Below are 506584 nucleotides of genomic sequence, written 5' to 3'. Positions count from 1 at the left end.
AAAATAACAATGCAACTCGATAGAATGATATTTTAGTAACAGCTACTGAACAATAGAGGGCGGTAAGGTGCTGTTTTTGAGAGAAATTCCGTTTTTTGCATGCGTGGGGTGTATCATACCCCACCACACCAACGCAGGGTTAAAGGTTAACAGAAATCATAGTTCTGATTATATTACTGTTATTAAATGCACTATACTCAAAGTCAATTGTTTTTAAATAACAACTCAAATCTAATTTTACAGTTGTTATTGTTAGTTAGTAGTTAAGACATACACCGCTGTATATAAATATCTGACAATTCAACTTATTTTTTTATATTTTTACCAGTTTCCTATTTGTATGTCATTTTCGCTTTCCACTGTAGATTTTTCAACGAAATTTATTTTTCCCTTTCTTCTATGTCTAAGTTACTATCAGTAAAAACTTTAACATATTGTGTCACTATATTTAACAAAATTAAACATATTATACACATAATTTTATTCACCATTTTTATTGTGGTATTATATAAAAAAATAATTATTTGTTCCAGTTCCGCACTAATTTTGTTCTATTTTAAATATTGAATTTATTTGATAAAAACCCCATGAATACACCTGTCACTTCACATTTTGAAATGACAAAAAATAAATATGAATAAAATATAAAGGCCCCGAAAAGAAATTGACAAATGTCGATATACACTTTTCGGTAATTTAAAAGTTTGAATTTCGTCTAGAAAATGGAATTCGTAAATAAGAAAATATTCTTTTGGAAGCAAGGAAAGCGAGTGGGTGAGTTTTGCTTTCGAAAGAAAATTTACCTTATCAAACTGAATTGGTATATTGTAAGTACATTATTGATAAATAACTTCAAACCTTGTACATGAGTGTAGGCGTATACTCCTTTTGGAAGTTTAAAGAACACATTTTATTAGCCAAGTTAAAGGGAAAAGGTCTTTTATTAGAATTTAAATTTAATATCACAAGTAAAATTCTTGCGTTATCAATTCATTTAAAGTTAACAATATTATGTAGTTATTTTATTATGAAACCGGTCGATTGCTAATTTCAAATGGCAGTTTTCTTAGACTGTCATCCAGTCAGTCTCGTGTTTGGTTCTCCTAACTATTTGTTTCACTTTTATTTTAGATTTACCTTTAACGGATACACGTAAACTAATCACAAATTGGCATAAATACACTTGTAGGTAGTACAAACTCATCACCGCAATAAAAGCACGATTTTAAAATAGACTTGCAGAGATTTGCAAAATGTTCACTGACGTACCTGTACCCCGTGGCAGATAAAGACGTGACAATGATGTCATGAAATGTAGAGTTTTAAGAGTGTAGAAAATTAAGTTTCTTTCGTCTTCTATGCACAGGTGGCACACTCAAGTGATGAAATTTAAATCACTCAAAATAATATCCTCTCCTGTTGAAATGTAATTTTAGATAATATTTTTCATAGAGTCCACCCTGTTCATATATAAATATTACTAAAAACACATGGATTGTATACCTATCCGGTATGAGAATCATGGGTCAGTGTTTGAGAATTAAAAAGAAAGAGATTTATTTGTTAAATAAAATTAATGTTAAAACGAATACATCGTATTGATATCTAACATTTAACCAATGTAGATAAATTAAAAACTTATTTAATTACAAATTATGGATTTTTATCTCTTCATCTTCTTTTGTGTCAGATTCATTGTCCGGTCAGATTGGAACTATTCTCATTGGAATTAGATTGAAAAAGTTCTTTAATGTTATTATCAACTTTCCAAATATATATATTTGGAATATTTAACCGGACTATGCGTTGTGTGCAGAAGAAAATGAGGAAGCAAACGGACAATAGTTTCAGTTTATGTTGGACAATAGTTTAAGCAGATAATTGCAGTTTATGTTGAACAATATAGCTCAAATCTTAGCCTGGAGAACAAACTTCTGATTTATAAATGTATTTTAAAACCAATATGGCTATATGCAGCACAAATCTGGGGTCTTCTTCTTTTGGTGCCTATTTGTTTCGAATATTGGCGATCATTCTGGCTATAAAAATTTTTTTAACTGACGCTGTAAATAGATTAGCTGTTGTTGTGGAGAACCATTTTCTTAGGTTTTTTAACCATAATATTCTTCTTCTCCCAATTCCTCGCTTTCCGAAACTTTTCCTTGAAGGATTATTTTCAATAATTTGTGTTTAGTGACGTTTTTCATTAGGTGTCCGAGATATTCTAACTTTCTCCTTTTAATCGTATACATCACTTCTTTTTCTTTTTCCATTTTTCGTAGTACAGTATCGTTGGTTATCTTGTCCGTCCATGATATTCTTAGGATTCTTCTGTATAGCCACACCTGGGGTACAGCAAGTAAACTAACATACAAAAACTTTAACGATTCCAGTCGAAAATACTGCGCAAGATCTGAAATGCCCCTTGATATATAAACTTTGCATACAAGACCAGACTATCTTGTCATCAAATCCGCTGGCCATGGACATTTCACATAAAAGAAGAGTAAAACGACCAGACCCTTTGTAGCTCCAGTAAATCTGGAGAAACAGATTATAGTGTCATAGTGTGGTGAAATATCAAAATATCAAAATTTATTCTGGTGATTTCTAAAAATTTTCTAAATTTTTTTAAACTTGTAAGTAATACTTAAATTTTTGTCAGGGTTTTTTATCCGTATTAAACGTTGTGTTAAGTTTAAGTTTAAATTAATTGTTACATCATAAATTAAATTCATATCGCTACCTACATTTTAATACCACGTATGAGAATTTTTAGACAAAATGAGTTAGATACTGACTCTGAATCTATTGCGCAAGCTCTACCGAATGATTTTAATCCCAAGTACCAGAACACATTATTTAGCACATTACGTATAAATTTGTAATAGTACGGATCAGATTATTTCGCAAATATGTTCTAATACCACGTATTCGATCAATTCTAATACCACATTAATATGTGCTGCTAAATTTGCGTTCTAATAGCTCGTATCAGCCACGCATGTGGAGTACCGAAGAGACAAGCAAGGTAAAGTTACATGTGTACCTGATTGCAGCAGATCCAGTTGTGGTTCTAAAAAGTGTAAGGAATTACGAAATCGACATTGTGAAAAATTTACCGAACAGGATGGACGAGAAATTTTTAATTGTTTTTGGAACCAGTTAGACTGAAAAGAAAAATAAATTTTTGTTGCTTCATTAGTTGATCAAGATCATATAAAAGAGACATCTATTAAGCTCGACAGTTTGTCAAGTCGCTGTTGACCTTAATGAATGGATGGTGCACAACTGGATAAAACTACGTAGTCAGTTAGATAAAAACTTTATCGTGAGCAACTCTGAGAAATACAACAATGATGACAAAATAGAGGATAATAAACACGGTACAAGGAACAAAATTAAGTTGGAAGATAATTCACGCAAAGTAGAAGAGTAGTCATACCTTACAGCATTTTTGGAACGATTACCTAACTTTTTAAGTCACTACTGTAAACAAAAACGTTCAAATTATATCTAGAACCAGAATTGCCATCAAAAAAGTATTTATACGACACGTATGTGTCAATGAAAAAAGATCACCTCTAATCCAAACCACATTTTATGCCAGTCTTGAGAAACTAAATCATTGTTTTCTTCACGAACGGACAGATGTGACACTTGTTGTGGTTATGAGATAAAAACTGTTACAAAAGAAGTGTGGAAAGCACATGTTGAAAAAAAAACACAGCACAATTAGAAAAATATAGTGGTATCGAAATAGCAACAGATAAAATGTGTTGTATTGACCATTGTTGTTAAAGAAGTAAAATTGTCACCTTTAACAAAAGCTTGAGTGTTTTACTACAAAACCAACTTATACTGTCACAATTTTACTGTTTAATGTGGTATCCAAACATTCCACGAACTATTGGTGGAATGTTTGGATACCACAGTGATCTACAAGCCTCCACTTTTGTCTCTTTTTTGATAGAGTATTGAAAAGAATTGTCTGAATGAAAAACTACCGGTTGTGATATATAGCGACGGATGCACATATCAAAACCGCAGCATCACAATGACAAATTAATTGTTATATTTAGCTATTCACATGGATTTAGAAACAGAGCAAAAATTTCAAGTTAAAGGGCATACACAGACAGAATGTGATTATGTCCAAGCCTGTATTGAGCGGAAATTGAAAAATAAAGATATTTATGTGCCTGCTGATTATATGCTTACTTGTATGTATGTTGATTATATGTCAGACGGTCACACGTAGATTTTTTAAACTTTATACCGCCACCAAATTGCAATATTATGATTCCATTCGTCCAGGTAAAAAACCAAGTTACCCGGTCGTCACAGATATTCTGTGTCTAAAATATAGCATCAATGGTATCGAATACAAATTAAACTATAAGGATGTATACCAAATATTACCTGGAAGAATGCTTAAAGTGCCGATTAACGAGGAACCTCTAGCTCTACGTGAAAATCCGATTCCAATTTCATTGGCTAAATGGAAACATTTACAAGAATTAAAATGTGTCATTCTACCGCATTTTCAAAGTCACTATGACAATTTACCGCGTTTAAACAAGAAGTGTGGGATAAAAAAAGTCCGACGAAGAAAATAAACATTTAGAAGAGAATACAGAAAAAAAATCAACACCAAACCAAGTTAAAACAAAAAAAAATAAAACTCAGTTTATTTTAAATTTATTTGTTACTGTCAGGTTTTAGTCATCTAAATAAAAATATTTGTTACTTTTACTATTTTTACGTTTAATATTGTAAGGTTTCTATAACATAATATTCAGTATTAATATCAATGCATGTCACCCCTAAGACCAACGTTAAAACAACACAGAGTTTTTGGGTGATGTTGGCGTAACAAACCTAAAATACCACGTATCAAATAAAATTATAATTTTAATACCGCGTGTGACCTAAGACACACCAAAGCTTATCTTTAGGAATTTTATTATTACAAACAATAAAAAGCAGGTTTATTATAAATGAATATGCAATAAAACTATTTAAAATGTATGCCACAAAGGAAAAATCAGTTTTTTCGCTCTCTTGAAAACGTTACATTTACTCATACGTGGTATTGGAATGTAGGTAGCGATATGTCTTACCTAGGTGACAAGATAAGTGCCTAACTTTGACAATATCTTAAGTTGTCTTTAATACACCGCTATCAAAATTTTTTTATGTATTTACTTTTATAAGTTAAGACAAACAGTAAATAATTTCAAATATGCCAATTGACGAATTAAAATTGTGTCACCAAAATTGTTGTCGTGAGTTAGTAAATATAAAATTTATAACGTCGTTTTAATTACGTTTTATCGCCACTCTGAAAGAAAGAAACAAAAAAAGAACGGCAAACGGTTAACAGAAACAGCGGATAAATTTTTATATGTCGCTCGAGGAGTAAAATTTAATAACTTCGAGAGATAAAGCGCTACCATACATTATTAGTGAAATATGGTTATTATACGCCGAGCTTGCGAACTTGTTCAGACTTATTTTATGAGATATGATTGTTCTGTTACACTTTAAGAAAACATGAACAGACAAAATATTTTATTTCGAACGTAAAAGCTGCTCTACCATTAAAACTTTAATAGCTTACTGTGTTTTCCATTTATGATTTCTCCTTCTTGCAGAAGTAATTATTGTTTGACAAATAGGGCGGTATTATTTGCGGAAGTTATTATTAATAAGGTAAGAGCTTTCGAAATTTTCCGCAGATGCACTTTACGAAACGTTTGTGATCATTAAACAACTAAAGTTTAAAAATATATTTTAAGAATTGTTGTTTGACAAACCATTTGATCAAAGTATTTGTATTTTCGTCATTATTTGTCAAATAGAGCAACAAAGACCTTTCAAGTTTATTGCTTGTATTCTTAAGAATAATATTTTTCTGCTTGGTTTCTATTTATTGTTTTATTTATTTTAATTTGGTGTTTTCATTGCAATAAAAGATCCAAAATCACATAGACAAGGTGAAATAAATAGAAAAATTTAACTCTTAGGAAACTTAAAAGTGATATTCATCACTAGCATTTTTAGTAAAATAGTTCAAAGTAAAAATACTGCAATAATGGTTATCAATATATCTGTTTTTTTTTTCATAGCATATTGCGACCTTATTTTATCGGTTTTGTCTCTTTTCACAGCAATTTAATCTTGATATTGTATTTTCGTACATATTTCTTTTCTGCAATCAGGTTTATTTAACCCAGATATGCCTGACGTACAATATAAACTGTACACTACAAATATCTTTTAACTTGATTATGTATAAGGATCATATTTCTTGATAACCGCCTAAATACACACAACGCAAAAGTCTAGGGATATTTTTATAAATAGACGTATTTTGTTTATCTGTAATCAACTTAAAAAAAGTAATACAAAATTTGTAGTTTAAATTGTTGTTTAATATGTCAAAAACCATAAATTGCAAAAAAAAACAGAAAATTGGAGCAAAAAAATATATTAAAAATCACCCATGTTTCACATATCACCATAAAATGTCAAAAATACGAAAAAATATAAACTTAAAATAAAGTATGGCCACCACGTTGGTTTATCAAAGCTATACATCTACTGTTCATGCTCCGAATCACATTGTTAATGTCTGCTTGAGGTAGTTGTGTCCATTGTTCTCTCAGCTCTTTTAATGGAAACTTATTGTAGATATTGCCCATATGTGGAGTAATTCTTCGTTGAAGCATGTCCCATACATGCTCAATGGGATTCAAGTCCGGTGATTGTGCTGGCCACGGCAATATATCAATACCCTCGTTATCCAACCAGTTTGTTACAATATGCGCAACATATGGTCGAGCATTATCATGCATAAAGTAAAAATGTTCTCCAACAGCTGCAGCAAACGGGCGCACAACAGGTTCAAGAATATTGTCCAAATATTGCTGACTTGTGAAAAAGCCACGTGGGAAAACGAGGTCAGTTCTTCCGTCAATCATGATTCCGCCCCATACCATTAATGTACCACCTCTATATGCATACACTTTTTGAAGATGTCGTAATCGTTCTCCATCTCCGGGTCGTCTCCAAACTCTTGTCCGACGAGAATCTGGATGAAATCCATATCTAGACTCGTCACTAAACAAAACTGTGGCCCAGTCATTGTCAGTCCAATTCTGAAACTCGTGACACCAGGTTAACCTTGCAGCGCGATTGCCTCTAGATAGAGGTGGACATCCCAGTGGTCGCCGACTACGAAGATTGGCTTCATGGAGACGATTCCTCACAGTACTGCTGCTAATTGTTACATTATGTGCAAGTTGTAATTCATTAACCAGCTCGGGTGCTGTGATTGTTGGCTGCCTTCTGGCATTTAAAATTAAATATTGGTCTTGAGCGACGGTTGTAGAGCGACCACGTCCTGGATGTTGCTCGGCTGGACTCCCAGTGTCTCTAAACCGACGCCACAAACGACTAACGACGCTTTGGAAGACACCCAGCTGATCAGCAACTTGAGTTTGTCGCATACCAGCTTGAAGGAAGCCCACGGCTCTATTCATCTCGTCCAACGTTAAATGTTGTCGTTGCAGGGTAAAAAGGCAATATCTTTAACTCACCTATTAAGCAAGAATGGTATAAAGTGACTAAAATTAAAAATAAACAAAACATAAAAATGTCGATTTTTTTGTCCCTTATAAAAAACATTCTAAAACACGTATTGCTATCAGTTTTACAATTTTTTTTTTGATAAAATGTGAGTGTCTGTATTAACAATTATAGTACAAGCAAATTTATATGGTCATGAAATTTCTGTCATTGGTATTGTCAAATTATTAAAATATCCTTAGACTTTTGCGTTGTGTGTACTTTCAGTATGTAGTAATCAACCATAGAGTGTAGTTGTGAATTGCTGGCTTGGAAATATTTGGCGATAATATTGTGATAAAGTTTAGTTTTTATAACATGCCCGAATTTACAATACGATTTGCTAAGTAATTAAATATTTGTTATAATGTATAAAAAAAAATTCTTTTTATGTTTACTTGTAGAAAATACATTTATATATCAATTTAGATTTATAAATTGAATAAACTATTATTTTATAACTAGAGTTAGGCCATTTGATTTTAGTGTACACAATATTGTACGACAGTAAAATACCATACTATATATTTTTAGGGGCTTTTCATTGGAGGATGCGCTTAGTATGTTAGCAGATGATGAAAATTTAGTAGCAAATGTAGATAGTATTACTCTGATGTCTCCAATAAATGCATGTGATGTCCTAACAGACGAAAGCTCTGGTGATGAAGATTTAATGTTGATGGATAATTTACCTGCGTCGCAATTACAAGCTTCTGCTGAAATAAATGTGCAAAATAATAACGGTGACGCATTAGTAACCAATTCTCAAGATACAGAGCAGGGAGAAAAAAGAACAGTTAAAGGGTCTAAGAAAAAAAATCTACCACTGGGTAAAAGAAGACATTCAGATGGAAGATCAATGTATCATTGTAAACGAACTTCTAGAACAACATAATTCTAAGAGTCCCCTTGAATGGTTTTCCCTTTTTTTTTAAGAATTCATACACCTGATAACGTCAGAAACTAATCGATATGCTTCACAGAAGAATTGCCAACAAGAAGTTCAAGAATATAAAGTCAAAGCTTTTCAGGGAACTCTCATATTGAGTGGGTATGTAAACATTCCTCGCACGAGAATATTTTGGCAACGTGACAGAGATGCTAACAATCAACTTGTGACAGAAGCTCTTACGAGAGATAAATTTGAATTTATTATATCAAATTTTCATCTGACAGATACCTTAGAACAAGGAGATAAATTTGCAAAAGTAAGGCCTTTATAAATTTGAATAAGAACTTTATGAAGTACAAACCTTTAACGGCAACGCATTTTGTAGATGAAGCAATGGTTCCGTACTTTGGAAGGCATTCATGCAAACAATTTATACATGGTAAACCCATCAGGTACGGTTACAAATTATGGGTTGATACATCACGTCTTGGCTATATTTACTGGTTTGAACCATATCAAGGATCATCAACTAATATGAGTAAAATTTATACCGATTATGAAGTCGGAGCAAGCGTTGTATTGGAATATTCTGATGTGTTAAGGAAAAAATGGAAAAATGAAAAGTTCAAAAAATGGTATTTTTCATTGATCAATCAATGCATTGACATGGCTGTTCAGAATTCCTGGCAACTTTATCGTTTGCATGGAGGAAAACTGGACCAGTTATCATTTAGAAGACGCATTGCAACATCATTGTTACAACAAAATAAAAAACCTACTTCCTATTCTCGATGTCGTCCATCAGCCAATCAAAACATTGATATTCGCTATGATCGAACTAGACCATTTGGTAATTCCACAGGAAAAACCAACTCGTTGTGGTTTGTGGCACGATAGAGCAAAAATAAGGTGTTCAAATGCAACGTAGACTTACATGTTAAATGTTTTGTTTCATATCACACTAAAACTTAATAGTAGTTTATATGCCTGGTGTACCATATTTTGTACAGTATTTTTGTTTACTTATTTTTTGATAAATATTTTGTTTTTACGATAAATATGTTTTTGTTAATTGACATAAACACGTAAATTTGGAAAAGAATATTAAAAAATATTTTCATGTAGGTTTTAGGCATATCTGGGTTAAATCAGTTTTTGTTTATTGACCCGTGAGAAGTTGTTTACCAAATCTTTAAATACAATACCATTATCAAGTGTGTTGGGTGTTGTTTCTCTCCTGTAATGGAATTTACAATATTTTTTTAATCTATAATAAAAAAAATTGTATACAGTAAACTGATTGCTTTAGAAATTTCATATTTTTTACGGTCCCCTTTTTGACCAGTTATATATATTTTTTTTTTGTTTACCAGTTTCTATGAATTCCAACCAACATTGATTTATAAATGCTTGCTGGATATGATCCTGAAAAAATCACCAAAAATGAGATATTCTCTTAGTTGATGATTTGGAACTAGGACTCAAAAAACTTATAGAGCATCAACTCAATTGAAGGTTAGATTTTAAGTCTCTAAGTTACTTTTATTAACCACTTGCAACTAGTATGAAGAATAAAGGGTACTGCCCGTTAAAATGAGAAACAGTGAGACAACACAGAAGATGGCACAGTGAGACGCGTCTCACTGTTCCTTTACTGCCTCACTGTTCCGTTATAGTATAAGCCAGATCATTTGCAAAATAATTTCTCTTACAGAAATAAAATGCCAAGAAAAAATAAAGCAAATCGGAAAATAGGAAGATGTTATTTCTAAGTTATTTTCTATGTTTCTATAAGTTATTTTCTAAGACAAAAACTCCATTGGCCCCTCTAGAACAAACTAATGTCGTCTATCATGTACCCTGTGCAGAGTGCAACTCCTGCTACATTGGCCAGACCAGCCGCTCTCTTCAAGGTCGACTAACGTCCCACAAAAGCGACATTAGGATTTCTAAACCATATTGTGCCCTTGCATGCCATTTCAATCAAACACAGTATCGACTTCACGAATACTAAAATACTGTGCAAACAAAAAATTATCATAAGCGATCCATCCTTAAAATGTGTCAAATTCTAAAACATCCATCGTCCCTAAATAAGAGAACCGACATCGACAACTTGAGCCAGATATATCACTCTCTCATCATACAAAACAAATAAAAAAAACCCCGTACGAGACAGTAACTTCATTCCCATTCTTCTTTCCATTTTTTTTGTTTGGTTTTTTTAAATAAAAAAGAATAAATGAATCCTTTTTTAAAAAAGGTCTGTCCCTGTTCCGCCCGCTAATTCCCTCAAGAATCGTGCCTGCTTGCTACATTCCAGAGAAACACATGTACGACAATAAGCCACATGTGAAAATTATGACATCCTAGAGCTGATAGAAAAAATCGAAAAGATTAGTGTGGTTTGACCCTCGAAAGAGCTTAAACCAACATTCAAATGAAGCCATCGGTTAAAATCAAATGAACTAGTGTTCTTACAGTTTTTCTTGTATTTTTTTTTTGTTTCGTTTCTCTCGTTTAATTGTTAATCTTTAATGTTAAGTTATCGTAGAGTTTTTATAACATCTAAAAACCCTACAAATTGTTTTTGTAAGTATGAACCCTGTTGGATGTTTACTTATATTCTAAAATCTTTTTTATTTGTAGTGAACTGATGATGCTTTTAAAAATAAAAGCGAAACGTATTCAAATAAATCAATAAAGTAGGTGACGACTTTTATTTGCCAATTATTGACCGATAAAACCTCTGCTATTCAACCATTGAATATAATTTAAATTTAATCAACGGTCGTATTTTTTGCTATGTATATATATATATATATATATATATATATATATATATATATATATATATATATACCACAAGAAAGATTAACACACTTAAGCCATTCAGAGCAATGACTAACTGTATTAACCTAGCAGAGGACTATAATAAAAAAATAAAAATTAGTGTTCTTAAAAAAAACTGACATTTTCCTTGTTTTATCACATGTATATGAAGCAATCCCGGAAAGCTAAAACATCAAATTTACTTAAAAATGATTATTTATACCTTATCAATATGTTTTAGTATTAATTCTTTGTTTATGTTCAAACTTTTTTATACTAGCTTAAACCAACATATTTCTATCGAACGGAAAACCAATATCAGTCTGTAAAAATATTTTACTTCGATGCTGATAAATGTCCTTCAGTGTCCTAAGGGTTCGCCGCCAATATGTCCGTTCTAATGGATTAAGTTGTTTCCCTTTAGTCCGGTCACAAAAACGTATCTGAGTCAGAACAATTGTTTTTCCAGATACATTTTTATGAATGAAAGAGACTAAACATATCACGAAATTATTAATAAAAACATCTTATTTCAAACTAAAATTTTTGTGCATTGTCAACCTCTATTATTTTCTTAAATAACTTTATAGGAATGCTTAACTACATCAATAGTAAACAATTTGATCTAAAAGTAAAAAAATAAAAAGAGAGTTGAATTTGGGCCAATAAGAGAATATTCTTCTTCTTCGTGTGCCCTCTCTTCATCAGAGGCTGGCAACCATCCACTGCAATTCTTCTCTAACTTGTGCTAATCGCATGATTGTGCTGATGTCCCTAATGACAAACTATTGGCGTAAATTTTGCAGCCAAGAGAACTTCTTTCGTCCGATGTCTCGTCATTCTTCGATATTATCTTCAACGATCATCTGCAGGAAACCATACTTTTAGATTCTAAAGATATGCTCAAAATAAGCTAATTTTCTTAGCTTAACGGTTATCAATAGATCCTTATTTTTATTATTTATTTATGCTTGCCTAATCTGCGCAAAACTTTGTTTTGAATAACATGTTCTATCTACTATATTTGTAGAATTTATCGATATAAACACATTTCAAATGCAGGTAGCTTTTTATTAGCAATTCTGTCATGGTCTATGTTTTTACCCCGTACACTAACTGAAAACTAAAAATTTGTAACATTCTAACAATATGATTTTTTGTAGCAATATAGCCTTTGTTAGTAAGTATGTGCTTCACCTTGATAAAACTTGACCATAATTTCTCAATTCTGGATTTGATCTCTTTTGTCATGTCTCATTGATCGTTCTCAAGTGCATGTGTTTTTTAACATATTCTGTAGGTATTTGTATAAGTGTTTAGCTTTTACCTATAAGGATCATTCATATTTCAGATACAACATTCACTGTTTATAAAATTCTACAGATTTTCCCAGCTGCTTGTTACGGCGGCGTTATCTTTCACGTATCCAATATTATTAACGAAAGGCTTCCTTTTAAAGCATCATGAAATACTGTGTAACAGACAGTTTCTTAAAATAAGAAAAAGTTAAAAAGTATAAATTAAAATATACCTCCTTAGTGAACTCCTTTTGTTACTAGAGGGTCTACAGTTTCTCTAGCTATTTAGTCTTGCAAACCGATTCGAATATTGGTTATTTTAATATTCTATTAGCTTTAAACCTGTGGATTTAAAACGTTTTATAAGTTTTTGGTGCCTTTCTTTCCCAAAGGTCTAAAAAGTCGTTAAAATATACATTCACATCAGTCATGTCTTTTATTTTGTCCAACCCTCCTGCTGCAGATCTTCCTCTGGATCTTTTAACTGCTATGGTGCATTTGACTATCATTCGTGCCATGCCTTTTCTCCTTCTTGTTACATGATTAAAATATCTTAATATTTTTTTGGTTGATAGTTGTAGTGAGTCTAGTTTTTATGTTAAGTTCTTCTAGTATTAAAATTTTTACGCGATGTGCAATCCATGGTATCAACACTCTACGGTATACCCACATTTCAAATGCCATTATACGCTTCGAATCGGCTTTTTTGATGATTCGTGTTTCTGAAGCGTAACTGGCGATAGGAAATATTAATTCTCGAACAAGGCATAATTTTGTGTTAGTTGTGATTTCACTGTTCTTCCATATTTTTGTCAGTTTGACTTTTGCCGATCTGGCCATTGTGATGCGTCTATGGATCTCGTCTTCGCATTCTCCAATATATATATATATATATAAATATATATATATAAAAACATATTAACAAAAAAAAAAGAATAATAATAATAATAAACAATATTAATAAAAAAAAAGATACACAAAAAATATTGAAAATAAAAGAATAAATAAATAAAAAAAATAAAATAAAATAAAAAAAAATAATCAATAAATAAATAAACCACTGCTTGCGGATCTGGATAATACTGGAGAAACATAACCACTGGGCACTGGATGCATGGATTCGAGACTGGATACCTACTACTAGAAAATTGTATACAAAATTATATAAAATTTTAATAAAAAAAAATATATATACTCGTATATATGAGTTTTGTAAGTTCACCAATTGTATAATGTAGAATTTTGCCGTAGTTATATCGTTTTTAAAATATTAATAATGTAAATTTTAAATATTAATAGATTGTATATTAAGAATCAAAGTCAAACATGATTAGGCGAATGAAACCATAGGTTTCGCAGTCAATATCCCAAGCACACACACACAATGTTAGTGATAACGGAGCCTAAGTAATTAAATTTAAAACTGCCAACATTAGAAATGATGACAAACGAAAAAATAAATATTGAAGAGGAAGATGTAAAGAAAGCATTAGGGAAATTAAAAAATATAAATTCACCAAGAGAGGACAGAATACCGAACGAACTCCTAAAGTACGGAGGACCAGATCTGACCAAACAACTATTAAAACTAATCCAAAAAATTATAGAACAAAACAGAATTTCTCAAGAATGGAGATCAAGCATCCTAATACCTCTCTTCAAAAAGGGAGACAAATCGGACCCGGAAAATTACAGAGGAATTAATTTATTAACAACACTCAAATTAACAACCAAAGTGATAACAAATAAATTGAATGAAATTATAACACTAGCAGAAGAACAAAAGGGTTTTAGGTCAGGATTATCATGCACCGATGCTATATATCTATGTTTTGTGGACTTTAAGAAGGTATTTCTTCTTTTTCTTCTTTTAATGCCTCTCCATTTCAGATTTTAGCGCCCATCATGGTAATCTGTATTTTGCAAACTGCTGCTCTGAAAAGATTTGTGGTTGTTGTATTAAACCACGTACGTAGATTTAATGAAGTTAACTAAATATATCAATAATCCTCTTAATAAAGATTTTGTCTTAATCTTCAACCAGAATCCGGAAAAATCAAGGAGCATACTCCAGTCGTAGAACTGAGGCGTGTAGATGCAAAACCGAACATGTCACAGTTATAAGTAGTTTAGAGAAAAACGCAAAACACTGTAGAATAAAACTTGATGAGTATTTTGAACGATTTTTTTTACTATGAGGACGATTGCACATAAATCTTTATAACTGAAAAGAAGAATTAGCCTATCTTTACTGATTAATAATCTACACGGTTATTAAGGTTACTTGCGTCCGAGTTTGCAACAAAAATTTGGATGACAAAGCGATGGGAAAATTAATAATGAGATTTTTTTTACTTTGGCAGTTTATTCTATTAAAAATACAAAATGAACAAGATGTTTTTTCTTGTTAAAATAGAACAATTTTTATATTAAACATGGAATATTATTTTTCTTTTAAATATTCGCATGGTGGAGTGTTATCATCATTATCGTTATGTTCAGTAGTGTGTTGGTCTTGACCACTATCGAAAATGTTTTTGTAAAAATCATATTCAGGCATAGATCACCAATAATTACCAAAATGACAGCATAATAATGTCTCGATATCCTTCTTCTTTTTAAAATTCATTGGAACACCGATTTGCAGTTCTGTTGGAGTAATTTGGGATATTTTTTTACCTTTTTTTATAATAGGCAATACATTTGACGCAGAAGAATAAGAATTTATTTCTCCCATTGCAAGGATATTGTATTTGGATGTACAATTTAAAATATAAGGCCTTTTATTTGGGAAATCTTGAAATGTAATGAACTGGGTGCTTTAATGAATGCATCAGCTTCTTTTTTCCAATCCTGGACAATCCAGTCTTTTTTTAATAAAAACAATGTTGCCTGCTCCTCAAAAACTGCATAATATGTATCAGGAGTTATTATGGTGTCTATCTGTCTCAATTTTTTCTCACTGACACCAAATACTTGATCAGGAGTTATATAGAAATGATCTGTTACAGGAAATATGACCTGAAGTTCAGTTACGTTCTTGGGAGTTTCTGGAGCAATTTTGCACACATAGTTAATATTGTACAGTTTTTGTTTTGTCCAGGACATCCATTGGGTACTAGATGTACAGTATGAATGTCAGTCATAGTAGACTCATTCCTTTTCAGACAATTATATACTGCTGACGCAATTTCATTTGATCCTTTGTATCGTTCATGTTCCATCCAAGAGTAGGCATATACATTATTTTTGTTTAAGTTTTCCTTTCAAGAACCTTTAACAACGGTGAAATTATATAGATAAAGTTGACCACTATAGTAAGCCCTTTGGTCAGGTACTTTGGGCAGCACCTAATTATTTTCACAATCGTATGAAAAAATAATTAATCCGTCAGTCTTCTCTTTTAAATGAAAAAAGTTTTGGCTCGTCTTGAATGAAGTTCTTGTTTAATCTGCAATGATTTCTTTTTGTCAAGATCATTTTCGACTTTTATTCGTTCCTTTAGTTCAATACATGTTGAGCATACATCTGTTTTAGGACTTCCAAAGCCCACGTTAAAGAATTGGCTAAATACGTTGTGAAAATAGCTGAACTTGACTTGGGTAGCATCCTCAGCTTATTGTTTATACATTTTGTTTAACTTTGTAATATTTAGTTCTGCAGGAAGGTATTGTATTATATCTGATTTACCTCTGAAATAATAAGATTCATCAGCTTTTACTGTCTTAATAAACGTTTTTACTGCTTTCAATTTTTCCTTAGAAAGACCTGTTCTTCTGTCTCCACCTCTTTTTTCTTTTAAATTACCATCGACTTGGAAACGTGTTAAAACACCATTGACGCGGTGCTTGGTTATACCTAGCAATCCAAGAAAAGCATCTCAGCACACTTGGACTTCTTCTAAATTTCGTTTTCGAACAAAATAACAAACTGTTTTTTCATTCGGTTTTGTTGCTTCTCTAGGTCGCTGACGTTTTGGTTTATAAATTATACAAAAGTGAGAAATGAACTGATCTTGTGTGAGTTTATCTGCAGTTTTATAAAAATATTCATGGAACTTTTTGACATCCTGAATCGAGAGTGTTGAACATTTCCATTTTGCTGCTGAATGCTTACACTTTGGAAATGTTGGTAAACCTTTAGGAAAATACCTACAACAAAACAAAAATGGCTTGGGTACCCTTAAAAACGATAATTAAAACATGTCATTGTATTTTGCCAATCGCATTTAGGTAAAACTTTCCGAATACGTTTCGTGTACGTTTTTTAAGTTTTGACTCATTGATACATAATGCAATTTTTGAGGTTAGTTTTTGCATTCTCGAAAAATTAATTCACACACCACGCACTTCATCGTTATAATACTTACTTGTTAACTTCAGCTTTAGATCTTCTCCATTCTGCTTTCTGTTCTTTCTTCTTCCTTCCAAAACCCATGCTAACCTCACTTAAGAAGAATTTATTCATCTCTAAAATATTGTAACAAAGCACTGTAACCTATTATGATTAGAAACTAGTAATGATCACGCTGCCGGGAATAACAAAACAGACATGTACTGCGCTACGTCATGTAATTTCAGTCCATTGGTCGAACGTCGATGTCCGATTTTGCAACCAAGACGCTTGGGCTTTGTCCGCTTTTGAAACTAAAATCAATATTTGATTATAATATTTTACGGTAAAAGGCCTGTTTTGCAACGAATTTTCATTATGGGCTGATACACTAGATTATATTGAACAGAATCCTGGTGTTAGTTTTCTTTCGATCAAAATGTGACATGTCCGGTTTTGCATCTACACGCCTTAACTATTTAGCGATGATAATAGCCGTGGTGGCGAATAAACATCATGGAATTTTTATTTATTTCGACGAGGTTATATATGTTCATTTTCCAATATACTTTGCTAAGTTTCTACCGATTTTTTTCTTAAATATCAATAAAAATATTAAATCAACTTCTACAGTTATTTTAATATCGACATTCCTTTCAATGAATATCTTAGTAAAAATAAGATTTGAAATAAGTTGAAGCTGGGCAGTTATTCTTGATTTGACCAAATTTTAATTTTTGGACAAGGGTTGTTTTTCAAATAAACGCTTCAGTTGCTGTTAGTCTTCTAACGTCTAGTTAGTTATTTCTTAACATATCTCTAAGTATTTGTCACCACAAGTATTAAGTCAGGGAGGAGCCCATTAAAAAATTTTACTAACATTTCATATTCCAGATAAACACATCAAAAATTATCACTCACTTCGAAAACTCACGTCTTATTACATACTAAAAAATTACATTGTTAGGTATAGCATAAAATGTAGTTATTATTTTTAATTTAAATATAAATGCCTGTGCTTAACTTCACATTTTGTTTATATTGTGAATCACAATTCGGCCCACGTCCTTCACTGTGGAATCTCTTCGTCCGGTTGTAAGTGCTGCAATTTTTTTATTTATTTTATCGTCTGGACTATTTTCATTACTAAATTCCTCTCGGAGAAAGTGGGAGTTGCTTTATGATTATTGAGAATGCTATAAATTCTTTTATAGTAGATATTAATTTTTATTATTGAGAAAGGATAGCGTCTCTCCACTTTAGATATATGTTGTCAGGAACACTTTATTAAAACCGTTGGATTTGGCTATTCAAAAAAATTGGGTTAACAGAATATACCATCGACTTTTAAAGTAAAAGTATAAAATGACATTAAGTACAGATTCGACTACGTCAAATAAAGAAGAAAAAGGAACTAAAATTATTTGATGCTGATGTTAACCAAAGTGTTGATAGTAGAAATAAAACAAGAGTATTAGAAAATTTCAGGTAAATAAAATAAAAATTAATACAAAACAGAAAGAAAAAATACAAAAAAAAGAGTGTAGAAAGAAGAATTAGTATACAGAAGAATCTTCTACCGAGATGTGGAAAGGAACAATCATCGATAATATTGAACAGAAAAACACAGTACAAGCACAGAATAAATAATAATCAGAACGCCCACTCTCAGATGCCGCCTTTGAAGTTTGTTAGCACGCGATCGCCATATTTTAAACGGAAACTTAGACTCGAATTGAGAAATTTGTGACAAGCTACGACAGAACTGCAATTTAAATTTTTAGAAATTAATAATTTAGTACATTTGAAATAATTTAACCTATTCTTCAACTAAAAGTACGAATAAAATAGTGCATATTATGTCTATAGTTGCCGTAAATAAATTAAACTGGGTTAATTTTTCTATGCACACTAGATAAAATGTCACTGAACAGCACTGGTTCCGTTTGAAACATGGCAGATTTCTTCTGCGCGAACGAGATGCGCGTACTTATTTTTTCAAGCAGAGTGGGCATTCTGATTGTTTATTATTGTGTGGTACAAGCACAGAATAATAAAAGAATCAGAATGCCCACTCTGCTTGTTAAGATAAGTACGCGCATCTCGTTCGCGCAGACGAAATCGCGCAGACGGAAGATGCATTAAAAAGTTAAGTGGTAGCGTATGTTAGGGTGTTCACTGTTTGGGATTAGTGTTATAGTGTTATCAACAACATATTTTATTCAAAATTTGCTTGATAACTAACTAAAATAGCGGTAGCGAACAAAATTCCAGCAGAAATAATTCAGCATGGGAGATAACAATTTATAACCAGCTTTTGAGAATGTGAGAATAATGTTAAAAACATTAAGTACCATCCATAAAAAGGAAATGCATCATCATATGTATCAAAAATGCCCTATTTAACTGTATCTTTTATAATTTATTTAGTATAAAGTTATTTTCCTACCTATCTAACCGTGGTTGATGTCTCGTGTGTTGTAATAAAGTTGCTCAGATGAACCCCTGAACGTGAAAAGTGTCCTCCTTGTACAAACCTAAATAAATGAATACTAATATTTGTATATACAATAGACTTGCGATTATCCGAGTCCCGACTAACCCAGCCTTTGGATTTACCAAGATAGTAATTGAAAAGAATAAATTATGTAATAAATTAGCTTGGAAAGCGAGATCAAGTGAAAGCGTGTACGCTACGAGTCACTAGCGAGTGTTATTGTTCTAGCCACTACGGTTCTACCCACTCTATGCTTTCCACCCACTCCCCCGCCCGACAGCTTAAGTCATCACAGTCATCTGTTCGGTTCGTCCCACTGTAAGCTCTTACAAGTTCATCCATGTCTTCTCTTTATGTAGTTTCTACGTAAAGTGAAATATGAACTAAAAACGTAAACGAGTTGTGGTTTTTAAAGAAATAAAATTAAGTGCTATAAAACGCTTGTGTAAGGGTCAGTAAAGAAGCTTGCTGCTGTCCTAGGTGTTGGAGAAATTGTTGTGGAAATTGAAAAAAGTTGTGGAAGATTAGAGACGTAAATGAAAATATATTAAGATTAACACATCCAATACTCGCTCTTTTATTAATGAGTTAACAAAAGTGTGAGTGGTGGAAGTGATTTGTTGCGAAAAACTATGAAGAAAGGAGAATACGAACAAACTTCTGAAGCCTTATTTTTATGGTTATCTAATCTTCGAGGGTTAAGAAGTCCTAATAGTGGCTTCAAGCTTTAAGCTAAGGCTGTTGAGTTTCACAAACGTTTTAAGGATGGCGAGGAAAATTTTACTGCTCGTGATGGTTGGCTCGACAGATGGAAGAAGAGATATGAAATCCGACAACTAAACATTTCGGGTAAAAACTTTAGGTCAATTCCTCTGAAATTAAGCCGTTCAATTTAAAATTGAAAGATCTCATTTTAGAGCATGGCCTTACGTGAGACCAAATCTTAAATTGTAACGAAACGAGTCTCAATTTCAGAATGCTTCTTACAAAAACACTGGCAGCTCAAAGTAAAAAAGCTGCGCCTGGATACAAAAACAAGGAAAGAACGAGTAACTCTTTTGATGTGTAGCAACTCTACTGGATCCTTAAAATTAAAACCGCTATTCATTGCAAAATTGAAGAATCCAAGGACTTTAAAAAATATTCAAGTAAACTGCCTACCCATCATGTACACGAATCAACGATATGTGTGGATAGATTGTCAAATTTTTGAAGATTGTTTTTTTGACGAGTTCTTTTGCGTTGTTGAGGCCTACTTAAAAAAGAAAAACCTACCAAGAAAAGGTTTTTTTTTTGGATAACCCTCCATTGTATCCAGATGCAAGTACGTTGGCTAGCGGTGTCGTTAGAGCTGTTTTATTGCCACCAAACATAACATCTCTCATTCAACCTCTAAACCAAGGAGTTTTAGAGGCATGAAATGGAACTGTCGTTGGAGGGTTCTCCAAGTGTTGTTGACTTGGTTGTATGAAGGAATGACTGTGGCAGCAACGTTAAAGATGTATCTTACTGGATAGCTTCAGCATGGGATAATGTAAGAGTAACAACTTTGCTTGGCGTTGCTTTTCATGGCCAAATTTAAATTGAAGGGAAAAGTGATGGAAAAGATAACAATAACTTTATTGCTGAAATAGTAGACCTCGCTAATCAGTTACCAACGACACTGCCTATAAATTATGAAGACGTCAACAAGTGGATTATGCAATATCAGCAAATGGAACTGACTGATTTTGCAATCGCCGACATGGTTATCAACCCACACAGCATAACTGAGAATGATACAGCTGAGATAATGTAGAAAATATCTCACTCCAAAGGATTAAAGACGACTAGAGCTACCCCCGCCTACATTAAGCAACAGGAAGAGTTAACTCATACCGATGTCCTTCATCCTCAACATTGGCGCAACGTCGCAGCATCAAAACGACTCCAGAAGTTGATGTAGAAATCTATCAAAGACTTTTTTAAAACATGGGTCTCTGCGTTATCGGGGTACCGTTTTCTTACCGACCTAACCGTGGTTTATGTCTTTTGTATTATAATGAAGACGCTCTGATGAACCCGTGAGCGTAAAAAGTGTCCTCCTTGTACAATCCTAATTGAATGAGTACTAATATTTGTATGTATGTAATTACGTTTATTTGGGAAACAGTAGGAAATAATTCACTTAATTCTTTTTAGCAGTTCACTTGTCTATATGTAATATAACTTGGTTTTGTTAAAAAAAGTTAATATAAAACTAATGTAAGCAAGAAAACAATTATTAATATTAAAGTAATCGAAAATATCATTATCGATTTCAAAAGTGATTGAATTTTGAAATAGAAACCTAACCAATTTTTTTAATCTATAAATTTTTAAATTGGTCGGTTATAAAATCTTTGAATATTTAAATAATAACCCAATTCAAAACATTTAGATCAGAACTAAATCTTTTCTATTTTAAAATATTTTTTTGCTTTTCTAAATTTTACCTCGATTGATTAGATCATTAGCCAATCACAAATATTCGCATTTGCTCTAAAACAGTTATATACAACCTGTCGCTCTTGAACAAAAAGTGTTTTTCACGATGTCTAGATTGCTTTCGGCTTTTATTTTCTGTGTGAAGCTGTGAGAAACCATTTTTCTTTCGTAGGCCCATTCAAGCCTCCTTTAAATATCGGTTTCGACTGTTGCCATTTTGCAAAGTGGCGGAGCGTGGCAAAATAATTTTTCAAAGTGTCATTCCAACGACTTATCCCAAGTTTTCCACTTCTCCGAACTACCGAAGTTCTGGAAAAGCAGCGACAAGATACAAAGATAAATACGCTTCTAATTAACTAGGGTCACTTCTGTTTGCAGTCGAACTCAGGCACAGATGTGCGTCCGGTTAGGGAAAAGCGAAGGTGAAGAGGAAGGTTCAGTGTCGTCTGGGAAATTTTCTTCTTTAAACAAAGCAACAACAAAATAAACTATAAACATATATCATTGAAATTACTTTTTATTTACCTGTTTTCTAAACACTTTCTAAGAAAGTTAAATTGTTCAAACAATACCTGTTACTTACTGGATCGAGGTTCTCTCTCTATCATTATGAAAAATAAACAATTAAGATGAATTTGAATTTTGGTACCCAAAGTAAGGTATAAAGAGTTCAAGAAAATTTACAAAGGTCAATAGGTCAAATGCTTTTTTTTCCAAGAAATAATTCCTAAAAATGCTTAATTCCCCTTAAGTAAATATTAGTATTTTCAAGTCTGAATAGGATAACAATATTTTGTATTTAAGATTAATACAAATCAGGGTTTTAGGTCAGGGAAATAAGCAAAAAAAGTACCCTGTTTGTTACACTGCACCGGCCAGGCAATCAACAACTGTTTTGAGTTGTATGGACCTCTATAACAAAAATTTATATGTTTCTAGTCGATAATTACTAATGTTGAGGTAGTTCGTCGCATGTGTAAACAAAAAGAATTACTAAGAATAATCAAAGAGAGGAAAATGCAATACTTGGGTCATGTGTTGAGAGGCGAAAGATATGAATTACTTCAAGTTATACTGGAAGGAAAAGTACAGGGCAAAAGATCAGTAGGAAGACGCCAGAACTCGTGGCTGAAAGACCTAAGAATATGGTTCGACCGCTCATTCGCAGAGATCTTTCGCGCAGTAGTTTCCAAAACTACAATTGCCATTTGGATCGCCAACCTTCGAAAGGAGACGGCGCAATGAGAAGAAGAGTCGATAATTTTTGGACCTAATTAGTTCAAAAAGTAAAAAAATATTCAATTTTCTCTTTTTTCAGCAAAAAATGAAGCATTTAAAAAACATTTAAGAGTAATAAAGTTTTAACTCATGTAAAAACCTTCAAAATGGTGGTTTTTAAAAGGTTCTATTCTTTTTTGGTGCTTAGAAAGTTTCAAAATAAGAAATTTCGATTTTTTTAAATATTAATAACTTTTTAAAATAAAATTAGAATCTTAAATATTTGAAATTTTTTCAAATTAAATTTTTTAGTAACAATATAAGTCAAAAAATGATAAAGTTATAGTGATTCTACGGATATATTATAAAAGACGACGATTTATTCTATCAATATTATAAAAAAATTAATTTTTTGAAGAAAGAAATCGGTATCTATTGAACTTATGGCCAAATTATTGAGAAATGGTCTCAAAAAACATTAAATCGGCTTTTTTTTCTTCATTTCAAATTGTTTATTTACATTTTACATTATAAAGTAAGTATTTTATAAAAAACAAACAAACAAAAATGGCTACTTTCGTCTTAGAATAAATGACACGAGTGATGGATTCGACCGTTACTTGATGAAAATTCATTATATAACAATAAAACACTGAAAACTTTGTTTTCAAAACTTTCACAAAGTTAATTATAATATCTTATCACTACAGCTGTTTCGGCACAGTGCCTTTCTCAAGTAATCTATTTTTGGTATGTGTTTATACTTTATAGTCATTAACGAAATAGGTTGAGGAGGGGAGAACCGTTTGCCTCTAGTTAGTCATTCAGAATTAAGTCTGTGCTGCTTAATTTGTTAATTTTCATAGGGTATAATGAAGATAGCTTAAGGCCTTTATTTTAGATGTGAAATATTTGAAATTCGTCATTAACAGAATAATTATATTCTAGAAGGTAAAGTGCGTATATAGAATCTTTTTTCTATTATTGAAAGCTATTTTATGTACTGTTATACGTTTATTAATAGTTCTACCAGATTGGCCGATGTAAGTTTTCTGGCAGTCGCTACATTTAAGTTTGTATACACCACTGTGTAGGTGTTTTTTATTTTGGCTCTTTTAGTTTTTAATATATTTGCCTAAGTTGTTGTTTGTTCGAAAAGCTGGTGGTATTCCTTTTTTTTTATGTGTTTGGCTATTTTTGTTGATATTTTCCGTTTATATGTAATCGAACAGAAGGTACTGGGTTTTTTCTCTGGTGGTGGAAATACTAATTTCAGGGCTTTCTTGTGTAGTTTTTGATTTAAAATTTTACATATTGTTTATTCGTTGTGCCCATTGTTTACTGCTATTTGCTTAATGATATTGAATTCTATCTTAAAGTAATATTTTGACATTTTGACTGAATTTCTATTAATCTATGTAACATGCTATGATAGGCGGCCAGTTTATGATGTGTAGGATGGGGTGATGAATTGTGTATAGTGGTGTATGGGTAGGTTCATGAAATACGGAGAACTCATGTTTGTTTTTAAGTCTGATAATTTTTAAATCTAAAAATGTTGTCAACGTATCTCCACCAAATATAAAAACTGTTTAAATACTGGATGTTTTGAAATCTTTGTCTCTAGATGATCCATAAAAATATCTGATAGCAATGAGCTTAGAGGATTACCCATTATAAGTCCTGTACTATTATTTGTATATATTTGATTATTAAATTCAAAGCAGTCCTGGTTTATGCAAATTTCAAGAAGTTGTAAAATTTTAGATGTAATGATTGGATTGGTAATATTATCGTCTGAAAGGTTTTTTTCTAGAACAAAAGTTTCCGTAGGAGGAATACTAGGAAAAAGATGTTTTACGTCAAATGAAATTAATCTGGAGTTGTTAGGTACTTAAAACTGTTGTATTTTATTAACTAGTTCTGTTGTAGTTTTTACGGTAACTTTAGGTGAAAATTCAGTGTGTTCTATAAAAATCTCTAACAGTAAAAGGAGCTATTTAAAAAAAACTACAGGTCTTATTAAATGTTCAGGTTTGTGTAGTTTAATAAAAGAGTACAATTTAGGAGGCTGTGGGTTTATAATATTGAGGTATTTCTGTTCTATTGAAGTTACTATTGATCTTGAATATCCTACGATACTTTCCTGTCGGATCTTTGTTTGCCGTGTCAATATTTTGATTATTTAAAAATTCTATAGTTTTGTTATTATATTCTGCCGAAATAGCTGTAGTGATGAGATATTATAATAAATGTTGTGGAAGTTTTGAAAACAATGTTTTCAGTGCTTTATTGTGAAATAAATGACAAATTTTGTTTATAATTTGTTTAAAAATCGTTAAATACATCATTAAAATAAATAAATAATAAAAAATAAATATTAAAAATTATACCTAAATATTTATTTTTACAAAAAAAATTACTTTAAATATTATTAAAAACCATAGAAAATTTAAAAAATCGGTTGTTTAAACAAATTAGACGGTTTATTTAACGATTTATATATTAGAATAATACATATTCGTAATATACGTAAAAACTAGATACAAATTAAAAACGAAACGCCAAAATCCATCAACATGAACCAGAAATACAGTTAACAGATTTTGAGGACCACAGTTTGAAGTTTTGTGGACGATTCTTGAAAGACAATGTTTTTCTAATTTGGCACATTAAATCTTTATAGTACGATATTTTAAATGACGGCGTTAGATCTCTTAGTTATTATAAACAAAGCTGCAGTCAATTAAAAAAAATGGACAAGTTTCATCCAAAATTGTCCTTAAACATTTTTTTTTATATATTTAAAGAAAAATGAAAATTTTTTAAATATGAAAAAATAATATTCTGCAAAGAATACTTAAAAAATTATTGTAATTGTTTATAAGCAAAAAATCGATATGATTTTGCAATATTTTAAATCATTTTTCTTCATTTACTTTTAATAATGTTGATAGAATAATCCGTCTTTCATCATTTTCTAACTTACCTATATTGTTGCAAAATAATTTAATTTGAGACAAACATATAAAATAATTTTTAAACAATTTTTCCGATCGCTTTGAAATTTTAAAATTATTTTAAGTTAAGTTTTAGTTTAGTTTATTAATAAAGTTTATTTTTAAAAAAAAGCTATTACCATTTACAAAAAACCAAAATTTCTGACTTATTTTGCAACTTCCTTAGCAACAAATAAGGAGAAAAATATTTAGAAAATGTCATTTTGAAGTGTTTTACATGTTTTATTAGTTTATTACCATTAAATTTGTTTCAAATTCTTCTTTTCTTACTGTCAAAAAAATCGAAAATTTCTTAATAACTAATTAGGTCGAAAAAATCGACTGCAGAAAATATATAAGTTCTTGTTACAGAGCCCCATACTACTCAAAACAACTGTCGTTTGCCTGGCCAGATCAGTGTCATGAGAAAAATCTTATTTCTCTGGTCTAGTTTGTTTACATTAGAAACGCCCACTTACCTCATAGTACACACACACACACACACACGCGAAGCGTTCAACCCAACCCCTAGTGACATGTGTATACCACTGCTAGTCAGTGGGATCCACATGTCCGAAGATCAAACCGGTCTCGCTCCAGAAGAGCTAGTCATTCTGGATCGGTACCTATCTGACCCCCAGGTTTTTCCACCACCCCTTCACTACGTCTGACATACGCAGCGAAGGCTTATGAACTTTACGTCGGGCGATTTGGGTAATGAACAACACCCTCCGTATAGACTTGGTTGTGGTTAGGCCACCTCAATTTAGGGGTAGCTAAAAGCTTTTCTCCCTAGTTACTTTACTGATTTTAATTTTGTGATTAGCATTACTTTGGACTGAAGTCCCTAAAAAGTGTGTGTCCTGCACGAAGAAGCATCAACCTAAGTTGATGCCCCTTCGTACAGGAATAGTGTGTGGTCGGTTGCTCAGCTGCCGAATTGGCAAAATTTAATTTGTTCTCCTCGTCAGCTGGGCGCCCGACTGGTCTGGCCATCGAGCCCATGCTTGCCGCACATGACCTCAATGCTCAGAAGTTCGCGAAGATGGTCTCCCAATTAGACCTGCCTTAAGGGCCTAAACCAAAAGTTTGGCTACACGAAGAGAACTTATGGTTCTCTTTGCGTTATTTTCGCGTGGTGCGCATGTGTGTGACAGGATCAGTATCACTACATTCTTGTTGGGTTGAGGACCCGGGTGCTATTTATATTTATTGGTAACTGTTCGTCCGCGGAAACAGAAGGTGTTTTTAGGTGTTTATGACTAATACTAAAACTTAAAACTAAAACTAAAACTAAATATTTTTTTTTTGGTGGTAATTCCTGGTGCCTGGAACTTTAAAATGCCAGACCCCAGTTGTTACCTTTTTTTTTTTTTTCCCACTTCTGTCCCGCGTGCGTTTGACTAATCTGTGCCTATCTATGTCATTGTGTCCGTTATCCTACTGGGACATATCCTGCTATTTGTTGTTTAGGCCGCCTATGTGTCGTCCTGATGTTCTCGTCATAATCTGTTAGCTCTCTCAGCTTTCTGTTGGGGTGGTTTCTTATTTCATTGAATATTTCGTACGCTTTGTCGTTCATTGTATGAAGGATTCTTTTCTGTTGTGTGTCTCTGTAAAGGTATCTCAATGGTACATATTTCGGTATATTTAGCGCGTCTCTTATTAGCTGATTTTGTGCTACTTGTAGTTTCTTCCTGTTGGATTTGCAGGTGTGCCCCCAAGCTGCTGATGCATAAGTTAGCGTTGGTAGGATTATGCTATTGGCTACTCTTATTTTCGTGTAGAAGTTCAGTTTACTTTTCCTGCCTATTAGTGAGGCGAGTTGAGTCTTTGTTACTTTTGCTTTGTATACCGCTTGGTTCACATGTTCAGTGAATGTGAGCTTATGATCAAGGGTTACTCCTAGATATTTAGCTTGATTGCTCCATTCTATGTGTTCGTTGGCTAAGCTTATTTCCATGTTGGGTATACTTCTTCTTTTCCTAAACATGACGGCCTGTGTTTTTTCCGGGTTAAGTGCTATTTTCCACTTTATACACCACGAATATAGTCGATTTAGAGACCTTTGTAGGTCTCTTGTCGCAAAGTTAACATTTCTATTGCTTGTTGCAATTGCCGTATCGTCTGCGTAGAGGCTGAGCAGTGATCTGTGGTCACTAGGTGTGTCCGCTGTGTAGATGGTGTATAGGTATGGCGATAACACCGCTCCCTGCGGCACTCCTGCCTCCAGAGTTCCGAGCTCGGATAGGGTGGACCCTATACGGACTCTGAATCTCCGGTTTGTCAGGTATGACGCAAGGAGGCATGTCATTGCCTCGCTATATCCATTTTGGTTCATTTTATGTAGTAGTCCTTCGTGCCAGACTCTATCAAAGGCCTTACTGACGTCTAGGAAGGCTGCTGCAGTGTACATTTTATCGTTGTATCCTTTCGTGATGTATTCGGTTAGCCTGAGTACCTGTAGTTCGCAGGAGTGTCTAGATCTGAATCCGAACTGCGATTCTGGGATCATTCCTATTGCTTCTGATTCTATTTGTAGTCTTTTAAGTATGATTTTTTCGGCTATTTTGCTTAGTGCTGATAGGAGGCTTATTGGTCTATAGTTTTGTGGAAAGCTCCCATTTTTCCCCGGTTTTCCGATCATTATTACCTCTGCTTCTTTCCATCTGTCTGGAAAGTATCTTAGTCTTAGTATGCCATTGATTATGTTTGTGATGTACACTATTATTTTGTTGGGCACGTTTTTGATTGCCCTGTTTGTGATTTTATCTGGCCCTGATGCTTTTTTTGGGTTAAGTATTTTTATTATTTCTTTGACTTCTTCCGGGCTAGTATGTTCTAGGCCAATTATGCCTTTTCTTCTTCTTATGCGTCTAGCGCTTCTTTCAACTTCTTCTGTGAAGTCTAGGTCTTCCGCGGGATGAAAATTTTTCATGTTGTTCGATTCTAGTGTATCTCTCATTACTTCTACCTTTTCTGGTTCGGTATATACCATACCGTTTTCTCCGTGTAAGGGTGGTATGGGTTTCTTATCTTTCCTAAGTATTTTTGATACTTTCCAGAATGCAGATTTGTTAGGGTTTAATTCTTGGATGTATTTGTCCCAGTATTCACTTCTGTGCTCTATTAGCTGTCTTTTAACTTCTCTATCTAGTTCGTTAGCAATTCTTTTGTCTTCTTGGTTTCTTGTTCTTTGGGCTCTTCTTCTTTTTCTATTTTTTTCTCTAATGAGTTCTTTTAGCTCATTTGATATTTCCTGGAATCGGCCTTTCATTGTTGTTTTTGTTTCTGTCTTGGAGCTGGCATCGATGGCATTTAGTATTGTTTGTTCTAGTTTTACAATACTTTCTTCGAGTTCTTCTATATTATTGATTGTTGGGATTGCCCCGATGTTTTCGCTCACTACTCTTCTAAAGTTGGGCCAGTTTGTTTTCTTAGTTTGGTGGGGCTGTAGTGGATTTAATTCCACTGCGCCCAGGGTCATGACGATTACGTTGTGTGTGGAATCGCCTTCGCTTAATGATTTTATTTCATATTGTTGACCAATATTGTGTAGAATTGCTATGTCTATATGCGAGGGAAGTTCTCCATGGTAGCATGTTGGGTCTGTGGGACCCACTACTGTGGTGTTGTTCTTGTTCTCTAGATAGGCACAGAGTCGTCTGCCATTTGCGTTAGTACGTCTGTCAAACCAGTTGGGCGACCTGGCATTTAGGTCACCGATAATTATAGTGGGCTCGTCTGAGTTTAATATGAGGTCTAGATCTTCGCTTAGTACCGGCTCGTTCGGCCTTACGTACGCTGAAACTATTTTCAGCGTATCGTTGGCCGCTACGATTCGGACTATAGTCGCCTCCATGGTGACCAGGCCAAGAGGTGTAGGCACTAGATGGTGGTCTATTTGCCTTTTCACCATGATGGCCGTGCCACCTGAATTTGCTCTATGATCGTCTCTATAGATGACATAGCCTGGAATTTTTGTCTTGATTCTTTCGACTAGTTTAGTCTCTTGTAAGGCCATGACATCTATATCGAGTCTGCTGGTAAACTCGTCTAGAATATTGATTTTCGTACGAATCCCGCCCGAATTCCATGACCCGATCTGCAGTTCGTCCAACTGTTCTGGCATTACTCGTTTCTACACTTGCTCATCGCATCGAGGACGTGTGTTATTTTCTCGAACATGCCCGAGAAATGATCAGTAAGTTGTCTTAACTGATTATTCATTACAGCGATAAGTTTTTCGCTGTCGACGGAGGCACTTGCTTGTGTTGCGGGGGCGGTTTTTGTTGGTTCCGTTGCTTTTGTGGCTGCGGCATAACTTATGTTAGGCCGTGTGGATGGTGCACTTGGTGCTTCTCTGTACCTAGGCGGTGGTATTGCCCTTGTTTTCATTTTGGGTGCTTTGGTGCACCCCCTGTAGCTTGCTGTATGTGCTTCACCGCAGTTGGCACATTTTGCTGCAGTTTCCCTGTCTTTTTGACATTCAGTTGATTTGTGATTTTCTCCGCATTTGACGCAGCGTGAGGCACAATGGCAGGCACTTGACCCGTGGAAAAAGTTCTGGCAGTTGTAGCACTGCAGGACGTCTTTTCGCTGTCTTGTTTCATCTTCAATTGTAACTCGAAGGTAGCAGAGATTGTTCACTTTTCGCATGTTTTCTGTTTGTTCCTCAGGTACTGTCACTATGTATAGTGGCAGTACTTTTTTGTCTTGTCTTCTGGAGACAACAGACTCAATTTTTATTAAGTCGATGCCTTTATCTTCTATGGCTTCACTTATGTTTCTTAAGTTCATTTGTACTTGTAATCCTCTGATTACTAGCCTTTTGCTTCTTTGTACGTCTATTGGGTACGCTATGAAGTCTACTGTGGGTTTATGTTGTTCGAGAATTTTTACCATTGCAAGGTACCCTTCTCTGCTTTTGGTTTGTATGATCACTGAGCGTCCTGATTTTGCGAACTTGTTATCGGATGCAATGGCTTTCTCTGCGGCTTTGCGCAGGATGTTTTGGCTTTCGCCTACTGTTTTCAGTATAATTGCTGGTGGTTTCGGAGCTTTTTGTGCAGGTACCACTGGTTCTTGCGTTGTTGTTGGCGTATTTGCTGTTTCTTTTTGTGTTCGCTTTTGCTGGCGTGCTTTGATTTCTTCATCCATTTTTTGCTCTTGCCGTTTTTCGACAATCGCACGTTGTTTTTCAGCAACGCTCACAGTTTCTGCGGGCGTTTTTGCTTCGTTGTTATTTTTAGCAGTGGTATCTTTGTCTTTGCGTTTTTGTTTTTTTGGTACTTCCTGCCAGTTTTCTTCTTCCACGGGTAAAGTGGTAGGTTGGTCGACCTTTTTGTTCGTAGGCCTGAATTCATTTGCCTCGCGCATGCGTTTGGTGGAGGTGGGCGTGGCTTCGTCTTTTTTCTCGGTTAGACTCACTATTCGCGAGACTAATTCTTTATTTTCTTTGTCCTTTTCCTTAATGATTTCTCTGAGTTCTTTTAGTTGAAGCATAAGAGCTTCTATTTGTTTATTATGCGTTGTTTGCATCCTATCCATTTTATGAATAAGATGTTGCATTTGGGCTGCCATGTCGTCTTTCTGCTTTTTCGTATCTGTAACGGGGCTTTTCCCTGGGCTGGAGCATGGTCTTTTCGTCGGTGCCTTGTCCTCTCCGCGACGAGCATTGTAGACGTTTGTTGTCTCAAATTGTGGTTTCGCGGGTCTATAATAAGTGGTTGCCTGAGGGGCTGCATTTTCAATGATATGCGAATTGGATGACTGAGGGCCATCCATTTCGTTGCTAATTTCGTCGTCCGAAAAGGTGTAAATTTCCTCCAGTTCCAATTCCATTTCAGACTTGTCTGAGATGGATGGAGGTGAGTAGGCAGGAGCAGAGTCTGGAGCTGTACTTTCCAGTACACACTCTGACTCGGAGGGTGAGGTGGGGTAGGGGGATTCAACTGAGTGAGCTGGAAGCTCGGGGGATTCTATGGAATCCGACAACATTTCAGAGCTGTTTACTTGGTAGACCGCTGTTTTTTGTTTTTCCTCACGACACGTGTCGTGCGGATTCTGGGTGCCTTCCCAGGACCTTACACGGTTGTTCACTCCTGTTTCCAGGAGGGTTCCACTTGCAGTTCTCACACTGTAGGGCAGGGGCCGTTTCTGTCCGACTCTGATGCAAACAACAGAGCCTTACAGTGTCATCCCTGACGGCACCGTACAGTTATCCCGAATTTTCGGTGAAATGCTATTTTTTTTATAGCCCTCCGAGAGAGGCCTATAAAATCAGTCTCTCTGCGGTTTAAGCTAAGAAAAATCGCATCCACTCTTCGCCTTAATAAAAGTCAAGTGCCTGCGCCACTAACGGTGTCTTACCCACCGTGGAGCTGAAAAGCTCCGTTGACGTCAGGTCAGTTGCTCCTAGTAAAGCACGTCCGCACTGTTCAGCTACTAGAACTGAACTGATCTGATCCTTACCTCATAGTAGCAAAATCAGCAAACATTTAACTTCACACTAAAAGTACTTCAGACGATTCGATACTTTTGCCTAGCAAAGTTTTGTCGAAAAATTTTCTGGAAATTATTTTAACTGAATTCTCTATGTTGTGATATGTTCTGTAATATTAATTAATTTTAAAAATTGAATCAAATTTTGATTAGCTTTTTTTGTTACAGGTATGTATTCACAACTAGCTTCACTCTATTTAAGCTAAGTACTTCAGTAAGTGCAGGTAATGTAATCGAATTGTACTTAATCAATTTTCGATAAATACATAAGATATGTCAGCGTTTACTGTTCTCTTTTAGCGAGAATCCTTATATCTTAATTTAAATACTATATTTTTTAATTTTGGTTTTATGTTGTTGTGTTGGTCTTTTGTTTTCTTAGATTAAGAAAATCTGTTTAACCTAATATTAGAAGCAATAATCAGGAGGACAACCTTCGTAAACAAAAACAATATTACAGATCAACTTTAAGTAAGAGATGATCTAGTCATTAGAGCAAAGACAAGAAAGACACTTACAATTGAAAAATTAGATAAGAAAGCAAAGAAAATAGGGTTAGAGATAAACCAGATAAAATAATATACATTACGATAGGAAAGGACGACACAACAACTCAGAAATATCTCATAACATAGAACCACAAAAAAAACTGTATCCAAATTTAGCTACTCGGGAATAACAAAAGAAAAAAATCGGAGAGAACAGAGAAAATGATTCTAAAAGGCAAAAATACATATGGAATTAATAGAAACCTGTTGAAAAGCAAGACTTTAAGTAATAGAACAAAGATGAACCTATATAAAACCTTAATAAGACTTGTTTTTACATATGGGATGAAAACATCGACTATTAACAAGAAAGAGGAAGATAGCCTACTGAAATTTAAAAGAAAAATAATGAGAACGATACTTGGCCATAATGTAACCAGAGAGGTAGAACGAATGAAAACAAATGCTCAAGTTGAAGAAGAATGAAATTAAAGAAAGCAAGTACAGTCGTATACAACAAAGCTGTTCCCTTAAAATGGATAGAACATATATATACACAGACGCCCATACTCAAATATCCTGAGAAGCATAAATAACCAGACACCACTGTAGCACAGATGTAGCGGAAGGCACAGAGGAAAATGGCTGGATGGATATACGATTTTGGACGCCATGGCGTTAGCTATAATCCCTAGGGATTGTAAACCTTAATGAATAAATAGATCACTTACACGTCGTGTTGGTGAGGACGTAGTAGCAGGGATAAATGCAGGACTTCTTATGGCACATATGTATTACGTATTAATAATTTATTTCTCCCTTTTCCTCTATAAGAACAATGCAAGTATATGTTTTAAAATACTAAAATACCAGAGGACAAAGATCTATGATCAAAGATCAATTTGAGTAGATCGAGAAAGTAGAAGAGAAATAAATAAAAAGTCTTACTCACAATTAATTTATTGTACTACGAACGAGCGGTTTTGCATACTACAATTTATTATGCATCCTTATGTCTTCTGTACGGCAAATTAAATGCTGAAACTACAAATAACTAATAATAAGGTGCTGTTTGGTACAAAATTATAACAATTATGCTAATATTATAGGTGTACACTTTTAATGGTGTACTATTTTAAATTATAAGTGTTACTTAACGCCGATAAAAGGAATGTTCTTGTATGTACGTGAAACCATACCTAAGCTTCGTTTAGATTGGTTGGTGTGTTGGTAGTACTGCACTTTGAGTATTGCACTTAAAAAATGTAACACAGCTTTTGTATAATAAAGAGATCCCGCTGCATATTATAAAAATAAATAAAACGTATATTAAAACAATAAGATGGAAGTCAGAACAGATAAATAACTTATGGATCCTATAGATACAGGCAATATAATAAGACAGGCGGATTCACCAAGCCCTATACTATTCAATCTAATTATGGATAAAGTTATAAAGAGCGTCAATAAAGGAAGAAGATATAGAATAGAAAATAAAGAAATTAACATTTATTGTGACTCAGATGATGCAATATTAATAGCCTAAAATGAAGATACCCTCAAAGACTAGTTCATAGCTTAAATAGAAGAACAAAAGACTTTAAACTGATAATTTTAACTCAGAAAACTAGAACAATAGTAATCAGACAGAACCAATAAGGTGTAAACTGAAAGGCGATGGAGTTAGTACAAAACAAGTAATGGAAATAAAGTTTATATAAATTACATTGTCCAGCTATGATGGCGTTAAAAAAAAATTTAGGGATCAATCATAAAAAGCAAATATAGTAGCAGCATGCTTTAAAAACTCTATATGGCGTAACTGTGACATTAACTGTAGGATAAAATTAGGAATCATTAAGGGCTGTTTAATACTAATAATGACCTACGCATCAGAAATAAGACACGACATAGCTAAACCACAGAGAGTACTGGAAACAACAGAAATAACAATATTCAGAAGACTTACATAAAACACACTGAGAGGCCGTATAAGGAGTGACTAGATTAGAACAAAATGTAATGTACAGGGTATAAACGAGTAGACACTAAATAACAAAAAATATATGACAATCACATCAGGAGAATGGTGGACACTCTCTCTCTTCAATCCTGACTCCCTGGGGGCGGTACAGTGGTCATAGTGATGTCGTGTATTGTCCGTCTTCAAAAATCTCTGTCTCTGGTCATATCTGATGTTTCATAGGTTTTTTGCATATGCCTCTAATTTGATCGATCCATCTTGTTGGAGATTTTCCTCGTGATCTTCGGCCTTCTATTTTTCCTCGGATAATAAGTCTTTCCCTGTCTTCTGTATAATAAGTTCTGGATAATAAGTCTTTCCCTGTCTTCTGTACCTGCTTTTGTAACATGTCTAAAGTATTTTATTTGATGGAAATGGACTTTGCTGGATAGCCGTTTGCTGACTTTTAGCTTATTTAAAATAAAAATATTTGTCCTGTGGTCTATCCACGGAATTTGTAACATTCTTCTTCAACAGAACATTTTAGTGGCATCTATCTTTCTTCTTTCCGCTTGTCGGAGAATCCAAGATTTAAAACCCTTTATCAGTTCTTCGTTTAAGTTCTTCCTGTAGTGACCCTGTGTTTGTAAGCAATGGTGGACACAATAATCGTTAAAACAACTAGGGACAAATTATCAATTAGTAGCAGAAGTATCGGTTTATCGTGCAAGAGGTGCTGAAGTGACAATCTTCCGTGGAGTCAATAACTCGCCAGTGAAAAAGCAAAATTGCTTACATCAGAAAAGAAAAAGAAGAAATTAAGACAGGTATTGCAAAAAAATGTTGTCACTTAAAACTCTCCGTTAGTCGCTAGGAAAAACTGAGCCTCAAGAGTCGCTACGGTGTCTGAGACCGACAATTAAAAAAAAATAGTTATTGCTATAAAATTCAAACAAATATTTTATATTGTCTATAGGAATAACTGAAAAATATTGTTGAAAATATTTTATTAAAAAACAACAGATACAAACTGGAAAATACTATAGATAAAGTCACGTTGAGATGGCAGTGTACGGATATGGGATAACAGCGTTGCCAATTCTACTGCCATTGTAAGTTTTGCTACTTTTGTAAAATAAGCAGGGCCAAACTCACGGTAAACTAAGATATGTTTAGGTAAGCTAAAGTTGTTAATAGAAAATTCGTGAATGAAATAAATGGTAATAATTCCTAAAATGCTTTTATACATAATACCGCAGTTAATAGGGAAAAAAATATGAAAAATATTCTACAGGTTTTTTAATGTTCTAAACGGTAGATAAGGGATAACTGATGATAATTCCTTGAAGAATTACAGCCAATTTTGCTTTGTTTATTTTTTAAAGAAAGATGAAGTTTGGAAAAAATCATTTTTTTGCCTATTTTGTTCCTCGTGCATTTTAGGGAAAAATGTTTCAAATAAATGTTGCAGATCTTAAACAGTTTTTTAATTTTTTAGTTTGTAAATTAAAATACATAAACAAATGACTGAGATAATTGCAAAAAACTCCTAATTGAGGCCCCTAGAACACAAGGGTGTAAGTGCAGTTGCTTATCACTTAGCAACTGATATCTAACAACAGGCACGTACTTTGGCTTCAAACTTTCTACATTAACAACAATAACACCATCAAAAATTACATGTCATTGAAAACATGCTACCTAGGTTTTTAAATTTATATCGAACTTTGAACAAAGATTTTTCAAAACTTTGTTTTTGGCACTTACACCCCTTGTGTTCTAGGGGCCTCAATTGTGCACTAATTTATTAAATGTTCATAACTTTATTTTTTGCATAATGACGTCTAATATAACTACTTGAAATTATGTCGATTAATGAGTTATTTAAGTGTGCTACATTTCAACCAGATCAACTAAATATTTTATTACCTTTACTGAGAAAAGAATACCCCCGAAAAACAATTTTCAATCATCTTCATTTTCATAATCTAGTTCATCTTCAGAGTCATCGTTTAATGAAATTCTAATAGGTTCAATGTCATCTTGAATGTTGTCTACTGTCCAAAAATTATTCTCCAATTTTATAACATGGTTGACGTAATTTTTCCAATGTCCATTGTTCTGTACTTTATCATAACCTTCATAAATCAATGTTTTAACGTCGTTTTGTTTGAAACTTGAATTCTTAGAGGACACGTACCGTTTCACTTCACTCCACACCATTTCTATTGGGTTCAGTTCACAGTGATAAGGCGGAAGTCTTAAGATATGTACATCTACGCGGCATTGTTCGTCACTGTGATTCCTGTATTTTTCACCAATACAATCAATTTTGTATTTGTCATAAATATTTTTAAATACATTAGCAGTTTCCAGAAGTTCATTTTTTAAGTAATCTTTTTCAAAATAAATGTCCTTTTCATAGAGCCACTCCTTAATTTGACGTTTCACCCAATATTGTTTGGGAAAATTTAATTTCCTAGAGTGATAAGATGCATTGTCCAAGATAATTAATATTCGGTATTAACATCTCTTCAAACCATTTTTCAAATAGATCTCCGTCCATCTCTTCATGGTAATCTTCAGCACCTTTTTTGGCAAGAAAAGTGATGTCAGCACCTTCAACAAATCCGTCTTTGTTTCCTGCATGGACTAAAACAAATCTTGGTCCTTTTCCGGTCGGAGTTTTTAAACCTGTGGTAAGTCCATTTACGAAAGCCTGTCGGCTATTTTTTATTGTTGTATCTTGCCATACTTGCCCATTGGTTATTCCAGTATTAACCCATGATTCGTCCATATAAATGATATTGGCTCCTTCGTTCCTCAGTTTCTTTATTTCCCGGAGATAGTGACGCCTCCAAGCGACTATTTCTTGTTTTTCTATTAATATTGAATTTCTACCTTGTTTGCCATATATAAAACCCATGTCGTGCAATAGTCTTCTCAACGTACTCTTGCAAAAATTCGGAAGATGCTCCATTTGCTTAACTTTTTCTAGTACTACGTCAAGGGTTGGAGGAATATTGTCCATAAAAAAACCGTGCACTACTTGTCTTATTCTAAACCGAGTTGCTTCATCATATCTATTCTCACGACTATTCAAATAACCGGTTCTTTTTTTCTTATAGGAGTTACGAGTGGACCATTTTTACTTTCACTTCTATATCGGAATATCGTTCGCTCAGAGACTCCAGTCATAGCAGAAACTTCCCGCACTATTGTTGATACACTTTTATCATTATTACTGTTTGATAAATAGTTAAAAACATTTAACACTATTTTTTTGCATTCACTATTTAACAAATTACCGTTTTTGAATTTTATTACACTCGCGGCCATTTTGACACTGACACGACACAAACGTCTGATATCAACTGAAAATTCTTTTAATGACTCTCAAGTATTTACCTGAATTTATAATTGCTGGCATTAGACAATAATTTTGAATTTATAAATAGGTCTATTTTTTTAATTCTAAATTATTTTTTAATATCTGTAACTGTAAATGCAGGTAGAGAAAGTGTGTCATTAAAAGGACATTAAGATCAAAAACGGATTATACAAATAATTATTTCATTTTCACGAATTGTAAACAATTTTGAACAGAAGATATAATTCCGAAAAGACCAGATTTCCGAAATATAACTTTCTATTTTTAAAATACCAACAGAAAAATTATATAATTAAAAAAATGTAGTATTTTTCCGTTTCACATTCATAAATATTTCCGAAATTATAATTCTTTTATAGGAGCCGGCCCATAACGTACGATTGTAGGTACGATTAAAAACTGACAACAATGTAGTTATTTCTGGCATATAGAAAGTACAGGCCTATCTCTGGAACGCTGCCATCTGAATGTGAATTATAGTATAGTATAACAATATATTGTTATTATATCAGTGTGTCTAGCATCCCAATCACGAACGGGTATTTCTTATTGAGTCTATCTATTTGTTCGTTCTTTCCACAATCATTTCTAACATAGCGTGATTCACAAAATATTTCCAAATATTACTGGGAGTCTTCAAGTCACGTGTAGGTAATCTCGACATCGGCAAACATAGCTACGTAATTTTCTTGTCTTGTTCTAACATTTCGCGGTGGAACGGCCTTTTTCCATCTGTTAAATCCATCTTTTTCAATAAACTCTAAGGTATTACTTCCACTTTCTTTTTCCTCGTCTGTCATATCTTGTTCCGTTTCACTTCCGTCATCGCGTTCCTCAATTTGATCGATTTCGTTTTTACTTCCCTCATCGTCAAAATAATTTTCATCGTCGGTAGGAACCATTTCCCATAATTCTACCATGAGTTTTTGTTCAGCTTCAAAGGATATCTATTAATAAGAATTGACAAAACTGCCGATAAGATGCTAAATATTTTACTGATCTGCAAGTTATGCCAACAAGTAATAGCTACACCGTTAGTCGCTACGGAGTCTCGCACCGAAAATAACTATAAAACTCACACAACTGTACCCAGGCAGGTAAGAATGTACACTAACACGAGTTTGGTTGATAGGGAGAGGTACAGAAAGTGGCGATATAAAAATAACAGGTATTTGTAAATCCCGAATGAATAATTTTGTCGTCGGTGTGCGACTAACGGAGGGTTAAAAAAATGGTTTTATTCATTACAATTTCCCATGTCAGTTCTTGTTTCACACGTATAAAATACATTTTTTAACAATTTTTAAATTTAACAAATCTAAGAATGTTAATTTTTTTGTTGAATTCTAATTAATAATAAACTACTTTATAACTTTATAATTCTCTTTCCAAAACCACGTTTCACAAACCATTCGATAGAGTAACAGGCACTCACAGTAGATAAACGAAAATAGTGTTTAAACGTTAAGCGGATTTTGAGTTCATTTCTATTTTGTGAATTTACTAATTTGTACCAATTAGATTCCAAATAAAAGTTTTTCTTTATTTGCAATAAACACCAACTCCAATTACAAACCATTCAATAAAAAACTATAACCTTAATAAAACTCAAAGCTCAATGGACTTAAAAGCAAAACGTCACTGCGTTAGCGTCAATTGAAAAGAGTCCTGCTGGGGTTTCGTCGGGATCCAACCGCGTTATACCGCAGGAATATTGTCAATGTGAAATGCTCGTTATCTCAGGTGACGAGGGTACGCTCGAACGGGTGCGAACCTGGCGAGAGCTGTGACAACATTATTCGGAAGACTGTGTGGTTAGTTTGGTGATTTGCATTTTGACAGACTACCGTGTCCTTTTTGTAATGGAGTTAGGCGGATTATTCTTTTTGATGTTTTTGGGTAAAGAAGTTTTGGCGGTAATTACGGAAATGTTTGGAGAAGGGAAAATAACTTTATCCAATTCTTTGGCACGTTTAAGTTATTTATTTTGTTTTATAATATACACAGCCTATGAAAAAATTATCGAGAATTGATATACTGTAAGAGCTGATTACAAACCAATTAAAACCGATTTCAAATTAGAGAGATTAAAAATATTAGAAAAAAAATAGTCTGTGTAACGGAAAAAATCCCTATTAACACACTTGAGGCTAAAACTTTTGTCTTTCTTGTATTAATGAGATATTTAATTTTTAGGCCTATTAAGGTTAAAAAATGTCAAGTATGAAAGAAATTTTGCAAAAAATAAGGTATATTTTTCAAAAAAGGTTGCTGATTGTAAATAACAAATAATTAAAAGTACCAAAATTTTAAAACTTACAGATTTCTATTATAATTATTAAAAATTCTTAAATATCTCGTTTGTATAATATTTATAAAAACATTGTTTTGGATGTAGTGCTACATTACATTTATTGTAGCAAAAATTATATTTTTTGTGACAAGCAGCACAACGAGTTTGAGTGTGCTTATAGACAATAAGGTGGTCCATCCAATCGTATCTTGAATGACTATGCAAATTGGATGAAGTTTTGCTGGGTCCCCTTTTTATTGTCTTTGTAAAAGATTTAACTACTATAATTGTGCGACGATGCTGTAAATGATCCATTTTACCACCACTAATTCTATGCAGTTGGCAGGCATTTTTTTCTGCTAGATCCACTGTGTGGCTTGTTATGGGAAAATACCATTTCTTGTTACGGATGGCTACTCTGTAGTAGATGTTATTTTCATCTGCCCAATCGGCACCACTCATGTTTGCATTATACTGTTTTAATCTGTTTTACTCTTTTAATATTAGGTTAATCAACGTGCGTCTTCTTTTTTTCTTTTTGAGAATACCGTTGTACTTACTTTTTTGGATATATCTGATTGTAATTGAATAATATAGAAACAACATTATTGTCATTCCATTTGCAGACTACTATTTTACTTTCCTCTGCCGTACAGTAGTCATTCCTCTTTCATTTCCACTCTTTTCTTCATTTTCAGTGTATCTGAACCCTCAATATCACAATCTTTACCTAGGCGTTTACTCTTCTGTTCTTTTACATTTACTGAAGGAACTACTTGCTTTTTAGACTTTAACGTATTCTTTTTAGAGTGCGGCAAAGGCATGTAGTCTTCATCTTCATTGATATTCGATTTGGTATGGGTTTTGGATCATTTATGATTATCTCTCCCTCTACTCGTGGTTGATTTTCTGGCACGTTACTTATTTCCACAGCTTCTTCATCACCACTCTTCTCGTCAGTTTCTTCCCCACCTTTGGGTGGAAAAATAATAATGTTATCAGGAAGTTCATTATCTGACAGATTTTCTATCTCGTCCAATAATTCACTTAAAGTCAAAGGTTTTGTCCTGAACGTAATCCAACATTTTTTAAAAATATAATACATTTGCCAGACTATTTTAAAATTTGGATCACATGTAGTACAGAATACGTATAACGGGTTGCGTTTGGTTACAATGAAGTTAGATATCAACAATATTTGAATTGTCAATATTTTTATTTTATAATTTATTGTTTAAAAGGCAATACAGTTAATAAAATGTACCCACAAAGCAGCAATAATAAAGATGTTTTGTTCAGACTTTAGTACGGGCACTGTCAGTTTTTTATTTAGCTAAGATATCTCAATAGACAAATTCCAAGTCATTTAACAATTTGAAGGATTTTGAAAAAGTTTGAAAATACTGGAACCGTGATTCCTAATTATACCTGTACAAACAATACTGCTAAATCAAGAAATTTAGAAAATCAAAATAAAATCAATGTATTAACAGAAGTAGTTGAATATGAACAGCACATGCACAAAAAAACAAAAACAGCGGACTAAAACAGCGCTATAAAACGAATTATTGTTTCCTCCTTTGCAGTCATGGGAATTTATTTTTTCTCCCCCGAGAAAGTTTTAAATAAGTTACCTAGAGAAGATAAAAAAATAGAGAGCCAAATCGACAACCTTTTGGTACATTATCCAAATGAGAAAAGATATTCAACTGCATCATTTAGGCGAAATATTAAGCGAACCAGGAACTACATGACGAACTACATGACGAGCCAGGAAAAAGTTTTGTAGCTCAGCAACCTGATGAAACTGAAAGCGACAGTAAAGAAGAGCCATCAAGTGATAATGAAACAGAGAGTGAAACGCGTAACTTGGATGAGTCTAAGAATAATGATGGGGGTTAAATATTTTGCCTATAACAAGGATGACATCAAAAAAGAAGTGTTAATAAAGGTATTGGGAGGAAGAAGGAAAAAACCATACGATCGTTATGTTGCTAAAATTTAAAAAGCCAATAAAAACAACCTAGACGTTCTTTTTCTTCTTCCTCTTTATAAGCAATTCTGCTTGTTAGCTGGCGGATTAATACCTTTATGGAAGGTTGTCACTCCACCTTTTGCGCTGTCATCCGATACTTCTTCTGCCGATTGGTGACTTATCTCTTGCTATTTTGACGCTGCGTTCGGATATAAGAATACGGCTGAGGTCAGAAAGCCCTGCCTGTCGTAAGAAGCGACTAAGAGGTAGGAATAGAGAGGTGGAGAGCCGTCGCCTGAGGTGTCGGGTTTGTAGAAACGCACACGGTCGCTTAGGCGACACTGTCACCAGTCTACATTCCTAGTATCCGAGACGAGACTCTCGTAGGACCACTCTACTCTCATTCCAAAAGAACCTGGCGAGGTTGAACGAGCTGGGCCCGTACATACCTCTCCTGGCCTAGTGTCAGGCGTGGTGTGGGTGCCCCGGCACGTACCCGCCAGGGGATTCAAGAGTGGTAGAGGAGAGATCCTCGGCGGCGACCTGTCTACGTGCGAGGTGGAAATTCCTCTGCCTGCTTTGCCTATCCGCCCGTGGGTGGGATAACGGGTAGGTGAGGTAATCGCAACACAGGTACTACGGGGAAGGTAAAGCCCCATGAAACGTTTCTTGCATACGTGGCATGGCACCTTCACTTTGGTGTTGGACTCGTAGGGGCAGTGGATTCGTTAACGGTCGTATAGCCGACAGGCCAGGTAGACCAGGGTCCTGCCAAATTTTATTTGGAGGGCACAAAGCATTGCAATGCTATTTTGACGACACGTGTCTCCTCCATTCTGCTTATGTGGTTATTCCATTCTTTTTTTCTATTTTGTGTTCATTCATTTATACACCGTACGTTAAATTTTCTTCTAATGTCATCAGTTCCCTTTCTATCTATTAGCGTATTTCCTATAATTCTTCTAAGTACTCCCATATCTACCATTTTCAGTAGCCTTTGCGTTGTGGCTGTGTAAAATCTTGTTTCTGAGGCACATGTCATTATTGGTCTTACACTGGCTTTATAAATTCTTGCCTTCATCTTAGTGTTAATGTGTCTATTTCGCCATATAGTGTTATTAAAACATCCTGCCAGTCTATTTGATTTTTGTACTTAATCTCTCTTTTCTTTGTCCAGGTCTCCATAGCTAGACTGTGTAATTTTCATGTATTTTATTTCCATTACTTTTTCAATACTGATGCTATCAATTTCTATTTTACATCTGGTTAGTTCTTTGCTGACTACTATTGTTTTAGTTTTCTGAAATAAGATTGTCATATTTAATTATTTTGCTCTTATGTTAAACCTATGGACCAGTCTTTGCAGACTATCTTCATCTTGGGCTATCAATATTTCATCGTCTGCGTAACAGAGTATTTTTATTTCTTTGTTTGCCATTCTGTATCATCTTCCTTTTTAACGCTTTTGATGATTTCATCCATGATTGACGAGCATTGGCTCAATTAATTCCCTTGTCTTATTCCCCTTGTTCTGTAAGTTGTTCATCTTTTCTGACTTCCATTTTGTTGTTTTGGTAGACGTTTTCGATAGTTTTTATAATATTCAGGAAAAATTCTTTTTTATACAGAAGATGAATTACATTTTAACTCTTACTTTGTCAAACGCTTTCTTAAGCTCATTCTCACACAGAAATGTTGGTTTATTGTACTCTAGTGATTTCTCAGTAATTTGCTTTATAACGAATATTGCATATTGTACACGATCTTTCACTACGACTGTTGTTCATCTCTAAACTTATTCTCTGATTTATTATCACTTGTAAAATTTTAGATAACCATCTCGTTCGATGGTGTGTAGAGTAACTGGATGAGTAGAAAATAATAACTTACTCATCTCTTAGATATTTTGGGTTCTACTTTACTCTAAAAACAAGGCTTCCAGGAATTTGGAAGGGTGTACAGCCTTAAAGGAGTTCAAAAACCCGACTGGCTAGTAACTGCACTAGTGCGCTGACTCAAGGATCCCAAAGGGACCGAGCAAAGCTCGAATATGGCGCACACTACCAATCGGGTACACCCTGTACAATTAGCAATCACTATTCGCCGAATCAGAGTACTTGCTCTAAAAAGTGCTAGTATTTCTAATCTAACGAATATGGATTCCCAGCTCTACCAACGAGGAGGTTTGTACTAGGATGATTTTATGTGGTAAGGATGAAACACGACGTTTAACCAAACGCAAATAAAACTAAAGGTCGCTCAACAAGAGGTTTGGATGACTCAAGTCGCACACTCTTCAGCCAATTACGTTTTCCAAGGCCTCTTGGTTGAAGAATATCAGGAAGTGGACAGGAATGAGGAAAGCTGAGCAACTCTTTAGAATAGCTCAAGACAGAGACAGTTTCGCCATGTTAATCGCCAACGTCAAGTGGACTTGATAGGGCATGTTAAGAAGAAGAAGTAGTGGAGATGTAGAATATCACTTTAAACTTCCAGCTATATAGATATGTTCAAAGATGTTTACTTAGCAAAATTATGTTTTTTGGTGTTCTACATTGAAGCACTAGCCCAACGTTGTCATTCTTTGGTTTAAGCATATTAAAGTTTACTTTTCATGACCTGTTTCATACAATTTTTATAAAATATTAGGTGGTAATGAATATGGCTCTTTCGTTCATTTTTTTTAATATCATTGATAACTTTTATTTGTGAAACTTAATTTAGGGCGTATTAGCATATTTTTGTTTTTTGTGTGAATAAAATAAATCTGTAGAGAAGCAAATTGTGGTTTAAATTGCAATGATCAATTTCGCCCCAGTATACATTTTTCAGAATGCTTACATTTTTCGAAAAATATTTATAAGGTGGGGTGAACATGATCAGCCGGCATTCCATGTTTTGCTTTTTTCATTCCCTTGATCCAATGATCAATTTCGTCCCATTCAGGGTATGAAATTGTTCATCCAGTTGGAGAAATATTTAATATAGATCTTGTTTAATCATCTTAGTAAAAAATATGTAGTGTAAGTTTTACAATTTAATATCGTATTTTTGAATGAATAATTTTAGAGTGATCAATTTCACTCCATTTTACGGAATTGAAAAAGTAATAAATAGTAAAAAGTAAAAAAGTAAAACAGTATTTTTGGTATTTATATTTTTGTTTGGTTGAATTATACAATGACGTAGACCAAAACCGTCAGTTTTAAAAAATCTTTTCTAAGCTTCTACTGAAGCAATCATAACATAAAACCATGTAAAGTTTTGGAAAAGATACATATTTGTTACATACATGTTGATTTTTCACTTAGTTCAAGAATTTCTACAGCGAAAAAATACCATTTTTGTATAAAAACAGTATTTATCTAAAAATGTTTTATTTATTTCTGGACTTTTTACCACTACGGCATTTTAATTTGACACGTCTGAGTATTCGTAAAAACGAATTTATTGTATCTACCAATCTAAATATAGCTAGACGTTTTACTTTAATACATATTAATACATAGAGCATATTACAAATAACCAACTGAATGAATTGAAACCGGAAACTAACCCCCGTTTTATCTTAAATATATTGGCGGCATTATGTAGCAAATACGTCAAATAACTTTGAATCTAAAGACCCAAAGCAACGATCCAATAGAGTAATTTCGCCGATTGAACTACGAGTTCAATATTTGCTCGATGAATCGGGTTAAACACAAATATAACCCAATTTTGAGGCAGGCTAATCAGGGCCGACACCAAATTGAGCTCTATAATTAGCTGCCAACAAAATAATGGTCTGATCCACCGGCGACGTCGTCTTGAGAAACCGGAATGGCGGAAACGGGCGACATTAGTTAACGGGGGGCGACATTAGTTAAGGATCCTAAGTGGAAATGTCGTCTCTTAATTAGTACGAAATTTGTTTAACCCATCAATTAATTCAAGTAGGGAATCTCATTTAAAGTGGTCTAATCAATTTGCATGCCACTTTATATAAAGAAAGCCGCTAATAAGATTTCCTACTTTTCCTCATAAACAATACAAATAAATAATTTCTAAAAACGTTTACAACTACCAAAATATAAGTAATGCAAGTGTTTAACTAATAATCTTCACAAATTTATAAAAGAATATAAATTAACTCAAGGAAAATTACCACAATTATTATCTTTATCTAACAGCTTACGTTAGTAAACGCGAAAATTATGTATATTTTGTTTACAGAACTCAGTCGCAACAGTCTAGTAAATTAATTATTAAATTATTGTTATATTATATTATGTTATTAGCCTTTGATAGAGTACCACTACTATTACAATGCTTGGACTCAGTTGGTCTGGACACGTATGACATTCGATTGCTCAAAAATCTTTAGTAGAATCAGACCGCTAATATTAAGGTGGATCAAGAGGTTTCAGCTAGTTTCTATTAAGCGTAGTGTCAGACAGAGATGTGTTATGTCACTGATGTTTAATGCCTACACTGAACCAGTTTTTGAGATGGCGTTAAATAATCGTTGCGAAGGTGTTAAAATCGGTGGTGAAATTAATAATAACATCAGAAGCGTAGATGACACCGCCACAATGGCAGAGAGCCTAGAAAACCTTCAAACCCTGTTAAATGCGGCAAACAACAAATGCACTAAAAAGGGCATAACAATCAATGCAAGGAAAACAAAATGGATGGTGGTCGGAAAAGTTAATATCGAAGACTTAATACTAAAATTAAATAACAAAATCCTGGTAAGGCTGGAACACTTTAGATATCTGGGTAGTTGGATTCACTGAAGGATTGAAAGTGATGAGTAATTTTCGACCAGAAATGAAATTGTCCGAAAAAGCTTTAATAACTGGCGTTCTGTATTATGCAGTAGAAATCTGTAATTGACCACACGTCTAAGACTATTGAAGTGCTCCGTCTGGTCCGTTTATTCTATGGATGTGAAACCTTGACAACAAAAACAAAAAATCCTAAGAAATTAGAAAGGTTAGAGTTGTGGTGTTACCGTCGCATGCTCAGAATCTCGTGGACAGCACACATATCTAACGAACGTGTGCTAGAGACCATGCACGAAGAGTGAGAATTGATCAACAGCATCAAAATAAGAAAGGTTCAATACTTCGGCAATATAATGAGAGAACCTAAATATCACTTACTCTGGTTGATCATTCAGACCAAAAACGAAAGAAAACGCTGGGTCGGAAAAAAGCAACTGTCCTGACGGCGTAACATTAGACACTGGACGGGTCAAACGGTCGAGGAATTGTTTCATCCAGCTACCGACCGAGAAACATTTTATCAGCTTGTTAATACGATAATGGTCGACGCTTGAAAACAAGAACGGCACCCAAAGAAGAAGATATTGGTCAAATTTTAACTTAAAAACTCTAAACTTTATAACCATAATTAGAATCACAAATTTGAATTTGTATAGGAACCTTTGGGAAACGAAAATCAAACGTAATAGCTAAAAAAAATCGGTTGCCTGTAAAGTCGGTTTTACGGGCGAAGATTTTACGTGACAACGTCTTTTTCTCGGTAGAATATTTATTGATATGAATATTATTAAATTACACAATAGGAACAAGGAATTGAATAAAAATAAGAATTGCACAAATTTTAACTATAGAAATATATTTTGTTTACTAAAACATTGTACATGTAAACTTAAACTTAACTAATTTCTATTTGAGTGATTTTGTTGAGGATAGGACGATGATAGGAGAAATATGAAATGAAAGGAAGTGTTTTTGCTGTAATGTGTCTTGAACGCCAAGAACGCTCGAGAAAGACACAAGCACGCACCGATTCAACGCGCCTAATTCTCTAGTGCTGCGCGCGCAGCGGACCGATCATGTTTGAGTGGGAGAGAGACGCAAGGCATTCGCCGGTCCGGCGGGCCTCTCTCTCGTTCGGTGACTCATCGTAACAGACGTGAGCGGGCGTTACACTTTTTCATGAATGACTCCGAGCCACAACCTAATTTAAGACGTTGTCACGTCAAAAATAAGAGCATGTTATGGAGTGATGAACTCGAACAATAAAAATATATAAAACAACGAGCGTATCACAATTATTGGCGTGCCCACTAAGAAGTAGACGATAAAAACCAATATCGCAATCAACAAAGAAGTTTTAGAGGTATGGTGATAAGACAAAAAAAACCGTGGGAAGGAGAATGCCATTAAATGGATTCATGTCTAAGTTAAAGCAAGTCTTTTGGAGGTTAAAAAATTCATACGAAGTCTAAGGAGGGATAACATAATTAAAACAAACCTACAAACAATTAATTTCAATGTATTAAAAAGTAACTACGCAAATAAACTACAGGAGTTCCGTTCTGAATATTTCCAAGAAACTCCCTTTTTCTTCTTATAGTCCCGTGCACGTATAGTGCGTTGGTAAATTATCTTAAGGTCAGACGTCTATCTTTTGCTGCCAGTATTATTTACGCCCGTCCAGTTCTTCAAATTTCGTAGTTGTGACATTTGTTTGCGACCTACTTCTCTTTTGCCTTCAATCTTTCCTTGGATAACTAGTTGATGGATTGCGTATTTTTTCTCTCTCAAGATATGGCCAAGATATCCAATTTCTTAAGACTTCCTCGTTTTTCACCCCATCTGTCCATGGTATGCGGAACATTCTTCGCAAAATCCACATTTTGAAGGCCTTCAACTTAATGAAGGATATTTTTAACGCCCATGTCTCCATTCTGTAAAACAATATGGAACACACATAGTATTTCACCATCCTGCAGCAGATATTAAAGAAAAAAATGCGGTTACATGATTATACTTTACAACGATAGCGATTTAAATTTAATAAAAGCTAGTCTTGCTTGTTGGGTACGGTACTTTATTTTTTGTTGAGAATTCCATTGGTCATTCACTATCATCTCCAAGTATTTGAATGTTTTCACTTGCTTGATTGGAGCGTTATCTTCTTGTAGCTGTACACTTAAAAGTGCATTTTTTCTTATTGCCATGCATTTAGTTTTTTCAGCATTTATCTTTAAGCCATATATTTTTCCTACAGTATTTATTTTATTAAGCATCAAGTACATATTATTATGCAGTTAAAAAGAAAAATTAAATTTGAACTTTTAATTGCCCAGATACCAAATAAGCCAATAAAATTTTTATGGACCCATCACACATAGACAACGAGAGTAATGAAGCAGCAGATAAAAATACGCGAAGTGCAGCAACTAGTAAAGATAGTGAAATTAGTAAGTGAATACTCACCATCACCTATGAAGTGACTTAAAATCGTAGTTCAAGTCAAAAGTGTTGTGCTTATGGAAACGCGAATGGTACTAATCTCATTCTAAACTTCGATCTATCAAAAACGACATAATAGCTTGGTGTCCAAGAACTGACAATCGCCGCCTACAAACATTTATACCTCTTTACAAACAGTGACCCTCTCCGGTGCGAACTGTGTCAAGTAGCGATCTCATAGGACGTGGAATGGCGTTTTTCATCTGCGAAGAGAAAAAGGAAATACGTAATAGAACAAGACAAAATATAAAGAGAGAAACCAACCTAACAACGTGGATTACTGTTTTTTTTTTCTCAATATTTGTGGTTTACGATCTTTTGAATAGGACAAAACTGTGTATGTATGGCCAGCGATTGTCGGTAAATCAGCACAGTCTAAATAGCTCAGTCTGGTTAAAAAAAAGGTGGAAAAATATTTCGCAGATATCTGAAGCTTTTAAGACATAGGTGGGGGATACTAGATGATGAATAGATGAAAAGATACTCCTAGTTTTACCTTGCGTTTTTTTAAGCAATAATTTATGGTCACAATTTAATTTTTTGTCTATAAATTTTTTCCCTTATATTTTAAATAAACAGTATTTATGTCATTTTTTTATGTCAAGAATATCTTTATTTTCCCGTTTTTTTAATTAAAATTAATAAATAATTTACTGAGATATTTGCAAAAAAGCAGTTTTTTTGCACTAATTTATAAATTTTATTAATTTTTTTATTAACAAAATAAAATGGCATTAATACATTTAAACATTAAGGAATTACCATCTTTTAGATTTGTGCGAAATTTCCCCCCGATCAGTCAAATATTTTATAAGTTATTTAATTTATTTATCCCTGAGGCTAATTATTTAAACTATTGAGCTTGCCCTATGCATGATGCTAGACACATTCAGCAAATTTCATAGGTTTCTTTAAGACTTGGACTATCTCAGAAGTTAAATGCAGATTGAGTTTTCATCGAAAATATTTACAAAATAAACGTTTGAAAAAGAGGTATGTTTTTTACTTATAAACAATTGTAATAACTTCTATATTTTTCAAGCTACAGACTTGTGCGTACAACCATTGGATAGCTGGTAAAAAAGCTCACATTAAAAAATAAAAAACCTTCTATGACCAATAGGAACGAAGTTAGTGACTATTTTTAAAAAAATCATATCTCCATTGTTTATAAACATTAAGAAGTCAAATTTGCACAAATTTTGAATAAAAATCTAAACTTTATATTGAAACTTATAGCTATAAAATTTATCTAATTTTTCGAAAGGACGGTACTTTCGAAAGATCGACATAACAAAGTGGAGAGGATATCTGTTTCAGCTCCGTTTTTTTTTCGGCATCGGAACTTCAAATTGCAACACGTAGGAAAAATTTACATTATCTCGGCTTCCTTTGCAGCTGCAAGCCTCTTTTTTTTATTCTGGGGTAGCTCGTCGAAATATGAATAACTACATAGTTTTCACTGGCCGGAAAATACGGGAAAACTCGGAAAAATTGAGTCCATTTGAAATTCACCCTAAATACTTACTTTTTTTTAATTTGCTCGAATAGTCTGTCGCAGTATTAATAATGATGACATAATTTTCACCCCCCATAAATCTCGGAAAATCCCGGAAAATCAACATATGTTTTTTCATGTTATATCAATGATGTAATAATACTTATATATTTTATAAATTAAATTTCAGGTAATTGTTTACACATTATATTATTATATTCCTTATATTAATTATAATTGTTTGTATTTTTATAATTAACAATATTGATTTTTATTCTATTTTTCTTACAAATATGATAGACAATATTAATCTAATCTGCCTTACTGCTTTGATAAAATAAGTCGATTTTTTCATCACTTGCCTTATTAAATTTTGCAATGTTTATTGAACTTTACTTTTTTTATATTCTTTACATACATTGGTTTAAAAGTTAAAATTTGGTTCATTTATTCGACTTCACTGTCAGGTCTGAACCTTTTTGTTGCAGGTTGGTTGTCTTCACTTATTAAGTCAGTCTTTCCATACATTAACATATTAATGGGCGATCTTAATGCCAAGGTGGGTCAAGGTAAGGTAGGTAAGTAGAACAAGTATGAAAATATGGGCTTGGAAACAGAAATGACAGAGGAGATCGATTGATTCAATTTTGCCAAAGTGAAGACTTTGTAATAACAAATACCTTTTTCAAATTACCTCCTCGACGGTTATATACATGGACATCTCCACAACATACCAAAGAAAAAATAGTGAGAAACCAAATAGACTACATTATGATAGCAAGGAGGTATCATAATGCTGTTAAATGTACTAAGACGTACCCAGGAGCTGATATAGGCACAGATCATAACCCGGTAGTTACTGTGATAGAGGCGAGACCAAAAAAGATTAGAATACCACACAGAAAGTCACTAGATTTAAATAAGCTTAGAAACAAAAATATACGACAAGAAACAGGAGAAGAAATAAATGAAAACCTCCGTTCAGTGCAGCAACAAATTAACGATACAAACAACGTTAACCAAAAATTAAACTACCTACATAAATACAGCTATACAAACAGCAGGAAAGAAACATCTTACAAAAACAACAAAGAATAAGGGGTGGATGACACAAGATATACTAGACTTGATGGAACAAAGAAGAAAGATGAAGAATTACCCAGACAAATACAAAGAAATAAATAAACACATAAAAAAGAGAATAAATGAAGCCAAAGAGGAGTGGATTAAAGAACAATGTGAAGAAATGGAAACCTATGAGAAAAAGTACGATGCGTTCAATATGCACAAAAAAGTAAAAGAGATAACAGGAAGCATAAAAAAATGCCAAATAGGTAAACTTAAAGACAAAGATGGAAATCTTATTGTAGATCTAGAGAATAAAATAAAAAGATGGACAGAATACCTGAATGAATTATTTGAAGACAATAGAAATAACTTAACTCAGATAATCAATGCAACTGGGCCAGACATATTGAAAGAATAAGTAGAATATGCAATAAGAAACGCTAAAAATGAAAAAGCAAATGGACCTGATGAAATTCCTACAGAACTGTTGAAGCTTTTGAATGATAAATCCGTAACCATAATATTAAATTTTGCAGCGAGGAGCTAAAACAGTTTCCCCTCCACTTTCCTATGTCGATCCTTCGAAAGTAACTTCGTTTCGAAAGGTTTTAAGTTTCGAAAAATTGGATCAATTTTATAGCTATAAAATTCAATATAAAGTTTAGATTTTCATTCAAAATTTGTGCAAATTTTACTTCTTAATAAACAATGGAGATATAATTAACAAAAAAATTGTCGCTAACTTCGTTCCTATTGTTCATAGCAGGTTTATTTTTTATGTTAAATGTGAGTTTTTTTACCAGCTATCTAATGGTTGTACGTACAAGTCTGTAGCTTGAAAAATATAGAAGTTATTACAATTGTTTATAAGTAAAAAACATACCCCTTTTTCAAACGTTTATTTTGTAAATAATTTCGATGAAAACTCAATATTCATTTAACTTCTGAGATAGTATAAGTCTTAAAGAATCCTATGAAATTTGTTAAATGTGTTTAGCATCATTCATAGGGCAAGATCAATGGTTTAAATAATTAGTCCCAGGGATAAACAAATTGAATAACTTTTAAACTATTTGACCGATCGGGGGGAAATTTCGCACAAATTTAAAGGACGGTAATTCTAAAATGTTGAAATGTATTAATAACATTTTATTCTGTTAATAAAAAAATTAATTAAATTTATAAATTAGTGCAAAAAAACTGCTTTTTTGCAAATATCTCCGTAAATTATTTATCAATTTTAATTGAAAAAACGGGAAAATAAAGATATTCTTGATATAAAAAAACGGTATAAATATCGTTTATTTAAATTATAAGGGAAAAAACTTATAGATAAAAAATCAAATTCTGACCATAAATTATTGTTTAAAAAAAACGCAAGGTGAAAATAGGAGTATCTTTTTATTTATTCGTCATCTAGTAACCCCCACCTATCTCTTAAAAGCTTCAGATATCTGCGAAACATTTTGCCGTGAAATCGATGATTTTTGTATAACCAGACTGAGCTAAAAGACAATCGCAAGCTGATGCATTTCATATCCAACCTTTCGGACGCGGCTAGGGGAGGTACGGTCAGTTTCGTGGTAATTTTACTATGATATTGGCCTAACAAAGTTGTGTTGGAATTTTTATCATTGTATAAATTACCCTACTTGGTAAAATTTTTAGCGGCAATGCTGGTGGACAAAACTAACCTAAACCCTGGTCTAGACGGGACACGTTTTATTGCGGCAATTATCAAAAAGTAGATATTTGTTAATTGTAATGTTATATTTTGCAAGCCCCTTGTATATGCTATTCGTACACTCTATACTTATTGACTGTGTTTTATCGCTATAGTGTTTTTGCAACAAAACAAAAAGAAGCAAAAAATGTACTAATTCTATAAATATACTGATTTTCAATTGTTTAGAAATTTTATTCGGGTACTGTTTAATTGTTGATTATTGTTAATTTTGTTTATTATGGAGCATCAATCACGTAATTTAACCTGAGATGAATGTGCTCAAGCAGTGATACTGTCGGAAGAAGGTTGGAGTTACCGAAGAATTGGTTGTCGGTTTAATGTGTCCCCCACATCCGTCTCACGGGTGTTAGAAAGATTCCTCGAAACAGGTGATCATACTCGCAGACCAGGGAAAGGACCAAAACGGGTAACTACCCCTATTCAAGATCGATTCTTAAGAATTTCTGCTCTTCGGCAATATTTTGTCATCAAAGTCTACAAATTCAGCTTCGAGACGTGCATGCTATACAAATTAGCATTAAAACTGTTCGCCAGCGACTTAGGGAATACAACTTAACACCTAGATTTGCCGCCCGAGGTCTTCTATTAACTGCAGAGCATCGACGGGGGAGACTACATTTTGCCAGAGAACACTTTAATTGGTTAGAGGCTGAGTGGGAACGGGTGCTATTTACTGATGAATCCCGATTTTGTTTGTACAATAACGATAAACGTGTTCGCGTGTTGCGACGACCCAACGAACGATATGCTCAGTTTAACTTCCACACACCACATTTTTTGGTGGAGGATCCGTTATGGTGTGGGGTGGTATTTCTTTGACCGCACGTACGGACCTAGTGGTCATACAAAATGGAACTGTTACAGCTGAAAGGTACATATTGGAGATCCTGAATTGAAACTCTCTGAAATATCCTTGGTAGACGATTAAGAGCAACACCGATCCAACCACTTACAGGAAGTGGGAGAGAGGCTGATCCAGATTTGGAGAGAACTAGACCAAAAAGAAATACGGCAAATAATTTTAAGTATGGGCCAACGATGTGAGGTTGTTATACATAGTAGAGGTGGAAACACTCATTATTAAGACTTTTTTCATATTTTAGTTTATATTTCTTATCAATATTTTTTTAGAATTTTCCGTTTTATTTTTTTTCTCCTGTACTTCAACATTTTCTGATGATTAGACAAATTGTTATAATTACTAATGAAATGTAGAATAAATCTGGTGAAGTTTTATTTTTTATTCTTTGCCTGTTTACAAATACAATTGATTTATTGAAGTGGTGCGTTACTTGCATCCAGAAGTGTATATATAAAGATCAACTAAAGGATATAAAAACTAAAAAAGGATAAAAAAAATGAGAGAAATTTAAAGAAAAACAAAAATAAGCGTGTTAAAATCAATATATAGGCCTTATCAATTTTGGATGCGAAGTATGGCTATTATCAGGGAAACTAGAAAGCAAAATTCGAAATAAAATATTCTTAAAGAGTCACAGGCGTAACTAAGATCAACAAAATACGATACATCAAAATAAGCGAAGTTAAAATCGACACCAGAATTTGTTGAAAAATGACTCTTTCCTGTGGTCATTTACAAAGAACTAAAAATACAAGGGAAAGAAAATATGTCGCAATTAAAATTTAAAAAAAAAGGAGCGAAAAAAGAGAACACGACAAACATGGGAGAAAGCACTTGCGAGAATCTTAGAAAGGAGAGGAAAAATATGGGCGGAAGCAATATTTTTGACAAGAAATAAAAGAAATGGGAAACATATGTATATCATAGTTAATGTAACTTACAATGTAGGAGGTATTTTTAAAATTGTATTACTATAGGGATTGTATTATAAAAAAGTGAAAGAAGCGCTATTCTATTCTATTCTACAAGAGACAAACTGCACTGCTACTGCACTGCACTTCATCGTTTATAGCTCTACCTAAAAAGACAACAGCAAAAACCTGTTCTGATTCCAGAACCTCGGTTCTAGAACCATCAGTTTATTAAGCTATTTATTGTAAATTTTTCTTAAGTTTGACACGTTTGATTTTCGTAACACGGTTTTGGAACAAGAGAGGCATTATTTAGAATGAACGAACTTGCTTAAGATGTCGTAACATAATTGTAGACCTGCTGTTTTATTGGATTTCAAAAGGCACTAGGATCACATTAACCACTATATATTGATTAAAGTCCTAAAAGACATTGGCTTCAATAGCACATCTGTTTGTTGCTATAGACTCACATGCTCTTAATATTAGAAGATGGGTAAGACAGGGTTGATTCTTGCATCCTCTACTTTTTATCGATTACTCCAAATAATTTTTAACGGAGAAATTCTCAATAATTTGCGATATGTAAACGTCACAGCGCCCATAGGATCTAGTCAAGAAGATCTATAAATACTTCTTGACAGTGTCGTTGAGAGCTATAAAGAAGCAGATATGTTCCTGAACATACGGAAAATACTTGTAATAAGTCTTAACACAAAATAAAATTGTCTATAAATGTAAATAGTGTAAAACTTAAATTAATCAAATAGTTTACCTTGGATATCAGTTAACTTGTAACGCAGATAGTCACAGTGAAATTAGATCCAGAATTTAGCAAGCCAGAGCGTTACATGCCTGTTCCTACAGCGCAAGAATTTTTCCTACACTAGTTACTAATGGGGATCTTTGGTTGATTTGGGAAATATTTAATTTTGATTATATATTGAATATTTGACATTTTCATTACCTTTTATTAGAAACCTATTTTAAAAAATGTATGTATTAAAAGCTTGTTGAATCACCCGACTTGACATAATCATCATTCATTCGTATGGGGCTTTTGCAAAATACTCAATAATATATTGTTAAATTTCAGTAAACTACAGTACGCATAATTTTGGTTCATTGAAAATTGTGAAACTGTGCACTTTGAAACAATAAAACGATTCATTTGTCAACGCATTTAATTTGTGTAATACGAAGAATTCAATTTCCAGTTACAAATTATAACCACTTGTGCTTCATGACGTATGAAATACATTAATCTCTGTTGACACATTTATGTGCCATGTTTGCATTGAACGATAGGGCATGATATGTGCCCTTTAATCTCAAAATTTACGGATGAGTCTGTAATGAGTCAGTAAATATACTGAGTGGATAATTTCAGGAACGGCGTTTATTAATCTGTGTTAATAATATTATTGGTTTCGACTTGTTGGACGTGTTGGGATTTAACAACCAAGTGTCACTCTGCGTAATTCGTTTTAATAAAGTGATCGTTTGCCTTGTAATCAAACGTTTGTATATACCTACAGTACAATTAAAACAGCTTTTAATACCTTGTGTAATTATTTTTTATTTTATTTACATTTTGCTCCTAGAAAAAATGTCGTAAGTTTAGTAAAACTATTTATAGACTAGGCGGGATCTGTAGAAATTCAGACCATAATGGACATTTTCCATAGGAAGCTATTTTTTTGCTGGAATCCCTTCAGGATGTGCCCAATATCGATAATCACGATATGCGCCAGTTGCAAACCCTGTGCTAAATTTTTTATTTAACAAAATCTGAAAACAATTGAAAATTTCTCATTTTATTGCTCCTATTTTCGTTTATAATTCGGAAAATATTGATCCTAGAGAAAAAATTATAAGAAGTTAAAAGTTTCGTATTCTATTTTACATAATATTTCGTTAGCTAGAAATTAAAAATTTAATGTTTGTTGTCGAAAAAATACCAATAATTGGAAAAAAAAGTACAAAAAAATGAAGTTAATCCTTTAAATGTTTTCGACTTTCTAAACTTGACTTACAAGCTCCATATTTTGTCTAGAAAAACTTTTTAATATGTTTAAAACATGTGCTAAATTTTGTTAAGATCGGTTCTATAGGTTTTGCATACTAATTTTGCAATCCAGCCTACTAAAAAAAAATCTCAAATTTTCAAATTTATAGTAGGCCCTAAATAAGCCTCTCAGATAGTTGAAAATTTTTTTACATATAAAGGAAGGCTCAAACTTTCAAACGCCATTTGTAAAATTCAGATCGGTTCACTAGGGGAGCCTAGAAATTTTTTTAAAGTTTTAAACATTTTTTAGGCTTATAAACAAATTGAATAACTTTACGAGCTTTAAACATATTAATTTCAAAATTTATAAGGTTGTGATACAACCTCAGCATTTTTTTATCAAGGAAAAAGCAAAATTGTTAAATTGTTTTCAACAGATAATGATATATCGCAAGAAGCAACCATTTTTAATGAAAAAAGTGCCACTAAGGAAGAAATTAAACGCAGCGGATGTAAAATTATATCGGCATTGTATATGGGCCACTCAAAGTGCGATTTTACATTGAGTAAAATTCGCTACTTGTGCTTTAAAAAAGGTTGCAAAAATAAAAATTTTCAATTGTCCATGCTCCACCAACACAATCTGCAGCTGAGCAACACTCGCTTCGTGTATATTTCCAAGTACAGCAGTGGCTTGGAAATAACCTAAATACTACTTTTTTTTAAAGAAGCGTCTTTTAATGTTCTTTAAGTGTATAAATTTTGAAATTAATATGTTTAAAGCTCGTAAAGTTATTCAATTTGTTTATAAGCCTAATATTAATAAAAAATGTTTAAAAGTTTAAAAAATTTTCTAGGCTCTCCTAGTGAAGTGATTTGAATTTTACAGAAAGCGTTTGAAAGTTTGAGCCTTTCTTTATGTATAAAAAAATTTGCAACTATCTGAGGACCTTATTTAGGGCCTGCTATAAATTTGAAAATTTGCGATTTTTTTCCAATAAGCTGGGTTGCAAAATTATTATGCAAAACCTATCCGACCGATCTTAACAAAATTTAGCACACGTTTTAAAAATATTAAAAGGTTTTTTTAGGCGGAATATGGAGCTTGTAAGTCAAGTTTAGAAAGTCGAAAACATTTAAAGGATTACTTTATTTTTCTGTACTTTTTTTTTCAATTATTGCTATTTTTTCAACAATAAACATTAAATTTTCAATTTCTAGATAACAAAATATTGTGTAAAATTAAATAACGAAACTTTTAACTTCTTATAATTTTTTCTCTTGAATCAATATTTTCCGAATTATAAACGAAAATAGGAGCAATAAAATGAGAAATTTTCAATTGTTTTCAGATTTTGTTAAATAAAAAATTTAGCACAGGGTTTGCGACTGGCGCATATCGTGATTATCGATATTGGGCACATCGTGAAGGGATTCCAGCAAAAAAATAGCTTAATATGGAAAATGTCCAATCCAAAACAGATCCCGCCTAGACTATTATGATAAAAATAGCTGGTTGTGTAGTTGCGAACAAACTAATAAACTGTTTTGTTTTGTATGCATTTTGTTAGGTGGCGAGACTTATCGTGATACTCTAACTAAACACCATGAACAGGTGGATATGAACCGACCTATGTCAAATCAAATCATAAATTGTGTAGCAAAACCTTATTTGTGTAGCTTTTGAGTTAGCTGTTAGAGGTAACGACGAAATCAAAAATTCAGAAAACAGAGGCATATTTAAGGAGTTGGTCAATTTTAGCGCCGAATTGGATAACGACTTAAAGGTTCATATTCAAAGATCCAAATATTTTAAAGGTTTTCCAATAACAATCCAAAATCAAATTCCTTGAGTATATTTTGAATGTTTACTACGATAAAATTAAAAAAGAAATTGAAAATTCTCCTTACGTTGCAATGATTGCTGATGAAACTATAGACGTTGATGGTGAATTCTAATTAGTTATAGTTTTCTGATATTTGTTTAAAGGTTGACCATTTGAGAGATTTTCAAGATTTTATGCGCTGAATGAACATGATGCTAATGTCGACTTTACACTACATGATATATCATGTGATTTGTCATATGATTTGGTCATGGAGTGAAATTAACATGTTTATACTGTGTGATCTGTCATATGATTTTGTCATAAGCAGTGTCATGCGGCTCGTCATAGCTTGTCACAGGAAAATAGGACGGTACCTATTCCGCATGATAAAATCATATTATTTTTAGTAATAATACCGGTAACACCAACATATTTAAATATCGCGCCTTATTCTTATGTCAATTCAGCAACATTTCCTTACCGAGAGACAACATCCTTTATTTATTTATTTATTTTTTGTTTGATGGCTTGATATTAAGCCTATTGTCTAATCTGTGCTATTGTGTCGTATTTTTTTTATTATTTATTTAGTTTATTTTATTCTTAGTTTAGTGTTTTATATCCTCTTTTGTCATAATTTTAGTTTATGTTATAAATACTAAATTTGATATGCCCCGTCCACTATTTCTTCGTAAGAGCCACCTGCGAGCCCAAAGGCGTCTGATCTTTTTCTTCTTACTATTAGCTGTACGCAGTTGTTGCCGGCGTATTATTATTAAAAGTCGGGAAGCCAATTCAAGCAAAGATTTATTTTCCAACCTAATAGTTATTACCTATACTGTGTCTTATATCTCTATGACAATAAACAAAATAAAAAATCAATAAAACCTCATTGTCACTCATACCATAAGGCATAACTTCAGTGTAAACACGATTTTTTAAAACATCATAGAAACGAGGAACCATAACAAATGTCATATGATATTGTCATATGATAAAATCATGTAGTGTAAAGTCGACTTAAGTCTATCGCTGGATGCATTTTAAATGTTTTAAATTACTTATTAAAACATACTTCGAACCAATTAATTACTCAAAGTTATGATGGCGCATCTGTTATGAGTGGTGGAATAAATGGTGGGCAAAAATTTATTAAGGAGACATTTCCTCTTGCAAATTACGTTCATTGCTATGCACATCAAATGAATTTGATTATAAAAAGTGCATGTTGTATCAATAAGCAGGCTAGGATATTTTTTTCTAATTTATCTGGTTTGTGCTCATTATTTTCTACGTCTCCTCAAAGAACAAAAATTTTGGATGACGTGATAAATCGCAGGTTGCCAAAATCTTCCCAAACACGTTATAATTTTCAATCACGGGGAGTTCATACTGTTCATGAAAATAGAACAGACCTCATTGCAGTTATGGGCATTATACAAAGTACTTTACCTGATTTGTGATCCATTAATCAAGCAAATGGTTATAAATTAAAGCTCGAGGATAAACATTTTGTATTTTGGTTATTTATTTTTCATAAATTAATGCCCCACGTTAAAATTATATTTCATTAATTGCAAAAAGTATGCACTGATTCTGTTAAAGTGAAAAATAAAAATAAACGTGAAAAAAAGATTTAGAGAATTTTGAAACAGCAATTCAAGGTATAAGGGAGCAAATGGACGTCATTATTAATAACATTCAAGAAGAAATAAATACGTCACAGAGATAAACGGATAATTATAATAATGAACCAATAAAAAAAGGCGCGAATTGAAGAGGACAGGCCCAGCAGAAAACGGGAAGCCTTAGGGTGCGTTCATTACGGAAACCAAGGCATGGTATCCTCGACTAGAGCATAGCACTGACAGTGAACGCTCGCATTTAAAATAATGCATTTATTATACGTGGCGATAATAATATAATACCATCCTATGGTCCAATCGAGGTCGGCGCCTCGTTATGAACGCACACTTAGAGATATGCAATGCAGTTTTGTTACAAATAAAAACAAGTTCACCTTCTCCGGACATTAAGTTGCTTCTAATTTAATTATGTCAGAGAAGTTTTCTGCTTATCAGCATCATTTCTTAATGAAACAGGCAGACAATTCTTATTTTTAAACAAAACTGAATTACAAGTACTGTATCAGCGAGACGAATTAAGTACTACCTCTGGGGCTGTTCCGCTATCAGTTTTATTAAATGATGAATGTTTAAAATGTACATGTGAAGAAACTATCAAAGTTTTAAGTATATTAATTTCCATTCCTTTGTTAATATCTGAAGCAGAACGTTGTTTTTGCATGCTAAAACGAACTAAAACATTCCTTAGAAATACCATGAAGGAAGAACAACTTAGTGCTTTAGGTATGCTTTCAGAAATACATTTTTTAAATGGCATTGATAATTTTAATAATAAAGTGATTAAAAACTTTGCAACCAAAAAACAAAGAAGGATGGAATTTATATATCGGTAACTTTAAAAGTGATACTAAATCACTTTGTACGTGTGTGTAAATACTGAAATAGTCTTATTTTTATATTATTGTGTAAATAGACTTTAGGGACTAAATCGTAATAACAAACTTCAGCAGTAGTTGATACTGGTGGTAAGTTGAGTTTTTTTTATTTAATACTTTACGGAACTGTTTTAATAAATTTGGTCAATTTATTGGCACCCCAGAAATAGTAGATACATATATAAGATAAAAGTATCTGCGCCTATTTTTTTTTATTTCTATTTTATATCTTTTTTGACAACATCATGAAACCGTCACCAAAAATGTAGGCAGTTGCCCGAATTCTGGCACTACCTTCTTAAAGTGATACGACCCGCTACTGGGTAGAAGTACTTTAATTTTTCCACTATTTTCTTCTTCTTCCTTTGCCCTATCCGTTTCGGACGTTGGCTATTAACAAGGCTATTTTGACTTTGTTTACGGCACCTCTGAACAGTTCGGTCGATGTTAGTACGAACCATTGTCGCAGGTTATGCATCCATGAGTGTCGTCTTCTTCCCGGTCCCCTCCTACTGTCGATTCTTCCTTAGACTATTAACTGTAGCAGCCGGTACTTAGTATGCCTCATGACATGTCCGAAGTACTCAAGCTTCCGTTTCTTTACGGTGAAGATTATTTCTTTGCTTTTGCCTATTCTCTGCATTACTTCCACATTAGTGATGTGGTCTGTCCAGGATATCTGAAGAATACGGCGATATATCCACAGCTCAAATGATTCTAGTTTCTTCAGGGTGGCTTCCGTTGTGGTCCATCCCTCTGCCCCATAGAACAAGACCGGGAAGACATAACACTTGAGCAGTCTTAATTTTAGTTCCATTGAGATTTTGCTTGTGAACCACTTTTTCATATTGTTGAACGCGTTTCACGCTTTTTCAATTCGTGATCTTATTTCTGTTGACTGGTTTCATTTTGTATTGACTGTGGTTCCAAGGTATGTGTATGTCTCCACTTGTTCTATTTTTCGGTTGTTTAATGTCAATTGCATCGGAGGTTGTTGTGTTCTGCTGATGAGCATGCATTTAGTTTTGGTTGTATTGAGTTTTAAACCATATTCTTGACTTGCTGTGTATATGCTTTGCATGAGTCTTTGAAGCTCGTTGCAGTCATTTGCGATAATAACTGTGTCGTCAGCATATCTAATATTTGTGATTACCTCTCCGTTTACTTTGATACCCTCCGAAAGTTCTCCCAGTGCTTCTCTGAAGATTTGTTCAGAGTATATATTGAACAGGAGCGGCGAGAGGACGCATCCCTGTCGTACACCCTTTTAAATATCTATCTTTCCACTGTGTAAGTTGCCCATCTTTATCTCAGCACTTTGGTTCCAATAGAGACTGGTTATTATGCGCAGATCCTTGCCATCAATATGCATCTTCCTGAGCATTTCCATTAGTTTATCATGTTTATCCTCGTCAAACGCCTTGGCACCACTATTTTACTTTTCTTTTTTTGGTGTATTTTCTATTCTTTTCCTTTTCTTATTCGTTTTCTAGATGTGGTAGAAGTACCTTGATTTGAGACGGTTTCTATAGTAGCTGGCAGATTAAATGTAGTAGTGATGCAGTAGTGATAGAAAATTTTTACACCACTGGTGCTTCCCTCTGAACAGTCCACGGAATATCAGCTTGGGTATTCGTTGATGGTGTTGGTTGTAGTTCTAGTCCAGAACTGATGGAAATCAGATTTGCAGTAAGTTTCACCGGCTGTTGCTTATTACTAAGGCTCTCATCACAGTCTGAAACACAATGACAATATGCTTTTTATGCAATTAAAAAGAAAAATATCTTAAATAATATTATTTAAACAAATAAGATCTAAACTATGCTAAGATAAATTTCCTGTTTATTAAATAACTAAAATGTTTACTGCAATATGGAACCATATCCGAGATTTTTTTTAAATATCATTATTTTTTCGTTATGTTAAGTTATCAGTACTCACCGGGTGTAGATTTATTGTTTCTGTCTTAACTCTGAAGATATTCTGATCTAGAATCACTATAATCCACATTTTCGTCGGAATCTATAACAAAAACAGTTTTTAATAAAACCACATGAAGTTCAAAACACGTTCCCAGACGTGTCCTGATAGTTCAGAGTGATAATAGTCCACTTGGACTTAGACCACTTTTCAAATGAAATATTTTGATTTTGTGTGACGAACTTGATACAAGTGGTGCCATCTATGCTTTAGTAGATATAAATAGGAGTTGGGCCAATTTTATTCTGAAAGATACTTATAAAGCGAAGCTTTTCGTACACGTAGCGCAAATTCTAAGAAATATAAAGTTGGACCATTATTATTTTTGGGCGCCGGATCTTTTTTAAGATACAATAAAAATAAAAATAATCAAAAAATACTGTTTTTTGCACCGTAAAAGCGTTAAGGAGTAACGCTGTTATATTTCCCTACTATATTGCATTTCGTAACACTCTTCTGGTTTTAAAAATTTAATAATTAATGCCCAAAATCGTTTATTTTTGTTTTTATAGCTTTTACTAATATTCATACTTTTAATTTACCCATAAAGTCTCGTCTAAAATAAAATAGTAAAACTTTTGTTGAAAACTAAGATAAATTCATGTCAAATATCTAAATTCCGTCGAGACTTGTTGCCACATATGATGACTTAACAAGAAACAAAGTATTTCATAACTAGCGTCGCGTAGACAGCTGTTGCAAAAGCAACAAACATATAAACTGTTTTGTAGAAGCTAGTCTGAGTCGCTGAATAATAAATAGTCGCTTTTCGGAATTGCTGTACAAAATATGTGACACGAAAATTCACGGAAATTATATTAGTTTTATAAGAGGAAACATTAATTCTGAGAAACATCAAATGTTCAAGTTATGTTATTATTTTCTGGCAAATCTATTAAAGCATCGCACTATAATAAACGTGTCTCTCCAAATAAAGAGCTTAAAATTATAGACTTAAATAAAAAAACGTCAAGTTGCGTGAAAAGCTTGCCCAGAAAATATGTGCATTCATAAATGATTTCTTTGACCCAATCTTCTTTACAGAAGAGTTCTTTACAGAAGTATTCGTATTGTGTGCCACTGGCACCCTATCTAAATACCAAAACTAGCAGAATTAGATTACAACACCAACAATATGCTACTTAGTTTTGGCCAGCCTATTCAATAATGTGCCTCTTTACAAAACCTCAATGATATTTAGATCCAAACTAATAAGGACGATAAATGACTAAATTAAATAAAACAATTCCCAATAGTTCACTCAAAACCATCTATGTTCATAAAAAATGGAAAACTTCTCAAGCAAACTGGAGTTCTTTAAGTGAAACTCTCAAGGACTTAACGAATTAAAATACTTATGAAAACAACGTTAGTGAATCTGTAATGCAATTTATGGATTGCCTCATCTCTGCCGCTGACCAATGCATAGGTATAAATTCCTCAAAGAAAACTGTTCTTTGGTGAAATAACTCCTGTAAAACAGCTACCAAAGAATGCAAAAAGGCCCTGAATAAGTACCGTAAAACCCGCAGAAAAATTAATGCAAAATTAAAACAAATTCTAAAAGAGAGCAAAAGAGCATCGTGGCAAACTTTATGAGTTCCATTTCTACAGATTAACCTCGAACCTAAAAATCGGATAGATAAAGGGTGTAAATATAACATTCCATACACAAACAACAATACACCTTTTGTTTTAGATCAGTCTAATCCAATCAATTAGCCTTTTAATGAAAAAGAACCAAATCTAACCATCTCTTCTACAAAAAATTCAACGGCAGGTTCTGATAACAATTTTTCTTAAAAATCTTAACCAAGCAACGCTATCCAAACTCCTTAAACTTTACAATATGATATCGTGTACTAAAGTGTATCGTGTAGCCAGAAGGTTACACGAACTTTTTACTATATCGTGTACTGAATTATGATTTTCCTGGTTCTGGTGACAATTAATTATTACACCTATTAAAAAAACTGATTGCTTATCAAACTCTACGAACTCTTTCAGACCAATCTCATTAACATGTACGCTTTATAAATTATTAGCGAAGATAATAAACAAAGGTCTGCTTTGGCACCTGGAGCAGCATAATCTTCTAAACAATGCTTAGTCAGGCTTAAGAGCTAATAGAAGCAGGATAGAAAATCTGGTTCATCTTCAATCAGAAATTTTTTAAGCCATAACAAATAAGAGTGATGTTGTCGCTGTAGCCTTGGATATTTGGACAGAGCAAATTTGATACAGTATCTAAAGCTTCTATCATTAGAAAACAGTATCTTATCATTTATATAGCTAATTAATTAATAGTCATTACAGTGTTTGGGGTTCTTGGTTTTTGGTAGCGGAACAAAGGTTGATAGTAGCCATTCTGTAGGTATCTCACCAGATTTGTATATGTTGTTAAAGAGTATAGTTATTGCACTTAAATTGTCTTCATCTATAAGTTTAATCAGCTCGATAGGAACTTCATCTGGCCTAGGGGCTCTGCCAGATTTTGAGTTGTTTATAGCATGTTGGACTTCAGATTTTAATATTATTGGAGCTTCCTCGTTATCAATTTGTGTTGGTTCCGTTCTTGAGTCCATGAAAAGATCTTCAATATATGTAGTCCATACTTGTTTTATTTTAATTGGGTTATTAAAAGGTTTATTGTATTTGTCAATTAATCGGTTAGGTGTATTATTGTTTGTGATTTTCCAGATAATTCTTTCACTTTTTTATGTAAATTATAATGATCATGCTTTTTCTGCAATTCTTTCACTTCGATACATGTTTCCATCATCCACTTTTTCTTAGCCTCTTTTATTTTGTTCCTTATTAATTTGTTTTTGTAATAATGTTTTTCTCTGTACTTATTTGGGTTTGTGTTTCTATATTTTCTTCTTTGTTTCATGATTTCCAGTATGTCTTGAGTCATCCAAGGTTTTTAGCTTTCTGTTTTCTTTTGTAGAGTTTCTTTCTGTGTTTTTATAACAGGATCTTTGATTTTGGTCCACATAATGTTCAGATTCTAAGTGTTTTTTATTTCTGATGTTAATTTCTTCATTTCTTGATTGATACAAGTTGAAGCCTCAGCACGGATTTCATTTATCTTGAGTAACTGAGTATTTACCTTAGAACTTTTGGATTTTATTATCTTTTTTACCCTCACTTTCATTTTTGAGACAAGGAGGTTATGGTCTGACGGATCTCCCCTGTGTTAATTACGTGACAAACTGATTGATTATTGTTTTTTTATTTGTAGGAACAGATTACAATAAATAAAGCATGTAAAAAAAACTTTGACAGTTACTTGACAATTGCAATCTCACATGTATATCTTAAAATAAAAGCAAAGAAATTAGAGGTCGTTTAAATTTTCGCCATTTACTGTGTATTGGTGACAGAAAAGATTTTAATTACACACATGGAGAAGTTGTGATAGTGATTACCTTTTTATGCCAGTAAATAAAAATACTGTACACTTTTATTTTAAGTTCTATATTGACAAACCTTATCCAATTACTTTAGTGCAGAACAAACACTAAATTAAAGTGTCGAGCTCTACCAATAATGGCAATGGCTAGATCAAGCTATCCGGTTACATATTGTGCGGAATGTCAATAGCACTCGAGCCAAGTAGGCATTGGAAGATATATCGATGGGCGTTTGACGAGATAATGAAAGTTTGCCAGTAATCAAAGAGGGCTTGATTACGGCGAAGTTTGAAGGAAGGAAAGCAGAGAAATTGGGTGAGGAAGATTTATTATTAAATATGCCGTAATTTACGAGCAGAATTATCATGTTATGGGAGTAATAAAGACTTTAACGTCCCGAGGGGGCAATTGCGAATGGTTGGCTTCTGTGAATATTTAAGCAAAATTTATGGTATTCAATATGCATTATACCATGTGTTGAATCATTGGATGGTTTAAAAAGTATGTAAGATTTATTTTGAAAAAAATAATAATACATAGGTCCAATTAGTGAAGTATTGAAAGTTTATTTAAACATAAATATCAATGGTTAATGCTATTTTTTTGACAAAACTAAAAAACTATTAGTAAGCCATGCTCTTCAATTAAACGCAATTTTGTCAAGATTTCTCTAATCCTAATTTAGACTGTATGTATGGAGATTCCTTTTCTCAAAATTGCTGTTCTTTTTGGGCTTCCCAACCATTTTTATAAACTTTTTAACACAATCTTCTTCCTGTTATATTACATTGAGAGTAATTTAAAGGATTTTTTTTTGGTACATTAGGAAAACTTTGCCAAAAAATATTGGTTTTGCTTTAAATTTAAGTTTGTTTTGCCAGTTTTTATTACTAGAGATATAAAATCAATCATTGACTTTCAGTTGCAAATATGACGGCTAAGTTATTTCCCATTGTACATTACAATGAGATGGAAACTCTATCTGATTTGTTGAAGATATTTCCAATGAAGTCCAGTGGATACCTATCTAGTAAAAAAAATTGACTTAAAGTTAATAAAGAAAACACAAAATACATGAGCTCAAACGAAACAGGTCGAAGGGACAGAATTGGACAAAACATTAGAGCCAAAATCTATAATTTTGAAAAAAAAAATAATATATAATACTAAAAAAATAAAAAGCGAAATATATGCTGCAAACCAGTGTTTTTATGCACTAAATATAATAGTGGAATGCTCATCCATGAGCATCATGCACTCAAAATGGATAATAGTAAAATATATTTAATATCAGTATATGCTCCAGATATAAGTAAGACCGAAGAAGAAACTGAAGCCTTCTACGATAATATTAGGCTACTTAAACGCAAGAACAGGGAACGAAGTATTAGAAGGCATAAAACAGCATTTCAACGAACAGATAATAAATCGAAATGGAGAAGCACTAATTAATTTCTGCGCCCAGAACACCTTAAGAATAAATAACACATTCTTCTAACATGAACCACAATATAAATATACGTTTACAAACACCCGAGGACATAAGTCAACTATAGATTATTTAATAACGAGCAATCAAATACACCCTAAACAGGTATTAGATATCAGAACATTAACATTACCTAATGTAGGATCATACCACATTATGGTCTTAGGGAAAATCTTAGTGATAAAATATCACTAAAGAAAAAATGACATCCAAAATATATATAAAAAACGGGTGTTGCCGGTAGAAGTTGAACTTCTATACACGCGTTCGCCGTTACAAATTTATATGGGAGTCAATCTGCACAATCATTACATATTTAATGTTATAGGTAAGAGAGAGCAGAAAGAGAAACAGAATTAGGTATATAGGTATATGGTGTATCGTTTGCTGTATATAAACAATATTTGACCTGTAATAGGAGTATAGTAAATGAAGGATTGAATCAATATTTTGATGAAAATGTATATTTTTATTTTCATGTATGTATAAAAGGTGTTGAATGCAAACAAAAAGTTTTTACACATACTCTGTAGTAAAATTCATTGTTTATTTTGTTATTAATATAAAAATACAATACGCTGCAACATAATTCAATATAATAATACAATACAAATTAAAATGCAATATTCATAAGTATTTAAAAATAAGAATATACATAACTTACTTACGCATATGTTTAATTTACCATGATAATAATATTAATAAAAAATAATATTATTATTAAATATTAAATATATTTACAAAAGGAAGATTTTTATTCCCGAGAGAGAAAGAGAGAGAATATATCTTCTTTCTCTTCTATATCTTACATAATATGTAATGATAAGTATAACTTCAAAAAATGTTTGTGGAAGATAAAAATAAAAAACTAACAACTCGGATTATGTTTTCATATATAAATTTTATAATATAAATTTAGATATAAATTTTTAGAATATAAATTTTCATTTTATTATAAAATTTCGCATTTTTACGTATATTACATATATTTAATAAGATTAACATGGGGTTTTTAAATATTTCAAAAATAAAAAAGGAAATTCGTATTGAGATTCGAACTCACATATACCAGCACATGAACAAACACGCAAAAAATTTGCCAATTAGACATAACAGTAATGTATTTCAAAATTGACAGTTCTGGGTCATACATTCTGGAGAGAGAGAGAGAGAGAAAGAGAAAATATATCTTCTGTCTCTCTCTTGCCTATATCTTACATATGTAATGTTTTTGCAGATTCACTCCCATACAAATTTGCAACGTCGAACGCGCATATGGAAGCATAACTTCAAAAATAAATATCGAGACCTTAGAAGACGAAACAACTCGGTGGCTATATCAAAGACGATTATAAGAAAAATTTAAAGAAAATAGTATATTAAAAGAAAATTAAGTAGTTGAAAGATGGGAAACAATAAAAAAGAACATAATAGCTGCTGCTAAAGAAAGCATGGAACACGGAAGGTTTAACGTAAATGGTGGAAGGAATATCAAACCATGGTTCACCAACGACATTAAAACTGTAGCCTATGAAAAACGAAAATCCACTATCAAAGTAATAAGACACCCACAAATTACCAGCACTATGTAACCACACGGAATAATATCAACTCGCAAATAAAAAATCTAAAGAGGGGAATGCTGGTGTAAATTTATAAAAGAAATGGAAAGTGATTTATACGGTGCACAATGAAAAGAAGGAAAAAAGCTATTAATGAGTATAACAACATATGTATAATACAAACAGTATACAAGGAGAACGATGGCAGAAGTATATTGAACAGCTTTACAAGGACGAAGATAGAGACCTCGATGAAGAAGACGGAGAGACAAAAGACGAGGTTGTAACAATAATGGAAAAATAGTTGATAAAGAATATATGACAAAATTTTCTGGAGGGTCTTGTGTAGAACACCCTAAAATCGTAACTCTGATTTTGATTAGAAACCTCAATTCTATCTTAATGAAACACATCTGTCTGTTAATCTTTTTGGGTCAAAAAAGGGGATTTTCTAGTTATCGGAAACTTTGTGCACGAGATATCGCCTTTTATCACCTCTTATCGTGCTAAAAATTGTGACCTGGCTACAAATTTAAACAAGTTACAACTTTCACGTTTAGTTAAGGGTTTAGTAATAAATACTTTTACAAAGTTTGTAGGACATATAATTTTTTTTATTAGTAAATACCACATCAGATATAAAAGATTATTAGTGGTGGTTTAGTTGTTCAAAATTGTGGTTTGTACTATACAATTTCAGTGAAAAATACACAGTACAAGATATAAGGTATGTTATGCAGTCGTCCTTATTTTATTTTTACCAATTAACATGCCCTTCAAGTCCCAAAAAAGGAGATGTTAGGCGGTACAGTAGATTAGCTCAAAACTTTATACTATATTTACTATATTTTTAACAAAATAATAAATTATTTTAAGATAAGTGATATATATTTATATGAAATTATTTTAAAACGAGAAGTGTATTAATAATTTAAACAGATGATTCAGTATTGTTATTAATCAGATGATATTTATGACTTTTAACTTTTGACAATTGTTGCAATTCGAATCTATTATTATAAATATTCTTTAAATTATTTACTTCTCATTCAATGTCTGTATTTTGTTAGTCTTCAGGCAGTTTTTAATTTAAACCTACTTCGAATAAAGACATGATGACTAGAAATAAACTAATAGAGAGTAAATTGATGTAAACATTCTCTCTTCTGATGCTACTCAACATGTAGCTGCGTCGTTTTCAATAATTTTGTCTTTGTGTCGTATTGTGTCAATGTACCTTTTAATGTTTATGACATTCCATATATACTGTTGGATAGCCTAATTTGACGAAATGCTCCTGAAGATGCTCTAGGAGCGAAACTACTTGGGCAAGATTTAATAAAAACTGTGCTCGAGATCTGCCTTTTATTTGATTATAATATAAGTATCCTACTAGGAGAGATCATATATGGTAAGCAGAAAAAGCTAGGAATTGAAATCTTTTACACACTTTAAAAATACATCTCTTTTTCATCTATTGATATAGGTTTTTGTTACAGAGGTCCATACTACTTAAAACAACTGTCGTTTGCCTGGCCGGTTCAGTGTCCTAAAACAGGGTACTTTTTTTTGCTTATTTCCCTGGCCTAGTTCTCTTATCTCCCAATTCGGAAGAGTGGAGAGTCTCGAGCAAAATAGATTTCGTGAGGTTCTTCCGTTAGTAGACGTTCATGTATTGTTGTGATTTGTCTTAACTTTATTTAATATATCATTACTGTTTTAGGTAATTTGCTTAATTGATATGTAATTCTTAATTAATTCTTTAGTTTATTGTTTTAATTCAATTCAATGTACATTTTCTGAAGTTCTTTGCCAAAATTGTGGCAGCGTATTATATTGGAATAACCATATAGTAGTTTTTATCCAAACAATCAGTTATTGGTTATGTCAATATGTGATCATATCCAGAAAATGTTTCCTTCTTTATTTATATTCTGCATCTTTTTTTTAGTGTCAAACAATGTATTAAAATACTTTATAAAAGGTATATAATTAAAAAACCCAATCGGGCTATGTTATAAAGATAGAACGTTTTCGGAATCCATATTCCATCATCAGTGTCCTAAAAAGTATATAACCACTTAAGTTAAAAAGAACGTGAAATTTAAATTTTGACCAAGATTAATACAAAATGTGGTTAATACTTACTAGGTATACATTTTTAAAGCCACTAAATATCTGGATAAAAACCCGTTAAAAGTTGTAGGTTAAAATTAGGTTTACATTGTTACATGTTACATGTTTGCATGTTAAAGTTACCAGTGGATTTGATAACTTGGCAACGTACGACTCTATATGAAGTTGCTGGTCTTGAGAAAAGTGTCTACGAGGTGTACAAAGTGTCTTAGGACCAGCAACTTCATGTAGAGTCATACGTTGCCATGTTATCAAATCCACTGGTAACTTCAACATCTTAATAAGATCGAATAATGTAAACCTAATTTTAACCCACAACTTTTAACGGGTTTTTACCCAGATATTTATTGGTTTTAAACATGTATACCTAGTAAGTATTAACCACATTTTGTATTAATCTTGGTCAAAATTTTTATACAATTTTTAGGACACTGATGATGGAATATGGATTCCGAAAACGTTTTGTCTTTATGACATAGCCCAATGGGGTTTTTTAATTATATACCTTTTGTAAAGGATTTTTTGTGATACATCGTATACAGCCAGCTACAGGAATTTAGTTTCCTTGAGGATTTTTTTAATATGGTTTAATATGGGATATATTTTTTGTATGCTTTAAAGAGACGGTGAAACATATTAATGTTGTCATATCTTGATTAACAGTTTGTTGTATAGTTTTGAAATTTACCACAATTATCATTAAACGTATTTCTCAGTCGTCACGGTAAGGACGTGGACGTAGGATTTGTTGTCTTTAATTTCTTTGAAAGACATGAGTACTTTTTTATTGTTTTAGTAAACCCAGTGCATCATTAACCCTGAACTCTATCATGATCCAATGAAAATCAGCCCAATGTCTTTCTTTCAAAAATATATAGAGTATTTGTCTATGCCTCCGATCCATATATGAGAACGAGTACTATCAATGTTCTATACAGTCTTATACGAGTTTTTTGTGACAGAACTTTGTTTGCTAAGTTAGCTAAGAATTAACCGATGCCACTAGATATATGAACTCTTTGACTGCTTAAAAGATATAGTAATCAGATCTGCGTCAGCATTTCGTGTTTGTTCGTGTGTGTGTGTTAGTTGGCATAAATAGGTTTTTATGTTGATTTCTATGTAATACCCAGTCGTTCTGCTGCTGCTGCTACTAGCTACAAGTTAGGATTTCCGTGGTTCTTGTTACAATGTTCACGTCGTCAGCATATGCTAAAATACTGATCTATTAAATATAGCTTCACTGCTGTCTATATTAGCGCCTCGAACTAATTTTTCTAAGACTATGTTAAAAAGCTTTTGCGTTAGCGCGTCTCCCTGTCTCAACCCCCTATGTATTTTAAATGAGGTTGACGTGTCGTTCTGAATGTTTACTGCTGAAAATATCTTGGCCTTTTTTGTAATACCTAACTTATTTATAGCCTTGGACAGACTTGATTGCTAACAGGTCCATACACTGCTTAAAACTCGACAAAAAGATGGTACATATTTATATCAAACTTTTGCGCTTTTTGGAGAAAAATTTGACGTAATCTGAAGATCTGATTAATAACTGAGTTTTATAAATTTGACATTTGTCAATGCAAGCTTCTTTCAAATTTTTGTGAATTGATCCGCAAGGTTACTAGCAGTTTCCCGTTATAGGTAGTTTAGTTTTTCTGGTATAGAGTGATTTGTATTTAGACACGGAGTCACTAAAATCATTCTCCAAATAACCTTTTGATTGACTTGATAAATACTGTATAGATTCAACGCGTATTATTTACAGATATAGTAAAACTCGATAAGCCCACTTCCCTTTAATATAATAATGGACGAAATAATACAAGCAGTGCGTAAAGGTCATGGTTACAGAATGAGGAACAAAGAAATCCAAATATTATGTTATGCAGACGATGCCGCATTAATGGCCAGGACGGAAGACGGACTCCAAAGATTAATATAGGTTATTCCACGGATATACAACTGTTTGGGATTATTGCGACAACGAATATTTTACTGTGCAAGTAGAAGTATGAAAGTAAATTGGTCTAAAAATTATTATTCCAATAAAAAGGGTCTACTGTTAGTATGACATCTGAACTAAAATTATTTCAGTTAATAGATGTTCAGATAGAAGCAAAATTTATTGTGAAATTTAATCCGAAAATAACAAAAATTTTTACGCAATTGCTCATTTTTACGCAAATGTGTTCATCAGACATTTGGGTTGGATTTCGGTGAAACGTATACACCAAAGAGGCGTGCCGGGTTTTTTTGATATTACACTATTTTATTACTTTATTAGGTACTACAACTGTAATAAAAATAAATGTACTATTTTTAATATAAATGAAAAGAAATTGGCAGAACGATGGTTCAGAAACCAGAAAAAGAATCTATAAAATACTTCACTTTGTTAGTTTTAAATATTTGTTTGCTTTGAGTGGATGTACTCTTAAAAGTTCAGAAAGTAACGGGTATAACATACCGGCTATTGATAGTTAAAGTACCGAGTCGTTACAGATATTAAAAAGTAACGAAAATTTACATAGTTTCATAAATATATCGCTGACTGATTTTAGTTTTAAAAACCGTCCGTATAGAGATTTCCGGTGAAGAGAGTTGTCCGTTAAGAGAGAGTTTAGTTTAGTGTATTTGTTTATTGAAGCCAAAAATGCCGAGACGTGTTTTAGATGTAGACAACTTTATATTTAATGTACTTTCTTATTTTACTGCTGAGAAAACAAACGGGGGCTCTTTGCGACCTGTTCAGTCCGTACATAAACGTGTGTGTGATGCACTCTGTATTAGTGAAACAAAACTAAAGTCAGTTTTGCAAAATGCAAAAAAAAGTGGACAAAGTGAACAAAATGTCGCACAATATAAATATCGCCGACAACCAAAGACTATAGATCTTCCCGAAGGTTGCAAATTTGAAATCCGTGAGACAATATATAAAATGCGCGAAAAGAAAGAACATGTTTCTTTAGATTCAGTGCTACAAAATTTAAAAGACAGAAATATATTTGAAATTTCCAGAACAAGTCTCTGGAGAGTTTTAAGACAGATTGGCTTTAAGTTCAAAAAGGAAGACAATATAAAGGCTTTGTGTGAAAGAGCTAGTGTCGTTCACAAAAGAATAAAATTTTTCAGAAATTATAACAAATTTAAAAAAGAAAGTTCTTCCTTCGTTTATTTAGACGAAACATGGATTTTCGCTAAAGGCGGTATCAAACGAATTTGGCAGGACGAGAGCATAAAATCCATAAAACACATCGATAACGAGGGAAAGAGATATTTTATATATAGTGCATGCAGGTGAAAAACATGGTTTTCTTGAGGGAGCAGATCTTGTGTTTTCATCAAAATCAAAATCAGCCGATTATCATGACAATATGAAAACGGAGATGTTTGTGAAATGGTTGAAAGAAAAACTGTTGCCAAGTTTACATGAACCATCCGTTATAGTACTGGATAATGCTGCGTACCATTCGGAAATTTTAAATAAGCAACCAACAAACACCTGGACCCTAGATAAAATAAAAAAAAATATTACATTTCCTTAATACTGTTTTAAGCCTCAATTACTAACGTTAGCTAAAAGTCATGCACAACCAAACATATATATATATATATATATATATATATATATATATATATATATATATATATATATATATATATATATATATATATATAGTAGACGAAATTATACATAGCTTTGGACATCGTGTGTTAAGACTACCGCCCTTTCATTGGCAATTCAATCTAATTGAATATATTTGGGGGATATGCAAAACATATTATGATAACCATAATGGATACAAGGGTTACAGTGACGAGGCAGTCTTGGAAACATGGCAAAAAGCATTGGATATTGCCACTCCTGAAATTTGGGGAAAAAGTGTAAAAAAATGTGAAGACTTAGTTGAAGAATGGTGGATCCGTGAATATCGCATCGAAACAGTTAATCCTGTTATAATTTACCATCCGAATGAGGATAGCGACGACAGTGATTATGGCTCTGATGGTTGATGATAGTTTCAGGAGATTGGGAGAATAAGTTAATTTTTTTGGTTTTTTTAATACTAATTGAATATTCGACTAAATAAAGTACACTATTTAATCACTTAAGTATTGTTGTTTAAACCATTTAATTCAAAAACTAACTTGTTTTCAATACTAAAGTCAATGATAGTAATTATATAATTTAAAATCTGAATTACTACTGTTCTATAAACTATCAACTCTATATTTATATCATGACTTCATATTTAAATCTAAAGTTTATATCTGCCATAACAGTATTTTCAAAATGGGGAGAATTTACTATTGTACAATTCAGCACATTGGACCATTTAAGTCGATACCTTAAACCGAATTTAAAACAGTCGTATATTCAGCTAAGAAATACAATATGACAATAACAGTAGAAGAAACCAAATGTATGACAACATCTTAATACCCACTACGATGTAAAATCGAAATTAATAGAAAAATAATAAAGCAGGAAGCAAGGTTTAGATATCTGGGAATAGATATAACTAGTTACGGAGATGTTGAAGAAGAAGTACGACAACAAATCTTAAAAGCAAGTAAAGCGGCGGAATCTCTTAATGACACAATCTGGAAGAACAGACACCCAAGACGAGACAGAAAAACAAGAATTTATAAAGCAGCAATTAGACCTATAGTAATATACACGGCAGAAACAAGACTTGACACATCTAAAACGATACGACTACTAGAAACAACAGAGATGAAAATACTTCGACGAATATCAGGAAAAAGTCCGTTGGATAGGGAGAGAAGCGAAAACATAAAAAGAGCATGCAATACAGAAGACATTAACGGCTGGGTGACAAAACGGAAACAGGAGTGAAACGAACACATTGGTAGAATGGCAGAGAATAGGATAGTACGAATAGCACGAGATGTCACCAAATGGACAAAGAAGTATTGGCAGACCAAAAAAAAGATGATGCGATAATTTAAATAATTTAGAAGTCACAAAAAGGACAGACACAAGATGACTTGAGCTCAGGATGGAATTACAACCTTTTTTGTTTATTATTAGATCGGTGAGTTTTAAATAACTGATACTCTGGTGGTACTAATATATTGTTGATTTGGTTTATTAAAAACATTATTCTATTATAATAACTAGTATAGTACAATATTGATTTTAGTGACTGTCTTTTGAAACACACAGCCGACCCATTTTACGGTTTTCTAGGTTATATTTTAGTGTTGACCAAAAGCTATGTTCATTAAAACATCCATTTCTATTCACAAAACGAAAATAAATCTGCAAAACTACCAAAAAACTAAATTTAGGTTAAAAAGTCTTCGTTAACTTTCTTATAACAAGGAGCGAATGCAATAATAAAGGAAAACGGAGTTTCTATAAGAACGGCGGCTGAAATTGGGTGGAATAATGTTCTTTTCTTGGTTTACTTTATTTCAATTATTATTTCTTACAAAAGGAGTGAATATTAATGGAGAGGTTCAACAGAAAGTTGTTCTATGAATTTATTATTTCAGTTCTGTGTATTTGAGAGGTTTTTATTTCGACTATTTTTAAAGCGAAGCTTCTAAATGAGAAGTACAAAATTAAAAGAATATCTATCAATGAATAATAATATTAAATCATCTGTTTTATTGTTCTATAGTAATTCTCGTTTTAAAATAATTTTATATAAATAAAATTAAGTAATATTTTTATTTAGTTTATATTATAATAATAAACTTATTATAATTTAGTTTACATTATAATAATAATTAAATTTGCTAAATATCAAATAATATTTATTTATAATTTTAAAAAGAAACAAGTACCACTGCTACAAATTGCGAAAAACTCGAAAAACAACAGGAAATTTTCCCTGCTGATTATGAACGACGAATGGCGTTCTGTGAGGACATGATAAAACGCACTAATCGTAACGAAGATTTCATAAAAAAAATCTTGTTTACAGATGAGTCTTCTTTTTCATTAACTGGATATCACAGTCCATCTGTTACCGTAGGGTACTCTACAGAAAATAGGCACATAAATGTTCCTTACAAAACACAATACCGTCAAAAAGTCAACGTCTGGGCTGGTACGTCTGAGCATGAAATTTAGACGAATTACGCCAAAAAATCATTTAGGCTTTTTAAAAATCAAAGGCATAACACCCGAAATGTTGTCGAACACCCGAAGGTAATTATATAATAGATTGGGCTACTGCTTGGCTGAACGTGGTGGACTTTTTGTAAATTTAAAATAGTTTTAATTAAAATTTAATTAAAATTATAAAACTGTTGTAATGTATGCCGTTAAGAATTTATTATGTTATTGTATATGAATTGAGATTAAAGAAACTGTTGATTTAATCTAAGATATGAATCTGCTTTTAAATCTTGTAATCATATCGTTGAAATATTTCCCCAGACCATCTTAAAAATTAAATTTCTTTCGGCAACAATGTACGAGACTGTCCATAGTGCTTACGGATCTATCACAGACATGTGGTTACATGTTATTCACTCGAACATACAAGTCTATATAATTTTTTTTTCTCAGTTCGTTGCCTTGTCTTAATGCCCTATAGTCAGATAATTTTTTTTCCCATATCTGCTTTTTCTTGTTTTAGTTGTAAACTGTACTTTGGTATTATATCAGAACAAAACTGTTCCATATTTCTATTCCTTTTTGTGAATAGTTATATTTATTCATATCGGGTCGCTAAACACGAAAATAGGAAAGCCGGTTTATTTTACGAGTATCATATATATATATATATATATATATATATATATATATATATATATATATATATATATATATATATATATATATATATAATATATATATATATATTATATATATATAATATATATATATATATATATATATATTATATATATATATATATTATATATATATATATATATATAATATATATATATATATATATATATATATATATATATATAGGTATATATATATAGGCGTGTATTAACCTTTGGTTGTGAGTTTTTTTTTCTCGTATGTTGACTTGTTTCTCCTGGTAGAGGGACTTGTTTAGATTTAGCATTTAACTTACTCTTGTTGGTTTGTTGGATTTCCGGTCACGTATGGAAATTCATATCAGCTTTCCTGTTGGCTTTCTAAGAAGAAGAAGCAGAAGGCCATATCGACAGCTCGGTAGGAAGGGAGAAAAGCGCCTGTTAAAAGATTGAAATTTAAGTTTAGCTATTATAGTCGACGGTAAGCTCTTGTAAATCATTTTTACTTTTCTTGTTTTGATCAAGATCTACCATCGCTAATTAATAGTAGGTATTGTATTGGATACTACTGCACAATATTGTATTAATTTCTAAATAGAAAACATTGGAAACTCAAAAGATCTAACTAATTTTTAACTTCATTGACTGGACTAAAACGTTAAACTGCTTCCTGAAAGATATAGTAGTGTAGTTTTATGTCTGTTTAATACGGTTAATTTGGTCATAAAATATTGCCATTTAAATGTTAATTATTTACATAAAATTTACAACACATAAATAATTTTAATTTTAATTGGAAGCAACTGCGGAAACCAAACTCTGTACGCTTTTATTATATATGTATACGTACCAAGAAATAAACATGACTATTCTTTTACTTCTATCTAGAGAACCCATGTATTCGCCACATGCTGTGGGCAATATGTTACCAAACCGAGCTCCAGAATTATCTTCAGTCAAATTCAGAGTGAGGGAGACATATCCCTAATTTCCAGTTTAATCTGCGAGATTGCGCCAGAGAATTGGATTACATGGTTTAACCGCGGGGGTGGTAAAATTTGTATATTGCGTTGTAGCGTGTAAACACCTTGTTTGTTTATACAGGATGTTCCGAGTTCATATGTGAAGTTTAGTAATATTTGATGTTTACGAGTTGCTACAAATAATTAAAAATAAAACTATTTAACCGCTAATAACCCTTAGTGGTTGATGCGGGTATATTTGTTTAAATAAAAAAAAAAAAAAAAAAAAAAAAAAAACTATTTATATTACTTAGATTCATGCATATATGTACTCAAGGAAATAGGTTTTCTGAGAACTTTAAGGCAACTGAAAAGTTTTTTGTTTAATATATATGTTGAAGTTCGAGTGGTAAAGACTAGTGGTGAAATACCGGATGATTACAAGATGTTGAAAAAGTATTGTTATAAAAACAACAAATTGTAGTTTAGTTTATTTAGTTTTATTTTTAGTTTTCACAAATAATATTGGTTGAATATTATGTGACAGACTGTACTTCTTACCTACAAAATATTTGTCTCATAAATGCCTTATAATGACGTTGAGTTATAACCACTGACGACACTTTTTAGGTAAAAATTGGTTCCAGCAAAAAGAATCAAAGATGGGATTTGTGTTCTCAAGTTGCTTGCCGAATGTGCGGCTGTGGGCGGTACTCGGTACCTACGCTTTCTCTTTGTCTCAAAAATGCAGTGAAAGGTGCATTAGCTTTCACTATATTTGCTAGCCCCAAAAACACCGGTATAATAGTAAACAATGGGGTAAAGCAAACTTTTTAATTAGTAATAGTTGTTTGTAAATATTCTCTAATTATTAAATGTTTAGTATCGATCGATTGCGCCTGATTTTTCTTTAAGTACAAAGCGATAAAACCAAGCACATAAGGAATCATTGCCGTGAGTCTGCTTACGTACATTAAAGGAATAACTTAACTTTAACAATCCGTGGTCCTAAAATATTTGGTACTGTAATCGCTGGGGAAAGGAATTTAATAAGCTTTCCTCCAACAACTGGTAAAGAACAGACAAAGTTTCACCAAGTATAATGTTATGAAGGTTGGGAAAACTCAAAACCTATTTGCCCCTTAAGTAAACATGAACAGAATGTTTTATTTAATGTTCGTTTGGAAGAACTCTTTAAATTGATTGACGGAGCACATAAACATTTTAAACATGGAGGTAGAACCAGAATGTTGAAAGATTTAAAACAGAAGTACAAGAACGTAGAAATCATAACGATCTCTTTGGATCTGTGTGAAACTTACCAGAAAAAATCTAAAGTTCTCAAAAAAGGTTTGGTAACGAAACTTATACCGTCAAAAGAAATGAATAGTAGATGTCAAATAAATTTCAAAGATATGCAAGCCCAAGCAGATAAGGAATTTAAATTCATTTTTGCCTACCAAGATCACTTAACAAATATTGTACAATTACGGCCATTGAAAACTAGACGTACAGAAGAAGTTGCATTAGTTTTTATTTACATATTTTGTGCATTTGGAGCTCCTAGCATTCTTTAAAACGACAATTGACGAAAATTCTTCTACAGAATTATAGAAGAAATGTACTCCATGTGGATGGATTTGAAGATAGTACACGGTAAGCCACGACACAGTAAGTCACAAGAATCTGTTCAACGTGCGAATTAAGACATCAAAAAAATGCTAAGTTACTAGGTTACCTATTGGATGCGCGCGCACATACAAAATGACACATTTTTAAAAGACTAATTTTTTAATTAATAATTGGGAACAATTACCAAACATAAAATCTACAAAAAGACATAAAATATACAAAAAAACTTCAATTTTAATATGAATGAATTAGCACAGTAAATTAAAAATTATTTAATTTAGAAAAATATGTTTAAAGATAAACGCATATAGTTTTTGAGATCAACAAACATTTTTTTTTCGTCATAAAAATTTATAAAATCTGTTAAATTAAAATTACTTAAAAGCAAATCTTCCTGTAGTACTGATGGACTATCCATAAAAATTTTCTTAAATCTTCCAAAAAATGTATTGGAAGTCCTGGTCTTACTAATTAAAGATTCCTTTGAAAAAGGTATATTTCCAGAGTGCCTAAAGACAGCCACCAATATACCTCTTCATGAGGGTAGTAAAAAATCTAATGTCTGCAACTATATACCTATTGCCTTACTACCGGTCCTATCCAAAATTATTGAGAGACTATAAAAGCTCGACTTATGTTCTTTCTCGTTGAAAACAACATTTTATCACAAAGTCAGTTCGGCTTTTTATCTAATAAATGTATCAGCGCTTCTGTGTTTTCTGTACTACATGAGGTCTATCAAGCACTAAACAATAATCTTTATACTGCCACTGTTTTTTGTGACTATGCCAAAGCTTGTGGTTTTGTAAATTACGACATTTTGATAAAAAACTAAATTTCTACGGAATTCGAGGTATTTCTTTAAATCGGTTCCAATCTTACTTGAGGAATAGGAAACAACTAGTTAGAGTAAATGATACTGACTCTAGTCGCAAAAGCATTGTATATGGAGTACCACAAAATTCAGTACTGGGTCCTCTACTTTTCCTTATCTTTATAAATGACTTTATAAATCACTAATCACTAACTTAAAAATCAATGGATACATTTTTCTTTTTGGTGATGATACCAGTATTACCTGGAGGAACTCTAATATTTCTAATATCTTTTCATGCAATTATAACTTCGGATCTACTTAAAATAAAAACCTCGTTCGACTCTAATTTACTCTCCTTTAACGTGGATAAGACAGTAACATTATCCTATAAAGGAGCTCTTCAACCCTTGCGTCTTAATAACAGTCAGGTGAGTGACGTTCATTCTGTAAAATTTCTAAAAGACCTTAAATGGTCTTTTCATATCGATTTGTTAAGTAAGAAACTAGCCTCAGCCTGCTATGCAATAAGATCTGTTTCGAAGGAAATCAATTTAGCATCATCCAAAATAACATTTTTCTTTGTTCGAGTCTCATCTTCGATATGGTTCGGGTGAAATGTGCGATAAATGACCATCGTAAATCAAAAGAGCAAGCCTTTTAATGTAACTTTTCGAAAAACATATTTCAACCATAGAAAAAATATCTGTTTAGTCATGCAACTATTTTCGGATACGTAATAAGATGTCTGTGGATAATCATCTGTACCGAACATATTGTGCCATAACCGTTTGCCCTCGTGAAGTATCATATATGAATCCGTTGGCATTAGCACATGCTAAAACTGTTGTTTAGCGGGTGGATAGAGTTCGAAACGATGACGTCCTTAAGAGAGCCGTCGTGGAAAGAGAACTCTTTGAATTAATTAAAAAACGCAAGAATGGTTACCTCTCCATATTGAGAGGAGCAAAATATGAAATACCACAGGTAATCCTACAAGGGAAGATCGAAGGTAGGAGAGGAGCCGGCCGCAAACAATTATCCTAGTTAAGGAATATTAAAGAATGGACAGGAATACACAATACAGGCGAGCTGTGTCACGCCGCCAAGAACAGAATTCTAGTAATGAGATAGTCGCCTAGGCACTTTGGTGTATGGCATGTTAAGAAGAAGAAAACTGTTGTTGTTTTCCATCCTGAGCCTGCAGTGTTCCTTTGTGCTATTTCTCTGATTCCAGTTACAACCTTAGTATGGCTGGTGTCATAATTTAAAGCCGTTTTATCTGCACTACATATCCTAGCATCCTCCTACATAGACCATATTAATACTGTGAGGCTAATAATGGAACAATCGGTTAAATGGAACACACCCCTATACATGGTTTTTGTTGATTTTGAACGTGACTGTGATAGCTTGTCTCACGCTGCTGTATGGAAAATTTTAGAGCTAAGAAACATCCCGCAAAAAATAATTTCTATTATAAAGTCACTATATACTGATGCGAAATGCAGCGTGACACACAATGGGATCAACAGTGACGAATTCGACGTACTTACTGGAGTTAGACAGGGATGCGTGCTTTCTCCGTTTCTTTTTAACATAGATATAGACTATGTTCTCTCCAAACTAGACTCCGACACAAGAGGGATACAATGGACGTTAACCACACGCCTAAGCGATCTAGAATACGCGGACGATATCTGCCTATTAGGTCAAAGGTTGCAAGATCTGGCTTACCAATTGGAAACACTTTCCACTGAAGCCAATAAAATGATGAAAATCAATATTAGTAAAACCAAGTCCATGAGAATAAATGCAAGGAACAACACGTTATTTACTAACGACAATATGCAGATTGAAAATGTGGAAAACTTTACGTATCTTGGAAGTGTCATATCAGAAAACTGAGGTACAGAAGACGATATTCGTATGAGGATACGAAAAGCCTAACAAGCTTTTAGCACGCTCAACCCTGCTTGGAGATCTGGCGAGTATACTACAAGAACAAAGATCCGAATATTCCGATCAAATGTCATGTCTGTTCTACTCTACGGATGTGAAACCTGGAAAGTGACAAACACCCTCACAGACAAACTGCAGGTCTTTGTTAACAAATGTCTATGGATAATTGTTCGTATATTCTGGCCTAACACCATCAGAAACGAAGATCTGCTACACCTGACCGAACAAAAGAGGATACAAAATGAAATTAAGTCCAAAAAGTGAGGTTGGATCTGTCGCACACTCCTAAAAAATAGTTCCAGTATCGCAAAGACTGCCCTAGAGTGGAATCCCCAAGGGAAAAGAAAACAGGTCGCCCATTACAAACTTGGAGAAGATCCATCATGGACGAGATAAGAGGCCAAGGAAAGTCTTGGAATATGGTAAAGGCCTTAGCGCAAAATAGAACCCGATGGCGCGTTTTCACTGAAGCTCTATGCTTCACTTAGGAGTTCAAGAACCTTATATATACATATCCTAGCATAGTATTGCAGTTTTACATTATTTATAATCGTAAACAACAAATGGGTCACTTTGTTATCTTACTTCTTCTGCGCGTGCCATATCAGAATTATCCTATGTTGGCGATCACCATTGCGATCCGATCCAAGGCTTCTCGATCTTTGGCAATATGGAATAATTATCCTGCATTTGATATTTGAGTCCATGTTATCTTACACGTGATGCTTTAATTATTTCCAGTTTCTTAATAGAAAGTCAATAAAAAGTCGATTTAAAAAGTTCACAAATCAACCTTCATCAGGCTTTTGTTTAAATGGTGTTTGTAGATTATTTTACTGAATATTATACCTATACAGTATTAAAACTCCCCAAACTCCCACTTACTTATAGTTTTTATCCGAAAAGCCAAAAGGTCTTCATCTTCTTTAGAAAGGGTAGTTATACCATATCCAGTCACACCTGTTTAAATATAATTTCATTTTTTTAGATAAAATATAGTAGGTACTTATTTTTATTATTACCTTGTGCATGTCCTGACGCTGGTGTACCTTTCCACCCATTCACTTTTAATCCAAGTATCGATTTTGCTACGCCAGGTTCTTATTGCCAGTTCATGATTTCACATTATCTCTTATTGCCAGTTCTAATGCTTCTTGTGAATACCTACTTCCGACATCACGATTCATAATATTTTTAATATATTTTCTTGATATTTTTGCACCCAAAGAATAAGCTGTAAACAAACTAACCTAGAAACTCTTGGAACACAGTTGCCCCGGTATCACCGTCCACAGTTGCACCGATCACGTGTCATGTGATACCGAGCGCTAGATGGCGTATCAAGAATACTTTCAGAAGCATGTATTGAAAATTGGCACTGCTTCTGTAGTGAACCAATTTTTTAAAATTTAACTCAACGACGACGCACTTTACCTAAATTAAAATATGACATAAAAACTTTATAATATCTTGTTAATTAAAAAAAAACATTAATAGGTGCCACAGTTATCCCAAAACACAGTTACCTCATTTCACCCTAATTAGTATCTCCAGTTTCATCCGCTAACAACGTTGATGATCAAGTGATGAGATGAATACTCATCGCCAATAAAAGCTACCATGGATTAATTACGCAATTAAAATCAAACTGTCAAAATTGTGTTTGTGATTTGTTGTGAAAAACATTTATGATCCCGTTAATTGGTTTTACATTATTATACCACGACGTAGAATCCATCAAGTTATACAAGAAATGGTTATATATTATTAAATAGTTTCTGATTGACATATAATAAATTTCATATGTAATATGTGACGTAAAATTAAACTTGCATTACGATGCAAAATAGTAAAAACTGCAAAAACGGTGAAAACTAACAAGCTCACACATTTTTGTTTGCGTGGGTTCATAAGCCTTTGTGGTTTTTTATACCATACCTATTAAAAGAGCGATCCTGATGTTATGACAAAAAAAAGCGTAATAAAAAGCAAGCGACAGGAATACATTGTTGTATTTGTATCGGTTACATAAAAGGGGAGATCGATAGAGCGGCACTAATAGATTTTACAAAGCTTTTCACAAATCTATGTAGTAAATAATTCGCTTTGGAAAACTCGATCGCCAGAACGCTTGAGAGGCATTTTTATTTCAGCTATTATGTTTTGTGGTACAGCAATAAAACCCCTTTAATTTGTTCGTGTAGCTATTTCAAAACTGTTGATAAAGACATAAGTCCGGGATAAGCTTTAATGGAGCCTTGACTAATTTGTTGTTATATGGGGTTAGTAAGCGCCTTTGGTTGGTTTTAAATTTAAAAATAAACAAAATACTAAGTACCAATGTTTTGTAAAATTTATTAATAATGTTTACCGTGTGGTTTACCGGTGGAGGAACCGTTACCAAAAAATTTAACGTAACTTAACATCTCAGATGTGATCGATCTAATATTTGTTTTCGTAAGTAAGCTAAGTCAGTGGATTTAGTTTTGTATACAATACTTTTCATATATCCCCATAAGAAAAAGTCTAATGGCGTCAAATCAGAGGATCGTGGTGGCCATTCCATCGATCCTCGCCTCCCTATCCACCGATTTGGAAATATTTGGTTGAGGTACTGCTGGACATGGATTTGGTAGTGAGGTGGTGCTCCATCTTGTTGAAACCATATCATATTCGCTTGAACTTGTGGGTTTCCTGGATTGGGATACGAGTTGGCCAACGTTGGCGCTACATTATTTTGGAGTAATGCTAAATAATTGTCGCCATTCAAATTTTTCCGATTAGCATGACCGTAAAGAGTAAAGGTGCACTCATTAGAAAACAAAACATGTTCTAATTGGATCACATTGTTGTCTAACATTGCCATCATTTGTTCACAAAAAAACGTTCTCCTCTCAAAATCATTTTCCATGATTTCCTGGGTGTGTATAATTTTATAGGGATGCATTTTGTTTTCTTGTAATATTCGAATAACCGATAAATAGCTAATATCGAGTACTGGGGCTGCTTTTCGAATAGATGTATGTGGGTGTTCCTCAAACTCAAGCATAACAGCTAATTTGGTATCCTTACTTATTGAATTGACAATTTCTTTTTTTACCTTCCTAACAAGGCCCAGCTCGTGGAATTGCTTCTCTATTTTACTAATTATCCCTTGAGATATGTGCGTCAAATCAGGAAATGCTTTGTGAAATAAACGAGCTACTTCTATTTGCGTCCGTGTCTTATATCCATAGCTAATTTTTAATGATATTGTAAGATTTGCTTAGAACTGCCGTCAATTTGGTCAATTTAAGACAACAATTAATGAAAATAAACCACCAGTGGACAACGATATAAACGAAATTATCTCATTAGCACTCAGTGGCAACTTTGGTTGTCAGTGACTTTAAACACGCATCAAATCTCATATGTATTATGTGTGGCCTATTTTTAGATGGTGTATAATTTAAAGCATCTCCAGATGTATTTCTAATCTGCAACTTGGCTTGTAAACTTGTTAGATGCTCGCTAGTATTTATTTCAATATCAGAGTTTTGCAGCAACCAAACTTAGTCCTAAAGAATGTAATTATTTTTTTATATATTATTTAATATATTTTATTTTATTTTATATATTTGTTAATTATAATATTTTATGTTCATATTCAGTTCATATTAAACAAAAAGGTTATTATACCTATATACTGATCTAAGAAAATTAACTATTCATTGAATTAGAACATAAGTATGGTACCCAGAATTCACATGGCAACTTTAGGTGCTACTGAGCAGTAGAATTATTTATTTTTTTCTTTTAGGTCTGAAGATAATACCTTTAGCGTAGATGAGATTATGAAAGCTTTTAAATAAAATTCAAGTCAAGTTTTTTCAGAAGAATCCGTTCTGTACGAATAGTTCCTTCTATCGAATCTGCTGAAGCTGATACTGACGAAGATTCAGATTTATCAGATAACGAACCTGAAGGAAATCCGAATCATCTACCAAGTAGAATCCTCAGATCGCACGCGATTATTGAGTTGGATTAGAAAATTGCTGAAAATTATTTAAACAGTACAGTAAATATCTGTTTTAATAAGTAACATACTGATGTGCCACAGGCAGGTAGTTCAAAACCTATTGAAAATAAAATGCGAAAAGTAATTGCATCTTCTAACACTTTTTGGTCTCAAGATTAAGAAAACAACTGGAATTTGCCTGCCATTACTAGACCCTCATATTGAAATGAAAGATAACTGCACAAACTAATATTTATGCTGGGCAAAAAGAAATGCATAGCTTAAATGTAACGTATCATGAAATTTCTGTCTTATTGGGAATAATCTTATTGTCTGGTTACCACCAACTGTGGAGTAAGCGGATGCATTGGCAAAATGAACCTGACTGCAGGGTAGCTATAGTTCACTCGAAAATATATTATGGTACCTCCATCTAAATGATAACTCAAAAATAAACACTAACAGGTTTTGCAAGGTCCGCCCTCTGTTTGATTATTTAAGCAGAGGGTGGACTCATTCCCGCCCTCTGTTATAATAATAATAATTTATTCAAGCAAGTACCTACCAGTTATAAATTCAGTTGCTATAGATGAAGCATAGTCCTGTATTATGGACTTCATCCTGCAAAACAATTTATACGGGTCAAACCTATTCGTTTTCGGTTTAAATTGTGAGTTTTAGCAAACCCAAATAGATTTGTATCTCATGCTAAATCATACTGCAGTGCACATCCAAATCTTCCTGATACTGGACTCGGACAAGTAGGAAATGTAGTACTAGGACTTGCTAAATATGCCAACATTCCTAGCGAAACTAAATTATGTTTTGACAATTTATTCACTTCTGTGTCCTTACTTACAGAACTGACTTGGGAGGAACTGGAAGGTTGCGAGAAAATAGAACTGCAAAATGAATAAATTTGTCTCCAAAACAAACTTTCAAGAAATATGTGAGGGAGAGAGACGAGACATCCCATATCTAAGGGAAAGCTAACATCTATTAGATGGAATGACAATGCTGTTGTAACAGTATTGTGAAATTGCTACACAGAAGTTTCGTGTAAAAATGTTCAGCGGTTTAGTAAATGTGAACAAAATAAGGTGAAGATTAAAATGCCTGATGCCATTTCCACTATAATTCTAATATGGAAGGTGTTGACCTAAATAATCATCTCAATATAGATGCAAAATTCGCAATAAAAATGGTGGTGGCCGCTCTATGCTTGATCTGTGGATGAATGTTGTGTTCAAGGTTGACTTCTATATAAGCTTTTAGGTCACGAATCACCTTACTTCCCATTTAGAAGACAAGTAGTATTACAGCTTCTTACAAAGTATGACTGTTCTCCAACTAAACCCGGGTCGCACATCGTTTTCAATATCCGCTGTTTTAGAAGATCTTAAAACGGACAAAAAAAATCACACTATCGTGAAAGGAGACACAAAGTACTGCCGATGCAAAATGTGTCAAAGAAGAACAACATACTTGTGTAACAACAAATGTAATAATTACTATTTAAATGGGAATAAGCCACAATTAAAGGTTAAAGTACGTTTATTGACGTTTCAATTTCCACTTTGGAAATCGTTCTCAAAATACAAACATTGTATTTTGAATGTTTGTATTTTGAGAACGATTTCCGAAGTGGAAATTGAAACGTCAATAAACGTACTTTAACCTTTATTTGTGGCTTATTTCCATTTAAATAGTAATAGCTTCAGAACAATAACAAATGTAATGTGCCACAAGATGTAACTTGCTTTGAAACTTTCCATAAATAATTTCCATACTATGTATCCCTAGTTTTGTTATAGCAAGATTAGTTTTTGATACATTTTTATTACATAGAAAATTTTTATTATTACCAAACCGTAAGAGCTTCGTGGTAACCAAAGTTGCCACTCATTTTGACAAACTTTTGACAGACTTTGATTTTTTTTACATTTTTTAGTAAATATATAACAATATTTGCAGCAACAGTTCAACCCAATGCAGCGATAGTTCGTGGAGAATTAAAATGAACCACGAGCTGGATGAACTAATGCAGAGCGCAGATATTGTCAGATTTATAAAATCACAAAGACTAAACTGGCTTGGTCACCTAGAAAGAATGCCAGATAATCGAGCTGTAAAAGTAGTCCAGAGATGGAAGCCCCAAGGAAACAGAACAAGAGGAAGGCCCCGTAAAAGATGGATAGACGACGTAGAGAGGGATCTTAAAACCATGAACATCAGGCAGTGGCGAAGGAAAGTATCTGACAGGGCAGAATGGAAGAACATTGTTAAGCAGGCCAAGACTCACAAAGGGTTGTAGCGCCATTAGAAGAAGAAGATATAACAATATTTGAAATGAAATCCATAAAAAATTTACAATTTACGCTTCCTTAGTTCTGAGCACTAATGGGTTATTGTTATGGGATATTTTACGGCGCCTCCAAATGCCTCCATTAGATATTGTGATAGAGATCCTATTTTGTCGACGATAACAATGCATTGCACTCTAAAAAACACCAATGCCAGCCATTTTCATATCATTTGGTGCAACACTGGCAATTATGTGATTTTCTCGAAGGGAACAATTCTGTGAATGGTTTTTAATTACGACCCAATAAAATAAAACTTCGTAAAAAAAGTTATATGGTCTAATGAAGAAAAGTTTAGCGGACATTGATTATTTAATCGACATAATTCCCATTTTTTGATGTAATGTAAATCGACAAGTTATTTTTAAGATAGTAGGAGTTTAAATGTTTTTTGTGCAATAAAAGACCATAAAATTTTAGTATTATAATTAAAAATTAAAATTTAATGTGAAACTTGAAATGGTGCAAAATATTGCTACTTTTTAGAAGCAACAATACGATCCGTTATACAGATTGAACGAATTTAAAACGGAACATACGAAATCAATGTATTTCGGCTCAACTCCGCTCTAGGTGGTTGGCCAACAAAAGGTTGTCAAATAATTATATTATAAAAATCCAATACCTCAGCGGGCTGCTGGATTCGGAACTCATTCAAGAACAAGTCAAAACTCCACCCAAATAGGTTGCCTAGAATCGCTGAAAAAACTAGACTAAACAAGCAGTTATTATGCTGTCAAACCACTTCATACTTAATCGCTTCCTTATAGTCCAAGAGATAGAGCCGAAATTTTGAACTGATCAGTAATATGACATTTCTCTATTGGAATATATTCATTGTAACTGGGTTAAGACTTTGCCTTACAGGCGGATGCCCCTCGTGGTACAGGGGGTGGCTATACAGGGATGAAGTTGTCATTTTTTTCGGAAAAATTAACGATCAATAATATGGCTGAAAATTTGCCCAGAGTAAGATCTTGGTATAACTAGACGAAATCCCAAAGGGCGGACGCGAGATTGGATACATAAGGTGTGGCGGACAGGGGTGAAATTGCAATTTTTTGGGGAAAAATTAACGACAAGTAATATGTCCGCCATTTTCATGGCTCATTATTTAGCCACTAAAAACTTTAAATCCAAAAGGGAGGATAGCTGGGTTGGTACAGAGAGCCACAAAACGGGGTCAAATGTACCACTTGCCTGCGCATTTTAGGTCTCGGTAACAATTTTTAAACTGATTTTATTATGATATTTTTATACCGATTGATTTGAAAATTTGTATGCTCACTTCTGTTACTATTCTGAGAAGCGTCAAGTAGAGTTTTCCTCAAAATTTTCCAAAAAAATTTCCGTAAATGAAAATTTTCGTAATTTTTTGAGGTAAAATCTAATTTGTAGAATCCTTTCGATTTTCTGTAAGTTATACCATGATTTGTTTTCCAAAAATATTCAAACGATTTTTCCGATAAGAAAAAAAAATTTAGAAAAACTTTTCTAAAACATTTGATAAAACTCTACGTCATCGTCTGAATCTTTTATAGAATATTTTGTAGTTTTAAAATGATATTATGATAATGTTTTTTTTTTCAAACTAAAGTCATATTTACTTTACAAATCACATTTTTTTCTTAAATATAAATATTTTACGAATTAATTTTTAATTGAATAAATGTTTGATATTTGATATTAAATTAAAGTAATTTTATAATGTTAACTATTAAATATTTTTGGTATAACAAATAGTAATTTTACTTATTATTACTAAACTTTACTTACTATAAAATATATTATTTCTATTTATCAATAGGTAAAATTCAATTTGTAGAATTCCTTTAACATTTTACAAATAATTATTAATAAAAATCAATTTAATAGTGGAATTATCAATTTTTTAAGTTTTGAAATTTACTTTGTAGATATTTTCAATATTTTTTTTAACTTTCTAATTGATTGAATTTTTTTTCATTAGTTAATTATAATTTTACAAATTCTGTTTGGACATTAATTTTGCATCATTATTATTTTAAAATATTAAAATAATGATGCGCGTTCATTTAGATCAGTAATTCTAGACGCATGCGCTAAATGTAATAAGTATCAAGATGCTTTTATTCAACTTGGTGAAACTGACTTCGATTTTTTTTTTTTTTTTTTATTTAAACAAATATACCCGCATCAACCACTAAGGGTTATTAGCGGGGGGACATACACAAACAGTAAGATACATATTGTTGCATAAAAAAAAAATATTTTTCACAATCTGGTATATAGTTTAGTCATTTTAAGATAACTTAATAAAGACTGTAAATTTGACGTTAGTATACTTTTTAAATTATCACTAAGGGCACACGCGATTCTTTCGTTCTGGTACACTGGACACTCAACAATTATATGTTTCACTGACAACTGAGTATTGCACTTGGTACACAACGGAGCAGCCTCCTGGTTGAAGATATGCTTGTGTGTAAGGAAAGTATGTCCTATTCGGAGCCGGTTAATGATGACTTGGTCTTTTCTATTATTTGGTAAGATGAGTTTGGTTCCTACTTGACTTAGACATTCTTTGAGTTTATTAGCAGTGTGATCCCAAGTAGTTTGCCACGCTCTGTATACGTGGGCTTTGATATTTACTTTGTGATCAGTCCAAGGCATTTGATTTATGATAGCAATACTTTGGTCGGTGGTTGCGTTGCTTGCCAGAGAGTCCACTTCCTCATTACCACTTATTCCCATATGGGAAGGTACCCAGATAAAGGAAATATCTTTTTGTTGAGTCTGTAGATAAGATAACTCTTCTTTGATCCTGAGAAGTATGGCGTGAGTTGTATATAGCTGTTTTATTCCAAGTAATGCGCTCATTGAATCGGTGATGATAACAAATTTGCTTTCATTGATAGAACAACATTTTTTCACGGCCTGATGAATTGCCGTAAGTTCTCCGGTATATATACAACAATTTGTTGGGATTCGTATGGTAGATTTGACGTTTTCGTAGATGTAGGCTGCAGCATGTCCTTCATGACATTTGGAAGCATCAGTGAAGATTTGATGGGTTGTTGGGTATTTGGATATTACATTTTTATAAGCTTGCTGTATAAGGAAAGGATGTGTGGAATGTTTCGGGAGTTCTTTTAAAGACATGTCTATTTTTGGATGTTTAATCATCCAAGGAGGAACATTTACATGAATAGGCATAGTAAGACTGAACTGTTCTAAATTAAGACCAATACGTTTTATTCGTTCGGGAAATGGTAGTTTTTTTATTGCAATGTTTCTGTAAAGATCGGACGTTATATTTGTTCTGCAAAGTATTGTTGAGTAGGTTACGATGCTGTTGTTTGCTGAAATTCTGGCAACGTAATTTAGTGATAGGAGTTGCCTTCGTTGGCTTAAGGACAGTTCATTAGCCAAAACTTGTAAGCTACTTACTGGACTAGTTCTTGTGGCACCTAAAACTAATCTCAAGCACATATTTTGAATGTAGTCAAGTTTTTTTAAAGATGTTTTGTTAGCAGTATCGTAGCATAAACAGCCGTAGTCTAGTTTACTTCGTATTAGTGATCTATATAGAGTAAGTAAGGTTGTTGTATCTGCCCCCCAAGAGGTATTTGACAGCATCTTTAGTAGATTAATTCTGGATTGGCAAGAACGTTGCAGATTGGTGATGTGGGTTTCCCAGTTTAATTTACGTTCAAAAGAAAGTCCTAAGAAATTTATTTCTTCTGCTTGTTTCAAAACAACTTCATTTAGTGTTAATTGAACATTAGGATAATTTTTTCTTTTGCTAAAAATTAAATAACGTGTCTTTTCACTAGAGAATATAAAACCCGTGTTTTGCGACCAGCTTTCAATTGTGTGTAAGGTAGTTTGCAGTATATGTGTTCCCAGAGTTACATTGTTTGTTCTTAGATAAATGACTAAGTCATCTGCATATAGGCTAGTAAATACAGGTAGTTTTATTTGATGTATAATACTATTTATTGCAACTAGAAAAAGAGTAGGACTTAGAGTAGATCCTTGTGGAGTGCCGTTTTGAAGTACTCGTCTGGAGGATGTAAATCCATTGGTTCTGACTCGAAAAGTTCGTGTTTCTAGAAAATTCTTAATAAAGGACAACATGTGCCCTTGAACATCCCATTCTTGAAGTGTTTTTAGTATAAGATGTCTCCATGTTGTGTCAAACGCTTTTCTTATGTCAAAAAACACGGCAATAAGTTTTTGGTTGTGCAGAAAGGATTCATGTATACTTGATTCAAGTGTTATTAGATTGTCTGTTGTGGATCTACCCGTACGAAATCCACTTTGTCTGATACTTATTAGGTTATTGTTTTCGAGGTACCATTTAAGACGATAATTAAGGATTTTTTCTAAAAGTTTGCAGGTACAACACGTAAGTGATATTGGACGATAGGAATTTGGATCGTCTTTTGGTTTATTATATTTAAGGATTGGAATTATAGTTGCTTGCGACCATAGATCAGGAAAGTCATGATGAATAAAAATATTATTAAAAATATCAACTAATATTAGCTTTGCATTCAGAGGAAGATTTCGTAAGAAAAGAGGGTGGATATCATCCGGTCCTGGACTCGAATTTTTAGCACTTAAACAAAATTCTAATTCTTGAAGACTTACTGGTTTGTTTATTGGATTGCCACTCTCTGTGATTTGTATATTTGAAGACTCCGTTAGTTTTTTGTGCTCTAGAAAGGATAGGCTGTAATTAGAATCACTAGAATTACGTTCGTATATATCTGCTAGTATTTCTGGAATATCTTCTTTGTTTGAATGCATTTGGTTATTATATGATAGAGTATCTATACCTCGAAAGTATTTTGTACCTTTTATTCTACGGACTTTGTTCCATATGTTGCCTAAGGGAGTGGAAGGATTTATTGAAGAAACGTACTTTTTCCAACTTTCTCGTTTTGCTTTTTTGATTAATTGTCTGCTTTGAGCTCTGAGATTTTTAAACCTTAAAAGGTTTTCGATAGTTTTATGTTTCTTGTAAACGTTAAAAGCGTGTTTAGACAAAGTGAGTGCTTGTGCAATTTCGTTATTCCACCAAGGAACTGGCTGCCTTTGACTCGATTTTGTTTTTCCCACTGCGATTGTTGCTGCAGAAATAATAATGTTATTAAATATTTCCAGGTTTTGGTTTGCGTTATTGGTTAAATTATATTTGTTTGTTTGTTCTTCTATCAGTGTTCGATATAAATTCCAGTCAGCTGACTTTATTTTCCATGTCTGGTGAATTGGAAAAGTTGATTTATCATTAGTGTTTATGGTTATCGTGATAGGGAAGTGATCACTATCATATAAATACCCCAATGTGTCCCAATATAATAAAGGAGCTAGCGACGGACTGCATAAAGAGAGATCTATGGCAGAAAATGTACCATTGTATGAATTGAACCTAGTAGATTTGCCAGTGTTTAGTAAGACTAAATTTAAATTATCAATGAGATTATTTAGGAGATTGCCACATTTGTCGGTTTTGTTACTTCCCCAAGTACTGTTGTGACAGTTAAAATCGCCTAATATTATTTTTGGGTGTGGAATTTGGTTTAAAACATTGCTTAGTTCAGTTATGTCTAAATCAGTAGGATGAGGTAAGTATACATTGCAAATATTGATTTTCATTTTGTGGGTGACTGACACTGCAACTATTTCGAGATTTGTTTGTAGTTGTATTTCAGTTGACTCTATGTCATCCCTTACAAAAATTGCTGTTCCGCCGCTTGAGTGATCTGCAACTCGGTTTCTTAGAAAAGGAACATAATTTTTTAATGTCACACTTTGGTGCTTGAAATGGGTCTCTTCTAGGCATATGACTAAAGGAAGATATTCGTGTATAAGAAGCTTAATGGATTCTATATGTGTAAAATAACCGTTGGGGTTCCACTGTAATATGAATGTGCTGGCCATTAACTCTTTATGTGTTAACTATTTATTGTTGAGAACTTGATTCTTGGTCAGTTTCGTCAGTAGAAGAAGGACTGTTGAAAAGCAGTTTCTTCTTCAATCTGGTGATATTGTTTTTTAAAGTTTTATTTTGTATTTGGGAATATATAAAGTTTAAAATTTCTTTTATTTCTTGGCTTTCATTTGAATAATTTTTAACAATGACTTCAGGATGTTTTGAGTGAAGGGAATTTGCCAGAAAATCACATATTTCATGAAAAGTAAGTGTAAAGGAAGGGTTTCTATTTTCAATTTTTTCTTTAATTTGATTTAGAATAATTGATATATCTTCTTGGGTTTTAGGCTTTTTCTTAGGTTTTTGAGTATCGGGAGGAGGTAGGTCATTTTCAAGAATTTCAGGAGAGGATATTTGTCTTTTAGTTGCAGGAGTAATTTTAGTGCTTTTTCTATCGCTTTCAATTACTAAGGAATTATCTTGGAATATTTTTGGTTGATTCAAGATTTGTAATTCATTGTTTGTTTGTGAGGAAGTGGTTTGGTCTTTTGTAGCTGATGCGTGATTTTGTATGGTATTGGGTTCTGGTTCCATTAATGTTTCGGTATCTTCTTGGTATTAGTTTCGTGGTTGATCTTGTAGCTGATTATATTTTTCATTGGTGGAGTTATGTATATTCACGTGGTGGTCAGTTTTTATTTGATTAATTGAGTTGCTTGATGATGATAAAGAAGGACAGTCAGAGTCTTGATGTCCGACAATCTTGCATCTGGAGCAGTTTAAACCATCTATGGAAATGTATAGTCGATATGATGTATTGTCGAATGAGATTAGAAATGAGTCAGGAATTGATGCATTTTCTAAAGGACTTATGAACATTTGCCTCCTAAAGCTGAGTACGTGGCTGTATTCTGAGTCTTGCATGCCTACTCGTAGAAACGTCATGTTGGAGGCGGATTTTATACCCATAGTTTTTAAGTGCTCTTCAATTAAGCTATTAGGTATAGTAGGACATACATTAGATATGATGAGTCTCTGGGCGGGGGTTATAAGTCTTCTTACTTCAATCTGGTTACCATCAATATTTATATATTTGTGGGAGCTAAGAAATTGATCAACTACATATTTAGAGAAGAGGTAGATGCAGATGCGGTTGTTTGATATTTTGGATGCCCAAACAACATTTTTGGGCTGTACTATTGATCCAACAGCTTTTATATATTCGAAAACTTTTATTCCTTGTATGGTTGAAAGTATAATACCTTGGTCTTTTGAAGGATATTTGAAACTATTTAATGCATTGGAGTAAGATATATGTGACGTAGTGGGTATATTTCGTGAGGTAGTAGCTGATTCCGGTTCATCCATCTTCCCGCTGAGAATTTACGTACATTGGCACAGAGGATCTAAAGCCGGACTTGGCCACTTAATAAAATTAAACAGCAGCCTAGCCTAATTACTTGTTAGTAGCAAGAACCAGCAAAAAGTTGTTGTCAATAATCGATAAGTTGAATTGAAATCGATAAAATATTTTGCTTTTTAAACTTCTGATTTTAAGGTTATTAATAATGCAGTTTTGTACTCACAGAATTCTACGATTTTCAGTACACTGTCACATTTAACTTTGAACAGGATTTTGATTTTAATATTATTCACTAATTACACGTTCAGAACTAAAGAAATAATAGTTTAAATATTTAAATTTTTAAGAGAAACTTTGAAATGCGTCTAAACACTTTGACAGTTTTTTGACAATTGACTTCGATTGTAATGAAGTTTTTGAAACCTTAGAAACTTTCATATGTCACTTATATGGAACAGGACTGACGAGAACAATTCCAAAAAGAAAAGTAAACGATGTCAGAGTTTCACTATTTAACTGGCAGTATAAGTTGCATGATGTGAACGAGCCTTAAAAAAAACTAAAAAATTTCGATGCTTCAAGCTTACCACCATGTCAAGATGAATTACACCAACATCTACTGCGAGCTCATTATATTTCAAATATTTGGACAAATGCTCATAAAAAAGTACCAACAGAATTGATTGTTGAAGAACATGGTTGGGAGTTTGAAGATGAAACAAATAAATTCAAATGATTTAGTGGACCTCAGATGCCAGAATCAGTTCGAGAAGTAGTGATTGAAAATGAAGCAGATAATGAATGTGATATTATTGAAAGTGAAAGTGACGAAGATGATGAATGTGATGCCATCAATGAGAGTGAGAAAAATGACGAAATTTTTAAAGTTTTTCTAAATTTTTTTTTCTTATCGGAAAAATCGTTTGAAAATTTTTGGAAAAAAATCATGGTATAACTGACAGAAAATCGAAAGGATTCTACAAATTAGATTTTACCTCAAAAAATTACGAAAATTTTCATTTACGGAAATTTTTTTGGAAAATTTTGAGGAAAACTCTACTTGACGCCTTTCAGAATAGTAACAGAAGTGAGCATACAAATTTTCAAATCAATCGGTATAAAAATATCATAATAAAATCAGTTTAAAAATTGTTACCGAGACCTAAAATGCGCAGGCAAGTGGTACATTTGACCCCGTTTTATGGCTCTCTGTACCAACCCAGCTGTCCGCCCTTTTATATTTAGAGTTTTTAGGGGCTAAATAATGAGCCATGAAAATGGCGGACATATTACTTATCGTTAATTTTTCCCCAAAAAATTGCAACCTCACCCCTGTCCGCCACCCCTTATGTATCCACTCTCCCGTCCGCCCTTTGGGATTTCGTCTAGTTATACCAAGATCTTACTCTGGGCAAATGTTCAGCCATATTATCGATCGTTAATTTTTCCGAAAAAAATGACAACTTCATCTCTGTATAGCCACCCCCTGTACCACGAGGGGCGTCCGCCTGTAAGGCAAAGTCTTAATCCAGCTACAATGAATATATTCCAATAGAGAAATGTCATATTACTGATCAGTTCAAAATTTCGGCTCTATCTCTCCGACTATTAGGCAAGCTCCTCAGAGAGGCAAGGAGACAGATAGTTGAACGATATTTTATACAATGTCTATCACCGGGTATGGATTTATTTTTGTCCAAGTTTTATATTGGTCCACTATTTCAAATGCAGTTCAAACAGACATATATTAAATTGTATGTTCCGTTTTAAATTGGTTCAATCTGTATATTCAGCGATCCGTTATATATTGGTATCAGCAATATGGAGCATCTCCTCGTAACTTTGAGTCTGGTATACATAAACCCTTCAGTAAATGCGCTCTATTTTTTGTCGTGACTACAGTTGACACGCGTGGATTACAATGGTAATAGAATACAATCTATGTCTTAGACATACACACACATCAAAGGACATGACAGTCGCATACTAAAACTGTTCCTTAGACTGTCCCGAAGGTCTTAGGAGATAGGCAACTCTAAATAAAATACAGCCCAAACATCAGTATTATAAAATTCAATTCAATTCACTTTTAAGTTGTTACGACAAAGAAAGATATAATGCAGAGAGTCTTACTTTTGTCGGTGACTTCCGACAGACATTACCGGTTATTCTTCCCTTTTGATTAATGCAGGTTTAACACAATCGTTTTTATGACGAAATGTCGAAACAGTTCGATTTGCCATTAAGATTAGACTACAAGTGCAAAATAATCTATCGGCGCAAATATTTTCCAAACATTTGCTGATCACTAAAAAAATGCATTCCTGCTACTGGGAATAGAGAACGGTTCATTTATACCGTCGATGGTGACTTGGTTTAGGTGGAGGTTGATGTGGGGGTTAGCGTGTGGATTGGCCTGGGTGGAGTATGTAGGCCTTTCGTGGCCGGGTTTTGGGGTTTGGTTAATTTTTTTGGGGACTTTCGGCTTTTTGTTAATATTTTTTATGGTCGAAGCCATTTTTTAGAGTCATCGTAATGTTGGTCATCGAAAGGTTGTCCTGTCAATAAAAATAATGTAACTATATGAAAATATAAAACATTTAATTAAAATATAAAGTATATTAGGCATTAATAACTATCAGTAGTTTACAATAGATAGGTCATATTGAACAGATAGAAGAGTAAAGTACTAAAGAAAATAATACGACAGACGCCAGTAGGAAAAAGGTTAAAAAGAAAGACTTAAACTTTGATACATGGATCAAGCGAAACAATATTTAAAAGTCTAAAGATTACCAATGTGTAAAACAAATCAAGCAGCAGATCACAATGGCGGAAAATCATAAAAGAAACCAAAACCCACTGCGATGGTTATTGATAATGATTTATTTCCCGTTATTTATATTTGAAAATACTGCTGTTGGCATCTTTCGTGATATTTATATTTGAGAACTAATTTTTATTTGTAACAGGCAATAAAAAAATTCATTCGAAAAATTGAGCCAAGGACAGTTATTTTGAAATGCAATAAATATGTTTGATGTAGTTGTTTATATTTACCGATGCTCAAATTACTTATATTGCAATTCTCTCGTCTATTCAATATAATATTTTAAAACAATAGCGGAACTAAAAAGTTTAAATATAGAAAAATTCAAACACGGATTCAAACAGAACACCATAGAGCATACAAAATTACAAAGCGCGAAATTGTCAGCAGTGAACGATGAGTTTTAAATTGCTCGGGCAAAATTACATCGTATAAAAAGGTTGTAAAAAATGGAATATCTGCAAAATACAGTTGAGTTTTTGAGCTTAATTACAAAATATTAAATAGCGTTTGAAAAATTCGTATTTCTAAACAAAAACAGTAAAGGTTTAATAACAACAATGCAAACGTTATTAACTTTATTAGGATATAAATAAAATATTCAACGAAAAGGTATTTTGGAATATGGTTGAAATAATTTTTGTATCAGCGAGTAATAATTAAAATTTTATGATTTATAATGTACAGGACAAAACAAAATTAATCCACGAAATAATCAACTTTTATAAAACATTTAATTAATGGTTAATTTTATACACTTAGAATAGTATAGAAGTATGCTTTATTGACACTGAAAATTGTTCAATTTTATGGACAAAGCTTAGAAAAGTAAAAAAAATAATAATAATAACAATAACAATTAAAATTTACTAAAATTAAATAAATCTTCAATATCACAGAATAAAACATAATAAAATAAAATATACAATCCATTGCAAAATTTCACTAAATTGCAATATCCATAATAAAACCTTACGAACCAATTAGTTTACGACTAAGTTTAAGCTGCAGCATGTGATACCCAAATATATATAAAAATACTTTGCTAAATAATAAGGTATTTCAGATAGATAGGCTTTTGTAAATTTAAGGAAAGAAGTTGTAGATTTAAGTTGCAAAGAGAGATGGTTGTATAATTTTTTTGTCTAATATAATATAGATTCCTTTACTAACTCAGTGGATGGGATTGGTAAATACACATCAAAGCTTGAATTTCTGGAGGAGTAGTCATGACTAGGTCTTGCTGGAAAAACATGTAGGTGTTTACGAATTAAGCAAACAGTTTCTAGAATATATAGAGGTGGAAGAGTTAAAATCATGTAATTTTTGTAAGTAGCTTTTGCAATGTGTTATTCTACTGAGGCCAAAAAGATACCGTTTTTTTTTTGTAATTTAAAAATAACATCAGATTGGGCAGCTGTACTAGAACTCCAACAAAAAAGGCCATATCGAAGATGAGACTCAAACAAAGAAAAGTATGTTATTTTGGAAGATGCTAAATTCATTTCCTTTGAAACAGATCTTATTGCATAGCAGGCTGAGGCTAGTTTCTTACTTAACAAATCGATATGAAGAGACCATTTGAACCAATAGTTAGAAGAAGGAAATGAATCCAAAAAGTAGATTTTCGGCAGATCAATAAAAACTGTTAATTCGTTCTATTTAATTTTTTCTTGTTTTATAATGACGTCTACTATAAAGTACAGTTTATATGGGTGAATTTGAATTGGAGAAAAACCATCCAGTGATTTTCGTTATCTAGTAAAACGATAAAGAAAATCTTGGATTTAGTCCTTTCTTACAACTTATACTTTTTTGACATGAATAAAGACACAAAATTTCATGAAAAAGCTTATTTTATTTAAAGTAATTTATAAAAAAAAACAAACAAATACAAAACAAATCATTTCCATAAACTACCCTTCTTCCTTAATGATATTATCTGATACAGTAGTTTGCCATGTAAAGATGTTTCCGTAAAGTTCTTTTTTATATTCTGGAATATATGGAATTATTTTCCAAACGTCTTCCATATTTTTCTCATTTGTTGGCATTTTTGCCCTGTGTGCTCTGGTAGTAAGCAATTAAGGGATCACCCTATTTTTTTGAAGTAGAAACATGTGTTTCAGAAAACCATCTATTTATTCTGAAATTGTTACGTAGCCTTTATGGGAAGAAGAATACTCTAAATATCTATATTTGGATATTATAAATGTAGACGGTTTATCCACCGACTTACAAGTTTTTATGTAATAATCTTTCCAAGTATTTTTAGAGTTGAATATATCGTCTGAGGCGATTATTGTTACCGAAAATCCTCTTGTTTTGTCAGTAGAGATCATTAGATTGTATTTCTCTGGTACGTAAATCCTATCTTTTCTCCTAATAAGTTTTTTTTGCTGTTCCGAAATTTCGATTGCACTGTCAAAACGAATGTCCACGTAAAGGAAAGTACTGATAAACTTTATCGAACCGTCTAGTCGAAACCAACATGAGCATAAACAGTATCAGGGTATTGTTTCTATTCTGTCCTCCGCAAGCGTCTCTAAAAACGTGAAGTTCGTTTATAGCAGGATCCATATTCTGGATTGTCTTCCAAATTAGGCTACATACATCATTAGTTCCTCATTTAGCTTCTCCTTCATGGTACGTGTAAAAATCTCCACAATTTGTTTTCAAATCGTGGACACAAAACACGTAAAGTCATAGTTTCTTGAGATAGAACATTTCCTGCACTTGTATTTTTGGAAGCGGAAGGTTTTGCATGTAGTCGAAAACAATAGATCCGACATTTTCCGTTTCTTGACATAATCTCAACACTTCTTGCTGCTTCAGGTAAAACTTTTTAGCTCTCAGATATACCATCTTTTCTGCAACTGCTACAGGCTTGGCGTTTTTATTCATCATTTGACTTGTTATTTTAGCCTCAAGTTCTTCACAAGTTGAACAAACGTCAACCTGTGGTCTTCCAAATCTGTAGCTATGGTTATAATTATAGTATTTTCTAAAAAAATTGGATTTACCGATGTTAGCATGTTCGGGATACTTTTTGCAAAAGAGTTCATGCATTATCTTTACATTGAGGTTAGCAACCACACATTGAATTAATCTGGTGGTGTAATCTGATTCTTTTAACGGAAATGATCAAATGTGATGATCGATCGCAAGAACTACATTGTTTTCTAAACTGTTGACACGATTTAAATAAATACCACGGAGATCTATCGGCAATTTTCCTTCGGCAATAAGGGAGGTCAGTCGAAAAATTGCTTTATTTTTTATAGCATACAAGATTGAAGAAGCTTGCCCACATACCCTAAACCTTGCAGAGTGTATTTGGATAAAATAACGAAAAGTATTGTCACGCCTTTTGGTAGACACTAGTACTAGACATTTTTTTGTTAAAAATATCAACAAACAAGCATTATCAATAAACAAGCAAAACAAGAACGAGACTGTAGCACATTTCGTGTTGGAATATCTCTGTATCTTATACGGTGTTTATTCCCTACTTAGTGCGGACAGATGGGTCTTGCCTTAAAAGGTATATTTTTGTTAAAACTTCGTTTCCCCATATTTTGGCGTTTATTCCCTTCTTCTAACTGGTGGTTCATTTAAGGTTGTTGTCTATAAAAATGCCAAGAAATTTTACAGAATCAATTATACTGATCTGGCTGTTATTAAGAAGCAACGGCTAAAAAGCTCCTTTATATGATAATGCTACTGTCTTATCCACGTTAAAAGAGAGTAAATTAGAGTCGGACCAGGTTTTTATTTTAAGTAGATCAGAACTTATAATAGTTGGTCACTTATGTGACCATACTACTAAGTATTTCAAAATAATCAGATTTTTGAAATAAATAATAAAAATTTATTAATCCAACTGTTTAAGCAACATTGAACAATATTTTGCTTTTTGCTATATCACCACTTTTTCATTTAATTTTCTTAAAAAAATATTTTTTTGTCAGTTTTTATCAGTTGGCCACTATATGATAACGGTAGAACTATTACTACAACAAAAGTGAAGAGAAACGATTGTACGGCCGACAACACATGAATAATTGTTCCATATTCGCCATTTATGCCCAAAACAGAATTTTATCATGAATTTTTGGAAGTAATTTTGGAAATGTGGTCGGGTGTTAGAGAATTAAAAGTAAGATCTCTGCATTATAATTTTAATTTTAATTTTTAATTAAAATGCTAAAATTGTATGGTTTTTTATTGTCAAAAAACATTCAAACTTCTACTATCTTGGAAATAACATAATGTGGATTTTCATTAGACCAAAAATTGGAATTACGTCAATTAAATAATCAATGTCTGCTAAACTTCATTTAATATGTATAAATCATATATATATATATATATATACATATATATATATATATATATATATATATATATATATATATATGTATATATATATATACATATATATATATATATATATATATATATATGTATATATATATATATATATATATATATATATATATATATATATGTATATATATATATATATATATATATACATATATATATATATATATATATATATATATATATATAAAATATAAGGAGATAATATGCAAACAGTCTAAATCACAAAAAACTCAAAGTTGAGTTAGATGTGCCAATGCATTGTTCTGTTGTAGCGAAAGTGATTTATTCTATCTGATTGATGCAAAAAAAATATTTTCAATGATAACAGCGTATTAAAAACCTCATACAGATTGAACGAATTTAAAACGGAACATACGAAATCAATGTATTTCGGCTCAAATCCGCTCTAGGTGGTTGGCCAACAAAAGGTTGTCAAATAATTATATTATAAAAATCCAATACTTCAGCGGGCTGCTGGATTCTGAACTCATTCAAGAACAAGTCAAAACTCCACCCAAATAGGTTGCCTAGAATCACTGTAAAAACTAGACTAAACAAGCAGTTATTATGCTGTCAAACCACCTATCGCTTCCTTATAGTCCAAGAGATAGAGCCGAAATTTTGCACTGATCAGTAATATGACATTTCTCTATTGGAATATATTCATTGTAACTGGGTTAAGACTTTGCCTTACAGGCGGATGCCCCTCGTGGTACAGGGGGTGGGTATACAGGGATGAAGTTGTCATTTTTTTTGGAAAAATTAACGATCGATAATATGGCTGAAAATTTGCCCAGAGTAAGATCTTGGTATAACTAGACTAGAACAAATCTATATTATAAACAGCAGGCACACGTACGAATTAATGAACACACATCAGAAGAGTTCGAAGTTAAAAGAGGAGTGCGACAGGGGTGTGTATTGTCACCACTACTATTCAATGCATACTCTGAAGAAATTATGAAAAGAGCTCTTGAGGGAGAAACAGCAGGAATCAAGGTCAATGGAACACCAATTAACAACATTAGATATGCGGACGATACTATCATAATAACAGACAACCTCCGAGACCTCCAAAAGCTAATGAACAAGATAGTTGAGTATGGAGAGGAATATGGATTATCAATAAACACCAAGAAAACCAAATTTATGAGGATATCAAAAACCCAAAATAATGGTGAAAGCCTGACAATTAACGGTAGTGCTTTAGAACAAGTTGAAAACTACCACTATCTTGGTACAATAATTAATCACACAAACGATTACTCCAAAGAAATCAAAGTTCGAATAGAGAAAGCACGTACAAACTTCAATAAAATGAGAAAGGTACTTTGTGCAAGAGAACTAAAATTGGACTTGAGAGTTAGGCTGGCAAGGTGCTATATTTTCTCGACTCTGCTTTATGGGATAGAGGCATGGACACTTAACGCGTCGACTGCTAAAAAGCTGGAAGCATTTGAAATGTGGGTGTATAGAAGAATCCTGAAGATATCATGGACCGAGCATGTAACAAACAACGAAGTCATGAGAAGAATCAACAAAAGAATGGAAGTATTGGAAACCATAAAGACACGAAAGCTGCAATACCTGGGGCATGTTATGCGTAATGAGAGATACAACCTACTTCAATTGATTATACAAGGGAAAATCCAGGGCAAGAGAAGTGTAGGAAGAAGAAGAATCTCATGGTTGCGTAACTTGAGGGAATGGTACGGATGCACATCAATTGAACTATTCAGAGCAGCAGCATCTAAGATCAGAATAGCCATGATGATTGCCAACCTCCGTCGCGGAGATGGCACGTGAAGAAGATAACTAGACGAAATCCCAAACGGCGGACGCGAGAATGGATACATAAGGGGTGGCGGACAGGGGTGAAGTTGCAATTTTTTGGGGAAAAATTAATGATAAGTAATATGTCCGCCATTTTCATGGCTCAATATTTAGCCCCTAAAAACTCTAAAAGCCTAAATCCAAAAGAGCGGACAGCTGGGTTGGTACAGAGGGCCATAAAACGGGGTCAAATGTACCACTTGCCTGCGCATTTTAGGTCTCGGTAACAATTTTCAAACTGATTTTATTATGATGTTTTTATACCGATTGATTTGAAAATTTGTATGCTCACTTCTGTTACTATTCTGAAAAGCGCCAAGTAGAGTTTTCCTCAAAACTTTCCAAAAAAATTTCCGTAAATGAAAATTTTCGTAATTTTTTGAGGTAAAATCTAATTTGTAGAATCCTTTCGATTTTCTGTATATCTAAAAAAACTTTTCTAAAACATTTGATAAAACTCTACGTCATCGTCTGAATCTTTTATAGAATATTTTGTAGTTTTAAAATGATATTATGATAATGTTTTTTTTTCAAATTAAAGTCATATTTACTTTAAAAATCAAATTTTTTGATAAATATAAATATTTTACAAATTAATTTTTAATTGAATAAATGTTTGATACTAGAATGAAAAACAAAAAAAAATATTTTCAATATAATAATCAATTGAAATTATCTGATGATTGATAAAAATTAATTATGAAACCGGTTAAGTAATTTTATTAAATTAAAGTAATTTTATAATGTTATCTATTGAATATTTTCGGTATAACAAATAGTAATTTTACTTATTTTTTATTACAATAAAAAGGTTTTTAAATTTATATTGCATAAATAATGGTTGTTCAGATATAAGAAAAATTTGATTTATTATTACATTAATAATCAAATACAAAATATATTATTTCTATTTATCAATAGGTAAAATTCAATTTGTAGAATTTCTTTAACATTTTACAAATAATTATTAATAAAAATCAATTCAATAGTGGAATTATCAATTTTTTAAGTTTTGAAATTTACTTTGTAGATATTTTCAATATTTTTTTTTTAACTTTCAAATTGATTGAATTTTTTTTTTTCATTAGTTAATTATAATTTTACAAATTCTGATTGGACATTAATTTTGCATCATTATTATTTTAAAATATTAAAATAATAATGATGCGCATTCCATTTAGATCAGTAATTCTAGACGCATGCGCTAAATGTAATAAGTATCAAGATGCTTTTATCCAACTTGGTGAAACTGACTTCGATTGTAATGAAGTTTTTGAAATCTTAGAAACTTTCATATGTCACTTATATGGAACAGGATTGACGAGAACAATTCCAAAAAAAAAGTAAACGATGATAGATTTTCACTATTTAATCGGCAGTATAAGTTGCATGATGTGAACGAGCCTTTTAAAAAAAACTAAAAAATTTCGATGCTTCAAGCTTACCACCATGTCCAGATGAATTACACCAACATTTACTGGGAGCTCATTATATTTCAAATATTTGGACAAATGCTCATAAAAAAGTACCAACAGATTTGATTGTTGAAGAACATGGTTGGAAGCTTGAAGATGAAACATATAAATTCAAATGGTTTAGTGGACCTCAGATGCCAGAATCAGTTCGAGAAGTAGTGATTGTAAATGAAGCAGATAACGAATGTGATATTATTGAAAGTGAAAGTGACGAAGATGATGAATGTAATGATATCAATGAGAGTGAGAAAAATGACGAAATTTTTAAAGTTTTAAAAAGGAAAAGTGAACAAATTACCAGGTATGCAGCTTCTAAAATTTCTAGTTTTTTTACAGTGTAAGCACAACAATAAACGTTTCACGTGCGTAAAAATAATTCCTAAAGTCATTAAAGCTTTCAAAGAAGAGTTTTTAAAGTTTCAGACAAGAAAAGACAAGACGAGACAATATAATTGCCAGTTTGATTCATACTACACAAATGAAAAGACATAGGCTTAGGCCGGTAAATAAAAATAAAAAAAAACTTGGACTTAAGCGAAAGTACTTAATACAATACTTTTTCCAAATATCTCTGGTGCTAAAACTTCTGTATGTTTAAAATTGTCGCACTGTTATTGGTGTTGAAGAAACTAGAATAAAAAACATAGACAAAAAAGTGCATTTTGGGTCTGCTGTTAAAGACAAAAGAGGAGGTGACACTACAAAAATTAAGTACTATCTGAAGAAGTAAAGTGTTAAAGTGTACATAAAAAAGCTTAGAAGAACTAAATCACATTACAACAGAAAGAAGTACAAAAGATTCTATCTAAGTAGTGATTTAAGTATTAGTAAACTAAGTTTAATATATAATGATCAGTGTGAAGGGGAGATAAAAGTGAAATGCAACATGTTTAGGAGGATATATGTTTAGAAGGCACATCCGTACTTGCAGTAGGTGCTGCCTTCTTAAAGAACAAATTAAAAGTACACCAGTACGGTCTGCTGAACAGGCGCAGCTAATAGTAAAGTTGAAAAGCGGATTTATTCAAGAAGAGTAGAGGCGTTTTTGAGTACATGAGAATGGATGTTCCCCATTCTCTTAGCCTTAGTTTTGATCTTCAACAAATTCAGCCACTACCGAAAAGTCCAATTAAAGAAACTTATTACGCGTGACAAATTGGGTTTTATAACTTTTGTATTAAGTACTGATCTATAAATGTTTAGCGATCGTCGTGTTTCTCAAAATAAAAATGTCCTGAGAACACTGATTCATTTTTTGGTAATACACAAAATATCAATCCAAAAGATTTTATTGCATTTAAATGTACGCTTACATAGTTGTTTACCCACCGATCGTATTTTTGGAAGAGTAGGAAAGGAGTTGCAAAAAAACCAATAATTTTAATTAAATAGGAATACCATGACATCTACAGTAGTATAGGCAAGATAAAAGCACTAGGAGAAGATTGGCCACTACTTGATACTAAGAAGCTAAGTGAATACTATAAGGACATCCAATCAATTAGTGAACTGAAGAGAATGGAAATACGCTACCGGCCACAAGAAGAAATTGAACACCTCCGAAAAAAGGGAAAAGAAAAGTCTTACAAAAAGATTGTGTTAGTAAGAGGCTTAAAAAAACTACAAGTATAAACAAGAAGAGTCTTTTATATTTTTGAGAAAGAAAGGAAAAAAGAATCTAAGATAAGTGAGACTGAAAGAACTACCACTTCATCATTGTGTTGACCAAAGATGTTGACAAAATTAAAAAAAAATGTTTGAAGAAGACTGGCCTACTTCTGATTCACGCCTTGGTTGGTACAAGAGTTTGATTTTGGATGAACCCATTACAACAGCTGCTGGTGAGGAGCTGGAAGAAATGTGTGACTGCCTCAACGATGAACGCTGGGACTTGCAAATATAAAAAAACTGTTTGTTGCATTAACTAGCTATTGTGACAATGTTTGTCACTTAGGTAATACCCAATTATTATTTTATAAAAATAAAAGTTTATTCAGAAAACTATTATTCCTTTACTTTATTGCTTTATTACTTCATTTACATGTAAATCAGCTTATGTGCACAACATTTTACAAGCAAAATGACTTGAAATATATATATCGAGAAAAGGAGTACGACCGTTTCTGATAGCGAAACGTCTTCAATAAATAGATGAAGTAGCCATCAACTTTTTTTTTCTCCACCTTTTGACCCAAAAAACACACCACTCTTCTGAGTGATCCTTAATTTATATATATATATATATATATATATGTATATATATATATATACATACATATATATATATATATATATATATATATATATATATATATATATATATATATATATACATATATAAGCTAAGGTACACTCTAAGAGTGGTGGGTTTTTCGGTCAAAGTAGAGAAATAAAAGACAAAGAAGGTGGCTACTTCATCTATTTATTGAAGACGTTTCGCTTTCTGTTTAGAAAGTATCATCAGTTCATCTAAAAAGAACAATGTGAAAAAACCAGACATCCAAAGAGAAGTTAAAACATGTGTGTTAACTCAAAAAGACATGTAGCAGTCAACGATATTAAATTTGTAAAAAATCTTCCAATAATAGAACATTCAGAGATAAAGTTGTATAAACAATTAATTGAAACTAGGTACAGTTTACAAATTAACAAACTTAGCACAGCAAAAGAACATGTGATAATAATACATGTATATAAAAAATGTTTTATATGTCTTTTTGAGGTAACACACATGTTTTAACTTCTCTTTGGATGTCTGGTTTTTTCACATTGTTCTTTTTAGATGAACCGATGATGCTTTCTAAACAGAGACTAGGTCAAAAGTAATGTAAGTTGCATAAGTGTAAGCTATGTAATATAAGTAAGAAATATTTCTTTTATTCTATTTTATATTTAAATTTATTTTATATGTTAATATATAAGTGTGTATATGCAACGAGTGACTATGTCAAAAGTTACATAAGTTTAAGTTAATATAAGTAAGAAATATTTCTTTGTTTTTTATTTTATTTAAATTAATAAATTATTATATTATAATAATATTTTATTTAAATTAATTATAATTATATAATTTATATTGGATTGACGGTCGTACTCCTTTTCTCGATATATATATATATATATATATATATATATATATATATATATATATATATATAAATCGTCTCGTATCTCTGTTGCACAAGTCAATTTTCTACTCTGCTCATGATGCCTTGCAATACGGTAAACCGTCAATAGACGTTTGCTTGACAGAAGGCTTGCTATATTTAACGCAGTGTGCGCTAAAGTTGCAACTTGACGTAATATTCATACACTCCAAAAGTATTTTCATTATTTTGAACAATAATAATCACGTCTTTATGTTAGAACGCTACAACAGGTTAGCATAATTTGTTTTTAAATAACGTCATTAGTAAGTTTGTATTAAACATGTCACATACAATACATTTCCCTGCACTATAGATTCATCAAAATACGCTGTAATTTAATAAAATAAAACAATATTTTATTAAAAGTTCTCGACAAAAGTTTTCAATTACTGTGATTACTTTGGTCAAACTCGTAAATCCTAATTAATTGTTATATTGGTACACGTACAATAAAAAATGAAAGCAGTCAATCAATTGAATGGGTTATAATTGATTTACTTTATTTCCCGAACTGCGCTTAACCACGATAGCCAATCATCAGCGCATTTCGCTATTCCGGATCGTTTAATTGGTTTTTGATAATTAGTAGCTGAATAGAAAAAATTTTTGTTTGCAACTATTACATAAAATAGCATGTGTACTTCAAAATAGGTTAAAAAGAAACTAAAAATAAAACAAGTGAACGTTAATTGTACCGGAAATCAGTAACAGGTATGCAACCAAAAATTTAGCCTGCGGATTTAGCCCATTTCCCCTGATAGCTATGCGATCTTGCATTTCGCATTTTGAAATACACTGAATATTGTATTCGTGGTTTTGCTCCTAATATTGTACTATTTTAAAATTTCGTTTTAAGTGAAGTTTTAATTTACATATTTCAAATTGCATCCTGTATAAGGTTTTAATCTACCTATAAAACAAATTTAAAGAGAAAACATTTTATTGTCTCTTAGATTAGAATAAATAAAATCTAATCATTTATTTGAATTGGAAATTACTGATAAGTAAATGATAATATTGTTTGTTTACATTGACAATCGCAGAGAAATTAAAATAAATTAGGTCCCGGACGAAAGTTTATTTTACCAGGCAAAGATTATCAAAGCATATGACAAAGAATATAGTTTTGGAATGGCCTTTTGCTGTTTAAGATCTGGAATTTTAGCCACATGAGTGGCAATGGCATCGACAGTACCATAGATTCTCGCTTGAGATCTGAAGAGGATCAGATAGGGATCCGCTAGTCAGACGGTATCTGCTTGTCGCCGATATGGGCAATGTTTGGCGATCAAGTAATCCCTCGCAGTAGTTGTTTATAATAGCAGTAAATAAAATAGTAAGAATCAAAGTGTAAGAATGCTTGAACCTCCAAGATAAAAAAGTTAAAGTTAGCTCAGATCAGTTCATTTTATTTGTGGTGAGATAAAAAGGTTAATGTTAGAGTAGATTAGTTCATTTTTAATTGAGGTGAAAGCACAAATTCAGCAGTTCAGTTCACGTTATGTACTAATAGCTTCATTGTTTTCGCGCTAAAATAGTGTTGCCTGTTGATTGAAATTAACGTACATCATTCTCTTAAATGTTCTTTAAAGTACTTACAAGAAAATTAGGGTAAATAAAAAGACGTGTTTTAGACATATTTTTAAATAAGTGGTACTTTTAAGTACCATCCGTCAAGTACAAGGGTTTTAAAAGCTAAAAAAGAAAAGTTTTTAATATGGGGTACCTACAGTATGGCAACTGATACTTTTGCTCGAACCACCTATGCCAAAGCTCCCTGTTACACTAAAAAAGATATAAAATTCAGATAAAGATGAATTACACGAAAAGATAAATAATTTGATGAGAGGTCTGGACCTTTTCGAAGATTTTGCTGAGTGTTTTGGATCTTGACTCAATAATAAAAATGTATTACTACTTAATACATAAAAAGGGAAACAAAAAGTTCCCTATAATTATAGGGGAATATGAGTCTCAGTTTTTGTGGGTAGATTGTATGGAAAAATCATTAAATAATGAATGAAGGAACAGCTGCGAGTTTCAAAAGAATAGAGTGGTTTTCGTCTCGGGTGCTCATGTACTGACAATATATTTTCTATAAAACAGTTTAGAAAAAAGTCATTAAACGTTGAATCTCACTTTGTATTCAAGTACCTCCAAAATACTGTAACGATGTGTATCATGCATCGCCTCCATCCCGCCAGCGCTCCTTACACACGCACTCCTACCACAAATTTCCCATCTATTAAGGCGCGCTAAGGGAGAAGAAACGACACCGTATAAAACAGCGTACGCCATAAAAGAATTTCCAAAAACAAAAAACAAAAATCTTCACATCCCATCTGTCCATCCCGCTTCTCCGTATGCAGGCATGTATGGGCGAACTTCCAGGTAAATACGCTAACATCCTTGAAGCTACTTCACTAGATTACCTAACCTACATCTAACATAATCCTTCATCCTTACCCCAGACAGGTGGAGATTGGTATTTTGCGGTTTCCCAATCTCACTACTCAATAATACCTGTCCGTACCTGAGAAAATAGCCGCAACTAGTTTCTCACCTGAGCCGGCAAATGCTGGAACGGTTTATCGAACTCCAACGAGGCCTGGCTGTTAGCCGACCAATAACAAGAATTATAGTGCAATACACTAGTTCTGATTTCAGATGTCTGAAATCCAAGATTTTAGACATCTGACGTGCAAACTAGATTCATCTAATCTATTCCTCAAAGTTTGGTTACATACAATAATGTTGCGGGTTTTTTCTAAGGTTTCACATGGTTCTCGTGAAGATATTTGCACATTTCAACGAGCTAATCCTACCACATACCAATCCTGATGAGAAATGATGAGGAGTAGTTGTTCATTGCTGACCTCCATTTTCTTCAGCGACATTATTCATATCGACGCCACAATCGCGAAATCACGCTCTGAGACACATTAAAATAACGTAGCACTATTAGCTTGTGAAAAATCAGTCTCAATAATATTTATAGGACTTACCATTTGAACATGTGTTAAATGCCAACGCTTCATGGCAATTGTTATGTTTAATAATCTTGTTTTAATAAAATTTTAAAGCAAATACAGACTATCTTTAAAATTTGAAGTACTTTTTCTTTATAATTTGAAGCAATTACGAATTTAAGCCGTTGTCACTTTTACCTTAATAAAACAGTGCAAGTGACATATTAATTTTCGTGGCATGTATACCTTGATATGTAGAGAACAAGTTTTTAAATGGAATGGTATGCAGTAAAAGGAAAGTATTTAAATTTTTATTAAAAAAATGAAATAATATTGGTGTTCGTAATACATTTTTAATGTGTGTAGTTTGCTAAATCTCTCCCAAAAGACGGAGAATGCATGGTTGGCATTTAAGGACGTTACCGAACAATTTGTAGGCAGCAATAAGGATACTAACTACAAAAATATAGTTAAAAGAAAGGCTAAATTATTTTCAAGATTTGAATTCTATTATTTTCTCGTCCACCTATACAATTTTCTGAAATTTTGGGAGCTATGAGTTAGGAATAAGAAAAACATTTTATACTAATAACTCACAATTATATTTCTTTTGTTAATACATGTCCGTATTTTCAGCACACTTCTGACTTATTTCAAAGCTTATACTGTAAAGATTTAATTTGCTTACCACATTGGGTGTCACTTGTAACAATATCTAATTGTTTATAGGGGTTAAAAGTGGGGACTGAGCAATTACTGGGCTGGAGATAGGGTAAGCAAATAAACTGAAACGTTTGCGAACGGCCACTCTTGGTTTGTTTGGAGAGCTGGGGTTGTATTTCAGAGGGGGCTGTAAGAGAAAGAAAGAAATTAAAAAAATACTTACAGAGATTTCCTCGGCAACAAACAAAAGAATGTTCCTAAATTATTTAAATTGGATGCTGTTTAAAAGAATCAAAAAACAGTTTTTACAAAAACTGTTAACAAAATTTATCAACAAACCTTACAGTGGCGCTATTTGTAGCAATTTAAACATTTATTATAAATCAAAATATCCTAATTTTAATCAACATTACTTACATTGAGTACCCTACAAGTTATCTTTGAAGAAAACAAGATGCAATCTTCAAAGTTCGGCCGCTCAATTCCTGCTTAAAACCATGTAAACCTCTCAAAATGTTAGAAACGCTGTTTTACAAATTCCTCACATAGCATACGGCACAAATAAATCGGTGATGAACTTACTGAACAAAGATTGCCAAACGGCATTAACTACCCACCGAGAGCTTATAGCTTATCTATCTTCCGAGTCCAAACTCCCAACTGCCTTTTTTTTAGCTGTTACTACACTACACTTAAATTTCCGATAAACAAAACGAATAACGAAAAACAACAACGAATTTTAAAAATAACCCGGACTCAAACAATAAAACCAACTGCTTTAACGATCCATCGTAGAGAGATCTCATCTTTTAAAAACCAGTTTTCTGGCCGCATTAGCAAAAATATTTCTGTTCATTTGACGCCCAATATCCAGTGGGCAAGATTAGGAAAGATTAGACAAGCCAAATAGAAAGAATCGGAGAACAAATGCCAAGAAATCGAAATTCTACAAAGTAAATACGATGACTTCAACGTGCATAAAATGTTAAAAGAAATTACAGGCAACTGTAAAAACAGAAGAGTAAGTAAACTTGTTAATTACAACGGAGAGGTAATCAGAGAGGTGGACAAAGAGAGTATTGATAATACCTGGAAAACTTACATACGAAATTTATTTTTTGAAGAGAGGGAGAAACAGTCCCCAATACTAGTGGCAAAAAGAATAGCAGCCATAATATCACTAAAAGAAAGGAGAGCTCCATCACTAGACGGAGTACAGTTTGAATTTCTTAAACTTCTTGATGATAAATCTTTAAGAATATTATGTAAAATCTTTAATAATATGTATGACATAGGCAATATTCCAAAAAATTGGCTAGTTTCAGAATTTATTACCTTACCAAAGAAACAAGGAGCTGAAAAGTGCGGAAAATATGGACTAATAAGTCTAATTAGCCATACACTAAAACTTTTTCTTAAAATTATACATCGCAGAATATACAAGCTATGCGAAGAGAGAATACAAGACATACAGTTTGGATTCATGAAAGGCGTAGATACAAGACATCCACTGTTTAGTCTACAGGTATTATTCCAAAGATGCAGAGATATGACTTGTGATATCTACACCCGCTTTGTGGACTACCTAATAGCATTTGACACAGTTCAACACCGAAAAATAATGGATGTTCTAATAAAACCCCAAATAGATGATAAAGACAGGCATGTAATACAAAAATTACACTGGAACCAATCAGCCACAATAAGATCAAATCTTGGAGATAAACCGACAGAAGCGATCCAGGTTCTGCGAGGCATTAGACAAGGATGTATACTTTTACCTATAATATTCAACCTATATTCAGAGAAAGCTAAGCAACCTATATAAGCTAAGCACAAGACTAAAATCAGTAGAGACACTGAGACAAATGGATATAAACGGACTAGTCAATAAAATAAAAGTAACTGTAACAACATCGGTTAAGAAAATATGCTCAAACACGAAAACAGCCAAAACATCTAAACTTCAACCTAATACAATTAAATTACTAAAAGAAAGACGAAACAGAACAGATCGAACTTCGGACAGCTTCAAAAGTTTAAACAAAAACGTGAAGAAAGAAATTAGGAACGATCATAAAAACTATACTAACAATCTAATAAAAAATATAATACAAGATAACTGCAATATGAAAGTACTCAAAGCAAAAAACTCAAACGGCACAAGAGAAATCATAGAAATAAAAAATGAGAAAAACGTCACCGTCCGAGACAGAAAGGAAATAAGCGAGGCCATTGAAAAATTCTACACTAAATTATACTCGGCAAATACACAACAACAACAACGACGTACTGAACGAACAATAATTAACACCGGCTCAGAAGAAATACCGGACATAACCGACTATGAAATAAGAATGGCCCTAAATCAACTAAAAACGAATAAATGTCCGGGAGAGGATAAAATTACAGTCGAAATGTTGAAAATCGGTGGAACAAAAATAGAACAGGTATTAAATATTTTATTTAATAAAGTAATTTATGAAGGAAAGATTCCTCAAGAATGGTACAACTCCGAAGTCATTTTACTATTCAAGAAAGGAGACAAAGCAAACATCGAGAATTACCGACCAATATCCTTGCTCTCACATCTGTATAAATTACTAACTAAAATCATAACCAACCGCCTAACACATAAGCTCGATTTCTATCAACCTATCGAGCAGGCTGGATTCAGAAAACATTTTAGTACCATAGACCACTTGCACACCGTAAGAACACTGATAGAAAAATGCACCGAGTATAATGTTCCAATTCATATGGAGTTCGTCAATTTCCATAAAGCATTCGATTCCATCGAACTATGGGCAGTGCTTGAATCTCTAGAAAATGCACGTATAGATTCAAGATACACTAACATAATTAAAAACATATATCAAAATGCCACCATGCAGATAAAGCTGGACGAAAGCACAAAAACTAATCCCATAAGACTACAACGGGGAGTAAGACAAGGAGACACCATCTCTCCCAAACTATTTACCCTTGCTCTAGAAGACATTTTTAAGAAACTAGAATGGAACAATAAGGGTATCAACGTCGACGGATCATACTTAAACCACTTGCGATTTGCAGATGACATAGTTTTAATAGTCGATAATATCCAAGAACTAAATGATATGTTAGAACAATTAAATGCAGTTTCAGGAGCGGTAGGCTTAAAAATGAACTACAGCAAAACAAAAATACTGAGCCGAGACCAGACAAATATAACAAAACAAAATCATACCATAGAAAATGTTGAACATTATGTATATCTAGGTCATGTTATCAAACTAGGAAAACCAAATCAAGATGCTGAAATTAAAAGAAGAACACAACTGGCATGGGGCGCTTTCGGCAAATTAGCATATATCTTGAAAAACACCTCCATTCCTGTAAACTTGAAGAAAAAGGTGTATAACACATGCATACTACCAGTTTGTACTTACGGCTTGGAGACAGTAGCCCTTACCAAAAAATCTGCTAAAAAATTAGAAACAACGCAAAGAGCAATGGAACGAATCATGCTTGGAATATCACTAAGAGACAAGATTAGAAACACCGAGATAAGACGTAGAACGAAGATTAGAGATATTGTGGAAGAAATTGCAAAACTGAAATGGCGCTGGGCAGGTCACGTAGCCCGATATAATGACAACATGTGGACACGGAAAATTCTAGAATGGAGACCAAGGACGACAACAAGAAGCACGGGAAGACCTCAAAACAGATGGGTAGATGATATAAGAACAGTGGCGGGCAAACAGTGGATTAGATTGGCGCAAGATAGAGAAAGATGGAAGCAATTGGGAGAGACCTACATTCAGGAGTGGATGGAAAATGGTTGACAAAGAGATTCAGAGAAAATATTTACTGAAACCTTGGAAAATTGCGAACATGGAATCCTTTTAAATGGAGAACGCCCAAACAACATCCGCTATGCAGATGACATCGTTATTTTTGCAGACAGTTTAAACAATTTACAGCAACTAATAAACAAAGTTCATGAAGTAAGTGAAAGATTTGGACTACAAGTAAACATATCAAAAACTAAATTTATGCTCATCAGCAAAAATAAAATTAGAGACGTCCAACTGCTTATCAAGAATACACCAGTGGACCTAGTAAAACAGTTTACCTATCTTGGAACAATAGTAAACGGACAATGGGATGATTCACAAGAAGTAAAATGTAGAATGGAGAAGGCTAGGAGTGCATCCAATAACATGGCCAAACTCTTTAAAAGTCGCAACCTTAATCTGAAGATAAAAGTAAGGCTCCTACGATGTTATATCTTTTCGATATTATACTACAGTGTTGAATGCCGGACACTCACTGAAGCGATGAGAAACGGCAATCAATACAGATTACTAAAAATAATTATTTAAGGCAAAGGACCTCCCAAGGGAGAACTTGGGACTTGGGAGAAAAAGAATATCATGGTTAAAAAACCTGAGGCAATCGTTCTCCACAACAACTAATCTATTAAAGCATCAGTGAATAAAATAACTACAACCAGAACGATCGCCAATATTCGAAACGAATAGACACCAAAAGAAGAAGAATCCAATAGGCCGAATTAATATCAAAAGAAATATACAAGTTTTAACATATACGAGGTAAATCGAAATGCTACAGTACTAGGCAAGGTAATTTCGGGTTAAAACTGTTAATCTACCATAAACGCAACACTATTAACGCAACATATTTTTATTTACTATTTCCAATATTTCGATAGAATTATAATAATAAATAAAAGTTTTATATACAGAGATGTTGATATTATATTGATCTTTTTGGAAAAATTTTTTGTAAGATATAGTATAGTTAACAATCTTCTTATATATGTTGTTTGTTCCAGATTCCTTAGCGTAAAAAAATGGCTGCTTCGCAAAAAACACCAAATCGAACTAGCCCGAAAACGAGGATGGAAAGGCTATTGGGTATGTCTAAAAGGTACGACGTTGCTTTTCTACCCATGCGATTCGCGAGAAGGACGATCAGTGGAAGCTGCGCCCAAACATCTTATAATCGTGGATGGAGCTATCATGCAACCAATTCCAGAGCATCCAAAGCGAGACTACATCTTCTGCTTGAGTACGGCCTTCGGTGACGCTTATTTATTCCAGGCGCCATGTCAAGTGAGTTAAAAATTTTTCAATATTTAATTAAATACAATTCTAGATTATTGACATTTGCAACGTGAATTTGAAAGATGCTGTAGAAACATATTAATTACCTATAAAGGTTTTCTACCGTAGTAAATTTTTATAGAGAAAGTTATTTTTACAATATCAAGATGAACTTAATTAACGGATATACCGTCTACTTCCTTTGATATTTTTAAAGAACGTGCTAAGCATTGAGTAATCACTACTTCACTCTCAATGTTTCTTTGAAATGCAAGATTTATCAAAGGTAAAAGATAAAGCAGGGATATCAGAGACAGCGGTTTCAAATTATAATTTAGGGGTAACTTAATATATATCTACTATTATTTTCAACTCAAGGTTAAAAATATGTTTGGATTGTTTTTTTTTTGGTAAAAAAATCTCGGTAAATCGCATTTGAAGTCGATAAATATTTTTTCTTCTTCATTTGTGCGAATTTAATTTTTTTTATACTCGTACAATTTTTTTGCTCACTATCTACTGCATCTACCGCATTTGTATTTGCAAGCTGTCAAATATCAACGGTGCACTGTGATGGACAAAGGTTGCATACTCTGAGGTACTTCACATTCCGTATTTCCCCACAGTCACAGATTGCGTCGACATCTTTGTTTTATAGGGGCAAAGTTAAGTATACGGTTGAGTGTCCGTCAGGTTCCCAGTACATAACCATTCTGGGTGGCTCGTGGGTGGTTCGTGGCTCTGGGTGTAGGAAGAACAATTCGGGGGTGGCTCTCATAAACCTTTTTCTTGATTTAAAATTGGTATCATTCATCGAATTTCTGCCGGAATTTCTCTACATATTGAAAAGCGTATTTACGTTCTTCTGGTAACATGAAACCAGCAGCCCAGTACAATAGAAGTAGAAGGGTCTGCATGGTTGCAGACCCTTCAAATGGTTGAAGGTCAACATGCTTCGTTTAAAACAATGGTAACTTATTGGGCGTAGGTAACTAGATCTGCTCTTCACGGGACAGGCATATTCTCCTGCTAAAAAACACAAGGCCTCAGCTGTTAACTTTAAAACCTGTAAATGTGCACACCCCATTTGCTTCCTACAAAAAATTTGGAGAAGATTGTTTCTGGAAGCAACTTTTTATCTTGTCCTTTGACAGTGATCTTTATAAATTACTAAACTATTTAATATGACTCCAATATATTTGCGTCTGTCAGTATGTTCCAAACGTTGACCCTATCAGAATACATTTAGTTTTACATGCGCCAGATAGACGCTAAGATAAACTGCACATACTTGGATTTTATTGAGTACTATTTGTAATAGGGTGACCTCATGTTAAAGCTTCCTTTAATGTCGACTCTATCTGCGTGAAGGTTTTTCTTTTTACAGCGATACCAACATCGCCAGCGCAGTGTAAATAAAGTTTTCAGAGTTGCCATTAGCTGGTCGTTGCAAATAGGGGCAGGGCCAGGACGCTTTCCTATGGTAGGCCATTTTTCTGAGTTTGTCATCTGCTTTTCTTTTTACTAAGCGAAATGTAGAAACGTCTATTATATAGCAATGATCTAATGATCTCTACTAGATCATAGTCAAGTACAGTGTTATAGATGCTAATTCTTAGAACCCTGCTTAGTAAGATTTATTATATTGTGTGCCGCCATGAGGTCTACTAAGACTACTCCCTCTATCTGTAGCTGCTCAAATCCCTCCTTCATGTTCCCCGTTGGGTTCAGTACTTGGCCTGTTGCTTGGCCTGAATCCTGCTTGTTGTGGAATTAGTTTTTGATCTAACTGTATTTAGATGCGATTAAAAATAAAGCGTTCATATAGTTTAAATAGGTGACATGGCAGAGATATTGGACGGTAGTTACTCGGTAGTTAGGAGTCTTCCCAAGTTTCAGAAAGGCTACCACTTTTGATCCGCGCTACAATTTTGGAATCTGGTAGGTTGACCAACAATTGTTAACACTTTTTGCCTGAAATACTTTATCTTCTCTGTAAGGATTTCATCCCCAGGCGATTTTTCATGACGTCCATGCCCTTTTTGAGCTCTTTGGTGGTAAATGCGTTTCGCAACGACGCTTTTGTCTAGTCTTTGTTGACATCCTCTCGGTATATGCTTATAAGAGGTTTCTTTTAGAATCTCCATAAAGAAATTATAATTTTCGAAAGTCGGTGCTATAATTCCCACTATCGCTTCCAATTTGTCAGTATAGTTTTTTCAGTTGGCTTTTTGAAATCAAACCTTCGTTGAAAAGTTATTTTATAATACTTTATACAGTTATTTTCACTATGGTGAAACAGTGGGTCGACTAAATCTAAGGTACGCATTCTGCCCTGGTAGCCATGATCCAATCTTTGGGGTAAAAATCGGAATACGCATTGCTTGTTGCTGAATCTTTATTGATTACACCCTATTTATAATTTAAAGTTATTGAAATGATGAAAAGGTTGCTGGTGTGAGCACATGTTCATGAATATTATGGAGTACGATCTTATACTCACCATCCTTGTTAAGTTGTTGTAGATATTTATTAAAGAGAAAAGATTGGGCAAACGGTTTCGCTGTTTACAAGTTACACAGCATCATCAGACCCTTAAGAAACTAACGACTGAAATAGACGATATATGTAAGCCAATATATATACGACCAAAAAAAATGCATTTAAAGTAGTACTAAGAATATATTGCACATGTAGTATGAAAGTCTAAGAATAGTATAAAGTCTATAAAACTGTGGTCAGCTATACAGTGTATCAATTTTAAAACATACAATGGGCTATATCTCACGAACAAAAGCTGATATCGAAAAATGCTTAAAACCGTTTCTTGGATAGTAAGGAGGAACTAAAATGACATGAAGGAAAATTCACCCCCACGAACCTCTTAGACTCCACCAACCATAACCAAAAGAGTTTAAATTGCAAACCCCTAGTTGTGATACATCATTGAAAAGACTGTAAAAAATGCTGAATGGTATAAATAATAATTAAGTTTTTATTGTGGTGATCATTTATACGGGGTGAAGCAATAATTGTGAAACTAAATCAAAAATTTAATGAGGTTTTTGTTGAACTAAAAATTTGTGAAAAATGTCAATTAAATACATGTTCAAAGTGGGTACCTATCATTGTTTTGTAAACAAGAATACAGCCTATTTTCAAATGCTGCATGAACTTTGGCAAATGTTGTTCTAGTAATAGCGCGACATGCTTGCGTAATTCTTTCTCGCAATTCCCCAAGTGACGCAGGTTGAGTTTTATAAACAACTGACTTGAGGTAACCCCATAGAAAAAAGTCAGGTGGTGGTAAGTGTGGTGACCTCAATGGCCACTTAATAGGACCTTTTCTTTCAATTCATTTGTTTGCATAATTAGTATCTAACCAGTGAATAACAGGAGCTGCTTAGTGAGGAGACGCTCCATCTTGTTGGAAGTGCAGCAAATCTTCGTCTAGAGCTAGGTTGTCATGATCGTCCCTTTGGTTCTCTAATTTATGCACAATTAAAGGTTCAATGGGGTTTTCCAGCATATTGAGATAAATGTCAACTCTTAAATTGCCTGGTATGTACAAGGCCAAATTATAGCATCGCCTAATATTCCTGCCCAAACATTTAGTTTTTCAGCATATTGAGTGTGACCTTCTCTGAATCTATGCGAGTTCGCATCACTCCATCACCAACAGTTTTGTTTATTTATATTACCATTCAGCATAAAATGCATTCATCAGAGAAACAAATATTTTTTAACATTCTCGGTTCAATGCGAATTCTTTCAGTCATGAGTTCACAAAACTGGTTGGTCTGGATCATCATCGCCCATTTCTTGAGGAATTTGTGTTTTGTACGGGTAAGACTTATGTAATTTTAACACTTTTCTAACCGACTATCATTACAGATACTTAACGTATTGATGCAGTAGGCTCTATTACAAAATTTCCACGGACCTCAATTTGGGATACTTCTTTCCGTAATCTAGGGGCATCCCTTTTTTTATTTTGCACTGATCTCGTTTCTCTAAACTTTTCAACTAAATCGCAGGCGTACACGTGACTTACATTTTTGTTCGGATTCCTTTCGAAATGAAAACTTTACTTCACTATTTTTAGTGGCAGCCTTAATAAAGGAATCGTTACGTATCTGTCCCAGATAAGCTGATAGGTCTTCGATGCGGTGTAGTTTACTCATATTCACATCTTTTGTATTTCCGTACAATAATATTGTGCAGTACCTGCCAGCTTCTAAAATAGCATCGATATCAGCGGCTTTATTATAAAATATATCGATCTTCTCTCTTAAATCAGGTCTTTTGTCTAGAAGATCGATAATTTTTTTCTTCCCTTTATTAACAAAAGCAGAAATAAAGTCACATCCAGAGAAACAATGAGAGAATAGAATATATACTCCTAGGCATGGATAATTTAGTTCTAAGCTTTTTGAAAAATATATCACTGAGTTAACATTTTGTTTTTCGACTTCAAAACATAAATCTCTTCATCATCTTTAGCTCGGGCAGTTAAAATAACTAAAACATCAATGTCTTCTGCTACTATAACTTCTGGCAAACTTGAGCCCTTATCCTTAATTGTTGTCTCTACTATTAATTCGTCAGCTTCTCATTTTCCTTGCTTGCATTTAATGGATTGTTTTCTAGATCCTTCATTACTTAACAGCTTACTCAAAAATTTGTCTTGACTAACAGCTACTGGCATATCTTTTGTAAACTTAAATTCTTTACAAGTAATCTTTTGTGACCGACGATTCCTTTCTGCAGCTTTATTACTACCTTCATCGTCAGAATCAAAACTAACAGTTACATTACTACCGGAATTTCTTTTCAAATAGGAAATACATTTCTCAAAGATCTTATTATAATTACAAGTAATTGGCCACTTTACTCTGTAGAGTAGTATGCCTCCATTAATTATGTATTGACAATTTGCTTTGTTTAAGGCAATATCAAGCGTTTGAAATACAGATTATAATGTAGATTTGGTTGACCTTCTCATCCCAACATCATTAAATAAAGAAAGCGGGTAAGGTGCCAATTCAAATTTCAAGTAGGATTCTAATTCTTTATCGTTTTTCTTCATAACGCAAATTCGTTGGGATAATAGCAGGGGATCAACAGGAATCACTTTTTCACCAATTTTTAATTTACTGTTGACTTCTAATAATGATAGAACCTTATCTTTTTTGGACAGCTTCATATTATTAAAACCCATTCCATTAATCGTCTTCATCGTTGCAATGCCAATATCCAAAGCATTAAAACAGTTTATTTCATATGTTGCAACCAACCTCGTGACAATATTTTTTAACTGATCAATGTCTTCAAATGGGTTGTGGTTAATTAAAAATTGCTGTAAACATGTTACGTCCTTTTTATTCATTCAAAAACCATTTGACAGGCAATTTCAAAGACTATAAAGTCGTATTAAATTTAATCTTTTAAATCCTTTATTTTTTTAAAGTTAAAAGGTTAAAGGGCCCCGGTTACATGGTTCTCGCAGTAAAATTTAATTTTTAAACATTTTTATCTCAGTTATTTTTTATCCTACAAAAATATAAAGAAAAAAAGAAAAATCTTTGTTAAAAAAATTAAAAGAAAATGAAATTTATGAAAATTTGAAAAATTCTAATTTTTTTAAATAAATCAATTTTTTTTTAAAAATATGCATTCTAAACCAGTTAAAATTTTAAAGGTCATTACTTATACTAAAATAAGAAAGTCTTATCTAGGGATTACTATAAATTTTAATTTTTGTGGAAATGGCGTATGTTTTATTTTTCACTTTTTCCAAAAAATTCGAAAGTGTCCTCTTATTTTCATCATAATTTGCTTAATTTTGATGCTATCAACTTTTTGTAGAGCTTATTTTATAGGTTTTTCTGAGTACTTTGAAAATTGTTCAATAAGTATATTTTTTATAAAATGCATTTTTTCCCATTATTTAAGCTTGAATATTCAGATTTGATTCAGATTCAGATAGAAACTTATAATTTTTGAGTTATTTATGAAAAACCGCTTTAAAACATGCATTTTTTTCACGAAAAATAAAAATTTTTGATCTTCAGTAACTCAAAAAGTATTAATTTATTTTAATAACTTGAAAAGTTAAATTTTGTTTAGATTTGGTCGCTCTATCGATTCCTGGGGTTATTTTTAATAAAATAATTTCTATCCCTGAGAAGGGGTGGCATCCACCCCCACGGTAAAAGCGCAAGTTAACACCATGTCACTTTTGTTTCTTAAGGTGTCCTCTAACTACTCACCAATTTTCATGAAAATCGATGGAGGTTCAACGAAATCGGAGTGAAAACCTTATATACGGACTACTATTGTTGTGAATTTATTAATTGTTAAGTCTTTAATTTATAATGTCTTGTTCTTATCTTAATTCATTAAAAAGCACAATGACTGATATTTATTTATTTTCACTAAACATACATAATTTATTAAAAAGCGAACGTAACATTTTATCGCGAGCGCGTCGTCCGAATTAACTGTCCCTTCCAAATAAAGTTCCGTTATTATATACCAGTGCCGTTATCTCGAAAAATCCAAAACCTTCGATGGCGAAACGGTAAAGGCAAACTGGATTTCCCTCGCACTGGTTCTGGAAGGTCGCTCAGGTAAATCGAGGCCTCTCGTAATCTCTACAACATATTAGAATAAAAACATGTTTTAAAGGTTAAAAACTATGACTCATATTTTTACGTAACATTGCCCCCCTCTCAAAAGATGGTTCCTCCTGGAACCTTGTTGGGACTAGAACTGGAACGGTATGCTGGTATCGGCAACTGGACCCTCTTTTACAACTTCCAGTTGTATAAAAATGACAAGGGACGGTTTTCTCTCCGCACCAGTAACTATGCGGATTGCAACAGACTAACACCTGGACTTCGGTGTCTTTAAAGATCTCCTCCACCATATTTCGGATAACTCTCCAATCTAATTGGCGGCACTCCAACTTTGGCATGGCTAACTTTTGCACGTCGGACTCTAGTACGTGCCCTCTCAATTGAAGTAAGGCTTCCCATACATCTCGGTAGGTAGGTTGGTCACGGGCAGTGTCTTTTGTTACCAGGTAGAAAAGGTAACGTGATGCATCTTGGAGTTTCAAGGTTTTACCGGGAGCTGGCACTTGGCATTGAAGTTCTGCAACTCGACCAAACTTCCTTCGAAAGACGGATGCCAACCCTGGTGCGTCTTTGATACTGGCCGGGATGGTAAGGGCCAGTGAGTAGTCATCGGGGAGCGCGAGTAGATCTTGCTTTTCTTCAGTGGTAACACCATGTCTTGCTTTACCGGTACCTCCATAGGCACCCATGAATTCCTCAAACGTGAGGTCAGACACGTCTTGGACTTGGTTTACTTCCACTTCTTCATCTACGTCGTGGTCACCTTCGAAAGACGCCAGCCGGTTATGGTGTACTATCATCGGCTTTCCCCTCGGAATCTTGCTTATTCGGTAGATGACATCGTTGATCTTCTCCATGATGAGGTATGGACCTTCCCAAAACTGCTGCAATTTGGGAGAACAACCTTTTCGCTTCTTGGGATTATACAGCCATACTTTGTCGTTCTTCTTAAAGCAACCCTTTTCGGCTTGTGTATCGTACCGTTTCTTCATTCGGTCGCTAGCGATCTGAAGGTGGGAACGGACCAACTCATGTACATCGTCCATTCTTCTTCGTAATTCGATCACATAATCTTCACCTGCTACATCTTCTCCAGGTCGACACCCAAATTCTAGATCACAAGGTAGTCGCATTTCGCGTCCGAATAGGACTCTGGCTGGTGTCTGGCCCGTTGATTCGTTAACAGCAGATCTGTAGGCCATTGTGAAGAACGGAAGGTATTGGTCCCAGTCTCGCTGATGATCGGACACCATCTTTGTCAAATACTTGCCAACTGTCCTATTCATTCGTTCTACCATACCATCCGATTGCGGATGATACGCGGTAGTTCTTGTTTTCTTCATGCCTAGTCTATCACATATTCCTTGGAATAGATCACTTTCAAAGTTCCTGCCTTGGTCACTATGGATCTCCAAAGGCACTCCAAATCGGCTGATATATTCTTGGATCAACTTATCTGCAACGGTGGCGGCCTTCTGGTCTGGAAGTGCATAAATCTCGACCCACTTAGTGAAGTAATCCATTACTACCAACATGTACTTGCCCCCATTTTCACTTTCTGGAAATGGCCCTGCAATGTCCAAAGCTATTCTTTCAAACGGGCTTCCAACATTATATTGTCTCATAGGAGCTCTCCTTTTCCGGTGAGGCCCGTTACTCGTAGCACAAATAGTACATTTCTTACACCAGTCTTTTACGTCGTCGGAACTGTTCATCCAATAAAACCGTTCCCGAATTCGCTGAAGGGTTTTCCTTACACCAAAATGCCCTCCCGATGGACTGTCGTGTAACTGACGAAGTACTTCGGCTATTCTGCTCTTTGGGATCACCAACTGTCTTCTTTTCTCTGAACCGTCATCATTTTCCAGGACTCGTTTAAGCAAGCCATCTTCCATGATAAATGAGTCCCACTGGGCCCAATACGTCTTAACTACTGAGCATAGGTTTGATATTTCTTGCCAAGGTGGTCGACGGTTTTCCTCTTTCCATTTTCGAATTTTCTGTATAACTGGATCTCTTTCTTGTTCTTCTCTGATCTTAATAGGCGTCCAGTCGTCGTTGACCATCGTTGTTCTTAGCACTGCTGCTTCCTTGGATTCCGTTTTGTTGCAGTGGGAACACTCTGCTGGGCATGGCCTTCTGGAAAGAGAATCAGCGTTTCTATGGCTAACTCCGGCCCGGTGCTCAATCTTAAAATCGTATTCTTGGAGTCGTTCGATCCACCTGGCTATCTGACCCTCTGGATTCTTAAACTGCATCAACCACTTAAGGGCGGCATGGTCGGTTCGGATTAAAAACTTCCTTCCATAGAGGTATTGATAGAAGTGCTCTACTGATTTCACTACTGCCAGAAGTTCTCTTCTCGTGACGCAATAATTCCGCTCAGGTTTTGAAAGAACTTTACTAAAATATCCGAGGACTCGTTCCTGTCCTCCTTGAATCTGAGACAGCACTCCTCCAATTCTCACATTACTTGCATCCGTATCTAAGATGAACTCTCCTTCTGGCAGTGGATACCCTAAAATTGGTGCTGTTATTAAATGCTTTTTCAACGTTTCAAAGGCATTTTGGCAGTCTATATCCCAGCGGTATTCTCTTGCTTCCTCTGTAAGTCGCGTTAATGGCTTAGCGATATCTGCAAACTTCTTAATAAACCTCCGGTAGTAAGTACATAGTCCAAGAAAACTTCTCACTTGATGTTTGTCAGTTGGTTTTGGCCATTCCTTAATAGAATCGATTTTTCCCTTATCCACGGCCACTCCTTCTTTACTGACTATATGACCCAGATAATTGACTTTACCTTGAAATAGCTGGCACTTCTTGGGGTTTAGCATCAATTGGGCAGCTTTAAGTCGATTAAAAACGTTTTCTAAATTCCTCAAATGATCTTCGAATGTCTCCCCCAAGACGATTATGTCATCTAAATAAACCAGGCATGTTTTCCAAGATAACCCTCTCAACACATTTTCCATAAGCCTCTCAAATGTCGCAGGAGCATTACAAAGTCCAAATGGCATAACGTTGAATTGCCACAATCCAGATCCTGTGGTGAAGGCTGTCTTTTCTTTATCGACTGGGTCCATTTCTACCTGCCAGTATCCAGACTTCAAATCTAAAGTAGAAAACAATTTACTTCCAGCCAATGTGTCCAATGTGTCATCGATCCGAGGCAGAGGATAACTATCTTTCTTGGTAACGTTGTTCAGCAAACGGTAATCCACACAGAACCTCGTCGTTCCGTCTTTCTTTTTAACCAGGACCACCGGAGAGACCCATGGGCTCGTAGAAGGTTCTATCACCCCGTCTTTCTTCATTTCCTGAACAATCGTTTCAGCTTCCTCTCTCTTCGCCTGTGGTAATCGTCGAGCTGTTTGACGAATTGGCTTAGCATTACCAGTATCAATTTTATGCTTAACAACGGTAGTTCTTCCCGTCTTTCCTCCTTTCGGTACGAAAATATCACGATACTGCCGCAGAAATTCCCTTAATTTCCTTTTCTCCATCTGATTTAGAGACTGTCCTGCAACTGCAACCATTTGGTCGAATTTGTCGTTGGAATTATCAGATGTTGTCGCCTGACGGATTATGGATGTCACAGGTACACAAGTTCCTACTTTTGTCTCTTTCTTTATAGTCACTGGGTAGTCGTTGACATTGATAAGTCTCACAGGAATTTCTTTAGCCGAAGTCACCAATTCCTTTCCAATTATGATTCCACGGCCAACCTCATCGTCGTGGTTCCAAGGCTCCATCATAACAGGTCTCCCTTCGTCTACGATTCCCTGTAGTCGCGCTACTATGATCGTTTCGCTTCTCGCAGGCACGACTGTATCTTCTGTAATGGCTGCTTGCACAGTGTTGTCATTATGTGGATGGAGAAATACCTCCTCGTTGCCAACTTTGATTACCTTATTCTTAAAATCCAATTGGAATCCATGCATATTCATTACGTCCATTCCTAATATAACATCCTCTTCGATGTCAGCAACTATAACAGTATGGACAAACTTTTCTGCCCCAATTCCCAATTGTACCTGGATTTCTCCATGAATGTTGGCATTTTCACCTGTAGCGGTCCGAAGTCGTAACCTCGTTGGTAACAGTTTCTTTCGGCTGTTTATAACTGTCGGGCGTATAATGGTTCTGGTCGCTCCGGTATCCACCAACAACGTATGCTTTTTACCATTTATATCTCCATCTACATATACACTATCTTCACGACATTTCAAAGAAGCTATTAGTATGAGAGGGTCTTTGGAAAAGTTCTGGGTCGAAGCTGCCCCCCTAAGGCTGACCCGTTCTAGTTTTCCTGATGGTGAGTTTCTTGATTTGCGTCGTACCTAGGGTGCTTACAGGAGCTTCGCACGTGTCCTATTTCGCCACAATTCCAGCATCTGATGGTCTTCGTTTTCTTATATGTCATGCTTTTCATCATATTAACGAGCTGGTCAAGTTTATCTTCATCTCCTTCCTCTTTTACAGTCCTAACTTTACTGTACCCACCAGAGGCCTGCGTAGCTGACTCGTATTCGAGGGCGGCGGATAAGACATCAACCAGCGTCTTGTGACGAGCTAATCGTAGTGTTCTCTGCATTTCATGATCACGAAGACCATCAATAAACGTTTGAACGGCCAATTTTTCCATCATGTCTTCGGGAGCTGTTGGATAAGCATATCGTACTAATCTGGCAATATCTACCTCATATTCTTGAAGAGCCTCATCTTTCTTCTGTCTACGATTTTTAAGCTGCGACTGATATACATGCTCCAAATGTTCGTGGCCATATCGCATATTTAACCTCTTCTTCAGTTGTTCGAAATCATCGGTCTCCTCTACTGCTATGGTCTGAAGCACATCTAAGGCATCTCCTCGAAGAGCGATAGTCAGGTTTACCGCCTTTTCTTTTTCAGACCATCCATTTGCTCTTGCGGCTGATTCGAACTGTTTCATGTAGTTGTTCCATGATGATTTTCCGTCGAAAGTTGGGACTTTAACATGAATAGAACCTCCACTTCCTTCAAATTTCGGCCGTGTCTCCAACTTACATTTCGTCTCGTCTTCTTTTATCTCCACTGTAATTGGATTGTTTCCTCTCTCTGCTGTCCCGGTTTCCTCCATCTTCTTTTCCATCTCTTTCCATATCTTTTCTTCGAAGGCCAACATATCGGCAGCAACTTGGTTTTTTAACGAAGATATTCTATCGTCCAGGGCAGACATCTCAGAAGTGACTTTAGAGATTTCCGAAGAGATGTTAGCAGAGACTTTGCTTTCCAGAGAAGAAATCTCGTTAGAAACTTTGCTTTCTAAAGAAGCGATGTCGCCGGATACTTTGTTCTCCAATGATGCGATGTCGCCGGAAACTTTGTTCTCTAATTTAGAAATTGACGAGATGACAGCATCATGTTTGTCTTCAAATATATAAGTCTCTGGATCTAGTCCTTCTTCTAGCAAAGCGTTCTTTAGTCGTTGGACTAACTCAGCCTTTTTTCCGGTGGAAGATAATTCTCTGTCTTCAAGATGTCTTCTTAAATTAGTCACTGTCAGCTCATAAATCGTAGCCATTTTCACAATTTATTTTATATTCACTTGTATTATTATTATAAGTCTAATTTATGTTCGATCTCACTCTGACACCATTTGTTGTGAATTTATTAATTGTTAAGTCTTTAATTTATAATGTCTTGTTCTTATCTTAATTCATTAAAAAGCACAATGACTGATATTTATTTATTTTCACTAAACATACATAATTTATTAAAAAGCGAACGTAACATTTTATCGCGAGCGCGTCGTCCGAATTAACTGTCCCTTCCAAATAAAGTTCCGTTATTATATACCAGTGCCGTTATCTCGAAAAATCCAAAACCTTCGATGGCGAAACGGTAAAGGCAAACTGGATTTCCCTCGCACTGGTTCTGGAAGGTCGCTCAGGTAAATCGAGGCCTCTCGTAATCTCTACAACATATTAGAATAAAAACATGTTTTAAAGGTTAAAAACTATGACTCATATTTTTACGTAACACTATTATATATATTATTATTAAACAAATATATATGTACGTATCTATAGTAAAAAACATTGTTATTATATTAATGAAATGCGTCAGTAACATTGGAATTAACCGTCTATAGGATTAAAATTTTACTTTGTCAACTGCATCCTATTTAGAAATAATAATAAACGTTAATAATGAAAATTGAATTTTCAAAATGTATGATACTTAAATAGAAAAAATGCTTTACTAAATATTCTCTTGATCTTATACATTCTAATAGAAAAGCAAATTTGCTTACTTTTTTGTAGGCAATACTGTTAAAAGGTCATTACTATTCTATTCATCTCCAGTGAGTCGTGTTTATTTTGATCCACCTTTACGTCCGGTGCTCGAGTACATCAGAAAAATTTATAAGCCCTGAAAATTCTATCCCGCGGCGTCTTTTATCCTTGTAATCCTAGATGAGCTCATTGCTGGCAAAATTAATCCGTTAAGATGCTCCGACAGAATTGCAGGAACGGTTCTTAAATGACTGCAATATGCACTTACCCGATAGTAAAAAGTTCAACGATTTAAAATGTTCTTTGCTGATTAATTTTCTTCAAGTACAACGTGTTCTTACTTTGTTAAGATATTGCCCTTTAAACTCCATTATTTTGTATTAAAGTATATAAAGCACATAATATGTAGATATAGCTGTAAACTTTGCGTCGTATTTTCTTTTATGAATTCTGTTTAAAATATCCAAACGTAAAAATAGTAATATTAAAAAATTGTTTCATATTCGTCAATAAAAACTCTCTCTTTTCTCTTCAATCATGACCCCCTGGAGAGAGTATAGTGATCATCGTGATGTCGTGTATTGTCCGCCTCCAAAGATGTCTGTGTATCTGTCATTTCTTTTAACTTATGTCTCTTGCATATGCTTGTAATTGGATCGATCCATCTTGTTAGAGATCTTACTCGTGATCTTCGGTCAATAAATTCCTTGAATAATAAGTCTTTCCATGTTTTCATGTCCAAAGTATTTTAATTGTTTTAGATGGATTTTTCTAAATAGCCGTTTGTTGACTTTTACCCTATTTAGAATTGAATTACTGGTCCCGTGGTCAGTCCAAAAATTTTTTAACATTCTTCTCCAATAGAACATTTCAGTGACGGATATCTTTCTTCGACTGCCCCAATGAAAAACACAGTATCCAACAATTTCTTCATAATTGACTTTTTCACCTTTACGGGTATAACTTAATGTTGTTTATTATATTTTAGGTTTAAAATTCCCTTAAACCTTTGATTTTGAAAATTTTCGAAAATTAAAACAAAGTATCTCTCATATAGAAGTTTAAAATACAGTATATGCCAGATACTAAGTTTTTCATTTTATTTTTACAACACCTTCAATTAAAAATGCTCTTATAAACACAAATATGTTAGATACTAGGGTTTTCAGTTCAAGAAACCAAAGCATAACCTCCAAAAAAGTTGTTTGAGTATACGTGGGTTGCGACAAAAACTTGCTTAAACAGTGTTAAAAAGTGTTCAAATATGTAGTGCAGTTATCGAAGTCGGCGCATTCGTCTCATATTGTCACTGATAAACAGTAATACCGGTGTTAACAAGGTGAAAATGACCCAAGCTGTTCACGGTAAGTTTTTTTAAGGTTAGGGCATGATCAAGGTTAGGGCTGCAGAATAAACGATTGATATTAAATATATTCAGGAACATATAATTTGTGCGTTTCTTTTAGTGTTTCACAGAACTGCTATTTTGTTAAGTCATTTGTATTTTATGTGGGTGCATAGACATTTATTATGGACTTGTTCGGTATTATACACAAACATAAAGCCAGTGATAATGGGAATGTGCTAGTACGTGTGCTACAGGAAACCACCTGTGAAGTGTGTCGCTTGAAACGATTCAAAACCAACAGACTTCAGTAATAGATTTAGTTAGATAATATTAATATGTTGAATAGTACTAAAGTAAACTAATATAAATGGTACTTTCTCGCTGGAGAAAATTCTTGTACTTGACAATATTCGTCAAAAAATTTTACTTATTGTTCCTATGCTAAGAACAAATTGTAAGTTAAGAAGAGACAAAAAAAACAAAACTGGGTCAAGATTGTTGATAATACAAATATCAGCACCTAAGACATTACCTAACCTAACCTAATCTAAAACATGCATCATATGTGCAACTCAAACATTACCATTTCCCTTCTTGTAAATTTGTTTATCTATTTCTAGTTGATTATAACTTGACCAACCCCATTGTTTAGCGTCTCTGTCAATTGAAGTTTTTTTGGATTTATCTAGGTAATAAACAAAAATCACTAAATTAAAACTGGAAATTCGATCTGATTTATACTGTTCACTTTCCTTAATTGTTCCATTTAACCAGCTCCGTAAATCACAAAAGCGCGGAAAATAGAGGATTTAATTTTTGGGTATATTGCTGGCAAGATGATTAATTTTCTGGTTAATATTCCAAATGGTAACCGCTCTGTCAAACGGACTAATTATTTTGCTTAATTTATGCGAAATTCGAGAGTGTTGTTGTTGACAGGGTTATAGACCGATAAGATAAATTTGGATTGCAGATGTAATTTTATCTTAAGAAAATAGCTAACAAAAAAGAGTATCAATCAATAAAGTACAGTTCACAGTAAAAATTACGATAAATAAATTGCCCCTATCACAAAATTTTTATAAATATTGGATAAATCTCTTGATAAATCAACATATGCGTTGAATAAAGAGTAATTTTTGCAGCAAATACATAAAGTGGTACTTTTTTTCTAATTCCGTAAGTGAAATTAGACAGTTTATTTATATTTTGCAAACATATAATATTTTTTCTACAGCTCTATACAAATGCTAAAGTCAAAATCGATATTTGAATATTTTAGTTAACACTTTAAACGCCACAATTCATAATAAAAAAAAGTTATGTGGGCCAAAATATTAAACACATTTTTCCGTCAACCATCCATTTATGATTAATTTTAACACCCTCAAAATCATTGATTAACGACCCCTATTAATGAATGATTTTCTATTAATGAACGATTTTATTATAGGCAACACAACATACATTGCTTGTATAATAATTTAACCACATTTAACGCTCTGTGATTGGCAGTGACCTGTGGTGTAGGCAACCAAACATATAGGTACCTATTTATATTCCCACTAAAAAATTATTTAAAATGACAGCCGCTGTAAGTACTGTCTGTCATTGTATGTCATTATTTATCGTTAGGTAAATAAAAATTTAAACTAAGATATTTTTATTTCTGAAAAGTTCGGTCAACGGAAAAGTTTTGTAACGAACTCGTGAATTAAAATGGCGATTAACAATCTCGAACATTAACGCACTCGCTTCGCTCGCGCGTTAATATATCTCAATTGTTAATCGCCCTTATTAATACACTTGTTGGTTAAATAACTATTAAGTATTATACTTTAGTTTGAGTACAAAATCTTACATTTTTATTGCTTTTTATAATTATTTTAAGTGACTGTTTCGTGTTCATGTTTGAGGCACAGTTCTGCAAAAAGTTTTTCCCTGAACGTCGTTATGTCCATTTTATTGTTCAAAGTTGCATTAAAAAGGATAAGTGCGTTTACAACAGCTGTACTGATAAGGATTTCAATACATACTTTACGATACCATTTGATTGATCTGCGGACAGGATTACTGTAAGCTGATCTCTGATCCAAAACATCGATGTAAGACTTAACGGAATTATATTCCACTATTGTGTTTGGTTTCTTTTTGGTACATGTCCGTGTCTGTACCGTAATCATTTCTGGACAAGGTTTGGTTGTTAAAAACAAACTTCTTGTTTGTCAACCCATTTACCAACAATAACTTTTATGTTGCTTTCAAGAGTTTTCACGTCCTCTCTTGATAGTTATTTTTTCAAGGATCACTTTTGGATTATATTTTCTGTATCAAATGAATATTATTATCGTTGAGTAAATAGGCTAAACCAACGCTTGTATAGTATTTGTTCGTTCTTAATGTTCTACCACTTTTAAAAAGAGGTTGCATCAATTCCATTACAACTCGGCTGGAAACAGGCTGATCAATTGGTCTACTTTGCTTTCCAAAGTAGATTTTTGTGTTGAATGTATATCTTTCTTGTCCTTCCATACAAGTTAAATATTTTTATCCCGTATTTGTGTCGTTTACCCGGTATATACTGTAAAAATGATAACCTTCTACGAAATGGAACCATTGACTCGTCGATGCGAACGTACTTCCCTGGAGTATAAACGGTTTAAACATTTCTATTACATTTATCTACTAATGTACTTAACTTGAAAAGGCGGTTATTTTCGGGACATAGTTCAGAAGCCAAGATTGCCTCAAATGTATTTCCTGACAACTGTGCACTTTGATAAATGGAGCAGTTATGAACAAAATTTGTACTCCAATAGTCTCTTAGTCTTGGTTTTGGATTTAGGCCCATCCATATGAGTATGCCCAAGAGTGATATAACTTCTTCCTTATTTGTATCAGTCCAATTATTTAGAAAAGAATTTCGTGTTACTGATTCATTGATGATACCATAATAATTTGCTGTTTAGCATAAATATCGGTTTCAGTTACTAAAAGATCAAGTCTATCTTCTGTGAGTAGAAGTTTATAAAATGGAAGTGGACTATCATCTTAACGATATATAACATTCAAAGTTGGAGAACTATTTTGCTGAAACAAAAAAGCATTCAAATTACCAACATGGATGATACCTGGTACTAATAAATTTAATCAAATCGATCACATATTAATATCTAAGCGGTGGGCAACCTCCGTAACAGATGTTAGAACATATAGAGGCGCAAATTGCGATTCGGACCGTTTCTTGGTTATATCGAAAATAAAACAAAGAATATCAATGGTAAGAAAAGAGAAAGGCGCCAAACAAAGAAAATGGAATACATATATGTTTAAAAATCCTAAAAAGAAGAATGATTAGATCAGATTATAATAACAGAAGAGAGGCTAGAAAATTTTACAAGGAAATCAAGCAATGCACCCAAGGATACATAACAAGATCAACAGTTTGCAAGGACAAAAATGGGGCAATTATCAGCGAGAAAGAGGAAATAATGGAAAGGTGGAAGGAGCATTTTCAAGAGCTGTTAAACCCAGTAAAAAAACAAAACGAAGATGAAGAGATAATTCACCACACAGCAGAACAACTAGTTGAGCAACCAACATTGGAAGAAACGATAAACGTCATAAAACATCTAAAAAATAACAAAGCACCTGGCACAGATGGAATAACTGCAGAACTGATAAAGAATGGTGGACATGCGCTATGGAGGCGTATCCACAAACTAATCGACCGCATATGGACACTAGAAGTCATCCCAGAAGATTGGAAAGTGGAAATCATACTTCCTATGTACAAAGGGGGAGACAAACGACTCTGCAAAAATTATAGGGGCATAACAGTTTTAAATGTCATCTACAAGATATTATCAGGAATTATATATAGCCGCCTGGAATCGTTTTCGGAGGAGATTATTGGTGAATACCAATGTGGCTTCAGACCAAAGAGGTCAACTATAGACCAAATACATATGTTAAGAGGTATACATGAAAAATGTGTTGAATATAACATACCTATTTACAACTTGTATATCGATTTCAAACAGGCGTTTGATGGAGTAGATCGACAAAAGATGTTAAAGCAACTATCTATGTTAGGGATACCCAATAAGTTGGTTAAACTTATACGAATGACTCTGGAGGGTTCCAAAGCTATGGTGAGAATAGATGAAGATATGACGCAGGCCTTTGATATTGAAAATGGAGTTAGACAAGGGGATGCCTTATCAACAACACTTTTTAATCTAACTTTAGAAGCTGTTGTTAGAAAACTGGATGTAAACGGCTGTATTAATACAAGATCTATGCAAATATGCGCATATGCGGATGATGTTGCCATAATAAGCCGCAACAAAAGGGTATTGAGCGAAAAAGTCATAGAACTGAAACGAGAAGCTGCTACGTTTGGTCTATATATAAATGAAAGCAAAACAAAATATATGGAGTGCACAAAATCGAATGAACATGAGAATCTGAAGGTAGACAACCATACCTACAAATATGCCTCCACTTTTCCCTACCTAGGCTCAATAATAAATGACAACAACATCAGTCAAGAAATACAAGCACGGATTCTTAGCGGTAATAAGTATTTTTATGCATACAAAGACTTAATGAAAAGTAAGTTACTGAATCGTGAGTCTAAGCTGAGAATCTACAAAACAGTAATTAGACCAGTGGCCACATATGGATGTGAAACGTGGACCCTCTCAACCACTGATGAAAATCAACTGAGAATATTTGAGCGCAAAATACTAAGGAAGATATTTGGACCAACCCAATGCAGCGATAGTTCGTGGAGAATTAAAATGAACCACGAGCTGGATGAACTAATGCAGAGCGCAGATATTGTCAGATTTGTAAAATCACAAAGACTAAACTGGCTTGGTCACCTAGAAAGAATGCCAGATAATCGAGCTGTAAAAGTAGTCCAGAGATGGAAGCCCCAAGGAAACAGAACAAGAGGAAGGCCCCGTAAAAGATGGATAGACGACGTAGAGAGGGATCTTAAAACCATGAACATCAGGCAGTGGCGAAGGAAAGTATCCGACAGGGCAGAATGGAAGAACATTGTTAAGCAGGCCAAGACTCACAAAGGGTTGTAGCGCCATTAGAAGAAGAAGAAGTATAAATATCGGTTTCAGTTACTAAAAGATCAAGTCTATCTTCTGTGAGTAGAAGTTTATAAAATAAAAGTGGACTATCATCTTGACGATATATAACATTCAAAGTTGGAGAACTATTTTGCTGAAACAAAAAAGCATTCAAATTACCAACAGCATCATCCCATACAAGACGTGTCTCTAAATTTCTTGTCGATTGCGTAATTTGATTAATGACTTCTTCAGAATCCAAATCTGCCTTTCCACTGACCTAAATAACTCCAAAGTTTAATTTTAATCTTTTCTTAAACTTTAAAGTCAACATATCTCTGAACTTAGAATATGTCCTTTCACATTTTAATTACTTATTTCTTCAGATTCTAAATTTAAAGTCCCACAGCCTTAATTTCTAATTTGATTTACGTTAACCTAAAAATTGGTGTATTATACAGAAGAGTAATAAGAAAAATATGTATTATCTGATATACCCCATACTATTTTGATGTTGTACGATCCGAAAGTTTTCGTTTTTTATATATTTGTTCATCAGAATTATCTGAACTCTCCGAATACCAGGGATCATTGATAGAATCAGCATCGTCTTCAAACTCAAATTTACATAAATTTTCCGCTATTATTTCGAGTTCCCTTCTGAAAGCACTTAATTTTTTCTGTTAGACATAACTATTGAAAAAAGCGCACGATAGCTACTCGTCAGACTACAATAGGTAACTGCTGTCGATTCAAACAAGATTAAAATGTACTGAACTGAACTTAAAATGTAGTCGCCACGGCCCAGGTGTATTAAAACATCCATGTAAATGCACAATGCACAGTTAGCGCGCTTAGCTTATGAACACAGATCTTCCACCATTGGATATTAGTCTGTATGTGTATCAGAATAATATATATATATATATATATATATATATATATATATATATATATATATATATATATATATATATATATAAATGTGATATCAAGAATTTTAATTTTAAAACTTTACAAAAAATATATATGAAACATTATTTAAATTTTTGATTTATGATTTATATCACACCTTTCAATTTTGTTATCTCAGGTTTTTACTCGTGCTTCAATATCTATACTTTACAGCTGATGGGTTAGGTCCAAAGAATAACCTAATAAAACAACATAATATGATATGAAAATAATGTAATAAAATAAACTGATTCAAATACCTCCAAAAATTATTAGCATACAATGTTTATCAAACAAAATTTATTCTACGTACGTGAACGTTCAATAATGCATGGATAATATAATACAATTACAATCTAAAATCCAGCTTATTATTCTACATAAACAAATCAAGTAATATTCAGTGTCCTTCCTAATGCAATTTTGGTATATCGATTGTTCCAAGAAAAATTTGTATGAATTATCCAATTCTCTCCACAGCTCCGTGTCCCCTCTCAGAACAAATTTGATCTCTTTCGACTATCGACAACTTATTCACACGTTACTAATATGATATAATATTATTTGACCCAAAATTATCAAATTGCATATATTATGAATGTTTCTTCCGTTGAAACGCTTCCTCTACCTTGAGTTGTCCAATTCCTCGTTCTATGCAAAATTAACTATCAGTTCTCAGCAGCCTCCTATGTAACTGGCAATATTAAACAAGATATTGCAATTTAGTGTATTCAATGCTCTCCTTCGAATGCACGTACCTTTCCAATGATGCCAGCCTCTTTTCCTCTCGCCAAACTTAATCTCTCGTTTCGAAATAAACAGCGATACGTAGAATACAACTAGGAAAAGTTTACTTACAAATTTGTGTCAGATCAGCTACCGTCGGACACACTTATTTCACCAACTTACAACTTATTCTTTATCAGTTACTACCCCTGGAGACCACCTCGAAAACCAACCATTCACTTTAAGAAACTGGAACTAACTAACTCTCTCATCTCATCCAACCTCTCCTTATACACACCCCCTTCACCACTTTCCCAATTCTCGGCCAATCAGAAATTTGCATACCACTCCCCATATAAAATCAGAAATACCTACAAACTTTCCTAATTCCTATTATTTCTACAAGGACACTTAATTTGTACTGGGTATTTACAGATTCCGAAAAACCCTTTACTTATTAACTATTTTTATTGTCCTGTTCATGGCGCAAACCCGGATTACGGAACACTTTATGGCTTATGGGAAAAAACCATCGTTCACTTCTATTAATTGTACCCGCACTATCCACTTGTTATATTTATACAAAAGATTATTTATGACTAAGATTACCTTTGGTTAATTACAGGCAGCTCGGAGTATTTTTACTTTCCATAATCTCTGAAATATTGATTTCATCGTACATTTAATATTTTTACTCTTCAATTTTAAATACCACAACAATATATATATATATATATATATATATATATATATATATATACATATATATATATATATATACATATATATATATATATACATATATATATATATATATATATACATATATATATATATATATATATATATATATATATATATATATTCGGGTTCATTTGAAGTTTTTTTTGTGTATCTGATTTACTTAATACAAATGGGGTTTAAAGTGTTAAAGGATAACTGAATTTAATATGACCTAACTCGGGTTATTTGTTGATAATATCAAAGAAGAAATAAGACACCTAGTAGTACGCGCTTCCATCCATACATATAAGGTGTTAAAGCGAGAATTATAATGATACTATGGTTTGTTTTTTAACCAGGAGGAGTAAACTTAAAAGACAGATTCACACCCAAGAAAATTACTAGAAAAGTCACCAAATACATCTTCTTTTTTGGTTGATTATCTCAGCCTTGCGGTAACCCAGTAATCAGTGTCGGAAAACATCACACGTCGACTCTAACCTAACTTTGTTCTTCTTCTTTCTTTATTGGGTAACCTAACTTTGTTTACTTATGTTTGAATATCATTATTATTATAGTTTGAACTCATTATTAAATATGCTTCTAGACTTAAAAAAATATCATGGTTATCAACAAGAATATTGGAAGGGAAAAAATCCAACATATTTGATTGACGCTCTAACAGAAGTTAAAAAGTTTTTACCATCAATGAACACAAGTGACATACCAGCCTGCTACTCAAATGAATATGATATCTACACTTATAATGTACCAATTATAAAAACATTATTAAAAAAAATAGTTCCCATAACCTTTGGGAATATTACAATTTTGTAAATTCGTATTACTATAATTACATACAAATATTTACAGATGCTTCAAAAAACAAAAAAATCAAAACCTTGAGGAAGCCAAAACGGGCATAGGAATACACATACCTAGTATAAATTATTCCTTTTCTGAAAAAATTCCTTCACTTATTAATATCTGTACAGCAGAAATAATAGCTATTCAAAAGGGTCTAATGATTTGTGAGGAAAAAAGTTTTGATAAAGCTGTAATATTTACGGACTCAAAGAGCGCTATAGACAACATTAATAACAATATGATAACTGCAACAAAAGATTACAGAGTCTTGCAAGTTAAAAAGAAACTATACTATTTAAATAAATATGGGAAAGATATTAGATTATGTTGGATTCCTGGACATAATGATATCAAGGGAAATGAAATAGCTGACAAACTGGCAAAGATTGGGGCTGAATTAAATATTCCTGCTAAAATTCGATTAAGTAACTTGGATATCATGCCATTATTAAAAAATAAAATATGTTCTATGCATCAAAATAATTGGTTAAATTCTTTTCAATATAAAGGCAAGTGGTATAACTACATACAAAATTTTTTTCCTAATAAACCATGGTTTGACACAATCCCATACATAGATAGGCGGCATATTACTACCATTATTAGAATGAGGAGTGGTCATTGCCTGACAGGAGTACATTTATATAAAATCAACATTCGCGATAACCCATACTGTAAATGTGGGCAAATGGATACACTAGAACACATATTTTGGGAATGCCCAATAAACAAAATAAAAGATTATGATGTCTATCAGAAGCTGATCAAAATTAATATTAAAACCCCAATTAACATACCAATGCTTCTATGCGAGATTAACCCTAAAATTATCAAAATTCTTATCAGATTCCTACAGATCAACCATATAAAATTATAACCTTAAAAATAACCTATCCAATATTAACATTTAAACCAACGATAAGAAAATAGAAAACATAAATAAAATGTAGATTTGTAGAAAAAATGTCTATATGTCAATGATAATTGATAATAGGGCATGAGATATTCTCAGACTCACGACAGTGGCCCAAAAATTAACAAAACAAATGTACTGGCTGATTATTCAGAAGAATAAAAGCCAAAAATAAAGAAGAAGAACTTATGTTTAAATAATTTTTTCAATAATTTTTTGAGTTAATAAAATGTTAATAAACCATTCCACTTCGGAAATTGAAACGTCAATAAACGTAATTAAACCTTTAATTGTAGCTTATTCCCATTTAAATAGTAATTACTTTAAAATGCCACAAGAAAATAGCTTCAGAACAATATTAAGAAATTCTGTACTGTTTTATACAAGTTAGATAATTACGTCTCCATCTTATAATATCATCACGTTCAATCAGAATATTTTTTCGACTTCTCTGCAAGTACCTACAAAATAATAAAATGTACATTTGAATCAACTTCTTTATCTTGTAATTGATTGCCTAACTCAGATACAATATTAAAATTTTTGTATTGTACCTTTTATTTACTATATATTTGTGTCTACCCCACATTTACTTACTTAAAATTGATTTGCTTCAAGAATTTATATAATAATGAACCACACATATTCTGGACGGTTGTTAATTTCACTTAAAATTTTATTTAACGTGGGCATTTCATTTCATTTCAGGATGTTTTAACTCTTTCATCGAATGTTGCAAGGATAGAAGGACGACCGCCAATATTTTTATGATATCTTACTGTTCCAGTCTGCTTATATTTCTTATAATTGTTCTGTAAATAGTTGAATTCGCAACACGTAAAATTAGCACATTACTTTAGTAAGCCTTAATTTTAAAAATAACTATTCTGCAAAACTAACCTGTTGTCTGTTTTATTTTTGCTACCATGCCTGTTATTTTCATTTCAGGATTATCAATATTTATTTATGTGTACATGTTATATAATTCATTGTTTTTCATTTGATGATAAATGACCCAAATCTACTCGGCGTTTTTAGGTGGAGAAGGATAATTACCACTGGTACTTGCCATATTTTGGACTTTTTTTAATTGAAATGCAAACGAAAAATCTAAAAAATTTTGAATTTTAAAATTTCATAAATGTCATTAGTGTCAAAATGTCATAATTTAGTGGAGTAAACTTGCCTGCGGTTAGACCAATTATAAACAAGCATTACTGCGCGGTAAATTTGAATTACTCCTCATCATCATATAACGGGGGTCCTACGGCGATTGCCGCTTCCCGCATTTCAGCCTCCATCTTTTCCTATCTCTCCAATCTCCCTCTTCTAAGCCTCTAGATTGCATTGTTTTTGTAATTTCTCTTCTCCAGGAATTTGGTGGTCTTCCCCTTTTCCTTCTTTTCCTTCTCGGAACATACATTAAGGCTTTCTTTGGCCAACGCTCCTCCTCCATTCTCATCACGTGACCATACCATTGTAATTGCCTTCCTTGTATTCTATCTGAAAGAGTATCTCTAATTCCTGTACGGTTTCGTATTTCCTCATTCCTGATTCTTTCCATTCTCGATACTCGACATGACCTTCTAAGATAATCCATTTCCACAACGTCTACTTTATCTCGTTCATTCTTTGTCATCGTCCAACATTCGGCACCATATGTGGTAATTGGTTCTACAATTGCTTTGTATATGCGAAGTTTGGTATGCATCTTTATTTTATTAAACCACAGTAATGAATTCAGTATTCGGATGCATTTTTTCCCTTGGGTTATTCGGTTTTGTACATCTATCTTAACTCTGCCATCTGCTGATATGATGCTTCCTAGATATTTATACTGGTTGCAGCCTTTTATGACTGCGTTTTCAAGCCTCAGATCTGTGGTATTTCCTCCAATTTTTAAATATTCTGTTTTGCTTATGTTTACAGTAAGCCCCCATTTGGCATATTCCTCAAATAATTTTCGATTCATATAATTTATATCTTTCTCATCGGTTGCAACCACCACCTGATCATCTGCAAACAACAATGTATACAGAGTTTCTTGTCCCACTTCGATGCCCATAAATCTACATTTATTTCTCCAATTCCTCAATGCTTCTTGGACGTATATTTTCAAGAGTGTCGGTGACAAACAGCATCCTTGCTTTAGGCCTTTACTGACTTTAAATTCATTTGAGGTTCTGGTTCCAATTTTTACACAACTAACTGCATTTTCGTACAATTTATATATCGCTCGGATATACGTCGAATCCAATCCGGACCTTTTGAGGACCTCAAACATTTTCTTTAACGGGACACTATCATATGCTTTCTCAAGGTCTATAAATACCAAATGGGTCTCTCTACTTCTTTCGACACGCTTTTTAATTATTTGTCGTAGGATAAATATATTATCAAGGCAGGATCTCCCGGTACGAAAGCCGCTTTGTTCTTCAATATCTTGTATCTGTCTTTCAACTCTCTTCTTTAATATTCTGCCGTACAACCGGCCCACAGAGCTCGTCACACTAATACCTTTATAATTGGAACAGTCTCTTTTATTCCCTCTCTTATATATGGAGCTTATATAAGATTTATTCCAATCTTTAGGAATTTCCTGGTCTCCACACATACATTTATTGAAAAGGTCTACTATTAATTCTAAAAGTGCAGTCGGCCCATATTTAACCAGCTCTATAGGAATGTCTCCAGGCCCTGCGGCTTTTCCGTTTTTAACCTCTTTTAAGGGTTCCGTCAATTCAGATAATGTTATTATAGGGATTTCCTGTCTTTCGTCTCTGTTGTCTATTAATTCCCTTATCTTTTCCCATCTGTACTCTACTCTATCCTCTTTCAGCTGTTTCGTATAATATTCTTCCCATTCATTTAACTTTATGAGAGAAATGTTGTCTTCATTTTTCTCATTTTTTTTAAACTGTTTTAATGTTTTCCAAGCTTGCGCCACTTTTGTTCCACCCATAAATCTGTCCAGTTCATCACACACGTATATTTCTCTGTCTTGAGGATCTTTGGATTGAAGCCATATGTGATATGCTTGTTTTTTCTTGAGAACTTTCTCTTCTAGTTCCGTTGACAACCATTCAGGTTTTCCTTTTTTCCAATTTTCAACTTTTCCCAGTGCTTCATTTACCGCTTCATGAATATATTTTTTAATTACCTCATACAGACTTTCAGGGTCTAAGTGCTTTGTTTCTATATTTTTTATTTTCTGAGCTATTCTAATTTTATATAAGAACTTTGTCGAATCTTGTTTAAAGCTTTCCAGGTTATATTTTATGTTTTCTATGGTTGTTCCTATGTCTGTTACTTCATCATTTTTGTGACTTGATTGTTCTCTCTTAAATGTCACCATTACTTTTGCAATAATCATATGGTGGTCACTTCCACATTCTGGCCCTCTAAACACCTTTACGTCCTTCGTTTTTAGTTTAGAATCTTTACGATGAATGAAATAGTCAATTATTGATTTTAAATTCCTGGTAGGCTGCGACCATGTAAATTTATGTATATTCTTATGGGGGAAGAAACCATTTAATATTTTCAAAGAATGTGCCTCGCAAAAATCTATTAATCTTTGACCATTGTCGTTCAGAATGTCTTCTCCATGTCTCCCTATTATTTCACTGTTGGAGCTCTTTCCGGTTCTTGAATTAAGATCACCTAAGATCCAAATTTCTTTCTTCTTATTAATTGTGGCTAGAACAGTTGTTAACTTGTTAAAGTACTCTTCCTTGCTGTCAACCCTTGAGTCATCCGTCGGTGCATATGTTTCAATTACCACTATTTTCACTATGAATTACTCCTCCTGGTTAAAAAACAAACCATAGTTCTTAAAAATATTAATACTTTTAAATAAATAATATATTCAAACTTTTAAATCTTTATTGATGACTATAATATATACAATGTATATTAACGTTTTTTCGAAGCCAAAATCAACATAAGGTAAAAAAATATTATTATAATATCGGTATATAAGGTAAAAGCTGCATAAATATATTCTTCTGGAGAAAGCATCTCGCGACCTTTACCCAAAATTAATTGTGTGTCGAATAATAAAAATCCGGTAAACAAAATTACTACCATACAAGAATACGCCATATTAAGCTTAACGTTTCTTGTAAAAATATAAACAATACTTGAAATAAATCCAAAAATAATAACCACTAAAGCTATTGCAAATAACACAAATCCCCAGGTTGTTATATCAAAAATGTTCGACCACGCTAAAAATGTAACGACCATACAAATCAATACTGTCACTCCTGCCGCGTACAAGACAACCTCTTCAGAAACAGTGCAGGCAACTGCAGCAACCAGGTAAGAGAAGCTTACATTGTAAAGAAATAAGAGAATATAGTTAAACGGGACCTTTCTTCGCAAAGGACTGAAACACGATATAATAAGCGACATAACAATCACCAAAACAGAGGCCGCAATGAGAAGAGCTCTATTACTCAATATGAAATGTTTGAGAGGTAAAATATAGATAGCTGCTATAGTAAATCCTAGTGATATAAGTAATAGCACTGAAACAATAGAGTAAACTTTGAATATAAATTTGTTGCGAATAGATACGTCACTAAAAGGTCCATCTGTTTGATCTATGTTCTGCATTTCGACGTCACCCTGAAAAATTCTTTCTAATTCGCCAGCAGTTATATAAACTTGTTCTGTGTGTATTTTCTGACCTTTGTAGTATGAAAAAGGGGCAGGAGGAAAGTTTGGTCCGTATAGGTCACATTGACTTTTTGAACATAAATCGTCTATTGTACTTCTTAAGTTAAAATCATTCACCGCAATTTTTTCTTCGGCACCTGTAGTATTTAGCAAGTTTGTAGACTTAGTATCATCTTTCATAATATCTGTTACGGCTGCAGGCCCCAATATTTCGGAATCACGTATATCACCATCTGGGTTAATAGTTGGATTTACATCAAAAGTTTTCATTTCATTGTGTCTTTCTGCATATTCCAGGCATTTTTGCACAACTTTCTCGATGTAGTTCTCATTTAAACTTGTTTCAGATTCTATTTTATTCCTCTCATTGTTATAGTGACACTGATTTGTATTTTCGTCTTCAATTTCCTGATCAATATTAATAGTTATATTAGAGGAACTCATATTTATATTTGGTTTGTTATTTGGAAAAAAAATTTGACACATTAAGTGACATTTTGGTAGCCGATCCAATCTAATATTTTAAGCTAAAAGACAGTCGCTCTTAATCGCTGACGTGACAAAAATTTCACGCAAATGATATTCTTAATATTAAAATATAACATATAAGGGTAAAGGAACGAGCTCCTATTATGCCTAAAAAAACAAAAAAATATATCATTATAAAACTAATCGAAGATTTGGAGAGGATAAAAAAAACGATAACGGAGAACGTCTGATTGAATTATGCGAACTAAACAACCTAAAAATTACCAACGGATTCTTCAGACATAAAAATATTCATAAATCTATATAGACGCAAGAAACACGAAAGCTGGAATCGATAATAGACTACAAAATAATCAAACAAGATACCACAATAAAGATCAAAGATTTGCGAGTCAGAAGAGGAGCAGGATGTGGAACGGACCAAAAACTACTGACAGCAAAAATGGGCATTAATTGGAAACATAACAAGACCTCCTCTACAGAAGAACCGTTAAACACTATAAGAGAAAAACAATACAATATAGAACTACTCCAAGAACAATCGATAAGAAAACTATACCAACAACGTCTAGACCAAAAATTAATAGAATTTAGATACGGCAACATCAAAGAAATATACGAGCATATAAAGGCGAGTATAAAGCAAGCAGCATTCGAAGCCCTTGGAGAAAAAGAACATATATCAAATAAACAGCACTATTATGAAATAAATGAACCAACAAAAAGAATAATTGAAGAAAAAAAGCAACTATATAGCAAATGGCTGACTACAAATAACGATAAAGTTTATAAAGGATATAGAGAAAAAGATAGAGAAGTGAAAAAACAAATAACACAACAAAAGAATGAAGAATGGGAAAGAACCTGCTTAAATATTGAAACATACATAAAAGAACTTCGGAGTCATGAAAAGTACTAAGAGGATTGAAACAAAACTCAAAAGAAAAAATTAAATTGGAAAATATACAGGACAAAGAATGGAAGGACTATTACAAGGAACTGTTAACAGAACAAAGACCACAATTCATTGGAAAAGAAAACAGGCGAAGACGAAGCAGATCTTCACAACAAGAAATAGAAATAACAGATAGGGAAATGAAAACGGCCATAAAAGCAATCAAAAATAAGAAAGCACCGGGACCTCAAGGCATCTCACCTTAGCTTATAAAATACGGATCAAAAAAATTACACCGGATTATACAATGGATATTTCAGAAAGCCATAAATGGAGAATTGTTCCCAAAGGAATGGAGGCAGGCATATATGACATCTATATTTAAGAAAGGAGATAGAAAACGATGCGAAAACTACAGAGGAATAAGCGTAATATCATAATACTAATAAACTAATACCAATTATAAGGTTACAATTAAGTACATTATACAAAAATTGTGAAACAATACATAAATAATGCAGTCTTAAAATAAGGCACTCCTATAAATAAAATAAAGAGCTATCAAGTTTATTTTTAAAGATTTTACCACCAGTTTGCTGATATGTTGTCTTAAACCAAATTATTCCAGATAAATACTCTGTTTGGTAAGAAGTTCACACTGGCCCTTGCAGTAGTCTATTCCCTCTTTAGTTTGTAACGATGGCCTCTCAATCTTTGGTCTTGATTTGAAGTGAATATGATATTTGGGTTCCCAAAATTATATTTTAAAATACGTAAGGATATAATTAGGTCACCTCGAAGATATCGCTGCTCGAATGTCGTAAGATGAGCCATGGATAGTCTATCTTCGAAACTAGGTCTTACACGGGCAGTATATCAGTCTTGTGGCTTACGCTGAACATTTTCAAGTAGGATTTTATCGCGACTGAGATCTGGACTTAACACTGGTCCAGCAATCTTAAGAATAGGTCTCAATCTCAACATTTACGGATCAAAAACAGTTTCTAGTTTGCACGTTTACACACCGACATTATGTGAGCAGACTAATTTAAGTCACTTTTAATTATCACTCCGAGATCGTTGAGGAAAGGTTAACTGAGTTTAAGGGATGTCTATAATTAAAGTACGGTAGTGATGTGCCGATATGTAGAACAATGCATTTTTAATGTTTAGCAAAAGTAAACATTCTGAGGACCTGTCGAATATTGCGTCAAGATTGTGTTGAAGAACATGTTGGTAAATAACTGGTGTTAACATGGTGTTAAACTAACTTGAATGCGAGAAGTAATAAGCGATTGGTCAGAAAGACCTACAGAAGAGGACACGTTAAGTATAGAAATTTATTGATATTGATAGCATCAATTTTGGAAATAATGGTCCAGCTAATCTCTGGAAAATTGAAATCTCCAAAGATTTTGAAGGAATGATACCTAATTCCCCAAGTTTTTCAATAAGCATATTGTCCTGATTAAGTACTGTATCCGGAGGTCGGTATATGTAAACTATATTAAATATACCTATGTTTTTACTAAATATAGTAAAATTATTCATGTTTACAATAGCATCGGGGATAGAAAAATAAAGCCACGTTTCTATTAGGAGAATAATATGAGGTTTTAAAAGTTTAACAGCACTTACAATCATTAAATTTCGGCACAAGAAAGTTTAGATTCATATACATAAGAAGCCAATCCGTAAATTTGTTTTCCAGAGGTTGATTTTTGTTAAGAAGAATTTTTTGAGTCTGGTGTTTAAACCTCATTATCACATGCAAAGATAACGTTTATTTTGATTTAGTTTACCAACTCCATAAAATGTGACAGGAATTTCTCCACATCCGACAAATCACTTCTTTGCAGAAGAAAAAAATAGTATTCTTTTGTTCCAAATATTTAAACTACTCTACTTGTTCGTCTTCAATGCTATTGATCATCTAATTTTATTTTTTTTGTCCTTCTTGGAGTGAAAATAGGCAGTTACTCATAGTTGTTGTTTCTTATGGAGAAAGAGAGTGGACGTATGGATCACTTATAGAGCACTTGTGGATACTTAATGACGACTAAACAGGGCTAAGCCAGACTTATAAATAATGGCTAAGGTGGATTGAGAATTATGGCAGCCCTTTGGCCAAACTACGGATTGTCTTTGACTGGAACTGTGTACAGTACATTCAACCAACTTACACCTCTAAACGATTAACGGAATTCGCAGAAAACTTTTCGTTGTACTAAAAGGCACGGTAAACTGCGTTGGAGTTTTCCATAATCTTTTTAATTGCTTACTTTGTTAAGAATATTTTTGCCTGTATTATCAGTTACAGTTAATTTGTATAGAATGAGAAGCAAAAATTGAAATGGAATTTCAAATATTATTGTTTATTTGGTTAATAATGAATGTATAAATATAATGGTTAACCTGCTGCACATTTATTTTATAAACAACATTGCAATAGTGTACTTACTGATTATTTAAGTTTACAAATCATCATCATCGTTACTATATTCACTACCGCTATCATTATGTAAATCTATAATCACTGGATTAATTTCACTAATTTTATTTTTTTGGATCCACCACTCTTCTATTAAGTTTTGACATTTATTTATAGTTTTGGTCCATATTTCTGGAGTTGCAGTTTTAAGAGCTTCTTGCCGTATTTCCCTAACTGCATCGTCACTGTATCTAACAAGATTATCATAATACGTTTTACATATACTCCAGATGTGTTTAATGGGATTAAACTGGCAGTGATACGAAGGTAACCGTCGTACTTGATGTCCATAACTTGATACAATTTGGTCATCTATATAAACTGTTGGTTTTTCATTACATTTCGAAATTTCCAGTACCAGGTGGTTAAAAGGCGTATTCCGGAAAATTGATATTATTTTAAACTAACCAGTTTTTTATGCTCGGTACGTTCCACGACTGTTTTGGTTGTTTCTAGGTAACAGTTTTTCATTAAACTTTTTAACAAACATATCTGCATTCATGTTTTCATGGTATTCAGAAGATTTTTTTTTTATTTATTTACGCTGTAACCACCAGGGTTATTAGCGACCTAAAAATTATAATACAGGTAAAGTTAAAAAAAATTACAATAATTGATACAGTCCTGAGTCTTTAAACAACTTATTGTGTTTTTAATGTTCATGTTTTTTCCTAGGGCTTCCTTTATATTATTTGGGATTGTGTGCTTCTTTCTTGCTGCTTCATATGTTTTGCACTGAGTTGGTATATGCTTCACGGAGTGTTACTTGACCATTTTCACACATTGGCGGCACAGTTCGCATAAAGAGGTGTTTATGTGTAAAGTTACTGTGTCCTAGTCGCAAACGTGTTATTCTCACTTGGTCGCGTCTATTCGCTGTGGGTTGGAGCCACGGTTTCACTAATTGTTTGATTTCCTTGAGTTTATTTTGTGATGCACTCCACTTATTTTGCCACGCACTTAACACTTTATATTTTATTTCTGACTTAAAGTCATCTGAAGAAACCTCATTAATAAGAATGGAGTCCTGGCTGAAGGATGAGAAGCGGTCTAGTTCATCTGCTTCTTCATTTCCTTGTATACCTGAATGTGATGGAACAAACATGAAGTCAACAGTGATCTTATTATTATTTGGAATCTCTATTTCTAATTTGATATGTGAGGCAATTGGTATATAAACGTTTGATAGTGTGAAGTGAGCTTAGTGAATCGGTTATTATGAGAGACGGGGACTGTTTCTACTTTTTTATGTGGATAAGTAATTGTGTAATATTGCAAACAACTCCGCAGTATATGACGAAGTAATGGGATTGAATTTAAATTTTAAGGATGTATTGGGTGTAAGGATGGCTGCACCAACACCGTCTGAAGATTTGGATGCGTCAGTGTATATCTTATAGTGATTTTTATAAGTTTCCATTTCTGTTAAGAATGATTGTTTGATCAGGTCTGTTATAGTCTCACGTTTTTTATATATACTAAGGTTAGTATTAATCTTGGGAATCTTTCGTAAAATGGTGTCTCTAGTATTGTTGTAGAGAAAGAGTCTTGAAATCGATCTGTGAACGTATTGGTATAAGTAGGGTGTTCTTTATTACTAGCTATTTTAGAAGCATATATGAGAGAGAAAGATATTTGCATCGTAAACTTAGTGGTAGTTCCCCTATTAAGCATTGTAAACTTTCAACTGGTGTCGTTCGAAACGCACCTGTAGCTATTCGTAGAGCTGTGTTTTGAACAGTTTCTAATGTTTTGAATACTGATACTTTGCTTGATAAATAAACTATCGCTCCATAGTCGAGTTTGGATCTAACTAAAGATTTATATACATGTAATAGTGTACTTTGATCTACTCCCCAGTTTTGCTGGAAATAGTTTTCATAAAATTTAGTTCTGCTTGGCATAATTTTTTAAGTTCTTCTATATGTTTTTTTCAGGAGAGCTTTTGGTCGAAAACAATACCTAAAAATCTGATATTATGTATGAAACTGAGGGTTTGAGTATATAGCTTCAGATGTGGAGTTAGAGTGTTATGTTTTCGTGTGAATAAAATACGTTTAGTTTTTGTCTGTGAAAATTGTAATGCGATAGTCCTAGACCATGATTCTAACTGATTGATTGTTTGTTGTAAATGTTTTTGAATAGATGTAGAGTTTTTTCCTTTGGCAAATAAAACTCAGTCAGCAGCGTATAATCTTCCTTTAACAATCGATGAGCATTGTTGAAGTATGTCGTTTATGGCTATTAGAAAAAGGGTTGAGCTTATAACTGATCCTTGAGGTACTCCGTTCTCTTAAACTTTTTTATCTGAGATAACGTTGTCTGATCGAACTATGAAGCTGCAAGATTGAAGAAAATTGGAAATAAATTTTAACATATTGCCTCTGATATTCCAATTATTCAATTTTGATATGATATTGTATCGCCAGACAGTATCATAAGCTTTATTAATATCAAAAAAAAACTGCAAAACAATCTTGCTTATTTGCAAATGCTTCCTGTATTCCTGACTCTAAGTCTATTAGGTTATCTATAGTGGATATATTTTGCCTAAATCCGCTTTGTTGTGGAATAAGGAGTTTTCAGAAGATTTTGATTTTATAGAAAAAATCAAATCTGCGTTTTATATAGAGCCTCTTTCCCTCCTGCATGAAAAATTATGTGTCTTTTGTCTTCGCTATCTGTGTGTTTTATTGATTTTATGCTGTCGTCTTGCCAACTTCTTTTTCTACCCTTTGCAAATATCCATGTCTCATCTAAGTATACAATTGTCGCATTTTCAGATTTAAGTCTCTAATATTCTCTCAAAAATTAAATTTTTTGGTAAACCACACTACTCTTTTTGCATAAAAGTAATCTATTATTTTATTTTTTAAATTTAAATCCTAAATCTCTCAACACTTTCGAAAGGCTAGTCCTCTTAATTTCAGAAACTTGTATTTCTCTTATTTTGGTCAGCAAAGTATCTAAACTGACATAATGACTGTTTTCACGCATTCGATACAAAATATGGCGGATTTAAAATGTTTCTCCATCAGGTAAGTCGATGCTCCTAGAATGTTTACGAGTTGTTTTCTTGTTTTCGTGATACTCAGTCACAATAAGATCTTCTTAAAAATCTTTGACAGTGTTGATTACAGTTTATACTATACTTACTTTCACTTATTCCGAGTGTGTGACAAACAAGTTGCTTTATACATAATAATGACTTTAAAGGTCCACCATTGTCTCTTTCCATGGTAAAGTATTTATGCACATTTGCAATTAATTTATCAATATCCAACTTACGTCTAGGCATGATGGTCACTTGAAACTACACGTTTGAGTGTTTCTTAGTTCATTTTTAAAAAAGTAATTATTATTTATAAAAAACCGAGATTTCTAACTTATTCTGCAGCTTTCTAAGCAACAAATAAGGATAGAAACATTTAGAAAACGCCAAGGTTTTTTATGTGACATAAATTTTTTAATCTCAAATTTGTTTTATGATTCACTTTTTGCTGATAGACGAAAAAAGCAAAAATTTGCTTATTCTGCTTAATTTTTTGAACTATATGATCGTCAGCTAATTTCATAACACTGACAAAAGTTAGTTCTTTTCTAAACTGCCTAATCTATTGTATTTATAAAATCATTTGAATATTTATAACCTAAAACGAAAATACCCTTAAAAAGTATAAAGCTAGTACAACTCTCAATTTACATAGAATATTCCTTTAGTTTGAATATATATAGAATTTTAGAAAATAGAACGTATTTACATAAAATATACATCACACTGTCAGCTATCAATAAATCTGTCGGCACTTTCTAATCTACCCTTACTGCAACTTTCTGTTCAAAATCAGAATATACAATTCAGTAAATATAGCGGAATCTCTGCTGATTACGATGTCAGTAAATAGTAAAATCCACAATTGCAGAATCGCAAATACACGAGGGATAAGGGCCAGGGCCGGAGTGAATGATCAAACTAAAATTATTGTGGTTTATGTAAAAAATAAATCTGTTAATCGCTGTATTAATATTATCAACCCACAAAAAAAATTGTTTTAGTTTGGTCTTCCTGAAAAAACATAATAATCGTAAACTGTTAATCTATAAATAGTTTTTTTATTTATGAATTTTCTCCTAAATTGACAGTTTAATATATTTTGCACAAGATGACATAGGAATATACAGTAATTAGTGTGAGGAAGCTCTGTAGATCTGTAATAGTAAAAACTACAAAAAAAAAGTTATTGACAAAAATTGTAGGCAGCTTTAAACTCCACATTTTAAAATTATTTAGTTACAATCTTACAGAGTGTTCCATAAGATGATGACAGACCAAACTTATGTGTTTTTAAACGGAACACCCTGTATTTTATTTTAAATTTGAAATCTGCTTCACTTCCACATCATAACAATGTAAAGTTTTATTATGTTATACCGGGTATGTATGAGTTATCCAGAATCTATATTGAAATCAAAAGGCACGTGTGAGGCTGAACAAATCAACAAACACAGAGGAATTCGAAATTTTACGAGGGGTGCGACAGGGGTGTATTTTGTCTCCTATGCTGTTCAACCTCTATGTGGAGAATGTTTTTGCAGAGGCACTTGAAGGCACTGATTGTGGTATAAAGGTCAACGGGTACCCGATAAATAACATTTGTTACGCTGACGACACCGCAATAATCACAGATAACGAACATGATATGCAGTTGATACTAAATAAAATAAACACCACAGGAAAAACATATGGCCTGAAGATAAATGCTGGAAAAGCAAAATGCATGACAATAAGAAAGGGCGCATTTTTCAGAGTACAACTGCACGTAAATAATGCTCCAATCGAGCAAGTGAAAACATTCAAATACTTGGGAATGATGGTGAATGACCAATGGGATCCTCAACAAGAAATAAAATGCCGTACCGAACAAGCAAGACAAGCTTTTCTTAAATTTAAACCGCTACTTTGTAACCGCAATCTTTCCTTCAATCTCCGTTACAGAATGGTTAAGTGCTATGTATGGTCCATATTGTTATACGGCATGGAGACATGGACGTTGAAAATATCTTCCATTAACAAGTTGGAAGCCTTCAAAATGTGGACCTTGCGAAGAATGTTCCGCATACCATGGACAGATAGGGTGAGAAACGAGGAAGTCCTAAGAAGAGCAAATACTGAGAGAGAATTGCTCAGCTTGATCAAGGCACGAAAGATTGGATACCTGGGCCACATCCTGAGAGGGGAAAAATACGCAATCCCTCAACTAATTATCCAAGGAAAGATTGAGGGCAAGAGAGGAGTAGGTCGCAAACAAATGTCGTGGCTGCGAAATATAAAGAACTGGACAGGCGTAACTAACACTGGCGAACTTTTGCATGCCGCAAAAGACAGACGTCTGACCTTAAGATAATTCGCCAACGCACTATAGGTGCACGGCACCATAAGAAGATACCGGGTATTTAAAAAGTTATAACCAATATTACCTGAAAATCGTATCAAGTTTAACTACCGGTATAATTAAAAAGAAGTATAGGAACATTGATCTATTGCAACCATAGTTTTTAATAATTGTAAAAAATTATAAAACATATTCGTTTTCATAATATTTGTTAAATTAAATACAGGGTAAGTCAAAATGCAAGTACACTATTTTCTTGGTAATTTTAAATAGAACACCCTGTATTTTATATCACTATCGAAAAGTGCTAATATCGTACTTAAAATTTTATTAAGTACTCCCTATACCTAAAGTTATCAGTTTTCTAGATATTTTTATTTTTCCATCAAAGTATTAATTTGGTAGATATTTTAACGTTTACCAATAATAATTATTGTGAGTTGGCCATGATTGATTTGTCAGAAGCTGACAGTTTGACATTATTGATTATTAATTCAGTAACAAAATAACAACACATAAAAGAAAACAATTTATTTCAAATAAAATTTATAAAAAATAACCGACGGAAAATAAAAAAAAATATCAACACAGAAAAATAAAAAACAACAGTAATTTTAACTTATCTTACTTAAGTAAGGTGTTCAAAATGACCTTCCAAAACATATATGCATACTTGAAAGCGGTCATTGAAAGAGTTGCTTACATTACTAAGCATTTGTAAAGAAATATTTTGAAATGCAATTCGGATTCTATTTTTCATATCATCCCTTGTTGTTGGAGGTATTTTATATACTTCGTTCTTAACGTAACCCCAAAGAAATAGTCCATTTTATTGAATTCTGGTGACCTTGGGGGCCACCTTACCGGTCCATCCCTTCCGATCCATCTTTCATTAAACTGATCATTAGGTTCACCACGTACTAATTCGTTGTGGTGCGCAGGAGCACTGTCATGTAGAAACCACATTTGTTCACGTATATTGAGTGCAACTTCTTCTAATAATATCGGTAACTGATTTACGATAAAAACTAAAAAAATCTCACCATTTAAGTTGTCTTCAAAAAAATATGGTCCTACTACATGGTTACCGACGATACCTCCCCACACATTTAGAGACCATCTTGTTTGACTATGTGTTACTATGTGCTATGGATTACTTGTTGAATAGTAGGGAAAGTTATGCCTATTAACAGAACCGTTTCGTTGGAATTTAGCTTTATCACCAAATAATACATAATAAAAAAAATCTCTCTGCTCATTTATTTTTTCCAAGGCCCATTCACAAAATACTTTTCGTTTCTGAAAATCATCATTATTTAATTCTTGGTGCTTTTGAATATGATAAGGGTGCATCTTGTTTTTAGATACATAGAATGTTTTGAATAGAGTAGTAACTAAGTTCTTGTTCATTGGAAATACTCCCTATACTTGTGTCTGGGTTTTCTGTAACTGCCATCAACACACTCATTTCGTTTTCCTCTGTCACACTAGTTTTTGTTCATTCATGTTTTTCATAATTCACTGAACCAGTGCGGTTAAATCGATCTTTTAATTTTTCAAATGTATGTTGTCTAGGTTGCCGCTTATCTGAAAACCGTTCTTGATAAATTCTAGCTGATGATAATGAATTTTTATTGCATTCCTCCAATATCCAGATCATATCTACCATTTCATCAGTAGTAAAATTCATTATAGCTAATTTAAATTGAATTAATTACTGTATTACTAAATAATAATTGTTGCTAATTATCGTACACCGTAGTACCCCAATACTGAATTAATAAACAATAATGTCAAACTGTCAGTTTCTGACAAATCAATCATGGCCAACTCACAATAATTATTGGTAAACGTTAAAATATCTACTTTACTATAGTAAAATATTACTATAATAAAAACTGATAACTTTAGGTATGGGGAGTACTTTATAAAATTTGAAGTACGATATTAGTACTTTTCGATAGTGATATAAAATACAGGGTGTTCTATATAAAATTACCAAGTATCTCCGACGCGTTTCAAAATGACAATGGCACTCTTTCAGCCCAAAAGTTTTTTCGCCTCGACTGGGTGTCTCGTGCAAGTCTTATATATTTTTTCTTTTCTTTACTTACAGAATTTGGAGTCTCTTCGGACACAAGGACTTTGGAGTTCTCGACTTGGTCTCGGTTCGCCTTCCACTATTCTGCAATCACCAACTTAACCCAAAAAACAACACAACTTGTACATCTTTTAACACACCGTTTTCAAACTGGACCCTGCTCGAAATTTTCTCGTTCAATTTTAACATCGACTATCTTCTATTCTTCCTCTCTCATTTCCCATAGCCAGTCGTACACATTCATTTCTCCTATCTATTTTCCGAAAATCCCTACTTTAATTTTTTTAAAATCAAGCGTATTGTACCCACTTGGTTTTTTCCTAAATTTATGGAATGTAATCTGAATAACAGTTCCTTTGAGTTTACAGGGAAATCCGTATTGGTAAAAACAACATCTGGTTCGTACCATTACCTTTGAGGAAAATAATACAAAAGGGATTGTCGATAAAACATTAATTTTAAATTTATATCTGATACAAAACCAAATGTTTTGTTTATTAATCCTAAATTTCTAAGATATTGATATTGAATTTTAGGGTGATTAGAAGCATAGAAACCTTCCTGATATTGTACGCTTTTGGTATTAGTCTAGTATAATATCTGTGGTGTTAAGGAAAAAGGGGACGAGTCTGAAATAACAACTTTTCAGTAGAGCATAAAATCTATTATCCCATCGGGCCGTATGGCAAAAAGTGAATTTAAAAAAAAATAATACAAGCTTAAGTATATTCATTTAAACAATTATATTTATATAGGAATAGAGACTGTTTATATATGTAAAATATAATAATTTTTTTTAAATTTTGAAAAATATTTGACATATCCCCTTTTACCTTATCAAAAAATTGGTGGATATCGTTATATTAAACTTAACTAACTATTTTTATGTTTATTTTGAGCAAATAATTACAATATAGGCAATCTAGGTACAAACAAAATAAGTAATCCATAAATTTAATATTTGAAAACTTTCATTCTTGAAAAACTAAACATTTTGCACAAAATAATTTGAAAGTTAAAATCAAATATCAGAAGATTTGTATTCCAATTATTTATAATTTAAGTATCTTCGTACTCCTTTAAGTCATGATCCTCATTCTTTGCATTGGCATTGGAAGGCAAAGTTTTAAAAAAGTCATGGCTATCTGTTTCAATGAGATGAAGTATGCTAACGAGATGTCGTTTTTTTTGGCTGATAGCAAGTCTAGTTCTATAGCATTTTTCTGGTAGTAAAATATCATCAGACTTTTCCCTGCCAGAGAATGAAATTGATTGGAACGTTTCTCCCTCATCTAATTTTGTTTTATACTTCAGTAAACCTGAATCATGTTCCGCTAAAACGAAACCATTTGACATCGTGCCAATTAAATTTAGCACCAGCTATATTTACTTTTCGTAATTGGAGTGGACCTTTATACAAATCTGCAAAATCCAGAACTTGTGGATCTGACAAGATTATACCAATCGCTATGCAAGTGAATGGACATGTTTGTTCTCTTCTTTTTCCGTTTAATTTGGGCATGAATTGAATTGCATTCCATGTGTGTGTGTGTCCCGGAATTAGAAATTTTTTATTAATTTGTAAGTCACGTCGAATTTTGGTGATACAAACAAACATTGCAGCTACGTGGCTATTTTTGTTTTGGCCACCACATGTGTCTGAATAAAAAGTCACCTCTGTGACATGGGATGGCAACGACACTAAAAGATGATAAAGGCAGGAAGCTATTTGATTTGCTCCACGCCCTCCTTCTACTTCGTGCCACATATAGCATATAGCTTTTTTACTGTAGCAGTCATACACTGTTAGATTAAATGTCCACAGCACCCGCTTATAAAACACAATATTGGTCTTTAGATACGGAGTAGGAAGGCATTGCTGAAGATCAAAGCAATATACTCTTTTCGACCCAAGATACTTGATATACATTTTAATTGGTTTTTAATGATAACTTTAATACATTTATTGGATACTCCAAAAGTTTTAATAAAACAACCTTTGCACACTTCAACTAACTGGCCGTCGATTTTAAAGTGGTACTTATGATTCATACTACTTTTTTTTTTGATCTCCAGTTTTTATGCGAAATGGTTGAGATTTTTTTGGAACGTCTAAGATAAGGAAAGATAAATAAGCACTGCGTTTGTTATAATCTCCAATCGCCCATACTTCATCAAAAAGTGTTTGTTGATTTTCCAAAGAAATCCGATCTAAACATTTTTTAAGACAGCTACCTGTTAATGCAATTACTTTTCTCGCAGTTATAGTTTTACCTGTCTTTGTTGTATATTCTAAACCCTTATTTCGTTTGTGTTGTATAGTTTTTCGAAGGTTACATCCCCTTCGCTTCCTTTTCTTAATGTTTGTTTCCGAATGCTCAATATTTTCTGGCAGCAAATCCCGTGATTCATCAATAATAGTATGTGTCGCTTCTAATGCCCCTTCGGAAGCTGAGGATGTTGAGATCAATTTATTTGTCAAATATTCACACACTGTTTACACTTACTGAATAAGAACTCTAAATGCTACCGCGCATATGGAAATCACGCGACTTAACTTCTTTTACCATGTTATCGATTTCACTAGTCTTCAAACGAATAGTGAGATAAGTCAACTCATCTCGTTTTGTATTATCATAATTTAAAATGTTTTGACATATCTCATTTGGTTTCAATCTATTATTATAATGCTAAACTAGTTATTGACTCAACTCCTTTTTACCTTATTTAGATATTCAGGCACTGAATATATTTTAGCAAATAACTCATTTTTGAATTTTTTTGACTCATCCCCCTTTTTCTTAACACCACAGATATAATTATTAGATTTGCGGATGACTTTGGTATCTAGAAATGTACACTATTGTCCTTCTCCATTTCAACAGTAAATTGTATGTTTTTGTTGATTGAATTAAAAACTTTTAACTTTGTGTGTATATAATCTTGTGGGACCCAAAATATTTGTATAGGAAAGGAAGGACAGAGTAGGGACAACTTCTGCTATTAAATGATATAAAACGATCAGAGCTAAAGTCATACTGACATGTCTATCCACGGGCGTTCCAAAAATTTGACGGTAAAAGATATTATTAAAAAAAAATACGTGTATTAAAAAATAAATTTTATTATATTTAAGAAATTTTCTTTGGACAACCTTGTCTGATCTTCAATAAATTTCCACTTAAACCGTATTATCGAGTATACCAAATGTTCTGGAATAGTTAACAGCGAAACTACATCTAGAGAAATCAGTACATAGTTATCATGTAGAACTAAACTTCTCACATTAGTTACGAAGAAGAAAGTGTCTTTAATATTGAAACCTGCTCTATCTTAAAAATCATTTTGTAGTATATTAGATGACAATTTTATTATAATATAAGTTTGAAAATAATAGGCAACGACAACATGCCTCCACTGTTTTCTGTCTTGAGCAACCTCCATCCAATTCTCCATGGCCATAGTGCTTAGGTCTCCTGCTATATTATCTCGCCACCGGAGAGAGTCCACCGACGTCCACGTGGTCTCCTTCCAGTTGGGACTTCCTCCCACACCAGTTTTATTTTTCGTTCGTCAGAATGTCTTCTGAGGTGTCCTGCCCATTGGAGTCTTCTAGACTTTATTTCTTTTATGATGTTGGCCTCTGGGTAAAGTTCTTCGAGCTCTTTGTTAGTTCTTATCCTATATTGTCCTGATGCTTCATCCAGCACAGGGCCAAAGATCTTCCCTAGGATTTTTCTTTCCCAAACACATAGTCTCTCTTCGTTTGCCTTTGTTATCGTCCACGTTTCGCTTCCATACATCACAACGGATCGTATGGTTGTTTTATAGACCTGTATCTTCGTACGTCTTGTTAGTTGTTTGGATTTTATAAGGTTTTGGAGGGCAAAAAGACATCTGTTGCCGGCCTGGATCCTATTGTTCATTTCCTGTGACCCGTTGTTGTCTTCAGTTATTGTTGTTCCAAGATACTTGAATTCTCTAACGTGCTCAAAGTTAAAGTCATCGACGGTGATGGTCTGACCCATTTTGTCTCTGCTTTGGTTATTGTGGCTCATATACACGCAAAATATGCATTACAGATAACTAAACCTTTTGCCTCTTCCGTCGTAAGCTGATTTTCGGAGTCTAGCCTTCTAAGTTATTAAAAGATGTTTGAATTGACGAAGTTAGATCTCTCTAGAACCACCTTTGTCTAATTCTAAAATAACTAGTTCAGGATATAACCGAAAAAAAGGTTTTGCTTTTTTAAATGTAATATTTAGGTAGGATGAATGACTTTTGATGTTTGCAATGGAAATTTGCCAAGTGAAAATTAACTACTATAGTTATTAACTATTGTAATAAAAACTTTTTACTTTTAAAAGTTTCATTATATATATATATATATATATATATATATATATATATATATATATATTTCGATGTAACACTGTGTTTGTTATTTAAAAACACGTTTTGAAATAATTTGATTTAGCACAATCGATACTCCATTTTAAAGCAAACAGGGAAACCCATAACTGCAACACTTCGGAATGTAACACAATAAACCTCTCAAACTTACGTAATCATCGTTGATTTTCAGGTGGAACTGGAGAATTGGGTAAACAGCATTCACAGTGCTTGCGCTGCAGCTTTTGCGAGGCATCGAGGGAAAACGGGAACGCTGCATCTCCTACAGGAAGAAATATTTAGACTAGAAAAAGCCATAGAGACGGTAAGTGTTCTAGTTTAGTAATTTTTGGTTTGGAGTAAATGTAAATACATATGTAAAACAAGCAAATAGCCTGTTGGAGAATCGATATACTCCATAAAAACAGATACGATTTACTTAATAAATTGCGTAAGGAAAATATTTAATAATTGGGACTATATATGTAAGGATTTGGTAGTGGCTAATGTGAGTAATGCGGTGAATAATAAATATATATATATATATATATATATATATATATATATATATATATATATATATATATATATATATATATATAATAACGGATTTATTACGGCTGTCGCCGCTTCTCCGCCCCCAATTTCCATCTTTTTCTGTCATATGCAGTTGCCTCCTCTAAGTCTCTTGCCGCCATTGCTTCATCAATATCGTTGCGCCAACTTCTCCGTGGTCGTTCTCTCTTTCTTCTTTCAGGAGGGATCCATTCCAGTACTCTCCTAGGCCATCTGTACTCTGGCATTCTTTTAACATGTCCGAACCAGATTAATTGTTTTCTTTCTATGTCATCATTGATATTTCTCTCCATTTTCATTTCGTTTCTTATTTGTTCGTTTCTAACTCTCTCCAGTTTCGATCTACCGCAGCTTCGTCTCAGATAATCCATTTCTGTCGTCATGTTTGTTTTTATTAGCTTTGGTGACGTCCCATACTTCCGAACCGTAAAGTGTAATACTTTGAACTATACTACCGTAAATGTGTTTTTTGGTTTCTCGTCGAATTGTTTTTTGCCAGAGAAGAGAGTTTAAGGCACGGGTCGCTGCTCTGCCCTTGTTTATTCTTTCCCTGATTTCATCTGCGCTATTTCCCTTCTTGTTGAAAATGACCCCCAAATATTTGCAGGATTGCACGCCTTTGATTTTGTCGTCTTCCAAGACTAGGTCACATATTTCATCTGTTCCCACTGAGAGATATTCACATTTTGTCATATTCATGTTTAGACCTGCCACCTCATATTCTTCTTGCAGTTTTCTTACCATATAGCTAAGATCGTAGCTGTCTTCGGCAATTACTACCTGGTCATCCGCAAAGAAAAGTGTATATAGCTTGTTTTCTTCCACCGTTATTCCCATGTTTCTACATTTTTTTACCCATTTCACTAAGGATCTGTCCAAATAGATTTTAAATAAGGTGGGTGACAGACAGCAGCCTTGTCGTAGTCCTTTTGTTGTTTGAAAAGGATAGGTGATTTCTTGTCCCATTTTAATTCTCGCAAAGTTTTGTTCGTAATATTTTTGAGTGGCGTTAATAAGAATTGGGTTTATTTTCAAGTTACCCATTTCTATCCATAGTTGGGAGATCGGTACACTGTCAGTGAATAATAAATACATTACAAAAATATATAATAAAGTCTGAATATAGATAATATATTAATTGTAATATATTATATCTCATACATATTTTACGGCAAGTTACCGACTTTTTAATAAACACCAAGTCCACTTCCAGTCAGAGGTAAACAACACCATGTGGACTTGGTGTTGTTTACCTCTACTAAATGTGTGCCGTGTTATTTACCATCTGGACATAGGGTTACGTACCCTGGTACCTGGTGAAGTTGTCATGAATTAAAATAATTGTAACCATTTTATTTAGTTCGCAATAGTGTTAGATTGTTAAAAGTTATATTAAAAGTGTACAATACATCCGTTGTTTAATAATTGCAAAATGGATCCGAACTCTCGTGGGAAAAGAATACTACAATTACTGTCATGTAATATTCCTAATGAAACAACACCTACCGGTAAGTTATTGTATATCTAATTTAGTAGTAGTGAAAATGTTAAAAAAAATTTAACCAGGAGGTTTAATAAAAGCTGATCAAAGAGGTAGACACACGCCAATCAATAAAACTCCCACCGAAAACATCAACGTATCAACTCCTTCCCAAAGTACGAGAGTCATTATTCCAGAGAAAGGAGCAAGAGAAATTATCTGGGTAAAGTACTTACAATAGAAAAGATGTATCAACTGTACATTGATGAATGCAAGTAAAGACATTTGGATACAAAACTAAGAGCAAAAAAGTAGTTGTACGCAGATGTTTTTAAAAAAGACTTCAAGTTGAGGTTTAAACCACCTGAATTAGACACTTGCGATACGTGCAGTATATCCACCGCTCAATTGATCTTACTGCAGATGAACTAACCAGTGTACATGCTGATCATGATACTTACCTAATTGAATCTAAAACTCGGTATAACTTAAAACAAGTGAACTTTATAATGCCTAAAGAGTCACCAAAACACAAAGTACTATCTGGTGATTTGCAAAAATGTTTGCCTTTACCACTAACAAACAACTATATTAGTTTCTGCAAAAAAAACACTTTGAACATTAAATTTTCATTATATGATGTCAGTGATTCTCCTGTACCGGGTTTCTCATTATATTTTGGCCCCCCACTTATTTTAATTAATTTTAGGAATACAAAAAAAGTTTCAAATAAAAGTTGTATTATTTTATCTGTACCGACCAACAATGTAGCAACAGACCAAATTTTGTATACAGGGAGTGCCCAATAAAATGCATCTTCAATATTTCAAATGAGACACCCTGTATTTTTTTATAGTTTTGAGTAGCCCTGCATTTCCTGATTACCAATATATAGCATTGTGTAGCATTAGTTTTGTTCTATATTGGCATATGGTACTACAAAAGGGTAACCATAGGTGGCTATGCAATTGACATTTCAAAATGAAACAATTATTAATTTATTATAAACTGTCAGTCCTCATACCGAAATGGGTTATACTGATGATGAAAAAGTAGATATACACTTAATTTAAACAAAAAAATAATAAAAACAAGCAAGCGGCAAGAAGAGAATATAGGCTGATTTATTCAGATCGACAGACTCCTTCTGCAAATACATTTTTATATAATTATCGTCGTGTCATAAATGAAAAAATGTTTGAACGGAAGAAACGTACTATCGTAGGAAATGATGATGAGGATCTTAATACTTTGCTTTACTTTGAAGGTAAAAATTAAATACTTAAATAATAGATTAAATCCATAATAACATTTTTATTTAAGAAAATTCACAACTATAACTAAAAAAAGCACAACTATAAGCCGTACAAAATATTACCGGTACAAGAACTTACCGATATTCTTAGGAGAAAGCGTTTACAGTTCTGTCAAGACATGCTTACAAATTTTAACAATGATCCTAATTATTTTTATAACATTTTATGGACAGATGAATCAAATTTTTCAACTTCAGGCATTTTTAATAGAAGAAATAGGTATTCGTGGGAACAGAAAAATAATAGAAAAAAAATTAAGCAAATAAAAAAGTCAGGAAGAAAATCAATAAATGTGTGGTGCGGAATATTTCAAAACAAAATAGTTGGACCATTGTTTTATGATTATAAATTAACTGGGGAATCATATTTGGACACAGTCATTACAGAAGTGGATGAGTTATTAAATCAAAATTATACACAAAATCAATTAAATAGTATGATAATATCATACTATATTTATGCATATTATGCATATATCATGCATATTATGGCAACAAGAGGGGGCACCGCCACATAATGTCGTAGCCGTTTAAGAACATTTAAATAATCAATTTAATGTGTGGATCGGCAATAAGGGTACCATTACATGGCCACCAAATAGTCAGGACTTAACAACATGTGATAGCTTTTTATGGGGGTTTTTAAAAGAAAAAGTGTATTTTGATTCAAATACAAATATTAACACTATCACGGCATAAGTTCGCGCGGAAATTGAAAATTTAAATGGTCATAATAACACGATAATTTGAGACTAAGATATTACTTGTGCATTGATAACAATGGAGGGCACTTTAAGCGTCTATTGTAATCTTAAATGTAGTATTGTAAGTCATTAATTTTGTTGACTTTCTAAATATATTTTTTTCTTAGTACCATACGCCATTATAGAACAAAACTAATGCTACACTATGTTATATATTTGTAATCAGAACATGCAGGGCTACTCAAAACTATAAAAAATACAGGGTGTCCCATTTGAAATATTGAAGATGCATTTTATTGGCATTTTATTGTATACTCCCTTTATATAAAATTTGGTCTGTTGCTACACTGTTGGTCGGTACAGATAAAATAATACAACTTTTATTTAAAACTTTTTTTTTGTATTCCCGAAATTAAGGAAATAAGTGAGAGTCAAAATATAATGAGAAACCCTGTATGATGTATAATGTGGGACGAATCGAAAGGGGTCCGTGGTGCAAATGAAATTGCTTCGTGAGCTTTGAAATGGGCTGACAATACAATTCCAGGTAGTCAAGTAGAGGACATCACTCTTTGGACCAATTACTGCTATAGACAAAATAAAAACATAAATATTATAATGTGCTATTTTTGGATGCTGCATACGTACCCTCAAATAAAGACGATCACTCAAAAGTTTTTACTGAAAGTGCAAACACATATGGAAGCAGATAGTGTTCATTCTTTGTTCGAGAGAAAAAAAAAAGAAACTCTCCAATTTGGCCATTTTAACACCATTGGATTGTCAACAGCTAGTTAAGCAAACATCAGGTAAATACACAGTGCACAATATGGAACTTGCAAATTTTAAAAACGCTGTTCGATAAGAAACTGTCATCTAATCCTCCTATTTTAAGTAGAAAAAAGAATGTTAACAAAGAGCCTGTTCTACTGTTAATATGTGTTTTCCTACAAGTCCAACAAAAACACATTGGAAAGCTCCTTTATAAGACCGATTTCGATAATAAAAATATGTATGAGATGGACTTCATGAGGTATCGAAGACAGCAAGTAACGTTTTCAGCCCAATTAAATCAAGTCTTAGTAATCTATTGACTTTTGTTCCGTCGGTTTGTCATGCATTTAATCAAAATTTAACACATAGCGATATAGCCACAAACGATTGCCCCCAAGAAGATGAAGATGATATGGAGCCTCCTTAACAATTTTGAGACTTGTCGTCTATAATTTTACTTAATTATTATAACATTATAGTATTTAAAAAAATTTTAATAAAATCCTTTATAAAAAGGTATATAAAAACCATCGAGCAAAAAGACAAAAGAGGGACTCTAATCGTTATGAAAAGGCGACCAAAAAAGTGGCCTCTGATGGTGGACATATCCGGAAATGCGAATGCGCCAAATTTAAATTTTCCGACACTTTTATTAACAGTAGCTATAAAATAGTTTTCAGAATGTGTCTTAGACGAGAAAATTTTAATTAAATATTAACGATAACAGTCTAAAATGTGAAACAATTGTTAAAAAACTTCAATATAAATAAGATTTCATGTGACAGTTGGGACAAATAATAACATAACCCAACTAAATTTGATTTCTTAAACAAGGAAAGACTCTCTTTCCTTGTTTAATTTGGCCTCTCAAGATGGCACTTCCTGTCTAACAAAATTTTTGCCCCCACTACCTTTACATTCCCTCTTTTGTCTTTTTGCTCGATGATAAAAACCCAGTCGGGCTATGTTAAATAGACCATTTCATATTTTGTCCATTTCATATATTTGTCAACACACAAAATATAACTACATCACTCAGTCTGTTAATACTTAATCAGATATTTATATTTATGAACTTGTAACTAAAGAAGTTTTACATTTACCAGGTACCAAATGTTGCTTTTTGACATACAGGGCCTTATATAATTGAGTGAGTCAAATTTTACATGAACTTTATATTACAAAAGTTTTAATTCATTCGCTCATTAACATTCTCACATATTAAATATATTAATCCCTATACTTTTTCAAGAACCCAACTTTCCACCTGTGTCTAGTTTCCATTTTCCAGGTACCAGTAACCAACTGAAACATAAAGGGCCTTGTATTAGAATCTTTTTCACCACACCACTTGACACTTGTATAGTTGGTTGCTTAACTATAATCACATAATTTTCTCACCGCAATTTCATCTCACATACATAATTTAAAACAACAACATTGATGGTTGATACTGTTATAATTGTTTTATTTTTATTTTAACTTTCACAATTTTAAATAACGTTGGCTTCTGTCTTAAATAGACACATACAGTTACACTGACTGCTCTGTTACAACTTCCGTCATAACCTGTCAAGATTGTCATTTCAATCAGTTGCTTTCATAAAGTCCTGTAGACATACCGTCTCAGGACTTGCAACTTACTGTAGAGTCATATGTCGCCATGCTATCAATCCAACGGTAACTTTACCATCTTAATTTTATACAAGAAATAGTGTAAACTAAATTTCAATTAGTAATTTTTAAAGGGTTTTTACCCCCATATTTAGTGGCTACATCCATGTATTAACCTGTAAGTATTAACCACATTTTACATTAACCTTAGTCAAAATTTAAATTATTTCATGTTCTTTTTAATTAAGTGGTTAAATACTTTTTTAGGACACTGATGATGGAATATTTATTACGAAAACGTTTTGTCTATTTAACATAGCGCGATTGGGTTTTTATATACCTTTTTATAAAGAATTTTATTAAAATTTTTTTAATATATGGTATACAGCCAACTACAGGAACTTAGTTTCCTTGTGGATTATAATATTTGTTTCTAATAAAATAATAGTATAGGCTGTTTAATGTGTTTGTCTTGTTTATTTCGTAGAGATCTTAACATGCAATGTCACAATATTTAAAAAAAGTTGTTAAGAGATAAACAACACTATGTTCAATTACACATTTTTTTTTAAATTTTTATATAATGAACGCTAAACGTGATGCATCATCTATGATGTAGGGAACTACATATACATTTGGCGGAAATGAGAATGCTAAATGATGAGTAGATTGACCAAAACGGATAAAATTAGATATTTTTAGAAATTGTAACAAACAACTTTACTTTCAAAACGTATTTAAAATTTACAAATATAAATATCCTTCACAACATAGCTTCAAAAACCATAAACAATGTTAAATAATCTTTATGGTACCTCGATTCCAAGCTTTGCTAATAAAAAATTCTCTTTTTATCTTTCCTAAAGGTAATGTAAAATAAATCCGTAATTTTAAAAAAAAACCACATCCCACCGTTTACGCAATTCATTTTCATTTTCAACTTTGCGGTTTTATCCAATAAAATTCCATCTCAAATTCTCGGCAGGTTTTAGTAACATCATTTCAATTTACCGATACCACGGCTTTAATCCCCAACAAAATTTACAAACAACTAGGCGTTCCCAAAAACTTTGGAAAGAATCCAGAGTGAAAAACGTCTAGAAAATTCTCGGAAAGTCTCAGAAGCTCTTTAAAGTTTAAATTATGATTCCGAAAGTAGTATTGACAGGCTTAGCTTTGGAGAAGTTGTACTGTGATATGTAAATAGAAATTTATTTTTTCCAATTTTAACTTGATATGCTTTAAATAACTTTTAAAATCATTTATTTCAAAGGTTAAAACAAACAATAAAACAAAATGTAAAACCACAATGTTTTTTCATTTCCACAGAATATTGCCTAATTTGAATGTTTTGGTGTAACAACAACTTTATATTTTTTACAATCCGCGTCACAATAAAAATAATAAGTAAAATTGTTATCTATACAATGTCAGAGAGATGTAAGATCCAGTGACCAAAGCATCAGAACACAAATATTGTCTTGTTCACCGATGGGTAGCGCACATACACAGATACGCAAACACGAACACTAAAATCGGCACAGATCACAATGGCCGGGCGCTGTTGAAGGTGTAGCTTCCACTACTGTAGCACTGTCATGATCGGTTTGGTAGATCAAAAGGAACATATTGCTTCCATCTCTTTGCTTGTTGGTTGTTAAAAAGATTGTAGGCCAGGGTGTTAGGATGCACGAGCAATATGTTTTGATATTGTTCAGAAATTCTTGTACACTCTTCAGAGACTGTTAATACCTGCAGATTTCTATGTAAGGCATCATTATGGATATGACATACACATAACACCACTTTGGTTTTTCTTAGAGTTTTAGATCAAATCTTTGTATTTTCAAATCATTAGATTTGCTCGCTGATCCCCACAGCTACGAACCATAAGACCAAACGGGTTTTATTATTATTTTTTATATCAGCAGCGGGTTGTCGATCGATAGATGTGAGCTTTTTACCAGAATTTAGTAAAGTTTTTTGTATAAAATTCCTAGTTGTATTATTTTCGTTCATATATGTTTGGTCTGTGTTAATCGTTTGTCTAGATAAATGCCTAGATATTTTACATCATCAACTTGTGGATATAATAATATACCTCTACTTAGAGTAAATGTAATATGTGTAGATGTTGAGGAATTTACTTTAATTCTTCGTAGTTTAAACCATTGATTAGTTTTCTTTAGATGTAGTTGCTGTATCTCTGATGCTATTGCTGGATTACTATAAGATTTTTGGAAAGCAGTATCATCTGCAAATGTTGCAAGCTTACTCTATTGCTTGTTGGTAAATCAGTCGTATATATCATGTACAGGATCGGTCCGAGTACACTACCCTGAGGTTTACCAGAGAGGATGGGGTAGAGTTTTGTATAGGCTTTACTATACCGTACAGATATCTTCTTTCTGTAAGCCTTGATTTAAGCAGTTTGAAGTAAGTGTATGGCAGGTTTTTCTTTAACTTGTACAGTAGTCCTGTGTGCCACATCTTGTCAAAAGCTTGGGAGGCTTCCAAAAAGGCTGCATTACAGTATTACTTGTTTTTGAGATTAGTTTTTATTCTTGTGTATAATCTGTGAACTTGTTGTATTGTAGCGTGTTGGTTGCGAAATCCGAATTAATGGTCAGGTATAAGATCCTTTTTGTCCAATATTGGTTTAATTTTTTTTTTTCAAAATTAAAAGAAATTACTGGAAGCAGAGTAATTGGTTGGTACGAGTTGACATATTTTGGATCTTCACCAGGTTTTTGAATGAGTATAATCTGTGCCACTTTCCATTGCACATGAAGGTGGGGCAGTCTCAACATAGCATTGAAAATTATAGTGATTATTCTGTAGCAATCATGGGTTAGTTCTTGAAGGACCTTAGCCGTAGTGAGGTTGTATTCGGGCACCTTATTGGGTTGTATCTCATTCTTTTTATCTGTTTTACTTCTTTAATCTTAAATTGGGAAATCGGTAGTTACATTTGATATAGAGCGTCAAGAAAAGAACAAAGTGGTTTTTCGTGCTCTTAGGTCACTACTCTAGTAAATGAACTAAATAGTTTCGAAATATGTTTTGCGAATATCTCGGATTTCTTTGTATCTGTTCTTGTCCATTTACCTTTGGCATTTTTTAAAAGAAGTAAGGCGTGTTGTGGCTTTTTTACTTTTTTCGTCGCTTTCCATAAAGAATAGTTTGTATCTTTGAACGACGACTGCTCTCTTTCTTCCTTTAACATATTTTTAAGTCTTTTGGTAATTCTGTTTAGGTTTACTTTGTCCATAGACGCGTGTGTGTTTTGCCACCTTCTCCTAGTTTTTTTTTGTATGGTTAGAAAACAATTTATGCTTTTCTTCTATATTGTTTGTTTAGCAGAAGAACACTCCATCCTCCCTTTTGTATGGAAGTAGTAAGAGGTTGTAATGCGTTTCCAATTTGTATTTCTGTTTTAAGTGGTTAGTACATTGGTATTTGTTCTGTAAGTGTACATCGAAATATGTTCTAGTTTGTTTGGTTATTGTTTAGAACTGGAGGTTTACTTTTGAGTACTACTTTGGAGTCTAGGTCAATTACATAACAAAATTTACAAACAACTAGGCGTTTCCAAAAACTTTGGGAAGAATCCAGAGTGTCGTTCTGGGTCTACCCAGTGGTAGACCCAGAAACACGTGTTAGGGAGTGGTAAGAGACTCAAATTAAATCGAAACGCAACCATTTTCGTATATTCATCGTCCTTACTCAACGCAATGAGTACAAGAAAGATGGTAATTTATATGGGTAAATTGTTGATGCATAGTGGAATATAAATATTTTCAGCATTCGGCTTGATTAAGCGTGAGTATACAATTTACTTTAATTGCTATTGACACATTTAACGTTAACACATATTAAGTGGAATATCGACAACTGGAAAAATGTTCTTTTCACTGAGTCCAGAATACTATTATGGAAGTCAGATGGTCAAAACTACGTTTACAGAAGAGTTGGAGAACGATTCGCCAGCTGCCGTGTCGCCCAGACCGTTAGTTTAGGAGTTGATGGCATAATTCTTTGGGAAGGTATTAGTTGAGAGGTACGTACCGCACTTGTGGAAGTAATTTAATGGATGTCTGGTGGTTCTTACGTTTAAAACATCCTGCAAGATTATGTTTTGTCATATGTTGGTTACATTGGATATGAAAGATTCACGTTAATGCATAAAAATACTCGACCACATGATGAGGTCCAAATTCGAAGATTGGATTGGCCACTGTCTAGCCCTGATTTAAATCCAATAGAGCACATGTGGGATCACCTAAAACGCAGCATACGACAAAGAAATCCCGTTCCAAATACGATAGAGCAGCTTCGGCTTGCTGCACAGGATGAATGGAATGCAATTTTCCAAGGATATGTCCAAAATTTACTTGCAAGTATGCTGAAAAAGATGCAAGCAGTAAGAAGAGCTAGAGGGGGGAATACTCGTTACTGATCATGCACTTCTTTCAATTTAAACCAGTTGTTTAAGCAATTTAAATTATCATTTAAGTTTAGAGTAAAATAACCTTATTTACCTAATATTATACATTTATTTTCTTCACAATTTTCTTCGCATAAAAACTTAAAATTGTTCATTAAACATTGTTAAAATAAACTCTATTTTACAATCAACGACTTGCTTGACCAGAATTTATTTTGAAAAATTCCAAAATATTCGATATTTTTGTCCATGAGTGTATATATATGTATATATATATATATATATATATATATATATATATATATATATATAATCATCCACGTTAATAAGCCTACCAGGCGTATTAATCTTGGATCAAATACGGTGGGGATTGTAGATGTGATAGTCATTGGTTCTTTGGTCATGATTGAGTGCTTATTCCTTTGGTAGTTATCGCATCTCTTCACAGATTTCTTAACATCTCTCCTTAATCCGTTTTAGTTACAGTATTTCTTTACATTTTTATACACGTCCTCCTTTAGGTAACATGTGAAAATCGTTTATTACTACTCCTCTTAAATTATAATCTTCTATTATAAATATTTTTATACCTTTTTTAAACATTTTAGATTCCGTTCTTTTTCATTAAGAACTAGCTAATTCTTATATTTATTCATTATTCTTCATTTCTTTCTATTTTTTTACATTTTCACACTTTTGTACCAAGTCTCCCAACGATGTCCATAATGTCAATGCGGATATGCCTTTTCTAAAGGTTTTAAAGACATCTAGTAGCTTAAAAAATAAGTGAAAAGCTGACTTTCTCGTGATTTAAAAGTCAATTTCCATGTTGAGCTGTTATTTATATTAGCTTATAAAAATGCGTGAGCATGAGCAAGAAAATAACGATTATAATTATAAACTTGACGGAAATATTCTCGACAAACCGATATTATCGTGTATTTCTAAAATAAGGCTGATCAAATTCTAATTTAAAAAGAGTTGTCACAGTTTTATTATCTGACTAATAGTATACTCAAAGGAAAAGAAAAGTTCTTTAAAACCAGTTGGAAAAATGTGTGTCTTTGTTCACAAAAGCGAGTAATTTTCTAGCAAAAAATAAATCGTTTCATTTTATACAAAGACAATAAGAAGCATCGCAAAGAGACCCTAAATATGAATATGTGAATAATAGGTATATTAAAATTACAAATTGCAATTGCTCTCCTGCTAACATTTTCGTCATAATTTCCGCACAGAAGTAATAAAGCAAAGAAGATGCGAGATTTGGGGGCGCAACACCACTTTTTGTTTTTCTTTTGGCTCGGATGAGCGCATTTAATAAACAACGCATTGTATTTCACTCCCAAAGAAACAATTTGTTCCGAACTTGTTTACTTTGCTGCCATATAAAACGAACATGAGAAAATTTATTGAAGTTCATTCTCTTCTTTCATAAATTTGCTGTTGCTGGCTTGGGCTGTGTGCAACGAGCGGATCACTTCTTTTTTGGCAAAAAAGAGTTTCTCCTCCCGAAATAATTACACTACGGTTGCGGTGTATGAAATGGAAAGTATGCGGTTATTCATCTTGTTCCGTTCTTTCGGTTCTATTCTTACTGGAAAACACACAACTTAATGTTCTGTATGTTTTCCTTTTTAAGGTTATCACTATAAAAGTTTTTAATCTTCTGCGATTGCATTTTTTATTTATACGGTAATAAATTTAGAAAGAAACAAAAAAATATTACCTTTTTCTAATGGTCTTTACTCTTCTCTTTGCAGGATTATTTAAATAAAATAATATACATGTAAATAAATAATAATCTCTCTCTGGTAACAAAATATGACTGTCTATTAAATGAAGCCTTCCTTGAGCTTTCTTAGTTTATTATAAAAATCTTAATCTTAATATTCTCTGCATTTGCAGATCACTTGACTTTTCCACGGAACTATATTTTCGGAACTTGTTAAATTATTTTTAATTATTTTAACTCCGCCTGAGTTGTCTGATGAGTGGATTGAGTAACTCATTGGATGACACTGCTGGTCCCAAGCCCGGATAAAGAAGGAGGGTCGCTAAGGTGAGGTTAGCCACCTACCTGGGGTAAAGAATCCATACTGGCTCACAGAACTGAAGATACAGCTTCGGATACCGGACGGAACTATCAGATGACGACACGCTCTATGACAATGGAAAAACGAATTAGTAAGCGAAAAACTTAACACCCCATCACACAAATCGCGTGCTGGAACATAACGTCGTGGAAGGGAAGAGACCAGGAGATCATAATAGAAATGAAGAAACAGAATATTGACATCTGGGCAGTCTCCGAAACAAAGGAAAAATGCCAAGGAACATCAAAATATGGAGAGTTTACACTCATATACAGCGGAAAAGCTAAACAAGAAAGAGCACATTCAGGAGTCGGAATTTTGCTGCACGATAAATACACACAAAGCATCGAAGATATCGAATACATCAACGATAGGTTATTAAGAATATCTATAAAAATCCGTAACATCACAACACACCTGATAAGCACATATGCCCCAGATATATCTAAGCCCACAGCAGAAACTGAAAATTTCTATCAGCAACTACAAAACACCGTAAATAACATAAATGCTAAACACAAAATTATCGTATTCGGGGATCTTAATGTACCGTTCGGAAACGATGTCATACCAGGTATAAAACAAAAGTACAACAAAGAAATAATAAATGAACACGGCGAAGCACTATTAGACTTTTGCGCTAGATATGAAATGAAAATCAACAACATATACTATCCTTATAAAGACCAACATGAATACATCTTTAACAATAATCGAGGCTAGCGATTAATGATAGATTTTATAGTCACAAATCGAGTGATAACACCGTCACAAGTACTTGATGTCGGAGCCCTAACATCTGCTAACCTGGGGACTGATCACAACCTTGTCTTATGCAAGATGCTACTAAAACATCCGCAACGAAACAGAAAACCCCAAATGCTTATAGAAAAACACAATATAGAGTCGCTAGAAACAGAGAGTACAAAATTCCTTTATGAGAACAGGATTACCAGCAAACTAAAAAAGATCGAGTTATAACCAGAATGGGGAGTAGAAGATACTTTGCAAAAAATCAGGAAATGCATCAACCAAGCAGCAGAAGAAGCAATTGGAAAGCGGAAAATTAACACGAGGGCGATAATCCACAGCAAACCGTGGTTTTGTGAAGAGGTAAAAGAACTCTCTGAAGTAAAACGCAAATGCTACCTGAGATATAAAAGCGCACAATCGGAAGAAGCTCTCGCAGTATATGTCCAAGTAAAAAACGAAGTAAACTCAAGAATAAAATCAATCAAAAGAGAACATTGGGCTAAATTCACCAGCGACATGGACTACGACCTACATGGTGCCCAAAAGAAAGTATGGAAAATGCTTCGGAGCAGAAAAAAACCAGTTAACGAGTTCGTGCAGACCAAGGGAGTACCTATAGAGACATGGCAACAGCATTTTAAGGAACTATATGATGCTGAAGAAACGCTGAATGTAAACGAATACGAAGCAGATATAAATGCTACAATCAATGACGAAGAGGTAGAAGCAAAAATCAGAAAGCTAAAAGACAGAAAATCACCTGGAACAGATGGTCTCCCCAATGAACTCTTAAAATATGGAGGCCCTAAACTTGCAAATAAACTGTCACAACTATTTAACAAAATCTTAAACGACACAGAAACACCAGAGAAATAGCATAAGAGCATCACGATCCCCATATTTAAAAAAGGACAAAAAACTTGCCCACAAAATTACAGAGGAATAAACCTCTTTAATACAACGATAAAACTTTTCACAAGTATTCTGAAGGACAAATTGGAAAGGCAAATCACTAATGCTGAAGAACAACAAGGTTTTACAAGGGGGCGGTCTATAACAGATGCAGTTTTTATCATAAAACAAATAAAAGAAAAAGCTATAGAGTTCGGCATGCTAGCGTATATTTGCTTCATTGATCTGACGAAGGCGTTTGACAGGGTTTGCCTGGGATACATTCTAAATATATTAATAAAAAATAAAACGCCGACCAACATAACAAAGATAGTCCATAACCTAAATAACAACAATGTAACCAAAGTTAGAGCAGGAGACCAATTCACTGAAAATATTCTAATACCGGGAAGAATTAGACAAAGCGACAGTTTAAGCCCCTTCTTGTTTAATCTACTCATGGGCAAAATTATAAACAAAGTAACATCTCTCAATCTCGGATACAGAATGGGCAACAAAAGAATTGGTATGGTGTGTTACGCAGATGATGCAGCAATTATTGCCGAATCAGAAGATGATCTTTAAAGACAGCTCTTTCAGTTCTTTCAAATAAGCCGCCAACTTAATATGACCATTTCCACCTTCTATATGTTATACAAAACTAAATGTATGACAATAGCAAAAGATTCGCTCAGATGTAAGTTAGTGGTTGAGAACAACCCCATAGAACAGGTGATGCAATTCAGATATCTGGGCATAGATATATCAAGCAGACATGACCCAGTAAAGGACCTAAGGAGTCAGATCAACAGAGCATCCGCATTGTCGGGATGTCTGCGGGAGATAGTCTGGTCAAATCCGTATATGCGCACAGATAGAAAAATTAGAATCTACAAGACTTGCATATGACCGATCATGACATATGGCATAGAAGTGCGCGAATACACCAACAAAACGAAACAGATGCTAAGTGTTGCCGAAATGAAAACCCTAAGAACAGTAGTGGGCAAAACAAGAAGAGACAGGGTGAGAAATACAAACGTTAGAGTGCAAAATTCAAGATATTGTAAGATGGGGAAGGCAGCGTAAAAGGATGTGGTACAGTCATGTAAGACGAATGGATGAGAATAGACTCCCAAAAATTGCCCTATAAAACAACCCGCCCGGTTCAAGACCTCCCGGAAGACCACCTAAAAGATGGAGGGATAGTTGGCAGTCTACCTCCCAAGAAATTAACCAGAGGCAGCTTCAGAATTAAACAGATCGAAAGATCTCCAAAAAGTAAAAGAAGAAAGAAAATTATTTGTTAGATCACCTGCCCAATAAAATCAGAAAAATTCAATACGGTGACTTTATTATTAATTACGTTGCTGCTTGTGCTACCCAACTGTTCTTGGTTAATATATTCAAATCGTAAGGTCTCACAATACAAGGTAATTCTTCTACAAGACAACATGATTATATTATATCAGACTTCTCACGCCTTAATGTGTGCTTTTCCATTATTAATTCACGACTATCTGATCATGAAGCACTATTTAACAAGTTGACACTCAACACAAATCCTCCTCGAAAACATGACGTTTAGGTGGGATTTTTCCACTCGAAATTTTGGTAAATTCCAAAATTTATGCATGACTTCTGGGTAGCACCTTCCTTCTGTGGACATGGACTACAATTTCAGTGATTTTTAGGTAGCCTTGTCTGTATTTTGATTTTTCAGTCATTTCTTTTAATTATAATTAAACCAAAACATCATGAAACTTGGTCCATAATAAACGATCTTAAAAATAAAACAAACAGTTTTTCTTTTTAAACCATAACAATCTAAATTAATACTTTGTCCATGTAAATAAAAATATAACATCAACTATTTTTCCATTTCAGGACCCCATTTCCTACCTCCCCAGTTTACAAAAAATACCGACTTCAATCTTGACCAGTTTATCAACTGTTCAATCTAAACTGATCCAAATAATCAATAGTATCAAAAGCAAATCTTTCTGTAGTACTGATGGACTATTCATAAAAAATTTCTCAAATCTCCCAAAAAATCCTACTTGAAAACCCGACGTTTAGGTAGGATATTTTCCGCTCAGAACTTTCGTAAATTTCAAAAGGGTACCCCCCTTTAAAATAGAGAAAATGCACTCTTGAAATAGAAAGCAGCTAGTTGGAGCAAATGATACTGACTCTAGTCACAAAAGCATTGTATGTGGAGTACCACAGGGTTCAGTATTGGGTCCTCTACTTTTCTTTATATTTATAAATAACATCACTAACTCAAAAGTCGATGGGAAAAGTTTTCTTTTTTGCTAATGATACCAGTATCACCTGGAGGAACTCTTTATATTGCAGCTCTTCATGCAACTATAACCTCTTATCTAATTACAATAAAAACCTGGTCTAACTCTAATTTACTCTCTTTTAACGTGGATAAGACAGTAGCATTATCCTATAAAGGAGCTCTTCACCCCTTGCTTCCTAATAAAAGCCAGGTCAGTATCGTTAATTCTGTTAAATTTCTTGGTATGTTTATAGACAGCAACCTTAAATAGTCCCTTCATATCGATTTATTAAGTAAGTAAATAGCCTTACCCTGCTATGCAATAAAACTTGTTTCGAAAGAAATCAATTTAGTATCTTCCAAAATACATATTTTTCTTTGTTCGAGTCTCATCTTCGATATGGTCTTTCGTTTTGGGATTCTAGTACAGCTTCCTAATCTGATGTTATTTTTTTTTATCACAATTAATTACAAAAAAGATGAATACAGTATAATTTTGGCCTCAGAAGAACATCACATTGTAGAGGCTACTTAAAAAATCACGGGATTTTAACGCTTCTCTCTTTATATATTTTGGAAATTAGAAACACCTACATATTTTTCCAGCAAGGCATATTCTTGATTATTCTACCAGAAATTCAACAGTTGATGTTTATTTACCGATCATTTCAGTTTGACAATTTTACTTGCTGTTCGCAAATTAGTGAAGATTTACATTTGTAATGAGCTGCCAGTTACAACCAGATTGACTATAGATTTATTTATGTTATAAAGTTTAAAAATAATTTAAATTATAAACCAACATTTAACATTTTTAGCTTGTAATCAGAATTACTCCAGTCGTAGAGACGAAAATGCCGCTTAACCTCTAAAAATCAAACGAACAAGCTGAATTTTGCAGAAAATATTAATTTTGAGACCTCAAAAAAGATGCAAAAAAGTTTGTCACTTTTACCTCCGAGTTTTCCTCTAAAACCCTCTCGCATGGGGGTAAAAACTCGGTAAAAAAAATCGATTTGCCAAGAATCTGTACATCGTAGAAAAAAATGTTTTAAACAAAAAATGTAGCTGAGATAATTTTAAACTAAAATGTTTATAAGAATTTTTTTTGTGTAAAATGAATAGTTCTCTTAGAAACAACGCTTGAAGCGACCGTCGATTTTGCATGTTAGTTAAGCGCGCGAAATCATTGTTCAAATAAAATCAGCTGGACGATAAAAATTCGATGTCTTTTGATCCAAATGTCCTATTGACAAAAATTAAGATGCGTTTTAAATGTAAGGAGTTCAGCTTTTGTATGAAGTTTTTGTATTTTGCCACAAATAAAGTCAGATTTTATACAGGTGTTAAATAAATAAACGTGGAGCGATTTTTGTCATTTTTTATTATTCTCACGAGATCAATACAATATATCGTCGGTCATATTTGATCTTTTGAGAAAAAGCCGTTTTAAACATTGGGGACATTGTTAAAAATAGAAATTTCAATTTATGAAACTAACGACTATTGAAAAATTACTTTTATATAGCATTAAATAATGACGGCTGAAAATGTTCTACATTTTTAATGTTTTTCCAAAAAATAATGCATATTCGTTGTTTTGGCCTTTCAAAATTTAAGGCATATTGTGTTTCGTTAAAATAAATAAAACCATAATATTAATAAAATGAACTAGTTTTATTGAGAATATAAGTCAATATTATAAAAGTTTAGTTTTCGCTATCATCGGACTGAACAAAATAAAAAACAAACATCAAAGTTTTCTAATAAAAACAAAAATTCTTTCTCTATAGAAGAAAATTAAAATCAATTATGTAACAATAAAACACTGAAAACTTTGTTTTCAAAACTTCCACAAAATTTATTTTAAATTTTTATCACTACAGCTGTTTCGGCTGATTGCCTTTCTTAAGTGAGAAATAGAAGACAGAACAGAGACTGTAGAACAGAAGCTGTAGTGATAAGAATTTAAAATAAATTTTGTGGAAGTTTTGAAAACAAAGTTTTCAGTGTATTATTGTTACATAAAATGTTACATAAAAGTAACGGTCGAATCCATCAATTAAAATAAATCATAGTCGTATACACTTTTAAAAACTTAATAAAACAATAACGTTTAATCTTTGTCAGTATCGGATTCTTCACTAATATCGGGTTCCGGTAGATTGTCCCTCACCGTTTGATTTTTTTTTAAGGAGCCGTAAAAATCATGATAACCTCTTGGTATTGTCAAATCCTTGCACATTTTATCTAAGTCCTTCCATTTTGCCTCGCTGATGGGTAAGTCATTTTGATAGGCCTTTTGTAACTCTGCTTGTTTTGGGCGGCCTCGTGTTTTTTTGTAGTCCACTTCAATAAAATCATCGGTAAAGTTTACTTTGTAAAGAACTTTTATGACATTATTTTCTTTAATATATTGAAGATAGCAAAGCTTTCTCCAAGGAATTTCACTTAATTTGAATCAATTATTATTTAAAAACCCTTTAAAATCTAAAAAGGCATCAAACGTCAAAGACTTTACAACAAAGGGAGATGGTGTGATACGTGCATCTCTTATAAGTTGCGCAAAACTCTCGGGGGTATAAACGGGTACATATTTTGCTTTCTTCTCTATTTTTGAATGAATGGAATCACATTCCAATTCAGTGTGTCCCTTTTTAAAAAAACTTATGATCAATCACTTTTAATGATGGATGTTTCGCAAGAAGTTGGATACACATTGTTGCAAATATTGTGTTTTTTTTGCTGGCCTCCACAACCGTCAGACATCATACGTACAGCTTCGATTTGAGAATGGCTCATAACGAAATCGAATACACAAGATGAAATTTCATTAGACCCTCGTTTTCGCTTGGTTTCGTCCCAAAGGTAGCACATAACATCTTGTTTGCCTAAATTGTATATGGTTAAATTGAACACGACTAATTTTCTTAAATAAAATATTTGACCAGCGTAACCTTTGAGCGTTGTTAATACTGCTTCTAAGTCGAAGTTAAAAGCCAAAACTTTAAGATTCGCTTTTGCAATTAACTTGTCCTCATCGCGAGCTTGTCTAGCTTCATTTTTTCTTTTTAGATATTGATACGCTTCTTCAATATTTTTCTGTTCTTCAGACATATTTGTTGTAAGTCGAACATTTCCTACATTGGTCTTTTTTGGGCTTAAAGAAGCCTAAGTTATATTCGGAGAATATCTGGCGATATTTTTTAAATGATACGGTTTTGTCTTTGTTAGTGCTGCACAACTCCTTATACATCCTGTACATTATTGATATATTAAGAGATGAGTCAAGGTATTTCTTTGTACTCGATTTACGACAATAATGCGGTTCTACCGCTGGAAAGGATAGAATGTGGTTTCGTATAAATTGTTCGACATCCTGGGGTAACTTGTTTGATGGTTGGTGTTTCCCGCGCTTATCTTTTTCTAGAACTCCATTGGATGAGCGCTTGTTTATTGCACTTCGCATAAAGGCGTCTGTTACATTTAATGTGGTCATGAAAAATTCCCTACATACGATAAAATTAATACCATCAACTGTAGGACTATAAACGTAGGTGTAATTTTTTATTGAATTTTCGATGAACTGTTTATATCAACTCTGTCATTCGAAGACAGTTGCTCGAAAGACGAGAAGGTGTCCTTTAAGGATTCTGTATGGAATGTTAGATGCTGCTGAAATCAATTCTTTTGTGTTACATCAATTTCAAACATTGCCGAATTGTAACGTCCGTTTTCTCAAAAACTTAGCTGATTCTTTGGTGGAAGATTATATGAAGCAAACAGTAGAAAATAACCGACTGCCAAGAAAGTTAAGACAATCTCTGAGACAATACCTTGGATATCCTGACGAACTACTACCCCAAGAGCCACAAAAGAGTTCACGTCGTTGTGATTTTTGTCCAATACCTCGTGACCGTAAAGGACGCCATATTTGTATTCATTGTGGAAAAAATATATGTGCAGAACATCAATTTAGTATTTATGAAATATGTAAATCTTAATCTTGATTCAAATATTTTGTATTGGTCAAATTTGTTTATCATGTTATTTTTACTACTAAAAAATGGTTATTTTTATTTTGTTTTTTATTTGTTGATCATACTCTTATTTCGGTATTTACTGTAGAAACATTAAACTGTCATATAGTAAACTATTTAAAAATGAAATAGTACCAAATACATTTTTTTATTTGTCATATTTGAGTAAGGTTTTATTATTATACGTTGTGGTTCTAGGGTTAAGATTGTTTAAATTATTAATCATTTACTTTTAATGTTAATTTTTTTAATTCTGTATGAAAATGTTTGTCAAAGATAAAACAACGTATTAAGATTCATAAACTTTTGTAAAAATTAAGTTTGTTCCTTCTTCTATTTCAGTTATTTTTACGCCAAATAGTTTCTTTGTTTTTTTCAAAGTGAAGCCATAAATATCCATGATAAAAGTCATTAAATACATCACATATCTAATTTCTTTTGTTCCTTTACAAAGAAAACATTTTAGTCGAATATTGTGTCTTAATTCTTTTTGAAATAATGGCCAGGAATAAAACAATTACGACAAAAATAACTGCGTGAGGGAAGACACTTAAAACCATGCTCCATTTCACAAGAAAATCGTAATTTTCCCAGCGGACGTTCCTTTTGTGCAGTTCCTGCCGTTTTGGCTGTTTTGAGAAGGGTTTCTAGCCAACGAGAGAAAAGCTAAAATGCGGTTAGTTTTCAATGAAAAGGCTGGATAAGTATCATTACACGCTATAAAACGTTTACGGCAAAAGTTTAAGAGGATTAACCACAATTCTAATAATAATTTTCTGTGCCGTTTTTAGTTTTAGAATTATGGCAGAGCAATTTCAACTAATCGGCTTGGAGTAAAACAATTTAAAGTCTCGATGGCCCAAATAAAGATCAAATCACTTGACTGCTTATGAATGTAATCTCTCTTTTTATGCTCCTCTCAATCTAGTGCTTTACATCTATATCTTATATATTTATTGGGCTGCAAAGTTTTTAAAGCCCTAGGATTTATAAGTTACAATCCTAAAAATTGTAACACAAAAAGTTCTAAAAATAAAATATGTATATCTTATAATTTTCAAAATTTAACCGAGTCTTTAGAGATTAAAATGTCACTCAACCTCTAAAAATCATACAAACAAGCAGAATTTTGCTAAGAATGTCAATTTTAAATTCCGAAAAAGATACAAGAAAGTATGGCACTCCTATTCCCGGGCTTCCCTCTAAAACCCCCCTTCTAAGGGGGAAACGAAAAACATCGATTTATCACGAATATGTACGTTATAGAAAAAAAATGTTTAAAACAAGAAATTTAGCTATAATAATCATAAACAAAAATGTTTGTTAGCACTTTTTATGTAGAATAACCGTTCTCTCATAAACCATGCTTGAAGCGACCGGCGATTTTACATGTCTGGAATGTAGCAATACTTTTGTACAAATCCTACATCGGGTTAATACTGGATTATAGTTGTTTTTTTTTACGACCAAGCTTCAAAAAGTCAACTAGAAAAAATAGATCACGTAGTAAATAAGTACATTATGAACCCACCGCTAACGGACATAGACAAGGGAATACTTATAAACGGAGAACGATTGAACAACATAAGATACGCTAATGATACTGCCATTTTTGCAGACAGTCTTGAAGGTCTGCAGACACTTGTCTCCAGGGTGGCAGAAATAAGTAGCAGGTTTGGGCTTGATTTTAACATCAAAAAAACCAAATACATGGTTTAAAGCAAAAATAGGATACCACCTGGTCAATTACTAGTTAACCAACAACTTATAACACATATCACCAACTTTTTTTATCTGTGTACAAGCTTAAATGAACAGTGGGACCAATTGACGGAAATTAAGATAAGGATCGAAAAGGCAAGATCAGATTTCGTCAAAATGAAAAAAATCTTTAACAGCCACGATATAAAATTGGAAATAAATGTTTGTTTACTAAAATGCTACGTATTCTCCGTTATTTTGTATGGCGTGGAGTGATGGACCTTAACTGAAGCATCACTGAAGAGACTAGAAGCAATTGAGATGTGGTGCTATAGACGCATATTGAGGATTTCCTGGATAGACAGAGTTACCAACGAAGAAGTACTACATAGAATGGGTAAAGAGCGCGAACTAGTCGTAACCATAAAACGTCGCAAACTAGAATACCTGGGCCATATAATGCGCAATGAACAACGATATGACCTTACTTCGGACCATACTTCAAGGTAAAGTGCATAGGAAAAGAAGTCCAGGACGAAGAAGAATATCCTGGCTACATAACCTGCGAAAATGGTTTAACTTAACCACTATCGGACTTTTCAGAGCAGCAGTCAACAAAGTCAGAATAGTCACGTTAGTGTCCAACATCCCTAACGGATAGGCATCATAAGAAGAAGAAGTAAATAAGTATCTGCAACTATGCCTAGGTGTTTTAAAAAATACCCAAATTTATTGTTTATTTACAGAAGTAGTCTCTTCAAGTGTTGTTTCTGAGATTCATTGCTAACAACCATTTTTGTCCAAAAATTATCTCAGCTACATTTCTTGTTTGAAACATTTTTTTCTATGGCGTCCAAATTCTTGGAATATAGATGTTTTCGTTTTTTTTTCCTGCTACGAGTGAAGTTTTTACGGAGAAACCCAGGAGTAGGAGTGACAAACTTTTTTGCTCCTTTTTTTGGGGTCCTACAAATCACATCCACAGCAAAATCGAGCATGGTCGTACATTTTTACAATTTGTGTAAAACTTTTCCACCAAATCAACACAGCCGGTCAAAGGTACAAAATTGGTTTCCAATTGTAAAATGGTACTGGATATAAAACTATAATTTATTTTAATAAAAAATAAGTTGTTCCTGCAATTGTTTATCTTTAAGTAGTTCCTGTGAAAACTACCTGAGAAGAATCACTTATATTAAGAATTAATTATTTTTAAGTATCGTAATGTTTGGCATAAAAAACTGCTACATGAAGCCAAGTTTTCCTTTGCGTTAAAACAGGTTGAGGTAGCAATTGGAGATCTGGAAGTTTTTTCTTATACAATTTAATTCTCAAAGGAGCTTTGAGAAAAAGTTTCTTGGCGTTACTAATTAATTAATTTACTAATGGAAACTCGCACTTTATTTGCTCTGCTACTCTATTAATTCCGTGTGCCATACACGTTACATGAATTAAATTCTGGTAAAAAAAATTTAATTTTGTCCTGCTTTGAGCATGTACGGTGTAGCATCCGACAATAAAATACTTTTCACTAGGCACTGTGTTAGGTAAAAGAAGTTTGTAAGTGTATCTTGTATAAAACTGGTAATTGCTGGTAAAAAAAGGTATTCGTTTTGTCAAGCCGCTTCGATGATATTAAATAAGAAATTCCTGGATTATTTTCCTCACCACCCCAATTAATTGATGTGCTATTTATTAACCGCAAGAATCTGTAGTTGCATCAACCATAATGAAAACGTAGTTGTCACCCATAAATGTCTTTATCTTCAGGATAGTTTCCTTATATACAATATCGACATTCTTCTTTATATTAGACTCTTCAGGTATATTACATGTACAGTACTTTGGAAAAATTACCTTAAATTTATGTTGTTTAATTTTTGTATTGGTGTATTTGATGTCACCATTGCTCTGCATAAATCTTTATCAATCTGACGTTGGTCGTTATTTTTGGAAGAAAAAGGTAGCAAACTTCTTTTAACGACTACTACGATGTCCTCGATTGTAACTTATTCGTATGTTTTGCACTTTTTACATGTTGGTTCATAATCAATTTTTTGCTGGCGTGAATCTGGAAAAACAGAAAATGCAAATTATTTTCAGGAAACTAATACTTGCTATATAATTTCCAAATATTCGATTTTATAATGAAATTAGATTAATCCTAATTGACAGAGCCAATAAAAGAAACAGTCTCTTTTTAATGGAAAAACATGAAAAATTACAAGAGAAACTATATCTAATGAAAAGATGAGGGACTGAAACCTTTTCCTTTTTTCTCTTTTCTATCTAAAGGCCTATAATTTACAATAATTTAAAGATATGTTTATTTATGGCACTGCTCCCCTTTTTATTATTGATCTTACCTGCGCATATATGTAAAAATAAAAAAAAACTTACCAATTTAGTGCACACGGTGCAAAAGAAATATTCTCTTTCTAAAGTCCTTTTACCCCATGACGGCCGATATGCAATTAAGATATGATCAGTGGGCCTCAAACAGTGGGGCATTAATATTTAATTCCGATCGCTTGAAAAGTAAAAATATTTAATTTCCTCTATTTTATGTTCAGTAACAATATTGGATTTTACTGTATCAAATGCAAATAAAATAAATATAATATGTATGTACAGGGCGTGTTAAAAGAAGTGGGACGAAATATTTCAAATACTCGAGATTATTTGTCGACATCAAATGTTCATCAAGGTTTCTATAAGTCTGTATTTTGCGTAGAGTGAAAATTGTACGAATGGTCTTGCATGCAGTTAAATTGGAAAATACTTGCCAAGTGGCTGGTATGTCCAAATTTGAATAAAATACATCCAAGACTTTACTTTCTGCAGACACCGTATTAAATATAACCTTGAAAAAAATTGGCACTCAATCACTTCCGAGTTTTTAGCAAAACAAAAGGTTTAAACACGTGTAGTCCAGTAATTAATACCAAAGCTAGTGAGAGTGTGCATTTTAGTAATTAGACCGAAGCTACTTTATCGTTTAACTAAAACACACCACAAAGTCCGACTTGAATCCCCGAAACACTTTTTTGTTACTTCTTTTTGGCAAACGATTTGTCCTATTCACTCTCTGCACTTGGAACTAGAGAAGCAGTTTTCGCTCTCCAGGTACTTATACAGCAGTGTAGAGACGTTGATAAGGACGTGTATTTGTGCTTTGTGGATTTTAGAAAAGCATTTGACATGTTCATGTCAATCATGAACAATTGATGGATATTCTGCGAAAGACAGGTAGGTGACGACAAGGACATTCGAATTGTGGCAAACCTATACTGGGGTCAAACAGCAAGAGCAAAAATTGGCAACGAACTCACTGGAAGGGTGCAGATCAAAAGAGGTGTCCGTCAGGGGTGTATCTGATCGAGGAAATATTTAACAAATTTATGGAAAATGCCAATGAGGGCATAAAAATAAACGGCGAGTTAACGAACAATATAAGATACGCCGACGACACGGTGATCCTTGTCAGTACCATAGACGAATTACAACAGGTAATGGAAAGAGTTTATTCAGTTAGTGAGGAATACGGCCTGAGCCTCAACTACAAGAAGACAAATAGGATGCTGATAAGCAAAAAGCAACAACCTGCTCGACAATTACGGATAAGTAACGTACTAATTGACCATGTAGAATCTCATGTGTACCTTGGCACCAACGTAAATGCAAAATGGGAACTGGCTACAGAAATTAAGGCGAGAATAGAACGAGCTAGAGCAGCATTTAACAATATGAAAATGCTCCTCATAAGCAAGGATTTGTCTTTTCCCCTAAAACTATGTCTAGTTAAATGCTACATTTTTCTTTTTGCTAATGTATACACAATACAATTGGCTAAAATTAAAATGGCTGCGGTACAGAAAAGATGATAATAAACATATATTTTTTAAATACAACAAGGAAAATGAAAATTTTGGGTCTTTTGAAAAGAAACTAGGAAATTTTCCATGCCAAACTGAACAACGGCATATGAAAGAAAAGGGCCAATAAAAGAGAAAAAATATACGGATTTTGAAGAGCTGTGCAATGAAGGCATTATTCTTTGCCAGTATCATCTCTTCTATAAGTCGTTGCTCACCAACAATAAGGACAATCAATCAGATGTGCAAAGTGATTGACATAATTGAATTTATTGTTTGGAAATATTTTCAATGTTTAATTAAAAAAAAAATATTTTATGATTTTAAATAAAGTTATAAACGTCTCGATGGAAATTAATAACCTCAATATATTTATTAAAAAAAAAAGAAACTTTATTGACGTTTGGACTTTTAATTCAAAAATCGTTGTCTAAACATTTTATAAAGTTTCTTTTTTTAATAAATATGATGTGGTGATTCCGATCGAGACATTTAAATAATATTTAATTCCACAAGAAAATAGCTTCAGAACAATATAAATTTATAAAATGAATTATGATTATTATTTTTATTATTATTTTTAGTAAATCGGGTAACTCTCAGTTGTAAAACTAGATTATAATGCTACAGCAACAAAGAATTACAAGTAGGTATTAAAAAAAATACTATTTCATTTTAGAAAAGCTTAGTCTTAATCCTACTACAAAGTCATTTGTATTTAAATGGCGTGGTTAAGTTTTCGAACAAGGTAGAGCTTAATAAATTTTAATCGATTGTACTTTTAATTATTATATTTGCCACTCAGGATGTTCATCTCTCGAAATTTATCGATATTACTCAAATACAAATGACTTTGTAACATGAATAAGATTAAGCTTTTCTAAAATAAAATGGTACCTACATAAGTCTCTATAATAATAGACTTTTCAGTTAGGGACACATCTCCGCTACTTTATCTAATTGTTGATATTTTGAAAACACAATTTATCCATTGTTGCGTATGATTGTATTACCGTAAAGAATAAATTTCTAAGATTAATAATTCGGAACAAAAAAGTTCAGAATAAACTACAGGTCATTACAAAATGCAAATCATTTTTTTAAATACCTTAAATAAGCTCTCCTGAAAAGTAATTATTTTTGAGATACATTTTTGTGCCACTAAGCCGACGATTTAAGATTACTTACCATTTGAAGCACGTTGACATATTCTATAGGAACAACAGGTGTCATATTACAAGTATTACTTGAAACTATTACTAAATGTACAGGTAATATTTCTCAAAATTATCATACATAACATCATACTTACATAACAACTCTTTGTTTTCTTATTTTGAACTGGAAAAGCAATGGGGGGAGTCAGATACTTCCGATGTTACAGTAATTAAACTTGCATGTCCTCCTAGCTGGTGGGCCTCCTTTTGTCCTACAATTATACTTTGAATATATAGTAGATTTACCTCTTTCAAAAACTTTTCTGCTGTCGCAAGGATAATCGATGCTTACATATATGTTAAGAATAACACCTTGCACAAACTCCAGCACTACATTAGGCTTTGACTTTTTCAAAGGGCCACCACCTGTAGCTCATGCTGTTGTTTCTCTGTATTTTCTACGATAAAAAATTTGCTTAATTAAATAAAAGTATTTTACCGCTGTTTCAATTTGTGAAATTTCGTAGCTCTTCTAAAGTCCTTAATATATCTACCTCAGGCTTGTAATTTACTCCTAAGCCTTCTTTTTTCATTAAGGAAACACCGTATGTCCTATTATTATCTACAGTATTATTTACATTTACCAGTTGGATTAAAAACACCTTTCCTTTTGTTGAATACACTGCATATTTAGTACAATTTCCGCTCATCTAAAACTCCACATAATGGAAATTGATTCCCTCATTGAATGCATATTTTTTATAATATATTACATACCTTCAAATAATTCATTAAAAATTATTGCCTCCAACATGCCTCTTTTTCAATAAAGCTAAATTTGGCGCCAAAAATATTTCAATCAAGTTTAGTGACAATAATAATAATTTACAGAATTTTCTTCTTTTTATTCGTTATCATCAATCAGATTTACTTAAAATCTCTAATTTTCATCCTTGAGATCAATCTATCGTTTATAAAACACAAGAGAGATGGGCATAACCTTGACGTAAACTCAACTTGGTGGAGCACGTGCTCAAGCACGAGCTTGAGTACTGACTATAAATAAATACGGACATAATCTCAGTTCTGGATACCGTTTGACCCACATGACCCACATTGGGTTACACTTCACTTTTGACATATTTAACAAATACAACTAACTACCTCAAATTTACTGCTGGAACTAAGGGCTTCACAGATTTTAATACCTGAGTAACTTTTATGATTTATTATAGTGAGGGACAAGATCTATGCGACATTTTAAAAACCGACCTACTGGTAATCCGATATTGATACCTATTGTAACACAGACTCCCAGAGAGACATTTACAGAGTTGTACTAATCTGTATCCAACATTCAAATAAAATTATCGGAGAAAGTGTTGAATTTCGAATTATTAATTTGTGTACTTAAATGTTTTTACCAATTGATCGAAATACTGATTATTTTTAAAGTAAACTACCTCATAATATAGTATTTAGGAAAATTTACCTTCACCTTTTTTCAAAATTAAGACTGGCAAAATAAAATATTTTTTCAGTTACGAAAATAAAAGTTTTCTTTTGGTGGATTTACAAGTTTTTTTATTAACCGTGCTAAGTTCGTCAATGAATACTTAATATTAATATATTATACAGTGCTGTCCTAAACTAATGGATAAATGTAATTTCTACGTAATTATAAAGTAGGTGAAAACTACTGAACCAGGTCCATTTTTACACACAAAAATAATACATATACAGTATACAAATCATCAGTAAATATCATTTTTTTTTTCATTTCATTTTTCATTATCAATTATTTTTATTCACACTTTATTTGCATTAATACATAACTTAAAAGATTTAGATGTAGCAACTAACTTCATGCTGTGAATATGCGCGTACTTCATACTGTGAATTTTATAAAAATTCACTCTCATCAATTTTTCCCAATCGCGCGTAAAGAAGTGTCTTCTTCTTCTTCTTAAAGTGCCTATCCGTTCCGGACGTTGGCGATCATCACGGCTATCTTCACTTTGCTTATTGCAGCGCGGAACAGTTCAGTGGTAGTCGTGTTATACCACTTTCGCAAATTTTGAAGCCAGGAAATGCGTCTTCTTCCCGGTCCTCTCTTACCATTTACTTTCCCTTGGAGAATCAGCTGGAGAAGGCCGTAACGTTCTTGATTTCTCATTACATGACCTAGATATTCCAACTTTTTAGTTTTGACGGTCATGAGAATTTCACATTCTTTCCCCATTCTACGCAGGACCTCCACATTAGTAACTCTGTCAACCCAGGATATACGTAAGATGCGCCTATAACACCACAGTTCGAAAGCTTCGAGCCGATTCATAGATGCAACAGTCAGTGTCCATGCTTCCATTCCGTAGAGCAGAACTGTGAATATGTAGCAGTTCAATAGACGGCATTTTGTTTTTAATGATATGTCTCGACTGTTGAAAATAGTTCTCATTCTAACGAATGCTGCTTTTGCTTTTATTATTCGCTGTTTAATTTCTGTTGAGTGGTCCCATTGGCTATTTAAATTGGTGCCTAGATATGTATATTGCTCGACTCTTTCGATATTCTGTTGGTTGATTGTAAGTTGAGCGTTTAGTATTGGTTTTTTACTAATTGTCATAAATTTGGTTTTCTTTATGTTAAGAGCTAGTCCGTATCTGTTGCTGACTTCTGTTATGCGATTTGTTAATATCTGTAAGTCATTCAGATTATCGGCAAAAACTATAGTGTCATCTGTATATCTAATGTTATTCAACCATTCACCGTTTATTAGTGTGTGTGTATTTATCACTAATAAAGAAGTGTAACTTCAAAAATAGTTTTCATTTACTTACATGTCACATGCGATGTCGCAAAAAGTTACCCATTGGTTTTTTTACTATTATAAATTAAATCCACTTCCGAAGCTACTTCGGAAATTCACATTCATTTGGGATCTTTCAGTTAGAGTTAACAGTTATTCCAACTCATCGTCATTATCGTTCTCTTCATCACTCTCAGCCAAATTAATAATAATTTTCTTCAAGACTGGGACATTTTTCATGTAATCTTTTTTAATCTTCTTTACATGTTCTGTCTTTACATGTGCATTTTGCCATTTTTGAGCACTGATATTTTTGGGCATCACTGGGCAACACTTTGGGCATCTTTTGGAGATGTGTTGTTCCTCCGGACATGGTTTTTTAACTGAGCCCATAGCAATTCTATGGGATTCAACAAACAGTAATATGAAGGTAATCTTAAAACCATATGTGCATTGTTAGTGGCTAATTTATCGACAATATATTCTTTAGTTACGACTTTTGTATGAAGAACCTGGATTAGTTTATCTTTGGTGTAATGATCCTCAAAATATAGGTCTTCGGCTATTAAACATTTTCTTGAATTTCATCCTTCCTACTCTGTTTGGTTGGAATTTTTTTAATGCATCTGAAGTGATAAGATGCATTGTCCATAACAATCACGCTATTTTCTTTTAAATTTGAGAGTAATGTATTCTCAAACCACAATTCAAAAAGTGTCCCTTCGATGTCTTGGTGGTAGTCTCGGGAACTGTCTTTAATACGTTTGGAACTCAACAATAACGCATTGTTCGAATGTGGTACAACTATTTGGCATTTTTTTGTACCGTTTGTCCAGGCTTTATCTATCGTCTCGTGAGAATAAAACCAAGTCTCGTCCAGATAATAAATTTCTCGACACTCATTGCGGTATTGTGAAATTTTTTCGATATATTCATTCCTCCATTTTATTAGGCATGTACTTTCCATTATCGTTTGTCTCGTATTGACAGTTTTATATTTAAAACCATTTTTGGTCAAAAATCTTCCCAAAGTTTTTATGGAACAATCATCAACAATATGTTTTTCTTTTAATTTTGCCATGATATTGTTTAGGTTAGGCATAACTTTAGTTGCATTGTATATATTGTCTCACTAATAGGTTCCAAGAAGTAAAGTTGAATTTTTTTAGAGCTTCCCAAATCCTTTCTTGTTGTTCTACTTTTCGAACCTGTCTTTATTAAACGGTATACTGTTGTACAAGAAATTTTTGTTAAAACCGCCGTTTGCTTAACAGCTTCATATTTGTTCATTTTTTTAGAAAGTCCATCAAATACATCTAACACCATATTTTGCGCAGCTACACACAAATTCTTCCTTTGCTGAGTACTTGGATTACCGCACTTTCATCTTCATCTTCTAAATTATCCGTAGGTTTATTTTCGTCAGGTAAAAGCACATCACTTTCCCATGGCCGCCACATATTTTTCTTTGATAAGTGCTAAATATATCACTATAACACTTTTTTTCGACAAACTCTGGCTGAAAGAACCACAAAATATACTGCTTAAGAATGACTAATTCCGTTATTTAAATTTTGTTACAATGATCCCTCCCCATTTATTTATTCTACGAAAATGTGTTTATTAAATACTTAGACATTAGCGGAAATATAAAATTGTTTGTAAATCTGTATTTAGGTCAACCGCAGGAATTTCTTTTAATTATTTTTAAATGTTATAAACAAAGACATCATTTTTTATTTTTGACAACATTTCACAAAAATATTTAATGACGATGATGTGGAATAAGGTTTACTTCTTTTTGTGTATATCAATAATAATTAGTGTTCATTTACGAACCCATAAAACAAAATTACTTATTTTCGTAACTGAAAAATATTTTATTTTGCCAGTCCTAGGGCCGATTGTTCGAACGCTAATCAACACTTAATTGTAATCAAATATTTAATTAAAATCAAATACGTCACGTTTTGAGGTTATGTTGACTGATTTATTTTATTCAATTTTATTATTTTACGTTTTAATAAACCATAATTAAATTCTTTCCAATATTAATTTCATGTTTTTATTTACAAATCAATAATAATAATAAGCAATTTTTAATAATTTTGACAGCTACTGTGACGTATTTGATTGTAATTAAATATTTGATTACAATCAAGTTCTGATTAGCGTTCGAACAATCGGCCCCTAAGTTTAGAAAAAAGATGAACGCAAGAATTTTTTTAAGAGTATATTGCAAGATTGTTTACTGCTAAAACCCATTGTTCCGATCAATTTGTAAAAACATTTAAAGAAACTAATAATTCAAAATTCAACACTGCTCGGGTAATTTTATTTGAATGTTGGATAAAGGTTAGTACTCATACAACTCTTTAATGTCTCTCTAGGGGTCTGTGTTACGATAATAGAGAATTATCAGCAGGTTGGTCTTTAAAATTTCGCATAGATCTTGTCCCTCACTATAAAATATCAGTATAACATTAAACGTTTTCAAAGATAAGGGTAGAAATCCCTTAATGGCCTAGAGATATTGAATTGTACATATTTCGAAGAATTACTAAGAATGAAATTATAGATGAAGTCCATGCAATCTTAATTGAAAGATCGTAAAAGCGATTTTGAAAATGTTTGTTTTGTCGTCATTAAAAACTTACGAAAATATCGTAAATATTTTCAATTGAAAATGCATAGACTTTAAACGACTAACAGGGCGGGTACACGTAAACTCTTCACCAATTAGCATAAATACCCCCGTACATAGTACAAACTCATCACCGCCATAAAAGTAGGATTTTCAAAATAGACCCCAAGAGATTGGTAATCTGATCACTGGCATACCTGCACCCCGTATCAGGTGTAGACCATAAAATCATTGCAAACGGCTGGTTTTTGGCAATTTCGCAGAATAATCCAAATCCAGATGTCTCAAATGTTTTAACTGCAACTGCAATTTATTGGTTTTTATTTGAGAATTTCACAAAATTCTATTGATAGCTACCTAAAATCATGCGAAAAGAAAAATTTCTCTTCATTTGCACTTGTTCCTTCAACATGGATAGTGAACTGCTAATTGATTACGTTCTGAGCCAACGCGGACAAAAAATGATGATTATCAATAATTTCAAATTTCAATTGCGAAAGACTCTAAAAAAATCGAATTGCTTTTGTGGACTTGTTCAACGAAAAGGTGTAAGGCTAAATATCATAAAACTGGTGAGTAGAAATTTTATACCGTTTTTGTTTAGTTGTTTCGCACTGGTTTTCGCGCATCATCCTGATCAAACAGAAAAATATCAGCGTAATTAAGTGTAGAAAATTAAGTTTCCTTCGACTTCTATGTACTAATAGCACACTCAAGGTTTTAGCTTTCCCTATTTTTTTAGATATTTTATATTTACTAACTGTCCAAAATCGCCTATTATTTTCAAGATAGTCAAATAACGCCAAAACGGTAAGACTTAGACCGCATGTATGCTCAACAAATTATCTCGAGAATTCAATGAGAAATATAAAAATGCAATGAAAATCAAATAACGAAGTTGGGGACTACTTCCGATATAAACAAAAATAGCACATGTTGACAAATATTTTCATTTTAAAGTTCACTATCAAAATCCTATGCAACTAAATTTTTAGATCTCAAAAGGATTTAGATTGGCAGATACGCCTAATGAGCCACACTGTGAGACATATTAATATCTCAGTTAAATTTTAAAGCAACTTGCTTAAAATAATTTTTGAATTTATTAAATTATCACATAAACGAAAAGTGTAACAGGTAAGAGGCAATCTTTCGCATTAGAAACCAGGCAAAAATCCCGGTGATGAGTATACCTATCTGCGGTGATGAGTTTACCAATCTCCAAAGGATGCCGGTGATCGATCAGTTTACTATATCTCCGAGGCTCTAATAATTTTATGGGGGGCTATATAGTGATGAGTTCGTACACGTCCAACAGGGCAAGGCTCAAGTAAGTTTAATAAAATATGTAAATAAATGCCCGTAATGTAAAGTGTTAAAAAAATTAAAATTTTACGAACTCACAAAAAAAATACCAAAAATGCATTAAAATTCAAGTTGCATATTACCCGCCCTTTAACTATGAGTATTTAATAGAATATTTTTTACCAAATTTTCGAAAGCTTTTTAACAAATCTAATAATTAGTAATGTATTTTATAATGTTAAATAACGTTTTGAAGAATATTTGTGAATTTTTTGTATCTTTAGGGTACTAATTTCTAATCTCGTGATCATTCAATTATCCCATGTTCCTATTTTGCATATCTATTAATTTAGTTCAGTAATGCGATAATATCAATCTGTATATTTTGTCGTTTACTTCGGAAAACGGACAAATTATAAAAGCGTTTTAGTACCAGATCGCCATACTTTTGTAATATCAATTACACGGCATAATATATTCATTGATCTAAAGATGATAGGAGCAACGCTTCCTAAATGAGAATTATTAATTGAGTTCTGGTTAATATAATTTGTAAATCAAAATCAAAGGGTTTGTTTCCTATATTACGGTTACCGTAATTACCGTGCTCGTAACTGCGATGGAAGTAATTATTGCCACAAATTGGATTCGATATCAAATATACATATATTCGTACTAAATCGCTGCATAGATTGGTAAACAAACTGAAACGCTTTTAGAAATATTTCAACAATAAAGCCCAAAATTAATATTACCATGTATTTAAAACATTTTTTAAAACTATTAGTAAAATACGTAAATGCGTAAAAAGAAACTGAAGCTTCTTAAGAGAGATGAAGTAGGCGATAGCCGTCTTAATCAAGTCCTTCTTCTTCTTTACGTGCCAAGTTGGCAATCATCATGGCTATTCTGATCTTAGATGCTGCCGCTCTGAATAGTTCGATTGATGTACATCCGTACCATTCCCTCAAGTTACTCAACCATGAGATTCTTCTCCTTCCTACACTTCTCTTGCCCTGGATTTTCCCTTGTATAATTAATTTAAGTATGTTGTATCTTTCATTATGCATAACATGCCCCAGGTATTGCATCTTTCGTATCTTGATGGTTTCCAATTTCCATTCTTTTGTTGACTGTTCCCATGACTTCGTTGTTTGTTACATGCTCGGTCCATGATATCTGTAGGATTCTTTTATACACCCACAGTTCAAATGCTTCCAAATTTTTAGTAGTCGACACTTTAAGTGTCAATCCTTCAATCCCATAAAGCAGAGTCGAGAAAATATAACACCTTGCCAGCCTAACTCTCAAGTCTAATTTCAGTTCTTTTGCACAAAGTACCTTTCTCATTTTATTGAAGTTTGTTCGTGCTTTCTCTATTCGAATTTTGATTTCTTTGGAGTAATCGTTTGTGTGATTAATTATTGGGTCAAGATAATTGTATGCAACTCGATGTACCTAAAGTACCTAGTTTTATGACCATGAGTACCGACTTATATAATTAGTTTTATGGCTTTAATAAGTTATGTACATAATTAAATTTCCGGAACCTCAACTTTAATCTTTTAATCGTCTTTACCTGATTATTCATTGTTGGTGGGTGTATACTAGTTCGCTCCCGCGGTCAGATTTTAATACCCCACAGAAAAGGAGCATAGGTAAATTCGCTCTGGCCATATATTTCTTAGAAAAATATTTGAATAATGTCTTCTCAAACTTTGTATTTACCTATTAATACAACACTACCATCATTGTTTAAAAAAGAATGAGTTTTTTTTAAACAATGCTACTATAAAGTCGGTTCGCTATATTTACGCGGGTTTCGGATTAAAAATTTTATTGTAAGTACCCAGTTTTAATTACCTGCTCTTTGGGGAAATATCAACTGGTCAAATGAAATGAAAAATAATCCATAACTTTTTTTAATTAAATAATAATGGAAAATCTTTTATATAATTGACAGTATAATAAGGAGAATTACTTCATTAATGGAGCCTAATGTGGCTAATATAAACCTATTAATAATTTTATATTACACTTCACACAGAAAATATGGTCTATGTATATTTGTTCCATGTAGAGAATTTCTAATGAAAAATAAAAAGATTTAACTTGCCAACACAAATGAAAATCAGTCATTATCATCAAAAATGTCATAATCGTCATCATCATCACTGTCATCACCAATAATTGTTATTATGATTGGACTTATTTCGTTTATTTTATTTTCACGAGTCCACCAATCTTCTATTAGTTTCTCGCACTTGAATATACAGTTGCACTACACTTCTGGAGTTACAATTGAAAGTGCCTTTCGCCAAGTTTCCCGAACTGCGTCGTCGCTATAACCGTTAGGCCCAATATGGTTGTCATAATATTGTTTTGCTATTCCCCATATATATTCGATGGGATTAAACTGGCAATGATACGGTGGCAGACGTAAAACTTGATGACCGTAACTTTCAATAATCTGATTCACAACAAAGGTTTTTGGTTTTGCGTGGATATTTGCCAAGCGTAATAATTCTGATTTTAAAATATGTTGTATAAATGGTATATGTTCCTTTGTCAACCATTCTTTAATTTTATTCACAGTCCAAGAATTCGTTGGACTTTTGTTTAATACTTCAGAATGGTAAGGTGCATTGTCTAAAATAATTACGCTGGGATCACTTAAACCTGGGAGAAGTTTTTTATGTAACCATTTTACAAACATTTCTGTGTTCATATTATCGTGATAGTCACTTGATTTTGATTTAGATGAAAATATTAAATCAGCACCTTCTATAAAACCCGATTTTAAAGGACCGCCATTTTCTTTTTCATCCGTAAAATACTTATGTACACTACAAATTAGACTATCTACATCTAACACACGTCTAGGCATTTTTAAATATTTCCACCAAACATACAATGTCAACACTGGCAAAGAATCAATTCAACTGCAATATTGTAACAAATTTATACCTACCCTAATGTTATTTTAATGTATTTTAAAATATGACCATTAATGCAATTTTTACCTAATTTTCTGGGAAGTCGTTTACTGCAACTGGTTATCAATGAATCATTAGCATAATTTTGTTAATCCGAAACCCCCGTAAATATAGCGAACCGACTATATAACACTACTTCTTACTTAAAAAAAATATTAAAATTATAACGATAATATCACTAAAGTATTATGATGTTAGAGCTCATATTTCCTTGTTCAATATTTGATTAAGTTTTTCCGTATCAGAAGTTGCAATTGATATATTTCTTTGAAAAGATTGGTAGGTAATTAGTAATCTACCTGAAATTGTATGATAAGAAATAGGGGTGGTGCGAATCTTAACATTATTACTTTAGTCCCAGTTTGAATGTCGTGATACCTAGTTCATGATAGAGAAATCTGAAGTAAGTGAAGTTAAGTGAAAAGGGCAAGTCAATGTTAGTGTCAAGTCAAAAGTGTGTAGAAAGCATTTGTTAAAACTTAAAATATTTGTAACAGTGTAGTCGAATGTAGTCATGAAAGTTTATCAAAAACAGTGTTAAACCGGCAAAAATTAGGTAATAGTGTTAAGCGGAAGGCAATGGATGATTTGTGTGTAAAACTATTGAAGTTGATACACAGCGAAATTAAACAAACAGGCACTAAAAGTCTTACTGTGGAAGATGTACATTTGATTAGAAAAAATATTTATAATGGCAGAAAACAAGTTATTCCCAAAATTCCGAAGTGTGCGCAGGAAGTACATGACTCGTCAAACTCCGTGGAAGTGACAACCAAACAAAAAGAACAATCGGTAAAAAAATTTGTTGCTTTTTCTTGTGTATCTAACTAAACATTTTTAAGTAAATTAGAAACAATTTATGTTGATGGAACTTTTAAATACTGCACTAAATTTTTTATTCAACTATTTACAGTTCACGGACTCGAAAATGGACATTATATGTCGTTGGCATTCTTTTTGCTTTCAAATAAGTTAACAAACTCACATGTGACTGCCTTAAATTGTGTTAAGACGGAGTGTCAAAAATTGAACTTAAATTTTATTCCCAAGGTTGTGTATGCCGATTTCGAAAAAGCGATCCATGCAGCTGTAAGTGAAGTGTTTCCATCTGCGAAAATAAAAGGATGTAGGTTTTATCTCGGACAATCATGGTGGAGAGAAATTCAAAAATTTGATCTGGCTACTGAGTATTCAAACGACAATGAAGTCGGACAATACCTTAGATATATGTTTGGTCTACCTTTCCTAGATCCATTAGAAGTGGGTGAGTGTTTTGCTTTAGACTTTAGTGAAATATTACCAGCACAACACCAAGCCGTACAACAATTTGCTGACTACTTGGTGGACAACTATATTTCTGAAGAGGCAGACTTCCCTCCTGAGATGTGGGCGGAAAACATTTCATCAGTTGACCGTACAACCAATGCCTGTGAAAGTTTCCATTCTAAATTTAATTCGGTGTTTTACAATCCGCACCCTAATATATTTTAATTTTTAGAAGTTTTAAAAGATATTCAAATTGACACTTATATAAAAATACGAAGTTCTGTGAAACCAAAAAAAGTGTACCGAAAAGTACTTCTAGAACGTCAAAAATTTGTTGATCACAAAATAGCGGAATTAAAGCAAAATAAAATTAGTAGATTTGATTTTGTCAAATGTATTTCATTTAAATTTCTAGCGAAATAAATGCCTCGTTTTAATTTATATTTGTTTAATTTTGAAATGGTAGAGAATATCCCATATTATGTTAGTTTTTACACTTGTATTGCTTACTTATTATACATGTATTTTAGAATAGGCGCAAAAATTATTTCAGTAAATTTCAAAAACAATTCAAAATTTCTAATATACATATTTTCTTATTCAATCACTAACATTTTTCAAAATACATAACAGTAATGAGCGCGATAATAACCGGCAAAATAACGCAGAAGATGGAAAACATATTAAGTTGTGAGATAAATAGAAATGAAACTAGTGGAGATGCGAAATTTATAGAACCCATAAATTTACATTTCATTTTATTGTTTCCCACCTTTAGACGTAAGAGTTTGGAAACTACCGCTGTGACAGTGACAGTTTTAGTTGACATCCTCCTCTGATACGCCTAAAGGTGGGAAACAGTGAATAGAATTTAAATTTATAGGTTTCTATCGCTAAATTTCTCATCTCTACTATAGTGTATTTTTATATATGAGAGAGCAATAAAACAATAAATTATGTATGCAAATCCCTAAACTGTTGATACGGGTGACTCAATGAAAAACAGATATTTGTCAACAAGTTTACAGAAGTATATAGGAAAACAATTTTAAATTGACTATGACCACCAGGTATAAAGGTTGGAGCAGAATAGAATACAATAGTTGTGAGGGTTACTAATCCCTAAATAAGGTTGCCAGTGTCGGAGTGATGGAGGTTAACAGGTACTAATGAATTTGCAAGAAATGTAAGATGTTTATTTTATTGGTTATACATAACCAATAAAAGTTTAATAAGTACCTACCTATTTGCAAAATAAAGTTTAATTCTTTAGATAAAATAAAACGTTTTATTTTATCTGAAATGAGTGCATTCCACGAAGTAAGGGTTTCAACAATCAAACATTTAATTCTTTAATTCCAGGAATCTACGACAGTAATTGACTAGATAATTACCTTCTAAACTTATTCCACAGAAAATGTGATAGTGGGTTTTTCCATTTTGTAGGAAGGTCCAAGTGGCGTATTCAAAATTCTTAACAGTTCACTAAAAGTAGGTACTTCAGTTGCAAGGTGCAGTTTATTGTGTATACTAGTGTTATGGAAAATTTGGAAGTGCCGTGTAAACGCCGAAAAATTGGTCCTTTAACAGTTAATGAAAAAACATTAATATTTAATTGTTTTAAATCATTTACAGACAAAAGTTTATGTGAAAGTGATGATGAGACCGTTGAGTTAGTTAGCAGTACACTTGGTGTTGGGAAACCTACGATTTACAGAGTTATTAAAGAAGAGAAATGTGGTAGTTTTCAAATGCCACATAATGCTCCAGGGAAACCAAAATTTCAAATAGAATATCATTTTAAAGAAGGACTTCGACGGAAAGTGCATGAATTCTTCTTTAGACAAGAATTTCCAACATTGGATAAAGTTCTTGTCTCAGTTCGAGATGATAAGGATTACCCAGAAATGAGTCGAAGTACGTTATGGAAACTTTTAAAAGAAATAGGCTTCCGCTGGAAAAAGAATCCCAGAAAGTCTATTTTATTAGAAAGAAGCGATATTGTCATATGGAGAAGACATTTTCTAAGAACCATAAAGAAAATAAGAAACCAAAAAACAAAAATATTTTATCTTGATGAAACATGGATCAACGAGGGTCATACACCAAATAAATTTTGGCAGGATGAAACTGTTACAAGTCAAAGGCACGCTTTTGTAAATAACTTATCTACTGGTTTAAACCCACCATCAGGAAAGGGACGCAGGCTGATAATAGTACACATTGGCAGTTCAGACGGTTTTGTTGAAGGTGGTTTATTAACTTTTGAATCAACTCGTACCGGTGACTACCATGAAGACATGAACGCTGATGTCTTTCAAGAATGGTTCGAACAAATGATAGATCTTCCTCCTAAGAACTGTGTAATAGTAATGGATAATGCAAGTTATCACTCCAGACTTATAGAAGAACTGCCCACAACCAAGTGGTTAAAAAAAGACTTGCAGAATTGGCTGAGTTCAAAAAATATTACGTACCATCCCGGATCTATAAGAAAGGAACTGTATTCGTTGTGTGCCCTTCATAAAGAAAAATTTAAAAAATACGAAATTGATGAAATTGCCAAAAATCGTGGAATGACAGTACTTAGATCCCCACCATATCATTGTGAATTAAACCCGATTGAACTGGTATGGGCACAGATAAAGAGTGAAGTTTCAAGAAAAAATACCACTTTTAAAATTCATGATGTTAAACAGTTGTTTTTGGAGGCCGTAAATAATGTAAAACCTGAAAACTGGGAAAAGGCAGTAAATCACATTATTAAAGAAGAGGAAAAAATGTGGAAGCTGGACAATATTACTGATAAAATTATCGAGCCAGTTATTATAAATCTTGGTTCTGAAAGTTCATCTTCTGAATCTGATTTGGATTTGTAACAAGTAGCTGTAAGTTTTATATTAATATTTTTATTCATCTATTTAACATACCTTAGACGGTTTTAAAAACTCTTTTTCTCTTTTGTAATTTTTAAAAATTAAAAAAAATGTAAATTTTTTAAAACCCTTTTTAATGTAGGCCAGTCAGTTCTAATATAGTGTGTGATAAAAGAGGTCACTTTTGTTTACATACACATAACACTTTATAACACTGAAATAATTCATTTATTTTTTACAATTATTCAAAGTAATTTTTCAATTAATCTTGAGCACGCCCATGGAGTGGTCGGAGGTACCAGTTAAAATTATGCTAATTACTCTCTCGTTCATAAAAATAAACTATAGTTTCATCTCTTTTATCTTACAACTTCATGTGTTTTCCATCGTTTGCGTTATTTTGCCGGTTATTAGCGCGCTTATCACTGTATTTGTATAAATATGTAACTACCAATATTTGATATAATTTCTAATATAAAATACAATAGCCGCAGTACCTATTTTCCTGGTGTTAATTTTCCTAGAACTTAATAGATAAATACTTAATCCGCTTGACCACGGAAGCGAACTAGGTTATGGTTTTCGGAGCGAACTAGTATGTAATTAAGAGGGTTTTTTGACCTTGGGAGCGAACTAGTGTGCTCCGTTGTTGGCAGGTAAAATTACAATATTTTCTTGGAAAAACTGAAGGCAAATTTTGTACGTAGTCGTTGTGAAAAGGGTCCGTTGTTCGGAAGTGTCTTTCTATTGACCCGTATATGAAAGGTTCAGTGACCTAAAAACTGGCCGTTCAGCAAAGGTTTCCGTTTTGGAGTGGTGAGAGTTGTACAAAGTGGAACTTTCGATTTAATAAACCGTACTGAAAGTTTAGTTTTGGGAACGGCTGGCTGCAGAAAAAATAATTTTATGGTTGCGTTTTCCCATCAATGACGTTAAATGTGTTTTAATGTTTACACTTAAATGTATAAATTTCTATAATTAATATTGTTGTAAATGGCTGAATAGATCTAGCAATCCAAAGTCATTAAAAAAATTCGACTTGTAATTTAAAAATTGTTACTTTTTGTTGCTTAATTTCTTTTTAGTTGATATTATTAATATACCGTGCTTTTCGTCATTTTACAACATATTTTAATATTTTTAAAAAGAATGCTCTGTGAATTCCAAAAGCTTTATGATTTAGACAGTTCGTTTTTATCTAGTTCCTAAAACTTCCACAAAACGTCATTGTTGAAGGCATTATTGATTAAAGAGAAAACCTTTGACTATAAATCAAAATCTGGGACAAAGAGAAATGTATAATAAAAGCTTTGTAGAACTAGAAAACTAGTCCTGTCGTCAAAACTTGAATGAAAGGATATCTATGGTAAATTTGCCTCTAACGAAAAATGGATTATTCTCAACAACTTTCTAAAACTCTAAGAAAGTGAGAATTAATTTTCGTTAAAGTCTAATTGTTTTGAACAAACAATTTAAAATCTTAAATATTTTTTTTATATAATTTTTCTACAGTCGAAGATATTATATTGATATATTGATTGATATCAAATTATAAATGATCTATATAGTGTCTCTCAGCTGCTATACGATAAACTAAATAAAGTAACTATCTGGTTACCCATATTAAAAGAGGAAGTTAATAAAAGAAAAATAGCAATATTAGTAAGTCACGCATTGAGGATACATCATTAATATTTTTTTAAATTACATATAAAAACGGAATTTGGTTTTTACTGAGAGTAAACTAAATGTAAGACCAAATACTTACCATGTCGGGATAGTATTATGAGTTTCTTTTTACTAGTTTTTTCCTTATGATTTAATATGGAATCACTAACAGGAGAATTTTACTGTCACCATGGCATGTGGTTGTCTTTTTAAAGACGAATCAATCATATGCTATGATTTTTTCTGAAGGATATTCTCAAGCCAAACTTAATGTAAAATGAATAAGTTTTCATTTATCCAGTCAATGATGGTAAATAAAAGTGAACTCTAAGTGAAGTGAAAATGTTTACAACAGGGAACGGACCAGAATCAAGTGATTTTCAGTACCCTACAGTGCATTTTTCAACTGTAATGCAGAACGAGCCTAAAAATCTAATACATCCGTATTACCAAGTAAGTCAAATAAATACTCAAGCTTCACCATTGTGCTCAAATTAACTAACAGTAAACCAAATATTACCTTTTGATAATTATAAACAACAATATCAGGTACAGCCAATAGTTGCCCAGCAAACCAACTTTTCTCATTCTACATTAAACTCTCAAGCAAACCTAAACTTAAAAAACAATCCAGAAACACGAAATTAATATGATTCGATGTCAGATAAAGAACTTAAATACTCTCAAAATAATAAACAACCATGGCAAACAATAAGATAAAAAAAAAGGCTTAAAAGTCAAGATTCGAAAGAAGAAAAAGCTCCAATTAAACCGTCAACTATGTTTCAACCACCTCCACAGGAAAACTCCGTAAATGATATAAATAAAAATTCACCAATCTCAAAACCCCCTTCAATTTTTATATATGGCGTAATTGACTATAGCAAAATGACAGATAATTTTGCTCAAGCAGTAGAAAAGTAGAAACTTACTTTACTAAAGCCTTAACAAACAACACAATAAAAATTTTACCAAAGAAACCTGAATACTACGGAAAACTAATACATCACGTACGAGAGGAAAAAATCATCCTCCACAACCTAAAGAAGAGAGAGCATACAAGATGCAGAGCAGTTATTCGAGATCTAAAATATACCACAATGTACACGATGAAAAATATGATCATACAAAAACATACTGTGCAAAACCATTAACTGCGTAAAATGCGCAGGTATTTTGTCATCCTGCAATTTCTACTCGGACACAAACTGAAAATCTTGCGTTTTTCTAAAATAAGAACATCCGTCTGACTGTCCTCTTGTTCTTCTTGAACTCCAAGTATCTGGCTAATTGTTTTTAGAATTGTCACTTTTATGACAATGTTGTGTTTACGTGTTCTAGATGAGGGGATATCTTCTGACGTACACCACCTGTGTCGATTTTTACCATAAATATAGGTTTTGTCTCTATCACTTACTGCTAATTCATTACAATCTGCAGGCTCGTCAGAATCAGAAAATTCCGAACATGTATCGTGTTCAGATTCAATGTTATGATCTTCCGAAATATCATCTAACATCACTGTCACTATCACATTCCTCATTGTACCACTTTAAAAGACTTGTCTCATAATAGTCATCGCCGAAACGCACTCGTTTTGATTGCCCGGCCATAATTTCTAAAAATGCACGACACACAAAAAAGTCACACCAACAGTCCGGCGTCGTCTGAGGAACTACTCTCGACCTAATTGTTACGATAACTTTTTAGAAACTGAGAGAAACTTGTCGCAAATACACCCACTTGTCAAGCTCCAATAGTTTAAGGATTAGATAGAAGGACTTGCCTGTGGGTGGTGCCAATTTCCAATAAAATATAATTAAAAATATGGAATCGTCTGTTAGACGACGCCGGACCAGTTAAGGGTTAAAGCATACCTTACATACAATTCTCTTCTTATCAATGATCCACAATTTTCAATGGATTCCCCATATAACAGCTGCCGATATAACTTGTGACCATCGACCCTTTTTTTATTACTCGATATTGTGATTCAACAAGTACGACTATAAAAGTAAAACCGAGACAAAATTTTGCCTCGGTTAACCAAGGGGCTCGGATAACCTAGACTCGTTTAATCGCGAGTCTACTGTAATTAAATTTTATTTAAACACGAAAATACATACAAATTTAAAATACATAAATCTGCCTCGAAACGAATACAACGTTTCTGAATGCACATCTGTTAATACTGCAGATTATGGGTTTTTACTTAGAGGTGAGGATTGTCGATACTTAACAAGTAGATACATCTTCAGCACCTCTAGAAAGTGTGCATGCATTAATCACGCATTCCTTTTGTTGAAAATCTAGTGAATTTCTTTCTTGTGAATATAAAGATCCATATTATTCTGAAGAACGATTTCCGAGGTGGAAATTGAAACGTCAATAAACTAACTTTAACTTTCAATTGTGTTTTATTCCCATTAAAATAGTACTAAAGATCTATATTTGGATTTCCATAATGCAAACAAAACCAATTTCATAAAGATTTAATTTTTTTTTCTTTTAGTTTTTAATTTAAGCACTTAATTAGTAGCAACTGGCAATAACGTATATTTGTCCTTTTGAAATTAATTTAGGACACCACTGACGCTATGCGTTTAAAAACTGGCTCTGATACGCCCTCATGACCGCATTTTTAAGTTTCTACCGAGAGTTTCCTAATTATTCCTTCCTCAATTCTAAAATAATGGTGTTAAGAACAATCATTTCGCAAATAACAAAAGCTGGAATTCTGGTCTAAAAATAGGAATGTTCTTACTTTATCGCTTTGTTTGCGATGTCCTCATTAGTTTTCCACCTCCGTTCTTCTTAAATCTGAAATAGGGACTGTTACGCAATCGTTAAAGGTTTATGTTTCAAAGGGGTGTGCAATGGGATTTAATTTCTTATATTATAAAGTTTGGTCTTTGTGCGTAAGCAAATACTGGCTCTGGGGATTAAAAACAGTAAAATCAGATGTATTTGTGTTATATTTGAATATTAGGTATATTTAAGCATTTAAGGTAAACTTTGAGTTCTGATATTCTTTGAAACCTATTATAAATTATCCAATTTCCTTCTATTTTGATTTTCTAGTCATTATTTTTATTCTTCCTATAACGTTGGAGGGAAAACTAGACTTCTATCAATCAAGAGATCAAGCAGGTTTCACATAAAAAAGGGAATTATCAAATGATTTTATGATAGAGACCAAAGCAACTGCTCTAATAAAAACACATTTCAGGAAGAAAACCAGCTAAAAAAAATTTTAAGAAAAGTAACACTGATCAACGAAAATCAAATTGTTTTTATGTGATATGGATAGAAGATGGTGTTCATTATGTACAATACCATAAAAAATCCGAAAATAACCCTGAATTTTTGTCTATCGCCCACACTTTATTTGCTACGAAGAATTGTGCATTGTAGGGGAATATAGCAATTTTAGTATGTTCTTCGCAGTGCGCTTGCGTTAAAATATTGTGACAGATGTTATACGGTGATACTTATTCGCTGGAGCATCACAGATTAATGTCCAGCAGTAATCTGCCAGCAGACTAGGACTTCATTTGGTAACGATTATCCTTGTTTAAAACGTTTTGGTGGCCGTTCTTCATGTTCATCACTTAAGCACCTAAATTTTCTGAAAAGAAATTTAAATGAGCATCCAGGAGGTAAATGTTTAGGCATGATATATCCTATTTCTCTGTAGACAGTAAGTCATTCAGTAATAAGTTGTTTGTAATTCAGTAATGAAATTAGACGGTTTTTAAGGAGCTTTCTGGTTTATAAAATAGAGAATCAATATCTATTTTCTCTTTTAATTATATGTCACCAGATGGAACCTAAAAACTTTTAAGTTCTTAATTAGATCCAGGTGGATCTAATTAAGAACTGTTTTAAATGTTTTATACAGTTCAACACATGGGTACATATTTTTTTCGGGTAGGGACTTGTTCAACTAAGCAAAAGATATGTTGTGGAATGCAATTTTAGATTCCTCATGTCTCTAATAACATCTTTATAAACGTCTGTTTTGCCTTGCAATTCTTAGAAGGCACATATTAAAGCATAAATCTGAATTTGGTTTCGAAAAATTAGTTTACGGATTTATTATCCGATGTCGCTATTTGCGTCCATACGAAGCAATGTTAGAGATGCTTCCCAAGACAGGGAAGATTTTTTTTACGTTCAGAGCGTCTGTGAATAGCCGTTCAGACGCACACTATACGTGAAATCAAATCTTAACTGTCTTTTTCCTATTTTTTCGGGAAGAACTATTCACCTTCAAAAATCAAGGGCAAGTCACCGAAAGTACTATTCCGTTGCCTCTCCAAAACGAAATTTTTAAATAATATGACGTGTTCTGTAGAATTAGAAACCTCAAATTATTTTAGTTATGACAACTTTAGCATGGTTCTGATTAATATTCGTTCTATAAGATATAAAACAGGTGAAATATTTTTGTTTCTAGAGGATCAGGAAGCAAAGAATCTTCTTCCCATTGCGCCGTCTCCTTTCGAAGGTTGGCGATCCAAATGGCAATTGTAGTTTTGGAAACTGCTGCACGAAAGATCTCTGCGGATGAGCGGTATGACCATCTCCTCAGGTCTTTCAGCCACGAGTTCTGGCGTCTTCCTACTGATCTTGTGCCCTGTACTTTTCCTTCCAGTAATTCATATTTTTCGCCTCTCAACACATGACCCAAGTATTGCATTTTCCTCTCTTTGATTATTCATAGTAATTCTTTTTGTTTCCACGTGCGACGAAGTACCTCAACATTAGTAACTCTTTGTACCCATGGAATCCTCAACATTTTAGTTTTGGAAACGTTTAGATGTAAACCGAACATTTCGCTGTGGTGAACTACCGCATTTATTATATTTTGTAGTTCTTGTACGTTGCTTGCTATTAAGACGGTATCATCAGCATATCTGATGTTAGTATATCTGATGTTTGATATCGGCAAAGAATATAGACTCTATATTCTTTGGTTAGGTCAATACCTAGAACCAAGCTATGGGAAGCAATGGAAGACATCGAAGTTCCACGAAGATTTATAAACGCGGTAAAAGCACTCTACAAGAATAACGAAGTAGCTACCAAAACGGGCAATAGAATATGCAGTCCATTTAAGACGACAAAGGGACTACTACAGGGTTGCTCCACATCCCCCACCCTGTTCAAAATATTCCTGGAAAAAACCCTGAAACCATTCAAAAGAAAGTGCGAAGGAATGGGTATACCAGTAAGGAACGAATATCTATATACGCTAAGTTTTGCCGACGACCAAATAGTGATCGCACAAGACGAGGATGACCTCAGTTTTATGATGAGAAAACTGGAGCAGGAATATACAAAGAATTAGATGGAAATAAACCTAAAGAAAACTGAATACCTTACAACGGAGAATACAGAAATAAAACAGCTGGAAATAGACGAAGGTAAACAAAACAAAGGAACAGACAAGTATAAGTATTTAGGTTTCATAATATCAAACAAAGGAACAACGGAGGAAGATATAAAAAATAGACTAGGACAAACAAGAGACTGCATACGAAAATTGAACCCGGTAATATGGAATAAGAACATCAGCATGAAAACAAACAAAAAATATATAATACCATGACAAGAAGTATCCTCACTTATGGGTGTGAAAATTGGACAATAAATAAGAAAACCAAAAAAAAATAAGAGCAACAGAGATGGAATTCCTAAGGAGAAGCTGCAGAGTAACAAGAAGAGATAGAATAAATAACATGGAGATTAAGAGGAGAATGGGAATGAACTCCGACATAATAGACTACATCAAACAGAAGAGGTTAACCTGGTACGGACATGTCAGAAGAGCAGACCAAAATCGGTGGATAAATAGAATAACAGAGTGGAGCCCGATAGGAAGAAGAAAGAGAGGTAGACCCCGAAGATCTTTCAGAGATGAAGTGGACGAAGCAATGAGTAAAAGAAACCTACAGGAAGGGGACTGGCTAAACAGGAAAAATTGAAGAAAACGGTTGAGTGAAGGAATACAGTGAAAACTGTAGAAATCCTTGTATATATATATATATATATATATATATATATATATATATATATATATATATATATTCTTTGGTTGCGGTTACCGAGCACTAGCTGGAAGTCAACCAGCCTTTTTTTGTAGAAAATTATACCACAATTGCTAGGTATGATGGTCCAAGTGCAGCTCATGGTGGCACCCTAATTCTTTCAACCAACAATAATTTCTCTTCTATAACAAAATATAACTTTCTGTTGAATGAATCGTTTTTTGAGAGTTAATTGATTTATAACAAGAGTCGTAATCTTTACATTCTTTGGATGTATATATCACCTGATTCTTCCACGGAACTATTTTTTTAAAACCTGTTAAATTTGTTAGACGACCAGCCCAATAAAAGCAGAAAGATTTTATGCGATGATTATACATCTAATGACATAACTTCAGCTGCCATGTCACATTTTTAGTTGATTTAAGGGTGCTTATTAGAATATATCTCATGGCCTATTTTATTGTCCTATAAACTTACAGAACGTTCTTTATTAGCCATTAGACAGGTCGTTTCTGGAATGAGGACTTATCTGCCTAGTTTTTCCTGGGTAAACTACTGAGGTGCTACAGTCTTAGACCGCTACGGTAAACTAAAGTTAATATTAGAATGGAAATTAATTAAGAATATTGTGTAGTGTAGTGGTTTTCTCCGTATATAGTGCGCTAAATAATGAAATTTTAATACCACTCTCAAGTATTATATTAAAAGTTATATGCACTTTGCAATGGAATCCGTTAAAGTGCTTAGCCTCGAACATTTTATCTAATAAAGGAGATTTCTCCTTACCCCATATTTCAGTTAATAAAGAAAGAGCGTACTGATAGAACTTGTGTAAATTCATCAGGAGCAAGATTTAATTGTACAGTTTAAATACGTAGCTCCTATTTTTAAATACAATTTTTATCTTTTTTTTTTAATATAAATCTAAAAAAGTGGATGTGCAGATATAAAGAATTTTCTTTTTTACTGAAAAAGATAATGTAAGTATTAATAGAACCTTAAATAATTTTAAATGTTGTATTTCTAAGGAATTGATTGTAACAAAAATTACATTGACATTTGTTTGACGTTTCGAATTCCAATCCAGAAATATTTTTCAAAAAAATTGTTATGAATAAAGAAATTATGTTTTCTGTCACGGTTCGTAGACTTACTGCGGTTGCCTCTTCCGACTAACCAATGAACATTAAGCCCGAAATTACGTCACGAGACTACAGTAATTTGAATCGTAACATTGTTAATCGTCGTTTTTATGTCTTTGATGTGTGGAAAATAGTAAAGATAGTTATGAAATAAAGATGTCTAGTGGATTATAATACCTAATTATAAAAAAATGTTGATATGTAGGCAGTTTGGTACTTAAAATTAATCAGAACCGGTTGTTAACGTTTATCCAATGTTAAAGCAGGATTTACGTAAATCTAGGATTTCAATCTCCATTTTACACTGAAAATTTGTCGCGTATACTGAATTTCCATCAATACTGGATTAACTATTGAATGAATTACCGAATTACATAACTATTTTTTCCATTTTTTTAATATCTTTCCTTGATTGATCATTAATGTCTAATGGCATTCTAAAATTTCATCAACATTATTATTACGTTAATACACAATGAAATTTTAAAGTTTTAACCTACCTTATAAAAAGATACGAAGATAATAGGTACGATGTACAACTACAATAAATAACGTTTCTTCGATAATTCAAAATAAGTTTTTATAGAAAACAACACCAAAATTTCAAATACAAAAATATAAAATAAACTGAGATATTTAAGAAACGATAAATAATAAAGCAAATAATAAACTGAAAGATAATTACCACGAACAAACTGTGATAATAAATGGGTTTTGTATTCTTGTGTACTTTGGTCATTGATTATAAACCACACTTTATAATCAATGGGTGTGGTTTATAATCAATGCTCTGGTGACGTAACTCAAGCATCCCCACCCCAGTCGGAAGAGGCAACCGTAGTAAGTCTACGAACCGTGGTTTTCTGTAGGAATTTTATTGGCGCTTTGTAGTAACTAATTTGACAGTTGATTTACTCGGCCTCGATCTTTGAGACAATTAGACATGTTTTGACTTGTTATGTTGTTCTTCTCACCGAACAAAAAAAGCGAAAAAAAAAGATAAATGTTTCATATTTAAAAATCTATTGATCTGGGTGGGCCGTCGACAGTGGTCGCTGTACATAAATATAAACAGGCTGACATTGAAAATGACCCGTGTTTGTATAATTAAACCTATAAATACTAGTAACTTAATAGGAGATTCATTGTATCATTTTAATATTATATTTAAGAGTATTGCTACACAACGTTAGCGTGGGTCAGTTTTATGTTTCGCTTACTAGTCGTGATTATAAACAAAGTTAATTCTTAGACAAATAAAGTAATATAGTGAATTGAAATACATTTTGTAAAGAGTTCTTCACTAAGGGCCCAAAGGAAACCTCGCCCTAACACCAATCGATTTAATAACACATTTCTATTATCCCATTAATGCTGGTATATTCTTTATGCTGACTTCATCTTTCAGTATCGGTAATCAGATACTGCTACATTCTGTTAAAGGGTTTGTTATACATTTTTCTTTATTAGATAAGTCTGTTTCTTTCATGACTATTGATGCATATTTCCATTGTACTCTCTGCTCATTATCCCAGGCATATAAGGGATCTGTCAAAGACTCTGTTTATGATGTATGATTTATACTTACTTATCCTAACAAATAAGTCTTAAGGTTTGTTCCACATAAAAATTGTTACTTCCTTTGAGAGAAGGTGAAAGTCACAGATTTAGATTTTAGAAGGATTTGGTCCCAAATAATTCTGCAGGTAGTAAGCGGTTAATATTTATTTATTTATTCCACAACAAACACATTTTACAGAATAAAATGTAATTACAAGTAGGGATTTTAACATTAGATATACCTACATGCTAAGATAAAGTGATCGAAGCGGATAGAAATCTAGATTTAATTGCTTTGATGTTGGTGATGAAGATATCTATGTCGCTTTTTTTTTAGTATTATATTGCACTGCCTCATCATGTTGGTTATGAGCGAGCAGTCTGTCTCACAAATAAAAAAAACAGCCCTCTATGACTTAGGCCAACCTTAAGTTAATCTTAGGTACTAAGAACTTTGTATAGTTGATCAAGAATAAGTCTTTATATTTTTAGTTATTTACAATATAATATACAAGTAGCATTGCTTGCATTTTCCGTCTCTGTTCCAACCTTTTTTGTACCTTTTCAATTAAATCTATATTTACTTCTGCATGGGGTGCCCAAACTATAGAAGCATACTCAAGATGTGGTCTTACCAAGGAATTATATAGTTTAATCATGCTATCTATCATCTTAAAATGGTTGATGTTTGTAATTATAAATCCTAATATCCTAAAAGCCTTATTAGTAGCAATGTGATAGTGATAATTGAAGTGCAAGCTTTGCTGAAAATTCACGCCAAGATCTTTACACACGGATTTTCTGGGCAATTCTCTATTATTGATATAATAAACCATTATAATAAAGGTCCTGTTACATGTGAAGTTAATCACTAAACACTTTTTGACATTTAGATCCATTCTATTTATCTGAAACCAATTAGATACCGCATTCAAATCTAGTTGTAATAGTTGGCAATCACATTGATCTTCTACAACTCTAAACATCTTAAAATCATCTGCAAACATTAAACGAGTAGAGGCAACTAGAAAGATAATTTGAGGGGTATAGTTTCAAAGTGTACAATCTCCATACTTCAGAAAAAATGAGTTAGATGTCGCATTACGTTGAGTTTCTAGTCCTGAATCGAAACAATAGAAAATCTCTTTTCAAAATAGTCATTCTCCAATAAATTTTGAGGGCAGAAAATTAGACTTCAATTCAAAACGTACAATCTCAAATGACATTTAATTTTCAAACCGTACAATCTCTTATCCAATATTTAAAATCAAAGAGTACAATCTCCAATGGGTTTTTCTTGTTTATAGTGGCGAATATTTTAAAGCGTGCAATATCCTGTTCCGACTTGTCAACAAATTTCGCGCTAAAAACGTTCTGTTTTTACGTTATATGTTAGTGTAAAGGCTCGTACAGACCTACAAACGCATGCGGTGAGCAGCCACGAATACACATACGTGTGCAAATGTGGACGGCGCTTTCGTAACCTCTCGCCGCATGCGTTGCTTCTCCCGAATGACTTGAGCACACATGCTATGAGCCAGAGTGAAGTCGGATTTTTCGCACACATCAAAGAAACATACGTGTGCGTTTGCGCTCAGTTTAGACAGATAGCGTGGGGATTTGTTGCATTTACAAGACAAGTTCGGATTTATTGAGTTTTATTCATTTTATTGATTTATGTGTAAAATGGAGTGGTCAAATGAACAATGTTTAGAATTAATAGATTTGTATGAAGAAAACCCTATATTATGGGATCCACAAAATAAGTTTTATTATTCAAAAACAAAAAAAGAAGATGCATGGGAGTCGATTTCAAGAAATCTTGATATAGATTCAGCAGTTGTGAAGAAGAAAATAAGCAGAAATTGTCCAGTATTAGATTCTAACGCCAAATCTACTAGTAAATCGGACTTCATTTGTAGTAGTTCTTCTTTTAAACAAATGCGTCGTCCACCATCGCCTATTTTTCCTTTGTTTTTTCTTTTTTAATGAACTAATAACCACAAACGCGGCACTAACCATAAGCAGCTCCTGAAACATTATTTCACGAATGGATGGAGCGCCTTGAGCACGCATACATTTGCGGTGATTTCTAATTTCAACGAATGCTCTGAGCGCGAATGGTTTGAGTACGCACGCATATGGGTGGCTTCTCGCCGCATGCGTGTGCTAGTCTGTACGCGCCTTTAGTTGCATGTGATTTGTGAAGCAGCACAATTTGTTTATTAAAGTAGTATTATATTTTTTCGAATTCCTAAAGTAATAAATCGTGTAATGGAGGTAAATGTTACTCCTGTAGCTAGTAATAAAGCACGAAAAAGGCAAAGTATTACTACATCATGGAAAAGAAGTCAGCAAAAAAAATTGAGGTAAGTTGCGTAAGAGGATTTTGTATATCTTTGTATAAACATGGATTTTATTTTAGGTATAGTCCACATTCGCTCCCAATTTATACGAAATTGGACACAAAAGTCGTGCTTTTCAATGTACGTTACTACAAATGAACGAAATAATACGTTTCCGCTCTAAATTTTATGGGACGAAAGAAAAAATATTTCAAGATAATTTTCTGCTAAAATATTGCAAAACAGTTCCAATACAGCTTAAACGCCCAAAAAATTCGCAACATGTTGCAAAAACATTTCAAACATGATTTTATATTCTGACTAACGAAAACAGAATGTTGGCTGTGTGTAAGAAAGCTTTCATGGAAGTTTTGAGTATAACAAGGAGACGAATTGATAGAGTTACAAAAAATGTCTATAAAACTTCCCTTCCTGCAATGGAAAATCGAGATGACGATAGAAAGCTGGAAAGTACATGTTGAAAAAAAATGCTGTTATGGATTTTATTAACAAATTCCGCGTAATTGAATTTCATTAATCGCGGGGACAAAGCCATCGGTTATATCTGGATTCTTCTTTGAATATAAAGTCGATGTGGAAAATGTACTTAAAAGAAAATGAAAACTTTCTAGTAAAAGAAAGCTATTTCAGGAAAATTTTTAATACACAATATAACCTTGGTTTTGGTTCTCCTAGAACCGATACATGTTCGACATACTTACAATTGACTCAGAAAATAAAAGCGTGCCATGATAACGACATGAAAGCCAACTTAATCATCCAAAAAAGGGTACATACGTTGAGGTCCAAAGCATTTTATACCCTTTTAAAAGAACGGGATGAAGGTCTTTTGACTGTCAGAAAAATCAAGTTTTGCCTAAGATTCCGGATCAACGGGCGTATTATTTACGTCAATTTTATATGTACAATTTTACCGTTGTCAGAGGAACTTCCAAAAGTAATTTAAATCCATCTAATCCATCACTTATTTCTGTTGGACCGAAAACAAGTACCAGAAGGGTTCGAACGAGGTTGCCTCCTGCATTTATTACATTCTTGAATCTGCTAATTTTGGAGATATTCATACTATCAGGCTCATGTGTGATGGATGCGGAGGCCAAAACAAAAACACGACCCTCATATCTACGTGTTGTTATTGGTTTTCTAGACAAGATAAAATTAGAAATATTGAAGTAATATTCCCAGTGAGAGGACATTCTTTCATGCCTCCAGACCGGGTTTTTGGAAATATCGAAAAGGATATTAAAAAAAAGGAGATAATTTTAAAACCACATGAATATCTGAAGATGTTTTCAATGTATAATACTGTTCATTGGGTTGAAAAATTAGTCGAAATATATATGACTGGAAAAATAAAACAAGCAAGCACATCAAGGCTCATAAAATCAAAAATCAAAATCAAAATCAATAACAAAAAAAACTAAGAACATTGAAATATTGAAACCTGCCAAAATTCCGAAAAATAAATGTCGTTGTCAATAACAACAAAAAGGTTGATGTTAATAATTTATTATGTTGTCATTTTGGAGAGGACTGGAAAAGTGATCCCCATTTAAATTTTTACAAATTCATCATCATCGAAGACAATGCAGCACCAGAAAATGGAACTGTCGACGATGAAACGTCGTGTGAGAACGTCGAAGAAGATGATGGACTTTCCATTTAATTAACTATTTTTGAATAATTAAATTTATTATCTCAATAAAATAAATAAGTTTAATAAATGATGTTCGTAAGTTATTTTTAATGTGGATAAACTACATTAGTTATTTTCATAACGTACAATGTCCAAATATTTTTCTAGAATTACTTAGTTATTTTTGAATAGTTTAAAGAAAAAATTTGTACATTAACTCGTAGTTGTCATATAAATGTAATAGAAAAGAAAAATTAGTTTAATTATTCATATGAAATAGGTTATCCGTTTTTTTCGATTACTGAAAATTTAGGAAACATGGAGATTGTACACTTTTAAACTATACCCCTCATTTATAAAGCAAGCAAATAAGAGTGGTCCCAGGTTGCTACCCTGAGGAACTCCAGAAGTTACGAAATATTCCTCTGAGAAAAAATTACCAACTCTAACTTGCTGACTTCTATCTAGGTACGAATTCAAAAATGTTAATGCATTAATTGACAGGCCAAAGGTGCCCAGTTTTTCTAAAAATAAACCATGATTAACCCTATCAAATGCTTTTGCACAATCAGTGAAGATTACATCCATTTGCCTCTTAGTATTTATGGCATCTACATCAGATTGTGTGAAAATACATAAATTTTTAAGTGTTGATCTCTCCGGTAGAAATCCATATTGATATTGATTAAAAGATTTGATAAAATGTAATATGTTGTTATATAAAATAGATTCAAATATTTTGCCAAAGAATTTAAAATATTAATTGGTCTATAATTTTTTACATCATTAATATTACCAGATTTAAAAATAGGAATTGTAATGGTATCTTTTAATTTGTTAGGTGCTTAACCCTCCTTGTTTCTGAATAAGCTGCTTGTCAACATTTTTTTGTCCAGGATGAGTCTTCCGTCTAGTTTACTGGTTGATACCTTACAGTACGTGTATATGTTTCTTGGCTAGATTTTCATAACTGTCGAAAATAAGGCGTTTCGTGTTTTCTGACCCCATGTTGTGGGTTTACGTTATAATTTTTTCAGAGTAAGTTTAGATGTTTATTGTGACCTAATTAATACTATTATCAAAAAATAGATAATAAAAAGCTACAACCTTCAGGAAAAATGACAATGTCTGAAAGAAGGCGCCCCTCTTACGGAAAAAATACTTTGGGACGAGATATACAAAAACGAATCGAGTGAAGATATTAGTGGCTAGATAGATTAATATTAATATGACGTGCAACCAAAAACTTATTACTTGTTCTACTATTCCCTATACCGGAAAAAATCCAAATAGAATTCTTCAAGACCATTCGAGTCCAACGCAATACGTCATGAAGTTATATAATTAATTGAAAATAAACTCACCATATGGTTGGAACTTTTCGCAAAATAAAAGGGAAATACAGATACAATTTTTGGATGTAAAACGCCAAGAAATCTCTGCATCAACTTTTGCTTTTTCAAAACATTACGTTAGTTTCGCATGTATCAGAAAAGAAAATATGCGTGCTGATAATAAGTTCTATGCATTTTTAAGACAAATTTGGAAACAAAAAGCCAAAAATTACAATGTTCTACAATTCGAATAAAGGTGGGGGTCGATATACTGTAACGAAATATTTTACCGTCCATATAGGGTATTACTATGGGGGGTTAAAAATTGGGGACAGAAACTATTGGGGCAGAGATAGGGCACGCAAAATAAACGAAACTTATGCGAACGGCGCTTGGGGTTTATTTGGAGAGCTGGAGTCGTGGATAAGTAAATGAAACAATGGGATTGGATTGGGGCAATTACAAAAATGAAACAAAGGGTTACTTACATGAATCTCCTGGACAAATGAACAAAAAAAAACAACAAGAAGGGCCTCTAGCTATTTAAAATGGATGCTGCTTCGAGGAAACTTGCTGCTGGATGAAGGAAAAAGGCTTTTCCTTCCTAAAAATGAAACACAAAAGGGGTTTATAAACTTTTTTTAAAATCAATAAACAAAATGGTTAAGAGAAATAATTAAACATTTATTGTTGTCTCACCACAAATAGTTACAAATATAAATGGCACAAAAATACTATATTAATAATTACAAATATTTATACCAAAATAAACAAACAAGAAAAACTTACTATGTCCTATCCGTTAACAAACTCTTAGAAGTTGGAGATACTACAAAAACTACAATGTTTACTGGGCTATAATTTTTGGCAGAAATAAATTATTACAAATAAAGAAATATCCTTTTAAATGGGACTATTCATAGCGGTTATTACAATTTAAATTGTTATGAAAGCGATTATTAGGAAAAAAAGTGTCTATCTTTACTTTAAAAGTTTTAAACAAAAAAAAGTTACCTTGATTTCACTAAATCAAGGTAAGTTTACTAAATCACGTTTACTTTAAATTTCTTGTAACTGGTCTTTAGAATTTCTGGGAGAACTGGAGTTAGATTCACCACACGAACAAATTTATCATCAAACTACGACAGGTCAAAACAAAATTGAGATTGAAAGTTGGGGCACTGGCACACAAACTTTGGAAACTCGGCTGCTTAAGAAAAACTGAAACAATGTGGGGTAAATTTCAAATTTGTTGTAAACGCCCGTTCTACAAACATCTCATATGAGAGACGGCTTAAAAACAAAAAACAGTGATTACTCGTTTAGAGCTGACACATCACATTGAGTAAAAATCCACTTTTTCTTCACAAATTTGCCGGTTCCCTCCGACTAAATTAAACAAGTCTGCTCATTATCGCCTACATTTCAAACCTAAAACTTGAATTCCCTCGACCTCGATCTGAGTACCGGCTCCTACCGTTTTCCTTACCCCGTGTATCAAAAAATGGACTAGCGAGACCGGAAATTCTTGTTAAACCGCTTCAAACTATATCGCAAAACGACCATGAATCACTTCTAGTTTTTAAAATTGTAGAACTAAGCGTACAAATAAATAAAACCATATTTTAAGTCGCAGTTACAAACTGGAATTTGGAATTTTTTTCCTTTACATTCAATGTAAACAGAGAATTGGGAAAATATTTATACTCGGACCAGGGACGCACTAGAAAATTTTTATATCTCAAATATTAAATAGTTTAAGGAATTTTCTGCATGCTACAATACATATTTGACCAACTTTGTCACTTAAAACAATGCTGATACTCTAACTAGTTTTTTTTTAAATTATCCGATATTTAAGACATTTAATGACAAGTACCAGAGTTTAAAAAACAATATTTATCGGAGTGACGTTTTAAATGTGGATTTTAGTAATGATAAAGTAAATAATTTTGTTAACTTTTTATATATGCAAATCAAATGTAGTGTAGAGTAATACCTCTTTATTCACCTATAAATTATTCCTAAAGGCAGTCATGACAAAAATATATAAATTTCATAAATATATTTTTCTAAAAATAAGCAAATATTTATTAAAAGCTTATATTCAAATTGTTATGCACGTATGAAAAATAATTTACTATATTTTCATGTATGCGTTATTTTATTCAGTTCATCCGATATTGTTATAAATATCCTTTGAGTTCATTGAGTGCGTATTGTTTCAGGATTACAAATTAAAACATATGGCGGAGATGCAGCAGTCAGTTGTCAGCGACAGTGACGCTCGTCAACAGATAGCTAATCAAGTGGTTCAGTGGGAAGAGAACCTAGAGAGACTACACTGTGAACAATTTAGGCTCCGATGTTATATGGCTAGTTTACAAAGTGGAGAATTACCCAACCCCAAAGTAGGTATTCTTTTTAAATTATTGTGTCTTTATATATAGAGGTAAGCGATGCACCCCTAAAAAGATGCATAAAAGTACCAAATAATCCCCTAAAATAAACGACTGATTGAAAAAAAAAAGGAATCGATTCATCGTGCTATTTGAAACAAAAACCATAAATATTGTTTTATACAAACGACAGATTTGTTATTAACAATTTATTGCAAAATTCAAATTAGGTATTGCAAATACTTTTTAGGTATATTTGATAAAAATAAATACTTTGTACCTGTTGTTATTTTTTTGAAAAAAGCAACCTCTTCAAGGTATGATTGATTTAATGCCGAAAGAGGCTAAAGGTCAATTTCAAAAAATCATATCTTATCTTCTACTAATGCAATCATAATTTACAACATCACAAAATGTTTGCTGATATAGGCATATATTTAAATCTAATTATTTTTTGTGTATAGAAAGTTTTTCATTTAGCCGTAAATTTTCACATAAAAAAATACTGTTTTTGCTTTTGCTCGAATAGCACATACAAAGATATAATTTCTTCATAAATTCCGTTTCCTTATTCTTTATCATCAATTTAGCTACTCGATTTTTAGCTAAACATGGATTTTCTGCTGTATTTGTACAATTATTTCGTAAGAGATGATATTTATAAATTCTTACGCTCTATTACATGCAAATTCACCGCCAGATTATTAGAAAATATGCTCACCGACAGAGTATTTCAAGTAACTATGGGATCAGAAATAAACACTCCCATTAAACTCAAAAATAGCTCGGTATTACTGCTATTCGGTCGAATTACTGCTATTTACCCTTTAGGGGTTTGCCTATGCCGTTGACTGCACTTCAATACAACAAACAAAATTCCTAGAAGTAAGGAAAACAGAAAGAAGAAAGATGAAGCTGAATAGATTCTGACGAAAGATCTAGAAGTTGCTTTCAAAAATGGAAACTTCGACCCAACGACTCTAAAACCGAAATAAACGCTATTTTACGAAATAAACGTACTTTCACCTAAACAAAAAATTGCTATTTTAATTCAGCTAGCAAAGGATAGCCAATGAGATTTATAAAAAGATATGCATTTCATAATATCAAGATTACAGGAGAGAGTGCTGCAGCAGATAAAGCAATAGCAAAATATTTCCACAGAAGCAAGCAAAAATTATTAAAGATGGGGACTATTATGCCGATCAACATTACTTACATCACAAAGGATGAAAAAACTGCAAGTGGACATACTTTGTAGCAATACACCAAGAGATAGGATGTTGATACTGCTCTTAATAAATAAATCTCTTAGACCACCTGCTTTAGAAGGCAAAGATTTACTTTACAAGTAAAACACAAAAAAGCAATTGATGTTAAAAAATTAATAGAAAACTATTATGATTTAAACTGAAAGAGTATTCAAGAATTAAACTATTTTAAATACGTTTTAGAACGAGACAACTTGGGAAAAGATCCACCTGCAGACGAAGTTCATAAATTCTTTTTTATGTACCGTCTTATACCGAAGGTTGGCGACCATCAAACGATAGGTTTCTCTGTTTTGTGCCGCATGTATTATGTTCGCAGTTTCTGATATTTGAAACCATTCTCTCAAATTTCTCAGCCAGGATTTCTTCTTTCTGCCCAAACCTCTTCTACATTCAATCTTGCCTTCCACGATAAGCTGTAGCAGACTGTACTTATCATTGCGGAACACATGACCCAGGTATGACGCTTTTCTCCTTTTAACAGTTGTTAACAATTCCATCTCTTTACCCATTCGTCTTAATAAATCTGTGTTGGTCACTCTGTCTGTCCAAGGTATTCTCAGTATGCGTCGATACAGCCACATTTCTAGAGCCGCTAACTTCTTTATAGTTGCTGCTGTTAACGTCCACCCTTCAACTCCGTAAAGTAGCGTAGAGAGTACGTAGCATTTCGTGGCGCGCCATTGGAAGTTAACGCTTAGGTTGCTTAAGAGCTGTCTCATTTTGATGAATTTGGAACTTGCTATTTCAATTCGGATCTTAATCTCTACATCTGGGTCCCACTTATCATTTACTGTATATCCCAGATATTTAAATCGGTGTACTCTTTCAATACGTTCGGCTTCAATATTCAGGTCGATATGTTGAATGTTCTTTTTACTGATCACCATACATTTAGTTTTCTTTCTATTGATCTTCAGTCTAAATTGGTTGCCAGTTGTATTTACTCTATTTAGCATCATCTGTAAATCTTCGATGTTATCGGCCAGTAAAACAGTATCATCTGCATATCGAAAACACTAATCTTGATGCCCTCGTTGTACTCTTCCAGTGCCTCTAGAAATAGTTGTTCCGTGTACAGGTTAAAAAGCAGTGGCGAAAGAATACACCCCTGTCTAACCCCTCTCGAAATGGTTACGTTTTCACTCACCATATGTCCATTCTTCATGTGGGCTGTTTGATTCCAATATAGATTTTTTATAATCTGGATGTCCTTAGTGTCAAGTCCTGTAAGATGTAATAGTTCTATGAGTTTGTCATGTTTGATAGTATTTCATCAGTTCATAAATAATTAGTTTATTTTCAACAACAATACAAGTAAAATAAGCAGGTTCGCCTGTTTTCCTGTTAATCAACACGATGTGAATAAATATAAATAGTCACAAAAAGGAATAGGAATATGAACCAGTTTTTTTTTTAACTTTTGTATGAATTTCTTGCAGATATTGGAAGTAATTTATCATACAGCCTAATATACAGGGTGGCGCACCGAAAACGAAACAGATGCATTTACTGGCAGATGATTCCTTTTTAAAAAAAACGCTTGGACCCGTCGATTTTGTTATCGAGGGGGAAACAAAATTGGCATAAAATCACATTAACATTTGCAGACCCCTAAGCGGGGGTGGCACCATCCCTAAAATCTTAAATGGAAAGGGGGATCGAATGATCCATCATTTAAAAGGTCTTCCAACTCTTTACAATGATGTAAAATTCATGTACTTCAATTCAGTAGTTTTGGAGATTTATTGATTTAAAGTTTAAATACATAATCGTAAGAGGAGATCAATACATAGCAGCAAAGTTGTTAAAAAATAAAGAATGAACTGACCTGTCAGCCGAGTAAATGTTGAAAATGACCACCATTACTTTCCATGCAATAATAAAGATTTTGCTGAAAACGTTGCCGGACATTTTGCAATATTTGAGGTGTAATTTGATGGCACTCATTCACAATTCTTTATCGTAAATCTTCTAAGGATGTTGGCTGAGTAGCATAGATTTTGCTTTTTAAGTAACCCCACAAAAAGAAATCCAAAGGTGATAAATCTGGCGATCTTGGGGGCCATTCAACGGCACCTCTTCTACCAATCTATTGACCTGGAAAGGTCTGATCTAAATAATGCCGAACTCTTAATGCGTAATGTGGTGGGGCACCATCCTGTTGGAACATCAACATATTCTCAACGTATCGACCATCATTCTGATTTTCAATTATATCTGTTAGCGCAGGATCTATGGCATTTTGCAATAATTCCAAATACATTTCACCAGTCAAATTTCCAGGTAAGAAAAAAGGACCAACCAAATGATCGCCAAAAATGCCAGCCCAAACATTTAATTTTTGTGGCTGCTGTGTGTGTACCTCATGGTAAATTCTGGGATTAGAGTCCGACCAATATCGACAATTATGACGATTTACTTCGCCATTTAAAAAAAAGGAACATTCGTCGGAAAAGCAAATGTTAAATAAAAATTGTTCATCGTTTGTAATTCGTTCACTCATAACTTCACAAAATTCTAATCGCTTATCAAAATCGTCTTCATTAAGTTCTTGTACAAGGTGAATTTTATACTGATGAAAATTATGGGCCTTTAGAATCCGTTGGATAGTACGTCGACTAACACCACACGAAGTTTGCAATTTGCGGGTACTTAATGTAGAATCTACAATAACTTGCCCTAAAACCCCCACTTCTGTTGCTTCGTTCCTTATAGGATTTTCAATATTACGGTTTTTATTGGCGACTGATCCAGTTTCCCGAAATTTAGCTACAAGTTCTAGAACATATTTTCGGTGCACATTATTGTTCTCATGTCGCTCATTAAAAATTTGTGCTGTTCTATTAGCGCACTGATTATTTCCGAAAAATATTTCAATAATTTCAACCCTTTCTGCCGTGGAATATACCATGCTTAATTTATGTATAAAGCAATAAATGATATTTTAACAACAAAGATTGGTCAAATCAATCGCAAACTAATGTACTATTTCCTATTTAAAATAAGTACGTGGCATTCTCTACTTATCTTTCTTCAAGAAACAAATTTTTTTTTCACAAAGGACACTTCAATTGCTATTTTTATTATTAATAAACCATGGGCGTAGTAAATAAAAGCATTTACTTATCAAGGAAATGCTTTTACTCAAATTTCTTCTGAAAGAAGTACAAACTAATTTGATGTACCTATTAAAGTCTACTTTAAACTTTAAATCAATAAATCTCCAAAACCACTGAATTGAATACATGAATTTTACATCATTATAAAGGGAGTTGAAAGACCTTTCAAATAATGGATCATTCGACCCCCCTTTTTATTTAAGATTTCAGGGATGATGCCACCCCCGCTTAAGGGGCTGCAAATGTTAAAGTGATTTTATGCCAATTTTGTGTCCCCCTCGAAAACAAAATCGACGGGTCCGAGCGTTTTTTCAAAAAAGGAATCATCTGCCAGTAAATGCCTCTGTTTCGTTTTCGGTGCGCCACACTGTATTACTTTCAAAATTACTATCGGTAACAGCGCTATAGAAAATTACTTCATAGTTTTGACACTTACATAATTGTGTAAATCCTCGTTCTTACTGCCTTTGTAATAATGTTTCACTACGTTATTGCTAATTTTGCTGAAAGGTGTATGCACTTAAATGTAAAATACAAGCAATTAATTTAATTGCTGTATTTAACCAAATACTAAATTAAACATAATGAAATCCAATACATAAGACAACAAACTAATCACCTTGTGGTGGGAAAAATTTTGGGACAATCATTAAACTGTGTTATACCGCAATAACATAGTTTTGTTGATAGTTTTCGATTTCTTTCAAGTTTGAGAGAGATTAACTCTTTTAATATATAATTTAATTTAGTTTTAGATTTTGCGAAAATATTCATATGAAATGCATATTATTGCTTTTATCAATACAGTAAGGTCTTTTTTATGCGGATTATTTTATGCGATTTTAAAGTTGTGCAGTTTGTATTTCATCCAAAAATTTGTGTTATTAAATATTATAATTAAATATTAACTATCCACATTCAGATGTCAGTTAAGTGAGCGTTTGCAATTCGGCGATTTCCTTGTTACATGATGTTCCTATTACATAATTGCGAGTTTCGCATTGTTATTGTTTTAAAATAATTTTTCCCTTAGCAGTGCTTCGTTTTATAATAAGTTGTTTAAAATTTTGATGATTCCAAATTGCAGTATAATAAGCAGCACGGTTTTTGGATTAAAACGTTTCAAGACAGTGTTGTAAAGTTTTATTTTTCATTAGAAGAGGTTTTTGCCATCTGAATGTCATAAGTCTAATTTTTTTTATATCTTTTTTTAAGATTTTTTGGCAGAATGTTTAGTCGACTTCGAAAAAGCTTTCGACAAAACACAACACCGAAGAATGGCTAAAATACTGTAGAACACAGAATTAGATGACGAAGACGTGAGAATCTTTGCCAATCTATACCGATATCAAAAAGCCATAATACAAATAGACCAACAAAAATCGAAAGAAATACCTATAAATCGTAGAGTAAAACAAGGGTGTGTGCTTTCCCGTTTACTTTTTAATATGTATTCAGAAAAATTATTTAAAGAGGTATTAGAAGACGTAAATGAAGGCATATTATTTATTAACAAAGCACTTCTGAATAATTTTAGATACGCAGATGACACAATACTTCTTGCTGACAGCAGAGAAGGACTACAGATCTTGGTTGATCGCATTACCCAATAGTGCGAAAGGTATGGAATGGCACTGAATACAAATAAAACAAAAATCATGGTGGTAAGCAAGAACAAGATTGAGGAAGACAGTGTTTATGCTAAAGGAAAACTTTTAGGCAGTGTGCACAGATATCAGTAATATTATGCAATGGAAAACTCAACATCGAGTGTTTTCAACGTGTTCTCTGTCCTGTTGTATGGAGTTGAGGCCTGGAACAAAGGCCACAGAGAAAAAACTCATTAAATTTGAAATGTGGTGTTATCGAAGAATGTGGAAAATATCTTGGACACAACATATAACAAATGCGGAAACGCTACGAAGAATAAAAAAAGATATAGAAATACTCAACACTATAAAGAAAAGAAAAATGAGCTACTTTGACATAGAAGGGAAGGTGGAAGGCAAAAGAGAACCGGGGAGAAGATGCACGTCCTAGCTGAAGAATCTGAGACAATGATTTGGGAAAACGTCAATAGAACTTTTCAGAACGGCTGCAGATAGAGTCAAATGGGCCATGATGATCGCCAATATCCTTTGGGATTAGGCACGTTAAGAAGAAGAAGGAGAAAAACAAACAACAAAGACAGACGAAACAACTGTAAAAGCAATTAAGAAGAATGAAGTTACTATAAGAAAATCTATAATTTCTGGTACAAAATTAAGCACCAAATTTTTATCTTACTTAAGGGATGTATTATTAGAAAGAACAGAAAGAGCTATTGCAATTTGGATTGAGGAACTAATTCAAAGAAGATTTCCTGTAAGTGGTTGTTTAATCCAGAAAAAAACTCTTCAGTTTTATGAGTTAATGAAACAGTCAAAGCCACCAACTTCCACTTCTTAAGCTGGTAAAGAATTTTCAGCTAGCAAAGGATGGCTAACCGGTTTATAAAAAGAAATGCACTTCATAATATCAAGATTACAAGAGAGAGTGCTACAGCAGATGAAGCAGCAGCAAAAATATTTCCACGGGAGCTAGCGAAAATTATTGAAGATGGGGACTATTCTGCCGATCAAGTATTTAAGGCTGTTGAAACGGGACTGTATTGGAAAAAAATGCCTAACCCTAATTACATCGCAAAGGATGAAAAAACTGCAAGTGGCCATAAATCAAGTAAAGATCGAGTAACACTATTACTTTGTAGCAATGCATCAGGAGATCGGATGTTGAAACCGCTCTTAATAAATAAATAATCAAAGAACACGTGCTTTAAAAGGCAACGATTTAAAACAACTACTAGTGATTTGGATGGCTAACAAGAAAGCCTGGGTGACAAGAGCTATTTTACAAAATGGTTCAATAATTGCTTCGTGCCAGAAGTAGAAGCCTATATGAAAAAAAAAATTTCTCGATTTTAAAGTTTTATTAATTATGGACAATGCAGCAGGTCATCCACACTTAGAACATCCAACCGTTCAAATAGTAGATCAAGGCTTAATTGCAACCTTTAAAAATTATTACAGAAAGGCAACAAATCCATCTTGAGTAAACTAGAAAATTAGCCCTTAACAGTAAAAGACTTGTGGAAGCAATTTTCTATTTTTGATTGTTTAATATATATATATATATATATATATATATATATATATATATATATATATATATATATATATATATATATATATATATATATATATATATTGTTATGATGTGTTTTTTGTTTGAATGATGAGCAATGAGTATTTTTAATAATATAATATATAGGGTTTTTATCGCGGTTCTCAAAGAATTAGCTTGTAAGTACTTTTTTAAATTATCTTTATTATAACTATTATGAAACACACATATATATCTAACCTAGTCAATGTAAATTTAAAATAAACTATCTTTAAACTGATGTTCTTATAAAACTAATTAAATTCTATAGACAATCTAAAATTTAAACAAACTATCTTCAAAATTGAAATTGTTATGACACTAACTAAATTATATTAACAAAATTTTGTACCTTTCTTTCACTGAATGCCTAAATGAACTATTTTCCACTAAGTATATAGATTCTAATCACCACTGAATGTCTTCGTACTTCAGTTATCCTTGTTTTTTGTGAAATTACTTTTTTCAATGATCAGCTTCTACCAATTTAAGATATATTTTTCTTCACCAGCATCTATACACCACCAACCAAACCAGCAAACAGCATTTATATTTATTCTTCTTTTCAATATACCAATATCCAATTATTATAAGTTGATTTATACTAATCTCCAACCATAATATAATTTAATTTCTTCCAATATACCTTTTTTATCTTCAATAATTATTTGTGTATAATTATAAATGTGCATTAAATTATATGCATAATTTTTAATCTTCATTTAACTCACTATATTAAACTATTGGACTATTTGTACTTGATTCACTGACTCTAACTAACTTTCATAATAAACTGCTTGACTTCTGACTAAAAAACTTAAAAACTGCCATCTTGAATCCAAATCACGGGTATTTATATGTTTTTTGGATTTCTAGAACCATCTGGTAATAGATCATGTTCCAATTTGTTCTATCAAATACTTGTCTGAATTTTCTGGAACAAACCATTTCGCAAACATGGCCATCTCCGGAGATCCAGAGAATTCCATTCTTTTCTATTAATAATTTTGTTTACATTTAGGCTTTTCAGATCAGAATATATAATTAAATTAGTAACTTAACATTCTAATTTAATAAAATACACATTTCAAACAATATATTATTATAACCCACTTTATATTCATAAATATTCTTAAACGTCACTTCAGAGTATAAATATCTGTCAATCTCCGAGAGTATTTTTGGTTGCCTAAGCACATGGCTCACTTATATATATTTACAATATTAAAATACAACTTTTTACAATTATTATATGCTAATTTATTAAAAATGCCCTCACATAAATATATTTTTATTAAATTCTCTAGTATATAACTTATTTAAAACAACCAAATATCTAATATTATGTAGTATATAACTTATAAATTATTTTCTATAAACCCTAATCGTCACAATACCCCAAAAATAATATTTAAAATAAATAATTTACTTATTATTTTTTTAAATATTAATTTTCTCATACCTTATTAAATTTAATAAATTAATAATTCAATTTTTTTTTTTTTTTTTTATTTAAAATGTGTTAAATACATCCCTGTTCGCTGTCTATGTCAGAACAGAGAACAACGGAGCACAGTTCGGCTATTCTCTGGTCAAACTGTCATGTCAAATGGAGCAATGGATGCGATATCAGAGAATAAAATATAACCTTAATTAAAATATAATCGATATGGTGTTCTGTTTGTTTATAGACAAAATCTAGGAATTATTTCCATTCAAAATAACTTTCATCAATATAAATTGGTAAGTTTTTTTTTTTTTTTTTTTTTTTTATACTTTATTATATTAGAAAGACATTTTTATAGCAATTATAGTATCAATTTTGTGTCTAACCCCAAATTATGATTTTTAGGGTACAAATTAATTTCCATATATACAAAATTCAACAAGTATGATGTCAAATTGATTCAAAATAATGAAATCTACCATCTACCATTTAACAAATTAAGTCTATTGAATAAAATGGATATATCAGTAAGTTATTAGTGTTATTATATTTGTGTTAAAGGTATAGAAATCATTATTCAATCTCTTCATGATATTGAAAAATGTCGTTGATATGAAATATGCCTCTTAGTCTGTTCTCTGCATCTATTAACACATAACTATTTAGTCCATTCTGATTTTCAATTGTATATGGACCTTCAAACATTGGTTGTAATTTCTTACAACGGTTTTCTTTAACATTACTTTTTCTAAGTGAACGAATTAACACTTGGTCTCCTTTTTGAAATGTGATTGGTTTTTTTATATTTCGATTTTGTCTTCTGATATATTTTTCAGCTTTCCTCCTAATTCGGTTATTCACTTTCTGCATTACTTGTTCTAACATATCCTGATTATATTCACTAATCCACTTTCTGTTTCCTATATGGCCAAACATTAAATATTCTGGTACTTCCTCTGTATTCAAATTATGTGTATTATTTAAAAAATATTCTACTTGTGGTATATGTTGCTGCCAAGTTTCATGTTGGTTTTGGCACAGTATCCTTAAATATTTTATAACTTCTTTAATATATCTTTCTGCAGGATTTGCCTGAGGATGTCTGATACTTGTAAAATGAATGTTGATTCCCTTTTTCTCACAAAATGTCCGAAATTTTTGGTTGTTAAAATATGTAGCATTATCTATTATGCAATTTCTAAATGGTCCTATTTCTTCGAAAAATTGATTAATATATAATTTTAATGTTTTAACATTTGTTCTAGAGCAGGGATATAGTTTAATAAATTTTGTATATAAATCAACTATCACTAGTATATGCTTTTTTCCTGTTGGACTGAGAACTAAATTTGAAATAAAATCCATGGAAACTGTATTTAGTTTTTCATATACAACATTAGATTTATATGTGTTCTGGTTTTTGAAATTCTTTTCTTTGTTTAGTTGACATATTGGGCATTGGGTAGTAATTTCTTTTGCTATACTTATGTCATTCTTTGCAAAATAATTGTCCCTAAATAGCATCCATAGCTTTCTTGAACCAATATGCATATAATTGTTATGTAAATTTTTCAATATTTTCTTTGCTAAAGTTCTAGTTATTACATATACTTCTATGCCATTTATTATTTTATAATATACTCCATCTTTCCTAAGGATTTTTTGTTTTTCACTCAAATTGATCTGATCTCTTATGATTTCTTCTTTAGAATATAATCCAGTATTTTCTACTAATTGATTTAATCCAATTTTTATTGTTCGCTGCCCTTTTTGTGATGTATTTTCTAACCTTGATAAAGCATCTGCCACTATATTGGATTTTCCAGAAATGTATTTGATTTCAAAGGAGTATTCACTCAATATTAGACTCCACCGATGTATTCTACTGTTTCCATATTTATTATTTAATATAGATGTTAAAGCTTGGTGATCTGTTTCTATTGTAAATTCATTACCCAACAAATAAAATCTTAATTTTGTGACACAGTGTATAATACTTGCTAGTTCTAATTCTGAAACTGAGTAACCCTTTTCATGTGGCTTTGTGATTCTTGAAATGAATTGTATTGGGTATTCGACCCCATCATGTATTTGTAATAATACCCCTGATAATCTCTCTATTGATGCATCTGTTCTTAATATGAATGGCTGTGTGTAGTCAGGATAGTATATTTTCAAATTTGACAGAAAAATGTTTTTAATCTCTTGGAATGCTAGTTCTCTTCTCTGATCCCATCTCCATTTTACACCTTTTCTCAGTAGTTCAAGTAATGGAATTTCTTTTATACTTAGATCTGGTATCATCCTTTTATAATAATTAATTATTCCAATAAATCCTCTTAAAGTTCTTAAATTGTGTGGTGTTTTATATTCCTGAATGACTTGTGTCCGTTCTGGATCCATTTTGATTCCCTTAGTGTTAAGTTTATAACCTAGATATATGACTTCTTTTTGAAAAAATGTACATTTTTCTTGATTTATTTTTAGTCCAACTTTGTCTAATCTATTTATTATAGTTTTTAGGTGTTTCTCATGATCTTCAGCCGTTTTAGAAAAAATTAATATATCATCAATGTAGTGAATTACAAAATGTTCATATTGATCCAAAATATCATGAAGACATCTACATAGAGCACTGCAAGATGATTGAAGTCCAAATGGTACTACTTTGAATTGATATACTACTCCATCTATCTGAAATCCTGTATACTGTCTACTTTTTCTTTCTAGAGGTATTAACCAAAAGCTATGCTGTAAATCAATTTTAGTGAAAAATGACATTCCTGTAATTCTTCCTAATATTCCATCTATACTCATTGGTGCTTCAAATTGCTTTTCAGTAATCTTGTTAATATTCCTTGCATCCAAACATAACCTGATTTCACCTGATCTTTTTCGTACTACTACTATGGGGTTAATAAAACGTGTGTCTGCCTTCTCAATGATCCCATCTTCTAACATATTATTAATTGTTTTGTTTACTTCTTCTCTGTATTTATATGGTATTGTGTATGATTTTGTTTTAAAATCTTTTTCTTCTTTAACTTTTATACTATGGATATAATTTTGTGCAATTCTATTTTCTTTATTGACAAGTCCCTTGTGTTGCTGCAATATGGAAATGACTATTGATTTATATTCTTCAGGGCAATTTAAAACTTTCATCATATCTTCTTCTTTACAAATAACATTATTCTTCATTATGTACTCATTATTCCTTGCTTCCAATTTTACGCACTCCGCCTCGTAGGCATCCATCTGCTTAAAATTTCCATTCCTTAAATATTCACTACAATAATTATTCTTTACATTCTTTTGGGACATTTCCCTATCATCAAAATACATTTCTTCTTCATAAACATCATTATTTTCTTTTAATAATATCCTATCAACTCTTATTCCTTCTTCTACCTCATCTTTCTGCATAAATTTAATTATTTGCCCTTCCAAAGTTACCATTTTTTCTTCAAAATCTATCTTTACTTTCTTCTTTTCCAATTCATCATTTCCCATTAATATATCAACACATAAATCCTTGACAATAAATCCTTGCATATTAATTTCTTTATTAAGAATATTAATTTTAAAATTGGCTAGTTTATCAATTTCACCCAACTTCTTATTATTTGCACCAATAATTTTAATTTTTGGAATCTTTATTATATCTGATAGTTTTAATGTATTAAAAATAAAATTCTCCGAGACTAATGTACTTTCTGAACCAGTATCTATCATAATTTTAATCATTTTATTTTTGGCCAAAGCATTTATATAAATTAAATTAATAGATTCAATAATTTTCTCTTCATCTAAAGAAATAAATTCAGAAGGTTTTTCATAATAGCAATGGCCTAACTTGTAATTCAGAAAGTTTACTGCACAAAATTTTGATTATTAGAATTGTCAGATTGTATCTGACCACTTGGATCTGATGTCCTATGTCTTTCCCTACTATGACTTCTACTCACATTTTCCTGCCTTGTACTATTTTGTTCCCTGTCTTCGCAGCTTCTATTCCTTCGAACACAATTTACCTGTCTGTTATAGTTAGGTCGCTCTGTATTTCTTCTATTATTAAAATCTTGTCTATTATTATTAGTACTGTCATTAAAATGTTGTCTATTATAATTAGTATTATTATTAAAATTTTGTCTATTATAACTAGTATTATTATTAAAGTTCTGTCTATTTGGATTACTGTTATTATTATTAAAATTTTGCAAACTATCACCATACCTAGTATTATTGTTATATGATTGTCTGTATTGTTGATTATCATTTTTATTATATTGAAAGTTATTATTGTTTTTTCTGTTGTTATTATTATTACTTGTCATATTACCTCTTTGTATTCTTTGAATAAAATTAATAAAACTATCTATTGTTTGAATATTTTGTACAGTTACGGTTTGCACAACATCAGCATCAAAATGTCTAGATACATTTAAGACTGTTTCATCCTCTCTAAGTGGTGGTTCTAAATATTTTGCAACTGTTATCAGTTTTAATGCATAATCTACCATATTTGATTTTAAATTGTGATTATACTTTCCAAAATATAGAATTTCTCTAAACTTGGCTTGCTCTAGTTCACCCCAATAATAATTTAAAAATTTATTTTCAAATGTTTGAAAATTATCTAAATCATTCTCAATACTAGCAAACCAAGTTGCTGCATTGTCATTTAATGTCATTCTAATATAATCTTTAATATCATTAATATTATTCACCAATCTTAATTTATGTTTTAAACTATTTATGTATACTCTAGGATGCAAATTTTTTATATTACCAGAGAATTTAATCCCAGTCTCATTTGTTAAATTTAAGTAAGGTCTCCCTATGTCTCTCATTTGTGAAATATCATCTATTCTCTGTTCCACATTTCTTATTTGATTACTATTTATTTGGATATTTTGTTGTATATCGTCTAATTTTTCTTCTGTGTTTCTCCTGTCTTCGTTAATTTTTACTTCTAAGTTACATTTCTGTAACTCTATTTTCTGTTCTATATCTATCTTATTATCTTGAATAATCCTCTTTACTTCTGTCCTCTCATTTTCTATCCTTTTCTTGTAGTCATTCCGTATACTTTTTATTTCATTTGCTACTTTTTTCTCTGCAGCTTCAAGTTTTTTATCCATTTGTTTTACAATTTTATTATTATTATCTTCTATTTTCTTTTCTAATTTTCTATAATTCTCTTCCAATTTCTGTTCCATTTTTTTCATGTCTTCTTTGACTTCTTTTGAATTCTCTTCCAATTTTTTCGTATTCTCTTCCATTTTCTGTTCCATTTTTTTCATGTCTTCTTTGATTTCTTTTGAATTCTCTTCCATTGTCTTGTTCATCTGCATCATTAATGACATCAAAGCTGCCATATTGACATTTTCCTCTCTTTCTGGATTCAATTCTGCAGTATCTTGTGGAACTTGAACTAAACTCTCCTCTTGTATAGGTTGTGTTTCTACTTCCACATCTTCTTCATTCTTTTTGCTTCTTGTACCTTTCTTTCCTTGAGACATTTTGAGACTTTACTTGTTCAAATATAATTAAAAATAAAATCTATAATTTTTTCTTTCTACTGATAATTAATTTACTTATATGAGAGCACTTATCTTCCCAAACTAATTCTTTTAAATAGAGAGCCACCGCGTTGGGTGCCAAATTGTTATGATGTGTTTTTTGTTTGAATGATGAGCAATGAGTATTTTTAATAATATAATATATAGGGTTTTTATCGCGGTTCTCAAAGAATTAGCTTGTAAGTACTTTTTTAAATTATCTTTATTATAACTATTATGAAACACACATATATATCTAACCTAGTCAATGTAAATTTAAAATAAACTATCTTTAAACTGATGTTCTTATAAAACTAATTAAATTCTATAGACAATCTAAAATTTAAACAAACTATCTTCAAAATTGAAATTGTTATGACACTAACTAAATTATATTAACAAAATTTTGTACCTTTCTTTCACTGAATGCCTAAATGAACTATTTTCCACTAAGTATATAGATTCTAATCACCACTGAATGTCTTCGTACTTCAGTTATCCTTGTTTTTTGTGAAATTACTTTTTTCAATGATCAGCTTCTACCAATTTAAGATATATTTTTCTTCACCAGCATCTATACACCACCAACCAAACCAGCAAACAGCATTTATATTTATTCTTCTTTTCAATATACCAATATCCAATTATTATAAGTTGATTTATACTAATCTCCAACCATAATATAATTTAATTTCTTCCAATATACCTTTTTTATCTTCAATAATTATTTGTGTATAATTATAAATGTGCATTAAATTATATGCATAATTTTTAATCTTCATTTAACTCACTATATTAAACTATTGGACTATTTGTACTTGATTCACTGACTCTAACTAACTTTCATAATAAACTGCTTGACTTCTGACTAAAAAACTTAAAAACTGCCATCTTGAATCCAAATCACGGGTATTTATATGTTTTTTGGATTTCTAGAACCATCTGGTAATAGATCATGTTCCAATTTGTTCTATCAAATACTTGTCTGAATTTTCTGGAACAAACCATTTCGCAAACATGGCCATCTCCGGAGATCCAGAGAATTCCATTCTTTTCTATTAATAATTTTGTTTACATTTAGGCTTTTCAGATCAGAATATATAATTAAATTAGTAACTTAACATTCTAATTTAATAAAATACACATTTCAAACAATATATTATTATAACCCACTTTATATTCATAAATATTCTTAAACGTCACTTCAGAGTATAAATATCTGTCAATCTCCGAGAGTATTTTTGGTTGCCTAAGCACATGGCTCACTTATATATATTTACAATATTAAAATACAACTTTTTACAATTATTATATGCTAATTTATTAAAAATGCCCTCACATAAATATATTTTTATTAAATTCTCTAGTATATAACTTATTTAAAACAACCAAATATCTAATATTATGTAGTATATAACTTATAAATTATTTTCTATAAACCCTAATCGTCACAATATATATATATATATATATATATATATATATATATATATATATATATATATATATATATATATATATATATATATATATATATATATATATATATATAAATACGTTCAAATTATCGGGTAAAGTGGTCTATAATAAAAATCTTTCTTTTTTCTAAATTACTCAATATTTCGCCATTTATTTAAAAGCTTCCTCAGGAGTAAACTAAAAACAATTTGAACATTACAAAAAATGGCGTACAAATACATTTTAAAACACTCACAGAATTTAAAAGATTTCGCAAATAAAAATTGACATTGAAGTATTTGAAATATTGAATGTCAAGATTAAATTGTCTTAAGCACGTTCGTTACAGCTATACGATAAAAAATTAAAATTATTTCAAATGTAAAAATAAAAATAACAATAAAAGAAAAGTTAGAAGAATAATAATTATTTGATGAATTATTAAGGTTAGTTGTTATTAAGATGAATGTTGGCTATTTTTAATATTTATAAATTTTGTTCAATATGTTACAATATATGTTACTTAACTGTCCAGTGTCCGTTTTATAATTTAAAGTGTTTTTATTTTTGTTAATGTAATACATTTCAAGAAATAATCTACTTTTGTAGTTATCAGTCTGTGCCAAAATGTGAACTTTGTTATAGTCTAGCATATGACCAGTGTTTTCATAGTGCTCAACCACTGCGCAAGTATTTTTTCTCAAGCGGCAATCACTTTTATGTTGTGTGATGCGTTGTTTTAGCCATTGTGATGTTTGACCAATATAGCTATATATATATATATATATATATATATATATATATATATATATATATATATATATATATATATATATATATATTGATTTATAGTATCAGCAATCGGTCTGTAAGAGATAAAACTCTGTTTGTTCTGTCTCAATATTTCGTCACGATTTTGTGACTTCTTCAGGAGAAAACTGTAAATTTATTAGAATAATTAATTATTATATGTAAACAAAGTGAATATTTTAATACTTACAACTATAAGAGTAAACATTTAAATTTTTTTTAACATATCTAAATAAATGACATTTTTGTTTGATTTTTCTTTAGGAGTTATGGTAACCGCAATATTTTACAGAGTGAATTTCCATTGTACAATTTTTAGTGAATAAGTTAAAATAAACAATTATTATGACAGTATTATCCATATTATAAAGTGGAAAGATGGAATTAATTATTTAATTAAATAATTCCATCTTTCCATTTTATAATATGGATAATACCTATATTCGTACATTTTTTTTTCCATTTGTTGAGTTCTGCTTCGAGGTATATTTTGAATAATGTGTGGGATACAGCATTCTTGTCTTAGTCCTTTAGTCACTTTGAATCCCGGTGTTATCAGATTTCCTGTTTTAATTCTTGTTATTTGTTGGTAGTACAACGTTTTTACCGCTTCAATCAATTCTATATTTATATTTGTTTTCCCCAGTGCCTCACATAATTTATCAAGCGGGACACTATCATATGCTTTCATAAAGTCTACAAACGTCAGGTGGACTTCTTGGTCACGAGCAACTTTCTTTTCAATTATCTGGGTAATAGAGAAGACATGGTATATTGCAGATCGGCCTGCATGAAATCCAACCTGTTCTTCGGCTTCCATATCTTGGTATTCTTCTTCTATTCGATTTTTTGTTATTTTCCCATATATTCTGCTAATACTACTAGTAACTGCAATTAATTTATAGTTTTCAGGTTTCGATTTATCTCCCTTTTTATGGATGGTGCTCATATGCGATTCTTTTTATTCCTCAGGTATTTCATGTTTATTTATGCATTCCTGGAAAAGTTGTCGTAGCCGTTGAATTAGTATTTTGAGTCCATGTTTGATAAGTTCCGGAGCTACATTTCGTGGGCCAGTTGATTTGCCTTTCTTTACATGTCTGCATACGGTTTCGACTTCTCTCTCATTTATTCTGATTGGTGATCTTATCAGCCTGACGCCTAATAGACCATAGTTCTCTAGCTGTTTGAAGGGCTCTCTTGTCTCTGTTAGTAAATCTTTAAAGTATTCTTCCAAAGTTTGCGATGATATGGACCGGATAATATCTCTTTTTCTGTTGTTTCTTAAATTTTTTAACAGTTTCCAGCTTTTTGAAATTTGGCTTCCACCAATGTATGTATTTAGCAGGTTGCACTTTTTTCACAGGATTCATCATTTTTCTTTTGGCATATTTTTCTTCTGACCATCGCTTGCATTCTTTTGTATTCGATTCTGTCTTCCACATTTCTTGTGTTCAGATATTTTTGATACAATTTTCTTTTCTTTTCCGGCGAAATATCTTGATCCCACCAATATGGTTTTTGTTGTCCGATCTTTTCATATCGCCCTAGTGCTTCTAGGGCAGCGGCGTGTATACATTCTTTGATGGTTTTGTATAACTGATTAACATTCCTGATATTATCTTTCGTTTCAATTAGTTTTTGTTCCAGTCTACGTTTATATAGGTTTCTAACACTTTCTTGGTGTAAACTATTCAAATTGTATCGTACTTCTTGTACTTGCTTCTTTGTATGGTTATCTTGCAGCGTTTTCTGTTCTCTTTTATGTAGAATAATGTATTGTGTATTGTTTGATTCATGTTGCATCTACTTCTGCTCAAATAAAACCAAGAACTTTAAATGCTTGTTGGGAAAATATTTGGCCAGCATGTGTAACAAGCAATGCAACCATTTAAACATCGACACTATCAGATAAAATAATTAATTTTGCACATGAAATCGGCGGAGATGGTTTTAATATCTTCAGCCACGATGATATAAATGACTTACTTGTGGATGATGCATTAAGTGACTATGATATAATTCAAACTTTCGATCTAACTTTAGATGGTGTCGTGAGTCTAGAAGATGATAATGATAAGAAAGAAAAACCAAACCTGCTCACTGCCAAATTAATTCGGGAAGGTCTTTAACTTTGCAGTAAATTAGAAAATCATTTTCTTATTAATGACCCCAATTCTGAACGAGCCTTTAATTTACAACGTGAGCTGCAGAACTGCATTTCAGGATATCCTGAGCTACATAAAAAATTACTACCATCATCTTTGCAAAGATTAATTACTGATTAAATTGTCAAAAAAGGAAGAGCTACACAGAACGAGAATAAAGTTTGTGAAAATCCATCACCTTTACAGTAAATATATATTGCAGAGACAGTTTCTTCTGACGATGAAGATGATTTTGGGCCACTTCGCAAATTGTGCAAACCATTATCACATAGCGATAGTGATTAAAAATGTTAATGTAAAACTATATGTACCTATTAAAGATATAAACACAGAATGGGAGACGATCAAAAAATCAATAGAAGAAGGTGCAAATATGCAGATAGGTAAAAGTCAGGCTAAAACAAAAAATGGATGGTATAACCAAGAATGTAGAAAAATAACAGAAAAAAAGTGCAGGCCAAAAATAAATGGCTAAGAACAGATAAAGAGGAAGACAGAGAAGAATATGAAAAATTAAGAAGGAATGCTAAGAAAGTGATAAGGCAAAGTGATAAACAGAAGAAGAAATGCATAACGAGGAAGAAACGGTGCACGAAGAAGAAGCAGATGAAGTAGATGAAGTAGACATAGAAATTTCAAAAGAACCAACATTAGAGGAATTGGATGAAGTAATACAGAGAAGCAAAAATGGAAACGCCCCTGGTAAAGATGGAATTAATATGGAACTAATAAAATACGGGGGAAGGGAACTAAGAGGAAAAATACTGGCACTATTGAAAAATATATGAAAAGAAGAGAAAATGCCAGGGGACTGGGAGGTAGGGCAGATCATAACAGTACATAAAAAGGGAGACCAACAAATATGTGAAAATTATAGAGGAATAACGTTACTAAATACAGCATATAAAATATTGACATCAATAATAAAAAAGAGGTTATCAAAGATCACAAAGAAGACAGTAGGACAGTAGCAATGTGGATTCACAGAAGGAAGATCTACAATACATGCAATACGCACAATAATACTAATAATGGAAAAAGCAAACGAGTATAAGTTAAAATTGGAAATGTTATTCATAGACTTCAAATAGGCATTTGATTCAATTAAAAGGAACGGATTAATGATAGCACTTAAAAAATTAAAAATTCAACATAAACTCAGAAAATTAATAGAAATGACAATGAGAACTACAAAAATAAGCATAAAGACACAAAGAGGAGAGACAGAGGAATTCAGTATAAATAAAGGGATGAAACAAGGAGATGCCTTATCAACAACGCTATTTAATCTAGCATTAGAATATGTACTACGAAATATAAATAAAGGAAATCTCAGAACAAGAGGTGGTCAAATAATTGCATATGCAGACGATATTGCTATTATTGCAAAGAACAGAAAAATAATGAAAGAAATGCTAGAAGAAATAAGAGAGAAAGGGAAAGTAATGGGGCTAAGATTAAATCAAGAAAAGACAAAAATATTAAGATTAGGGAAAAAACCAATGAAAGAAAAAATCAAAATAGGAAGTTCTAAGTTTGGAGAAGTAGAATACTTCAAATACCTAGGAGTTACAATAAGTAAATCCGGAGAAAGGAAATCCGAAATAAAAGAACAAATATTAGCTGCGCATAAAGCTTATTTTGCAAACAAAAGATTACTTAAAAGCAAAACACTGACTAAAAAAAGTAAGAGGAGCATTTATAACACCATAATTAGGCCAATATTATTATATGCAGGAGAACCAATGACGATGTTTAAAAAAGATGAAGAAGACTTAAGAATAGCAGAGAGAAAGATTATGAGAACCATACTAGGACCAATCAGAACAGAGCAAAATGAATATGGAAGCAGAACAAATGCAGAAATTAAGGAAGAACTTAAGGAAGACATCGTAACCTTAGCAGAGTTAGATCGTTAGGTCACATTTGGCGAGCAGGCGATGAGACAGTGAAATACGCAATGATAGAATGGAATCCAGGAGGAAAAAAGAGAAGGGGAAGACCGAGATCAAAGTGACTGCAAGAAGTTGAAGAAGACCTCCAAAGGGCAGGAGTCAGAGAATGAAGAGAAAGAACTAGAGACAGGAAAAAATGGAGAGATATTGTCAAGAAGATAAGATTAACAAAAAAGACTGATCCACTTAAGAAATAGGATCTAGAAAGCATTTGCGGTTTAACCCCACACTGGGGTATATAGCCATTATATATATATATATATATATATATATATATATATATATATATATATATATATATATGCACCTATTACTTTCCCATGAAATAAAATTAATTAAATTTTGAATACAAGTTTTTTTAAGCTTAAAAATGTATGAATTTCCTTAAAATATTTGAAGCAATTTATCATGCAACCTATTTATTCTAATTTCTGTAAACTTTTTTGTTTTTGTCTTGGTTTTATGTAATTTTAGAAGGCTACGGAACGTATCCTTACTTTTTTAAGGCAATTCATGTCTTTTTTATGCGATTTTTTATATGCGCTTTTCTGATAAACGTATCCACCTCATAAAACGACACCTTACTGTACTTAGTTATTCACATTCTCTAAGAACAACATAAGTTGCACAAAATGAAACATTAACAATAGGACATTTTTGTTAATTCTAATATTGTTATTCAAATTAACGTTTCATTGTTGATTTTTTAAAGTAAAACTTTAAATTGGGCCATTATCTAAGAAAACTTTAATTTTTAAAAAAGAGAACTATAGGTAGCACAGTCGTTTCTTTTTAGCAAACTTTAGTTCTCGAAACTTCCAACTGGGACACATTCTGGAAAATTTATTATGAGAAACTTTCACTCTACTTTAGAGATCTTTTAGGATCATGTTCTTAAAAGGCGTGGTCGCCGTAATTTTAGACATGCTTTTGTGTTTAGAAGTACCCATAAAGGGCGGATTTGTTTATGAGAATGTGGGTTTTAGGTTGAAACTAGAAAATGTAATGTGTCTGGTTACTTTTATTAAAAAAATAGTCCAGGATTGCAAAATGTATTAATAATATATTATAGTTTATTACGCAGACTTTGTTTGAGGATGGAGTTATACTTGAGGCACATTTAGAGTTGCATCTCTGTCAGATGACAGATATAGGAAAGTTAAAATTTTAATTGCGGACGTATGTTTTTTTATTCGGTATCTAAATACCAGGTGAATAGAAAATATTCAATACGAAAATCCTGAAAACTACAACAATACTAAAAATTTCGTCAATTTTTTTGTATTTTTACTCATTAAGTACTGAATTTTAAAATTGTGGAATTTGTTGTAGTTTTTAACTTTTTCTATAATAGAGGTGTCCAAATATTGTACTTAACAAATATTTTAAATACTCGTCTGGTAATTACAATATTACACCATATACCATATATATGACACAATATATAAAAATTGCTTAGAAAGCTTCAATTTTGTTTGTGAAAGTTACTAATGCACTGAATACACAACCCTACAGTGCATTTGCCGCATTGTGTTCTCACACCGCTTGATTGTGCGTGACTGCCAGCACAACGTCTTCTTTTATTATTCGGAACGTAGTCAACATAGTGATCACTGTAATCGTATCTAATATCGACAGCAACCCTGCTTTCAGGTGAATATATGGATGGTCGTCCAGCAGCTTTAGGTAGGTTTTGAAACCTTTTCAAATACACTTGCGCTATGTCTCTTCAAAAATTTAATTTGGGTGCACCTGGGTGATGTTTTCTATATATTATCCATAAATTTTAAATATATGTATCTAATAGCCAAGTAAAGATGGGCTACCACCAATTCTTGCCTCTAATTCTAACTCTATAAACATTTGTATTCGCATCCATTTGATCGGTAATCCCTATATATGCATTGTATTTTCTAATACAACTAGGTCTAGGAATCCCTATTTTCACATACAGATATTGTACAAAATTGCAAAGAAATACGTAGCTAAGTAATTCTGGGTATGCCCTTAACAAAACAAGAGAAAGTAACTGGCTGTTAGAAAAGTGACAGTCGTTAAAGATTAATATATAAATGGTCATTTAATAAATTTCTGTCTAAACTGACAAAGTAGTTTTGAATATCAAAAATAATTTTGAAGTGAACAAGAAATAAATAGAAATATAATAGGTAATTTGATAACTCCAGGTATGGCCTTAACAAAACAAGAAAAAGTAGTTAGGTAATATAAAAATTTGGAAGTTCCAGGAACTTCCCAATTTGAAAAGTAGTAAAGTGGCTGTTAGAATAGTCACAATTTTTAAGGATTTATAATATATAAATGGTCATTTAATTTTATAATCAAGTTAATCTTCCAAAACCAAAATTTTATTAATAACATAACTAGTTCATTTTTGAATTAAAAAACCAGTTTAGCTTCCAATACACAACAAATTATTTTTTGACGAGATTTTTTGACGATTATAGATTTAAAGCTTTTAAAGCCATTAAATGAAAATTTACATATTTATTGGTAAATATTGCTACACCGCCGTGAGTTTTTTAAGTGAGTTCTAGAAAAGGATGATGCAGCTACCTAGCCATGAAAATTAATGGTTAACACATTGATTACAGGTTATGTTGCTGGAACAACCATGTAATTTTTCACTTTCACTGCACTGTGCTACAGTGCAGGCACTTTTTTACATAATTTAGTAGATGAATATTAGTGAAACGTGTCGGAAGTTTGAATGATCAACAAAAAGATCAATTATTTCGTTACGTTTGAGCTTATTTAGCTCCGCCGCTAAAATTACTACTTCTCCGTCGATCATCATCGTTGCTTTATATGATCATTTTAGCATTGTATACATCATTTAAATATAAAAATAAAATAAATTGTTTATTCATTCACTTTTTTCTCTCTAACGACCGTATTCTTACACGTCCAGTTACTTTTGCTGAATTTAAGTTTACATGGACTGCCGTAACGGGACAAACCATAAACATATTTGATTTCAATGCACTACATCCTGGTATTTCAACTGACGCCGCGTCATTATTGACGCAAAAGGACCCTAAGATTTCTTTAAATTATTTGTAACAGATGACAATATGGACTTAATTGTAATTGAAACGAACAGATATGCTGACAGATCATTTAAAACAAAAATATTTCTCAGCCTTCAAGATTAAAAAAGTGGAAACACCTAGGGAAGCAAGAATTTGAAATTTTTTGGGTATGATTATTTGGATGAGTTTGAACAAAACACATCGACTTTCAGATTATTGGTCCGAGGACCTCCTGTATGCCAATAATATCACAAAATATATGTGAATAAATCGTTTCGAACTAATGTGACGCACGTGGCATTTTTCTAACAATATTGAGTGCCCAAGAGGTAATTGACTTTTCAAAATTTAACCTCTAATCGATCGGTTGTGGACCGATTTCGAACTGCTAATATTCCAAAAAAAAATAATAAATGTATTGATGGGACCCTGATACTTTTTCGTGGTCGTTTGGCCTTTAGACAATATATCAAAAATAAGAAACATAAGATCGATATAAATTTAACAAATTATGTACAGAAAATGGCTACACCTTCAACCTAAAAGTTTACTGTACAAAAGACATAACAGAGCAAAGTACTTCAGCGTCACCTTTAGTTGTTATGTCATTAATGGATGGACCCTTGGATTTGGATAGAACACTATACACAGACAATTTTTGTCCACTTAGCTCACCAGCTTTTAGATAGATCAACACATTTAATAGGGCTTAGATCCAATAGATAATTAAGTTTCAAAAATGTTGTAAAAGCAAAGTTAAAAACAGATAAAGTTATTGCATGAGAAAGTAACACTGGAGTAGTTGTCCTGAAGTGGAAAGATAAAAGGTGTTAAATGGTACCGTACGCTAGCAGTTGAGCTTCTCACTGGCTCAGCTGTGACAAATGCGTTTATTTTGTATAAAGCTATAACTAAAAATTGCATACAAAGTACTGCCTTCAGAGAAGAGATAACTCGAAAATTATTTCAAGCAGATATCGCTCAAGACCGTCAAGAAGAAGTGTTAAAAACTTGTTTCCTGAATAAAGAAATGAAATCAGCAAGACGAAGGTGTACAGTTTGATATGAAATTATGAAAAGAGAACACGGAAGAGAATCCCGTTATAAAAACGAAGCAAACTCCGTATGTGTGATAATTGTGACTCCTTTTTTTGTGTCCAGTGCTTTTTTGTAAAACACAAATCTATGAAAATTTAATTTGTTAAGAACTATATATAGTTTATACCTTAGATTCATGTTAAAAAATCACTTTAATTATATTTTTGTAAAAATAAATAATGACATACTAGAAATTGGGCGTCTTATTTTCAATGGGTATTACGATAATAATATTTATATAAAACAGCAAGCTAATTTCAGTAATCTAACTACGGGGTCATGTTTAAATTATGTGAGTATCAATAACGTATAAACTGTGTAAGAAAATTCGTTTCACATGGCGTAGAATCTCAACAGTCTGTGGAATCATATTTAACTTACAAAGCGCCTGGCCCAAATAGGGTGTGAGTTAAATACAACTTACGTGGCGTTTAACGTGTTAACAATAATGGAAGCAATATTCGGTTATTTATAGTATTTTTACACGATAGCAGCACCTAAGAGAGCTGTTAACTCGGTATTCGATATTTTCAAACTATTCCATAATACCGTCCTCCTCTCTTTGAGAAGAAAAACCCAGGCGTCATTTTCTATATCTAAATATCGCTGTTCCGGTGAAGCAATGACGCAATTACAAAAGTGTAACTTTTCAGGAGAGCCAAAAATATAAAATTGTTTTACTTAATACCTCATGCAATCAAGCATAATGAAGTTACTGGATTAGTATTGCCACCTTTTACTTAGCCACCGTGATATACTGTAACTCTATTACACATTCGAAATGAATTCTTAATTTTTCATCCCTAAATTTGATCCCCAATTGCAATTACGTCATTGTTTCTACAAAATAACTGAGGCAACAATGACGTAATTGCAATTATAGATCAAATTTAGGGATGAAAAATTAAGAATTTAGTTTTAGAAAGAAAAATTTAGAATTAAGTTTACTCATTTTGTAAAATTTTCGGTTCTCTAGCTAGTTTTGAAAGGTGAACTCGAAATAAGCACAAAAAGTCATTGAAAATGTTTATTAAACAAATCGAAAATTGTAGTAAAAGCAAACAATTTTAATAAAAAGGAACTTAAAAATAAAATTAAAGTTGCAAAAAAAAGTATCAACAAAAAATTTAATCGTAAAAGGCTTGTCAGAATCCAGGCATTATATGTTTTGAAAGTAATTGTTTCAAATCTTTTAGTTTGTTATCACGTAAAGGAATTTTTGAAGAGTAAGCCCTACGCAGCTGGCATTTATGTGAAGTGAATACATGGCTATTAAAAATTTATTTTTTTGTTGGCCTCCACAGTTATCGGAATAAAAAATCACAACAACTCCTGGACTGGTTATTGACAATTCTTTTAAATAGTAATAAACGCAAGATCGGATTTCTATGGCCCCTCTATTCCCCATCACTTCATTCCAAAAGTAACAGTAACTTTATCAATTTTACAAGTGCTATCTGTTTCGGAGACTTGGTTTTTTTTTCGCCTTTACTTCTACTACTGTAAAGTTAAAACAGTTTAAGCAAAATTTGTAAAAAATGCAGAACTTTGTCCTATTGGTACAGGTAGCACTGCTTGTAAATCATAAGTAATCAGATGTATATTGTTATTAGTATTTTTTGTTTTCAGTTTATCGTTAGTTTTTTCTTTACGACTTAGATCCTTTTCCTCTAAGTGACTTTCAATGGTTGTTTGCATATTTTCTTTTTCTTCTGCTCCGGCATTTTTAAAAGATTCGCATTGGTCACAAAGATTCTTCGGGATAAAAAACCCTATATTAAACTCGCTGTTGAAAATACGGGAATAACAATCGTAGGTTGCTGACTCTTCTTCTTTTGCTTCTTTTTGTTCCTTTATATAGTTCCTGTGAAGTTCCGCAATAATTAAACCACCGTCTATGTATTGCCTCGAAGAATCACTTCGAAGATAGTAACTTTCAATTCGTGGAATTGAATTTATATGGCTACGAACAGAATCCAAAATGTTGTCACTTATTTTCTTGTGACTCTCGTAATTCCCACGTTTATCTTCTGGTATAATAGTAGTTTTTTCACTTCAAACTGCTTTAATTAGAGAGCGAATAGCTCTTTCAGTTATTTCAAAAGTATTAATGAGAAACGTTTTACATAACCGTTCTTGTTTTCCCTTGCCTGTAATGAAAAATGCACAATTTGTATTTCTGGGAGTGGTTTTTGATGTAAAAATACGTCGGTAGCTCAACCCAAGTGGCTAAGTACAAGAAGCCAAAATATCTCGCTGTCTTTGCAAGGACCCTAATGCCCAATACTCTTTAAACTCTCTCTCTAAGGTTTCTCTCTCTAAGGTGTCTCTCTAAGGTTTTCAGATACCCTATTTGGACATTTAAAAAGGCATTTGTCGGTACACACAGATCCCATTTTTTAAGCAGCTACAGGTTTTCCTGTTCTAGAAATATACCTCTGTACAAGATTCTCTAGTCTTTTCCTCTTTTGTTTTAACCAATTATCCACATTGCTATGTCTTTTTTCCCTTTTTGACTAAGAGAGCATTACCAAGTGTTGGTGTTTGGGGATCTTGGTGTATATTTTACTTACATAAAATGCACTTATGTCAATGTTGCCCCACAATAAGGAGAAATCCAGATAAAAAATGACACAGAATACAGTTACCTCAATGTTTCCTTGTATTTGTGAACAAACCTTAGAGCAACAATAACATAAAATACAATTGCGTCAATGTAGCACCGAGGTACAAGCCCACACTCAACTTATCGAAGCACAACAACTATACAATCTGTCATTGTTTCTCCGAGATCGGCAGATTTTTCAAATATGACGCATCTGCTCCCTGGTGGCTAAAAGCTGAACAACACGTCTGACAGTGATCTGACGAATGGGGTAACCAAGTTTGAACCCAATGACGACATAAACTCATTTTCGATCAATTTGAAGTTACGTCAATGTTCCACCGGGACAGCGATATAATCATCAAACAGATTTTAAAAAATTTATGTAAAACATAAGGGTAGACATCATAACACGTCTATTATTGTAAAGCAATCTTATACAAGTAGATTTCTTATTAGTAAATTTAAAAAACTAGATTTAAAATTATGTGACACAGATATAATCACTGAAGAATTAAAAGAGTGGTATCAAAATCTTCCTTCTGTAACTTTTGTACGGAAAGAAAGCTCCAGAGCCGACTCTGTATGAACAATAATCTCAACAAAAAGAGAGTTAATTTTGAATTTGATTACAATATGTAGTTTATGTTAACTTTTTATGTTGTTTTGGTGTATTATTTCTGTTTTCAATAAAATTTGAGTACTTTTTTTTTATTATTTACAAATTCGCATCAACCCGAAGGTTATTAGCGAGAATCGGATTTACAATCTTAAATATATTATATATTAACAAAATTAATAGCTTTTAAGTAGTTTAACATATTTGTGAACCAACAATTTGCACCAAGTGCTTTCTCTAAGTTTATTGAGATACCATAATTGATTCTTGCTGTGAAGAAAACTGGACAGTCTACAACATGTTTCACCGAGAGTTTAGCGTTATACTGCTCACATTTTGGTTCGGATTCTGTAGTAATTAAGAACTTGTGCGTGGCACTGGTATGACCTAATCTAAGACGAGTTATTGTCACTTGATCCCTTCTTTTAGTGGGGAAACATCTCCATGGTTTAATGTCCGGTTTAATATTCCGAAGATTGGACACTGAAAATTCCCACCGGTTTTGCCACTCACTTAGGATCCGCGATTTGATAATACTTGAAACATCACTAGCTATCACGTATTTCACAGTAATACAGTCAGCTAAATTGACGGCTTCACGCGCACACTTATCTGCTTCTTCATTACCTCTAATACCATTATGTGATGGGATCCAAATAAAGATTACCTCCTATTGTAATAGCCGTTGATATTCCACTGTATTAATTTGAACTCTATTTTATTAAATAAATTTATTTAATGATTGGTTTGTGAGCAGTCACTATCTGTATCGGATACTAGGTCGTGTGGGATTTGCATCTGTAAGTGTTTTAGAAGCGTTTTTCTTAATTTGATATTTCGTGTCTTTGTAGATCTGTCTTGAGTATAGGGATATATTTTGCTTAACATATCGATGAGAGCTGTAAAGTTGTTTGTATAATTTTCAACGGTAGTAAGTGGATCGGGTGAATTCTTTATGTTGTCGAATAGGTCTTTTATCTGAACATAGCTTAAAATAAATGGTGGTGACTGCTGGTTTATGAATGCTTCTAGAGATTTACCTTTTTTTTTGTTTTTTCTTAGGATTAAATGGTATTTCTGCTGGACTGGTAAACTTTGGTTTATTAGTGGTATCATTGGAAGGCGGAGAAGAACTTAAGGTATCGTCAATAGTTCTTTTTGATCTATTCTGTGGAGATTCAATTTTCATATGTAAGGTAGTTGTTTCGTTCGCAGTTTGTTTTATATTTAGTTGATTTTCTGTAGTTGGGGTGTCTGTTTGACTTAAAGTAGATGTCGGTGTGATGGTTGATATTTCTGGAGGGCTACATGTTGAGATTTCTTCTGCTGTGGTTGGAGAAGTACGATTTGGGTTTGGATTGATAGGATTTTTGCAGTTAGTTGCCGTATGCCCATTTTGTTTACAGTTGTAACACGTTAGGTTGCCGCTTGATAAAATTATTCTATATGAAGTATTATCGTAATTAATTAAAAACGATTTTGGAATTGTGAGATCTGTTGGGCTGATAAAGATTTGTCTCCTAAAGCTCATTATATGATTAAATTCGGGTAACGGTGCACGAATTTTTAAAAAGGACATTGTAGATAGAATAACAAGCCCCATGGATTCAAGTTCTTTAATTAATACATCATGAGGAATGGATGGGCAAACATTAGAGAGAATGATTCTTTCGGAGAGAGTTATATACCGTCGAGCTTGTATAATCTGGTTATTAACTTCAATGTTGCCGTTATTTTCATTCATGAATTTTCATACGATATTTTCAGATGATAAATATAAACATATTCTACTGTTTGATAATCTAGAGCAGAATAGTATATTTTTTGAATGGATGATTTCTCCCAGGGGAGAAGGTAATCTTGTATTTTCGCATCTTCAATGGAATTAAAAAAGATAGCTTGCCGTTTTGACAGAAATTTTTGTTGTGTTAGTGCGGTAGAGTAACTTCTTTGTGTAGAATTATCCATTTGAGAATTGCTTGGTAAATTTATTTCACTGATTTGCAACATATTCGTTGATGTTTAAACATTCCTAAAGACGGACCTGTCCGCCGCCAGAAAAAAACCGGCCGGAGAAACAGGTCAATGGTAATTAAATGTTTTTGTTTATCGTCAAGCAAATATGGATATAAAAATTTTCAATGATGTTAAATACGTACTAATTATATATTTTCGGTGAAATTTACAGTAAAACTGTACTTACAGACTAGCAAAAGTGAGTTCAGTTGATTACTAATAACTTCACAAAGCGTAGTTAAATTTTGAAAACTTGTTTTCACTTAATTTAAACTATTTTGGAGAGCCAAAAATAAACACACCGTTCCTATATACTATCAGCGACCATCTCCTGAGTACTTTTTTTATTACTAATTTTCTCATTATTATAGTGAAAACTCTGGATACATAAGGGGTAAAACTCATTAAGTGCGAAAAACTTTTTCGCTGATCAGAAAGTAATATGTATAGTAATATGTATGTATCTTTAAGTGACTATGAGCTATTTTAAATATTTAAAATGTTCTTGTTTGTTCTAAAATAAAATATTTTAGTTCCTAAATAACAAAATCAACTTTGGATTTTTCTCAAATGTGAGCTACTTTTTTAACCCAAAATGCTTCATTTTTTATCCTTTCAATTTCTGGTTGCGATATAATAGCATTATCCTTGTTCTACACAGTGCTCCTTACTTAACGGACCTAATTATCCATGTAGCTGTAAAATTTCAAGTGGAGGCTTTGAATTCATTAGTATGATTAATTTCAATAAACCTTTTAAAGATAATTTCCCATATTCTCTGCCAAAACAGAGAATTAAACCGGAAGCCCAAAAATAATTAATCCGTTTTCGCTCTTTTGCAGCCAGAACACCAACAACCCGCCCTTCACACCCTCGCGGATGATTTAGGTCAATGCGTGTTTGGGAAATTTTCATTGAATCATTGTCATAAATTATTTAATGAGAAATGCAGCTTAATTTTGGCGAGAGATATGTCGTTAATAAAACTAGTTTGAAATGGCGTTATAATGGCCAATTAACAATAGCGAAAAAGTAATAAAGAAAATTAAAAATAAATTTTTCTGGAAAATGTGATCGGTTTAAAACATAAAAATTTTTAAAACTACAAAAGAATAACAAAATTCAAATTCAAATTCAATTTTAATTATATTAAAAAAGTTCACATGCAAAATATGTTTGCTTGAAATAATTACTATTCAGATGAATAAAATTCATCATACAAAATTTCTTTTATTTATTTTATATTATTAATATAATATGTATTTATTGTATGCTATTATTTTGCTCATAAAAACTCAAATAATAATCAAAAACATTGAATAGTGATTTTATGTGTGTCCACGTATATTATTTATATATTATATATTCCTAGAAATATACCATGTATTTGATTATTAATTTATTGAAGCCAGTTATCAATAATCGTATGCATATATATATATATATATATATATATATATATATATATATATATATATATATATATATACATCTATAGTATAGAGCCCTTTCAGGAAAAATCTCGTAACCAGCAAAAGTGGAATTTTACAGGAGAAGGTTTTTTTTTAATAATATTCGTACCAATTAGTATTAAAAATAAAAATGACAAAAGTAATTATGTTGCCTGTTTTATTTTTGTAATAGTACTGGTACTTACGATGTTTGGTTTTTCAAGTTTTTCGCTTAAGTGTCGCTTACGCTTGTTGTTGACATGATTACGATGTTTCGTCTGTTCAAATTTAAATCATTCACGTTGCTTAAGATTTGTTTTAATTGTGTTTTATTTGGTGAAAATCAATGAAAAACATTACAATTATTAAAATTATACATTTATTAAAAAAAAAGTTATAATCAAAAATCAACGTTACTTGTACTCTAGCTAATCGTTTCCATAAAACAGTCTGTAATATTATCACTATGGGGTAATAAAAGGAAGTCATCTTTAAACTCTGCTGGGATACCACCCTTATCAGAGAGTTTTTTAAGATCTAGGTACTTAACTGACGAAATTTTGAGTCGATTATTGTAGAGCTGTTGTGGAGCGGTATTGATACTATTACGATTACGGCGTATTCCCAAAGCTTCCTGCAAATTTATAGTTTCCAGTTCACTATTATCAAAGAATCCATACTTTTAAATGAAGCTTTGTGGGTTATCTTTATTAAACCTAGAATACTAATGATTCTTTAACATACGTAAATGCTTACTATGGGTACAATGGGCCTGCGTAGCGCAAGCGGTAGGATGCTTGACTCGCAAGCCGGTGGTCCGGGGTTCGAATCCCACCGCCGGCAAGAACATCTAGACATTTTAAAAATGTCTATAGGCCCCAGGTCGACTCAGCCTGAATAAAAATGAGTACCTTGGGTAAAACCAGGGGTAATAATAGACGGTTGAAGCGTAGCACTGGCCATGTTACCTTCCTTGTATACCGTAGGCCCTAGATATAGCAGACTACCCTGCTATACTCCCAAAGCCGCGACAGCGGTATAAAACGGGAGACTATTATTATAAATGCTTACTATACGTAAATTTTACGTACTCACTGATTTAGGTCTGGTATTTTCTTTTTATTTCATATCTAATTAAAACAAAATGGTTTAATTTCAAGAGAAGTTTATTTAGAAACGATACAAATAAAAAAACATTGAAATATTAATAATCCAAACATAAACAATATAAAATAGATACTTTTGACACAGAACAGAATCTTGTAATAATATGTACACGATAAACCTGTGCATATAATAAACATTACAAATATAGAAACGATAACCTTCTATTGATGTACACATTCCATGCACATTTTTATTTGATGCTCTCCACAAAAGGCACTCCCACACTTAGCATAACATTTGGTAGTTGTAATTCGTTTCTTTGCTGTAGAACATAAACTACAGTAAGTCCGTTTTCCTTTCCCTTGAAGACCTCGGCGGTCTTCAGCAACGTGTGTTAAATTCAAAAGCATGGAAAGACTCTCTTTGAGACTTCTTGATAAAGTTGGTACTGTTTGGAGTCTTATTTGTTGCCACGGATTCGTTAATTGTTCATGAAGTTTCAGCATAAAATTTAATCTTGATAATGGCTCCTGTTTGTTTTAGTTGCATTTTGATGGTAGATTACAAAAGCGTTTACTTCTGTAATATTCATCATATTGTAAAATATGCATAGCGGCCACCTTCTAGTCTTCCTATTACAGCAAATGTTCTGAGACATTTGGTCAAACGTATCTACATACAACCCCTTTAGTTCAATTATATGTATGGATTATTTCGGGTTTTGTTGTTTCATAATTAATGTTTCCAGAAAAATGCATAGTTGAAAGCAGAAGAACTGTCTTATTGTGCTTAGGTTTATTAGATAATAAAGTCATGTTTTCATCGTACACAAACATACTTAAACCACACTTCCAAGTTTTGTTATCGAGCAATTCAGGAGGTATTTCTTCTTCATTGTTCCGTAGTGTTTCGACCATTGTCAAATTGTAAGAGGAAGATAATAACTTATTCGCAAGAGAGATGCTGGAAAACCAGTTGTCCATTGTCACATTACGTCTACTTCCATGTAAAGGTCTCGTCAGGCTTGTGATAAAATTTTCTGCTAAAGGAATGCCGTTGGTTACAGTAGATTTACCCAGATACGGTGTTGCATTTATTATATATTTCGTAGCCACATCGCAAACCAGTATTTTTATGTTGTATTTACTAGGTTTGTTTGGCTTATACATGCAAAATAGACACCTGCTACGAAATCCTAGGAGTTGTTCGTCGATTGTCACGTATGAACTATCTTTATAATTTTTGACACAGTTTGCAATAAACAAGTTCCAAATTTTAGATATTGGAGCAAAACTACTTTCTTTTTCACGTTCTTCTCTTGTTAAGAAGTTATCAAATCGTAAAGAATTGATCAAAAAGTTAAACCTTTTTTTACTCATCGTTGCTTTATATCTATAGCCAAAAGTGCTATCAAACAAAACGTCAGCTGAAAGGTGATTATTTTTTAAAGCCGCAGATAAAAATAACAAACCTAACAGTGCTTTCAATTCAGGCAATGTAGTTTCTAAAACAGTAGCTTTTTTTGTCTTGTACTTCTCTCGTAACTCTGCAATTTTTTTGTTTATACTTAGCAAAACTTCGTCCAGAATCTGATCTATAAAAAATAAATTAAAAACATCTATAGGTTCTATAGCATCTTTAGCTAAGTTGGTTGGACCTGGACAAATATAAACAATATTTCTGAATGCAACTTCACAACCTCCATTATTCCACCTCCACTTATAACAGTTTTTATCTACTAAAGACTGTTTATTCCATATTATAACAGACGATTTTTGTTTAATACGGTTATTAGTATGTTGATTCTGATGACGGCTGCTGCGTAATTTTAGTTCTTTTACGATAGCATGTAATTCTTGTTTCTTTGTGAGTTTCTGCTGCTGTATCTGCCCAGGTATTAGCTAGTTTTGTGAAGACATTTTCTTCGTCCTGTGTAGGATCATAGTCTCTATCTTCAGTACTATCGTCGCTGTCAAATGGATTTTCTAGCTACTCTAGATCATCTTCTGTTCACTTAAATCACTGAAGTCACTTTTATTTATAATTTCCTCAAATACAAATACAAAACTTTTTACGCGGATAGTAACCACACGTATCTTTTATGTACAGAGTGTTATAACTACTACGGTCAAAGCCTTACCCAAACTAAAATCAAAGCGAGTATTCATTTGTTTTATTGACCATGAAGTGAGGATAGCATAGCCCACGCGGCTAAGCATTGCCATGTTTAGTTTTCTTTCAGTAGCTGTCAGATTAAAATCGGTACGTAAAATTTACGTACGTTAGTACTCTAGGGTTAAACATGGCTAGTCGCAGTTCACTAGCCATGTTCACTTGGTATAAACAAAACACTAAACGGGAATATTTATTTAAAACGCAGTATCGAGCGGCTTAACGATCAAAGAATACCGAGGAAATAACCATCTGTGAAATAATAAACATACTCTAAAATGGTTTATAATCGACCTCGTTAAGCAATCAATATCAACGCAAAGAGGATTTATAGATTTTTTAAGGGGCAAAATAAGTAAAAAATTTAGGTTTTTTTATAAATGTTAAATTAAATTTGCCAGTCCACAAATCAATTGTCGGTTGCCTGGCCGGACGAGTGTCACAAACAGGGTACATTTTTCCGCTTATTTCCCTGGTGTATATCTGATAATCTTACTTACTGCTGTTATAAAAGAGTTTTTTAAATTTGTTTCTAATTGTTTTTAAATTTTAAAAAATGTTTCTTCGGTCAGTATTATTTTCTAAAATTTTTTTGTCGAGGTGGTCGAGTACTAAATGTATGTACGTGACCAAAATTGCGTGTCATACTTTTATCCTTCTAGTAAGTCTGTAAAGTTTTTGCAGTTTTTTAAGAAACCTATTGCTTTTAGTAAATCCCATTCTGCTTTTTTAATTCTGAATGGTATTAATTTTAAATTTACTGACACAGAAGAAAATAAAGTTCTTTTTATTTATCACGTTCACGGTTAGATTAAAAGGTATCATTATTTAGTGGTGTCGCCGTAATGTCGGTGACGATTTATTAGGAGAACGTACACCAAAACAATTTTTTGCATATCAGGCGTGCATTGCAATAAATCAAACAGAATTGTCGGAAACATTTTAAAATTTTCTGTTAATCTAAATGTCTCATCAATATGAGTTATTATTAAAACAGAAAACCTTTTGATTTGTATAAATATTTTTACGTTGCAAACGTAATGCAGATACTGGTATAACTTTAATTACCAAAACATTCAGACAATAAAAAAAGTGCAGTATTTGTGGGACATACAAGACGTCCTGCAGGATAAAGTGTCAGTCCCGTCCCGTACCGTAGCAAAAATCCCTGTACCGTCCCGCTTCCCGTCCCGTAGCAAAAATCTCTGTCCCGTAGCAAAATCTGTCCTGTCCGGCGTCACGTATCGCACCCCGTTCCGTTCTGCGGGACAAAATGCATATTTTAGCTAATAGCAATATAGGCATATAGCAATAAAGGATTTTTTCGAAACGTTCTCTCACACTCCTAAGCATTTGTACGTCTTCCAATAATTATAAATATATTTTGCCAGTCAAATTTTCAGGTAAAAAAAATGGTATCACCTGTCAATTACACAAAAAATCAGCCCATATATTTAATTTTTACAGTTGTATGTACCACGTGGAACATCATGGAGTTTCAATTATACCAATAACGGCAATTGTGACGATTAACAGTTCCTTTTATAAAAAAAAAGTGCATATAAAAACATAAAAAATAGTTGTATAGTGCCTAAGGTACCAAAATAACAGCTAACGGATAAAAAACCCGTAACCCTTAACCTTAAAACCCTTAACTTAAGTTAATATTCCTTATTTTGTTTCAGTCTCTACTGACACACGTGTCTCGAGCAACGAAAAATACTCTAAACAAACTGGGAGTCTTTACAGTCTCATCTTTCCATGCGTTCATCTGCGCTAGAAGTCCATCTCTACTGAATAACCTACTCGCCGGTAGAGGAGCTACGAAGAGGAGACCTCCGATGTTGAGCAGATCTAACAGCGGATCTAGCAGAAGATCTCTACAAGTAAGTATAAACTTTGCTATTTAAACGTATAAAAGAAAGTTTCATGCGAGAGATAAAATAGACTTGTAGTCACGCTTGTTTCTAATGTAGTATTGTCTCTCTCCTAAAATTTAGTTAAGATGTAAATATTATGAAAACAATGCATATTAATGTTTCCTGCGTTGTCACCCAAGTTAATTATAGTTTGATCACAATGCATCAAGTAAAGGTTCTTGTAACACAAAAGTATTCTCTATTGCCTCGATTTAAACAATAGTAAAAGTTAGTAATCAACAGCTAAGATCGTATGAACATGTTCAAAGAATGCCTGAAGATCAACTTCCTAAACAAATCCTAGCATGGCAACCTCAGGATAGAAGGAAAAGAGCATGACCTCGTCTCAGTTGAAGAAGGCATAAATAGAGAAATAGGAAACAGATAAATATATATATATATATATATATATATATATATATATATGTATATATATATATATATATATATATATATATATATATATATATATATATATATATATGTATATACGTCAGGCAACCCTTGCCTTTGTCAAAATTCTAAAATGTACAAGATTAGGAACAATAAGTTATTGTCAAATATATAAAAAGAATAATATAGAATACATTTCTAATATTTTTCTAGTATTTTGCAAACTAGCAATTTTCTCCCATGGCGAATATTTCTGTTTGATCTAAATACTGTTTTTGTTTTGTTTTCAATAATGTCTTTAAAGGTCTCTATTATTGAAAGCAGATTTACCTTTTCCTCTTCTAAATAATTTTGGGTTCTTTTACGTTTTCTGTCCATTTTAGTAATTAAACAAAGATAAACCAACAACAAAGATTACTTATAGGTTATGGATATGATTAGTGATAAATAAAGGCAATGCGCTTGCGCCAAGGGAAAGTTGGATAACACTGTTCTGTTAAACTTATTCCACGAATAACTAACTGTGGCGTACAAATAACAATACAAAAGAAAAAAAAATATAATCGACTAATAAATTTTATTCGGCCAATAACTAGCTACCGAGTTATTTGTTGTTGGTGAAACCGGCCCTCATGAGTCTATTTAAATTTCTTTTATTTTATTAAAAACTTTAAAGATTTGTGAACAAGCAATTTGACAAAAATTTGCTTACATAATTGTCCTTAATTTTTTAATTTAGCTTCCAGTCATTCACAGAGCTTGATCCACTTTTATCTACGATTTTAAACATAAGACCCTTGAGACTTTCTGCCTCCATTATGGTAATTCTCTGGAAAGTCGTAAATTACGACGCTATCAGTGGCTTAGTTACAATTTATTTTTTTGCCACAAAGTCGAAGCATATTCTCGGTTGCATGCAGAGACATTTTAGGATTTTTATTTATGATCGGTCCTGCGGAATATAAATTCCAAGACAGCTTCCTTGTGCATTCTTAAGTGTTCGGTATTAATTTATTTTCTGCTGTCGTCGCCTTTTTATTGGCTTAATGGAGAAAGCAACTAAAAAATAGCGGGATACTTTTCACAAAAATGTGACCCACAATATATCTTGACAAAGTTTTTTTATACGACAGAACGAATTTTTTTTAGCAAATTAATACTAAAACGCATTGCGTAGTCCAATATTGAAATTTTGTAAATTAAATTATACAGAGGATGACAAAAGGAATATAAAGCAGAATTTAGAAGTCTTAGATGGTTGTTTGGTGCATAAAAGTGCAAGGTTTTAAAAGATGAACATTATTTAACATAAATATCTCTCTCTCTCTCTCTCTCTCTCTCTCTCTCTCTCTCTCTCTCTCTCTCTAGTTCCATTTCTCCTTGTGGAGTATTCCACTATACGCACTAATACGTTTCTTGGCCAAAAGTATAAGATTACTGACTAGCCGGGTCAGCGCACTTTCTTTCTTGTTTGTTCTCTGGACAAACTGTGTAGTAAATATTTCCATTATCTTCTATTTCTTGCTGTGTTTTTGACTTCATCTCATCTTAGTCCAATTTTTTTGTATCAATCAATCAATCAATATTCTTTATTTCATCTGACTTTTAAGTATTGAAATGCATCAAATACAACCTATGATCATTAAAAACTATAAGTATATAAAAACAGTTAAAATAAAAACATATAAATTATAAACAAAAACAACAAATTGTTAAAAAGATGCCTGCAAGTATTCCTCTAACGAATAGAAACTGTTTACCAGAAGTAAGTCCTTCTGTCTTTCTGTTCTCTTAAATACATAAATATTTGACTCTTTAACATAATTAGGTAATTTATTATACAAACGAACGCATGTTGGGCAAGGACCCTTGAAAGGACCCTTGCCCACAATGGTAAGTGATGAACAGGGGTCACCAAATCATTTCTGTGACGAAAATTGTAGCCACTCATTAAGGAAACATCATTTCTGCAAATAAAATTGCATCTATATGACTTTACATAAACATCATAACTGAAAATATACAGCGAAATTACAGTTAAAATATTTAATTGTTTAAAAACTGGTCTACAGGAATCCAAGCGCCTTCTAAACGTCATGGTACGAATAATTTTTTTTTTTTTGAAGAACAAGCACATCATTAATTCGCGAGCAATTTCCCCAACAAACTAAGCAGTATTGCAAAATTGACTGTACATGAGCAAAATAGTAAAGTTTTAAGATATCTAAGGAGACAAAATTCCTAAGTTGCCATAGAACATAACAGTGCACAGATAATCTTCCCACTACATAATCAACGTGAGAGCTCCGAGACAAATTAGAATCCAGGTAAACACCTAACAACTTAGTGGAGTGGCTATTTACCACTGACCCATTCTCAAGTTTTATTAATGGACTTATCTGCATAGTAGAAGGTGAAAAGGTTACCATATTGGTCTTTGATCCATTTAAGATTAGGGCATTATTTAAACAGTAATGAGTCATACTTTTTACAAGACAGTTTGCTTTTTGTACTACATGAAAAAAATTATTGGAATTTAGCGCAACTGCGGCATCGTCAGCAAATTGAGTGACATAACAGCCTGATTGATGTTCCACGTTTTCTACTCGAACATTTATTGCATCAGAAAAATTATCTAATGGATTTCAAACCAAACATGTTGAGCTATCGTTTATCAGTTGATTTAAATCATTGACGAAAATTAAAAATAAAAGAGGGCCAATGATACTTCCCTGTGGAACTCCAGAGAGGACACTTTCTTCTGAAGAAAATATTATATTCCCATTCACATTGACCTTAATTTTTTTAAACTTTTTCGAAAAAAAGGTGTGGATCCACTTTAACGCAGTTCCTCTAACACAACTACGATAAAGTTTTTCCAGCAGTATTGGATGATTTACAGTTTCAAAAGCTCGTGCTAAGTCAAAAAACAAACAGATAACTTTATTACCCTTATCAAAGTTCGACAAAATATGATTGCACAGCACTAGTAGTGCATCTTGCACACTTATACCTTTACGGAAACCAAATTGAGACTTTTCTATCATGTTGTGCTTGCTAATATACGAGAGGAGACGTGTATGAAATGCCTTCTCATATATTTTTAAAAACACAGATAAAAGTGATAGGCCTCGATACTTATCAAATTTTGATTTGTCACCTTTTTTATGTATAGGCACAACTAAAGCAGTATTTAGAATTTGGGGAAAAATCCCTTCCTGAAATGAAAGGTTTACTAGAAATGTTAATTGTTTATATATGTTATGAGATACATGTGTTAACATAGAGTAGGGAATCTCATCCAGTCCAGCCGAGGATTTTTTTGAGATATCTTTAATTATACATTTTATTCTCTCGGTGTAGTTCTTTTCCAACTGTTTTCTGGTCTTCCTCTCTTTCTTTTCCCCTTAAGTTGGTATTCAAGTGCTTGTCTCACTATATTGTTTTGATCTTTCCCCATCGTCAATCCATTTCTTTTTTTTTTTTTTTTTCGTTAGGTGTAGTCGATATGTTGGTTTTCTTTGCTCTTTTACTTAGTTTTGTATTAGTTATTCTAATAATTAGTATATTTTCAGGATTTTTTTAAAGATTTTCTTAAAAAAGTTTTTGGTTGTAACTTCGACCTGTTTCCATGTTTCTTCTTTGTAAAGTAGGTTACTTTTGATACAAATATTAAAGATTTAAATTTTTGGTGTTTCCGATATTTCGCTTGTTTGCCAAAATTTATTTAACACGTTCAATGCTGATAAGAATGTTGAGAGTAGATCCACCTTCAATCGAATAAACAACCTCAGAATCTGGTTCAATACAACATCTGTGCAGCTCTTTTTCCACGCTGCTGCATATAAGATAAAGATTGCCATGATGATCGCCAACATTCGTAACGGATAGGCACATCAAGAAGAAGATATTTTTATTTGAACGAGCATGTAAATCGTTAATATTTTCTAAATTAGTTTTATCTACGACTTCTTCTTCGTAGGAACTTAGCTCATCATCATCGGGTTTATAGCCACTCCCACTTTCTGAAAATAGTTTGATATCGCTATTGATGAATTCAGCAATTCTTCTTACTGTTGTTCAGATAATTTACATAGATTTATAGGTTTTTTATAGTCCTTTCGAGCACTTTTAGGTCTAGATGGTCCTACAATTTCACCGTCCATATTGAATGCACTTCAAACTCTTTGAAAACCAGAACTGTAAATATCTTTTAAAAAATATCTAGCAATAGGCCGAAATAAAATACTCAACACTTCTTGAAGGTCTAAGCTATACTGAAGCAATTATGTCATACGGTGCACTTGACCCAAGAGTTGAGTCATCGGCCTGTAAATAGAAACCGTCATGACTCAACTTTTGGCAACTCAATCGGCAGTCAACGAGTTAAAACCATGAATTCATATTGAGTTTTTATTATTCTCCTCTGTATATCATTCTCACACCCCCCGTTTCTCTTCATGATTGATCCCAAATATGTGAACTTGTCTACCTCTTCTACTTCCTTGCCGTTTATCATTATTTTATTATTTGGGTCGTTATTGTTTTATAAGAGTTTGGTTTTTTCTGTGTTTATTCGGAGTCCTATCGTGTTAGAGTACTGTCTTAGCTTGTCATTTTTGCTCACATATGATTTTGGTGTTTAGTTAGCAGGCATCTTCTAACTGTTTAAATGAAGTTCTGCCTGTTCGATCATCAGTTACGTTTTTACATTAACAATTCTATTAAAATAAGGAATGAAGCTATTTTCTTGTGGCGTTTTAAATTAATTACTATTTAAATGGGAATAAGCCACAATTAAAGGTTAAAATACGTTTATTGACGTTTCAATTTCCACTTCGGAAATCGTTCTCAAAATACAAACATTAGTAAATTTTAACCTTTAGTATTTTAACCTTTAATTGTGGCTTATTCCCATTTAAATAGTAATTAAAATAAGGAATATTGTAAGGGATAGTACACAACCCTGTTTGACTCCACATTCTGCGGCTATTTCTTCTGTTACTTCACTTAAGTGTTCCAGTTTAGTTGTTTATCCTTTGTAGAAGGACCCTTACCTATAAAAATAAATGGGAATATTTTAGAACAGGTAAACCAATACAAATACCTTGGCTGTTGGATTAATTGCAAGCTGGACCCAGAACAAGAAATTAAAGCGAGAATTGCTCAAGCTAGGGATAGTTTCTTTAAGATGCGCGTTCTATTCTGCGATACACATATAAATATTAAATTGAGATTAAAACTTGTAAAATGTTTTATCTGGTCTGTTCTTCTCTACGGAGTCAAAACATGGACTTTAAAAATAAAGAGCCTGAATAGAATCGAGGCATTTGAAATGTGGGTGTACCGTAGAATTTTAAAAATTCCTTGGACAGCACGAAAAACAAATGAAGAAGTACTAGCGAGACTCAATTTAGAAAAAGAACTATTGAGAACAGTCAAAAGAAGAAAAACCAGTTATTTAGGGCATTTGTTGCGCAACGAGAAATACTACATCCCTCAGTTGATAATAAAAGGCAAAATAGAAGGAAAGCGAGGAATTGGAAGAAAAAAATTGTCCTGGTTACGTAATATCAGAAACTGGACAGGACTTGGATTTGAGGAACTCTTAAGAACAGCTGAAGATAGACAAACGTTTGCCACCATAACCGCTAACCTCCATTGATGGAGACGGCACTTGAAGAAGAAGAATCTTAATATTTTCCACATCTGTACCCAATTTACACGGTCGGGGGCCTTTATAAAGTCGATGAAACTCAGGTCTTTCAATGGTGGACTAAAACTCACATCATTTGGCACAGAAGCCTGCTTAGTAATGTGATTTCACGCCAATTATTGCATATACTAAGCTCTACTTCTTTGGGTAGAGCTTATCCCTCTTTTCTCTCCTTTATTCTTCGTCGGTCCATATCTTATTCAAAAGTTTATGTAACATTTTTATTGATTGCTCAGTATCTGCTTTTATTAGGTCAGTGGGTATATCATCATCATCATCATCAATGGCGCTACAACTCTTCGTGACTCTTTGCCGCATTTACTATTGCCTTCCATGTTTGTCGGTCCTGTGCCAGTAATTCCCATTGTCGCACTCTCATTTTCCCTAGATCTTCTTTGACTGCATCTTTCCACCTTTTTTTAGGCCGCCCTACAGACCTTCTTCCCTCTGGCCTTTCCCAGAACACATTGTTTATAAGGCGATTGTCGTTACTGCGTATCACATGCCCTGCCCATCTGAGTCTATTGGCCGAGTAGAGACTCTAGCTCGTTATTGTATCTGCCCCTCCATTCGTTTGTCACGCTGTCTCTGCAAGGGCCATATATCATTCGAAGAATTTTACGTTCCCACACCAGCAATTTATTTATTTCTCTTTTTGTTAGCGTCCATATTTCGCTTCCATACGCGACTGCTGGTCGTATTATGGTATTATATATCCGGATTTTTGTATCTCGTGAACGAAGTTTTGACTTCATTAGATGTTGCATTGCAAAGAAAGATCTGTTTCCTGCCATTATTCTCGTTTTAACTTCTCGCTCTAATTTGTTGTCATTTGTGATTGTTGCTCCTAGATATTTAAATTCTTTAACCACTTCGAAGTTGTGATCATTTATAGTAATGTTTTGCCTTATTCGCCGTCGTTCTTGTTTTGAGACGACCATGTATTTTGTTTTGTCTTCATTTATTTTTAGACCGATGTTTAATGCAGCTTCTTCAAAGCTCGAAAAAATATCCTTAATGTCTAATGTTGATTGTGCTACTGCGTCTACGTTATCGGCAAAGGCGAGTATGATTTTTGCTCCCCGAGCAGTTATGTCTGGTTTGTTTTTTGGATATATTTTTCGCATGACATATTCTAAGGCCAGGTTAAACAACAATGGGGACAACGGATCTCCCTGTCTCATTTAATATTTTTCCCCCTATTCTTACTTGTGCAAAAGAGTTACTTACACACATTTCTATTTTATATTTTATTTATGGTTTATTATATGAAATACCCAAAGTTATGTTTGGATGTAGGGGTCTAAAAATTTGTTTGAAAGAATACTTTTTGATATAGATCAGCATGGTATTTTTATTTTTGAAATATTGTTGGTGACATTTTTCTTTATCTTAACCGGCTAGACCGATTGCAGACCGAAAGAAAATTTTTTTTAACAAAAAACATATTACCAATATTCTCGTTTCTATAGTCTTAAGCTGCCAGCTAATTCCAGATTTCAAACAAAGGGCTTTATTGACAATGATTGTCATTCGTCAATAAAAAATTGTTTCAGAAACACTCGAAAAGTTTTTACTTGCTACATTACTCTTTGAACAAAAGCAAATCTTCGCCGCGACAGTTTCCTTTGAGACCAATATACAAGTTTTGCGGAATCACCTCTTCGAATTAAATTGTATAAATTTCGACAAGTTTATAGCCTTGGAACGATTACAGAGCATTTAAACGTTTTAAGACAATAATTACAAAAGGGTTAAAGAGAAGCCAAGTGGAATTAACTTAGATTGTTCGTGAATACTTTTGTTAAGCTTGACGACAATTTTGAGGGCCATTTTTGTTTTTTTACTAAGAACAATGGCTTAAAATTTGAGAATATCAAGAACATCTCAATAATAAAATGGTGTATTAAAATCTTATAAGATTTAATTTTATGATATTCTGAGAATTTAAGAAGTAACCAATATCGTGGAAAATGTTTGACATACAAATACTGAGAGTCCTTTTAATATTTATTTTTTATTAAAAATTTTAATATAAAAAAATTATTATTTGTTTTAACTTTGATCAAAGATTAATAAAAACGTCAACATTAAATAATTAAATGTCAATCTAAAAATTATTCTATGGTTCTTCTTATAACGTATTTTTTACATCCGCTTTACATGCAGCCATTGCTGCTGCTGCTGCAATTCCATAGCAGCAGCATTTAAGGCAAATGACTGTTAACATATAGCTACAGCTTGTCAAATTTAAGGTGATACTTGACAAATTTGTCCACTTGCGTAGAAAATTAAGTGAGAACGCATTCGGAGAAAAAGAGATACTAGAAATGGAACTTCTATGATATGTCTATATTGTATGTTATTTTGACGTTTCAATTTTTCCTTCGGAATTTTTTCTCAAAATACAAAATATTTTGTTTTTGTTACCTGGTAAAAAAATTCTTCTAATAATTATATTTTATTTGACTCATTAATATTGACCATTCAGTCATGTTGAAGCGACAGTTTTTGTCGAACACTTCTATAAATGTCTCGTTCTGTAATTTTATAAGAGGAATATTGGCAGAGATGAAATGCGTTACAGTTAACTGTATAAGAATAAAAAAACAGTAGTTTATCTTATACCTGGAACATACCGACGACACATTTATTACTTAATTTTTATACAAGAGTTGTCATAATTTTCTATATTATAGTCATGTACTTTTTTACAATAGAATAATACCAGCCCCGTTGGGATGGCTGTCAACATCCGATATTTAGGTACTAAACTGTACAACTTTATTAACTTTCCCGAATATTTTATTTTTGTAAGGAGATTTTGTAGAAATATATCGTATAAAACATATCTCAAATAGTGACTGAGTTGTAGTCTCATACCCAGTATCTGTCATGGGTATGAGAGGAATGAATATAAGTTTCATCCATGTAAATTATGGGCCGATTTTCTTCCCTATATTGTTTAATATTTCTGAGAAACTTCCTCCGGGGCACTTGTATATCGGTATTTTTCATTAGGATTTTCCTGTCATTCTTCGCTTTCTTCCATCGAAATCCCATATCTCTCATCACTTTTCTCAAAGTTTCACGCGACCCTGTATAAATATTGTCTTCAATAATTTTTTTTGTTATATGTCGCAATGTAGGAACTCGTTTATCCGTGACAATAATTTATTATTATACGCCGAAGTAAATCTTTGTCAAAATCGCCCCAAGGATTTTGGGGCAGATCTCATTCTTTTGTTAGGCGTCGAAAATGATGTAGAAGCACCTTCTTCTACATTTTTCATTTCACGAGAGATCCGTTTTATACTTACTCCCGTTGCTAAGGAAGCACGCTCTTGAACTTTTTTAAAATCTTTAACATGCGGATTTTCCATCGCTTCTCTCTGCATAAAAATAATTACATTTGTTATTACCTCCCTCGTTTGTCCAGACAAGACTTTGCCTTTTAATTTTGAATGAAAATCCATGTTTATAATTTAAAATACTTAACAATAATTATTTAAAAAGTCAAATCTATTGTAATACGATATTTCTTTAACACACAGTAACTTTAAACATATATATATATATAGTTCAGCTCAACAGGCCTCAAAGGCCCAAGGCTTCAACGGTTTTCTTCCAGTTCTTTCTATCTTGTGCTAAGTTTTTCCAATCTTGTACCCGCAGCGACTTCAGATCTTCTTTTGCCGACTCCAGCCATTTTCTTCGGGGGCGGCCTCTTTTTCTTTTTGTACCAGCCTCCGTGTTTATTAATTCATTGGGAACTCTTCCTTCCTTCATTCTTGCTATGTGTCCGAGCCATCTTAATCTTTGAATTTTAGCAAGTCTTGTTATTTTTGGTTGCCCATATATTTGCATTATTTCTTCATTCGTTCTTCTTCGCCAGATGTTCCCTTCTTTTACACCTCCGTATATCCTTCTAAGAATTTTTCGTTCCCATCTATCTAATTTTACTTCCATATCTTTATTTAGTGTCCAGGTCTCGCTAGCATAGAGTACTGTAGGTCGGATAACTGTTGTATATATTCGTTTTTTTGCTGTTCTGGATATTATATTCGACCTCAGTATCTTAGTCAGGCTCCCAGCACTCTTACTACCTTTGGCCATTCTTTTTATGATTTCTTGGTTCTCTTCGTTCCTATTTGTTAGTGTCACTCCCAAGTAATCGAATTGGCTAACAACTTCAAAGTTATATTCTTTACTTGGGCTTTGTATCTTAAAGAACTGTCCTTGATGATTTTCGTTTCCCCTCATCACCATATATTTTGTTTTTTCTTCGTTTATTTCTAAACCATATTCCCTGGCCATTCTCTCTATTCTAGTAAAGATTTCTCTTAATTCTGCAGGTCTCCTTGTTATTAAGGTAACATCATCTGCATATGCTACGCATTGATGCCTGTGATGATATATTGTGCCTCTAGTGTATATGTTACACTCTCGTAAAATCTTCTCTAAGATCAAATTGAAAAAATCTGTTGACAACGGGTCACCTTGTCGCAGACCTCTATTAGTGATAAAGCTATCCGAAACCCGTCCTTCTAACATGACTTTACTTTTAGTATCATTAAGTATGCATTTAGTCAGTCTTACTATTTTTGGTGGAAATTTAAAATATTCCAGTGCTTCGAATACTCTATTTCTTTTTATAGTATCATATGCCTGTCTAAAATCAATAAACAGCATGTGTAATGTTAGGTTGAATTCATATGAGCTAGCTAAAATTTGTTTCATTGTAAAAATTTGGTCTATTACCGATCTGTTTGCTCTGAAACCTGCTTGATATTCACCTAGACAATTTTCAACTTTTGTTTTAATTTTATTTCTAATTGATATGGCCAGAATCTTATACACTGTATCTTGTAGAGCTATTCCCCTGTAATTTTACATTCTGTAACGTCTCCTTTTTTATGCACTGGACATAAGATTGCTTCTTTCCACTGATTGGGTATTTTTTCTCTGATCCACACTTCGCGTATTAACTCAGCGATTTCTTTTTGCACCATTTCGCCACCTTCTTTTAGAAACTCAGCAATGATACCATTTTCACCAGGTGCTTTGTTGTTTTTTAAGTTTTTTATGATCTCTATAATTTCTTCCTTGGTAGGTACTTCTTCATTTACATCTGGGTCCCTTACTTCTTCATGTTGTAGTTGCGTTTGTTCTCTTTCATCTTGGTCGTCCGTACATAATATGTTCTCGAAATAATTGGCCCACCTTCTTAATTTTTCATCTGTTTCACCTAACAGATTCCCCTCTTCATCTTTATAATATCTTGATGTGGTTTTGTATTGGGTTCGGTCTCGTTTTATTTCTTGGTAGAAATTCCTGACTTGTTTATGTAAAAAATCTTCTTCAATACGAACTAGTTTCTGCTCTAAACTTGACCGCTTCTTCCTTCTACAAATCTTCTTTGCTCCCCGTCTTTTTGCGGCATAAGCTTTTTTATTTTTTTCATTATTTCTTATTATACTATTTATTCTAGCTTTATTTTGGTCATTAATGGCTTTCTTACAGTCCTCATCATACCAATCCGTTTGTTTACATTGTCTGTTTCCTGTTAATACTGAGTCGGCTGCTTCTTGAATTTTTTCTTCTAGTTGTACCCATCTGCTTTCTATATCATTTACTGTTGTCTGGCTTTTTAGTTTCTCTTCAATTTGCTGCCTGAATTTTTTCTTAACTTCTCCCTCCTGAAGTAGTGCACCGTTATATCTTTTTATTTTTTTACAGCTAGTGTTATTAATTGTGGGTATTATTTGCTCCATTTTAACTTTGACCAAAAAGTGGTCCGAATTTGCATCAGCACCTCTGTAACTTCGGCTATCTTTTATGGCTCTCATATGTTTGGCTTCTATTAGTAAATTATCTATTTGGTTTACTGTTTGTCCATCTGGTGATACCCAGGTACCTTTATGAATTTCTTTGTGATCAAAATAAGTGCTCATAATTCGCATATTATGTTCGAAAGCAAATTCTATTACTCTTTTTCCATTCAGATTACTGTCTCTATGATTACTTTTTCCCCCTGTTATTTGTTTGTATATATCCTCCCTGCCAATCTTGGCATTCAAATCTCCTACAATTATTTTTATGTCATATGATGGTATTTTGTAAAACATATGTTCTAATTGTTCATAAAAGCTATCTTTAACGTCTTCATCTGTATTTTCTGTTGGTGCATGCACATTTATAAGGGTTACTTTTCTATATTTTCCTCTTATTCTTATTTTACATAATCTGCTTGTGACTGCCTCAAAATCTATCACCAGATTGGCAAATGTTTTCTTTATAAAAAATCCCACCCCAAATACACGTTCATTGTCTCCACTGTTGAAAAACACGTAGTTTCCCACATCCATGGTAAAATTTCCTTTTTGTTTAGTTTCTTGTATAGCTGCAATATCTATCTCATATTTCTCTAACGTATCTGATAAGTTCTTTAGTGCTCCTACTTTAACTACTAACTTTAAACATAAGTAAAATAAAAAAAAACATTGTCGCAGACTATACAAGTATCGGCCATGTATCACGTTAAATTTGACAAGCAATACCACAGTGCTGCATCCGTGTACTATCAGCAATGGAGGGCATAGAAATTACTGCGGTGACGGCTCTGTGTGTTTTTTAAGTTTATAAAATTGTCTTACCGTTTTAAAAACAAATGAGGTAGAAAAAAACTTCGATGTCGAAAAAGACAATGGTGAATGACAGCGATTTATCGCAACACAACGGTGTAAATCTTTTATTTGGATAATAATCTGATAATGACTACAAACATTTTTTTACAGAGAAAATATGACAAGCTTTTTCAACGGCGAATTTTTTAACTTTTTCAGAATGTCACGCATAGATTTTGAATTTTTGCTTTAGAAAATTGAGCCCATGTTAAAAAAACAGACTAAGGTAAGAATTCTAATACCACCAAAAATACGCTTGGCAATAACATTACGATACTTAGCCACTGGGAACATTTACCAAAGTTTGCATTATTTATTTAAATTATCATCACCAGCAATTTCGCTGATTGTGCCGGAAGTTTGTAATGCAATTAATATCGTTTTAAAGGGCCAAATTAAGGTAAGCAATAAACACAAATAAGAGTTAGGAAATGTTTATTCTGTTTAACCATTATTGCAGTATTTATGAAGTATTGTCTTCCGCCATGGCGTCATGAAAGGCCGTCTGTGTTATTTCTGTGTATGGATCTAGTTTGGGTTGTGGGATATGAGAAAGATGAAAAGTTTGTGCGGTAGAAGGGTAGAGATTGTATAAAGTAGTCCCAGGAATTTTTTGCGATGAAGCTTTTAATACTTGAGTCCGGAAAGGAAATAATTGGGAACTGGTTGCATAGACTTATCTATGCATAGTCTTTGGTGTGAATAAACAGAAGGCTGAGTATGTTGTGAGTAGCTAGATACTTGAGAATCATAGGCAGGAGAAGGTTAAGGTGTATGGGCAGATGAAGGTCTGGAAACAGAATGACTTAAATAAGGAGTAGATGAGTAAGTTTCAGGAGAATTTTGTAATACAAAGATTTTTTCGAAGATTGTTATTATAAACGGTGAGTGGTCTGATGATTAATTGAAGTATAATTTAGATTTACATTTTTTGGTATCGATGCCTTTTGTGATGCAAAAATCAACGGCATCAGGTATTTTGTTTAAGTCAGATGGCCAATAAGTTGGTTCGCCAGTAAAGATTTGTTGTTGTTATTAAACATGATGAGCTTACTGATATACGTGGTTCTTTTTTTTACTTAATAGAAGGCAGCACGCGGTAAAAAGACTTATTCTGACACCTGTTCTAGGTGAATGACGAGGTTGTTCGTAAATAGAAATAAAAATATAATTTTGGTCCAAAATTTAATACACGCGGTTTTCCAGTTAAGGCGACGTTAACATGTGTAATAACTTCTTTCAGTTCCTCTCTGGTCGGCAGATCTTCGTTTTAATGAAACACATTGATAAAATAATAAACCATATATTTATTTTTCTTCAGTTCCAAAAATAAACAAAATCCCTTTTTGAAAAAATAAAAAAAGTTTTTTAAATTTCCGTGTATAAATTTACTCGATAAATATTTAAACTAATTTTTCATATAACACAATATTGTTTTCTCATTTGTATAAAACCGTATAATAAAATATTAACATCGACTCCACAAAAAAAAGCTTTTACCCGCAATATCGCTAATGACACTCCCGTTCACCCTAATGTGTTTTCAATGTCGTACACACAATGAGATTTAGTTGAAATAACAGAAATTTGCTGTTTTGATCTTTGTTGGGGCAAAACGTTGTGTGGATGTTTTGTCAACAGATTAACTGAAATATCATTAAGGTGAAATCTACCTATTGAATGAAGTCCTGAGTTGAAAAAGACGTTTATGTTACGACTTTATGATGTTTATTTGAAATGTTTAGTTAAAGTTATAAAGTTATATAAGCTTAAACGAAAATAAATCGATAAGAAAAAGATTTTTATATTCTAAAAAGAAACAATTTTTTTTATTTACAAAAAGCCGTTTTAACCTAATAAGGTTAGTAGCAGAGCGGTAACAGCTACTTACCCTTTGCTTAGTAAACTCCTCCTCCTCATTCATTGAGCCCTTGTCAGGGCGTGATGACACTATAAACATTATTGGCTTGCTGCCTCCATTGACTGCAATGCTATGACGTATGGACAGCTTCATGTAAATATTTTCCCACCAGAGTCTTCATTTGATTTGCCCATCATCGTGTTTGAGATCTTCCTTTTGGTTTTTGGCCTTCTACCTTTCCTTTTATTATCAATAGTTCCATGGTACCCGCTCTTCTAGCTATGTGGTCAAAGTAAATTAGATATGCTTGATTTACTTTTTTTAATAGCCTGTCTTTTATACAGTGTGGAAACCACTTACGAAATAAAATTGTTTGTGTCCTTATTTTAGAAAAAATCTAAAAAACGTTGAGATAACTTAACTTTTAAATTTAAATGTGCGCTTTTTAAATATAAATTTGAATGTACAGGGTGACCCACGCAAGTCTGGCATAGTCCATAATCTGTATTTTAAATGAAACACCCTGTATATTTGTATGTTTTTAAAAGCTCCTTAACAACCTGCTCTTAACAAACTATATCATGTAGGGTCTATTATGAATAATACAAGGTGAAATGTTGAAATTAAGTATAATTATCGTCAAGACAATTAACTCATAGAAAACCCGAGGTAATTGATTAGATTACATTAAAATAAATTCTCAAAATGTTCTCTACCTTATTGTTGGCAATAACACAGTCTCCTATAAAAATCGTCCCGAACTTTGTGGTGAAATATTCTGTATTTCTGTAGTTATCCTTTCTTTGAGGTTTTTAATGCTAGTTGGTTGTGTTGCATTATACTTTATTCTTGAGATAACCCCACAGAAAAAAATCCAAAGGCGTAAGATCTGGCGACCTAGCTGGCCACTCAATAGTACCCCTTCGTCCAATCCATTCATTAAAGAAGATTTTATTCAAGTAATTTCTCACCATTAAAGCATAATGGGGTGTTGCACCGTCCTGCTGGAACCAGACAGTTTCATGCGGTAGGGTCGGATCTATTGGATTGGGATATAAGTTCGCCAACTGAGGAACAACATCGTCTCTTAGCATGCTTAAATATTTTTCTGCTGTCAAATTACCATCTACAAATATAGGACCAATAATATGATCTCCTATAATACCTGCCCAAACATTCAACTTTTGAGTTTACTGAGTGTGTGTCTCACGTGTCCAATGAGGATTCTCCGCTGACCAATATCTACAGTTTTGTCAGTTTACCTCTCCGTTCAATCAGAAATCCATTCTACGATCTGGATCGTCTTCTGTTAGCTCCTGCACATAAGTCAATTTGTATGGATAAAGTTTTTCTTCATGGAGACACCTTAGGATATTTGTGTGACTCACATTATTTTGACGTGCAATTTGACGTGAACTTGACGTTGTATTCTCTGCGACACTTACCAAAATATCCACTTTCACCTCATTTTCAATGAAGTTCGGTTTTCTTTTTAATGGTTTGACATGTCCAATTTCTCTGAATTGTGTATGAATGTTAGATACAGTACCTTGTGCAATATTAGGCAACTGAGGATACCTCTGATTAAATAAGTTTGCTACTTCAACTTGACTTCTACAATTCTCCCCGTAACCGATCTTTATTAAAATCTCAATTCGGTGGGTATCAGTCAAATATTTCATTTTTATTTCTGCAAGAAATTAGCTTTTAATTGGGATTTTATTATTTTAATGTAAAATGTCAACACACGAACAACTGATTGATAACAATCCTCATTATTTACCGATTTAGTTTAATTTGCAGAATATCTAGACAGTTTCTACCTATTCATGACAAAAAATGTTAACACGGTTACTAAACAGAAATTTTTTCCAATATACTGACACTTAGAGTAGAAGTGTATTGTGTTTCAAAATTTCACCTTGTATTATTTATTATAGACCCTAAATGATATAGTTAGTTGAAATCAGGTTGTTAAGAATATTTTAAAAACAAAAATATACATGGTGTTTCATTAAAAATAAGGATTATGAAATATGCTAGGCTTGCGCGAATCACCCTGTATATGTAAATTTATGTTTAAAAAGCGTACATTTTAATTTAAAAGTTAACGTGTTCCAATTTTTTTTCCAAGGACACAAACACTGTATAAATATTTCTGGTATATTGTAAGACATGGCCCATCCTGTATTTTGTTATTGGCCACATTGTGTCAACGCTCTCGTTGTCGAATCACGTAAATCTAAATAAATGTTTTAAATTCCTAATTAAGAATTCTATTGTAGTGTTCTTATTTTGGTGTTTTTGATTTGCAGATTAATTCTCGAGACGAGAACGAGAAAACTGTAAAAGTTTCAATGCCAGATTCTAGCATGGCCACGATTTATGTTAGGGAGTCCATGTCGGTGGAAGAATTTTTAGCGAGTGCCTGTGCCAGGAAAAATCTCAGCTCCACTGAACATTTTATTCGAGTGCAGAAAAGGAAGGATATGGAAGACCACAACTACTTCGTGCCTCATCGCAGTGACCTAATTGAACCTTATGTAAGTAATTGTACGTTTTATGGACTCCTTTAATAAATTATCTTTTTTATTAAGTGTAAGACCCTATTTTTCTCTCGTCTCGTAAACATAGTATAAAAGGACTCTTCTGTTTACAATGTTTAGCAAATAATTTCAAAGTACTCCGATCGAAAATAAGACGTTGAGGAATATTATTACATTTTAAGAAACCGATTTTTGTTTTCCATGTATTTTGACAAAGTTTGTTTTAGATTTTCATATTGTGTTCAAGTAACGGTGTAACGATCGATGAATGCTTATTTTTCATGTGTAGAGCCTTTCTTTGTGTATTCAAAGAATTTTCTCGTGTTTTGTCAGCCGTTTTTTAAAAGATTTACTCCGCAAGTCCAATTTAAAGTTTAAACAATTACAGCAGATTGAGTTGTAAAACACGCTTTATGAACATTACTTAATATTTTCTTTCATTCAAAGATTTTTTTTTGTTTTCGGCCGTTTTGTGATATATTGATGGGTACGTAAACTCTTAATTTTTAAGAATAAAAACAATTACAATATTTTATATTGTTCAGTACCTATACAATGTAATAAAGGTCACAATTAAAAATCTTCGTATACATATATACGTAAAACGAATAGTTGACAAACACCACCTTCTGAGTCCTAGTTAACTAGCAGAGCGAATTCACCAAAATAAAGCAACTGCTAGTGTTCTTATTGATTTATACTACGAAATTTTAAAAGAATTTGCAGAAAACCTAGAAACTCATTAGCACAGACAACAATCTATATTAATATTTATCAAACCAGCATAATATTCATTAAACGTGATTCTACTTTTATCTACAAATAAAAATTATGTTCGAAACTTGGGAAAGCGAAGTATTAAGGAAGATACAGTGGTTTCAAATGCATTGGCAAGAATTTCTTAGAACAGTATTTACCAGTTTACCTGGGAAAAAATCATTGATTTCACGTAAAAATCTTATACAGATATTTGAAGGTTCTAAAACGTGTATGAGGAGTAGCTGATAAAAAATCCGTGTACAGGCGTACAGATATAGATAAAAACGGTTTAAAGTAAAATTATAGATTTAGAAAAGTTCTTTATAAATGTTCGTAACTTTGTTTTTTTGCATAATGACATGTAGTATAACTGTTTAAAATTATGGTAGTTAATGAGTTATTAAAGTGTCCTGAATTTCAAATAGATCGACCAAATAGTCTACAATGTTATTTGATTGGTTTTTCCCGGAGAGCGATTATTTAAACAACTGTCTTTGCCCAGACAGTCACTCTAAAACTATTCTGTAAATAGAAATCAATTCTATAAGGGTTTATTTTTAAGGAATGTTAAAAAAAATTGCTATTTTTTTTTAATTTGTTATTAAAACTAATTTGAAAAAGGATTGACTTTTTAGCTTCTAAACAATTATAATAACTTTGACATTGTTTATGTCACACGCTTGTAAGTAGACTCAATGAAAAGCTGATGAAAAAAGTACACTTTTTAAGCAAAAGCAAAACCTTCTATGACTAATAGGAAACAAGATAGCATTTTTTTATTCATATTTCCATTGTTTATTAACATTAAGAGCTAAGTATTGAACAAATTATAAATAAACATCCAAATTTTATGATTCATTTTATTCATGGTATATACAAAGCAGAAGTAAAAAGTTATAACCTGTTGAAATGATGGTACTCGTAAACCACAAAAATATTATTTATACTTAGTCACCTACCTTCATTAAATGCAATTATAATAAAATGAATTATTTTGTTGATTTGTGCAATATAATAAAATTTTAGCACAAGTGACCATTTACTAAGTATGAAAATACTTACAGAACGAGCAAATGAATACCACATTCCTCTATATATAGCGTTCATAGATTTCGAAAAGGCTTTCGACAGTGTCGAACATTGGGCAGTGAAAAGTTCTTTAATTAACAGCAGAATTGTGTGTGTGTGTAGTTTCATTTAATGACTAGAGACATAATCTATTAGCCTATAACAGCAGAATTGACCACAGATATACGGAACTAATAGCCAATATATATAAGGAAACCAAAACACCAATTAAAGTATATAAAGGAACAAAATCAATACAAATAAATAGAGGCGTGAGACAGGGTGACACAATATCACCGAAACTTTTCAAGCAGGCTCTGGAAGATATTTTTAAAAGATTAGAATGGGAAGAAAAAGGTATAAAAATTTGTGGACAACGCTTGAACCATCTAAGATACACTGATGACATCGTATTGATAACCGATAAAGAAGAAGAATTATTTGAAATGATGAAAGAACTGGACGTAGAAGCTGGAAAGATAGGCCTTAATATGAATTACAGCAAGACCAAAATCATAAAAAATACAGATGAAGACATCACAATGAGGATCGGACAAGATGAAATAGAGCAAGTTCAGGATTATATATATCTGGGTCAAACTATAAAACTTAACAAAGAAAACCAAAGAGCAGAGATAAAAAGACAAGTTAGACTGGCATGGGCGGCATTTGACAAACTAAGCTACATTCTTAAAAACAAAAGATATCAACAGCATCTTAAGACCAAAGTATACAATCAATGCGTACTACCTGTTCTCTCTTATAGTTCCCAAACGTGGACATTTACAAAAGCAAACATGGACAAAATCATAAAAACCCAAAGAGCAATGGAAAGACAAATGTTGCACATAAGATTAATGGATAAAAAGAGAAACGAGTGGATAAGAGAGAAAAGAAAAGTGAGGGATGTTAGACAAGAAGTTGCAAAATTGAAATGGAGATTTGACGGACACAATATAAGACAAAAAGAAGACCGATGGAACAAAATTCTTATAAGTTGGAGACCGTGGGAGTATAAACGAAGCAGAGGAAGGCCCCAAATGAGATAGGCAGATGATATCAAGAAGCACGTGGGCTCTAGGTCGGTGGATGACTGCAGACAGAGAAGAATGGAAAAGGATTGCGGAGGCCTATGTCCAAAGATGGACCGAAGAAGGCTAATTAGATAGATAGATAGATTTTGTTGAAAGAAAAAACTATAAAACTAAATAAAAGAATTAAATGTATTTTAATAATTTATAATTATTATTTATGTAAATAATATACACTCATCAATAAAATTACAAAAAAAATAAATAATAATAAAATTCAATAACTTATTTTAATTAAATTTATTTTTCAGGATTTTCCTAGAGAAAAAAAAGCACAGTTCTAATTATTTTGATGAGCTACTCCAGTTTAAAAAAAAAATTCTTCGTGGCATATATTGCAAATTTTGCCAACGTGCTTCAATTTGAAGTTCCAGTTTGAAATAAAAAACGGAGCTCGTACAGTTATCTCCTTCACTTTTCCTAGGTGGTATTTTACGAGTACCATTTTTTTACTCCTTTATTGTATATGCCATATATAAGTTGAATCATAAAATTTAGATCTTTATTTAGAATCCTTTTAATTTTCAGCTCTTGATAATTAAGATATCCCATTCGACCTGGAAACGGAAGCATCCGAAAACCAGGCCATCCTTTACACCACGGGCCCGATTCCCAACTTGAAAGAGTGGGAAAAGGGCCTACGAGCCACCACAGACCACAGCCACATATCCGTATAGCTGCAAAAACCCTCAGAATACATAGACACAAACAAAACCACACCAAGAACACTCGCAACCCCAGAGAAAACACAAAAGAACACACATACAGAGCAATACCACCCTACCCCTTCCACATCCAAAGCAGACACCCCACACTACAACCCACCTACCTTCAACCTCACCGAACACACTCCTACACCACCACAAGACACAATCACGACAGCACAAACACTACCAACACCACCACCTATACACACACCCGCACAATCACCCGTCACATCCCAGCAAACTACAATCCCTCAATCATATACCCCGAACACACAACAACCACCATCCACCTACAGCTACAGTATCGAGGAAATCCCCTCGGTTATCTGCCGGCAGAGACCTTTCTACCGACTTATCAAAGATCAAAACCTCATTCCCAATTTGGACTCAATAAAAGTCCTCCCGTCCCAAAGGCAGCCGCCCTGCGAACCACTAAGCTCCTTAACATCCACGACATCACGGCAAAACTCAGAAAAGCCACTCGAGATGACACCAGCTTACTCACTGCTCGTCAATTCAGCAATTCCCAAAATTCACCTCCCGCTCCTAAAAATTCTCAGATTTATCAATTCATAATAGCCGGCGTCGGAAAAAACCTATCTCTGAAAACTATCGAGGATAATCTATCCGAAATTCAATTTCCATACACAAAAGTGATTCGCATAATAGCCCGCTCTATCAACCAACCTATTTCCTTTATCAGAGTTTTCACAAACTCTGAACTTAAGTTCGCCGAAGCACTTTCGAGCGGTATTAAAATCGAGGGTGAACGGTTAAATTGTGAGATCCCAAAATGTGGCAACTCCGTCCCGATTCGGTCGAAATACTGCTCGAAATGTTGTAAAAGCGGACATTTCAATAACGAATACCCCGAAAAATCCTACACATCTCCATATTGCGGACAAAATCACAGGTCATCTGCATGCCTCAAGATATCCGAACCTAAATGCCCGAACTGTAGCGGCCCCCATCCCGCTTTCTCACCAAGATGCCCACACCGAAACATATTTCCTAACAACTACGATCAAACCCAACCACTATATACTCCTAAACAAATCCCTTCATACGACCTTTCCTCCGATATGAAATCCCTAATCCACTTCATATCCATGACCCTATTCAACGTCTTTCCTGAAAAGAGAAGCGCAGCCATCCGAGTAATTAACCAAATTTCCAATTCACTATATATGGATATGCCATCACCACCTCCCACTTCAATAATCGCATAAACCAAACATTTACCCAACTTCGTACCTAAATACACACGCATACCTATACACACAAACAGAAACACACACACACACACACACACACACATACACATATCATTTACACATTACACTTTACCAACACGCTCACACCAACACAATTGATAAACATAGAAATTTACCCAACATCCTACATACAAACCAAACACATACACCACACAAGTGAGCACCACACACACTCCTTAAGAGTCGAATAAATTTAACAAGGGCAGGGGGAGATTGGTTTTCTGTGGTTTCCCAATCTCATTGCACAATAGCTATCCTCCACGCGATTTTCCAAACAACCAATAAAGGCCAAACAATCTGAAAGGAGCCGTTTTTCCATGGAACTTGTACTTAGTGGCGGGCTTGGTCCACACGGCTCCCAGCTTCGGCAGCCCCACCAGCTTCTTCTTCTCGTCGGTCGCGGATACAATCCTTCTGACACTCCTGCCTTTAGCGGCGGCACCCAGTCTTAGTCCTCACACGAACCCACTAAGCTATAAGCACCAATTAATAAATATATTAAAAACCATCCTTGAAGAAGCACAAAGCACAAAGCACAACGTTAAAACGCGTCAGTCAGTCAGTCAGTCAGTCTTGATAGTTTAATTCAGTATAGCAATAAAAAGCTATAATTTTAAGAATAAAATGATATCTTGGTTCTTGATAATTGGTTCTATTTTTTGTTTGACAATATGTTTTTTCACCAGCTTCTCACAAAGGCTTGTGGAGTAAACAATATCAAAGTTATTATAAATGTTTATGAAAGTTAAAAATGAAGTTCTTTTTTAATCTGTTGTTTAATAATATGTTTTTTTAATATACCCGAAAATTGAAGCTACAGAGAACCGATTGCAAATTATAAAATACCTGTAGAGTCACTGTTTGGGTAAGTACAAATGTTTAAAATCTCGCTCTCCGGGAAAAAAAAATTGAATAACTTATAAACTATTTCTTCTATCTGGTTGATATTAAGCACACTTTAATAACTCATTAATTGCCATAATTTCAAGTAGATATATTAGATTTCGGTAGGCATGAATTGCAATTATTTCGGTCAATTGTGTATGTATTTTAATTTGTATACTCCCAGAATTACATAACTTTTTACGATCTACAACTTTATTTAAACCATTTTACTTTAAAATGTATAGGAAAGGTTTGCAGACAAAAAATATTTTTTCCAATTTTTAACCTTTAACAAAATAAAGCAAAACCAGCTTCATGGATTTCTGATTAGCTACCCTTCATATACCTTTCATATAACCGTACTTAACCTAACCCTTTATATAATTTTTAGAACCTTCAAATATCCGTATAATATTTTTACGTGAAGTGATTTTTTTACAGTTTTTCAGATTAAACTGGTCTACCAAAGTCAAGAAAAAAAAAAAGCTAAAAAAATCTTGTCCATGTGTTTAAGAGTTTCTAAAAGGTATATGAGGGGTCTTCTTCTTCAAGTGTCATCTCCGCGGCGGAGGTCGGCAATCATCATAGCTATTCGGACTTTTGAGACGGCTGCTCTGAAAAGTTCATTTGATGTACATCCGTACCACACTCTCAGGTTGCGCACCCATGATATTCTACGCCTCCCTACGCTTCTCTTTCCTTGGATCTTTCCCTGCATAATCAGTTAGAGCAAGGTGTATTTCTCTCCACGTGTAATATGTCCGAGATATTCTAATTTTCTTGTTTTTATTGTATTAATGTGAGGGGTAGGTGATGATAATTATGTGAAGACGTACTGCTAATTTTACTTTGTATTTTTATTAAACAATCATAAAAAGTTAACAAAATAGTTTGTGCGCCTAAAACGTTTCTTATACATTTCAGGGAAAAATAGTTAAGTTAAAACAAAGTTATAAGTCATAAAAAGTTCTTTATTACTGATAGTTCTAAAATTAAAATACATAAAGAATTTACCGAGATAATTTCAAAAAACATTAATTTTTAAAATAATTTATATATGTTAATAACTTTGTTTTTTGCATAATGACATGTAACATAACTATTTAAAATTGTGGCACTTAATGAGTTATTAAAGTGTGGTAAATTTGATACGGATCCACCAAACAGTTTGTTATTCAATTTGTTTATCCCGAAAGGCGATTATTTAAACAACTCTATTAGCCCCAAGAGGAGGAGCCCCAATTAGGAGTCGCGGAAGAAGACGCATCTTCTGGTTAAACAATTTGAGAGCTTGGTTTAACTGCACTTCTGCTGACCTCTTTAGAGCAGCGGTATCGAAAGTGCGAATTGCCATAATGGTTGCCACCCTTCTTAGAGAAGATGGCACATGAAGAAGAAAATTAGCCCCAACAGTCACTATAAAGGTATTTTGTAAATGTTATTGTTTTTCTGAGGCTTTGGTTTCAACATATATTAGGTATAGGTGAAAAAACCTCACCATTTTATTAAATTTATTATTAAAACCAGTTTTTAAAAAGGGTTGACTTTTAGCTGATAAACATTTATAATAACTTTGACATTTTTATTATGGCAAACGCTTGTATGTACGCTTAATAAAAAGCTGGTAAAAAAACACACTGCTCATAAAAAAAAAACCCTTCTATGACCAGTAGGAAACAGATATCATTTTTTTCTTAAAACTATGTTTCCATTTTTTATATTACATTAAGAGCTGAAACTTGAATAAATTGTAAAAACTAAATTTTACGATCCAACTTATAAATAGGATACTCAATGAAGAAGAGAAAAGTGATAACTCCTTAAAATGGTGGTGCTCGTAAAGTAAAGCCACGGAAAAGTAGAGGGGAGAACTCTGCAATATCTCTTGTTTTGGTTCTGGTTTTATTGAAAAGTGTGCTTTTTTACCAGCTTTTCATTAAGCCTAATTATAACCGAGTGGAATAAAAAAAAATACCCAACTTTTTGTAAATGTTTAAAAGTTAAAAGTTCCACGCTTTTTCAAACTGTTTTTTTAACAGACCTTATAAATTAAGCTGCATAGAATCGATTGCGATTTACAAAATACCGCTAGAGTGACCGGGACAAACAAATTGAATAACTTGCATATAACAAAGTTATTAACATTTTTAAATTAGTACAAAAATAAGGGTTTTTTAAAATTACCTCGGTCAATTGGGTATATATTTAATTTTGAAAATTCTTAACATAAAGAACTTTTTATGATTATCTGCAACATTTACACGGAAATTTTAACACTTTAGATTAAATAATGGTATTAATTAAAACGAACTCGCATTCATTTTTTTTATTTCGAGCTCTCGCAATTCACATATAATTCGTCCCAAACCCTTCTTTCAGTGCGTCATAGTTGATCGACCTCTTTCTAACACATTAAGCTAGAGGTGACAGAAAAAAACGTGAGTCTGTGATTATTATACATAGAACTTAGAAAATTATTTATCGTAAAGCTAATTCTACTTACGCATGTATAATTTGTTGGAGTTTAGAATACGCTAAATAGATATCCAATCAATGATGCGCATAAATATAATTTGACACGGATTGTCTCGATCGTGACAGTACTTTCACAATGTCAACTAATAAAATGATAATTGTCATTACAGGTTAGTATTATCAGACATTTTACAGTGAAAATTCAATTTTGTATTTATTGCCATAAAAATATTTTAAATATGCCGATATATATCGAGAAAGAACAAAGACTAATATTAAAATTATTAAATTATTTTCAATTAGAAAATGAGAGATTACGATCCTGCAACTGTCAAATTTAACTAAAATGTCATGCAATAATTCTCGGCATTCTTAAAATCCTATATGACGTCAAAATTTGTGACGCACCGAAAGAAGGGTTTGGGACAGACTGTAATCACAGAATTCAAATGCAAAATTCTACCTAAAAAACCATCTTGCCGAAAATTCAAAGTAGATATACCAGTAAATATAGTTTTTCATCCTCTTTTCAAATACAGAATCTGTTTAAAAATCTAATATACAGGGTGTTGGTTTCGGGTCGTAATATTGTTTAATCCGGACCTGGATTTATTATAATTATAAATACATTATTCGATTGGACACCTTAAAGTATATTTGCATGCCAAATATAAAGAAAATATACAGTAGCGTTAAAAAGTTATGAATTAAATAAGAAGTTAGCAAAATAGATAAAACACCCAGTAGCTTTGTTATTGATGAAGTAAGACCCATTAAGTATGATGTTTTTAAAATCCTCTAAGTGTTCCATTTTGTGAGTTAACGTATGTTACTCTCCCAAAGAAACACCCCGCATATACAGGGTGTTTCAAAAAAAGGTAGCCCTATCTCTAGGGTAGGTAAAAAACTGAAAAATAATTGGGGTTTGCTTAGCAAAAAATTTTTGTAACGCCATCCGTTTTCAAGATACAGGGCGTTTACGCATTTTTTATGATTTTGCCGAAACTACTGGCAACATTGTAATGAAATTTTATACGAATATGTTTTGGAAGCTGATACATCCCATGAATTTGTTTTTATATCTGATTCTCATAAAGGGCGCTAGTTACACGGATCGTACTAAGTATTAGTCAATATGACTTTTTTAAGAGTATAATTATTAATCAAAATTTCAAATAAACTTAAACATCATTCAATTTTACACGAAAAAGGTACTCTTGGTAAAACTCGATACTGTGTACCGTTTTCGGAATATTTTGATTTGAAAATTATGAAGTAATAATTGATACTGGTATAAAATAGTTAGTAATTAAACAAAACTCACAAGAAGAAAATTAAATTAATGACTAAGAACATAAAATAAAATTCAATTAAAGTAAGTGTTCAAAATGCCCTCCGTTTTCGCGAATACACAAGTCTATTCTTTTTGCTAAAGATTCCATTAACCTTCTAAACGGTAGGGGATCAGCTATGATGTCATTAAATTGACGTTGAATTCTTTCTTCCAATTCTTGGCGTGAATTTACCTCTGTAGCATAGACTTTTTCCTTAATATACGACCAAACTGCGTAGTCGAAAGGGTTAAAATCGCATGACCGAGGAGGCCAATGAATCGGAGCTTCTGCACCTCTACCAATCCATCGATTCGGAAAATGATTACTCAACCAATTACGACACCTTCTATCAAAGTGTGGTGGAGCTCCATCGTGCATAAAAAATAAAGATCTTCGCTTGTTTAGCGTTAAATCTTCTAATATCTCGAAAAAGGAATTGTTTAAAAAATCAAGATACATATCACCATTTAAATTTCCAGGTAGAATATGATAACCTATTAATTTGTTACCTAAAGTTGCTGCCCAAACATTAACTTTAAATGAGTGTTGGTAATGTGATACCCTTTTGACTCGTGGATTCTCATCACACCAGTAGTATGCATTATGGGAGTTAAACATACCTTGTCGCGTAAAGGTGGCCTCGTCCGTAAAAAGAATGCATTTTAAAACATTTGGATTGTGGGCTGTCCTTTGTTGCAATGTTCCACAAAAGTCCACACTAACCGGTAGATCATCTGGCAAGAGCTCTTGGACTTGTCTGTAATGATAAGGATGTAATTGCTATTCTTTCAGTATCCGCCAAGTACTTGAAGAAGAAGTATTTGTTTGTCTTGCTATGTTCCTTACGCTAACTGATCAAGTAAATTTAAAATATTATTTTCTTGATTAATTGTTCTTGTTGTTCTTGGTCTACCAGAATTTATTTTATTTGGTCTCACATTCCCAGTTTCTCGACAACGTCGTTCAATGGCTCTAAATGTTTTTTTACTTGGTAAGTTTCTTCTAGGAAACTTTTCTGCATAACGTATCACAGCTGCACTAGAACATCCTAAACATTAGCCTAAGGTTAATAACATGTCAGTGTATTCAACATTTGAGTACATTTTGATTTGATTTTACAAATAACAAGGTTTCAAAACTCTAATTATTGTTGATTTATCGTCATAACAATCAATAAATGTCAGATTTCCATGGCACACTTGGAGAAAATAGAGGTATACCTATTAGAACTTTATCATTACTACCAGCATCAATTATTACTTCATAATTTTCAAATCAAAATATTCCGAAAACGGTACACAGTATCGAGTTTTACCAAGAGTACCTTTTTCGTGTAAAATTGAATGATGTTTAAGTTTACTTAAAATTTTGATTAATAATTATACTCTTAAAAAAGTCATATTGACTAATACTTAGTAAGATCCGTGTAACTAGCGCCCTCTATGAGAATCAGATATAAAAACAAATTCATGGGATGTATCAGCTTCCAAAACATATTGGTATAAAATTTCATTACAATGTTACCAGTACTTTCGGCAAAATCGTAAAAAATGCGTAAATTTTTTTTTTCAATGCCCTGTATCTTGAAAACGGATGGCGTTACAAAAATTTTTTATTAAGCAAACCCCAATTATTTTTCAGTTTTTTACCTACCCTAGAGACGGGGTTACCTTTTTTTGAAACACCCTCTGTATATGTTTTCATTGAATCAATTAAACCAGCAGAATTCAATTATGTAAAAACAAATATATTACCTACATCTACATCTGACATGGAATTGAAAAATGATACAGTGCTGTAGATAGTTGAAAGTAAATCGATCTGGTCTCGGATGTCTCTCTCGGAGTTAATTTATTAAATTATATAACAACATAACTTTTTTCCGATGTCACGTAGGTAACCAGAGTTACAATTTTGCACTATTATCTACAAACTTTTCGATTCCCGAATCGTTTCTTTTCGTTTTATCTCGCTTGCCTCGTTCGAAAATGTGGAATTCGTTGCTCTCTAGATTGGATATTGGTGTAATTGGTTTGCGGTTTGAAAAGAAGTAGTTTTCTGAGTTGTTTGAAACGATGTTTTCTCGCGGCGGCTTTACGGAAATTGCAATTTAGAGTTTGTATGTTTGAAAGGGTTTTAAATTCGTGTTTTAAATGGCGTCACAAACGAATGTGGCCACGAAGCAAAAGTTTGAGGTCTAATAATAGTCGGATGTTTACATATCGATTATTTACTTCCAATCGAATTAAACGGGAAATTAAACCAAAAATTTTCCAGTTAATTTTGCGCAGCAATGAGATAACCGTGTGTTCCTTGTTAGTTATATACAGAGAAAAGTTCCACAGGACTTGGAGAGACAAGATTTAATTATTTCAGAACAAAGTGGTTTTAGATAGCAAAGGTCAACCAGAGATAATATCGTAGTTTTGGAAAGTGACATTTCTGCAATATTTGCACTAAGGAGTAAATGTCTAGCAGTTTTCTTTGACATATCAAGAGCTTCCGATACAGCCTGGCACGATTATATAATAAGAAAATTACATAATTGGAACATCCAAGGTCAATGCCTCTTTATTAAAAACTTTCTCTAAAATAGAACTTTCTCTGAGTAAGGACAAACAACACAACATCAAATATAATGTTTCCAGAAAATGGTATTTCTCAAGGGTCGGTTATGTCCTACCCTCTACATAGTGGCAATCAATGATATTCTCAAAAACCTAAAATTGCCTATAAAGGCACGAGTCTACGTGGATGATCATGTAGTTTTTTGCAAGGGTAAAAATATACAAAATATGTTTTGTCACACACCGACCTTTATACAAGACTTAGAACTCTGGTCACAAAAAACAGGTTTCTGGTTTTCTACTGGAAAAACTCGTTTGATCCTGTTTTCTAAGAAAAATATCACAAATACCCCTAACTTAAGAGTATGTAATGAGAATCTAAAACTTGTACCGTCTCTAAAGTTCTTGGGCATAACATTCGAAAAAACTCTAAGCTGAAAACTTTTTAAAACAAATTTGAACTTATCTTGTCATAGGCGATTAAATCTTCTAAAAACTCTGGCCAATAAAGAATGGGGTGCGGATCGCCAAGCACTTTTGATGTTATACGTGATATTATATATGATTAATCAGGTCAAAATTAGATTATAGATCTACTGTGTATTCTACGGCCACTAAGACACTGCAACACAACGTCAATCGAAAGTATTTATTGTGAAGTTGGTGAACCGTCCCTAGAAGACAGAAGACTTTACTGAAGTGTAACATGCGCTGCAAAAATCAGGTGTAACTCAAAATATCCCTACAATTTAAAATTGTTTTTTAGAAATGCTCCCAAATCTCTCCATAAATAAACTAAGAACGGCCAAACCCTTCTACGCAAGGATTAGAAGCTAATCAATTAAACTGCACGTTCCCAGAATACTTTTTCTCCCAATCATCCTCAATTCCTCCATGGCAAATAAAGAACCCTTAGTGCGTAAGCCACCTTATTTATCTCGACAAACATTCAACAAACCCACAGTTAATCAAATCTGCCTTAAATTATATACGTTATCCCGTTATCTCTTCTACAATGATTGCCGAATTGGAATAGTGTGACCTGAAGTTGTTTCAAGAAATAAATTTGTTTTATTTGCCTGTAGTTTTTTATTTAGAAATTCAGTTCAGAAATCCTGTTCATTTTTATTTAAAGTGTAAGTGCGAATTTGGGGGCTCTTATTAGATACAGCCGACGCCCGCCCCCTAGTGTCGACTTCTATTTGTTTTCCTGGTTATTGTTTGCATGTCTTGGTGAGTTCTGGGAGATCTATTCCTTAGAGACCAAACTCTACTAATATTATTTGGTTCTTCTTTCCTTTCCTGGAAGCAAAATAATTGCTTCTGCAATTATTTTGCAAATCTCCCATTTTTACGCAATTAAACCATCTTATATAATCAGCAAGATTTTGCAGTATGCTTAACATATGGAATAAAATAAGTTGCTGATTTTCTGCGGTAGTGACATCTTCATTTTCTCAAAACCTTTTTTTTAATTTTAAATGAGATCTCGAAATACTTATACCCATACTTCTGTACTGTTTTGAACATAAAAATGTTAAAATACTCTTAATTCTTTTCTTCTGATGAAGCTAAAAAACAATTAAAAAGAGATGTAAAGAAAAAAGGGGTTTTATTTACAAATATTCAACAGACCGCATACCTGGTAATTTACTACAAAATTATTAATATATATATATATATATATATATATATATATATATATATACATCCCAGCTTTATGGAATTTCTAGAACCACACTATATTTAATATAAAATTAGTATTTCTTGGGTTTAGGTTCAATAAGTAATATTAAATTTTTGGAACTAGATTTTATTGTCCATTAAAATCAACGTTTCAGTAGAAAACACTTGCACGAATATGACAAGAACAACATCACTGCGCTCACAAAACATGAAAATGAGAAGAAGCATAAAACTGTCTTCGAAAACATCAAAATTTTAAAAACCGAACAAAACAAAAAGAAAAGGGAGATATACGAATCAATAAAAGTAAAAAGAAATATAACAACGCAATCAATGACAAAATAAGATACTACTTCTTCTTCTTCTTTTTGTGCCACTCCTATCGGAGATTGGAAATCATCAAGGCTATCCTGACCTTGTTTACAGCTGACCTAAAGGGTTCATTAGTGGTACAGCCAAATCACTCTCTCAAATTAGGCAACCATGACATTCTTCTGCGGCCTGGATTCCGATTTCCTTCTATTTTCCTTGCATTATATTTTGAAGTAATGTGTATTTATGTCCTCTCATCAGGTGACCCAAATATTCGAGTTTTCTTTGTTTGGTCGTTGACAAAATTTCTGGGTCTGTTGCAGAAGAATTTACTCATTTTTGTGGCCCTGACAATTTCGATATTTTTTTTTATTTCATTTTTTTGGTCTCCAGTTTCGTTTATTGAAGTCCCCAAGTATTTGTAACTTGATACTTTTTCAATTTGAATGTCGTTTATACTAATATGTGCTGGTTGTGTCATGTTCTTACTGAAGACCATATACTTGGTTTTTTGATATTGATACTTATGCCATAATTGTTGCAGGCAATATTTATATTTGTAAGTAATCGTTGTAATTCTTCTACTGTTCTTGCAACTAGTACAGTGTCGTCTGCGTATCGAATATTATTTACAACCTCTCCATTGATTACGATTTCTTCGTTTGCTTGCTAAAGGATTTCCTGGCAGATGCTTTCACTATAAACATTAAATAGCCGCGGTGACAAAATGCATCCCTGTCATACTCCTCTATGTATTTCTATTGCTTGTGGTATCTCATTTTCTATTTTGATGTTAGCTTTTTGATTCCAATATAGATTGAGAATTATTCGCAGATCTTTATTATCTATGTCCTTTCTTTAAAGAATATCTCTTAGCGTATCATGGCGTACTCTGTCAAACGCTTTTTCAAAATCGATAAAACATGCATGTACTTCCTGATTAACGTCTAGGCATCTTTGTGTAAGAAGATTCAAACCGAAGAGAGCTTCTCGAGTACCTAGGCCCCTTCTAAACCCCATCTCTGTATCACTAATATCTGAGTCAAACTTTTGGTAAACTCGGTTGTGGATGACTTTTAGAAATATCTTTAGTAGATGGCTCATTAAAGATATTGTTCGATGTTCTGAACACTCTTGAAGTATAATACAAGATTTGTATGTTGTGTTAAATAAGTGCAATATTATACCTATTGAGTCATCATTCAAGAGCTTTAGCAATTCAGTAGGAACCTCATCAGGTCCATTTGCCTTTCCAGTTTTGGAATTTGTAAGTACCACTTCTACTTAACATTTTAGGATTTCAGGTCCCGTTTCACCATTTACCCGAACAATGTTATTTCTGTTGTCCTTAAACAATTATCTTATGTATTCACTCCATCTATTAATTTTCTCTGTTAAATCTATAATAATTTTTCCGTCTTTATTCTTAAGCAAACTTCTTTGATGTCTTCTTTGAGTTCCTGTAATTTCTTTTACTTTTTTATGTACATTGAATGTCTCATATTGTCTTTCATAGTTTTCCATTTCTACACATTGTACTTCAATCCGTAGTTCTTTGGCCTTCTTTATTCTTTGCTTTATGTTCTTATCAACTTCTCTGTATTTTTGTGCAAAATTCTTCATTTTACGTCTTTCATCCATTAGTTCTACTATGTCTGGTGCATATCCATACTTTGTGTTTCTTTGCAGATCTGGTTAGGTGTTTCTTTCCCATAGTTTTTATTTTAGTGTTTATATACTTACGTTTTTCGTCTATGTTGTCTAATCTGCGGATTTGACTTTCTGCTATTCTGAGGCTGGTTTTTATTTCTTCTTGCACTGTTTGTCGTAGGTGTTTACTTTTTAGCTGGCTTAAGTCTAACGCTGGGATGATGGTTTTTCTTATTTTCTTTAGTCTAGTTTCTATCACAGATACTACTGGATTATGATCCGAATCGATATCAGCTCCAGGATAAGTAGATTTCATGGCATTACGGTATCTTTTTGTCACCATTATGTAATCTATTTGGTTTCTGATTACTATACAGTCGACTTGGGGGCAATATAAAGAATGTATTAGTTATTATTAAATCTTTACTATGACAAAACTGAACTAAACGAAATGGTAGCAGAAATGAAACTTTCATTTCTGTTACCTAAGCCATATTCACCGACATTTTCTCCAACTTTACCCTGACCTACCTTGGCGTTCAGATCGCCCGTTACTATGTTAATGTGTTCTATTTTCTCTTCGTCTTTGTCTGCCGTAGGAACGTACACTTGTATGATGTTTATTATGTTCTTCTTATCTTTCAATTGTATTACCATCACACGCCCTGAGAATGGAGTAAAGTTTACTACAGCATCTTTCCTTTTTTTTGAGATAATGACTCCAACTCCGTATCGATGGGTTGTGGTGTCACTTCCGGCATAATAAAACATTCCATGATAATTTGTGGGACATTTGCCATTTCCTGGCCATTGTGTATTACTTATGCCTAATATGTCTATACCCAACCGATCCATTTCCAACACGGCATTATCTAATTTTCCCGAAGAGAATAAGCTCCTTACATTCCATGTAGCCATGGATGTCCATGATCAGTACTTCTCCTTTGTATATCTGCTATGATCATTGTTACTAGGAGTACTTTATGAGTCTTTAATGCAGTGGTTCCCCGTTGCCTTCTGCATCCTTATGCCGTTGACCATTCTGTAGGGTTTATCCGCCTTCTCAGACCGATTTCTCAGTCTTGGACAAAAGAGTGCCCTAAACACTTAATAACTCATCCGCCCGAAGCCGTTGGTTAGTAAGTGGGGGACTGCTTATAATGGCAATCACTCGGTGACATTTTTATCATATCTGGCTACCCTCACTTAGTTTAACCTGCAGACCAATGCAGTTGCCTGGGGTGTGGCACGAGGAGCCATAAGTGAGAGTTAGGTGTCTTATGAGGACCAGTTATCAAGAACCATCTCCCATCTATGACGCTCGATGTGGTCGTTCTAATAAAAGGTATTACCTCTATAACACAACCCAACAACCCAAAAAAGATACACAGAACCTAAATAAAATATATTTCAATCTGATTCCATATAAAACCATATAAAATAATTATATACTAATTACAGTATTTTTTCTATATTTTACAATAACTTTTTGTTCCTAATCTTGTACATTTTAGAATATTAACAAAGGCAAGGGTTTCCTGCCTAAATTGATTTCAATGAACAATAAAATTAGTTCCAAATTTTAATATTACTTATTGAACCTAAACTCAAGAAATACTAATTTTATATTATACATACTCCTATACAGTGATGAGTGTCTTACCACCCGGCAAAATAGCGGAAAGGATAGAAGATAGATTAAGTTGTGAGATAGTACGAGATAAGGCTAGTTATTAGACGTGTCTATTTGACTTCAGTCATAATTATACGGATGACCTCGAAAATATTTTATTTTAATAATTTCTGATGTTAGAATAAATGATTAAATATATTAAGATATATTATAGTAAAAAACATTAATTAGTAGCGATTTTAAATTATAAATCTTTAAGTTTATTTAATAATAAAAATAACTCAATAATAAATAAATATGTCCTCCCGAAAGCAATTATTGTACGTAAAATTGGTGTAATAGTTAGAGACTTTGTCTATTGACAAAAAGACTGGGGTTCAATTCACACCAAGGGTAAAATTTTTGTTTTACTCAATCAAAAATAATAGAAAATATGATACATATTAGGTAACAAGTTTTCGAAAAACTTATTATTTACAATTTATTCTTATTCCAATGTTATAAAATAATAATACAAAATATTTCAAATTCAATTCCAGTTTTACAGTCTTCAGTTGTGAATGGAAAATAATCCATTGAAGACTGTTTAATGTCAAATTCATCACAAATTCTCAGTGTTAGTATCAATTCCTCTGTACAGGTAATGATTTTCAAAAGAATTGACGACATTGGAATGGATGCGCACGAACAGCTACCTGCTTTATAGCTAACCAAATCATCAAGCCTTCAAGTTATCAAATAATAACACATCGAGAAGTGTTTTTTACTGTAAACAGAAACTTTTTATTGAAAAAACAATTCGTGAAAAGGATTTTAACGGTCGAGGAAAAAGAGCAAATTGTTGTCTGGCATGTGAATGGATTATCAGACAACATGATTAGACAACAATTTGTAAATATGTTTCCAAATAGGCCGGCTCCAGCACGATCAACAATTCAGTCTATTATACGTAATTTTTTTACTTATGGCTCCGTGTTCGCTCCAAGAGGAGTTCGCAGACGAAGGGAGGTAAATCCAGATTTGGAACTAAGTGACACTTTTTTGTGCAAGTATTGAGCAAAATCCTACCCAATCAACATCTCGTCTCGGAGAACAATATGGAATTCCAAGATTTAGAGTTGGTGAAATTTTGTAAAGACATCGATACCGTCCCTATAAACTTCATAAATTTAACGAACAATTCCCGAACAATTCAATATAGACGTTTAGAATTTTGTCAAACTGCAATGGAAATGTCACATCAAGATGAACATTTTTTAGAGAACGTTTTGTTCACCGATGAATGTACGTTTTCATTGCATGGCCGTCACAATTCAATCGATGCTAGGTATTGATCTCGAGGAAATCCTCGTCAGATTTATGTCGCTCGTACCCAGCGTCTTCGAAAAGTAAATGATTGGGGAGGCATAATAGGGAATCATGTCATTGGTCCATTTTTTATAGACGGTATGTTGACTGGGCGGAAATACTTGGAACTTCTGCAAAATAAAATTGTCCCAGCCCTTCTTAATTTACCAATACCTTTCGATTCCATATGGTTTCAACACGATGGTTGTCCTGCACATAATTCTCGCATCGTCAGTGAATATCTCAGTGCGACTTTTCCTAATCGATTGATCAGTGGCCACGAAGATATTTTTTGGCCTGCAAGATCACCCGATCTTGCACCTTGTGATTTTTTTATGTGGGGATATATCAAGTCTAAACTATATGAGAGATATAACGATGAGAACATCGTGTGATTGACATAAATGTTTAGTGATTCAAAGCAAAACGATCTTTGCATAAGTTCAAATTATTAAAAAAAAAAAAAAAACACATGTGGGTTTTGAACTCTAATCGTCTGTGATGTCTGTGTCGCAATGTCGAATTCTTACCACTAATCCACGAAGGATTTATAATTATTCCGTATATTATAATTTTTACTTTATGCGAAATTAAAAAATGGAAATACGTCACACATTCGACGTTACTCATAATAATTATGACCGAGGTGATTTAGCTCAAAGCTAACGTCTAAAGGTGTGAGACTATCGATAATGGTAATGGAATGTAATATAAATTATAGGTTTCTCCGATTATTTCTCACCTCTACGAGTTTCATCTCTTTTTATTTCACAAGGTAACTGTGTTTTCTATCTCTTACGTTAAAAAGCCGGGTGGTAAGACACTCATCACTGTATAGTAATTAAATAATAAATATGACGGTACATGCTTTAGTATATTCAAACACCGTATACTCATGAGAGATCAAATTTTATTAAATCCTATCAGCATTTGCGTATTACGTGAAGTAAATCAATTATTAATCCACCAATAATCGGTACTCATATAGAACATAATCGGAGATAATCAGTTTTAGGCTGCAATTTTGTGTTAAGGATCGATTACAGCGTATTGTATAAATTAGTCTTAACCTTTGACGAGATCCGCTCGGAAAGCGGTTTAATCGGAAAATCCGGATTTCCTTTTACATCCTTTTAGAAGTAACGTAGAATTGTTAATTGTTTTTTAATCCGTTTCGGGTCGGTGTAATTTAATTATTTGTAGGAAATAATTAAATTAGTTTTTTAGGGGATTGCTTAATTTTTAATTTTATTTTAGCTACTCATAAAAAAAATCAAACTGTAAAAAATAAAAAGTAATAAATACTTATAAAACGGTAAGAAAATAAAGTAGTCTTTTAAAATAGTAGGCACAGTGTTAATGTTAATGCTACAAACCTCAAAATGTCTTTGTGAGTTAATATCTAAGCAAAAAACGTCGATTGCATTTATTTTGGATATCCGAAACTATACTTAATGACGTCACTATATCGTCGTGAAAAAAAAAATATCTTTTTCGTGAAAATTAAATAGATAATAAAATTCTAAGAACAAAAATATGTATTACTATTGCCCTAAAGTTAGTTAGTTGGTAGTTTTTGATATACAGAGTGTTAAAACTCAAACAATTATTTTGACAGTTTAAAGAAACTATGTTTAATTTTTAACAGCAAAATCAAGAGTATTGATTATTTAAATAAAAAACAGTTTTAAAAAGATACTCAAATTACCCCTTTCTTCGTGGCAATAAACCAATCTTTGCTTGAATTAACTTTTTCAAAAGTTTCAGGTCGGATGGTACGAATTTTAGAACGAATTTTTTTCTTCAGATCGTCGATTGTACTGGATCGAGTGACATATACTTTTGATTTTTTTTATCCCCACAAAAATAAATCCAGCGGAGTGAGGTCTGGCGATCTAGCTGGCCATTGGGATAATTAGGATACACATTCTGTACATCTTTAATTGTACTTGGAAAGTCGGAGCGAATGACACCTTAGGAAATACATTAAGATTAGTAAGGAAGTTGATAATCCTAAAGATTTCTTGAGTTAGATGATTAAGATAACTGTTTTGTATATTTTTAATCTCAATCAAAGAATCGGAGATTCTCGAAGTTGAAGTCGAAGTTGGGGAGAAAGTTGTGTGGAAAAGGTATTGTAATTATTGCTTTCTGCACATGCGATGGCATCTATATAACAATAGAGGACATCAGAAAAGGTATTTCTGGCAAAATATTTTGTTTTGGAGTCTTTTTGCAAAAATAACATCGTTTTAGTTTTTGGTGGAATTACTACAATTATTGAATGGAATAAATTTGATTAAATGATGGTGTAGATAATTGGAACTCATTAGGTTGAGAGTATTGAAAAAAAGAATAAGATAGCTGGAATGGAAACAAGTAAATCATTTTCAACATATTATTATAGGTGAGGCAACAAGCTTGGGAGGAAAGACATTTTGCTATTCAATATCTCAAATGCCAACGCTTTCAAAATTTTTAATTCTACCTCATCAGATATACGATGTTTCCTGAGTAATATTAGCGGTATCTTGTTTTTTTTTCTTCAGTACTAACACTAGTGTTTGCTTAATATCAGTATATTCCGAAGTGTTTCCAATACCGTCGCTAGTTTTATCATCGAAACTATTAACTGTTTCTCTAACTTCGTAGAGTTTGCTTATAAATGTTTCTAAATCCATCTTTCCTGTACCTACTTTTCTCCAGTTTGACATTTAAAAAACGTCAAATAGGTAGTCAAATCTAAAATAGCTCCCGAAAAATTTAATTTTATAGTGGTTTAATAGCTTAGTGAATAAATAAATTTAATAACTGAGTTATTAAATTGTCAAATATTGATAGATCGCAGTTTGGCTTTCGGAAAGCACTTGGAACTAGAGAAGCAATTTTCGCTCTCCAGGTGCTTATACAGCGGTGTAGAGACGTTGATAAGGACGTGTATTTGTGCTTTGTGGATTTTAGAAAAGCATTTGACAATGTCAATCATGAACAATTGATAAATATTCTGCGAAAGACAGGTATTGACGACAAGGACATTTGAATTGTGGCAAACCTATACTGGGGTCAAACAGCAAGAGCAAAAATTGGCAACGAACTCACTGAAAGTGTGCAGATCAAAAGAGGTGTCCGTGAGGGGTGTATATTATCCCCACTCCTATTCAATATTTATTCCGAAGAAATATTTAACAAATGTATGGAAAATGCAAATGAGGGCATAGAAATAAACGGCGAGTTAACGAACAGTATAAGATATGCCGACGACACGGTGATCCTTGCCAGTACCATAGACGAATTACAGCAGGTAATAGAAAATGTTTATTCAGTTAGTGAGGAATACGGCCTGAGCCTCAACTTCAAGAAGACAAAGTGGATGCTGATAAGCAGGAAGCAACAGCCTGCTCGACAGTTACGGATAAGTAACATACTAATTGACCATGTAGAATCTTATGTGTACCTTGGCACCAACGTAAATGCAAAATGGGAACAGGCCACAGAAATTAAGGCGAGAATAGAACGAGCTAGAGCAGCATTTAGCAATATGAAAAAGCTCATCATAAGCAGGGATTTGTCTCTTCCCCTAAAACTACGTCTAGTTAAATGCTACATTTTTCCGATCTTACTGTATGGTGTGGAGGCCTGGACGCTGACGGAGACGCTCACGAGAAAACTAGAAGCATTTGAAATGTGGGTGTACCGACGCATTCTTCGTATATCCTGGACCGAACATGTCACCAACATAGAGGTAATCCAAAGAATCGGAAAGGAGAAAGAAATCGTGAATACAATTAAACAAAGAAAGCTTGAATATCTAGGCCACATATTAAGACACGATAAATACCGTCTACTGCAATTGATTGTCCAGGGAAAAATAGACAGTAAGCGAGGGCCAGGCAGGAGAAGACACTCGTGGCTCCAAAATCTGAGGAAGTGGTTCGGGCTCACATCGGTCGAAGTATTCAGAAGCGCCGCAAACAAGATCAGAATTGCCATGTTAATAGCCAACGTTCGCAACGGACAGGGCACTTGAAGAAGAAGAAGAGTTATTAAATTTATTTATTCGTAGAGTTTATTTAAAAATTGAAACTTATTCGCTCCGTGCGTGACCATGGTGAACCTTGAAACGATGCCAGCATGCGTAGCGGCGAAATATGACAAATTTGGACCTTTTGGATCCATAGATAAATAATATAATATATAGAATTTTTTTGTTTTGGATCTTTTTACGCATAAATTTTATCAAAAATGGGTGCAAATACACGTTGCGTATTTAATTGTGCTAATAATAGCAAAAATAGTGAGTGTAGCTTTTATAGGTTTCCAAAGATTGCATATAAATTAGAGATTAGGGAATTAGAGATAAAAGAAAAAGATGGATTCGTGCTATTAATATGAAAAAGTAAATACATGATTTCATTTTTATGCAATTGAAATAGAAAAAATTTAAATAATTTACCTTAAATGATATTTCATAAGGCTTCGAGCTAACTGCAGCCTGCCATATGACTTTAGCTTTTATATCATAATTTTTACTATTATTGTTTTTAATTACAGGCTCTTCCACATGCAAAAACTTGATTTGCCAGTACTAGATTTTCTCTTTCTTTTCCGTTTGGGATTGAAAAGATAAAGTTGATGAATTTTTAGAAACCCAGTTTTTAATACTAAATTTATTTTGTACATAAACTGAAAAAATATAATTAAGAAACTAATTATTAATACTGGTCAATTTCGTATCTATTTAACATATGTTTAACCTCAAATTGGGAGGTCCAAAACTGTCAGATAAAGGCGGTAGATGTCGCGTCAGTCACGCACGGAGCGAATAATGAAATACATATTTTCTATGTTTTTTGACACTTGCTCCACTTGTTTTACTATCTTTTAATTGTCTCTTGTACCTAGTAAAACCATCCCGAAGATTATTCTACCATCTTATAAAGTCTTTACCTAAAATATAAATTAAATAACAAATGTTGCGTCCATAAAAGTAACGTATAAATGTAATATTGCATTTTTTCAAATTCGGTTGAAATTGATTTTATACTTTATGGACACGCATATTTATTATTTTTGTACATGGCTAACTGAATTTGAAAAACTGGACAAATTGGAAGGGTAGCTCCTCCACGAGGGGTTGTAATGGGAGCTAATTTTTTATACCTAAAAGTGACATTTTAAAATCAAAAATCGACCTGTTTATTTAGCTAATAACGAACTTTATGTTATTTGTTAATTTTTAAGAAATATAAACATACGTGATTTTTTTAGATATCTGGCAAGTGCCTGTACATTTACTGAGCTACAATATACTTATCGAATTTTTACTGCAAGGAAGATAGTAAAACAGGTATGCAAAATCTGGATGGTTCTGCGGGTAGAGTGTATACCTACACCTATACCTATAAATTTGGGAGTCTACCGCTTCAGATTTTAAAACCATTGCAAATTTTCTATATATATTTTTAGGGATTCTACAGTATTCACTGCCTTCCCTCGCTCAACCGTTTCCATCTCTCTCTGTTGTTCCATTCTCCATCGTTTAGTCCTCTCTTACTCATGGCGTCATCTACTTCGTTCCTCCAGGATTTTCGGGGTCGTCCTCTTTTCCTCCTTCCTATGGGGCTCCATTTGGTTATTTTCTTTATCCATCTGCTGTCGCTAGTTCTTCTTACATGTCCATACCACTTTAGTCTTTTTCGTTCTATATATGTTAGTATGTCTGTTTCTATTGATGTTCTTTGCTTTATTTCTTCATTACTTCTCCTATCCATTCTTGTTACTCTGCAGCATCTTCGCAGGCATTCCATCTCTGTTGCTACTATCTTACTGCTGGTTTTCTTGTTTATGATCCAATTTTCGGCCCCATATGTCATAATACTTCGCACTAATGTTTTATAAATCTGCGTTTTTGTCTTCATATTTAGGTGTCTATCCCACCATACTGAGTTAAGTTGTCGGATTTCTGTTCTTGTTTGTCCTAATCTTTGTGTAATTTCTTTCTCTGTTGTTGCCTTTTTCGTGATTATAAACCCCAGGTATTTGAATTTATCCTTTCCTTTGATTGTTACGTTGTCATCAATCTGTAGATCTTCTATGTCTTCTTCACTTGTAGATAGGTACTCTGTTTTCGCGAGGTTAATATCTAGGCCAGCCTTGGTATATTCTTCTTGTAGTATCTTCATCATGTAGCTGAGGTCGTCTTGGTCTTGTGCAATCACTACTTGATCGTCTGCAAAACTTAATGTATATAGGTATTCGTTCCGTACCGGTACTCCCATGCCTTCGCATTTTCTTTTTCATATAGTCAAGGCTTTCTCTAAGTATATTTTGAATAGGGTTGGAGATGTGGAACAACCCTGCAGGAGCCCTTTTGTTGTGGTGAAGTCTCCTATGATTCTTGTTCCCATTTTAATGGACACTTTATTTTCTTTATACAGAGCTTTTGTAGCTTCTATGAGTTCTGTCTGTATTTCTAATTTGTACATTGCCTCCCATAGTTCTGACCTTGGTACAGAGTCATACGCCTTTCTCAGGTCCACAAATGCCAAGTGTATATCTCTATTTTTTGCTTTTTTCTTTTCCAACAGTTGTTCCAGTGTGTATATGTGGTCTATGCATGATCTTCCTGCCGTGAAGCCTGCCTGCTCCTCTCCGATTTTGCCTTTTATCGCTTGCTCTATCTTTTCTCGCAGTATCTTCCCATATAATCTTCCTATTGATGATATTACGCAAATTTTCTCCATTGTCCATTTCGCAGTGGTTTAAAGTACTTCAACTACAAAGATTAATATTCTGCAGTTGTAATCACAGTTGCCGACTCCATATACAGATTTGTATTTGTAGACGTTGGAAGTTATGGTAAATACTGTGAATCTTCAATATTTAAAAGGTCCAGTCTATGGCAATCCAAGTAGGATGTAAATAGCGGATGTCGGGCGGAGGAGGAGCACCTGCCCCTAATTTGCATACAGCTGTCCCTAATTTGCATACACCTGTCCCTAATTTGCACCTCTCCTAATTTGCATACACCCATCCATTTTACATATACCTTGTTGCCTTTCCTTCTCCACTAAATAAATATCAGGAAACCGGGTTTTTTGTAATTCTTCGCTGTAAAAAGCACCTTGAATTTCTTCTTTTCGTGAATCTTCCAACAAATAAGTTACTGGATTGGTTTGCTTAACTTTTCTTATTCTAAAAATCTCATTTGTCCAGTTGGGCAAATAACCCTTAGTAAACAAACTCCCATGTTTTGAAATTCGGACGTAATCACCAACTGTTAATCATCAATGGTTTTAAGGTAATTATAGGCAGTTATATTCCCGGCATTTTTTTCATTGACTTGGCTAGGTGCAAAACCTGTAGTTAAATGTTTAGTATTATTGTATTTTTTTACGATATCAGAAAGATTGGTTACCCATTTATAAGAACCTTGTAAACTAAACTGCTTCCACAACATTGATTTTATGGTTCGTATCACTCTTTGCGCGATACTTGCCTTTAGATTGGAAAATGTACTGTAGTGGTTAATATTATGTGATTTTAATCAAATACACAACCACTACCAGAAGAAAAGTGTCTACTGGGAACGGAAAGCCCCAAAGTTCCATACTTCTTCGTGGGATATAAACCATTTGAATTCCATCGACATTTACTGCAATCTTTTGGATTAACGCATTTAAATATTAAAAAAAGAATTAACTATCACTTTTGTCGAGCTCGAAGGTTCATTGAATGCGCTTTTGCATCCTCAACAAAAAATGGCGCATATTTCATAGACCTCTAAATGTAGAGCCCGATTTTGCTGTAGACATTATTAAAGTAAATAATTTTGTTCGTCACAGGGATGGTTTTGTGGTAGAGGATACTTTTACAGTAAAAGTTCTGGATGATTTACGGCAAGAAAATGTAATACGAGGGGGTCTTTTTGCAAATAATATTAGGAAGATATTTGGTACATATTTTGTATCTGATTTTGGTAGCGTGCCACGGCAAATATTAAAAATATAAGTAATTACAATTTGTAAAATTATTTCTAATAAAAATAATTAAATATAATAAGTTGTAATTATAGTCGAAGAAACACCGAAAGGTGCCTTTTGCTCATTAAGAAGCTATAGGTTAAAGAATAAATAAGAAAATGGTTGCTTTGAATACTTGTGCCTGCACCCCAAAAAAAAAATATTTTTCTATTTAAATAAATCTCTTCAGGTTTGTAACATAATGTTTTATTGGTAATCTACGTGTATACTTTAATTGCAAAGCACAGTAAGTACAACTTACCAAACTTATATTTCTCCTGGTCCTCCAGCTTTTCAAAGTCAGGGTTAACCTCCATTAAAATTTCACGCCATGCATTTCTTCGCATTTCTGTCTTTATATACATCGAGAGTTTTATCCCACAACACCGGTCTACTGTGTACCGAAGCAATTAAAAATTTGTCATTTATATTGTCTGCCATAATGTACGTACCACTGGATTCACTGATACTACAAGACTAACTGTCGTTACGTGTGCAAGCTTAGATTTCATGTCGCTGTTCACTGTTAACACGGCACGACACGACCGTCGTCCATTGCAGTGGCATTGGGCGGCAGCCGAACGGCAACAGCACGACAATTAGTCGTGGTCGTACTTTGTGAAAGTTGCCGTATATTGCTTTGTTGAAGTTATGAAATGTACGACAAACTGTCGTTACGACGTTTTGTCGTAACGACCAAAGTCGTCTTGTGCAAAAGGAGTCTTATATTCTTCGTATTTCTTTTCACATGACACGTCAGATAGGGGTGCGGGTACAAGTTAAATATATATAAAAATATATTTATATATATATATATATATATATATATATATATTCAGCGATTCTAGAGTATTCACTGCCTTCCCTCGCTCAACCGTTTCCATCTCTCTCTGTTGTCCCATTCTCCATCGTTTAGGCCTCTCTTACTCATGGCGTCGTCTACTTCGTTCCTCCAGGATTTTCGGGGTCGTCCTCCTTTTCTCCTTCCTATGGGGCTCCATTCGGTTATTCTCTTTATCTATCTGCTGTCGCTAGTTCTTCTTACATGTCCATATCACTTTAGTCTTTTTTGTTCTATATATGTTGGTATGTCTGTTTCTATTGATATTCTTTGCTTTATTTCGTCATTACTTCTCCTATCCATTCTTGTTACTCTCCAGCATCTTCGCAGTTATTTTATCTCTGTTGCTACTATCTTACTGCTGTTTTTCTTGTTTATGATCCAATTTTCAGCCGCATATGTCATAATACTTCGCACTAATGTTTTATAAATCTGTGTTTTTGTCTTCATATTTAGGTGTCTATCCCACCATACTGATTTAAGTTGTCGGATTGCTTTTCTTGTTTGTCCTAATATTTGTGTAATTTCTTACTCTGTTGTTGCCTTTTTCGTGATTATAAACCCTAAGTATTTGAATTTATCCTTTCCTTTGATTTTTACGTTGTCATCAATCTGTAGATCTTCTATGTCTTCTTCACTTGCAGATAGGTACTCTGTTTTCGCGAGGTTAATATCTAGGCCAGCCTTGGTATATTCTTCTTCTAGTTTCTTCATCGTGTAGCTGAGGTCGTCTTGGTCTTGTGCAATCACTACTTGATCGTCTGCAAAGCTTAACGTATCTAAATATTCGTTCCGTACCGGTACTGATCCCGATACAAGTTAAATATAATAATTCATATATCTGCATTTAACATTTCCAATAAAAGGTGCGAAATTGCAACAGCAGCAGCTTACGAATTTCTACTACCAGCTGAATAATCTTTGTTTTCTGGCGAAATTGATACGTTTATGACACGACAAAAACTGTAAAGCTTATTATTATAAACTCTCCTCTGTTTTCAGCCGAAAGAAAATATAGTGGACTGCCAAGACATTTTCGTTAGGCGGTGGACTCCAAAAACTGGAGTACAGCGCATACATTTTGAAACTCACTAAAATGTACAAAAATATTTAAATTTATTTTCTGAATTGTGCTAATCTCTTATTTAGTTATTTGGAATTATTTGAAAATTTTCTATCCTTGTTGAAGAGATTATTTTTAATCACAACTTCTTTTTAAATAGATAACTGGCTCCAGTCTCGTTAAAGAACCGATTTTTACTTCGATCAACGTTGCAAGAAGCTACTAAAATGTTGTGTAAATTAATTAATTTTAGATCTTCGAGGACTTCAGTCGTATATTTCGACAAAGTCCATTTTGCATGTCTCAGAATAAACCTGTATATATAATGGAGTAATTATCCAGCAGTTTTAAATTGACTATTAATTTAATTGGACAAACGCTTCAGAAGGATTATCGGGAGATAATTGAAGAAAGATAGCTCTTCACGAGAGAAAATTTCAGCCGGGCTGTCTTAATCGATAATTTGTTTTCTTAATAGAACTTTTACGATACAACGATTTAAAAAATGAAAAAAATTAGTACGGTATACAGAATCTTGGTAAAGATTTACCAAGAATCTGTATACCGTAGAAAAAAACGTTTTCAATAAAAAATGTAGCTGAGATAATTTTAAACAAAAATATTTATTAGCACTTTTAGTGTAAAATAAATCGTTCCCTCAGAAACAGCGCTTGAAGCAACCAGTGATTTTTAAGGCCAGGTACACGCGTGATCAATTTTAAGTAAAATTTGTATTAACTCAAGGGTAAAAATTCGATATCTTTTGGTAAGATTGTCCTATCGACAAAAATGAAAATGCATATTAAAAGTAAAAAGTGCAGCTTTCTTGCACAAAGGCTAAGTATGTAGACTAGGAGTAAACAATCCTTCGTTGAAACAATTTTTTAAGTCGAAATGGTAATAATAATACTTGATGAATTTAAGGGCACTTTATTTTACGTTGCGCTGCTACAAAAGATATTTATTTACAAACGTATTAACTAAAACTAAACTAGTTACTTTTCTGAGATATGAACGAAAGTTTACGTTCAGTGCATGTATTTTTACACAAATTTTGAGAGGTCGAGATGTACCTACTGTCAGGTACGGGAACAGAGAGCGGAGTCTGTGAATGCTAGTATATGTCTACTGTCAGGTACGTTGACCGAGAACGAAGTCTCTCCAATGACGAATGTCGCTTCAATTCAACATGTTATAGGGAAAAGAACCGCCAAATTTTCAACGATTTTTAACAATCTTTATATGTGCCAACTTCTTCTTCTTCATGTACCACGTCCTTTCAAAACGTTGGTTACCATCATAGCTATCATATTTTTATTCACTGCCACCCTATTCAACCATGAGGTTCTTCTTCGTCCTGGACTGCGTTTGCCTGCTATTTTTCCTTGCATGATATTTTGTAGCAATCTATATTTGGGACCTCTCATTACATGTCCGAAATACTCCAGCTTTCTCTGCTTGGTGCTTTTTATGATCTCAGTAGTCTTGCTGAGACGTTCTAGTATTGTGGAGTTTAGAATATTCTCCACCCAGGAAACTTTTAAATTCTATAGCACCACATTTCGAAAGCCTCAAGGCGATTTAGATCGATTTTTATTCACAGTCCAAGACTCGACACCATAAAGTAAGACCGAGAACACGTAGCAGCGAAGTAGGCGGATTTTCAATGCCAATTTTAGGTATCTGTTACATAACACCTTAGACATCCTTCTAAAAGCCGCTCTAGCCTGCTCTATCCTAGATCTAATTTTGCCGTGACTTTCTGCGTTACAATTTAATTGTTGTCCAAGGTAAACGATTTTATCAACTTGCTCTAGTTTGGTATTATTTACATATATAGACGGTTTTATGTGCTGTTGTTTACTTATTACGAGTATTTTGGTTTTCCGTATGTTCAAATTTAGACCTGCCTCCCTACAACTCTCAACGACACTATCAAGTAGTGTTTGCAGATCTTCTTGACTAAAAGCTCAGAGTACTGTATCGTCCGCATATCGCAAATTAATGATGACTTCCCCGTTCACAAGTATACCTTCTTGTTTTTCAGAAAGTGCTTTCCTGAAAATTTTTTCGGAGAAAACGTTGAAAAGCAGAGCCTGTGATTCCACACCATCTACTAAAACTGATGTTGTTTGATTCCAATATAATTTTGCAATTATTAGAACATCTCTGCCGTCCAAGCCAATGTCTCTTAGAGGTTCGATCAATATAGAGTGCTTAACACGATCAAATACCTTTTAAAAGTCAATAAAACAACAGTATATGTCTACAGATATATCTCGACATCTTTGAGCAAGTACGTTCATTCCAAACAGTGCCTCTCTCGTTCCAAACCAGTTACGGAAACCAAACTGTGTGTCATCCAGGTATTCCTCGCATTTATTGTAGATACGACCACGTATTACCTTCAGAAAAATTTTCAGTGGTTTGACAAACTGATGGTTCTATAATCAGTACAGGTTTTTGCTGTTGTCTTCTTAGGTAGACCAACCATTAGGTAGTTGTCCGCTGGTGTAAATGGTATTGAAAAACGAAGTTATAGCCTCTAAAACATTGCTATCATTTATAAGCTTGTATATTCTAGTTGGAATTTCATTAGGATCAGTCGTTCTACCATCTTTTGATGATTGTATGGCTTTTATAACCTCAGAGCTTATTATTAGGGGTCCGTCGCAGTTAGTAATATCGGGAGGTGAACTACTCCTATCGTCTTCAAATAGGTTCGTAACGTAATGATCCAATTCTTTAAGTTTGTCCTATACTTCAAATATTACTTTACTATGTTCATCCTGTAGCAATGCAGTTTGTTTCTTATTGAAGATACCAGCCGCATCTTACACCGTGCCAACGGTTTGTTCTAATAAGCCACTTTTTCTATACATTTACAAAGAAACTGCATAATAAAACAATAAAACTAAAGGATTTATTGCCCTTTTACGAGTTCCGTGAACAAATAAACATTATTGACCTAGTTCTAGGTAGACAAAGAACTTGTTTTTTGTAACGAATTATTGAAGCGGTTTGTAGTAGAAAAAAACATAATGACCAGTTGTGGTCGTAAAAATAATAAATTTTTATATTAATAAGAGGAGAATTGGCGGTAACATAATATCGAAACTGGTTTAGATACCAAAAGAAACAACGTGTTTTAGCAGACATCTCAACAAAAGACGGGCTAGACAAAAAACTCGGTTTTGTTTTGAGCTGAGATACATCGAAAATAAATAGAATATATTTTCGTGTTTTATTAATAATAGCAACAAAAATAATGAGGGATTATTGGTGATATGTTAAAAGTTTAACACTTAGAGATGTGCATATTTCACCGCATTCTAAAAATTCCATGGACTGGTCATGTTAGAAATGAAGGAGTTTTAGGACGTATGAATAGAGACTCTGAGCTTGCAGAAATTATAAAAAAAATGGAAAACATCTCATATATATTCAAACACGAGAGCTATAACTTCCTTCAACTAATAATGGAATGTAAAAAAAAATAAAAGAAACGCGTGGTCCTGGCACGCGACAAATAACCTGGCTGGGTAACATCAAGGATTGGACAGGACTACATCAGCAAGTCATCGTCAGCCTTTATTAGAGACGGCAACTAAAGCACTAATAATTGAATAAGAAAAATGTACTACTGTACGTATATATGTAAATATATATGTACGTATAAGCGGAGTTCATTGTATTATATATTATATAATTCTTATGTCACTAACAAATTTTAAAAGCGCACAAATTATATTAAAAAATGCAAAAGTTTGCATAATAAAGAGTAATAAATGTTTTATATTCCTTATATCTGATATAAAACGTGTATTCAAATATCATCATTCAACACGAAATAAATCATATTTTAAACGAACTATCAATGTTAAAGAAACAACCAAAACTTACATTACCAAAATACTATAGACATGTAATAAATGTCTGTACTTCCCGTATAGATATTTCAGCACCTTCAGAAAGCAAATAACGTATATGTAACCAATATATTGCACATACTCTGCCATGTATTAGGCTCAAAGGACATAAAAATATTCTCACCTTCTTTTATAAAATTCACCCGTAAGTAATATCCCTCGTTCGAGAAAAAATTACCTTCATACATTGTTCCACTTATCTTCTGAAAGCCTGACACTCTAACCGATAAAATCCTTACCCTTCGACGCTTTTTGTCCTTTTTTTGATCTTTTTTGATACCGCCGTTATTGGCCCGTTAAGATAGTTCAGGGATGGTTCGAGGTTGCTGTTAACTATGAGTTGCAATTCCTTTCAGAAATAAAAGACTTCACAGATTTTTATTGTTGATTAGAGCGTCAAGGTGTTGGTTAAAATTAATTTTGTAAATAACAGGTTAAAGAATAATAAGAAGCACATTAATTATGTATGTATTATCAGTGAATTTGGAAGTTTGTGGAAAGTTTCAATACGTATGATCTGTACTTTTGTATGGATGTAATATCTGTCTTTCAGATATAAAGACTTTTGTCATTTTAGGGAAATTAAGAAAAGCAGTTGCAGATTTACGTTACAAGGGGGGATGATTGTATAATTGTTTTGCCGAATATAATATAGATTTTTTTACTAACTCAGTAGACGTGTAACGATAAGACTACCAAAGAGAATTGAAGTACTATTGTAAAAATAATACCTCAATCAACCATGGGAGCTTATCGTCTATACCTTGCCTAGCTCAGTATCTCAAGGGTGAGTTCGTATTGTCTTAAACTAGGGATTGAACTTGAGTTCTCAGTTGATAGCAAATAAGACAAATTTTAACCAAACATATTTATTTAAAGGAATAAAAAACAATAATTAACCCTGCCAAAGCTTAACAGTTAATAAGTGTTACTTATTGCTTCGATGGGCTGCTTGTGTGTTCTAGCTGTTATTTCCTCCAATTAAGTTGTGGCATCTGGAGAGCTGCAGTCACACGTGGCTGTATGTCCTGACTAAGTTTTGGTGTCCAATAAACCAATAAATTCAATAAATCCAATAATTTCAATGAATCCAATAATTTCAATAAATCCAATAAAGTTTTGATGTGTCCAACAAATCCAATAAAATGTCCAATAAACCAATAAACTAAAAGATAAGGACCAACTTGCATTAGAAACACATCAAAAAGAAAGGTTTAACTTTCTTGTCATCTTACAAAATTACACTTAAACAAATAGCGTATGGCAAGGATAAAATGAAATATGATTGTTACTACTTAGATAAAGTCTGTTAAAGAGTCCTAATGCATATATCAGAAAAAAAAATGTGCTTTCGAAAGAAAGTAAGGTTACAAATATTGGAAATGCGGTCAGAATTATAGAATAAATATCACAATGAAAGTACTCACCCCAAGAGAATTTGTAGACCATAAAAATGAGTCTTATAATAATTTTTGCCTTCTTTTATAAATTTCAAAAAGAGGCAAAAAATAATCCCACTACAGAAAAGTTGTTTTGACAGAAAGTGGGAGACTGAATGAAGTTAGCACAGATGTCATAGGATGTTGCTATAGATATCATGAAACTAGCTTGTCTGTCAACACGGAACAGAATAGTCTGCCGACAAAAGTGAGAGGGCGAATATTTATTCTACGGGACAGAAAGAGAGAAAAAATAAAGACAGAGATAGAAGAGAAAAACAGAGGGCGCCAACTACTTTTATAAATAAAAAATAGTAAAAATTAAACTGAAGATAAAGAAATTAATAAATAAATAAACAAATAAAAATGAAATAATTATTAAAATATAAATTAATAAAGATGTGACGTTTATAACGTTACAGACGGGATCGGTGAATATACATCAAAGGTTGAATTTTGAGTGGAGTAGTCATGAATAGGTCTTGCTGGAAAACATGTAGGTGTTTACGAATTACTCATTAACAGTTTCTAAAACATAAAAATAGGGAAGAGTTAATATCCCGTAATTTTTGAAGTAAATTCTGCAATATTTTTAAAATATCATCAAATTGGACACTAGAACCCCAAAAAGAAAGACCATATCGAAGATGAGACTTGAACACAGAAAAATATGTTATTTTGGTAGATGCTTAATTGATTTCCTTCGAAACAGATCTTATTGCATAGCAGGGCGAGGCTAGTTTCTTGCATAACAAATCGATATGAAGGGACCATTTAAAGGTTGCTGTCCATAAAAATACCAAGAAATTTTACAGAATCTATGTTTAGTCTGTAACTTGCATTGTTGTTGTTAAGATGGAAAGCTGTTACTTTAGTCTTTGATGGGTTTGTTTGTAGGCCCCATTTTTTAAAGTATCTGTTAACAGTGTTTAGATCTGCTTCTATGGTGGTTTCGGCGATTTTTATGTCTTCTTTTTGAGCACCCAGAGCCATGTCATCGGCATAAATAAATTGGCGCGAGGTGGTAGTTGGTACATCTGACATATACATATTAAAAATAAGAGGAGACATAACTGACCCTTGTGGTAATTCGTTTTGCAGGTTTCTGAACTTACTGTTTTTCTCATTTAGGTGTACTTGGAAAAGTCTGTCACTTAGCATTTGGTTTATCAAACTATTGAACGAACGGCATGGTACCATCTGGTATATTTTAAATAAAAGACCCTCCTTCCACACTGTGTAGTAGGCGCACGTCAAGTCTATGAAAGCTGCTACTGTTCTAAGTTTCTTCTGGAATCCGTTCTCAATAAATGTTGTTAAGGAGAGGACTTGGTCGCCACAGCTTCTTCCCGGCATGAATCCAGATTGTTCTTGGGAAATATTTGGCTTTGCATGGTAAAATAATCTCGTTTGGATTATCCTCTCAAATATTTTATAGCAGACGCTTAAAAGAGCGATTGGTCTGTAGCTCTCAGGTAGTGCAGGGTCTTTCCCAGGTTTAGATATTGCGATGATTTTACTTTTTTTGAAGGATTTTGGAAACTTCTGCTTAGTCAATATTTGATTGTAAAATTCAAGAAGCCACTTACTGGTATTTGGACCAATGTGTTTTATAAATTCAGGATAAATGTTATCAACTCCTGCGGCTTTGCGGCATTTAATTAATTTTAGAGCTTCTGCAAGTTCTTTTGGCTCGATAGGCTTCATTATTGGTAGGCTTTGTTGTTGAGCAATTTTGACCTCTTTCAACTGAAATTTAACTTTTCTTTTGTGATTTTTTTCTATTACTGGTTTTGAAAAGTTGGCTATGCGTTTGCGTATGTCTTCTGGTTTTGGGGCTGTAGAGTTTACTGCGGTATTGTTTGTGCCAGAGTCTAGTTTCCAGAAGGTTCCATGCGGTGCGGCTACTGTGTGTGAAATTGGGATTTTCTAAAGTTTCCCTCAACCTTGTGGTTCTCGCGGAATTTAGGGTTTCTAAGAGTTGTTCACCAACTTCAGGATCTCCAGATTTCTTATACTGATCAAGTAGTTCTTTACACTCGTCGTTCCAGCATGGGATGTAGGATTTGGTAACTCCACATGGAATGTGCTTTTTTGCACAGCTAATCATTAGTGATGCAAATCTTTCATAATTTTGGACCTCTGGTTTGATATGTCTTATATTACTTTCAACTTGGAATTTAAACTCTTCCCACCTTGCCTTCCGGAAATTCCATCTTTGCAAAGGGATTGAATTTATAATAAGGATGGTGGTGCCCAATGTTGTAATTATTGGTCTATGTGGGGATCTAGGAAAGTTATCGAGAACTTCCCTTGTGGCGTTCTTAAAGTCGTTTTTTGAGCCTCTTTCGCTGGAAGATATAAACGTGAGATCGGGATTGTAGCCCTTTTGCCATCTTGCAGAATGGAAGGTGGGTTTCTGTTTTGCATCGTATAAAAGTCTGAGATAGTGAAACTGATTTGTTCTCGCTGTTGGTTACATTGGTTATATCCCCATGTAGTATGGTGGCTGGTAAAGTCTCCAGTGTATATTGTCGGGTGAGAAAATGTAGAAAGTACGTTTTGTGGCCATTTAGCATTCGGTGGTTTGTATATATTGACTATATTTATTTCGTCTACTTTCACAGCAAGTACAAAAATCTCCTGTGTCGAGTAAGAGTGACATGTGCTGTAATGTTTGATGTCTGCTCTACAATAAGTCGCGATACCGTACTGAGCGTGGTTGATTGAAGCTATTAGTGTGTATCCAGGAATTTGACCACGGTTTTTTAATTGTAGGTCGTCTGCAGTATGTGTTTCTTGAACAGTAACCACGTCAATTTTTTTTGCCAGTAGCTTGCTAAGATATTCGCTCTTGCTTCGGCTGATGCCTTCAATATTTATTTGGCATACTCGAATTTTTGGTCCGATTGTCAACTGGCTCTGACCAATGACTGTAATGACCATCATTTGTTTGTTGTGTGCTGTTGTTCATTGCAATGTGTTCGCCAGGAGATCTACGAGAGACAGGTCTGGCGGTTCTATCGTTGCTAGTTCATTTAGCGTTACCCAGGGTGCACGTGTAGTATTCTACTACGAACGCGAACTAGCTTTACACCCCAGCTCCTTTATAGGATAATGCTACTGTCTTATCCACGTTGAAAGAAAATAAATTAGAGTCGGGTCAGGTTTAATTTTTAAGTAGATCAAATATATAATAAGATATTTGCATGAAGATTTGAAAAAATTGAAAAAGTTGAATAATGAAAAATCTAAAATCTAAAAATGTAAAACTACTTAATACATAAAATTTAAAGACCTTAACTAGAATATCTTGGACATTTTTAATCAGGACCAAGGACCAGGATATAACTTTTTGGCTAATTCTTATTGGTAAAATCGAAGGACTTTCCTTTTGGTTGGGGAATTTGTGACAGTGGACAGGTTTAGAATTAGAATATTGTGCATAGTGGGAATATTTATATTTCACTATGCATCAACAATTTACCTATATAAATCACCATCATTTTTCTACTCGTTTCTTAGAGTAATTAATAAACTATACTCAAACAGTATGGTGTATACTCAAACAGTAAACTCATACAGTTTATATATGTGTGAAAGCAAACTGATAGGACGGTAGTTTTTTAAATCCATGACCTCGCGTGGGCAGTTGTGCTATTCCCAAAGTAGATCTATCCCTTGCCGGGAACGCAGAGAAGTATCCTCCAGCTACCCCTAAAAGGATATAAATATTTTTAAATAGACCAACTAACCTTATCAGCTGTAACCACCTATTGTTTTAAATTAATGTGATACGACGATTTAACTTTACTTTAGCAACTTATTCAGATGTACATCTACAGACGGATGCTGAGAAGTCTTTGGGTATAAAAATTACCCACTTACATTGCTATAGCTTATGTTTATTTTTTATAAAAAATATTTTAAAACATCGATACCTTTATAATTTTCACATTTATATGTACATAGTGTTAAGGTCAATAAAAAGGTCCTTTCTCCGGTCCTGGTCGGAAGTTCCTAAAAAAGGGGCAACACACACTTCTTTTACCGTCACAAGAAGCCTGATTGAATCCTTATACAAGTATCAATGGAATAAGGAATTAAATTGATCGTATTAGTCTACACCGGATAGATGGGTCCCAGTCCCGTCCCATTCTACATAAAGTCTAAATCGAAATCGAGCCAATGTTAACCTGTCGATATGGTTTCGAATGGCCTTTTGTCGATGTTGGCGAATTGCCGAGAGAACAAGATCCGACGGTTTTTTCGTGGGGAACCGACCCGAAACTTTTAAGTGAATTTAGTCTTCAAGAAATTAAATTATCATGAAGTTATGATATGGTAATAGGAAGCGAAATGGATTTTTTAAGAACAAAACCTTCTTATACGGGGATCAAGCTAAGCCTTTTTTGGGTTTTATATCGTTTTAAATAAATTAAAAAGAAAACGCTCTAAATAAAGCATTAGCAGATCTGTAGTAGCCCGACGTATACCTCTGGCAATTTCAATTAGGATTAACAATTTATTGTTCGACATCATTTAGTCTTTTTCACTTAATACTACTTTTTGTGTCGACGATTAATCGTTCAGTAAGCGCGCCAGTTTTATAACATACAAGGTCGCGCGCGGACTTGAGTCCGCACTTATTTATGACCTTATTTTATTTGAACTAAAATAATTACCTGAAAAAATATTGTGTGTCTTTTAATTAAGATTATAAAAAATGAGTCAACAACAGAAACGATAGAGGAAATATATATATTTTATATAGAAAAATGAACAAACTTTTAACACGCGTAAATTTTAACAAAAACTTTCTAAAAATCAGTAATTTTTACAAATAATGACTGAACACAACTTGTTTTCCATAGCGGTCATGGCATACAAAATTGGCATGTTCCAAATACATAAATTTGTGGCATCTTTTACAAAAATATTTCGTAGATCTATTTTTCTTACGGTCGCAATATTTACATCTGCGTTTTTGGGAGATATATTTGGTTGTTGTTCTTCTTCTTAAAAACCACAAAATTCCCTAATTTTTAGTTTTAAACTGTTTGTTAGATGATTGAAGCCCTTGTGTGCAAATGATCTTGAAGTAACGTAAAACCTAGATCTCGTAAAAAGTTTCGTCTTACGATAGTCTTCTCTTCAGTATTACTTGCATAATGAACAACTTGGCTGATTCCAGCAACATTGAGACACGCATAAAAACAACCACTGGCCACCTTCTTGTAGTTCTTGCGCAATTATATGTTGCACATAACTTATCGATAGCATCCTGTCTTTGGTATCTCCGAATTTAGCATGTATTGTATCGTCAAAATGAATACTTCAAGCCAGAAGCCTAACTTTCTTCTTCTTTATACAATAAAAAACAAGAGTACAATTTTTTCTAAGAGCAAAAATACTTTATCTTTCAGGGCGATTTCTTTGTACAAACAATGGAGGCAATTCTCTTTATTAGAAAACGATCTACACTTTTAACTATATTATTCAACCTATATTCAGAGGAAATATTTAGTGAAGCCTTGGAAAATAGCGAACATGGAATCCTTTTAAATGGATAACGCCTAATCAACATCCGCTATGCAGATGACACCGTTATTTTTGCAGACAGTTTAAACAGTTTACAGCAACTAATAAACAAAGTAAATGATGTAAGTGAAAGATTTGGACTACAAGTAAACATATCAAAAACTAAATTTATGGTCATCGGCAAAAATAAAATTAGAGACGTCCAACTGCTTATCACTATACAGAAGAATCCTAAGGATGTCATGGATGGACAAGATAACCAACGAGACTGTACTACGAAGAATAAGGAAAGAAAGAGAAGTGATGTATACGATTAAAAGGAGAAAGTTAGAATATCTCGGACACATAATGAGAAACGGCACTGAATACAGATTACTGAAAATAATCCTTCAAGGCAAAGTATTCGGAAAGCGAGGAATTGGGAGAAGAAAAATATCATCGTTAAAAAACATGAGGAAATGGTTCTCCACAGCAACAACTAATCTATTTAAAGCATCAGTTAATAAAATAATTGTAGCCAGAATGATCGCCAATATTCGAAACGAATACTCACCAAAAGAAGGAGAAGAGTTCCTACAACGCATTGTCTATAATTTGCCAATAGCTTTTCCACTAAGGTTATACTCATCAACCAATTTATCTAACGTAATATTTCTTCCTTAATTCAAAATTGGTTGAATATAAGTCGCTTACTAACAGAAGAAGCTGAAGTATCTACAATAACGGCCCTTCTTGCTGATACCCAACGTAAACTTCTAATTTCGCAAAATAGAACATCTTGGTATCGCTCAAAGCAAAAATTTTAATGCTATATTTGTTTGGCTTGCTGGGTATATATTGTAGAAAAGATCATCGCCCCCTAAAGTCCTTCAAATTTTTCGTCAATAGTTACGAATTCGGACAGGCTATACCCAGCTTTGCAATTGTCAACGAAAAACTGTCGAATTGCTGCTAGTTTATCTAACGTAATTTAACGTTTACGAATATTTATGGACTAAAGAACTAACTGGATAATAATAGAAAAAATAGCACACTCTTCTTGCATAATACAGTATGTCGTGATGTCGAATTAACTAAAATTTTATGTAGTCGTGTCTTGTACAAACCATACACACTTCAATAATAAACGCGATTTTTTTCCTAGAAACTCATAAATATTTTAAATGCACGGATCATATGCATTAAAACTGAGCATGAACCGAATCAGGAAAGTTTGAAGTTGACTTTCAGATACGTCTCGTTATAAACCAAAACTTGTTTAATAGTTAGTGATATCAAACCAGTAACTTTTCGGTCGAATTCAGATTATCTACGGCTTATGAAATGAAACTTACGGCACGGCCTTCCGGTAAGTAAGTATAAGCTTTTGAGAAAATATGAATTCTGCTTCCGCCCGTCAAATCCGAATTTCACTTTGACTATTCGAATGTCGGATGAATTTAAATTAGGAAAGAGATGGAGCTGGTAATTACATATTTGTTTAATTTTTAATTAGACTGCTTCCTGACTAGGTGCAGGGACAACATAGTGGAGGCACGTCACATGATACATAGGTGTCACAAAAAGATTGGTCATATCACGGCAATTAGCATTACCAATTGTACCAAGATTTTTAGTGATGAAAATAAATCGATTTGTCTTAATTTGCCTAAATGCAAAAGTGTATCCAGAAAAAGGTACGAGGGTTTAAAGTTACAAAATACAACCAATTTTTTTAATCTTGCTCCAAAACGGTTTAAAATTTTATTATGAAAATTTGTGTTGCGTGTTAGCATGCCATGACCAATAAAACCGAAGTAGGTAGCATAATTGTTTTTTAAATTTTTTTAGAGTTTAGGGGATCTCCAAACCTTCCCTCCTACCTTACTTTTTTGTAGTAAAATATTGGATTAAAAACGGGACGTCGATGAAATGAAATACTTATTTTACCACTTTTTTGCTTCTTTTTACCAACTTTTTTGGTATTTGTTTGTAAAATCAATAATTTAGAAGATACAGCCACTTTTTTAACTGTCCTGGTAAAATGATGAAAATGAAAATGAAAACTGATGAGACTGGTGAAGTTTCCCGTCAGTCGTGATATAAATACCAGGCAATATTATCTTTATAAGTGTCATAGAAACGATATCCATTAAGTCAAGGATAACCATAATCAGTTATGGTTATCCGTGGTGAAGTCGAGTGCACTAATTTTAGTGTGTGCACATTAGGAATGATGTATCTGTTAAAAGACAATAGTGCGAGATGATTTTCCTGTGGAAAATCAAGAACAATACTCTCATAGAGAGGGGGAGCCATCTCAGAATTAGCGCTTGCCGAGGTCAGTGAGGGCCTTATAATAAACGGTGAGCCACTTAATAACATAAGATATGCTGACGACACCGTCCTTCTGGAAGGAACACTAGAAGAACTGCAACACCTTGCTGAAGAACTAAATATATATTGCAACGATTATGGACTAAAAATAAACTTGAAGAAAACCAAGTTCATGGTATTTACAAAAGCACAAAACATCAAAGTTAAGCTAGTACTAGATAATACAGAAATTGAACAAATATCTTCGTACCAATACCTTGGAGCATGGATCACAGAAGATACTGATCAGACAAAAGAAATAAGATGCTGCATTGAAATTGCACGGTCAACTTTTAATAGAATGAGAAAACTTGTTTCTAATCGCGATATCAATATATCGCTCCGAATAAGAATGCTTCGATGTTATATTTTCTTTACCCTTTTGTATGGGATTGAAGCTGAGATACTTAAAAAATCCAATACTAAAAACCTTGAAGCATTCGAAATGTGGTGTTACCGACGTATTTTGAAAAAATCATGGATGGATCGCAAAACAAACGAACAAGTTCTCTAACAACTAGGAAAACAATGAAGTTTTAAATTCCATACAAATCAGGAAATTGGAATACTTGGGGCACATCATGAGAGATGAAAAATACGAACTACTAAGGAATATAATGCAGGGAAGAATCAAAGGCAGAAGAAACGTAGGAAGACGTAAAATCTCGTGGATACGCAATCTTCGTGAGTGGTTTGGAATCAGTTCAATTGAACTATTCAGGCCCGTAACCAACAAAATTATAATTGCCAGAATGATTTCCAATCTCCGATAGGAGCGGAACTTGAAGAAGAAGAAGAGAGGGGGAGAATAATACTCTCATATCAGCTTATACAAAGACAAAAGTACTTTCTGGAATACCAAGAGTTGATGCTAGATGCAATTCTCGATATAGATGGAGCATTTGACAATACTTTTTACGAAGCTAGCACTAGGATGATTAACCTAAAAGTAATACAAGCAAGGTGCCGGTGGATAAGTGTATATAACCAGAGGCTGGCAGAGTAACGACAGGCACTATGACCTGAACTATGTAGACGACGTAGTCGTTTTAGCCAGGCAAAGTTATTGATAGTCTGAGATAGAATGCAACAGGCTCTGACTGTAATTACAGAATGGACTTTAGAGGTCCATTAAAAGAACGAATTTAAAGAAATTAGCTTCTCTAAACCTGGTGAGTAAAGTAAAACATCTTGGAGTTATTAATAAATTCAAGACTTACTTGAAATTAGCACATAGAATCAATAACCAAGAAAGCAATGTCTACTTTGATGGTATCAAGATGACTCATGAAAAAATAGGTGATTAAAAAGCAGGTATGTTATATTAGAGGTCGACCCCCAACGAGATGGACAGATGACATAAAAAGAGTGACTACAAATTGGATTCAGATGGCGCAAAATCGGACTAAGTGAAAAAGCATGCGAGAGGAATATGTTCAGCAGTGGACGTTAGAGGCTAGTTGATGATGATGATGATGTTATATTAAAATTATAACATTGGTCTGTAGCTTTTTTGTGGCATCTTAATATATTTTACTGTTTTTTAAAACCAAGCTAATGATCATCAGCAAGGAAAACATAACTGGAGCAAATCTGTATGTAAACCAAATAAGAATTGAACGTGTCTCACAGTACAACTACTTGGGAACTATATTCAATGAGTGGTGGGACAATAGCCAAGAGATGAAATGTGCATTCTTGACTATAAAATCTGTATTCAAGAGCCATGACCTCACCCCAGAAACAAAAATAAGGTTCCTTAAATGTTACTTGTACTTAGTGTTTCTGTACGAAGTAGAAACGTGGACATTGAAGGCGGAAACTCTATCAAAACTTCAGGCTTTTGAGCTATGGTTATACGGAAGAATCCTGAAGATATTATGGACAGACAAAGTCACCAATGAAGAAGTACTACGGAGAATGAACACAACCACGGATTTGGTCAAAATCGTGAAGGGCCGTAAGCTGCAATACTCGGGACATATAAAAACCCCAGGAAAAAAACCTTATGATACTATCCCTCCTGCCCGGAACTACTAATTTATTTTATCCTTACAACTTCTTAAAATTGTAGAATGTTTTAAATTTTGCCGTTAAAATATAATCCAGTAACTTACCTCAAAAGTCTCATATAATCACGTGTCCGCGACTTCAACCCTTCTTAAGATAGAGCGCAAAGAGTGGGGGACCGCTTACCTGTGTATACGGTAACGCGAAGTCAGCCAGTAGGATTCAATAAATAATAAGTTATATAGTTAATTATTCACTTAAAATACTATTATTATCATTAAATTTTTATTATTTATTATTTAATAAACTATATTTATAGATATTAATTATAAAATATATATTTTTTATATAATATTTATTTTATTTTTAACAAACATACAATATTAAATAAAATACTGTTCATCCATATTACTACGAATATTATATCTCGAAATACAAATCTCTTGTACGGCGGTTGCTGTTTCTGCGAGGCTGTAGCAGATGCTCCTTTGTTATATATGACCTAACCGGTTTTTTTTTTAATATGACTTTCTACACACCGTGGCAAATGAGTTTTTGACTTCTATGTATATACGCACAATAGCGGTGGAGGGATATTTCACTTGATGATGGGAATGGTAGGGTAGAGCTATTTCTCTGCGTTAGTATTTCTTTACCGAAAAAAATTTATTTTATCGTTCAGTTGAAAACGACATCTTAGCATGGACTGACGTATAATTTTGAGTAAATATTTTTAATTGCAATGGCTGATTTGTGTTTTATTTGTAACAAGTTAATATCAGAAGGTGTCTCTGTGAGTGTTGTGTTGTGGCTTACAAACATTAAAAACTGCAAGTATTGAAAGAAATGACGGTCATATAAATTATTTAAATACTTTGACTTCTGTGATGGTGCATGTTGAGTGTCGAAAAGTGTACATAAGTAAACATTCAATTGCTGCATCGAAGCGACGTACAGAAGAGGATGAAACTTCAACTGCAGCAAGTCCACCTCGTAAAAAAGGAGAAGAAGTATTTGATATTAAAACATCTTGCTTGTTTTGTGGTCAAGTAGCTGATGAAGCCATAGAAAAAAAGAAAAAAGAAAAATATAAATACCCTCATTCTAAGAAACACATCTTATTTTTACACGCGTTTAGTGGATGTGATACGACTTCTGCGATTTATAGGAAAGGTAAAATATCGTTTATTAAAATGTTCGAAAAAAATCACCATTTTCATCAGTCACCTCAACTATTTCAACAAAAAAACTGCTCTATACAAGAATTATTTGAAAATGGAGTACGTATTTCTTTAGCAGCGTATAATGCTCTAACATCAGAAGACGATATAGACTCTTTTCGATACACCCAGTTCATCAAATCAACAAGACTCAACAAACCAGTGCAGTTATCAAGTCTTCCACCTTCAAGTGCAGCAGCTCGTCAGCATATCATTCGTTGTCTATTATCAGACCCAAATTTATTTGGGAAATGATTTAGAACCCCAAGAATTCGGCTGGGTAATGCAAAATAAATTTCTGGAACCAATTACAACATTATTACCGCCAGCACCAGAAGAACTGCTGAATACAATATTTTGCAATTGCAAGAAAGGTTGTGGTTCTAATTTCGGATGCAGGAAATCAGGATTGCAATGTACTTTAATTTGTGGGCAGTGTAATGGACAATCATGTCTAAACGCTTCATCAACTTCAGATGATTTCAATGAAGTGAATATGCACCTGATATTCATGAATATTTTTATTCTGATACTTTAATAAACGAGAATGATGATGATGAATCCGATACTGAGCAGTCAGAGAAAGAAGAAGAAGAAGGAGAAGAAGACGATGAAGAAGAAAATTATTACAAAAATATTAACCATACATAATAAAAGAATATATATTATATTTGTAACTGTAATAAATCGATTATTGGATTAATAAATAAATATATAAATTAAAAAAATAATAAATATGATTTTTTCAGTATTTAATTAAATATAAAAATGATTATTGTTGAATTCTGCACTTGATCGTAATTTATCGTCTATACAGCTGTTAAAAATATCATTAAAGTTCATTTGAAATATTTCATTTAATATTGTATGTTTGTTAAAAATAAAATAAATATTATATAAAAAATATATATTTTATAATTAATATCGATAAATATAGTTTATTAAATAATAAAAATTTAATGATAATAATAGTATTTTAAGTGAATAATTAACTATATAACTTATTATTTATTGAATCCTACTGGCTGACTTCGCGTTACCGTATACACAGGTAAGCGGTCCCCCACTCTTTGCGCTCTATCTTAAGAAGGGTTGAAGGTACATAAAAGTACCTAGGACAAGAATTGAAGAGAATTTTCCATTCTATAATTTTTTTTACCACCTTAAATGTCATAAAGTGTAAGGGAAACGAGATATTTGCAGAAAACTCATTTTCGTGACCTTTGACCTTAAATATCTTAAGTCGCGGACACGTGATTATATGAGACTTTTGAAGTAAGTTTTATACCATCAAAATAAAGACGTATGCAAATTTTCAGCTTATTATCTTTCATTCCGAGGTTGCATCCTTATTTTACCGGACTAATATTTGTTATTTTATGACTTATTATTAAGAATTTTCTAGACTAATGTTTATTGAAAACCATTAGACCCGTTTAGAGTTATTACTGGTTAGTACAAAGAACACCCCGTTAACATATATTTTGTACGTAAATATTGGTGATCCATTAAATATGGATTATAGTAGATTTATATTTAAATGTGAACGACACAAAAACTTGTCAGTTACAATGAAAACGAACCATGCATGTCAAATATAAATAATACATAACGGTAAATGGCCAATAATGTAAAAGCAATAAAAATTTTAAGCGGATTTTGATGTAAATCACGTAATATTAGGATATCAATAACATATTGCTATTTCCAAATAGATTTTTATCTGCCATGTAATATGGAATATGCTTTTTTATTATTTTTTGTAGCTACAACTTCGAATATACGAAGCTATTTATTAATCAACAATGATTTTTGGAAAAAAAATATTTCTCGTTTTGGAAATATTTAACACAAGGTTTTGTTTTCTTTAAATAATAAATTTTATCTGGCTCTCTGGCAGTGATAATTCATTCAGAAAGTGTGAAAAGCTAGATATATAGGTGTATGGTACTTTTTGGTAATAAAGCTTGAGGTGACATATCGAAAAATTTTGGAAATTGGATACTATGAGACGATAAATAATTTTTAATTCCTTCGTAAAATGGAAGATCTATTTAGTGGTTTTTTAATGTAATTTTGTTTGAAACACTCCCCAATGTTATTATAAAGAGAAGGATGTGACTATGATAGATCTCTTGAATACTTAAATAATAACAAAAGATGCGTTCTTCTGAATTTTAGGTAGTTGACCGATTAAACATATTCTCAAAGTGATTTAGAGTATATTGTAGATTTTTTGTATAGAAAATATAGTTTTTTCTTTTGAATATAAGACCAAATCGTCAGCAAAATTATGTTGGTTTGACAAGTTAGGGTAGATGTTCTAATATTTTGTTTATTGAAATCATAAAAAGTGTTGCATTAATGCCAGATTTTAAATTAATTAAATTTATTTATCAATTTAATATACTTCCAAAAATGTTATAGATTTTTTTTTCTTTTCAGCTTCACACACACGAGGTGGTAGAGGTTTGTGCGAAAATTCTTTACCAAGTGGAGTTATCGAGAAACACGTTGGAACAAATGTGGGGCTTCAGTGTTGAGGCAGAACTAGTTGAAAACGCTGATCGACAAGACGAATTATGTTGTTATGTTAGCAGAGTGGAAGATAAGAGCGTGGCTATGCAGAATGGTAAGTGTTGACTCTAATATTAATATGGTGATAGTCAATTCAACATAATATGTCAAACTTTATTCTGCTAACTTCATCTAACACCTTGTCAAAAATATAACTGTTGGTAGAGTCTGGAATATTTTCAGAAGATATTAAATTTATTAGTAAATATATAGGGCGCGGCACGTAAACGGTCAATTAGAAATATCTCGTGAATTAAAGGCAACTAAATCATGAAAATTAAAATTAGGGGGTTTTGAAGAGTGACCTATTTAATGAACATATTATTTTCATCTATTTTCTACTTCCGGTTATACCTGAAGTTGCTTATAACTTAGCATTTATTAATGGGACATCCTGTATATTTTTTAATTTTAGAAATATTCACATTATTCTGAACATTTTTTATTTATACTTTTATATACGTATTGTGAACCCTTTTTAAGTTATAATGGTTTTTATATGAAAATTGCACCTTTCTACCATGTATCTACCATGTTCAACATCCTATAATGTAATTTGAATAAAAGTTTAAATTTCTTAGAAACGTATTAACCACGGCATTATCGCTGACAGTGTAAAGTTGCCTTTTTCATTATGCAGAGTACTGTCATAAAACCGGCATCCTAAATTTTCGCCTAATTCCTTTTTTTTTAATGGGACTCCCTGTATGTGATTTATTATTTTAGAAAAATATGTTTTTCTCTATCGATCTGTATTAGTATTTCCTATATATATTCTTGCAGTTTTCAAATAAATTAACTTTACACATTTTTTTCACAAGAAATTTTTTTTTCATAGACTACTTTGTAATCTTTTACAACTTTCATATTGTAAGTTAAACATTGAACAATTAAAAATATGCTGTCAAAGAAAATAGGCACTAGCAGTTATTCTAGAAAATTAATGTAATAATTGTTCATAATGTTCATCATGCTCATCAACATCCAATCATTTATGAATTCTTTTAATCAGATTTTCATTAGTAGCTCTTGATATTGATTCTTTATCTATTTCGTTCGTTAAGAACTTGAGCGACTTTATTTATTGTAGCTTTCTTAATAGTGACAGGTTCAGAGAACACCTTATTTTTAATATGTCTCCAAATATAGCAATCTAACGGAGACAACGGGATCTTGGTGACCAGAGAAACGGATCTTTATTAGCTATTCGTCTATCGCTAAATATTTAATCAAGCAATGTGCCAACTCCTCGAATATTGTGATCTGGTGCTCCACCTTGTTGAAACCAAGCCGTATTATTATCTAAAGCATGCAGTGCTGGTACAATTACTTGCCGTGAAATGTTGCAGTAACGCTCTTATTAACGGATTTTGTTGATATGCTTTATTTATCCTTATTAGAAAATGAATAGTAAAGGACAGTTTCTTAATTTAGATTAAAAAGTCTACGTGATACATATCTCGGGTGAAATCTTTTTTTTTTTTTTAACTATTAAAGAGTTTTCTGAAAAGTTTTAACTCCAACAAAGGGTCGGGTTCTAACACTCGTACCACAATCAAATTTTTTATTCTGTTTGTTTATGTAGTCCAGTAAACAACGTACAAATATGCCAAAACTGCCTCACAATGCTGAAGATTCGTCTCTAGGGTCCTTATTGTAGTTATTGAGATCTAACTGGATGAAAAACAGATTTCGTAACGAGAAACAACTCTTTGGTGGTTCCTTTTATATTTATATTTATTAAATTAGATCACTTAGTCCCCTTCTAGGTCATTTCTTTTTGTTTTTGTGTTCATTGCGTCTTGCATCCTTCCTCCTACATTCTGCCACTGATTAGTTATATTCTGCCGCCGATTCGTTGCATCCTACTGCTGTATATTTAATACCTCCTATAACCAATTACATTCTGCAGATGATTAGTTATATTCTAATATTCATCAGATCATAATTGACATTGTCTCTTTAAGGTATAATTGATTGTGCAACTTTATTAATTTATCTGCATATATGTCTTGTATATATGTCGTATTGTTGTTGCTTAACGCTTTATATAATTAAAGTCATCATTATTTTGTTCCTGTCTAGTATCCATCTGTATATTTCCCCTAATATTTTTGTCTTGTTTTCTTTCTATTGTCGTATTTACTAGGTTTTAGTATTCGTTAAAAAATATGGTGTCCGAAATTGTCTGCTTTTACGTGTCCCCTTGTTTACCTTACTCGCAAATCTCTTGTAATCTAGCTCTGTCGAACCTGACCAAGACATCTCTACCAGACTGTCTACCAGAAGTCCGGACCCTAGTATCCGTATTTATGTGGCCGTGTTGCCAATGATCAGAGCATTTTCCTTATTCCATAAGGTACACTTCTCTTCAGCCCAACCATGGTAGCTATTTCCATTGTAACTATCGTTAAACGAATGAATTATTTTTTCTGTTATATTTACACATTTAGCAGTATCATTGAAGGTTTTTATGTGAGTTGTATGTCCAACCTTTCACAACTACATGTATCCATTTGTGGTCTCTCAAATAAAAAATTATAATTCTGCTTGAACACCTTATTTTTAAATTTATATTTAGCTGTCAAACTAGGATATATCATTACAAACATTTTATGAGTAATTTTCACATTTAGTTTTTTTTTATTTAGAAAAAAACATATAATCCACATCAACCACGCAGGGTTATTAGTGGAGTAACGTACACAAGAGTTCATTTTATTTACATTAAATAAATGTATATAAACGTAAATCTTTTAAATAATTTATTACATGGTCAGTGTTTATGGTTAAAGTGGTTTTGATGTCATCTGAGATTCCATATTTTCTTCTTGTTTCTTAGTGGTACTGGCAGTCAATCAGAATATGCTTCACCGTCAATGGGAGAGAAGAGTTTCTGCAGGTTGGAGAAGATTCTTTGTTGATTAGGAATTTATGGGTCAGTGCAGTGTGTCCAATTCTTAGTCGGTTAGTTATTACTTGGTCCCTTCTATTGAATGGATTATTCGAGATGGTCTTCACAAGGGGATAAATCTCATATAGTTTGGTTCCTGAATCTTTCCAGTAGTCTTGCCATATGTTCATACAGTGGTCTTTAATTAGGTTTTTAAGATCGGAGTATGGGTAATTTCTTGATTTGGTTATGTATTGTGAGTTTATTCAACTTGTGTTTGCTAGATTGTCAATTTCCAGCTATTCCTACATGCGATGGTACCCAGATAAATGCTACTTCTTTTCGAGTTGATTGAATTATATTTATCTAATTTTTTATAGCCTGAAATATTGGATTTGTAGGGTATATTTGTTTATATACATTTATTCTCACTACGCGTTTTGAAGAAAATTAAGGCTTCCAAAATGGCTGTGGTCTCGCCTGTGAGGATGCAGCAGTTTGTAGGTATGGATATAGTGTGAGTAGTGTATTTACAGTAGTATGCAGCAGCGTGTCCGTCATGAGCTTTAGAGGCGGCATCACTGAAAATTTGTAGATAATTAGAATAATGAGATGTCACTTCGGAGTACAAGTGTTTAATGAAAATCATCCCTTGATTATCCCTCAACTAGTGATGATTCGTCAGTTTCGTCAGCTGAAGAAGGGTTAGGGTTTATTTTTTTCTCTAGTCGGGTGATATTATTTCTTAACCTAGAATTTTGTGTGTAACAATAAATAAAATTAAGGATCTGAATAAGTTCCTCTGGTTCATTGAAGTAATCTTTAAAAGTTAATTCAGGGTTATGAGAGTTTAAAACATTTTCCATAAAATCACATATTTCATTGAAATTTAGTATAAATGGAGGTCATCTATTTTCGATTTTGTCTTTGATGGATTCTAGGGAGTGAATGACATCTTCGCGGGTGGTTTTGGAAGAGGTTTTGAGTTTCTTTTTTGGTTTATATTGTTTAGGGGTATTAAAAACGGAACAGTCGGTTTTTGGGTTTTCTTCGTTAATTTCAGGAGATGATATATTATGTTTTTTTATCTGTTTAGAATTGACTGCATTATTTAAGGTAATTGGTGTTTCTTGTATCGTAGTATTTTCAGTGTTAATTACAGCTGGTGCTGTTGTTTTGGAAGAAGAGGACGAAGTGTTTGGATTACCTTTAGACATGTTTTGGATGAGGTCGATTTCCGTAGTATTTTCAGTGTTATTTATAGCTGGTGATGTTGCTTTGGAAGAAGAAGACGAAGTGTTTGGATTATTTTTAGATATGTTTTGGATGAGGTCGGTTTCCGTAGATTGATATATTTTATCATTAGGTTCATTAGGTTTAGATAATGACGATGTTGTTTGAGTTGAATCTGAGAGGGGAGTTGAAGGGGTATCATTAGGTTCATGAGGTTTAGATAACGAGGATGTGGTTTGAGTTGAATCTAAAAGGGTAGTTGAATTAGTTTGGTTTAAAATGTAAGCGTATTCTGATTCTTGATGACCAATGGTTTTACATTTAGAGCAACTGAATTCGTCTATAAAGAGAAATACCCGGTAGGAAGTATTATCATGAGCTATGGTAAAAGAGTCAGGAATAGACATATTTTCCAAGGGTGTAATGAGTGATTGCCTTCTAAAGCTCAGAACATGACTATACTTACTTTCAGACATACCCACTCAAAGAAAAGTCATTTTGGATACAGTGTGAATACCAAGTTTTTGTAATTCTTGTTCAATTATTTCGTTCGGGATTGTAGGACATGCATTAGATATTAGAAGTCTCTGGGCTGGAGAAATTAATCTTCTTACTTCGACTTGACATCCATTTATTTCGATATATTTATAAGAATGTAGAAGAGCATCAACAGTGTTTTTTGAAGAGAGTGCATATCCTATTGTTAGCAATTCTGGAGGCAAAAAGTACGTTAATTGAACCCACTAGTGATCCAACAGCTACGACGTAATCATGGATTTTTGTACCTTGAATGCTGGAAATGACTATTGCTTGTTGTTTTGTTGGATGTTTAAAATAATTTACGACATCTGAGTAACTGTGTTTAGTGGAGTTGTGAGTAGTATTATTGTTGTATAAAGTCATTTTAATAATTTTCTTGATCAGAAGTTGAGCCGGTCCTGTGGCCGGTCCAAAAAACTGGTCAAGACCCAACTGGAATTTTTGTTATCTCTTTACGTAGGTATTATTTGGTTATTTTGTTATTGCTACAAAAATAGTACGAAAAGAAGTGCTACTCACTTGAGATAATATTGTCAGCACTAACTAATGCACTTAAATTTGTAGTAGAGGTATAAAATATTAAATTATGATTTGTTTTTACCATTTAAAATGACTATATTTCGGGACAGCTGATAACGTGGTAGATTTTATCGCTATCAGGGCCGAACTCCACATTTAGTTTATTTCTGAGAAAGGACTGAATATGTTCTAGAATTTTTATAATAGTAAAAACAGGCTTGGTAATAGCTGGTGTTCTTTTGTCCCTTAAGTATTTTAACGATTTACCAATAATTATCAAGTTACACATACGACGTACGCTGTTCTCTGTTATCTTGTGTAATTTCACAAAAGCTTCTTTATACACATCTTTTCTGAAGATACCACTTGCAACTTTTACCTTGTTCAATTTGGGGAACACTTTTCCTTTATAATTTATATATGTACTCTATATCTGGCATCCGAGCTTTTTTATTTATTTCACTCTTGAAAGTAACATTTTTTTACACCTTTTTTATTTCCTTCTTTTGATTCACGTACGTCAGTATCAATTTTCACAGAATTATTGATGAATTTAAATACTCCTAGTAACGTCAGCATTACGATTAGTGCGTGCCCTTACAGATCATTTACAAAACAACATATATTCTCGGATATATATGTGGTTTCCAAATGAATCGAATATTTCAGGAATGCTTTATATCACAAACTGAGAATTAGATTAGTGTAGTTTGTTCACGAAATTATAGCGGCTGGTACAAAATACCAGAAAGTGTTATGTGGACATAGTATTAAAAATAACCTGAAAATAGGAATCGCCAAATGTTACACCTTTTCATTGTCTGAAGTTGAAAGCTGGACGCTCACTAGATCGCAACTTAAAATAAACTGTATCGAAGATGGCTACGTATAAGCTGAATTGACAGAGTGATAAATGCAGAGCTACTGCAACGTTTAGAAAAAAACCGAAAGTAGTAAAAACAATAAAAATACGAAAATTGGTGTATTTTGCCCATGGCATATGGCACCCAAATCATTATGGAGTCCTCAACAGTATTGTATGTATGTACAGCGTTAACAGGCCTTTTAAACCCATCGCTGGATGGATAATTTCCATCGTTTTCTGTTCTTAGCTATCAGCTTCCAATCTCTGATTCCCATCTCTCTGACATCTTCCGTCACTACATCTCTCCATTTCTTTCTTGGTATTTCTTTTTTTCCTCAGGTACTCTCCAAGCAATATTCTTAACTAGTCTATTACCTTGCATTCTTTCTAGATGTCCGAGCCATTCTAGTCTACGTTTTTTTACCACTTTTGTAATTGTAGGGTTAGCATAAAAATGGTACACTTCTGCATTAGTTCGTCTTCTACATCCTCCCTCTACTACTTTTCCACCAAACATTCTGCGAAGTATTTTTCTTTCCCATGCTTCCTATCTGTTTTGTATCGTTGTGTTCATAGTTCATGTCTCAGCAGCGTAGCGTATAGCATTGTGGATCTAATTATAGTTTTGTATACTCTTATTTTTATATTACGAGATATATCTTTGGCCTTAATTATTTTGCTCATGGCTCCAGCACACCTGTTGCTCTTGGTCAGTTTTAGATTGATTTCAGTTTCTTCCTTACATGTCTGATCAATAAGAGTAACTAAGTACATATATTCATCCACCTTCTCGAATTCTACAACTGATCCATCCTCCATCTCCAATTTAAAGGATCCTCTGGTATTTATTTCTTTTTTTGGTCGAGATTTCCATGTACTTCGATTTATTAATATTAACTTTCAGTCTCATTTTAGGGCTTTCCCGAATCGGTCTTTTCGCTATATTTGCCAGTTCTTTTCCATTTCTTGCAATCATAACCACATCATCATCATATGCTAAGCATTGGTGCTCCTTGTATAAAATAGTGCCAGATCTATTTATCCCACTAACCCTTACACTTTTTTCTAGAACTATATTGAATAGCAATGTAGACAACGGGTCTCCTTGGCGAACACCTTTTGTCACTTCGAATTCTTCTGAGACTGTACCGTTGCATTTCATAGCACAAATGGTTTATCTAGTTGTCATTTTTACCAATCTTACTATTTTTGCTGGCACTTAAAATTCTTTCAGGGTTTCTATTAATTTGTTTCTGTCTATTGTATCGTTGGCGGCTTTGTAATCAATGAAAAATACTTGTGCCGAAATGTTGTATTTATAGCAATTGATCAGGATTTGTTTTAGCATAAAAATTTGATCGGTTCTCCTAGATTCTTCTCTACATATATCTCTAATCGTTTTTTAATTCGTATGGCGAGCACTTTATATATTACCTCTAATAAGGATATTCCTGTATAGTTTGCGCATTCAGTTGTCTTTTTGTGTATAGAAATTATAATCGACAATCCATTCTTAAGGCAGTTCTCCGACATCCCACACTTCTAGTATTAGCTCACTAATTTGGTTTATTAAAGCTTCTCCTACATATTTTAAGTTCTCTATCACAGTACCGCTCTCCCCGGGGCTTTTTTTATTTTTCATATATTTTATTATTACTTCAATTAATGGGCTTTTGGTTAAGGAACATTATAATTTTCTTTAGTAGTCACTCCGTCATTTAGCATCTTTTTGAAATATTCTTTCCACCTTTCACATATTTGGTCTTCGTTCACTATCAGGTTTCCTTGAGTATCTTTTACATTCATTTTTCTTGCCTGATATCCAGTTTTTATATATTTTACTTCTTTGAGTAATTTTTTTTTTATTTTTCTTGTAATTTTCTTCAATATGCTTTACTTTATCATCCATACACTTTCGTTTCCGCTCCCTTAAGATTTTCTTTACTTTTTTTTACTGTCCTACATTCATCATCGAACCAGTGGTTTTTTCTAAATCTTTTTGTCTTGGTATATTCTTCAATGTTGCTTCCTTTATAGTGTTTTGTCATTTTTAAGAAATTTTGTTGTATGTTACTCACAGTAGTATTATCTTCTGTGGCGTAGGTTTCTTGTATATTCTTTTGATAATTCTGCACTACCTCAAATTTTCGCTGTTTTCCAGAATTAAATTTATGTTGCACTTTTTTTCCATTTATGTTTTTAAATAATAAATAAATAAAGAAATCTTTACTACAATCAGACCGCTTGTGTTAAGGTGGACCAAGAGGTTTCAGCTAAAGTTTCTATTAAGCGTGGTGTCGGACAGGGATGTGTTATGTCACCGATGTTGTTTAATGCCTACACTGAACCAGTTTTTGAAATAGCGTTAAATAATCGCCGCGAAGGTGTTAAGATCGGTGGTAAAATTATTAACAACATCAGATACGCCGCTGACACCGCAATAATGGCAGAGAGTCTAGAAGATCTTCAAACCCTGTTGAATGCTGTAAACAGCGAATGCACTGAAAAGGGGTTAACAATCAACGCAAAAAAACAAAATGGATGGTGGTCGGAAAAATTAATATCGAAGACTCAGTACTAAGATTAGACAACAAAATCCTGGAACGGGTGGAACACTTTAGATATCTGGGTAGCTGGATTGACTGTAGGGTTGAAAGTGACGAGGAAATTTCGACCAGAATAGAACTCGCACGGAAAAACTTTATTAACTGGCGTTCTGTATTATGCAGTAGAAGCCTGTCGTTGACCACACGTCTAAGAGTATTGAAGTGCTACGTCTGGTCCACTTTGTTCTATGGATGTGAAACCTGGACAACAAAAATAAAAAATCTTAACAAATTAGAAGCGTTTGAGTTATGGTGTTACCGTCGCATGCTCAGAATACCGTGGACAGCACACATATCTAACGAACGCGTGCTAGAGACCGTGCACAAAGAGCGAGAATTGACCAACATCATCAAAATGAGAAAGGTCCAATATTTTGGTCATATAATGAGAGGAAATAAATATAGCTTACTCCGGTTAATCATTCAGGGCAAAATCGAAGGACAACGTTGGATCGGAAGAAAACAACTGTCCTGGCTGCGTAACATTAGACAATGGACAGGTCGAACGGTTCATCAACTGTTTCATATAGCTGCCGACCGAGAATCATTTCATCAGCTTGTCAATATAACGATAGCCAAAGCTTGAATACAAGCACGGCACACAAAGAAGAAGAAGATGCTTTTAAATTATTGCTTCTCTCATATTAACTCTAACCAAAAAATGATCTGCCTCTCTGCACGTTTTCATATTTTTTTATTAAATTGGATAATTTCTCTTGTATTAAGATGTGGTCTATTTGATTAGTTTCATTTGATCCCGGAATTTTCCACGTTCTTTTATATTTTTTTTTCTCCTGTAATGCGTACTCATTATTTTCATCCCGTTTTCAATTGCGAATGTAATCAATCTTTGGCCATTATCATTTGTATTCATATGTTTACTTTTATCACTTGTTATATTTTTAAAATATCCTCTCTTCCGACCTTTGCATTGGTGTCATCTATAATAATTTTATAATCTTGTCTGGGCATTTCTTCAGACAATGACACTAATTCTTCATAAAATTCTTATTTCACTTCTTCTCTTATTTCTTCTGTTGAAGCATGTATATTTATCAGCGATGTCATGTTATCTTATTATCGTTTTACCTGCTTCACGTCTTCATGTACCAGAAAACCCACTCCAATATTCCTATTATTGCCTCCACTTGTATAAAACGTATATAATCTTTTCAATGTTGTTTCCAGTCAAATGTGTTTCTTGTATTGGTATAATGTGTATTTTCCTCCATAGTATTATTCATAGATTGTCATCATTTAAGATGTCTACCTCACCTTCATCGACTACGAGAAGGCATTTGACAATGTTAAACATGATATCATGATGGAACTACTACATAGGGCCAACATTGACCAGAAGAAGATCAGAATTATTCAGAATCTATACTGGAACCAAATGGCAAAGGTGAGGATTGATCAAGACCAATATACGGATGAATTTGAAATCCGGAAAGCTGTCCGCCAAGGCTGCATACTCTCTCCGATGCTTTTTAATTTATACGTTGAAAATATATTTGCGGAAGCATTAGAAGACACGAAATTAGGCATTAAGGTGAATGGCATACCAATTAGCAACCTACGCTATGCGGACGACACAGTGATTATAACTGATAATTTGGAAGATCAGCAGTTATTACTTGATAGGGTGAATAGCATAGGTAAAAATTATGGCCTCAAAATCAACATTTTGAAAACGAAATATATGGTCATTAGCAGAAACCCTCCAGAAAACCCGATAATATGCATAGGTGACGATCGCATAAAACGCGTGAAAACTTTTAAATACCTTGGCACCACAATCAATGACCAATCGGATCCACAACAAGAGATAAAAACCCGAATACAAATGGCAAGACAAGCTTTTGAGAAATTCAGACCGCTCCTATGTAATCAAAACCTAAATTTCGAAATACGCTACAGAATGGTCAAGTGCTACATATGGTCCATCTTGCTTTATGGCATGGAAACGTGGACTTTGAAAAAAACATCTATCAACAAACTTGAAGCATTTGAAATGTGGTCATTGAGAAGAATGATGCGCATACCTTGGGTAGATAGGGTTCGAAACGATGACGTCCTTAAGAGAGCCGGCGTGAAAAGAGAACTCTTTGAATTAATTAAAAAACGCAAGATTGGTTACCTTGGGCACATATTGAGAGGAGCAAAATATGAAATACCAAAGTTAATCCTACAAGGGAAGATCGAAGGTAGGAGAGGAGCCGGCCGCAAACAATTATCCTGGTTAAGGAATGAAGAAAGAATGGACAGGAATACACAATACAAGCGAGCTGTGTCACGCCGCCAAGAACAGAATTCTAGTAATGAGATAGTCGCCTACGCACTTTGGTGTATGGCATGTTAAGAAGAAGTATTATTCAGGGCAAAATATGTGGAAAAAAGTGTCTCGGTCGAAGAAGAACATCATACCTTTGTAACCTACGTGAATAGTTTAATCAGTCTTCGTCGTCCCTACTCAGAGCTGCGGCCAATAAAATTATGATAGTCCATATGATAGCAAACGTTGAAAAGTGGACTTGTAAAGTATGATAATGTAAAGTTATTTTTGATAAAATGTGTATATATGTGGTTTTTAAAATGACAGATTCCTTTCCATTGAGAATAAAGCATATCTGGTGCTCATACCAAACGTGTTTAGTGTTTATATCTAGTTTGTTTGGTTTAGAGACGATTTTAAGTTTGTCAACAATTAAATAATATTTCTTTATCGGCTAATGAATTTTAAAACTCCACCCTCAAAACCCTAATGTTGGCCTGCAGTTTATTAGTATTTTATTACATTCAATTATAGACGCTTACTCCAGACGATAAAATGGCTGGTAATGTGGGAAGTTTAATAAAATGAGTATAAAATAATAAAATATGAGACAGCAAGTAACATTACGAAGATTTGTGTAACGATAGAAAATCGTCTTTTAAGCAAACGGCTTACACTTGCCAAGTAAAGTATTGCTACTTCTCTTCGAATCTGCGAATTATTTTAAAACATTGGTATTAGATGTAAGGTATGTTTTATTTTTTAGAAAATTTAATGCAAAATTAAATTTTTTGACACAATTTTAATTTATAAGATTAATTAGGAGATAGAATAAATTACAAGATTCCAAATAATTTTAAAATTAAATATTAATAAAAAAAATTGAAGATTTTGTTAAGAATACTGTCTTACAAAAATATCTTAATTCTTTATGGTATATTTGCTACAAATCGAAATTGTTGTATAGATTTATTTTCTGTGTTTTATTACGCTTTATTTATGTTTTTCTCATTATCTTCCTCTGTTTAACTTTTCTCTAGCTCTTTTTATCTCCCTACACTGCCTATGTCTTATTTATTTTTTTAGATGTCACATATTTTATATAAATAATCCATCACATTAACTAGCAATTTTAATACGAAGTTTGATTAATGGGTTTATATTTTGACACCTGATAAAAACTATCAGTTCTAAAAGCATACGCCTAAAAAGCCCCTATAGATGATAGTGACAACATACTATGGAACCAAATTGATTATATTATTATAAACCAAAAGTTCCGAAACCCCATGATATCGACTAAAGCTTAGCCAGGGGCAGATATAGCAAAAGACCATAATCTTATTTTAGCAGACAAAACTCAAACGCAACTCATATCCATCTTTTTGTTTTATTCTATGTTTTTTTCTTGTGTCTTCTAATTCTTTCACAATATTTACCCTAAGTTGTTTTGTATGAAGCATTTTTCTAGTTGTGTGTAGTTTTAGCTTGCATTTCTTTTTAGCAGCTGATGAGCTGACCGACAGTATGCTCCAGGTATAGCTTTTACGTTTATTAATGAGATTTTACATCTTTTTCTTACGAGTATGTAGTCGATATAATTGTGGTATTTTTTATTTGGACTAGTCCACATTGATAGCCTTCTTGGGTGGTGTTTATAAAGTGTAGGGTAAGGTTTCTTAATTTGGACCATTTTTCAAATATCTATTGTATTAGAAATGTTAATAAATATTTCAAATTTTTCAAATAATAATATCATAAATCTCATTTACTAAATCAGTGGCGGCCGGTCAGGGTCGTCAGGGTCGGCAGTGCCGACCCACACCTTTATAGATATTATAGTTTTTTTAATATTTAATTTAATCAGTATTTCAATAATTAATTGTGGCAGGTAATCAGTTGATGTCATTTGTTTTTGAGAAATAAAAAAATATCTGTGAGATAATAAAGACTAACTTTTATTCATGATTTTTAAAAGAATTCGACCAATTCGACCAGACTAAATTTTATTCATGGTTTTTAAAAGAATTCGTCCAATCTGAGCGTTAAGTGATCCCTGCGTAGACACTTTTCAAATTGATGATCCGATATCGGAGACATCCATCTGCCAGTGAATTCTTAAAAAGGCACGTTTTGAGTGTTCGGCAAGCCGATCCCAACCTTGACGATTTACTTGTAAAAATCAACGGAATATTAGTTGATTAGCAACCAAATATACATTTCTTTCCGTATGAACTTAATTACCAAGTACGGCAAATTTATATTTACCGATGCTTCATTGGGATTGGTGATTGGTCGCAAACTGTACATTGCCAGCGCGGGATGAAATGTTATTTCATATAAGAACGTAAGTGGTAAAGTGAAGTGATATTCAGTGCACGAACTAACCTTTCTTTCTGTGATTAATTTTTATTTTCTAAAGTAATACTGTGATACGTTACGTCTGCCGTTCTTCTTCTTCTTCTTCTTCTTTTTGGCTTTTATTCTTCTGAATAATCAGCCAGTACATTTGTTTTGTTAATTTTTGGGCCACTGTCGTGAGTCTGAGAATATCTCATGCCCTATTATCAATTATCATTAACATATAGACATTTTTTCTACAAATCTACATTTTATTTATGTTTTCTATTTTCTTATCGTTGGTTTAAACACAGTATAGACATACGTCTGCCGTAAATAGTTAAAGGTTAAAGGATTTTTTGACATATTAGAAGTTTTTTTTTTTTAATTAAAGTGTAAACAAATTCAGGTAAATTAACCTACAAAATGCAAGCCATGGGAGAAACTGTAAGTATTGATGTCTGATATTGTAAATTATATTTTGCATAATGGGTTTTCATCTATTTCATACGAAGAACAAATTGTTATTAAAAATAAGGGGCGTCCTTTGCCTAAAATGTCCCGGCTTATAAATATTAGTGCGGGTAAGGGAAGTAATAGATCATTTTCAGATAATTTATTACAGCAAGTACTCATGGCTTACCGGAAGTGAAATAAAAAATCTTTTCTGTTGGCCTTGCATTTTATTTTCGACAAATAGGGGCAAATATCAAAATCCGTGGTGTGAATCTGGTTACGATAATTTAAAGGAATTATTTAGGGCTTTACATAAACATGATATTTCGAAAGATCATACTAACAGCCAGATTAAATTAGATTTATTTGGAAAACAAAATATCTATGTTTCATTAGATAATGCCCAACGTGAAAATGCTATTAAACATAACGAAATTGTAAAAAATAATCACGCAGTTTTACGTCGTTTAATTGATATTGTAATTTTTTTAAGTTGTCAGAAATTATCTTTTAGGGGACACGATGAATCGGAGCATTCCTTAAATCAAGGTAATTATAGAGAACTAATAAAAATGTTTAAGAAATACGATTTGGAATTTTCTAATTTACTTTCTGACTCGAAGACATTTAGCGGTGTATCTAAAACAATCCAAAATGAATTATTAGAATCAATTAGTTACATTTTGAGTAACTTTATTGAATCTGAGATTCAGGAAACCATTTGCTTTTCACTAGAAGTAGATGAAACTACCGACATATCATGTCATTCACAATTATCAATTGTTGTTCGATACGCGTTACGTGGTAATATCTATGAGAGGTTTTTAGGTTTTACAGACGTGAGTAAAAGCCATAAGGCAGAATATATTTTTGGTGTTTTAAAGGACAGATTAAAATTTTTTGATATCAAAAAAAAATTGGTAGGGCAAACTTATGACGGCGCTGCCGTGATGTCTGGTGAATTAAATGGTCTCCAGGCAAAAGTTAAAACTATTGCACCGCAAGCTTTATTTACTCACTGTCATGCGCATAGAATGAATTTCGTTTTGCAGGATACATGTAAAAAAATTAAAGAATGTCGTCTTTTTTTTGCCAGTTTAAGCGGATTTGCTTCATTTTTCTCAAGCTCGCCTAAACGGACTAATGTTTTAGAACGGTTTGTTTCGAAAAAAATGCCAACAGTTTGTCAGACGCGATGGAATTTTAAATCTCCGTTAGTTTTCACTGTAGCAGATTTTCGTGAACAGCTTTTGGAAGTTTTTGATTTTATTATTGAATGCGACGATTTTGAAAATGATGATATCTCGATCCGTGAAGCAATCGGTTTGAAAACTTTATTAAATGATTACTCTTTTAACATACTTTTAAATATTTTTAAGAAAGTGTTTACCCAAACCGATTTGATATTCAATGTTGTTCAAAATCAGTTAACTGACATTATTCATTCCAAAAATAGAATAACAAGACTGGTGCAAAATCTCAGAGATTTTCGTAATGATAGTAATTTCCAGTATATACGTAGTGACGTTTTGGACTCGCTTGATATTTCCGAACCCCCAAAAAAAAGACAAAGGCATGACACAGAAACAGATCTCGAAAAACGAGTATATTTTGAAATTTTGGATACTATTATTATGCAAATAGATACTCGTTTTTCGAATTTTGAAGATTTGCAAATTTTTGACCTCTTTGACGATTCAAAATTTAAAAGTTACGCCAAAGAATTTCCAAGATATTTATTAGACAGGTTAATTAAAAATTATCCATCATTCTTTAATAAAATAAAATTAGAAAATGATTTAAAAGTTGTATATGCAGATCCAAATATTTTCGGAAGATGGGATAAGTTACAAGATATGTATAATTTTATATACTGTAATTCATTACAACAAACTGTTACTGAAATTAATAAATTATTGTCATTAATTCTCTCATTACCACCAACGTCTGCCTCAAATGAACGAGATTTCTCTTGCCTCAAAAGAATCAAAACGTATTGTCGAAATACCATGAAACAAGAGAGAATGTCAAGCTTGTCTCAAATGTCAATAGAAAAAAAAACTTTTAAAATCTCTCCAAAACTCTAATAAATTTTACAATGACGTTATAACCCATTTTGCTACTTCCAAACAACGTACCACTAGAGTTAATTTATAAACATGTTTAGGTTCTAAATTTATAGGAAAAAACAAAAAAAAAACAAAAAAGAAGACAACAAAAAATCTCCTATGATGATTGAAGTCTTTATTAGACGGTATACCTATCTGAGGAGACAAAAAATACCTTGCCGACCTTGTCTCTCAAGTCACGAGCCGCCACTGTACTAAATACTGTTTATATTCCAAAAAATCACAAATTATAGATACATGGTAGTTTATAATATTTTATTTTTCAAATGAAAATGAAAATTTGGGATACCGTCATCTTTAATTGGACCATTAGCGCCCTAAATTGGACCGATGTTAAAACCTATATTTAAACATGTGTATATTAACATAACATAAACTAACATTTAACGTTTTGTAACACATAAACTTAACCTAAATGTGAAAAATCTATATTGTCATGTAATATTATGAATCTCAATCTTAAGTTTTACAATTTTAACATTGGATTATTTCTTGATTCAGACTGACTCAGACTCGCATACTTCACAATACCAGCTATCAGATGTAGCTACACCTACACCAAGTTCGTTTTTGTACGGGGAACTAGTCAATTTAACTGCGTCCTGGGTGCGGCAAACTTTTGATGATTTTGATTTCTTTATAGCTGACGGCGAAATATCCTGCACTGAAATAGTATTTAGGGAAGTTGGTGCTGCCTTCTTCGTTCGTTCTACCAATGGAATATTATCTTTTTCAGAAGAGGATGCTTTCTATTGGCATAAATGGTTAGAGTTTGATGCACTGTCAAATATCATTGAAGCTGCAAAATCAGTTTCTTTAAAAACATTTTTATCTATAGGCCAAATTCATGCCACTAGCACGAAAAGCGTTCTCCGCATTTCTCACTGTTGCAGCAAGTCCATAAGCCTCTTCAATTATCCCGGAAACCTGAAACAATAATAAAGTTCGACCCACGTTATTCCGCAACCATTTTTTAATGCATTGTCTATCAACATTTTAAAATGCTCTGAAGAATCCAACATCTAACGATGGAAGTCTGTGTGTGGTGTGACTTGGCAACGGCAACAACCTAATTCCATTATCTCTGGCAATTTGTAGAGCTTTTAGGTTTTTACTGTGGGTGCTGTGGCCATCCAACAATAACAGAACAGGGGCGTCAAGTCTTGGTTTAACTGTTTTGATGAAATGATTAAGCCATGTCACAAAAATATCAGTACTGATATATCCAGTATCGCTAATAGAGACAATGCTGCCAGTCGAAGCACGTAATGAAAGATCCTCTTGAAAATGTTTTCTCTTAAAAATTGGGTGGTACAAACTGCTTTGATGCACTAGCACAACAAGCCACAGTAGTATTTACCCCCTCTCGCCACTAGAAATGCTCCCAATTTGATGTTTTCCCTTCCCCTTGACTCATATTGTCTGACATTGCCGCTGTACGGTTGAGCAGCCTGTCTCATCGATGTTGAATATGCGTGTGGCGGTCAATTTTTCCTCTTTACAAATTATTTGTTCATAAGTTCATAGAATTTATCAACTCGTGCTTTGCTAAATCCTGCAACCCTTGCCATTGATGTTCTCCGGATGCCGTAACGATATTTCTTTATGCCTTGACATAAAACCATATTACTACTTCTTACCTATCATACGTTTAACTGTGTTGAAATTGTTTCTTGTTGCCAATTCAAATATTAGTTTGCGGACGTCTCATATGCCCGAACATTTGCTCTTCGAAAATCAAAGTATGCTTAGCTAATTCTGCTTCAACTTCTTCATTAAATCAACCCGCTCATTTTTTTATTTGCATTATTTGCCCATTTGTTTTTCTCTTTGATATGTCTTTTTAGTGTAGCTTTAAATACTTTAAACAGCCTTGCACATTCATTAAGCCCATAAGAACCATATGTGCTCCACTTGCCGTATTTACCACGTGATGACATTCTGAAATAAAAAATAAATCTATCAAGAACTAAATGAGACTGGTTTAATTTACAATACGGTTGCCTAAATTGGAGCGGTCCAATTTACAAGCAAATTGCTGATCCAATTTAGAAAACCTTGTTCTAAAGCTAAACAATATCAAATTTCACCCACAACGGGATTTGCCAATTTGGGGGTTATGTCACGAAAATAGATATAATATATCTTGAGAAATAAATATATTATAAAAGTTGTGATTACTTACTTGAACGGTAAATAGTAGTATCTTTTGATCGGAAGTTAAATAATCACGAAAACACTATTCTAATATGTTTTTAACCGTTGTTTACAGCTGCACACGTGTTGAAACTATAACAGGTATCGGGTTTTATTTCTAGTTGGTATTGACGGATAGCGCCACTTGTTGTCGATTCGCTCAAATCTGCAAAGGTCCAATTTAGGAGCCGGTCCAATATAGGCGACCCTACCCTATTTATTATCACTAGACAATAAATCACTATTACTGAATGATCCAACAATATTTGCAAATGTGGTTCATTTTTAGTTTTTCCCACCTTGGCATTGAAGTCTCCAATAATATATACTGGCTCCTCTTGTGGGATTTTCTTTAAGATATGTTCTATCTTGTTGTAAATAAATGTCGTCAATGTTTTCATATGGGGCATTTGTTCTTGGCATTTGTAATTAAATGACATACAAATTTTCTGTTTTTGCTTCGAATATTATTTTGATGAGTCTACAGTTTATTTTTTTATACTGCCTCATATATTTCGATATTCTATTGATTATTAGAATGAATACTCTACTATATCCTTTGTTTTAAGATCCTGATATGTATAAAGTGTGGTTTTTTCTTTTGAAATATCCTTGATCTCTCCAGACCAGATATGTGTATATTTTCTCTTATTAGTTATTTCTCTGTGTAAACCTTTTCCAGTTTGGAGAAGATCTCTGCTGTTTCCTGTCCCTATAGTTATTGATCTTCTGCTTTGAAGTTTCTGTGTTTCGCTTGCACTTCCAGTCGCCGGTTTATTATAAGTGGCTTGATTTCTCGTGCGCTGATACCTGGTAGCTCATTTCACACTGTCTGGACCTGGAATCAGGACACCGCTGATCGCAACTACCTGGATCGCATGGTATCTTTAGTCTTTGTGTTACAATAATAATTTAGAATGTACTCTCGGGAAGATGTGGTTTCGTCTTGCCTACCTGATCGCAGTGTCACGGTCAGTTAAATCAGTATGTGATATTCACTCGTGAGTCTCAGTTATCAAGCCAACAGGAGAAATTATTTCGCTGTTACCTTAAATCAGTAATGACATAACTACTACCCTACGCCATATCCTTAGTTGATCCGCTGATGCTTATTTGGTTATACCTTATTGGCACGTATCCTACGTATCTGTAGGATCATTTCCTATCAGTCATTAGGTCGCGCCGATAGATATATACGCAAAGTGTTATCTATTTTTTTATATTATTATAATTATATTAAACCAATATTGTTTCCAAGACACTTTAACAATATAAATATCTTCATTTTCTATTGCAGGTATTATCAAAAGCGACGAAATTATGGTGATCAATGGAGCGATAGTCTCAGATTTAGACATGATGTATCTGGAAAGCGTGCTTCAAGAAGAATTGTCTCTCTGTATGATGATGCGCTCCTCGAGAACCGAACCACCAGATCTAGCTGGAATACTCCGAGCAACCGATGATATTATTGACAGTTTGGTTTGCCCGCCACCTCCGTCAGAGCCACCCGTCATCAGCGAGGAGATGATCTCAGGCCTCATCGTACCAGCCCCAGGTTGGAGTGAGTGAAATTGGGTGTTGTGATTGTGTTGTGTGGTAGTTGTATTGATTTGAAGATAGCTAATTTTCAAACAATTTAGATTTGAAAAATATTCAAAAGTACATATAAGTAAACAAATATATTGAATAATAGCATAACGTGACATCATAGTTTACTACTAATGAGATCAATTAAACATTTTTTAAAAGAATACATAATTAGAAACTAATTTGAAAACTTGTAAGAATCATTCTCTTTTCCTTTATATCTGTATTGTTCTCCGGTCGGATTTCTTCACAATCGGATTGTTTTGTTTACGATTTAATCTAGCAATAACGATAATAAATAAATAAGTTTTAAGTACTAAGACCCAATAGAATTCTAATGTACTCTATTGTACTCGATTTTAATATTCTTTGATTTTATCTTTCTTATAGATATTTAAAACACCAAGTATTTTTTCCTTGGGCCCTTATACGAGCCTGCGTAATGTCTTGGAATTGTGGTAATACAATTTTGAACATTTAGTCCAATTCGTCCCATATTGTCTGAAGAGTGGCACTAACTCAGACAAGTTGTTTAGGCGGGGTAGCCGGACTTGAATTCGTCTTCTTAGTTTGTCCTATAGATGCTGGAAGCTGGCCAATTCAGACGGACAATCCCGACGTCTTTTAAGCATTCATTGACGATTTTAGCACGGTGGTGACTTGCGCTATCGTCTAAAAAATTAAAATTAGTTTCTATGAATGGCATAAAATGTACCACACACTTATCTAAACTGGTTATTATATACCTTGTTCCTATTATAGAACCTCCATCCACAAGAACTAAGTCAGTGCAGACATAGGAACAAATACCAGCCCAACCCATAACTAAGACTCCTCGATAGGTTATTCTGTCAGCAATATTGCATTGGGCAAATCTTCTCCAGATTCTTTTACGACCAGCTGGTAACCTCAAACAAAACCTGGACTTATCCGAGAACAAAGCATTACTCCAATCTGCGCAATGTTTGTGTTTCCTTGCAAAAGCAAGTCGAGCTCTGCAATGTTCCACAGATAGCGTTGGTTCATGAAGTTCACTTTATAAAAATAGCATAAATTTAAATAATAATTGTACGTATATACGAGTGTTTCTTCAAATTTATATAACCGGTTATAAGTTTTAAAACTCGCAATAAATGGAAAAAATATCATGGGTCGAATTTATCAATTCACTTCGCCCATATAACACTAATTCTACTGCATTCATTTCATGTATTTCCCCAACATCTTTAAATGAACATTCCAAATATTTTGCTTTTATGCTACTAAGTTTTAAACCTTTTTGCTCAAGAGCTTATCTCCACTGATTCAGTTTTGATTCTAAATTGCTTACTGTATTTCCCCCTAATATTGCATCATCAGCATAAATTAATCACCAGGGTCTGTTACCTAAACCAACACTAGTGAAAATAAGTAAGGACTAAGCACCGAACATTGGTGCAATCATATTATCACACGAAATTTATCAGTGTCTTCCACAACTGTCCTAACACTAATTGTTACTCTCACAATCCAAACAACTTCTTCTTATTGTTCTGTCTTCTAACTATCACTTCTCTAAACGCTTTCCTATCTTTCGCAACGGTAACTATCTGTTTAACACTGAGGTTAGTCCAATCTCTGATATTCCTCAGCCAAAATGTCTTCTTTCTTCCCAAACCTTTTCTTCTCTTTTCTCTTCCTTGCATGTTGACGTGTAGAAGAGAGTATTTATCGTTTCGAAGTACGTGACCCAGATACAATGTTTTTTTATTTTAATTGTGTTTATAAGCTTTCTACCATGTCCAATTCGTCTTAACACTTCGATGTTTGAGACTTTGGCAGTGCTAGGAGTTTTAAGAATACGCCTATATAGCCACATTTCGAATTCCTCCAATTTTTTACTGATTGGTCTTTAAGAATCCAAGCTTCTAGTCTATATAGCAGTTGCGACCATACATAATATTTAAAAATAATATATATTATAATATCTTCACATATTCACCTAAAACTTCTTTCTTATTGAGCGCCCACCACAGTCTCTCGTGGAACTCTATCATATGCTTTTTTAAGATCAAGAAAGGTTTGTATCTTTATTCCTCTATTTTGAGATTAGCTGCCTTATAATGAACAAAAAAATAATAAAATGCAATTTTATTTTGCAAAATCAAAAATAATAATAGTAAAAAGTTAGTATCTCTGCATAAATTGTATTTTACTGTCATATCTGTCATATCTTTTTCTTACTGGATTGCTTCCTTATGAGTATGTTTTTGTTTATGCCTATTTGTAGTCCAGTATGTGTATTTAGTCTGTTCATCTAACTTCAATTTTATGTATTCTCTGGTGCTGGATATATGGCCTGCAAACTCTTAGTCGTCCAATCTAGAAAAAGTGTTAAAGTTTATGCCATTTAAGTTATCTGTTGTCTTTTTTATCACTCATGAAGTCGATTATTATGAATCTCTACATATTTACAGTTTAGTCAGCTCTCCATTGTGTTTGATGCTTGTAGTGCAACTTTTGTAGAAGGCCTTTATCCTATTGATATATTGTTCGGTAGTTCATATTGAATCAAAAAATTATCTTCTTCTTCTTCTTAAAGTGCCTATCCGTTCCGGACGTTGGCGATCATCACGGCTATCTTCACTTTGCTTATTGCAGCGCGGAACAGTTCAGTGGTAGTCGTGTTATACCACTTTCGCAAATTTTGAAGCCAGGAAATGCGTCTTCTTCCCGGTCCTCTCTTACCATTTACTTTCCCTTGGAGAATCAGCTGGAGAAGGCCGTAACGTTCTTGATTTCTCATTACATGACCTAGATATTCCAACTTTTTAGTTTTGACGGTCATGAGAATTTCACATTCTTTCCCCATTTTACGCAGGACCTCCACATTAGTAACTCTGTCAACCCAGGATATACGTAAGATGCGCCTATAACACCACATTTCGAAAGCTTCGAGCCGATTCATAGATGCAACAGTCAGTGTCCATGCTTCCATTCCGTAGAGCAGAACTGTGAATATGTAGCAGTTCAATAGACGGCATTTTGTTTTTAATGATATGTCTCGACTGTTGAAAATAGTTCTCATTCTAACGAATGCTGCTTTTGCTTTTATTATTCGCTGTTTAATTTCTGTTGAGTGGTCCCATTGGCTATTTAAATTGGTGCCTAGATATGTATATTGCTCGACTCTTTTAAAATTCTGTTGGTTGATTGTAAGTTGAGCGTTTAGTATTGGTTTTTTACTAATTGTCATAAATTTGGTTTTCTTTATGTTAAGAGCTAGTCCGTATCTGTTGCTGACTTCTGTTATACGATTTGTTAATATCTGTAAGTCATTCAGATTATCGGCAAAAACTATAGTGTCATCTGCATATCTAATGTTATTCAACCATTCACCGTTTATTAGTATTCCTTTCGCACAACCGTCTAAAGCTTCCTTAAATACCCATTCAGAATAAATATTGAACAACAATGGAGACAAAATACAGCCCTGTCGTACTCCACGTTCTATTGCAATTTTATCAGTTAACTGGTCTTCTATTTTGATTTTGGCCGTTTGATTGTAGTAAATGTTTCTGATAATTCTAAGATCTTTGTTGTCAATTCCAATTTCTTGCATTAGAGTCATTAATTTGTCATGTTTTACTAAAAAATTATACATAATAAATTTAGCAGGTTCCCTTAATTAATAGAATACTGCAGACAAATGTTAGCTAAATAAGCTTACAATTTTAATAATACATTAAGAAGAGGTTTCACCTAAACAAAGTGCTTATTTGAAGTCATAAGGAAGTCCAGTAATAGTGAAGTAAGTTTAATAAGGAAAGTCCAAAATAGGGAAGAAGACGGCACCTAAAGAAGAAGCTTATTCCTTTTTACCCTAAATTGTGCAAACTAGCCATTAACAGATACTGTAATAGTTTAAATATTCTTAACCGTTTAGAGCAGCAGTAGTTAACATATACAACACTATGATACACTATTTCGGAAGGAAACATTATTTTCATATTTACCTTTTTTTTTTATTTATTATTGTTTACAGATAGTCTTTATTTATGATTTCATAAGGACAAAGAGATAGGTTTATATCATTTGTTATAAATAATAAAATACAAGTTGCATTATTATCTTCAAAACAATATCTTTTTGTTGTGAACATGAATGAAATATATTAACTTGTTTTCTCATATACAAAGACGATTTAAATCACTAAACTTTACTTCCAGGTAAAGACCGCTACTCGACGGATTCAGAAAATCCACCGTCATCAATGACAGACTCTGGAATCAGAGTCAGTTCCAGGACCAACTCTTTTGAAATAGAGAATTTGCTCAAAAGTGCCGAACAAGTGACCGGCTTCTGTCGGTCGCCAGTAGAATCGAGGAAAACTAGCAGTCCGACCGGAAGTATAGTCAGCAATACTTCTCAGGCAGGTCTGACGCCTTCTAGACAACTTTCTGATGCTGAAAAATTGAGGAAAGTCATTTTAGAGCTCGTAGATACGGAAAAGGCATACGTAAAGGTAATTTTTTGACAGTTTAATTAAAATATTTATGTTAAGAAATCTAACAGTAACGTAAACGTATACCTATTTAAGGTTTAATAATACAAAATTTCAAGTCTACAAAGTATCCATAATAAAGGAATCTTCTTTTACTTAAGAGTGTGAGAAAATTATGAGAAATGCGAACTAGAGCAGAGACAATTTAAAGAGCGTTGAAAACTATGAAACACATACTCCATAGTGAAAATCTAGGATTAATGTTTAATTTACAAAGATTTAACTCTTTGGTGCACGAGATTTTATAAATTTTCTATGACCTAGCTTCTTGTCCTTCAAGTTTCATCTTCTATCGAACGATGGAAATTTATTTAAACATTCCCTCAGTTTTTTCTTTTTCTTCTTCTTATTGCGCCATCTCCTTTCGAAAGTTGGCGATCCAAATGGCAATTGTATCTTTGGAAACTATTGCACGAAAGATTTCTGTGGATGAGCGGTCAAACCATCTTCTCAGGCCTTTCAGCCACGAGTTCTGGTGTCATTCAGCTAATCTTTTGCAACTGATCTTTTATCTTCCAATATGATTTGGATATATCATTCACCTCTCAACATATGAACCAAGTACTGTATTTTTCTCTCTTTGATTATGCCGAGTAATTATTTTTGTTTATTCATACTCCGAAGTACCTCACCATTGGTAACTTTTTGTATCCATGGAATTCTCAGCATCCGTCTGTATATATACATTTCAAAAGCATCTATTCTTTTTTCTGTTTTAGAATCCATTCTCCAACTTTCACTGCCATACAGGAAAAACAGAAAACATACCATCTGATTATTCGAATTCTGAGCTCTAGACTAAGGTCTAGGTCTGATCTTGTAAAAAATCTTTTCATGTTCATGAGTGTGTTCCTCGCTTGTTCGATTCTTGACCGAATTTCTTTTTTTTTGGGTTGCACTGGCTGTTTATATTTTCTCCCAAATATTTTCTGGAAGTTACTTGTTCTATTATCATTTGACATTTAATTTTTCAAAAACCAAATTAATTTCTTTTAGGAATAATCTAAACAACATTACTCTGGGCAATGAAGGCATTTGTTCTGACACTGTAAACAAATTTTCAGGTCTCTATATTGATAATAAACTTAAAATTGAGCAACACACTGTATGTTTAAGCTTAAAGATATCATCGGGTTGCTTTACGGTTAAATCAGTTGCTCGCGATTTAGATTTGAAGATTGCAAAAAGTGTTTATGTGGCCCTGATTGAATCTTATTTGAGATACGGTATTGCCTTTTGGAGTAGCTGTTCTCTTCATCATTTCAGTAGAAATTTTTTGCTACAAAAGAGAGCGCTCAGATATTTATGCAAGGTCAAGTTTGGTACATCATGCAGGCCTTTGTTCCGGAAACATGGTATCTTGACACTTCCTTGCATGTTTATCTTTGAATTAGAGTGCTTAATTTAAAAAAAAACAAAGAGGATATTCGGACAGATTCCCCTTATAACACTCATCTAAACTATGTTATTCCACTTCCAATTCCCTCTTCTACATTAATTAAAAAATCATTCATTTACACTGGTAAGAAAGTGTTTAATCACCTACCACTCGATATAAGATCCTCAAGCACTATTTTTGTATTCTGAAAAGCAATCAAGAAGTTTTTATTACCTAAATGTTACTATAGTATAGAGGAATTTTTTGAGGACAGTTGCGCTAATTGATATATATTTTTTTTAATTATGGAAATTTTATAATTAGTATTTTAATGTATCTTGTACCTTGTTTGTACTATACCATGTTGTGTTTTAAAAATGTAAACTCTTTTTAAAACCAATAAATTTCTCTCTCTCTCTTTCTATTATTTATCCCTTGGCTTAATGTATGTCTGTTGGTATCTTTCAAAATACTAAAATTTTAGTTTTGGAAACATTTAGATGTAAACCGAACATTTCGCTATGACGAATTACCGCGTTTAGTATATTTTGTAGTTTTTGTTCGTTGCTTGCTATTAGGACGGTATTATCAGCGCACCTGATGTTGTCTACGCTGGTTCAGTTAATCGTGATTTCACCTTGAATACAGATTAATTAGTAGTGATGATAAGACACAACCTTGTCGCACTCCTCGTCGGATTCATTTATCTTCGGATGTTGTGTGCTATGTACTTTATTTCAATTGTTGCCGTTTGATGCCAGTATAGTTCTGAGATAATTTGCAAGTCTTGTTCGTCAATTCTAGTTGTTCTCAGAATTTCGATCATCTTTTGATGGCTAACGCAGTCAAATGCTTTGTGATAATCAATAAAACATACCTATACATCTACATTCATATATCTGCATCGTTGTGTTAACAAAATTATGGCAAAAAGAGCTTCTCGTGTTCCTAATCCATTCCGAACTCCGAAGTTTGAAGGACATGAGACACATGCTTAATATTCGATAGTCCTCGCAGTGTAAGGCGCTGGATTTTTTGGTAATGTTACGAATGTTGATTTTAGCCAGTCTGATGGTATTTTATCTGTGTCAAATATCTTATTGAATAGTGCTGTTATTAAGTCGAGGCTTTTACTTTCGTTCTCTGCAATTAATTTAAGTATTTCGACATTGATATTGTCTAGACCGGTGGCTTTTCCGTTCTTCTGAGCTTTTACTGCATAAATAACTACTTCTTTTCTTAATTTTGGACTTTTTTCATTTATTCGATCATCCGTGGATGGTGGAGAACAAGGTCCATCATCGTCAAAAAGTGTCTAAATGTATTCTTTCCATCTCTCCAGTTTGTCTTCTGTACCTATAAGTGTCTCGTTATTATTATTTCTTAATATTGTTTCTTGTCTATTTCTGTGTCTACCTGTCATTTCTTTTACTTTTTTATGGACATTACAGGTGTCGTATCTTTCTTGAAGTTGTTCAATTTTTAGGCATTTGGTTGACATTCTTAAGCTTCTCTGCACTTTTTTCTAATGATTTTATTGACTCGTTTGTATTTTATTGGGTTTGTTTTACGTTTTTGTCTTACTTTCATGATCTCTTATGTTATCCATTCTTGTTTTCTGTTGTTTTTCGTTAACCCGATGTCGTCTTCTTGTATCTTTGTTATTTTCGTTTTTAGAGCAGTCCATGTTACTTCAATGTCTCTCTGTACCAAGTTCTCTAGCGTTTTTACTTCTTTCTCAACCTTAATATTTATTTAATTTTTGTTTTCAGTTTCTTATACCAAGATATTCTTTGTCTTCGCATATTTCACTTTCCTCAAATACTGCCTTTGAAATGCATTATTTTTCCGTATAATAATGAGTATTTTTACCTCTTCATCACATGTCCTAAGTACTTAATTTTTTTGTTTTTTGATAGTCAATAGTATTTCTACTTTATTTCTTAGTCTTCTAGTTAGTTCCACATTTAACACTTTTTGAATCCATGATATTCGTTTTTTTGTAACATCAGAACTCAAAGAGGGCAAAGTTATTTTTATGTATGTTTATTTTTACTGTCCATGTCTCCGTAGTAAAAAACCTTAGATTCCGACAATATATAATATTTTTAGGTTTAATGATTGATGTACGTGATATTTAAATACGTATCTTCAATGATTGCTTCGTATGGTCTCAATTTGGTGTTATCCATGTTTATAAGTATTTATAGAAATTCTCATTCCCAATTACAATATTTTTAATAACCAGTTGGATGATTGCAACTGATGATTTAGTTATAACCAATATTTAGTTTTCTTCAATTTAATCTTAATCCTGTACTCATGACATCATACAAATCCATTATAGGCCGGAGTTTATAGGACACTGAATTTTTTTTCAACAATTTAAATTTGTTAATTGTTATTTGTTGTTAAGAACATGTGATTGCTGTGCTAATTTTGTTAAATTGCAAACTATACCAAGTTTCAATTAATTGATTTATACAACTTTACTCTAAATGTCCAGTTTCGTAAGCTTTTTCATATTTTTAACATCTTTGACTGCTACATGTCTTTGTAAGGTAATACACTTTTATTGTAACTTCTCTATGGATGTTTGGTTTTATATTGTTCTTTTTAGATGAACTGATGATGCTTTCTGAGCAGAAAGCGAAACGTCTTCAATAAATAGATGAAGTAGCCACCTTCTTTGTCTTTTATTTCTCCACTTTGACCGATAAACCCACCACTCTTCGAGTGTACCTTAGTTTATTTTGGATTGACGGTCGTACTCCTTTTCTCGATATATATATATATATATATATATATATATATATATATATATATATATATATATATATATATATATATATATATATATATATATATATATATATATATATATATATATATATATATATATATATATATATAAATATGTTCGGATAAATTTCCGCCGACGGGTAAATGAAAATTATTAATTTCTCGGGAAGAACCTCATTGAGAATTTGAAACTCGACATTTCAGCACCCATTTTGGCGCCATTATCAACAGGGATATTACTCTCCTCACTTGTACCTTGTTCTCAAGAAATACGAGAACCGTCAATCTTCCTACTCCTCAGTGTCGAGTGACTGAGGAATAGGCACCGAGGAAAGTTTAATAAAACCCATTTTGCCAAACTTTTGCAACAAAGAATAAAGTAACGTTGCCATGAGTTCGATATTAATATTCCTCAATGAGAGGGAGGTATCCTAGACACCTTGGTATATGGATCACATACACGGCACCTTGGCTAGGTGACCACCACAGAGCAGCTTCTACTGTATAAAAGGAAAAGTTGGGCTGTGAGATATTTGGATGACACTAATTAAAAAATTAAATATATATCCTAGTAATTTGTCACTAATTACCATCTGGTCAATGCGATTACTTATATAAAAAAAGCTTTAAACAACTCAAACATTAATAAAAAAATAAATAAACTTAAAACCATATAATCCATTCTATAAGAAAAATAATTGTAATTATATTTTTAATAATGACAGATAAGGATCATAATCTGTAAAAGTTACAATGATTGAATTACAATTGATACATTAATTTTATCCAGTGCTCTATTTGAAAAACGAAAACCAAACTTCGAATGTATGTATAAAGCAAACAATTTAAAAACTACCCTTTCGGATATACATTCTTCGTTATTCACCATTTTAATTATTTGATGTAACTGTGGCAAACACCTGTGAGCAGTCTATATATCATCCTACTTTTTGCAATTCAACTTGTAATTTCCGATTTTCAAAAGCCATAGATGTTTGATTTATTTCCACACATTTCAGTTAAAAAGATAGAGGCGGTTCATAAAATTGGCAATAATCCAAACACTATTTCTTAACTGAAAATATCAAAAGGGAGAGACTGTTTACATGAAAACTTTATAGGTATATTTACAACTCACAATCTAAAAGTTCTAGACTTCGCACATTCCGCCCACATAAATTGAAAAACAGCTTTTAAAATAACGATAAATCTTAAGGAGCGAGAATCTAACGCTTAAGCAAAATTTTCTATTTTTCTTAAGATTTAGAACCACGGCGATGTGATTTTATCATTTTTTTATTTATAGGATTTCAAAATCAATAAAAAACTTTTATACATCTACGGTAACCTTTGACAACATTTCACCCCAGATATTTATTGATATTGTAATGGGACATTAATTGAAAAAATGAGATTTCTTCTCGATATGATTGTTAGACGCAGCTGTCATATCAAAGAAGGTTTTAGGAGGATTATAGGTTTTATAATTTGAGGTTGCTGCTGGAAACCGTTAAATATAGTCGCAAGCTAACTTTTTTCTTAGCCGAACTACAAATACTAATGCTTGTGGTATTAAATAGGTTTGGTGATAGGTTGAGGTGCATTTTCAGTACTTAGTCAACTAAACTCATAACGAAATATATTTCAATTAACTAGGTACTTTATTTCGTTACTATTACGTTGTTTATATTTCATGACTAATATCTATACAATATTTATAAACAAAGGTCCGCGACCTACACTAACATTGTGAGACAATATTCTGATACGTGTATCCCAATGACCGTACTTGTACCTATTTATATATATATATATATATATATATATATATATATATACAGGGTGGCCCTTACGTAATTGTACAATTATGTTTGTGAACATTTATGTATAAAAATTCATAACTAGGTACTATTAGTCATATATATATTAGGTTTTTTATAACGTCTTACGACGTTGTCCGACTCCCAAACGCCACTGTATTCTGCCTTGAGTTAGGTCTTCGTCCAGATTTCGAGCGCTAATCGCTTTCCTAACTCCCAGGTTCCAGCTCTGTGGTGGTCTTCCTCGTTTCCTCTTCTCTGGGGGTTGCCACATCATCGTTTTTTTAGGCAATCTTTCGTCCCCCATTCGGCTCACATGCCCATACCATATGAGATGTTTTCTCTCAATATCCTCAACTATAGTGCCCTCTATACCCATTTCTTGTTTTATCACTTCATTCCGTATTCTGTCGGCTCTTGATATTCTCATCGATCTTCTGATGGCATCCATTTCTGTGGCTTCGACCTTTTTTTTATATTTTTCGGTTATTCTCCATGTCTCAGCTCCATAAAGTAGGCTAGTTTTAACCATTGTCTCATAGATGTTCCATTTTCTTTTCTTTGATATTTCTTTCCTCCATAGAACTCCGTTCAAACATGCTATAGCTCTTCGTGCTTGTACAATTCGATTTTCTATTTCTCGTTCGTCTTTTCTACTACGGGCGAAGATGACGCCCAGGTATTTATTTTCGTTGCATGGATTTATTTTTTGATTGTCATCGATATCGAGTTGTTCTGCTTCAGCTCCAATGTAGATGTATTTTGTCTTTTCAAAATTGATATTTAATCCCCATTTCTGGTATTCTTCAATTACTTTTCTAAGCATGTATTCCATGTCATCTTTGTCATTTGAAATGACAAATGACAAATGACAATGACAATGACAAAGACTATTAGTCATTAGAAATTATAATCTGATGCATACTTCAATGTTGCTGATAGAGGGCGCCACATATGCCACATATGTGGCATACATTTACACTTAACTTTTTTGATTTTTAAGTTACCGGTGTTTGTGATAAAAAATATTAAAGATACAGTATTTTACCAAAAAAAAGGTATATTTGTTAATAACTTCAAAACTCAACAGTTTTCGAGATAATCGCATTTTACAAATCAACTACATAATTCAGATTTAACGCAATTACCCCAGGCAACAAAAGAAAATTAGACAAAAACATCAATGTTGGTATAAAATATCTTCAATAAAGTTAATAGTTAACGAAATATTAAATAAAATAAATATATTAGCAGGATAGAATAGTAGGATTTGACAAAATAAAGAATAATTGGATTTTACATCAAACATTTTACGTTTGGTATTAAATTAAAGTCATAATCAAAATATTTTGTTTACAAACCGAATTAAGAAATAGTTAAACTTAATAACATTAAACTTTTTGTCAAAGTAAATGTTCTATATGTTCACCATTTTTTTTAATTCTTATTTGTCAATACATTCCATAAAAGATCGTCTCATATTAAATAGCATCATTGGTTCTAAAGAAACTGCTGTAGTATTTATAATAAGTATTATAAGTATAATCTATAATAAACATAATATAATAATAAAGTATTCGTTTGGGAATTTTATGAATTAAATAATTATATTAATATCTCACCACATGACCAAGGAATATGACTACCACGAACAATCCAACGTTCAGGAAAGCTGTATTTAATTATGTTTTCACTGCACTTTTTTCTATAATGTGGTGGTGTACCAATCAATAAAATCATTTTATAAAAAATGTAAATAAATCTCACCATTCAAATTACAAGGTAATTCGCATGTCCATAAAAAATAATTACAAATGGTACCAAACCATACGATATGCACTTTAAACATGAATTTTAAATAAACGTATGGTTTGGAACAATTGGTAATTATTTTTTACGGACATCCGAATTATCTTGTAAGTTGAATGGTGAGATTTATTTACATTTTTTTATAAAATGATCATATTTGATTTATTGGAAGAATTGTCATCAAACTTAAGGCGAAATATGTGGTTTATGCAAGTTGGTACACCACCACATTATAGAGAGAGGGCAGTGAGAACATACTTAAATACAACTTTCCTGAACGTTGGATTGTTCGTGGTAGTCATATTCCTTGGTCATGTGGTGAGACATTAATATAATTACTTAATGCATAAAAGAGAGGACCGGGAAGAAGACGCATTTCCTGGCTTCAAAATTTGCGAAAGTGGTATAACACGACTACCACTGAACTGTTCCGCGCTGCAATAAGCAAAGTGAAGATAGCCGTGGTGATCGCCAACGTCCGGAACGGATAGGCACTTTAAGAAGAAGAATGCATAAAAATCCCAAAACAATACTTATTATTATACTTATAATACTTATTATAAATACTGCAGCAGTTTCTTTAGAACCAATGATGCTATTTGATATGAGACGTCTTTTATGGAATGACAAATGAATTAAAGAAAATGGTGGACATATCGAACACTTACTTTGACAAAAAGTTTAATGTTATTTAGTTTAACTATTTCTTAATTTGGTTTATAAATAAAATATTTTGATTATGACTTTAATTTAATACAAAACGAAAAATGTTTGATTTAAAATCCAATTATTTTCTTTTTTTTTTTTTTATTTAAACAAATATACCCGCATCAACCACTAAGGGTTATTAGCGGGGGGACATACACAAACAGTAAGATACATATTGTTGCATAAAAAAAAATATTTTTTACAATCTGGTATATAGTTTAGTCATTTTAAGATAACTTAATAAAGACTGTAAATTTGACGTTAGTATACTTTTTAAATTATCACTAAGGGCACACGCGATTCTTTCGTTCTGGTACACTGGACACTCAACAATTATATGTTTCACTGACAACTGAGTATTGCACTTGGTACACAACGGAGCAGCCTCCTGGTTGAAGATATGCTTGTGTGTAAGGAAAGTATGTCCTATTCGGAGTCGGTTAATGATGACTTGGTCTTTTCTATTATTTGGTAAGATGAGTTTGGTTCCTACTTGACTTAGACATTCTTTGAGTTTATTAGCAGTGTGATCCCAAGTAGTTTGCCACGCTCTGTATACGTGGGCTTTGATATTTACTTTGTGATCAGTCCAAGGCATTTGATTTATGATAGCAATACTTTGGTCGGTGGTTGCATTGCTTGCCAGAGAGTCCACTTCCTCATTACCACTTATTCCCATATGGGAAGGTACCCAGATAAAGGAAATATCTTTTTGTTGAGTCTGTAGATAAGATAACTCTTCTTTGATCTTGAGAAGTATGGCGTGAGTTGTATATAGCTGTTTTATTCCAAGTAATGCGCTCATTGAATCGGTGATGATAACAAATTTGCTTTCATTGATAGAACAACATTTTTTCACGGCCTGATGAATTGCCGTAAGTTCTCCGGTATATATACAACAATTTGTTGGGATTCGTATGGTAGACTTGACGTTTTCGTAGATGTAGGCTGCAGCATGTCCTTCATGACATTTGGAAGCATCAGTGAAGATTTGATGGGTTGTTGGGTATTTGGATATTACATTTTTATAAGCTTGCTGTATAAGGAAAGGATGTGTGGAATGTTTCGGGAGTTCTTTTAAATACGTGTCTATTTTTGGATGTTTAATCATCCAAGGAGGAACATTTACATGAATAGGCATAGTAAGACTGAACTGTTCTAAATTAAGACCAATACGTTTTATTCGTTCGGGAAATGGTAGTTTTTTTATTGCAATGTTTCTGTAAAGATCGGACGTTATATTTGTTCTGCAAAGTATTGTTGAGTAGGTTACGTTGCTGTTGTTTGCTGAAATTCTGGCAACGTAATTTAGTGATAGGAGTTGCCTTCGTTGGCTTAAGGACAGTTCATTAGCCAAAACTTGTAAGCTACTTACTGGACTAGTTCTTGTGGCACCTAAAACTAATCTCAAGCACATATTTTGAATGTAGTCAAGTTTTTTTAAAGATGTTTTGTTAGCAGTATCGTAGCATAAACAGCCGTAGTCTAGTTTACTTCGTATTAGTGATCTATATAGAGTAAGTAAGGTTGTTGTATCTGCCCCCCAAGAGGTATTTGACAGCATCTTTAGTAGATTAATTCTGGATTGGCAAGAACGTTGCAGATTGGTGATGTGGGTTTCCCACTTTAAGTTACGTTCAAAAGAAAGTCCTAAGAAATTTATTTCTTCTGCTTGTTTCAAAACAACTCCATTTAGTGTTAATTGAACATTAGGATAATTTTTTCTTTTGCTAAAAATTAAATAACGTGTCTTTTCACTAGAGAATATAAAACCCGTGTTTTGCGACCAGCTTTCAATTGTGTGTAAGGTAGTTTGCAGTATATGTGTTCCCAGAGTTACATTGTTTGTTATTAGATAAATGACTAAGTCATCTGCATATAGGCTAGTAAATACAGGTAGTTTTATTTGATGTATAATACTATTTATTGCAACTAGAAAAAGAGTAGGACTTAGAGTAGATCCTTGTGGAGTGCCGTTTTGAAGTACTCGTCTGGAGGATGTAAATCCATTGGTTCTGACTCGAAAAGTTCGTGTTTCTAGAAAATTCTTAATAAAGGACAACATGTGCCCTTGAACATCCCATTCTTGAAGTGTTTTTAGTATAAGATGTCTCCATGTTGTGTCAAACGCTTTTCTTATGTCAAAAAACACGGCAATAAGTTTTTGGTTGTGCAGAAAGGATTCATGTATACTTGATTCAAGTGTTATTAGATTGTCTGTTGTGGATCTACCCGTACGAAATCCACTTTGTCTGATACTTATTAGGTTATTGTTTTCGAGGTACCATTTAAGACGATAATTAAGGATTTTTTCTAAAAGTTTGCAGGTACAACACGTAAGTGATATTGGACGATAGGAATTTGGATCGTCTTTTGGTTTATTATATTTAAGGATTGGAATTATAGTTGCTTGCGACCATAGATCAGGAAAGTCATGATGAATAAAAATATTATTAAAAATATCAACTAATATTAGCTTTGCATTCAGAGGAAGATTTCGTAAGAAAAGAGGGTGGATATCATCAGGTCCTGGACTCGAATTTTTAGCACTTAAACAAAATTCTAATTCTTGAAGACTTACTGGTTTGTTTATTGGATTGCCACTCTCTGTGATTTGTATATTTGAAGACTCCGTTAGTTTTTTGTGCTCTAGAAAGGATAGGCTGTAATTAGAATCACTAGAATTACGTTCGTATATATCTGCTAGTATTTCTGGAATATCTTCTTTGTTTGAATGCATTTGGTTATTATATGATAGAGTATCTATACCTCGAAAGTATTTTGTACCTTTTATTCTACGGACTTTGTTCCATATGTTGCCTAAGGGAGTGGAAGGATTTATTGAAGAAACGTACTTTTTCCAACTTTCTCGTTTTGCTTTTTTGATTAATTGTCTGCTTTGAGCTCTGAGATTTTTAAACCTTAAAAGGTTTTCGATAGTTTTATGTTTCTTGTAAACGTTAAAAGCGTGTTTAGACAAAGTGAGTGCTTGTGCAATTTCGTTATTCCACCAAGGAACTGGCTGCCTTTGACTCGATTTTGTTTTTCCCACTGCGATTGTTGCTGCAGAAATAATAATGTTATTAAATATTTCCAGGTTTTGGTTTGCGTTATTGGTTAAATTATATTTGTTTGTTTGTTCTTCTATCAGTGTTCGATATAAATTCCAGTCAGCTGACTTTATTTTCCATGTCTGGTGAATTGGAAAAGTTGATTTATCATTAGTGTTTATGGTTATCGTGATAGGGAAGTGATCACTATCATATAAATACCCCAATGTGTCCCAATATAATAAAGGAGCTAGCGACGGACTGCATAAAGAGAGATCTATGGCAGAAAATGTACCATTGTATGAATTGAACCTAGTAGATTTGCCAGTGTTTAGTAAGACTAAATTTAAATTATCAATGAGATTATTTAGGAGATTGCCACATTTGTCGGTTTTGTTACTTCCCCAAGTACTGTTGTGACAGTTAAAATCGCCTAATATTATTTTTGGGTGTGGAATTTGGTTTAAAACATTGCTTAGTTCAGTTATGTCTAAATCAGTAGGATGAGGTAAGTATACATTGCAAATATTGATTTTCATTTTGTGGGTGACTGACACTGCAACTATTTCGAGATTTGTTTGTAGTTGTATTTCAGTTGACTCTATGTCATCCCTTACAAAAATTGCTGTTCCGCCGCTTGAGTGATCTGCAACTCGGTTTCTTAGAAAAGGAACATAATTTTTTAATGTCACACTTTGGTGCTTGAAATGGGTCTCTTCTAGGCATATGACTAAAGGAAGATATTCGTGTATAAGAAGCTTAATGGATTCTATATGTGTAAAATAACCGTTGGGGTTCCACTGTAATATGAATGTGCTGGCCATTAACTCTTTATGTGTTAACTATTTATTGTTGAGAACTTGATTCTTGGTCAGTTTCGTCAGTAGAAGAAGGACTGTTGAAAAGCAGTTTCTTCTTCAATCTGGTGATATTGTTTTTTAAAGTTTTATTTTGTATTTGGGAATATATAAAGTTTAAAATTTCTTTTATTTCTTGGCTTTCATTTGAATAATTTTTAACAATGACTTCAGGATGTTTTGAGTGAAGGGAATTTGCCAGAAAATCACATATTTCATGAAAAGTAAGTGTAAAGGAAGGGTTTCTATTTTCAATTTTTTCTTTAATTTGATTTAGAATAATTGATATATCTTCTTGGGTTTTAGGCTTTTTCTTAGGTTTTTGAGTATCGGGAGGAGGTAAGTCATTTTCAAGAATTTCAGGAGAGGATATTTGTCTTTTAGTTGCAGGAGTAATTTTAGTGCTTTTTCTATCGCTTTCAATTACTAAGGAATTATCTTGGAATATTTTTGGTTGATTCAAGATTTGTAATTCATTGTTTGTTTGTGAGGAAGTGGTTTGGTCTTTTGTAGCTGATGCGTGATTTTGTATGGTATTGGGTTCTGGTTCCATTAATGTTTCGGTATCTTCTTGGTATTGGTTTCGTGGTTGATCTTGTAGCTGATTATATTTTTCATTGGTAGAGTTATGTATATTCACGTGGTGGTCAGTTTCCATTTGATTAATTGAGTTGCTTGATGATGATAAAGAAGGACAGTCAGAGTCTTGATGTCCGACAATCTTGCATCTGGAGCAGTTTAAACCATCTATGGAAATGTATAGTCGATATGATGTATTGTCGAATGAGATTAGAAATGAGTCAGGAATTGATGCATTTTCTAAAGGACTTATGAACATTTGCCTCCTAAAGCTGAGTACGTGGCTGTATTCTGAGTCTTGCATGCCTACTCGTAGAAACGTCATGTTGGAGGCGGATTTTATACCCATAGTTTTTAAGTGCTCTTCAATTAAGCTATTAGGTATAGTAGGACATACATTAGATATGATGAGTCTCTGGGCGGGGGTTATAAGTCTTCTTACTTCAATCTGGTTACCATCAATATTTATATATTTGTGGGAGCTAAGAAATTGATCAACTACATATTTAGAGGAGAGGTAGATGCAGATGCGGTTGTTTGATATTTTGGATGCCCAAACAACATTTTTGGGCTGTACTATTGATCCAACAGCTTTTATATATTCGAAAACTTTTATTCCTTGTATGGTTGAAAGTATAATACCTTGGTCTTTTGAAGGATATTTGAAACTATTTAATGCATTGGAGTAAGATATATGTGACGTAGTGGGTATATTTCGTGAGGTAGTAGCTGATTCCGGTTCATCCATCTTCCCGCTGAGAATTTACGTACATTGGCACAGAGGATCTAAAGCCGGACTTGGCCACTTAATAAAATTAAACAGCAGCCTAGCCTAATTAGTTGTTAGTAGCAAGAACCAGCAAAAAGTTGTTGTCAATAATCGATAAGTTGAATTGAAATCGATAAAATATTTTGCCTTTTAAACTTCTGATTTTAAGGTTATTAATAATGCAGTTTTGTACTCACAGAATTCTACGATTTTCAGTACACTGTCACATTTAACTTTGAACAGGATTTTGATTTTAATATTATTCACTAATTACACGTTCAGAACTAAAGAAATAATAGTTTAAATATTTAAATTTTTAAGAGAAACTTTGAAATGCGTCTAAACACTTTGACAGTTTTTTGACAATCCCCAATTATTTTCAATTATTTTCTTATTTTGTCAAATCCTACTATTCTATCCTGCTAATATATTTATTTTATTTAATATTTCGTTAACTATTAACTTTATTAGAGGCATTTTATACCAAAATTCAGAAGTATTGATGTTTTTGTCTAATTTTCTTTCGTTGCTTGGAGTAATTGCGTTAAATCTGAATTATATAGTTGATTTATAAAATGCGATTATCTCGAAAAATGTTGAGTTTTGAAGTTATTAACAAGTATACCTTTTTTTTGTTAAAATAATGTATCTTTATAATTTTATATTACAAACACCGATAACTTAAAGAGCAAAAAAGTTAGGTGCCAATGTATGCCACATATGTGGCACATGTGGCGCCCTCTAACAGCTACATTAAAGCATGCATCAAATTATAATTTATGATGTTCAAGAGTACCCAGTTACGAATTTTGATACATAAATGTTCACAAACATAAAAGTTATAGCCAAAATTAAAATTTTAAATTTCCACTTTAACACCCTGTATCTTTCTTAATATCAACATTTTATTAAAGCAATTTGGCTTAAATCGTAATATTTTAAAGTGTAGAATCTACGGTTTCTTTTTGTACAATTACTTAAGGACCACCCTGTATATATTATATAAGTTTATTCGGCACTTGATATCTTCAGGTACTTACAGAAAACCATTACTTAACGTCATTTAATTTTTATTTTAACTAAGTGGTCCACTTTTTTATAAAAATCTCAATCAGCTCATTCTGGATATAAAAATAAAAATAAAAATTTGGTGTAATTTACATTAAGCGACTGAGAGACTCAGCAAAAACGAAAAACGTGCTAACGACACCATTAGCAGTTATTGCTTTATAGCAAGGAACGATAAAATCCATTAGCGCTTCCTCTTCAGGCGATGTTGATGTTTTGCTCAATTTTAAAACATTATAACGAAATTCGCGAAAGGCTATTACTGGTTAATAAAATCATATTGTCATCCATTTTTTTTATTGGAATGTAAATTTTAATTGAAATTAAATACGAATTAATCATTTTAGTAAAAAGTTTCTTCAGGATATACTACGTATTAACATATATACACGGAAGACCAAGTGGCAATAAAAATACAAACAGAAAAAATAGAATAGGTAAATGAGTATATATATCTAGGACAAGCAATCAGAGCTAACAGAGAAAATCAAACAGCCGAAATATCGAGACGAGTAAGAATGGGATGGGCAGCGTTCGGCAAACTTTCTTACGTTCTAAAAAATCAAACAATCCCTCTATACTTACGAAGCAAGGTATATATGTATAATACCGGTGCTCACCTACGGAGCACAGACATGGACATTTACACAGGCCAATTTGGATAGAATAAGGAAGGCACAAAGAGCGATGGAGAGACAAATGTTGGGTATATCACTTAAAGATAGAAAACGTAACCAGTGAATCAGAACCAGAACAAAGGCAGTAGACGCGATAGAACAAGCAGCAAAACTGAAATGGAAATGGGCTGGACACAATGAACGTCTCCAAGACAGACGATGGAACAATGCCATCGGAAAGTGGCGTCCATACAATGCAAAGAGATCAAGAGGCAGACTACAGATAAGGTGAAAAGATGACATCAGGAAACAAGGAGGTCCCACATGGCAGAGAACAGCTCAAGATAGGGAAAGATGGAGAGAACTGGGGGAGACCTACATCCAACAATGGAAGGATAGAGAATAGGTTCAAAAAAAAACATATATATCTAGGAATACGCCACTTTTGAAACTGGTGGCAAATAAAGCATTTTTTCCTATTTACTTACTGAACTTGATTTATGCAGAAATTTTATTGTCCTAGATAGCAATGTTGTATATTTTATAGCATTTGTGCTTTGTACCTCTTTTGGAAACTTAATTTCTTCGCTTTTCAATAAAAATCCTTTTTTAATAACTTGAAAATCTCTTTCCTAAAATCTCTTACGGCTACCTCAAAGTGGCGATTTTTTTGATTCCAAAAAGAATAATACTAAATAATACTCGGGGTCAAATGGATATAATTTGAAAGATATGCGCTTAGAAAATAAATTATTTATTATCAATTGCAGAAAGTAGCCTACTACTAGTTTTTAGTGAAATGTAATTATTTTCAGTAACGTTCAATAACAATTAAGTAGTACAATAATTGTTTAACTCCTGAATGTTCTGTATTATTGCTTAGAATTAATTTGAAGTAGAAATGAATTTGAGTGTTAAGCAAAAAATTGAAATACTTATGATGATTGGGTATGGAATTGTGTAATTTATTTAATGATAAATATCCAGAAAGACCCATAACGCAGTCAACAGTAAGTAAGATTGAAAAGAAATTAAGAGAAACTGGTACGGTTGAAAATGCACGCAAATCAGGTCGTCCCTCTGTAAATTATGATACAACATTAGATGTTCTACTTGCTTTTAAAGAAGATGCGCAGACATCTGTTCGTAAAGTTAGTCGTGATCTCGATGTTTGCAAAACAATGATGGATAACTGCCACCGAAACCCTCTCTTGGTTCAAAATATTATTTTTTCTGATGAGGCTACATTCAAATTAAATGGCGAGGTCAACCGTCAGAATTGTAGATACTGGTCAAAAGAAAACCCCAACTGGATGCGGGAACATTATACACAATACCCACAAGAGGTAAACGTATGGGCTGGCATTGTAAGAAATGGAATCATCGTACCCTACTTTTTCGAAGGTAATTTAAACGGGCCAGCATACCTTCAGTTTTTAAGAGGGTATCTCGTACCTACTTTAGTTAATTTATTCCCCAGTAGAATTAATCCTGGAAGTTTTGATGAAAGTTTATGGTTGCATGGTTGCAACAGGATGGTGCGCCTCCGCATTATGCTGCAGATGTTAGAAGGTACCTAAACGAATTTTTTCCGAACAGGTGGATTGGAAGACGTGGACATATTGACTGGCCAGCGAGGTCGCCAGACCTCAATCCTTCGGAATATTTTATGTGGGGTCATTTGAAGAATGTTGTTTATAAAACGAAACCTGCAAATATTGAAGACTTAAAAACAAGAATTCGTGAAGAAATAAACAGTATTTCTCAAGAAACCATAAACAAGGTTCTACAAGAATTTTTACAACGTTTGGGTTACTGTCAAATACAACAAGGACTACAATTCGAACATTTAAGGTTAAGTCATGTAATAATTACTGGATTATTTTCAAGTTATTTATTATAATTTATTTATAATTTATTAATAGTAGAAATCAATAAAAAGTAATTTTCTAAGCTCATATCTTTTAAAATATATCCGTTAGACCCTCAGTATTATACTTTTTTGGAATCAGCTCATTTTTATTGATCTAAAAATGTCATAAAATATAGGATGTTACATTTAAAAAATTAAAAACAACGCAAAGAGCAATGGAACGAATCATGCTTGAAATATCACTAAGAGACAAGATTAGAAACACCGAGATAAGACGTAGAACGAAGATTAGGAATATTGTGGAAGAAATTGCAAAAATGAAATGGCGCTGGGCAGGTCACGTAGCCCGATATAATGACAACAGGTGGATACGGAGAATTCTAGAATGGAGACCAAGGACGACAACAAGAAGCATGAGAAGACCTCAAAAAAGATGGGTAGATGACATAAGAACAGTGGCAGGCAAACAGTGGATTAGATTGGCGCAAGATAGAGAAAGATGGAAGCAATTGGGAGAGACCTACATTCAGGAGTGGATGGAAAATGGTTGACAAAGAGAGAGACATTTAAAAAAAGAGCCGATGACGTCATCACTTCAATGTGTATCACCTTGTATAATGAAGTTTTATTCTAAAATGTAGAACATTAAACTTAAAAATCGACGTGTTTTAGATTTTTTTAAAAAGGCTTTTCATTTAGGAAATATCGAATTTATTCCATACTTTACGGACACACTGTATGTGCAGAGACACATGAGAGTCAAGAAGGACGAATAAAATTCTACAATAGATTATGAAAATTCAGCAATGTTTTTAAGCGGTTCATCCTTTTTCTTTGTATATTCCCTTCTAGAGGTGCTTTAAAAAAATATTTTTATATTAAAGATTGAAGAGCTTTAGCATACTTTCGATTAAACACTAAATTTCACAATCATAGCCATCGGGCAAACTTATAAATGTCGTTCGCGGTAGAAAACTTGGAATTAAAATACATGAATGAGTTATTAGATAACTTCGGCGGTTCCGAACGTTTTTCAACTTTTATCTCCTTGAAGTTTTTAAGAGTTAGATGGTATCAAAGTCGATTGGATGTTTTGAAACATTTTCGCTACTTATCATGTTTGGCGCAATTTTATTGCTGTTGAGGATTACCATGTTTTAAATTATAAAATACGTTATTTAGTTGTTATTTATGTGCAAAGTAGAAAACTGATACTTTATCAAATAAGTCTGAGAATATAGGCCGAACAAACGAAGTGAGAGAGGAAATAAACGAAGAAGTTAAATAAAGATACTTTTCTGATGTGGTAAAGATACTTATCGCTAAATAAAAAAATATTGTTTAAAAAAATTTAATATTAAAAAATTGTTTTTTCTACTTTAACACTTAGGTCCCAGCCTTAAAGCACTATAAATGTCACAGAATTCCAAGGATGTTTTTCTTTTCATCAGACTCACTGACGGATATATATATATTGTTATGATATGTAAAATCGAGAAAAATATTGGTTTGTTTAAAAATATTTCAAAGTTCAAAAACATTAAAATAATTCAGATAAGTAGGATAATAACCAACAAACATTTCGAAGAAGGAAAGTTATTAAATTCTTCGATTACCTGTACTAAACAAAATGTAAGCTTTGCATAAATTATTTCTTTGTTATACTTGAGTGACCCGCATAAGTTTAAGTGAAATCCAAAGAAAATTGAACCGGGTTTTCCAAATACATTAATGCAGTGATTAAAGACAATAGAAGAGATTTTAGAAAGAGGTTTTTGTTAGTTTTTAAGAATTATAGAAAAATAATATTTGTAAATAAGTTTTAGGAAATTTTATAATTATAGGTAAAAATTTGTTTGTTATCGAAATGAAAAAATGTGGGAATTGTGACGAGTTTTGATTGGCGGAGATTGAAAAAGGTGGGATAGGTATGTAGGAATGAAAGTTTAGCTAGATTTAGGAGAGAGAAAAGATAATCAGTTGGTTTCCCAAGTCTGTAAGACGAACAGTGAGTGTTCTCTGGCGGTTCCCGCATAGATATTGAAGCACGAATTTAACCCTGAGATAAATGAATTAAAAATTGTGATAGAGTCATAATCATATCATTTAAATAATTTTAATTAACCAAAAAAATTAATTAGCTAATTATTGCTTGGCGCACCAAGACTAAATATCACAATAATATATATATATATATATATATATATATATATATATATATATATATATATATATATATATATATATATATATATATATATTTATATATATATATATATATATGGCGGGTATAAAAAATAGACAAATTTGCTAGTTCAAAACATGGAGTTACACATAGACCAACATCACACTTTGCACACATATTATCTGAATTCACTTCTTTTGTTTGTCTGAATCTTACTTTCACTGCAAACAACACATTGCCGAACCTTCTTATCCGTTACTGCAGCAGGAAAATGTCGACCAGAGAGCATATCAGGATCTCTAGTCAAATATTTCACCTTGATTTGGGCAGGTCATTGAAACTGATATCTGAAATAAGATAACTAAATAAGTAAACAAATAATTTTATTCGACAAACATTGGAAACTTACCGGTCAAAAAGCTGACGTATAACTTTCAACTGGAAATCTGTCAAAGATCCTTGTTTTGTATTTTCAGAGATCCACCATATGAAAGAATAGTTTCTTGTACCATTTTATGGTCTTTCTTGAACATTCCGTGGAACTGAGGATCATGCCGATCTATCTATCGCACCCATATTTGGGTTGTAATTCACGATGCATATTGGCTTCGTTATAGGCATTTTTGTCTTGAAATATACCTTATCCAACATAAGCATTTGATCTTTACAGTTAGTCTTTAGTCTTGAGTTAACATTACAACTTCGCGTCTATCTTTCCATTTAATAGCTAACAAGTGTTCACTATACATCTAGACAGTCTCGTCTTTTTTTAATTTGACTGTTAAATTTATCATTTTTTGATGGTTAAGGCAAACTGTTCTGCAAGAATTTGTTTTCTGTTCGAATAGGTATGTACATAAAGAAAAACTTGTGTACCAGTTATCTATATACAATGAATGGCCTTTATTTAAATATGGCTTCATAAGAAGTGCCACCACTAATTTAGATATCCCAAGGTCTTAAAATGATTCCATTTCAGTAGCTTTGCCAAGATTAACAATTACATCTAATACGTATCCCATTTCACAGTCATCATCATCATCATGGCTTATTCACTCCTGGCGGAGTGTTTGCCACCCTTTTGGGCTCTCTGATTTATTTATTGCGGAGAATCAGTCCGCTGTTGTTTTTTTTTATTATTATAGCAGCGTGTGTGACTTGGCCCTGTCTACAATTTTCCTCCATTCTTTCCGGTCCTTACAGTGCTCCTTCCAATTGTAGATTCTCAGCTTATTTATGTCTCCTAAGACTTGATCTCTCCATCTTGTTTTCGGTCTCCCCTTTGGTCTCTTTGTTGTTGGTCTCCATCCAGTTATTCGCTTTAGGGTAGAGTCTGGGTTAGCTCTTTCTGTGTGTCCCAGCCACCTGAGCCTTTGCGTCTTCACGAACTTAATTATGTCTTCACCCTCGAAGACTTCTTTAATTTCTTCATTGGTTAATCTTCTAAATTCGCCTACACTAATTCCCACCGGTCCCATTATTCGTCGAATTATCTTTCTCTCTAGGATTTCCAACCTCATTTCATCTTTTTGTGTTAGGCACATCGTCTCTGCACCATAGGTGATTACTGGCCTGATTGCAGTCTTGTAAATTTTTAATTTGGTTTTCTTACTAATGTACTTTTCTTTCAGGAATTTTTGGTAATTCCAGTAGGTTTTATTACCCAGTAGAATGCGTTCATTTATTTCATCCGTTCTATCATTTCTGTCATTCACCATCACTCCCAGGTATTTGAAACGGTGTACTCTTTCAAATGTATATGCACCAAGCTTAATTTCTTTCTCCATGTTCGTATTCTCTCTTGAACACTTGAGGTATTTCGTTTTGCTTTGGTTTATTACTAGCCCTCTCTTCTTTGCTTCTTTATCTTTTTCACAGTCATACAATAGGAAAAGTTTTATCCCAAAAGGATGACGTTTTGATTTAATATATTGTTTAAATCGTAAACATCCCTTGAAAAGAACTAAACTTTTATCAATAACGAGGTTTTCAAACAGAGAAATATGTTTTTGGAACAGGGATGTCATTTTATCAAACACGCATCATAGTTTATGAAAAGGATCGGCATCTTTTTGATTAGCATTGACTGAAAAGTGTAGCATGCTAAGAATGGTTCGGAAACGATTTCTTTACATCAATTGGAAAAATATAGGTATATGTAGCAAAGCATCCGTTGACCAATTATGGTCTCAGCTTATTTTTTCCATGACGGTCTGTTCGTCATAATTACTAAAAATACATAAAACTCATTTACGTCAATTTCTTTCCATTTCAGATTTTGAACCCATAAATATCGGAAGCATATCTATTGGTTTCAGCTAAAATTAACTCCACTTCATTGATATTTACGTACAACAAAAAACATCCGATTTGTCTTCTATGGATTCTACATGTGCTCAGGAACCTATATCATATTGTAGGAGTGAACGTTGTTTTACTTTAATTTAGAGATACCTCACTTTTTAGTTTTTATTGATAGAGCTTTCGTTATCTATATTTATATAAGTTTCAATATTTTGTGGACTTTCGTCTTCTTGGTGTATCAATTTATTTACCTCATTATTACTGGTATCACCGTCATCCAAATCGGGCTCATATTTACTGCCACTATCGACACTCTTAATCAGAGTCCAATACCGCCATTATATTTTCATATTCACGTTGTGTTAATCCACACATATTAACATACTCATTGTTCCTTGCTTGTTTTGCATTGTTTTGCGTTTAGAAGCTACCACTTTTATTAGCTGAATCGTCTGAACTTAAACTCATAACATTGCCTCTAGGAAGAATTAGATAATACTGAACATAGTTACCGAATTATTTTTGTTGATAGTTAACCCCCACCCTGCATTTACAGTGCCGCATATATACGACGGTGGACCTAGAGAATCAATCTTAAATGTCGAATTTTCACAGAGTTGGACGCAAAACCCCAGCAAATAGTGACATATTTATACGGCAGTGGGACTGGTAATGGGACTAAATTTTATACTGCCGTGTATACATGGCCATGGGTTTTTAGCACCATAATAAACGCATATATACGGCGGCGGTGGGACTCAACGCACTTCTGGTTAATGTCGGACACATCCGGCGATGGTGCTGAAAAGTTTAAGTACAGTCGCAATTAAAGATATTGGCAATTATCATGGTCACTCAGCTTTCGAAGCATTTGGTCTAAAGAGTTGTTTTGGGCGGCAACTAACAACTTACCAAAGACAATCGTCTTGTTTCTTTTGTCCTATACTTTGCTTTAATTTATAATCTGCAAGGTATATTATTTTTCTTCATGTAGTATATAACCCAGATAATGTAGTCTTTTTTTTATTGAACTTGAAGCTAATTTTTTTTGTCCTAATTTTTGAAAAATGTCAATGTTTGTAACGTAATAATCCCATTTCAGAATCCTTTACTTCGGAGTTATTACTTCATTGTTTTTTCCCTTTTTATATTTTTACCCTTTGGTGATTTGATATTTTTATTAGTCTGTACTCTATGTTCTACATAAAAAGGTAATGAAGGTTAATCTGAATTTGCGCCATCTCTATATTAGCCAACGTTGTGGAAAAAGTTATAAATCCAGAATAGTATACATTTTATTCAAATAGAAGAAATGTAATTTTAATCAATTGATTGTTTTTAATTCAAATTATTAACAAAAATATTTTTTTGCAGCATTTGAACAACTTGTTGGAAAATTACTTAGAACCATTGAAAAAGGAAACATTTTTATCAAATGCCGAAATTAACGCCTTATTTGGAAACATTCAAGAAATCGTTACTTTCCAGCGACAATTTTTGAATAACTTAGAAGAGGCCATCGAACTAGAACATGATTTCCACAGATTTGAATTTAGTAGCCAATTTAAGGTAAGTCTTATTCAATTTGAATTAAAATTTGAGATTAAAATGTGGCAGTAAATTATGTGTCTGGCAGCAGATTATTGGGTAATATGTATATATATATATATATATATATATATATATATATATATATATATATATATATATATATATATATAATATATATATAATATAATATATAATATATACACTAGTGGCTAAAATTCTGGAAACTTTACAAAAATTATCGTTTTTTTAGCAAGACTCGTCTCATGATCATGATTTATATAGTTTACCATTACAATTACAATTTTATTTTATTGTTTTATATTCCTGCATAATATTTTATGTATTTCTCACTATTTTTTTATTAACATCATTATTTAATAAAATATGGAACCAGATTAAAGCGAAACGCCGAACATCCGAGATTTGTGAATGGCAACATTGACAATACTGTATTGCGTCAGGGTTTTGCTAGTCAGTCAACAACCCAACTGGAAGCGGTTAGGTGGCCTTTAGTACAGTTTCGTGCGGCTTCGAGTGTTTATGAGTGACATCAGGTAGTTGTTACTAAGGTGATATTGTTTAATTGTCGGAGAGGAATTCATCAGCGTCGATTCAACGAAAATGACAACCAGAAACCCAAAACGTATTGACTGGTCACCAGGAAAGAGAGCCAAAGCAATTATCCTTCGAGAAGGTTACACTTATCAAGAAATAGCAAACAAATTGGGTGGTGGCGCCACAAAATTAGGTGTAATGAAAGTTTGCAAACGTGGAACGACAAAATCAGCAAAAAGATCTGGCAGAAAACCCAAAGTTAGTCACTACGATGTGCGTAGAATATGCCGACTTTCTTTAGAAGATCGTCGCAGATCGGCAAAAAATATTAACGGTATTGTCAAATCAACTGGATTACAAATATCGGACCGCACTATCAGAAGAAAGTTGTGTGAAAATGGATTGCGAGCACGAATTCCTAGAAAGAAGCCGTTCCTGAACAAAAAACAGAGGCAAAAACGCATTGATTGGGCTTTGGCACACAGAGGCTGGACAGAAGAACAATGGAGTAAAGTAATTTGAAGTGATGAAACCAAAATCTCGATCTTTGGGAGTAACGGAGTGAAGTTTGTTCGCCGCCGACCGGGAGAAGAACTTTTGCCCCAGTGTACTACGGTCACTATGAAGCATCCTGTGAGTGTCATGGTATGGGCTTGCATGACCACTAATGGAGTTGGACGTTTAGCAGTAATAGAGGGCAATATTAATGCAAAAAAAAATATTAGGAAGAGATACTGCAAGCCAAAAGAAACTGCTGCCGACTATCAGAGATTTGTTCGAAGGGGATGCCCAAAAATGCATCTTCCTATAGGATGGAGCGCCTTGTCATACGACTAAGACTTCCATGGAATGGTTGAGAAACCATGATGTTACTGTTCTGCCTTGGCCTGGAAATAGTCCCGATCTAAATCCAATAGAAAATTTATGGTCAAGGCTGCAAGTCTTAGTATCAAGCCGAAACCCAAGCAACAAGAGAGAACTGATAGAAGTCATTATTCAAAACTGGTTTGGAGTTATTACACCAGAAGATTTGGCTCGTCTCGTCAACTCCATACCTCGCAGAATTGAGTCTGTCCTAAAAACAAAGTTTATCCTACCAAATCCTAATTTTGTTGATAATAATCATTGTACCATTTTTTTTTAAATATATCTACTAATAGCTAACGGCTGTTGTTTTATTTATTTTTAAATTTTTAGAGGATTTTCCCCATTAAAATAGATGTTAAATATTAAGTAGAAGCATAAAACGATGTAATAAAATTATAGATAAACTTATAAATAACATAAGTCTTGTGAAAAAGAGGAATGCTGATAACAAAACTAAAATTTTTGAAAAGTTTCCAGAATTTTGGCCACTAGTGTATATATATATATATATATATATATATATATATATATATATATATATATATATATGGTATGCATAAATAAATATCAATGCGTTAATAAAAAAACTGATATTGATAAACTAAGCAATATCTATAATTACATTCTGTCTTACGAAAATTAATACTATAACTTTCCAATATTAGATTTTCTGACTATAAATATTAGAATTTCAAAAAATTTAAATATTCATATTTGGCGCCACTTTGTACGTAACCATAATAACAATCAAGAGCTAGTTATCAACAACAAAAAATATAATAAACAGAAACGAGTGTCTTTCTGACATAAATCAAACAATCAATGTCAAAATGAATTTTTACAAAATTAAATTAAATTGGAATATTGTACTTACATAACTGTATAATTTTTAAAATAAGTTAAGTTTTAATGTTTTGCAAATTTGAAAATTTAATGGATTAACCTCATGTTGTAAGTTTTTTTACTAGTTTTATACAATGCTATTTAGTTCTAATTTCGTTGTATTTACTGATACCATATTTTAGCATATCCTGAAGAAGCAAATAAATTTTGCGAAAGCTTGAATAAAGAACAAAGAGTTTTACTTTCCTGCCCTATTAATGACTGCAACCTCAAAATAAAACTTTATTTTACATAACGTGTCAGTCAATAATACCTAACTACTTTATATATATATATATATATATATATATATATATATACATATTTAACTATACAACAATCTTCTACAGACCGTAGTTTATTGTAAAATCTTAGTTTGTACCAAAATGTTACCAATAATAATTTAAACTTGTTAGATTATACCTAGCTGTACCAACTTGTTGGCCGATATAACTGCAACCTGCTTCGTTGACTCGTCGAAAATAGTTTGTCATTATACAGTGGTTGTTTAAAACGTTAACAGCGTAGATCTTTAATTTATTTTTGTTAACAACATGATATGTCTATTTATACGCCCGCAAAATAAGTTCAAATAATAAAATGGTTATGTGGTTGTAATTCTGGACAACATAGTGTCTTCGTGCTATTCTTAATCTTCCTGATGTAAATATGGAGAATGGTAATTAGGTAGTATTAAAACAATACTTTCCCGAATCAAGTTATCAGTGGAACAGGCAATATTAAGTGGCCTGCGCGATCTCCAGATTTTACACCCATGGACTTCTTTTTTTGTGGACATTTAAAAAGTTATATCTACGATCATCCTAAGGCTAGAGCTCAAAATTTGGATGAATTAAAAAATCGAATAGGAGAAGTCTCCAATTATGTTAAAGCAAAAACTCTTGAGTCTGTTCGCAGAAGTTTTTATGACAAATTGGGATACTATTTAGCCGTATAAGGGCATTTCTGTAGGGCATTAAGAATTATTTCTTATTTTATTAGGAATTATTTTTTATTTTCATTAAGAGTATATTTTTTATTTTATCTTTTTAAAGAAATGCGGTTTTATTTTTAATTCAACCACAAAAATTGTCCACTTTAATAAAAACCGATACAAATGCACCGCTTTATAAACGTCAGTATATTTTTATCGAGTTTATGTACTCTAAGAACTAAACCGGGTATACGTAATGATTGTTTGATGCTAATAAAAGATTTTCTGTCGTGGTATCGGAGATCGCGAATTACAATTACCTTGTACGAGGCAATGTTGCCGATATTAGCACTTTATGTATTTGAAATATCTAATCCAAAACTTAACGTAATGTATATACATATGTAAAGTATTGTTTACAGTTTTTTAAGTGTAAAATCCTCAACCTTTATAATAAATTGTTTTATCTTATTTTTTTTTTTCAGAATGTGCTGTTCTCAATAGCCAGTTCGTTCCTTTACTACGTAAACCACTTTAAACTTTATAGTTCCTTCTGTGCGAGCCACAGTAAAGCTCAAAAAGTTCTACATCCCAGTAAGTATTGACCTTTTTCATATATTATAAAGTTTTTATAAAATTAAAGGTTTGCCAAACTTATTTTAATTTCATTTTTCGATATAAAAAATTTAATCTATTTAATGGAAATGTACAAAAACAATATAAATTTTATATATAATACTTTCAATCAGTATTGAAACGATAATTTACCTTTTATCTATTTATTTTCAGAGTTCTGTAAGTAACACAGTAAACTCATACTAAAGACTAAAAGCAAACAAAGAAAATGCTAAATCTACTAATGATTAAGCATTCTCGACAATGTCAATCTAATAATTTTAAAAAACCTGCATAATAGATTCAAAAATATCTCAAACATATAATAGAATAATTTTTTCGGAGGCATCAGCCATCAGCGATAAGTTGTAGTTCAATCAATTCGGAGCATAATATTATTTGTAATAGTAACTTATATCCTAAAAGTTTTGGCACAAACTTGTATGGCTTTAATATTAATAAAAACAAAATAATACCATGTTGCTTTAGAAACAAAAGTTTGTCTACTTTGTTTACTTTGTTTGTACTGTCAGTTGAGATTTATTTATATTGAAGTTTTTGCTCTATGCATTTCCTGATAATGCACCGACAAAAAATAACTTTGAATGATGGATAACGAAAAAAGGTATATCTATTAATGTATCCATGATGACTATAATTTTTCGTACTGCTCGTGGAAAAGAATAACTCGACAAAGCTAAAGTTATTTTTTTTTTCAATGGTAGTTTTTAGTTTATTTCTAAAACATTTACCTATCAATTTATTATTTATTACTTAAATATTTTCATAATGTATTGTTTTAATATTTAATCTAATCTAATCTAATCTATATTTAATATTATCATATAATAAAATTATATTTTGTTACTTTTCTAGACGAAGGCAACCAGGCACTTCAAGAGTTCTTGTCGGCTCGAAATCCAAAACAGCAACATTCTTCAACTTTAGAATCTTACCTAATTAAACCAATTCAAAGGATACTTAAGTATCCTTTACTTCTTCAGCAACTCGGCAACTTGACTGATCCTGATAGTGACGAGCACCAACATTTATTAGGTAAGCAACTTATTAAATTTGTAAATTGGTACGGAAAAATGCGTGGACGGATTTAAATAGGAAGAAAAAAAGACTATAAAGAACTGTAACTACTGTGTAATAAACAAGAACCTTTGCCAACGAACACGGGTGGTAAAAAATGCAAAGAAGTATGTTACAATGACAATGTTTGTCTTTTTCTATGCCAATGCCCCTCGTCCTCTTCACCTTTGCAACAACACCTCACATGGTACCATCCGTTATGTCGTTTGAGCGGTATTTGCTTAGTAGTTTAATAATTGTTTATTATCTCTGCGGTAGGCTTGTGTCAAGCGGTGGACATACATTACGTGGTAACTATGCTAAGGTCTGTAATACAAAGTACGTAATTAACTACCTGGTGATGTATATTTTTACATGTTGAGTAACAAATCTCCGTGAAAGCTATTTTTTACTAAGAGTTCATGTAAATGATGATAAAAATGTCTTCCCATGACTCAGTAATTTCGCTAAATATTTAAATACATATGCCTTACGTAATATTTCATAATATTATGATACAAAACGATACTGTTTTTTTTACACAATTCATTTCATTTATTTATTGTTCCTATAGTCACGTATTAATCAACATTTTCAACATAGTCAACGTTTTTTCCTAAGAAGTTTAGAAACCTTAATAATTTCAATTTGCTTAGAAAAATTTTATTTAAACGAATAATCTGTATTATAGATCTTAAAAAATATTATATGCCTTAAGCGGGATAAAATTATTATATGCGCGCAACGGATATGCTTACGGTCGCCAGTCAGTCGCCAAGGCGCAAAGCAGATGCACGTACGGTTCAAGCCGCGTAGGTCAAAGTTTAAAGTGCGCTTAAGTGGCTTATTATCTACTAAATAGCTGCGCAAAAAAATCAACGGGTAATTCTAAAATTGTAAACAAGGTTGTAGAATTAAATTACAGACTTGCTCGCAAACTATTTTATTTAGCTTGAGATGACAGGTTTCGACAAATACATCACACTTAGGCATAGAAGGCAAAGATTGCATTTTGCTTGTAAAGATGGCGGTTGAAATAACGAAGATTGGGGAAAATTATTATTTATCCATGAATCCAAATATTGTCTTTTTTCTGATGACAGGCCAAATAGAGTATACAAAAGATCTGGGAACGCTGTAGCGATTGTACACTATCCCAGCATTGTTAGGCCAGTAATGGTGTGAGGTAAAAGTAATTTGTACACTCTACAGTGTTAGTTCGAATAAATATAGGGCGGCTTACAGTACAATGATACATTACAGACATTTTCGAAGAACATGTCTTGCCATTTGCACCATTTATTGGAGAGAATTTCATGCTTATGCATGATAATGCTAGGTTACACATTGCAAGAATTGTGCAGCAAAATTCTCAGGAGGATGTAACTATTGTCATGGTTTATCATACGCGAAGGAAGTCCCGACCTCTGTCCAATATAACATGTTTAAAGTAACGAAGGGAGACGACTACGATACAACTACGTATCCAGCCAAACAAATTAAATCAACTGGTTTTGCGAGTGGTTGGTTATTTTTGGAAATTTGGAATAAACTGATTAAGGCGAAAGAATAACATACAATAAAGTAAACAACTTCTAATGTATAATGGTATATATTTAAAAATTATATAAAATTTAAATTATCTAAACGGATTAAAAATTTACTAGAAAAAACGTTTTTAGTCTTACTAGACTATCATAGTCAAAACAGCATATTAGTAATTGAAACTAGCCACACAATAAGATCTATCAGAACTATCTATCTCTAATCAATCAACCCTTACTATAGGTACATATTAAAAATCTTAAATTTTAAGATTGATGTAACACGAGATCGATGTTAAAAAGTTTCTTTAAAGGAACGTACTGATTCCTACCCGAAAAAAGGACGTGAGTGTCCTAAATAAGGTACCAGCTGGTATCATTCTTCATTCGATAGACTGGAAAACATAACTAGACTAAATTACAAACTTGTTTCAAATTCAGTGGTTAAAAATTCTCAAAAAAAAAAAAATAAAACAATATTTGAAAAAGAAACTGTTATTTATTGTTTAATTGAGTAATACAATATAATATGGTTTCAAATATAAAATATCCTGCTTAAATTGTTTAATACACTCACGATCATAAAATTCGGGTCACCTTGAAAATTTCAAGGTCAATTTTATTTTTGCCTCTCGTGAAGTAATAACTTTTTCTTAGGCTAATGTATTTTTTATTTGTCATCAATATTGCCTCCCCTTGCTCTAATAACGGGGCATACTCTTAATTTTTCTCCGGATTACATGTTGTGGTATGTTATTCCACTCTCTTACTAACAGATCCTTAAACTCCTGTGCGTTGTTAGGAGAAGGTGTATGCGTTTGAATACGTTTTTTCAAATCGTCCCAGAGATGTTCGATGGGATTCAGGTCTGGATACCTAGCTGGTCAGGGTAACCTCGTAATTCCAACCTCGTCCAAGTATTGCATACTGACCGCAACTTGCAGTCGCGCCTTGTCCTGCATAAAAATGGCGTCTTCTCCAAGTTCTGCCATGGTGGGCATAACATGTTTTTCCAAAATCTCCGTAATGTACCTTCTTGCAGTTAAGGACCCATTTTCGATCAAGGGTAATTCTGTGCGGAAGTCGGAAGATACACCTACCCAAGCGATGGCTGAGCCTCCACCAAATGGCATTCTTGGAGCTATGCGAGCTTGTGAAAATCGTTCAGCGGTTCTCCTCCAAACTCTTACACGTCCATCGGATCCAGTTAGGCAAAAACATCTATTCTAACATTCATCTGAGAATAACACTTTGCTCCAATCGTTAATTAACAATGCGCGTATTGTCGAGCAAAAGCTAGTCGTGCAACTCGATGCGCCCGACGAAGGAGCAGTCCTGTAGCCATTACACGAGAAGATAGTTCAGAAGAATGAAGTCTTCTTCTGACTTTTGCAACGCTAATATAGCGATGTCGTACTTCCTTTAGATGATTTCGATGCATAACCGCAGTTAAGGTCCGGTTTCGTAAACTCTAAAACACAAGGAAACGGTCATCTCGTGTCGTGGTCGTTCTTCTTCGTCCAAAGCCAGGTCGTCTGGTTAGCACACCCGTCTACTGAAAGCGTTGAAGCACTCGTTGAAGCGTAGAAATGCTTACGCCAACAGTTCTTGTGACTTGTCTTTGAGTGTGACCGTCTTCCACAAGCGCAACAATTCGTGCCGTTTCAACAACAGTTAAATGCATTTCTGGCAAATAATAAACACTAATAATGGCACTAATAAACACCAACGATGTCAATAATAAACGTTTATTCGTTGCGTTTGAACAGAAAGTCGAAGCCACTCGAAGCACAAATGAGACATTTAAAACAAGCGGCAGTTACAGGTACCCTTCATTTTGGGAAGTGTGCACTTTTCCGCGAAATCGGCACTAGGAATTGGAATTCTTTGTTACAAGGGAAACCGCTAAGCCGACAACAATTCTTAGAAACATGCATTAGATTGTATTTATGTTATTATTATTTACGATAAAGCTCGTTAAAAATGAAATATCGGTGATTTTCAAGGTGACTCGGATTTTATGATCGTGAGTGTATTAAAGCGCCACTGTAAAGCTGTCTTAATCGTCAACGAAATGACTGGCATGGAAGGAAGCAAAATACCAAAAATCGTTCTAAATGAGTAGCCGTAAATGTGAAACACACAAGAGGACTCGCAAGATAAAGGTGATAGAAAAAACTTTTGGAAGATTTGAGGACTACTGCAATTTTGAACTGTAAAGAAAAGCTACCCTCTAATATCGACATACAGTACATCTATGTTTTGAAAATAAAAATATCATTAAAGATAATAAAGAACCAGTTTTAAAAAATAAATACTATTATCATTATTAATTTATATTACTTAAGTTTAAATGTAAGAAAGTGGTTAATGTTTATGCATTTATCTCTATTTTCCAGAGGCCTTAAAAGGAATGGAGAAAGTAGCCGAACATATTAATGAAATGCAGAGGATACACGAAGAGTACGGTGCTATCTTTGACCACTTATTTAGGCAGCACCAAAAATCATGTAAACAAGTAAGTAACTTTATTTATACGACAAATTCTAAATTGTACTATATTTTATCTGTTCTTAATCGAGTTTATTCAATATGTTAACTAACTACATTCGTATTGAACAGCCGATCGGTTAAATATTGTTAGACTATAATACTTTCCAATGTTAGACAATAATTTCCCCAAATAAATATTTAACCTTAGAGGTGAGACTATAATACTCTACCTGATATAATACTCTCCTTTTTGCTCAAAAATATTATAAAAAGTGTTATGTTTGAACTCTGACCAATTGATTAACATTTACATTGATGAGGATTTATATTACGCAAATATCTAACAATAAAACACTGAAAACTTTTATGTTCAACACTTCCACAAAATTAATTTTAAATTATTATCACTACGCAGAGTGCCTTTCTCAAGTGATCTATTTTTTTGTGTGTTTACACTTTATAGTCTTTAACTGAATAAGTTGAGGAGGGAGAACTGTTTGTCCCAAGTTGGATATTCAGAGTTACGTCTTTATTTTTAATTTTTATTTGTAAGATAGCTTAAGGCCTTTATTTTGAAAGTGAAGAATTTGAAATTCGTCATGAAATGAATGGTTATGGTCTAGAAGGTAATGTGCTTACGCAGAATCTGTTTTTCTATTATTGAAAGCCCTTTTATGCTCTGGTATTCGTTTGATAAAAGTTCTACCAGTTTGACCGATATAAGTTTTTAGGCGATATCCACATTTAAGTTTGTATACACCAATGTGTAATTGCTTTTCCTTTTGGGTCTTGTTATTCTTAATATATTTGCCTAAGTTATTTGTTTTAAAAGCTGGTGTTATTCCTTTCTTTTTTATGTGTTTGGTTATTTTTTTTTCATAACTTGCCTGTATATGTAATCGAGCACAAGGTACTGGGGTGTTTCTCTGGTGGTGGATTAAATACTAATTTCAGGGCTTTCTTATGTAGTTCTTGATTTAAAATTTTATTTATTCTGTGTTCGTCTTACCCATTGTGTACTGATATTTGCTTAACGATATTCAATCTTATCCAAAGTTGTTTTGACATGAAGATTTTGTATTTTATTTATTCCAAATTTTCTTAAGATATAAGTAGTACTGTTTAATTATAATTAATCAAAACAAAGTAATTTACATTAGCTGAATTTAATTTTTTTTTTAAATTGGCATTTTAAAATTTAACACGTTCACTGCCACGTTGATAGGGCCAACACTGATACTTCCTCATTCGACTACATATATATTTTATCTTATCAGGCTATATTGGTCCCATGAAGTCAACACATTGTCTAATATCTGCTGGGCTGTTGGTACATATTTAACTATGTACGACTGCACAAATGCACTTTTTTTGATCAAAATTTGTTAGATTTTTTCATAATGCCAAACGTGATTCCTATAAGAATATCATAGGACTTACATGCTCTAAAAGCTACATAAAGCACATGTTCACATCAGAAAATATTTACATCTATATAAAAAATGTACAATACATGTTTTGGTACATGCCAGAATATCATACAATATAATATACTTTTTATTTTGCAGACGATAGACCTAAGCCCAGGTGACCTTTTATATTATGGAGGAGTAGAATGGCTAAATATTTCGGATTTCCTAGGAAAAATTAAAAAAGGATTGGAATTGCATGCCATGTGTTTTGTTTTTAAGACTGCCGTTGTATTCCTTTGTAAAGAGCGATTAAGGCAAAAGAAAAAGCTTATGGTAAGTATACGATTAAATATAAAAATGTAATACTATATAAGCAATTAACTCTTTAGTAAGCAAAACCCTGTGGTTCATTTTTTTTTTAATTTTAATTCATTACGTTTAGAAGATTTAGAAGTTGGTAAAAGAAGAACTAGAAGCCTTTGTGTAGGACGCCTGAAAATTAATAAGAATATCAGAATAAAAAGTAGACCTAATAATCTTAAATTTAATATTATTCTTCATTACAGCAATAGAAATACATAGCCAAAGAGCCCGAAACTTTTTTCTTTTAAAAGAAAGGAAAAGCATAAAAATATGAGAGGAGGAAGAACTATCACCTTAAATTTAATAGAGTTTTTGCTTACAATAAGAGGAAACTCTGTGCCAAGTTTTACGAATATAGAACTGTTTCTTCAAGAAAAAAACTGCGTGAAAATATAGGAAGATGAAAAAGAACTATTGCGCCAAATTTAATAGGGTTCGTTTTTAGACCTAGAGGATATACGTCCCAAATTTCAAGACTAGATTTTTTCATTTAAGATCTATGACACAGACTGAAAACTATACTATCTCAATAAGGTCCTCTAGAGTCCTTAATGACTATAACCTAATATTTTATGCAAACACTTTCTTCTTTCTCAGTTTTTCCTTTTCCAGGGGTCGCTGTTCCTTAATCTTCACCGCTACTCATTTCTGTCCATCGGGTCTTCTTCACCTAAACCTTTCTCTCTTAAGTCCTATGCAATACTGCTCTTCCATCTTCTCCTCGGTATTCCTTTACCTCTTTTTTCATCACCTTCTAACAGGTCCATCCTTTCTCCCCCATTATTATCATCTACACGTCTGACATGACCAAACCATTACAGTCTTTGTTCTTGAATCATTTATGAGACTGTAGTCACCCTGGCTCTTTTCCTAATCAAGTGGTTTCTGATCCTATCCCTTCTAGTCTTACCCACCGTAACATTTTCATATCAGCTACCTCCATCTTCTTTTCCTGGATCTTCTTTACAGGTCACACTTCACCGCCGTACACCAACATAGGTCTCACCACACTCTTGTTTATCTTTCCTTTTAGCCCTTCCCCGATTTTTCGAGACAAAATACCCTGATCATTTGCTTCCAGGTAAGCCAACCAACTTGTATCCTGTGGGCAATTTCTCGATCTAGTGTCCCACTTTCCGTTATGTAGGAGCCAAGGTATTTAAATCCTCCTACTCCTACTAGCTTCTCCTCAACCACTCCTCTTCCTGCTAACCACATATACTCCCGTTTTTGACCTGCTAACATTAAGTCCTCCCTCTTCAATAGCCCTTTTCAAACAATACAATTTCTCCTACAAAATTTCTTTGTTCTCCTCTACTATAACAAAATTACACAGGTAAGAACAGTATATAGCCTTGATGTTACTAGAAAACTTTTGGTCAATCCGACAGCAGTCCTTACTTTGGTGTACGCTCCCTCATACATATCCTTCATGAGCCTTACGTACTTCTCAGAAACCAATTTCTGCCTCATACATTTCCTTAGCTCTTATCTAGGAACTGTGTGGTACGCCTTCTCAAGATCTATAAATATCAAATGTAACTTTCTTTTCTTCTCGCTGTATTTCTCTATCAACTGTCTCTTCCTGGCATAAACCCAAACTGTTCTTCTCCTATCGATGTCTCTCTCCTTAACCTTTGCTTCACAGTTCTCTCCCAATCTCTCCTCTGAATATCCCCTTTATCTTTATACAATGATACAATTACAATCCCTCTCTCTCCATGCATTGGGCATGCTTTCTTCCTCACATATCCTACACATCATTTGCCACAAAATATTATCCCCTTACTCTTCTAGAGCCTTTCAAACCTCAGCAGGTATTATATCAGGTTCGTTACCGGTCCTTACCGTTCTTCGTTTTATTTAACGCCCAGACAAATTTATCTTTCGCTATCCCCGGTATTACATTCTCATTTGGGATCGCATATCCTCTGTCTCTCCTCTGGTGTGCTTTATTTAGCAACTTACTAAAGTACTTTTACCATCTTTTCTTTATTTCAACATCGGTCCGTAACACCTAATCTTCCGCACGTGGGTCAAGTCCTTTGATGAGTTGTCCCTTGCTTTAGCAACGCTGTATAACCTTTTCATCCCCTGGGGTGTTTCCAACCCTTCATGCTGCTGTGCAGACGATCTTTCCTTAGCAGCTTCCTTTTTTTTAGACCTGCCACACCTTTTTCTAGCCTCATTCTGCTCTCTAACCTTCTGTTGCACCTTATCATTCCACCACCCCTTTCATTTTCTCCCATTTCCCATTTCATGACTTCTGTAGTTATTTTATGAAAGTTGTTAAAATGTAAATAGATAATTTCTGTTTATAATTAAATTATCAACAAGCTGCTCGATTTGTTAAATACATACAACTTATATTGTATTATTAACCGATGTTAAGCTGAGGTCAAGATGGGATTGTTCAGCAGCTAAAAAAAATATTTTTCTGAAGCCTTACTACATATTTTTCACCTAAAAAAATAAAAATAAAATAAAAAATTTACCATCATTTGTTAAACAACAAACTAAAGTGGCAAATTAAATCGTCTTGTATATGACTTTTTTTAAATAAAACTGATAAATCTGCGTCTCTTAAGAAATACATATGACCATCAGTCATTAATTATGGAATATTTGATGATGATCATGTTTTCTCAATTATGAATAAAAATTTAGTTTTGTACTTGACTACCCTTCAGAATCAATGTAACAATATAATCATATACAAGAAAATTTAATATTTTTTACACTCTCTGATAAAGGACCTTTTTCAAATCGATATATTAGAAAGTTCTAAATGTATTTTCCATTTTTAGGGCGTAGCCAGTAAAAGTTCGTCGTCGGAAGTCGAAATAATTAGGTATCAGGTGCTGATCCCCGTAACGGAAGTTCAAGTAAGAGCATCATCCGCGAAGGATATGGATTCCCATTTCCTTTGGGAATTGATACATTTAAGGAGTCAATTACAAAGGAGATCCGAAAAGGTCTATGTTCTCTCTAATAGGTAAGGCGACTCCTACTTTTTTTTTTAATGTAATTTGCAGATATATAATTTAATCACTTGACGTATAATATTAAAGTAAATTACAACTTTTTTTAACAATACTGATAGCTATAACGAACAGGAAAGGTTAAATAAATAATTTAATTTGGAGTATTGTCGAAAAAAGCAAATTGCTCATCAAAATAAAAGCTATCACTATTTATTTACTATTCAATTTATGTTTTTTGCACTTTAATTTTCATAGTATTTAATTTCTTCTTGATTAACATTATTATTTAAAGATTTTAAATGACCAACTCCTTAGTATATCATCTTACAGGAGAGTTACCCATGAATGAGACTTAAATTTCATGTGGCCAAACCATTATTTAGGTTTTAGATTTGTTATCTTAATAGAAAAACAAATTTTTCTTTACTTTGGGCTGTCGATACTCTTTCATTTTGTAACTATTTTATTTATTTTTTAAATATTCAGCTAAGATAATTTAACTATTTCAAAATACAGTTAGAATAAGATTCTTGAAGGCAAGTGTGCAGAAACAGTCCAACTATTTCATGAAGAAAATCTATATATCCAAAAACTCAATGTCTGTGACAACAGGCTCCAAAAATTGGCCACCTAATATATAAAGGGATATTCGACGATGTCACGGTAATAAACAAGGAAACAACTGGTAGTGACCATCAGATAGTTAGGCGAAAATAAACAATAAAAATAAAGAAGAAAGAAAAAAGATCTTTGGAGAAGAAAATGGAGGAGTACTCCGAGCGGTAACATCATCTTAGATGCAGCAGAGATAACCAATAAGAAAACTTCATTTGTTACAAAACATAAACCAGTTTCTTGGTGGAATGAATAATGTAAAACATCGATCGAAGCTTCCAAAAAAGCCTTTAACTAACACAAAATATATAATACACCTAACAATAAAATAGAATTTTAAAAAACCTTAAGTTACAGCTCAGTTAACAATAAAAACTTCAAAAACAATGCGTTGGAACAATTTGTGTGCAGTATAAATAAGAATATATATAATATATTTCATACGTCTGAAATGGGAAAGTATGTGAAAAAATTGGTTGTTGAAGAAAATGGAGAACTAATGATAAACATGCTGTTTTTTAAACAGCGACAAAATAACTAAATAGCAACTTTTCATATTCTAGATAGTTTTACTAAACGATATCACCAAATACATACTGTCTAATTAATTTAAAATAGATTTGTTCGCAGATTCGCTCGTGTTATTAAATGACTTCATCCAAATTATTCAAGTCCCTTGTGCAGCAGTGCATCAAACGTGGTTTCTCTTTATCACTTTGGAAATCAAATTTGAGAATTAAATATATCTACTTTGACAACTAGTGCAAACTAATGGTTTATTGGATATGTGAAAGCTTTATAATTATCCAACGTTTCCTCTAAAATGGAATCTAAACCGGTATATCTCTATTTCCGTCCGGTGTGCTGAAGTGTTAATTGGAAACAGATATATTGAATGCTTCAATATTCAAGTTATTATTACGACTCTTGAAAGCGACGATTTGACGATAATTTGATAATATCTAAATAACACTTATTTAAATTTATATAAGCAATAAAATAATTAAATATTAAAGCAAAGATACTACTACTAAATGTCGATTTATAACATTCTCTGCCATTTTCCAACTTCTAATTGCCACTTTGTCCGTTTATTACATAGGCCCTCTTCTATGTTTCTTTTCCTCTCTTCTTTGATCGTCTATTCTGTGTATATATCTGAACCAGATAAATTGTTTTGTTAATAAGTCATCTCTGATCGTTCGTATAATTCTCATTATTTCTCTAATGCGCTCGTTGTTTTTTTTTTCAATGGCTAAACCTCACAGATGGATAGAGTAATAATTTTTACTCTAGTCTCATATACAAACCCTCTCTTTACTTTCTTTGCTAATGGATTGGTCCCAGAAATTATTGTTTAACATTTTAATGAGTTTCCTACCTGCCGTATTTATTTCTCTTATGGCTTTGTCCATTATTCTATCGTGCGAGATATTAATACCAAGATATTTCTAGTCACAGCAGTGCTTTATGGTAGTTCTGTCGTCTATGAGATTTTTTTGTTACCCTCCAACGCCACGTATTCGGTTTTTTTTTGTTACGTCTGTACCCCATATACTCTTCAATTAATTTTCGAGTTATATAGTTTAAATCATTATAATCTTAAGCAAATATTAGTTGAATGTCTGCAAAGTTGAGCGGATATATCATAGTGTTCGTGAGTGATATCCCCATTGTTCTACATTTTGGTTTCCATCTTTTTAAAGCGCTTTCGAGGTTAAATTGGGTAACAAGCAACATCCTTACTTTAATTCCTTTGATGTTACAATTCCTGTTGTTATTGTTGTGTTTCAGTTGTTATTTTTGTTATGGATTGATTGTGTAGTATGTATTTTGACAACTTTTATTAATTCTATATTAATATTCGTACTTTTCAGATATACTTGGTACCCAACCAAAACATTACTATTGGTGAACAATAAATAGAACTCCTAAATAAATAACAATATCTAGGATATGAAATTATGATTGGTATTGATAATCAAACCCATGAACTGAAGAGAAGAATCTTGGGTGGATAGCATATGGAAAACTGAGAAAAATTTTTAAAAGTGAACTGTCCACATACCTAAAGAGAAAAGTATTTGATCAATGCATTGTTCTCCCAGTACTGACATACCGAAACCCTTACTTAAAAAAAAACCTCAACTACCAATCTGAGAGGCATACAGAGAAGAATGAAGCGATTCATGTTAGGAAAAACTTTGGAAGACAAAATAAAAAACGAAGGGATCAGGAGGAGAACCAAGGTAACTGACGTGATCCAAAGGATAGCCAGACTAAAATAGAGATGGACAGGATACATGTCTAGAATGACAGATGGGCGATAAACAAAGATTGGAATTAAGACCAAAGGAAGACGAGAAAAACGTCGGTCGACCATCTACAGGATGGACTGACGATTTAAGAAGGATAAATAAAAACTGGATAAGAGCGGCACAAGATTGTGAAAGGTAGCTCTTTTAGACAGCAGACTCAGGTTTAATTTAAATAAAAATATATTCGAAATAAATAAATAACAAAATAAAATTGTATCCTCGATAATATGTACAAATGTACAAAATTTAAATGTCAATCCTAGCACAATATCGATGCATGGCTCCATGACTTATTGTTTAATACCTGTGAAAAATAAAATAGAATTAATTTAATAAAAATCGAAACGATAATACGTTGTGTTAAAACACACACGCTGAGGAAAATGAATGATGGTTTTTAAAATTGGACGGATCGATCAACTTTCGATCCGGCAAGGAGCGGGAAGTGACTAATCAACACTTAGACATAAAACAGGTCTATCTAAGATCCATACTCTAAGACCTAGCGGTAAGGAGCTGCCACTCTAGCAGAAACATTTGGTCTTCGGTCAACACCCTAGAGCCAGTGGAGTTGTTCCCATATCAACACTCTGGGAGATCTCGATTCTCTCATGCGCCGGCTCTTGTTTTATACCGTTGTCGGCCTTCCATCTCCTCTAGCGGGCATTAATCTAGGTGGAAATCAGGGGAGCAGTGCGTGTGTACGTAGCGTTCGCAGGATGGTGGTGATAGCTGGCAATGCACATCGTTATACCCACTTCTCTTTGGGAAAAAAATGTAGCATACATTTTTTTCGTGGCGTGGAATCTACAACTGCGTGATCCCATCCACCCTTCTTGTCAATTTGATCTGGAGTCTTCTGCCGTTGTTGTCGTTGAGTCATTCGGAATTTTTTTGTTCCCTTTTCCACCAGTTCTCTCGGGAAGATTTTCTCCAAGTCGGAATTGTTTCCTGGCTGTGGCTTCCCCGGGGTCATCATTGCTGCGGTTTCAGGTCCTGCCGGTGGCTGTCCTGTTGGTGGCGTACCGAATATTTAGTGAAACCTGTTGAGTATGCATTCTGCTTCCTTCTTTGGCATGACAGGCAACTCAGATCTCTCGGGTGTTCCCAGAAGGCTCATTTCTTCGGGAATGTCTAGGATGTCTTCCATGGCTGATTGCTGGCTAAACTGTGTTCTGCTTTTAAATTTCGCTAATTAAGTGGGGATAGGATTTTTTGGAGGTGCCTCACCCCTCCATCGTTTGCGGTTGCTACTATTCGACAATTATAGTTTTACCATTACCGGTGATATAAGTGATGCTACTGTGTATAAACCTGAATATTTTGGCGCCAGCTTACTGGTAAAAGCTTCTCTTGTCAAGAATAGAAAATGTTCCTGTTTCATGACCTGATCTCCTGGGTGCGGACGCCAGTCTCTTTGCCTTAGATGCAGTCCCTCGTGATGTTTCTTCTGGTCTTCGAAATTATGTTCCATGTGTACTTCTGCCAGGTCCCTTAATGCTTCAAATTTATTCCAGTTTTCCGTGGACCTCTGTATATCTTACCATTTAATCTGCATCTGTTATATCTAACTTCCTTCCGAAATTAGGAAGCGCTGGTGAAAATCCTGTCAAATCATGTCTTGACGAATTTATGGCGTGGCAAAACTCCAGTATAAATTTATCCCACTCTTTATGGTTATCCTCCATGTATGTAGCTATTGTTGTTATCAGTACCTTGTTAGTTCTACTAAATTGTATTGTGGCGAGTAAAGTGGTGTAAGGACGTGATTTATGGTGTATGTTTTTAGGAACGTTTTAAAATAATTGCTACTTGTGAATTGTGAACCGTTATCCGAGATGGCTTTCTTTGGGACTCCGAACTGCATGAATACTTCTAAGCTCAGAGTGTCGATGATGGTGATTGCAGAGGCTTTCTTTATTAGTTGGGCGATAATCCATTTCGTAAACCGGTCTTGGATAACTATCAAAAAATGTTCTTTTTTGTAAATCTTAGGAATTGTCTCTTTAAATCGATTGAGACAATATGCCAAGATTTTCTGCAATGGATGGTTGCATATTTTCTGCTGGTTGCATCTGTAATAGTTTACACTGAGGGCATTTTCTACCGACTCTAGCATAGTCCGCAATTTGTTTAAACATTTTAGGTCAGTATTATTTTTGCCAAATGACAAAATCGGCATATGGCCTTCACAATTCCTAAGTGGCCTGCTGTAGTCGAGTCGTAATCTTCCTCCAGAAGTTCTTTCCTTTTATTCCCTGGTACACATAATTTCAATTGATTGTTAAATTCTGGTTTTGCTAAATTTGGGCTACTCCAAATATGTTTACAGTTTGTATTTGTTGTCTAGTATTTGTGAATCAGCAAATCTGTCTGTGTTTCGGAGGACATCTCCGTATAAATTATCGTACCAATTGAACGATTTTAGTGCTGATGCTAATAATTACAGCTCTGGTTCTTCGCTACGGGTTTCTTGTGGTCGTCGGAATAAATCATCTGCTACCGTGTTAAGGACTCGCTGTCTATGTATTACCTCAAAGTCGTTGGCAAGATGGTGGCGATAGCTGCCGATGCACATCATTACAAGATAAACGGGGTTGGAAAAACGCGGAAGAGGGCTACATATATTTAGCAGTATACTCTTGAGGTTGGATGATAATTCGTATTTATAAATAATTACTACAGCTTCTTCACTGAAACGCTGTCGTAGGCTTTCCGTCGACGAACAGCGTATGAATTTCTTAATTCTGTGCCATCTTTTTTTCTATTATTTGGGTTAAACTCACAAGTTCCAGTGAACATGATATACTTTCAGAAAGGTGGAGTACCACCCCATTACCAAATTAATGTTCGGCAGTGTCTCTACTGAATATTTCGAAATCGGTGGGTAGGTAGGCGAGGATCGACGGAGTGGCCAGCATGGTCTTCTGATCTGACGCCGTTAGACTACTTCTTAGGGCTTTATGTCAAAAATATTATAGAAAAATTTAAACCTCTGACTTAGCTGATGTAAGAAGACGAATAACGCTTTAGATTAGATCGGTCACATCTGAGATATTGCGTAACGTTAGAAAAAATTATTATTATAAAAGATTATAATGTTACCAAGACGTTCGCGGTGAATTTTTTTACCAAACAAGACAACAAACAAGAAATAAATAGTATCACTTATTAATATTAATAAGCAGTTTGTTATAGCAGATCATTTTCTTTTTTTCTTAATGTTACTTTTTGCAATAAATCTGAAAACACTTAATATTTTCGATATTATTAATATAGGTAAGTTGGTATTGGCCACTGTTACATGATATACCCCGTATGGAAAGTTTTTATTGTAAAAAATGCGCAAGTAAAAATAAGAATCAACGTGTCCTAGCGTTTTTTTTAACACGCCTTCATTTATTTATTATCGAATTTGATCCATTTGGCTGTTTCACTCTCTATATATCTTGTTTTACAAACCAGTTAGCCACAGGACGGAACAAGAGATAAAAAATCTTAAGACGAAATATTTTGGTGATTAATTTCATAAGCCACTATCAACTAAAATGTCAACAAAAGCAAGTAAAGAACTCGTTTATAAAAAAAATATGACACAAAAAGAACTTTCATAAATAACCTATTAAATTTTTCTGTCGCTTGCTGAAAACTATAACTGACTTTTTGATATTAAAACTAAATACTGGAATAAGTTGAACGTATCAAACTCTTTACGGCGATTAAAAGGATGAAAAGTGTCGTTATTATCGATGCTAAAGCTATCCTGACAAAAATAGGACACAAATACATTGCTGTTCTAGATCTAGATATGAAAGTCTTTAATCTTATCATATAATTGTCCCATTACTCAATTTTTGGAACAGGTGCGTTAGATTCGTTTTGTACATGTCCATCAATTTCTTCATGACACACTTCAGTAGCTTTTGTAAAATATATTAAGATTTGTGGATTTTCTGCTTTATAAATATATACAGATTGAACGAATTTAAAACGGAACATACGAAATCAATGTATTTCGGCTCAACTCCGCTCTAGGTGGTTGGCCAACAAAAGGTTGTCAAATAATTATATTATAAAAATCCAATACTTCAGCGGGCTGCTGGATTCGGAACTCATTCAAGAACAAGTCAAAACTCCACCCAAATAGGTTGCCTAGAATTACTGAAAAAACTAGACTAAACAAGCAGTTATTATGCTGTCAAACCACTTATCGCTTCCTTATAGTCCAAGAGATAGAGCCGAAATTTTGAACTGATCAGTAATATGACATTTCTCTATAGGAATATATTCATTGTAACTGGGTTAAGACTTTGCCTTACAGGCGGACGCCCCCCGTGGTACAGGGGGTGGCTATACGGGGATGAAGTTGTCATTTTTTTCGGAAAAATTAACGATCGATAATATGGCTGAAAATTTGCCCAGAGTAAGATCTTGGTATAACTAGAAGAAATCCCAAAGGGCGGACGCGAGAGTAGATACATAAGGTGTGGCGGACAGGGGTGAAATTGCAATTTTTTGGGGAAAAATTAACGATAAGTAATATGTCCGCCATTTTCATGGCTCATTATTTAGCCCCTAAAAACTTTAAATCCAAAAGGGCGGACAGCTAGGTTGGTACAGAGAGCCCCAAAACGGGGTCAAATGTACCACTTGCCTGCGCATTTTGAGTCTCGGCAACAATTTTCAAACTGATTTTATTATGATATTTTTATACCGATTGATTTGAAAATTTGTATGCTCACTTCTGTTACTATTCTGAGAAGTGTCAAGTAGAGTTTTCCTCAAAATTTTCCAAAAAAATTTCCGTAAATGAAAATTTTCGTAATTTTTTGAGGTAAAATCTAATTTGTAGAATCCTTTCGATTTTCTGTAAATTATACCATGATTTTTTTCCAAAAATTTTCAAATGATTTTTCCGATAAGAAAAAAAAATTTAGAAAAACTTTCCTAAAACATTTGATAAAACTCTACGTCATCGTCTGAATCTTTTATAGAATATTTTGTAGTATTAAAATGATATTATGATAATGTTTTTTTTTCCAAACTAAAGTCATATTTACTTTACAAATCACATTTTTTTTTCTTAAATATAAATATTTTACGAATTAATTTTTAATTGCATCTGTCAAATAACTGTCAAAGTTAAACTTGATAATTAAAAGTTCTCCTATTAATTTTTAATAATTGTGTGTATATTAAACAGTATTTAATAGTTATATTACAATTAATTAGTATTCAAAATTCCCATTGATGTAGCCAACGAGTAAACATTACCTTGTGATGTGATAATTCGAATTATTTTGTGTGTTATGGAAAAAGCAATTATTATTGGACTATAATATTATTATATTCAACTGAAGTAAAACTGCAGATACAGGTAACTGTTATATTCCTATTATTTTATCCACAGTGTCCTAATAGGACGACTGTTGCAATACTAAAAATTAAGTGAAGTGTTTTTGGTATCCAGGAACACTCACAAAAATGAACTCAAATCAAAACCTCACAACTCCACAAGTCCTCCCCACAAAATCATATGTCGCTGCTACTTTATCCAAACCTCCACCTCCTACTTTCCCACGTAAGGAGCAAGCCATTTTAATGCACGCTATTCCAAATACTGTTTTATTTGACTATGTTAAAGCTATAGGGGACATTGTTATCCCAAAAAACATTACCTTTGCATCACGTATTCCAAATAACCGCATCTGTATTTATCTTTCCTCGCCTACAGTTGTCGATAACCTTCTAAAAACACATCAAAATATCTCTATCAACTCTACAGTAGTTCCCATCAGAAGACTTATCACCCCAGCTAAACGCCTTCTTATATCTAACGTATCTCCTTCAATTCCACATTCCATAATTGAGAAAGCCCTTAAAGATATTGGATTACAGCTGGTCTCTCCTGTGTCATTTGTGAAATGTGGTGCACTCGGAGAAGGTTATGCACACATAATGAGCTTCCGAAGAGTAACGTATATTATCCCCGATAAAGAGAACTTTTCAATAGATAGAAACTTCGTTATTACATACGAAAACACACCTTATAGAATATTTATTTCTACGGATAAATTGCATTGTTTTTTATGTAAAGAGGTCGGACATACCGCTGACTCATGTACCAATAATCCAACTACTTTTTCTCAAACTGAACTACCCCATCTAGAGCCCTCTACATCTGAAATTACTGATATAATTTCTGACGTAAACACTCCTGTTCAATCAGACCTAACTACTTTAAATTGCACAGAAACCCACACTGAAATAGATACTGAAACTATACACCCATCAATTCCACCCACACAAGGACAAAAAAGAGCTATATCAACAGACAGCAATTCTGATATTCCTTCTCTATTATCTTCAGCAAGTACACCCGAACCATCGTCTAACCAAATGCTTCCTCCGTTATCCACAAACACAAACACTATCTCCAAACCTCACAAGAAAAAAGCAAAAACTACAAAATCAGAGGAACATAATCTAACAGCTAGTTCACTACAATCCGTAGCGGCAATTTATAAAAATAATCCATCTGGTTTAACTTTGACCGAGACTCAGTTTATTGCTTTCCTAGAAAATACACATGGTAATCCTAGTCCACTTAATGAAGCTTTTATTTTTACGTCAAATATTGAAGGACTATTACAAGACATAACAGTTCTCCATTCAGAAACTAAGGAAAGATCCCTTAAAAATCGACTTACGAGACTTCAAAAGAAAATCAAAAGACAGCTAAACTCAGATGACTCTGATAATATCAGCGTCTCATCTGAACTCCTAACCGATGATGAAACCAAAATCCTTATCTCCCAACAGCCAGAACAACCATCTCAGTTGCCCCTTACCCCTTCAACTCAAGATTCACCTTCAATTTAATCCAATGGAACTGCGATGGGTTCTTTCCCCGTATTGAAAGAATCCAACAACTAGTGACAGAAAAACAACCCGATATCATATGTCTACAAGAAACGAACTCAAAAATATCTAAGCTTCCCACACTAAAAAAGTTCGAAGGATATCATTATATCAGAACTAATTGTGACAGAGCCAGTGGTGGGACATCTATTTTTATTTCAAGTGAAATATATTCATCCCATCTTCTCATCACCACCGAACTCGAGGCTATCGCCGTAACTACTTGGTGTCCTAATAAACTTACGATATGCAGTGTTTACATTCCTCCTAACTACCCCCTTAAAGAAATTGAAATTCTAAATCTTATATATCAGCTCCCCGTTCCATATATTCTAGTAGGTGACTTCAATGCTCATAACTTTATGTGGGGGTCAAACCATACTAATGGCAAAGGTAAAACTATAGAAAACGTTATCAATTGCACAGGCTCCTGTCTACTAAATACAGGCTCTAATACGCATCTGAACTTTTCCTCTGGCACATTTTCGGCGATAGATCTTAGTTTTAGCGACCCAAAAACATATACTTCACTAACTTGGAAAACTTCCGATGATCTATATGACAGCAACCACTTTCCAATATTTGTATCATCTGATATCTCCAACCATGAACAAACTATAACCAGAAACTTCTGGCGGCTAAAAAATGCCGACTGGATAGACTATACTTCACAAACAGATAACACCTTACCTTCTCTATCCCTATCCGACAATATTAACAATAATCTATTATTAATCACAGATTCCATACTTAAAGCTGCAAATTTGCACATAGGCAAAAATAGTATTTCCCATAAAAGAAAGGCAGTACCTTGGTGGAATACATCTTGCCAAACTGCAACAGAACAACAAAAATTAGCTCTTAAAAATTACCGTAAAAACAAAAATCTGGAGAATCTTATTGAACTAAAGAAAACTAGAGCCAAAGCCCGATTTATTATAAAACAAAGTAAAAAATCATCTTGGAGAGAATATGTATCCTCTATTAATTCAAACACCAATCCGGCGGACCTCTGGAAAAAGATTAGGCAAATCCAAGGAAACAACACCAACCTCAAAATCTCTAGTATTGCTGTAAATAACACTACAATCACTGACAATCGAGAAATCGGTGAAACCCTAGCAACGCACTTCGACACTAAATTCAAAAGTAAAATAGATGCCTCCTTACGAAAACCATTACCTAACACCCCACCCTGTTCCTCACCCGAAACAATAATGGACATCACACATCTTAATTCTCCCTTTCTTTTTGAAGAACTAGTATCAGTTATTCAAACTTGTAAAAACAATGCCGCTGGTCCTGACGACATTCCTTACATATTAATCAAAAAGCTCTCAAACTGTAGCCTACTCAAAATACTTGAGATGTATAATTTAATCTGGTCATCTAACCAATTTCCCAATCAATGGCAAACCTCTATCGTAATACCTATTAAAAAGCCTAACCTAGAACGTTCCTTGGCCAACTCTTATAGACCTATATCACTAACTTGTACGATGTGCAAAATATTCGAAAAAATGATTAATAAAAGACTCCTATGGTTCATTGAAAAACATAAGATATTTGCTAGTGAACAGTCAGGATTTCGTCAGAACCGTTCAACCCAAGACAACCTTGTAATCCTCCAAACTCATATATCAGAGGCCTTAAACAAAAGACAAGAAGTCGTAGCTGCCATATTTGATATTGAAGGTGCTTTTGACACTATAAGTAGGCAATATATATTAAACAAACTTATCCTTCTTAATATTAATGGTAATATATTTAACTTCATACGAAATTTTCTATCTTCTAGATCGTTCAGAGTCTCTGTCAACGGTATTTTATCTTCTACTTATACTCAAACTGATGGCGTACCTCAGGGATCGGTACCAAGTCCTACACTTTTTAATCTAGCAATAAGTGATTTATGCTCTCACCTCATTTCCCCTATTAAACATATCATGTATGCTGATGACCTAGTAATTTACTGTCATGGACAAAACTCTTCTACCACCTCGAAGCTTATTCAAACTGCTGTTGACACACTTTTAAAAAAAACTAGTGACATGGGGTTATCTTTATCCAATGTAAAATCTAAAATTATAAACTTTAGTAGACGTCCCCCTTCTCCATCTCCACTTATTTTGATCAACAATGTCCCTCTTCCTGTTGTTAAACAATGCAAAATTCTCGGATTAACGTTTGACTCACGACTAACTTGGAAGCAACATATATTTGCAATAAAAAGAGAAACGAGCATAAGACTAAACATAATAAAAACTCTATCACATCATTATTGGGGATCTGACGAAAACTCACTTCTTAAAATATACAGATCACTAATACGCTCCAAACTAGATTATGGTTGTCACATATATATATCCGCCTCCAAAACATATATTAACCTTCTAAACTCAATTCACAACACAGCCCTTCGTCTTTGTATTGGCGCTTTTCGATCTAGTCCTGTAGATAATCTTTATTGCGAAGCTAACGAACCTCCTCTTTGTATAAGACGAAAACAACTGCTACTCTCTTATGCAGCATCGGTATCAGCTAACCCCTCTAATCCAGTGCATCCCTTATTTGTAATGTCCACGTATAATTTACACAATACCAATTTCTTACCACCAATAAAACCTATTCCACTAATTTTAGCACAGACACTTAATGATATCTCTCTTACACATACCCTTCCTCTTTATCTCCCTCCATCTCCTCCTTGGATCATGTCCACGCCCAAATTTAACACCTCGCTCACCAACTTCGATAAAAATAAACATCCGAAAGAGATCATTATAAATGCATTTAAAGACATTATAGATACAAATAAATACGACCTAATATTATACACGGATGCCTCAAAAAATGACACAGGAGTAGGCTGCTCTATTACAACCTCTCATTCACTAATTAAGTCATCACTTATACCAGCCATCAGCAGCGTTCATACTGGCGAATTATTTAGTATATTGCAAGCTTTTAACCATATATCTCCACCTAATAAGCAGGTTGCCATATGCACAGATTCTTTAGCATCAATCTATTCTATCAAAAATATATTTACTGATCATCCAATCGTCCAAAAGATCCTAGACTCTTACCAAATTATCTTGTCCCAAAACATAACAGTTACCATAATCTGGCTGCCATCACATATTGGTATAGAAGGCAATGAAACTGCAGATCACTATGCTAAACTTGCTACAGCATCACCTGAAATCACCGATAAAATTCAAATTTGTAAGGACCTAAAATCATATATTAAAAGAAGAACCAGACTCCTTTGGCAGCAGCATTGGAACTCTAACCGTTCGATCTTGCACGAAATACAACCGTCAATAACCAGTCAGCCTACATTTGACTATTCAGCCCTCTCAAGACGAGATCTCATTGTGATAAGACGACTTCGGATAGGACATTCAAAACTCACACACGGCTACCTAATGTCCTCTAGCATCCGTCCCTCCTGTCAAATCTGCCAATCATATTTGACAATCAAACATATTCTCACTGAATGCCATCAACATTTGGCCAGAAGATTACAATACAAACTCAAAAGTGAAGTACGAGGTATCCTAAACAACCCTGACCAAATAAAAGCTGTGCTACAATTCCTTAGAGATGAACACTTATATCAAAAAATATAATTAGATTTTAATTTAGACATTGTATAACATATTATTATTATTCCGTATTATTGTAACATATTCTTAATGTAACACTTAATGTTTGTGTAATGAAAATTCATGTTATAGTACCTGTGTAAGTGGCCATAGTAGCCGAGCACGTTAAAGTTGAAATAAAAAAAAAAAAAAAAAAAAAAAAAATTTTTAATTGAATAAATGTTTGATATTTGATATTTTATTAAATTAAAGTAATTTTATAATGTTAATTATTAAATATTTTTGGTATAACAAATAGTAATTTTACTTATTTTTTATTACAATAAAAAGGTTTTTACATTTATATTGCATAAATAATGATTGTTCAGATATAAGAAAAATTTGATTTATTATTACATTAATAATCAAATACAAAATATATTATTTCTATTTATCAATAGATAAAATTAAATTGGTAGAATTCCTTTAACATTTTACAAATAATTATTAATAAAAATCAATTTAATAGTGGAATTATTAATTTTTTTAAGTTTTGAAATTTACTTTGTAGATATTTTCAATATTTTTTTTTAACTTTCAAATTGATTGAATTTTTTTTCATTAGTTAATTATAATTTTACAAATTCTGTTTGGACATTAATTTTGCATCATTATTATTTTAAAATATTAAAATAATAATGATGCGCGTTCATTTAGATCAGTAATTCTAGACGCATGCGCTAAATGTAATAAGTATCAAGATGCTTTTATTCAACTTGGTGAAACTGAATTCGATTGTAATGAAGTTTTTGAAACCTTAGAAACTTTCGTATGTCACTTATATGGAACAGGACTGACGAGAACAATTCCAAAAAGAAAAGTACCCGATGTCAGATTTTCACTATTTAACCGGCAGTATAAGTTGCATGATGTGAACGAACCTTAAAAAAAACTAAAAAATTTCGATGCTTCAAGCTTACCACCATGTCAAGATGAATTACACCAACATCTACTGCGAGCTCATTATATTTCAAATATTTGGACAAATGCTCATAAAAAAGTACCAACAGAATTGATTGTTGAAGAACATGGTTGGGAGTTTGAAGATGAAACATATAAATTCAAATGGTTTAGTGGACCTCAGATGCCAGAATCAGTTCGAGAAGTAGTGATTGAAAATGAAGCAGATAATGAATGTGATATTATTGAAAGTAAAAGTGACGAAGATGATGAATGTAATGACATCAATGAGAGTGAGAAAAATGACGAAATTTTTAAAGTTTTTCTAAATTTTTTTTTCTTACCGGAAAAATCGTTTGAAAATTTTTAGAAAAAAATCATGGTATAACTGACAGAAAATCGAAAGAATTCTACAAATTAGATTTTACCTCAAAAAATTACGAAAATTTTCATTTACGGAAATTTTTTTGAAAAATTTTGAGGAAAACTCTACTTGACGCTTTTCAGTATAGTAACAGAAGTGAGCATACGAATTTTCAAATAAATCGGTATAAAAATATCATAATAAAATCAGTTTGAAAATTGTTGCCGAGACCTAAAATGCGCAGGCAAGTGGTACATTTGACCCCGTTTTATGGCTCTCTGTACCAACCCAGCTGTCCGCCCTTTTGGATTTATAGTTTTTAGGGGCTAAATAATGAGCCATGAAAATGGCGGACATATTACTTATCGTTAATTTTTCCCCAAAAAATTGCAACTTCACCCCTGTCCGCCACCCCTTATGTATCCACTCCCGCGTCAGCCCTTTAGGATTTCATCTAGTTATACCAAGATCTTACTCTGGGCAAATTTTTAGCCATATTATCGATCGTTAATTTTTCCGAAAAAAATTACAACTTCATCCCTGTATAGCCACCCGCTGTACCACGAGGGTCGTCCGCCTGTAAGGCAAAGTCTTAACCCAGTTACAATGAATATATTCCAATAGAGAAATGTCATATCACTGATCAGTTCAAAATTTCGGCTCTATCTCTCCGACTATTAGGCAAGCTCCTCTTTCCTTTAAAGGAGACTGATAGTTGAACTATATTTTATACAATGTCTATCACCGGGTATGGATTTATTTTTGTCCAAGTTTTATATTGGTCCACTATTTCAAATGCAGTTCAAACAGATATATATTAAATTGTATGTTCCGTTTTAAATTGGTTCAATCTGTATGTGAAACATAATACATGTTAGGTATCGTTCGAATTCATGTTATCAAATATTTTTTATTTTTTTTTTTGCAGTACCGCAGAATTTCGCAACGCATTCCTAAAAACAATACGACAAATCATCAGGGAGTCGGTACGAAATATGTCAATACCTCAAACTAAGCCAGGAGCGGGTCCAGGGATTATTTTGGTTACTGGGCACAAAGGCAGTAGTCACATCAACAGTCAAACGTTGGAACGACCAGATAGACAACCGAGAACGGTTATAGTACAAGGTTCACACACGTTAGGAAAAGTTAAGAAGGTGAAACCCTCGCAGAGGAACTCCGCCGGCAATATAGATTATGACAATATCAGCACAGAAGCTGATGAACCACCTATGTTTAGGTCTAGGAGTAAAACAGTTGGAGATACTGTGGGTGAGTTTATTTTATTATAGATTATTATTTGGGAAAATGGCGCCAGCTGACACAAATGAATGTTTTATATTACTTCCTTGTTTATTCGCTATACTACTGCTTGTGTTTTCTGTTTCTTTGATTGAACTCTTTAAAATGCTCCATTTATACTTTGTGTAGTAAAGAATGAAAATGTCTAAACCAGTTTGAGATCCACAAGGAGTAATATTTTGCAAAAATATTCGTAAAATAAAATATTTATATTGCCTTACTCTCAGCTTTTATTCGTATATAATATCATAAAAGAGAAAACTTTACCGGCAATATTTTCGACTGGTATGAAAATTTGTTACCTGGCAATTTTCGCGAATTAAATTTTGACAATTAAATTTTGCCAAAAGACAACCAACTTGAATAAAACCAGAAGAAAATTTTGCCAGTAAACAAATATTCAAATATTTGTTAACAATATTACATGTATAGTTATTATAAGCTATAGTAGTTTGCCCATTCTTCTCTACCAAAGCATAATTTTGTGTATTATTGACGTGTAGCATTCGGGAACTCGAAGGTCCAGCTTCATTTGTTGTTCTGAGATTTTCGATCAACTTTTGGTGGTGACTGGAATCGAGCTGCAGATATGGTTTTAGAGAGCTTGCATTTAAGTAAACCGTTAATTTAATTAACTCCTATTCAGAAACACCTTACTTGAACAAGGCTGACATAGCTAAAGATTGATGAGAATCGTTTGTTCCTCCTCCTCCTCAGTCCTAATCCCTTTTGGGATGTGGTGACACCATCAGGCCTTTACACTTTTTTCACTATTTCTCTCCATCCTTCTCTGTTCTGGGCTAGTTGTTAGGCCTTATGTAACCCTTGTTTAATCAGTATTTTTGTTTGATCTACCTAACGGCTTGAAGATCTTCCACTAGGTCTCTTTCCTTCAACTATACCCTCGACTATCAGTTTTTCCATCATACCTGTTCTTTTAGCAATATGTCCAAAATACTGCAAATATCTCTGTTGTATTTTTTTAAGCAATCTATCCTTTACTTAAAGTTGTTCCAATATCGATACGTTAGTGCGATGATCAATCCAGGATATTTTCAACATGCGGCGGTATACCCACATTTCAAAAGCGTTCATTTTATTTTTATCCGCTTTCTTTAAGGTCCACAATTCGGATGCATATGTCGCTATGGGAAAATTGAGCCCTTACCAGCCTTAGTTTTGTGTGTATTATTATGCTAGAATTTTTCCAAATTGCTACCAGTTTCATCATAGCTGTTCTAGCAATAGTCAACCTTCTACGTATCTCTCTGTCACACCCTCCGTCATTTGTTATTAGGGACCCCAGGTATATGAAACTATTTACCACTTCAAAGCCCCCAATTTCTTTAATGTGTTGAAGATTATTCCGAGCTCTGTCTACTATCATGATCTTTGTCTTACTCCTATTTAGCTGTAGTCCATATGTTTTGCTTTTTTCCTTCAAACGTCTCATTATGTCTTCCATGTCTTCTTGATTTGCCGCGATTATTAAAGTGTCATCTGCATATCTCAAGTTATTGATTTATTGAAAAATAAATCAATCGTTTGTTATTTTATGTTTTTTGGGTCTATTCCAATTTTTTTTAGCTGACATTTTTGTCCACTTGGATATGATGTAGATTGCAAGTGGACAGTTTTTGAACCAAGATCCATCCTTCCAGTTGGGATAAACAGTATCGTATACCTTATTAAATAGTTCCAACATTACATCTATGTCTCGTTAAAAGCTTTTAAAAATTCGACTGGTATTTCATCGTATCCTGTAGCTTTTCCATCTTTCGTTTGATCTAGAGCTTTCATCAGCTCACTTCTTAATATCTTTGGTCCATTCAGGTCAAGAGTGTCCGTTACATGACAATAATCCCTAAATAAATTTTTTATGTAAATTTCTTAATTCTGTTCTTCTTTGTCTACATTAAGTTTGTTGTTCTCGTCTATTAATCTACTGAACTGTCTTTTTCTTGTAAGTATAAGTACACTCTTTGATTTTTTTATGCACGTTAAAGCTGTCTTGTCTTCGTTTTAGCTCTTTTATCTATTGACGTTTTTGTTGTAACCATTTCTCTATAGCCTCTTTTATCTTTCTGCTCACAGTTCTACTTAGATTTAACATTTTTCATATATTTTTTTTATTTTATTATTTACTAGAACCGTTACTGCATGCCTATGGTTGACATATTTGTTTTTGCTGTCCGAAAAAGACATTGTGGCATCCTCGTTCTTGCACGAACCATTCTTTACCATTACCTTGCCGCCTTGTTTCACTCATTCCCAGAATATCAATTTTTTTACTCTCTTTATTTCATTAATTGTGTTGTTTAGTTTTCCAGCCTGAAAAAATATTCTGGCGTTCCATCTAGCTATCTTAATAGTATTTTTTCAGATGTATCTATCCAGTCGAATATTTCTCACGCAAAGCATGATACCCACCGTTTCCGGCCGGTCTCTGATTTCACATTGTCAAGCCTGGGAACTCGACTACGCCAGTTGCTAATATATCATCTTTGAATCTCTTACTCGTCATGATGGTTTTACTAATGATATATATTGTGTTAGTCGTCCCATGGCTTACCACATCTTTATTACCGTTGACTACTTAGTAGTTCTTTCGCCTTTCAAGCCGATTTCTCAACTTCAGGACAAAATAGTGCCCTACCACTTACTAACTCATCCGTCCGAAGCTGTTGGTCAGTAAGTGGTTAATTGTTTATACCGGCAATCACTCGGGTGAGCAGCGTTTGTTATCAAACAAACCAAAAGTTATTTGTTTACAAGAAACTATGTAAACTGTCTACTGTTTTAGGTTGAGAGACAGGAATGCAATTATTAAATTTGCAATTTAATAATTGCAAATTGCAGACAAACACAAAAACAAAGCAAAATACAATTGAATGATATATCTGATAAATCTAAATATATCTTAATTGTAATCCTGATACTTTTATATATTTTTTCATTTTGATTTATATTAAAATCTAGTACAAAAAATAAAATTAATAACTAAAATTTTATAGATCCGCCAAAACGATCTGATCACCACCATCACGACAGAATAGAAGCTGGAGTTAAATCAGAAGGGGAGGAAGACTCCCAAACTGGAACCATCAAACCCAAATCCGTTTTAGGCAAAACGCCGAATCACTTAACACTCAGGTATCATTCAAATAACCTTTAATCAAGCTAATAGATTTACTGTAACGTACTAAAAGCTTTTAATTTTAATTACTTTTTTTTGTCAGATTTTTGACATTAAATTAACTATGATAAGATTTAAAGATAATAAAATATCGTTGCAGATAACTCAGACATCTGATCAGATCTCAAATATCATATCACAAGACAATGAATGTGGACATCTGATATTTGACAACTGATGTTTTACGTCAAGTTCATAAGTATGAACCATCAATAGTACCTAAACAATAACACATGACACATGAGGATGAACTTTGGCCTGTGCTATCCACATCCAGTATCGTGTTTGTACGTGTTTGAAAATAAACTAACTGTAAAAACTATCTGTGTATAAAAACTTAACTAAAACAAATATTTTTGCTCTCAAACTTTAATCAATAAAATCCCAATAATTAAAAATATTTGGTGTAAAGACAACAAAACTTATTAAATACTTAAGTAATATGTAAATATCATGTCACATACCAAATAAAAGCAAATTAAATCTATTAAATCACAATCCATTGTACACTGTGATCTTAAAAAAGAACACAAATCTTAAAAAAAAACAAAGGAGATTTCACGTAAAATATGTGCTAAAATATTCAATAAATAAAAGACAATTGGGAAAACATATTTACAGCACATGTAGCTAAGAAATGTAGTGTAGATTTTTGTATATCCACGTCTGTGTTGAATATAAAAATGCAGGCTCTTAATAAAACTTATTATCCGATTCGGAAAATGTTTATTACCTAGTTAGGTTCTGATCAGGTGTCGTAAATATTTATGGCGATTTTAAGGTATTTCCGTAATAATTGGCGCCACACCTAGACTTCTCCGAATATATCCATTCTTAATTTTACATTTTTTGTCACTCCACGTTTCCGTATAAGCATTCTCATGTCTACTACATGTATTTGTTAATCCTCTTTTGTTAACAACCCGACAGTCGATTCCATACATAATAACTGTCTTGTGGCACTTTTATGGAATTTATAATCTAATGGAAATATTGGAAACCATCAAGACACGAAAGCTGCAATACCTGGGGCATGTTATGCGTAATGAGAGACACAAACTACTTCAATTGATTATACAAGGGAAAATCCAGGGCAAGAGAAGTGTAGGATCAAGAAGAATCTCATGGTTGCGTAACTTGAGGGAATGGTACGGATGCACGTCAATTGAACTATTCAGAGCAGCAGCATCTAAGATCAGAATAGCTATGATGATTGTCAACCTCCGTCGCGGAGAAGGCACGTGAAGAAGAAGAAGGCACTTTTAAAGATTTTCCATTGAGTTTGAAAACGGTGACTGTGTTTGGCTTCTGGAACATTTATCCTTAGGAAACGCCATCATTTCAGTATATTATTTGATATGTTGGATAAGATCTTTTTGTTACATTATTCATACAGTGTACATCATAATATGCAGTATTTTACAATTATATGTTTTTGTATAGGTCAGGACCCCTACTGTAAGAACTGCCATATCAGCTAATGTATTGTTGCTCGTATCCTGCCACCTGGAGTCACGCACTTTATAGGGGATACAGGCATTTTTTTCAGCCATTTTTGAACACAAAAATCCATTTTCTTTCATATTATCTATTATTTCTGTTTAAAATAGTATATAAGTATTTTTGGGGGGTATTAATAGCGTGTATAAAGAAATATTTGTCGGTCGAATAGCCAAACGGGCAAGGTAAACGAAACCCTTCCACTTCTAGGCCAGTAAATAAAATGATTTAGGTTCTACTTATCATCCACTTTACTTTTGGACGTGTTCCGTTAGTTACTTTTTATTTTTTAGGTGTGAAAACTACACCTATTAGAAAAAATCGTATAATTGTAATTTAAAGCAGTTACTTGATTCAAATCATCTTTTAATCAAGTAAATGAATGTCAATTAACATTAAACAATACAATTGAAGATTGTATCATAGTTTTACCTCTAAATCTCACATCCTAGAGTAGTTATAATCATAGACATAATATAAAATAAACTGACTGCTTCAATACAGTGGCGTCTCCCAGTGTGACAGAGAAAACTGACGCAAAGCAGTTCCTGCATCTCTGTCTAATAAGCCGGGTAAACCTAGCAAATTAAAAAGAAATGCAGGGATTGCTTTGCGTCACTTTTCTCTATTGCACTGGGGGAACGGGCTAAAACAAATAATAATAAAAATAAATTAACAATAAAAATAAAAGAAAAGTTACAATGTTATATATACTGATATCAAAAATAAATAATAAAAATGAAAATAAGTAACCAAAATATTTAGGCATTTACTAACACACTAAAAATATTGTATCCTAATTTAACATGTATATAATATTATTATGTATATAATGTAAACAATGGAAATAGATGATAAAACTATGAGAAAACATGACTGGCCTTTTGGCTTTGCCAGTGCCACTAACTTGTATTATATGTCTATGGTTATAATTAAAACAATGTCATTGAATACCTTATCTTTACTGATTTGCATGGAAATTTGGATTTATTTTATACTTAGCCTCCACTTCAAAACTGGACTTTTGCCGTTGGTTGCTTTCTATTTTTTAGGGGTGAAAACTATCCCTATTAGAAAAAAAAATCATACAATTGTATATTCAAGCAATTTGGAATTATTTAATTATATATATATATATATATATATATATATATATATATATATATATATATATATATATATATATATATATATATATTAGAAATGATTATTTCGGCCAAAAAATAATTTATAAATACGTTCAAATTATCGGGTAAAGTGGTCTGTAATAAAAATCTTTCTTTTTTCTTAATTACTCAATATTTCGCCATTTATTTAACAGCTTCTTCAGGAGTAAACTAAAACAATTTGAACATTACAAAAAATGGCGTACAAATACATTTTAAAACACTTACAGAATTTAAAAGATTTCGCAAATAAAAAATGACATTGAAGTATTTGTAATATTGAATGTCAAGATTAAATTGTCTTAAGCACGTTCGTTACAACTATACGATAAAAAATTAAAATTATTTCAAATGTAAAAATAAAAATAACAATAAAAGAAAAGTAAGAAGAATAATATTTCTTTGATGAATTATTAAGGTTAGTTGTTATTAAGATGAATGTTGGCTATTTTGAATATTTATAAATTTTGTTCAATATGTTACAATATATGTTACTTAACTGTCCAGTGTCCGTTTTATAATTTTTTTTTATTTTTGTTAATGTAATACATCTCAAGAAATAATCTACTTTTGTAGTTATCAGTCTGTGCCAAAATGTGAGCTTTGTTATAGTCTAGCATATGACCAGTGTTTTCATAGTGCTCAACCACTGCGCAAGTATTTTTTCTCAAGCGGCAATCACTTTTATGTTGTGTGATGCGTTGTTTTAGCCATTGTGATGTTTGACCAATATAGCTATTTTGACATCCTAAACACGGTATTTCATAAACGACATTACTTTTATATAAGGTTGGTACTGGGTCTTTGATTTTTGAAAATAGTTGTTTGCTGTTCATGGTATTATATTTAGCTATACTAATATTAGGAACATTTTTGAATATGGATATGACAGAATGAGTTAGACCATTAATAAAGGGAAGTTTTTTATATTTGATTGATTTGTTGTTAGAATCATGGACGGGACCGTCATAGAAATTAGTGCTGTAAATCAGTTTTTTTTTAAATTTGTTTAGGATATCCGTTGTTACGAAAAATTTTGTATATTATGTCCAGATTTTTTTGTAAAAAGTTTTCATCAACAATGGACATTATCCTGTTTTTCATACCTAGTACGGTATTATATTTTTGACGGGTGGTATGGTTTGAATAGTAATTTATATACCTGCCTGATGCTGTCGGCTTTTGGTACCAATCCAATGTCAAAATATTGTCATTTGTTCTTATTACTTTTGTGTCTAAAAATGGTATACTAAAATCTGTCTCAGTTTCAATTGTAAACTGAAGATGTTTATTAAATTAATTAAAAATGTTTAGTGTGGTATTGATGTGATAAGATGAAACTGCACATATGATGTCATCGACATATTTATATATAAACGGTAATTCAAAAGGTAATTGTGTAATCACATTATCTAAGAGATGATCAGTGACAATAGTTGCAAGGATTGGACTAATCGGGGAACCCATCGGTGTTCCAAAAATTTGAGAAAAAATGGGTTCCCCGATTAGTTCAATCCTTGCAACTATTGTCACTGATCATCTCTTAGATAATGTGATTACACAATTACCTTTTGAATTACCGTTTATATATAAATATGTCGATGACATCATATGTGCAGTTCCATCTTATCACATCAATACCACACTAAACATTTTTAATTCATTTAATAAACATCTTCAGTTTACAATTGAAACTGAGACAGATTTTAGTATACCATTTTTAGACACAAAAGTAATAAGAACAAATGACAATATTTTGACATTGGATTGGTACCAAAAGCCGACAGCATCAGGCAGGTATATAAATTACTATTCAAACCATACCACCCGTCAAAAATATAATACCGTACTAGGTATGAAAAACAGGATAATGTCCATTGTTGATGAAAACTTTTTACAAAAAAATCTGGACATAATATACAAAATTTTTCGTAACAACGGATATCCTAAACAAATTTTAAAAAAACTGATTTACAGCACTAATTTCTATGACGGTCCCGTCCATGATTCTAACAACAAATCAATCAAATATAAAAAACTTCCCTTTATTAATGGTCTAACTTATTCTGTCATATCCATATTCAAAAATGTTCCTAATATTAGTATAGCTAAATATAATACCATGAACAGCAAACAACTATTTTCAAAAATCAAAGACCCAGTACCAACCTTATATAAAAGTAATGTCGTTTATGAAATACCGTGTTTAGGATGTCAAAATAGCTATATTGGTCAAACATCACAATGGCTAAAACAACGCATCACACAACATAAAAGTGATTGCCGCTTGAGAAAAAATACTTGCGCAGTGGTTGAGCACTATGAAAACACTGGTCATATGCTAGACTATAACAAAGCTCACATTTTGGCACAGACTGATAACTACAAAAGTAGATTATTTCTTGAGATGTATTACATTAACAAAAATAAAAAAAAAATTATAAAACGGACACTGGACAGTTAAGTAACATATATTGTAACATATTGAACAAAATTTATAAATATTCAAAATAGCCAACATTCATCTTAATAACAACTAACCTTAATAATTCATCAAAGAAATATTATTCTTCTTACTTTTCTTTTATTGTTATTTTTATTTTTACATTTGAAATAATTTTAATTTTTTATCGTATAGCTGTAACGAACGTGCTAAAGACAATTTAATCTTGACATTCAATATTACAAATACTTCAATGTCATTTTTTATTTGCGAAATCTTTTAAATTCTAAGTGTTTTAAAATGTATTTGTACGCCATTTTTTGTAATGTTCAAATTGTTTTAGTTTACTCCTGAAGAAGCTGTTAAATAAATGGCGAAATATTGAGTAATTAAGAAAAAAGAAAGATTTTTATCACAGACCACTTTACCCGATAATTTGAACGTATTTATATATATATATATATATATATATATATATATTTTTATATATTTAATTATATATATATATATATATATATATATATATATATATATATATATTTATATTTAATTATATAATGACATTAAATTTAGATCTCTTAACTCTTTTAATTTTTTACCACATAATTTCCCTACAAAAACCACCCCTTGCGAAGAAATTCGAATAGTTGTAGTATTTGTTTTTTATTGTAACTATAAATACAATAATTTGTTTAATCAAAACGTTTATTTATTTATTTATTTATTTTATTTTAATTTAAAAAACAACCCTTATTAGTGTGTAAGTATGTCTGTGCCTTAATAGCACACTATATGTATCTTACAATGCTTCAGTACACGTGTTCTGATATCTCCTAAAATATGTGATTGGTTTTTTACTCATAACTCAGTTAGCTTTTAAGATATGAAGTGCTTAAAAAACTATTTTGTAGGTTTTTTTAAAGGCAGTACGTTCATTTTAATTGTTTTTTTTTTAACTCTTATTGTTGAAAGGGTTATAATTGAAAGGGCTTAAACGAGTCACTAATCACGATTGTAAAAATTTTTTAAAAAACCCATATCTTTGTCTTACTATTTTTGCCTTACAGAAAAACAAGAAAAAACCAAAATTTTTAGAAAAGCTAAACCTATATTGTTTTTCTTTTTGCGTATCACTAATACTTTTTAAGTTACAGTAAAATCTCCCTTAACCGAAACCTTTTTAACCGAAACATCATTTAACCGAAACGGCTGACAGTTTCAATAATTTCGTCAATAAAAAGTAAATGTTTGTCGCAAAACGTAAACAATTCCGTTAATTTCACTCACCAATTGATGTCTATGTGTGTTGGGAAATCACAAAAACCAAGAGCTCTAAAAGATATTTTCGAAAAGGCTTTTAAGGTATAGAAGCCAAAAAAGTTCATGGATGTCGACCACTTTATTTTTAGAATGGTTTGAAAATGAATTCGTCTCAAGTGTAAAATCCTTTTTAAAATCAAAAAACCTTCCCATCAAAGCATTGTTGCTTGTTGACAATGCGCCCTCACCCTCAAAATCTACAAAATGGTGACAATTGTCAGATTTTTGCCACCGAATGTCACAAGCTTAATCCAGCCGTTAGACCAGGGAGTCATAGAGACATTCAAGAGACATTATAGAGAAGCATTCTTAAGACATCTGTTATTACAGGAGACGAATAAATCCGAAATTCTCAAATCTTTAACAATAAAACATTTTTATTGGTGAGCTGAGTCGTGGGCCAAGATCAAATCTTCAACTTTGGAAAAAGGCTGGAACAAACTTTTTGATAAGATTTTGATTGACGATCCTGAAGAATAAAATGGTAAGAAAACGACAGAAGAAATTAAACCTTTCATTAAAAATTTGCCGGGACATGACGAAATTAACTAAGAAGAGATACGTGACTGGTTAGCAGCTGATGACTCAGAACGTGAATTCATCGACCAGGACATCATTGATATGGCTCTTTATCAAGACAACCTGAGCATATCAGATGACGAAGATGACGATCCAAGAGGCAACAGGCAGCACAAGACCGTCGACGAGATTTTCAATGCTTTAGAGGAAAGAATTTTATATAGTAGGCCTAATTAGTTAGGGACACGACTAGATTCTTAATTTTTGTTGTCATTACATAAAGTTTTGTCCTTTTCAGATTGCTTTACGTTTCGTCGAACAATCGAATGAGGCAAACTCATGACGTTCTGCAAATTAACGATGGAGGGAGAGAAAAACATCGTTGTCAAACGAAAACGCAACAAAATAGCAGATTTCTTTAAAAAAGCATGTTAAACTTGTTCATTTTCCCTAATTTTATTACTTTATTTTGGATTTACTTATTAGAAAACATTACGAAATCAACTCATAGTATTTTTTAATACCAATATTTTGATCAAGAATATTATAAAAAACAATGTTATTTTTAACCGAAATTATTGTTATCCGAAACGGCCTCCCCATTAATTATTTCGGTTAACGGAGGTTTTACTGTATTTTGAAAAAAAAACGTATTTTTTTTAAATAAAAAAAAATTATTTAAAAACCAAATTTTGTTTAAAATAAGCACTTTGTACCAATAAAACTTACAGATCAAATAAACAATACATAAATAAAGTAAATTGTAAAGCGGTTACGATTAATTTTAGTTGGGGTGCTGATTCGGAAGTGATTTTCACGGTTTTTTTGCCAAAAAAAAGGACAAACTTTATTTTAAGCGTAACTCGCTTAGTTTTGATGCTGAAAACTAAAAAAAAAAACAAAAATAAGGCTTATTCAAACACTTAAAAAAGTTTTGATGAATTTTTTCTGAAAAGTGCTTCATTTTTTTATTATTTCACGTTGAAATATTCGATATAAAATTTGACAAAAAAACCTACTTTTCATGAGCTGCAACTTCTATCTAAGCTACATTTTTGCTAAGAATATTTTTTTGATAAAATATTTACTTTCTGAAAAAGGTCTGAAACGTGGATTTTTTGAAAAATAAACATTTTCACTCGCGAATAGCTGAAAAAGTATTGAATTGGTGAAACTCTATTAAATAAAAGTGGCTTAGAATTGTTAATTAATTTATCCATTTCGGGACATATTTTAAACGTATGTTTTATCACTTCCGAGAAGGGGTGACTTTCAGCCCAAGTAAAAGTAACCCTAGGCTCAAGTCCAAAAGTGAAGCAGAGGGTAAAAGGAACCTCAATCCAAATTTTCAAGAAAATCTGTGACAAGGAAAATTACACTCCAAAACGGTCATTTACTAGCGTATTCACTGTAGGGGATCTAGTGAAGTGATGGTTTGCGCCGCGGCCAGAAAATAAAAAGTCTAACGTAGTAGTATACAACCTAAATATATCTCTTCTTGAGAGATGGAGGCTTGATGAAGGATAGTTGGAGGCAAGAGATGGAGACTTGCGGCTCCAGGGATCTTTACCGTAGGCATCTAAACATTTCGTATATGTATTTAGCATCTAGGACTTTTCTATGGGTCCTTTGCAGCACGCGGCCATGTTTAAACCATAGACGGAGAGGTGCTAAACACTTATATGGAATGTTACTTTGGTGAGAAATTCATATGCGGAATTTTAAATATTGGTAGACCAAAAAAGATGACTTTTTATTCAAATCAATTAAAAGGAGACTGATTTTAAAATATTTTTAATTTATGAGTAAAGAAAACTAAAACAATGAAATAGGCAATAAAACAAAATATATTTAAATAAATTATAAAAAATTTTAAATGTTTAAAATGTAATATTTATGCCAAATTTAATGTCCTTCGCCATGTTTAGTTGCATTTGTTAGATTTGCTGCTATGTTGGATGAAAGATTGTGACGCCTTTTAAACCTTTTTTAGAAGATTCATCTTTAGGTGGTCGTCCAAATGGTAATATTGACCCTCTAGTAACTCCTAACTTTCTTCGGCTGTTTGAAGTTGGTTGCATTCTTATATTGACCTTGTGTCCAAATCGCCTTGGCGATGAACTTCTTGCCGTGTTTAAAAAGCTTTTCCCGGCCATTTTTGTTTTATTATGCGACAACGTGCAACTTTCGTGCAATAATTTTAACGTTGATGAATCAGTTTCAAATGTAACATTTTTATCTTGTTTCATTTTTGTTTACAAGAATATACTCTCTAACATTATTTTCATCAATGCTGTTAATAATATAATGTTCTGTAATACTTTTACTGGATTCTGCAAGCTCGCTATAAAATAAGAAAGGTTGAACTTTTTCGCCAGAAGCTAATTTAGCTCGATCGATCTTTGTTGCAAAAAAATATATTAAAAAAGTGTGCAATCGCATCTGGATGCTTGCAAAAAGCACTCAATCCTCCAATTTCGCAGGCGCAAAATTCTGTTGCTGTATCGACTTCGTAAAGCACACTATTATTTTGCTCACTAAAAACTTTGTATTAATTTTTAGATAATTTAATTATATATTCCTGTTATAAATATTAAATGTTTTCTAATTACCTTTTAAAGAGTAATCTTGGAGCTACATCTCTACTATTTGCAAAATTTTGAAGCCGTCTTCTATAATATTCTTCAAAGGCAGTATAGCTAAAGTCTAATAAAGCTATACCATTAAAAGCTTTGTTTCTATGTAGAACTATGTCTTTAAAAAGCTGTTATTTCACTAAAATTGTTGGTTTGGTGGTCATATATTGATGCGTCTCTATAAGCGGGACACCAATATTTCTTTCTTCTCCAATATTCAGTAATATATTTCTCCCATTGCGGAAATCGTTGGTTTTCAAGAGTAATCTTAAATGACTCTGTGGCAAGACAGGAAAAATACCAGTAGAGTAGCTCAAATCGGAGTTCGTATTATTGCCCAAAAAAACCAGAAGCAAAAGTTTGTGAAGACTATAGGACCATAAGCCTAATGAGCTATTTACTGAAGCTGTTTTTAAAAGTCATCCACAAAAGAATTTACCGGAAATGCATGGTACAAATTGCGCCCAATCAGTTTGGATTTGTGAACGCCGTTGGTACGAGGTAAGCTTTATTTAGCGTGCAGGTATTGTTTCAGAAATATATAGATGTCAAGGATGTCCTGAAGAGGACAAGGATTGACGAAAGAGACATAAAAATAATAGCTAACCTGTATTGGAATCAATCAGCGGTGCTCCGAATAAATGGAGAATGTACAGATCAGGTCAAAATTTTAAGGGAAGTAAGACAGAGGTGAATAATTTTACCACTGATATTTAATCTGTACTCGGAGCACATTTTTCAAGATTCTCTAAAAAAAATTGATGAAGGCATCTCAATAAATGAAGTCAAGCTCAATAATCTGCGGTATGCAGATGATACAATAGTGTTTTCCAATACCATAGAAGGGCTGCAAAACTTAATGAACAAAATAACGGAAACAAGTAGAACATATGGACTGGATATAAACACCAGCAAAACCAAGCTAATGATCATCAGCAAGGAAAACATAACTGGAGTAAATCTGTATGTGAACCAAATGAGAATTGAACGTGTCTCACAGTACAACTACTTGGGAACTATAATCAGTGAGTCGTTGACAATACCCAAGAGATTAAATTTCGCATCGGAAAAGCAAAAAGTGAATTCTTGACTATGAGCTGTGTGTTCAAGAGTCATGACATCACCCTAGAAACAAAAATAAGGCTCCTTAATAGTTACGTGTACTCAGTGCTTCTGTACGGAGTAATAACATGGATATTGAAGGCGGAAACTCTATCAAAACTTCAGGCTTTTGAGCTATGGTTATACAGAAGGATCCTGAAGATACCATGGACAGACAAAATCACCAATGAAGAAGTACTGCTGAGGATGAATACAACCGCGGATTTGGTCAACATCGTGAAGGGCCGTAAGCTGCAGTACTTGGGACATTTAATAAGAAATCAAGGCAGATACGAGCTCCTCCAATGCATTTTGCAAGGTAAAATTGAAGGAAAAAATACGCCAGGATGAAGAAGAATATCCTGGCTTGCTAACCTGAGAGCATGGTATAGAAAGACCTTAACACAGCTATTCCGTATAGCAACCAACAAAGTCATCATAGTCAGAATGATCGCCAACTTTCGGAACGGACAGGTTTCTAAAAGAAGAAGACTTTGTGGTATTCTATATAATCGATGTTAATAATATAGTTTAAAATATCTTGAATAAAAGTTGTCGTTCTTCTTAGGGTATCCCATTCCTTTTTTCACACAGCCAGCGTCGAATTAATTAACATGTATGAAAACGGCATAAATGTGTTTTGATGCTGGTCAAATACGTGTTAAGGCTTTTATTTTCATGTCATTATCATCTGTAATAAATATTTTAGGATTACCCATTCCACCGAAGGCATTTGGTATCGACCCTTTGGGCAGTTGGTATGCTGCAGCATAATTTTTAATTGTTTGACCTTTGGTAATAATAGCTGCCAACCACAAGGGATTAACATAAACGAAACTGAATGATTTTATGCTCGCCAATTATACTTATAATATCTGGCAAACCGTCCTTAAATAAATATATTCTGATTATTTCAGAAGTACTGGCTTAGTGACACAAAACTGTACATCAAAAATGACTACTTTTCAGGAGAGCTTATTTAAGGTTTTTAAAAAAATGATTTGCATTTTGTAATGACCTGTAGTTTATTCCCAACTTTTTTTTTCCGAATTATTAATCTTAGAAATGTATTCTTTACGGTAATACAATCATACGCAACAATGGATAAATTGTGTTTTCAAAATATCAGGAATTAGATAAAGTAGCGGAGATACATTTTGGTGTCCCAAATTGAAAAGTCTATTATTATAGAGACTTACGTAGGTACCATTATATTTTAGAAAAGCTTAATTTTAATCATATTACAAACACATTTGTATTTGAGTGATATCGATAAATTTTCGAGAGATGAACATACTGAGTGGCAAATATAATAATTAAAAGTACAATAGATTAAAATTTATTAATCTCTACCTGGTCCGAAACCTTAACCACGCCATTTAAATACAAATGACTTTGTAGTAGGATTAAGACTAAGCTTTTCTACAATGAAATGGTACCTACTTGTAATTATTTGTTGCTGTAGCATTATAATCTAATTTCACAACTGAGGGTTACCCAATTTACTGATAATAATAATAAAAATAATAATCATAATTTATTTTATAACTTTATATTGTTCTGGAGCTATTTTCTTGTGGCATTAAATACTATTTAAATATCTCGATTTCGAAACGATTTCTGAATTAGAAGTCGAAACGTCAATAAAGTTTCTTTTTTAATAGATATATTGTGGTTATTCCCATCGAGACGATTATAACTTTATTTAAAATCATAAAATATTTTGTTTTTATTAAACATAATCTTTGAAAACATTTTCAAAACAATAAATTTAATTCTGTCAACAACTTTGCACATCTGATCGATTGTCCTTATTGTTGATAAGCAACGACTTATAGAAGAGATGATGCTGGAAAGAAATAAAGCCTTTATTGCACAGCTCTTCTAAATCCTTATATTTTTCCTCTTTTATTGGCCCTTGTCCTTCATATGCCGTTATTAAGTTTGGCATGGAAAAATTTCTAGTTTCTTTTCGGATAACCTCAAAAGACCCGAAATTTTCACTGTCCTTGTTTTATTTAAAAAATGTATGGTTATTATCGTTTTTCCTGTACTGCAGCCATGTTAATTTAGCCAATTTATACTACTACAATCGATGTCTACTTATTTGTTTTTTATTAAAATTGTGACAAAAGCTTTGAAGTCATAAATTTCTTCCTGTCCAATCTCGTGTACAGTGTATTTTGATTTCTTTGACCCCATTCTTACAATGGAGTACCACCCAGTGGAATCAAATATGTCCACATTTTTTATGCTTTCTCAATTTGACAATAGACCGAATCAATGGCCAGATTAAAAAAAAACAATGGTCAATTTTTGGAATCTTTATGTCTGAACAGCGTAAAGCAACATAGCAGATACATTTACGGTGCGGTTTTGGCCACCACACGTATCACTTACTCTTGTCATAACAGAACTGCAAATACATCGGACCACCCTGCTAAACATAATAAACAAGTTATCAAATCCGCAGTTGCTACCTGCAATCACCATTCAGTAGTAAAAATGTAACTCAATATCACCTTATTTATAGTACGAAAACATAGTATCACAGAAATGTAACAGCACTTACATTTCTGTGACACTAAATGATTGCTAAGAAATGTAGTTACGAAAACTCCTTACTGCGGTTTTAGTTGTTCGGAGAGATACAGTTTTGTATCAATCAATAGAATTCACTAAAGTAAGTTCAATGGTGTAGATATCTCAAAACGGGAAAAAATGTAGTTACATTTTTGTGTCACTAAGCCGATGATAGTATATAATATATCGGTAAATAACGACGGTATACAAAAAATGGCGAAGGACATTGAATTTCGTATAAATATTACATTTTAAACATTTAAAAATTTTTATAATTTTTTTAAATATATTTTGTTTTATTTCCTATTGCATTGATTTAGTTTTCTTTAATCACACATTACAAATATTTTAAAATCAGTCTCCTTTTAATTGATTTAAATAAAAAGTCGCTTTTTTGGTCTACGAATATTTAACATTCCGCATAGAAATTTCGCACCAACGTAATTCTATATACGTGTTTGGCGCCTCTCCTCCTATTGGTTGAAACATATTCGCAAGCCGCAAAGGACCATTAGTCCGGTAAAATAAGGATGCAACCTCGGAATGAAAGATAATAAGCTGAAAATTTGCATACGTCTTTATTTTGATGGTATAAAACTTACCTCAAAAGTCTCATATAATCACGTGTCCGCGACTTTATTTATAGATATTTAAGGTCAAAGGTCACGAAAATGAGTTTTCTGCAAATATCTCGTTTCCCTTACACTTTATAACATTTAAGGTGGTAAGAAAAATTGTAGAATGGAAAATTCTCTTCAATTTTTGTCTGAAGTACTTTTATGTGCCTTCAACCCTTCTTAAGATAGAGCGCAAAGAGTGGGGGACCGCTTACCTGTGTATACGGTAACGCGAAGTCAGCCAGTAGGATTCAATAAATAATAAGTTATATAGTTAATTATTCACTTAAAATACTATTATTATCATTAAATTTTTATTATTTATTATCTAATAAACTATATTTATAGATATTAATTATAAAATATATATTTTTTATATAATATTTATTTTATTTTTAACAAACATACAATATTAAATGAAATATTTCAAATGACCTTTAATGATATTTTTAACAGCTGTATATACGATAAATTAAGATCAAGTGCAGAATTCAACAATAATCATTTTTATATTTAATTAAATACTGAAAAAATCATATTTATTATTTTTTTAAATTATATATTTATTTATTAATCCAATAATCGATTTATTAAAGTTACAAATATACCTAATATATATTCTTTTATTATGTATGGTTAATATTTTTGTATTAATTTTCTTCTTCATCGTCTTCTTCTTCTTCTTCTTCTTCTTCTTCTTCCTCTGACCGCTTAATATCGGATTCATCATCATCATTCTCGTTTATTAAACTATAAGAATAAAAATATTCAAGAATATCAGGTGCATATTCACGTTCTTCATTGAAATCATCTGAAGTTGATGAAGCGTTTAGACATGATTGTCCATTACACTGCTCACAAATTAAAGTACATTGCAATCCTGATTTCCTGAATCCGCAATTAGAACCACAACCTTTCTTGCAATTGCAAAATATTGTAGTCAGCAGTTCTTCTGGTGCTGGCGGTAATAATGTTGTTATTGGTTCCAGAAATTCATTTTGCATTACCCAGCCGAATTCTTGGGGTTCTAAATCATTTCCCAACCAAATTTGGGTCTGATAATAGACACGAATGATATGCTGACGAGCTGTTGCACTTGAAGGTCGAAGACTTGATAACTGCACTGGTTTGTTGAGTCTTGTTGATTTGATGAACTGGGTGTATCGAAAAGAGTCTATATCGTCTTCTGATGTTGGAGCATTATACGCTACTAAGAAAATACGTACTCCATTTTCAAATAATTCTTGCACAGAGCAGTTTTTTTGTTGAAATAGTTGAGGTGACTGATGTAAATAGTGATTTTTTTCGAACATTTTAATAAACGATATTTTACCTTTCCTATAAATCGCAGAAGTCGTATCACATCCACTAAACGCGTGTAAAAATAAGATGTGTTTCTTAGAATGAGGGTATTTATCAAAACTTTTCGATAAATATAATTTTGTCTCCGCATTACCCTTACCAATTTAAAAAAAAAATTTCTTGTTGATGTGATTGAGCTCGTCCTATCAAGATAACTAGCAAATCAATATCTTCTCCTACAATGACGGAAGTTTTTCCTACATGTTCAGACTCTGCAATAGCTGTTTCTACAATGAGAACATCAGCATCATCTCTGGCTTGTTTTGTAGTAATATTAACAGCTTTTAATTTGTCGATAAGCATGTCTATAAAGATTTTTTTATTAGATGTGTTCGATAAAAATTGTTCTTGGCTGATAGGCACATTCATTGTTTCATCAAAACGGAGTTCGTAAATAAAATAAATATTATATAAAAAATATATATTTTATAATTAATATCTATAAATATAGTTTATTAAATAATAAATAATAAAAATTTAATGATAATAATAGTATTTTAAGTGAATAATTAACTATATAAGTTATTATTTATTGAATCCTACTGGCTGACTTCGCTTTACCGTATACACAGGTAAGCGGTCCCCCACTCTTTGCGCTCTATCTTAAGAAGGGTTAAAGGTACATAAAAGTACTTGAGACAAAAATTGAAGAGAATTTTCCATTCTACAATTTTTCTTACCACCTTAAATGTCATAAAGTGTAAGGGAAACGAGATATTTGCAGAAAACTCATTTTCGTGACCTTTGACCTTTAATATCTTAAGTCGCGGACACGTGATTATATGAGACTTTTGAGTTAAGTTTTATACCATCAAAATAAAGACGTATGCAAATTTTCAGCTTATTATCTTTCATTCTTTTTCTCTTTCATTCGAGGTTTGCCCCCTTTTTTGTCTTATTTTACTGGATTAATTACATTTTAAACATTTAAAAAAATTTATAATTTTTTTAAATATATTTTGTTTTATTTCCTATTGCATTGTTTTAGTTTTCTTGAATTATACATTACAAATATTTTAAAATCAGTCTCCTTTTAATTGATTTTAATAAAAAGTCGTCTTTTTTGGCCTACGAATATTTAAACATTCCGCATAGAAATTTCGCACCAACGTAAAATTCTATATACGTGTTTGGCACCTCTCCGCCTATTGGTTGAAACATATTCGCGAGCCGCAAAGGACCATGTAATGTTTAGATGCCTACCGGAGAAGCGCGTACGCTTAAAAAAACCTGAATATAGATAAAAAAATATCTTCTTGTCTAAAAGAGTACCGATAAATATTAGCTGTAAGTGAATATAGAGATCAAAACTAAAAAATATTGGGGCGTAAAGGTAAAATGAAATCTGCATGAATAAGTACACATTAATCTCTTTAATATGTCTAAATCGAATAAAAACGTTAACATATTATAATATTTGTTTAGGTAATAATTAAAAATTAATTGGTACTGCTGATTTATTGATAATAACTTTATATATGTTTTCAGTACTACGTCAACGCTCTCAGCAGGCAGTACTGGTAGTCAAGCACGGCTGATACAGTCATCACATGCCCCTGAGAACTTTCATCCGATGCATACAGAAGAACTAGGTAAGCAACACGTACAAACCGTAAAAGCAGAAGTCCACATAGTTAAAACAAGATCGCCTCAAAGACAAATTAGTGATACCAAAAAGGACACCACTAAAAGCGGCGGTATTATTAAAAAAGACCCCAGCCCCAATCAATCTCGAAAAACCACTCCCAATCACTCTCGTAAATCTAGCCCTAATCAATCCAGAAAAAGTAGTCCTAATAAAAAGCGTTCCGATAGTATAAGTCCGAAAAACTCGAGGAAATCTAGTCCTAAGACTCCGAGAAGATCCCGGGATAATAGTCCCAAAGCAGAAAACGGATATAAGAGTCCTAAGAAAATTAAGTCTTCCCTCAAACAGCCGACGAAGTCTCTCAGCATTGAGACTCCCACTTGCGTCGAGTGTTACTTATCCGGAAAAGCGGAAAAACCCGGATAGCATACGCATACGCATTACGTTCACAAAAGAAGCAACAGCTTTGTACTGACACGGTTCAGTAGCGACAGTAATGAAGAGATTAAATGTTAAAAGACTCGAGAACTTTAGATAGTCGAATTCAGCTTTTAAATAGACAGTAAATGTTGTTTATTTTCTCCTAATTTTTGTAGCGACCCTGCTTTGTGATAGTTTAAAAGGCCAATTTCTGAAAATATTTAAAGTCGTTTACAAAATTTTTTATTAACACTTAAACAAGAAGTTTAAAGAATACTGAATTAAATCAAGTCTCTAGTGGTATGGAATGTGTTGGTAAGAAAAAACTTTTTTATATTTCGTTGAGTAACTGTATGTAAATTTAATAAAAATTGATCTCATTTTGTAATTTAAAAAGTTTCTTTAAGTAAGTTAAATCAACTTTAGCCATACAACTAGAAATTAAACGTGCCATTGGAAAGCCAGGAAACAAGTATACAATTTTAGGTATGTACAATAGTGCAAGCTCTGTACTTAGTAAATATATCTTGCATCAAGATAATCCTCATATTGTTAAGTTTATACTACGAGACTTATTTCAAAAGTTAAGGCTATATTGATAAACTACATTCATTTTACATATTCCCAATTGTCAATAGAAGCACGTGAAAGCCAAACAGGGTCGTACTGATGATGTATCATATGATTTTTAAAAATATTTAGTTTTGAAACTATTAGTGTAAGAATTTCTTGAAAAATCATTAAATCACAATTAAACTAAACTATAAAAAATAACACGACCAGTAAATAACTTAACAATAACTATAACATAAATATAACACAATATATTAAAATGAAAAAGACAGAAAAGATTTGATTTCACGTTCAAAGCGTCTATGTATCTATTGATACGTATTTCGACTTAATAAGTCTCATCAGAATAGTTATTCATAGCCGTTCTTAACGTGAAAAATAATCTTCTCTGTCTTATTAGAAGCAACAATAACATGGCTTCGTTATGGACGCAATAGCGACATCTGATAGAAAAATCGTTAAGATAGTTTCGAAACAAATTCAGATTTCTGCTTTAATCTGGAGCCTTCTAAAAATTGCAAGGCATGACCAGACGATGATAAAGATGTTAAAAGAGACATGGGGAATCTAAAATTTGCATTCCACGACATGTCTATTCATCTAGGCAGAAATCCTAACGAATTTGTTTCTCGTACTCATACAGAGTAGATCCGAATAAAATGAAAAAGACAGAAAAGATTTGATTTCACGTTCAAACCGTCTATGTATCTATTAATACGTATTTCGACTTAATAAGTCTCATCAGAATAGTTATTCATAGCCGTTCTTAACGTGAAAAATAATCTACGTCTAAAAATAATAGACGCTTTGAACGTGAAATCAAATCTTTTCTGTTTATTCGGATTCTTTTTCATTTTATTCGGATCTACTCTGTATGAGTACGAGAAACAAATTCGTTAGGATTTCTGCCTAGATGAATAGACATGTCGTGGAATGCAAATTTTAGATTCCCCATGTCTCTTTTAACATCTTTATCGTCGTCTGGTCATGCCTTGCAATTTTTAGAAGGCTCCAGATTAAAGCAGAAATCTGAATTTGTTTCGAAACTATCTTACCGATTTTTCTATCAGATGTCGCTATTGCGTCCATAACGAAGCCATGTTATTATTGCTTCTAAAAAGACAGAGAAGATTATTTTTCACGTTAAGAACGGCTATGAATAACTATTCTGATGAGACTTATTAAGTCCAAATACGTATCAATACATACATAGACGCTTTGAACGTGAAATCAAATCTTTTCTGTCTTTTTCATTTTATTCGGATCTACTCTGTATAAGTACGAGAAACAAATTCGTTAGGATTTCTGCCTAGATGAATAGACATGTCGTGGAATGCAAATTTTAGATTCCCATGTCTCTTTTAACATCTATATCATCGTCTGGTCATGCCTTGCAATTTTTAGAAGGCTCCAGATTAAAGCAGAAATCTGAATTTGTTTCAAAACTATCTTACCGACAATATATTAACTTAAAAATCAACACGATACAATTTGAATTTAAACATGCTGGCAAGTTTGGATCTGTAACATGAGAATCTGTCTGGCTTATAAGGCAATAAATTATATTTAATAGCCTCTTGACGACTAATATAAACTACTATATCGACTAATGAGACGGCGAATATCAACACGTACTTATGTTGACAGATGGGAATTTGCTAAACGAATGAACTTTACAAATATCATTATCAACACATAAATGCCATATACAGTGAACAGCTAAATTAAGAAATATTATCATTATTTCGAGAACCGTCGAGTTTTGAGGGAAATCCCGAAACAGGTCGATTTTTGTTATAAAATATCCATGTTATAACGTAGAAGGAGTAGGGATGATGTCACCGGTGTAGGTGTAGTGACGTAATCGTTAATTTTTTTAAATAGAAATCTGTATAATGCGACACCTCGTTTAAACCAGAATTTAATTCTCTATTTAACGACATTACATTTTTAACTAAAATATTTTTTTAAGGGTACAAAAACAATTTTTTTAATTTAAATTCAACTAAATTACAATTAATGATTTAATTAATAATGTAATTTAAAGTAACCCAATTATGCATAATAATTATTTTAAATTAAATGTTCGAAATGACATCCATCGGTTTCTTGACAATATGCGAATCTATGGTCACATTCATCAAGTACATTGCGGATGACTTCTGGAGTAATTAGACTCATTTCATGCCTAATTCTATCTTTCAAGTTCTGTAAGTTTTGGGGTCTATTGACATAAACTTTTGATTTTATGTAACCCCACAGGAAAAAGTCTAGAGGTGTTAGATCTGGCGACCTTGTTGATCACTCTATAAAATCTCGTCTTCCGATCCATCTCCTGAGAAAGCAATGATTTAAAAATTGACGTACTTTATGTGCGTAATTCGAAGGGGCTCCATCTTGTTGAAACCAGATATTTTCACTAGGTAAATTTGGATTATTGGCATTTGGATACATGTTAGCAAGGACAGGTATAAGTTGATTTCTGAAAAAGGGCCAATGATTCTGTCATAGTTCAGCATATTCACCCATTTGTGTTGAACTACTGTGAGGATTGTCATGTATATTTAATAAAATATCAAGTTTCCCATTGTCTTTAATTTTAGGACGCCCGCGTTTGGAATATGTTTAACGTGCCCACTTTCTCCAAATTTTCATACTATTTTACTTACTGTTCATTGGCTGATGGGTCTGTCTGGATATTTTGCGTTAAATAAATTGAATACCTCGTTCTGTGTTCTTTTTTATCTCCGCATCCGCTAAGAATTAATATTTCTATGCGTTGTGTTTCATTTAGGTGAGCCATAATTTAGTATTCAAAAGTAAAAATTACAATTGACAACTGATGACAATTCACAAAATCAAAAAATTTACGTCAATAAATATTACAGTAACTATGTCACTAAGGCTTGCTTGAATTAACATTTGACAAAAAGTTTCAGTGTTTATGAGATAACTTTTTGTGTCCATTATTATTTTTACTTATTTTTGCTTTTTTAAGTATTTACTTCAGAAAGTCATGGCAGGAACCGATGGATGGCATTTGGAACATTTAATTTAAAATAATTATTATGCATAATTTGGTTACTTCAAAGTACATTATGAATTAAATGATTAGTTGTAATTTAGTTGAATTTAAATTAAAAAAAATTGTTTTTGTACCCTTAAAAAAATATTTTAGTTAAAAATGTAATGTCGTTAAATAGAGAATTAAATTCTCCTTCAAATGAGGTGTCGCATTATACCAATTTCTATTTAAAAAAATTAACGGTTATGTCACTACACCCACACCGGTGACGTCATTCCTACTCCATGTACGTTATAAGATGGATATTTTATAACAAAAATCGACCTGTTTCGGGATTTCACTCAAAACTCAACGGTTCTCGAAATAATGATAATATTCCATAATTTAGCCGTTCACTGTACATAGATATATAAACACATACAATTTGTTCCAAAACTGTAATCAGTAATTTCACTCTATGATATATCTGTCTTAAAAATAATGAAAATCATAAATATGGTTCCTCGTTGCAAAATGAGTTTATATTAAAATAGAAAATATAGTATCGTTGACTCGCTAATATCATTCAGTGTTTCCTATTAAGAATTATTGTAGTAATAGAACCGGATGTAAACATAATAATGTGATCCAAGCACTACTGATTGAAATAGTTCTGATAATGTCTACTACAGTTGTAGGCGAAACGCAGGAAGAAACAATTCCAGTCCACGATAGGTACATACCTAAATGCGAAATTCGTGTTTATACGTGAATTTCGCGTTTGCTTGATAATACAGGAATATTTTGATTAATTTAATAATTCTTTTATGCATAATCTCGTTGTTCATATAAAAAACCTGTCATTTGGTCGATTAGTTCTTGTAAAATTTTAGGTGTCAATTTTAGAGTGCTGTTTAAGTCTCCTCTAGTTATTTTGCCAGTCTTCCATTTTTCCGTTATTTTAGGGTGATTTATAATTTTGTTTTGAATTTAGATGTTGGTAGCACTAGAAATACTAAGATTTCCTACTTGGCGAAACTAAATTCAAATTTTTATTACTGTGTTTTCTAAAACTTGCAAAGCAGACAGATTGAAAAATTAGTCTGCAAGGGAATCAAAAATTTGCATTCCACATTTTGTTTCCGTTAAGAATTTCTAAATTTTTCTTTACGGGTTTTTCTTTGCCAACATTAACATCACCAACTGATATTTCCAACTTTTTTATTAAAACTCAAACAAATTTACAATACTTCAATACTATGTATTCCGCCATTCTAACCTCTCTTCTTACTACCTTACTCCCCTTTTACATTGTCCACACGGGCGAGTCCATTAGTCTTACAGGTTGCAACTACACACTATTGCCAGACTGACCTAAAAACCCTTGGTTATACAAAATGAAAAGTCCTAAACACATTTAGTGATTAATGAATTTAGTTTCTCATACTCAAAACCGAGTAAAGAACTAAAATAGAAAGACGGTATTGGATTTAATTTCAATGCAGAGCATCCGCCAGCCACTTATATGTATTTCAACCTCATTAGGTCTCATCAGAGCGACATAATGCAGATGCTCTGAATCGAAATTAAATCTCTCCCGTCATAATAAAATAATTATCAAAATAATTATTTACAGACATTATAACGCCATCTAATTAGTAATTGTTAGGTGTTCCGTTATGGCTACTTAACAAAATATGTAACAGTTCATTTGGTATCTATCCTTACCTGCAGATTTTCCCTTTTTCAGCTTTTCATGAACTTCTTCGTTTATAGTTATTTCTGGTGTTTCTGGTTTTAACTTTAGCTCTATATACAACTTCGTGAATTAGTCAATACATTTAACCTTTTCCATTTGATTCGGGTCTATTAGTTCCTTTACTCCTGTTCTTTGGACTCTTATAAACCAGTGTATTCGGTTTTGTAGACCTTCAAACGCATGCATTATTTCTTTTAAAAAACGTTTCCATTGATCATTTAAGATCATGATTCTTCATACAAGAGCATGTATTTCGTTTCCTATTGCTTCGTGATTTTCATTGTGTCATCAAAGAAAAATATTACAGAATGGGCACCAAAAAAGTAAAAATACTCTGCAGAACTCAAAACTCAGATAAAAACCAGAAGAATAAACACGATGCGAATTATAAATTAACGACGTTAGCATTGAACAAATATTGGGCATAAAATGAGTACTAAAAAACTAGTATTTAACCAATAATGACGATTGTATCAGAAACAGGATCCAACACAGTCTCAACACAAATGTTATTGGAAATGGAGCAGATAAGAAAACTCACAAGAAATCTGCTGGGAGACAAGAAGAAAAAAGAATATAGGTATATGAATAAAATGGGAACCAGATTAAAAACTAGTGGATACAAAGGAGAAATCTTTATTTTTTTTAATGGGAAAAGATAATTCATCAAACGGTAGAAGCAGTATCAATTAACCACGCAAAAAATGGAATGACAATTTTCTATGTAAGTAATAATGTAGTATTGAATAAGCAGAATTAATTAAAGCGGAAAAAAAAAGATGTACATTCACCTCAGTCGCTGGGCTTTTATCTCGTTGATGACGTTAGGTTAGTTATACAAGGTTTCCAGTTCTTCATTTGTTTTAATTCAATAGTGTCCGGCTCTTCTATCAACTGTGGGACCATATATTTTTCGCAGTTTTTTACGTTCAAAATGCCTTAACAATAGTTTTGTTTTGTTACGGTGCAGATTTCCGAGGAGACACTATGATGAACATATTCTATATTTCCCTAGTTTCTCAGAGTATATCATTTTTGGCTTTTATACTTGTTTTGATTAGTTTATGTTCACGAGGACAATGCCAGCAGGTATAAAGTTAATCCACCTCTAGGTTTACTAGTTGTTTCAGTTTATCAGCAGAAACTCATTTCTAGCGTAGAAGAAAAAGTTCCTTGGATTGATGGTAACGGTTTTCATAAATCTATTACTAGATTTATTTGGAACTCTTTCTAATGATTTTTATAGATGGTATATTGTATATGTATTGATAAGATTTTATCTGAACTTCTCCAAGTTTTTTATAATGTACTTTAGGTTATTCTACGTATATGGTTTATTGCAACGATAACTTCTGAGCTTGCCTAAATCTGCTACATACGGGATAGGCATATTTTCTTATTAAAAACCACAGATTTTCGGTTATTAACATTCCAACTTTTGGGATTGCACTTTATTTATTCCGTTTGTTTTCGTAGAAAATCGTTTTCTTTCGTAAACTTTTGTATTGAGCTTTGACTATTATTAAGCTATTTAGTCTGGTACCATATTTAAATCAACTTCTATTTTGGAATAAATTTGTATAAATATTTACCATTTCTTAACTATAGGTACGTTGGCTGATAGTTTGTGTAGACGTTAAGAAGGGATATATCTTGAACGGTTTCCTAGAGCACTCTATTTTTTTGTTCACTGTCTATCTTTCTTTTAAGTAAGCACACTTAGACGCATCTAATATATAGCAATAATTTAATGAACTTTCTCAGGTTATAGAAAAAGTTGTAGATCTTAGTGAGTAAGCTCCTTTATATATTTAGAAAATGGGATTGTTTCTTCCTGGCGTTGCATCTTCCACTGTTGTAGGCATTATCAGAAATATTTTCATCAGAACTATTTCTATAATTCCCTGATAAGAATTAATAATTCCTGATTCTTTCACAAACAATTCTTTCAGAAATGAAAGTTTTAAATATGAAAAAGTATAGAGCTAGAAAAGTGTACAGGACAAATTAATTATCATATCTACTAATAAGACCACGAAGAACCAAATCCACAGATACTTATAATGCATAAGTCTCAAACTTAAAGTCATTTTACTTATTTTATATTGATACCATCATAATCAAATCAGTATAAAATATCCCATATATCAAAAAACGGTTTACTAAAATAACTTGTTTCCTGTTTTCCTAAGGTTTAAAATATTTTTTGCTGTGTATTCTATAGCAAAAACTAATAAGACAACTGCATAAACAATTTTGTAAACAATAAAAGTTAACTCACCAAAGTAAAATTTTATAAAATATCTAATTAAATACAACAGCATAAAAGGAAAAGAATTGATAAAATGTAAGCGATAATAATTATTGCACTTACTATTCCGTTAACATTTACACTAATTTTTTTTTATTTTATTTATTGTTAGAAGTGCCTTAACATTTCTAAAAGCGGCTTTAAACAAAGGATCTTATATTCTAACAACAATATAAATCTACAAAAGAGTTACTAAGTTTTAAGCAATTAGCAATTTACTTTTTTAAGAAAGTGCCGCAAAATCTATAAGAAGAGTTGTTGGGTTTTTTCTAATAACATAGCATTGGTTTTCTTGTAATAAATATTACTTGTATATTGAAGGATATTTCATTAACCCTGCGTTAGTGTGCCTAGATAAATTAGCACGAGAGGTGTTCCGGGGTATGTCATACCCCAAATTAAACTAACGCAGGAACTTAAAATTTTTAAATTTAATCATTTAAAATGGTTAATCTTGGTTTTTTACTTATTTATGATTCAAATAAATTAAATATGGTACTGTAAAAGTTTTATATATAAATGGTAAACATCATATATCCAACATATTGCAATTATGCTAGTCAAAAAACACCAGTGAACAATAATACACTCAGATATTATGAAAAATTTTATTGATTACACAACTCTAAACAAACTTATAGCCTAAGATTCTACAAACTAAAGAAAAAAATGTTCGCCAAAATACATTTAAAAATAATAAAGTTACGACTCCTCAAAATTGTCGTAATTTGAACACGTCATTATTGCGTGTTCCAAACAAATTGGGCCATCACATCGCATGCATATGTAAAAAGTCTTCCCATCTTTATTTATTGGACAAACAGAACATCTACTGCTTGTCCTACGTCGCTTAGGTCCCAACTGATGTACCTATGGTTGCTGATTATCACGTAGTGGTCGACGGAAGGAAGGGTTTTGTCTTCGTTGGTTTCGAAACTCAGAAATCAGCTGCACACCCAGTTCTTTCAAAAAAATTCGTCTTTTTAATTTATTGCTTTTTGTATTTGTTTTATATATAACTTGAGCATTCACTCCAGCTGTATTCAAAAACGAAAAAAATAGTGTCAAAGTCCAACGACGACTATTTCTTGATACGCTGTAATTAGCAGATAGCTCATCCAATGTGTCTACACCGCCTTTGGTTGAATTGTTAAAGTCGATAATTTCAGGTTATTTCTTTTCACCAGTTTCTTCAATTATAGTATCATCATGATGCAATGTAGAAAAAAAGATTACATTTTTTGACTTTTTTGGCACATATGAGACAGCCGTTATATCTTCTTTAAAGGCAAATTTTTAACTGCGAATTTCTCTTCCTCGTGTTTTCAGAAGTGCTGTTGGAATTTGCCTTTTGTTCTTCCTAACTGTCTCAACCGAAGTAAGACGATGAGTCTGAAGTAGATTGATTATGAGCGGATAACTGGTAAACCAGTTATCGAAAGTAATATTACGTTTAGTACCAGAAACTGGCCCAATCAAACGTTTAACTTTGACTAAATACTGATGTCGTGCTTCGTACTGTGGGACTTTCGTCGCTAATTTTACATTAGTATAGTAAACAATGTCATCTTACATTTTTTCTGTAAAGAATAACAACCAACAATCAAGAACACTCTGCTTTTCTCGTGCTATTTCTTTTACACCAGGTAAATATGTAATTAGATTGTCCGACCTTGTTCTCACTTGTTTGTTTTTTGGAAGCTTGAATCACTTTGATTTGCCTTTATCTAAAAAGTATCTCTTACTATTATTCTCACTACCACTTTCTGAACCACTTGAAAATTCACTTTCATCTTCAGCCGCCACTTCTTCATAATCCTCCCTTTTGTGTGCTGTCTCTCCTTGAGCCCCTTCTTTCAATATGATTGTCTCTTGACTTTCTAATGCGGTTTGTTCTTCCTCAGATTCACTATCAATGAACGATTCATCATCGTCAGAAATACTGCCAAATTCCGCCCATAAACTGTTTAACCTTTCCTGCTCTTGTTCGTAAGACATAATTATTCTGTAATTCAGTATCGCTGAAAAAAAAAATGAAAATCATAGTACATCTCGAAAAAATATCAAAAAGACCATGTAAATTTACCTCTAGAACACAAAACAACTAAAAGTTACAACAGTAGTGTACCGGGGTATCGCACACCCCAATCGTCTTTGACCAACTCCTAATTCAAACTGAAATTGTATGTACATCTGGTAACAAGGTCATCGTGAGAAAACATGTATAAACTACAGCTACTCGGCGCTAGAAGGCGCTATTTCATCTACTTTAGATTTTATAGAAATAAAAGGAGTACCTGGGATATGGTATACCCCAGAACACTAACCGAGGGTTAAGTTCATTTATTTATATAATTTATTATCTATATTCACCTTTATTTTCTTTAAAGTTGCTTTACAGTTTATTTATTTAAATATAAAGATATCAACAAATCAGAATATTTTCTGAACATTCTAACTATTACTTTGAAGGTTAAAAATTTATTAACTTAAATCCTTAAAAGACTCTAAAAATTCTAGTGCATAAAAATAATCTTATTAAATTAAATGCATTGAAAAAAAATTCTTTTCTTTTTATGCTAACTGTTATAAATAACAGTGAGATAACTTAAAATATAAGAAATAGGCCTAAGTAGAATTTGCTTAATGTCTGTTGGACTTCGAACGACCCTATTTTTGTTTAACTCTTACCATTGGTACTTTACTTTGTCTCCACGAGGGTATGGTTTAACTACACTGACTTTGTCAGAGTAATTTTTTTAATTTAAAATTGAAATGTTAACTAATAACCAAATTTAATAAAATAGTTTTAAAAATTACTAAAATTTTAGAACAGTTTTTAAAATATCGACATTAACATTTAATATATTACAAAATAAGTACATCTTTCAAATTAAAACTTACCACTTCAATTAATTTTATTTAAGGTATGGATTTTACGGACAAAAAGATATCGCATTAGATAATGATTTACGTTATGATAGCACAAATAATATTTTTTCCTTACTTATAGATACCATGTAGAATTTCAGAAGATTGATTCATATTTGCAAATATATTTGTGTGCATTTGTTTTATGTTTAATTCACGCGCTTTTTGACAAATTATCACTAAATTTTTATTCCCAACTCTGATTCTATGACACCTGTTGAATCCTTCATTTCCTGTTTTACTGTCTGACTAGATTGACCTATAATTGACCTGTTTTTCCTATTTGCTTGATTCAGAAGTTAATATGTAGCAGCGATATGCAGTTTTTTAGATTTTCCCCAAAAAATTGACAAGATTTGGCACGAGTGGTTGTGCATACATTAAACACAATCTTCATATTAAAAATATTTTTGCTCTATAGATTTAGTAATATTATTAAATTAATTATTCTAACTTAAACTAAAATTAACAATACTTTTAAATTATTTTTTTATTTTGGTCTAAAAAATGATAACTAGCTTCTTATTAAGAAAGATTTTTAGTGATTTCAGAACCATCAATTCATATATACCCTGGAACCGATAATAAAGGTATTTCTGCTAAGGCACGAAACAGTAAACAGTTACTTCTATTCCTAATTATTTCTGTACTTTTCACCCATTGCAAAATTAGTCAGTAACCTATCTAATGTGTAACGTTTCCAAGTGGACCTCTTTCCAAGAGAGGGATAGAACCGAGGAAATACACGATAGAGGTTATAGGGTTATACTTGATACGGATCTAAAACTGCAGAAGTGTCGGGTGTAGAAATATTCAGTGGTGGCAGAGATTTACGCACATTTGCACTGTGCAAGAGATGTTAACATAAGGGGTTTCAAACTGAAGCAAATCAGGACATGCACAGATAGTCATGTGGCAGTGGAGGTCTCAGAATTCTCAAGATAGACTAGGTGTGACTCTGGGCTAGTACGGGAAATCCAGTAAAAACTCAACAGACTGGCGAAACATAACGGTGTCACACTAACAAGGGTTTTAGGTTCGCGACAAGAAAAAGCCTGGATTAAGCAGCGCAGAACAAGCTTCTTTACTGAATAGCTATAGTTTATTTTTATGAACGAGAGAGTAATTAGCATAATTTTAACTGGTACCTCCGACCACTCCATGGGCGTGCTCAAGATTAATTGAAAAATTACTTTGAATAATTGTAAAAAATAAATGAATTATTTCAGTGTTATAAAGTGTTATGTGTATGTAAACAAAAGTGACCTCTTTTATCACACACTATATTAGAACTGACTGGCCTACATTAAAAAGGGTTTTAAAAAATTCACATTTTTTTTAATTTTTAAAAATTACAAAAGAGAAAAAGAGTTTTTAAAACCGTCTAAGGTATGTTAAATAGATGAATAAAAATATTAATATAAAACTTACAGCTACTTGTTACAAATCCAAATCAGATTCAGAAGATGAACTTTCAGAACCAAGATTTATAATAACTGGCTCGATCATTTTATCAGTAATATTGTCCAGCTTCCACATTTTTTCCTCTTCTTTAATAGTGTGATTTACTGCCTTTTCCCAGTTTTCAGGTTTTACATTATTTACGGCCTCCAAAAACAACTGTTTAACATCATGAATTTTAAAAGTGGTATTTTTTCTTGAAACTTCACTCTTTATCTGTGCCCATACCAGTTCAATCGGGTTTAATTCACAATGATATGGTGGGGATCTAAGTACTGTCATTCCACGATTTTTGGCAATTTCATCAATTTCGTATTTTTTAAATTTTTCTTTATGAAGGGCACACAACGAATAAAGTTCCTTTCTTATAGATCCGGGATGGTACGTAATATTTTTTGAACTCAGCCAATTCTGCAAGTCTTTTTTTAACCACTTGGTTGTGGGCGGTCCTTCTATAAGTCTGGAGTGATAACTTGCATTATCCATTACTATTACACAGTTCTTAGGAAGAAGATCTATCATTTGTTCGAACCATTCTTGAAAGACATCAGCGTTCATGTCTTCATGGTAGTCACCGGTACGAGTTGATTCAAAAGTTAATAAACCACCTTCAACAAAAGCGTCTGAACTGCCAATGTGTACTATTATCAGCCTGCGTCCCTTTCCTGATGGTGGGTTTAAACCAGTAGATAAGTTATTTACAAAAGCGTGCCTTTGACTTGTAACAGTTTCATCCTGCCAAAATTTATTTGGTGTATGACCCTCGTTGATCCATGTTTCATCAAGATAAAATATTTTTTTTTTTTGGTTTCTCATTTCCTTTATGGTTCTTAGAAAATGTCTTCTCCATATGACAATATCGCTTCTTTCTAATAAAATAGACTTTCTGGGATTCTTTTTCCAGCGGAAGCCTATTTCTTTTAAAAGTTTCCATAACGTACTTCGACTCATTTCTGGGTAATCCTTATCATCTCGAACTAAGACAAAAACTTTATCCAATGTTGGAAATTCTTGTCTAAAGAAGAATTCATGCACTTTCCGTCGAAGTCCTTCTTTAAAATGATATTCTATTTGAAATTTTGGTTTCCCTGGAGCATTACGTGGCATTTGAAAACTACCACATTTCTCTTCTTTAATAACTCTGTAAATCGTAGATTTCCCAACACCAAGTGTACTGCTAACTAACTCAACGGTCTCATCAACACTTTCACATAAACGTTTGTCTGTAAATGATTTAAAACAATTAAATATTAATGTTTTTTCATTAACTGTTAGAGGACCAATTTTTCGGCGTTTACACGGCACTTCCAAATTTTCCATAACACTAGTATACACAATAAACTGCACCTTGCAACTGAAGTACCTACTTTTAGTGAACTGTTAAGAATTTTGAATACGCCACTTGGACCTTCCTACAAAATGGAAAAACCCACTATCACATTTTCTGTGGAATAAATTTAGAAGGTAATTATCTAGTCAATTACTGTCGTAGATTCCTGGAATTAAAGAATTAAATGTTTGATTGTTGAAACCCTTACTTCGTTGAATGCACTCATTTCAGATAAAATAAAACGTTTTATTTTATCTAAAGAATTAAACTTTATTTTGCAAATAGGTAGGTACTTATTAAACTTTTATTGGTTATATATAACCAATAAAATAAACATCTTACATTTCTTGCAAATTCATTAGTACCTGTTAACCTCCATCACTCCGACACTGGCAACCTTATTTAGGGATTAGTAACCCTCACAACTATTGTATTCTATTCTGCTCCAACCTTCATACCTGGTGGTCATACTCAATTTAAAATTGTTTTCCTATATACTTCTGTAACTTGTTGACAAATATCTGTTTTTCATTGAGTCACCCGTATCAACAGTTTAGGGATTTTCATACATAATTTATTGTTTTATTACTCTCTCATACATAAAAATACACTATAGTCAAGGAACACCTGCATACTTAAGCTGCAGAGTCTGTAGGAGAGAAGCTAAAAATAGTCAACCATACCTTGAATGACTGCGAGGCATTAGATCTAAAGCGATAAATATTTTTCTGAATTTCAAATTTAAAAAGCAATTCCAAAACATATGGTACTCATCCGCCAGGACCATGTAAGCAGGTACAGGGTTCCAAAATTCTAAAATAGGTATTATGAATGAATAGAAGGTGTACAAACGGCATATTGGAAGCAGTATGACCGGTTTACAACAGACGGCTTAAAAAAAATACGTAAAGCTTTTACTATTTGATCGATTTCGTTGTGTGTTTACTTTCAGTCGTTTATGGTATTTGTAGTGTGGGTTTGAAATCTTGTTTGTAGTTATAATCTATAAGTATCTTTTGTTCTACTTTTTATAACGATACTATTTACATATATACGTATATTTACATATATAAATATCTCTAAATCTGAAATGAAGCAAGATTGCACCGCAGCTATGATTCATACACAAACGCGTCTTTTCCTCTTTTGCAACTCTGTTCTTGGCTCTTGTTGCGTTGTTATATGTTACCAAACCAGCCCAGTATAATCAGTTAAGGGTCTAATAACTGTAATAAATGTCGTACAGTAATCTATACCCATAGATCGCTGTCACTTGTCGTTTTTTATTAATTCGGACATAATTTTTTATTTTTTAGTAAATTCCTCGTAGTCTTCGGAATTCTACTTTTCCTTGAAGTCTCTCCATATTTTCTATATGTGATCTTATAACATGTCCAAAGTATTTTAATTGTTGTAGTTATATTTTGTTAAAGGCTTTTTATTATCTTCAGTTTTCAAGACAATCTAAGCAGTTGGCAACAGAACAGAAGCTACTAGCTTGTCAGTTGATTAAAAGCGTCAAATAATAAAATAGCATATCTTGGACACACAATGCGGGGAAAACAGTATAATAATCTTCGACTGATTAGGATGGGAATTATGATAAGTAAAATCGAAGGACGCAAAGGAATTGGTATAAAACAAGTCCCGTGTTTAAAAATTATCAGCGAATGAACCACAATAGAAAGAGTAGAATAGCTGTCCAGAATAGCTCACGACAGAGAGAGTCTTATCGTGTTAATCGCCAGTTATGGTTAATCGTTTTCAATTTTTCTTAAAATTCCTCGACTTTTATGTCGTCTGCTGTACTAGTTGGCGCTTAAATTTGTATGATATTGAGTTTATGTGGTTTGCCTTTCAGTTTAAGGAGAACTATCCAATCGCTCACAGCTTTGAATTCGCCAACAGATTTTTGTAATCTTGGTGACACCAGAATGGTAACACCTGTATAGTTCTGGTTCTCAATGCCAAAGACGTAAAAATAATTGTCATAATGTGTTCTAAAATGTCTCTTGCCTAATTAATGCGTTTCAGATAGTCCAGAGACTTCAATTTTATACCTTGTCAGCTCTCTTTTAATAATTGACACCCTACCTGTGATTTTCTTCAGCCATTATACGTTCCATGTACCAACATTAATTAGTTTTGTTAGTTTTAATTTCTGTGGACCTAAATTTCCACTGAAGGTAGTGTTTCCACTGTGGAGCTGAATTTCCAAACGATGCTTAATCACTAACATTCGCGTAGCCGGTGGCCAATCTCGCACTCCTTGATCCGGACTCAAGTTAGCGCCGGTCGTTATTCGAACTGAGAAACAACATCCGAGGCATCTTGGGAATGATAATTCAATTGATTAGCCTGCCCTATTGCATCGCAGTATTACAAACATTCTGCTGATACAGCTCCGCTTGTGAAAATCCAATGTTAAGCTAGTTAAGATATATGAGAATTAGATGAAGTACAAAATTGGAACCTGTTTTCTCCTAGGGGAAGCTTAGGAGAGAAACAGAAGCTGGCGTAGGTTCAGGGTTGCCAAGCCCTGAAGTAGTCTGTCCTTTACTGGGAACTGTAAAAGAGTAATACCCGCTACCCCAATGCATGCAATACCCAGTGGACAGTCCTTTTTTATTTCAAACTCTTAACACAGAGCACGTTTACACAGAGTTAAATACCTACTTAAAATTCCCAAAAATTAACACCAGTATATAACCAGTGCTCCCACTGCAGACAAAGGGAAGGAAGACTCAATTGAGTCCTATCAGAACATCAACAGTATCATACAGAAAATTTCTCGACAGGAAGTTCTGATCATTATGGGATTTTAATACCAAGATTGGAGCTGGAGATAAGACACAGTATATTGGAGCACATGGACTTGGAGTCAGAAACGAGAGAGGAGACCTAGAAAAATTCGCAGAAGACTCAGAACTAGTTGTCACTAACACATTCTTCCAATTACCACCTCGCAAGCTGTATACGTAGAAATCCCCTCAAGACAGACGAGGGAGAAATATTAAGAATCAAATAGACTACATTTTAGTAAATAAAAGATTCCGAAAAAGCTTTACATCTGTCAAGACTTATCCTGGAGCAGACTTGGAGACAGTCCACGTTCCACTGTTTCACTGTTCCACGTTTGAGTTAAACTTAAAAAAGTACAGAAAAGGAAAGCAGAATCATACGACCTACGTATGCTGAAAGACCTTGATACGAGGATGAGAGTCCAAGCCAAGTTAAACGAGCAAGTGACTGCAATTAGAGACGAATCGAACGAAGAACAAACGATCAAACATATTACAGAAATAGTGCAAAATGTAAAGGATAAACACTTAAAGACAGATAGATTAATGAAGAAAAAATCAAAAGCCAAAAATGACCCAGACAGATATAAAACCATAAATATATTAATAAGAACGAAAATCGGAGAAGCGAAAGAAAAAGAAGCAAGGGAAAGATGCGAAGAAATTAAGACTCTGCAGTCAAAGTACGGTAGTCACAATGTACATAGGAAATTGAAAGAACTCACTGGGGGACTAAGACGAAGAGATAAAGGAGATATAACTGATTTTGACGGAAACATCATCTTGGACAAATGAGTAAAATAAGAACGTGGAAAGAATATCTAGAAAAACTATTTGAAGACCAAAAAGATAACACGTTTGAGCTAGAAGAAGAGGTAAATGATGGATCAAGAATATTACAGCAGGAAGTTTATTCCACACAGTTAAAGGATGGCAAAGCGGCAGGCCCTGATAATATACAAGCAGAACTACTCAAACTAATGGACAACGAATCAATAGCAATAATCGTAAAGATATTCAACAACATATACAACTCTGGAGAAATACCAACAGAATGGCTGAAATCTGAGTTTATTGCACTTCCAAAAAAAAACAGGAGCCAAAAAATGCGAAGATTACCGTACTATAAGTCTCATGAGTCGTATCCTAAAATTGTTCCTAAAGATAATTCATAAGAGAATCTACAAGCTGTTTCAAAAAGAAAGTCAAATTTCCACCAACCAGTTTGGGTTCACAAATGCTGTTGGTACTAGAGAGGCTTTGTTCTCAGTACAAGTCTTATTCCAAAAGATGCAGAGACGTCAACTGCGACGTATACGCATGTCTAGTTGATTACGAGAAAGCGTTTGATCGAGTACAGCACGCCAATATGATGCAAATACTAAAAGAAACAGGAATTAACAACCAAGATCTGAAAATAATTAGAAATCTTTACTGGAATCAGACAGCAAATCTCAGAGTTGAAGGTGAACACACTGACTATGTGAAAATCATGTATGTAGTGAGGCAAGGCTGTATTTTATCTCCTCCAATATTCAATCTGTACTCTGAAAGAATATTTATCGAAGCTTTTAACGAAACTGAAAAAGATATTTTACTAAATGGTTACCAACTAAACAACATCAGATATGCAGATGATACCATAGTATTTGCGGACAACTTAGAAGACCTACAAGTTCTTATGAACAAAATTACGTATTACAGTCAACAATATAGACTCAATATAAACGTTTAGAAGACAAAGCATATTATAATTAACAAGAAAAGGATATCAGAAGGTCAACTCTACGTCAACCAATCCCCTGTAGAAAGAGTGACGCACTACAACTACCTCGGCACCGTAATAAATGAAGAATGGACCAACAACCAGGAGATTAGAGCACGCATCGGAAAAGCTATATCTACCTTCAATTGGATGGGGGCGTTCTTCAAAAATCACAACCTCTCTCTTGATACAAAAGTAAGAATGCTGCGATGTTACGTCTTCTCTGTCCTTTTTTATGGTGTTGAATCGTGGAACTTGAACGAAGATATGTGCAGAAAACTGGAAGCATTTGAGATGTGATTATATCGGAGAGTGCTTAAGATTGCGTGGAATGACTGGGTCATAAATGATGAGGTCCTCAGAAGAATGAATAAGAACCGAGAGGTACTGACCACCATCAAATCTCGAAAGTTACAATTCTTCGGACATATTATGCGAAATGAATCCAGATATGTTCTCCTTCAAGCCATCCTGCAACGAAAAATATTTGGAAAACGAGGTTCAGGAAGAAGAAGAACATCTTGGTTAAAGAACCTCAGAATCTAGTTCAATACAACATCTGTGCAGCTTTTCCGCGCTGCTGCAGATAAGATAAAGATTGCCATGATGATCGCCAACATTCTTAACGGATAGGTACATCAATAAGAAGAAGATATAACCATTATAATAACCATGATTATATTTGGAAATTGAGTGTAACTTGCTATTAATATAGTTGAGAAAAGTGGTCGGTTTATAATTCAGAAGGTTCAGAAGGTATAATTAGTTGCATCTTCATTTTTGATTAATATAATTTTAACTGGATTTTTCCAATTTGTTTAAATTTCTTGATATTTTTTATTGTTTTAGTTGAATATTTAATTTTTTATTATTCCAAATTGTAAGGTTTCCATTTTTATACTATCCTCGTTCCGTGTCCTATCATATTTATATTTTCATATTCTTATTTAATTTAAGTACACCAATATTCTTTTGTAATTATATTTTTAGCTTTAAGTGCGATAGAATCAACGATATATCATGACCAAGGTTTCTTTATGTACTAAGGAAAAAAGAAAAAGAGGAAAAAAGGAAAAAAGGGAAAAAGAAAAAATAAAAAAAGTACTAAACTTACATGAATTCCCAACGAGTTAGATTTCTAGATTTTTGTATAGGTCGTGATTACGCCATTACAAATGTAATATGAAAATACCTATCGATCCTGTTTATGCTTTGTTTTTTATCCGATGTCAAAAACAACATGTTTTCGTTTTTTGCGTATACCATCAAAACGGTGAAATATACCGAAAAAATAAGTCAGAGTAAGCGTAGATCTTGAAATTTTGTATACAGAAGATATCAACACTTTTTCCCTGCGAAGCACCGTTTTCGAGTAATTTTAATTTCAAATCTAGAAAATACAAATATTCAGGCATATGTGGCCAGTAGAATTTGACAATTTTTGGTTTTTGTGACTCATACACTTAATACGTGAGAAATATACTATTGTGATTAAGTCGACATTCATCCAAAAGTTCATTAGCCGGTTGGCTTTGAGTAACATCTGCATGCGACATTCCATTGTTCGGGTAGAAACTGGCTCTTTTTCGAGGGATATCTGTTTAGTTCTAGCAAAGACAGTCAGTTTTTAGTAGTTTTAGTGTAGTAAATAAACTGTTTTAGTGTAGTAAATAGATTGTTTGTACATAATATTTGCATTTTAAACTGTCATCATCATCGTCATCATCATCGTTCAGCCTTTTGCGTCTAAAGTAGAACATAGTCCTTCCCTAATTTCTTTCAGTTCTGTCGGTCTTGAGCTTCCTGCAACCAGTTCCCAACGATTTTTTTTGACGTCATCTGTCCATTGTGTATGTGGTCTACCTCTACTTCTTCTGTCTGCTCGTGGTCTCTACACTGTTTTTTTTTATCCATCTTCTTCTCATTGCGCCGTCTCCTTTCGAAGGTTGGCGATCCAAGTGGCAATTGCAGTTTTGGAAACTGCTGCGCGAAAGATCTCGGCGGATGAGCGGTCGAACCATCTCCTAAGGTCTTTCAGCCACGAGTTCTGGCGTCTTTCTACTGATCTTTTGCCCTGTACTTTTCCTTCCTTATTCTAGCCACATGGCCCGCCTAGTTTCACTTTAGCTTTGCTATGCGCTTTATGACATCTGTGATGCCTGTTCTTCTTCTTATTTTTTCGGTTCTAAACCTGTCTGTGAGACGCAGTCCAAGTAACAAGCGTTTCATTGATCTTTAGACCACTTTGAGTTTGGCTACTGTGGCTTGGGCTAAGGAAAGTGTTTCAGTGCTGTAAGTCACTGGAAGCACACATTGGTTAAACTTACTGCCAGAATACGGTCTATAACAGAATTGTCATAAAGACTTTGGGAGATAAGGTTTTTTCTTGTCTGATTCCCCTTTAAATTTTGACACATTTTGTATCTTTGTGTAATCTTACGGTCATAGTTGCATTATTGTACATGTTTTCGATTAGTTTGGAGTACCGATAATCTATACTACTTGCCACTAATAATTTCTATTTTTCAAGTATAAAATGCTTTGTGAAAGTCTACGAAAACCATGACCAGTGGTTGGTTGTATTCGATGGATTTTTCCATCATTCCTTTTGTGCAGTAGAGGTGGTCGTTAGTGACCACGTTTTTTCCCAAACCTGCCTGTTCCCTAGATTCGGGAAAATCTAATTTAGTTTCTAGTCTATTTGTTATTATTCTTGTGACTAACTTGTAGAGGTGGTTTAACATGCTTATGAGTAGGTAATTCTCAAGGTCTGGTGGATCGCCCTTTTTGTGTAATAAAATGGTCAGTGCACTCAGTGTCAGTGTCATCTTATAGGTGTTTCACTTTGATGCAGACTTAAGTTGGAAAATTGCTTTATATTATCTAAAACTCTGTATTCTCCAATCTTTTCGGCTTCTATAACGATACTATCTTATCCCGGAGTTTTATTCTATTTTATTTTCTTTAGTTCGTTTTTTACTTCATCTGCTGATATATCAGACATCATTTCCGATCCTTGGTTGACTAATCTTTTTCCTAAATTTTGTAACTTTTGTGTTAATTGCTCACCATGGTTTTGTTGACTTGATAATTCTGTATAGAAATCTACTACGAATTCGTATCTATTGGTGGTGGTATTTCCATCTTTATCCTTTAATTGTGGTATTTTTTTACCATTTGATAATTTTCTCTTTAGAACTATAAGGCTCTTGTTACATTTAATCGTTTGTAGAATTTATTCACTATAATTTTTTCAGTTATCCGTCTTACTAGATTTTCGTATTCGTTTGCGTATCTCTCTCTAAGTCCTTAGTGCCACTGCAAAACGAAAAACTTATTTGATTCAAATAATGAAAGAAGTGATGTGTTTGAGGAATATTTAAAAAACAAACAATCTATCTTCTTCTTCTTCTTTAGATGCAAATCCACTAATGGATGTTAGCGATCACATTTTCCAATAATTCTCTATTTCTTGCAATATGTATCAGAGATTGTATGTCGTTACTCCCTGTCCATTGCCTTATGTTTCGGAGCCAGGACATTTTCTTGCGTCCCATTCCTCTATTGCCTTCAATTTTACCCTCGATTATAAGTTGGAGGAACTGGTATTTTTCATTTCGCATGATGTGACCTAGATACGCCGTTTTCCTTTTCTTGATGGTTTCGAAAAGTTGGCGTTCTTGGTTTATTCTTTTAAGGACATCTATATTTGTGATTTTCGCTGTCCATGGTCGCAATCTATAACTATCAATAAGTAGTGTCGTAAAGTGAAGACATCGTCAACTTGGATATTATGTGAAGAATTCGTATCTGCCAATATTCTTATAAATCAAGCTAATGATACAATGATGCTAATGTCCTCATTATTGAAACCGAAATAAAACAGTTCAGTAGCACCAATATAGCTACTTTCAAGAATTTGTAAATTTATTAATAATACTAACTACACGAATTCCAAGTGAAATGTTTTTTTGTACACCCAAAATGTCGAGTTTATTTCTACGTCCGATAAATGCTTGCGATAGGACATTTTCAATTTTTAAAACAGGCGAAACTGCATTATTTAAATGACAAATTTACAAACATTAACTCTTCAGCAGATATCATCCTTACCAACGTAAATCTCTTTTCATTGCTTTATATGGGGCTCCGAAAAAATAGGTTTTTGTATTTGGTGAAAATATAAGTAACAATATTGTTCTGAAGCTATTTTTTTATTTAAATACCTAGTAATTACAAGTAACAATAAAAGAGGGCAGTTATCTTATCTTCTTCCAACATCTGCTTCAGGAGACTGTTGACTTTCTAGTTTCAATTGGATTGGAGGCAATCAAGACTTTAGTTCCACCTGTGCCAGAGCAGCTGCTGAATACAATTTTTTATAACTGCAGAAAAGGCTGTACAAATAATAATTATGAAAACAGAAACGTTGGATTTTTTTATTCACCAGCCTCTGTCAATTGTCAATGCCACTCTGCACTAATGTTCAATCAAATGCAAGAGATGAAGATTCTTTCGAAAAAGATGAGGATATAACTGACATATCTCTCTTCTTAGAGCAATCAACACAAATTGAACAAAAAAATAAATAAGAGAGCGAAGAGGAAGAAATTAGTTAGTATTCATGTAAAATTTGATTATGAATAATGTAATGTTCTTGCTGCTACAATTTCCAATATATTAATAAAATTTAATCCCATTAAACTTTTTCGGTCAAAGTGTATCGTGCAGGATTCATACTAGGAAAACCGCTTAAAAAAATGACGAGTACGCAAATCAGAAGTGGTGCCGAAATGTGTGCATACGGAAATTCAAAATACAATTTCCATTCGGTTTCAAATGGCGATAACTCGAGAACAGTGCTTTGTAGAGAAAGATTATACTTTTTTTGTAGGAAATTTTAAAGTCTCAAAATTTTTTCGATAACTCTCATCATCTCAGAGATATACCCAAAAAACCGAAATTTGTGACCTACATCCTTGGATAAAAAATAACGCACAAGCATGATCGATGGGGACTTTGGACAAAGCTTTTGTCATGGCGTAGTTAAGACACACACAAGTAGCTTGTTTGAAATTAGTGCAAACTCAAATGTCTATTTTGTCTGGACTATAACTTGTGACGTCATCCTATTAAGTATTTTGCTGAAAAAGTTTGCGATACGCGAGACATAAGTTTAAAAAACAAAACAACATATATGTATCATTTTATCGTGTAATCTAACATCTATTATTTTAACAAATGTTCAAATGTTTAATTCATTCTAAAAAAAAATAACAAAAAATATTTGAAACTAAAAATTTTCAATCTTAAAATATATATTTAAGCTTTAAAAATTTTATTGAAAGAAGTGGTAAGTTTTTGAATTATACTTTTGGTAAAAGTAAATCAAAAACATGAGAAATATAAAAGTACAGATTATTTTTAATCTTTATAACTACATATTTATAAAATTATTAGTTTTAGCAAATGTCTTGTCTATTTTACAAAATTTTATTTTCCAACCCTCAACCATCCCTCGATCCATTGGCTATTTAAATTTGATTTTTTAAACTGTGGAGCAAAGCAAATGTCCTACAGTACTAAAGTACTATAGTAACGTACTGCAGTATATATAACGAACAGTAGTGCAACTCTTCGTCCTTGTCGAAAGTCACAGTCGTACACATATAGAGCAGCCATATTGTAAGGAGAATTTACGTTACACAATTACTTGTTTTGTCGATGATGTTGTTGCATAGAGATTAGTTGGTTAAATAGAAACAATACAGTGAACTGCATTACAAAAAGCCATTCCCAAATTGATGTGGATAAAGATTGATAGCAGTCAATTCTGAGCAGAGTCAATGGCGTGGAATTAGATCATCAAAAGGAACGGCAAGCACATCCTCGGCAAGCTTCCTTAAACATGGCTTCTGATTTAGTTTCATTTGTATCTAACTTTATAAATCCAGAGAAGCACTACTATTTGTTTGTTATACTGTGAGCGTACCAAACTCAAGTTTGTCATCTGAAGAATTTATTCAGTTTATTATTATTTTGTAGGGTCGCCCATATGGAAGCCAAGAGACAGTAGTATAGAGGCGACCTCTACCACTCTCCCGCGCAAGGCCAGAGATCACAATTTGACGACCCTAAGTGCTTCGCGTAAGTCTTTGATAGATACGAGCACTGGCTTGGAAATACACAATACATACAATCAGCAATAAAAGCGAACTAAAAAAATCGTAGTATGGCGCGATCCCATTCAGTTTGTCGGAAAACAATAAGATCAATAGCAATATGAAAATAGTCTTATTTTGTATTTACAACAATTATATCTACCTCCAATTCATATACTTTATATCAATTAACATTTGCTACATTAGCTAACATGCTTTAGAACCGTTTTGATTGCTGTGATCACTATGAGATTGTTAGTTTTTAAGTAAAGCTATTAGCAAAACTTCTCCTCAGTGGCCAAGCCCAATGACATATTTACTGATTTATATAGAGTGTTGAATAAAATATCTATGATCAAACAAAACACAACATGTCATATAAACAATAAACACATAACAGGACATTATCTATTTCCTAAATACTGAGCGGAATATTTTTAATAACCACATTACTAATTTTCTTTTATACTCTTCTCCTGTATACGTTATTTCTTCGTAAGTGTTGATGTCGTTTTTTCGTTTATAGTTTGCTCTGTGGCCAATTATTTTGCTTTATTAAAAAGTTTTACGTAGCATCTAGTAATTCTTTTTGGGGTAAAATATCATTAGCACATACAGAATGATACAAATATGGACTCTAGATTGTAATCGTTCTTTTTGGTACATTTTTTTCCAATATGTAACTTACAAAAGAAACAATACGATCAAACAAAAGCATTAAAAGACTACTTTTACAAAAACAACTATGTAATTAATGTAATAAAGCTTAAAGTTAAATTTAGGTTAGGTACCTATAAATACCTTTGGTACGCTGATGATACCACCCTCATTGTTGCATCTAAAGAATAACTAGAATACAACGAATTGAAGTAAAAAGACTAGAAAATGGGCTATACCAAATAATTTAAATATAAAAGAAATCTATAACATTGAAACGGTTAATACGTTCACTTGTATCGGCTCCTTAATAACATACCAAAGAGGATGCAGTTAAGAAATTAAAAAAAGAATTGCACTGGTCAAGCCAGCCATGACAAAACCCTCAAAGATTTGGAAAAGTTATCTTCTTCTTAGAGTGCCACCTCCCTTACGGAGGTTAGCAATTATAATGGACAATTTTATTTTTTAAACTTGCTGCTCCTAAAAAAATCAATCGATCAACATTAATACCAGTCACGTAGATTATTCAACCAAGAATTCTGCCTTTGGTCAGCAGATCTTTGTTCTTGAATATTTTCAAATTAATTTACAAATTAAGATTTCTGCACGTTAGTAGTGGCTTCATTCGTATAAATGCTGATCTGGCAATCCTTATTCGCCTGTTTATTTCTGCAGTATGATCATTGGTTTCATTGATTAAAGTTCCAAGAACTGATATTTTTCTAGTTGATTTATTACGTTACCATATATTGCCAATATGTGGCAAATATTTTGTGCTCTTTTTGTAATTATCATATATTTTGTTTTTTTTTTTAGCTTCTCCTCTTCTTATTCTTTTTATGTAGACATGACAGTCTGTTTTTCAATAAGCCTCCAGTAAGTTGTCGTTTCATGGTTTTCGTGGTCTTCCTACTTATCGTTTTCCTATTGGGGAACCGTCTCTTGCCGTCTTTACTACTCTATTTGTTGTCATTCGGCTTATATGATCGTTCCGTTCTACTCTTCTATTCCTTACCTAGTTTTTAATGTTCTCCACCTTGCATCTACGTCGTATATCTGTACTTCTAGTTCTGCTGTTTCTAACATCATCTTTGTCCTCTTTGTGTCAGGTCTAGTTTCTGCCGCGTATGTCATTATTGGTCTGATAACTGTTTTGTAATCCATAAAACCTAGATAAATAGGTTTTATATATCCATAGCTAGATAATGTGATGCCTAATATTTAAACTCCATCACTTTTTCTATTATCCGACATTCCAGCTCCAATTTACATCTTAGTAAATTTGCTGTTGTAACCATACATTTTGTCTCTTTTGGGGAAATTAACATGTTAAATTTTCTGGCGGTTATATTAAATTGAGCAGCATACTTCGTAAATCATCTTCACTTTGAAATAGTAGTATTGCATCGTCTGCATATCAGATTATTTTTTTAAGTTGTTTTTCTTATATTTGGTATCGTTTTTCAGTTCTTACTTTTTTTTATTATTTCATTTATAATCAGGTTGAACAATAGAGGACTCAGCTGTCTTATTTCATTGCCAGCTTTAATAGGCTCGGTTAGTTCTTCTTCTACTTTTACTATTATTGTGTTCTTTTGGTAGACATTTTCGATCATTTTGATTATTCCTAAAGGTATCTCTCTTACATACAATGTGGATAACGTTCTTTAATTTAACCTGATCAAATGACTTCTTAAGGTCCACAAAACATTGATATATATATTTTTTATCGTTTATAATAATTCTCATCTTAGCTCTATTCATACTTAAGCTTTCTATTAGATATTGTAGGTCTTCTATGCTTGTTGCAATTATCACATTATCATCGTTAAAGATAACGCATGTTAACGGTAACTCCCGCTTTAATATTATTAAGTGTGTTTTTGACTATTGTTTTGATTTTACTGTCAATGTGCGGTATTATTCCCGTATCGTACATCGTGTTGAACCAATCTGCCAATACTTTCAAATTATCCTTTTCCACTAGTTTTATCAGTCCTAGGGACATTTTGTCTAATCCAGCTGCCTTATTAGAGTTTTTCTCATCTTCTTAATTTTTTGGGTAAATTAGGATGACTTATTTCTTCTCTTTTATGTGTCCTTGTTGTCTATTTTGACCAATTCCAGTAACTTCTCTTATTTTTTGTGCATATTTCTCATATCATATTTTGTTTTTCTATCTCTTTACATTGTTTTATGGAATACGTTTCCTTAGCTGTTTTAATTTTTTTTTTTTTTAATTATTCGTTGTATCTGAAAAGTTATTGTATAACGCTTAAAACCAAAGGCGAATAATTAAAAGTACGGTATTCCATATATTCCTATATATATATATATATATATATATATATATATATATATATATATATATATATATGTATATATATAATATATATATATATATATATATATATATATATATATATATATATATATCGGAATGTTAGTTATTAAAACAAACAGACAAATATAAAATAGATGCCTTTTTATTTATCAATCCTCCAACAAATCCAAAAAAAGAAAAGTTTTTCGATTGCATTAGAAGAAATTGTTTGAAAAGACTTATAGTAGGGAGCGTGGTCCATAGGAAAAGATATACAAATCTTATTACGAAACTCACAAGCAAGACTCTACCACAATCCATAAAAATAGCGAAAGATCTATGACAAGTGGAAACTGATGGTACAAGAAATTTCTCGAGATCACGATGCTTGAAAACAAGCTACCGACTAGGAAAAACAAGACCTATAAATAAATATGAATATATTATTAGATATCATTAGATGGATGAGTGAAATGGGAGTTAAAGTTATATTGTAATGAAGAACAAATTCATTAGGGAAATTCTAGGAGTGGTTGAATTGATTATACGATAAGAAAGCTTAAGTTAAGGTAGCTAGAGCACGTTCATCACCGAAACAGTAATCATATAATACGAAGAATTGCTTAGTTTGAAGTTCCTAGAAAGAATACGAGAGAAAGATCAAAGAGAACCTAGCAAGAAACGTTTAGACAAGACATGTCGAGGAAGCAAATAATTTGACTGGTATGACCCAAAATAGAAACCTATGGAGAAATGTAATTATTGAAGCAATTAATTACAAAAATATAAAGATCTATAAAAACTGCAACATATTTCTCGTGATTTCTTTTTGTTTTTCTTCTTCGGCTTTTCTCATTATTAATTCGCCATTTTCGTCTTCCACAGCACTTTACTTTCCCAGTCAACTTCTCTGAGGTCTCTATCCATTATAGCATTTCCAATGTATGTTTTCCATCTTGTAGCAGGTCTTCCTCTCCATCTTCTTCCCGGCGGGTTCCAGTCCAATATTCTTTCCGGCCACCTGTACTCTGGCATTCTACTTCCATTCCTTTCCATATTTCCTCTGTTTTTATTCTATCCGCTCTGGTAATTTGTAGACATCTTTTTTTAAAGTCCAGTTTAACTATTCTTATTTTATTTCGTAATAATGTTGTCTCATTGGCTACTTCCTCATAATATAGGGTAATATTCATCACTATGATCTCAAAGATCTTTTTTTATATTCTTTGGTTAGAGTATTCTTCCATATCACTCCATGGAGTGCTTTCGTGCCTTCCTTTCCCCGTGCTGTTTTAATTTTTATATCTTTCATACAAGTACCATCTCTGCTTATCATTGACGGCAAATACTTAAAAGTCCTACTACTCTTAATAGTCTCTTCTACTAAACTTAAGTTTAAATCTGCATACTCGGATCCAATACGTAAGTATTAGGTCTTGCACATATTTATCTTCAGTCCATAAAGCTCATATTCTTCCTTTAATTGCCTTATCATATATTTCATATCCTCCCTGCCTTGTGCAAAAATGACTTGGTCTTATATATTCTCTTGTACTGGTGTGCCATTTGTTCCGCATTTGTTATACCATCTCTTTAAAGCCTGATCTATATATATATATATATATATATATATATATATATATATATATATATATATATATATATATATATGTTACAAAGTGTAGATGTTAGACCACATCTCTGTTAGAGACCTTTGGTTGCGGTGATGGTGTGTTGTTTTATTATTTTTTCTTTTATTACTGTGGAACAGATTCTTGCTATTGAAGGCATTATACTGATCCCTCTATAGTTAATTGGTGACTTTTTGTCACCACTTTTAGAAATGGAGGACAAATATGATAGATTCTACTTCTCTGGAATCTCCTCTTCTGCTTCTTTGATTTTATTGAACAGTCGTATGAATGACACGATCCTAGCGCCTCCACATTTACACAGTTTCATTTTTATGTTCCTTGGCCCTGGTGATTTGTTGTTTTTAGCTTTCTTTAGTGCTTTAGTTATATCTTCCTCTGTGATTTCCACTTGCCCTATTATTCTTGTCACAGGGTCTTGTGAGATATACTCTGATCTATTCTCCTGCAATAATTTTGTGTCTCGTAATTTTAATCATAAAAATCTCAGTATGTTTAACAAGTTCGTCACCCTCCACCAAAATTTATCTTTCAAATTATACGAAATCGGAATCACTAGTTGTGATTTCAAATATTCTCCAAATATTTCCACATTCCCCTGTCGTCACAGCAATGATCAGGTTTGTGACCACTATCTTCAGGTCATCTCTCCATCAGATAATGTCTCCTGTTCTCCTTTTACCACCACTCTAGAATATTTTTCTCTATCTGTCCTCTACATGTTTTACAACTTATTATTGGGATTGTTTTCAATCTCAATCAATTGGAATATATACAAACAGGTATATTTTCTTTAATATTTGACGTTAATGTGATGTAACGCTAATAACAATAAAGTTTCAGTCCTATTTTCATGCGAAATTTTTCAGTGTTCTAATTGTGACTGCATAGTAAAGACATTAAACAATTTTCAAGCATTTAGCTACATACCCTTAATAAATAATTCGTAAAGGCTAAATTATATTTCATCGTTGAAATCAGAGATCAAAGTCTTCAAATTTGAAGAGTTTTTGATTTACAAAATGTAATACAGTCAAGAAGCGAGAAAGGAAGTTATTTTCGTAACCTATTGTTTCTTATAATATTAAAGAAACTGCGAAAGTAAAATTAAATATGTTCGTTTTTGTCTGAACATTATTATAATATTGAGAACACTGACTATACGTAATTCGTTTCTACTTAAGTACATAGTTTGTCCAATAATAGCAACATTTAATAATTCTGAATATTTTTATTTAAAGCTACTTAATTGTGCTTGTCTAAAACCTTATCTTTTATTGCTTTTAAATATAGGTATATGGATTGGTAGGTACATACTCTTTTGCTGGTTCAGTTACTTAGTTTTATTTATAATATGATCAATTGCCTTCTGACATTCTGAAAAATTATGTAGTTATATTGATATTTCTTGCTTTATTTAAGTGACATTTAAGGTAAGCAAATATATTTACAATCTATTTTTGGCTAATTCTTATATATCTTTGTTTTCTTAATTTTATATCGTTGAATTACTTGTAATGTATGGGGTGTTTCAATATTAAACTGGATATTTGGAGAAAAATAAAACGATTTAACTTATGATTTTCAATAAAATTTGGTTTCTAAACTAGATAATTTTATTACCGGTTTTTTTTTTCAAGTTTACAAAACATGTATGGAGTAAACTTTTTTCTATTTAACTATTTATTTTAATATGTTTTACTCAATTCCTCCATATATTTGGGTAAGATTTGTGAACACAAAAATCGTCTGGTGAATTTGCTTTGCCAAGACCAAAAACTACAAGAAAAATCTCTTCGGAGTCTATGTCCCGCTTTTATACTTGGATTATGGTTTTATATACTCTTATCTTCACTGTTCTTGTACGTAATCTTAATTTGAGTTAAAAGTTATACATTAATATTGAATAATACGCTCTGTTTTCTGTAATCATTCTACACATTCTTTCACATCTTTTCATAACTGTTTTGGGCTGCTGTGACTGCTCCCAAATATTTCAATTCGTCAACGACTTTTAAAACTTTATTTATTTATGACTACATTTTGTCTAATTCGTAGTCTCAGGTTATTTGTAACCACCCCACCAAGTATCTTCGTTGACCTTAGGACCAATTTCCTTTGCCCTATTTTCAAATAGGCTAAAAACTTCCTTTGTATCTCTGGTGAATTGTGCTATTATGTCTGTATTATCATCAAATGCCAAAACTATTTTCGATCCCCGGATAGACCACTTTGTATTTGTAATGGATCAGATGTGATGTCACTCATTCTGATTTGTATTGATTATGTACAAAGATTAGTGCTAATCTTCTGCTAATCTGCTGAGAATTCCCGTTTCTACCATTACCTTCCAAAGCATATTCCAGCGTTTTTTTTAATTGGCCGCAACATAAAGATCTGGCTTCTAGTTGATCTTTCAATTTAGTTATATCTAGTGATCTTTTTATTAGGAAAGGATAGATGAATTTTTTATTAAATCTTACATTATATTCTGTGGAAAAGTGGGATTTTCTGGTTGATGTCGATATAATTTAGCAACCGGTTCTCAAATATTATGGATGTAGTTCTAAAACTTAATGCTTCTTTCGATTCTCACTCCAAAATCAAAAAGTATTGCAAAGGTCACCGGTTCGAAATTCTTGGCAAACCACAGGAAGTCATACTCTGTCTAGTATAGCTCCTGTACACTTACTCGTTCGAAGTCGACCTTAAGCTGTAGGTCCTTTATGTCTATATACACCTAATGATACATAACACAAATATATGCAGAGGAGCATGGCGCATTTGGAGTAGTATTAATGAAGAACTGCTCTCATATGAAGTGGCATCTCGTATCATTAATCCTCGGATAAGTGCTGACTCGTCACTTAACACAATTCGGTTTAATGCTGCCTGATGCTATTGTAAGCATTCTTGTTACCACTGTAATGCATCCCTTGCATATCTATATGTCAATAGAAAGAGGTGACTAGTATCTCTACTTGAAACTATTCCACTTAAAATTGGGAGGAAGTTTCTTATGTTTATCGGATTTTACATTTTTAGTGTAACATACTATATATTTATTTATACGTATATATAATATAAAATAAAGCATCAGAATATATTTTTAAAACCTATTTAAGTTAAATTCCTTTATTTTTCGACCACAGTCTTCAATAAATACATCTTCTAATAAAAAAGCTTGTATACTTTGTTACTAAATGAAATATCAATATAATTATATTTAAAAAGTATATTTAACTAAATATGCTGATAAAAACCATTGAACTGTTTGTGTGTTACGGTATTTTTGCTAGTCAAGTGCTGTGTAAGGCATGTTTGGGATTTTGGGTGCATACTAACGTTTTACTAACCTGTTTTCTCTATTACTAACCCCAATAATCTGTATTAAGAACTGTACTGTAACATAATTTTTCTTAAACTCTATTGAATGTTTAACATTCCTTATGTATTAAGTTTATCACAGTAAGCAGAGTTTAATTTATTTTGTTATATTGTTAATGTGATTTTTTTACAGCTGTAAATATGTGGCATTCCATTTATATGTACTTGTTTGTTTAAATGTATTTTATTCCCTTAAAAACTGTAAACATATAGCAAATTATGAGTGGAGAATTGAAATATTGTGTTTTTCGCTCCGTGTTTTGCATGTGTTCGATTTGGGCAAATAACACGATTTGGGCAGCAAAAACAAAGATAATGTTACACTTGCTCAAAAAGTCTTATGAAAGTTGTATGGCCAAATTTCTGATTGAAAATCGTCTTGTGGCTGAAAAATGAAAGCGAATAGAAACCTTAATTTTCTCATAAAATGAAGAAAAGATTATGGATATATAGAAGAAAAAAAGAAAGAGAAAAACAGGTAATGGTAGTAAATGGTAAAATTAAGGTAAAAAGTATTGGCAGATTTGGCAACCAGAAAAAAATATATAATCATTCATTTTTTATTTTTTCTAAATGATCCAGTCACCTTTTTCTTTGGGATCTAATTTATAAATAAATAAACAGGCCTATTTTAGACCGGAGGAGCTGAAATATTGATTGAATATGAAGGTCATAAGAAAAATGGAATTAAAAATCTGAAAACTGCAGATTCAGATACTTTCCGTATTTTAATGCAAAATTATTTAAAAGCATGTAATCCAACGGTTAAATAAGATATTCAACTGCATATTTAAGTCATGTACCTCAAACCTAACTGAAATCGAAAAGCGCTGCCTGAAAAACCTGACGTGGTTTTTCCGGCTAATGAAAGGAGAAGTTAATCAAAGCCTAAGCACTTCTTAAGGAGGAATCATCTCTGCTATCTGCAATATGCGATGGGAACGGCTCTTGGTTCAGCATTTTTGGCTTGCAGATTTAAGAGGGTAGTGGAGTTAGTTGACCGGACAACGCGCTCAAGAGATTAGCTCTATTCCTCACTCTGTCTATAGTGTGCTCGATATCAGTGTCCCAAATGAGAGACTAACTAAAATAAAGTCCCAAATACCACACCGACGGTCTGTGTTTGAGCCTTACTTCTAAGAGAGTTATCTGGTTCCCCCATTCTTTCTGCTGTATGGAGATCTTAATAGGATTACTTGAGTTTTAATGTGGTTTAGAGTGACCATCTATCTGTTGAACCATCCCACTATTTTGTTTGGTTGAATTTGTGCTCTGTAGAACACAGACATATATTTTTGCGTCCCATTCAGAGTACCTGCGGTAGGTAATGCCGTGTCATCGGCATAAAGCAAAATAGTTTCTGACTTATGTATGGGGTGGGACAATATATATTGTGTACAATATAGGAGCTAAAATTGAGCCCTGTGAGACTCCCGCTAGTCGAGTAAATGGTGTTGAGAGTTTGATCTCCTTTACTCGGATTGTCTAATTGGAGAGATCAGAATGGATGATTTTGATCAATGATATAGGCAGCGCAATTCGATAAAGTTTTGCGATCAGTCGGGCATGCCAAACTTGATCGAAAGCCTTTTATCGTCGAGAAAGAAGTCCAATTCGGCTGAAATTTTTATATTATCCATCTACGAGATTATACAGGACAGTAAATCTCTTGCGATAGTGGCGCCATCATGCGGTGAGACTATGTACTTATTGGAGCCCGTAGTATATAAAAGTATAAATACTTTTAAGAACCCCTAACTAGAACAAGTAGATCTTGCAATGAGAAACAAAATGCAAGGTGACCTATGATAATTAATTATCGGTATAAGACAAGAATAACTCTATCCTGGTTGTAAAACATAAGCACCGGAATAAAATTGATTGCCTGATAGTAACTAGTAAGTTTTTACGTGTCTAGAAAAAAAAATAATAAGATTAAACTCGGTATCACTAAATTTAATCAAAAAAACCTACAAATGTTCGGAAGCAGCGTGGCCGAAATTTTTGATACTTCTAAGAATAATTTTATGTTTTTAGTAAGAGACAGGGACCTGTCAATAAATGTCAGTATATATGGAATATAACGAAAATGATTCAAAAGTAACTGCTTGTCGCCAATTAACATGAAAACTAGAGTACGGTATAGAAATAATAATACACAGTTAAATCCTTTGGTGTGAGTCTACCTGAGAATATTACGAGTCAGCTGGGTGGACTGAAAAGAAACTAAGTAGATTAATATTAATGAAAAAGAAGTATAGTATAATCCAGGAGGATATCGCCAGTAGATGAGTTTCAGCTTGAAGAGTAACATCCTGGTTCCGAAACCTCCGAGAATGATATCACAAGGCATAAACTGTTATATTCGGAGTTATCACAAACATTCATGTCCATGTCATTATTAACGTTCGATGGTCAGTTATTGTACAGGTAGAAAAAAAGATTGTACTAGTTGTCAATGATGATGTCGTCAACCTTAAGCTTTATCAATCAAAATATGTCGGAGAATTTTCCTATTTTTTATTTAACCTATTTAATCTATTTAACAAGAACTAATAATTTGAGTTCATTTAATTTACTGTTAATTTACGTATTTTTTTTGTTCTCTAAGTAAAAATAGTTATGGTAGTGGATGATAGTAGATATTTTGATGATTTTTCAGGAAACGGCTTAGTATGGTACCCGAAATTCCCAATGTGCGTTAGTGTAAAATTCCCTAATGTGCTTAAATCTTAAAAAGGACTGTTTAAAAGTAAGAAATAACGAATTGTTAAAATGTACACGGTTAAATAATTGTTAAATATTTGTGACTCTACCGACTGAAAATTGACAAACATACTTTTTTCCTCAAAAGGATTTTTTTCCGTTTTCTATGTAATTTAAGGGTTTAAAGCAACTTTTTGTCTTTTAATAATTCCAATCTTTTCAGATAAAGTTGTTGAACCAAAAAATAACACAGTAAATACAGGGGATTTAGATATATGCAAACTTTAATAGGAGAATTTTTATTGCATACGTAGGTACAATTTTGTTAAAAGTGATAAAGTTTATAAAAGAAGTGCTTTAGGAGAAATTATTATACGAGAAAATATTTACACATATACATGATTGATCATATGCAATTTAAAAGAAGTTACAAAATAACATTCATTACCCTAATATTGTATAAATCCAAAGCATTTCTATATCTCCTCACTCTTCTCCCTTTTTTTCGCTCGTCCAGTCCTCTATTGTATAATAAGATCCACTTCCACGATGGTGGAAGTCTTCCACTTGTATTTATATCTCCTGAAATTTACATTATTATTGTCTTTGGCCACATCTGTTTGTTTATCCAAGCCATTATTTTATTGGTTATTCTTGAAGTTTCCACTTTATTGTCCCTGTGACGTTTGTACGAGGCCCTATTTCTTCATTTTTCTCATTCTCTTTTTCTACATTCTTAAACTTGGCATAATTATCTGTAATGATACATTTTGAGAGTCTTCATTTTCCCTTTTTCCTCTGCTTAGCATATCCTACTACTACAATTGGATCTACTATTTATTTGTATATGCGAAGTTTTCTTTGCATTATTTTTCCTATTTGTCTATAGCAACACCTTTATCATTTATATACATCGTTTCCCCTGTACAGTTCTACTTCGTTCACCTTTGCTACTTTTACTTATATTAGTTATTAAGCTTTCAAGGCTTACATATGAGCTGTTTAGAGCAGCACTATCAAAGATGAAGATAGCCGTAATGATAGACATCATTCTTAAAGGAGATTGCACTTAATCAAGAACATATATGTTACAAATTTGTATTGTAACCTCTTATGATATTAAATTCTTTTTCCCCACTGTGACGGCTAGCTCTATCAGACAGCAGACTCAGTGAAATATATGTTTATACCTGCCAAAAATAAATACGGTTAATGTCATAAAAACCGAAACGGAACTACGTTGTGTTAATATACACACCCATTAAAGAGAAGGAATAATCTGGATGGACGTATCGATCAACACTTGGTCCAGCAAGGAGTAAGAGTGACTAATCAACACTTAGTCATGGAACACCAGATCAACACTCTAGCAGAAACGCTTGGCCCTCTGCTAGAGTATTGGATAACTGGCGATGCAGATTGTTACACTACTCAGAGATCTTCTTCTTCTTCGCGCTATATATCAGAATTATACGACGTTGGCGATCACCAGTTCGAAGACTTCCTGATCTTCTGCAATATGGAATAATTGTCCTAAATTTGTTATCTGTGTCCATTCACGAATGTTTTTTAACCAAGAAACTTTTTTTCTTTCTACACCTCTACGGCCCCCTATTTTACCTTTAAGGTAAAGGTACTCAGAGATATTCAGTTTTTTTAATATTTATATTAGGACTCAATTTCGAATACTTTTTTTTAACTTCTATAAAAACTAGCTCATTTATTCTTTCGCCTTTTCACTGCAAAATCAAAATTCTTTTCCTAGATTTTCGCTTAGAAAATTCGGCTAACCGTGAAGTCTTAATTTGTCTAGTACAAGCCTTCTACTCAGTTAATATTAGTGTTAAACTGTAGGTCTTATATATGTATACACTTAATAATACGTAACACAGATATCTGCAGAGAAGCTGCCTATGTTGAAAATTGGGTACTCCACATTAAGAAAGTTTCGTCTGAAGGTACCACTACTTAGTCGTCTGAGAATAAGAATCTACCATTAGTTTATACAAATTTAAGAGGACTTCTAGCATACTCTCTACTATCTTATTTCTATTTCTCTATATTTCTGAAAGTTGGCAACAATTTTGACTGGAAGTTTGAATCAAACGTTTTGTGGGGCTTTTAATAAGGATTGAGTGTCTAGACCAGTCCACTCTCTCATAGACCAGTCCCCTCTCTCATATTTTTCAACTATAAATATCTTTTTCTATCTGGACCTCTGTTTTCTTTAATTTTTTTCTCTATCGATAACCTAGAGAGCTCATAATTACTTCCCCGGTACACATATTCTAGATAACTGGTTTTGCGCTGCTTGTTTATGTTAGAAAATTCTCTGTCACAGCTAATTTTGCGCAATACTCTTAGTGACATGGTCTGTGCATGGTATTTTCAGGTGTTTTCTAAACAGCCACATCTCGAAGACTTCCAACCTTCTCATAGCACTTAGGTTCATTGTCCATACTTCTGTCACATAGAAGAGAATAGAATGTATTTGTTTTTATGGATCAAAACCTAGTATTAAATGAAAGAGATGTATAAGTCAATAGGTGAATCATTTTAAGGAATGCAGATCTTGAGTATTCAATTCGAGCTCTAATTTCAACCTCCGTGTCTACATATTTAGTTATTGATGAGCCAAGGTATTTAAATTTACTGAAGTCTATGACGGTCTTATAAATTTAAATGTTAGCTTGTAGATTTGGAAGTTCGCTTACTACCATTGCTTTTGTTTTATTGGTGTTGAATTTAAGACCAAGTTATTCACTTTCTTCTTCTGCTGCATCGATGAGTCGTTAAAGCTCTTCCGGATTGTCCGGAAGGTCTTGAAGGTCTAGTCCTCTTCATTTCTTGATGTTACGCATCCATGTCATTTGTTGTCAGTCAGGACCGCATCTTCTTCCTATGTTTCCTTCCATTATTAGTTAAAGCGTTATATCTCTTGTGTCTGATAATATGTCTGAGATAAGATGTTTTCCGTTTTTTAATAATTTCTAAAAGTTTACGATCTCTATTAATACGTCTTCTTTATTTCATACATAGTCAGTCCATGAAATTTTTAGAATGCGATGAAACATATACATCTCAAAGTTTTCCAGGCGTCTTTATGACAGGTGGGTTCTGTGGTATGTCCAGGACATGCGTTTAATTCTTCTGTAGGCTCACATCTCGAAGACTTCTGTCTTACTTATATAAATTTTTTTGAGAGTCCATGTGTTAGCTGCGTATATAGCAATGCGAAAAATAAGGGCATTGGACAACTTGAGCTTAGTATTTCTCATTATTGTTCAGTCTTTCCATATTTTATTTAACTTAGCTGTTGGGGTTCGGGTCATTGCTCGTCTACGCTTTATTTCTGAGAAGCAGTCGCCATTGTTCGTTATCAGGAAGCCCAAGTATTATTTAAGGGGATCCATACCTATCCCCCAAGGGGATCCGCCTATTGTTAATATAAGTTCTACAATATTCTAAGTTTAATTCCGGTATTGAATACTGCCATGACATTTAAAGAAAGAGAGATAAGTTAAGTGATTAAATCGAAGATGCTTATTTTTGGTTTCAGCAATAGAAAATTAAACCTGCTATAATCTTTTCGTTGAAATTATAGAACTAGCTCTGTAAAACCTTAAATTTTATGTAAACGAGAAGAATATATCCATTTTATATATCTTTAGTCGTGTTATTACGGATAGATATCTTTTAGAAGCTACATAGTTTCGTAGGTATTGAATATTGTTAAGGAGTGAGAGATGTACTATGATATAAAAATATCTTCTGAACAATATTAAATCAATTATTATTCCTATAATGTAATAACCTTCGCAAATTTTTTTTACAAATTTTTGAATTTTAAATTTAATTTAAATTGAAAAAGATTGTAATTATTTATGTAAAATGATTTTAATATCTCATTTACGATATCTACCCAATTTAACGAAGACGCAACTTTTAATTTTTAGACGAATTAAATTCTCCTTTCGATTTCTCCTAAAGCACCATTTTTTATTCACACCTCAACTGCATATTCCTATAAAATAACGATTTGTTGATATTAAAATATAATTTATTTGCCATTAAAAATGGTTTGACTTTTACAAGACCCTATTGTAATTTGATGCAATCAAGTGAATCAGTAGATAAAAAATATTTACAAGGGGAATAAAAGCACCGTATTTATTTTATAAATCTGGTTTTTCAGTTTGTAGACGGAATTGCTAGGTCGGAAAAATTAGGAAGTACTAGAAATTATTTGCAAAATATATAAATAATATATTATATTTTGTGTCATCATATTTTTAAAAATGTTATAATATTAAATATTTGTGAATAGCAGACACAAAGGCAAATGAATTATTGCACAGTATAAATATTTTGGGTAGTTTCGCTATATGGCGTTCGTAGTTGTATATGTTATCGGATATATTTTGAGCATCTTTGGTTCAATATTTAATAAAAATTCAGCAACAAAAAATGTAGCTCAAACCTATCACAAAATCTGTTAATCCTCTCATTTTTGATACCTCTAGATCAAAATTCTATCTTAGCAATGCTTATCAAAATCTTAAATTATCTGTATATGTCAAACCATCTATTTATAACTTAAGAACGGCTGGACCGATTTTTATGATTTTTGATACTCTGGATTTGTCTCGGACTGGAATACATTTTCTCTACAATTTATTCTATTAGAACCTTCTCTTAACTATTCGACTGCGTAGTATGATCAAAGTGTTTAAATTCTTAGAAGAAAGGGATCTAGGGGATCACCTTGATTAACTTGAAACTGAAAATACATGATGAAATTCAAGCCTCAAAGTCGTGGTGGCTTATTTATTTGTATTTAAGATGTTCATACAAATACTTGCAAGATACTTGCATATGACCAAAGTCTGGTTTACTAACCACTAGTCGCTTTGTCTTTGATATATTTATGTCCAGCCCATTCTTAAAGGAATCTTTATTACTCGATCTATAATAGTTTATATATCTTTGATATTTTCAGCCATGATTGCTGTGTGATCCATATTCTAATGTTGTTAGTGCTTTCTCCTGCTGTCTAAAATCCACATTGTCCTTCCAAGGCTTCTTTAAATATTTTTCTGAATACACTTTAAACAAAAATTAGGGACACCACACAACCTTTTTTTAAAAGGCCTAGGTATTGTGTGTAAATTAGGGACACCAGACTCTTTTTAAAAGGCCTAGGTATTGTGTTTGTTAGGAAGCAGGCATAAATACTTTTCTCTTCTATTATTAGAGACAGGCCATTTATACTTTAGCCGAAATATGTGCAACTTAAAAAGAAAGAATATGGAAAAAAGACAGAAAAGTTTATCTCCCCGCTGAGTTAAAAGAGCTTTTTTCTATCTTGGCGCATCAAAAACCACTGCGCATCTCAAGGTCAGAGGCAAAGTGGATTTAGGCAGCTTGTACTACTACCAGAGCCCTATCACTTGTCAGTTTTTTCACCCGAAGCTGTGTATTAGTAACCGAGGGACAACTTACTCCGGTAGTCACTTGATTGTCAGAACCTCGTTAGTTTTTTAATAGGAAATGTGAGGTTGACATTTGATTAAGCCAAGCTATGATAGAGGCTTCCTATTACATCAATTCCACGCAATCATTTAACTGTTTCATTTTTACAGTCTCCTTCTTTTGCATCTTTTCTCTCACATTTTAATACGTATAGCTCTTTTTAGCAATATTTCGATATGCATTCTCCTTATATGACCAACCCATCGCTTCTCTGGAATTTAGTTAACTCTAAAGTAGATATATCTTCATATACTATTTTCCTCTATATACTATTCGTCTAATGATGGTTTTATAAATCTTGAAATTCGATTTTCGGTTTACAATTTGGAATCTTTTACGGCTTTTTAGTGCTGCAATATTTTACCTTTTCTTCTTGTTCTTACTTCAGGCGGGACATATTTATCTCGAGTACTTGGTCATAGGAACTTTGTGCCTTACCCTGTTCTTTTTATTAAACTCCTATGGTTTCAACAGAGGCAAACAGTTTCATCATTGGTAGTTTAAGATTTTTTTCTGGTTCAAGCCGTATTTCACCAATGAATTCCTACCTCAAATCAATTTACAATGATTTAGGGTGTGTATGGCAGACGCTTCTTTCATTTTGCATTTTTTGCACCATGGTTCATTTACCTTATCTATTTTCTATAGGTGTTTTCTTAAACGATAATGTCCAGTTACCATTTCGGTGACCGTTTTAATATATTCTTTACTGAGGTTCATTAAACTGTTCGACAGTTTTTATCAATTTTCTTAGTTTGGATTATTTCTTTTGATGATTCTTCATCGGCTACTCCTAAACCTGTTAGTTCATTTCCATACATACCTTCATGGCCATATTAAACACATAATATAGACACTTTTTTCTCCTTTACCAGATTGTTGAGGAGATCTTTGCACTTTATCACCAGTATTGTATCACCAGTACAACTGTTTGTACTCTCAATGGTATAATTATGTTAATTTTCTTAAGATTAGTTCTGACATCATCATATCTGAGTTTATCTGAAAGATGGATTCCACAAATATATTTCCCGTAGTATTTGTATGACTGTTCAATATGTAATTTGGCTTCCAAGTTTTGTTTGCTTTAAATCTCAGAATGGATATAAACGCTACCGCCGAAATATATCATTCCAGCTGGGAAAGATCTGTGATACCCTCTAAAGATGATGTTCTTATGCTACTCAATGGTAGGGTGATGAGACATGTCACACGAGATTGCAAAGCCATCTTTTTCCACCAAAGTACGGTATGTAAATATTAGTCATGTCATTTATGTGTATAACCAACAGATTACCTTTGGTTTTAGCCCCCAGGTTTTACCTAAAACTCGTCTGCCATTCCAGAAGAGTATCATAGCCCTATTGGTTGTGTTGTTAATGTGAGAGCTCCAATTGAGTTTGGAATCCACGGTTGCTCCTAGATACTTGACTTCATTGGTTATTTCTAGTGTGTCCCCAAATAATTTTAGCTTACTTAGTCCAGTAAACTTTCTCTTATTAGTAAAGGCTACTAGTTTAGTTTTAGAAGGGTTCACAGAGAGGTTGTTTTCCAGCCAACAATTCTCTATTTAATCGCATCTTATAGGCAACAGTACTGGGAAATTTTCCCCTATCTACTTTAACAACATCGTCTGCGAAAATCTGGACTCACCTTGACTACTAAGCCCATAAATCAGCAATGACTACATTCCATAATGTTGGTAACACTACACCCCCTTGAGGGCACCGCTTATTTGCCCTCAAATTTGTGGCACCTTTGTACGTATCTGTAGATATTATTCTACTCTAAAGCATCGGAATAATTCACTTACATGTTATGTTGTTGATATTGTCCCCTATTTTCTAGAGTTGAAGAAATAATACTTTCTATCGAGACCTAAATTAAAATATACTGTATAAAAAGTAAATTGGAAAAATTCTTGTTGATTTTGACGAAGCAGGTATTGGAATTTAATGACTTATACCTCCCCATCAGTCTTAGTTAATTGTTTTCTTTACCTCTATCAAAAAAATACATAATAAGTTAAATTATATAAATATTTTAATAAATATACTTCCTGTAGTCTTCCTTTTTCCTAGTTTGCGATCTTTATAATATAAACTGATGACTTTGATTAATATGTATTTAAGATTTAGTATATAAAAAATAAATAATATAACAAAAATGCAAAATCAAACATGTACTACTAATTTTCCCCGACTTATCTTGATGAAAAGTTATCGGAAAACCAGAAGCAAAGAAGCGTAAGAAGATTTTATGGCCCTTGTAGATCTTATTGTCATCATTATTATTGAATATATAAAATTTAGCATAGTTGATCCGTAAGTAGTTTTAATGAAATAGATATGTATTAAAAAATACATGATAGTTTAATATAAAATAATTATGTCATAGAAAATGTAACTATAATTGATAAAATATGTTAATTAAACAATTATCTGGCTGCAATTTTAAGTAATTAACAAAAAACTAAAACCTTGATTCAATTTGTTTATTATAAACATTTCTTTAAAGTCATTTTAGATTTGATTGGCTAGTATTTTAATAATTACTATTTTGAGCATATATTTTAAATTAGCATGGTCCAAAAGCAGAGAGCTATCAAATATATGTAAAGAATCGTCTCTTAAATACACCATCTTTTTCTGCAAGTATATCACCAAATATTAGACGCAGCTGTAAAAAAATTGTTGACACAAGCTTTAATTACACTATTTGTATAAGCTTAGCTGTTATAGCATCTTTCTTCTTCCAATACTACTAGCAATCATCGTTCCATGGGCTAATTTTTCAGAAAAGTTATAATTATCTTCTTGAAAATGTGTAAAGATCCTACTGTTTTTGATGTTAAAATAATCCATAATCTTTACAATAAACATTGTATATCCAAATATACACTGCATACAAATTCAATCATCATAGAAATTGTCAAGCTGATGATATATATATATATATATATATATATATATATATATATATATATATATATATATATATATATATATATATAAAAGCAGACTCAAATGATACTGAACGCATGCGTAGCTTACTCAGCGGTATTGATGCGCATAATATGAAAATTGTATATATAAACCTCTTATTAATTGCCCCGTTTACCGGCTACGAATCTGGATAGACCATGGTTTCGGTGTGCAACGTAAAACTGTTCAAAATAATTCTTGATTCAAACTCATTTACTTTACTTATTGACAGTTTAGTTTGTAAAATGTTCCTGGTTTCCTTTAAGAGATTCCATAGCATGACATAAAGGTCTGTCAACCGAACATATATCAGACTAATCATCTGGCTCCACTTTAAATTCAGTTTAAAACTGAATCGTAAACACGACTTCATACAGCTTCACACAGTTGCTACCCAGTCTAAATGTTATATTATTTTTCTTGTTTGTGTTACTATTGTATCTACAACTGCATAGAATGGCTGTTCAATTGACCTTACATTCGGCTAAAAATAAAATCTTTAATTAGAGCTTCTATCGCTGTGATTTCCTCACTTTTTTTACTTACAGTCTCTGTTGCCACTCCATGTAAGTGCATTTTAACGGTATGGTACATTCCTTTTGGTGATCCTGTAGGTTTGTTTTTCATCTTTTCAGCTAGCCTCATTTTATACAGGAAAATTAAGCTGAATCCGAATTGTACATACGCTTCCTTGATTTTAAATTAGGTTTTATTTTTTTCATCTTCTTTTACACTTTTATATTAGATGACAGCTACATTTTTAGGTAAATAATGATCCACAAACTGCTTCCCTTTTCACAAGGACGTCAATATATTTGGTTTGTAAATATTTTCTGGTTAAACAGGAATCAATGATATATTTTATACTGTTGTTCTTCGTTTCCACATTTGTGAATTTCTTTACGTTAAAAATATCCATTTAATATTTAAAATTTTAAATTAACATTTAAAATTTATTCCGTGTTCTTCGTGTTCTTCTATCTCCACTTTTTTCTTTTAACTTGTCTGTTAAAGTCAACCAGTAAGAATATATTTCTTCGACTTATAAAAATACCTATTACTTCATCTAGTTCTTTAAAGAATTTTTCTTTTACGTCGACCGTGGGATTATCAATTAGAGCATAATATATACCCACTATTATCTGGTGTTGTCCTCATAATTTTAATTCAATTGTAATTATTTTCTTGTTTACAGCAAACCAGTTCTTATTTAAAGTACGTATATCTTTTTCGACGCTGTGTTTGTCTTGAATTGATTCCAGTCGATATCAATTTTAATTTTTCCCGGAGAATAGGAAGCTAACCCACTGCTAAAACCTCCTGTCTTGGAGGGCCAGGAATATTTCTGTAGGTGCGTTTTACCCTTAGCAGATATGTTCCCGTTTTAAGGCTCAAGAAACTCGCCTGTTATCCCCCCAAGTCTACTATATAATGCACACCCTTTGTCACTGGAATGTAAGACAAGTAGTCTTTGTATGATAAAGATTATTAGCAAAAAAATATAACAGAAGGTCAACTCTACGTGAATCAAACCCCAGTACAAAGAGTGACGTACTACAACTACGTCGACACCATAATAAATGAAAAATCCGCCTTCAACCGGATGAAGCCTTCTTCAGGAGCCCAAAACTCTCTCTTGGTATAAAAGTAAGAATGCTGCGACGACACGGCTTCTCTGTCGATATTGGAAGATTAGAAGATGTGTGCAGAATATCAGAAGCTTTTGAGATGTTGGTATATCGGAGAATACTTAAGATCCCTTGGACTGAGCGAGTCACAAATGAGGAGGTAATCAGAAAAATGAAGAAGAATCTACAACTACTGACTACCATCAAATCTCGAAAAGTTCAGATACTTTGGACACATTATGTGAAATGAATCTAGATATGCCCTCCTACAAGAGATCCGTCAAGCAAAAATATTTGAAAAGCAAGGTCCAGAAAGAAAAAGAAGATCCTGGTTAAAGAAGTTCAGAACCTGGTTTAACAGAACATATGTGCTCCTTTTTCGCCTTACTCCAGATAAAATAAAGATTACCATGATGATCGCCAAAATTTATCACGGATTGGCACATCACGAAGTAGTCTTGATATTGTGAAGATGTTGAACAACATAATATGTTGTTATTGCCTCTATCTCAAATTTAGTGAAGGGTAAATTTTACTCTTAACCCTCTTCTTCTTCTTCTTCTTATTTTTGTATAGACATGACTGTTTGTTTTTCAATATGCCTCCACTTAGTTATCGTTCCATTGTTTTCGTGGTCTTCCCACTGATCGTATTGCTATTGGAGAACTGTCTCTCGCCATTTTTACTCTATTTGTTGTAATTCGTCTTATATGATCGTTCCATTCTACTCTTCTATTTCTTATCCTGTCCTTGATGTTCTCCACCTTGCATCTTCATCGTACATCTATAATTCTAGCTTTGTCCCATAATGTCTTACCATCGATTTTTCTAAGAATCATGCTGTTGTTTCTAGCACTTTTTTTGGTCCTCTCCGTATCACGTCCTTTACCACAGTGTTTAATGTATTCAACACTTTAAATTCCTATTGGATGACGGCTGGTCCTTCTATGTTTGACTGTGTTTTCTTGCACCTCGCATATTCTTCGTTTTCCCTTATAATAAGGAGTCCAGAAATAAATAAAAGGAAAATATTAAATATTAATTTGATGTAAATGATATAAATGTTAAATATCCACAAAAATAAATGAAAATGTAATAAAATGAACGGGCAAAAAAAAGGAAGACAAGGAAACATAATTTTGGAAAGATGTCTAGGATAAGTTTATAGGAAAGAAATTTTTGTGGAAAATTGGGAAAGTGGACGTAAACCAGAAATACAAAAACGTAGGAAAATGTGTCTACAAGTAAAATTCTTGAGAATATATTTGTGAGATTGTTAATTATGATGAGCTGAGGATTGGTTGTATATTGACTAATATTTATTTTTGATTGAGTTTGTATGTGGGGTCTATTACTCCTATAAGTAAAAAATTCACTATTCTAACTTGTATCGTGTAGTTTGATTTATAACCAAACTGATCTTTTAGGATTTAGGTGTCATTCGTTTTCTTGATATTTACTGTATGAGACGTTAAAGTTTTATTTTTTATGTTTTTAATCATACATTGGTTGCAACTTGTAATTTTAAATTTATATTTCATATTAAGGACATCACCAATAAAATAAATATATAGATAAATCAGGGTATTACTTAGGAAACCTTAAAATAAATCCAATTATTTGGACGCATTCGAACAATTAACATATTTTATCATGATCTAGATATTTTACAACAAAAATATCCGAATACAAGAAAAAATGTCAAAATTTTCTGTCAGCAAAACGGATATTACATCGCACAATTCAGTTATAAAAATCTGACACGATTTTTTTTAAACTTGGCGCATTTCTATTTTAAAAGGCCAAGTTGCTCAATATATCCTAGTTGTTTATATATTATAATTTAGGTATGTTTCCTATAGTACAGTGTTTCAGCTAATGTGTCATTGCTATAGTTAATCACGAAGTTAATTGTTCAAATAATTATGTTTATTAATCTGAAATAACTACAGATAATTAAACAATGGCTTTTTAAATTTTAATTCTTGGTTATATAGCTCATTGTTTTATCTCGATATGTTCTTACTTTTTCCTACTATTTACTTAACTTTCCAGTTTTTCACTCCTTGTGGTTTTTTTTATTCCTTTTGGTTCTTAAATCTTGATCTAAACAGTCTCTCATTCTCCTGATTTTTTAGGAAAGATAAGTTTCAAGATCACTTTTTACTTTTCCTACTTTTTTCCTTACTTTTCCAGCTTAATAATCCTAATCTAGTTTTAAAGAGGAGTTGCCTCTAGATATTACACATTAAGAATTCTTTCTTAGTCTCCATCTAATTCCCGTTTTTGTTTCATCGAATTAAAAATAGAAAACAGTTCTTTGTTAAAGTGAGATTTAGTCCAAGCTTCGGATCTGTCTTGTTTCTTATATTGCTTAATATCAGAATCTTTGTTGCCAGAGCTAATAATATTTCTTGCTGGTGCTTTGATTTCAATGCAGGATTCTCCTATTTCTTTTCCGTAGTCCAGTATTGTCCTTTTAAAAGTTTTCTAGGTTTTTCTACGTTCCGTCGGCCTTGTACATTCCGATCTAGTGCTATTCTGGCAATATCATCTGAAAATCTACGAAGTGTGTGGTCCAACCATCTCCATTCCCTTTGCCTTATTTGCTTTATAACATTTTCTTGAGTGGTTTGGTGCCATAAATTTTAATTCGAAATTTTATTAGGTCAAAATATAGGATTTTTTCCTATTCTTTGCCTTTTCGGTACTTTTCAAATTTCCAGTTCGGTACTTCTAATATTGTTTTCATCCATTTAATTCTTATGCACCCCAGATGGCGGGGCAGGGGGCAACTTTCAATTTTTAAATGGGAACCACTACCTTTTATTACGGACCCGGAATCCGCATCCAAAGGTCTACCAGACCGCTCTAGACACGATCATCCGCCCGCGCCCCTGACGACTTTTATTATGGAGTTACCATTTCTATTTATTGAACTGTTTTATTTCGATACTCATCATTATTTAATCTTAACTTGTCCACTGCTGGACACAAATGTCCCTTATAATGTTCCATCTGTTTCGATCTTGTGCCTCTTGCGTAACCTGCCCAATTCCACTTCAATGTTGCTATTCTCTCTACAGCATTAGCCACTCCTGATCTTCGTCGTAGCTGGCGGTTTGGGATCTTGTCTCGCAATGAAACGCCCATCATAGCACTCTCCATCGCTCTTCGAGTCACACGGATCTTTTTCTCTATTCTTCTTGTCATAGTCAACGAATTCGCTCCTCCTCCAGTCAACACTGACAAATACACTGATTAAATGTTTTTCTTTTAATATATATTGGTATATCGGACAATATGAAAATGTGATTCAAATTGCCGAAGGCTGTCTAAGTTAGTCTTATATGACGGAGAAGCTCAACAGTTTGGTTATCTTTTCCTATGCGAATCTCGTGACCTAGGTATTTATAGGCCATTGCCTGGTCTATTGATCTTGTTTCCACGCATATATTTTGGCTAACTACAAGATTTGTCATTATCTGGGTTTAAAATATATTTATTTTCAAGTTCCCTTCTAGCGAGGAAAGGTAAAAGTGATTTAAAAGTTCTTTGGCCTCATATATGATATTAGCTATTAGCACAATATCGTCTGCAAATATCAAGTAGTCACTCCTCACTCCCGGTTTAAAATTTATTCAAAACTGTTAGATCTTGAACTCTATCTTTCCAATTGGATATTATGAAATCAATCTTATTTTTGTTCTTAGGTTCGGACTCTTCCATGTCCAACTATGTTGGAGTTTCTTTCAGAAGAATGAGTTCATCATATAGAAATTGTCCTAATTTAGTCATCCCCTGGTTTAGATTTAAGAAGTCAAGAAGCCTATTACCTCTCTCATTTCTCTCATCAAATCAAAAGTTTCCAATATCAGATTCTGCCTCATCTTGTTTAAATCTCAATTTGGTGTTGAAATCTCCAGTTATCATTTTACAATGAATTTTTGAAGTTTTGTATAGCTGCTCTGATATCTTTATAAAGTTAATTAACTTCCTCATGTGAGTGGCTCATAGTTGGTGCGTAAGCATGTATAATTTTAAGTTTGTATCTTGGATTTAATTGAAAAATAAGATAAATGATTCTGGTACATACACTTTTTATTGTAATTATGTTTGGTGCCCATTTTTTATGGATTAGAAAACCAACTTCTCCGAAAGATGACTCTTCGTTTCTCTAAAATGAAACATATTTCCAGACTTAAGCATTATTTGGTCTTCTCCTCATTGCCTAATTTCACTTATACTGACTATATTCCATTTAATGCTTCTGTTACTAGAGTTTGTACGTGATAGGCATTTGTCGTTTGTTATGGTGGCCTTCTCTGTTCCGGTGATTCTTAGCACCCTATGCTCCAACTCTGTTCTGACCGCCACCTTGGTCAAGGAAATTGGCATTACCCGGGACTGAGGGCCGTACATTTGATCTATTCATTATAGGGGTAAATTTTGCCTTTAAATGCCGTGCTGGCCAAGCGTGTTGGCAAGTTTTAGAGTGTGTGGTAGAAGGAAATATAGTGACCCGTCTGCCCTCGGAAACCTAATAGCGATTCGGGATCGGAAAAAACAACGGAGTTAACCAAGGGAGGCTGATAGGAAAGATTAAAGACATTTTACTCAAGACAAGTTGGAAAAGAGTAAAATGTGAAGGCTCTTATGATCCGCCGAAAACTCATATTTTTTAGATAAATACAAAACGTGAGCTAAAGTTCTAGTAGAATTTATATTTATAAAGTTTAACTTATCTGCTGAAAAATCCTATCGATAAGAAAATGAGTATGCTCTATATTGTTTTTTAAGTAGGTGAAATATCTTACATAAATACATCGTTCACTTATCACTAAGTTCTCTTAAAGACTGTCCTAAAATATAATGCTATTTTCAAGTACAGTAATTTAAGTGCTACTGACAAATTTTTTTCGGTACTTCTTTCGGTACCGAAAATTACAACTGCAATTTAAAAAAATATTATTTGAACATAAGATTTATGTGTACTTAAATTTAAATTTCAAAAAAGATTACTTACATAATTTAGTTGTTCGGTGACACATTACGCTAGAACATATTGTAAGTTGTATATTTGTTTTTGTACATCTCTGTTGTAAGTATATTTATATTTTTATTTAGAACTAAACTTAGAAGTAAGACTTTGATTGAAGTTTTTCACAATATAGTGCAAATTTTCGTATAAAATTACCGCATATTACGACACGAAGTTTGATATGGTTAACGTAACTAAATAGTCCAAGTAGCCACCCCTAAATCCTCTATAAAAAAATATAAGAAAAGAATTATTGATTTGATACAATACCTTTTATATTGTTCCATCGGTTGTTCTTATATTTTTAAGGTAAATATTTAGGTGATCGCTACTTCGTCTATACGGAATTGTGCCAATAATCAAAACGAAACGAATTAAAAATAAATGGAAAAGTTAACCATATTTGATTTCCTTTTTTCTTCACGATAATTTTTCTAAGTTCAAAGTTTTTAGAGATAAGAAATTCCTGTATGTCTGTATGTATGTAAAATCAACATAAATGTGCGTATGTATGGACTTACGAAGAGGAAGATTTCAATTATACAATTAAAATAACCGAGTTTAGTTATTTCATTTTATTTCCTATGATACCAAGTTTTGTTCCGCTTCTTTTCTAGCAACATGAAGCTAAGTTGTCAACGAGATTTCAAACGATCTAGTTAAGGCCACGAGAAAGGTAGGTTCTCTATACATATCTGACTGTCATGAGACTGAATAGCTCATGAATGTAAAATTCTGACAGGACTATGACATGGGACAGGCGGCACGAGGTCTCATAGCAGAAATAAAGGTTAAGCACTTTGGAATAGGTTATCATCATACTGTATTACTAAAAGTAATAATAATAAAGATGTACAACAGTCCATATTAAACATTATTACATGGCGCAGTCTTGTGGTTAATGAAGCCTGCTGCTTCTAAAATAAATGAAAACCAGAAGTTGTTAAAATTAGAACAATATGGAGTTTAGAATACCTCAACCATTATCATTTGAAAGTAATGTGGCTAAAAACTTTCGGCGATTCAAACAGTTATTTGAAATTTACCTATTGGCCAGTGGCGAGGCCGAACAGAAAGACAGAGTAAAAATTGCTCTACTGTTAAATTTTTTGGGACATGAAGGACTTGATGTGTTTAACATCTTAAAGTTAACAGATGCACAGAGAAAATCGTATGATACAGTATTGGATGAATTATACAATTACTTGACCCCTAAAAAGAATGTGATCTACGAAAGGTTTTTATTCTACAATAGAAAACAAGAAAAACGAGAGCTATTTGATACTTACCTAACTGACTTGCGTAAATTGCCAAAAAATTGTGAATTTGGAGATGTTTTAGACTCAATGATCAGGGATAGGCTAGTTTTAGGAACAATCAATAAAGATCTACAAGAAAAAATATTGCAGAATCATGAGTTAACCTTACAAAAGGCAATAGACATGTGTAGAGCATATGAAATTTCAAAAATACAGTTTAAAGATGTTTAGTCAAGTCAATCACTTAATATTCATTCTGTAAGGAGGGGAAATGGTAGTCAAACAGCAAGGGAAAAAGCTTCGAGTAACAACTTTAATACTGGAAGAAGCAAAAGATGGGAACGTGAGGAAAACTCAAGGAAAAGTGATCAGTGTAAAAAATGTGGTCATGCTCATGAGTTCCGAAGGTGTCCAGCATTTGGTAAAAGGTTCAATAAGTTTTTGTATTACAGCCATTTCGAGAAAATGTGTAACAACAGGATCGTAAGAGAAGTTCAGGAGATTCGAGAAGTAGATATGGAGCGTAAACAGGAAGAATTTATGGTAAAATCAATTCAGGTAAATGAAATAAAAGGAAATAAGGAATAGGGAATAAGGAATGGTCTGAAACGTTAGTAATTGGACAATATGGAATAGACTTTAAAATAGATACATGTTCACAGGTAAATATTATATCAATCTACTATTTCAATAAAATTAATTTAACATGAGATAAATCACTGTTATGGGAGATTCAAAATAAAACCTGTTGGTATTACTCGGCGGGCGAACTTTCGACACCAAATTGTCTTTGTACCTGGGGTAATCGAAGAGTCAAATTTTATTATAGGAAATTTCGACACCGCGGCGTAAAGCAGGTAGGTAGGTAATTAGCGGCGATGGACATTTGCACCCAAGCAGGACAAGCGGGTTTTCCCAATATTTATTGTCACGGCGGGGGGCGTGGCACTTGTGTACTTGTGACTAAATTATTTCAGTTGTAATTTATTTCTTGTTTGACGTTGACTTGTGCACGTATACGGATATTTAAAAAATGAGTTTGATAAAAAGTTCCCGTGGTCGAGATTTATTAGTGGTGGAGCATCATTCGTTCTCGAAACAGAAAGTGTTAAAAAGCGGCGAGATATTTTGGCGCTGCATCCAAAGAAACACTAAGTGTTCCGCAAAAAGTGTTTACAATAGGCTGTGAGGACCTCACCATCACAAGAAGTGATTTGGTACATAATCATGAAGCCGATCCAAAAAAGCTTGAAGTAAAGATGGTAACCAATGCATGTAAAAGAAAAGCCCAAGAGGACATATCGGAAAAGCCTGCCAAAATTACAAGAACTGCTGTTGCTGAGTGTGATGCCAATTTGCTGACGGTTCCTGACATAGCTAGCATAAGAAAGAACATTTACAACTGTCGTCGTAAACTGTTACCAGGTCCGTTACCAAGAAGCATATCAGAAGTCCATAACGCGGTTAGTAATTATTCTCCTAAAACCTGTCGCAATGAAAGTTTTTTGTTTTTAAATCATCCTGAATTAAATGTAATTGTATTTTCATGCGAGACAAATATTCGTTTGTTGTGTAAATTAAAAACTTTGTATATGGATGGTACATTTTCATACAGTACCAAATATTTTCTACAATTATTTACTATACATGGCTTGGAAAACGGACATTATGTTCCTTTAGCATACTGTTTGTTAAAGGACAAATTGTCAATGACATACAAAAATTTATTTTCTTTATTAAGGTGTAAGATTTTTGAAACATTTCAATTATCATTAGAGCCAACTGAAATATTTGTGGACTTTGAAAAAGCAATTCACTGTGCTTTATTGTATATGTGGCCCAATGTAAAAATTAGTGGATGCCGTTTTCACTTACACCAAAACTGGTTTAAAAAAATTCAATCTTTGGGTTTGGTACAAGAATATAAGGATACAAATTCAGAAATTGGAAAATGGTTAAGGCATACGTTTGGTTTAACTTATTTAAATCCAGCAGAAGTTGAAGAATGCTTTCTTTATGATTTAATGTCATATAAACCTATAAACGCAACACTTGATATATATGCAGATTATTTACTAGAAAATTACATTTTCGATAGCGCTCTATTTCCACCACACATATGGTCTAATCAGAATCCGTCTATTGCGAGGACCACAAATGCCTGTGAATCCTTTCATTCGAGATTTAATTCTTCTTTTTATTCAACACATCCTTCTATTTTTATTTTTATTGAAAAGTTAAAAGAATTTCAAGTAGACACTTATGTCAAAATAAATAGTTTACATATACCAGCAAAAATCAAAGATACTACTGTTAAGGCTAAATTGGCATTTTTGGAGAAAATGATGGATAAACTACGATCCCAACAAATACGTAGGTTAGATTTTATAAAAGCTGTATCATTCCTATAATAGCAAATAAATCATTGTATACAAGTATATTAACGGTAAAATGTACAAAAATTAGGTACTAGTTGTATTATATTTAGATATTATTACAGTTATAAAGAAATAAAATGCACATTACTTTTATTAAAATAAATAAATTAATTAATTATGGTATTTTATTTATGTCGCAGCTATATTTATTTGGTGTCGAATATACCTGTAAGATAAAAACGGGAATTGGGGCTGGTGTCGAAAATTGCCATTAAATTTTAGTCGCTACCTGCTTAGTGTCGAAATTTCCTACGCCCGTATTACTGTACTAAAATTTTTATTTAAAGGGAATGTATTTCAACTGAAATTTGTTATAGTTTAAGATGACCTTATGCCAATTTTAGGTTTAAAATCATGTTTAGATTTAGATTTGATACAAAGAGTAGATAACATTGATTTAAATATAACAAAAGATGACTTTATTAAACAAAATATTGATGTATTTACTGGATTAGGTAAATATCCTCAAAAATGTAAACTAAAACTCAAAGAGAATTTTGTTCTGGTGGCTAAGCCCCCACGATGGATCCCATTATATCTAAATTTGAGGATCCTACAGAGTGGTTGAGTAAACACAAGCTAATTAGACTTATTAAAGCCACAATGGATGAAACTCAGGCATATGTACGAATACAAAATCACCGGACAGACTTTTTTAAAATTTCGCAGGGATTAAAGCAGGGAGATGGGCTGGCCCCAAATTTGTTTAACCTGGCACTGGAGTATGCGGTTAGGCAAATGCAAACTGGACAAGAAAACCTACTGACTAACCGAACGGTTCAACTGGCCGCTTATGCCAATGATATCAAAATTAGGCAAAAACGCTCTAACGGTCTAAAAATTAACACAGAAAAAAATACAGACGAGAATAAATATAGCCTCACAAAACATTATACATGAAGATGACATTGAAACGGTTGGCAAGTTTACATATCTGGGAGTAGAAATATATGCCGACGGATCAGAAAATGGAGAAATACGGAAGGTAATAACGCAGGCAAACAGAGCTTATTTTGCCCCCTCCCATATATTTCGGTCTAAAAATGTCTACCGAAATACAAAGATGAAAATCTATAAAACCTTAATTCGATCAATATCATGCTATAGCAGTAAAGCATGGGTCCTGAAAGAAACATCCAAAAGCAAACTCGATACATGCGAAAGGAAAGTACTGAGGAGAATACTAGGATCTGTGAAGGAAAACGGAATCTTCAGAAGTCGATGCAACAACGAGCTTTATCAACTTTATAAGGAAGCACCAATGTCAGACTTCATTAGAATACAAAGATTGCAATGGGCCGGACATGTGATAAGAATGGAAGAAGATAGGCTACCAAAAAGAGCAGTGAATGCTAGAATACAGGGAAAGAGACCGGTTGGAAAGCCAAGAAAGCGCTGGGAAGACACAGTAAACAGCGACGCACAAGCCCTTTTAGGAGTCCGTGTATGGAGACGATCAGCCACAGACAAGCAAGGATGGAGGCAAAAAATAAAGGAGACCAGGGCTCAATTTGGGCTGTAGTGGCGTAGAAGAAGAAATAAGACATGGGAAATGTGATATATGGATAAAAGAGATTGATATTGGTATAACACAAGATAGGAACTTATGGAGACATGTAATCAGGGAAACCGATCCCGCATAAGGATAAATGCAAAGAGAATCATGATGAGATTATCGATATTGTGATAATGAAGAATTATCTATATTATGATGAAGAATAATTATGGATTTTAAATAAAAAGATAATAACAAAAATGGTTATAACATTTTATTAACGATATAATATATATTAAACATGTAAATAACAAAAATCTACCATCTACAAAAGTTAATACATTTTGAAATTTTTACACTATACATTTTTCACATATTTCCATAGGTTTGTGTAGTATTTAGATCAATGTACAGATAAACAATTAGAAAAAATAAATTAAAATAAAATGTGCACTTTTTTGTGTACTAACATAGAAATTAAAAATATTATATATAAACTTTAACAAACTTATAACAAACAAATGCTTCTAATAAATTTTAGGTTTCTTTGAATTTGATACTTCCGCGCGGAACCCGTTTTTCCAGTCTGCTACATACTTTACAGTTCTAACGTTTCCTCCGTCTTCTACCAAAGAATACACTCCTTCTACTTTGTCGCCCTTTCTTTCTTCTTTTTGATGTTTTATGTCGTGGGTCTTTTTATCGTCTACAGCGTATTCAAATGTGTAGTAGACATTTTTATCATGATGATGATCTGTAAGAAATAATAATAAATAGTTTAATCAAGTAATAATCTAATATATAAAAATCTCGTGTTACAGTGTCAGAAAATAATTTATCGGAACGAAAAACAGCAGGAGTACATGTATAAACATGTTAAAACATGTTACAAGCATAGTAGATATCGACATTTGACCGAATCTGTCAATCGCTTCTAGGAATGTCTAGGCAGGGCCCAAAACAGATTATTTTTAAAATTTAAAAGAAAAATTTTCAGTGGTAAAAAATTTAAATAAATTTTATACGATTACCCTCAAAGATTTTTACTTTATAGTAAGAATATTTAAATAAAAAAAAACGAAATAAAGTTGTGGCCACCGAAATGAAATATTAAAAGAGGCGTTGCGACAAAACTGCAAAAACTCAGAAACCCAACGGCAGGATTGGGGTAATTAACATAAGGAGAAACTCTGGTAAGGCAGCGGCGGAAGTGGTGGTCATATAAGTGCGAGAAGCGGAAGCTGATTTATTATGGCGAGCGACTGAGAATCGAGCAAAGGAGGACATCGGGGAGAAGTTATGGTCTAACGAACAGTTCCACCCAGATGCTCTAGTATGAGAGGGGTGGGTTTTAGCTGTTTCCGGCTACGTCGTATTTACCGGACGGCAGGGAGGTCCGGCTCAGTGCCAAGCTGGTCGACGTAACTCTTAAGGGGTTATTCTTTTAGTTTAGGAACCCAGCACTGTCGAAAATGTTTACCTCCGACGTCTGTTTGCAGATTACTCAACTAGTGCTGAAAAAAGGCAACACAACAAATAATACGGTGTTTTATCTCAACTTCATCTCTCACAATATACACCAACCAAATCGTTGCAACTATTGACGATTTAAACCTAGAATGTGCAAGAGTGAAAAGAGTCGAAAAATAATAATTAAACCAAGATATAAGAAAGAGAATCTGAAGGTAAACAACCATACCTACAAATATGCCTCCACTTTTCCCTACCTGGGCTCAATAATAAATAACAACAACAAAATCAGTTAAGAAATACAAGCACGGATTCTTAGCGGTAATAAGTGCTTTTATGCATACAAAGACTTAATGAAAAGTAAGTTACTGAATCGTGAGTCTAAGCTTAGAATCTACAAAACAGTAATTAGACCAGTGGTCACATATGGATGTGAAACGTGGACCCTCTCACCCACTGATGAAAATCAACTGAGAATATTTGAGCGCAACATACTAAGGAAGATATTTGGACTAACCCAATGCAGCGATGGTTCGTGGAGAATTAAAATGAACCACGAGCTGGATGAACTAATGCAGAGCGCAGATTTGTCAGATTTGTAAAGTCACAAAGACTAAACTGGCTCACCTAGAAAGAATGCCAGATAATCGAGCTGTAAAAGTAGTCCAGAGATGGAAGCCCCAAGGACACAGAACAAGAGGAAGGCCCTGTAAAAGATGAATAGACGATGTAGAGAGGGATCTTAAAACCATGAATATCAGGCAGTGGCGAAGGAAAGTATCCGACAGGGCAGAATGGAAGAACATTGTTAAGCAGGCCAAGACTCACAAAGGGTTGTAGCGCCATTAGAAGAAGAAGAAGATAAGAAAGATCACTTTAGGTGTACTAACCTTTATGGCCGTCATCGTTATCTGAATAACCTTCATCTTCATTTTCGTTTCCATAAGTTTTCCTTGGAATATATTTATCTTGTTCCTGGTACTTGTTATCGTCTTTAGGGGTAATTTTTCTCTCGAAATAAATAGGACTGCTTGCTAAGTATTTATTTTTTTCTTGTTCTTCTTGTTCAGCCTTGTATTGTCTTGCATCCTCCTTCACTTTATAATCATTCTAAAATAGGTATGGTTTATTAGTAATAATTTTGTTTAAAATTGTGATCAGCAGTTAGTTAGAGATTATTGCACAATGATACTTTCAGATATATGTTACACTTAATTTATATATATATATATATATATATATATATATATATATATAAGGTTCTTGAACTCCTAAGTGGAGCATAGAGCTTCAGTGAAAACGCGCCATCGGGTTCTATTTTGCGCTAAGGCCTTCACCTCATTCCAAGACTTTACTTGGCCTCTTATCTCGTCCATGATGGATCTTCTCCAAGTTTGTACTGGGCGACCTCTTTTTCTTTTCCCTTGCGGATTCCACTCTAGGGCAGTCTTTGTGATACTATAACTATTTTTTCGGAGTGTGTGACCGATCCAACCCCACTTTCTGGACTTAATTTCATTTTGTACCCTCTTTTGTTCGGTCAGGTGTAGCAGGTCTTCGTTTCTGATGGTGTTAGGCCAGAATATACGAACAATTCTTCGTAAACATTTGTTGACAAAGACCTGCAGTTTGTCTGTAAGGGTGTTTGTCACTTTCCAGGTTTCACATCCGTAGAGTAGAACAGACATGACATTTGATCGGAATATTCGGATCTTTGTCCTTGTAGTATACTCGCCAGATCTCCAAACAGGGTTGAGCGTGCTGAAAGCTTGTTGGGCTTTTCGTATTCTCATACGAATATCGTCTTCTGTACCTCCGTTTTCTGTTATGACACTTCCAAGATACGTAAAGTTTTCCACATTTTCAATCTGCATATTGTCGATAGTAAATAGCGTGTTGTTCCTTGCATTTATTCTCATGGACTTGGTTTTACTAATATTGATTTTCAAGCTATTTTCTTGTGGCATTTTAAATTAATTACTATTTAAACGGGAATAAGAAACAATTAAAGGTTAAAATACGTTTATTGACGTTTCAATTTCCACTTCGGAAATCGTTCTCAAAATACAAAAATTAGTAAATTATTTATTAATATTTATAAATTATAAATACAATTTACTAATGTTTGTATTTTGAGAACGATTTCCGAAGTGGAAATTGAAACGTCAATAAACGTATTTTAACCTTTAATTGTGGCTTATTCCCATTTGAATAGTAATTAATTGATTTTCAAACCTATTTTATTTGCTTCAGTGGAAAGTGTTTCCAATTGGTAAGCCAGATCTTGGAACCTTTGACCTAAGAGGCAGATATCGTCCGCGTATTCTAGATCGCTTAGGCGTGTGGTTAACGTCCATTGTATTCCTCTTGTGTCGGAGTCTAGTTTGGAGAGAACATAGTATATAGCTATGTTAAAAAGAAACGGAGAAAGCACGCATCCCTGTCTAACTCCAGTAAGTACGTCGAATTCGTCACTGTTGATCCCATTGTGTGTCACGCTGCATTTCGCATCAGTATATAGTGACTTTGTAATAGAAATTATTTTTTGCGGGATGTTTCTTAGCTCTAAAATTTTCCATACAGCAGCGTGGGACAAGCTATCAAAGGCACGTTCAAAATCAACAAAAATCATGTATAGGGGTGTGTTCCATTCAACCGATTGTTCCATTATTACCCTCACAGTATAAATGTGGTCTATGCAGGAGGATTCTGGTCTAAAGCCTGCTTGATTAGCTCGAAACTCAACCTTGTTTGTTATTCTTTTTAGTTAATTTACACTTAGATTTAACACTTAATTTACTTAGATTTATTTATTTAAGATTTATTTATACACATCTCCTTTCCATAAAGAAAAGTGGAGAACACGCAGCACCAAAGAATCCTGAGGGACTTCTGTATCCTTAGACAATATTTAGACAATATATATATATATATATATATATATATATATATATATATATATATATATATATATATATATATATATATATATATATATATATATATATATATCCCCGAAAATTTTATGATTGATGTCCATGTTACTGCACTTAATTGATTATTTGTGTTTATATTTGATAATATCCTTTAGATTACAGAAGATTTACAGATTTCAGCAAGAGGAGCTTTGCTACGTCTTTGATGAATTGAAACGCCGAATATATAAATAAATAATTAAATATATAATATATATATATATAATAAACCGCGAAAGGAGCACATTTCATAAAATGTTCCGTGTATGAATTGGTATTTACAACGTTAGCGCCATTTATTTTGATGGCCTTAAACGAAAACGATTTAGGCACCACTATCGGTTTTTGTCGATTTGAGCTATAGGAAATTTGTAAAAAGATTTACAGATTGCAGAAATATTATTCAACAGTCAAATTTGGAGGGAGGAAAAAAACGTACGTAGGCTTCTTAACTAGTCTTAATAAAGATTTAAAAACCAGTTCTTATATTAAGTGTCTATTCAATTAAAATATGCTTCATCTATTTCCTGACAGTAATGCGTCCTATTGCTAAACTCTTGTCGTACTCGTTCAAATGTGTCGGGAGAAATTGCCCTACAGTATTCAACAATTCGTTGATTTAAAATCTTAATACTATCGGGTGCTGTAGCATAACCTTTAATTTCAAGTACCGTCACAGCAAAAAAACTAACGCTGTGAGGTCCGGTGACCGAGCTGGCCATTCTATCGAATCTCGTCGTCCAATTCCTCTACTACGATATTCCTTATCTAGGTTACGTCTTACTACTTACTACAACTTGTTGAAACGTTATTTTCAGTCCACGTCCACGAAACGTTTACCAGATCGTTTAGCATCTTGAACACTACCTGTTTCTTTAAACTTCCGAAGAAGCTTTTCCAAATAAGTCCTCGATATGGGTCTATCGGGGTACCTTTCATTAAAAAGACGTTTCGCTGCATGGAAATTGTTTCTACATTCACCAATTATTAAGACAGCTACTACTTTGTTGGCTACAGTAGTACGTATCATTCTACCTGTGTAAACAATTAAACGGCTCGTTAAACAATAATTAAACTACGTATTCAAGGTATAAACACTCTTGCAAAAACTTACTATAGCATAGTAAAAACAACTAGAAAATTAAAAAACGTCCACTTTTTTTACAAAAATCCCGACGGGGACGTTGTAATCTTTAGTAACTAAATGCGAAACTATATTTTAAGTATTTATTTAATTTATTTATTAAAATCAGCTTAAACCCAAACAAAATAAGTATAATTGAGTAGGTATGCTCAGTATCTTTCAAACCAGATATCACTTGCCATAAGGTCCCATTTAATATTATTAAAATTATCGGTCACAATGGCTCTGTAACGTTATCTATGACTATTACGTCACTTGTTATGACTAGTTGAGAAGCCTACGTCCGTTCATTTCCTCCCTCCAAATTTCACTATTATAAGTATAATCGTTCAAAAAAAGACGAGGGAGGAAATCTTTTGACTAGCACTGTATATAAGAATCTTAATGCATTACCTTTTTGTCGTCCTTCAGTAAATCCTCCAGTTCTTTGTTTCCAATTTTAAAAAAATCTAAACCTTCATCATATTTGGCGTATTGTATATTGGGTTTTTCTTGAGGTTTTTTATACTGAAGACTCTCAGTTTTTCCAAACACATCTTCCAACTTGTATTTCACATGTATTGGTTGAAACGAGTACATCGGTTGTGAGTATGATTGCTTGTTATTCTCTTTGACTTCTAATACTTTTTTATACTGTGGCAGACTTAATTGAAGTTGCTTTTTATAAGAATCTTCTTTATTGTTTTCAGATTTGTAGAGTTGAAGCCTGTCGTATCCTTTCTCGGAAGTTTGCTGAGTTGCATACTCTGATAGACCAATACCGGAGTGTTCTGATAATGAGACGGAATAGTCCTGTAAATTTTTGTATTGTGTTTTCAGTGGTATTGAGGTATAAATGGATCCATATTGGTCATTGCATTGGCAAATTGAGCCTAATACAGTAACATTGAATACACTCAATAGAGATGCAAATATCTAAAAACAAAAAAATATATAAACAACTTAAAGAGATTCTGAAACCTGTTTTCTTGTGACACGTTTGAGTTAAATATTGTATTATTATGGGATTAAGCCATATTACAATCAATTGTGGTTTAATCCTATAGAAATGCATTATTTAACATAAACAACTTTGTTATTGATATTGTCCAAATTAGCAGAGGTTTTAACAACGTAAGTCTAATTAATTTTTTTAACTTAACTAGACCTTTATCGCCAAAAGAATGGAAAATTTTCATGTATTTTTATATGAAAAATATCTTCTAAAAAAATTCTTAAAAAAATATTTATTTTTTTTTTATTTTTAGGTTTCTAGCATAAAAACTAAGCGAGTTACGCTTATAATAAAGTCGGTTCCTTTTTTTGGTCACCCCCCTTAATTAGCACCCCAAAAAAATAATAGTTATTGTTTTACAATTATTTACTTTATTTATGTATTGTTTATATGACATGTAAGTTTCTAAAAACTACTTGGGTTGAGTTTACCGAAAGTACAAGCTGAATATAGCCGTAAATGTCAACCATGAAATAAAACATTTCGGTTTGGCAATGTTAATTATGTTTCTATACATAATATTAACATTAGACATAAAAACCGTAGACATAAAAATCGTACCGGGAGATCCTGCCTTGATAATATATTTATCCTACGACAAATAATTGAAAAGCGTGTCGAAAGAAGTAGAGAGACCCATTTGGTATTTATAGACCTTGAGAAAGCATATGATAGTGTCCCGTTAAAGAAAATGTTTGAGGTCCTCAAAAGGTCCGGATTGGATTCGACGTATATCCGAGCGATATATAAATTGTACGAAAATGCAGTTAGTTGTGTAAAAATTGGAACCAGAACCTCAAATGAATTTAAAGTCACTAAAGGCCTAAAGCAAGGATGCTGTTTGTCACCGACACTCTTTAAAATATACGTCCAAGAAGCATTGAGGAATTGGAGAAATAAATGTAGATTTATGGGCATCGAAGTGGGACAAGAAACTCTGTATACATTGTTGTTTGCAGATGATCAGGTGGTGGTTGCAACCGATGAGGAAGATATAAATTATATGAATCGAAAATTATTTGAGGAATATGCCAAATGGGGGCTTACTGTAAACATAAGCAAAACAGAATATTTAAAAATTGGAGGAAATACCACAGATCTAAGGCTTGAAAACGCAGTCATAAAAGGCTGCAACCAGTATAAATATCTAGGAAGCATCATATCAGCAGATGGCAGAGTTAAGATAGATGTACAAAACCGAATAACCCAAGGGAAAAAATGCATACGAATACTGAATTCATTACTGTGGTCTAATAAAATAAAGATGCATACCAAACTTCGCGTATACAGAGCAATTGTAGAACCAATTACCACATATGGTGCCGAATGTTGGACGATGACAAAGAATGAACGAGATAAAGTAGACGTTGTGGAAATGGATTATCTTAGAAGGTCATGTCGAGTATCGAGAATGGAAAGAATCAGGAATGAGGAAATACGAAACCGTACAGGAATTAGAGATACTCTTTCAGATAGAATACAAGGAAGGCAATTACAATGGTATGGTCACGTGATGAGAATGGAGGAGGAGCGGTGGCCAAAGAAAGCCTTAATGTATGTTCCGCCAGAAAGAAGGAAAAGGGGAAGACCACCAAATTCCTGGAGAAGAGAAATTACAAAAACAATGCAATCTAGAGGCTTAGAAGAGGGAGATTGGAGAGATAGGAAAAGATGGAGGCTGAAATGCGGGAAGCGGCAATCGCCGTAGGACCCCCGTTATATGATGATGATGACATAAAAACCCCATTTCTATCCCTTATCATCGTACACAGCAACACAAGCGATCCTTTACATATAATATAGCCCAAGTTATGAATAATTATACCACTGCTCTCAATTTTACTCAAAACAAATTTAAAAAGTTCGTTTTTGAAAAACTACGACATATTGCATAGGTAGGGTTTGATAACATACATAATTATAATGCGTAGAACCTACATTTAGGGCGCATATTAATTGAATGCTAGATTAAATTATTTTTATATTTTCCTACATTTATTTAAACTAAAATTTATTTAATTTACATTTTGATTTCGTTTTTATATAAATATTAGTACTATTAATTGGTTACAATTCTAGATATTTTTATTATTTCTTTGCCCAGGTTAGCTGAACAGACAGAATATGTCAGTGCTTCGCACTGTACATTTCCAGAACTGAAACTCACCTGAAGCTTGTTTAATTAATAATTAATTTATGTAAATAATATTATGTGATGAATAAAGGCCATTATTATTATTATTATTATATAACAAAAAGTTATACAAACAATAGATGATAAATGTGTTACAAAGCGAACACAAAGACAATTAACAAAGACAATAGTAAACAATTTAATTATATAATATAAAAAAACCATACATTACTTTTAACACTATCAAAACACAAAAACAGATTCTAAGTATCACTTTTATTTTCCACTCACCAATAGAAGTTTGCCGGCAGTCATTGCATTACGAGGTAGTACTATTCGGCTGCAACTGGACGTGCAATTAATATAATTGCATCTTTTATAAGGCGCATACAAAACTGGACCAATCTTGCAAAAAACCATTATCGATTTTAATTTATGGATTCAAATTCAGCAGGAAGAATTGGAGTTGTGCAGGACCGCAATGAAGAAAACAGTATCGGTAAGAATATTGTAGTTAAATACAAAATTATTTTATATATTATATGATTTAATTTAAAGCAAGAGATTTATAAAGAATTTAAAAGAAATAATTAGTCTAGTATTACTGGAACCGTTTTTGAATAATACAAAGTTAATTATATCGTAAATACCCAATATATACCAATATTGTCGATCAGAAGTAATAAGACAGTCCTAAACATAGAAGAAACACAAGTTATCGAAGAGTCGACAAACTATATTCTTGATCTTTCCGCAACATCAGACGATAATAAGGCCAAGTATATTAACGTTAGAAACGGAGACGGTTCTAAGGCGGATAAAAAAAGCTAAAGCGGCTGGACCAGATAACATTTATCAAGAATTCCTATAACGCATAAGAGAAGAAAATTTAAAAATCTTAGTCAAACTATCTAATACCATTTACAACAGTGAATACATACCTGACTGACTAAAATCTATATTTGCCCAAAATGTGCGATGAGTTTCGAATAATCAGCGTAATGAATCAAGTATTAAAGTTGTTTCTAAAAGTTCTACTTAATCAAATACTTAGAAAATGCGAACAAGTTTTGAGCTAACTACAAATGGGCTGTAGAGAAGGTTAGGGACCAGAACTGCTTTGTTAGCGTAAGGATTGGTGTGGGGATTGGCCCGGGAGTTGGCGCGAACATTTCTGGCAGTAGAATTTTGATTGGCGGGTATAACGGACGATATTTTCTTTTTGTGAGGTCTCCATGTCGTAGATAATTTATCTTTTTTTCAATTTCTATGGCTCGGATAATCCTTGGTTTATAGAAGCGGAGGGGGGCGGGGCAGAGGCTATGGCTAAGGATTTTTCAAAATCAAGTTTGTGACCTGTATGAAGATGGTGTTAATTTAGAGCTGTGATTGAATCGGAATAGCGAACAGAGATGGAATGATCATAAACCTTATTTTGGATTCCACGATTTGTTTGGCCTATATAAGATGGGGTGCAGTCTGCAAGAGTAATTTAATAAACTCCGTGTTATTCATTTGAAACTTTGTCTTTGATTGATCGGACAAAAGATGAAAGTTTTTGTTGGGGGGTAGATGTTGTCTTTATTTCTCTTGATTTAAGAATATTGTCAATTTTGTCAGTGACACCTTAAAAGAAAAACGTTTAATCAGTGTGTTTTGCCAGTGTTAACTTACGGTGCGGAAACGCTGACCATGACAAGGAGAACAGTTCAAAAGATCCGTGTGTGTCAAAGGGCGATGGAGCGTGCTATGTTGGGCGTTTCACTACGAGACAAGATCCCAAATCGCCAGATACGACAAAGAACAGGAGTGGCTGACGCAGTAGAGAACGTAGCAACACTGAAATGGAACTGGGCAGGTCACGTGGCTCGAATGAGAGATAATAGATGGACAAAGCGGATACTGGAATGGAGACCAAGAGATGATGCCTACCGAAGCAGAGGTCGTCCACCAACACGTTGGACTGACCATCTAAAACGTTGTCATAGGAATTGGATGCAAGAGGCACAAGATCGAAATAGATGGAAAATTATGAGGGAGATCTATGTCCAGCAGTGGATAAACGAAGATTAAATGATGATGATGATGATGATGACCTTTGATGTAAGGAAGAAAAGTTTTTACGTCATAAGAGTCTAAGTCTATGGGTTAAGATTGAGTGGGAGATTAATGTGGATATTTTATTATTAGTTTATTAATGTGATTGTTGCGGTAACCGTTTTGAATAAGGGCTTATTTTAAACTAGAGTGTTCAACGGGTGTACTTGCATCAGGACGTATTGATCTGGAGACAAGGGTGTTAATGACTGAATTAATTTGTGAAGGTGAATGATAAGAGTTAGCATGCAAGTAACGATTGGTATGGGTGGGTTTTTGATAAATAAAGTGATACAAACCTTGTGATTGGTTTTTCTTTATGATAACGTAGAGAAACGGTAGAGATGAATCAGTTTCCATCTCCATCGTGAACTGGATACTAAGATGTATACACTTTAGATGGGTTTGAAAAGATACCAAAGCATCTCTGTCATGGGGCCAAATGACAAATGTATCATCAACATATCGTAGCCAACATGCGGTTTTGAGCATTGATCTGGATAGCGCTCGGGTCTCGAAGTCTTCCATAAAGGTATTTGCAATTACTTCAGATTGTGGGAAGCCCATTGGGGCACTATTTATTTGTCTGTAGAATTGGTTTTAAAAGATGAAATAAGTGTTGGTAAATAAGTACAATGTTTAATGAGAGATAAGTGACATACATCAAAATAAAGCCATTTCCAACAAAACCAGCATAAATCACAACAAAATCTTGGAGAATTTCATTAATGTACCTTACAGCTGGTATGGAGCCTCTCGGAACGATGTACAATTCTGTACGTGCCCCTAAAGAAATTCCAGCCCACAGCATAATTGAGCCCCCTTGATAGCCTCCCCTAGGACTGAGGATACATTCTGCAAAACGCTGAGGTGCTCTTCGTCATACTCTCTCACGGCCATCTGGAGACCGCAAGGTAAACCTGGACTCATCTCTGGAGAAACTTATTGAGCATGAGTTTCTGGCAAACTGATGCCGCGCAACTCGATGGCGCCTGAGAAGTTGTAGGCCTGTTGCAGGTGTGCGTCTGGTTAAATTTGCTTCTCATTTGCAAGCCTTTGTCTAATTGTTCGTTCACTCACGTTAGAATTTCGGACTTACTGAAGTTCATTTCGGATTTCTGACGACGATCTCGTAGATCGTAGACTTTGTAAGAGGATGAAGCGATTATCATGGGCACTAGTTCTTCGTTGGGAACCGGTTCCAGTTCGTCTAGTGTAAGCTCCGGTTGCCAAGAAACGTGTGAAAATATTGTGTACTATTGGATATTTGATACTTTACTTACAAATTACTTAAAACAGTTTGTTTCGTTTGGGTTTACGTTATTATAATAATAAAAGTTTAAAGAGAAAGAATTAAAACTTTAAGTTATATTTTAAAAATGCAAGTGCTCCGTTTTTCGTGCCAGTAAGTGTATTTTGTTTTTTTTTTTTTAATAAATTTGACGATAACTAACATTTTTTCTTGTTGAGTGTTACCAATTTCGTAGTTATCAAATTTAAATGTATCTATTTCTCAGGAATATGAGTTGTAAATTGCCGCTGTCCATCCAAAAGCACCAACCTGATGCTTTTGATTCAACCCGACTAGCTAAAAAGCATTGTTTTTAGCGGGTCGGTTGAATCATTGCATATATTTACTTACTGTTTACACCGAAAGCCGTGTAAGTTCGCCGAATATAATTTAAATAAAACTCTTTCATTATTAAAATTGTTTATTTATTTGTATCCATTTTTTTATTTTACCCACCCATTACGGTTCTGATAAGCAAACTTAACTTTAGAGAAAGGAGTACAACTGTCTTTGAAAACTAAATATGAGTAACCCAATAAAATTTTATTTTACATCTCAAATGTAAATCGGTGACAACTGACTTAAATTCCACAGTATTACGTTCAGTTAGTTATTTATCGTTCACTAATTATATAATTACCCTAGTAATAAAAATATGGAGCACTAAAAGCAACTGTGGGTGCTACAGTCAATAAAAAGTAATGGAATATTTTTTTAAACGTACCGACGATAATCTAAATAGCCTCGAATGTGATCCAAGTACTTACCTGTGTCACATAGTACTTGGGGGTACGTGGGGCAAACTTAGATATTTAAGATTTAGGTAATCAATTTTATGGTCAAGATTTCAAGGGGAAGTGAAAGTTAAGGACATGAATTGAGTAATAAATGATAAATAAGAATCGCTCTTATTTATTTAACCTAAAGATCATTATAAAGTCATTAGGAGGAGCGAATCAGTTTTAATCCCCACTGTCCACGCAAAGCGAACATGTCGCCTTGTCGATTTGGGTACTGGCCATTGCACCAAAGACTTGTTGGCAAAAACTATAAAAGTCAGTTTTATTTCATTTTCGCAAGCGGATGAAAGTACCTACATCATGGAGCCGTTGCCAGTATCTGTCGTGAATTTTAAAGAGGGTATTACTCTTACTGTGCAAGTAAAACGTGTGGTGTTAAATGTATTGAAATATCATCTGAACTTAAAAAATGGTGACAGCTTGATTATAACTGTAAAAAAAGTTTCAAAAATATGCGGTGTAAGTATTCGCTAAATTTATGACATTCGTGAAGAGTCCCAGCAAGGTGAACTGAAACCGGTACAAAAAAGGAAGAAAAAGAGTCCAGTCCAATTCACGTGAGAAGACTTACGATAAGGGAGTGAAATCTCAAATAAAGAAAATTATCCATGATTTTTTTTTAAGATACCACCAACCGTCGACTGCATAATAACCAGAGTGAAGGATGATGAGAACCTATCAGCTTTTTCAGAAACCACATTTCGTAGGCTACTAAATAATATGTGTTTTGAATATGGTAAAAGAGGTCGAGATTCGATAATGATGGAAAAAAGAGATATCATATTCTGTAGACACAAGTACCTCAAACAAATAAAAACATTGAGAAAGAAGGATAATGTAAACCCTGTTTATACCCATGTGCCTTGGATTAACGTCGTATTAACGTCAATATTTATCGTGTTGTATAGGGTAAACTACTTGCATTTTTTTGTATATATGTATATAAGTATTTACGAGGTATTAGATATTTTATGTACACAGGCATTTTTTATAGAATTAATTTGTTTTTTCTTTGTCTATTCTTTTATTTAACTCAGTTAAATTAAAAAGTAAAAATTGTTTAAACAAAGCGCGTACGGTCCTGATTTCTCAGTCTATCGCCAAACTACCACACACCTACCACTGTGTCGACATGAGCGGCATCGCTGTGCGCTGTAAGACCAACACTGCATTCTACTGTGACTTCTACTATAGAAGATCGTGTACAGATGCAATATTCGTCATTAAGAAAATTACTGAGACATCACTAGAGTTTAATAGACCAACATTTCTTCTTCTTCTTGTTCTTCTTCATGCGACTAGGATTACTCCTGTTCGTCTGCCTCTTATTATGTTTCAGTTGCTGTTGACTGTACATTATCTTTCCACCTTTTTGGCGGCCTTGCAACGGATCTTCTGCTATACGGCTTTTTGTTTTTACATCTGTTCGCTAATCTATCTGGTCCCATTTGGTTTACATGTTCGTTCCAGTTTTTTTTTTCTTGTTTTTATCCACCTGTTAATACTTTGAATTTTACATTGTTCGCGTATACTTCTGTTGGTTTGTCTAAACATTTCTGTGTCTGAAATAGTTATACTCAAAAAGTACCCATTAAACGTGGAGTATGAAAATGCGGCGTTTTATCACCCGGTCTTTTTAATATATACTCCGAAAAATCTTGAGAGGCTTTAGATAATAGACGGGAACGAGTTTATGGAAAATAATTAACAATAATAAATACGCTGACGATACAGTCATTCTTGAAGAGAACTTACAATACCTCCAACCAATATTGTAGTGAAACAAGGTGCCGAAGGGGCCTCACAATTAACATTTCAAAAACAAATCGGAATATAGTTGAAAAAGAATTTAAACCGTGCCGTTTTGGCTAGATATAGAAAGGATAGAACGTGTATAACATTTTAAATACCTTGGCAGCTGGTTGAATGTAGTTGGTGTATCTAATGAAGACCTAATAATCAAAAATTAAATATCACGGTCCAAGATATACGTATATATACGGATATATCTTCGTATATCCTGGACTGAACATGTCACCAGCATAGATGTACTCCAAAGAATCGAAAGGAGAAAGAAATCGTGAGCACAATTAAACAAAGAAAGCTTGAATATCTAGACCACATATTGAGACACTGCAATTGATTGTCCAGGGGAAAGTAGACAGTAAACGAGGGCCAGGCAGGAGAAGATACTCGTGGCTCCAAAATCTGCGGAAGTGGTTCGGGCTCACATCGGTCGAACTATTCAGAAGCGCCGCAAACAAGATCAGAATTGCCATGTTGATAGCCAACGTTCGCAACGGACAGGGCACTTGAAGAAGAAGAAGAAGTATCACGGAAGCCCATAGATTGTATATGTGGTCTATCTTATAATACGAGTATAACTACGAAACATGATGCTTAAAAACCACAATGCTGACTAAATCAGAAGCATTCGAATTTTGGTGCTATCTTAGAAATTTAAAGATGTTGCTGGTCGAACATCTTCACTCCAAGGAATGGTGAATACAGACCAACTGCTTTTAAAAATTATAAAGAGAAGGAAAACTAAATACTTCGGCCACATACTTAGAGCACCTAGATACCATCTATTTCATATTTTAATACAAGAAAAGGTGAAAGGAAAAAGATGGATATGCCCAAAGTTGGATACCTAATATCAGGCAATGTTATTTTTTATTTTGTGCAGTAGCTAAAAAAGAAATATTTCGGGAAATTATAAACTTGATGATGGCCAACGTCTGAATGCGAAAATGGCACCTAAAAAATAAGAAAAATGTACGATGATATCTACAAAACAGTAAGATAAAAATAGATTATATTATATTGATAAACAAATATGTATTTTTATATCGGCAGCAGTTATATCTGAGGTTTTAAAATTTTCACTTAATTGACTAAATGATTACATTTCAAATTAGTTTTCTTAATAGGTGTTTCCATTTAAGCCTAAGTAAAAACAGTTCTGCTTTCCGTATATTAATTAATAAATTAACTACAACCATTTCTTGCGGCAAATATATATGTAAATCAGTATGTTTTAAGCTTATCTAAACTCTTGAATCGAAGAGGTGCGACCAAAATAATTACTCTAATACTATGCTATCATAATCAATTAGTGGGCATATCCATGTTAAATTCTTATCTTATTTTAACGAGATAAATTTACTTTTAAGGAATATGTCTTCGTAACTTAAATGTAGAACTTTCTTGTTTATTGAATGTGTATATTTAACAGTATTAAAAAGTTGTAATATGTTATGATATATACGTTTCTGATGCAACAATGGTAGGACAATTATATAAAACGAATTAAATAAAAGGGTTGGACTAAAAATTTTTAGAAAGTATCTAAACTAGCCCGACGTGGATCTAACCAACTCGAAATCTGAAATCCATAATAGATTACCTAAGAATCAAACAAACATTAAAAATAAGGGTAAATAATGCAGGTGATGAGAGAAACAACAAGTGACAGATCTTTATTTAGTAGACACAAAAATATTTGTCCCATCTTCTTTAAGTGCCGTCTCCCGATCGGAGGTTGGATATCATCATCACTATCTTTACTCTATCTACTGCTGCTCTGAAGAGTTCTATAGAACTGCATCTAATCCAGTCCCTTAAATTCTTCAACCATGACACTCTCCTTCCTATACTCCTTCCTCTTCTTATCTTTTCCTGTATTATCAGCCTTAGCAGTTCATATCGCTGTCCCCTCATTACGTGTCCCAGATATTGTAACTTTCTTATTTTTATTGTGTTTATTATTTCGCATTCTTTGCCCATTTCTCGCAATACTTCCGTGTTAGTTTTCTTCTGTGTCCATGCTATTCTAAGCATCCGCCTGCCCATATGTTAACAAAAATGATCAGATTTATCCAGATGGACAAGAATATGAAATAATAGAAGATTTAAAGCATAATTTACATAGTCTTACATAGGTAAAATAAAAAAGTTCTTGTTTAAAGGTGGTAATTTATAAATACGAGCAGGCGTATTATAAATACGATGCTTAGAGAGCAAGCGCCTAATTTACTGCACTTCACTCCTTCATCTTCCGCCACACCTAAGACCTAGATCTTGAACGAGATTTGCTGAGTAACTTAGACCTTTTATCCTTGGAAGCTGATCTTGACCATCCTCTAAAGTTTTTGCTATCTGAGCAAAATCTGCTTCTGATGAAAGATCGACGATGCGATCCGGAGCGGCTCCTTCTACTTCCCCTACTTCGGCGACGAGCGTACGTCCAATGGAATGATGTAGGCCTTCCGTAGCGAGCTATTTAAATTCTAAGTTTCCTTTCATCCGATATTCTGCAATCCATGGCATTCAATGTATCTTCGGCATCTCTCTTGTCATAAAATCTTACGAAAGCAAAACCTCTACTTTCTCTGGTGAACCAATCTCTTGGTATATAATATTGCCAACTTCACCGCATCTTTCAAAAACGCGCCTTAGATCGTCTGAAGTTGTGCGATAAGTTAAATTATCTTTTAATGATACCATGCCATCAATATGCGGCGGTGGTCTAGTCAGTGTGCACCTTTACCAAAAAAGACTAGATGAAATGCTTGTAGAAGGTCCAAATAAATCATTCCAGAAAATGTAGGCTAATATAATTAAAAGTATTCATGAAGCAGCAGAAGGAGCACGGTAAAAAAATATAAACAAACAAGTAAAAATAAATGATGGACAGACGATATATAACAGCTAGGCGAAGAAAAGCAGATATTGTACTTGAAATGGCTTTGCTGAAACTTAAAAAAAAGACAGAGGGAAATATATCGAAATGAAAAAAAAAACAGAAGATAGAAATGTCAGGAAATCAATACCTACATACCTATGAGGACGAAGAAACACAGAAGCATGGAGATTTATAAAGTCTACTGGCTTTACATCTCTGTGTGGGTCCTAGCCTCCTCAAGAATTTCCTTCCAGCCATGCTCTATTCATTGCATTTTTCGCTAAGCACGTATTCCCATATTTCTCATGTCGTCATCGATAGTATCAGCGAATCTTGTTTTTCGTCTTCTTCTCTCACCAATGGGTCTATCAAGAGATAGAAGAAGGAGAAAAATTAAAAACGGCACCCAAAGAACACATCTACATACAAAAAGAAGAAGCAGACGTAACCACAAACATCCTAACGGAAGCCGTAATATCCGTAATATATAAAGCTTTTTTTTATGGCTACATTGGAAATCATTAAAAGCGCAATTTCGACGAGTTTGATTAAAAACGAGGCTGGTTTCATTCAGTCAGACCAGCGTGGTAAACACACTAATAGAAAAGTAGTTCATGTTTCTATTAAGAACGACATGAGAGCACACATTGATTCAATCCCAAAAGTGGAAAGCCACTTCTTCTCCAGGTTCCTTCTCCTATCGGAGGTTGGAAATCATCATCGCTATTTTAATTTTATTGGCCGCGCTTCTGAATAATTCTAATGAGCTGCAACCGAACCACTCTCTCAAATTTATTAGCCAGGATTTTTTGCGTCGTCCTGGGTTTTTCTTCCCTTGTATCTTCCCTTGCATAATTAATCTAAGTAATACGTACTTCTCGCCCCTCATTATATGACCCAGATATTGAATCTTTCTAATTTTAACAGTTTTTATAACTTCACATTCTTAGAAAAGCCACTATACAAGAGCTAACATCACAAGGCAGTTCATCGAAGGAGGTAAGTCAATAACGAAAATATATCGTAACTACGTTGAGAAATGCAGACAACAAGCCAAACATTTCGGAAATCAGACGATGTTTTGCGTACTTTCAGTCAAGAATACAACTTATCATTTTTTACTCCAAAGAAAGACCAGTATCAATTTTGCACAGTGTTTCAAAACTCCAATGAAGAACTTCGAGAAAGGAATGTCAAGCGACATCATGAGGAAAAACACTTGTCTCGAAAAGAGAAAGAGATGAATAAAACTCAATCAGCAGCAGATGTCATCGTAGCAACATACGATTTACAAGCAGCATTGCCTACTCCTAAGGGAGAAGTTTCAACGTTTTATTACAAGTCGAAACCCTCTACCCTAACTGTATTTGACTTGAAGACAAAGCTATTTCAGAGACAGGAGATATAGAGTTCATTTTCTTCACCGAAAACTGCTGCGGACAACAAAAAAACAAATTTTTATTGAGCATGTATATTTACGCCATTACACAGTTCAATAATATCAAAAGCATCTCCCATAAATATCTGATCTCCGGGCACACTCGAAATGAGGGTGATTCCTCGTTTCCAAGTGAGTTCATGTAACTATTGAGGCAGAATTAAGGAGGACTTACTCGCAAAACTGGACCCATTTATGTGCCGGCCCAGTACTAACAGCTAATGAAAAGTGCGAAGAAAACATCTCCACTGTACCGTGTAAGAGAATTTTCATACAATGATTTTATTGATTTTAAGGATTTGGCAGGAGAAATCGGCACAAATTACCACAAAAATATTGATTCTGACACTTTTTCATCGCCAGATATTAAAATAGTGAAAATTGTCAGAGAGAAACTTTATAAATTTCTGTACAAATTCTCGTATTTTGATGAATTTAAGACTGTTAATATTTTCGTTGAACAGAACCAGAAGAAGCGAAAATTGCGGGAAAATAATGTCTGTTTGACTACTACTGCTAAAATTACTGTAATAAAAAACTGGTCTAGGAAAAGGCTTATGACAAACTGTTGGGAATATCTGCCAAAAAGAAAAAGAATTTGATGTCTCTAGTCTCTGACAATCTAATTATCTCCACCTACCACAGTTTCTACAAAGACTTACTAATTAACAAAGACAGTAAAACGTAGAGCTCATAGTGTTGTTTTTAGCTACCAAGTTTGGGTACTCGCCTAATTCAATACACATCATTTTTCTGATGGTGGCCTTTAAAAAATTTTTTGTGAACTCTCTTACTTTTTAATAAAACTATTAAACTACCGTCTACTTTTTACTTGTCATTTCTATTTATGCTATTGCTCTCTATATATTATATTTCATAATAATGAAATAATTCTTGCACCAATAGTGGGACAATTCAAAAGTTTTCAAATTAGTCGCTAATTATTAACTCACGTGGTACCAAATGACAATAAACTGAAAAGCAATCTTTGATATCCACTAAAATAAAGCACATAGATTTAGTCAAAAGCGAATATAATCCAAAGCATACAATAGCTGTGCAAAATGCCAAAATTCTCGAAAACACAACTCTCTCTCTCTCTCTCTCTCTCTCTCTCTCTCTATATATATATATATATATATTGTTCTGAAGCTATTTTCTTGTGGCATTTTAAATTAATTTATATTTAAATGGGAATAAGCCACAATTAAAGGTTAAAATATGTTTATTGACGTTTCAATTTCCACTTCGGAAATCGTTCTCAAAATACAAACATTAGTAAATTAAACAAATTTTGTTTTTTGTTACTATGTGAAAAATTCTTCTAATAATTTAATTTTATCTGACTCATCTATATTGACAATTCAGACATACCTTATACATTTTAAAGTAGACGACTTTAAAATGATATTGCCAATATTATTGAGTTGCGTTCCTGGGACGACTTTACTTATAAGATAGTTCATTCGATTACATGAAATCAACTTTAACTTGAGAATATCCGTCAGAAAAGATCATAACATTTAATTCGTCTTTAAAAACACAAATACATGCCATGATGACAGTAAAATTCTCCTGTTAGTGATTCCATAGTAAATTATGAGGGAAAAACCAGGAAAAAAACCTCATAATACTATCCCGACATGGTTATTATTTGATCGTGCATTTAGTTTACCTTCAATAAACACCAAATTCCGATTTTATATGTTTGTTATTTAAAAAACAAATGATGTATTCTCTATATATGTTACTGACTTACCAATACTGGTATTTTTCTTTTAATAACTTCCTCTTTCAATATGGGTAACCAGATCCTACTACATTCTGCCGAGGAATTCGCGACACAATTGGTCTCATTTAGCATAATTAGAGCCGCTTCTTTGATTTTTCTCTTTTTACCATCCGTTTCTTTTAGGACTATATTTGAATCATTCCATTGAACCCTATGTTCATTATCCCATGCGTGTTTACAGATTTGAGATCTATCAAATTCTCTATTTTTAATATAGGATTGATGTTCACTTATTCTAACATTTAATGGTCTTGATGTTTCACCTAAATAAAACTGATCGCATTCACAAGGTATTTTATAAATGCAATTCTTTGTCCTTTCTTGTTCATTGTTAGGTTTGGTTTTGGACAAAATAGATCTCAACGTGTTTGTTGTTTTGAATGTTGTTGAAATGTTGAATTTATTTCCTATCCTTTTAAGCTTTTCCGACAATCCTTTTATGTATGGTATTGTTATTTTCCTCGTATTATTCCTTGCATATGCTGTAGGATCTCGTTCTAAGTTGTTTTGTTCTATTCGATTATATTATATTCAACAATCGATCGAATAGAACAAAACAACTTAGAACGAGATCCTACAGCATATGCAAGGAATAATACGAGGAAAATAACAATACCATACATAAAAGGATTGTCGGAAAAGCTTAAAAGGATAGGAAATAAATTCAACATTTCAACAACATTCAAAACAACAAACACGTTGAGATCTATTTTGTCCAAAACCAAACCTAACAATGAACAAGAAAGGACAAAGAATTGCATTTATAAAATACCTTGTGAATGCGATCAGTTTTATTTAGGTGAAACATCAAGACCATTAAATGTTAGAATAAGTGAACATCAATCCTATATTAAAAATAGAGAATTTGATAGATCTCAAATCTGTAAACACGCATGGTATAATGAACATAGGGTTCAATGGAATGATTCAAATATAGTCCTAAAAGAAACGGATGGTAAAAAGAGAAAAATCAAAGAAGCGGCTCTAATTATGCTAAATGAGACCAATTGTGTCGCGAATTCCTCGGCAGCATGTAGTAGGATCTGGTTACCCATATTGAAAGAGGAAGTTATTAAAAGAAAAATACCAGTATTGGTAAGTCAGTAACATATATAGAGAATACATCATTTGTTTTTTAAATAACAAACATATAAAATCGGAATTTGGTGTTTATTGAAGGTAAACTAAATGCACGATCAAATACTTACCCTGTCGGGATAATATTATGAGGTTTTTTTCTGGTTTTTCCCTCATAATTTACTATGGAATCACTAACAGGAGAATTTTACTGTCATCATGGCATGTATTTGTCTTTTTAAAGACGAATTACATGTTATGATCTTTTCTGACGGATATTCTCAAGTTAAAGTTGATTTCATGTAATCGAATGAACTAACTTATAAGTAAAGTCGTCCCAGGAACGCAACTCGACAATATTGGCAATATCATTTTAAAGTCGTCTACTTTAAAATGTATAAGGTATGTCTGAATTGTCAATATAGATGAGTCAGATAAAATTAAATTATTAGAAGAATTTTTCACTAAGTAACAAAAAACAAAATTTGTTTAATTTACTAATGTTTGTATTTTGAGAACGATTTCCGAAGTGGAAATTGAAACGTCAATAAACGTATTTTAACCTTTAATTGTGGCTTATTCCCATTTAAATATAAATTTATATATATATATATATATATATATATATATATATATATATATATATATATATATATATATATATATATATATATATATATATATGATCTTTTAATCGCTCTGACAAATTTTTTTTTAAGATATCAGGTCTTGAATAAAGAAATATTATCTTTTTAAAAAATTCGTTTTGCTCATAAAGTTACATTCTAGAAATTGTATTGGTAAAGTATTATTAAAAATGCCATTAGATCAATATTATTTAATAAAACTGATTAATAAAACATAAAAAAACTACTTAACTTGTTCGTATCCATTACACAACACAATATGAAACATAAAGCAACAATAATAACGATTGTTTTTCTTTACAATTTTTTATAAAAACTTAAATAGTATTCAGGAATACATCGCTTTTTTCTATTAAAGACAACAGTCCATTTTTCTTAGCTTCAGTGATTCCCACTTTTTTGTAAAAGCTTTCTTTAAAGCAATATTATTGATATTAATTTTACGCTTAGAACGCACAATTTCCACTTGATCATATTCTGCTTGATTAAAAGATGATTTATAATAAAGAATAGTAGGATTGTTGCGATGTAACATCAAGATCCCCACATCAGATATTTTAAAATTTTTGGGAATAGTAAGGTGTAAGTCTGCACACAAAGCATACAAAGATAAAACACGTCATTAAAACCCATTTCATGTACTTTATATAGACTTCCAGTTTTTTTAGCTGTCCGAATAATGGACCCATATTGGTCAGGTATATTGGACTTGATTTTTTATATTTTTTTATCTGCTTTTCTATCATAGCGTGGACACTATCCCCTTCACTCTGTCCATGTCCTGGGACAAAAAATGTATGAGTTATTGATTTTATGGGCAAATTATTTATAGCATACAAGTACAGGGCAATTATAAATTTGTTTTTATTTTGCCCTGCACAATTATCAGAATAGAAGATTATACTTAAATTTTCGTCCCTTAAAAGATCCTATTTCATTTGACCCCCTCAAAGCTTCACCCTCGTGCCATAAAAAGCAAGTACCTTCGTGAGACTTAATGAGTTGGGCAAGGCAAAACTGCTGGAAGATCATACACTACGACTTTGGTTGTACCATCACTATTTTTGTCAATATCTTTTTCTGTTCTGGATAAGTCTTTTTCTGTTAAATGTTTATCGAACTTTTCTTGTAAAGATGCCTTCTCTTCCTCTGACGAAGACCTGTATCTTAAGCACTTTTCACATTGGTGTTTTTTAGGGACATGAAATGCTAGATTAAATTCTTCGTTGAAGATCTTAAAGTACATAAGGTAGTTCCTCGAAGAAACATTTTGTTCCTTACCTAATTCAAGGTAGTCCCTGTGTAAATCGGCTATGGTTTTACTTCCTTCAATGTACTCTTTAGTGTAATGCGACCGACAATAATGGCTTTCTTTTCTGGGGATAGAGTTAATGTGAGCTATAATTGAATTTTTTATGCTCCCACTTATTTTTTGATGTTTTCCATGCTTCCCTTTCTTGTCCTTTTGTATAACCTTTCCGGTTTCGCATACAATTTGTTTTCGCAGAACCGTTGTTATGACTTTGTGATTAATTTATAGCGTTGCCGTAAAAAAATATTTGCACACCCTTAATTGTTGTCCATCAATTAAAAAATAGTATGCATTATTTGGTTTTCTGGGTGCTTCTTTATTTGAATATCTGTACCGTCGTGCAACAGCTTTCAAATTAGACGAAATATATTCTCTTTGTTTGTCAAGGTCATACAGATTCCAGTATTCTTTAAATATTTTGTTTCTCTGTGCTTCGTCTAAGTATAAAACCAATAATGACGTACACATCGACATGATAACACAGAGAATGTTGGAAATAGCAGAAATAAGAATACTCAGGAGAATTACAGAAGCACGCTGAGACACCGAATAAGAAGTGACGAGATCCGAGCATAGTTTAATGTACAGAGTATAACACATTAAATAGAAAAAATAATGGAACAATCATATCAGTGGGATGGTAGACTCAAGAGCTATTAAAATAGTAAAAATAGCAATGTTTGTCGTAATTTCTGCCCTTCGCTGTGGAGATCTGTTACGTTGGCATTGACTCTGAGACCTTCGTTGAACCACAAACCGCTCCATTTTGTGATCACTTCGATGGATATGAACAAAGAACCTTAAAATTCTAAAGTAAACAGAACTAGAGATGCTAATTGCGTTTAATTTTATCTAGAACCGAGGCATTCGTGCAGCGAACCGTCCGTGGAATTCGAAGGAGTCGTCTCCATGTCGACATTTCAAACGCTTTCAAGCAGCATGAATAGCTCTAGATAGCTATCGGTACTGGAAATGACTAAGGGGGTTCTTAATACAAGCAATTTTGAGTTTTCTGCATTCATCAACGAGGTCAAAAGTATCTGCAGACATCCACACTTTTTTGGTCCGGTTGAGTCGGCGTTGGACTCTGACTCGCAGTCAGCCAAGATTTGTGTCAAGGTATTTTTAAAAGATAGCGAAATCTTTTCGGAATCATGAGTGCCGATGGTTGGTAAAATATTTTTCGGTCTTTAATAACATTGGCTTTTAAATGTTGTGTATCTTTTACTTGTGATATCGTTTTGTTGAGGACCCTAGCACAGGCTTTGAATTTTTGCTTTAGTGTGACAAAAAGGAGTTGTAGATGAGAGCCGTAGTCAGCGGCAGGTCGTGTTTTACATTGGCTAATAGATGTTTTCTAGCAATATAAATAAATACTTTTAGAAGAGCAAGAAAATCAACGAGCTCCAAACAATGGAACAATTGATCCTATAATAAATCGATCCTATATTGTATGTAGATCCAACCTGGGTAGGAAAAGCTCTTTATTATTTGAACACAGAAAAAAAAGCAAAAGTTGAAGTCCTACATTAGACAAAATTACATGTCAAAAAAAATTAAAGGATTAGAAGCAGCCTGACAGGGATGGAATATTCACAGAACTAGTCAAAAACGGTAGATATTGTATGATGCAAGATTTCCTTACTTATGGATACTGGAAGTCATCTCAGAGGACTTTAAATTAGCAAATCTTCATATATAAAAGAAAACGAAAAAAAAAATCAGAAAATTTTAGAGACATATCATTCCCGAGTATCACATATAAAATATTTGATATATCAAGAATAATATAGGTACCGTCAATTCAATCCGTTTTCAGGTACCTAATCTAATAGGCAAACACCAATGTAGTTTACACCAAAAAGGATCAAATGCAGATCAAATGCATTAAGAGGTATACATTAAAAATATTTAAAGGGTAGATTGTCGATCTATCTACCTGTATATTGTTTTAAAACATACATTATCATCATCATCATCATTAGCAATACAGCTCTTTATGAGCCAAAGCCTTCTTTAGAACATTTGTTGGGGATACCAGCTATGTCATGGGGATAGCAAACCACTAAACTCACATTTTTTTACCCGGTTACAACGGCTATTAGTGTGGCATACATTAGAGTAAACATAGTTGATGAAGTCAACTATTTGACTATGAATTACTATTCCAAATTAATGTCAAGCAATTCCTCTTATGGCCGACTAATTATAAACAGAAAAGAGTAGAAAAGACAACAACATTTATAAAATTCTGTTATTTTTTTTAATTGTATGGTGAAATACAATAAAAGACAATGAAAAGACATTTTCCTATAAATCGGACGCGTTGCGCCAAATTTAGACAACCTACATTTCCATACTACACTGTTGACTGATTTGGAATATTTCTTTAAATACATATCCATACCTAGAGTTCCACGACTCAAATAAATCGAATACTTGGTAATCAATTCTTACATTATTTGAATTATATTATTAGCACGCCTACTGACAATTCATTTAAATATTTTAGTATAATGGTTTCTTTCCTGAAACAAACTGACAAACCTGAAATTTATTGTCCTATTTTATTTCCTTCGATTTTCATTCTACTACAGGTGACAAATTAAGAAAATACCTGTTACGAGTAAATCACACAATTTGAGCAATTTTTATTAATTCTTACATTTTTAAATCGTTTG

The 506584-nt window shown here is 32.9% G+C and overlaps 3 protein-coding genes across 3 annotated transcripts; 1 reads left to right on the top strand and 2 right to left on the bottom strand.

The window, feature by feature from the left end:
* The first annotated feature begins 121019 nt into the window (after positions 1-121019).
* sif (guanine nucleotide exchange factor still life) lies at positions 121020-424850 on the top strand. The gene is made up of 17 exons (XM_072539215.1): positions 121020-121281; positions 165450-165581; positions 224853-225035; positions 261823-262023; positions 279028-279255; positions 326911-327097; positions 346392-346652; positions 350893-351188; positions 374421-374615; positions 378321-378429; positions 379327-379506; positions 383471-383589; positions 385133-385309; positions 388147-388334; positions 404020-404363; positions 407408-407546; positions 424325-424850. The coding sequence occupies exons 1-17, from the start codon at positions 121189-121191 to the stop codon at positions 424848-424850; spliced, it is 3558 nt and encodes a 1185-aa protein (XP_072395316.1). The 5' UTR covers positions 121020-121188.
* Positions 148680-149989, bottom strand: LOC140446973 (protein lifeguard 2-like). The gene has a single exon (XM_072539569.1). The coding sequence runs from the start codon at positions 149979-149981 to the stop codon at positions 148728-148730; it is 1254 nt and encodes a 417-aa protein (XP_072395670.1). The 5' UTR covers positions 149982-149989; the 3' UTR covers positions 148680-148727.
* Positions 424851-480379: 55529 nt separating the features above from the next.
* On the bottom strand, positions 480380-489161 carry LOC140445799 (uncharacterized). The gene is made up of 4 exons (XM_072538145.1): positions 489054-489161; positions 486028-486549; positions 482406-482625; positions 480380-480799 (listed from the first exon to the last, which is right to left on the bottom strand). Exons 1-4 carry the CDS (start codon positions 489075-489077, stop codon positions 480573-480575), a joined length of 993 nt encoding a protein of 330 aa, XP_072394246.1. The 5' UTR covers positions 489078-489161; the 3' UTR covers positions 480380-480572.
* Between the last annotated feature and the right edge of the window lie 17423 nt (positions 489162-506584).

This window comes from Diabrotica undecimpunctata, chromosome 7 (genome assembly GCF_040954645.1).
Source record: "Diabrotica undecimpunctata isolate CICGRU chromosome 7, icDiaUnde3, whole genome shotgun sequence".
In the NCBI taxonomy this organism is placed as follows: domain Eukaryota; kingdom Metazoa; phylum Arthropoda; class Insecta; order Coleoptera; family Chrysomelidae; genus Diabrotica; species Diabrotica undecimpunctata.
The sequence above is the reverse complement of the archived record's forward strand: the minus strand, read 5'-3'. Positions and strand labels throughout refer to the sequence as shown.

Excerpts from the sequence above, each read along its gene's own strand:
- LOC140446973 (XM_072539569.1), bottom strand. The coding sequence starts at position 149,981 with ATGTGTCAAATTTTTTTTCCAAATAACAAACCAAATATAAATATGAGT.
- sif (XM_072539215.1), top strand. The coding sequence starts at position 121,189 with ATGCAACCAATTCCAGAGCATCCAAAGCGAGACTACATCTTCTGCTTG. Across the intron at positions 351,189-374,420 it reads CGGAAAAGGCATACGTAAAG|CATTTGAACAACTTGTTGGA; the intron begins GTAATTTTTTGA and ends ATTTTTTTGCAG. Across the intron at positions 383,590-385,132 it reads ACCAAAAATCATGTAAACAA|ACGATAGACCTAAGCCCAGG; the intron begins GTAAGTAACTTT and ends TTTATTTTGCAG.
- LOC140445799 (XM_072538145.1), bottom strand. The coding sequence starts at position 489,077 with ATGACTGCCGGCAAACTTCTATTG. Across the intron at positions 486,550-489,053 it reads CTGCCGGCAAACTTCTATTG|ATATTTGCATCTCTATTGAG; the intron begins GTGAGTGGAAAA and ends TTTTGTTTTTAG. Across the intron at positions 482,626-486,027 it reads TACTGAAGGACGACAAAAAG|AATGATTATAAAGTGAAGGA; the intron begins GTAATGCATTAA and ends TACCTATTTTAG.